The sequence below is a fragment of the Epinephelus fuscoguttatus genome, linkage group LG10 (assembly GCF_011397635.1).
Source record: "Epinephelus fuscoguttatus linkage group LG10, E.fuscoguttatus.final_Chr_v1".
NCBI lineage: Eukaryota > Metazoa > Chordata > Actinopteri > Perciformes > Serranidae > Epinephelus > Epinephelus fuscoguttatus.
In genome coordinates, this window is record NC_064761.1 from 32,200,182 (window position 1) to 32,760,640 (window position 560,459).

Below are 560,459 nucleotides of genomic sequence, written 5' to 3' on the forward strand. Positions count from 1 at the left end.
CTCAACAAAGCCCTTAAATGCAAGGGTGTCAAACTCATTTTAGTTCATGGGCTACATGCAGCCCAGTTTAATCTCAAGTGGGCCGGACCAGTAGAACCATTGCATAATAACTTATAAATGATAGCCCCTTCGAACTTCTGTCGTGTCAAGAAGTACATTCTGAAAATGTTCATCCATTTACAAAACAAATGATGAGCAACCTACAATATCCTAAGAAAAGTATGTGCAAATTGACCAGTATGTTTCAGTTTTTCCAAATTCAGTCAGTCTGATACAAAGTATTTTGTACTGAAGCTACTGGTTGACAATATTTTGGCTGCTGGTTTTTCTTTTGGGATGTTTCCATTTGGTCTGAATCGTAATACACAGTTTGAGTGCAACACAATAAGTCCAACATGTCAGGGATTACATGCTTGTATCAAGCAATCTTCTCTGTTTGATCAATAAATGCACCTGCTCTGTAGTTAATCACTGATGAAAAGAGCAAACCAAAACTAGATTATTATGTAACTATGTGAAATCTGACATTATTGTGAGTATAAAATGATCACTGAGGAATATTAATGTTGTGTTCTAAAAGGGAACTCTGGCCCAAATCTGTCATGTCTCTCCAAACAAGGAAGTGGGCAGTGGACCAAAACTCAAAAGTGTGGTTGAACAGATTAATAATGATAATAGAATAATAATGATTACTTTATTTAGGGCACAGAGACTGTTCCAGAGTGTACTACATAAAAACAGACAATCGTCTACGAACAAAAATATGATATAATAAATACAATATATATATATATATAAAAAGACAGGAAATACCCGACACTACATTATGCAGGTTCATAGAAAAAGACATAATTCAATAAACAAGCTGGAGAGCCAGTGGCCCTACAGTCTCGATCAAAAGCTGACTGAGCTGAGGGTTGGCCAAGGTCTGGATAATACCATTTTCTGAGACAAAGAGCCTGCACATTTATTGATATATAGGATTTTGTATTAAGGCAGGGCAGGGAGGCACATCAACATTTACAAAACATTTGGCTGGCACTGCACCATCATGGAAGTTTAAGAAGCAGTCTCATTCTATCGTTACAAGCCACATTAGGTCATTGCATGTCCTCCTGTAGGAGCGCCACAAGTGGGCAGTATATAGCAGGGTACTTGATTAAAATGTGAGGACCAATCATCAACTGAGTACTAATGATAAAGAAAATACCAAGAACAGTATATTTTCAATATTAAAAATGGGAGGATTCATTTTGTGAGGGCTAGAGATGCCGCAGAGGACTGGTGCATTGCATTGGTCCCCTCCACTAGAGACACGAAGGTAGTGGAGGTCTTTTATTTTGACAAGTTTAAAGACCTATACACCATAAATCAATGCAGAAAAGGCACCAGAATCAAGTGTTTGATGCTTAAAATTTTCTGACAGATTGACTCCCTGACCCAGTGTTAGACATGTGTCCCCAATGTTGAAACAAAACCTTCACTTTTGATTGCCATCAGATATTATGTGGTGTTGGTCTTGAACTTTTTTTGATTTTCTCAACAAGTAGAACATCAAGATAGTATACTTAATGCACATATCTGCAAGGGTACTTAAACCAGTCAGGAAAAGAAATGGAAAGAAAAATAAAACACAAATGGGTGATGATTACAGAGGGTTTGTGTGCTGTAGTGAGCTGTGGGTCTACAGGTTAAACTAGACAAAACAGAAAGAAATATTGGTCCTTTCACTTTGCTTCTGGAGTCTGTCTCAAGATTCTTAAAAAAAAGTAGGTATTCTACGAATAGTATCCAGTATGGCCTTCCACAGTTGTTGCTCCTCATTATAAACATCAGAAAGGTTAGGCTGCTCCCTCCATGGAGATCATCTCCAGAAATGACTGAGGCCAAAGTTCCTCTTTCATCTGGGCTGCATAAGTCTTTTAGCGGTCATGCATCCAGTTGTTAAAATTTGTGTATTGTGTTTCGATCAGTTTCCTTTAACAGTATAATTGAAAAGACATAATGCTGGGTCACAGTGAACAGTGTAGCCAATATTTTTTCCCAGGAATTGCGTAACATTTCCCCAGAGGCACTCCATTGTTCTACTGACGATTTGTTGATCAGTTTGTATAATTTTGATGCATTTTTGTCTTTCTGTCGGACCACTGATTTTTTTTTTTTTTTTGGGGGGGCATTTTTTAGCCTTTATTTGACAGGACAGACAAGTGTGAAGGGGGACGACATGCAGCAAAGAGCCACAGGCTGGAGTTGAACCTGGGCCGCTGCAGCAACAGCCTTGTATATGGGGCGCCTGCTCTATCCACTGAGCCACCGACGCCCCTGACCACTGATTTTTTTTAGTTTAGTCTCAGTTTCTTTTATCTTGGGTATGGTTACAGCTTTCCCTAAATATCTGGTCAATTGTGATCTTATTTGTGAATATTTAAGAAAATCCTTCTTAGCAATTCCATGTGCAGCTTTAAGCTGATCAAAAGTTCTCTTTTGCTTGATTTGTTTCCCCCAGCAGATGGTGCCCTAGCTTCACTTCCAGAAACTCCAGCTTTCAGCTCACAAGCACCATAAAACAAAGGTAACACTCAGCTGTGTTATCGAGATAATCATTTCACCCTATACCGAATTAAACAGTGATTATGTTCCACTCAAGAGGTTAACTTTACATTTCTTCCCGGGCTCTATTAGGGTAAGAGAAAGCCCTTTATGTCTTCTTTATTCATGCTGGATTTTATGTGCCATTAGCGTCCAATTAAACTACCCCAACTAAAAGACTCTTGTGTAGATTTAATTGAACCTGATGTACATTTGCTTTATAACCAAGGCTTTCCTCAGCTGTGTGACTGTTAAGTACATATAAAGTGAGGGAGAAACAACAAAATAAGCTGTGTGAAGAGCTTATGGTTTGGCAGAGAGGGAAATCACTGAGGGCTGCTGTTTTGTTTGCCTTCAAAGGATGTGTTTGCTTTAAACTCTGTGTGTCAATAAACAGAGGGACTGACCAAGAGTACCGTTCTATATCAAAAATCATTTTCAAGAATCAGGAAATTTCTTAATTATAACGCAGTCTTCAGGTGAATGGGTTTCCAGTACCCTATGTATATATATATATATATATATATACTACATGTATAGTCTCCATACTGCATAATGACATACCTCCATACATTCAGCAAAACATAGGTTAAACATTAGGAAACTTAATCAACTGCAATTCATTTTTCTGAAGAGGTTTTTCTCTATGACTTCTATTCAACACTCAGGGTTACCTTCAGCTGAAGTTTTCATAACCGTGGAAAATGAAGTATGCCTGCATAATACCCAAGGATGCATGCATCAGGATGGTCCTTGACTAAGATGCTTCCTATGTCACTGATAATAAATTGAATTACTTTACTAGTTTCCTTACAGCACATAGAATGCAGAGTACAAAGTTTTTCTTTGTGGATTGTTGAATTTTACTTATGAAGCGATTACCAAGCTATACCATTTTTTCACCAAAGTTAGTGTGTATGTGGGTTTTTTAAATGTGGGAAAATCATAGACTCTAAGAATAATGAACGTAGCTACCGTGACATCACCTATTGGTTTGCAGATCCCTGTTTTCAAGCCGTTTCGACCGGCACCATCTTGGAGTTTTGGAGCCCCAAGTGACCATATTTGGATGAGAGGACAGAGCTGTGGAAGAGTGAGGGGTGGGTCTGAATGCAAAGCCGAGGACACTGTCCACAGACAGCCTGTCACTCAAAGCAGCCACACGTAACTTAACTACACATAACACATTCATTATTTTTCAAGTAACAAGCACTAAACAATTTAGGGTGGGACAAGAGCCATTGTCCCACAGCGGCAAAGGACCACTGCTTGGGATCAAACCTGGGCCACTGCTGAGGACCAAGCCTACATGAGACACAAACTCTACCTGGTGACGTAGAGATCATCCCAATTATGCATTATGCAATTTAAGCCTTAATTAAACATAAACAGATGGATTATATAAAAATTCACCCCCTGTACAATTGTCATGAAGTTATGTAGACCAAAACCTTTTTTTGTACCAGGCTGGTGACTATGAGGACTGGCTTGCTTCCAGAGCCAGCCTCAAGTGGCCATTCAAAGAACTGCAGATTTTAGCATTTCCATGTTGGCTTCATTTTTCAGCCCTGGAGGTTGCCACTCAGGAAAAACAAGCCTGGTCTGACTCCGAAGTGGTTTAAATCCGACGCTTGGGCAGTGACTTGCAGCGTCAGAAACCAACAAAAAAAGGCGTCCTTTAATATTGGCATGATGCGCTGCCTGTTGCTGTTATAGCCTATAGTTTAATGGTCTGACTGGGGCAGGTAGGAGGAAGGGGTGGTGGATAGGTCCAACAAACACAAACTTTCACCCGGGAGAACAGTGTTCACATCCTGAAAGATTCTAAAGCCAAACCCTGTTCTTTTTTTCCCCGAAACCTAACCATGTGATTTTGTTGCCTAAAACACATGGTTAGGTTTTTTGAAGAAAAAAAATGTCAATTTGCGGTCTTGTACCAACGTAGTGCATTTAACTGTATGTAAATGGTAAATTTCCTGAAATTGGAAGTGTATTTTGAAAGAAGACAATGGATGTAATAGGCAAAACTTGAATGTCAACAACCAACACACCCAGGATACCTTGCACATCGTATGTGGACGTGAAAAGTCCATGACCAAACCTCAATATGTGACGAGGTCAGAGTGAGAATGTGTTGGAAAAAAAAACACTAAAAACTAGAAAAGCACTCAGAGAGTGCATACCTCCGCCAAGTAGGTGATATTCCCTCCCCCTCTACATCAGATTTTGCAGCCTGCATCACAATTAGGTTATTTGCACTACTATCATTATTAGGTTATATAGAGTATGCCTTCACCATGGAGACACTGTAGTGTATTTATTTCGTTTTTATTTTGTACCAACACAGAATATAATGTTTTGGGTTTTTTTCCGCTTTCTTTTTTTTCCAACACAGAGCATTAATTTCAACTTTAGAATTACAACAATATTTAGCAAGTAGAACAAGACGTGCTTTCCGGCCACCAGATGGCGCTATTTTCACCATCTCATTAGAAATTGGAATTGCTGCTGAGGCTGTCAGACGATAGACTTTATTTGTTATTTTATCCACGTTGCTTCAACCGATCATCACCAAAATTGTATCATCTGTTCCTTGTACCATTATCCACCTTTCCTGAAAATTTCATCAAAATCCAATCATAACTTTTTGAGTTATTTTGCAGAAAAACAAACAGACAAACAGACCTCATCAACATCAGACAGACTTTTTCTTAGCAATAGACACTAAAAATAGACTGCCTGTTTTCTTTTTCTTTTTTTTTTTTTGCTGATGAATAATGGTCAGTGGCATGACGGCTCCAGAAAACAGGGTTAGTAAATAGTAGAAAGCAGCATGGAGCCCAGTAATTATGCTACAGGGGTTTCATTTTTTATTGAAACCTATTCTGTCTCTCTTTCACACTTCGTACCTACTAATTTTGAATGATGTTTAAGCATTACTTTGACATATGGAAATTTGTGGTGGCGTGTCATTGTATCATGCCTGAAAAGGGGTGATAATCAACGTGTCCACACAGGCATTGTATTCCCATCACTCCCAATTGGGGACTATCGGAGCAGAAGCTTATAAATATCTGTGACTACTGCAGGTTCATTCGTCCCGGGAATGAATGTTGATTGTAACATTTCCCACTGAAATACAAACGCCAGATGTTGGTGAATGATAGTTGTTTTGGCCAGTGGGAAAGGGGCCTAAAACCACCTTGGTGTTCTATGACATCTGACTATAGTTCAGTTACATTAACCACAATCTTGAAACCAATCAGCTGTTACTCTAAGACAATAAGCCTCTGAGGGCAATATTTCGGGTGACTTCATCTCCCATATGCCATTTTGGCTAATATCTATGAACAGATACCTGCATATGAATGTAGATTCATAAAAAAAGCCAATGTAAACCTGAGTTGTCGTCAGATGTTTGCCGATGGGTCCTAAGATTGCTTTCTGGCCAATGTTCCGCCTCGCCACATGGACTGTTTACCTGTTTCTCAAGCGTGACTGGTCAATACTACTGGGACTACAAACAGACTAAACCAGAATGCTTCTGACACCAAAATCTTGTTCCGTTGCTAACGCATTCTATACCTTTGCAGATATATGTTAATACAGATTATTACCACGTAACACCATCTTGCAGATGTGTCATTTGTAAGTAACAAGTGTCACTAAATCAGCTGAAGCCTTGACTTAACAAATGTTCAAATCATACTTCACCTACACCTTTCATTATAGATAAAAAGCACATATAACTTCCTGCCACAGCAAATCAATATTTGTGAGACATTTCATTGTATCTGTGTGGTGCAGTTGTATGTCAGCTATGTCAATATGGTAGAAATGAACAGGTGGATGAGTAACAAAGACAAGATGATTCAATCCTCATTGGTAAACGGGTGAATGCAAACATTATTGTGTGCACAATGCTGAAGTATTTTTCTTTGCTGCAATGGCAAAGGTCAGATTAATAACATCCTGAGGATTCACACACCACTGTGTGATGAATTGTATAGACAGTGTCACTGAAGCACTCTCTAAAAGGCATTAAATTGTTCGGAGTCATATTCTGGGAGGAGGCTGGGGGTGGGGGGAGAAGATGGGTTCAACAGGAACAGGGCTAGAAAACAATTAAAAATGCACAGAGATGCGCTCAAAAACACAAACAAACAAAGTAAATTGAACAATTTTGACAGTGTTAATTATCTGTGAGAGCAGGAAGTAAACTGTGTAAAATTTTCTCATTTAACGCCATCACACCTGATCTGCTTGTCTAGCCTTGTGCTGTCGCTCTCAGCGTGCTGTCATATCTGAAAACACTCACACAGAATGATTGACAGGGAGAAATGGCAGGCTGCTCAGTCTGAGTAATTGAATATGGATTGAAATGACACCAAATTTTTTAGAGGGGTATGATATTCCCCACAACCGTCCCTGGGAATGTGTCTTGTTAAAATTCAAAGTTGTTGTGCTTACTTTAAGAACAGTCCGTGTTCTGCTGCTACTTTGTGTGACAGAAAGAGACAGAAGTCTGACACACCGTATCCACATATTTGCTTCAGTCTGATCCCCAGAAATGCACGCAGCCCTGGAAGTTTTGTGATTTATCCAGATCCTCCCTCTCTTGTCTTGATCCTTCCCCTCATCTACTCCTCATATGAGAGCCCTGACATCGCACAAACACGTCAGTGGTCTTGCTTTATATTGAGACAAAGTATTTTGAGGAGATATTTTTAATTTGTTTACCGACCGATTGTCAAGGACAGGATTCTGTCCTGGTCGTGGAACAGTGGACCAGCTGTTTACCCTTGCGAGGCTGCTGGAGGGGTCATGGGAGTTTGCCCATCCAGTCTACATGTGCTTTGTGGACTTGGAGAAGTCTTGTGGGGGGTCATGTGGGGGGTTCTGCGGGAATACGGAGTACCGGCTCGCTGCTATGAGCCATCTGATCCCTGTATGACCAAAGTGAGAGCTGCGTCTGCATACTCGGTGTAAAGTCAAACACGTTCTTGTGCGTTGGCCTCTGCCAGGGTTGTCCCTTGTCACCGATCCTGTTTGTGATTTTCATGGACAGGATCTCAAGGTGCAGCCAGGGGGAGGAAGGGGTCTGGTTTGGGCACCTCAGAATTGCATCTCTGCTTTTCGCAGATGATGTGGTTCTGTTAAGATAAGATAAGATAAGATAAGATAAGATAAGATAAGATAAGATAGAACTTTATTAATCCTGAAGGAAATTCAGGGAGTCCGCTACATATACATTCACTCACACAAACATTCATACAGACACAATAAAAAAAATAAAAAAATAAAATAAAAATCAAAACAAACAAAAAAAACCCCTCAATAACACCGTGACCTCCAGCATGCACTGGGGTGGTTTGCAGCCAAGTGTGAAGCGGTCAGGATGAGAGTCAGCACCTCCAAATCTGAGGCCATGGTTCTCTGCTGGAAACTGGTGGATTGCCCCCTCCAGGATGGGAGAGTTACTGCTTCTAGCAAGGGAATTCAAGTATCTCGGTCTTGTTCACGAGTGAGGGTAGAATGGAGCGTGAGATGGATCGGCGGTTTTGGCAGTTAGGCACTGCGCTGGTCTGTCGTGGTGAAGAGGGAGCTGCAGGAAGGCAAAGCTTTCGATTTACTGGTCCATCTATGTCCCAACCCTCACCTATGGTCAAGAACTCTGGGTAGTGACCGAAAGAATGAGATCTTGGATACAAGGGGCTGAAATGAGTTTCCTCCGTGGGGTGGCTGGGCTCAGCTTTAGAGATAGGGTGAGGAGCTCTGACACAGGGAGCTCGGAGTAGAGCTGCTGCTCCTTCTCGTTGAAGCGGTCAGTTGAGGTGGTTCGTCCATCTGATCAGGATCCCTCCAGGGCGCCTCCCGCTGGAGGTGTTTTGGGCACACCCAACTGGTAGGAGGCCCCAGGGCAGACCAAGATCATGTTGGAGGGATTACATATCTCATCTGGCCTGGGAACGCCTCGGGGTCCCCCAGGGGGAGCTGAAAAGCCTTGCTAGGGAGAGGGACTTCTGGGGTGCTTTGCTTCGCCTGCTGCCCCTGCGACCCAGCCCCAGATAAGCTGATGAAAATGGATGGATCCATGGATAGTTTACAGTCAATCTAACTCCTGAAAACAGGGGCAAAATCTCATAACATTGTTTTTATATATGTTTAATGATTTTTTAGGGGAAAACAATACTTAAAGGGAAGAAACTCAGGAGTCACACACTATAACTAAAAGAAGGAAACACAAATGACAAGACATGTTAGTCCCCCACTACATAAACCCCCTTGTAAGAATATTCAAAATATCCAGTCCGATGTAGGACATAAAAGGCTCCGATATTCTATGAAACACATCATCTTTCGAGTGCAGGATACAGCCAAATAATCCAAGGAAATATAGGCTATTCAGGTATGAGCTAATGACATTTCGTTGTAGCTGGGATTCTGTCTGATATCTAGTTCAGACCTGTACACTTTCTTGCAGAGTGTTAGCAGTTTATTGAGTTTACCTTTAAACTTATTCATAATAAAACCACTTGATATACCAAGTAGCATGTATTTTGGATCATTTCTTAGATCAGTGGCTAAGATTTTATTTATCTCCTGTTCTATAAATCCCAAAATGTCTGTATCTTCCGGCAAGACCACAGGCAGTGGGTGAGACTGTCTGTCTCTATTTTGTGTCTTAAACTTAAGGCGTTGGAAAGGGGATATATGAGCTCTGTGTTGAGTTGAATAGCTTTAATTCTATTACTCTCATAGCACTGTTGATTTTATGTGCTTAAGAACCTCAAGATATTTTCAAAACATTTAAATACATTTGTACAATCTTGACTATAAATGTAAGTCAGAGAGAGAGCACCAGCACCTTGTCCCATGGAGCTTCTCCAAGGTATCATTATGGCAAACAGCAAGTATGCGCTATAAATAATACATGAAGCAAATAAACACACATTGTTCGCATCAAATAACAAAGTGGAATCCTGTTGTCATGTAACTGAAATGTAGGACTCATTTTGACAGAAGTGACTCTTTTACAAAACGAGAACAAAAGTATAAATGTTGGAAACTTACATAACTGAACCCCTTAATGGAAAAAAAAAATCAGTTCAGTTCTCAGCAGCTTTCAGTACACTCACACACAGCACCAATGCGTAATGCACAGGAGACATATAGCTAAACAAAGACAGCAAAGACAAACAAAACAAACACAAACACAGCACTTTTGTACCGGGAAAGGTACGTGGTTTATGTGTCTAAAGGGCACTACCTCACCAATACAGTTTCTTATAATGCTCAATGACATGTTTGAAGACATACAGAAAAATAGTAATTTGTGTCTCATGTGGTTTTTGCATGAAACAAATTCAAATATCTTGTTGAAAATTCTTAAAATCACCCAGTCATTTGTAATAGATTTGGAAAGGACACAAATGATCAGAGAACACTTATGTGTTGGTTTGAAGTGCAAAGTACAGACAACATATTCTGTTGGCTCATTTGGAGGACTGTTTGTCAGCACTATTGCCCACAAAAAAACGGAGACACATAAGATGCTATGAAAAGAAGAGATGAAACTAAAGCTACACAGGCTGCAGCCAGGAGACGGTAACACTCTGTTTGACCTAGAACCAGAGAGAAGGGCAAAGCTGTGCAGCAGAGACCAGAATATGTTTGAGTTCAGGCCATCACAGCTGTGTGCAAGCACCTCTTACAAGTAGCTGGAAGTCAGCTAAAGGACAGCTTTGGTAATACCAGAGTCCTTCAGCTGGTGCTACCTCATGTGATCCACGTCCTTGCACTGGGAAAGTAACACATTCGTTGTTTTGCTAGTTGCTCAGTGTTAGCGGGGGATAAGCTCCGGCACCTTGTGCAGAATAAGCTGGTATAGATGATGTGTGGATTCTGTTTATTAAATACATAAACAGATTATTTGAGATTAAACGCTCCATCAGCCAGTGATTTATTTGTTTGTATATGTAATTTGTGGGTTTTTTCCTTGGTATGATGAAGGGGAATGCCGCAGTACTGGATAATGATTGATATATCTAGATGACAAAATATGTAATTTATCAATTAGTTTGAAAATGAATCCTATAAACGACTTGTGGAGGCTTTTGATAACTAAATATATAAATACAAGTATGGTCAAATAAATGAGTAATTCTATAATTCTATAATAAAAGGCTTAAATAAATGAATAAGTAAATAAATGAATGTATAAATGTGTAAATATATAAATATACAAATGAATTTCATATTTATGCACTTGATATCTATTTGTAGATTATTTATTTATGGTAATAATTAAGCATTAAATTATATAATTATTTATTAATTAATTTATTTAAGCACTTTATTATATATGTATGCAGGCCTATTTATGAAATATTAATTTATATAATTGTTTATTTTCTTACTTATTTAAGGATTTCATTGTATAATCATATACTTATGCCTTTATTTAAGTATTTAATTATATAATCATTTATGTTATTTCATTCAATTAGTGACTTGTTTATTTATGGTGACAACTAAGCATTAAATTACATAATAATTTATTTATTAATTAATTCAAGCACTTTATTATATAATTATGCAGGCCTATTTATAAAACATTAATTTACATAAGTATATACTAATGTACTATAATTATTTTTACTCTCTTATTATAATAATATATAAACATATTATTGCATAATCAATGCCTTGACTATTTGATTGAATAGTTATTTATGTATTTATATATTTAGTTATGGCCATTAAAATCCTCCATACACATCAGCACTATAGGCACCACCAGGGATAAATTGTCACAAAGAAACCAACATGGACAGTTGGTATGAAATGAGACGTTAATCAGGTCTCTTGTGTGTCAAAGTCAGACTTTTTGTCTCCCCTAATTGGCTTAAGATGCTTAAACAGTAAACCACTGCTGTCCATTTATTGTCTGGAAAGGACACAGGTCATTTTTCACATATCCCCATGAGATAACCTGTCAGGAAAATGTAAAAATTATTTAAATTATTTATTTTAAGCCATCTTGAGCAAAAGTGCTGTTGTGTTTCTGGAGAGGTCTATCTGGCTGTTTTTACAATAGCATCTTGGTATTTTAAAAAGATAATAAGCAGCTCCACTTCATCAACATGTTGTACCTGTAGCAGTGTGGCAGCTTTCAGTTTAGAGCAGCAGTTCCCCTGAGTTTTAGAGTCATTTACGTAGGTACTCTGGTGTGAAAATTTAGTTCTACTTTCGGCTGCAAGCAACACTACAGTCAAGCGCCCATAAAACTCACTCAGAGAACTCAAACTCAGTCTGAAACTTTGAAAAGATTCAATCAGAAAATACATTTTTGCAACTGTGATGAGTGATAAACAACTCTCTCTCTCTTGGTAATCAGTTATTGTTCATTTTCTTGGCACCTGTGTAGCTCAAAATGAAAGTACAGTCAGCTCGGTTTGGGCAATGTTGGTGTCAGTGCTGCCTGTATTCCCTTTAAAATAATGTTATGTATGCTAATCATCATTTTAGTGAGTAATGACTAAACTGTGCATTACAAAGCCATTGATAAGGATGACCTTTAAGTTGCCAGATTTTCATAACTCCAGTTGGTTGGTGTATATTCATCCTCTCCCAGCAGCTTCCTTTGTAGTATTAGCTAGCCCTTTATTTCATCCTGGCGACCCTTACAGTGGACAGTTGGACCATTTTACCTTTGAAGAAAGGCCTCAGGGCATCAACTGCAGACAGAATGGGGAATCAGTCATTAATAAATGATCATGAATTTCTCTCATTAATTAGCCTTCAGATCTGCAGTTACAAATGTTGGTAATAAATGATTCTTCTCCTATAATAAGCCTGCATGTGAAAAGTTGTAATGTTGATAAATTGTTAATCTATGCATTTTAGATTAATGCTGTCCTCTTGATGAGTTAAAGTCAAAGCAGGTCAAGCACCAGCCACCAGAACAACGTGACAACCCAAAGTGTTAACACTTCACTTCAACCCCCCATTTAGCATTATAAGGCTCTATTTAAACATTCATGTGATATTTTACGAAAAGTTATGCACATGGTTTGGACGATATTTTACGAATTAGTGCCTAGTACCAGTTAGGTGAGGCTTAGGAAAGTAATCATGATTGGGTGACCTCATGTTACAGACTGTGACGACGGGACTACGTAATAGCTCAGTGTTGACTTGTGGTTTCACAAACACTGATCCCCTGGATCAGAGTCCTGTGTCTGATGACCCTTTCATCTTCGACCACCCTGACCACCTCCCTACCCAACTTTGTCAATTTTTATACCGATAAAAATAATGATAATAATAATAATAATGCATGACAATATAATAAAAAAGATTTTACAATGTACAGTGTTTCTTGAAACCTTAAAAGAAAGTGGAACTGAGGATGCTGACAGCTGTTTTGTAAGCCTAAAGAGGAACTCGATGGAATATGTTTTGGTGATCATTGCTTTTTATCTTCTACAGAAGCAGTGATACTGGGCCGCAGTAGGGTGTTGGGTGGCCCCCCAACTGTTTTGTTATACACAATGAAATTTTTTTTTATTGTGTATTACTTTTAGGGTAAATATCTCGGACTTTACCCGACTCAGAATTTGCCTGTCGAATCAGATTCAGCCGTCTAATACGAATATCCAACTATTCATTCTATACTAAATGATTTACAATTTTAAGAAATTCCCATTAAAAGTATCAAAAGTCCAGGCAAGAGGTGCAAAGATAAAATGATTCAAAGATTGATTTAAAACTTAAAATTGAGTTGCAGTGCAGTGCAAGAAATGAATAAATATTTGATTTAATAAAAGGCAGCAGCAAACAGATAAATCTTCAACCTTGATTTAAAAGAAGTGAGAGATGATGCAGACCTGCTGTCTTCTGGGAGTTTGTTCCAGACATGTGGTGCATAACAAATGCTGCTTCTCCATGTTTAGCCAGGGGGACTTTCAGTGTGACAGCAGCATTCACTTAGTATCTTAAAAAAGCTAATGGCGCCAATGACAGATCAGAAATGGGCAACATTTTGGTGACACTAGGTATCAGACAAAAGCCAGAGACATGTCATGTGTCGTATTAAGTATTTGTGAGCTGTAAATTCACCACTTCTAAACAGAGGAGAGAAGATAATGTTATCTCGGAGCCTTAAAGGCCTCTCCTCCTCTGTGCTGATGCATTGTGTCCGCAGCTGTCTGTACCAAAGAGTAGCGGAAGATCAAGAGCGCTCACTCTGTGGCAAAATTTGGGGACCAAAACATCTCTAGAAGTATACTGCACAGCACACTGACTAGCAAACAAAAAACCCTAAAGTAAGGTGCCAGAGTGTATTTAAAAAGCATCAAAGTAGAGCCTGTTTATTGAAAAAATAGTAGAGCATCCTCTAACCCCTCAGCAGATGTCCAGGCTGAGTCCCCAGTGTCCTCAAATCCTAGAAACACCCTTGTTCACACCTGACCTGTGTGAAACTGCTGTAACCAGCCCCTGACCTCTTGTCATTTTGTTAAAGTGGCCCCCGGGCAGAGCAAGGTGAGTATGTCTGTTCTACAGTAACTCCTGAAGCAGTGTACAGTTCCTTCACTTCCATGTGACAGACCTTTGCATCATGTTTTATCTGTTCCACTGAAATCTATGTTTTTACTGTGTTGATTAATGTGTTTAATTACTTGTCATATAAGTTAATCATTTTGGCCACATTTATGAATCCTCTTTCAAAAACTTAGCAGTAGCTTCTCATGAACAGGTGATTTTGGGTAGACTACTGTCCAACCTTAAGTCGCATCAAGAAGCTTTCCTCTGGGAGATAGGCGGCTTTCATCCGACAGCAGTAATCTGTCATGCTCCAGTATTGTTGCTCTCGAATCTCAAACTGAGAGGGCAGCTACGGACTATATCTCTCTTTTTTCTGTCTCCCTCGCACTCACTGAATAAAGCCTCTGTCAACTCTCTCTGTGGCTGATACATCTAAATGCTCACCCTCCTGGATTTCTGACCGAACAGGTTAACATACCATGCGTGTGTTTACTTAGCTGAAGGGTCTTCTCAGCCTTTGAGTCAGGACTCCTGATGGGATTTACGGTGCAGATGAGGTCACAGAAGGTCTGTTTCACTGCATTTATTTGACACACTACATGTGTGAACAAGACATAACAAATATCCAAGGTCAAGAGTAAACATTCAACCTCAGCTTTTAAGCCAACATGGAAAAGAAGTGTTCAGAAAAATGGAAATTTGAAAATTTACAGTTTCATGACAGCTGAGCTGGGGAAGATTATGTGATTGAAAGCTCCAGTACAGCTTCTTAGTGGAATGTGTGGTGATGTAGTTTAGTCTTGATGGATGCATCTGTGTGTCAGAGTAAGTTAATGGTTGCAGCTAATCTTAACCACTTTATATACTGCTGGGTAGCTTAATGTTTTACGATGCATCATCATTTGTTTGCTAACCATTTTTTGTGCTGATAATCTAAAGCTGCAAATGAGCTCCATCTGTAAACAAATTAGGTTGTAGAGGAAAAAGTCGGCATTGTACATTTCTGCAGACCAAGAATATGTTACACTTATGTTGCACTTTTCACAAGTGTCAAATCAACGTCTCTACAGAACTGACTTTGTCACTTGGAGATATGGTGGATGGTGTGACACCTAGGGAAGATGGCTGCCAAAATGCAGACCACTACAGACCAACAAACAGCAAAACCGATTTTGATTTATCGAGGCATTGCTATGTTTCCAGCAGCTTTGTAGCCACCCATTGTGGGTGTTTTGTTGTGACTAGACGCTGTGTTTCCAGCGGCTTTTAAGGCACAAAAAGTTTTATTTGTTGTTGTTTTTCACCAAGACATTACTGCTTTTCATGCCAGGGGTGTGCCCGCCAACCATGTACTTTAAACCAAAACATGACCTTTTCCTAACTGCAACCACATGTTTCTTGTTCCTAAATCTGTCCACACGTAAACCACAGTGTTGTTAAAATACAGTGTCAACACATCCACTGCATAACAATGTGCAAATGTAACATCTTGGGGGTTCACCAACATTTTTTTCTGGCAGTTGACCTAAACTAAACTAGCCTACTGTATCATATCGTTTTGTCACATGATCAAATTGAATCATCAACATACATGTTACCCAACAATCACCATACCTGTTTATGAAAAAAAAAGTAAAAGGCACTATTTTTAATTTAATGCAAGTTCTTCTTTGAACACAGGCGTAGATCTGAGCAGCGAGATCCGAGATAATCCTGTACAGCTGCTCCATCAATTTGACAATTTTGTTTGTCTAAAAACCCAACGACATCTAAAATCAAACAATATCAGTATACACAGATTATGGTTACCTTAGATCATACAGCCCCCCAACCATCCACAGTCATACACTGGAGCTGCACATGAATTTGGGAGTGAAAACGTGATTTTTTTTACATCTTGCCTTAAAGGTCAATACCAATCGTTTTCATTCAATTTAAGTACCATCAATTGCTCAAACTGAGCCTGAATTTAAATTGTTTTATCCCAGATGGTTACCTTGAAAGAATGACTTTAATGCTTGTTTGTGCCTACCAATGTGTCGGCTCCGCTCAGAAACATCATTAATGACAGTGTGAAATTTTATACTACTTGTGCTTACAAATAAATTATTATGCTCTGTTGCAGCAACATCTTTAGTTAATAAACTGACTCATGTTTTAGATTGTTTTCTCTCCCATCAAAATGAATAAGTGCTGTATTGTCTTTTGAGGCATTGGCTTGAAGTGCAGGCTGCAGACAGGAGTGAACAGTCTGCTGGTTTTGCTGTTTTGATCAAAGTCGTCACACAAATCTCGACATTTTTCGTGGGTGTCTGACATCCGCGTCGGACACCCACAAAAAATGCCGTCATATCATGTCAATAGGATATGCAGCCGGGCACTGGTGTGTAACTGCGCCCGATGAATTGGGGGAAACGTCACTGGACAACAACATAAGTAAAGGGAGCGAGAAGTCCGACTAGGGTGGGCAGGACGTGTGGTGGGTGGGTCCAACAATCACTGACTTTTACCTTGGAGGCTGGTGTTTGCTTCCTGTGTAAATGTAAAGCCAAACCCTGTTATTTTTTTCTAAACATAACCATGTGCATTTGTTGCTGAATGAAAAAAAAACATCAATTTGCAGTGTTGTACCAATGTAGTACATTTATTTTGAAAGAAACTGTATGGAAACCGTACATTTCCTGTAAAAATGGAAGTGTGTTTTGATAAGACACACTGCACATAACAGGCTAAAGCTGACACGGCATCCCAGAACATCTACAACAGATGCACCTAGGCTAACTTGCACATCATATGTCAGTGTCGAAAGTCCACGGCCAAGCGACGATATGTGACGAGGTCAGAGTGAGAATGTGTTGTTTAATCCTACAGTACTTCATCTTGAAAACAAAAAACAAAATCCAGGTAAATCCAGGTGTTTTATTGTTTTCTCATAAATGCAGCTGGCTTTGCTCCACTGAAAATCAAATCCACAAAAAACCTTTTATTCATTGCATCTACTTTTTTCTTAACATATAGCCTTTACAGGGCACTGCAGATATAGCACAGATAAGACACAGTGATGTTTACATGACTGAGAGAAGGTGGATTCATCTGTGAGTCTGACTCACTTGAAATTCTACACAGTTCTCTCAGACAAAGCCCTAACATTCTTCTTTCAAAACATCTTCTGTGATTAAAGTAGTCTGACTCACCAGACATAGACTGCGACGATAAGCCTGCCATTAGCCAGTTTTTGAGGCCAGTGTTCTCCTTCCTTTCTGTCATCTGTATGTGACTGTTTTCAAAATCCCCTTCACTACAGAAAACAACGATAACAACCACCTCTGGGCTAACAACCTACACACAAATAATGGCACATTTTAACAAAGATTTGGATTGTGCAGTTCAACATGCCTGCTTTGTTCTTTCAGTGAATTATTGTAAAGATCTACAATGAATTAAACAACTAGTGAATGCACCTCGGAAAAGCCCAGACTCTGTCTCACAGAACTCTCATTGCTCGACGTTGATCCCTTTTCTGACACGGACAGTCAGAGTTGATTTATAAGGGCATCGTCACTGCATCCTGGGCGTAATGCTACCCAAGATGATTGTGATTGGTTTAAAGAAATGCAAACAAGCCAGAGCATTTTTCCCCTACAGCAGAATAATGTGGACCTTTAGACCTTTGCCACTGTGCACTTACACGTACAACGAGGTGGAGGTAGGTCTGGCTAAGCAGGACTTTAATCAAACAATCCAGTTTAGTGGCATTGATGAAGTTATGCACAATCTATATTTCGCTTTTTACCAAGCACATTACTGCATGGACAACACAGGGGGTCATTATCACCGTCACCTCACAGGGAGAAGGTCCAGGGCTCCACAACCTTCTTCCTGTGGAGTTGGCATGTCATTTTTGTGTTGACGTAGGTTTCTCCTGCGAGCTGTGGTTTTATCTCACGGTCAGAATGTCTTCAAACAGACTTCAAACAACCATTTTCATTTCGCTCCCTGATGCACAGAAACCAAACAGTGAGATGGTGTCTGATATAACATGTTGGTTTTTAAGAATGCAGATGTTATCATGGTAAATGTTTTCATGGCAAATCCTGTTGTGGAAATGAAAGAAGATCCAATGCCTGGCAGCGTGGCCTGCTAAGATCAAACATCACCTGGTGGGGAAATGAGGAGACAGAAAAAAGAAAGATGGAGGAAAGTATGGCCAGTACTGTTGTTGGGTCTGGGCGTCTGAGACTTCAGCCCTGAATGTTTTATTAATAGTCCTGGATCTAAATAGACTTAACCCTGAAGTTACCTCGCTAATTCCAAATCCCTCTTTGTAGTACAAGCCTCTGGATCATGATAACGGGATCTAATAATGTGAAAGTCTGGATCCTCTGTGACATTCAAGCAGCACATTTTGTGTGATCGTGTGCACTGTTACTAGTCCATACCCATTATGTACAGCATACCATACCATGACTAACGGCCGGGCTCCACCGGCTGCAAACGTAAGCGTCATGTCAGCGTAGCGTCGCAGCGTATTCATTTGGGCTCCACTGACTGCATATGGAAGCGACACATAGAGAAGCCAGGGTTGTTTACCGTTTGCCGAGCCGAGAGGCTGCATGTAGGCTGCATGAAATGTTAAAGCATTTTCCACCTAAGTTATTACATATTTTTGAGTTATCTACAAGTTTACTGTACTGTTTGTCATCTACTCGCTTTCAAATGTCCGTCACGGACATGGGTAAACATGGGTAAATACATGAAAAAAATCATCACATATCACCTCTGATAATAGTTTATTCATTTAAAAACACATTGTGCTCGTTTAGCACACTATTTCATGTAGTTTTTAATCTGCTGGAGGGTCGCGTAGGGGAGCGTAGTGCAACAAAAATAGAAGAGTCGTTGCGCGACAGGTGGGGGTTGTTGCGCCGCTCCCGTTGCCGGTGGAGCCGCTGTAATTGATTAACAGGGGGGCGAGCTGCTATGGGACTTGCGCTGCAGACGTGTCGCGCCACTGACGTGCCCGGTGGAGCCCGGCCATTGGCCACAGGGGGAGCCACAGTGATCGGTCGCATTTTAGACATTTTAAAGCATGTTTCTGTTGTTATAGTGCCACCCAGTTGCCAATTAGAGTTAAATTTCTCCAGTCACCTTGAGGCGTCCTGTTCCACATATCTACCAAGTTTAGAAAAAATCAATATGGCGGTTAGGCCTAGATAAGAAATTAGCTCTCTAGCGCCCCCATTTTGTTTGATGAGGTCAATAATGGAGGGGTCCCCTCAGATTATGTGTGGTCATACGTCTACAAGGTTGCGTGGTGATGGGTGAAACCCTTGAGATGTTATACACCTTTATGTGATGAGCCACGCCCTCCGCAATATTCATTGCCTTATAGAAGCTCAGTTTTAGGGAACTTTAGATATTGGTCCTTAGATTATGTTCACCAAGTTTCATGCAGATCAGTCAAACTTCCTAGGGAGAGATCGATTTGAAGTGTTTTTCAAAAAATTCAAAATGGCGGAAAATCTATATACTGGAAGTTATGGGTTCTTGGGGCAAATTTGTTCCTCATGAGGAGAGGCATCTCTGTGCAGAGTTTCATGTCTCTACGACATACGGGACACGAGATATGCCCATTCAAAGTTTGCAATTTCAACTGGTTGCTATAGCGCCCCCCTTTGGCCAATTGATGTAATATTGCTTCATTCGCATCCAGAAGGTTTCTCTTGGAAGAAGAGGAATAGAAGTGTAATGTAGCATAAAATGGAAATACTCAAGCCTCAGAATTCTCTAAATTTTAGGGACAGCGATTGCAAATAATTCTGATTCTATTAAAAAACTAATTACTAACAACTTCTTTTTTTTATTTCTAAATTCATAATTAGTCTGGTAAATTAAATGTTTTTAGCAGTAAGTCAGATGCCAGAGTGCATTAAAAATAAAAGCATAAAAATACAGCTTGTTCATAAATAAACATTTCTCGGGGGAGGTTCCCCCTACAGAGGTCCAGGCTAAGCCCCTAGTGTCCTCCAATCCCAGAAACACCCCTGGGGATGACAGAGAAAGAGGAAGGGAGTGAGGTAGGATAATTTAACAGCAGTTAGTGCAAAGCTGTTCAGCCTTGCAGATGCTACCAGTTGCCTGAAGTGTATTGAGGGAGAGGAAGCAGATCGCTGATTAAAGGTAATAGCAGCAGGTGGCAATGGTTGACAGCTTGTGTTTAGTCCCATTTGTCTGTTTTTATTTGTGGGCATTAAGTAACTGAATACAAACAAGCTTAAAAAGGCAATGACATTTTGACAGTGAGCCCAAAAGTTTTAAATGACTACTGACCCAGTTGTGGCAGAACTCTTGAATTTTGTTCACTGTTTTAGTCTCTCTTTCTTTGACCCAACATTACAGCACCTAGCAGTATGCCTGTGATAGCTGCCAGGAGAAGGCGCTGCACTAAACTGCAGTGGCACTTATATCAGCATATGAGGTTCAGTTTTATGGGGCCTGTTACGTATACATCATACGATAGGGAGGTTTGATTAAGGATGAGAAGTCACGGGTGTTGATTTTATTGTGTTTGCGGTGTGTCATCATGATGTAAACAATGCCAACAAGGCTTTTCAGGATCCAAAAACCTGCTTGGATCCAGCATCACGGACAGAAGGTGGCTTATAGAGTGCTGAGGTTAACCATTCACATAGAACTGGAGGCTGCTGACATGCTGACTGTGAGCCAGCTTTTGTTGATGATGAAATGGGCTTCAAAGTCATGCCATGCTGCGTCATCACATCTCCCTGACCTGATTTTTTTAAAGGTCCTCATGCTTGTATTAACTCTTACACTGATGTGAGCTTTGCTACTGTTACAGCCGCTGCTTCCCATATTTTACCTGTTTCTTTTTTTCTATGCACCCGAGAGGGTCTTCAGTTCTAAGGTAATTGCCATTGGGGATTATTTTTCAATGCTGCCTGCATGTTATTTATAATGTTGGTGTGAAGTCCATGCTATTTGGCTTTATTCCATCTGCAGGGAGCGTACCTAAGAAGACAACTGAACTGCTGAGTAAAAGAGCATTGCCATTTCAATTTGCAATATGTGGCTCAATAAACAGATTTATTTCTGACAGTGAGAGGCCTACCCGATGGGTCGGGCCGGGTTCGGTCAAAAATGTATAAATTGTATTCGGGCTCGGGTCGGATTCGGTGAGCTTTCAGTAAAAATGTAGTGTAAAAATAAATAAAATCCTATTGTCTGTCCTGTTTATTGCTTGGGGACTGTTATTTACGTGACAACGCCTGAACATAAAACACACAAACACACATTGGCTGTTTGTTTCTTCCTCTCCCCTCGCTGGAAGCCTCGTCCGCCTCCGTCTTGATTAAACGCTGAAAATTAAATGAAAGAGGGAGACAGGTTTTCCTATTTTATCTTATTTTGTTATATTTCTCCCTCTCTCCTCGCTGGAAGCCTCGGACCTCCCACCACCTGCTCCCGTCTCAAACACGGAGGTCTCCGTCTCCGCTGAGCACCCACGGCGCACGCCCGGCCTGTTAAATAGCCTGTAACCATAACAACTGTGTGACACAAACTCAGTGCTTTAGTAATTAAATAATGTCGGGCTCGACACACACACACACACACACACACTAGGAAAACCGGACATTATCATCAATTTATAAACACCCCCCGGATGCCCCAGACAGGACGTGAAAAGTGGACATGTCCGGGCAAAAGAGGACGTTTGGTCAGCCTACAACCAACCAAACCACCCAGTTGGTTTAACAACAGCAAAAATAGCAAAACAAAGATAGAAGACAGCAGCAGGTAAACCTACAAATGGAAAAACAAAATGAATGGGGCTCAGCATGCTGCATACTAAAATATTTGCACTGGAACCCAACTTACCACCTCGGATAAAGGGCAGTAACAGGATCACTCATAGGTAGGACAACAGGGTTTCTAAATGCATTGTGCACGGACCAGAGCAAAGTTTAAAATGAAAGGCAAGCAACTAAGAGCACAGGGTTAAAAGCACTGGCTTGTCTAAGGGAAATCTACCTGTTAACAACCATCCACAATAGGGATGAGGACAGGAGCCAAAAGAATGATCCCAGCCACCAAGGGCCCACCAAATGCCTCAAACACACTGAGAGAAAGGAGCACCCCACCATTTAAATTTGATTGTTTGTAGCTGTGTTCATTTATTAACAGATATTTGAAGAATATTCTATATGGAAGCTTAAATGCAACCAAGGCTGTTTTTGCGTGGACTGTACTCCGAGGTCTCAGACTTCACCCTGGACAGTACTCTTCAATAACAAAGCTCGAAAGCTACTTTGCCATCTACACACGAGGGAGGTTCTCAGATTCCCCTGGAGAGCATTTGTTTTTACAACAGTGTTATCACGCTTAAAACATCAACTTTAAGTGAGATTGCTCGTGTCTTTTATGGTCTATATGATAAGAAATGATCTGAAACACTGATTAATGGGAAATAGATAAATAGAAAAAGCAGATACAATCATCAGACAGCAGATAACAATTTTATCATTCTCTTCTGCTATGAAAATAAATTGATTTGCCAGCCAGCTATCTGGACAATGTGGGACAGCATCCTCTGAGGCATTTCCTCTCCTTCTTTATGACCACTATAGTGAAAAATAATGGAACAAAATTACTGATCATAATCAGACTGCCAATATAAATGTAGAGCACATAGTCCCTATTGACTAATGGCAGTGTTTTTAATTTGAATGTTTGCATGGCTGCACACAGACACACTTATTTTATTTTCACATCTTGACAAGCTGATTGTTGTTTTCTGTTTCCTAGAACTGGTCTCATCATCGTCGTTGTTGACAGGGCTGTACGCAAGATTTTTGAAATAACGAGGTCATTTAGTCGTGGTGCACGTGGGGGGGTCAGAAATGTTTGTCAATTATATATCAAAAGCCTTCAATCTGGTGTACTTTGACTGCCAAATTAAGAGGCTACATCTATAAAGAACTACACACATCATATTAGATTAATCCCATCTTACCATGTTTCTCTTCCCACTTCATACTATAGCGTAATTGCCTTTCACCAGACTTTGTTTGTGGGTATTTATAATTATGTTTGAACCACTTATTCTTTAGCAGGAAGTACTTCATCTTCATCTGTCAGTTGTCAGTTATATTAATTTTATATCAATGAAAAAAACAAATCCGTGTTACTAAATTCTTACATTTTTACATGTATCTCACCATAGCAAGTTGGAAGTTGACATATTCTGCCATATATGAGGAGGGGAGACTCCCTGTCACGCATTCATAATTAGGCTACCGGTTGTCTGGGTGCGCAAAGGTGAAGTGACTGGTCTTGTCATACAAAGTTTGATTGAGTGACAACTGGAGAATATGGAGATATTTGCATCTTGAAAGCCGGACTACAAATGTGGATAGACGGGGAGAAACACACGCAAGCCTCAGATGTGGTAAGATACGATATTCCTCACTATATAAAGTGACTGATAACAAGATCTGTATAATGGATTGTAAAGAAATTTGTCAGTTTTTTATTTTATAGACAATTAATCTGTATTTATAGCATGATGGGATGACAGCACAATGATGTGTGTGGTATCCTCGGAAAGCTCTGGTCCTGCACTTTAATATGATATGTGTGGCATTTCTGTGCGACCCTGCATTCGTGAGTAATCCATCTAAGAATAATGTGTGTGCAAAGCTGTATGAAAGCTGTGTCGATCAAACAAGAGTACCAGAATTTTCTTTTTTAAATAATTGTTATTATAGAGAAGAGAGAGTCACTCAATCACCTTCCATCGGTCCTCCCACGTACTTTCACCGCACAAATGAAATGGTTTATTTTTATTTTCATTTTATTCATTCATTTAAGTCGGGAAAAAATACCGAGGTCATGACCTCGGTGTCCTCAATGGTAGTTACGGCCTTGGTTGTTGACTAGAGCAGGATGAGGGGAGCATCCTCCACCTGCTTCTCTCTGTTGGTCATAATGTATCTCATTGTAAATGCATGGTGCGTGTTTGGGCATTTCTTGTGTGACAAGAAATGTGGCAACCAATTAAAAACAAAAAAGACAAGCAGTCATTTTAGAGCGGACCTCCACAAAGGTGCATCCTCAGTAAGCACTCACACTCACAGGAATCTACCAGTATTTACCAGAAGCAAAACCTTGGGGCAGTCTGGGCTACTTGGCTTACGGAATCATTTAATTAATCTAGGGTCAGAATTTTGAGGCAGAAAACCTGAAGAGCAGAGCTTGAAATTTAATGACTTCCAATAATTATTTTACACAGGACACGATGGAGAGAATATCAACAATTACAATTAGTTTTATTGGAAGAAGCAAAGCAGGTTATATTTCTTACCCCTTGCTTTAATCATACTCCTCCCTGCTATCATGCTGTGGGCAAAAAATTTAAGTGACAATCTAAGTAATTCTATGGAAATCAACTTCAGTTTGCTTTAGAGACTGCCTGAAATACATAAGCACCATTTATTTCTGTATTAAGGACGCATCGCAAATGTTTGTCCATATATAAGTACATACATGCTATCAAGGTCGAAGCAGAATGAAGTGCTTTAAAAGGTTAACATAAGAGAATTGAGCTTTTTATTTGGTAAGCAAATCTTTCAGCGGCTGTCTCTGTGTTTGATACCGAACAGCCTTTCAGGACAGCAGCAATTTGTTTGCAAATCAGGCAGCAGGTCACACTCATCGTTCTTCCTCGCCTCTGTTCCCACCTAGGACAGGAGGTGCCAACGATGTCTTTGAAATGATAAAGAGATTGCTGATCCAGTCTCCTTGCAGTAAGAGGGTCCTCTCATACAAGCAACTTCAAGGAAAAAAACGCACTCTCAGTTTAGCACAATTTTAGACACGTTTTTGTAAAGTTGGGTTCATTTTATTTTTGGTGCTGTATCTTTTCAAGATGTTTATAGTCACTTCAATCACACAAGTACAATCATGTGAAATATTTTCACCAAGAGCGCTGACTTAAGAAAAAGAGTAAATACATAGTTAAAGGAACAATGTTAGATTTAGACATAGCCCAGACATCCAGAGTGAGCTCGAAGTAGAGCTGCTGCTTCTTTGCGTCCAAAGGGGTCAGTTGAGGTGGTTCAGGCATCTGATCAGGATACCTCCTGTGAGGTGTTCCGGGCACATCCCACTGGTAGAAGTCCCTGGGGCAGACTTAGAACATGCTGGAGGGATTACATATCTCATCTGGCCTGGGAGCGCCTTGGGGTCCCCCAGGAGGAGCTGGAAAGTGTTGCTGGGGAGAGGGATGTCTGGGGTGCTTTGCACAGCCTGCTGCCGCCGTGAACCGGCCCTGGATAAGCAGATGAAAATGGATGGAAAGATGGATACCTCCAAATTCCACCAGATGCGTGTGGGTTGCGTCTGTGCTCTGGAACGGCAGCGGAGCTGATACGTTTCAATTCTAGTCAATGTGTGTGCTTCCACTGGCTGCGGCTGTGCTGCGTTCTGGCTCCATCACAGCTGCGGCGCTCTGGAGCCGTCCACAACAGATATGCAGGACTTCTATTTTTCCCAGACGCCGGAGCACAGCGCAGCACTTCAGCACAGAGCAGATCGTGCAGGGTAGGACGTCGTGCACAGAAACAAAATAAAACATCTGCTTAATTTTCAAAATAAAATACACAGTGTTCACGGCGGATCATATTTCCCTACACTACACCTTGAAAACGTCATAAAGGCAGAGGCAGGCCTGAAGTCAACAGGTCAGAGGTATTCAGATGTCATTTCACCCCGTTGACACCATGGATGAGGAGATGTTAATCATGAAGATGCACCGAGATGTCTTCCTACTACTCCTCCTCTGGTTTTGTGGTTCTGTTTATAGAAACTACCTCTTGTTATATCACACAATTATGCGTGAATTCGCGAGATCGCATGGGTCCTTATGACTCCCGCTGTCCGGTGGAGCTGCTCCGCTCCGCACAGCAAACGTAGCCGGTGGGTGTTGACAGACAGCGGAGTACACCGTGGATGACCAGCGCAGTCGTTCCGCAACGGACATGCATCCAGTGGAATTCCGGCAATAGTGGCATCTAGCGGTGAGGACTGCAGCTTGCAACCAGCTGAAACTTTTCCCGGTTAGAATTCATTGTTCAAGAAGTTGTTAATCAGGAGCTGAATTATCCTCAAATTCCTCTCTAAAACAAACAGAGCAGGTGATTACACCAATCAAAACACTGAATCAGTTTCATGTCACTAATCAGTGTTTTTCAACCACTATTCGGCATGTCAGAGACAGGCTGCTAGCCCAGCACCTGCTAATGTGTGCTCGCCGTTTTTCTCTGAAAACCCAAGATCCAGATGTGCAGGAGGTTTTTACTAGGAGCTGGATTATCTTCAGAGGTCTTGTCGTGGACCAAGCAGTCAAAGCACAAAAAAAACACAGGTTTAAAGTTAAAAAAAGGGGGGTTATTTTCCCAAAAACTAAATTTTACAAAGCAAATGACTAGAGATAACAGAATTGGAGTTATAGCGACCTTAAAGGAGGTCAACAAACATAAGTCTACTGGAAAATAAGGCTAACAAAACCAGACGTTAACTCAATGAACAGACCTTACAGAGTGAGACAATGGGGCAAGATACATATACTGCCTGATCAGCTCAAATTAAACATGAAGGGGAGAACTTACTGAGTCAATAACTAAGACTAACACAACTATCACAGCTGATTTGTTCCATGGGATGGCCCTTTGCGTAAAATCAGGCTCTGCCCTCAGCCCCATCTTTTGCCCAACTACAACCAGGAAGTAACTTCAGGTAACTCAAAGACAAAGAGAAAGAAATTAATAACTTAGACAAGCAAATAGCAAAGTGATGAAACAAAATGTGCACACTTTATCTAGAAAACAGTGTTAATAAATTTTAAAGTAAACAAACTGGTGTGTATATTTTAAGTGACTACAAATTAAAGGCAACTGAATATGTGGTAATGGTGTGGGTGAGTCATTCAACCTTTTGTGTGGCTGTGGGAACTGCCGTCACAGGTCTCCTCTCTGATTTAAATCTGTAAAAACACTTCATAAGGCAGTTTCACATTTAAAAAAATCTGCGTTTTTCTGAAGCTCTTGTCACTACAGAGCCAACATGAAAATGTGAATGGCCCTATCAAGAGCCAGTGCTTGGTTTGTCCACTCTGGGATACTGTGGAAACATGCCAATGCAACACGACGCCTGTAAATGCCTCATTCTAAGGTAACGAAAACAGCACAATTCCAGTTTTCAGGTGACTAGACACTAAGGAAAACACAGTTATGGATATTATACTCCATTTCTGCCAAAATATACACCCAAATCCACACACTGGAGCTTTAATATAAAAAACCCAAAATATAATAAAATAAGCATAAGCAAAATAAAAAAGTTTAAAAAACCACATACATTCAAGGCCGCAAATAGTAAATAAAGGTTAGATTAGACTTTGTGTGTGTGTGTGTGTGTGAGTGTGTTATTCATTTAGTAATCTTATAGCCTTCGGGAGAAAGCTGATCTTCATTCTGCAGGTGCGTGCTTTGAGAGTCCTGAACCTCCTACCTGAGGGCAGCAGGCTGTGCGCTGAGTCCTTAATGACCCTCAGGGACCTCCTTATTCCCCATTGTTTTTTTGTCTTGCTGTGGCAGCTTCTCAAGATATTTCCTGTGAATGCACAATGCACACTGGATTTTAATAGCAGTTCATTTTATATATGAAACTACTCACTTTTGGGTGACAGTCCCCAGCGACTGACAGCTTATCTCAAGACTCAGCATTTTGCTTTACCGTTCAACAACCAGCAAGGAAGAAATCCATTGTGCAAACAGCATAAATCACAACATCTTCATTGACAATAGTCTCAATAGACCGTGGCAGGCTGAGGGAAAGTGGGCACAAAGACAAAGACAAAGCGAGTACACAGCAGCAACATTTCACAGCAACATGACAAGAGTTGTTTTGAGATAAAGTGCAGGGAAAGCTGGGATAGGCTGAATGTTACAATGATGATAACTGTGAGCGAGGACATGAACATTTCTATGTAATGAAAATAATGCTAATGTTTCTCTGCATGGCTTACCGACATCTTCCAACCATATCGGTATATAATATACTGTATTTTATAGGCTTCGTGTTTGTATGCAGTCTGCTGGCATTTGAAGCTGAGCTCTCACACTGAATGCTCCACAACAAAAAAGCCATTCAGCTCCGTTCCATTAGACTTGGCCTTTATATAATGTGAGTGAGAGATACACTGCAAGATTTTCTCCTCTGTGGATGATTTCACTCCAGTGATATTGCTGGACACATTTGGATGGATGGCTTGTGCCACTGGCACCTGTGTTGCATTTCCCATTTTGTTTTTCTGATGGACTGGTTGTCAAACCGTGCAGTATGCAGAAAACTGATCAGATGCATCGGGGTGCAAAAAGTAAATGAAGTCCGCTTCTCAAAGAAAAGAGAATTGGCCATGCTGTTCCTTTTAACAAAATGCTGGCATGTTATGTTTGCTAAATGCCAGCTGCCACAAAATCCTCTATATTCACAATAATAGAATAAACAAATACAAATAATAGATGAAACATACGTCTCTGAAGTGAGCTGGCAGAAGAGTACAACTGGATAAAAATATATTTTACTTTGACGTCTGCAAGTCAAAAATCTATCCTATAATAAAGATATCATACCTAAAATGGGTCAGCAGTTTCTCTGCCAGGATGTGGGGTTAAATCATATTAAAAGCTGAAGAAATGCCAACATATAAGTGTTGTGGGGAATTTTAAGCCTTCCAGATCCTTTGAGGGGATATTGAGCTGAGTGATGGCAGCGTCCAAATTTCCCCTCTTAGCTCAGTAAACAAACTGCAGGAGGAAGTTTTCCGCAGACCCCACTATCTCATTTTTCATGTTTTGTACCCCAAAGAGACGAAAGAGAACTGCAATGAGAACACACGTCTCATTAGAGAACACAGTCAGCAGTGCATCAGCACATCTCTCTACAAAGCTGTGTTCTTTGTCTGTAGGATGTGTGACTTTAAAATCTAGCTTTAACTTTTGAGAAATATACTTACCTTTAAACACACTTGTTCCTTAAAGAAGTTGTTTGATGTTTTAAAAAAATGCACTTATTTGCTTTCTCGCAGACTTAGATGAGACGATCAATACCACTTTCATGACTCAGAGTTTCCCAACAATTTCTTTGAAGCTACATTAATTTGTTTTTTGTTGACTGGGAGCAATGCAACAAGCTGTAAACACAACATTATATGTAACCCTATAAAACTGATTTGCGTTAGCAGACAGTCAGCTATTTACACACTCAGCAGACAGAGCAACATGAGTATTTATTTGGAGTTATTTGTCCTTTTGTAACTCTCCTTTAAGCTCTGTTTTGGTCTCCACCAACAAAACACTATGTTCAGCAGCTAGTTTCTGAAGTGTTCTGGTTTCTGTTTGTTGTTAGAGTAGTATTGACTAATCATGGCTGAGTGGGCTTTGGTCAATAGTCTGTGCAAAAAGCAGAAGAGACAGAATGCACTGGATTGTAGGAGCCAATACTGAGTTTAAAATAGTTAAGATTTTTGTTGTAGGTTAATGGTGTGCTTTTGTACTTACTGTTGTTTGAAGCCATTATCACATGTTCTGTTGAGGTGAACTCTTGTCGTATGTTAAACACCCAGTTTCCCAATATCTAGTACCTGAACTATGCTCTGTGCATGTGCACCATGGCATAGAGGCAGGGGCTCCGCCAGGGATTTTGGGTCCCATGAAAAGAATTTTTACATAAAACTATGCATTTTGATGGTATTTTTGGGATTCAATTGTGAAAAAAAAATCGAATATTCTGCCTTTTTTTCCCCCTCCCTTTTTTGGGGGGGACCTTGAACGCAACACCATCTATCATACAAAGCCTGACATGCAATGAATGGAGACCTATTATCCTGCTTGAACACAGACAACTAAATTCTTTCAATGATGTGACTCAAAATAATGATAAAATAGATTTTATTGATGTAAGATAATACACTGATGGTGACATTTTCCACTGGTCCGCTGCGCTCTGAGTCTGGTGTCAGTGACACATGCTGCTCTGAGTCACGCACCTGTCTGCTTGCACTGCAGTGCGCGCATAGGGTTTTAATTTTTATTGTTAAATCAAAAATTAAACACTACTTATCAGCAACCAGAAGTGTTTTTTAGTTTGTGAATATTTTTATCTTAATTCTAGGGTTGCAAGAAACTACCTTTTCGCCATAATTTGTAAGTTATTAGTTAGTTTTCGCTCAGCAAAAAAAAAAAAAAAAAATCATCCCTAACTAAAATGATCACCTTCTTCTGAATATTAACTTTGTCCCTGGTCTATAAGTTGCTTATAGACCAGGGACAAAGTTAATATTCCATAACTTTCCACCACCTTGCTTTTTGAAATACTGGGTGACATACTGTTGACCCTTTGCTTCTTTCTCCTCTCTTAGCTTCCTTTCTTTCCATTTTTGGCTACGTGATTTTTGAGGCATATTGCCATCTCCGCCTCCTTACCCGCTGTCTGTGACAAATTACTGAAATATATTACTGAAAGATTAAAAGGGAGACCGCTCTGTCTCCCCTTTCTGCTATTGTACCTTATATGCAGCATGTCAAGGTGTTGTATAGTATATTGTATAGTTTATTTTCAATAAAACAAGAAGAGGTGTCTTGGGTTGATCCAGGGCGCTCAGGGGAAACAAGGCAGGCAGGCTGAGCAGGGCTGGAAACAGGTTGGCAGGCTGGAGTGGCAGCCAAACGGGTGATCCGTGAGTGTGGATCTGAGGCACAGAGAAACAAGGCTTAGGTAAAAAAAAAAAAAAATCCAAGAGGCAAAAAGCAATAAGCATCTGATATGGTAGAGACTGGACTACAGAGCCAGGGTATTTCACTGCTGGGATTGATTAGTGAATGGCAGGCAGATTGACAGCAGGACTGATGAGAGACACACCCAGACACACAGAATTTATAGCCTCAGCTAATTTGCAATGCCCATCCCTAGCTGGGCCTTAAGATACAAAAGACTCAGCAACAAGAACACAGGTAACAGTGCAAAAATACAAACAACAATAAAAATACAGAGGACAATACAAGACACAAACTGCAAAACAAAATAAGCACCATAGAATAGGAAGCACCAAATTAGTCATGACTGCATACATGTTTCCTCTCCAAAACAGTTGCAGTTTGAGTAATGAACTTAACCAGGATCCAATTTGAGTTCTGTAGGTAAAGTTAAAAAAAATTACACATGTCAATTCCACAGAGTGAAAAAGCTGTTTGTCCAAATGAGGATTTACAAAGGTGAACCTTTCAATTTCCTTACAACCTAACAAGTTATTTCCTCTGAATGTAGGATTGATTGATTGATTGATTTTGTTTATTTGAGTGTCATGCACATTAAAGCGTCCAGCCCACCTTTCGTCTGGCAGCCGAAGAAGTCGGTTCCAGAGCCGAACCATTTCGCATCTTTGCTTAATAAGACAGGATTCCCAACCTGTGTCCCCATCTACAACACCCTTTACAGTGAATTTATGAACTCCAAGATAGCACCTCAGGGCGTGACTCTGAATCGTGTTACTTTCAGGGGAATCCCTAAAGGAAATAGTTGGCTGTTTGCTGTAGTCTTTGCTACAATGTGAGGCGGCCTTCATTGCCATTATGTCTTTTTATGTGTCTTGGCCTGAAGCAGTAGCTTAGCCCTCTAAGAAATACACATATTTGCTCCCTGAAACAGTAAAACTGTGGGCTGGTAAACCAAAGCAATGAGCTAACAGATACTAAAACTCTGTAGAGTTGAACAAGAAACAATTACACATAGTCACTGTTTCCATCGTTGATCTAAAACTTTTGATTACTGCAGCCTTAAAAACAAAATAGTCAAATTTCACTGACCTTCCTCTTTACGATATAAGCCATTCATACAAATATTATAAGACTCACCTTCACTGTTTTCCTTGTAAGATCACTCAGTCCTTCTTCTTCTGGCACTGACGTGTCTCTTCAGTGATTACAAACATGTTCGTCTTGGTCAACATGTCCTCGGGCAAACTTCTGCTGTATTTCTGAGGGAGAATGAGTGTACAGGATATCAGGTCTCAAACATGATCATAGCCGGAGGGTTCAATTTTCATCCAGCCAGGCAGACAACACTGTCCTTGACAGGCTAAATAGCAATTCTATAAGAAACTTATCAAGCACTGTGTATTTCTATGAATAGCAAATAACATCCAATACAAGGCTATACATGCATAGAAATTTCAATTTTTGTCATGCCAGGCACTCAGGGAAATGAAATCGCTAGACACCCAGACTGACATGTCTCATCTCTGCCACTGTTTCTGTTCAGATAATAGAACTTGTTAACGCTGGATAAATTACAGAGTCAAAGTCGTTGCTGGCCATCATAGCTCTATCTCCTTTATTTCTTTATGTAATGAATCAATTTTTCATAACGACCCCTTTGCATTTATATAAAGGAGAGATTTTTGAACTGCAGGAAATAAAGGGTTGTGAGGAATATTGTCATAGAGTGCCTGCTGGAGGTGGATCCGCTGAAAACATTGTGCTCCTGCTTTTTGAGGAGTTTGCATGTTCTCCCAGTATCAGTGTGAGTTTTCTGTGTCCTCCCACAGTCCAAAGGCATGCAGGTTAATTAGTGACTCTAAATTGTCCATAGGTGTGAATGTGAGTGTGAATGGTTGTCTGTCTCTATGTGTGTGTCAGCCCTGTGATAGTCTGGTAACCTGTCCAGGGTGTACCCCACCTCCTGCCCAATGTCAACTGGCGGCAGGAGCTCAGTCCAAAGGGACTTGGGTTGGGAACTGGAGGGTCGCCGGACCAAATATGGAGCGTGGACTGGTGGCTGGAGAGGTGCCAGTTCACCTCCTGGGCACTGCCGAGGTGCCCTTGAGCAAGGCACCGAACCCCCCCAACCACTCGGGGGCGCCTGGCCCCCTCACTCTGACATCTCTCCACTTTAGTCCTGTTTCCACTGAAGAAGTTCCTGGTACTATTTGGGGGGCAGGAACAACTACAGGAACGTCCTCTCGCTTGGCCCTCTCAACCGCCGTGTCTCCACTGAGAGAGCGGAGTACGAGGAAGGTTCCTGTAAAGTTACCGGGCTCTATATGTGACGTAATCGTTGCGCGACCATTTTGACCGGGGCGACGTAGGGGCGTAGGGATGCCGTTAGCCGTTAGCGGTGTCTGTAATAACTCCGGTCACGGTCCGTGAAAAAAATATTTTTTCCAGCGGATGTCTTAGTTACAACATGATTGAGCTAACTGGAGTAGTTTCATGTCGTATCCGACAACGGGAGGCTTTTAAGAGATGACGTCCTGGTGTTAGCTTTGCTGCTGCTGTTAGCTGTCCTTGTCAGCTGATGCTTTCTAGACATCATGATTTCCCAAAACTGAATAAATACCACACATATCAACACAAAACTGCTTTGCTAGCTCAATCATGTTGTAACTAAGATATCTGCTGGAAACAATATTTTTTTCACGGACCGTTTATTGGCCCCATAAAATTACTCCAAAGTTCCTGCGGTGGAAACAGGCCTTTTGTGCATGTATAGGTCCTGTTTGTGCATGTGTGTGTATTTCGGACCTGTGTGTTAAGGAGTGAATACCCCAGGGGGATTAATAAAGTATATAAAATAAAATAAATAAATAAAAATAAATAGGCTCTGGCCCCTCCGCGACCCCCAACGAGATAAGTGGCTAAGGCAAATGAAGAAATGAACTCTCTCTCACTCATAACACATTGCTGCTTTACCTTGCTGTCAGACAGCCCTCTTACGACGGGAAATTGAAGCCATTATATCCATCTATAATCTATTCAACGCTACCAAATATACAAACAGTAATTTTACCTTCCTGGACACAGGAGCTACTACTGCCTCCATTAGTAGTTTGTTTGAGTTACAGAGTGACTGTGGTGAATCCAAATTAACACTTATAAAAGACCAAAGTCACACAGTGGCAGACAAATTAATCAATTGAGGAGGCAGTAGAGTAACAGCTCCTGTGTCCAGCAATGCAAAACTACCACTTTTCTCACAGGAGTGTGGTGGCTTTGGAGAGAACACAGACAGAGGCTTTAGTTTCAAAAGGGCTGCCTGACAGCAAGGTCTTCTTCTTCTTCCTTGGGCTGTTCCCTTTAGGGGTTGCCACAGCGGATGATCTGCCTCCATCTAACTCTATCCTCCGCATCCTCTTCTCTCACACCAACTGACTTCATGTCCTCTTTCACTACATCCATGAATCTCCTCTTTGGTCTTCCTCTAGGCCTCTTGTCTGGCAGTTCCAACCTCAGCATCCTTCTACCGATATATTCACTATCCCTCCTCTGAACATATCCAAACCATCTCAGTCTGGCCTCTCTGACTTTATCTCCAAAACATCTAACATGAGCTGTCCCTCTGATGTACTCATTCCTGATCCTATCCATCCTTGTCACTCCCAAAGAGAACCTCAGCATCTTCATCTCTGCTACCTCCAGCCCTGCCTCCTGTCTTTTCCTCAGTGCCACTGTCTCTAATCCAAACAACATCGCTGGTCTCACCACCGTCTTGTACACCTTTCCTTTTAGTCTTGCTGGTGCTCTTCTATCACACATCACACCTGCCATTTTTCTCCACCCATACCAACCTGTTTCCACACGTTTCTTCACCTCTTTTCCACACTCTCCGTTGCTCTGGACTCTTGACCCTCAGAAATACTCCACCTTCTTCAATCCTACTCCCGCCTGACAACAAGGTGAAGTGGCAAAAATGTTCTTAATATAAGGCACGCTTAAACTGATTTTAATTTTTTTAGACGGTGAAAACATAATTTGCTGCTGCCCCCGTCCACAGCAGTACTCCTGCCTGCCTGCTTCTCCAACTCAAGGCGTGCTGACCGTTATCTACTGTAGTTAATACACTGATTACGGTTAAGTACCTCATACAACCCCACTTTAAAAGATACAAACTGTCCCCTTAATGGATTGGATTAGACTGACAAAAGACAAAGGTCACCTTTCTACACACAAATTGAGCCACCATCTTAACAGACATTAGATCAATAGTCAACCAATCTCACTTCAAATGACCGTGGGGTGGGAGTGTAAAATTAGAATCACTTTCCTGTTTCACTTAAATGTCAGAGCCAAGTTTGAGATTGCTTTATACATATATATAATTCTTTTTTTTTCATTAAAAAAGTAATGCCCAATTTTGGATAAAAAATGTGTTCCAGCAGACACACTATTGAACAAACAAACAATCACACACAAAAAAAAAAACAATTATACCTGAGGTAATCAGAATGTAAAGGAATACAAATAAAATACATAAAGATAAACAATCTATAAACTATGTTTTTCATTTTGCTGAAGAGATAAATTCGGACAGACCACGTGTTTCAACATTTGAACACAGCCCAGCACAAGATGTGATAACTGAATCTCATCATTAGTAATGTCACAAACAAAGAACGAAATTGCTGTCTGTTTGTTGAACATTTTATTGTGCGTAAATCTTAATGATTTTACCCGATCAGTCGTGCAGCCCTTCCCTCTCGCTGCCGGCCTGCTCTCTCCTCCTGTGTCTCTTGTCTTGTTTTCTTTCACACAACTTTATACGCTGCTTTAATCTCGTAACATCTCATTTGCATGGGAAAGTAATTTCCCACATCTTCATATAGTCCAGGTCAGACAGAGGAGGAGGAGTAGGTGAAGGATTTTTCTCAGTCATGCCGGTTGCTTGTGTTGCTCTTGTTTTTGTTTCACAGCATACTGACTGCTATTAGAAGGAGAAGATGGTGCTAAGACATTACACTTTTAAACTTATTGGGTAGTTTAATTCAAAGCACACTGCCAGCTAGAGAGATATAACAAGGATGAGAGCTCCCGCTGGATTTGCAGAGTTGACTTGTAATAGAATGCAAAACAGTTTCTCATTAAAGGTTCTTAGTCCTCTTTTTTCTTTTATTAATCAGCGCACAAAAACGGCTCCCACAACTTTCTCTGGACAGATACAGTGAATACAATATGTAGGGCTGAAAGAATTGGTTGAGTGACAGAAAATTAATCAGCAGCTACTTTGATCATTGTTCAATCATTAAATGAAGAGTGTGTAGAATTTAGGGCGATGTATTGGCAGAAATGGAATATAATATAATAAGTACATTTTCTTTAGGTTATAACCACCTGAAAATAAGAATTATGGTGTTTTCATTACCTAACAACAGAGGTAGGCAACCTGTGGCTCCGCAGCTGCATGCAGCACTTTAGCCCCTCTCCACTGGCTCCCTGTGGCTTTGACCAAACAACACATTCCCACTCCGACCTTTTCATATATCGACGTTTGGTCATGGACTTCCCAGGTCGAGATGCCATGTGCAAGGTACCCTGGGTGCGTTGGTTGTTGACAATTTGGGACGCCGTGTCAAGTTCTGCCTGTTACATGAATTGTCTTCTTTCAAAATACACTCCTGTTTTCACAGGAAATTTACCATTTGCATACAGTCTCTTTCAAAATAAAAGCACTACATCAGTACAGCAATGCAAATTGATATGTTCTGTTCCTCCAACAACCAATGCACATTGTTAGGTTTAGGAAAAAAGAACAGAGTTTTGTTTAACACCAGCCTCCCAGGTGAAAGTCGGTGTTGGTTGGACCCATCCACAAACACCTCCCACCTGCCCTACTTAGACTTTCTATTCCTTAACTTTCATTCGTGTCCCGCCGCATTTCCCTCTGACACCGCTGAGCGCTGTATCATGGCAACCAGCTGCGTATCATGCCGACATTAAAGGACGACGTTTTCTTGTCAGTGTCTGACGCTGCAAGTCGTTGCCCATGAGTCAGATTCTTCAGAGTGAGACCAGTTTGGACCAAAAATTATATATTTTTTTTATTTTTTATTTCTCATTGTTGTAGCCCTAAAGTGATTTTAACATTATACAACTGTAAACATGTGTAACCTATAGGCCTACAACAAATTTGAAAAATGTTTTAAAATGTGAGTCAGCTGTGTCTACTGCCTGGTGCCTTTACGCTAAATTTTACTGAACATCGAGAGCGGTGGCTTGTCTTGAGTTACCTTAGCTAGGATTCCAGTTCCAGAAAGGAAAAGTAATAATATTGAATTTAATAGTGCCTTGACAGATTTGTTTACTTTCACTGCAAGGTACCATATATTCATAAATATCTTACTGCAGAGTAGCCACCTAATGGTAAAACATATTAATGACTGGACCTATTAATAATGCTGACAAGCTAATTTAGACATAATAAGGCTGTGTTACTTTTATTATAAGTCTCGAATATATTTTGCAGCTCCAGGCAGATTTAATTATTATATTTTGGACCGATAATGGCTCATTTGGTCATAAAGATTGGTCACCCCTGCCTTAGAATAAGACATTGCCACTGTCACTGAATCCCTCTAAATCTTACACACTGTTCCTTCAAGTAATTTTAAGATAAATGCTAAACATTAAATAGATCTTGCTTCTCCAAGTTGCTTAATATTTGTTGACCATCTTGGTCCTCACTGATATTAAACTATATATTTGTGTTTTGAACTTTTGGTCAGACAAAACAACCAACTTGGAAAAGTTAATTTGGGGCATTTTTAACTTGTCCTAACATTTTATATACCAAATAATTAGTCTTGAAAATAATCAACAGGCTAGTCCATACCCATTGGTAGCTTTGTCACCTTCTACCTATGCCAATCCTCAATGCCTATGTGCAGTTTCACATAGATTGACCACGTCAGTGAGTAGAAAAACGTGGGACAGACAGACAGAATGACTGACTGACAGAATGACACACTGACAGTTTCTGTGATTATGTACAGCATACCACACCATGACTTAGTCATACCAAAAATTAGAAAAAAACAACAACATTGGGCCACAGGGGGAGCCACAGCGATCGGTTGATTTTTAGCCATTTTTAAGCATTTTTCTGTTGTTATAGCGCCACCCAGTTGCCAATTAGAGTTAAATTTCTCCAGTCACCTTGAGGCGTCCCGTTCTACATACCTACCAAGTTTAGAAAAATCGATATGGTGGCTCGGCCTAGATAAGAAAGGAGCTCTCTAGCGCCCCCATTTTGTTTGATGGGGTCAATAATGGAGGGGTCCCCTCAGATTATGTGTGGTCATACCTTGAGAAACTCCTGAGATGTTATACACCTTTATGTGATGAGCCACACCCTCCGCAATATTCATTGCCTTATAGAAGCTCAGTTTTAGTAAGTTTTCCAACTTTTGGAACTTTGGATATTGGTCCCTAGATTATGTTCACCGAGTTTCATGCAGATTGGTCAAATTTCCTAGGAAGAGATCAATTTTAAGTGTTTTACAAAATATTCAAAATGGTGGAAAATCTATTTAACCGGAAGTTATGGGCTCTGGAGGTAAATATGTTCCTCATGAGGAGAGGCATCTCTGTGCAAAGTTTCATGTCTGTACGACATACGGGACATGAGATATGCCCGTTCAAAGTCTGCAATTTCAATCGGTTGCTATAGCGCCCCCCTTTGGCCAATTGATGTAATATTGCTTCATTTGCATCTTGCCATGACCCTCTACCACTGTGCTAAATTTCACATGGATTGACCAAGTCAGCGAGGAGAAAAACGTGGAACAGGCACACAGACAGAGTTTTCGTCATTATATAGTAAAATAAGATTACAGGTTTTGTTTTTCAATAAAAATGTTTTAACCCATTGTCTTTGGTTTAACACAGACAACATACTTTTCACACCCTTTTTCAAAACAGTGAAAAAGCATCTCATAGAAAGACCCAGAACTCTTGAATAGATCTGTGTTAATCAAAAGGAAAGCATCTGTTTATAGCTGAAATTACTTGCATAATTACTTGCATAATTTAGCACTCTTTGCAACTCTTCAATCAGCAACTAGTCCGTATCCACAAAAAGATGCCACGTCTGCGTTGTTATATTCAAGCATGGATTAAAGAGGCCAAAGGCAGTAGAGGAAGAGGCCACGGCACAGCGGCCTGAGTATACAGCATTTTGTAAAGTGCTGGAATCAAGACGAGGTCAACACCTAAAATATAGCTGCTATGGTCTGACGTAAAAGACTGACATGGAAAAATCCAACAAAAAATGTGTTTCAAAGCATCTGTAGTACTAGTTGCAGTTGTGGGTCTTTGGTGAAGAAAGAAGGCAGTTCAAAAGATGTACCATAATGAATGTCCAAATTTGTCTGGTCTGGGTGCTTACTGTGGGTCTTACATGTCAACAACCACTGATGGGCTCGAAAGACCCGCACACAAGAGTAAAATGATGACAGTATTGTTAAGGCAGACATACACACACACATACACACACACACACGGGAGGAGGAGGAGACACAGAGTAAATAGGGAGAACACAGGAAAACAACAGGGGTCTTAGCCTAAGACGTGACAAGTATTTTAACTATGCATCTCAAAAAGTGTAGAAAGTGCAGATGCAGAGTGCAGCAGGGTGTGTCTTCTCAAGTTAAATCATATTCAGAGAAAAGAATATCATTCAACATGGAACATACTATAATTATGTAAACTTTCAACAAATGGCAAAGGCGTTCAGCACAATCTAATGTTGAACCACTTCATATTGATAACTGTATTTTGTTGTCCAGTGTGCAACGATTGACTGAAAGAGTATATTATTTTGACCACGTTTGATGGAAATATTTATTTTTGTTGCATGTTAAAAAAATGCGTCACTTCGGACAGACTTTCAGTTTAGGCCTGTGTGTGAACTGCTTTGAAAATGCAACTTCTGAATAGACTAATGTATCCAAGCAAATAAGAAAAAACTGTAATTGATAACAAAAATAATTGTTAGTTGCAGCCCTTGCTTTTAGATGTAGATATGTAGTCATAATTATATAGAAAGCAGAGTGCTCAGTGAAAAGCTGCAAAAAAAAAAACCAGCCCCTGGTCGGAGTAAGTCCCGTGAAACATCACACAATAACTGACATTTCTGTAAAAGAACATCACCGCTGTCTTAATCTCCATCCACATGAAATTCATTTTGCCTTCTGAAGTGACCTTGTTTCATCTCTCTAGCCAGCGAGCTCGAGATCTCCCCAGTTAGCACGCAGGAGTGCTTTGCACAGCAGAGTTGGTTGATTTGGTCTCTTTCAGTGACTGTGAAGATGAAACGGGGTGCTCTCGAGGCGTCGTCTTAGTGGTGCTCTGTGAGGTCGCTCCTAAGAGATAGCAAACAAACCCACAGCAAGGGCAAACTGAGTTGACTCGTGTGCACCCACTGAAAACCACTAAGCTGTATTTTTAATCCCTCTGAAATGTTTCACAGTGTGTGTGTGTGTGTGTGTGTGTGTGTGTGTGTGTTTTCTACTATAGGTTTTTATCATTTTAATTGCCCTTTTGTGGTGAGAAGTCGGCAGGGAATGATGATGTATGCAGATATGCTTTACATATTTTTTTTTTATCTGTCTTTTCACCGCTTACTAAAACGGGCATTTAACAAATGCACCAAAATGCCTGAGGTGACAATGGATGCAGCATGAGCATGGTTTTTAATATTCAACTATACATACCATTATATCATGGTGACATATTTGCCTGTAGTAACCTATACTTCACTGTCACAGAATATGCAATAGACAGCTAGATAGATCGATTTCATGTTTGGTCATTAGCAGAACGGTATTTTCATGAATCCTCTGGGCTCATTGTGGTAACTAGGAAATGTGTGTCAATGGAATTATCACCCTGGTTGGTCTGCTTGTTAGTCAGACCACTGGTGTCAGTTATTACACTTGTCCAGCTCTGTGGTCATCGTTGATATCATCAAAATAAATGTTCTCTGCTATTTCCCATTGTGGCTGAGTTGTGGTATCTGCTATCTTTGGCGACTTCCCTACGCTGGTGTGCAGATTGGTGCATTTTACATCAGCTTGCCAGAGCTAAAGTGGGCAGGAAGGAGGGAGAGACTGTAACGATGGAGAAGCAGCTAGGAGCATGGTTTTTATTATTCAGTGATAGATACTGTCATATCATGGTGACATAATTGTCCGTCACAGCCTAACCTACACTTCACCGTCACAAAATAAGCAATAGGTAGCTAGATAGATGAATTTCTGTTTGGTCATTGGCAAAACAGTATTTTAGTGAGTCCTCTGGGCTCAATGTGGTAACAAGGAAATATACATTTATAATATACATCAATGGAATTATCACCCTTTTTGGCCTGCTCATTAGCCAGACCACTTGTGTCAGTTATTACACCTCTCTAGCTCCGTGTAGACAAAGAAGGAAAGAAAGAAAGACAGAGAGTTGGGACAAACACAAAGCTGTCTTTTTTGCATGCAAGGCTTTATTGTAATTTTAAAAGTACATGCACTGAATGGAAAGAACAGCTACAAGACGCAGAGTACTCATTGCAAGTTTGTTTAATAAAGACATGAGCAATTAATGTCTCTCCTCAAGGTGGCCTGTGGATTGCAGTCTACAAAGAAGAATGCAGATTAGTACTGCTGGGTCCCTTGATATCTGAAATTTGATTCACAGCAAGGAAATGTCTGACCTACATTACAGCGCTTTGAGTCTCTGGAGGAATCTGACTTGTGAATCGTTCTCTGTTTGAGAAGCCCTGTGGGAAATCTCACTGAGGGGTCCCATCCTCTTTTAAAGGGCTGAAAAACAAATGTCAGGGCGAAGGTTAGGAAGCTCAATTTCACATGTGTCAGCATAAATTGAAGAACTGCAGCAACTCTCTTGTCTTTCTGCTTTAAGGATCAGAAGCACATAAGTATGTGTCACCTGGTAAAGATTCAAGATTTGAAAAACTTTAATCTCTCGGAGGGATGATTTGCTTTACAGACAGCAGTCCGGCACAAATACATACAATATATTACACACAGCACACCTAAACATCCATATGTCCTGCACTGTCACCAGGAACCATGGAAACTGACAAAAGAAAACACAATGACATGAAGGCTATAATTTGTTTAAAAAATCAACAGCAGATGGAACAAAGGAAAATAAGTGGAGGATGATAAGTGAGGAAATGTGCTAATTTCTTTCCTAATGTCTATGATTATTGGGTTTGTAATTATTTCCTCACTGGCAGCTTTTATGTCACACTTTTATTACATCACACCAAGCTCATTTAAAGGGCATATTCTTGGATCTACCAGCCCGCTCTCACAGAAAAACGACTACATAGGTCGACTGTGCAAGCAGCTTCTTACAACGCATACTTAGACTTTACTGGAAGGTGGTGCCCTCCATTGGCCATAGTAATTATTGCAGGAGAAGAGGAGGCAGTGAGGTGGCGTAATGTAAAGAGTCTGCGTAGTTTGTACAAATATTGAAAAAAAAAAGCTATAGGGTGGGTGGTGGAGGACTATCTATCTACAGGACTTTCACCCAGGAGATCTGCATCCCAAAGTCAACATTGCCAACAGCCTTGTTTCCACACAATTGTGTTTTGTGTCCGTGTTTCCATATAGTGTATTTTTATTGAGCCTCTAGTGTTCAACACAAGGACGTGCATCTCTTTATGGATGGATAAAAAGGCCATGGCGGAAATGGCAGAAAAGATTATTTTTAGTGTTTTTTGCCATCCAGTCTGGTGGAATACGCACGTGGAGCAGTACAGAGAAAAAAACAGGACCAATAATATGTTCCGACAAAATAAGAGAGGAGGCCAGTGTGCCAGATGTGTAGCCAGTTTTGTGAAATATTTCAACGTATGATGGAAAATGCATGCATTCTGTATGCTGCACAGCTAGCTTGCTACCAATGTTAACTAGCTGAACATGCCATTGGCCTTTTCACTGAGAATAAAATGTATAGATAGAGCTGTATTACACTCATCAATCTGTTGGCTAATTTGTTTTATGCAAAATTCCTGTGACACAGTGCATATGGTCTTATCTGCGGTAGTTTCGCAAATATGTAAGAGATTGCAGAGATTCTTATAGGCATGAATGGCCTTACCATTGACTCACATACATTCACAGAGCTGTGTAGAAACAAGGTGTTAGAACACTAATATATGTCATTTTGGGGCTTGTCATATAAGTCATTTTGGAAGTCAATGGACATTGACATATTCTGTCATTTAGGTATGAGGGAGCACTGGGATTTTCCAACATATCATTATACAATGGTTCGTGTGATATGCTACGAAAATGCATACACAGTAGTTTGTATGATATCCAGTAGTTTGTATGGACTTAGCGGTCCATGAATGATGTTATGTCCTTAATGTGAAGTTATGTAATTAAAGTAAAGTTATAGAGGTTAGATTTAGGCAAGTAACGTTACTGTGGTTAGGTTTAGGAAAAGAAACCTGATGAGGATCTACCTTTAATGAGTCAAAGTTCACATGGCTCTGAGCACTGGTCTCCTGAGGAAAGTCCCAGGAGAAAGTCCTGTGTTTTGTGACCCATACACCATCCAGCCAGCCTCCTTTAAAAGCCACTCAGGACTGCATCCTTCTTTACTCCCATCATTGCATTGACCTTCCAGAGTGCGTATATTATGCATGAATTACTGGCTCATCATTACATGGGATATGTATGAATTTTGGTGCATTACTTTTCGTAGGAAAACGTATGAACAGTGCATGAGAATAGCCTGGGATTTATGGTGGCCAAACACACTGCTAATTAAGAAAACATGCAAATTGACGCAACACAAACAAATGAAGAAACATATGCAAATGTGACGTCAAGTTGATGTTTTTGGGTGCTGTCAAACTGGTGACGATGATGTGTCACTTCGCATGTCTCTTCTTAATTTGCAGTGCATTGGGCTCTCAGGGCCACCTTATGGATTAGTTTTCTTCACATCTACACAACATAAGTCTCCATAATAAATAAGTTCATATATACTTTGTGAAATAATTAACATAATAGCCATCTGTGCTGGGGTGACGGGAGCAGTGATACACTTCAACACTCTGTCAACATCTCACTTGGTCATGCTGTAAATATACAGCCTACAACTAGGCTGACGGTGGTGAGAATATAGTGTGCATGCATATAAATGTAATCTGTCAGTAAGTATCTGTTTCTGTGTTTTGAATGTACGAAACGTCAATGGAGACTGTAAGTAGATCGACATATCTGAAAACATATTGCTTACAAATAAAACATTCTTCTCAGAAAAACTGAAGATAACCTTCACATTTTCAGCTTTCCACTGTTACTTAATAGGTTATACAAAAGAACTCAACAGTTTGTCTGCACATCCAGTATTAAGTTCAGACCTTGAACCTCAACATGTTCAGAATGTCCTGAAGATTACATTCAGTAGTAAATCACATATTAACAGAGGTGCAGTTACAAAATCAGACTTTTGAAGGACATCATTTGACAAAATATTTTTAATTAAACCTCTGTTGCACTGGATACAATTATATATTTCTTAAGTAGCTACACTGGTGCTGTTCTCGTGGAAGATATCAGTGGTATGTCACATTTACTGTCGTTTCACAGAACCAAACAGATTGCAGCTTTTTTGCTGTGTTGAGTGAGATTTAATCCGAGTTGCATAATGTCTAGCTGATTCTGGTTTGGGGTTCTTGAAATAGATCAGAGCCCTAAGGAATATTTCGGTGGCAGGGTACTTTTTAAAGTTTTTTTTTTGGTCTCTGCAGCATCAGTACCAGCTTTTCATCTTCAGATGTTGAAAAAGCAGCCCGATCCCTGCATCATTATATCTCCAAGAGGGAGCTGTGACCTGCGGTGCATGATGATTATGATGATGTTGCAAGATGATGATGATGGTGGCGGTGGCAGTCATCATCATTAACAACAACAGCAACAACAGTGCCTTGGTAATGGTAATCCTTTGTCCTCATTTTAAGGACATTTAAACCTTGTAATGCTATAATGATCATCTTAAAGCTAGAGTACGGGACTTTTACATATAAATGAACAGCATAGGCTTCGTTTCAACCGTGTGGAGGACACGATTTCCCCCCGAGGAAACACTTAATTTCCTGCATTTTGGTGAATTTCTATGCACCAGTTTTTGCCTTTTCTGTATCAATTTATGGTGGAAATGTCTTTAATGTCATCAAAATAAATGTTCATTGCTATTTTGAAGTGTAGCAGTTCTTTTGTCTGCTGTCTTTAGCAACTTCCCTATGCTGACGCACAGACTGATGCATTTTACATCAACTTGCCAGAGCTTAAGTGGCTAGGAAGAGGGGAGAGACCGTGACAATGGAGAAGCAGCCAGGAGTAATGTCACAGTGGGCACGTTTTACCTGCCATACATGCTACTCTCTCAGTTAACCCAGTAAATTTCCACTGACCCGCTTCTCCATCACACTTGCCTGCCAGCCTTTCACCTGTCCACTCATCTCCCACTCCTTCCAGTCCACTACACCCATCTCAGTTAATGTTAATCTCTTAGTTAATGCCCTTCACCTGTGGATCGTTGCCTCCTGCCCGTATCAGGACCCCAGCTTCACATACTCTCCTTGCCAGATTGTTCTTTGTCTTGTTCTTTGTCATTCACATGCAAGACTTTCCATCATTTATTCCCGGACTGCTTCCTTGTCGCCAACCTCACCTTTCTCTGACTCTCCTGCTTCGTCTGCTCCCTGGTAAACCACTAAGCCTTCTGTCCCCAACCAAGAGCTCTGCTTCTGCCTTCCTGCTTCCTATTCACCTGTTCTTTGTGGCTGTTTGGAGAGACCATCACCCAGCTCTCCATATTGAGTTTGCTTGTTCTGCTGCCGGTGGTTACCTGTGCTGTGGATTACCTCACCACGTAGCTTCACATTCTGCCTCATTAAAGACTGTTAGAAACCATCTTTCTTGTCTGTGGTGCTGCAGCTGGGTTCTAACCACACCTATTACAAGTATGGTGGAAAATCCAATGAAGAGTCAACATAAAGGCCTCTAGTTTCGCAGACCGGGTGAGGCGGAAGCGCAGTGCATCTGCGCTTCTCCAACTGGGTGTGGCCAGGCAGGTTTTGCAAGTTTGGCACACCGTGCGAGCTGGCGCAACTACTCCTCTTTCCCACCTCCGTCCCTCCTACCTGCGCAAGTCGGAAAGAGGGAGGAGAGAAGGCGTGGAGTGGGTTTTACACAAATCACACCAATCAAATGAGCCCCTCTCCTCGCCCTTAAATGCACCGCACAAAGGCGTAATGAGAGTTTACTCAATTCGCCATGGCAGAAGAGAGCAGCAGCGTCAGATGGCCAAACTTCTCCCTGGAGGAAACTGATGTTTTGGTCTGGGAGGTCCAAACTTGCAGTGTCCGAATATACGGAACTGTGAGCAGACCTCCACGGGCTGATGATGCAAAGGTAGCCTGGGAGGAGGTCACCACAATTGTAAATCAATGTTGCGTTTCTCTCGTGCGCGCGCGCTCTCTCTTTCTCTCTCGCAATCTCACTCTGTTTCTTTTCTTTTGACTTTTCTAAGATGACAGATGTTGAATATATACTCCCTATCTGATGCTGTGGCTGTTTGTGGTTGGCTGAGAGGGATGTGAACTCATTAATTTGCAGCTGTGTTAATCAAATCAGGTTCGGTTTCCATTACGCGTGCCAAGCGTGCCAAACGGTGCCAATCCCCTTTGATCTGACATCAGATGTGACGGGACAGTCGATATAGAGATACATTTATGTGCTGATTGCAGATAGTTGCATTGAATAGTGTTTTTTTTGGCTGTTTATTGCATTGTTAACGTGCCTGATATTCTGGAAACCTGCTTGTGAGGTTTTGGTGACGTGTGCACACTGTCTGCTGGTCAGCCAAACTTCACCTATACTGGCTGCATTGACCTGGTTTCAGCTGGCGAGCTTTTAGCGCACCTTTGGCGAAGCCTTTTGGCACGAAACTGTCACTGCGCCAAGCTGGATCTGTCGACACCTCCCCCTGCTGCGCCGCCACACCCATCTCAGCACACCTCGGTTTGCCAAACTACCAAACTGAGCACGCCTCGGGTTGCGCTGCTCGAAACTAGCTCTGTGCGAGGTTTGCCACCCTGCGCTGTGCCTGGAAACTAGAGGCCAAAGTCTGGATTGGATACTCTATAAAAAACAAACTCAGTGTTTGGAGAGAGAAATAAAAAAGAAGTAAAAAAGCAAAAAAAGTAGTAGTAGAAGTAAAAAAAGAAATAGATTGATGGCAAGAACAAACGATGATCACCAGTATTGAAGCTTTTAGTCTTGGGAGAGCACTGAAAGAAGATGTTACCTCTTGCCCATATTTGCATGGGATGACTTGAAGCAAGAGCTCCTTGTTGGGGAAGATGCAGCAAGCTCACCTGCTGGCATACATCATTAATATGAGTCAACAGTATTTGAGGAATTAATGTCACAGCCTGAGGGTGGAAGCCATAAGTTTTGCACTCCAGCTTTAATATAGAAATAGAGTCTCTTATCCTTACAAGGCTGCCCCACTTTTTACAGCTTTGCTTAGCTACAGCACTATTTCAAACTAAAAGCTAACACCATTAACAGCATGCAAACATGTTCACAATAACAATGCTAACATATTGATATTTATCAGGTATAATATTCCATTAGCCATGCTGCTAGCTTGGAATATTGTGTGGAATCTAATTATCTTTCTTTAGCATAATCACCATCTGGTCAATATTCTGCACTAATACTAAAAAGATGACAAAGTGACAGGGTGACAAAAATTAACATTCATGTTTCACACCTGACAACCGTACCTCCATGCATATGAGGTTGATCTGCGCTCAGTCCACCTGCCTTCTCAGCTTAGCCTGCTGTGTGTGATAATAATGACTCCAGATATGGATGACAGCATCTGTCCCGTTCTGGCTTGGCATGTCTAAAGCTTTCTTTGTCTTGACCTGGGATTCATTACATGGCAAGGGACAACAGATAAAGCTTGAAACACTGGCTGGTATTTTAGCTAATCTATGTTCCTTGAGGCTGGGCGAGATCATCATCAGCAGGGAAAGGTCAGCAAGACTGCAGCAACCAGTGAGACTGAGTTCATTCCCGGAGCTGTTGCAGGTAACCCGAAAAGACTTTTGTGTTAATTAAGCGCAGGTCACTCAAATATTGCAAAGAAACAGGTCTGATCAGCATCAATTAAAAAGCTACGCTCATTTTTATCTCTGTGGCAACCTTGATCTGTCTGTCGGCCCACCACATTGGTCAACGTTAAGTAAACTAACACATGGATTGCTAAGAAGTTTTGTACAGACATTTATGATCCCAAGCGGATGAAACCAATTGACTTCCCTGACTTTTCCTTTAGCGTCAACAGCAGGTCAGAGTTTTCATTTATTTTGGCCTGCCTGAACTAACACTATGCTCTATTAGGTCAAATACATCTTTCCAAAAAATGGTTTCTGATATAAAGTAGTTATTATCACGCTAATGTAGATTCTAGTTTTCATTTTGTTCACTTTGCTTGTAGTTAGTTGATGCTATTAAAAGGGGTATGATGCCATGATTGACAGCTGTGATTGACTCGCAGTGGGGTCCGGTGGGTGTGTGCGCAGGACCTCAATACCCTGGCTCCACCCAACAATCACTACTGTGCAGACACCATGGATGTATAAAGAGAAGAGGGTACAGTGTTGGAGGTGGGGCCCTGTTCATCCCTATGAAAACTGCTCAGTGGGGCATAATGCTGAAAATGTTTGATTTCCCAGGTATAAAATTACCTGTATCTTCTGCATCTGCTAACTTCCAGTTTAGTGCTCCGCTAACTTGAACAGTGATGAAATTACTTAATTGTGCAGCTTCTAGACTTTCAAATGTTATCAAACCACATTAATCAAATCCCGATAGTGAATTCAATCAGTGGTTAGGTGACTCAAAAAAACGTCATCAGCGACGTCTCTTTTACAATGTAAGTCTATGGGAAAAAGTCTTTTTGGGCTCAGAGGCTTCACGTGAAAGACCCTCAAGTTGTAATTTCAAGGTTTAGCCATTATGTCAAATTGGCTTTGAAGCCTGGCGCTGTTTATGGGGGCTTGGCAGCCGCTGGCTGCAAATTACATAACCAGTGCAAGATGCTTGATGATATTTTGGCTTCATTTTTGTACAGTGGGAGGAAGCGAGAATGCATCGTCCATTTTTATATACATTCCACGCATGCTAACATGCAAAACTAAGGTAACAGTCAGTTCACAGATTACACCTGGTTAACATCAATGTGTTGGCATATCTGCTAGAATGGCTGCAGATCTCTTATTATACTTCCAACATATTGTACCACATTAACCAGAATTATAACTATAATATTACTTTCATTAATGTTGTTGTAAGCTACTGTCATTACCATCTGTCTTGCATCTCTCTCTGTCTCTGTCTCTGTCTCTCTCTCTCTGTCTCACTGTGTCATATGGATTACTGTTAATTTATTATGTTGATCTGTTCTGTACGACATCTATTGCACGTCTGTCCGTCCTGGAAGAGGGATCCCTCCTCAGTTGCTCTTCCTGAGGTTTCTACCATTTTATTCCCCTGTTAAAGGGGGTTTTTCCTTATCTGCTGTGAGGGTCCTAAGGACAGAAGGATGTCGTATGCTGTAAAGCCCTGTGAGGCAAATTGTGATTTGTGATATTGGGCTTTATAAATAAAATTGATTGATTGATTGATTGATTGATTAATTATTGAATGCATGCAAACATCTTTTTAGCTCACAAAATCCCCTCTGTGCTGAGCACGAGAGTTTCAGCTGTAGAGTGTGCAACCAGTGAGCAACATTCCTAGGGAGCTGATTTTATGGCACTCGGCATGCCAACACAACACCAGCATAGCTAGTGCTAATAACACTTCAGACGATGCAGCTACTGGTACTGATAAAGCCAGTTCAAGTATATTTGACTGATATTGGACTTTATTAACAAATCAGTACAGATACCAACCAGGTCTGAAAAAACAAATCACAACGCTACACCGGCGGCAAGGCATTTTAAATGACACATAGAGTCGAAGCATACGTGAATGATAATCACAATTAAATCAGAAGACATTAACTTGAACTAGTTCATATTTTTTGACTTTGAAGTTACTTGTGATCTATGAATGTGAGGTGTTTCATTTTAATCTGTGTGAACTCAATGTTCAGTCAGGTCTTGGGAAGTGAGAAAGAACACAAAACTGTATATAACCTCTGACTTACCTGGGGGGCAGAATATGATCTGATTTCAGGATGCTCACTGAAGAACACCATGAGGCAACCTCTTTTTATAATCTGCAGGGATTTCAGGTTTATAGAAGAGTTGACTTGTTTCCCCTGAAGGCCAATAGAAGAAATCAGGAGTCTTGAATTTTATCTCTCTGTGGCGCCTGCAGCATATGGGCATCATGCAGGACGCAAAGCTGACCAGACATCTGAGAGTGAGACAAGTGACGAGACAAGAGAAGATTTTACTGAGAAGTATCAGCGGGATTAATGAATGTATCATTAAATCATTAAATTAAAGTGTCCTGTCGCTTAGATTGCAGCCAGGCAAAGCATACACTGGGCAAAGAACCCATGCGGTAGCTGTACCCACTTATCCTTGAGATCAGGGGTGCTGGAGCGAATCCCATCTGACATCAGTGAAGCAGGAAGCTGGGATGGGAGCAAAAGAGGGAGGGAGAGTCAGGTCAGCCTCTGATTAACTCTGTGTTCGTGCTCAGCACTCATGAAGCCTCCTAATAGTCAGAGAGATAAGCACATTCTGTTGCTTTGGGAGAGTAAATTGAATTCCATGATGGACTTTTGAAGATACGGGTGTGACTGTGCAACTGGATATGACCAGAAAAAAAGGGGCCACTCACAGATGCGTTGATTGAAAATCTTCAAACTCTTCCCTTAAACCTACGAAAAATATCTTGGGAATGAAACCAGCTCCAACTGACAGTGAGGTGCTGCTTTGAATGATTAATTAGTTAAGACCGAAGTAAATTGTGGCCTGGAGAGTTTGCGAAAAAAGACGAAAATGTGTTTTTATATTTCAGGAATAAGATTCTCATTTAAAGGAACAGTTCATCCCCAAATCAAAAATACACTGCACAAAAAACCCTAACCCAAAAATTTAAAGTCACAGGCCGACCCAACTAATTTTATAACAGCAACTCATAACATGACTCAGTAGTGTCTATGGCCCCCACATGTCTGTATGCACTCCCGACAACATCTGGGCATGCTCCTGATTAGCTGGTGGATGGTGTCCTGGGGGATCTCCTCCAAGACCTGGATCAGGGCATCACTGAGCTCCTGGACAGTCTGTGGTGGTGCTTGGTGGTGTCACATGCACCAATACGTCCCATAGGTGCCCAGTCTGATTTAGGTCAGGGGAACGAGAGGACCAGTCAATGGCATCAATGCCTTCATCATCCAGGGACTGCCTACACACTCTGGCCATATGAAGCTAGGCATTTTCCTGCACCAGGAGGGACCCAGGGCCCACTGCACCAGCGTAACATCTGACAATCGCTCTGAGGATTTCATCCTGGAACCTAACAGCAGTCAGGGTACCGTTGGCTATGACATGGAGATCTGTGTGACCTTCCAAGGATATGCCTCCCTAGACCATCGCTGACCCACCACCAAACCGGTCATGCTGGATGATGTTAAAGGGACATTGTGTAACATTTTCAGTTGTTTACTGACAAAAATTGATGTCTGCATTCATAAATATGTCATCACTGGTGTACTATTACCTCCACCAATAATCTGACTTATTCTCGTAAAAGGAGAATTTCGGATTTGCTTGTACATTGTGCGGGTAAGTCATCTGTGGGGTTCCATAATGTTTCACCATCTTGAGAATACATCCGCCAGCAAGGGACATACAGCACCGCCTTCGGCGTTTTCGTTGAGAGCCAGGCTAGCGCTGCATGACTGAGGAGCTGAAGGAGAGGAGCAAGAGGCGCTTCTCTACTACCCCAGCAAATTTGAAACAAAGTCCCACTCTTTGAACATAATGCAGGATCATGCATATGCAGCATCATGGGAGACGGAATCCTCGTTGCCAAGAAAGCACAAATGAGAATAGAAAAGGCAACGTGACCGGTGAATTAAAAAAATGAGGGTCCACATCAGGGTAGCCTTTTCCAGGTGGAGAGAGCTGCTGAGGGAGAATGGTAATGCAATCGCCGGTCACATTGCCTTTTTGACTCCCTTTTGCGCCTTCTTGGCGACGAGGATTCCATCTCCCGTGAAGCTGCATAATACATGATCCTGCATTATGCTCAAAGAGTGGGACTTTGTTATGCTGCAGTAGTGCCGGGGTAGTAGCGGCGCTGGCTGGCGCAGTGTTGCGAGGAGAGGGATGAGGTGTGTGAGGTTGAGCCACTTGTCAGTTGTCAAAGGACAAGACGTGATTGGTTTGTTTCAATTTACATCCGCCCCAACAGTCCTACGTTGTAAACACAGCAAGCATGGTGAGGAGGGGGTTTGTCAACTTGCATCCCGTGTGTCTGTGTAGGAGCCTGAATGAATACTCCATGAAGTATCGGATGACATGGTTTCATCAACGTTATCATAGCTTTTTGGTACACAGCGACTACCGTTGTTGCAATACCCGTTTGAAACAGTGAGGCGCTAGAGTGCGCTATCCGTTTGAATGCAATATATGATTTCAGTGTTAGACGGGAGAAATTCCTACACACTGTGGCTTTAAAGGCAGCATATCGTTCACCACAGCATCTCCAGACTCTTTCATGCCTGTCACATGTGCTCAGTGTGAATCTGCTCTCATCTGTGAAGAGAATGGGGTGCAAATTAAAGACCTGCCAATTCTAGTGTTCTCTGGTGATTGCAAATTGAGCTGCACGGTGCTGGGCTGTGAGCACAGGTCCCACTAGAGGACGTGGGGCCCTCATGCCACCCTCATGGAGTCTGTTTCTGACAGTTTGGTCAGAAACATGCACACCACTAGCCTGCTGGAGGTCATTTTTTAGGGCTCTGGCAGTGCTCCTCCTGTTCCTCCTCACACAAAGGAGCAGATACTGGTCCTGCTGCTGGGATGATGCCCTTCTGCAGCCCTGTTCAGCTCTCCTCATGTAACAGCTGGTCTCTTGGTATGTCTTCCATGCTCTTGAGACTATGCTGGGAGACGCAGCAAACCTTCTTGGGATTGCATGTATGGATGTGCCGTCCTGGAGGAGCTGGACTACCTGTGTTTCCTGTTTGGGCTGCAGGTACCACCTCATGCTACCAGTAGTGACAAGGACACTAGCAGAACACAAAGCTAGAGAAGAATCAGTCAGAAAGCATAAGGAGAGAGCAACTGTCAGTGGACACCATATGTAAAACCATTACTTTTGGGGGTATTGTCTTGCTTTTGCCTCTCCATTGCACCTGTTGTCACTTTAATTTGCACCAAAGCAGAAACTGAAAATGGTTCACAATCACTTGTGCTTCTTGAATGGACAGATTGCTATCCCTGAAGTTTAACAGACTTGGTGTTATACTGTGATGATTAAGTGTTCCCTTAATTTTTCTGAGCAGTGTACATATTTTTCCTCTTACTTGTAGTATTATTTATCAGTCTAGATTGTTTTGGTGTGAGTTGCCAAGTGTTGAAGATATCAGCCGTAGAGATGTCTGCCTTCTCTTCAACATAATGGCACTCAGCTTGAAAAAAAGGCGGCAGTTTGCACTTCAGCGGCAAATGAGTTCAGCTCTTACTCTCTGTGACAACTGCCGCCGCCCCCCCTGCCACGAAAGGTGCCTCTGTGCATTGGTATCCGAGGTCAGTGACAAAGCAGCGGTATTTGATGAGTTGGGAATGAGAACAGGTAGTACATGCACACCTCCTTCTGTGCGGTGATATTGTTGTTGGGTGTAATTCAGTAGAGAGAAGATAGTTCTTATATGACACTGCTCACAACAAGGTCTTTGGATTACCTTGAGTAACTCAGTCATGGGTGCCTGAAAGACACAATGCTGTTTTCAAATGTATTTTTTTTGGTGCTTTGTGCACCACAATATCAGTGCCATCTTAGTTCCATTTTATTTGACAGAAGGCAAACATCTCTACGGCGGATATCTCCAACACTTGGCAGCTCACACCAAATCAGTCTAGACTGATAAATAGCACTACAGGGAGGAGGAAAAATATGTATTTTTTTATTTGGGTGTGAGCTGTCCCTTTAAGAGAGCTGTCAGAGATAAATGCCTATAAACTGGGGATTAAAATGCAAGAAGACTATAACTTTAAACAAACAGATGAGGGAAGTTGATAGAAATAATTATGAGACAAGGTGGCATGAAGAAAAAGGAAACGATTAAAGTAACAAGCAAAATAAAAGAAAACAAAGTGTGTTTGTGCAAACACTGACAGTGATTTATAGGGGTGTTGTTACACTTGTTTTCAGGCATTTTAACAAACAGCCTCAACGCACGCTCCTTTACTAATGAGCTCCCAACATCTCCTGCATATATGAAACCCCTAGCTCTCACATCTTTCACATCAAATCTGAATAATTTTATGTTTTGTTTTTATTCTATTCAAGGTTTCTTTTGTAGCTCCTCTTAATGCCATTCTGTCTAATGTAAAGCACTTTGAATTGCCTCATTGATGAAAGGTGCCACACAAATAAACTTGCTTTGCCTTTCATGAGCCGCCCAGTTTGCTGCTTGTATAGATAATCGATTTAGCCGTATGTGGTCTCTTTCGCCTCAGGAGCTTTTGATGGGGAAACTACGTGACATTAACACGCTATGTGTCTCACCTGCATCTAAATAACCACATCCATGTCTGAAAAAGTCAACCCTGGTCTGTGCCTGTGTACCGCTAATGAGGGACAATTAAGTATTCTAGAGATGCGAGTGTCGCGAGGCTATCATTAGGCCTCAGTGAAAGGTCAGCGCCAAGGGTGTCGCGCAACCTTCTACTATGACTTCCTGTCCCAGGGGAAACTTGGATGAGCATTGATCAAACAGGCTGACATGAACACCAGTTAAGTGCATGTTGATAAGTCTATTATCTTACTGTTAAAACTCAATGAAGTCCTGATATAGCAGTGAGCGTCTGTGTCTGAGTTCTAATGAGAAACTTTGTCTTGAGAAATGTAACCCTTTTAGATGTACTGTGAACTTAGATGTGGGTGTGTTCTGAGAGAGGGCAAGGAAAACACTCAGTTCTTGCATGGCGTAATATAAAAGATAAACCTGACAGTCGTGTAATAAAGCAAGAGCTCAAAGTCTTTCTGCTGCCTCCGCTTTCCTGTGAGTCAGCCAGCCTCTTTCCCCTTCTATTGTCAGACGGTTTGGAAGTATTTACTCCCAGGTGTTGACTTTAGCAAACGTCTATTTACTTTAAATGGAAAGCTGTGGTTTGCCCTCTTATAATTCATGTAGCATGTCCATCAATCTAAATCTGTTCTCTTGTGTTCATTTATATGCACTACATGCCGGAAAGGTTTATCAAAGAAAGACAAATCCAGGGAAGTTGTATTCTGTGGGCAAACTGAGCTGCTGAGGGCAGAGAGTGCTGTGAGGAAATTATATTTTTGTACGTAGCTACACACACATACACACACAAAGAGGACAGGCAAATATAGGTCAGCTGTAATTAAAGAAAGAAGCCAACTTTGTATTCTTGTTTCTGTCTAGGGCTGCTGTCAGGGGATAGTCGAGCTGTTAAGGATAGCACATAAATGTTAAATAGTTTTTTCTCTACATGGCACTCAAACACTTCATTATCATTTTATGAGTTCAGCATGCTGAGTTTTCATTGCAGGCCGTTTGGCTGTTGGCCAGAGGGCTTGCCGGTTGCTGTTGTGGGAATAAGACAAACCTTCTGCGGATTGCCCAGCAGGGTTTACAGGATGCACACACATTGAAGCTACAAATCTCAGCTGTGCAGGGATGGGTGATTACAAAAGCGTTCCTCCACAGCTGAGACTGAAAACAATGGACCAAGTGCATAAAGATAAGCCAGCAGTTGATACCTGTGGTTTTTCATGGAGAATCAGCAATGATGGGAGGCATATATATTTTAAAATCTGCTCATGCCTGACTCTGCTGGATTTATACACCTCACTCTTTACACAAGCAGGGTTTGAGGAGAATATGAATGCAACAGTTATTTTCTACTTATTAGAATAAAGGAGTGTTATTTTAGACTCCACGTTCTGCATAATAAAGGCTTCTTAAAATCTTCTCTTACTGACTGTCCTAACTTCACACAAATCACTGCTTCTGTCACTTGCTGCAAATAATTCTGTCCCCAGCATGGTCAGATTAACCCACTAGGGGGCCCTGGGGCAAAAATGAGCTGTGGGTTCCTGTTGACCGACCCCCTCCCCCTCATGTGCATGTGCCAGGTTACTTTCAAGTGCAGCACAGCACAGCAGACTACCCATGGCAGATTAATTATATTTTCCCTGGAGCCCCAGAAACCAACCAGCACTTCTTAGCTGGATTACTGTCTCACTCGAAGTTTGCTGTATTTCAGTTAGTTTATGGTAATTTTCTGAGTATGCACCATATACACACCATTTAAACTGAAATAATGAAGGCTGAAATATACCTTTTGACACAGGTCACCATGCAAGACTGAGCATTAGGTCCAGTGCCCTAAATGCTTTTATTATTTTATACTTTACCCACACAAACAAGCAATTAATCAAATGAACAAACAATGACCCTGGGGCTTTTGTGGGGCAACAGTTGTGTGGAGCCATGGGACATTTATAACCAAATAAATATGACCTTGAAGTATTTATGTTTAAATATTTAGAGCAATATTTGACTCATTTCACCCCAGCTCGTCAGAGATGATTAAGAAAAGCTATTCCCTCCATCTGACAGCGGTTCTTATGAACAGCATTTTTCTCAGCACCCTTGTTCATTGATTATTTGCGCGGTGCAGAGCCGATGTTGTTAGTGATTGAAGAGGCGCTGCGCAAACACAGAATGAGAAAATTAAATCTCATTAATTAAACAACAGAGCAGAGGAGTGAGTCTCTGTCTATCATTCGATGCCCTTCTGCGGGTGTGGGATTGGTTTACAGTCACATTAGTCCCACTTTATCTTTCAAACTCTCAGCGGCTAGGCTGCCTAAATTCATCTCCCCAGTGTATGTGCCCTGAATTTCAACTTGCCCATTTATTTGAAATAGTTCAAGCTGAGGCTTTTAATTTAATCTTTACTTCACTGAAATATTCCATTATAACATCAATTCAAAAACAAATGTCTCCTGTAAAATTTCATGATTACACTCACAGTCATGACAGGATACAGAGAGGCATTACATTCACAGAGATCACATTATCACGGCAGTTTCTCAGTTATGTGCTCTTTCAACATTCATAACCTTGTAATTTAACAGAAAAGGAAAGGCTGGTGTTGACATCAATGGACTGTCCATGGAAAAAATGTTTCATTTGTAGAATTGACCTGTTTTAAATGTGCTGAGAAGATACACAAATTTGCAGATTTAGTGTAAATTTTAAAGTATTCATTTTGTTGTTCGCATCTACAGCTGTGAGAAATTGCACAGAGATACATTTTGCATGTGTGTGCGTGGTCAGTGGGAGCAAGAGGGAGAGAAACAGTGAGAGTAAATATTTCTTTTTGTGTCCATAGTTGCACAGGAGTATACAACTCATTTGAAACACCTCAACTCTTGATCCTCAGCTTTCCTCAAGGACTTCATTTGTCTCACCGTTGCAATGAACCCTTTGATGTATACGTCATATTGTCTTACCTTGAAAAATGACAGGAAATTAATTTAAGTGCTTGTACTGAACCTTGTATTATTTCTTTGCCTTTTATTGTTTCATTATAGGCATCAACCTTTTCCCCAAGACAACACAGCACATGCTATTCTTTGCTTCTAAATAAATTAAACAGCTGCTGTACAGTGTTTGACCTTGTCATTTACTCAGTTTTCAACAGATATACACCACCAATTTCAATAACTTTGATTTTTTGCTGTGTTTTAGATACTACTGTTTACTATTAGCCTACTTTTTAAATAATTTGGTTTCATTTTTTCCAGTTTGTTTTTACTGAATGAAACAATGTACACAATTGCACCATATAACAAACACAAATACACCAACTGGCCAACGCACTGGGAAACCTCCTCATCACTCATATTCTTTTCACGTTTCTTTGTGGGTGTTTTTATTTTTAAAAAAAACCCCGAAAAACCACTCGGTGGTTAATCCCTCTCATGATGCCAAAGCTGTGGCAAATGTTAATTGAGGCTCATCTCAGACAGGTGTCTGAGTGCTGCAGCTATTCAAATCTTAATAATGAGTGACATCTACACACATGGCAAATTACCCGAGAGCAGCACAGGTATCGCCTGTCAGAGGCTGAGTGAGAGAAACAGAGACATACTGCATGGCGAGATAGAGAGAGTCATTGTATAACAAGTAGAAATGTGTGCGGAGTGAATCTTGGAGCACGCAGTGAAAGTGGGGCACATCCCACTGGGTAGTCCATTATGATTTTGTTGTTTTCAAAACCCCAAAAAGACATGTTGACAGGTTTGAGAAGGATGCACCGTCATGGTAAACAACTCCAGATCAATGGTACTACTCTTTGTGAGTTAGTCATTCACTCCTTCAACTCCTCCGTCACAGTAAGCCTCAGACATCCATTTGGACGAGCACCAGAACCGGCGGTGCTTCAGCCACTTTGGCCTTACGACGCAGCAGATGAGTCAGGCTCCTGAAGGAGGGCGTGGCGTGCAGGAGAAGCTCCTTGAGACCTGCCCGAAACTCCCGGCGAACTAGGCAGTAGAGCACGGGGTTGAGGCAGCTGTTGGTGTGTGCCAGACACACAGTCAAGGGGAAGGCGTAGGCCTGTGCATTATAGAAGGCCTTGCTGAAGGGCACAAGGTCAAACTTTATGAGCACTCCCCACAGTGTCAGCGCCTGGTTGGGAAGCCAGCACAGAAAGAAGGACAGAACCACGATGACAATGGATTTGGTCACTTTGGAGCGACGTCTCTGCCGGCCCTGCTCCACCTCTGGGCCCCCTGCGCCTGCGATGCGTCGGCTGAGGATGATGCGCATGAGCAGCAGGTAGCAGACGGTGATTATGATGAGAGGAATGAGGAAGCCCAGGAGGACCTTTTGCAGTTGGTAGAGACCCAAAAGAAGCTGTGGATCCCAGGTGCCTGAGTCTGGGAAGCGCACCAGGCAGAGCTCCTCATCCGACACCTGGACGCTGGTGGAGTAGATGGCATGAGGCAGAGTGGCCAGCAGAGACACAGCCCAGATGCCCAAGCTCGTCCACTTGGCTCTCGTGGCTGCTGCCCGCCGGCTGTGCATCTTCAGAGCAGTGCAGATAGAGTAATAACGTGCCATGCTCATAGCTGTGAGGAAGTATACACTGGCGTACATGTTCATGGTGGTGACGGAGCTGATGATTTTGCACATCACGCGGCCAAATGGCCAGCGGAAGTCCAGGGCCGTGTCCACTGCCCAGAAAGGTAAAGTCAGAACAAACTGGAGGTCTGTGATGGCCAGTCCCATCACAAAGCAGTTGATGGATGACTGCTTCTGCCTGTAACGTGAGTGCAGCAGATACAGAGCCAGTGAGTTTCCCACTAGCCCAAGTGCACAGACTATGGAGTAGACACAAGCTATCATCACACGCACCACCAAACTGGAGCTGTCTCCTTGGATTTCCATGATAGATTCCTTGGTGAGGAGCTGCAGCCAGCAGTGCAGCGACAGATTGCTGGTGGAACCTCCGCTACAGTTTCCAGTGATGTCTTCCTGTAGTATCTGCTGCTCACATGGCTCTGGAGCCAGTGTTTGAACTCCAGTCTCATTCAGCTGCATGGCTTGACTCTCTTGCTCACATATCATCTCAGACATCAGAGTTGGACAGTTATGTGTTACAGAAGAGAGACAGAAAAGTTTGTGATGATGGCATTATGAGCATCCCTGTTGTATCTGTGTCAGGTTATGTCCTACTGCGCTAAAGATACTATCCTCTGCCACGATTATCCTCTCCTTCTCTCTCCACGACTACTCACAGCTCTGCGCGCCACGTCCGTTTATAGGTTCCACGTGAACGCGCACAGCTCAGTCGCGCGACTGACGCTCATCTCCTCAGCAGCCACATTATTGGACCAGAGCAAATTCATACTCGTGATGGATGCAGCCACATCAAAGCTTCCCAGCACGTCCGTCAGGTGTGAATGTGAATGTGTTTTGACATGACACCGGGACCTTCTGGATAATCGTGTTTGTGCTGTGCCGCTTTTTTTTTTTTTTTAAAGGGAGCTTTGGAGACGTGGAAATAATAGTGCGCGTAAAATATGCAAAGATGTGGAGAGGACGGCTGCATGCGCTGAATTCCGACTGTACATTAACAACACGGGCAGTCCTGTGCTTGATGTTTACACAATGCGCATTTGAAGATGAGAGAGATCAAGGACATAACATGAAAACAAAATGTACCATCCTGGAGGCGTTTGCAGAGGAGCATTCTCTCTGATATGCGCTCTGACTCCTATAGATTTCTGTAGGATGAAGCTATCTCGCGCAATTGTTGTATAATTTAGGCCTGTGTGCTTTTCACAAAGCTCTGGCTGCTGCAACTTTGTAAAACAGAAAAGAAACGAGGTCCTCCAGAAGCGTCTCTGCCGATCGTGTAAATGAACCTCTGTGCTCAAAGAAACTCACTGAAAATAAAGTTTCCAATACGTCTACAAGGCCTGCTAATAATGGTGATATTGCACCTTTGAAACGATCCTTAACATGTTCAGATATTTACTTTATTAACTTTGCAATATTTAAGCTGTTAAGGATTAACTTTCTCGAAAACCGACTTTATTTATGAATTACTTTGATTATAAATATAAAAGTAAGATCAAATCTCTCTGCTCCAAATCAAAAGGTTATTTTAAGCATTCAGAAGACTGAAGAGTTTTTGCAGATACTCTCAGCACAAATGAAATGAAGTAGATAGCTATAAATGTAAACAGAAGGAAGTTAATTATAATCAAGGTGAAAATGTAGAATACCCCCAACATACTGATTATGAAATGTTTTCTGGCTCAAATTTATTGAATGAATTTAATTACTATTAATATATTACTATTTTATATTTTTTGGGCGGCATGGTGGTGCAGTGGTTAGCATTGTTGCCTCACAGCAAGAGGGTTCCTGATTTGAACCCTGGGGCGGGGGAGTTCTTCTGTGCCGAATTTGCACGTTCTTCCCGTGTTTTCTCCAGGTACTCCAGCTTCCTCCCACAAAGACATGCAGGTTAATTGATGACTCTAACTTGACCATAGGTGTGTATGTGAGTGTGAATGGTTGTCTGTCTCTATGTGTCAGCGCTGTGATAGTCTGGCGACTTGTCCAGGGTGTACCCCGCCTCTTAACCAATGTCAGGTGGTTGGATTTAGGTAACAAAAGCACGTGATTAGGTCTAGGAAAAAGAGTTTGGCTGTATAATCTTATGGGACTCGAACACCTTTCTATTGGTGTGTTTCCCCCTGATGCCGCCAAGTGCCATTAAACTCTAACGGCAAATCATGATGACATTAAAGGACAGGTTTTCTGTCAGTGTCTGACACCTGAATCACTGTCCAAGCGCCAGGTTTCGATGACTTCAGAGTGAGAGTGTATTTGGTAAGCATTTGACAAAAAAATTAAAGTCTACATTAATCAACCATCGAAAACAAATCAGGATATTGTGCAGACAGGGACGGAGCTAATAAGACAGTTAAAAGAGCATATGGTATGTGCAAATTTACAAATGCCATTTACTTGTTTTTGTACTGAATGTCAAAAAGTGCAGGAGGCTACATAGGGTTCACCAACTTTAACAAATATTACAGATGTTTTACCCTTTTACCTTGAGTTGGGTTTGGAGAGTCACCTACCTTGTCTGTCAGTAATCCCTCCCTGTAAGTCTTTGAGCAAATTAAAAAGACATGACCGGATGAAAAAAAAATTAATCTTCACTGTTTTAATCCGTTGTGACCCAATTCTTGACATTTTAACAACCCTTAAACCTCAAAATGCGCAAGCACTGACAGTATGCCGGGTTTAATGTTCTAAGTGTTCAAATCTGTGATGTAAAGTCTGCACAGGCTGCTTACTAAGCACCTGACATTTCACAGGTTGCATAACAGAACCCCTTTTCATCTACTCCAATTCATTATGCAGCTGTGAAAGACAGCTCACATTTACGCTGTGATCGGAATGTTGATAAAGCCATCAGTAACTGTGAAGGCTGATGGAAAGTAGCCTACTTAGCATATCAGTAAATACATTTTGGTCATTGTAAGCATACTTCTGATATCACAGACGCAGCCCTCTCTCAGGCTCTAGGCTTGCCATGTTACCTCTGTAGATTCTGCACATTGAAATGCGAATGGACTAGTTCGGCCAATCCATGTTTGTATGTTGGCTGTTAAAACAAACCTGGTGTCCTTAATTCAGCAACTAGACTAGAGGAACGACACCAGCTGTGTTGATGTAGCTGGAGCACTGTGTACTCCCTCTCGCAGCAGGGCGCTGTATTGATTTTATCTGAAGCACTGATTGATCGGCGGCGCTGCACCGCACCACGGCACTATATAGTGTGGCCATACCGTGCGCGCCTCCCTCTCTCTCCTTCCCGGATCTGCTGGCCCCCCGTGGTGGCTGTGGCCTGGTGTGTTGGGCCTTGTGCAGGTGTGGTGGAGCTGGCGTGGCTGTGTTTTAGTGCTTGTTGGCATGTCTGCCATTGAGGCGCACGCTTCCTCTTGCAGCACATAGTGTGGCAGACTGTTGGTGGCGTGGGGCCGGGTTTGCCCCGCTGGGAGCCCTCCTGGGTGTGGTTGTGTCTCCAGGTGCCCTAGAATATCTCTCCTCTGGCCCTCCGTGAGGCTGCGCCAGTGAGGCTCGAAGTGATTGATTTTACTGCCACCGTTACCTGGACGGCGCTGCTGTTTTGACTCTGCTCTTTTCTTGGTGGCCTGTTTTGGATCTCCCGGACCCTGTCTTGGTCCTTGGGTTTGTGTGGCGCTGTTTGGCCCGTTAACTCCCTGTGGCCATTTAGCTCTTCATTGAGCTGGCGTCTGGACTCTTACATTGCCACTAGCTTTTATTGATTTATTAACTAACTTCCTGTTCATGTGATTTATTTTGTGTGTACATTTGTTGAGTTTGTTATTATATATTTAATGGTATTTTGGTTTCTTTTGTTTATTTTCTTATTTACTTCATTGTTGCTTTTGTGTGTGTATGGGTGTGGGTGTGTGGCTGAGCATGTATGTGTGTTTTAAGGCAGCTGTTTGTTCACTGTGAGGCCTGTTTTAATTCTCCCTCTCCTTGTGGACAGGTGCTGCGGGCCCAAGGCGGCGACCCAATCCCTGGTGGTGGGTTTTGCTCACAGATCCTCAGTTGTGTGTGTGTGCGGTGCCACGGGTGTTTGGTTTAGTTTCTCCTCCTCCTTGATTTTGGTTCTGGTCCGCCGTGGTAAGCATCAGCTCTGTCCACTCATCCATCCATTCCCCTTTTTTGGCCTAAGTGCAGTTATTGCGTGCAACAGCTAGATTTCATTGATTGTTTTTGAAATAAAATTTGTGGTATATTTTCTATAAACCGTCTCTTGCCCTGTGGTAATTTTGGACCTTGTGTGATGTTTAACATTGTTAAAATTAACTATTTCCGGGGCGCAATTCCCCAGGTGGTGTTGTCGTGCAACAAATCTTTTCCACCCTCCACTTGCCACACTAAAATGACCAGAGCTGTGACATGAGGCAAAATTGCCTCTCAAAGCACTGTGGGATAGCAATGACAGAAACTACAGGGTGAAATGTCCCGCAAATTAAGTCCAGTACAGACCAAAGATTTGCAACGACACAAGTTGAAACAGACAACTACTTGCAATGCGCTGCTCTGCAACATTCTAAAAACCCACCGGTTCACACCAATGCAACTAGATGAGATGGCGTATCATCTCTACGCAACAACTCTCTGTACTTCCATTCTGATTTCCAGCTTTACAGGCTTATTTTGTAGCTTCTTAAAATATGAATGAGGATAGTGATAGTCACATACTGGTTACAGCTGCATTTCAGTCAGGAGAGACTCGTTTTTTATGGTAAAAAGTATATTTATTAACATGCGCACATAAGAATAAAAATGTTGAAAGTCATTGGCGATTAGGCCCCATTGAGATGGTATGATTTAACAAGGGTGATGAATCCATAGTCCAATAGGGAACCCCCCTCCGGGGTCTAGACACTGGTGGTGGTAGAGGTGGTGAAGATGAGATGAGAGGAAGATGGAGAAGTGCTGACGATATGGCTGAGTAGAGGAATGAGCCATTGTTGAGCTTGTCCTGGACTCTGGATACAATGACTGGAGGTGAACGGGGCTGAGGAGAGAGCGAAGATTTTGCCTAAAATGCCAGCTGACAGCAGCAGAGGAGAGAGCAGATTTAAAATTTTGCAGTGGCATCCTGATTGGCTGAGAGAGATCATGGCAAAGTTTGATTGGATAACTAGAAGAGTGAACATCCATAGTCAGCTGATTAGAGGAAGCAGTGAGAGTGGGATGGAGAGCATTGTGAATGAATGAGCACAAAGAAAGTCTTCCTGATTGAACTAACGCTGAGCTTCATTTGTAGTAGTGATGAAATGGTGATAAAACTTGAACAAACCAAGCATCAGATGAACTGTATTCATAATAAAAACGCCAAAGTAATATAAATAACCAGTGCCAATTTATCAGTCAATGAGAATGTGTGTGTTTGTGGGGGGGGGGCAGCAGCGACCCACTGTACGACACCAGCACACTGTGAGGACAGAAACATAAGGCTCGACGGGAGCGTAAACTCAGACAGTGACAGAGCTAGCCATTAGCATCAGAAGCCTAGCATTATTACATAACGTAACTGTTATTTGTGGGTTTAATGACAGAGTTGAGCCATTATGGTGTCAGTGTGAGTTTGTTGGGACTGTTTAACAGCTCTGTGTTGGATGTTAAAGTTTTAAAGTTTGCTGATCAGGCATGGAGTTGGAACAGTCCGGAATCAGAGCCCCGGTGCAAAAAGGACTGAATGCAGGTATAGTTTGACATGTTTTTTAAAAGAGGCTCAAGACTCATCTTTTTAATCAGGCTTTTAACTGATCTCTTTATTTATCTATTTTAAATTCCTTTTATCAGGCTTTTAACCGATTTATCTATTTGTTTTTGCTCTTACCCTTCCTCTTTTTGCGTTCTTATCTCATTTAATTTTTATCTTTTGTTATTTTAGTTATATATGTTGTAGTTTTGATGCATTTTATGTCTCTGTTTTAGATCATTCTTACCTAGCTATTAACTTAATTTTATGAGCTAAATAGCTTTTTGTTTATTTGGTTCATTTTATACCTTTTTTCCTATCCTACGGTTCTAGTCCCTCAGTTTTTAACTCCGGTGTTTCCTCATGGGGGCCTACCACACTGAAAGTTGTTCCTGGTCTACGGATGGGGGTGCCGTCTCGTGGACAGCTCTGACCTGGGTGGCTGTAGGGCACTGCACCTCGGTGTGGAGCCTCATGTCTCCCTGTGGCCGTGGACCGTGGGCCCTCTCACTGTGGACGGCCCCCATTGGTGGCTTTTTCCTTGTCTCGGGTCTCAGTGCTTGGCCATGTCTCTTTAGTGATAGCTAGTGTGTGTGTGTGTGTGTGTGTGTGTGTGTGTGTGTGTGTGTGTGTGTGTATTTATGTATCTCTATGTGGGGTGGGAGGGTTGGGTTTTCTCTTTTCTTTTTTGTTTTCTGTTTTGGTTCTTTGTTGTTTTTAACCTCTGTGAGGCACTTTGTGTTACTGTTGTATGAAAAGTGCCATATAAATAAAGCTGATGTGGTTTGATTTGATTTGGAGAAGTTTGGATACTAGTTAGTACTGGCGTATTTCGGAAACCCAGCCCTAATGCGAAAGACTGAAAAATTCACCAGGAATCTTTGTAGTGATTTGCTGAAAAAACAATGCTGTGGTGGGTCAAGAGGTTAAATCATGTGTGAATAAATGTCTGTGGAGGAAAAGACCAGTATTTGAGTTTGTGGGATTTTGTCTGTTGACTCAAAGATCACAGATTAGAAGATAAATTGAAGTGCTGCTTGGCACAAATGCACCTAGAAGCTGAGTCTTCGGCTTTCTATTTACACAGTGCTTGCTAATGAGAGAGCTAGTTGACACGCCCACAGCGATAAGTGGTAATTTGTTGGCTTCCAGCAGGGCCTTTACAATAATGCTATCTAATAATCTCAAAGAAGACAAAGCCTGATGATTGGGCCCCCTCCAATGGAGAAACCTCTATTATTATTAAGCCTTTCATGCATCAATTGTTACCACCTCAGTCAAGATTTTTTTTTCTGTTTTTATTCCTCTTCAGGCATGGAAAAAATAAACTTACATGTGTACTTGTATTTCTTAAGGATGTCCACTGAAATGGTTTTCAACTTCAGAAATATAAACCAGTGAAAAATATAATGTGTGAAATCTAATGAAATATATGCTTTTAAGTGTGTTTACATATTTCATGTTCAGTGCAATGCAAAAGTGTTCAACCTTGCTCCCTTCCTCCTGTCCTTCCCCCACTCCCTCATTCTGATTATCGTTCTTAATTATTATTCATGAAAGGAAGGAACACGGAGTAACAGCCCAAGATCAGCTAAAACGTGTCTGAAATGATTGGACCAGGAGAAACATTTAGAAATGTCTCAGGCGTAGAATGCTAAAATAAGACTCATATAGCACTTTTCACAAACAAACCAAGAGCAGTAGCGGAAAGGGTAAAAGTAATGCACAAAATTGGGCACTTTGTAGACTGGCAAGCCACCGTACCGATATCTTTTAGCAAAGCAATCTGTTGAGGCAACAGTGTAACAACTGGTGAACCAGGTGCGAGTGGACTCAAACTCTGGAGACAGGACAGTTCGGGTGAAATAACAGAGTGTTTGCTGGTCAAAAGGTAGGTTTGGTACAAAGACGGACAATCAGTGGAGGCAATCAAATCCAACAGGGATGAGGCACCGGCAGAGTCAATCAACAGGCTAAATAAAAAAAACAAAAAAAAACAAGAAAAGGACACAGGGAGGCAAAAGACTGGAACACACGACACACAAGGAGACGAACTGGCACTGAGACACACAACAAGACACACACTAAATACTCTGGTGAGGGGAAGGGTAATGAGACACAGGTGAGGCTAACCAGGGCAGGGCCAACAATCGGACACAGGTGAAGTCATCAAAAGGGAGGAGATGTGAGTGTCAAAGTAAAACAGGGAACGACATGAATGAATGAAGTAAAAAACATAACTAAGAAACTTGAGCTGTGACAATCAAGTTATTGCCATCATTGTCATCACTGACATACATGGAGTCACTGAGGCGGCTATTGAATCAACAGAAGGATTCTTTAGTCTGAACAGTCTAGTGGATCCCTAAAACCAGCTCCGGTGTGCTTCAGATGTATCAAGGGTCTGGGCAACACATTCTCAATACAACCTCGTCACATATTAACATCTGATCATGGTCTTTACATGTCCACATACGACATGGAAGCTACACTGGGCACGTTGGTTGTTGACCTTCTGGGACTCTGTGTCACGTTTTGCCCATTACATACATTGTCTTCTTTCAAAATACACTTCTGTTTTCACAGGAAATGTAACATTTGCATACAGCCTCTTTAAAAATAGATGCACTACATTGGTACAACACTGCAAATTGATGGGTTTTTTTTCCTTCAAGAAGACATGTGTTTGTGTTTAGGCAACAAAAGCATGTGGTTAGGTTTAGGACAAAAGAACAGGGTTTGGCTTTAGAATCTTACGGGACACAAACGCTGCTCTCCCGGGTGAAAGTCGGTGTTTGTTGGACCCTTTAACCACCCCCCCTTTTTTTCTTGTCTTGCCGCGTTTCCCTCAGGCGCTGTTTAACTATAATGGCAACTGGCCACGTATCATGCCGTCGTTAAAGGATATCTTTTTTTTCATTGGTTTTTGCCCAAGAGCCAGATTTCGATGACTTCAGAGTGAGACCAGGCTCGACTGGGGCAGGAGGGATAGTGTCACATCTACAGAGAGAATCCAAAACCAAAGGTAACTCTTGCAGTTGTTTTGTCACTCTTATTTGCTGAAAGGGAGTAAATTTGAGGTGAGGGTTCGACTGTACAGCTGGTTCAGGGGAGGGGGTTGCTCGTGCTGTCAGGTGAGCTCATGTCTAACTGACCCATGAGACAAGAATGTGTATTTGACTGCTCATCCTCTATGACAAAATCATTAAAAAACTGAGAGAATGATTAGATGTTATGTATTTGCATGATGTGCTGATTGTCTCTTTGAATGAATGAACAGTTTACTATCTCGTCTCAGTGGGGCTCAGAGATCGTGCTAGCTGCATGCTGACATATTTTTGATGGCTTTAAAATCTCACAGTGCAGTGTATGGCGACTCAGTTCACAGAGCTGGCCTGAGGCTAACAGTCGAGATCACCTTGGAAACGATTAGTATTCCAGGGTAGAATGAACAATTTCAAATCGTCATCTGTTAGGCTAATATTTGGTGTTGGGCTGACTTTGGGGATACAGTTCTGCTGTCAAACATTCATCTATGACCAGACATCACCTCATCACTGCAGGGTGCTGCAAGGACAATGTTTGTGCATGTTTTTTTAAACTCTGTCCACAATTCTGATCCACAAGTAAACACCTGTCCTTTGTTCAGAATATGCATGGGTAAGAATTGTTTAGTTTGTTCTCCAAAATGTAAATTTTAATTAACAATCTCATAGAAATACACAAGAATCAGTTCACATGCAAATGGAGCCCCGGGCCTACCTTCATCTCTGTAGTATGTTTCTGCTGCTGTTACATCTCTCTGCAAAGAGATTACTGACATTTGTACTTTTAGCATGTTTGACATTTATGGAGCTTTTTAAGGTTCTGTTTTACTGCCAAGTGGAGCCATCTGTGGTGACACAGTGCCCCGTTAAAGAAACCTTCTTTGTTTGCACTTCTTGTTTATGTGTTTGCCATAGGCAGATTATGACACAGTGGGCCCCTGGGCTTGGACGCATATTAACATGAATGACTAAGTCCTTTGACAAGAAATGCAATGGTAAAAACAGTGACTTCACGCAGTGCTCTGGCTTAAGATATATGGTTTATGGACACTTTGAAGTGTGTTGCTCGATAGCAATGACCTATTTTTGACAGAAAAAAGTGTTATGGGACACTTTTCCTTCATAACGCACACTGGGAGAATTTGTAATATCGCAGACATCATCATATCTTGTCACGCAACGTGATTAGAAGTGTTACTATCATTAAATCATTTTAAATCTATACACACTCTAAAACTGCATTCAGCATATCTGTCCACATAAGCAGTCATCTGTCAGCAGCAGCCCGAGGGCACAGCAACGGGTCAAACTGTCTTCACCAGGCTGATTGACAACAGTGATTCAGTGAACCAAAATAGTTTTCATGTCAGCTCCACGGGGAAAAAATCAGCAGTGTTTTTTATGTATTGATTCATTTTTCCCAGCCCATAGCAAGTGAGGGGAATCTGCTGCTCACAGACAGACTGGGAGCAGATCAGTTAATGAATATAAGGACAAGAAGTTTAAAACACATACACAGATTCAGGCCTTAAAGAAATGCAGGGTGTCTCTGCTTACCATGGAGACGACTGACACCTTTCTCAGAGGCATGAATTGAAAACATTGCAATGCATTTCTGTCGAGCGACACTCTTCAAAAGCATTGAGCATCCAACTATAAATCAGGCCTTAGGGACCCCCTGAGCCCCTGGGCCCCTGGGTTCTTGGCCCAGTTCTGTAATAATAATTATAATAATACTTTTTATGTATAAAGCACTTTCCAAAACAGAGTTACAAAGTGCTTAACATGTCAATAATTAACACAGACAAGACATGAAAACAACAGCTTTTAAAAGAACTGATAAAACACTTTGGTACATAACAACTGAGGAAATAAAAGACAGTCTAAATGAACTAGAAACTCAAGTAAAATCAGGAAATGCTTTCCTATAAAAGTTTGTTTAAAGAGGGGACTTAAAAGAGATCACTGACTCGGCTGACCTGATTTCCTTGGACAGACCATTCCAAAGTCTCGGGGCCCTGACAGCAAACGCTCTGTCCCCTTTAGTTTTCAGCCAGGCCTCTGGAACAGACAAAAGACCTCTGCCCAAGGACCTCATAGTGCATCCTGGCGTGTACGGTACTAAAAGGTTGGAGACATAGCTGGAAGAGAAACCATGAAGCGCCTTCAGTAAAATCTTAAAATCTACTCTAAGAGGCTAAAACTGGAGTGATGTGATCACATCTCTTGGTTCTCGTTGAAAGCCTGGCAGCTGAATTCAGTACACCCATGGTGTTGTGTGTTGACTCACCGTCACCACCACCCAACATCCAAATGCACCTTTATCACGCTGCATCATGGCTGAGGTGTAGTCAGTTTTGTTTGTAATGATTAATTTGCCCGCAGCAAAGCTAAATCCTTGTATCAGGGTGGACTGCTTTACAGGTAATCTCTAAATGGACAAAAATAATCCAAAAAAGTCCGCAGACATTACTGTCTTGGGCATTAAACTAACATGCACCTTACTCTACTTGAGAACCAGAGGATTAAAACTATGGCACAAAGTAAAACAAAAACAAAAAACTAAATTAAAAAGCTCTGCATGGATTTGCATGTCATTAACACCTTCAAATCCTGTGACGCACCGTGAACTTCAAAAACAAATTGTTAGTTTCCAATAGACTTCATAAACTTTTGATATGTTGATGAAAATCAGTCTGCATGCGTCTCATTCATTAATTTCGTCAAGCAGTAAAAATATATATTATTCTGGGTCCAAAGCTGATTTAAAATGCTTCCTATTCACACTCAGGTGTCTGCTCTGCTCACGTTTTACACCCGGCCTGCATTTCTGACATACTGATTAGAGGCAGGAGAAATTGAAGTGACGTCCAGACATCTTCAGACCGTCTGTGCCTTCAGGATTTATTAAGATTTCTCCATCCAAGCCAGTTACAGCAACTAACTGTTGGGGGGTTTAGGCTACAGGTCATGCCTTGGTGAAAATGTGCTGTCAGGGGTAATTTTAGCTTCTTCAACAAAACACGGGCAACAAAACAACTGCACCAACTTTCTGTGGAGACATTCTCTAGAATTGTTACAATGCTGACGATATTTCTGGCACGGTTTCTGTTGAGACAATTGTGGGTTTTTTTTATTTATTTAGTAATAATTTGTATTTGGTTTATCCTTGAATGCTTGCTCCTACTTAATTGTCAGACTGTCGAGGTTAAAAGTGAAAGCCTGACTGACCAAGGTCAGCCTGTTTACACAGCTTGTAAAATTGCATTAATTTCAACACACAAACAAGAGAGAAAAAAAGTGTTGTATTTGTGCTGTTCGCAGCATAAGTTCTATTCTCTTACTGATTGTGAGGGGAGATCTGGTTCTTGCAGAGCTGTTTGTTTGTTTTCACCACAAATTAAGCGCACAGATGAATATACAACATAACAAGTGCTTCATCCCATTGCTTTCATGGGCACAAAGCAATTAATCCATGCACAGTGCTTTGATTTAGCTTACTGTTCACAAGCTTTATGGTTTTAGATGAGTCAGTGAACGGTCTGTGAGGAGAAGATCGCCAAACACTGTGAGACATATAGCAAATAAGCTGTACACAACAACACTGCACAGCACAACACCTGAATTGTTTATGAAGAGAATTGTAGTGCCATGATAAGAATCAATAGTGTTGTGTTGTGAACTGATGTAACTCTCTTACTCTCTGATGCGCTGTTGGAGCCAGAACAAATAAATGATTCATAATTAATATGTTATTCCAAGTATTATTCTTATACAAGTTATATTGGTACTGGTTTAAATAAACAATTCAACTGTATTTTCCGACCTTTACTGAGCAACAGTTTTGTGTGAAATGAAATAAAGGTCTGTCCCAAATATAGGCCTGCTGAGTAGGACTCAAGCAAATAATTGAAGTTTTAGGGTGTGTTTACACAGAAAGCTATGTACCTATTTATGTTTAGATAATTCATTATTTACATATTTTCAAGTTTAAATATCAGTGACTTTAAAACAGTTACAATAATCTGCTGACTCTACCTCTGTGATTCTCTTCACTTTTACCTCAGTCTAAGTCCTCTTAGCCTCTGACTGGTCAGTTCAGTGTTATGGGAGTCAGGAACTAGGAAGTGTTGTTGTTGTAAACAGGCTCCCAAGAAGTGCACAGCCAGTTTTAGGAGTAACCAAACGGTGGAATTAAAACTCCTGAGTCTGTCATGTGATGTCAGAAATAGAGCTTTTTGGGCTTCATGCACCACTGAGCAACTTCACCCAAGTTAGTCTGCAGCCGACTCAGACACAAAAGTGGACAAGGTCCAAAACCTGATCACATTTAATGGTTGAAACTTGTTTATTTATGGCGACAAATTTGACCAGTTCTATCAACAGTAACAAGCTAAGACACTGTTAATTAGGAAGTGCTAGTGTGAAGACATTGAGACTTGATGTTATGTTTTTATACTTATTGGGTCCCACTGATACAAAATAGCTAGGAGAAATTAAAATTGCATAACAAACAAAAGTCCAGGTCTCAGGAGGATATACGGCCATGGCTGTAAAGCTGATGATGTGTGGAGAACACTAAAGGGTTGTTTGTCTCCATCCCACTGCAAGAGTGATCCGACCACCACAAATCGAACCCTCATCATGTTACATAACAACTAGCCATACAGTGTTAGCACTGTGCCACTACGGCTATGTTTAAGGGTATGGTTAATGCTAATTTCTGCAACTAAAAACAGGCTTAAAACCATAAAAACAAAATGTACGTACTGGAAAAACTGATCTTCTGACTCTTTAGAGGGTCTTTAAGAACAACCAAACACTAAACAAAAAAATTTTCAGGCAACCCAAACATTACAGTTAACTTTAATGGAGTGAAAACACATTGAAAAAGCAAAAACTATGGCTGCACATACACTCTGGGGTTACACCTTTGTTATGTTTCCTAGCCAATGGTAGCGACTCTCAATGGATGGCACCTGCCTGTCAGTGAAAGCATTCTGTCCTTAATTATGCATAACTTTAAGCTTTAAGCTATAGAAACCAGAACTGTGTTTGTACCAGGCTGTAAACATGTTTATTTCTGTTGTAAAGTTAGGCATTTTAACAGTGTGTCAATGGGGATTGACTCTGTTTTTGGAGCCAGCCTCAAGTGGCCATTCGAAGAACTGCAGTTTTTTTGTTACTTCGACATTGACGTCATTTTTCAGCCTCTGACGTTGCTGCTCACAATTAGCCGATCTATTTCTGTGCTGGGTCACTGCACTTATGGCCCCTTTAACCCCAACATTTAATTTATATTTCATTAAAAATTTGTAATTCACATTATGAATCAATGCCAAATCATTATGTGGAAAGATATTAAGTTACTACCCAAAAACTGATGGCAACCATAGTATAAGTCATTTCCCTGTATGTGTAGAGCTGCATGAATATTTGACATCTGCGTATTTCATTAACTCCGTCTGGTTCACAAATTAATCGCTCACATTAAGTAATACGCCCGAACCATGAATATAAACAGATTATGTTATCTACATGTATGAATTTATTAGAGGTGCACTTTATAAGATGAATTACGTGTACCCTATTAGTGTCGGTAACCAGTAAAAGTAATGTGCACAGACCTTCATTATAAGATGTGCTGGGGCGGTGTCACTGATAATTTCCTGTGCTGATGTGTGCATTGAGCCGAATGTCAGCGAGGTTGCCCACGGCTGATATTTGGACAGCTTACAGTGTATCGTAAAGATGGAAATAAGTGGAATTAAGAGACTGCAGAAAAAAGGGCAGCAGTTAATACCCGCTCAAGGGAAATACTACAACTTGCAGAGGTTAATCTAATTCATTAACAAAATTAACTCATCTGAAAGCAAACAGGGTGACTGTGACTCAGGAAGTGAAGCTGTTGTCTACTTATTATACGGTCAGTGGTTCGATTCCTGGTCCCTGCAGTCTAAGTGTCAAAGTGTCCTTGGGCAAGTTACTGAACCCCAAATTGTTCCCAATGGCTGTGCTGTTGGTGTGTAAGTGTGTGTGATGTTTATCCAATGAGCAGGTGGCACCTTGTGTGGTAGCCTCGGCTGCCAGTGTATGAACCCAGGCTGTTCTCATGCAGTCTGTTTTATATTTATGAATATGTTATATTGCTCTGTATTTGTGTGTCATTCTTTTACTTTGCACAGCAGTTAAAAGAAAATTATTAAAACTCAAGTAAATGTATAGATAGTCCAAAAAAACAAAGCGTTAGTACTTTGTTTCATTACTACACTGACTGTATGGTGCTCCTCTGGGAAGAGACCAGTGTACATTTTTTAAGCATTGTATTTTTGGTTATCAAAAACTGCTTCTTATTAGTCTGACAGTTTTCAAATTAATGTTGCTGCAGCAGACAAACACATTACAGCATGCCCAAGAAGAGTAAGTGGGTAGGTGTTTTAATTCCCTCTTTCCTCCTTTGAAGTTGGAAAAAAAACAATTTTGTTAATAACTAAGTTTCAAGGTGCTCAGGAATCTTCCACCAAACACATTAAGTGTATCTGGGTCGGCTTAAAAGGGAAAGTCCATTTTGTTGATTAAAAAAAAGAAGGAGATGAGGGCTCTTTTGATGGACAGTCTCTTTCCATCATTCCTTTATGGCTAACAAACTCAGTGGGAGCCTGTGTATGCGCAGAGGCACCCGGCTCCATGAGGATTTGGTTAATCAAAGAGATGGGTTAAGGTACTGATTAGAGACGCTGGTGGTCAAGTGACTCTCACCCTGATTAGAGAAGAAAAAATAAGACAGATTTAAGTTTAAGAAGAAAGAGGCGGATGAAGGTCAGAGACAGAGACATGAGTGAACCAGCTCACTCATTAGCGCAGGCATTATTGAATGACATTATTGACATTATTGATTCTCTCCTGCAGTCTGCATGTCGGGGCTCACCTCCACATTTCTCATTTTCGTTTTGAAAAAAGTTCCGCGTTCAGACGACAACATTTTGATAACAATCACCGTGTACCGGATCCGCAAAAATGACGAAAAACGCTGCAGTATACATGCCAGGCCAGTAGTTGGTGGTGTGACTTCACAAAGAAACAACACGCACCTGCGTCCTTCTACAGAGTGGTGATGTATAAACAAACACAATGGAAAAATGTCTGGATGAACGACGAGGTGGAGTTGTTTCAGTAGATCTCCATATTGCTGGAGAAGCGTTGATAACTTCATCAGGGTGAGCAGCACAAACAGAGCTCGGCAGTCCACCGTTGTTGTGATGGTCAACTTTCTCGTGCATGCCTAGTGACTGGAACCGTAATGCGCATGTGTGAAAAGTCTCCATTTTCAGAGGAACTGAATATTGCAAGTTTACATGACAACGGAGACGGTGCCGTTTCCAGAAAATAGCACTCTGGAACCTGTTTTCAAAACGTTGTGTTTTCAGGCACCGAAAACCTGCTGTCATGTAAACAATAAGCCAAAACACAACCAAAGTTAACCCTTTTCATATAAATGGGACCTGAGTTTCTTGGAGACTTTCCACCTCTTATCCAAGAAGCTTCTTCAGGTCTAAAGGACTGGCGCGGAGTGGCGGGCTTTAATCCCTGTGTAGGTGTGAACCCTTGGGGCGGCAGTAGCTCAGTCCATAGGGACTTGGGTTGGGAACCGGAGGGTCGCCTGTTCAAGTCCCTGTCCGGACCAAAATATGGAGCGTGGATTGGTGGCTAGAGAGGTGCCAGTTCACCTCCTGGGCACTGCCGAGGTGCCCTTGAGCAAGGCACCAAACCCCCCAACCACTCGGGGCGCCCCCTCACTCTGACATCTCTCCACTTTGTGCATGTATAGGTCCTGTTTGTGCATGTGTGTGTCTTTCAGACCTGTGTGTAATTGACAAGCAAGAGTGAAAACATTGAGTTCACATGTAACACAAAACATTAAGGTCACATGTGAATCGTTGGTTAATCGTGTGTGTGATCCCAAGACTGTATTGCTCTCAATATAGTCTTGGGATCCTTCCCCAAACGACTTCACACCATTCACACCTGGACCTACCCAACCCTAATGACACACATGATGGCCGGGTGGACCAACAACTGTGCAGTGGCCTACCTGCAGAGAGTGAGTCAACTCAGCAGCAGACTGAGGAGCACAGAAGACAGGTGCAATGACTGATACTGACTGATGTGTGTGTTCTTCATTCTTTGATAACGGTACTTATATTCTTATATACTACTAATTCAATATATAATTCATCTTTCTGACATTTTAAATTTGTTTCCACTGAGGTGACTTTATATAGCGCTGTTGTAAACATGACCGTTGCTGCCATAAGCTCTATAAGACTACGTCCTATGAATTTCCCTAAATACTTGACCTCAAGAGAAATTGTCAGGAGGTGAGGTGTGTGCATGTGTGTGTGTGGAAGAGGGAGGCTCTACGGGCTCTTTTTTAATTCTGTTCCTGCAGGATCAGATATGTGACTAAAAAGATATATTTTTTAATTTTAAATGTGAAATGATAAACATTGTTATTTTTTATCACATTAATTTTAATTGGTTCAAAATTTCTCATTACCAAAAGATAAAAAAAATGTTTTAGATAGGCTGCTGAAAATGTCCGGCCCATCAACATTTCCTAGTTTTAAAATCTGACCCAATTGAATTTGTAACTGAATAGCCCTGCATCAGTGCATCATTAATTTAACACTGAGATTTAAAGTAATTACGTTATTGTTTAAATGTGTAGTTTATACAATACACAACGCTATTCTCTGCAGATAATTGATACTTATTAGTATGCAAAAGTCTGACACAAGCCCAGAGCAGCCATTTATAAACCAAATGCTGACAGTTAATAGGTTTTGTAGTGACTGGAGAAATGAAACCCTCTGGCCACATAAAATAATCCTCTAGTAATCACACATTAAAGAAAAAGAAATACAAGAATGCAATGAAAATAAAATGTATTAACTCAGCAGTTGAGTCTATCTAAGGCTGGGGTAGGCCTAGGCATGAAACAAACTAGTCCGTAAACATTCGTACAGCTGCGCTCATTTGCTCATACTGCACAAAAAGGGAGTTTGAGAGAGAAGTTGAGAGAATCTACGTCAAAAAAATGTATCCACTGGTTTACAGTTGTCTCTTTTACAATGTAAGTCAATGGGAAAGTCTTTAGGGCCATATGGCATCATGTAATTCTAATGTTTGGCCTCTACAAAAACTGGCCTGCTCAGTTCCTGGGTTTTGCCTCAGACTTCAGATTGTACTTCCTCACTTTTGGCACTCTGTGTCAGAAATAACAACTTTTAATGGCGATACAGTGACGATGTTCAGTTGTATCGTGTGCCTCCATTGTAGCCGAAGTTGCCAATGGTACCTATTAGCCTTCTGTCTGAGAGCTAGAGATTGATATCACTTGCACATATGCGAAAACAGAAATGTTAAAACAAAGATTTCTTTTTTGGGGGCGGGAGAGATAGATGCTGGAAATATTTACTGACCAAAGAAAAGTTGTGTGCAGAGAGTAAAGACAACTCACCAAAGTCTTTTCTTCAGAGTAAGGTTGCCAGGTTTAGGTTAAAAAACCATTTCATCGCTGTAAAGATGGTCTGTTCATAAAACTAGGCTGTCTGTGCAGCAACAAGACACAAATACTTTGAAATTGGTGCAACATGATCAGAGAAAACAAAGGAAAAGGTGTGCTTTTGCTCAAGAGGTGGAAGATCTACAACTGTCAGAATGCACTGCACCACATCAGATCAATAAATGCTCCCCCTGGAGGGTGACGTAACCTCGTCCGTTTGAACCAGGGACACAAAGAGTACAGAAGCGGATCAAGAGAGAGAGCCACCCCTTTGTCTTTCTCTCTTTCAAACTCAGATCAAACTGTAAAACTAGGCAGTGCTGATTAAATATAAACCAAGATTCTGTTACTGTGTTGTCTATTTCTTGCCTCAGATGTTTTTGGAGACATATTTTATTTATTATTATTGTTTAAATTTAGTTCCTGTTGAAAAACAACATCTGCAGGAAGTGTGACAGGCTTTGAAGACAATTTTCATAGAGGCCAAAAGGTGTGATTGCAGCCGCCATGTGATGCTGTTTGACCCAAGAAGAGTTTTTACTGTAGACTTAAATGGAGAAAGAGACATCTGTAAATCAGTGGATACATTTTTTTGAGTGTTTGAATGGACTTGTATTACTATCAAAAAGAGCAATTTTTGAGCAATTCGATCCGCTGACATTTAAAAAATCTACAAGAGCCAGTTGAATCATCTTATCCCCATTCCAGTTAAGTAGCTGGTCTGACTGGTGATGTCAAGCACAAGCTGGCGAAGGACTCACAAAGCAGACTCAGACTCAGATAAAAGTTCAGGGTCTTTAATCAGGTTGGTACACAGGTAGTCAGTCACACAGGCAGAAGTATCCAATTCGATAAGTGTTACGTGCCGTAGAGTTTGTGGTGTGTGTGTGTGTGTGTGTGTGTGGGTGTCTTTGTGTTTGTTACAGGTGCATGTTGCAGGTATGTTCCCTGAATGGTGCCTCGCAGCTGGTGCCAATCAGGTGGAGGATAAAAGGAGAGTGGACCGAGGCCGCTGGCTGTCAGTGGACCGCTAGTGCTCCTGGGAACCGTCTCACCACCACGTGTTTTAGTGTACCTCCTCGCAGTGTGTTAGTGTAATACCAGTGTGTAGTGATTTTCCGTTTAGTGTCTAAGATCCGGTGTTTTCTGAGTTGTACTGATTGTGCATTATCGTCCCTCCTTTTGAGTGGACTGTTTTCAGTTTATAGTTAGTTCTTATCATCCTCAGTTTTTGGAGGATTGTTTTGTGTTCGTGTTTACATTTTTGTTTAGTTAATAAAATATTTGGCTTACGTAAATCCTACCAGCGCTTCATTTTTCCCTCTCCAGTATGTATTGTTTATTTAATTATTACGGTTACTCCTGAACTTCCTAGACAAGTTGGAACGTAACAATAGGTGAAGGGGGTGGTTTAAAAGCAGAAACAGTCAAAAACACGCTCAGAAGGAACACTAGGGAAATGCTGGAACTCTTACTCAAAGGTAAAGATGACAAAGAGCAACTTTCGTAGAAATGAACGGGGCCCTGGCTCCAAAACTGTGTACACTTCTCTTAATACATCTATTGGAAAACAGCCAAACTTACATTACATCACCCACCAGTGGGAGCATTTATTAGCTTGGTGCGGTGCAGTGAATTCTGGTAGTTGTAGGTTATTAAAACCTCTTGAGCAAAAGCAAATGCAACAGCCATTTACCTCTTTGTCTTTGGTCATGTAGCACCATTTTCAAATGTATTTGTGTCTCTCTACTGCATAGACAGCCTTGTTTATGGAAAGACCATCTTTCCAGCAGTGATATACTTTTTAAAAAACCTTTCCATTATTTAAGGTCTCTATATTTTTATGTGTTTGAAATTGCAGAAAATGCAAAATAAACCAATGATATGATTATATGTATGTGACTTGTTATATGTTCTAATAAATCTAGTTTCCACATGAATTTGTTGTAATGGTGGTTCATTCTTGGTTTTTATTACTCTGTTCAGTCAAAAAGTGAACGGTCAGTTTCTACTGTGGTTCATTTAATCCCAGAATTAGATGTCCATTCCTCCCTTGAAGTGAAGCTGAGCTAACCACAGAAAATGTCAACCTGAACATGTCAGACCTTTAGATTAAATTCTGGCCCAAGTGGCTGCGAGGATAAGAACACTTTCATCCCATCACTGTGTGGTCTGCACTGACAGGCCAGACACGATGAGAGCTGTGGACACAACAGCCTGTCTTCCATGAGTAAATACATCAACATGTCAATTATTGGACCAGAAGTCTGAGTCATGAGATAAGAGGTCATCTGTCCCACCTTTGGCCCAGTTCTCTGTCTCCCTCTCTGCTGACATCAAATCTGGGCTACTGTACTTGCCCTTTGAGAGATGGCTTGTCTAAACTTTGAATCATTTCACCGTCGAGGGGGAGGGCACCGTGTGTGTTGAACAGAGAAAATGAATCCACAGTGTTTTGAACCCACTGATCTTGTTTTGGTATTTTTTTTTTTATTTAAGGAAGTTTTATCCCAGAATTAATCCCAACAGTTTCAATCAACTCCTCAATGAAAACATGTTTTACAAATTATTTGTTGAGATCAAAACTGTACACATGATCACAGCTGTGTTTGCCCAGTCTCAAACACACTAATTTACACTGACATTTTATCAAAACCAGGAGACAATGGATACACAGTTCATCTTGACAAACAATTTCAGTGTAAGATTCAAATCCATATTCTGATATAAAACAGTATCACAAATAAGGAAAAGGAACACAGACTGAATATATATATTAAAGGCAACAACAGGAATGATTAAAAGCTTATTCCCCTATCTGTGTAAACAGCAGCCCCAGATAATTCCCTGCTCTACTGTCAGGAGGAGGAAGATTGGGGGAATTCATGGAGGGATAATTTATTCATTTCGTTTACATGTCATCAGCATGTGGCCGCAGCCTGGCAGAGCGATGCGGATCCAAGGTCAAAGTAGCTATGTGACCGGTAATTGGGTCTACATGGAAATGACCCATCCTATCTTCCTGACTGCTGTTCAGAGACGTGTGCTCCAAACTGGACTGGTCTTGATTCACTCCCAGCTTTCCCATCATGGCAGTAATATCTTCCAATCCCCGGTCTCCTGGGTGATGCTGGTGCAGAGGCTCTGATTCATCCTCAGCAGAGAATGGGGATTCAATGACATGCAGCACACGAGAAGCCTGTAGGTTCTGCAGGGACCGTGACTGGACTGTGTGAAAATAAGACAGAGAGAAGATAAACAAGTTCAAGCCTCGGTGGATATGCAGCTCTGCTTATTATTACTATATCTCCATGCTGGCATTACAAGCAAGTGTGTTTCAGTGTACCAGCCCAGTTGTCATGAGAAATTGATCATATTGTGCGATTCTGCATTAGATTTGCATGTATCATATCAATGTTTCTAAAGTGACGCACTACAAGTGACGTAGTACATCAGCTGACTTTGCCACCAGTAGGGGAGAGGATGGTGCATCACCTAGGTGAGACGCCTGCCAAGCTGTAGACCTCTGTTAAAAACCCACAAACAACAACACTGGTTGTCTTTAGGCGATCCATCTGAGTGTTTCCAGTGTTGTTTGTGGAAATGAACCTTGGTGGATTCAGCAGCTCATCACAGCATTTCCCAGTGGCATTTGGGGCACCGAACCTGGGTGTTTTTTTCTATCAAATGTGGGTGTTTTTCACAGAAACATGACAGTGTTTCCCAGCAGTGTTTGAGCCACCGAACCTGGGTTATTTTTATAGACACATCACGGCAATTTAGCCACCAATCTTTGGTGTTTTTCGCCAACACATTGCAGCGTTTCCCAGCAGCGTTTGGGGCACCAAACCTGGGTATCTTTCATTGACATATGGCAGCATTTTGCAGCTGTGTTTGAGCTACAAACCTGAGTGAATTTTACGGACACATTGCAGCGTTTGAGCCACCAAACCTGGGTTTTTGTCATCAACATGTTGCAGAGTTTTGCTGCTGTGTCTGAGCTACCAAACATGGGTGATTTTTTTTTACCAAAACCAAGCCTGGGTATGTTTTACCAACACATTGGAGCGTTTCCCAGTGGCAGTTGAGTCAACAAACTTGGGCGATTTTTTTTACCAGCACACTGTGGCGGTTCTCAGTGGCGTTTGAGCCACAAAACATGGGTGTTTTTTTTTTTTACAGACACCAAACCTGGGTGTGTTTTGTCAACACATTGGAGTGTTTCCTAGCAGCCTTTGAACCACCAAACCTCTGTGTTTTTTATCAACACACTGCAGCGGTTCTCAGTGGTGTTTGAGCCACAAAACTTGGGTGTATTTTACCAACCCATCCCTGCATTTCCAGCAGCTTTTCTGCCAACAAATGTGGGTGTTTTAAGCCACAACAACCATAACCAAGTGGTTTTTGTGCTTAAACCTAACTACAACTTCACCACAGCCTTGTTGAGAAATCTTGCATGTCTTTGCATGTTGTGAGCACATCAACTTTAAACCTGAAGACATTAAAAGCTCTGAAACCTTGTGACATAGCCTTTAGCACTCCGGAAAACTGCAGCACCTGATTTTCCGAAGCTGTCAAACAGCTTATGGTAACAAATGACACCTTGTTGCTCTGCAAACCCTGACCTTGCCTCATAATTAGAAATTGACATTTCAGGGGTTGTGCCAATAAATCTGTTAATAAAGCAATAATTAATGGTAATTTATCACAAGCTGTTGACAGAGCAATACCTTAATAACCGTAATGATAATGTATGGCTATGGTACGCTGTGCGCTGGGTCTAATCTTTTAAGTTTTAAGTTGACAGGAACTCCTCAGACAGGCGGAGCTGGCTGTGTGGCTCCACAGGTATGAACCCTTCCAGCAGTGGGTGAGACTGCAGTTCTAACAGGCTCCTCAGATGTGACAGAGAGCTGCTGGATTAGTTGGCGGGTGGGTGAACAAAGCTATTTGGCGCTGAAGGTTACTCACTTCTGACCGGACTGAAGTCTCCTTGGCTGACCTTGGTGTCAGAGAAAGGCTTGAGGTTGGGGAACAGGATTAATGAGAAGGACAGCAGAAGCACCTGAGAATGTGATAATAAAAACATGGGGAGAAAGAAAGTTAGACTAAGAAAATGACACTGAAAGTAAAGTTGTACATGACAATCTTTGTTCTGCATTGTTGAACTTTTTTATGGCTCATGGTTTCAATATTCCTTCTTTGAATATACTCTTTATGCAACACTGAAGAAACAGTAATCATTTTCTTGCTGTGCTTTTTTGCAAAGCAAAGAATTCCGTGACTGGGAACTGAGACTCATTCATATTTATAGATTAAAAGTTAGGTTTTTAAAATTCTGCTCCACTCATGTTGCCTCGAGTCTTGCGTTTTATTCCATTGGAGTGATCAAAGGCAATGAATGGTTTCAGTTTACACAGAGGAACAGCCTACTGTGCCCGTTTGTGTCCTTTGTGCTGTCTTGTCCATTGTGTACATATCTAGATTGGCCTTTCTCCATGGCTAACCCGGCTATGATGGTTGTTGCTATTTTGCTTGCTATGACGGCAAACAATGAGTCATATGTATCGTCTGGGTTTATTTATCTGCTTCGCACACATTCATAACATTCATACCAGAACACACGTCCCAGTCTGGGCTGGCTTGTTAGATGTATTCATGACCATCGCCTGCAGCCTGCGCAGCTGTTCCATCAGTGACCTGCGGACAAGATTGGGAAAAACGAAATACAATAAGAAAAGAAAAAATAAAATTTTAAAGACAGACGAAAATTATTGGATTAAGGATTTGAGGGAAGTGAGTGAGGTACGATGCTAAAGGCAGTTTCTGAGGGGAGGTAATGCCAAATGAAACATTGTCAGTAAATAGGAGAAGTCACACTCTCTCACATGTTGCATTTCTCCAGCTGGGACACCTTCCTCTGCAGCTCCTGGTTGTGTGCATTGCAGGCGGCCATCCTATAGGAGATGATACACAGGGTCCAGTGTTTAAAGACTGCATCCACTTTGCATTACTGGCACGTTTTTCAACGCTACAAGTACCATATGTCTTCAATTAATTTCCCACCTGTTCAGCACCAGACACTCAGAATTCACATGTATGCCCTCGCTCACACTACATTACCATGCAGTGATCACATATTGAAGATAAAATGGATAACATACCTAAAGCAAGTTTCAGGTCTCTGCAAGGTGATGTTTTTAATATTTATTATCTATATTTTAAGCATTTATGAGGGGTTGGGTTAATGATATCTGACAGAGGCCAGAATCAAACCAGGAGGTCATGGCTACATGGCACAGCGGACACATCATCATAATGTGATGAAATTAACTGTCCAGCGGCTGCCAGGAGGGCATTCAGGGTTAATTTTAGGAAATGGTGAGCATATTGAACATGTTGTTTGTTTGTTTGTTTGCACGTAAAACAATTCTCATTTTCTTTGTATGAATCAGATTCTTACCTGCTCTCCAGCCCGTCAATATACTCCTTCTTCTTCTTCCTGCTCTCCTGAGCAGACTGCTTGTTGCGAATCTTTCTGCGTATTTTCTTCAGAATCCTTTCTTCGTACTAGATTAACAGAAGAATGATCATTTTCGTTTTGCGCCCCTTGGGAGATACACTCTGGGAGCTGATAATTGTTCTCATTGTTGAGGCATTGATAGCATTTTACCTTTGTAAGAGGTAGCTGGCTGGGCAGAGTCACCCCCTCCTTTGCTAAAAGCTTCTTCTCATCTTCATTGAGAATCAACTCTTGAATGGACTGTTGGGATGGGTGTGGGGCCTGTTGGCGAGATATGAATACTAATATTTAAAACATAATCTCCTCTGTGTGATTAAATTTTCTCTCTGCCCCCACCTCCTCCTCTGCCCCTACTTTTCTCCCTAAAGCCTCACAGGAAGTAGTTAAATGAGTGCAGACTATCAGGCCACCTGCATCACTCCCATTTCATGGCTACCTCAAAGCAATTACGGTGTGGGAACATAAGTTGCATTCTGCCACTCTCTCCTTCATCTTATTAAACTGGGCCGCAGAGATGGAATCAATACCATCCAATATCAATACTGCACACGGCAAGTTTCAGATGCACAAACACATTATTCTGCTCGTGGTGATCTTGTGTGGTCACTTGAAATTGTCAAGTTTTAGGAATATTTTCTTTGGGATTATTATTTGAGCGATATTTAATATGGTGCAGCACGGGGTGGCACAGCAGCGCAGTGTTTAGCATCTCACAACATGGAAGTTGAGGGTCAGTGGTTGTGTCATCTAATGGACGGTGCAGAATAATACTGTCTCCACACAAAATACTATTTTGCTATTTCTCTGAACTTGAAAGAGGTCATCGATCCCGCGCATGGGAGCCCTTCTGTGCGGAGTTTGCATGTTCTCCCCGTGTCAGCGTGGGTTCTCTCCAGGTACTCCAGCTTCCTCCCACAGTCCAAAGACATGCAGGTTAATTGGTAACTCTAAATTGTCCGTAGGTGTGAATGTGAGCGTGAATGGTTGTCTGTCTCTATGTGTCAGCCCTGCGATAGTCTGGCGACCTGTCCAGGGTGTACCCTGCCTCTTGCCCGATGTAGCTGGGATAGGCTCCAGCCCCCCCGCGACCCTCAAGAGGATGAAGTGGTTAGAAGATGAATGAATGAATGAATGAATGAATGAATGAAAGAGGTCATATCTCAAAAATCAACAACATCGACTTTGACAAAATACAAACTTAAAGGGAGAGTTCACCCAAAAATCTAAAATATTTCTCCTCTTACTTTTAGTGTTGTTTTTTAATCTAGACTGTTTTGGTGTGAGCTGCAGAGTGTTGAAGATATCAGAGAGATAACTATTTTCTTTCTACCAAACTACACCAGGCAACTGTATTATTGTGCAGAAGGAAGTGTGTACCTACTCATGGACAGAGACTCATGCTTGTGACACTGTGGGATAAAAACATCAATGCTATCCTCCTTGGCTGAGCTCTAAGGACCCGGTCTCACTCCAAAGTCGTTGAAATCCAGCACTTGGGCAGTGACTTGCGGCATCAGACACTGACTTAAGTCCTTAAACATCGACGTGATACGTGGCTGGTCGCCCTTATACTGTAGTTTAAGGATGCTCGGCAGTGTCAAGGGGGAACGCTTCAGGACAAGAACGAAAGTTAATGCATCAAAAGTCTGTGTGGGGTGGGCAGGAGGGGTGGTGGATGGGTCCAATAAGCACCAACTTTCACCAGGGAGAGCAGTGTTCATGACCTGTAAGATGATAAAGCCAAACTCTGTTCTTTTTTCCTAAACCTAACCACATGTTTTTGTTGCCTAAACCCCATCACGTCTTAGCTGTTGAAGGAAAAAAGAACGTCTGTTTGCAGCGTTGTACCGACGTAGTGCACTTACTTTGAAAGACACTGTATGTAAACAGTAAATCTCCTGTGAAAACAGAAGTGTATCTTGAAGGAAGACAATGCATGTATCAGGCATAACTTGACACGGTGTCCCAGAACAGCCAACACACCCAGGGTACCTTGCAGATCGTATCTGGGCGCGAAAGTCCATGAACCAAACGTCGATAAATGACGTGGTCCCAGTGAGAATGTGTTGGCTGTAATGTTAGCGAGCTTAGCGGTGCTAGGTGAGCTAGCAGTAGATGCACACTTTCTTCTGCATGGTGATACAGTTGGCAAGTGTAGTTCAGTAGAAAGAAAATAGTTCCTATGAAACTGCTCACAACAAGGTCTTTGAATTATCTTGAGAAACCAGGTCATGATTTCTGGAAAGAGACATTGTTGTTGAGTCTTTCAAATGTTTTTTTAGCACTTTGAGCACCACAAGCTAAGTGCTGTCTAGTTCCATTATATTTGTGAGAAGACAAACACCTCTACAGTTGATATCTCCAACACCCTGCAGCTCACACCAAAACAATCTAGATTGATAAACAACACTACAGGTAAGAGGAAAATTGTGTCATTCTGATTTTGGGGGGAACTGTGCCTTTGAATATTTCTGTGTATTTCTCCTCTCTGTATCAGCATACAAACCTGAGTGCTGCTGAGAGGGTTTTACATGCTTAACAATCCTTCCCTAAAAATAAAAGTTTTAAAATAGATAATTTCATTTGCAATTCCAAAAGGTCCCTCCCCTGAGTGAATCCAGGGCCTCAGTGAACATAGTCACCCAATTTCCCTGCTTTCATCAAAATACACAAGCACACACTGGCTCACACAAAAGATAAACAACAGGTCCTGGTGACATTTGATACTATAGATCTCTGTATCACCCCCACAACAAACTCACCACAACTGGTACACACTTACGGGCTCTGGTGTGCCAGACAGTAGCAGATCCTTGACAGTTAGTGGGAAGGCAGAGGACATCTGCGGTCTGTGTACATCAGAATGATATTGTGTAATCCTTGTCCTGTCTGTTGGGAATCCAGGCTGCCATCCATCTGCACCCACACACACACACACACACACACACACACACACACACACACACACAAACACACAGTTATATGCATTAAGATCATGCAAACAAAAATCAATACGACATGCTTGTGTCATTATTTGGATTCTTTGATAAACAACATAAAAACATGAGAAATGACATTTGGAGCCTGAACGTTACGCAAATATCGATTACTCTGTTTGGGCCTTAACATGTGTGCTTTTCATCAGCAGTGACATCAGTGTCTTTGATAGTTTGAATACTCTTGAACTCAGACACAAATGTGTTGATCTTACTTTATCTCCTGTGATACAGTAAATCCAGGGCCCAGTTGTTCAGAACTAATCTGATGGATTGGATTAGATCAAATCTTGAAAATGGGTTGTTCAAAAGGAAAAAAGGATTCTGAAATCAGATTTAATCACACAATCCAGTTTTGGTTTTGATCTGGATCAAAGCTTCAGTATGTGTTGTTCGAAACCTTTTAGCAGGATTGGGATGCCTTTGATCCAAAATATTTTTTACCCTGATCCCAGCAGAAGAGTGGATTCAGGGTGGATTTCAGAAACAAAATGTTACAAAACTTTTGAACTGATCAAATATATACACCCATTTATATTTTGCATTTGATTTGTTTTACCATAATAAAGTGGACAAAGTAGACATTAGGCACCTATCAAGCCTTTCAGTACACTTAAATTGAAAAAAAGACCTGTGTCGACATTAGATAATCCCCCAAATAGCTGTCAATATAAAAAAAGTTATTTATCAAATATAGATTTAAGCTTTTTAATGATTTAACGTTGATTTATCATTAATGTTCATTACAATATCACAGTCAAAAGTAGTTCATAACAGTGTGTCCTCAGTGCTCCATGGTGGGTATTCTACATGTTGTTCTTTACATAGCTGGTAGCCTATATTGTGATATGTAGTCCCATTTATAGCACTGGTTATCCAGATTTGGAAATCTGGAAAGTTTGTATCTGGGTCAGGGTGATCCAGTCCAATATTGTTTTAAGAAATTGGCACAAAAGTAAGATGAATCAGCAGATCCTGGATAGCAAAACATAGGATTTCAATATCCAGATCACTCTGATCCAGTTTAGTTTTTCGAACAACTCAACCTTGTCTCACTCTGCCAGCGACATCTGTCTTCAGACACCAACAAAAAAACAGCTGTCCTTTCACGTTGGCACGATACACAACTGGTTTCCATTATTGTTTAACGGCTTTCTGACTTTCACCCGGGAGGCTTGTGTTCGCTTTCTGCGAGATTATAAAGCAAACCCTGTTCTTTTTTCCTTAACCCAACCACGTGCGACTGTTAGCAAAACTTTACCATGTGTGCTTGTTGTTGAAAGAAAAAATACATCAATTCAAGGTGTTGTACCGACGTAGCAGCACAACGTTTATTTTGAAAGAGACGGTATGCAAACTGTACATTTTGAAAGCAGACAGTGCATGTAACAGGCAGAAGTTGACATGGTGTCCCAGAACATCAACAACGAATGCAACCAGGGTACTTTGCACGTCAAATGTGGACGTAGAAAGTCACGACCAAACGTCAATATGTGACAGTACGTGATGTGTCCGTTTGCCTCTCCCTTGCGCCAGTCCAGGCCCACTCCTCGTCCTTGTATAGTTTCAAAGTTTATACGATAATGCCTATTATATTGTCATGTATTATTCATAATGATGACTATTATTATCATATCACTTAATTTTATTCCTTCATTAATGTATTATTATTTGATTATATTGCTATTACAGAAGATGTATCTAATGTCTCTATAACATCAAAGTAGCCCCTTTTTCTCGCGCTCTCTTGCCACACCTCCCATAGCCTGTTCTCTTGAGTCAGTAACCACATACACACACCGCTGCCTCACACACAGACATAAAAGCATGAACACGCACACATTACCCACACATACCCTACGTGAAACAATCTAATCTCTAGTCCTGGACTCTTATCATATCACTACATACATCACCATAACTGCTTTATGTTATTGTCTGTATGTCTGTCAACTGCATCTGTCCTGTTCACTTTCAACATACATATTGTTTAGTCACAATATTTCACAAAAAAAAATAAAGCACCAAACTGGTACATATCCCAGCTACAACATGTAGTTTGGAAGGCTGTGATTATTTGTCGAATGGGCTTAAGGGAGTAAAGAAGGCAGCAATCCTGAGCAGTTTAGTAGGGAGGCAGGTTGGGATGTTGGATGGGTCACAAAACACATGACTTTCCCTGGGACTTTCCCAATTAGATGGGTGTTCAGGACTGGATGAAATCTGAGTGAACTTTGAGTCATTTAAAGATATGGCTTCACCATGTTTCTTTTCACAAACCTAACCACTATCTTTACTTGCCTACTTGCCTAACCTCTGTAACTTTAAGTAAACTACGTAAGTTTATATGAAGGATGTAATGTCATTTGTGGGACGCTAATTCGTAGGATATCAAACGAAATGCTGTAAGAGGATATGATGATTTTATATTGAGTGTCTTTTGGTTTCGGATTGTTGGTCAGATAAAACAAGACGTTTAATGACACCTCTTTGGACTCTAACTTGTGACGAGCAATTTTAAGAAGAAACCTGTAGATGAATCAATGATGAAAAGATGATAAAGATGCTAAAATGTTTCCCTTCTGTTTTTCAGGTGGATATTTGTGACTCACTGAGGTCAATGGAGATGTCGGCTTCCAGGGCTGCCTTGGTTTGTGGCCTCGTACCAAAATACTGAGCGTCCTCAGGGGGGCTCTCGGGGCGCTGGGGGCTGTCCATCTGGTCCGAGGGAGGGTCCTCACTGATCCCACTGTCACTGGGGGAAGGGGACCAGAGAGGCGAGCCTGACACAGAATCATTTCCACTCAGGAGGGCATTGAGGAAGTCATCATCTGTCTGTTCGGCCGGCTGCAGCATCTGCTGGGTGAAAAACCCTAAGCTATCATTAGGCTGTCTGTGTGAGATGACAACACGGTGGGACAGTCTTTTAAAAACCCACAGAGCATGTCATGGTGGAACCGCACAGTACATACAAAGCAAACAGCTATTTCTAGCATATATGAGTGATATTAAAAACCCCACAGTCTCACACACATTTGATTCCTGGACTGGCCAGGTGTGGTGGTTGCCATGGCGTCCCGTTTCCTCATGACGGAGAATCCCATCGTTTTGATCAAACAGCCAATCGAGCAGCTCGATGCCATCACAGCCCTGAAATGAGATCATGACATTCAATGACAGCACACATGCACACTATGTCTTTGATGCTTTCAGAAGCAAAGACAACAATATGAAGGTTTCATATGCTGCCACAGCTGGGGACTGCTTCTTACTACCAACGACTCGCCATGATCCTCCCTGAACACACCATACTGTGTTATACGTTCCCAAAAATCTGTCTCGATGTCTGTCAGTCTCTTTAACAATGTTACGTTAATAATTACGTCCAGTCAATGTCATTTTAAAGCAAGTATTTCTCTGTAAATTGAGGATTTTGATGTATGCTTTAAATTTGTTCTCAAGCCTGAACTTTGCTCTTGCCCCAGTAACCCATAACTGGCAAACTACAATGCGATAAAAAGATCATGTTTGGTTATTTACCTGATCTGGGTAGTGCTCCATAGTTTCCGTGCTTTGGCGGCACACCAGAGAAACCCCCAAGATGACAGAGACCCAGACAAAATATCCAATGCACTTTGTTGTGCCGCTGCTTTGTCTCTGCTCCTAAAGAGCCTCCACTGTATCTTTCAGCTCTTCTTCACGGGTTCAAAGTTCAAACTCCAACTCAACACACCCAGCCAACTGGCTTGCTCTGTCCCCATTGGCTACGAGGAGATATAATCTGAGTGGTAGCCAAGAGTACACAAATAAGGAACTTCACAAGACATCTATCTGGAGACGGAGGCCATGAAGTCTGCGCTAAGATGTAAAACACCATATGGGTCAAAGTCTGTTGTTTCTTTTCCTTTTATTTTTTTGATAGCTTATTGACAGAAGGATAGCTCTGACCTTTGGCATATATTATAACACAATGGACACACAATGGCTAGAGTGTAGAAAACAAAAGTTACACACATGTGTACTTGTTTGGTAAAGTGAGTCAATAAACAATTACGCTCACTTTGCATGTTAGTGTGTTATGGCAGTTTATGAGGCAACAGTTTATTAGGGGATTCATTTATTTGCAGAATAAGTGGGACCAATGAAAGGCGACTTGAGGCCAATTTCAGTGCTAATCAGTCTCTAAGGTGGTTTAAGACATGAATGTACTGCAAAGTAGTGGCTGAAAACATAATTACATGGAAACAATTTGCAGTTTTTCTTCATAACCTAAGCAATTTGTTTGAGGGTCTAATTATTTTTTTCATCAATTATTCAATTTTCATCAAAACCCAGCGTGCTCCAACAAGTACACAAATAAATTAATTCATCATAGAGGACACCTGAAAGCACAAAAACATCAATATTAAATATAAGATTCTCCGATAACCTACAGCTCTGGTGTTTGGTGCCACTTCAGTTTAGCTGTGACTCATGAGGACAATGGTGAGAGAGAAACAAAGCACACATCCACAGCAGTGAGCAGGGCAGAAAGGCTGAAAGGTACGTTAGTGACGGCTGTTTAGTTTGTGTTTATACAATAATGGCATTTAACAGAGATGTATTTACTAGACTGAAAGAGCTCAGAAAGCTCATGGGATGCAGCAAACTTGCCGTTTACACACAGTGGTGGAAAGAAATGACGCTGACACTGTGTGACCATTAACATAGTTTTTATATAGTAGGACACAGAAATGCTGAAAAACAGTTTAACAGTCGAACTCTGCAGTTCAGTACTGCACTGCTCAGTCTTGTCACATTTTCAGCGCGCCTTCTCTAACATGTATAATGTGTTTCGAAAGAAGTCACTGACTTTGCTTTACCTGGACTTGAACAAGTCAATTTCAGCCAGCCTGTAATTCCTGCGTTGTACAAAGAAAACACTGATTATGTTAGGTTTTATGCATTTAAAATTTTTAAAATAAAGAAAATTTCTCTACTTTTTACACCCCTTATTGGCAGAAATGGGATGTAACTTACTATAACTTACACATTAGTGTATAATCACTTGAAAATAAATGGACCTGCACTTGTATAGCGCCTTTCTAGTCATCTGACCACTCAAGCCGCTTTTTACACAACTGTACGAGTAACATTCACCCATTCACACACACATTTACACACTGGTGGCCGAGGCTGCCATACAAGGTGCCACCTGCTACTCAGTTTTTAACACACTCACACGCTGATGGAACAGCCATCAGGTGCAATTCTGGGTTCAGTATCTTGCTCAAGGATACTTCCACACGACCTGCTCTACCTCTGAGCCACAGCCGCCTTGAGAATTGTTGTGTTCACGTCACCTTAGAAAAAGCTGTTTCTTGTTCGTCGTGTTGCACCGCCATGCTCCTACAGTTGCCTGGAACGGACAAACCAAACACTGGCTCTAGATGGGGCCTCTGCGACATCATAAAAACACTGACTTTGTATTTTTAAACTGCTTTGTTGTGTGTATATATATCGGTTTAAATGACCAGGTCTGCTTGTTTTACAGAGGAAGAGACCTCTGTGGATAATTCAGCTCCTGGTAAAAAACTCCAAAGCGTATGGATCTGATGTCAGAAAAAAAAAGGTGAGCACACATTTGAAGGTGCTGGGCTAGCGGCCCGTCTCCAACATGCTAAACAGCATCGGAGGAACATGGATTTAAAATGTACAGCTACTTTATTCAAGTTTGGGGGGTTTTCAACCACACCACTCTCATGACCGTGAAGTAAATGTGAAGTTACAGGCAGCAGCAGGTTAGCTTAGCTTGGCACAAAGACTGGAAACACTGGGAAGCAGCGAGCCTGGCTCTTGTAGGTAGGTAACAAAATTCCTTTAAACCCCAGAGCTTCTCTCCCTTCACCAGCGTAACCACCACAAATCAAAACCTTTATGATCTTACATCAATAAATCAGAACCACCTCTTTTTTATGCTCCACCAAAATCTCACCTTCACATCCTCTATGAGCTCACTGCTGCCATGTCGAAAGGTAGAACGAGGTCACCGCCTGTAATCATCATTTCATCAGAGTTACTGATATCATGCATTGCAGTTGGAGATGAGTTTATTTGACTTGGCAGCGTGGGCCTGCTGTGGGGAAGGCTCCCTGCCGCAGCGCTACAGCGTAACACATGATAAATAACGTGGGGAGAATAGCAAACAATTGCCCTGTTTTTAGTAATACAGCCTCAGCTGGGGGGATCAAACAGATCAGAGCTAGAGGAGGCGGAGGGGGTGGTGGAGAGGGCTTTTTGTGAAGCAGTAGCAGCAGCAAAGCAGCGTCGGTGAATATGAGCGCTAAGACTTGATTGGTATGATAAGGTCGCTGTCAGCTGACACAGCACAGAGTTAGAGTGTCTTGCCGGGACTAGTCTAATGGGTTTTCATAAAAGAAGCATTACGTAATTGTTATTGCTTTATTATCTGATGGAAGAAGGTTCCAAAGGGCAAAAGCTCTGTAATTACTCCCCGAGCTGTTTTTGAAAACTTCAGCTGTGAGAAGTGTCTCTGTGAAATGAGGAGTTCAATACAAGCAGAGAGTGAGTTTCATGGTCTTCACTCCAGGAATCTCACTCATGCTGCGGCAGATTTGTCATCACTCAAAAGTTCTGGCATTTATTTTAATTTTACCTTTTCCATATTTTGTGCCAAGTTATGAAAATTGAAAGGCAGCAGTAAAAGTTTATTAATATGAGCAAGGACAAATATGATGTATGCTAAAGGTGTGTTGCAGGCATGTGCACAGATAGACATTTTGCTCCCTGTCTAGATAAGTGCCCCTTTTGCAAGACATTTTTTTTTCTATTTCTTCTAATGATTTTCTGTTTTAGTTTTTAAGTTTGGCCCATGGCATCTGTTCATAGTTAAAAGTGTGTTGAATGCCCGACAACAGCGTTTGAGTTGAGCCCCTGTCTCTCCCTCTTTTCCCTCATGGCAGCTGCACGCAAATCGAGCGACCTGTAGAGCAGCATCACGTCTCCCTCCCACGCCTCTGCATTGTTTGTCACTGTTCCGTAATTAAACCACTATTAAAATATCTCAATGCAGCCAGTTTAATTTAGGCAATAACCCACCATTAACACCAAGTAAGCCTGGCATGAAACCAAACCATTTCCCTCCAGCCCTCTGCCTTTGGGTTTACCAACAGACGCTGAATTGCTTTCCAACTTCTGTGCATCTTTTTAAGCCAAAACTCTACTTGAAATAAAATAAAGTTTATGTCTCCCACGTTGCATCTGTGATAATGAAGTTAAACAAAAGTTATGTGAATTTTGGGGCTGTGCTGTGTGAAGAGCGCACAGGAGAAGGAAGAGGAGTGCAAGGTTGCATGTTTCTGTTATCTGGGTTTCTTAAACTATACTGAAAGCTTATTTAGAAGATGATTATCAGAATTAGCGCCTGACTATTCCTAAAAGAATGGAGGAGAAGACAGTGAGGTGTAATGATTTAGTACAAAACTTGGACTCGGGGCATCGGTGGCTTAGTGGTGGAGCGGGCGCCCCATGTGCGGGGCTGTTGCCACAGTGGCCCGGGTTTGACTCCGGCCTGTGGCCCTTTGCTGCTTGACTCTCCCTCTCTCTCTCCCCCCCTTTCACAATTAAAGGCAAAAAATGCCCATAAAAATATCTTTAAAAAAAAACCTTGGACTCAGTTGCAGAGGAAGACACAAAACACCAAGAACAGTTTCCATAAATCCAAGCAGTGTCAAAAACCAAGCAATCAAACACGAGGAAAAGGATGGAGAACATGAACACACTAGGGTGAAAATCATACTCAGGAAGTAAAAGAAACACTATACATGATGAGAGGACATGACAGAATATCACATGAGGAGAGGAGAAGAACATTTTTAGTTGAACACAGGCCTACTTTGTAGTTTGGTAGGAAGATTAATTTATAATTATATTAAGTCAGAGAACAGGGTTTTTTAATTTTGTATAAAGATTTGTTGATTGTAAATGGTTGTTTACTTTATAGACCACTAAACTGTACCACTAAAATGTGGCATTGTTTTCTTTGTTGTTGCCTGTTATAAAGAAATGATAATTGTAGAAAGTGAATGTGTAGCAGCTGCTAAGTTGATATAGTATAGATATTTAGACATCTCATAAGTAAGCTCGACAGACATTTCCCAATAAAAGATAGAAACCTCTCGGCAGGATGCACTATAAGCACATGTGCAAAAATAAATGCCCTTTTTTCCCATTTGAGCACCTGCCCTGCAAAATATCTGTGCTCTCACTCAAGGGTGGAAAATATGCTGCCTGGGCATTGCTCTTGGCTTCACCACAATGATACCAGGAGCATCATTTAGTGTTTGTGTAAGCCTCACTGGACTTTCCACCACCTCCAATGTAAACCCACCCACATCATTTTTAGACAATCAGAGCAACAAACATAGTTTAAAGAGTATGAAAGTCCACTCGTGGTGGGCAGAAGGTAAGGTGGATTGGTCTAACACCGGACTTAGACCCAGGAGAGCAATGTTTGACACCAACAAACAACAACACCAGCTGCGACATTTCTGGCACTCAAAGGTGTTTTTTTAAGCAATGCGCTTCTGCTTTTTGGACCCATTTGTGGCACTCCAAGCCAGTTTTTTTTTTATTTGGGTTTTTTAGCAATGCGCCACCGCCTTCTTTCCAGTCACATTTATGGCACTTCAAGTTGGGTGTTTGTTTAGCAACATGCTGCTGCTTTTCTGGCCATGTTTGTGGCACTTAAAGCCACAGGTTGTTGGTTTTTTTTTTTTGCAACATCCACAATCTTTTCCTAACCATAACCAAGAAGTTTTGTTCTAGTCTAACTTCAGATCCCTTCTTACTGCTCTATTTGTGCCACTCAAAGGCAGGTGTTTTTTTTAGCAACATCTGCAGTCTGTTCCTCACCATAACCAAGCAGTTTTGTTGCCTAAACCTTATTGCTGACCTCCTTGTACCACTGACCCTTCTGCGGCAAATTACACAGAAGAGCGCAAAAGGTAAGTTTTTGTAACACTTCAGGCTTCTGCCCAAGTGGCACAATATGACAAGTAGAGATGAGATCACATTGGAAATACTGTACTAAATGTTAAAGTAAGAGAAGAAATAAGCTTTTGCCACAGTAGTGAAGTGAGTCCAGGAATGGTAATATCGACTGGTTGGTCAGTCCACCACTTTGGTCCAAACAAAAATATCTGAACAACTATTGGATAAGTTGCTGTGAAGTTTTGTACAGACATTCATGCTTTCCAGAGCATGAACCCTACTAACTGTTGATCCTCTGACTTTTTCTCTTCACACCGCCAGCATGTGGAAACCTGTTATTTTCTGTGAACTGTCTCAACAGCTATAAAATGGATTGTCATGAAACTAGCCAGAGACTTTTTTAACACAAGAAAAAATATACAAAACAACTCAGACAAAAACAAAGGATGAAATCAGAAACAATGGTGGCCATGACACCACAACACAATCACATACATAAAGGAACAATAGAGCTATAATTATTTTGAAAATCAAGAGAGAAGAAGGATTTCTTAAGCATAAACACATCAACAACAGAAAGGAAAAACTATCAGGAGCACAAAAGAGCAAGGACCTAGGCATAGATGTATACAGTTTTTCAGCTTTATGTATTTTCCATATACGTATATTTTAGTGACAATTAGCTCGATCCATCCGTCCATCTGTCCATCCATCCATCCATCCATCCATCCGAAGTCGGGTCACGGGGTCAGCAGGCTGAGCAAAGCACCCCAGACGTCCCTCTCCCCAGTAACGCTTTCCAGCTCCTCCTGGGGGACCCCAAGGCGTTCCCAGGCCAGACAAGATACATATTCCCTCGAGCATGCTCTGGGTCTGAGGGTTGGGACATAGATGGATCAGTAAATTGACCCAGCACAGCGCCCGCATCACTGCAGACACCGCAATAAAATGACTACATAAACAATATCTGGAATCAGTGAGATAAAACAGATAAAAAGTGAGCTAAATTACTTCCTGGCTGAATCTTTGCTTATTGGAACTGCATGCTAGGCTCAATCCAGCAATTTCTGGGCACAAACATAAACATAAATTTAAGTGACCTTCTTCCAAAACACATTTTGTTATATTGAATAACAGTAATCAACAGAGTAAACTGTGCTGCGTGAGTCTCTTGTTTGTGAGTGGTTGTGGGGGTGGGATGTACTGTACAAATACCAGGAGCATAATGTGCCGCTGTGCACATCCTTCACCTATGCCTCAGGAGATATTGCCTTCAAACTATAAGGTCAGCAGTCTGACAGCACTGTGAAATATTCATTTGAAGGTGTAAGGATGGATACAGTTGGATACTTGACTTAGTGTTACTACAACACCTACTTTTCTATTGACTGTATGTCAGACCATTTCTATTCCAGTTCTTTAGGGGCGATTTTTATTTCTAAGACAGGAATGGTTGCCATCCTCGTGCAGTGATGAGATCCCTGCAGGGAAAAAATAAAAGCTAAACATGCATAATGAATGACTTGGATACACTCAGTGCCTGTTGTTGTTGATGAGTTGAGATGACATTTGACAGAATGCTATTAATTTCCCATTTGAACACTACTTTTCACTTGGTTTCGTACTCCAGAAATCTGAAATGAGGTCAGATGACAACGTAGTCGTAATTGAAAGCAAGGGGGGAAAATATGGTAATGAGCCTCTGAAAAAGACACTGCGCTGAGATTTACAGATGCTGAAGACCAAATGCCAATCATTATAGTAAATGCCAGTCTGACAAGAGCTGTAACACTGCAAGACCTCAGGTGGTATGCATAATTTAAAGTCCCCCTACAGACACATTTTAAAGTAATTACTAAGCCTATAGTAATACTTATATTCTGTTTTACATAGCTTTAACATAACATAACAGTTAAAAAAAAAATCTCTGAAAAGGTGCCTGAAGCGAATCTACTCTCTCCGTCATTGGGAAATTCTGGATCTGGCCTCCTCTCCACCCACCACTGCTGCTTGAATTTCATTTCCCTAGTGCTGCTCATGCTATAGGTTAACTGGCAATGCACATCAAGTTGGATAATGTTGGCGTTAAAGAAAAAATTAGAGAGTTCAGCTGTCAGACCTAGACTCAGATGAGGAGTCTGTTTTGCACCAAATTCAGCAACTAGCAGACTTAGGCCCCAATCACACAGAAAGTGTTTTAGCAGCTGGAGGTGCCTTTTTGTAATTGTTTTTAATGAGAATCAAACTTTTTCCTTGCGGTTTTTGCATTGCGACGCGCCTCGCGTTTCTGTGTCTTAGGTGCCTGGTGTTTTTGCTGGAGCCCTCTGAACTCCTCAAGTTGAAAACTTTTCAACTCTTTTCAAAAAGCACCCCACATCATTTCTTTCTTTCCTTTGTCTGATGGGATGATTTGAGAGGCAGGCCGCCTGTGGTGGTCACAACAACAAGTTTACAGTTGGTAAAAAAATGGAAGAGAAATTGGTGGTAGTGGTTGCTGGAGAGTGAAACAGCCCGACGATAGACAGCAGGATGTCAAACTAAGCTAGAGTCATCCTAAAATATGCCTGGAAATGGCCATCATGGAGGCGAAGCCCCTGGACCAACTGGTGGTACTCCCCGTGATCCACCCTCTTTTTTATGGTCTCATGTACCCACACAGATCTCCGTTTCTCAACACATTCTTACTCCTACCTCATCACATATGTTTGGTCATGGACCTTCCATGTCCAAATATGATGTGAAAGGTACCTTGGCTGTGTTGGTTGTTGATGTTCTGGGACGCCGTGTCAAGTTCTGTCTGTTACATGCATTGTCTTCTTTCAAAATACACTTCCGTTTTCACAGAAAATTTACAGTTTACATACAGTCCCTTTCAGAATAAAAGCACTACATCACTACAACAACGCGAAATGACTTTTTTTTTTTTTCCTGCAACAACTAATGCACGAGGTTGGGTTTCGGCAACAAAAACATGGGGTTAGGTTTAGGAAAAAAGAACAGGGTTTGGCTTTATAATCTTACAGGATGGGTCTTTTGGGAGAAAGTCAGTGTTTGTTGGACCCATCCACGAATAGTCCCACCCACCCTAGTCAGAATTTTACCACCTTAACTTTCGTTTTTGTCCCACTGCGGTGCCCTTTGATGCCACCGAGCACCAAAACTATAACAGCAACTGGCCGCAAATCATGCTGACATTAAAGAACAGCTTTTTTTTTCTTTACCAGTGTTTTGTTGAAGTCTGTTATCCTCTGAATATGTGTTCTCTGCATGAAACAGCGATTAGTACTTGTATTTGTTATATACCTTATGTAGCTTGCCTGGTGTACTTTTAAATCTCTACTTTTTAGTTTTAGAGAAATGCACAGACGTCGCCCTCTGAGGTAGAGGAATGTGAAAACACCTCTCTAGTGTCAAACTTTGAACAGATACAAGTCAGTGTAGTCAAGGTCAGACATTTTAGGGGACATAAACATAAGGAAAATGCATTTCTGTGTGAAGAGGGACTTTAAAAAATCCCACAAAACACCTCTGATATAAAATTAATGAGAATCCCTGTTCTATAACAGTATGGGATAAAATCTGGCAATGGCACAACAGCTTGGCTGACAGATGTGACATTTGCTGGCTGTCTTCATACATGAATATTGTAATTGCTCTAGTGGCATCCTCTCAACTAAAACCTGCCGCTTTTACTGTGGTGCTTGAGGATGGGTATGTTTCATACAGATTTTCATGGATGCATGTGTAATAAAGAGTGATAATGGTGCTTTTATCCCTGTTTACAGCCATTAGAAAAGTTTTTATCATATAATGTTCTCATGCAGTGTATTGCAGAAAGATTTCAAGCAACTAAACGTATCTGCTTTTCATTCCAACTGTTCTCAAAGGATCCTTGGGCAGCATTTTGCTTTTGCATATCACTATATGCCTTTTATCAAAGCCTCACAATACATTTGGCTACTCTGAAGCTTTTTTCCCCCATGCAGACAAATAATGAGAAAAAAAACAATTTTGCTGAACAAAGCACCACAGACACAGTTAATACTGCATGTACCAAGCATACAAAGTACCATTCAAGGTCTGGGTCTGAGGGACTATTAGCATATCAGATCAGCAATGTGACAATAGGCTCATTTGCATTAAGTCCCTTGTGTGAGTTAAGTTCAACATCAAGGCTGTATGAATAACTCTGATTCGAGATCTGTGTGATGTCGGGGTTTTTTTTTAGGACAAAGTCTGTTGTCAGAGGCTCAATACACTGGGTGAAAGAAGAAATAAGGTCATTTTTGATACAGCAGAAAAAAGGGCTTAAAGTATTACAAGAGAAAGTTTTCTTAGACCTGAAGTTCAGCAGTACTTGCCAGCAGCACTGTCAGGGACCAAGCAAAAAGGCAAAAGGACAAAGGGGTAAAAAGGAAAATTGTTTTTAATTTGTTTAGAAAAAATGCCAAATATAAACAACCTATCAAAAGCAAAAAATATACAAAGAAATAATTAGCTTACAACAAATGAAAACAAAAAGGCAAACAAAGAGATTTTTGGAGAATTTCAAACTGAGTCCCCCCCTTCTTCAATCTCCATCCTGGCTCCTTCCACTTCCTGTGGGCTGTCCTTAAAAGGCCCTCTTGCTCAGGCCTCCAGCCTTTTGCCGGTGGAGCTCGGAGAAACAAACAGTAAGTATTAATTGCAACTTAAAGACCATGTGACAGAATGTTAACCAAATTGTGTGCACCCAAATCAGAAAACAAACTCAAAATGAATAAAGTGTGTGGTATGAACATAAAATTCATTATCTGATAAAATGTCTGAGTGTAGAAGGTGTAAAAGTGTAAAAGAATACTAACACACATCTTCTCCTCGGCAGCACAGAGGATCTATACAATTGACACAGTTTCAGGGCAAGCAGCACTGATTACTGTCACCAATTCAGTATCTGACCAAATGTCTGACCTTCTGTTCCTGAGATATGGTGTTACATAATGGCCAGAAGAGTGTTTTTAAAGAGCATTATGATGTCACTGTGAAGTTGACCTTTCACCTACTTGTTGTATTCTATGAGACATTTGTGTGAAATTTTGTTATAATTAGCAGATGAATTCCTGAATTGAATTCCAAAAACATTTTGCAAGGTCACAGTGACCTTGATCTTTGACCTTTGACTACCAATTTCTAATTAGTACACTCTTGATAAAAAATATTTTTTTTAAAAAACCAACTGGCCAGCTCACTTGGTGTAAAAGTCTATGGTGCAGGCATGCAGTCCAAAAATGCATCCGAGGTACTCTGACTGTAGGTAAAAGTCCTCCGTTGATTCATGGATAAACCAACATGTTGCGACTGGAGAGTCTTCAACCCAGTGCTATTTTTCCTTCATTATCAGTACATTCTTGAGTCTAGGTGGACATTTGTGTCAAATTTGAGGAAATATCCTCGAGGTCTTCTTGAGGTATCACGAAATTCACAAAATGAGATAGAGATTGATGCAAAGTCACAGTGACTTTGACCTTGGACCACCAAAGTCATAATCAGTTCTGTCTTGAGTTAAAGTTGATGTTTGTGCCAAATTTTAAAAAAAAAATCCTTCCAGGTGTTCTTGAGACATCTCTTTAATGAGAATGCAACGAATGAGGTCAGTAACCTGGACCTTTGACTGCCAAAATCTGATTAGTACAGCCTTGAGTCTGAGGGAACGTTTGTGCAAAAATGTCCTTGAGTTGATCAGATATCATGTTCACAAGAATGAGACAGATGAAGTCACAATGAGCTTGACCTCCGAGCAATAACTTCCAAAATCTAATCAGGTCAAAGTGGATATTTGTGCCAAATTTAAAGAAATTTCCGTTCCTGATGAAAATGAGATGGAAGGATGTACGTACGTACATACGGATGGACGCATGGATGGACAACTCAAAATGCCTTTGGCCATGGCCATCACTAGCACAGAGGCATAAAAACATGTTAATCAGTTATAACTGTAGTGCAAGGAGTTTATACATGAGTGTATCATGAGGTGTGTGTAAAAGTACGAATAAAAAAAAGACATGTGGAAAGAGAACCAAAGCACGATCTGCATCCATCTTAAATACAGGTGAGCCTTGTGCTACAGGTGTGCCACATTTCCTGTAAAGAACCTGGCCTTCACTGTACCTATAGGCTCTCTGGAACATTAAAGCACACACAGACAGAAACACCAAAACAAACTCTCAGAGTACCCCCAATAGACCTTTTCTAAGGCAGACATTTTTTCATAGTAGGATCATCCACGTCCCAACCCTAACCTATGGTCATGACCTACGGGTGATGACCTAAAGAATGAGGTCGCGGATAGAAATGAGTTTCCTCAGAAGGGTGGCAGGGCTCAGTCTTAAAGATAGGTTTAAGGAGCTTCGACGTCAGGAGGGAGCTCGGAGTAGAGTAGCTGCTCCTCCACGTCGAAAGGGGTCAGTTGAGGTGGTTCGGGCATCTGATCAGGATGCCTCCTGTGCGCCTCTTGTTAGAGGTGTTTCAGGCACGTCCAGCTAAGTCCCCAAGGCAAATCCAGAACACGCTAGAGGGATTATATATCTCATCTGGCCTGGGAACACCTCGGGGTTCCCTTAGGAGGAACTGGAAAGCATGCTGGGGAGAGGAATGTCTGGAATACTTTGCACAGCCTGCTGCCCCCAACGTGGCTTCAGATGAGCGATTTTAAAATGGATGAATGGATAGCAGGAAAAGCACAGGTGTATTTAATAACATTAATGATAGCTGCTTTTAATTTAGGGCAGATCCCAGTATTGTGCACGCTGGCTGACTGGAATAGCTGACTGGCACACTTAATGGAACAGAGCCATTGTCTAGGTTATTAATCTCACCTGTGCTTTTCCTTCTATGACAAGTCAAAATGTCTGCTGTAAAAAAGTTTCATTCCCTGCTCACTCTCTCTCACTCAGCAACAAGGAAACAATTCAGAAACAGATGAGACAAGTGACCATCAGCTCATAATTCTCAGATGATGAAAGTCTGAAGCAATACCACAAAACAAGCATGACATAAGAAAAGCAAGCGAAGCAGAATCTAACCCATGAGGTGAGGTGCTCGGTAGCTCTGATTTTGCCAGAAAGTAGAGCTTGTATTCCACAAATAACGATGCACAGCCTTGTGTTTGTCTACCACCACACATTTCCCTGGGATATGTATTATGCAAACACACTTGGGCCTCTAGTTTCACAGCAGCGGCATTAAGCAGTATCAGCAAACACAATCAACACTGATTGTATCAGCAAAGTTAGCAGCAGTAAAGAAATGTTGGGTCTACTTTAAAAAGACTAAGCTGATTGTGCTGTGCCTGTACCAACCATATAAAGTGCTGATATCACAGTTTATTGCAGTAGCTTATATCAGTGAAGTTTCTGATGTATTAGCCTCTGGGCAAAAGAAATAACATTTACTTAAGCATAAACAACTCCAGCACAGTGAGCTGATGGGAGAATATTAATTTAAAAATAGGGAGACGCCCGTTCTAAACCTTCGAATTACTTTATTTTGTTTTTAAGGGGCTTATGTATTGAGGTCCATTATTTCATGTATAGGAAGTGTGAGATGCAAGCATAGCTTTGATAGAAGAATGTACTTGGATTTAATTCTTGCAGGATATAAGGGGGAGATAAGTACAAAGATCTGGTCTCTTCTGCATTCAAAAGAGATGTAGGTCAGGTGAGTCTGAAACAAAATTACACTCAGCTGTCAGTGTGATTGTTCGTTAGTGTTAGCTCTGTGTGGCCAATTAATCTCAGTGTGTGCTGAGCTCCAGCCCCCCGCCACCCTGACCAGGATTAACTGTCCAGAAAATGATAGATGAATGGTGTAGCCTGAAGTTAACATTTAGAGCCCTGGTCGGAGCTCCTATAATGTTACTAAGCGCATAATTCTTCAAGATTACCAGGCCTGCAGACATGTTTGGCCAATTTCAGGCGAACAGCAGGTCACAGAGTTTAACAGTCACTAACTGTCTCTTGAGGTTTTATCTTTTCTAGCCACAAGCAGCACCAGAGCTCAAAGCAAAGCTCAAAGAAAAGCTGAGCACCAAGTGTTAGTTATCGCTGACGTCAGTTGTTTAAGCTACTAATGTTTGCAGGTGGTGATAACCCTTTACTCCTTAGGATCCTTGTCAGTATACTCTCAGACCTGCCCACGAACCTCTTTGAGCTCATTCACTGTGGTTCACTCAGCTATGCCCAGACAATCTGATTGCTATTTGTCGAGTGAAAAATGTAACTAGAGCTAAAGTAGACAAGGGACTGGTGAACAGAGCCATCTAGACATTTTCAGGTATGAGAATCACGACTCCAGTTGATGTCCATGTTGCTCACCTGGATGTTTGGGCAATGATAAGCTAACATGTTAGCCATAAGAACGCAAGGAGCTAGTAGCAGGTGTGGACTCGAGTCACATGATTTGATGGCTTTAGACTCAACTTAAAAAATTCTAATAAGACATGCAATTCGACTTAGACTAACACCAATGACTCACGATTTCACTTGGATTTGAGCCTTTTGACTTGAAACTACTTGACACCTTCTCTCAAGCCCAAAGATCAGAAAGTAATTTAAAAGGTTTGCCGTAAACCAATTAATTTCCCTTCATTTCCTGAATCAACTAACGTGGGTGCTAATGATTCCCAGTGGATTAATACTTAATTCCCCAGGTCCATTTTGTTTAAACAATCCAAAATGACCAGTCAAGTTGCAGGAGGAAACACAGGAGAAATAACATAACTTTGCAAAGCACCAGCTGGGGAAAAAATGATACCAAGGATGCATGCACAAAACCAACATCAACAAAGTCTGAATGGAGGTATGCAAAATCACAGGTGGAGATGCAACAACTTCTGACTTTTCAACAGTTTAAAAGCAAAGAACAGTAAGTCGAGGCTACTATTATGAAGAAGCTTGTTTTTAAAAAAAAATACACATTTTAAAAAGCCTCCATGATTTTTAGAAATTTAATAAATTATTAAAATGGCATTACATTTGGTGAAGTGCACACTATGACTTGTTAAGGACTCAAAACCCAGTTTAGGACTAGGGACTTGCCTTGAGGCTTGTCAGTCTTGACTTGGGACTTGAGCGCAAAGACTTGAAAGCGCAAAGAGCGCAAGACATAACTTGGTCCCACCTCTGACTGGTTGTGTAACAAAACTGTGGTGCTGTGGTCACTAATGTAGCTGTAAGGTACAGTCATACAAGAGCAAATTAACAGTGGCAAACCTCCAAAGCCTCCCCCTCACTTATGTTCAATGCAAACTGTGAGGTGATTAAAGCATTCGCTTCTAGTGGCAAAGCAAAGTCGTGTCTTTGCACTGAATGGAATTCAGCTTTGGTGATCTTTGACTGGCTAAGTTGCAACCTCAAAGTGCCCTTAAAGAAATTAAATGAAATTGAATTCGTGCCTTTATTGTCATTGCGTGTTCACCAGTGGCAGCTGCTGGTCTTTCAAGCAGGGGAAGCTCACTTTAAGTTTACATCATAAAATGTGTCATATTGTAGCGAGGCAGTAACTTATAAAAAAAACATTTAAATGAAGCTGTTTTTCAACCACACTCATGCCATAGAACCACAGCAAAACACACCTCAAAGATTATCAGATGGGTTTAACGGTGAAAATGAGCTCCGGACGGCACTCTGTCAGAAGACTCCACTCGCAAGTATCCGCATGGGACTGGGCTCGAAATGCGAAGCGCTGTCAATCACAAAGGGGTTCAACAATTCCCCCAGTCATCATGCATACACCGAGCGTCCTCTCCCGCCTACTGCTCCATTAGGTCCCAGGGAAGCTGAGCCTCCCTGGAAGTGATGATTTTGTCTCATTTATCCAATGACCGTCTTGCTTTGCTGCGTGAAAAAAACCTGCTCAGTGCTGTCTCAAAGGAATGCTTGGAGGCTCTGCGTCCACCGTGCTGACACGAGAATGTATGACAAGGAGGTCGTGTTTGAAAACTGGTAAACAGCTGACGTTTGACCATCATAGTCATGATGTTAAATGCATCCTGGCTTACGTTTAATGCAATGTAAATTCTTATTTTAATGTAAATTCAATAGTGCATATTTGACCATTTCTTATATGAAATTTTAGGGGCAGTTCAGCCTCCCTTGTTGTCTCAGAGCAATCACCCCTGGTGTTCACACACAGCATATTTTGCTGTCTCTCATAAGAGAAAAACTGTTCCATTCGCTCAAAACACACTCACATACACACACATTAAAAAGATAAAGTGCATATGCAGTTATTGTACATCTGTCTGTGGAAGTGAATTCAGCCTTTCTCACAGACATTTTGATTTGATTGATTTGATTTGATTTTTGGGCACGTTACATTAGATTAGCCTCACTTCTTACATGCATTCATAAACTGTTGGTGTTTAAAATAAAGACGCTGACTATTCAGTGACTGTTTAACACAGTGAGGCAGCTTCACAGTATTGTCAGCTTCTCCTTCTCAGCTTCTCAAACAATGGGTTTCCTCTGTTCATACTGTACACCATTGTTAACCAGCCAGTGTCGCCTAGCAACCTCAGCCATGTGCGAGTGTTTTTGCATGACGTCAAGAGGTCATTTCCATTAATTATTTTGACCTTCTTGATGTTATTTGCATAAAAAAGGATCGCACATCTGTTTTCATGTGCCTCAGTTAAAGAAGCTGTGCGGAACTTTTCGTTTTCGTTGATTATAGCGCCCCTTTGGTCGAAGCGGTATGACACCCACAGCCTGGTGTCGTAGAATTCCGACTGCAGCCGGCAATTACCGCATGCATTTGTTTTGGAGAGCGAGAGGATTAACTAACGTCAGGTCAGTCCAAGTAATTAGTGGAAACAGCAAAATTACTCAGTAAATTCTCCTGTCGTGTTTCTGTTCTAATCTAATCTGTCGTGTATGTTTGAGCTACTAAGGCTACCGTAGTAGTGTGAGCCTCAAGTTATTCTGGGTAATGTAGTAACCGTTGTTGTGCTACTGGAAACAATGAGAAGCAGCCGTGTATGTTCGGTGTAAGGAGGCATAAACAGTAAGTCATCTGCTGAGTCCGCATTATTATGTGAAAAGAATAATCCGACGATTTGGGAGTTATGCTCTTTCTCTATCATTTTCATATTGAGACAACATGATAGGTATCTTTTTTGTGTCTGTACGTCCAGTGGCTGGGTCTCAGCGGTTAGCATGGCGCTTGTAGGGGGTCAGTACATCTTGCGCGGAGAGATACACCGGTGAGCAACAGCTGCAGCTGGCTCTGGGACAGGTACGCTAGGTCACTCGGTAAAAGCAAACAAAGAGACGACACAGATGATATTACTCACCCGACTGAAAGCTATCCATCAGCTCCTGCAGGCCTGGGGCGTTTTTTCCAGTTCATCTTAGGAACATGAAAAAAAGTTTCAAAGACGCCAGGATTAGTGATTGCTGCAAAGTTTTCACTCCTTGTGATGCACTATCTCCCCAACGATGGTAGCACTGAATCCCATTCTGTGCAGCAAAATGGGAGCGGAGGATTCAGCCTCTCTTCTCGCCTGCTCAGCATCCAACACATGGAGTTCCTCATCTGTGTACTCCGGCTCAAACAGGTATGGCTCTGGGTCTGTGTCCGCTACAAGAAACTCTTAAAAATTGTGTTCAAAGTCGTCCATTGCAGCTACTATAGTCCGGAGATATCGCTAGGCTAAATAAACTGCTGAGTTTTGTTTACGAGCTACGTCTATGTCTGTGCCTGCTCACCGATGTATCCCTCCGCAGATCACAGCGCAGGACGTACTGACCCCCTATAAGCGCAATGCTAATCGCTGAGACCCAGACACTGGACGTACAGACACAAAAAAGATATCGATCATGTTGTCTCAATATGAAAATGATAGAGAAAGGGCATAACTCCCAAATCGTCAGAGTATTCTTTTATGTGAAGATACACAGTGAAGACATAACATAATCCTAACACAGCAAAGCTGTTACCTGCAGCCTTTGCTTGCAAAGCTAACGCTACTAACGTTAGGTCAGTCCAAGTAATTAGTGGAAACATGCTAACATGCTAACGTTACACACAAATTAGTAGTAAAGTAAGACCTGTTCATAAATGTTCTGGTGTAGCTCTGAATTTCTTATAAACTGAGGACAACTGCCTGCTGTATATTTGTGTTCATGGTCACAGTCACAGATAATTTTACATGATGCTCCTTCGTTATCCGCCATGACATCAAAAGTACAACCAGGTCCTCATAGATACATCTCTGGTGTCATGTGTTCAGCAATGCCTGTTGCGTACTGCTTACTCGAAGAACATTGTAAACACGGCTCCTTCTTCTGTGGTTTAATCGCTGCGGGCAAGCAGAATCACTTCCGCCTCGGGTGCCGTATTCTGTGTGTCCAACCTGAGCGAGGCTACGCTAAATAGCCATATAGACAAAGGCTTTTTTGTCGCTGTTGGGTTCAAATAAATATGCGGATCTTCAAGGGGGGGTGATACGAACTAAGGACAGTTTTATTAATGGTAAAAAGTTCCGCACAGCTGTTTTAAGGAAGAAATGTTGGGTTTTCTCTTGGATGATTTGATTTTTTTTTTTTTTTTAACTTCAGATGCTTTGAACAGCACCCGCTCAGTGAAGATCAAGTTCACTTGAACTTCAAACATGTCATCATCTCGGCGGGAGTCTCTGCTCCATGTAGAGTGGAGTCCTTGCTGAGGGCTGTCCTACAAACCTGCTTGCTGCAGGGGCTTTTTCTCCCACCTGAATGGGAACGTCTGTGAACCCAAACAGAACTCAGTGATTAATGTAAAATGGCTTACAAGCTGAGAGGCCAGACCTCCATACATATTCCAACAATGAACTGTCAAAGAACAAACGGAGGTGAACTGGTATGTGTGGATAGTGGCTAACAAGTGAATGACATGCAGGTGAGAAGGTGGCTGGGGAAGGCCAGGCAGAGCTGATTAGGGAAGTGGGAACAGGTGTGTGGATGGGTGTAGCAGTCAGGTAATGGGGATAGGAGGGAAAGTACGAGGGTATCTGGTTAATGGATGGAAAATGGCAATTAATAGTCACTGGGGAAGCAGGGTTTGGGCTGAAGAGGAGGGACAAAGGACAGACCATGACAGCGCTCTTGTCACAGTGTGTACAATTAATTAAATTAATTACATTTTTTTGCATTTCCCTTTTAAATTTGATATTATTACATTATCAGCTGTATCTAGAGTTTTGTTGCAGTTTTGTAAACCAATTTCCAATCTACTTCATGTTGTCTTGAGTTGTCAGAGCTACAATGAAGTCTATCCCTCTCTAACAGTGTTTTAGTGAAAGAAAATCAGTGGGTCTGCTCTATTTCAGTGCACTGGTGCACCGCTCAACACGTAACAGCGAGGGCCAGGAAAGCTTTTTTTAGTGGAGAGTAATCCCTCAGGCAGATGCAGCAACACGTAATTGTCAGCTGCAAAAACAAACAACAATGTCAGCTAACAGGGCGAAAGCTTTGGTAGTTTTGTTGTTGATAAATGATTGCCTGCATGGGAAAAAATATTCACATTATGATGTTATATAAGCCTGAATGACATTCATCCCTTCTCTGTCCTACTGGTTTCACTTGATTTGTTTGTCTTTGTATGGGCCACATGGTCATGGTGATGTATCTGCCTCTCTTGCAGCTCAATTTAGTGGCAGATTGCCAGCTGTGAAACCCATCAAATGATGTGCAGACTCCAGCTTTTGGTGAACACTGGCGTGGTGATGGTGTGGACCCAGTGAGTGAAGAATGCATAAAAGTGCAAGCAACAAGTTGGCCTCAAACTTGGCACGCCCATGTACATATGTCACATGCCTGCAGCTGCTTCATAGTAAGTTCTCCCCCAGGCTCTTACACAGATATATTTGGTCCTCCTCATGTATGTGCAACTGTATTGTGATAGACAAAATGTAAAAACACCTTTTCTCATGCAGTATAATCCAGTGGTGTTTCTCAAAGTAAAGGAAGGATGCTAAAAACGGCTGAATTTCAAGGAGGCTATGTCGTCACTCCAGTGAAGGTCTGTTTCAATGTCAAGAGGCCTTCAAATTCTACTGAGGACCAACCCCTTCAGAAAATTTTCAAGAATGCATGTGTGTGTGTCCTCGGTGGGCTTGAAGTACCTACAATTCTTTGCATACAATTTGCTGGAATTGAATTCTGTGACTTGTCTTTTTAAGTTTTGTTTGTGATTCATCCTGGCTTCATATGAGCAGAGGAAATCTCTGGCAGTCACTAGGCTAATTTATACAGTGTAAAATGTCATAGGCTTGTGCTAATAACATTAGCATGTTGTATTTGTGGGGAAAATGTGTCCAGATAAAAACAAGTGTTTGTCTGTAAATGCTGCGAGTTATAGTGAAGCTGATTTGTGTACTTGTGTTTGAAATTGTCTCTATTAAGCCATGTTTAATGTGTGTTTAATGTGTGTTTTGAATCAACTAAACTTTACAGCACTTCACAGAAACCTCTGCCACTGACTAGTGTTTTGGAGGTGTAACTGCAGAGTGACACAGACACACCACTGCACAAGTATAAATGCTCACAATGGCGTAGGACACATGCGTAGGCTATGGCATATGCTCTGCACAGAGCTGACGCACAAGTGTAAATCCACCTTTAAGGCTCAGTACTTCCCAAACACAACATTACCATGCTGTCAGACAGCCTCTTTCGACGGGGAACTGAACTAAAAGTGAAACTTATCTATGCTCTCGTCAAAGCCAAACTCCATTGACAAAAGTAGTGGTTTTACCTTGCAGAACATGGAAGCTTCTGATCTACCACTGCCTCAATCAGTTAGTTTTTAGATTCTTCATTCCTCTGAGTAATGCAAGAAAAACAGTTTTCCTCACAAATTCAATGTGACACAGACTGAGTTATTGATATACAAGTGGTGATTCAGGGGGTTGAAGGATTTCTTTGATGTGAAATTGAAATCTGCGTGCTTCCCTGAAATGTTGTGCTTGCTATATCCTGACTTTTATTTCCTTTTAAAATGTCTATATATTCATTTTACTTTTGCCAATTTAAAATCCCCATCTGAAAAATTGCGTTTTGCATCTCAAGGCAAAGCCACTATAATCAAATGTGGTATTCATGCTCAATTGAGGTGTTCACAAAAACACTTTCCTGAATCATGACCCTAGGTTGTACAGAAATAATGAAAGCTTAAAGCTGCTGTCAGATGTTGACATATGTTTGGGAGGAGCGTTTAGGGCACCTTTCCTCAATGCCCCTCGAGGCTGAAACACAGCAGCTGTTCAGTGGCTCTGAAACAGCCTCAATACGGCCAAACTCACCAGAGCCAAACACACTTCACAACTGCATATGTTCATCACATACCAACACTTTAACGCTGCTACTATTATCATATAGGCCTTCCTACACATGTACTTTGGAACTGTAAAGTTTTCCCACAACAGCTGAATTTATTAACACACACACACACTGTGCCAAAGCAGAGAGATAACCAGCTGCCTATGGAGGCGAAATATCCAGAGTTATCTCCTAAGCCCTGTTTCTTCAGCTTCCAGTTTCTGTGAGAGAACATTTTTTTGTCAATATGGATTATTAACCGTGAATGAGATATTTAAGACACCGCTTTAGGGGAACTGGCAATAATTTATTGCAGTTGAGTCATTATTCAGACACAGGTGTCCTTACATGAGTAGTAGAGTTGGAGAGGAAATCACAGTGGAACACAGCTTCCATCTGGTGGGGAGAGAATGTAAGTACAAATTAAACCATTGATAAGAGTCACTGACGTGTTCTTGCATGCTGTTGTGCTGTCTTTAAGGGTGTTTTCACATATTGTCCTTTTTAAATGAACTGAACTCAGTCCTCTTAAAGTGCACCTAAAGTGGACCAACACAAAAGGGATTCAGTTCTCTTTCTGGTCCATTTCAGCTCTAATGGAGCCTCAGTCCTCTTTCTGTTCACACTATAGCCTTAATTGTGTCACTGCAGTGCGGTCATGAAGCCCCTGTCTTTCCAATAGACTTAAAATTGGAGGAAACCCTGTGTGTTTCTGCGCAGTAGACTGTTGCTGTCTGATGTATTCTACATTCCACATCTGGAGACGTGTAGTATCTTCCGTGAACCAAACTCTGCCTCGTCCAGCATCTTTGCAAGTGTTACAGGCCAGCGTGGTTTCATCTGTTTTTATAAGCATCCCAGTGCAACAGCATGTCATCTAGAGGGCTAAATACAATGGCAAAGAGCAAAGTGACCACTCCCCGAGATGGTCTGTGTTTGGTTCACTTCAGAGGGATTCTCTTGGAATGTTCACATGTGTGCAAAAAATGATGTGTCACTGCTCTGAGTCGGCTTAGACGGCCAAAAAGGACCAAGTGTGAAAACACAGCACTTTTTTTTTTCTTGTATGTATTTTGTACTGGTGGAGTTTATAGTATATTTACTGTTGTAAGTATGATGTTATTTCTACTACTCTGGTGCAGATTTGTGTTCATTCCCCACCTCCAACCCAAAAATGGGCAGAAATAAATACAGATATTGCAGTAGGAACCTGGATTATTTTGCTTTGATGGTTTTAAACAACCTGGTATGCACATCCTCTCACCATTCTGCATCCTCTGTTTTAAAGCTGTAGCTCTGTGATATTTCCTTTGCATGATAGAAAAGATAAATATTCTATCTTCAAAATAACAATACACTGGATTTATAAAACACTTTTCTAGATACTCAGACGCTTTACAAAGAACAACAGCAAAACAAAGGGGAAAAAAACAATACAAAGATGAAATAATCTGTAAGAAGGGAAACAATACAGAGAAGGAGAAGAACAGTTACATGCACATGTACATGATTGAGTCCAGGATGCAGGAGGGACAAAGGAATTTAAACACCATGTTGATATAATGATGTTTTTCTGCAGATAATTGTATTAATATGAAGCAGCAGCAGTCCAGGCAATCTCGAAATTGAGGCAGTTGTAGAGGCTACTCACATCACAGCAGTGACTTAGATTAGCGAGAAAGACAAGATTGCTCTGCAGGCGGACCATTTCTCTCCCTCATACAGCAAAACTGCAACAATCTCAGCATGTGGGATTCTTTTACAGCCAATTTTTGGATGATAAAATGAATCTTCAATATGTCAAAATTGGCTCATTATTTCCAATCATTCCTGGCCTTCTCTAATCCTGAAACTCATGTACTGCTCAGCAAGAGACCCGGTGCAGGAGAAAATTGTCTGCCTCACGGCACTCCGTGAACCAGGAGCACCCTGCTCAGTAGGAAGTCATATCCTGGATTTGGGTTAAAGCTTGAGCCAAATCAGCAACGGTAAAAGACGTTTTACCTAAGCAGAGGTAGCAATATCACATTGTAGAAATACTCTGTTACAAGTTAAAGTTCCTCATTCAAAATCTAACTGACATAGTAAAAGTATAAAGATACTAGCATCAAAATATACTTAAAGTACCAAAAAATAAAAATACTCACTATGCAGAAAGGCCTATTTCACAATAATGTTCAATGTATTATATTATTAGATCATATTATTGATGCATAAATATACTCATCACTTTAATTAGTCAGTTTTATATTATCATATCAGAAACTGCAAAGTTACTTGTAGTTATTTGATGAATGTACTGGAGTAAAAATGTGGACGGATTATGAGACAATGGGCCCCTGGGCACAAATAGCAAAAGGTCCTTTTTTTCAGATCACTTTGTGTCCCTTTAGATATATTTGTGTCTTCTTTGGTCATTTTGTTTTTCTTTTGAGGTAATTTTGTGTCCCTCTGTGAAATATTTGTGCCTCTCTTGGTCGTTTTGTATCCCTTTGTAGTTCCATTGCATTTCTTTGTGGTAATTTTGTTACTCTTTGAGGTAATTGTACGTTTCTTTGTGGTATATTTGTGCCTCGAAGTTCCTTTGCGCCTCGTTGTGGTGCTTTTGAATGTCTTCCTGGCCAGTACATGTTAATTTGTCCTGCTCTGCATCTAGAGGCCTTCAGACTTTGTTTAAGACAACACTGATGCCAAGTGGCTAGTGGACCTTAGAGCACGTCACAGCAACCTCTCAGAACAAGAACCTGTCACCATCACCAAGGCAGACATCCAACAACAAGTATCAGGTGTAACAGCACCAGGACCTGATGCATTCCTACTGGATGAAGAAACTACAAGCACTCCATGATCACCTGGCAGCACAAATGAGTGAGCTTAAAGCAGACAGCACTCACCCAGACTGGCAAAGACAAGGCAGGACAATACTGATATAGCACCTTCGAACTACCGACCCATAACCTGTCTCTCCACAACAGAAGCTCCTCTCAGGCATCATAGCAGCAAAGCTGAGTAGGCAAAGCAAATCTCTGAAGGGCACAGGACCTGAGGGTTTGAAGCACCAGCCACTGGACTACAGAGCAGTCCCCCAAGACTCGAAGACTAGACAGACAAACCTGAGGACTGCCTGGGTTGACTAGAAGAAAGCGTGCAACTCAGTACCCCCCACATGGATACTGGAGTGTCTGGCACTATGCAAGACTCACAGCACGCTGATAACATTCATCAAGAACTCAATGTGGCTGGAAAACAACACTGGAAGCCAACTCCAAGGCCATCGCACAAGTCACTATCAAGTGGGGCATGATTCCAACCTATGGCCCTTTGCTTTGCCCTTTCACGCTGACAAGTGTCCAATCATTGAAAGGCAAAAAAAACCCCCTAAAAATATATTTTAAAAAAACATGGCAAGAATCCAGTTTTAAAAAAAAAAAAAAGTTACCCCTCAGACCTTGCTTTGTGCTCCTTTTGGCTCTCACACTCGGTGCTTATCATACATTCATTCATTTTCCGTAACCGCTTATTCTGTTGAGGGTCACACTGAGGTTGGAGCCTATAGCTGACATTGGGCAAGAGGCAGGGTACACCCTGGACAGGTCACCAGAGTATCACAGGGCTGACACATAGAGACAGACAACCATTCACACTTACATTCACACCTACGGACAATTTAGAGTCACCAATTAACCTGCATGTCTTTGGATTGTGGGAGGAAGCCAGAGAAAACCCACCCAGACACAGGGAGAACATCCAAACTCCACACAGAAGGGCTCCCCCATCCCAGGGTTTAGGGTGGGGGTTTGAACTGTGGGGCAACAATGCTAACCACTGTACCACCGTACCCCCTTTAGTCATGTTTCCTCTTTTATTTTGTTTCACTTCCTGCCTTTGTCTGTTTCCCTCCAGTCTTGATTCCCTGCGTTCCAATACCCATACTACCATGCTATTTAGTATGCCAGAAAAAGAATTAGTGTGTCCCAATACATAGTATGTCAGACGCAGTATGCCAAAAGTACCAGGATGTTCTACTACATCAGGTCATATTTTGCAGTATGCATGTCAGCATGCTTCTTTGGCCATTCTGACCCACAATCCTTTGCGCAGCGGAAGTTACGTCACACTGACTGAACTGCAAGTACAACCAACGCCCACACTTCCTTTCATACATGGTTTATTTAATTTAAGATACTAAGACACTACATATTAGGACTGCAATGATCTGATTATATACTGTCACATATCATACAGTTTTTCAAGAACACGGTTACAACATTCAACTTTATTGAGATTATAGTATAATCAATGTTAGGGTTCAACTATGACTACAATATAGAAGATTCTACCAGCATAGGCAGTGGTGTAAGTGTGGTATAAATAATGAATGAATATGACTAAATATGAATACACTATGAGCCAGGTATGAGCAGTTTAGACTAGTAAATATATAAATAGTAAAAGTCAAATACATATTAAGTAATGTTTTAAGAATGTGCAAGTATGTTACACTACAAATAAAAGTAATGTGAATGTAAGGCTGCTTCACGTGCAGACAGAATATAGTGCCAGCAGCTGCATAGCTGTAAATATATTTAACAACACACATCTGCCAGCAACAGAGAGCTGTGTGTGAAGGGGGTTAATATGCCTACTGGTGACTAGTTCAATAGACAGGTCACTAATAATAGGCTTGGGACTGTTTACGTGAACACGTCAGTTTATTAGAAACAACAACATACATTATGACATAACAGCAACAGAGCTCTCCGGCACCTCCGACGGTATGCACGACTCTGGCGAGCTCGACAAGAAGAGATTTGCTGCATCTCCAAAGTACAACAACACAAAATATTCAAATGTGGCGCTACGGACGGAAGTGAGCAAGAGGGTCGGAGTTCAGGGAGCGATGCGATGGCGGATGTAGTGTGTCCCAATAGTATGCATACTGCATGCATACTGCATACTACACTACATACTTTTTAAGGGCAGCTGCAGTACATACTAAAAGTATATAGTAGAAGTATGCGATTTGGAACGCAGGGCTGGTCTGCCCTGATAAGTTTCACCTGTCTGTCACTACTTCTGCAGTTACGTGGCTGACTCCCTACTCACCTGTTTTCACTTCCCAATCAGTCACTCTCTTTAGCTCTTTGTCAGTTTGCTGTTCATGTCTTTCCCCATGAATATTTCTGATTTTGTGTTTCCTGGTGTTTAGTATTCCCGGTATTCTGGTTTAGTTTTGTGTTTTCCTGTTGCCTGCCTCTGGACTCTTTAATTTACAGCTGTTTTCTTAATAAATCACCCTAATCATGTGTTTATTCTGCATTTGGGTCCAAACCTGCTGCTCCTGAGCTGTGACAAATTTGAGTGACATTTTGCAGGTGAAGGCCAAGGGGGCCCCTGACACTCTGGGCCTCTGGGTTGGCCTGTTTGGTAATTATTAAAGTATAATATGTGGTGGAGTAGAAGTATAAAGTAGCATAAAACTGCACTTAAGCAAAGCACTCGTGCGTGTTACTTTCCACCACAGCAAATCAGCCAGCTGCCATAAAAGAACCAGAATCAAATTATATCTAAAGAGGGCTGTGATAACTGGGAATTTGAGAAATGTTCAAACATTTTAGTCTGTATCAGTAAGATATTATTAGATTTATTAGGCTATATTCAGGCATATTTTTAAAAAAGCTGCATTTTTTAAACTCCTGTGGTGCAGTTGAAGTCTAGGATTTCCATAAAGAAGATTTTGTTGAGTCTTCAGTTAGAATCCAGTTTATATATAAATGCAAGAGCCGGTATTGAAATTAAAATATTGGGGTGCATGAACACTTTATGCTTTTAAATTTACATTTGTCTGGGTTTTTTTTTAAATCGACAAAAAGAGAATTCCTACATGTAGGGCATCCCTTTAATGTTTGCAAAAGGAAAACAGGAGAGACGTGTTGGTGTTTTTCAAAGCTCTGATCGATACCAAAGAGCTCTACACTACTTTTAGACCAGAGCAGGCTGAGAGGGAAAGGTGCAGCACAATAGCTCCACAGTTCAGCCTGCTCTTATCACATCTCATCAGCCTGTTAAGTCAGTGGTCCATAAAACTGTCTCCTGTGTGATATGCCATCATCACATCACACCCTAATTTTCCTGAACAACACCTTACAGTCGAACGAGCATGCTTTGCAATGCATAACCGGAGTGCGATGGTGAATTAGGCACCAGGGGACACCTCCAACTCTTACCGCTTATTAAACCTCAACTACACTTTCAGAACTTCACCATGCCAGCCCAAGCAGAGACGAAGCTCTCCCTCAGCAGCAAAGTGTTGCACATATTGTTTTGTCAAGTTCCTCATTCACTCGCTGACTCCGACTCCTAACTATATGGCATATGGCTGAGTTAAATTGCATGCGCTCATATTCACTGTATGCTGTCTGTGCCTGTGTGCATTGCTGTGTTTGTGCAATATGCAAGTGGATGTGGAGAATAATGTTGAGTTTGGGTAATTAGGAAGTGTGTGTGTCTGCCTGCCTGTCTTGACTGTATGTCTACAAGTGCACAGAGAATGCAAAATGACTCCCATAGCTGCCTTTGTCTCCCTCTGGGCCTCCCAGTCTTCCCAAGCTGAACAGATCCAGCAAGGCTGCCTCCCTTTCAGGGTCCAGACTAGTTAACAAGCAGCAGAATAAACGCCAGCCAGTTAAATTGTATGTAACTTTTTAGTTCGCACTAATAGTGTGACCTTTATTGATTTCTTGTCTCTGCCTTCAGCTTGGCGAAACACTAATGGCATTGGTCAATAAAAAACCATGAAGTGGAAGTTCTCAATACCCCTCCCCCTGTGTTGACCACAGCCCTAAAAATAGCCACTCAACCTCCCTCAGAGTCCGGTGAGCCGGTGCCATGACAGCTTTTATTCAGTATGAGCTGCACTGCGTCCCTGTTTGTTTCCTCACTACAGATGTAAGAGGGCCAACACGCTGAGCCGTCCGCCAAACACATCTACTTTCTCCCCTGTCCCTGCCAGCTTCCATTCAGATGGCCGGGCCACATCCAGTGACTGCCCTGCCTCTTTTAATCAATACATTTATAACATGATGAGCAGAACATAAAGAAACACTGAGACTTGGGCGCGCAAATCGAAAAACAAACAGCAGTTTCAGCAACTGTATCTTGCATGGCACTCTGGGACCCAATGCTTCAAAGAATTACATTCAAGAACAAGTTTACAATAAAAAAAAACGCCCTGTTTCTGTGTAGCTACCACCCACTGTTTTATTGACTGGTATGTCAATGTGTACCCCTGCCTGCTGATGTCTTTCCCACCACTCTTGGCACTTATTGAGCTTTGCAGAAAGAAATATTATGAGCATGAGTTCAATAGAGCTGAAATTATTCCCACTTCCCTCCCAGTGAAAACAAGCATCCACTCTTGTGTGATTCTCCAAACTTCTCAAGCCTGAACTTTGTCGACAGTCTGCTCCTGTTGCATGCAGAGGCCCTTTGGATGTGAGTCTCTCCTTTGCTTCACAGGTATACTGCTGGATTCAGAGCAACAGAGGCAGCTGAAGGCGATTCTCTCACACACACTGATGCAGCCACTTGTAAGTCAAAGTTCTGGGAGGGGGACCCCCTGTGGTGCCGCTCCCCCACAGCAAGAGAAGCAGCAGCAGCCAGCAGCTAGTATTGATTCACCTTGGAGCCTTGAGCCTGCTGTCACAGACAGTATATATCACTTTATTTAATCCACTGTTAAATAGGCTGTAATTAGAAATCTGTCCAGCGGATGTGTTTTAGTTAAAGTGTGGTTTGCGGCTAAGTTGCAACTCAAACTATACTGCCTGTTGTGTATCACTTCTGTCGGTGTTGTTCTTCTTTCAGTAGGATTTCACTCTGATGATGGATTTGGATCTGAATGCTATTGACAGTGTCTGCAAAGAGAAGGCAAATGATGCAAATAAACCCTCCCGTGGGGGATTAGCCTGCTTGCTATTTGAAAAGTACTTACAGTAAGTCTGCTAATTGTGGTTAATGTTTGCCGGTCCCTTGACTCAATCTAATGACAGATTGCAGATAGCAATACCACTTGTCACTTGTGGCAGCACTTACTGTACAGCATGCATGCTCTGTATATATTTTAACTACTATCATTTACAGCAGCAGAGGCCCATGGTAGCTTACTGTATTTTGTACTTTCAGTATACTGTAGGTGTATATTTTATACATAAAACTTCTAGAGCTTGTAAAGCATGATGCAGCTATTGGCTCTTTAAGTTGCTGTCTCTTCAAAGTATCAAAAGGCCCTTCAACATTATTTTTTTTTCCTCTTAAAAGCATGGATGCATGCCCACAAAATCTTGGCAACAAAGCTAAATAAAACTTATATTGATCACTCTCCTTGTCTAACAGAGCTACGAAGAATAGGGAAAGCAGATTGCGTGAACCAGAGTTATTATATTTTTGTATTTTTCATTTGTTTTTCATTTTTATTTCATTTTTATTTTTTGTTTTTATGTCAGTTTAGTTTCAGTTTCCAGGGAGGGTTTGCTTGTTTTAGTTTATTTTTTATTGTTTAAAAATGTTAATTTTAAGTTAGTTTTTGAATTTGTTTCAGTATAATTTTAATTTTTGTTTATTGCAATATGGGGGATATTAGTCAGGGGCAAGATTCAATAACATATGAACCAATACCTCCTTGTGATTATTGTGTTGACAGATTTGACCAAATTGACAAAAGACATTTCCTGCGTATTTTCCTATTTTTATTTATTTATTTATTTTGAAGATACACAATATTGTTCCAGTTATTTATTTATTTATTTATTTTCAAAAGTGTAGGTGTTTTTTCATACCTAGTTTTTTGTTTAAGTTAACTATAATAACATTGGTGTGAAACTATGAAGCCAGACAACTGTCTTTGTATTTTGCATTTGTAATATACATGTTTTCAGTTATGATTTAAAAAAAAACACAAATGAGTTTTCAGTTTACCCTTGTTGCTAAAAAAAAAAAGTGGCTGTTAGGTTTTTAAAGGGAGCCATATTTGAGCAGTTGCCTAACTTATTTGTGACTCATCCTCTGTATTTTGAGACTTTGGAAGTGATGGATTACTTCATACAAATGTTTTATATTCAGCAGCAGAAAAAGTAACTATGGAAATTAACCAGAGCACTGCACTCACACACAGTTGAGGTATACACACTTTTTTGGGGCTGCTTTTAACTTTGTGAGACTTTACACTTTTCTCCACTTTCCCAGAAGAAAATACTGCTCTGTTTCACTTCATTTATCTACAAAGTTTTAATTAAATTTTATCCAAGCACTGCAGCAACTTTGTAGATTTCCCTTTGCTATATGTCAGCGTTTTACTTAACTACATCGTCACACTCACGACCCATAATACACACTGAAATACCGCTGTCACTTTAACACATCAATAATTTTGAAAGTGACTTATGTTCACATTACTGCCAACACTTGTTTACTTTTATTCATGTAAAATCTTTAATTAAGGGCTTATACGGACGCCATTTTAACAATGCACAGGTGTAAATAATAAACTTAATGATGGCTGTCATGGCTTACTGGGACACTCAAATAAAAAGGCATTGTTAATGTTATTAGTAACACCTGTGCTTTTCCTGTTGGTGTGTGTTAAGAAAAAAGGGCTCAGGAATATTTTCCATCTTGTTGTTGCTTTAACTAAAGTAAAGTATTTGCAGTATTTGTTTCATTGCTGTTCAGAAGGAAAGTGTTTTACAAACATGCTCAGTCATGTTCAAAAAGAAGCCCACATTTCCAGCACTCCTCACTGGCCCTCTGAAGCTGAAGTACTCCATATCTGCCGCTGGGTGTCGCTCCAGAGCGTCTAATATCGCTCCTGTGCGCTTCACTCCGCCGCTATCACCCCCCTCTGCCTGCCTTGTACTGTGTGTGCGTGTGTGTTGTGTGTCGGATAGAAAGTCAGCCTGGTTTCCAGCTGAGTGCTTGCTCTCTCACAGTGTGTGTGTGTGTGTGTTGTCATTATTATCCACTCTGCTCCCAGCTCAGAATGGCCAGATTCACTCAGACTGAAACAAGAAGGCAGCACCATCCACAGCAGCCCCAGCCCGCTCACTCCAGCCTGGTTTTCACCGGACCGGGGGCACCACCGACCCAACAACCACTACTACTTATCCCACATCAGCACCAGTACCCTCAGATCACATTTCCGAAACCCATGAACGGGTCAGAACCCATTTCAATTCATCCGGAGAGCGGCAACATGAAAGACCAAGATGCCATTAAGCTGTTTATCGGGCAGATACCGCGGAACTTGGAAGAAAAAGACCTGAAACCCCTGTTTGAACAGTTTGGGAAAATCCACGAACTGACAGTTCTCAAGGACCGATACACCGGCATGCACAAAGGTAACGTGTCGCCCCTTACACGGCTGCGAGGCCCATGTAAAGCTTAATAACTGCTTAATATTTCCTGCACCTTTTGAACTCATTTGTGTTGAAATACTGACGCGTAAAATATGGGAATATATCACTTTTTTGTTTACATCTAGACTTAATCCAGATATGATGTCACTACTATTCCAAACAATTCATCATGTGCATCACATATTGTCATCTAACATTCATTAGGTTTGTCATTTTGTCCCAGTTATGATTGCTTTGCGCATAAAGTTCTCTAATATTTTGCATTTCCATCTTGATTATTCCACATTTTTTTCATTATACTGACAAGCAAAATGGGAGATTTACAGATATTAGGCGCGCATGGGGTATCATGACTGATAGGGTGACAAACTGTGATGGCCATGTTGTGTTATATTGCTATTTTCTTAACACGCTCCTAAGTGGGGCAGAGGCGCTTGGAAAGGATGCATTTTTAAAGAGCCTTCCCCTGCCAGTCCCGTCTTTTTGCGGAGGGGCGGCATAATTTATTCATCCCTATACGCTTTCTTGAACATCTCCCCCCCCTCCACCATGTGCGAACGGGGTCGGGCACAGCAAAACCCACCCGAACCCACAGCGGAATCAATTCAGTACCACAATGTCTCCAAAGGACGCAAGGAAACTGTCGCAAGATGACGGACGTCGCCACGGAGAGTGGGCAGTGATGCTGCGCTGCTTGCGCTGAAATGGAAGGCTGAGGGAGGCGGAGGGGCGTAAATCCACTCTGCTCACACTACACACACACACACACACACACACACACACACACACACACACACACAGTGACAACTTCCACCTTCCATAATGAAGTTGGTTATCAAGGATGTGCGGTGGAGATCACTGCCTGGGTGGGAAGACCATTTCACAATACGTGGTGCCCCCCCTCCCAAACCCCTGACAGTCGATCCACGCAGTGTAGACGTCATCATCATCATCATCATCACCATCATCATTGCCATCATCACCACTTTCAACCAACTTTTTGTTGATTTCATATTTGCACTCAGCCAGGTTGCACAAAAACCATAACCTCTTGAGAACTGCAGGGATGTACAGTATTTTCGGTTGAAACCATCACAGTGAATGTAGATGTCACAATGATCATAATGGCTGTGACCACTATGGTAATTATTAGTTTCACTGTAATCATCATTTTAACATTTACAACACCACCACCAGCTTTATTCTTTTGCACAACGTTTATGGTTTAACATATGCCATTGACGTCAGACTCCAAAAACATACCCTCATTTCGTCAAAGTATTACAAAAGAAGAAAAACAATATTCTGCCTCTAAATTCAATTTCCCCCCTTTGGGTCCTCTATCTCCTGCAGAGCAGATGTTGATATGTGAGGGATGTTAGTGCAGGAGATAAGCCTTTTATTGCATTGACATTTAGAAAAGACAAATGACAATCTGTGACAGTAATGTAAATGCCATTTACAAACATTGCAAACAGTGTCATATGACATATAGAATCACCATCAAAAGATATTGCATTTGTTGCCATCACAAAGGCCGTCCACAACTGTCACAAAGCCCTCGTGTTGAGGCAGTTTTAAAAATCTATACGTTCAATAAGGTGATTGACATTCTGGGTTTGATTGCACAGCTTTGAAAGGCACGTTATTGCAACAATCAAATAACTTTAAAGAAGATTACGATGGATGATATTGAGGCAGCAGAAATCAATGTGATGAAAAAAATGTATTTAAAAATATAGATATTTTTTTTCTTGTGCATGCTCATGTTGCAGTTAGCCGGTGATCTAAAACATCTGCTGGTAAAACACGTTCAGGTTTACGAGGGTTTGGTACTGGATGTTCCATAGCTTCTATTAGCCACATATTTCATGAAGCCACATGGCACTCCAGTTGATATTGGCAGTGTGGTGACGGGAAGACATTTCTTCAGTGTTGCACTCACTTTGCATTCACCGGTATGTGTTTGCGTGTGCATGTGTGTGCATACATATACTAAAATGTCATTGCCCTGTGTTGCATAATGATTGCAGTATTTAGCTCTTGAGTGATTGTCGCCTGATCATGGCGTCAGGGAGGAGACCATTTAGGCTCTTGGGCGTATTTCCATAGACTGAAAATAGAGCTTTGATAGATCCCTGTAGAACTCAAGTGAAATATATGGCATAATTATAGCTATGCAATGAATTAATAGTCGTAGTTTGGCAGAAATATAGCAAATGATTTGCTCACTGATTGTTTTTTTTTTTTTTTTTTACCTTATTTCGTTAGTTTTCTTTGTATTTATAAAATAACTTACATCATTCATGCTCTGGTGATAAAGGTCAACAACTAAATAAGCAATTTTCTGAAATTTATAAATGAAATGTTCTCTTTGTTTTCAGTAAAATTTGTCAGGGTGAAATACAAACCTTCAATTGTGAAAAGCTGTGGAACAAAGTGAAATCCCCTTTTTATAAACATAAGTATACATATATTTATTGAATATCAATCCCAAGTTTCGGCACCATTTAATAAACAAACAAAAATAACGTTAGCTTGTTTAAATGCAGGTAGATGAGGTCATCTCTCTGATCTGAGTAAATTATGCAAAATTAAAATGTACTTCTCAACGTGATTTTTAAAAACTTTTACTCATAAACTTTCAAACAACAAATTAATTTTAAGTAAGTGCTGTTCAGTCCAATTAAATGGCTTAGAATTATCATGAATCCAGGCCACACAATTAACAATACATAATCAAACCCTAATATGCCAATGATCTCTGATGAGGTTATTTTATAGTTAATCATGTTATTAAGCAGAAAAGGATTATGGGTATGGATCCTGATGGAAAGGCTGGAACAGCACCCTCAAACAGGCATATTCAGACTGACAAACACACTGATGGACCGAGGGATAAACACAAGCCCACACACACACACACACACACACACACACACACACAATATTTTCATCATTCTAAGTGATGCATGTTTGTAGTCGCTGCACTTATTCTGTCATTTTGATTTTCATTTCATCCACATTGCACGCTCTGTGTGTTTATTATTTCCTCCTTTCTTATGCAACTATTTTTTCCCCTTGGTAATCCATGAGGGAAAACACGGAATTAGTTTGTAAAGCGTGATAATAATGCATGGCCATAATAACTTGACTCAAGAGGATTAGCAAATGTGCATTGTCTGAAGCAGCAGTCTCTTGAGTGATCAGCTGGTTGCCTCCCTAAACAGTGGCTGCCTCTGCCAATTAAAAATTCAGTCTAGTCTGCCTCTTCAAATGATTAATTCTGCCCACGCTGTCGATGGCCTGCCAATTATTGTCGCCCAATTGGTATTAATAGGTAGAGGATTTCCTGATGTTGAATTTATCACAGACTGTGAAAACTTCTCCCCCTGGCTCTAATTAGCTTCCACTTATAGCACATGCAGAACACACACTTGTGAGTATATGCACATGCATATGAGCAGAATCAATCTGTAGTCTTATTTCACTGGGTTGCTGTTTTTAGATTTTTTTGTGTGTGTTGAAATTGACAGTGGACATGAAAAGCAGTGAGAGCAAAGCTGGATCTGTTTCAGCATGGATTTGTGTTGAATTGCTCTATTTGTCTGAACAGATTTTATCCTATGAGTTTGCCTGAGACTGACTAATCTTCCCCCGTGCAGTTAAGTAACGTGAGCTCAAATGAGAGAGAAAGAGAAAAGGAAGAAAAGGGGTTTTTTTTCCGGCAGGTGTGATTCAGCACAGCAGACGGACAGACAGACAAAACAATCCCTACGCTGCTTCAATCTGCCGGCCAACTCAGCCTGGGTATCAATATTAAGCTAGTGTCGGGTGTCATTGTGTTAATGCATTTATAAATGGACCAGAGATATTGCCGTAGACCCCAGCCAAGCAGAAGCACATTAAATCACAGAATAATCTAATGAAATATTTATTCAAGTTTGTATTTTTTTCTCCCTCTGAGCTAGGCTGATGGATAGTGTTCCTCTGTGGGTTGCCCTCCCAATAAAAAAAGAGAAAATGAAGGAAACACGAGTAGTTGGGACGTAGCATATGCATCAAACCAAAATGAGACTGCAGATCTCATATATGAAATGATTCCAGTATTAAAGTAAGCTCTGGTTTGTTGAGGCCTCCCTCTCTTCTTTGACATGATGGAAGTGAGAGTGCATCTACACGTCTCCATATTGTGTGTGCCTTATGGAAAGTGTCAAAGATCACACTACTGCTGTAGGACAGCATCCCCCCTGGGGAAACAGATGGGATAAATTCACTTACAGACTATAAACAGAGCTGTAGAAGTAACATGGACGGCACATACACAACACTCTGATGATATTACTGAATTACCAGACATCAGAGCAGCATATGCCAGTATGACTATTGTTTGGTTGCTAATGTCATCAAACAGCTTCATAAAAGGTTTTTAAGAAGGAATTTATTCCATATGTGAACACAGAGACACAGGGAAAACAGTCTAGTTGCAGTTGTGTGTGCAGTGATTTGATTTAACAAATCTAGAATAAAATCTTCTGTCAGGGCTAGTGAGCGAAGGCCACCGAGCCAAGCTAATGCAGTAACAACACTTGCTTCGCAATCTTTAAACGTCTGTAAATATTGTAATAAGCAACAGGGCTTTCCTCATAAAAGATGCAGCAGCTCAACTGGTACTGACAGGCGCTATGGGCCTTGACTTCAGGATGAGGAGCGCTGCCTCCCTCTCTCTGTTCCTCTTTTTCTGTTGGTTTTCCAAGGAGATTGCCAATCTCACATGCCGACAAGGCCGCGCTCTGCTGGAGGTTAGCATCCGCACACCAAGCTCACCTGGCTTTTATTCTGTGTCTGCTTCTTCTCCCTTAATCCCTGCCCGAGAGAGCCTTTCAAATGGATTGATTTCCTGCACCAATGCAACATTCATTATGGCTCGCAGTATATTATGCTTTCAGTATGTTCCAAGTGCCATTATTCCATGACCTTTCTGGAATATGTTTGCTCTTAAAAGGTGCCTGGAGCAGGGACAGATATAGGAGGATGTGCTGTGAGGTGTAAGGGAAAACAGGGACCAGTTTCAACACTAAGACACTTGTTTACAAAATTATACGCTACATCTATATTTCATTAGGTGGATTAAATGAAGCTCTGTTGTGGTTTGTTTTATACTATGCTTACATGCACACCAGTATTCCACTATAATTCCAAATATGACATTATTCTGAATTTGATACAGGTCATGTAAGCAGCATATTCCAAGTTAGACCTTATTCTGAATGTAGCGTTTTCCGATTAAGTCAAGGGATATGTCACTATTATTCAAGTTTTATGAGCATTCTTTGGACATGCACATTGTTTTTTACCACAGTTTGCGACACACAGCTTCTTGTCTGTTTATGGTCGTCATGGATACGTTGTACACAAAGCAACTCGCCAAAGGTTTAACAGGCTGTGGGATAGAGATGCCTGAAAGACAAGCTCACATGTCTGGTCAGAAGGAGAAACCAAGCCAACACATTCTCACACCAATCTTGTCACATACTGACGTTTTAGTCATGGACTTTACACGTCCACATACGTCATGCAAGGTACCCTGGGTGTGTTGGTTGTTGATGTTCTGGCACACTATGTCAAGTTCGCTTCTTTCAAGATACACTTCTGTTTTCACAGGAAATCTAACATTTACATGCAGTCGCTTTCAAAATAAATGCATTACATCGATACAACACTGCAAATTAACTTTTTTTTTTTTTTTTTTACCATGTGGACCATCCACCACCTGTCCCACTCCGACTTTCGCCACCTTAACTTTTGTCCTTGTCCCACCGTGTTTCCCCCTGATGCTGCCGGGCACCGTTAAACTATGAAAGCAACCAGGCACGTATCATGCCGACGTTAAAGGGCGTCTATTTTCCTATCCTAAGCGCCGGATTTTGACAACTTCGGAGTGAGACCAGGCTCACCAAGCAGCAACTTCCAGGGCTGAATAATGAAGCCAACACAGAGGTGACAAAAACTGCAGTTCTATGAACGCCCACTTGAGGCTGGCTCCGAAGGCCAGTCAGTCCTCACAGAACCCCATGTTAAAATGCCCAACTATACGGCAGGTATAAACATTACAGACTAATTTCAACACTCATGACAACTGTATGTGGAGGCTGAATTTTTATGACTCATCCGTTTACATTTTATTAAGGCTTAGAGTTATGCATAATTGAGGGCAGGACGCTTTAAATGATAGGCTGTCTGTCGATAGTGTCTTCTGCCTCTCAGTCAGATCCACCCTTTGTTCCTCCATGCCCAAATATGGTCACTTTTGGCTCCAAAAGATGGCAATGGCTGAAATGATGATGTCACGGTAGCTTTACCCATTATTTTTAGAGTCTATGGGGGTAACACACCTACTTTTAAACATTATGAAAGACTTAAATATCAACTGATTTTTGGATATTCACAAATATCGCATCACCGACCTTTTTGAGAAGGTGGTTGAAGGAGTGAAAGAGGGAGGCTGTGTTCACACAGCCCAACAAGTCTGCCACCAGTGACAACAGCCATTTAAACTTTTCCATATTTTGACGCGATTAACAACATGTTAGGGCACGTTAATAGGAATATGAGTGACTGCACGGAAATGGGAATATTAGGGGAATATTCATTTTCATTAGCCATTTAAACAGCTTAATGGGAATGTTTTCTTTTTCAGAATAAGGGCAAATCTGGAATATTTTGTCCATGTAAACATAGTCAGTGTCATGTTTGAAGGGATGATTATAATGGCATGGGTGTTAAAGGTTTAAGACACTTAAAAATCTGGAATTTAATTCATTTGTTATTCTGTCGTAGCGTTTGCTTCTGCTTCTGAGAGTTTGTTGATACAAATGTCTCAGTAATATAGTTGTTGCTCTTATATAATAGTGTTGTAAATTCATCCTAATGCTTTTCAAATAGTGTTTTAAAAAAGAGCAAACGATCTATTACAAATTTATTCTAGAAATATTTTAATATAGCAAGAAAGGAGGTAGATTAATTTTTAATTGTTAGGAAACTTAATTCTGTCCTTTTATTACTGTCCTAACAGGACTTTGGGTTGAATTATTTTTGGTATCTTTTAGGTCACATTTCTCTTCTAAAGGTAGACTCTGTAGAGGCGCATTGCCTCCTTGTTCATGCACAAAGGTCACAGCTATTTCCTTAGTCTAAATAGAGGGATAGAAGCCTATCTATTTTGTATGGGTAGCTTAGCAGAGAGTGCCATTGCCTACAGAGCAGAGTGTACTCTATGACGGGGGGGTTATAAAGGCACAGAGGGAGAAAAAAAGGAGGGATCGAGGGAGGAGGGGGTTGGTGGTTTCTGTTAGAATAGCATGAGCTCTTTAATGTTGTGTTTGAGCCTGGCTGGGCACAGATTCATTTTAGATGGAAAATGAAATAACAAGGGAGAGGGGAGAGAGGAGATTTTAATGCAATGTTTTGTGATAATCCCTCTCCATTTTGGAATGGTTCAGGAGAACTCATGCGATAAAGCCTTGTACAAGCCTGGAAAATAATAAGTTATTTGTCTTGCCTTATAGTACTGTGCCCTTGGAGGGCTCGCTAACCCCCATGTTTTGGCCAAAAAACAATCACAGATTAGTCAAGCTGTCACATCTCTCTGATTGCCAAATGGTTGAGCCCTTGATGCGGGTGTGAATGAACAATGCATAAATGTCGTACATGTATCTGCCGGAGAGTGCACGCGAACACAGAGCCACGCGGATGTGACTTAGCACTGTCACTCGACCGAATTGGACAGGGAGGATGGCACATGTATGCAGCGGGGCCCACAAGGCAAATGACAGACAGACACATGGGTGCAGAACAATGGATGAATGGACAGATGGATAAGTGGAGGGGGAAAGATGAAGTGTTTGTCAGAGATGCAGAAACAAATAGTTGCTTTTATCCCAAGGCAGTGGGAGAGGGGAGTGATGGCTCAGCTCGGAGACACGGAGGATCCCTCTGACAGGTTGAGAGCTGTTTGGATACCGGAGGGCGGGGCGGATGGAGGGTGGAGGAGGAGGAGCAGAGGCCAAGTTTGGCAGATGTATAAAATAATCACTTGAAAGCTGTTAACATGAGAAAATCCCTCTAGTAACACTGGTAATACTTATTCCAATATTACTACTGCTGCTGCTGCTGCTGCTGTGCAAATACCACAACCTCTAACACAGGTCTTTTTGCAATTTACTGTTTTATGGCTATTCTGATTCCTAAATTACAAATGTAAGCAACAATAAAAATGCTTGTATTTGCTGTAACAACACACTAAAATATTGAAAATTAACAACATAGATAATACACTCCTAAATGGCAATTCTGACATGACAGCACTATCCTACAGATATTAAGCAATCCCCAACTTGTGATGAAGACACATTTTAGATTGGAAAATGTCTATGAATGTTCAGGTCCGTGAGGGATGTGTGAAGATACATGCTGCTCAGCACGGTTATAAATAGAAATTCTGTGGTATTTCCGAAAATAGGTTAAGCTGCCATCGCTGCACTGCTGGCATGACATCACTGATTGCCTGCCAGCCTCCCCCAAAAGGCTGCTCCCATACTGTGCTCAAAAAGAGGGAGAGAATGAGGGAGAGACAGAGAGGGAGCATCTGTGGGCGACTGTAGGGCCATGTCCCCTTCGTTTCCAGCATCCCTCTTCTCTCCCTCTCCTCGCGCCCCATCCCTTCCATCACGCAGCCATCTCTCCCCTCACTCCTTCCATCTATCTTTTCCCGCTGAAGCAGCGACGCTGTAGCTAACAGTCTCTGTGCTTTATCGCCAGAGACACAAACTGGTCGGGGGCTTTGTACTGGAGATGTATCACATCCACATTTTTTAGTGTGATACAAGCAAATTGTGTGCCAAATAGTGCGGAAGACACGGATGAAAGATGGAATTTGTGTTTCCCTTTTGATGATCAAATGTTAATGTGGTTGAATGAGCAGTGTGTGCGGACTTTGTGCGTTCCAACATGGCACCCATTCTGTGGTTCACTATTCAACGGTAGATCTGGCTTAATTAAAAAAGACTACTCAAATTAATTAATGGCTGATGGGTTCTCATATCTGTTTTGTGTGCTCTTTGGGTCCACTTCAGAGTCCTTTCTTTACCATAGATAGATAGATAGATAGATAGATAGATAGATTTCTTATTTGTTTTTGGTCATTAACAGAACAATATTTTCGTGAATCCTCTGGGCTCAATGTGGTAACTAGGAAATATACGTCAATGCAATTAACACCCTGGTCCCTGCTTGTTAGTCAGACCATTAGTGTCACTTATTACTCTTCTCCAGCTCAGTGGTGACACAAGATAAATAAATAGAGAAAGAAAGCTGGGACAAGTACACAAAGTCATCTTTATTTGCCATGCAGGTTATAATTGTAATAGAAAGTAATATGTGCTTGGAAAACAGCATGCTGTGCTCCATTCAGTACATGCATGAAATGGAAAGAACAACTTTGAAAAGCAGAGTACTCACTGCAGGTTTGGTTATAAAGATGTGCAAGTAATGATTCTTTCCAATGTGGCCTGTGTAGAGCAGTTACAGCTGGGTATTTGTTCTTGATACCTTAAAGGTACTCAGTTAACCCAGACTCAGTTAACCCAGTACCAGATAGATTGGAAATGTCACCACCAAACAAACAATACATGCATTTGAGGTGGGGTCTTATTCCGCACTGTCTTGACTCCCTGCTGGATCAGCAAGCTTTCTGTTACTGCCCTCTCCGAAGTTGCTCTCCTCGGTGAATGATCAGTTCAATGTTTTCCCGGTTAGCAGCAGCGGCTAACATCCGACACTGAGCTGTTAAACAGTTCCAACAAGCTTACACCAACACTGATTTTTTTTCTTTACTCTCTAAAAAATAATCCACTGGTTGAAAATTAAGGTAACAATTTGCATGCATCCTTTTAAGTAGTTCTACCTCTGGCATTACTGAGTAAATCCTACCCTTTATAATCTGACAGATTCATTTAGTTTAGTATAACCAACATGATTTGAATAAATGAATGAATGAACTTTATTTATATAGCACCTTTCATACACAGAGACAAACGGCAAAGAAATAAAACCATACAATTATACAACACTCATCCGAGGAGAAATGAGAAGAATTAATGAATTAATTAACCAATCAATCAATTCTAACGGTGGTGGCACGGTGGTGCAGTTGTTAGCATTGTCACCTCACAGCAAGAGGGTTCCGAGCGGAGTTTATGTTCTCCCCGTGCCATCGTGGGTTTTCTCCAGGTACTCCAGCTTCCTCCCACAATCCAAAGACATGCAGGTTAATAGGTGACTCTAAACTGGCCGTAGGTGTGAATGTGAGAAGAGAATATTAAAAATATTAAAACAGATAACTGCTAGTTAAAGGCTATATTGAAAATATATGTTTTGAGTTGTTGTTTAAAACTGTCCACTGAGCCAGCAAGTCTAATATTAAAAGGCAAAGTGTTCCATATTTTTGGGACATAGTTGCTAAAAGAAACATCCCTGAAGTTTTTTGTACTGACATTAGGAACAGTTAAAAGAGCAGCTGTGGAGGATCTCAGGGTTCACGGAGGGACAGAAGGTGATAGAAAATCTATGATATAGGAGGAGGCGATGCCATTAAGAGCCTTAAAAACCAATAGAGGGATTTCGAAATTAATTCTAAAAGATACTAAAATAAGTTGTCAGCTGGCTAAAACAATTCAGTGTAACAAATGTAATTTTTTTTTGTACTGGAAAACTTCTTAATCTTAAGCGTTATCCACTGACCCCATGAATCATTTTTTTTGAGTGTATTGTTACACGCGTTAATAACTGTTAGGTGACGTTAGCTGTGTGATGCTAACATTAGCCCTGTCAGTGTGTGTGTGTGTGTGTGTGTGTGTGTGTGTGTGTGTGTGTGTGTGTGTGTGGCCAGGCAGACTCTCACAACTGTCCCTGACGCAGAGCTCACACTCTGGCAGCAGCTTCAGCCCACACATACAGTCTGTGGTGTGGTGAAGTCGAGCACGGTGTGTTTGACTAAGTTGGCAGCTCAGCGTGCCAAGATGCCACCAAAACGTTTGCCACCTTATTCAAATCATGGGTGAAATGAAGTACTCTGTCAGTATTGGTATCATTTTAAGGCTACTGGTATCGTAATTTTTAAACGATACCCAGTTCTAATTGCAGTATATGAAGAGGAAAGCATGTGTGTGCAGGTAGTGTTTTTCCCGTCTCCTCACATGTCTCTCTTCCTTATTCCTCCTTCAATCACTCCATCCAAGCATCCTCTGGGCCTTTGAAGTGCAGTCTTTAAAGGTATCTTTTAATTTGTAAAATCAAAGTGACTGAAAACCTGATCCGTCTCTTAGTCCGCAGTCAGTTTGCAGCTGCCAGTCATCTGTGATTGTGGCTTTGCTATGATCAATTGATCCATCTCAAAGGTTTAAATGCCTTTCACCTTTCAAAAGAGGAGCATTGTTAGGAATATTGCATCAAATGTGTCAATCAGGTACATTAAATGAAGGCTTTGCATCAGTGGGAGCACAGGGCATTGTGTTGTGCTATACACAGCAGCAGGCACTGGGTGTGAGCCAAGTGAAAGTGATTTTATTATTTCCTTTTGCCTGGTCCTGTTTGTTTTTCCAAGAGGTTGTTATGGTACATGAAGAGGAGGAAATGCAGTTTTCTGATTTTGACTGTAGGGTGCAGGGGGGGCTTGAGGAAACTTCTATTGATTTCTGTGTAAATCCCCTGGCCGGAGCAGACTTGGCTGCGGGAGGGAGGCAGGGACGACGGGCTGGAGAGACGGGACTTGGCAGGTAAACTCTTGTTGCCCTCCCAGAAGTAACACGGCAGGAGGCAGTAAGTGTGAACCTACACATTATTTACAGCTCTGTGAAACTCCATCCATTAACAGTGTCAATTAGCTCTCTCATCAGGGATGCAGGCCACTAGATGTATTTATAGATCGGGCCCTGGCTTTAATAGCAGAAGAGGGATGAAGTGCACAGACAGTCTACAAAAGCCAAGGCTCACTTTAAAGACTACAGTATGGTGGAGGATGCCAAAGTGCCATATCCTAAGTGTTATCCAGAACTACATATTGAAAGAGTTCTGGCCAACTTGGGAACGGGCGGCCAGTTGCAATCTATCGCGTCACCTCTGGAAACTGCACTTACCGCCAAACAGCATTATCTCAGGAACTTTATCAGGAACCAGTTGGAACTGTATTACTCTTTACAGCCGTCCTAATGCTGCTACACATACAGTATATAGCCCCATGTCAGCTTTTGAGAGAAATACTCTGCAGCTGGATTATATATGAAGAAGCACTTGTGCCCTGAAAGAACTATTTAACCTCAGAGCCACACAATAGACTGTGAGTGCGAAGGTGTCAAAGTCCATCTCTCTTCATTGTTATGATGGCTTCTTTGCCCCAGTAATGATCCTGAAACATACACAGAGCCTTTCAGTGAGAATTTATTGCATTTGTCACACTCATTAGGCAATGCACGCCACACCATTAGACGTGCATGTATATGTCCTGTAAATGCACGCTTTCACACACGCACGCAGGCAGTCCTTGGGGATGTGCTGCCTATGGATCTGTTTGACTGCTGCTCGGAGGGTAGTGTAGTCTATGTGAGCGAGTAGCAACAAATCAATGGCTGAGGTCTCCTACTCAGGGGTCAGAGAGGATACGAGGGAGGGTCCAGGGACTATTTCTTGCCCTCATGATGGACATCGATGCTCCTCAGTGCTCTGCAACGCTCATCCTCCCCCAGCCATTGCTCAAGGTGAAGGGATGATGGGAGGGGTAGTGAAAGGAGAAATGGAGGAGGATTTGGAGCTGGATGTAGCAGAGATGAAGGGATGGAGTGATTGATGAAGGAGTGATGGAAGAGTGTAGTCAGCTTCAGGATCATGAGATGGTGACTGAGCACAGGCGCTGGCTCCCTTTAAGGTGGCTGTCTGACTTAATTAAGGTTTACAGGTTACGCTAGGCTACTGCTTATATTACAGTGCTCATTACAAGCCCATTAGGCCTGGGCAGAGAAAATATTGTTGTCAGAACAATGAGTGAGAGCATTTTGGAAAGTCCCTGCCAAGTCCATGCTCCAGCTCTTCTTTATTATACCTCTCTGTCTGTCCTCCCTCAGTCTGTCCTCCCTCTCCCTGAACAGTGGCGTGATTGTTTGAGTGTGTGAACAGATCGAGGATCTTTTTTTTTCAAAGGTGGGGGAGTGATTATATGAGTTAAAAGCTTCTCCGAGACCAGACTGATTACCCCCCTCACGGTCAATCTGCGCCACTGAGCCTCCTGCCTCCCTGGCTGGCAATGATTCAGGTCATAATCACATTGTATCAGTGCTGATGATGTGTGTTTCAGCTTCCGACCCCACTGAAAGGCTATCAGTTCCCCCAGAGCCCCACATGGCAGTAAATGAAGTAAGCAAGTAGTCTACCCACAGTGATAGCATTTTCCAAAGAGTGCAAATGATGTGTGAGGGAGCAGGCGAGGCTGTTGCCAGGACTGGCTCTGTTTCTGCTACCTTCACACTTTCTGGCCAAGGAAATGCCACATTGGGAGCAAGTTCACACTTTTTCAGAACACAGGGGCAGTTTGGCTCCTCTAGGGGGAAGGAGATGGAGAAAAGGGAGCTAAAAGGCGGATTGAAAAGAGAGATGTTGTGGTTTGAACCAAACCAGTCTCCTTAGAATTGCATTTATATCTGACGGTCCTGCGGTACACGATTTATGCCCAGTGCCAATTCTAACATGTTCATGTTGAGCTCCTGCAGTTGACGTCACTGCCTGTAGCTGTCAGTTGCACAAATGAATTTCTTTTTGGTCCTACTAGCATACAGATGGATGATAGACCAACATGAAGTGTCTTAGTGTGGAGTCAGGCCAATACTAGCCTCCAGACCAGCTTCAATGCTCCTATATTTATACAGTACAGGCCAAAAGTTTGGACACACCTTCTCATTCAATGCGTTTTCTTTATTTTCATGACTATTTACATTGTAGATTCTCACTGAAGGCATCAAAACTATGAATGAACACATGTGGAGTTATGTACTTAACAAAAAAAGGTGAAATAACTGAAAACATGTTTTATATTCTAGTTTCTTCAAAATAGCCACTCTTTGCTCTGATTACTGCTTTGCACACTCTTGGCATTCTCTCCATGAGCTTCAAGAGGTAGTCACCTGAAATGGTTTTCCAACAGTCTTGAAGGAGTTCCCAGAGGTGTTTAGCACTTGTTGGCCCCTTTGCCTTCACTCTGCGGTCCAGCTCACCCCAAACCATCTCGATTGGGTTCAGGTCCGGTGACTGTGGAGGCCAGGTCATCTGCCGCAGCACTCCATCACTCTCCTTCTTGGTCAAATAGCCCTTACACAGCCTGGAGGTGTGTTTGGGGTCATTGTCCTGTTGAAAATAAATGATCGTCCAACTAAGCAAACCGGATGGGATGGCATGTCGCTGCAGGATGCTGTGGTAGCCATGCTGGTTCAGTGTGCCTTCAATTTTGAATAAATCCCCAACAGTGTCACCAGCAAAACACCCCACACCATCACACCTCCTCCTCCATGCTTCACAGTGGGAACCAGGCATGTGGAATCCATCCGTCACCTTTTCTGCGTCTCACAAAGACACGGCGGTTGGAACCAAAGATCTCAAATTTGGACTCATCAGACCAAAGCACAGATTTCCACTGGTCTAATGTCCATTCCTTGTGTTTCTTGGCCCAAACAAATCTCTTCTGCTTGTTGCCTCTCCTTAGCAGTGGTTTCCTAGCAGCTATTTGACCATGAAGGCCTGATTCGCGCAGTCTCCTCTTAACAGTTGTTCTCGAGATCGGTCTGCTGCTAGAAATCTGTGTGGCATTCATCTGGTCTCTGATCTGAGCTGCTGTTAACTTGCGATTTCTGAGGCTGGTGACTTGGATGAACTTATCCTCAGAAGCAGAGGTGACTCTTGGTCTTCCTTTCCTGGGTCGGTCCTCATTTGTGCCAGTTTCGTTGTAGCGCTCGATGGTTTTTGCGACTCCACTTGGGGACACATTTAAAGTTTTTGCAATTTTCCGGACTGACTGACCTTCATTTCTTAAAGTAATGATGGCCACTCGTTTTTCTTTAGTTAGCTGATTGGTTCTTGCCATAATATGAATTTTAACAGTTGTCCAATAGGGCTGTCGGCTGTGTATTAACCTGATTTCTGCACAACACAACTGATGGTCCCAACCCCATTGATAAAGCAAGAAATTCCACTCATTAACCCTGATAAGGCACACCTGTGAAGTGGAAACCATTTCAGGTGACTACCTCTTGAAGCTCATGGAGAGAATGCCAAGAGTGTGCAAAGCAGTAATCAGAGCAAAGAGTGGCTATTTTGAAGAAACTAGAATATAAAACATGTTTTCAGTTATTTCACCTTTTTTTGTTAAGTACATAACTCCACATGTGTTCATTCATAGTTTTGATGCCTTCAGTGAGAATCTACAATGTAAATAGTCATGAAAATAAAGAAAACGCATTGAATGAGAAGGTGTGTCCAAACTTTTGGCCTGTACTGTATGTACAACCTTTATTCATCACATTGAGATCAGGATTTTTGTGCAAGAGAGACCTAAGTATGGCAGATAGAAAGAAAAGCAAACATAGCCAGACTCAGCCCAAACGCACAAATAGCATAAATTACAATCACAGACATCTTGAAATAGATTTGAAGACAAAAGTTTATATCATTTGGTCTTATGGAGATGGTGGTGGAGAGAATTATCTGGCATGCTGGTACAAAATCTTCCAGAGGTGTTCAACTGGTGACTATAAAGCATTTTATTCACGTCATTATCATATTCACAAAGCCATTCAGTGAGCCCTGGTGCACAGAAGCATCAGCTTTGGATATGTTTCTTCACTCTTTTATTCAGTCTTTCCTTTAATTTGTCCCCTTATGTATATAAATATTCATTAACTGCTGAAATAGTTTTATGCAAAATGTTATCAAAGAAAATTTCAACACCTGGAAGAAAACTGTGACATTACAAGAGTAAAATTTGATAAGGATATGGATATGAATAAAGAGCAAAACAAATGAAAAGACCATGTTTTAAGATGGGAGCATATGGAGGTCACAGGGCTTTGCAGAATCAGAATCAGAAATACTTTATTGATTCCCGAGGGGAAATTGTGATTTATTGCATTGGTGCTGATGTAAAGCAAAGAGAATTATACAAGTGAAAATTAGAAGTATAAAGTATGAAGTATGTAAAAATATTATGCTAGAATCTTAACATATCTGTAAAAATTAAATGAATATATAAATGATGAATAATGTACTCAGTATGTTGAATGTTTAAAACAAATTGTAATATGTGCCTCATGCTGCACTACAATGTATAAAACTGATATGTAAAGTTTAGAAATATATGTAAAATGCTACAATGTACAATACAGTGGATGCAAGTAGATACATGAGTAGAAATAAGAATAAGAAATATATTTCAAAAGATTAATTGAAATTTCAGATTCCATAGGTTATCACAAGCACTTGGTTTGTAAAAGGCTTACTATGAGTTGGTAAATGTAATCGACACTTTAAAGCTGCTAATTGATATGCAACAAATAAATTTATTTCACACAAGACTGCATGTGTCATTATGTATTCGTTTTAATAATTATTTTAATGATTTATTTATTTAGTAACATGATATAAACATTCCAGTGGTCAGCTTTGCATAAACTCTAAAACAGTTAGCTAACAGGCAATACTGCTGTTTTACCACAACTTAACTGGTAACTCTTAACATGGCCTGCTTGCTTGCAAGAGAGAAACAAAATTGTATTAATCTTAAAAATCATTGTTATCATGTATCTGTTCTGTTTTCCAGTGTAAAATGTAATTATTTAGCTTTGCAATATAGTAAATTCAAAGTCGACATTTTTGCCAATAAAGTTAATTTGAATCAGCCAATCAGGAGACACCTGCGTCCAAGGGTCGCGAGCGCACGCAGCCTCAGCCTAGAACGCAGAAGAGAGGATACCAACTGTAGCTTAACGACGAAAAAACAATGTAAATGTTGATAAAACAAATAGTTTCTACTGTAAATATTTAAAGTAAGACGCTACTTTGTTTGCTAGTTCACGTCTGTGTGCTAAGGAGGACCTGTTCACTAAAATACGTCGTGTGAAGCTCGTCCAAGTTGGTGAGTTATTACAAGATATTAGTAAATAAAAGTACGTCATTAGCTGCAATGCTAAAGGTGGCTAACTGGGTAAAGGGCTAAGAGGGTTGCAGTTAGCTAACTGTGGGGATGCTAATGCTCATTTTAATATGCAACTGCTGTATACGTTTGCTGTTGCTCAGCTGGCTAGTAAACATTAAAGTTTTGTCAGACATATTTTTTTGTAGCATTAGAATTGTGGTTGTAATGTACAAAGAAAAAGACAAAGACCATTTTATTTATCACGTTTCATTTTGGAAAACATCAGTGTATTTTTGAGTCAAAGAAGTTAGTGGAGCGTTGTGTTTATTGTCATCCAGTTAATTAAATTAAAGGTTTTTGTATTGATTGATGTATTATCCCAGAGAATTGATTTTATGCTTATATCCATAGTCCTGTAAGGTCATTTATGAATGACAGTAGGTTTTGGCTGTGATTTATGCAAGATGACTTTATTAGTTTGATTTATGTTGATGGTGAGTCTACCCAGTCAAGGTTATTTTCATATGTGTTACCATTCAGGTCCTGCAATTTGTCTTGTTTCATTCAAATCCACACACTGGATTAGTTGTAGGATTGAATGAGGGACATGAATGTGCTTACAATAGAGGGCAAAATATCAGTAGTTTCAAAACTGGTTTCATAAAGTGCATTGCTTAGGCTATATGCCAGATTTGGAGAAGGCCTGCTGTGTCTGCACTGTCGCTGACCCTTAGCAGCTTTGTACAGAGCCCAGGAACAACATGGTAAAAGGTGTCACTTACCCTGGAGACGAACTAGGCTATGCCTCTTCAGTTGGTGCCTCTAAGGGGAAAACTAAGAGTGTGGATGTTAGTGTTTTCTATATTTTGCTGTAACTGTAAAATTACCTAAGAGCTGAGTTCTATTTTTAAGGTGTGACCATGTCTGAACAATATTTGCAGGGCATAGATTTTGTGAGATTTTTGCAGAGCTGTCTAATATTGACATTCTGTTTGCCAAATAGGTTTCTTAAACAGAGGTGATTGAGGCATGCAGTCTTTTTCATCAGTGTTTGTGTGTGAGAAAGAGGGTGAGCATAGTGAAATTTGATAGGTGCTGTGTGTTCAAATCTGGGTTTAAATTTGTCGCGCTATGCATGAACAATTGTGTGTAAAGTTCCAGTTTTTAAATGTAACTGGTCATGTGACAGCTGGGTAGACAAAGCTGTGTCCCAATTCTGTACTACATTGTGATTTTAAGCAGGTTTTGATTATGTAGTGAATGAAAATACATCAGTTTGCATTCAAAATCAGCTTCATTTTACCAAGTGATGTTTATGGACATTATTGTCCCACTATTCATTGCACAAAGGAGCTTGAGGGGCTGCTCACAGCAGCAGAAAAACTGCATCCTGGCTGATGAGAATATCTCTAGAAACACCTCGGAAAATTAAGTAGTAAATCTTTGGAAAAACATTTTACTCTCTTTTGATGAATTTAAAATTAGTACTGGTGAAGACTTGTATCATTCCTGTTAGTACAAAATAAAAGAAGTATTTAATATGGAATTGGGAACAGTCTGTATGACAAAGGGACAGTTCACCCTGAAATTAAAATCCATGTATTTCCTCTCGTATGTAGTGCTATTTATCAGTCTAAATTGTTGTGGTGTGCATTGCAGAGTATTGGAGGTATTGGTCGTAGAGATGTTTTTCTTCTCTCAAATATTTTCTTTCCACTGAGCTTTACCTTCAAACGGTATCACCACACAGACAGAAGGTTGCATCTACTTTTAGTTCAATGAGCACCACTGAGCTACCTAATGTTACAGTCGAGGTGGATGCCATTAAAGTATACATCTTGCGCTGTCATGAGCATGAGCCTCTCGCCAGTGAGTCGATGCATAGTTTCTACTGTGTGGTGGTATGGTTGGTGGGTGGTAGAAAGAAAATCATTCCTGGTCTGTGGATTATCTTGAACAACCGGGTCATGATTTCTGAAAAGAGACATTGCTGTTGAGATTTTCAAATGAATGTTGCGCTTTGAGCACCACAAGCCGAGTGCCATCAAGTTCCATTATGCTCGAGAAAAGGCAGACATCTCTACAGCTGATATCTCAAACACTTGACAACTCACTCACTAAATTGCATCAAATCGAAATCGTATCATGGCAGACTTTGTAATATCGGCAAATACTGGATGATATTCATGATGGTATCATGATGAAACTGGTGATGTATAGCCCAAATAAATAGCGCTACAGATAAGAGAAAGAATATGTATTTTTGATTTTGGGGTGAACTGTCCCTTTAGTTAAACAAGTGTGCCTGAAACAAGAGGTTCAGCTGTGTGTGTGTTGGAGTATACATGGATTTTATGAATCTGTAAACTTGACAAAACAATTAGCAGAAGATCCTACTCTGCTGCACACACACACTCACACACATACACACAGTTTTGGTAATGGAGAGCCTGGGCTACGGTGAATGTAAATGGCTGCTGTCACCACAGCTATACAGTATCTCCCACTACTCACTCTCGGTCGTTCTCTCTCCGTCTCGCCCACTCACTCTCTCTCTTCCATGTAAGACTCTTTAATTACATGCCAATTCAACACAGTGGAGATGGAGAGACTCAGCCCTATTTCCCAGTACACACACCGCGCACACTTAAAAATATATCATTAAGAGATTGGAGACGAGAGGAGCGGAGTTGGCATTGACAGAGGGAAGAAGTAGGGAATGGAATAGAGAGGGAGGAGGGAAAGGGAGCAAAGAGGAGAGGAGGAATTTCTTCTCTTTGGAGCTGAAATCAATGTGTGAGATAAGGCTGTTTTAGGTTTCTATCAGATGATGCAGAGGATCATCGCCTCACAATGGGAAGGCTTCCCCCATTGCTGTGTCAGCAGGCTCCGATTACAGTGGCTTTTTGTTGTGTTTCAAACAATTTCATCATGCTCCCCCCTCACACTTTTGCACTTGGTATGCAATGCAGCACTGGCAATTTGTACGTGTTTGGATTCCAATTATGGAGTTGTTAAAGCTTTTTCGCCTGTGGCCTGCAAATTCTTATTAAGCCATACATTAAAGAGCACAGAATCACATTTAAATGGAGTTCATGTTTCTCTTTTGTTTGCCAGTGTTGTGGTTGTTATTAATTTATTCTCAATGCCCTATGCATTACACATTAACAAATAAATCGTGTTTGTGATTGTAATGCAAAATGTTTGTTTCTTATTCAGAGATAGGGCCAGCATTTGTCAAGTAAACCAACAACAACAAGCCCAGAGAGAGCAAAAAAAGAGAGAAAAACAACCACCAAAATGGAGCCATTCCCTCCTATTACCCTCAACCATTTGAGAAACAAACAAACAAACAAACAAACAAACCACCCCAACACAACAATGACATTTTAGCAGTCTTGGTATTTCTTTGCGAGCTGACGCAGAAGAGGGATAGGGGATTAGACAGCAGTGTGAGTGATTGAATGATTTGCTCAGTGGCCATTGGAAATCATTAGGTTAGAGGTGCTGGGACAAGGGAGGCTATGGGGAGGGCTGCACCATGACACCAGTGCTATAGTCAGCCACCTCAAAGGTCATGACCCTGGACAGGCACCATCACTATCTGTCTTTCTAATACTGAAAAGCATGTCAGGGTGCAGACTGAATGTCCCAAACAAAAGGTTGTTTGGGACATTCAGTCTGGAGGAGCAGGAGCTTCATAAAATACAGCAGTGAGAATTTAATGGGATTTAAATAAGAGTGGTCGAATGCTTTCTGTGTGTACATGGGCAGGTGTGCAGGCACTTAGACACATGTGCTGACATGTAAGGCTTAGAGTAGCAAGGAAAAGCAGGTTACAGGTCAATCAATGGATCAATGACTGACATGGCTTTTTAACCCCCCTTTTTGATGCAGTTCTGCAGAGGTTACAGTGGAGACATAGCCAGAGTGCAAGGGTTACTGAAACGGATAAAGGCGATACACATGCACAGGCACACAACAAAAATGGATGGTAAAAACTTTGAACGTTGGGTAAAAATGATCTTGTATACACCAAGAAAAACAGATTGGAATATTGTCCGTGTAAAGACACTTAATACATCACCACCCACTGAATACATTTGGCTGTTGAAATGAGATCCAAAATGCAGTGGCTGCTAATAAACCATCTTCATAGTGGCAGAAATATGATGCATGGTAACCCATATGAACCTCATTAATAGAACACAAGCAAATCTATTTATTCAGACAGTCAGGGGGAAAATGATTGCCTCAATACTCCATCTGGTTTCTCTCCATCTCTCGTCCTCCCTTCTCTTCTCCTCTCCTCTTCTCTTTTTTATGTATTCAGTGATTTTGACAGATGTTGTGTGTGTGCATGCATGGCGGCATTCACCCTGGAGAGTTTTAACACCACGTCCTGTTCTCCCTTCTTCTCTGTCAGTATCTCCCTCCTTCCTCCATCCCCACACTGATCCTCATCCCTTCTTCTCTCCTTTCCTACCCCCCAATACTCTCCTGCAGTCCTGTTTCTTTTGTCTCCGCTGCTGTCACAACCATTCAGGGTGGGGACGCTGGCCAGGCTGCTAGGAGCTTTTGACAGGACATGGCACTGGGGATGGGGAGACTGGACAGGCCTGGCAATTCATCCAAAGAATTCTCAGCTCATCTCCTACTTTTTTGTTGTGGTTTTGTTTTTTTCCCCCTCTCCCCTTGCCACCATAGTAAATTGTCCACATGGAACCTGGTGAATTGCACAGATGCCCGTTTTCATTTACTTGCTCTGTTTATTCCAAGAAATGTTTGCAAGGATTTTTGTGTTTCTGCTAACTCGTGAGACCCTATATACAGATCTGGATTCTTAATTGTGTTGATTGCTCATTATTATGAAACAAGCCAAACATCTTTATTTCCTAATGCTTTGTAATTTCATTACTCTCCTAATATTCTCAGCTGATATGTCTCTTAAACTGCTGCATCTTTTTGTAATGTTTTTAAATGTTTCGATTGTTTTTGTTTGTGTAAGTCAGATTTAAAATTTTGTTTTATTCTAATTGAGTTTATATGTGATGTGCCTCTGTCGCAGGTTGTGCATTCCTCACCTACTGCGCCCGAGAGTCGGCCATCAAAGCCCAGAACGCCCTCCATGAACAGAAAACACTGCCAGGGGTAAGTGTCTGTCTCTCTATCTGTCCCTCTCCCCTCCTCCACTCACTCTGTCGCTTCTCTCTCTATGGTGGTCAGCCATGCCATCTGCACCCGGCTGCACACCAGCCGGCATTCTCCTCGTATAGTCCCAGAGATGAAAAACACTTTGGAAAGCAATTCAATCAATAGCTCAGCCTTTTGAAGGCCCGGTTTCAACTTTTCCATGTGTCTGTTCTCCAGGGGACATTGCCAGCATTGATCAGTCCCACTCTGACTCACACTTTTGAGGCAGTACCATAGAGTGACAGTTTTGGAGGGCGGCAAAGCTCTGCATTTCTGGAAAGATGCGATCAACAGAAAATGGTCAGACAGAGCTGAGATTAATGATCTTGAAATAACTTGATAAAGAGAAAATTCTCTACTGCGTGTTCAACTGTGCTTACGGTATTATTATTATGATTATTACGGTATTTAATCACAATTATATAGGGCTGTACTTGACTGAGAATTATGTCAGTTAAATGAGACGTGGCTGTTCAGTACGAATATTTGACAATTCATTCCTTCTTTACCATATAGAGTTTGGTCTGAAAGTTTGGAGGGACATTCAGGGTGATGGTCACATAGTAATAAAAGTAAATTAAAATAAGCCCAGTAAGCAACAACATTTTTTGCCGACACATGCAACATTTTTTGCTTGAAGAAATCTTAGCCCTACAGTTATATTTCTCTCATTGTTTTGGTGTTTGCATTTGTGTGTAAGTATGTGCACCTGTGCATAGCCATATCTGTGTGTGGGAAGCATGTCGGAAAGAGACAGAAGAATGGAGGGGTGGATAGAAGCGGCTCCCCACAGAGGCAGCATGGCTTAACATGGTCAGATCAAGCCAGCACCAGGGAGAAACATCAGTAAAGACCCCCCCCCCCCCCGATCGAAGACAAAGAGCCGGAGAAACCCAGCCAAAAGGCACATGTTTCAGTTAAACATGCAAATGCAACTACCACAAACTTTGAACATTTTTCTGGTGGCTCTCTTGAAAAACAAGTTGTTTCGTTTATTCTGCAAATTAGCCAAGCGCGAGGCTGGAGGGCGTTATTCTCCTACTTTTTCCTCTGCATTTGAATAATAAGACGAAAGACGGAGAAAGGGAAAAAAAAAGTTATTTCACATAATGCCAGGGGATGTGTTCATGAGAGGCTGTGTTCAGCAATGTGTTAAAAAAGGAGGCTTCTCTGATTCTTTTACTGTTTTTGTCCATAGTCAGGCTTTTCAGTGAGTTTCACTCTCACGTCTCATAGTCATTAATAACCCCCCCCCCCCCCCCCAGCTTGGCAGGGCGTCCATAAGGGTTGACCTACCACTGGGATTAAATGGTTGATGTGGCTGCATGTATAAATGAGGGGCATGAGGGCACAGACAGATGCTAACAAGTCTGATGCTCTTGCCTGCACCCCCTCCTTTTCTTAATGTGTTCTGAGAGAAGAGCAGATCTCCAAACCATCTGGGCTCTGAAAGGTTTAACAATCATCTGAATGGAGTGCTGTAAACAACATTACTATAAACAGCATCACTTAATGTTAACACCAAAAAATTTACATTTAATGATTGTACAGCCATGATTCATAGAGAACATTCAGAATTAGCAAACACAGCCTTGCATGTCGCATTTTCTCCACATGAGCTCTGAAAGCTTTTCTGTTTTTTTGCGTGCATAGCCTACACACGTGGTAACTCTGCCTGTATCACTCGTGAGAAATAAAACCCTTATCTTGTACCTTTCAGTCCTGCTTTAGCCCTCCTGCTGACTTCCCCTCTACCCCACCCAGCCCTGTCCACTCCACATCCTCCCGTCTCCCCTCTCTCCCATTGCTCCTCTGCCGCTGCTCTTCCTGAGACAGAGCGTGTCATAGAAATGTAACAGGCAGACGTTGATGGGTGTCAGGCCTCACAGACGAGGCTGCTCTGCTGTTCCCTTCCCTTCAACTTCACTCACACACACACACAAACACCAGTGTTCCAAGGAAACAGTGTGTGCTATAGTACTGGATCCACACATAGCACATGTAGGTACAACAACAGCTACACACTATTGTAGTAGCATGCCAGTGTCCTTAAGCATCCTATATACTCCCTTTTTATACTGATGAACCAACAGCTGAGGAGAGATTTAGTTTCAAAGAATGTTGAATTTAGAGAAAGATACCTTCAGGGTATTTTAAAATAAATGCCACGCTGCATTGGGTTGTGTGTGTTTTTGTATGTGTGTAAAAATATGTTTGTGCATTTGACTACCTCCCGTCGCCTTTCCTGTCCTTCCCTCTTGAGCCTCCCTGCTCCTAAATCTTTTGCGATATGACCCCTGTTGCTTCACTGCTTGATGGTAAGTAGATATGCCAGTTGTTTGTTTGCAAAATCCTGCTTGATATGCAGTTTGCCAGGGGCTATGCTGTAATTAATGTAAACTACAAATTCTCCAGAGATGAGTTATGAGTTATTAACGTCTGCATTTTGTCATTAACCCCTGCATTGCCGCTCTCTCGCAGAGGGCTTGGACTGGTGTGGTTACCCAGTTATCTGTTATTTTAAATGTTGAAATATTAATGTCAGCCACCGAAATCCTGCTGGACTTCACTTGTTGCTAATGAGTAAGAACCATATATGAAAACTGTCCTACCTAACAAGGTTTTCTGAATCTCATGTGGTGCCCTTTGTTGGAACATCGAGCACAAACTAGCCCACCTGTGTACACACATACCAGCATACACACACTTTAGTTTCATGAGGTAGAGTGTTAGGTTTCTTGGGTAAGTCTTTTTGCTGGAAGGCTTGGGTTCATACAGTTGTCTGCTGTAACATCCTTCGGCACACCATTGAATCCCTGATGACTGCAAGAAAAAGTATTTCATATACTGTAAAGCTACAGTTGGTAACTTTTATGAAACTTTTTGTCATATTTGCTGAATTTGTCACTCTAATCCTAAAGAAATGCGTAAGACAGTCTGTAAAAAAATAATGTCCCTCTTCCTCTTCCTAATGCTTCTAATGGCATTTGTTAGATTCTACCTTAACTCACCAAAAACAACCAGTCAGAACCAAGGAGTCTCAAATGCAGCCGTCAATCTTGTCAATCACTGCTCATGAACTGTGGTCGAACTGCCAAATAAGGCGCTGATCAAATACCAATCAAGAGTCTGTTACGGCTTTGCCTGTTTGTCTCCTCAGATGTTTTCAGAAACATATTTTAGTGTACTGTTTAACTGTAAAATGAGGAAGTTGCGTTGGCTGGTGGACAGTGTTTTGTTTCAACTCAACCGTCTCAAACATGGCAACCAGGTCACGAGTTCTCATTTTACAGCTAAACAGTGCACTAAACTATGTTTGTGGAAACATTTTAGGCAAGAAATAGCCAATGCAGTTACCGTATCTTGACTGATATTTAATCAGTGCTGCCTAGTCTGACAGTTTGACCGCAGTTCACAAGCAGTTATTAACATAAATGACAACTATAATAGTGACGTCTCTGCTCCTATTGGTTGTTTTACTTAAGCACTTGTGGTAATTCCATTAGCTGCGCTACAAGGCAATATAATAGGCAGAGGACAAATTCTTTTCCACAGGTTATCAGTTTAATTTAGTGCTGTGTGAATACAAGCTAGTGATAGTTTAAGCAAAATGACATTTATGTTATATAAGTTACCATCTACAGCTTTAAAGTTATAACCCTTAAGATTTCAGTCATGGTTGATTTTGCGTCCCCTTTGGTTACTTTTGGTAATGTAAAGTGAGTTTTAAAATACAGAGTTCAGCTTGAAATTATACTTGTATCAACCACTAGGGCAGCAAATGCTTCTTGAGTGTCTACTCCTGTCAGATATTCAAAAGAAGACAATCAGTTCATATATCTTTATACAGAGCCTCCAAATAAACTGTGGCCTGAAAGGATTAAATATACTAAAGAGCACCACCATGTTGTACCATTTGGTAGTACAGATCTTATGGTCAAATGTTTCTTTGTCTTCTGCACCCCTTTGTTTTGTGCATGGATTATTTTCTTTGATTTGCTTGTGTGTATATAAATCCTCTGCAGGAAAAAACAAAAACTACCATTCAGACAGGCAATTACAGAATGCTAACACACTGGATTTATATCATTGAAAAAATGCCGGCTATGAATTGTTAAAAAATATGTTTTAATATTTAAAATCTTAAGGGTTATAGTCTAAAGGATTGGGTTTCCTTTGTATCAAATGGTGGCTGCATGCTCTGTGTTTGCTTACAGTCAGATACTAGCATGGTGGCACTAGTTGTCACACACACACACACACAAACTCACACAACCCACTGTGCTCTTATTATCAGAAAGAAGCGCTTGTGTTCTTGGATGTTATTATCCATGTCCCCCTGTTACACATTAGCTGCTGAAAGGAACAGTATGGTCTAATGGAAGTGTACTGGACTGGAATATAGATTCCTGCGGTGAAGTGTGATGGGAACCTTGGGGACACGAGTGCCCGACATAAGTTTGGCCACCGAATAGGAGAAGCTCTGACAGTTTACCAGGTGTGTGTTGCTTGGCTCTATTAGCTGTGTATGTTTGTGTGTGCGCAGTAAGCTGGCTTTGCATTGCAGCCAGCCCTATGTAGATACACATAGCGGTGTATAAAGGTGGGAAGAAAAACATGTGCACATGGCAGCTTGCCGTGATCACGCACTGCCCACGACAGGGAGGCTGGGATATTTCATTTGTGTGCTTGTTTGCTGCTAATGGAGATGCACTGCTTTTTCTATTACATAACCATATGAGTGCTTTTGTGTATCTGAATATACTTGCATATGTAACTGTAAAACCTCAAAATCATTTTTTTTCTCTTACCAAGTACAATCTAAGCACCCCCTGATGATGTGGACACTGATTATTCCTTCATGGCATGATTTGTTCTTAAAAATCATACCACAGAAAAACACTGCCAGTCAAGGCCCAGTGGCTGCTTCTACAGCAGTTGGTGTGTGTGCTTGTGAGTGTCACAGCTCTCTACACAAGTCCGCAGGAGATTTACTCCACCCAGCTCAGCATCATGACAAAATCCTGCATCCTTCACACTATCCACCAACCTATCCCCCTCCCTCAATCCCCCACCTCCCCCTCTCCCTCAAACTCTCTGTCCTCTCGCTGCCACTCCTCAAATCCAGCAGATCCAAGAAATAATCTCAGTCGCTGCAGCAAGTCTATTTGCTGTAGCACAGAACAACATGCCACCCTCCCCTTTTTGTCATGCTAGCATTGTGTACAACAGTGATTGTCTTAGAGAGGCAATGGTGGGAATGTGTTTGCTGCATGCATTTACTCTGAGTATTAGTACAGCTCGACCTGGGGGGAGTGTAAGAGGCTGGCAGTGATTCAGGAGGCAGGTTTATGGAAATAGCACCCGCATTAAAAACCCAATGAGAGCAGGGAGAAGATTATGCTCCGGCACACACATGTGGGCTCCTGCAATGTCAACACTCTAAGTAGATCCCCTCCCTCTCAATTGCCTCCGTCTCTGCCTTTCTGTCTCTCCCGCTCTCTCACTTTTGCGCTGTGCCCCGTGCCGCACACGTACCTGTTTGTCTGCTGTGTGAGCGCACATGAATTCCTGTATGTTTGTATACATGTGCGCGTGCACAAATATGCGTTATTGTATGTATGTGCCAGGGCTCAGCTTAGCCATAATAGAATGTATGAGAAGCGAGGAGCAGAGCAGGGGCCTGTGTTGTGGAGAGTAGCCGACCTTGTGCTGTGGAAATGAGGCTGCCGTGCGATGGAGCCATTCCTCGACATGCTGCAAACCTCCTAGCCTTCCACTGGGCTTTGCACACACAGACACACTCAGGCACGGACACAAATATAACATATACACCCATACTTTTGCGTGCATGCTATCCACCTGTTTATCATCTACAGCCAAGCTCACTTGTGTGCCGGCCGAACTGCCGCAAAGACTGAATAATTCAATGCTACACTCTGTGAAGGTTGGCAGAGCATGAGTGTGGTGTATTGTATGATTCTGTGTGTACTGTATGTGGCTGTGTTGAGTGGGCAGGGGTGGGGGTGGGAGTGGGGCGGACTGGTCAGCATGAAGCCAATCGGTGCTGGCAGGATTGGAGGCCTTGTAGTCAGGGAGAGGGGACTCGTTAGAATTAAGCCTTTGGGTAACAGGAGTTTGTGTGCGTGTGTATGTGTATGTGTTCTCAGGAAGATCATTGTGGAGTGGAAGTTAAAACAGACATGGTCAAGGACTTTTCTTTTTTAAAACATTTTCTGCTTTATGAATTAAACAGGGATATGTGTTGTGAATTTAACATGTGAGTTTAAATTAAAATTCTATTGAATCTTTACTGCCCCGCCTATACTATGTTTCTCCTTTTTATATTAGCTAAGGGCATGTCTGACTGTGAACATAAATGTTTTATTTGGGTTTCACTCTTGTAAGATCTCTGTACCTCTGTAATTAAAAAAAACCAACATATAAGTAAGGACCCAGATGTCTGTTAAAGCATTTGAACACCATCCGTTTTCTCATAAAGAAACTTAGCACCAGCTGATCTCAGCACTACAATAAGCTGGATGGCTGCAGCTGATCTCAGCGGCTGCAGGAGGCGGCCTCTGATGTCCGTTTTTTATAACCTTTGTTGATCCATTGAGATGAGAATAAAGAGAGCTTTGTAGATACTGGTACTCTAATGGTTTTATGTCTGTGACCTGGGCTGTCTCTGAACGTATTACCCAAGTCAAATCACTCTGATGAATAGGAGGAGCAGGTGGTGTCATAAAAAGTCTGGAGGTTGGAGGCTGTTGTGCAAGTGTGAGTTGACTTTTTTTTAAGTGTGATGCATACCTATTATAGGTTGCACTGTGGTACACTGGTACGCAGCAATATTACTACAGTGGCAGTAGCAGGTGTGTAAGTGCAACAAAACTAGTTTCTTTAAGTGTGTGTGTGTGTGTGTGTGTGTGTGTGTGTGTGTATTGGAGTGTGCGTCTGCCGTAATGGCATATTGGTGTAATGTACGCACAGTAAAGAGCTGCTGTACCAGAGTACTCCTAAGGGAGCTGAATCCCCACACCCTTAGAACATGCACTTATGCTCACAGACACACACACACACACACACACACACACACACACACACACACACACACACACACACACACCCCTGAAGCAGAAGGGCTTGAAATAGACTAAAACACACAGGGTAACTGCTGGAGCCATCACAATGTTGCTTGTTTTCCACCTTCTGTCTCTCTCTGTCTCGCAGTTGCTCCTCTGGTACCCCTTTAACACACAAACACACACACCTCGCTCCTTTGTTCATCTCGTTTTTCTGTGTGGTAGATTAGCCACATATTTAGAGAAGCCTTCTTCTCCCCAGGGGATTGGCTTCCAAGGGTATTTGGAAAAAAGAGCAGGATCTGCACTCTGCACCTGCCTTTGGAGAATAAACAACACCCATTGAAAATGTGTTTCATCATGAAATTTCATTTCATTTCATACAGTATATACTGTACTACACTGGCATGCGATGGTCTCTCTTAAATTGTTACAAGGAGTGCTACTGTAAAACTGCTCCAAAAAATGCTGCATTTAAAGAATTATTTGTGTGGGAAAAACAGTACATAAGGTATTTGCTGCATTTTTTATTTGTATTACTTTATGCTAATTTATTACAATTTATTACATAAAACACTGCAGTATATAGCAGCAAATCACCTACTAAAATTTCAAAACTTTCATTGAGTTACAGATGACCGTGTTTTGACCCCATCTGTGACATTAGCGCTGATGACATTACAATGCTGCTTCCCCTCCCACTGCTCGGGGCACATCTCGCTAACCGGCTCTTGGGGGGGAGACGTTGCTTGAAATACCAAAATAATCCACAGCACACCCTGCCCGTTAAGCCACTTCACAGTGAGAAGTGTGCTATTTTTTCTGAAGCACAGGTTAGCAAAAAAGCTGAATTATTAATGTTTTTGATATTTTTAGTCTGTTTAACCTATTTCTGGTTGTGGCTGGAGACTGCTCGCCCGCCTGTCTGTGAGATTCAATCATGTGATATGGCTGTGATCTGGGTTATAGAGCTTGGTTTTGTGTGTAATGGGAAAAACTGTGTGTATGTGAGTAGGTAGGTTTGTTTTTGACTTTGAATGTCACTGCCTGTATACTAACGTGTGCTGGTCTGGCTTATTTTGATGCTGTGTAGTTCAGGTGATCTAATGTCAGTTTGGCACTGTGAAACAGTACCAGTGGGGCCGAACCAGATGAGTCTGGTTTTATTTCAGGCCGCCGGGCATGGCAGTGCAGACCCGTGCAAGAGGCAAGGCCCAGATACTGACTGACAATCCATCTATGGGTCCCTGTACAGGCTTGTACAGGTGTGCCACTGCCCGCAGACACAATGAGAAGGAGTGGGAGTGAGCAGAGGGGTGCGCACATGGATGATAAACTGTGCCCCTGAAAAGAAGGGTGTGTATGAGTCTGCGTGTGTGTGTGTCCTTGTGTGTGTATATTGAAAGAGAGAGGAGAAAAGATTAGCTTACAAAAACTTGGTATCCAAACAGACAAGACGGCAGTTTAGGAAGCACAAGCAAGTGTAGCTGAGAACATGTCACTTTACTCAATAATGAAGGGCACACTTAAAACGCATCACCCAATGTGGCTAATCGGAGCTGACATCTCACTGGCTGGACCCTGTGCCTTTGGGAGAGATGGGGGGGTGAGTAAGGAGTGTGTGAGAGATTAGAGCAAGATGAAGTGACAGAATAGCTGAAATATTGAGAAAAGAGGAGAGGAGGAAGAAGGAGGCACAGGGTCATGTTGACAGCTTGAAGTCATACCTTCAGAGTTAAAACAGCCATCCTCTTGTCTGTGTGAGGGTGTATGCATGTTGGTATCTGCACTGTCCACAGACACACAGCATGGGCTGTATATCCGTGGTCAATTGAAAAGGCACACTTGTGTGGTGGAACAAGAGGGAGCTCATTTGTAAGGCAGATCTAGCCGTGCTTTGGTGTAGTGTCCATAGGGGGGGTAAGGGGGCTGCACAGCACGACAGCCAGCATTTGTCAGCAAAAATCAGGACTAATGAAATACAGTACACATGGCTGGAGGGCAAGGAGAGGAATGTGACTGACAGGAGGCATGAGTGGAAACGGCCCGTGGCAGCCCTCCTTCATGGCTACCAGCGCATCAGTCTGCCCCAGCCCCCTTCCCATCCCAGATAAGGGTAGCAGCATGAGGCATAGGGTAGAGGAGAGGAACAGTGTGTGTGAGGGTCCCTGGGGGTAATGACATGGAATACAAGTGTATGGGGAGTGCTAGTGATGGGCCTGCTCATGTGGAAGTGGGTATTTGCATTGCAGAGGAGGGCTGTCAGTAGAGCTCGCTCAGGGAGCCAGTGTCAGGGTGATAGCTAGCGGTGAAGGCTTCTGTCGTCTGCCCTGCAGAATACCAGGACACTGGATATAGCTGAGCTAGCACCAGCAGGATCAAACACGTCGACACATTTACCATTTCTTTGTGTTAGGATTCTGCAAGTGTTTTTTGTAACAGTTTTTTGTTTTTCATTTTTATCAAACTTAGATTTTACCTGACACTTCATTTAAGTGGTTATGTTTTGTCCATCATCGCAGCCTTAAAGCGTTTCATAGAGAAAATAACAATAAGCTATATGGCTGCAGAGTAGCTGGGAATATAAATTATATAGTTATGTGCCAACAGCTATAGTCTGTGGCCTCTAAACTATTTCAGTCCCAGCTGCAATAAGAGGCAGCTTTTAATAATTCAGAGTAAAACAGTATACTGGATATCTTCCAGGCAGCAAGCTCACATTTAGGTGAAACACTAAATTCCCCTCTACCCCTCTTTCCCACCACAACCCCAAAACCATAGCGGGGCTGTATCCGATACCCGTGAAGGGCTTGTAGGGACACACACATCACTGAGTTGTGTTGTTGTTTGCAGAGTTTTGTTGGCACTGTTCAGAGCTTTGCATTTATGTGTGTAGATGTGCGTGTATGAGTGAGGGCAAAGTGAGCCTGTAGAGCACAGAGAGTGCGTGGTCTTTCACTCTTGTCAGCCACAGTGGCTCCCTGGACAGCTGTGGGACTCATACAAACATACATACTGTACGTGTGGCATGTTTTGGAGGTTGCAGTTAAGAGTCACGCTGCTCTGCAGAGTTAGCCTGTGTGCATCCTTTAATGTGCTTTCTGCAAGTTCTCAGACAGGAGGTGGCTCTGTGAAGTCAGCTTGGAGGTAGAAAAGAGAAAATGGAAAAGAGGGAGAAAACGATGAAGATATGTAGATTAGAGAGAGAGGAGAAGGAGCAGGGATGGGTCAAAAAGTGAGAGGAAAGATATTTGAGTCACTGAGTTGTGAAGATTAAGAAATGACATGGAGGGAGTGAGATAGAGTGAAATGGAGAGTGGGAAATGTGAGTGGGAGGTACTGATGGAGGGCCTCACCGCCTGATCGGGACTGGCAGTTTTAACCTGTGCAGAATGAATCAGGAGTAAAAGCAGCACAGCTGTGGCCCATCTTTTGTTAATTCCCAAGATGAAGGCCAAAAGTGTCCTCGTGGCAGCCATTAGATTGAAAGTATTGTGCTCACTCACTCGCTGAATATTCACTTCCTCTCAGATTGCTATATTACAATATATGGACTGGTTGAAAGAAGAAAATAGAAAAAGCAAAAATCAAAATGAAGGAAAGACTTAAGAACCAAAGCAATCATGCAGCTTTGATCCCTGCGCATCCTCTGGATAATCCATGTTTTTCATATGGAACCAGCGTCCATTGTTTGCTCTCTTTAGTCAATGTATTAATATATGATATTGGCGGGGGCTGTAAAACCTCTTCCAGCAATTCTCTCGATGAAACACTGACCCAAAGCAATGCGACTTATTCCTGTGCCTGTTTTTATCCTTATGTACTAAATTTATGACAGTGTATTTACTCAGCAAATAACAGAGGCATCTTGGGTAGCTATCTTGTACTACTACATACCATAGTATAAGAGGTGCATATACTGTGTGCCATGTTATTGCTGGCATATGTTATTATACTGCTCGTGTATATAATGCTATACAATGGCTGTCTAAGCATACAGTAACTGCCTACACTGTCTATAAGATTCAGTGTTATATGATACAGTGAATGCTGTCTTCTTGCAAGTATTGTATGTGTGCCTTTTTCATTGAAGCTTATTGTCAGTGAATCCCTTTTACATTTTCCAGATAATGTCCAGTATGCAGCTAAAGGATTTCTTTTGGAAAAATATGACAGCATCTAAGTTATATGATAAGCATCTAAGTGAACAGATGCCAAATGGACATACATAGAGAACATACAGTGCACATTTTATGGAATCTTATACAGTGTGTGAATACTTAAGATTAAAATAAATATTTACCAGTTGCTTGACATATAAACATCACTACAAAAGCCTCACCTGTAGTTCCCCCAAACAATTGTAAGTAGTTTGAGTGACAATTAAAATTCTATTATTACGATTCCTAATTTGATTTGACATATTTTATTGACCGACTGTTAAGAGTGATGCAGGGATGATGTTTTTTTTGTCGGCCAACCTGGAAATTTGCATTGCCCTGGTTCCCTCGACTAAACGCAATTGGATTTTCCATTGGATATTGAATTATTGCAGGAAGCAAGCTCTGCGGCAAACAAAAGTTTATGATACTTACACATTTCGTTCAGCAAGATCATCTTTACCAAGAAATACAACATGCAGTTGGCAGATGTAAGAAGCTAACGTTAGGAACAAACCACACCACGGTCACAACGCTTCACATCAGCACTACTAAGTTTTTGTGTTTGATGACGTTCAGCATCTCAAGCATCTCATATACCCTTCAAATGTGGTGTATTTACTGCCTTATTTTATGTCGTAGAACAAAACGTGAAAATCTCTCCAGCTTGTGTTAACCACAGCCCGTATTTCAGGTACAGTAACTTAAAATCCTTGACTTTGAAAAAAGGAAACCAGAGGTGCAAAAATGTTAATTAATTTTTATTGCTCTTACATTCTTAGCAGAAAATTTTGAGATGAGTGGATTTCTCAAGCAAATTTTTGTTACTGTTTCTGTCAGTGTATCTCAGTCAGCTGTACTGGCTGCTGACCAGGAGTACTCTGTGATAAAATGTTGATTGATTTTGATTCAGACAAAAAATGTGCAATTTAAAACATGTTTGCTCTGCCTTTGCAGTGCAGCACAGATGGGCCGTACCGTAGTCCACAGCAGATTGGTATCCACCCACTGATAATTATAAATCATGAGAAAACATTAGCTTTTTATGCAGTTTCTTTATTTTGCACTAAAAAATCCAGACATGTGGTTGTGGAAAGTATATTTGAAATATGTGAAAATGATGACTTCATTTTATGACTTAGTTTGCTTTAATGAGGGAGTTCCACACTTGTTCGATTTACCTACTGGGAGATAAGAGTTTGGCCATCTTTAAAGTTTGACGGCTTGATGGTGTACAGCTGTGCAGGTGATGAAGCTCAGTCTGGTTGCACTATATCTGTGTTGATGTTTCACCTGGAACTTTTAGAAGTGAATGATCTTGAACTTGCGTTGTTGTCATTTTATGCTAAGCTCCTTTTTTATGGAAAAAAATGCAATACCCGTCTTTGCTGTTGTTTTATGACATTCAGTACATAAAGTGTCTTTCTAAATGTGGTTGTATATTTTAGTGGATATAGAGGACAGCACATGAATATGAGTGCATGGATAATGCGCACTAAAAGACTAACATAAGGATGCACATGTGTCTGTGAGTGTTTCATGAGGCAGGATAAAGCTGTCCCTCCTAATCATCACACAACATCAGTAATGGGGCTAAGGTAAATGATTACCATGGTAGCCTGGGCCTCCACACACTGCTTAAATGAGTATGCATGCACAGAAACACAGACACACATAAATATACACTGAAGCAAAGATGTGCACAGGCACAATCCATTAGGCAGTGGGGCAGAGGACGAGACAGCACATTTATTTACTGAGTTTATTTTACCTGTTTTTCTTGATTCATTATTTATGAATCTATCAATCTGTATGACACTGCAGCAGCATATAGAGTTTGGCTGGCTGCTTTCCTGCCCATTTTCCCGTCTGCCAGCTTCTATGCGTCTCTCTGCCTATCTGGCCTGACAAGGCCTCTTCTTTGTCTATCAAAATATGTCTGCTATGCAAACTCTCTCTCCCCCTTTTTCTCACTTTCTTACTCTTTTTTTCCTGCCTCTCATTGTACATCTTTGTCATCAGACTAGTTTCTCTCATTCTTTGATCTTTTATTCTGTCTCTAAAACATTTTAAATTATGATGATGACTTGCAAATTTATCTCAGATTAATTTGATGGGTTCAGCTTGTACCCACTCGCCTCATGGGTGTGCTTTTACTGCTGTGTTTTTAATATATTCCTTATATTATTATATTCCTGCTCTCCGGTGCCCCTCTTTCAAGATTGGTAAAGGGCAGAGCATGTTGTCCAACCCACTTTTTCATCTTCTCCTCCATCTCTCACTACTTCTTTCTCCCCAGTTTCTCCTTTCTGGTCTTTCTTCATCCTACCAGTTGACAGACCTACAGGTATTTCTGTAGCTGTAGCTTTTAAACACTAATGACTCTGTAAAGCCAAAACTTCAGGAGCAGTCTTTGTATTGTTTATATAGCATCATGTGCACAAGGATGCAATTCCATGCAGCTAGTTTTGGGGTTACATGATACATATTTCTGAGGCCGCTGAGGGTGTTAAGCAGCACAGGAATTTCACCGGCCAAGGCCGTCGTGGCCCCTCTGTCTGGCTTCCATGCCCTTCTGAAAATTGTATGACCATCGGGTGGCCACTGTGGCCTTGGTGCCCTGCTCTGCCTATTTTGTTTCTTCTTTGCCCGCCCAGCCTCACTGGAGAGTTAATACGTATACTAGATTATTTATTTATTTAACATAATTAACGTGTGTCATGTGACCAATAAAAAGCAAGCGTGAAAGACCACGTTTTGAAGTTCCTGATGAGATTGGAGAATATGACATTATTATTACTACCCAATCCATACATCCTATCTGATCAGTTCTGCGCATGTGCAGCTGTCAACAGAGATGAGGAGGAAACGAGGTGGCTCATGAGTGATCGCTACTTCCATTATCAGTTCCGGAAAAAACAATGTGTTTCATTCAGAATGTTTTCGATGAAAGGTTTTTGCACACCAAGTCCGTATTTTTCATATGCGTTTTTTTAAACCATTATTTGATGCAAATCATTATGCACAGAAACCCTACACACTGAGTCTGATGCATTTTATTGTTCTGTTTGTTGCGGCACAGACACATTTTCTCCCTTGCTTCCACTGAAGCTACCTCCCTGGTCTTCAACACTCTGCACATGTCTGGCATTTGACATCATGGCTACCTGAAGGGGCTGAACTGTCCTCCCTTTCTGTCGCCACACTGTTGCTCTCTGTCTGTCTGTCTGTGGTCCTCATCATCTGTTAGAACTTGCTTTTCACCATCATCATCCACCTGAATTTTTGACTGACCAGTCTTTTTGATCTGACCAGTCAGCCCTCAGAGTTATGATCTGGTACTTTGTGCCCTGTTCCTCTTTCTTATTGTGAATGTGTCCCTCAGGTTACGTCACATTTTCTTCACTGCTTCCTGGTCATACAGTTGGCTTTTGATGAATGTGAAAAAATGCAGAAAATCAGACCTGCTAAAAAAACTATGATGGATGAAAGTTTTGGAATCACTGTGTAAACGTGATTGACACAACATGAGGTCGCGTTTATTTCTAAATGTGTGACAGTCTCGCACAAAAAATTCAGATTTGGTGTCCAGAGTCCTTAAGTATTAATGTTATTGAGTAATGCTATTGACTTTCCCCTTAGTGAACAATCCCATACATAAATCTGATGTATGATGTAAACTATACACAGTGTATACGTCTGTCTCACACATACGTGTTTATAGATGTGATGCAAATAGAAGTCACCAATCACAAACCTCATCAGACTGCATTCAAGTTCTAATAACATTCTGAAATAACTTATTCTCTTGATTAAAAATGTGTTTTTATTTCTTCGAAAGTGTTACACTGTTTTTTTTTTTCTAAAAAGGCAATGATGGTTTGATAAATAGATTAATTTAAGTGAACTCGTTTTTTATTAACTTTGGGCCTTGACGTCCTGGCATGTGGCCTTTGTGCCCTTAACAAAATGTCCCCCCTGCAGGCCCAGTGGCCTTGCTGCTAAAATGATGAAATTCCAGGCCTGGCACTACGAATTGATGCTGGTAATGTCTCATTAGTGTACTAACAAAAGAGGAGAAGAAGAAAACAATGAGTGTTTCAGAAAATATAAAAAGCTTTGCACATGTTTCATGAAGTAAAATTGCAATCATTGTGTTTGTGTGGCCTTGAGGATACGCAGTAAATATACAAAGCTTTGACTGTGCACATTAAAGCTCTGTAGGGAACTGGTAACTAACTTTACACAGGATGAATGGGAAGTCATCAGTAGGGCAGTGAAAGTCTGTCATGTCCTCTGACACATCTAAAAGCACTTAAGCTGTGTCTGCTGAATGACCAGGATCTGATAATGTCAGATTTATTATAGTGTCCGTTCACAGTGAGAGCCCTGTGGGTATAGGCTGGCCAGTTACAGTTGCGCTGCCTGAGTATGTTTCAGGTTGTGGCAAAGAAGAGGAAATAAAAGCCTTTTCTTTTTCGTTCTCTCTCTTTTAGCCTCTCTTTCTCTCACACGCTCTCTCTCGCACTTTCTTTCTCTGTCATCACTGCTATCTTTTGCGGCCCAGCCCCCCCCTTACTGAAGATGCTTGATAGTGGTCTTACAGAAATAGGACATACAGTAATAAAGGCAGAAGAGATGGCAGGTTATCTACAGATCAACACGGAGCACAGCTGAAGGAAAATAAGAAATTACAAATATCAAAAAAAAAACGTCGGTCCACCTTAGCCCTTCCCTATCAAAACACAGGATCACTGAGCTGTAAATCCAGGCTTATTTTTTGCTGCAAACCAAATAGGCAGAAAGAGCTATTCCCTCTTGCAATAAACGAGAACAATGACATATTGCCTGGGTTACGTGTGAATGGAGCTATGACGGCAAAGTGTGTGTTTGATAGCTTGATGTGGGTCTGTCGGTCATAGGCAGTGATATCTCGCCGTGTCAGAAATGGCTCTATAGGTGTAGCGTATGCTGTCAGATCAGCAGGATCATTTTGAAATTAGTGAATAAGATAGGTGTTACAGAGCTAGAGCCAAAAATCATCTGAAAAGGGCAGAACAACACACCTAGTAACGTGTTTTTTCTCAGATTTTTCCTCAATTTCTTTCCTTTTTTTCCAGAGTGGCAGCACACAGAGCTTGTAAGACAAATCCTTTCTAATAGGAAGCCTCTAGGGCTGCAGAGGAGCATGGTCGATACAAAGAGACACAGAGGGCTTTGAAGATGGCCTATCTCTCTGCCTCCATCCAAATGAAAAGGCAAGAGAGGGGCCCACAGGGACAGAGCTGGGCTAAGTTTCTATAAACACTATCTACATAACACCTAAGATGTCCCTGTGTTTGATGTGACAGCGTCCAGATTAACTCACATTAGGGAGAACAACAAAGCCCTGGGTGCTGCGTCCTCTCTTATTGCCTGGAAGACAGGAAGAGACGAGATGTTTTTCAGACTGAGTCAGAAACAAGGCCATTCAAAAACACCAATTCAAGCATCTAAATAGAAACACATTCACGCTTTGCACACGTTGTCAAAGCATTTTTGTCGTCACAGATGCAAAGTCCCTGAATATATATTTGTTACTTTTTAGAAATGATTACTTCTTGAATAAAACATCGTATATTGGGCTGCAGTCCTAGTTTCAAAAGCCCATAGTGAATGATGCACACAATAATCATCACCAAAGGCATAAACTGTTCCTGAGATCTAAAACAACACAAACATTTAAACACCCCCCCCTCCTCTGGTGATTTCAAATTGTGCATTTCCCTCCACCCGGCAGACATTATTCACCAGTCACCATTCAGAGCTATCACACTGTTGTGAAACAAATTATGTGCTACCTGTGTGTTTGACATTCTAAGTGTCAGTGTTTGGTTTGACTAATGGATTTCTTCTGACAGAGAGGTGGATGGGATTTCTTAGTGTCACCATGTGAATTGCAAACACAATGAACAAAATGGATGTCCTCGTGCGTTTTAAGTGTGTGTTATGCGCTCGCTGGTGTCCTCGGTGATGGGTCGACAGAGGTTAATAGAAGGTTGTGTGTATGTTGTGGTGATGTCCTGGGCTGACGTATTGGGGACGAAGATCACTCAGATGCTCTTCTAGAATGCTCTGATGAGAATAAGCATATGAATTAAAGCTTTTTTCTAAACTGAAGTGATTCAGTTTTAGTTATATTAATGCAAACTTGACTTGAATTAAACATTTTTATGTTATGTTGGAAAGATTTCTGTCTCATGAACTGTGAATCAAAATGGTATGATATATACCAATATTAGAAAAAACATTCTTATCGTAATATTGATTTCAACCACATCATCCAGCTCTTCTAGTAACTAGAAACAGGCATCATTTAGAGGGATCCACATTGATTTGACATTGACTTAGCTGAAGTAACACATCGTAAAAGGTTGGACCTGATTCTTGCACTCCAGAATATAGTATTCCTTCTAATACTGTATTTTGTACTTGCTGATTGGTGATTATTTTCTTGTAATTAGAAGAACTGTTTTCCAGGCCTGGACATGCTTCGACATTAACAAAATATTTTGAAGTATACAATGTTTTGGCTATAAATAAAAATGCAAAAATATGTCTAACTAAATACAAAATACTAATTTAAAATCTAGTACTGACTATCCTGGAAAATGGGGTGCAGCCTTGACATTTTGTGAAGTGCCAGTATGTGCTGGTCTGGTCTTTTGGCATACACAACTAGTTGGCAGCAGGAATATCTAACTTGCGAGTAAGGATAGCAAGCACTAGCAGTTTGCTTATCTGCAAACTGCTATGTTAGTGTTTAATGTGTGTCATTAACTCTATATAGCTCTACCCAATTCAAACTACTAAATAAAATCATGGAAATGGGGTAAAATTTGTACGAAAACATTGAAAATTCATTAGTTAAAATGTGAGGGAACCCTTTATTAATTCATTAAAAGCTGAGTCTTTAAGATTTCATGAAATAGGGAAAACACCCATTGTATTGCGCCAGAGTAGAACATAACCCATTCAAATTGTGTGTCCTGTGTCTCTGAACCTGGAGAGTTAAACCTTAGGGCCTTTTGGGTCTCTGAGTGAGAACAATTGGGTCGGAGTGAATCAAATTAACATCACTGCCTCAAATGAAATGTCTTTGTTTGACTGTTGATCACAGCGGTTGGGTTATTTAGGATTGCCATGGGTTACAGGATGAAGGCAGTTCTACTCTCCCGTTGAGAAACTGTGGAAATGGCTTCTCCCCTTGAGCCAAAATGGGCTCTAATGCTTTGCCTCTTCCCTTTGATGTTGACTATAAATATGAATGGACTGGGGGCTGTGGTTATTATTGTATAGAAATTTTTTTTTTGGAGATGTTAGTGAATGTTTATGGAGAGGAACACTGACAGCGGGGGAACACTGAGCACCAAGAGATTTAAGTACATAGAGTCAACGCATTTATATTTCTTTGTACTTTTCTTTAACGGAGCCATTAGAAAATTAATGAAAGCATTCATGGCACGTTTCTTAATGTTGTCCTTAAAATATATTGTGAGCTAAATGTGTCCTACTAAACTAGGCTACATGGGAAAGTGAGTATTGTTCAGAGTAAGGAAGAAATTATGGCTGTCTTAGTATTGCAGAGTTATGCTGAAGTAAAGCATTGCATCTTGAGCTTTCAGCAGCCCACACGCTCCCACGTCAAGCCCATATATTTAGCAGGGGGAAAAGCTTTTTTCTTCTCCATGCGCTGTGGTGCGAGAGGTGCACGGGGGTTCTGAAATGTTTGTCTTTGTTCTCCTGGCAGAGTTTTCTGTGTGTGGGCGTTCACAGTTTCTAGGAGCACCTCGGGAATGCATTTCAACAGATGGAGGTTTTAACTGGAGTGTTGGCTTCCAAAATCAGGGCTATATGCTTTTGTAGCCTGCTATTTTAATTTGTTTGTTTGCTTGTTTGTTTGTTTGCTTATGTGTTGTTTTCCAGCAGGATAATCACAGGGTGTGAGGAAGAAAGTGGAGTTGCAATTATGTTGTCATGTAGCTATAGGTTTAAGCTGCTAATCAAATATGTGCGACATGTGACACAGTATGTTGTGGTCGGTGGTGATTTCATGCCACAACTGGTTGGGGATAGTATTTTTAACTGGTTAAATGATGACACAGCAGTGAATCCTCAGTACCACAGTGTAATGCTTCATTGCAAGATTCACTGAGTACTGAGCGCTGCTGGTTATGGTGCTGTCCATGGTGCTGAAATGGCCACTGGCACAGGCATCATTTCCTCTAGATTCAAACTTGTCTGTTTCCCTTCAGTGTGAATTATGAATGTGTCCAATTCTCTATTATATGAACTTAATTATTTTTACTTCCCCATCTGGCCTTTAGTAGTAGTAGTAATAGAGAGAGACAATGAGTAGTAGCAGTGGAGTGGTCCTCAATTCAGTATGTGCGACCTGAACGAAATGTGTGTGATGCATTGTGAAATATGCACATTAAAGAAAATATTTTGTGAGAAAAAACAAGAAAGTCTACCACCTTAGGGCAAAACTGCAGCATGTTATGACACCCATCCAGTAGACTGCTTTCCGTCTTTTGTCTAAAACACATTTCTTATTCGATTTGACAGCCTCAGAAAAGAGTAATTGCTTTTCTGACCTGTAATTTTAGCTCAGCCTTTGTATAAACCAAAATGCATACCTTTGATTTATGTCTTTTGTCATGCTGCCGAACTCCTTTGAATTACCTGAACCCATGTGGGCCTGGCTGTAACAGTATTTTTCAGCTCTCCCCTGAGCTGTTGACAGGTTAAACATTTTTTGGTCCACATTGTGTTTTTATTTATTTATTTATTTTTTGTTAATGAGTGCTATGATGATGATGCATTATACCTCTCTTCTGAGTATGGTAAATCACAGGGGATATGCGATTGTATATCCTTATGCTGTCTTTATGTTTAGGATAGACATATTTTAAGGACCTGTCTGCACATTCCTGTCTCCTGTACATTATCCTTCTCCTCTCTTTTCTTTCTCTCTAACTATTTCTCACCTTTCCCATTCTCTGTGTCTTCCTCTCTTACTACCTCTTTTCTACATATTTCCATCTCTGTATCTCAAAGCCATTTTTCTCCTCACTCCTTTCGGGACTGTGGGTGCAAGAATGCCGCAGGCTTCCCTGGAGCCAGAACGTAGCCTACAAACACTCTGTCTAAGACCAGACAGAGCTCCTTTATATTAGTCCTGCTTAAATAAAGTACAGTGATCCAATATCTGGGTTCTGTATCAATGGGTGGTGGGCAGGGAATCTGTTCTCCAATATAGGCCAAGGTAGTATCTTAATTTGTATGAATGTAGTTTTTTTTAAACCAGTGCATGTAAAGCGTAATCACTCCAACTTACACGCACCTCATAAATGCATTGTCTAATTTAATCTCAGATGTTCAGCACATAGTGTGTGCTGTATAAAATGTGTAGCCCAGACAGTTTAGAAACCAAACAAATAGGTCACTGTTATAGTAATGCGCTATAAATAGTTGTGTGTGGGTGTGCATGCAGGGTAGTGTGTTGCTGTGTGTGTCAGGGATGTTCTGTCTAATTTTAGGCTCTCGGGAGAAGAGAGCAGTGAGCAGATCAGGAGAGTGAAGGAGGAGTGAGCCCCAGCTCCACAAGCTAATGGTTTAGTGTTTTTAATAACTTGCTTGGGAGGTATCTCCCGCTCTCTCAGTAGCAGATAGCCCCTTCCATACATTACCAGGGTGTGAGAGAATTATAAACAGCTGAGTTCCGCGTTGGCTTTCCAATAAACCGATATTATTAAAATGTCTATGTCTAATAAATAAAAAGGGATTTAATCTGCCCCACCTTCCTGTTTAGGTCCTGATTCGGAGCTGCAATGAAGGCACAGAATCAGCAGGGTAAAGTAGTTCCTGACAAGAATGAATACAGACAGGAAGGGTAATTTATTAATGCACTTTTCCTAACCTATTCTCCATCAGACTTGCTTGCTCTCTGTGCATAATTTTTAACAGAGGCTCATTAAAATCTAGATCTGCATAAATAGAGCAGATAGAAAAAAATAGATAAAAATGCATTCACTGGATTATGGATATGAAATAACCGTTTTGGTGTCCAATTAAGCTTATGCTTTATAATTAGCCAAAAGGGTTCCATGCCTTAATTTTAATCCATCTTTTTTCTCATCTCATTCGCCCGCTGAACCGTTTTTGTTTTTTTTTTACTTTTACTTTTCAGTCCACCACATTGCATGAGAAATTAAATCACTTTGCGCCCACTCTATCACGTGGAAAGCCCCTTATTCTAGTACATTTTGTTTTAATGCAGAGAGACAGCTCTGTCCTTTATAGTCATGCCCTGTTCCTGACAAATAGACCCTGAGCTCTGCACAGCCAGTTGCTACGTGCACAAGCTTTGTGGTCAAAAAAATGTCACTACCTTTAGTATGTTCAGATTCGTTAAATACTTTGTACTTAATACCACTAAGAATTGACCCTGAGTGGATATGGATTCTGACTAAGAGGGGAATGCATTATGCTGACACTGGTGATATACTGTAGAATGATTCAATGCATAGTAACACAAAATCTAAGGATTCAATTGATTTTATTACTTATCTTATTAATATTCTGCATTGTCAGCATCACACACTGCTTTACTTGAACGTTCTGATACTTGCTAAGCGTTACTCTAAGCTTTATAATCTTATATACTGTCAGTGCTCATTCATGGCTCCATGCTGCACAGTCACATTTCACCAGTGGTTCCTGCTCATGTAAAGTATAACTGCAACTATGAGCAGTCTCACTTCCTTTGCTGCTGCTATAGAAAGCCATCCCTCTTATGACCCGGCAGAGACAAACGGCACACATACTGGTCATTTTTTACTCTCCTTTGATATACCTGCTCAGTTTCCTTGAGAAGAAAGAGCAGATTGTTTGTTTTGCTGAGGCCTCTTTCATTTCGCACGGGAGAAAGACACCATTAATATTGTCTTGCCATACGTCTTATACACTGATAATGCAGGCATTGCTTGAAGATGAAAAGAAATACTGCATTACTGTCACCCTGGCAGATGACACATGAAGCTCTCACTGGGTGCCTGCTTTGAATAGCCTTGATGCTATAGAGGTAGCAGAGGAAAAAACGAGAGAAAAAAGCGGGAGAAATGTGGGAAGAAGGGAGGCTGTGTGGTAAGGGAGAGGAAGAATTAGGTTTGATCACAGGACAGTGTAGGAAGGCAAAAGAAAAGGGTAACAAAAAGAAATGACATAGCACAAAACAAAGAAAGCCACAAAGGAGTTGCAGGAAAATCACAATATTTCTTATATCCCATAAAGATGATACAGAGTCTGTGTGCTTGTTCACGGCCTCTCCTGCACAGTTAGTAAAAAAATCAGTGCAGAAAGATTGTTTTTGCTGCAGTCAAGAAGTCTTAAATCTGGGCTGCTGGTTAAAAGCAGCACAGTCTTATAAATACAGATATTAAATGCAACATTTGTCCTATTAAACCAAACCTAATTTGCAAAATAAGAGTTTCAAAAGGAGTATGAGTGCTTCCCGTGAATGGTTTGAATTTATAATATAAAAATTATGATCCAAATATTTGCAGCTATTCAGACTTGGATTACATCAGTTTGTATGTGCAGCAGACTTCAGAAAGAGGTTTGACTCAAAAGGATAGAGCATCCCAATCCTTCCAATTATTATTAAATCTTTTTATTACTCTGTAGATTGATATCAGTGAACAGTAAAAATAAATTTAATTGCCATGTTTTTGTATACACTTAGTAGTGCGTATGTGGGGAACTTAATTACAGCATCAAAACTTAAAATACTAACATACATTGTTTTAATTTGGTTTAACCTTCAGTGTCTCGGTTTCTTTCTGTTCATAATGTGCCTCTATTCATCATATATTTTTGCTTTGTTTCTGAGAATACAAAGACAGCCCTAGTGAAGTTTGTCACATCCAGACAGTCTCTGATATTGAAAAAGCTTTTTATTCGTAAAATTTTAATGATGTGTTGCACCAAACATTAAAAAGTAGCTTTGAGTGGAAAAACACAGCACATTAATGACGGGGCGGGCATATAAAAATTCTGTTTGATATGTACTGTACTGTACGTATGCTAATAAAGGAGGCTTCCGTTTTGAAATGCATTGTACCTCCTACAGTACCATCTGGCTTGATACAGGCTAAAGGGATATAATGACAAAAATGCCAAGTGTGTGGATGGCTGTGAACTCTTTCATTATGAAACAGAAACTCGCACTTGTCTGTGCGTGGGTACTGTATGCTAGACCCGGAGTAAGTATATTTCTGAAGTATGTAGGCATATTCGGTGTATAAAAAGCAGGACCAGTGTGTATCCTCTAAACATTTCACAGCCTTAAAATCTGTCTTCAGTTACCACCATCCTCCATTTTTGTTGTTGTGCTCTCTCTTTCCCTCTCTCTCTGATTTCATACTCCAGCTGTCTCTCTCCGTTTCTCTCTGGGCATGTGACCTAGCAGCAGACTTGTGGGAACTGTAGTGATGCTGTCAAGCTGAAAGCCTCCCTTGAGTCTCAGAGGAAACAACAGAAGCAAACATTAGAACAACCCCAAAATGTCGACACAAACCCGTGTATTTGTCAGGCTGACCTGGATTTGCTCAAAACAGCGCTCAGTCTTACCATAGAAAACTGTCACCACACAACATATTGCTTTTTGAGAGATAGAAAAGCAGATGGGTTTGACATTGTTAAGTGCAGTTCCTCTGTTCAGATGCAGCTGCGCCGGCTCACATGTCTGCTGGCAGACCCTTGTTAACTCCGCACATTATTAAGACTTGCTACAATAAATGAGACTTCGCTGTTTAAAAGCAAGTGGTGCTACTTGAATTCAGAGTGAACAGGAGGCAGTCTCAATCATGCACACACACTGTTGTGCACAGGCATGCTCATATGCACTCAATCAACCTTCCATTTTTGTTAGAAGCCTAAAGTGAGAATGGAAAACACAAAGTGTGCAGCAGGGAAAAATATCCCAAATCTCCCCTCCAGTCCTCTACCATTTCACTTCCCACCCTCTTTCACCCAACACCCACAACACTCCCACTCCCAACCCCCCCTCTTTTGCCTCAGTGGCAAACCAAGGTTTATTTCCCTGGTGAAAATATTGGACTGTCAGTCAGATCAATTGCCAGTGTCCAGGGCACTTCATGGTTCCTCTAATTATAATCCTGTGCAGCTGGCGCGGGCCCACGTAGCTGTGGGGCAGCCATTGTAATAGAGGCATCACTGGGCTATAGATGGATAGAGCGAAGTGTCGGCCAAAGCCTTGCAGTCATCGCTCGCGTCGGTGGAGAGGCTTTACTCCAGCAGTCAGAGCAGGGGCCAGGGTGTCTTATCTGGCTCCTCCATGCGGCTCGCTGTATGCTGGGGGAGTGCATTACCAATTCTCTACCCCTCTCTCTCTCTCCTCTTTCTCCCCCTGTGCCGCTCCTCGCTCCTCACATCCTTATGAGAAGTCTAGGCACTTTGCCATGTTCGCGTGTAGAGACAGAGGTGCCGTCTTCTCAGCAGTGCTGCATCCTGGATGGCACCAAATTATGGCTACGGTTGCTTTGTAGAGTATTTAAAGTGTGTGTGTATATGAGTGAAACTTCCGATTCCAGGAGTTGAACTAGTTTGTCAATAGCTCAAACGCAATTTTATTTATCCTCATGAATATTCCGGAGTTACATCAGTGTGAAGTGGTGGCACTGAATAACCTTCAGTTGTGTGTCTGTGTCAAATATTGCCACATATTTTCTCCCTCCAAACATTGCGGTGCTCTCTCACATCCTCACCAGAGGAAGTGTGAATACTATGTAGAAATGGCACTCCGCCGCCCCCCTCTCCTCACTGGCATTGTGCGATTCCCATCTCAACATGCTGAAAGAGGTGTGAGAGAGGAGAGCATGTGAGAGAAGGAGGGGTGAAAAAGACAGAAAGGAAAGAAAAGGAGTGGAGCAAGAATGGAGATGAACAAGAGAGAATGAAAATGAGTGCAGACAGCAAATGGGTATGGGCGGATAGCAAGTGAGTAAGGCTAAGAGATGTGGAAGAGAGAAAGAGACAATTGTAATACAAAAAGACATTAAAATGAGAAAGTGTGCAAAGGAAACAGGTGGGGGGGATGTGGAGTGTATGGCGGCTTGGAACAACTGAGACAGGGAGGTATGAGACAAAGAACAACAAAGGAGAGAAATGAAGGATACTAGGAGCAAACCAGCATCTGAAATACACAAACTAACTGAGTTATATAAGCAGATACTGCTGCTAGGGAACTGTGGGCTTCTGATAGAGACGATGAAGGCTCTCTGTCACCGGAGGGGGGAAAGGGGACAGAGAGGGGAGACAGACAAGACATTAAAGAACAGACTGAAACACTGAAGCACTTTTTACACAGAGATCGCAAGATAGAGCTGCTACGAAGTCCCTTCATTAAGTTGCTTTTGCTTCATAGAAAGCCAAACTCAGGCATCATGCCGCCATACTGTGTTGTTTAAATCGCATGCTGGCATCTCATAAGCAAAAGTAGAGGCATCGGCCTCTAGTATGACGTATCAGCAGTGCTTTCTAAACAATAACAATGACATAACAAGGCAGTAACAATCATTTACAATTTAAATGATTGTAATATGACACTGTTACTAATTCTGCTGCCAGCTTAAAGGCAAGACAACTCATTCCACGATTGTACCTTTTATAAAGAACGGCGAGGTGGAATGATGGCGTGACATTACCACCTTGAACAGGCAGTGTAAAAGGGGCTACAGAGAGGCATAAAGACAAATTATGTAAAAAAAAAAAAAAAAAAAAAAAAAAATATCAAAAACATTAGACGGAGGGCATCAGGAGTTGGAGGTTGTCTGAAGAACAGACTAAAATGTCCTGTATGGCTGGCAAAATAGCCACAGAGAGAGAGTAGAGACGAGTAAAAGCGGTGATGCATTAGAGAAATGCAGAAAAAAAGAAGGAAGAGGAGTGTGTATTGCCAGTCCGATAAAAGTAAAGAGACTATTAGGGTGTACAGTATAGGTGCAACAGAAAGTCCCAGAAAGCGAGTGGGTCGATGAGGGATTAAATGGCTTAGAAGGAAAACTGGGAATGTGTGTCCACACGGGAATGATTTTGTGTGAGTGTGTGTATATGTGTGTGTTTTAAGCGTAACCTGTGTAAGCGTAACCTTGTGTGAAAGCATGTTCCAAACCACTCAACGACATGCTAAGTGTAACTCCTGCTTTATTAATAATTTAGATATCTTGTAATACTCTGAAGCATTAAATGTCTACGTCTGCCATCGTTGATATGTGCACATCATATACATGCATCTGTGTGTGTTTATATGTGTGACACTGTATCTGCTGTGTTTGTGTGTGTGTGTATGCATGGGTGTTTTGGCCTCAAACATGAATTTGCACTGCTGTTGGTAAGGGGAGGAGGGAGGGGGGGTATTTAAGCTGCATGGTCTGGCAAACCAAATAGACCATGAAAGGGAAAAATAACAAAATCTGACCCCCCCTCCCTCTTCCCTCCATTCCCCACTCCCCAATTCCCAGCAGATCACAGACTGCAGCTCCAGCCCACTCTTCACTCCATTCCTTTGTGTTTCAAACCACTGGCTCCCTTTGCTTCCCTTTATCTTTTATTTCGTTTCATACATTTTTGGGGAGCCTTGGTAATGTTTTCCTTCAGTGCACTGCCTTTCTCTCCTCTCCTCTCCTCTGTCCTCTCGTCATCCTCCCTCCCTCCCTTCTTTCCTCTCTCCTTCTCTGTCCTCTCACCCCCTCCATCTTGACTCTTGGTCTGTCAGAGGCATGACAGGTGTGTCACGGCTCTCTCCGTCACTCTTTCAACTTTCTGACCTTTGTCTTAGAGATTACTCCGCTCACAGCTCTCTCCTTGCCAGCTAGGATTGACAAGATTGCCTGACAACAAAAGCTCTGGCTGATGCGCTGTGACCATGCCACCTTGTCGGCTTCCAGTCAGCTGCCCCTATCTCAACCTACCACTGATTTGAGATTGGGCTGCGAGTGTGTGTGGGCGAGTTCATATTTATATGTGTTGATGTGTGTACCCACGTAACCTTTCAGACTTCTCTGTATTAATCGTCTATTGCTGTAAAAGAAAGTGAAAGAGAAGCAGAGAGGAGATGAGAGTCACAAAACTGAAGAGGGCCAAAAAATGTAGAAACAGAGGCAGTGTAAAGAAAAGAAAATAGGATGATGATGCAAACTAGAAAGAGTGAGAGAAGAGAGATGAGTGTGAAAGAGAGGGAGGGAGTGTGTGTCAGGAAAGATGCCTATAGAACTCTCAACCATTGTTTCTCCCAGTGTGAGCGGTGTATAATCACTCAGCCTTACCACAGTAATGACACCATCTGGGCCCGGGGAAGACGGCAGCTTCTCTCCAGCTGAAAAATGGATCGCATAGATCCAAGGCGATTAGAGCATCAGCTGTACACGACCTACCCTCAGTATGAATTCTAGCGGCTAATAACTACAGTTTGAGTTGGTGGGGAGTCTCTACCCTCACCTTACAACAAAACCTGGGGTGGTAAATGTTTATGAGTGCATGGGCTAAAGGCGTTACATATGAGAAATGTTTGTTTTTTGAAATATGCAATTGGTTTTAGCTGTGCAAACTGTGTTTGTGTGGTGGGAGAGTCAAATTTGTGCTTTGTGTTTACATTTGGGGTAGCTGTCAATATCTGAGGCATGATTACTGCATACAGAAATTTCCCTTTAAACCTGCAGGCAAGGTCTCTTTAGTTTGATTGGACATTGTTCATTCTAATCCATCCACCTTTTCATGCACCAACAGCAATCCCACTTGAAGCCTAGATACATTCTTACTAGAAAATGGCTCCAAACATATTCAAACAAAGGTCTGTCATGTTACTTCAGGCTCCAAGGCTCGTGTGTTCATTGCGTTTGTATTTTTGCATCCATTTTAGTTTTTGAAACGACACCTCTCATTTATGTTTTGTTTTTACATTATTTTTTGTTACGATTGTGCTGGGAAAAAAGAGGAAAACAAACATGACAATGATGGTTCTCAATGACCTGTTGCCATGGCAACACTTCTCTATTGATCTAGCCAGCCCTCATCTCCTTTTACATTCGCCTTCACTCTCACTTCGCTCTCACTTTTCCCCCCTCTATCAGTCTCTCTTTAGTTACTCTCTCCATCCCGGGCCTCACTTGCTTTCCATCTGTCTGTCGTGTTCTGTCATTGAGATTGATGCCTTGTGGGGCTATGCTAACCCTCACCTGGTTCAAGCATACATTCTGCTCTTCTGTTCCAATCTGTCAGATTAGATCCACCGCTACCTGCCTCATCCATAAACACATTTATTCAGAATTTAAATCTTAACCCCAGGCGATGATTCAGTAAATACTTTGAAGTGCAACTGCATAACGTGATTGCATTATTAAATGTTCTTATGCCCAAATATAGACAAACTGCAGGCTAGGAACAAAAATGTACTTCATGCTCATTTCAGCTCATTTTAATTCATTCTGTAATCTATGATGCATTTGCCCCCTGACACTCTGTTGATAACATGCCATGCACATTTTTTTCTCCCTTTTTATTTGTAGAACAGCTCTTGCATCAACTTGCACACTATTTCGCTTGGAGAAGTATGAAATTAATGAGTTGTTTAAGGTTTGCAACTACTGTTCACTATCTTCCAGTAAGCACCATGGCATATACAAGTCACACTTGAAGGTAAAATCCCAGTAACTTTGCAGGATATAACACTTGCAATTAAAGATAATGTTGTTATTCTCAGACATGAGTTCTCCTCTGTACTATCTGTAGCATGACATGATATACCTGTATATTATTCTTCCATGTTAAATTAATTCAGAAGGTGATAATCTGATGCAGACAGAAATCAATTTATTTTGTAATTAAACCTTGTACACACACCAACTTTTCATTTGCAATCAGCCGAGCTCAGATCACGATGACGGGGGATTCACCCAAGACTGCCGAACATGTTCACTTATATTACTGCACATCTGAGAGCACACAGTTTTTTCAAGGCCAGTGTAATTGTGTTTTGTATTTCTTTTGCACAAATTAACCTTAAAATTCAAACCCATCTCTATGCCCTTAGGGCTTCTCCCTAACTTGAGAATTTATCAGTGTGTGTTTATTTAATTTTCCTATTCAAAAGACTTTTTTCTCTTTCACTCTCAAATGAATTATTCAACCAAACAATGAGAGCTGAATTGCTTGCTCTGTATAGTCACACACGTGCACATGCATGCACATGCACATTTCACACACTTCTTTGTGAGTCGTCACAAACATACACAGTCATGCAGTACATACAGCATTTACATTGCCACCCTATGCGCTTTCCTCATCTCTTTCTTTCACACAGGACCATGACTAATGCTAGCAAAATGGCAGGGAATATTTTGAGCATGGAGGAGATGATTTTTTATGGTCCAAGGAAGAATACATTTTAAAATGGAAACTGCACAGGCAGCTCGCAGACCTCCTACACAATAGCACTGTTGTAAAGCATGTGTGTATGCGTGTGCACATGTGTTGTGTGGGTGCATGGATATGTGCTTCTCTAGGCCCCTAGTAGGTGGCTGATACATCATATTATGCCTGTTAATGGACAACAGGCATCACTGAGTACTGTACTTTAATGTAAGACTTAAAGGTCCAGTGTGTAGGATTTAGGGAGACATGTTGGCAGGAATGGAATATAACCTAACAAGTATGCTTTCTTTGGTGTATTTATCACCTGAAAACAAGAAGCATCTTGTTTTTGGTACCTTAAAATAAGCCTTTTATATCTACACAGGGAGTGGGTCCTCGTCCCCCAAGTCTGCCATGTTGCACCTCCATGTTTCTACAGTCACCAGAGTGGACAAACAAAACACTGTCTCCAGATAGGGCCATTTCCGTTTTCATGTCATCTACTGTAGTTAGCAGCCCTTCTACAGCAAGCAGCCAAGGAAATACACAGATTTCTGATGTGAAACTGCTTTATTCAGTGTTTTTACCATTTTAAATCACTGAGTTGATTTGTCTTGGAGAAGAAGAGACCTCTGTAAATACTTCTACTCCTAAAAACCTCCTGATTGCCTCGATCTTAAGTTATCAGAGCAAGTGGGAGAGCACACGTGAGAGGGTGCTGGGCTAGTGGCCATCTGCGACAAGCCGAACAGCAGCGGAGAGACACTGATTTGCTTTGTAGAGGAGATCTGAACACTGAAGGAACTCTAACCAGTAGAAGTTTCAGCAGGTAGCGATCTGCACCGCTGGATGCCATTAACTCCCTCTAAATCTTACCCACGGCTCCTTTAAAGGGAAATTCTAGTTGCACACAATCTGGGACATATTGGTAAATAGTAACACACCTCTCACCAAGTTATTTGCTTAGTTCAACAACATTAAAAGATGTCGGACAGGGCAAAAAAATGTAAAGCTATTGAGTTTTCCAGTTTAACTTTGACCTGCTGTACTTGCTGTAATTATGCTCGCAGTAGGCACATTCACAAATATAGATTAAATTCTCATGTCAGCCTGTATTAGGTTAGTGTATCCTTCAATTTGTGAGCCATTCTTCACATGTTGTTGTTAAGAGGCTCTTGTTCAGAGAATGAAACTAACATTATCCTGTTTATAGTGCCATCTTCATCTCTCCTGTAGCTGGCGGTCTGCCTCTCTCTTCCCCTTCCTGCCTGTCTTTCTTTCTTACCTGCATGACTCTTTACTCCTCTAACAGCCTGTCTGCCCGTTTTCTCTCTCCCCTGCCTGCCTGCACTCCTGCCTTACTCTGTGGCTGCCTTCACAGTATGACAGCCCACTAATGAAAGCAAGATAAGCATGCCAAGCAAACTGTTCATTTCAAATTAGAAAAAAAAATCCCTCACACATAAAAAAATACAAGCCCCCCCCTTATCATTGCTGTATTCCGCCCTTCTCTGCCTGTCCCTAGCTAGCCGGAGCAAATTTGATTGGGTCCGGATAGGGAGAGAATGGCAGCAGATAAGACACCCGAAACTGTCGCCAAACGAGGCCTGATGCAGCCGAGGATAAGGGCCGAAACGTAATTATGCTGGCAGAATTCTTATATTAAACCCCAAACACCAGTGTAACACTGCTGCCACCTCTATCGCCATTCTTCCACCCCTCATCCCTCTATCCTTCCATCCCCACCTTTCTGTGAATGATGAGTGTCTAATCTCTGTGGGTACAGATCTCTCTCTCAGGTCTTAACATGGCTGTAATCACACCCCTCACCCCCTCTCTCCCACCCCCCTCTATCCTTCCCAACCCTCCCCAGTCAGATGGACTGTGGCTGATAACAGCATCGCTGAAGAAACATTTTTTTCCCCCTCCGTGGAATAGGCCAGCACTCTTGTCAGCTTAAAGATAGTTACAGCTGTTTTCCTCTTTTTTCCTTAATGCGTTTCACACTTACTCCAAACATCTTTGAGGAAGTAATGGGGGAATACATGTCACAGTTACCAGCAGTACACATGATTTTAAGTCTTCCATTTCCAAGCCCACCAACAGTAAAGAGTGCAGTGCCATATTCCATTTTCTTCTGTATAGATTGTATTTATAGTCCCCTCTGCCTTATTCATTAGAAGAGGCTTAAAGAATACTGTGAAAATACCGGACAGTTGTTTCCTCTGCCACTTAGTCACGACCCTTTCAGGAGGCAGTTACCAGGGCTGGAACATTTTCTGCTAATGACAGAGGGGCATTCCCCTTTCCCAGAGCTCTCTGTCAAAGAAAATGGACTCTAATTATAATAATGGTGACTAGCACTGACGGTCAATAGAAGGGGCTGCCATTATCCCAAACATTGCAGTATCAATATCTTGAACAAATCAGTTTTATTTTGTTTGTCTTATATAATGTCAGGGAGTTTTTCAAAGGTTCTTCGAGAGCAAAGTTTGTCCCCGTCCCAAATTACTACTTAATACAGTAAGATTGAGAACAGGCTAATGTTGTTGCCAAAGTCAAACAAAGCAGGACTAGTGTTCAGATGGCATTGATGGCATTATTATGCAGGAAGAAGATGTCTTTAGTTGCAGGGATTGCATCACAGTGAATAGGGGTGATGATGGGGTGGTGAGAGGAGTGTATAGGAGATACATCAGGGTTGTAGTTTGGAAGAGGCGTGGGGCGGCAGTGAAGGAGGGTGGGCTGGCCAACATGCAGTATTCTGCTGTTTCCTTTCCTCCTGCTGTGAGGGCCATGGCTGCCACAGCACTATTAGGGGGTCCGGGTCACCGCCTGCCGAGTGCTCCATTGTCAGCTCTCCGCTTAACAGACAGAGAGGGGAGAGAGAGGTCCAACCTCTATTGTGGCACCGTTGCAAAACAGCAGAGGAGATGAAAAAAAACATCTGATGACTGTATAATTACACAGTGAATGCAGTCCCTCCCCCACCAGCATTTTTCCTTTTTTTTCTCTATTCATTCCCTTTCTTCCCCCCGTCTCTCTCTTTTTTTCCGGTAGAGTGTCTGCTAATTAAGCGCTTCCATTAGGCAGCCTGTAATTGGTTTGAAAAGTAATGACAAGCAAGTTTATTTACAAGGTAATTAGAATAAAGGCAGGCTTTGTGCTGATAATAATCATTTACAACTGCAGTAAAGGAGAGAAAAAAAGTCCAGATTCACTCCTATTTGACGGACAGGCAGTTCAGCACACTATATGTAGTTATTAATGTTTTATCCTATCTGTAAACACACTGCGCTCTACACATGGGCAGCCCTTTTTTCATCTTGCTGCTGTTGTGTTCAGTGTGCAAATACAGGCCTTTCTTTGATAAATGGATGAGATTGAGCTAAATCAAAGAAGACATGCTGGGCAGCTTTCTTCATCTCTTCCCTCCCTGCCTTCATGCCATCATTATGCTAAATGTACAGAACTGGTCTGTCAGCTGAAAGCCAGAGACTGCTTAGTTGGTGTGATGGCTTGAAGGAAAGAGTTCGACATTGTGTTATTACAATAATGTACAATTTTCCTCTCACAGCGGATTGGTAGGTGGATGCAACAGAGATGGCAGGCTTACAGAGAGAGGGTTGACAGAGAGAGACTGAGAGAGAGATACATGTAGGAGGGGGTAATGCCCATGCACTTGGACATCTCTGCCCTTCACTTTCCAGGCAACAGATGGAAACAGTGTATTAAGGCACCCAGGGGCAACCCTGGGCACCCTGGCATAGCCGAGGCATGGCCAGGTTCAGGGGGAGCAGGTGGGCATCTGTTCCATGCCCTTAATCGCTTGCCGCACCCGCCATCCCTGTGGTGAGCTTGGCTTTTTGTGTATATGTGGGTGTGTGCAGAGGGATGTATTTATATCTGTGTACAGTATGGGTATCTTGGTGTGTCACCACTCTGCTGGCTTCAGTCAGGGGTAAGGGGGATTTACTCTCTGGTTGCAGGCTGGTTTCACAGGCAGAGGCTTAGGAGCTGCAGCACAGGAGCTTAGTCATTGGTTACCACCTTTTGTTCACACCAATGCCACTAAGTGGAATACATCACCCTCAGTCAACAAAATTTAACAGTCAGCAAGGATACTTATAGTTAACTGACACATATCAATGAAGATATGCACACATAAATTTAGGTTCCCCAGATTAGGTCCGTGTGCGATCCTCCTCATGAGGATGGGATAAGGCTGAAGGGTATATCATTTCAGCATCAACACTGCAATGTGTGCATGCACAATAGTCACATTGCAGGATGTGCAATTTCAAGTAAGGCAGTAAATTCAAATGTGTCGTACTAAAACTGTTTTGCTACTTGACACAAAAGGAAAACTCAAGAGGTTTCATTTTTCATGACTGACTTTACTGGCCAAGCCTTCCAATTTAAGACCTGATACATGTGTAACTATATGATGTACTGTATTGTGGCGGCATTTATTTTGGGAAGTAAGACCCTCCTGCTTGTATGTGGGTATAGAAAAGTGCTATACCTGGGTTGGCAAGCGCACAGACATAGTGAAGCGCATGCTTTTTTGGAAGCTACAGTAGTCAGCAGAAAATGTCTAGATACACTTGGGCTCCAGTTTAACGACTGTAAAAAGGGTTTTGTTTTGTGTTTGCTGCACAGACAAAACAAAGCATCAGTTTTCCTGGATATTCTTCACTGCAGAGTGTTAAAGCTAGTTGTGAGCTACAAGCCAGGCTAACGCTAACTGAGTTAGCCTAAAGAAACCAGAGGTCCCCCAACTGTGATTCAGAGCTGTAACACTGGAAAGGTCATCCTAACACTGATGTTAATCTACAAGAGAAATCTGTCCAATAAACAACCAGAGAGTGCCTGCCCCCCCCCCCCCAACCGTAGCCATCGACCACTACTTGAAAATGAGCAATTCAGAGGATGGTTCACACTGAAAAAGTCATTCTCAGCTCTTTTAATAAAATATTATTATTATTTTCTATGTACATACACTCTCCTAATCACTCCAATGATTTTAGAATAATTAGTTCTTTTAAGATAGAGCTATTCAGGTCATCTGGTGAAGATGTCTGTATTTTTTCATTTTGCAATATATATTGCGGAAAAAGAAATTATATATATTGTCAGTTTTTTCAGTGTCATGCAGCCCTAATGGATAAGTCTGTGTTCTTCAGGATTTTCCACTTGACTATTATGCACAGAAAGATGTTGTTGATGATGGTCCTGGTAGAAAGGCTGCAGTGGGAAGAGGTCCAGACTATGGATTAAATTAAACTTGATGCAAACCTCGTTGTTGGTACATTAGATAGGACATGTCATTGCATGATAAGTGAAACAGCCTTGGACGTGTCTGTGGACTTAATGTGGCCTTATATCTTGTTGCTGCTCCTTAGAGGTAAATGACTGCAGACAGCCGCCGTTGTGTGAAAGCAGCAGTGAAGATTTTGTTCTTCCTGTTGTCGGCTTGGACAAGTTTCTGTGCCTAGCTTTTAAATATTGAGTCAGGCTCTATAGCAAACATAAACAGCCTTCAGTAAATACGATTGGCAGTCATGTTTCAAAGCCAGGCTAATTCCATTAAGCTATTGATCTCGCTCTGCCTCAGCTTTGGCCGTGTACTGGCTATGAATACCTGTTTACTTTGCCCTGGCCCTGGGCTCTAGCTCAGTTTCATGCTGCCCGTCCGTCTGCCCGTCTGTCCGCCATTCTTACAGCAGGAGAATAACTTTTTCAGACATCTCTCAACATGGTGCTAGTGCATGGTGGATAAACAAAGAGGAGCAGCTTGCACACTGCACAACAAAGCAGAGATGCTGACTGAGCTGGTTACTGCAAAAAAGGTAGCTGCAATTCTGATCCAACTAGAATACGTAGTGGTTTTGTTTTTTTGTTTTTTTTTTAACAGAATGTGAATGATGGTTGTTTGTAGGCTATAGTACAGAGTCCTAAATCAAATGTTCATGTTTATAACTTTGTACTAATGCCGTCTTAAAATATGTTATTGTGTAAGTCCCCTGTTGTCCATCTATCTTTGTCTTTCTCTGTAGTTTGTGACTCATTCCTTGTCATCGTTTTGTACACTATATTCATCTTCTGCCTTCTGGCTATATCTCAGTCCAAAATGATCTGTATGAAAAAGTATATTACTAGCTCTCCCTGCCTGAGCAGCACACTTTATTGCTGTCAAACCAAGCTTGAGATTTGGTGGGAATCGGGAGCAAAGGGGGGGATGAGGGAGGGAGATGAGAGGTGAGCAGGGGGAGAGAAGAGAGAGAGAGATGATGGCTCAGCCTCGACTGGAGAGTTAGCTGTTGTTCCACTTGAATTTTACTTTACTGAGCAAATCATTTGGTTGACTGGCGTGGTGCGCTTCTTCTCCCCCCATCCCAACCCGTCGTCCTTGTCATCTTATGTCCCACTCTGCCCTCTGCCGCTCTCCTGCAGATCGGGGAGAAGGGTGTGTGTGAGTTAGGGGTGTGTGAGTGGCTGTTTCCCCCATGTCCTGCTGGTCATGAGCAGGGGTATAAGCAATGATAACTCACCACAACTCCCAGATCACTGAGCTGTGTTGGTACAGATGGGGCAAATTTGTGGCCCCACTCCAGCAGCATCATCCAAGTGGAGTGAGTGTTGCTGTTCGTGTGTGTGTGTGTGTGTGTGTGGAAAATGTCCTACTTTACAGTCAACGAGGAGTTTATTAAATTTTAAAGTTAGTCCCAGTAAATTTTTGTCTGCTTTTTGCATGCAGACCACACGCATACTGTATGTGTAATCCCACACATGCACACACAGAAATATTAATGATGTACTGGGAGTTTAAAGTATTGTCTTTGCCCCAGGTATGCTCCATGAGCTACTTCACAGCACTGCCTGACATATTATGGACTGAGGAATTAAGTGCTACTTAGGAAAGCAAGACCACATCCAGATCCCAATATTTCTCCTACACACATATAAGTGCGCTTAACTACACACACTGACAAAGGACACACATACAAACACGGGAACACACACACGCACAGTAGCTGAGCTCTGAGGAGTAACGAAGCAAACAATGAGTTTCCCCAGTGCATTGTGGCTCGGCTGCCCTGCTTTAAATGTGAGCCGAGTCATCAGCACTTAAACGCTTGATTGATGGCACAGAAGTGAGGATGATTGTGGGATATGCCAGCTCCAAATGACAAGCAATTACTCATTTTGTGTAATGAAAACCTTAACACCAATCATTGAAGCTTTACACCGTGCTAACGCTTTATGTAATATTATAGGTTCCCTTCATCCACCCCTACTCCCACCCACCCCCGCTGCCATCCCTCGGGTGTCGCAGCAGACGTTTACTAAATAACATAATTTGTAATGGCTGAAGTGATGGCACAACAGGCCTGCTAAGTGAGTGAGCAGAGGCAAGTGTTTTATGGCTGAGGGTTGTTTTTTATTAAAGCAGATCTATGGCGAAGAGCTGAGAGTCCTGGCAGGTCTACTTACAGCAGCCCCGCAGACATCAGTGCCATTAGGTCTTCTGATTACCATTCTAAATGTTTGTGCCGCTTTAGCCTAACACTATCATCCGTCCAGCAAGGTGTTGCTATAGCAACCGAGGCTTAATTATGGTTTTTATATGTGTGTATCTGTTTGTATGCCTGCCCGCGTGTGTACGTGGCCCTCAGCTTTAGCCAGCATTATATCCACGTGTGTGAATGCGCACGGGCACGCGAGTGTGTTCGTCAACAGCTCTGTGGCATGAGATAGTGAAAGTGCTGTCCTCCTTTCTCTCCTCTCTCTTTGCTCTGCCAAGACTACAATTACCCCTGCACTCCTCTCCTCCACAAAATCACTGTAATTATCTGTAGCCTGCATGGGCACACTGGCTGGCAACAGGTGCCATGTGAATGCTAATCACCTCCCCCTGGCCACATGCTATTCTTCTGCCTGGCCCCTGACAAACCAACTGTCACTGGCAGAAGGAAAGACACTCCAAAGCTGCACACTCCTTCAGAGCCGCATGCGTGTGGACAATAATTATGCTGCCCAGAGATGTTAAGTTGTGGGATGTCAAGTGTAGTTAAAATGTTGAGCTTTTGTTGAGCGTGTACATGGGTGTGTGTGTGTATGCGCGTGCATGTGCATATGTGTCAATTAGGCAGCCTTTCCTCCTTATGGTGTGTTTACATGAGCCTAGCCTGCATACACAAGTGCAGACACATTCACATTCACACACACACACACACACACACACACACACACACACACACACACACAGAGATTTGACATCAATCCATGGCATTAAATGAAGTGTGAAAAACAGGTCAGAGAGGACTTCCTGTCTTTATAAACAGCCTAAACGCTATCCAGATGTTCCATGCCTTTCCTGTCCCTACGAAATCTGCTCACGTCAGCGCTAAATGGCAAAATATAGCCTCTTTAAAGTGATATACACTAACTGAGGCAAGGACATCAGTACGCACTACCTCGGCTGCTGCACTTTGACTATGGTCTGAAGTAAAAATGTCAGCTCCTCTACCTGTATTTATAGTGCATTTCACCGTCTTTGCTTGAGTGCCATCCCAATGAAAATGAGCAGTATCTCTTTATTTTTACTTTTGCCTGGCCGTCTGTGCGGGGGATCAGCTGTTCTTTTTATAGACCTCACCTGACACTACAGGGATACATAGGAGGATACACACTGGTCCACTCACTGTCATGTAAATATGGATTGAAGAAGGTGAGCACAAGGTGGGTAGAAGACAGAAGAATCTGGAAACCCCCATGCACCAGTAGTACTACATTTTTAGGAAAGCGTAGGCTTTTTCTAAACAGCAAGTACAGTATGCGCACAGAACATGCTGTAACTCAAGATAGGACGGGGCAATGTTGCTTATACTTATTTTTAGGCAATACCGTGATATACGATACAGATAAATTTTTATATTTTCTCTTTAATCGTTAACTGATTTAACCCTTTAATGCGTATGATCATACCAGTGTGATTATGCTAGCAAACTAATCTGAATTTAGAGGGAACAGCTTGTATATGACATTTTAGATATGTCCTCATGCTGTCTGAGTGACACTCTGAGGTTGCCTGAGTATAGACCTTTGAATCCGTCCACCTCACAGAGATCGAGTTGACTGATTTGTCTGTCATTGTGACATGAAACTAATGTTTTTTGGTTAAAATAAAAAACGCCCAATGAACGCAGCGGAGGGCTCTGATGGTGATGGCAAGCTGTTGTCAGCTGTGGTTGTCAAGTGTTGTGAAGCAGTGTGCTGGAACCAATGAAAAGTAATAACCACAATAGTAAGCGCTATAGAGAAGATAGCCACTGCTATCGAGGCTGTTCTAAATTAATATGCCTTTTCAATGTTGCCCGACATCGTAGTTTGTTTTACTTTGCTCCACTACACTCTTACTACCTCAGCAAAACAGGCATGTTGGCATGGCTACACATCAGTGTGGACTTAAAATGATTCCGTCGGATATGTTGGTCTCTAGTGATTAATTAGGGAAAATTGAGTGGACGCAATGTCAGACTGAAGACTGACCTGTAGGGAGTTGCCAGTTCTGTTTGATATCAGCCAAACTCTGAGGTGCTGTCATTTTAAAGGGAAATTGGTGTTTGATAACAGGAAGTTTATCAATGACACTGAGGTGGTGTACTGTCATTCTGAAGTCAGATTGGACCTTGGACATGTATTCTTTATTATTAAGTTTGATTAAATATTCACACAACTAAAATTCAATTTATCTTTGAAATACAGCTTGCAGGCAGTAGTTATTATTTCTTAAAATAACCTTTCATTTCATTTATTATTTAACATTAATTCCTTTTCTTATTCATTTATTTTTATTCATTTATTTGTTGTTCACTGACTGACTTATTGAAAGGATGAGATTGCACATTACATTCACCTGAAGGTTGCTTTCATTTTGAAGTCAGTTCCCATATGCTCTTACCTTAATGCCTACACGTACCACAAAACAACATGGCAGCTAGTTTGACCGTCTCTTCCAAAGTGTGGAGGTTGGTTTGACTGCAGTGTTAGGCGCGGGGTGGTGTTTTAAATGATGTGACAGAATTTTACTGCTACCTTCAGCAGCAATTGTTTTGTGGCATATTTTGCAGAGGGTAGTAATCTGTATCACATCTACCCTCCTGAAACCAAATTGCCTCCAGATGATAGACCCGCTCCAGGATCTTCCTGTTTTGAATTGCCGTGAACTCAGGACAGGATTGTTATAAACCAATGAGTGGGGTTGATCAGTTTTGTGTGTGTGTGTGTGTGTGTGTGTGTGTGTGTGTGTGTGTGTGTTAAATGCATGAATAAATTACTAAAATGTGAAAGGAATATCTCAAGTTAATGACATGATCCTCTGCCGTATCGCACAGAAAATAATTTTAGAATATATTAGATATATTTGATACCTTGCCCATGCCTGAATCAAGAGCTCAGAAGAGCTCAGACTTGAGACAAGACAGAAGTACTCAGTCAGTGTGGTGTAGTCTGGAGTGGTGGATCAGGTGTCCCTTGGTTCCATGTGGTTGAGTGCATCCCGGCTGGCTCCTCTTGTGGCACATGTAACTGCTGCAAATCCAAGTGAATGCCAGGTCCAGGCATATTGAATGTAAAACATTTTGCTGGCTTTTAGTTTGAATGCAATGCAATAAGAGGAACAACACAACTGGTGGGAACAGGTCAAATCAATATATGAATAAATGATGATAGCTCTTACTTTTTAGGAACCCCTGAGCGCACACACACAGACACACTCCAGTCCACCATAGTGATCCCTGGCCTCCTCTCTAATGGTCGTTAGACACACAGGCTTGACCTTTTCATCTCCAAAAGGAAGCAGAACTATCCAGGACGACTGATTGTCGTCTCTCTTTTCATTCCGCCCCCTCTTCCCTGTTAACTCACCCATTATTCTGGACACAATTCTTTTGACATGGGGGCCACGTTCAATGTTTAATGCTGTTTGTTTTATATTCCTGCCTCATTTCCTTATATAAAAATTTATGATGACATTCTCTACCTTCCATAAAATATTCATAAATGTCATTACTAATAACTTTCATAGATCATCTAAATTGATCCTTCTGTCTGCTTTTATCTATGCTGCCCAGCATTGATCCAGTAGTTTGGAGAGAGAGACTTGTATTTTGTATATGTATGGATAGGAAAGAAGATATGCATGCATGTGTGTATTTGAGAAAGTGTGTTTGTGTGTTCGGCATGAATGCTACCACAGATGTACAGTTGATCAGGGAGCTTTCATCCCCCAAGCATCAATCTTCTCATTTGTGCAACATTTCAACTCTGCTTTGTGCACGAGACACTTATCACCTCGGCTATATTTCCTTCACACCGCAAACAAATCTGTTCATATACTTCAAACAAGACAAGGGACTTTCTTGGTCCAGGTGGTGCAGGCATTCCTGTGGCCTTGAATCCACTCTTTTTGCACATGGCTCAGCAGGCTAAAGTCCTTGTTGGAACATTTTGTGACATTAATAATCAGCATTTAAAGCTAAATTTCTGTAAATGAATGTGAACCTTGTGAGGGAATAGCTATAGATCCAGGCGTTAGTCCTCATGTCATGGTCTACCGTGATCTCTACTATACATATATAATTGATTCTTCTCTGCCAATGCCTTGTGTTCCTTTTGAAAAAAGTGTCCCATTAATCATTCACAGGCTAATTTCACTTACATGACATATGCATTACGCTACATGTGAAACGTATATGACTAACTTTGCTAAAAGATAACAGAGGTCATGAGAAGTCATAATTTCTTTCCTTCACTTATCACTCTCTCCAATCCTCTTCAATCACTCTGTCTGGCTGTCTTCCTTATCTTACTCTTTCTCATTACTGTATGGAGTGCTACAGAATTATTAAATTGCATTTATTTTTATTGCCATCATCATACTCTAATTTGGAAATCAAAGACTTTGACTAGATTGATCACAGCATGGTTTCTTTTCTTTTGCATTTTCACTGATGTGTTCCACAGCTGATACATATTGAAGATGAACAATTACTGGTATATAACTCTCATTTGATCTAGTCTATGGACTGGCATTTTTTTATACTTTAAAGGAAACTTCAGTATTTTCAATCTGGCATCTATTTCGCCATGTTTTTGTGTCTAAGTGACTAATTAAGACAACAGTTTTTGAAGTTGGTCCAGTATCAAGAGAGACCACTACAGCTAGCAGTGCCAAAAAGGCAGCAATGTAATTCCTGCATGCAACCGTGCACCATCAGTTTACATCCACTTAAAGTGCTTGTTTTTGCCACTGAGAGGCTCATATTGTTATTAGAAGTGTCTGATAACATTATGGAGAAACCCCACATAGAAATTTGACACATGAAACTTCAAATTTTAGCTTACCGTTCGCTGGTCTGCATGTTATTGTGACCAAGTCTCCCTCAAGGAGAAGTCTTTCTCTGAAATCTCACAAGCAATGACTTGTTGAAGGAAAAGAACAGTGAAAACAATGAGAGTTGGAAAGAGGAGTGCCGGGAAGAGTTTGTTGTGTTGGAGCACAAAAAGAGTTGCTCTTTTTTTTCTGAAAGACCTTCAGTGCCATGGCTGAATGTTTACTTGATAGTGACAATGTGGAAAAGTCTAAAAAAGATTTGAGAAGTGAGACTTCTCCTTGAGCAAGACTCGGGCACGCACACCAACAAACAGATCGGATAAGCAAAAAGTGAAGCAAAGTGTTTCATTTTTCTGTAGGATTCTTTCAAAAATGTTGTCAAACTCTTGTAGTAACAATCTGAGCCTGTCAGTGGCAAAACCAAGCACTTGAAGTGGACATAAATTGACAGTGCATAATTACCTGTAGGGATGACAGTGCAGCCTGTTTCACATCTCTCTCAATACTGGATCAATTTCAAAAACAGTTGTCTCCATTTAGACAAAAAAAGTGGGAAAATAGGCTTCGGGTTGAAAATACTAATGTTTGCCTTTAAGTACAAAATGCCAGTCCATAGACTAGACTTTCAAAAAAAAAAAAGAGTTATTTAATTGTAGTTTTTCATTTGTATTGTATGGCATTAAATGTAAATGTGCATGTCAAGCACTTAGCAACTGTAGTTTTTAAATGGTTTAGAAAATACAATTTCTTTCTTACTAATGCTATTTTCTGTTTTTTAAAAAAGCCTTCATGTTCACTTTGAAAAGAGGCAAAATCTAACATTTTTCACAGCAAATGTTCATGCTCGGGAGGACTTGAGTGAGTCTTATTGAAATGACAACAATTTGTTGTATTGTTCTCCTTGTCTGTTCCCCTGGATTTGCTGGTTGTCTGTTTTAATGATAGGCCTCAGCCTCAGAGTGTCCTTCTGTCTTCTGTCCGCCACCCTGACACAGAGATGAAAGATGAAATGGAGATTGTGACTGATGCAATTACGGTGCTGCTGATTGAAGGAGAGGCCAAATTATCACCGCCCTGATTGGGCTTTGTCTGGACTGAGAGCATACCACGCTCTGATTAAAGTGTCGCAGAAATTTGTGTGTGTGTATGTGTGTCTTGGAACAGAGAAAGGCTTTGGATGGTAGAGAGGAAAAAAGACACTTTGTCATCTTTGACCTTCTCACATAAGAGGCCCTCTTAACAAGAACTGAATCTATGCACAATATTTTGAATCATATTTTATGTTAGCAGAATATGTTTAATGCCTGTCCTTCTACACCTCTTTGTAAGAAAAATTTATAATATTAATGCTTTTCTTTTAGAGGTCCTACCTCACCCAGGTTTATCTATTTGACCCTTAATTTCTTCATTCATTAAAAAAAAAATCATTTCATATTAGCTGCATATTGAATTTGTGCTGCAACATCCTCCTCGTACCACTGGAGGCCTCCTTTCTGTCCTTCTGCCGATATTTTCTTGTCTTGCAATATAACCACATGCTCTTTCCATATATTTGTCTCGCAGTGTCTGCGCATGTTTTTCTCATGGATCCTTTTCTGTCTTCTCCCAACCCCCGTTCCCTCTCCCTCCTTTTGGCCTCTCTCTCATCTCCTGCTCCACTCTTGCATCAGTCTTTTTCAAACAGCTTGTGTTCAGCTGAGCCCCAACTTCAAACATACATTTTAAAAGAACCGAAACTATCTCATGTTAGAAAAAAAAGCCCCTGAGTCTTATTTGCCCAGCACTGCCACACTCTCTCCCTCTCTCTCTCCTTCTTTCCATCCAGCCCTGCATCCGTCCCTCCTCATCCAAAATGTTGTTTGTTTATCATCATTGGAGCATTCTAGCTGCAGGTTGTTGCATCAGAATTAGCACTCCGACTAGCGCCGATGTATATATGTGTGAGTGCGCATGCGTGCGCAGTGGTGCTGTTGGTTCATTTCTGATTTCACAGGGAGTTAGTTCATCCCTGTGGCTGATCCCAGGAGCCGGCTGTTGGCTGTAGACTATTGCAGCCTCACAGCATGGCAACATGGAGGTAACACACATCATGTAACTCCTCACCCCCACCCTTTTTCTGCAAAGGACCAACTTGAAAGGCTTTACTCTCCCTCAGCAGGCGCCTGATCCCTCCCTCTATCCCTCCATCCAACCATCCTTTCTTCTATCTTTCCCTCCCTCTCTATGCTCGCTCCTGTTGTAGACTGTAATACAAGGCCTTTAAATAATTACACACAGAAGTCCTCCAGAGCGGCCGAATGGGAAGCCAGGGCTCAGTGAAATTTAACCCCCTCGCCGCACATTGCTTCTTGCCTTCTTAAAGCGGGCAACTGATAGGCGAAGCTGTGATCATCTTGTGTCTCTGTGCCTGTTTGCCTGGCTGTTTAAAACCAAGGCTGATGTAATCTGTGGGAAAAACAGCTTTCTAGTGACAGAGTATCTGGCTGGAGATCCCCAGGCTTTATCTGTAAAGGGAATCTCTCAGCTGAGAGAGCTCTGAGTGACAGGGTCTGAAAAAAAGAGGATGATCCTTACTTAAGAGTTTAGGCAGATCAGAGGTTTGGATCCTCCATGGCTGGGCGTTACTTGAAAAATTGTGTAATTTCTGATTTTACGCCTTTTTTTTTTTTTGGTGAAGGGGAACTTTTTCCCACAGGTCTTCAACTACTTTCTAACACAAAGTACCAAAGCAACTTGGTAGAAATTCATACATTGAGACTGATTGTTACACTGGATCCAGTCGTTTCAAAGATGTATTGTGAGAATAGTTATGGAGCTTTTTGCTGCCATGTGGTGCGAGTACACTGCTGTTTACACAGTGCGAGGTGAAGCAATGTGAGAAACAAAACACTGGAACAGACAGAAACATATTTAAAACAATACATAAAAAGTGTTGTGTATGTATTTTCATGTTGCCAACAAGCAGCAAAGTATACAAACAGAACCAACTCTATTCTTCAGTCTACAGCTTTGTGTGGAGGCATTTCAGAAAAGTAGCATAAAAGTAACACTCGCCCACTAAACACTCCAAACTAAGATCATGTGGAACAGCTATATATGGCAGAGGGTTACTGTACCATCAATAGTCGAGCTGCAGTTTCCACCATCTCACCTGCCAAGTGTAGGTTGCTTTGGAATTGGGTGCAGGGATTTGGCTTTGCCCAGGCTCCCACTGATGTATATACGTAAAGACAAGGTTGGTGGTTGGGAGCCTAGCTCACAGAGTCATGTTAATGCAGGTGGCTGCTTCTGCTCGCGTATGGGTAGGGTTTATGTGCAATGCCAATGAATATTTATGTGTTTAAAGCACATTTGTGGTGGGAGGCTCCTGTGGATATGAGAACAAGACTTTGACTCAGAGCCTTAGTGAGTGTCAGGGGGGTGTAAGGGGCATTGGAGTGTGGCTTAGGGGGATGAGGATTCCTATTCAGCCTGCTTTATGGCTTAAAATGTCTTTGTCTTTATCACTGAGACTGGAACATGAATATACAATACATATTCTGTACAAGTGAGTGAGCATACCACCTTTCTTTTAGATTTTCAAATCATTTACAGCATAGTGAAGGAAGTAGAGGGAGGGGAAGGAAGAATGGCAGAGGTAGATCACAATATTAGCTATGGAACATGGTGATATTTTATTTGAAAAATTTGTTTTACCCCTACCCCTCATTTTTAAGTGCTACCTTGCCCCTTGGAACAGACTAACAAGGGGTAGCGGTTGAAAACATCCCCTGTGAAATGGGACAACCCTTCAAGACATTGATATGTCAGGTGTACTTGCATTTGTGAATATGGCGTCCTCTGCAGTGTTGATTTCTCTTTTGTGGGCTAAAGACTAGGGATGGGAATTGACAGGATTTTATTGATATCAGTGCCATTATCGATTCTGCTTATTGATCCGATTCTTTATCGTTTCCCTTATCGATTCCTCCTGTGAATTAATGATATCACCTCCTGTTGTTTGTAACCCAAGACATCTGCTTTCATAACGTTTTATTATGAACCTTAAAGCCATGGTCTAGTTTAGAAAGACGATGAGAAAGATTTGGAAAAAAGTTAGCCCAGCATATTATAAGAACAAATGGCGTGCAAATCAACTCAGCTGCCCTCATCTTACCATCCTTGGTGTTCCCATGAAATCTGACAACAGGAGTGGGGACGCGCCGAGGCTCCACAGCGGGCTAGCAGCTCCAGTGAGGCTAACAACAACAGTGTCCTGCCGCCGTCTACGTGGAGCGGGGATGCACCGAAGTTCCACAGCGGGCTAGCAGCTCCAGTGAGGCTAACAACAACAGCGTCCTGCCGCCGTCTACGTGGAGCGGGGATGCACCGAAGTTCCACAGCGGGCTAGCAGCTCCAGTGAGGCTAACAACAACAGCGTCCTGCCGCCGTGTACCTGGAGCGGGGATGAGCGAGGCTCCACAGCGGGCTAGCAGCTCCAGTGAGGCTAACAACAACAGCGTCCTGCCGCCGTCTACGTGGAGCGGGGATGCACCGAAGTTCCACAGCGGGCTAGCAGCTCCAGTGAGGCTAACAACAACAGCGTCCTGCCGCCGTGTACCTCGAGCGGGGATGCACGAGGCTCCACAGCGGGCTAGCAGCTCCAAGGAGGCTAACAACAACAGCGTCCTGCCGCCGTCTACCTGGAGCAGGGATGCACCGAAGTTCCACAGCGGGCTAGCAGCTCCAGTGAGGCTAACAACAACAGTGTCCTGCCGCCGTGTACCTGGAGCGGGGATGCGCGAGGCTCCACAGTGGGCTAGCAGCTTCAGGGAGGCTATTAACAGCGTGAAGTGAAGCCACAGCTTTGACCGCTTCTGTCTCTCCGCCATTACGTCTTCTTTGTTGTTGAACATGCTGCTGACTGACGAGCATAGATTCGGCGTAATGAAAAGAATCAATAAGGGAATCATTAAGCATAAAGGCTAATGATGTCAATGAATTGAACCAGTTGGAACCGGTTCTAACAGGAACCGGTTCTCAATTCCCATCCCTACTAAAGACAGGCTTTTGCAGTTGTCAGGATACTCATGACTCTTTCACAACTTAAGTTTCAGGCTCTCAATCGATCAAACATGTCATCAAATGAAAAGACTGCTTCATTACCAGACAACTCGTGAGGTTCTGTAGGCAAACGTTAGCAACTCGTGCCTCTACCCTGTCAGTCTGCACTAATATCAGAGGAGTGTGCACCAATGTCACTGCTGGATTTGAGTTAAATTTTGGGTTGCCATGATTTGCCATCAGATGGGGGGGAGAACACAATATGGAAATATGTCAAAATGTGGGACTGTTATGCACAAATCAGAAATAACAATTCAACATTAGCTAGCTAGCTAGTCAGCTAACTAGACATCAGCATACTAGAGATTTCTTTCGTCAGACTTGTGATAAATAAAAAGACCATAATACATTGCAACTAGTAATGTAGGATATTAGATTTTTTGCTGATATCTGCTATGCCAATATAGAAACACTCACCAGGCTGATTACAGATATCAAAATATCCATTTTTTCCCCACCTAAGTTTAGTGATCGTCAAGTCTCCTATGTTGTGGAATTAACATCAAATTATGCATGCATACTCTTATTGTGATGGCCCACCAGCAGATGGAGACGTGAAATACAATACTTGTCAGTGTATGTAATATTTATTCATTGTGCAGAATAAGAAAAAGCATGTTGGCTGGATCTGATTTCATTTACTTTTATTTACTTTCATTTTAAAGCCAATATCAGAGGATACAGATGACGTGCCGATATTATTGTGCATCCCTGATTGCAGCTATATTAAACTTATAATATGATGGTTATCATTAATTTTAAATCTTTGTAAATGATGAAAAAAATTTGTGGATTTCTTTTGTTTCTTGTGGAACCATCTTGCCAATGATTTCCTAAAGCCCTCGGGGCTGAACTGATAAACCTCAGATGGGAGGGCCATGTAGCTGTTACATGTTGCCCTACCCTTCTATTTAAACAAGATGCGTACCCCTACCTCTTGATGTGAGTGTGCAAAATTGAGGGGTAAAGGCTTAATAGGTAGGGCTAGGGTTGTATTGGGATTGGGCCGTAGTTGCAAGACACACACATCAACATGTAAATAAGGAAGTGGTTATACACACATATAACTACAAATAAGTATCTGTTTGGGGTTTGACTTGTGTTGTGGTGTTGCTCCTAACTTAGAGAGTCTAACAGTAAATCACTCTTTAGGATCTTTTATATAAAACTGTCAGATTGCACTCATGGCAGTTTTTTTTATCACTTAATGTGGTAAAACCACAGAGGAAATGCTGAATTGATTCTCGGGGTGGAGTTTGCAGACTTGATTGCAGTAGTGTAATAATGGAGTGTACTCAGCCCCCTTTGTACTTCCCTATTGAGCATGTACTGTATACCGTACAAGGCCACCACTAATCAAATTCTCTCTCTTTCTCTCCCCCATGCCATCGCCTCTGGTGCATCTCCAACATCAGGTAAGAAATTGTTCTATCATTTCACCAATCAATAGCAATATGGCCTGTAGCTAGCTACACACTGACATCGTCTACACTCAAAGATTTAGATGTGTGCAAATGGCAGCAGTGATATTTTACTCCCGACACCAACAATATTATCAGAGCCCAGGTGAAGCAGCACAGTAAATCCACCTCCCGTCCTTTGTTTGGATCTTTTATCAAGACTGATACTTCCCACGTAATGAAAGCTATTTGGCAAGAGCTGTCGCTGTGTGGTGTCCTGGGAGGCAGCTAAAGATGCTCTGGCTCCCAGTGAAAACAGCTCAGTGCTAGGCTCAGGCAGCTGTACTGCTGCTGCCGTTGTGTGGTGCATCTCCTCAGCCCTCAGCCCGCCTCTGACAGCTCCCCCCAGTTTATGACAAATGGTGGGGCGCTGAGCGGGCTAACAGGGAGGTAATGCCTGTTGGTTCATTAGTAGGCCAGGTCACTGCGGGCTCAGGACCAGACATACGCCGCTCTATGCTCCTTGCTCTGGGGGTTAGGCACTGGTCTCTTACATATGCAAAAATAACACGTATAAATGTTTCATATCATTTCAGTATATCATCCATTGATAACCCTTTGACATGATCAAGTAATGAAAGTTTCCCAAATGAGCCCTGACCTCTGACCTATTGACCTTGGCCCGAAGGAGTGAGATGATGTCTCTGGTGATTAGCTGGCATTAGGGAGTTGATTCCATCTTAAATGTCATCACTTTTTAATCAAAATGTCTTTATTGACAGTTGGGAACACCCTTGCACCTCTAATAGCTCATCGTTGCAATCAATAGGCAGGCTTAGCACGATCTCAGTACCATTCTGTCCTTCATTTGCAGCCCCCACCTCCACCCCCACCCAAAACTCTCTCTTTTTATCTCTCAGTCACTCATACTCTCTCTCTCTCTACATCCTAACTAAGGGCTCTCAGAGGGCCACAGCCCAAACTGCTGGCCCTGTCTGTCTATTAATAAATGGCATTAACCACCTGGCCCTTCAGGGACTATTCATTTTAAAGATGAACTACCTTAAAGTACAACACAATGCCGTCTCATTTTTACTGCTTCCTCATTACTGCTCAGGGCGGCTCAAGACTCATCACCGACCCTCCTCCTCCGCCCTCTTATCCCACCATCCCTCTATCTTTTCATCCTGCCTTAACCACTCCCTTCCCTCGCTGTCCTTAGGAGCAAAAAGCGACTGTAGCATTCGTAGCTAAATCAATAGCAGAACAAGAAAAATGATTATGATCACAATGGAAAGAACGTTGCCTTTTCTCCAGATGGATTTCTAATTTTGCTAAACTCCCATCAACTCAATGGTTTGGCCTTTGAATAGCCAGAGTCCCAATTCCCAGCTCTGTAAATGCACTTACAGCAATTGTGATGATAAATCTAGGCCCTCGTGCTAAAGTGTTTTATACTTATATAATTACCATAATAATCAAGTTTATTGTGGAGTGGCGTGCTATGCAGTACCATGGGCGTTTCATTCGTAGCAATTACTGTTATAAACGTGCTACAGTGACTGTGTATCTGCACAACAAGCTGCCCAGGCTAATTTACTGTGATCCATGACAATGTGGTACACCGCCGGCCTGCTAAATCGTTTACAACATAACATATAGAGCCTTTTCTTGGCTTTAATTACTCTCACTCTAAATAAGCTCCAGTATAATGCTTACTAATTCCACAGTGGACAGCTAATATCAGGATCAAAGAGATCACTACAGTTAAAATGGGAAAAAAAGGAAACCACATCAGCATTTGATTGGGCTCTCTTTCTCATTTACTCTACAGTATTTTTAAAAGGTTTTTCCTTTCCATTACTTTTTTTGTTTTTGTAGAAGATGAATCAGAATGCTCGGAATCGTTGCACACGTCTTCCCTTGTGTCTGAATGTCAAAATATTTGTCACGGGTTTGTTTTAGAACCCTGGCAAACGGGTGAAGGGAAGGTTTGAAGTTGTAGAGGAACAGCCTCATTATACTCACCAAGCCGCACAGTTATTCTGTATGAAGTGGAGATAAAAGCAAGAGAAAAGCTGAGAGCAAGAAGAAATAAAGAACATGGGGGGGAAAAAAGAATATGGGGGAAAAAAAGATGAAGCTTGAAGGAAGAGAAATGTGGAAAGAAAAGGGGGCTGGATCAAAAGGATAAGGGGGAGGGAGGAAGGAAGGAAGGAAGGAAGGAAAGCACCATGTGTTTCTAAAAAAGACGCAAAATACAAAGTGAAAGAGATCAAATTATAGCAAGAGATAGTGATTCCACCGGTATGACTGGTTTATCAGCTGAGCTTAATGGTTTAAAGTCTCTGTCTCTCACTCATTCTCTCTGAAGTCCTAAAGACAATTTCAAATTACTCCATGCTGATATGGCTAATGTTAATTAAAAGCTGAATGCTTCAGCCCTTATTGTGTGCTTATGTTTAATGCGTCAGACCGTTTTCTTTTCTTTCGTCCCCTCTTTGTTCTCTCCTCTCTCATTTGAAACGACCAATATAGTATATACCGTATATAACCCAAGCCCTAACCCCAAACAGCAAAGGAACATACAGATTTTATTTATTTCTATTTTTTTGAGTGTTTATGTGTTTGGGGATGGAATTTCAGTGCAGACAGAGTTTGTGTTGTGAATCGCAGCCTTTGGCCTGTGAGCAATGGGTTCAATTCTAGCCGTGACAGCGGTGTCCACAGCAGATTCTGTGCAGCGGATATTTTAATCCATCATGTGTACGTGCCCCACTAACATTTGACTTTTGACTTTTGACTTCTTTGCTTTTTTAAGAGAAAAGTACATCTGGTAGACACTGAATGCTTTCAGAGCCCTCTTAACACAAAACAAAGACTAAAGTTGCACACTTTCATGTTTAACAAGCTAATAAATACTTTCTGGAGCACGTTTTCACAGCTGTATTATTTTAATCATAAAGAAAATGTCTTAATACGAGTGCCGCTGACCTTCTGAGCTCATATGATAAGAGAACTTAACAGACTATGCAGTAGGATTGCATTCATTAGGAGTAAGCGTTCATGTGAATATTGTCAGTATTTTCCATCACGCTCTCGTTTTTATTTGTGTATCTGTGTATGTGTGTGTATTATTGGTAGAGGACTGCCATTTGTCCACCTCTGGGTTACAGTCATGGCCCAGTGTGCAGCACAATGAAAGCAGCTGCCAGGCGTGCCTTTGAAGACTAGTTCAGAGGCAGCAGTATACACGTGCTTCCAGCTGGCTAACGTAAATTCCTCTACCTGACACTACACAAACATTGTGCCCACACCAGCACGCACTCACAGGAAGTCAAGCAAAGCAAGCATAACGACTGCTTGTACACACACACTAATTCACATGCTCTGATGCATGTGATACACACATGCGCACAGAAACACACACATACAGGCTTTCCCCAGGTAGGTGGTTTCAATCACACAGTCCCGACATTCTTCAAAGACTAGGCTCCACTGGCTCTGTGTCATTGTTGTCTTGTCTGTCTGTTCTCGGAGACAGATGTACTGTATAGTTCTGTTGAACTACCGAGTCGAAGAAAATCACTCTGTTTTTGTACTGAGATGCGTCAATCACAATCGCTCAATAAGCCATCTGGCATCTTCTTGGCAGGGGCTAGCATTTATGGATGGCATGATTATATTAAGATTGTATGACTGATTATTTGGCAAGAAAATAAGCAGACTTATAATGTTTGACCTACTGTGGATTCCCACTTGTCTAAACCCATTTCAACACGGCACGAATCCAGGGGGCGAATAGCAAAATCGAAGAGGTGGACCCAAACCTCAAATACGGCAAAGAAATTGCTGTTTCAGTGTTATAATAACATGTTTTCACAAATGTGACCATGAACATGTGGCCACATGAAAACTGTATTTTAAGCCATGGATAAGAAGGGATAATTTGACGCCTGGAAAAGCTATTCCGACTGTAGCTACTATAGCTGCCTGGCTTGACATTCTATCATGTTTGTATCCTCCCACATTGAATATGCAATCAAATCGCTCCCCTAGCAGATGAAATGGCATCCAGTTGACTCTCATATCCTCCACATGCATGATGTGAAGGCTCCTCATAGTGAGTGTGTATGTGTGATGAGGGGGTTGTACCAACCCCTGGGATCTGGTCTGTGATGAAACATTCAAGAGGAGTTGCCAGAGGAGTGTATTCAACACCAGGCTGTAAAATGAAGCTCTGGAAAAGCAATCTTCACTCACAGAGACCTATTGCTTTCATTACCACAGAAGCTCTGTGCTTCAAAGGCTGTATTTTACTAAGACAAACGTTATGTCGCAATTCTTCGACAGTGGGAGGATCTAAATGCCCATTTGCATACCTTCCACATGCATGCATGCTACTTGCACAAAGTGCAGAAACATTACTGGAATCTTCTTATTTCATTTTGAGGCTATCATACATTATAAAGCGTTGAGCTTGTACAGTGTGCTCATCCCACACATATTAAATGAAGATAAATAGATTGCATTAATTGTACAGTATCTGTGCTAAAGCCACTGATTAATGCTACTGTTTGCTGATTCAGACCCTGTAATGATTTATGAGCACTTTTACAGCTGATAATTTCCAGCATCCACATTGTACATTCTAAAGCGCCGCACGTGGAAATATGAATGTGAGTGTACATGTATGCGCGCAGTCCTCGCATGCACATACTGGACACACAAGCAGGGAACAGAGAGCGAAGGTCCATGCGAGTGTGTTTGTAGAGGTGAGTGAGGGAGCAGTCAGCGTTTGTTTAGCTAATCAGGCAAATGAGTGTCATAAAGCAAGCCAGAGGCAGGAGGGGAGCAGAGAGCGAACAGAGGAAACCCACTGAGGACAGAGTCTCCCCCTCTGGGAATACACCACCCCACCCACGTCCCACACATAACATTTCAGCAATTAAACATTGACTGATGCCCTGACTGATCAAGGTTACTGGGCCAAGGTGAAGCCCAATGAACAGTGTCACATTGTTTTATGGTTCCTGTCCCATAGGTCTCCCTCTGCATGGACCCGACAGCGCACTAATGCACTCTGTACATTGAAACTGTTCTCATCAGAAAAACATCAACATTGGTTCTGCTTAAAACAGCCAGTGCTTTTGTTTTATATTCAACAGCAAAAGTCAAACTAGCGTGGCGATGTTTTACAGTATCGACATTAAAAGTGTTGGTATGGATGGATGGATAATAGTACAAAGCACGCCTTTCCCCTCTCCTAGGTCTAATAAGCGTGTGATTTTGACACTAGGGATTGTCAGTTTGCATCCTGCCTCCTTGGCCCAGTAGCTGTTGGTTTATTTTAGCTATGACGTTGATCTCTCCTAATTATCTCTCTCCAGCCTTATCAATATATCTATATTTGTACCTAACCATAGGGAAGGCATAAATAAAATAAAGAGCTGCGGAGCATTCATGTGGGTCACTGATTTTGTCATTTAGGTATGAGGAGTTTCGAAGTGGGAGAAGCTATTTCAGTAGCCCCTGGTTCTGGAAGTAAAAGCCTCATTCATTTTCTCTGTATGAAATGAGAGGTGACTCACAGTTGGTGCACTTTCATGGCTTAAGCCTTGTCCACACTAAAAGATTTTTCAAATCTTAACCGATGTTAAAAATGTGAGAGACCCCACATGTAACTGCATGTACTGATACATTTACCAGTCCTGTTCCTATTATGTGAGGAGAGCCCAACAAAGCTCAGCACACAGTAACAGAATCCATTCACAAACAACCAGAATCTGCCAGGGTGGACTTCTGAGCAGATCCAGAATGTAAAAAACACTCTTAATATACCTCACACAACAGGAAAATCTGGTGAGATGATTTTTATAACCATAAAAATATCCGGGCTTTGCTGGCAATTGCAGAGAGAAGTGAATCAAGCCCAAAATTGGCCTGATTCTCATGTAGTGTGTGCCTGGCTTTAGTGCACATGGCAAAATAGAATAGGAAAAATTAGAAATCATTTGGTTATTTGATAAAAAGTTGAATGCACAAGCCCATGTACATAAAAACATAGTAGTAGTGAGAAGAATTACGACTCCCGATGTGCACTTTGGTAAGAAACATCCAGTCACACACAGCTTAAGATTCTTCTACATACATGTGCATGTACAAGATGATGTAATGATTACATTTACGTAATCACTGCATCATCTGGGAGATAGTGTTTCTATATTGTGTGACGTAGAGGATGGAACTGGAAGAAAATTCAGGATGGTGAAAATGATTTTTGGAACAAGCAGCTCGTTCATTATCGCAGCTCTATTAAACTAAGGTAAAGGACATTAAACACACGGCCAGAATTATGACATACTGTGTTTAGGTGTTGGTAGATCTTTGTGAATGCACGTGGAGGTAGTGAACATAAATACATCTCTCTGCCTGTTTCAGAGCATGTGTGTTGTTGTGTTCTGTCTGCTGCCAGGCACACAGACCAGATCCCAAAGGAGAGATGCAGGTTAATCAGACATGTTGCTCTGAATTAGAGCTTCACAACCTGTCACCACCACCGCCCTCGCCGATTTCCTCAGCCTGCCGTCTTCCATTCGGCGCCTTTTTGAGACCAAGTTGCTCAGCAGTAATGGAGATAACTGCCGTGTAATGGACTTTTTTTGTCGTATCCACTGGTGTCAAAGCTGCATGGGTTCCCTGTGACATGGCTATTGATTCCTGATTGGGCCTGCTCACCAGAGAGGTTAGAGAGATAGGGACAGAGATGGAAGGCCAGCCCCAGGGCTAATGGGCCAAAGGGGGGAGGCTGAAGGGTAGGACCAGGCCAGGATATACCTCTTCAATATCAGTCCCTTGGAGCTACACTGTCCTTTAGGTAAATGACTCATTTCATTATAATGATTTAATGGAAACCCCTTCCTCTGTCCGCCTGTCATTGCCTGACTTTTTAGCAGTCTATGGCTCTCTCTTGTGCTCTGCCATGCTGTTTTATTTTCTCTTGTTCCCCCTCCCATCCCTCTCTCCATCTTTCTCTCCACTAGCCTATCACAGAGAGGGTCATAACTCAGGTCAGGTCTATAAAAGCGTCAGGATGGCAGCATGCATGGACCTTGCATTATAGGGTCAGCCTGGACTTCATTACCACAATTAGACTGAGGTGCTGGTGGCCGGCTTAATGGGTGACTGCTCAACCCATTTGCTACCGTGTATTTCTTTTACCATCGAATGACTGCAAACCACAAAATGCTGCAAGCTTCCATTAGACAGCCTGTTCTAAAACACTCTGCGAGTGCCGCCATGTTCACTGCCAAAAACTAGCACCAAAGAATGATTGCAGTGGAGCACATGAGAGCCAAATTGATATGTAACAGAATGTTGCTGCCGGAAAAGAGAAACAAGCTGTAAATTACAGTCGGCAGCTTTTTTTTGGGAGAATTCGGGCTGGCAAAAGTTTTAGAGACAATAGTCTCGACTAAATAAATAAATAAATAAACAAAGCTAAGCCTAATCTAATATGTGAAAGCCTGTCAGAGGAATGGGGGGCTCAGGGGGGAATATTGTGCATGTGAAAGGCAATTGGAGGATTAGAGTGAAAGGCCAGACAGGGAGAGAGAGAGTGCAACATAATAAAGGCAGAGCAGCTGTTCAAAAGAGGACAAGAGTGGAAGAGAAAAGAGAAGGAAAGAGTGGGAGAGAACATGGAAGAGAGAGAGAGAGAGAGATTGCGGGAAGACTGGAGACTGTATTTTTAGGAATTAAAGATTTATTGAGTGGCAAAAGAGCAGAAGCAAAGAGAGAGAAGGAGAGTGGATTGGAGAGAAGAATGGATATAGGTGATCATTTTAAAAAGGCCGGAGTGGAAGCATTTTTGTCCTTGTCATTTTAATCTGGGGTTGGACAGCACATCTCAATCAAGACGATGGAGGCAGAATGAGCAGGCAAACAATACAAACACCCACACGGAAGCGGATATTTCAGTGGGGTTTCTCACACCCATTCTTAGGCCTCTAAATGAGTCGCTGGAGTCAGAGATTGACCTCCCTGCTGCTAGGATCCTTCATTAATTCATAGAGCAGTGGACTCGGGTGCTTTCAGTGCACCAGGTGTGGCCTTGAACGATGCCTGTTAAAAAAAGACCTCATTTCCATTCTGGGGACTTTAAGCACTTAGGCTTGTTATGCCCAGGAGGGCAGTATGGTGCGGTATGGAGTAGAGCAAGCAAATCAGTGTGTGAACCAAGGCACTATGACTCACACTGCTTAAAATTGAACAGGAGCATGGGTGCTATGGCCTCCCTCCCTCTGAGTTGCTTTGGTCTTTGTTACTGACTAGCAAGGTGACTGACTTTTAGCACTGCCTGGGTAACTGATTTGTTGGCTTCATCTGGCCAGTCCAGCATAAAGAGCACTCCCCTACTGACCCCCCCTCAGTAAAATGGTAGCATTAATATGCACCAGCAGTGTTGCCCCTATCCTCTTTAGCACCTAATCAGACTTTATTCAGATTTGCACAGCTGTAGTTCATGTATTATGCAGCATTAATTGCTACTTCAATAGTCATTAATAAAGAGTTGGCTGGCCTCTGAATAAGCGATGATGCAGGAGGATGATGAGGTGTGTGAGCGACAGAGGGCAGGAACATCGCCTGTCATCTCCTACAATCCATGCCCTTCAAATGGTTATTTATTTCCTTATTGTGTGCCATATTATGATGTCAACGAGGACGACAGCGTCAAACATAATTATAGCAGTGGCGGCTTTGGTGAGCTGACTTTCAGTTTGAAAAGTTTTTGAGGTTTGCAGGGGGCCCTGAGTGCCCTCTGTTGAAAATTCTATTGAAATATTTGTTTGCACGGCTCAGTGGCATTTAATCTCCTGTTGTTTATCAGTTTCCGCTTGATTTATTTCTTCACCTTCGCCTATTTATTGAATTTAATTACACCTCAAATCCCAATGCAAACCTGCTGCTGTTAAGGGCTGAGAGAGGTGGGGATGAAGGAGGAAAGGGGAGGAGGATGGGGAGCGATGTAAGGTATAAACCATGACTCAGACAAATGGCCTACACTTTCCAAAGACATACAGTATGTGCCCTCTTTCATTTAAGCAAGCTCACATGTAGACAAACACACATAGACGCACACAAATTAGCTGCGGAGGTCAGTAAATCAGCCCAAGAGCGGTCCAGTAAGACACACATCCTCTAAAATCCTGGCAAATGATCTGCAGTCTGTCTGCGGCCTCACTGACCACATAAAATATCGGCCAGTTAATTAGGTAGTAATTGCGCAATGTGCTCTCCTTTTTATGTGCCATGCATTGGGCCATAAAGAGGCCAGCGTGAGGATGGCAGGGAGAGCGGGACACTGAGGTGCGTGCTATAGCATCAGCCCATTTCAGGGCTACAATATGGCCAGAGGTCACATATATTTCTTTTTTGAAGGGGAGTGGAAGAGGCCCAACCCCCTGCTGTATGTCTCTGCAAGGGCTAATGGAAGAGGCAGTCACCTTAACAGGCTGGGTGCCTTTCACTCTCACTGTTGTATCAATATGATATAATAAGTCATATGCTGGGCGGCATGGTGGTGTGGTGGTTAGCACTCTCGCCTCACAGCAAGAGGGTTGCCGGTTCGATCCCGGGCGTGGGAGCCCTTCTGTGCGGAGTTTGCATGTTCTCCCCGTGTCAGCGTGGGTTCTCTCCGGGCACTCTGGCTTCCTCCCACAGTCCAAAGACATGCAGATTGGGGACTAGGTTAATTGATAACTCTAAATTGTCCATAGGTGTGAATGTGAGCGTGAATGGTTGTTTGTCTCTATGTGTCAGCCCTGCGATAGTCTGGCGACCTGTCCAGGGTGTACCCTGCCTCTCGCCCGATGTAGCTGGGATAGGCTCCAGCCCCCCCGCGACCCTCAAGAGGATGAAGCGGTTAGAAGATGAATGAATGAATGAATGAATGAAGTCATATGCTGTGTCTCAAATCAGATTCTTCTGTTTGTACACTCACCTGCAGTACACTGTACACTATGTACTTGTGTAGAGCATGAATTTTGACAGGGTAGTGTCTCAGATCAAACATGGCTGTTGTGCACTTAACAGAAATGATGGTCGACAGCTATTATTCTTCTGCTCGGTGATTTACAACGAGGCAGAGCATTATCGGCAGCTTTTGACAATGTTTGTCACTCGCCAAAATATTTGCTTGTTAAATCTACTTATTGCTCACTTGTATTTTTCTGTATTTATTTGTTTATTATTGTAAATATAAATGTGCTTTATTGGCATCTTATTTATGTCTTTGGCTGATACTGGCGGCATTATCACCAGCTGATCTGCCAAATTTATAGCTGCCACTTTTTGCAAATATTTACAACTTATCAAACATCTGTCCACAAATCTAATATTGAAATCAATTTAACACATATAAACACCAAATGCCACATATGCCTATAGACCTTACAGCTTATGCAATGCACATCTAACGTCATGATTAAATGTGCTTCTGTTAGCTAGCCAACAAGCTAACTTTATATATATTTATACACTTCTATGGTGTCACTGAGTTTTGCCATACATCTTTCAAAATAGCAAGTGTAAGTGCACAAGTGTCAGATTTTAGATGCAGCAGTAGTTTAGCGTGTTACATTGACAGCGTCTCTTTCAAGGTTCCTCAGTTTGTTTGAACTCACATGTCTGTGGAGAACCTGAGATTTAGACTCGATTTTCAAGGGTTAGATTTTTGGATTCTAGAAAGAAATGAAAAGACCCACAGAGATACCAGTCTAGGCACAGAGTTGAAGATTGAGGCATCATGTCGAGCAGGTCGTGTTCACCTCTAAACCTTCACTCTGCTTGACTTTGTGCTTGTAGAAGCACAAAACTTCCAGACAAGATTCTTTGTACATATTTGCTGAATACAGCAGAGAGCTGAGACGATACAGCAGAGACTATGGAGCAGGCTGCTGGATTAATTGTGCTCTCTCTCCACCAGTGATTGAATGAGTGTGGACAAGGTCATTGGGTTCATATATTAGAGAAGGGGACATGCTTTATGCTTTTAACTGCAGGAATGTAAAAGGATTGTTTTGATGATGATGATGATGATGACGATATGTGTGTGTGGTTAAACTGAAGTTCATATGGTCAGAGCATGCACAATATAAGTTCACATGACATCTCATTCTGTGTATTTATGTGTGAGTCTCCATGTGCTTATGTATCCTCAGGTTAGTTTAAGTGTGTGTGTGTGTGTGTGGGGGGGGGGGGGCTCAGAGCCACAGGGCTATGTGTTTATGTATGTGAGTCAGTGCTGTGTGCTGCCGTGCTGCAGGGCCAGCAGCACTCAGCAGCGAGACAGAGATGTGACAGTGATGGCTCCTTAGCCCCGGGCCACAGCTGGGAGGCCTGAGACACACCCACGCAACTGACCTTCACTGTCACTACTGCAGCAAACACACACACACACACACACACACACACACACACACACACACACACACCACGAGCCATGCACTCATATGGGTCCATGTAGCTGTAGCAGTTTGTATGTAGCTCAAGTACATGTGGTGAACACATGGGGGCGCGCACACACACACATGCACACACACACACACACACACACATTCTGCTCGTTTTCCACCTACACTCTCCGCTTTTTCCTCCTCTGTTCTCCCCTCCTCTCAGTGAGTCAGAGCTTATCAGGCAGGGCACAATGATTCACCACCAGTGTGAGTAAGCTGCTTTCTGCATCCAGCTCTGTCTCTCAGACCAGCTCCATATACTCATACTTCATTATCATCCATACCCCCCTCCCCAAACCCCAACCATTTCATCTCACACCCCCACACTCACTGTCTCGCTTCCAGTGTGGCTTTCTCCCCCCTCAATGGCATCCTTAGCCTCTGCTTCAGTCATCACACTTTCAACGAGACTTTTATTTATCTTTCATTGTTCCTCTTCTATTTTGCACTTTACAACATGACACCTGCAGCAGTTGCTATTATCCAAGATGATGAGGAACAAGGTTTCTGACTTGAGGATGCTGTACTCAAGTCTCCACAAGGTTAAAATGACTCTCCTTGGCCTCCTGGCATCCCTATAAATATTTATGCCTGAGGTGGTGAGCCTACAGGTCGTCGCATTGTGTGCTTGGTTCCTCTGTCAAATCAGTTGTCAAAGTGAAGCATGATGTGCATAAGTATGCATCAGGCAGATGGGGAAAATTATACATTTAAGTTGGACAGCTACAGCCATGCACTTCTGAACCCACAGGCTTCAAGATTTAAAGTGTCACAGTAGACTTGGGTCCATTTCCGGTTTTGTCAGTCCAGTGTAAAAGCTTAAATAAGTTTGATGTTACGCAAGCTATGACACATTGAAGAGTAGTCTACATCAGCAACCTGTGCTGATGGCGTCACAACCCTAAATCCAACTTGTATTGCATTTGTTATAAGCAATATGGCAATTTAATAAACAAAGTATTATGTTTTGTGATTACAAATGGACTAATGGAGCCACTGGTGTCTGACGGGCTGTGTAGAAATAACCGCCAAGCTGAGCACCAGCAACATGAAGGAGTTCACATTTCAGGAAAGTTGGGAGGGAGGACAAGTGGCACATTTGGCATGTAATTGTTTACTAGGAAGTAGTGTTGTGTCGTTCGCCAACGAATCGTTCAAAAGAACGAACCTGTTGAGTGAACGTACTGAACTGAATCACTTCCGGAACTGATTCGTTCATTTCTCAGCTCAGTTGAGCTCAGCAGTGAGCATGCAGGCCGGGAGTGGAACTGCTGATTCGGTCCGCGCGTACGATGAATCACTCGCGAGTCGTGAGGCAGCTGGGTGCAGGGAGGGACTGCTTATTGCATGATGAATCACTTGGTGAATGAATCACTTGGTGAACGAATCACTCAGTGAACAACCTAACCTTGATTCCTGAGTGATTCAAATCATTTCTTCTCAGCGATAGCACTTTCATAGGGCAAGTTTTCTCCAAGCTAATGGCAAATGTAGCCAGGAGTCAAGCCACATGAACACACACACCTCCCCATTGTTTTAACAGACTTAGTTACCAGATAAACAAACTTAAAACGTTCGGCTGGCCAGTAATGAGACTCACCAGTGCAGGGCAGACGCAGCAGCAGCAGCAAAGGAGAGAGACTGAGTCGGACTGCGCAGTGCACAGTCAGGGCAGTAAGGTGAACGAATCTTTTTAATGAACTGATTCTAGTGATTCAGTAACATCCAAAGAACTGCTTTGCCCATCGCTACTAGGAAGTAAATGTGTTTTTTGAGGGGATGAGACGATACATGACAGAGTTTCTCTCAAGAAAACAAAAACTGCACCAGCATGAAATGGATAAAAGAGGTGTCCTAACTGTCCCCGAGTGATGCGATCTGGTGTTTTTTCGGACGCCATATTTCTATGTATTCCTATGTAACATCTGATTCATGATGTTGAAATGAGAAATTATCTACACAATACAGTCTTCAGTATGATGTAGAGTGCACAGCTGATATTTACATGGTTTGTTTGCATGGTGTAATAGAAGTGCATATTTAATGCATTCAGTATGGACAGAGAACTCAGATGTTTCGTGATGCAATGTGTAAATTGGACGCTCACTTGCTGTTGTGACACAGTGTCATTAAGTTCTACTCAGGAGAAACTGCTGAGTCAGCTGTGACACCTAGGGCTCTAGTTTCCCGGCGCGGCGCAGGGTGGTGCAGGGTGGTGAACCCCGCGCAGAGCTAGTTTTGAGCAGCGCAACCCGAGGCGCACTCAGTTTGGTAGTTTGGCAGACTGGGGTGCGCTGAGATGGGTGTGGCGGCGCAGCAGGGGGAGGTGTCGACAGATCCAGCTTGGTGCAGTGACAGTTTCGTGCCAAAAGGCTTCGCCAAAGGTGCGCTAAAAACTCGCCAGCTGAAACCACATCTACTGTCAGCGCAGGCAGAGTGTAGCTGGTGTAAGTGGAAGTTTGGCTGACCGGCAAACAGTGTGCACATGTTACCAAAACCTCACAGGCAGGTTTCCAGAATGTCAGGCACATTAACAATGCAATAAATAGCCACAAAACCACTATTCAATGCAACTATCTGCAATCAGCACATAAATGTATCTCTATATCGACTGTCCCGTCACATCTGATGTCAGATCAAGGGGGATTGGCACCGTTTGGCACGCGTAATGGAAACCCAACCTGATTTGATTAACACAGCTGCAAACTAATGAGTTCACATCCCTCTCAGCCAACCACAAACAGCCACAGCATCAGATAGGGAGTATATATTCAGCATCTGTCATCTTAGAAAAGCCAAAAGAAAAGAAACAGAGTGAGACTGCAAGAGAGAAAGAGAGAGCGCGCGCACGAGAGAAACGCAACATTGATTTACAATTGTGGTGACCTCCTCCCAGGCTACCTTTGCATCATCAGACCGTGGAGGTCTGCTCACAGTTCCATATATTCGGACACTGTGAGCTTGGACCTCCCGGACCAAAACATCAGTTTCCTCCTGAGAGAAGTTTGGCCATCTGATGCTGCTGCTCTCTTCTGCCATGGCGAATTGAGTAAACTCTCATTACGCCTTCGCATGGCGCATTTAAGGGCAAGGAGAGGAGCTCATTTGATTGGTGTGATGTGTGTAAAACCCACTCCATGCCTTCTCTCCTCCCTCTTTCTGGCTTGCACAGGTAGGAGGGACGGAGGTGGGAAAGAGGAGTAGCTGTTCCAGCTCGCACGGTGTGCCAAACTTGCAAAATCTGCCTGGCCACACCCAGTTGGCGAAGCACAGGTGCGCTGTGCCTCCGCCTCGCCCGGTCTCCGAAACTAGAGGCCCTAGTGCTAAAATTTGGTAAACCAGTCCAGTCCGGTATTTGGCGGTTCAACCCTATCTCACAGTTTCTGCCACTTCCTTTCTCATCTTTTATCATTATTGTTGTAAATGACATTCATATTGATACAATGTGTATCCTCTCATTCGCACTGTGTGAACCAGCACAGCTGGAGCAGACACTAGTGGAAATAATTCACACTGTGAAACCTTATTATGATCTCAGGCCATGTAAAATTTATCATATCCCGATTTACATTAAAAACCAGTCATCACTCTTAATATTACATTAAACCACATCTCACTCAATAGTTCCGACTAAGCTGTTCATTCCATCATCCACCTCAAAATCCTGCTCTCACCCTTACACTGGCTGCATGTAGGAGTTGTAGTACATGTTGCCAAAATGTTGTGCTAGCCCATCCTTCATAGCAGTGAATCCTTTGTTGCTGTACCATCAAACTCTGTTGTTATTGTGTTGTGGTAGCGTCACAGTATACTAAGAAGAATGCTAACAAGTGTTTTTTTTATGGTTAGTTAGTCTATTACGCACGGCAGGGAAATATCTTTGATGGTACACAGAAGACCAGAGGAGGATCGGCGGTAATAGGGCACAGGAGAGGAGAACAGGTTTTAATGGGGCAGAAAAGAGGAGATATGTTTATGTATCTTAACCACAACAGTGCCATCAGTGACTCCTGCTCTTTCCTTGATCCACCGTAACAAAACTAAAGACACGTACATGGATAACACGTTTCTCTTTGCCTTGTGTGCGTACATATGGGACATTGTGACAAAACATCTATTTTAATAAGCCATGCATTTTTAGTCCTCTGCTACTCCTTACATCTTGTTCTCTCTGAATAATAAGAATGGTGTGAAATAACTGTGCTTTTTTCAGTGCGAATCAACGTGTATGCAGGGTATTCTTGAATCAAATGCTAATCTTGATTGCACTGACCTTCCCTGTTACATGTTATTGCTAATTATCTCAAGAGGATCCTTGAAACAGGTGAAACTGCACTGAAAATACAAATTAATTACCTCACTTTAGTGGAGGATTTGTCTTCTCTATGGAAAATAAGCTGTGAAGGATTACTGGTAGACCTGAGTTAAATACATTTGCAATGTAACCGTGTTTCAGCAAAAAGACAAATGAAGTATAGCAGGGCTGTAGAAATTACTTTTTCAGTTGAACACGTTTATATATTTAGGAAAAGGAGATTGTTCACACGCTGTATTGTTTGTATGTGTAAACCCATGTTTGTGTGTGTGTTTATAGCTTTTTGTATCATAAGAAAAGACACTTTCAGTTCAGTCAAGGGGACATACGGCCATTGTACTGCTGAGCAAGGCAACTGTCAGCCACGTTTAAGCGGCATGTTATGTACTGCATTAGCGTATACAATACATGCTGGTTGTGCTTGTGTTTCAATGCATGTGTGTGTGTGTGTGTGTGTGTGTGTGTGTGTGTGTGTGTGTGTGTGTCACAGTACATGCAACTGTCAGCACACTACAGCACTGTATATCAGGTCAATGCAGCACCATTAGATCTTTCTATGACATCTGATTTACAGGGGCTGTCAGCGAGCCCTGTGGGGTTCTCTTTTCTCCCTGGAATAACCTACACCTCCTCTGCAAAAAAAAAAAAGCATCGAAACAAAAGACTTAAGGCTAAAGATGCATTGTGTGTGTGTGTTTGCATGGTGAGGCAGAGCCCGGGACAGAGAGTTCCTGCAACACGCATGATTTACACACTCACCAAGCCGAAGCTGAAGGAAAGAATTAGATAATTAGCTGCTGAAAATATCTGTGTGTGTGAAAGTGTAGTGTTTGTTTATGTGCATGTGTGTGTGTGTGTGTATGTGCAGCGGGGGGCGTGGTTTACACAGGATTTAAGATTGAGTGCATGTGTAATATTTGCCCATCCTCACTCCAGTGGTTGCAGTGAGCTGAAAAGGTGAACCCTCTACCTTACTCCAGTTCTGATTCTGCTGGATTAGGGGCATGCTGTGTTTGGCGTCAAGCTTCAGCCATTCACAGAGCGCTGAGCAGTGAGGGTGGGGGTGAGCTTTTTGTTTGTGTATCCTTGCTGTAAGGATAATGATGTGATGAATGGAGAGAGGGAGAGAGTGGGAGAAAGAGAGAGAGAGATTTCAAGGCTAATGCCTGGGGGGATGTCAGACAAACCTGTGTATGTGTAATAACCACGGAGGTTAAAATGCTACACTGGCACTAGAGATGGCTGCCAAATATTTTGACATCCACTCTACCTCCTCCGCACAGCTGCTGCTGAGGTTGAGGAAGAGAGGGATGATTTACAGCGGAGAGAGAGAAATTGATTAATGTGAGTGAGAGGAGGGAGAGACTAGAATGTGAAAGAGTGTGGGCAACAGAGGTGTTGATGTACAGTCAGCAAGAGAGATAGGGAGAGAAAGAAAGAGAAAGCTGCCTGTTTGCCTGCCTGCAATGCCCGCCTGTCTGTCTCCCTTGATTTCTTTCTCCCAGCGCTCCGTGCCTGAGGATGCGTCCATAGTGCTATTTGTTTCAAGGTTGTTCTAAATGTGACTGATGTGTATAGCCAACGTGCTGTTTGCTTTGCTTTCCTTCACTACAGTTGCATGCAAAAAGACTGTCATACCATATTAAATGTGGCAGGAAAACACACAGCACAAATGATGCACGGACTTTTCAAACAGGGTAAGCCCAACCTCATACGAGGGTGACTGTTTAATGGCGTATTCAGAAATTTCTTCATCCTTGTAAGCTGTAGAACGCTGCTACAAAACTCAGTTATGGGCTGCGAGATAGGTCACTTGATGCACAGTGTTTATTACCAATTGAAATGGGAGGGGAAATTACTTTGCAGCAGATAGGACGCTTTGTTTGTGTGTGTATGCATGTGTGCCTCTCTCCGTGTGCGATGCCGCCATACCCCCCAGGGGCTGTATATATAGATCGTGTGTCTCTCATCTTCTTTTTATTCCGGTGTGTATGGATAAATAACTCTTGTTCCCTTTAGATTAGCCGTGACCTTTTCACCTCCTCTATATGCACCTAGCAGGCCCTTACAACCCTTATCCCATGATTGCATTGTGAATCCTTCACAGTAACAAATGTCAACTTCATTGATTGGCCATCTTCGCCCAAAATAACAGACATCTAAAATGAGGGGGGCCGGCATGCAGCGGCCGCGGGGTCCCCGGGCTGTGCTGAAAACGTATGTCGTGAGAGATTGCAGAGAAAATAGAAAACCTTACTCATTAACTTCAAGTCCACAGCCCCAAGATTTCATGGATTAATCAATGCTAACCTACTTTATCAAAGACACTTATCTTCCACATACAGAAATCTATGCATGTCCCTGGCCAAGAGGTCGATAGCAGGAAATATTTCACATTGCCCACCCTTTTTCCATTACTAATTCCCCTTCTCTCTCCTTCTCTCTCTCTCCGTCTTCCTCAGTCACTGCATCTGTGTCTCTTCTTTTGCCTAAATGTCCTTGGGATTGGAGTGTGCGTGGAGAAGGGAGACCCATATCAGATAACTTATTGGTTCATTTTGCCCATCTCTTTCCAATAATGTGTAACATTACCAGTGTTATTAGATAGGAGATTAATGGTGCTTGGCCCTGCTCCTCCTCTTCAGGATGGGACATAGAGGAGAAAAGATAAAGGAGAGGGAGAGGGCGGGAGGGAGGTGAACAGAGAGGGAGAATGAGAATGAGTGAATCCTCTTTGACTCTGAAGGCCTTAATGTCTGACTTAGCCCTGTAGTTAGAGGGTCATTTCGTGGAGCTGACTGACAGACAGCAGGGCCCTGAACTTCTCTATCTGTTCCCCCTTTACCCCTCCATCCCTCCCTCTCTTCCCTCCTTCTCTATCTCTCCATCTTCCTGAGTACCACTGTTCAGCAGCCTTTGATCCTCCTGCTTCACATCAATCAATGCAGACAGCAGAGAGAAGAGAAAGAGCGAGTAGAAGGATGACTCGTCTTCCAAATGCTTCAGGTGCTGTCTCTGCCATGTCAGGCAGAGGTCTGATGCTCTGTTTATTTATGCACTTATTTATGTATTTATTAGGCAGCGCTGCTCCCCTTCTGTGCTCCCGTTTTCCCCTCCGCTCCCTCCGAGGCCCAAATAGGCAGACGGCAGGGGGCTGTCAAGTTATTTGATTTTACCAGGGTCATATGGCCATAAACAGTGCTGATGTTAACAACCAAACTGAATAGGGATGCCTCCTTATCTCTACTGCCTTTTAAATCTGAGTGGATTTTCTGTCTCCCTCTGTATTTCAGTTCGCTTTCTATTTTCTCACTTTATCCCTTTCTTCTCTACTTTCTCCTCTCATTTCCCCCAACTCCCCTCTCTGCTCCCTCTCTCTGTTGTATGGAGTAATAACTTGCTCATTATTGGATGTAAGAAATATCTACTAAGAGATTATGCCAGATATAAAAAGCTCACAGGTGATGGGAGTCAGAACCTCTCTGCATCCCTAATGAGGCCTGGGGATTGCAATGCACGCTCCGCAGAGAGCGAGCATCCTCCACTAGCCCTGCACTGAGGCCTAACTCAGCTTAGGGAGAGGCAACTCGGCCCAGCTCAGCTCAACTCGGCCCGGCTCAGTTCAGCTCTGCTTGGCCTTGGCTTGTGTAATTAATGTATTTGCTGCAAGCTCATCTGCTGTTGGTCTGTCAGTCATTAGGGCTCGGGAGTTTTGTTGCAGCGTTGCTGTGTTGCTGTTTGCCCCCTGCACCTCTGGCCTTCTCTCATCTGCTCACCTCCGCTGCTTAGTTGTGGGGAATGAGCTACTTACCTCTCTGGAGCACTGTCAACTGCACGCAGTACATTTCTCCTCTCATTTTTAGTCCGCCATCGCGCCTGCCAAGAACTGAGAAAAGACTGCCAATTATATCCAAATACATTGCTTGTGCTCTCTGTTCCAGGCTTTGGGTTCAGAATGTAACTTATTACTGTTTCCGGTTTATTAGGCTATGGTCTTGCTTTATTTGCTAGTCTCCTGTTAGTCTCCTGTCAATATTTGCTGAAGTTGTGTGGCCAAATTTTTATTGTATCAAGCGTTTAATGGGATTCTGTGCATGTGGATGGCTGTTGTAGTATATAAAGTATATGTGCATATGGATGCTTGTAAGGCTATGTATCCAAAAGAAACAACTCCTGGGGGTCATTTTGTTCTGTAGCGTAACAGGAATTGTAATTATTTCCTTTTTAAAACTTTTGGTGTTATAGATAGAGGTTGTGGCAAGTGACAATCTATTAGAGACGCTCTTAACATTAAAGCAAAAAATGAAAGAAAGCATTAAGGTAAATAAGCAGGAAACAGGTGAGAGTAGTGAATCGCTCCGCCAGTGTGCTGCTTGTATGAGAAAGTGGGAGCAGGAGAGGAGACAAGGAACATCTTTGCCCACCACAGGAACAGCGAAGGGCAAATGTTTGAATCATTTAAAACTCCAGAGACGGGGATCTGTTACAGTGGCCAATGGCAACAGGGTCTGTCTGTTGGAGCGCATGGCACGCCTAGGGCCATCACTCCTCCTCTCTGTCCCTCCATGTCTCAACCTCTCCATTGCTTACACTTAATTGCTACGGAAGAGGGAGAAGACAGGTAGCAGTGAGGAAGTGTTGAGGTCCACAGGAGGAAAAATAGTGAATAGTAAGAGAGAAAGAAATTTAAAAAGAAGTGGAGAGAAAATGACTGACGAGATTAAGTGAAATAGTGAGGTGGAGTTTGAGATTATTGGCTGGCCTACAGTGAAATGTGTTTTAAAGGCACACACATAGACACACACACACAGACACACACACTCAACTACACAGAGTGAGAATTTTCTTTTTTTAGGCATCTAGCAGCCTTTATTTGGTGTTTGTTACCCTCTTTGACCTGTGGGGACTATTAAATGTCACTCCCCTTTAAGTGAAGAAGAAAGACAACTTCACCTAACTTCGGAACACCGTTAAAGGTCAGACATCGCTGTGGTGACAACCACCGCTATCAACACACACACACACAGCAGAAAAAACAAACTTGCAGGTACAGACTAACTAACATTTGGCTCTCCCTCCCCTACAGTCCATATCTTGTTTTGTCTTTTTGTACATTTCTTCTGTTTCCGCTAATGTGAGATTGGCCGAAGGTTTGCCGATGGGTGGGTGTGTTTTTTCTTAAAGGTGTCACTTGGGATATCAGATATCGATTGTGATGTTTTTATTAAAGGAGCGTGTTTTGTGAGAGAGAAGCAGCTCTGGAACAAGAGGCACTCGCAGGACACACCGTCACATCCACTCTTGCTCCCAAGCTGATGAGAATTAATGCACTGTCTAATATTCAATGAGTGTGTGTACCTTTGTGTGTGTGTGTGTGCTTATAGATATGTGTTTTATGTGTGGGTACTGTGTGTGTACAGTATGTGTTTCCTATATTTGTGCGTGTGTGTGTGTGTGTGGGAGAGCACCTACTTTTCAGTCACAGCACGTCAATTTATTAGAATTTGTTTGCCTGGCCCTGAAGTCTTCATTAGGCAGTTGCGAAGCACACAGAGACGGGGCTGCAAGGTCGCCATCCGGCAGGCCAAATGAAGATGCGGCCCTCAATTTAGCAACTCTTTGGGGAACATCGCACACACGTATCCACACACCATTACATGCATGCACATATAGACTTTTATTGTGCTGCTTTCCACGTAATTCTTCTTGCAGTCTCTATTAGACATGAAATGGTAAGAACATTTTCTATTATAGAGACCAGAATTATCACAGTAGTCAGTACTATCAGGGTATTGAATATAAAATGGTATAAAATGTGCGTAAAAAGTACTAATGGCTGTCATATTCTGGGTGGTTGGTCGCTTGGTTGGTCGATGTGCTCTTGACTGACCAAATTCTCGTTAGTGGGACTGTTGCTGGTGTTATTTTAGTCAGGCTGTGTGCCCACCAAAGCATTTCTTTGCCTAGCTGAAAACAGCAGCTGTATTGTTCAGCGCTTTAAGATCTCCTGTGTGATGGTTGATCTTTGTGGTATTTGTCCCACCCCTTCTCTACTGTGATTGGACAGCTGGTGGTATTGATGAGCCATGTTTCAACTCTTATTTTTAATTGGAAAACAGAAAATGTCAAATAATCACAGAAGACATTCAGTGTCGCATTTATCATATGGATTTATTTTACCAAGTCTCTAAAAAGACACAGCAGGTCAAGGCTGGATTATAAAACTTCTGAGAGGGATATGATCACACCGAAGCCCTTGTTGGAGCGGCAGGACAGCTAACGTTAGCTTCTGGGCTAAAAATATAAGTCTCTCTATCGCATGCAGCGTTATAGAGATAGTTAATGTTAATAACGTTATGATGTATACGATATCGTCAACCCCTAAGTGAACTTGAATGCCAGATTTTTCTCATCAGTCCTTTTCAAGGCTTGTTGATGAGACACACTTGTGCATATAGTTCAGCTGAATGCTCCCAGCAACACAGGGAGCGGTTTATTTTCAGATAATATTACAGTGGGTATCACATTTAATTTTCATTTGAGACATTCCAATTGCCCGAACACAGAGTCAACTTTTTGTTAATATCGAGCTCTGTGACAGGAAAAAAAAATGCTAGGGTAGTGGAGTCGACCAAGATTTTCTTTGGTTGATTACAGCCCTAGTTTCATCTCTACTCTCCCACTGCTCTTTAGTGTCCTTGTATAACAGAGTAGCTCTGAAATAGCTATCAAGCACACAACTAGCTGAAAATACTAAGTGACACTAAAATCTTTGTCATCTGTATTTTTACATGATGAAGAATGAGTTTTCCAGTTGATCTGCCTGTCACTGGATTCTGCACCAGTGGCAAAATGATGCTTTAATTTGGTGAAAATGAACCTGATTTCATATTCATCCATGCTCATCATTATAACTATTCATGCTAAGGATATCATTGCTGAGTGTATTTGATCACTTCACTACAAACAGTCCTCCCAGACGGCTTTGTTGTATCTTCCTTTGCCCATTAAGCTGTTCATTAAAGAACGGCCTTGTCTGGGCCTACAGGGTGTGTGTGCATGTGTGCTTGTGTGTGTGTGTGTGTGTGTGTGTGTGTGTGTGTGTGCGTGCAGGTGCATTAATGTGGGTACAGTTTGTGTGTGGGACGTGCTTGCAAATGCATGTTTGTGTGTATAAGCGGGAATGTGTATGTACATTTGTGTGTGTGTGTGTGTGTGTAAGGCTTTGTGTAGATACATGAGGGAGTGTGTGCATGTACTGTATGTTTGCATACTCGCCCCATTATCCACGCTTTGTGGCAATGTGAGTGGGGATGCATATTTGTTTCTGTCAAGGTTAATAAATGAAGAAATCAAGGTGAGTGTGTCTCAATCCAGACACAAAGACACCGGGAGGGGGGATCAGACACCCAGCTGGTACCCCTGAAATTTTAATTAGGCCCTCTCTTTATTTCCCCTCCACAGCCAGACATTGTGGTTGAGTGTTCAGACAATCAGTGGAACTATTTTCTCCCTCAATATTACCTAAGCCAGTGATGGGATACTGGGGAGCTGTGGGTTTGAGTTTAAAGGCAGCTCCACACCACACACACACACACACACTCACACACCTTATTTCCTCCCATCTCCCACTCACTCAGTCCCTATCCTCTTTGAAGCACTCATGGTTTATTGTGTTAATAGTTCCACTGTGTAGTATCATTGTGGTTTACGTGGAGCGTGCAGAGTACACAACTGTGTACTGTATTCAGTTCATTGGAAACATGCACGGGCAGGGCCTGCTGGGCGATATGCAGAAAATCAAGTATCACCATATTTTTGACCAAATATCTCGTTATTAATATTGCAGTGGTATAGTAGGGTTTACACAATTTACACAATGAGATTTTTGATAAATAATCATCTGTAATGTGGATATAATGGCCAAGTAGGTAAAGGCAAATAATAGAACAGCAAGAACAGTTTGGTAAGTTCAGAAAATTACTTCTATTTACTGTAATGCAGCCTTTAAAACCAGGAAAGGACAACTTTTAGATATTACCATAACCAAAATTGAAGATGATACCTAATCTCATATCATGATGTTGATATAAGATACATTAATTGCCCAGCCTTACATGCATGTTTATAGCCAGCCATTTGGATATTGTACCAACATTTGGCTCTTACTAATTTTCAACACTGATAATGCCTATGTGGAGTGTAAATATAAGAATTCACACTGTACTAGGGCTGGGTGATATGGCCTACAAAAAAAAAAAATCTCAGATTTTTTCACAAAAAATCTGATTCACGATTTAAATCGATTATTTCCCCTCCTAGTTAAAAAAATATATATATTTGCGGCCTGGTAGCACATACCTGGGGTCCAAAGCTTTCAGCATATGAATAAACCCCAGCTTTTCCACAGTAGCCTATATATGGGAACCATATCTCTTGCAATATACATTGCGACTGCATCTGTGATCGCTTTCCACCGGACCCCTTTCTTACCATACGGCAGTGTTTCCCCTACCATTATATTGGATCACAACAGAAGTCATTTAAGGTTACCTTTCTTATAGAACAGGTCTATATCTTGTCCTTTTATTAAACAAACTAAATAGCCTTATGTTACAGGCTGAGCCTGATGTGTGTGGCTTGTCCGTGTGTGGAGTTGTGTATGTGTGTAGTTGATGTTGGAGGTATGAGACGTTAGTGCGCCGGGTGTGGGGTGTGACGTCAGACGGATGCGCCCCAGGAAGAAAGTGAGGCATATGTTATGTTGTTTACATTGAACAGCCACAGTGAAGAAGCCTACGCAGTTCTGCATGCTGTTTTTGAGTTATTTCCCTCTATGTAAACGTCAGACACTGATGAGAGAGGCTGTGCATCATCCCTGCAGTGCTGAAAATAAAGTGCCGTTCTTTAGCGCAGACGAAGTCCCGTTGTTTATGTGTTGTTGCCCCAACGAGCTAACACAAGCTAAAGGAGCTAATGGTCTTCGGAGGTCCCTTTACTACGGTACGGGGGTCTGCCAGCTTGGCGTTGGTAACACTTATTCATCTTATTTACACAACGGCATGTCATTTATGTCCCTACACGGTGCGCGTCTAAAATCCTCCTCTGCTCTCTGTGTCGCGCACGGCGGAGTTCGGTCCTGATGCGTGCACACACACACACACACACACACACACACACACACACACACACACAGGTGAGCACAGACACAAACACAAGTGTGCACACAAAAGCGCTGAAGAACTTGTTCCCTTTCTTGAGAACGAGTTCTTCCCCGCTCGCTGCCATGTTGTTTGTGTATCAAGTACACGGGGGAGAGGGGTGAGCCCACTCTGAACTATGAGAGCCCAGCGTGGAGCGGTGGTGGCGGATTTTAAATAGAAACTCAATTTTCATTAAAACAAATTGGCCTAAACTGCAAATTCGAATTAATCGATAAAATCGATTTATCGCCCAGCCCTACACTATACGTAACATCCACATGTTACTTGGTGGCATGTTAGCCACTACAGTTGCCACAGTTCCACACGCTGCTTCTCAGATGTTTTGGTGTCGTGATTGTCCACTCAGGATGGCTTTGCTCGCTATTGTCCACCATTTTCGTAGCAAAACAACGCATTAACATTAACTGCAGCCGACATTTCGAACAGGTAATTACAGCTCGAACATGAACTTTTCACCCCATGTCCAAACGCATGTCCGAAACTCGAATAAAAAGTGACAGCCTTAGTGTGTATGTTTACCCATTTCATCTTAACTCATCATTCCGGTTTCAGTGTGTAGGATTAAATGGCATCTAGCGGTGCAGAACTGAAACTTTATAAGTGTGCCATGTGTAAAGGCGAACTATGGTGCGTGACACAAAAACTCAAATGGCCCTATCTAGCACTGTTGATTTATTTGTCCATTCTGGGCTACTGTAGGACAACATGGCGGACTCCCTGGAAGAGGACCTGCTCTGTATGTAGATATAAACAGCTAATTCTAACATAACAAAACCACAATGATTCTTATTTTCAGGTGATTATACATTAATGAAAACATAGTTAGAAGTATTATATACCATCTCTGCTGATAGATGCCCCTACACCTCACACACTGGACCTTTAATGTCACGTTGTGTGATAGGAGTACTCAGACTAAGAAGGTCAGTTTATTGGGGAGTGCATACTTTCTTTGGGACCATTTCTTGAGAATTAAACTTTAATGTAATTAAGCTGTTCTTTGCTTTTGGACGTCTCGGATGCCCTTCAAGCACAGTCGACCCGTCCAGTTTAATTTAAGAACAACTGCTGTACCACACCACAGCACGGTCATTAGCATGTAGGCACACAACTGCACGCACATGTTTATTGGTTTAAGTTATAATTAATAATTGTACCATGGAGCATGGCAGTGTGTGTTTTGCTCGTATGAAAACGGCCTCAAAACTGCACATTTTCGATGCAAACAGCTTGTTTAGATGTGTGTGTGTGTATAAGTGTGTGTGTGTCCAAACAAATCAAATTTATTAGCCACTGTTCCAGTGTGATGTGATTTTATTGCCTTGGCAGTTGGGAAGGAATTGGAGAGCAGAGTGAATATAATAGAGAGGAAACTATGAGAATGGTAATGTAGTGCAGTGTGTGTGTGTGTGTGTGTGTGTGTGTGTGTGTGGCATTTGTGTGTGTGTGTCTGTCCATAACACTCTTGGAGGTGTTTTCACTAGCTGCAGAATGGTGCTTTATGTGTTGGCTCACTACTGTGCGAAAAATGGTACATCCTCCTAATAGTAACCCCAGAAACTCTTTTAGTCCTTATCGATGACTTCCCACACACATGCACACACACACACAGGCTTACACCCGAGATCTGGCACAGGCTGATAAAGTTTTTGAAAGTTGTCTTTGAATCATCTTCTATGGGATTATCATCACACTTTGAACAGATCTTGGGCCAGGCTGTGGGGCACGTTCAGATCTCACGCTCAAAAAGGAAAAAGGAGCGGAAGGAACAAGTTTATTAAAAGGTATTTCATTTTCACAACAGAGATGCAAGACTCTCCTCTGTATCTCTGCCATACTCTGTATACGTATACGGCAGATGGAACTATTTCATCACATTAATTATTTACTCAACGTTAATCCAAAACAGCTCAGTCCAGAGAACCAAATTAGATCTTCTCACATATTTCAGCTTTCAAGACTAGACATAGATAAAAGACGCACTCTACATGAAAGATAACTTAAAGATTTTGATAATGAAATCGATGCATCATCCGAGGCGTCTCTTTCATGAATTAGTTATGACAAATAAACATGACTCGCACACTATGCAAAATATAAAAGCTGTGCAGCACTATATATATAAAAGCTCACTTTAACGTGTCCAGGACTGTCAATTAGAGACTTAAGAAGTAATTCTCAAGGTTTTTGGGCGGTCACTGTGTGATGAGATGCTCTTACAGGAAACTTGGCGCCTGTTTTTGCATATAGGCAAAAAGAGCAGTAGTGTCAGCCCCATCTGTCACTGCCAGATGAGAAGAGTAAAAGTTATACTGCATTGCATCATAGTATAGAAATTACTGTTGGTAGATAAATGAGTACGTCTCTATTTGGAGATAGATTTCTCTTCTGAGTACCAGTGCAAAGGAGTGAGAATCCTTTGTGCTCTTATTCTCAGGGACTGACACCAAAACCTGCAGATACCCATTGATGTTTTTGAAAGCTGAAAACTTTCCTCCCATTAAACATCATTGTAGCTCCACTGAAGAGAATCTCAGAATGATGTTACACTGTCAACATTTGGCCAATTATCCTTAAGAATAAGAGGGAAAAATCCACCACCAAACAACGAAGTGGAGAAGAATGGGCTCTTGAATTTCAAGATGATGTCCTGAGAGAAACATGATCGAAACCTTCACCTGATCGACTGATTCACAGTAGTGTTATCTTTGTCCAAATATTTTAGCTGCTACAACTTCACTGCGACCTCACTGCTCACCTTGTTTATTTGTTAACCTTTTAATATGAGGATCAGGTGTGAGTTGCTTGTCCTCTTTGTGGTATTATCACATAATCCAATTTGTAGTAGAGGAGATTGCATTGAAATGGGCTCAGGTGTAGATAATACACTGCCAGTAGCTGTTAATAGCATTGTTAATTTCATAGTGTGGATTACTCCTTTAACTTAAAGAGAAAAAAAAAAAAAGATTTGTGATTTACCTGCCAAGTGTTTTCAGCTGCTCCCTGTATATTAATCTCATTAGGAGAGTTCTGTAGGAAGTGGGCAAGGCACACTCCATTATTTATGGAAGTGTAATTATCTATGGTGTCACAAGCAGGCAGGAATTTACAGGACCCCGGTTCTGCATCAGCACAATGGCTAGCTAGGTAATGAAGCGAACACACCTCCAGGCCCTACAATACACTATCTGATCTGCTCCACTGTTTTCACTGTTGCTCTTTGCTGCACTGTTCCGTGGTGTATCTCAGGAAAGGCATGGCAGCCTCAAATAACTGGCTCAATAGTGTTTAATTATGATAATGTGCATAATATGAATTGAATATGTTCAAAACGCTGATTAGAAGTAAAAGATAATACATGCACTAATTATATTTTTTCAAGATATTGGCTCTCTTAGAGTGACCAAATGATTATTTGATTAATCAGTCAGCTGACTGACAGAAAATAAATCACCAACGGCTTTGATTCACTGGTTCCTCAAACACGAGGTTGTGCCTCATTTCTTTGCATTGTAACTAGAATATGTTTGAGGTTTTGGATTACGTCACCTTGGGCTCTGGTGGATGACATTATAAAGAAAAGTTTGCAAATATGATATGGCATATATGGTGTTTTTTCCCCTCCTTAAAGGCGGCATTACAGCAAGGTGATGTAGATGTACCAACTTACCAGACTTGTTTTAAAGCTTGCTTTAATCCACGTAGTCGTTATATCCACATTTTATATGATAATTGATCAATAGTATTAATATTTTCTGGAAAAAAATAGGCATCCTCCCAACCTTATTGCAGCAGAGAGGGTATTTGGTCATAAATACTGTTACGTTCAATTTTATCTCCAGGTCCTAGCATTGATGATTTAAAGATATCAATATATATATCATGTATTGAGATAAAGCTTTTGGGACATATTGCTGAGCCCGACAGCAGATGTTGGAAAAGCTAATTTTCCATGATGGGTCGGCCATTTTTATGCCCGAACAACTTAAAAAGCATTCAATCTTTCACTTAAAAACGGTAAGGTTGCCAAAAGCGTAGATATTTCAATAGTCTTTTGATACCTCATGTCCAAAATGAAATGATCTCCATTACTTATACATTCAAAATTACTGAAAGTGCCAAACAATAAAAAACACATCTACAATCTTTTTTTTAACCCATGCTTTAATTACTATTAACATTATTACAGATGTGTTAGTATGTGTTCATTGACTTCTTCTGTACCACAACTGTGTGCAGGTTGATGACATAAAAAAGGAAGAAAAACACATTTTCTTGTGTGCCTGTGCCTGTGCTGTGGTGTCGAAAGAGTTATCAAGTGTCTTTTTTTTAATACTAGCAGTGTATTGAAATTTGAATTTCAGGTATCAGGACATTACCACATAGTAAAAAGAACTTCAGACCACTTCAGCAGCCTGTAATCAGATGGGTTTGAGCATGTGCTTGTTCCTGACAAGAGTTTTCTTCATGATACAAAACAGTTGTCAACTGCACTATTACTGCTGGATATACAAATATATACAAGGAGTCACTTCAGATGTGCTTTCACTGCTTTTTGGAATGGACTGGCTGTGAAAAAGTTAAAAGTTTTTTCATTAACATTGAGAGAGATGAACAGTTGTGAGGTATTCTTAGCATATGACTGTTGTGATATTGTAGTATACAGAGAGGCAGGCACTGAAAAAGACAAAGACAGACTGAGAGGGAGAGAAGAGGCAACACGGAGCTGAAGGAAGGCAGAAGAAGAGACACGAGTCAGCCAGGCTGGTTGGCTTTCTCTCTCAGGCCCAGCATTTCAGTGTGTGTACAGACTTAGCAGCAGCTTCCACAGCAGCTGCTGCAGCAACGATGGGGTCATTTACATATAAATGAAAGTTGCCGATCACACGCTGCTGACCCCATTTATTTCAGCGGACAGACAGACAGGCAGGCAAGGCAAGCGCCAGCGAGTTGCCGAATTACTCCAAATTACCGCATTTCCATCTCCACATCAGGCCTGTCAGGCCTGCAACCATCGTCCCAGCAGTTTTTTCTCTTCCCCTCCTCCTTCACGCACCCACCACCAGGTCTGGAGTGACTCTAATTGGCAGTGGTGAATTTAAAGGACCTGTCAGTGGCTGAGGCTGTCACCACCCGGGACAGCACAGCAAAGAAACAACATAGCCAGCTTATCACAGCGCAGCACAGCATTGCACAGCATAGCACAGAAACAACACAGTCAGGTTAGCATAGCACACAAACAGCATAGTAAAGTTTGCACATCACAGTGTGGGAATAACACAGCTCAGCACAGCAGAGTATAGGCAACAACCCAGCCCATCATCAGGCACAAATTTATGTTGGATGCAGAATTCTGGGCCAAACTCATGTTCATCTTTCACCACGTGCTCTTCATCATCAAGTTTCTTTTTCTTTTTTTTTCGATTATTTTCTACTCTATCTCTTATTTAAACCTCCAGTTTCTGATCTTACTTCCATCCTCACGTCCTCAAACACTCATCCTCCTCGTCTCACTCCATCATGTCCTCTTCTCATGCTGCATTCTCACGCTATTGGTTTGCGTGAGCATCTGGATTCGAATCCTAGCCATATGCCCTGCTAGCATCTTCATATCACTCTTTCTGGAGACATGCAATCACTAACGTGTTCACGCACACACACACACACACACACACACACACACACACACACACACACACTATAGCCCTAAGTACCACAGTACTTTAGGTCTCAAGGTTTTACAAGACAGATTAATGCTACAGGCCAGCATGATCTTAATGTGACAGCTGTGTCCTTTTCCAGGCAGCAACACACACACACACCCACCCACCCACCCACACACACAAACACACACACACACACACACACACACACACACACACACACACACACACACGGTATCTCCACACAAAAGACTGTATTATTTTCTTCTATTCTAAGAAAGAGAGCAGTGAACCCTCATAGAGAAAGGCAGCAGAGCTGGTGCTTGTGGCAGCTTTATTTAGCTGGTAAAGCAGCCTCTCTTCCTACTTATTTGTCTCTTTCCTGTCTCATTCTTGGTTAGCCAAGCACGCACCCTTATTAGTTCATTAAAAGGAGTCTGCCGCTGCTGCCTGACTTTGGTATAAGCAAGGGAAAGAGGGAAAGAAAAAGGAGGAAAAGAAAAGGGGAGAGAGTCAAAACACCACTCTCTAATTACTCAAGATTGATGCATCCAGTGAACATCCTGGTAATCAGTGTTGTTTTTATTTGTTTAATGGTAGGACAGGGATCGCAGGCAGGCTGACCCTCTGTGATCATTAACAGAATTAATGCAGGCAGAGGCACACGCATCTCCACTCTGCTCGCCTAGTCTGGAAGTGTCAGAGTGTTGGTTTGTGAACGTGTGTGAGTGTGTGTGTGTGCATGTTGGTTTACATTTGAATTTGTTTACATCATTGAGGACTGAAATTAACCAACCGTCCATAGACATCTGGATTCACTTAAAAGGATGGGTATCATTCTGTGATCACTTCAGTGTTGAGCTCATGCACTTGCTGTCATCACCATACACCATATTTAGTTTTGCCAAGATCATACATACATGATTTGATTGCGATGCTACGTGTCTTTGTGCTTGTTAGTGGCACGAAAGTATTGCCATTTTACAAAACTGACAGCCACACAGCTAAATGTGCACGTGCCTCTGTGCCATCATTCCAAGTGTAATTCTGATTTGTGGTGTTTGGATGTGGTTCTGTCGGAGAGGGAAAAGTGTGTACAAGAGGCCGACCAGTACATTGGCAGACATATGTTATTAGATGATGTAAGGTTATGACAGATGTATCAGCATAGCGTATGCGTTGGCAGATATGCAAAAGGAAATTGCAGAGCAGTAAACAGCAGGAATAAATGCTTTATTGGCAGTATTTTTTATTTTTATATTTCCTCATTTCAAGTTCAATATACATTTATGTGTTTTAATTAAGCGTTTATATCTTTGTGTCAATGGACGGAATTTTGAGGCCAATAACATAATCAATATTTGAGGGTTTTAAAAATCTGGTAACAATATCTGAGTCCATATTCATTTTTTTTTACATTAAGAAACACTGGCAGGGATTCCATTCATTAGTCTTTTTAGAGAATTTTGACTGAGTTGCAAAATAAACGTAATGATTATTACTGTATCGTGCATCACTCTGACAGAGGTGTAGTCATGGTTTGGTGCATGTTTGGTACAGCAGGTGGAAAAACCAAATGCATAGGGATTGTCATTTATCTTGAAAAGACTGTAGTGCAGGTGTCAAAGACAGACAAAATCCTCCTGCCGGGGACTGAGGCAACATTGTGCCCTCTGGCAACTTTGGTAAACTGTTTTCATTATATAAAGAAGGAACTTTAAAACACTTCTGTATTACACTTAAGCTCGCAGAACAAACCCTTTTCCAAAAGGCAACAGGTCACAACAGGCTATAAAACTAAAAAGCATTGCCTATGCTATGAAACTGAAAATATAAGATAAATAGAATAATAAAGAGTAAAACTTGTGCATTAGGCGAAGTGTTACAATTAGTTCCACCTTGCATCGGCATTTACACTGGCTGTATGCCAGTGTAAATGCTGATTGCTTCAGTAATTGTTTTGTCCCGCTTTTGCATCTAAAAGCAGCTTGAAGGGATAAGGAGTTACTGGTTTTGGTTTGTGTTTTCTTCATCTCGGTGATCAGAACATGTTGATGCCGTCAAATGTGTGTTAGCATGTTGGATGTGTTTCTATTCACCCTGCAAAGGTCTGCACACTGCCCTCGTCTTATTTACAGCTCTCTTTCTCCATTGCTGTTGTACCCAAAGTGTGGTCTTACACATAGACTGCATAAAATAATGGACGTAGCTACTGTGACTTCACCCACTGGTTTGTGAACTCATGGTTTGAGGCCTCGAGTTTGGCATTTTGGCAGTCACTATGTTGGTTTTGTTGGAATCAGAAATGACCATATTTGGATAAGAGGTAGAGCTGTAGATAAACAAGGCTTGGATCTGACTGTAGCGATGCCTTGCAGACAGCCTGTCACTTAAGTGGCCCTGCTCCTAACCATGTGTTTAAGCCTTCATAAAATGTAAACAGGTGAGTTATATAAAAATTAACCCCCCCATACACTTGTCATGAATATAGAAATTAGCTACAGTGAACAAAATTGTCTTTTGTACCACGCTATAAACATGTTTATTTCTGCTATATAGTCTGGGATTACCTTTGGAGCCAGCCTCAAGTGGCCATTCAAGGAATTGCAGTTTTTGGCACTTTTGCATCGGCTTCATTTTTCTGCCCCAGAGGCTGCCACTTGTTCTCATAGCTCCAGTGATTCATTTGCACTCACCATGGAGTGGCCGCCCTTCAGCTTGTTGTGCTAATCGCAGGACCTGTTCCTAGTGGCATACAGCTAAAAGTTTCTGAGTGGAACTCATACTTGTGATCTTTGGTTCCGCATTATATGCAGTAGTCTACATAACATGTATTTTGTGTGTCCACCTGCACCAAACTGTGACCCCTGTCTTAGCTACGTCTGTGTGCAGCTGCTGAAATTTCTCTCCCGTCCATCTGTTGTCCTGAAGGGGAGTGACAGTGCACATTCATTCCTGTTGTGCGAGGATACTGTAAGGGGCATATGGGTTTGGGTGAAGTCATGGAAAAATGGAGGGCAGAGTTTAATGAAGTCAGCCACTCGAAAAGATGGTACTCTAATTTCATGGTAATTAATTAACGTACAGTAGCTGTTTGCTTGGGATCTCCAAGCTGCCCCCAGGGGCTGACATGCTATGTAACTGGCAAATGTCATGACTCCCACTGACAGAAGGAAGGAGGGTAGGCCTTGATGGGTCAATGGGTAATTAAAGTTGGTAGAAAAAAATGGACTGAGTATTAACTGTTGACACAGTTTGTATTACATGCCCCAGAGTTGGCTATTGTACACATTAGGAATGCCTGTTACTCTGTGGGCCAGCACCCAAAATGGATCTCCACATGACAGCAGATGTGAGATTGAGCTTCAGCCCTGAGCGCAAAGTTTCTGAAACTCGTGTCTCAAGCTGCAAAACTTCAGTGTGGGTGTAGAAAATCCAGTAAGAATAGAGAGCAGAAAACGCTCTAAAGTCCTATACTATATGTGGCGGGTATGTGTGACACACGCAGTAGAGCACCGAGAGAGTAAAAGTGGGAGTAAAATATGCAAAGGTCTAAATCCTCTCTTCATCTTCATCAGGAGCTCTTAAGACTCTCTGAGACATGTTTCCTCTGGTGACCAAGATTTCTCCTGCACTCATCGCTCACTCATACATCTGTGTGTGTATTTGCGTGTGTATAGGTGTTTATAGTGGCTTAACAGCCTCCACAGCCTGTCTTGAAGTGGAACATATGAAATGATTTGTGCTATGAATCATGGTTTCACTGCTCCACACTGCGGCGGGATGTCTGGGATGTTAATGAAGGCCTAAAATTGCCACTGTATCTTTGAACTGAAAGGGAGGAGAAGAGAGTTTAAAAAATGCAAAAGGAGAGGAGGCAAGATTTAGTTTAAGAAGACTGCAAGGGACCAGAGAGTGTGAGCGCAGGGTAAAGAAGTTAAAGAAAGTTGCATAGACTGCTTTACATTTTACACGGCATCATATGGCTCAACAAATTTGTACTTTGGAAATCAAATGTGCCGAATATCCTGCACATTAACACATTTCTTGGGACATCCTCACAAATAACATTTTTCCTCTCTCTTGCTGCCACTCTTTTAGTATCTTTTGTATGTATCCCACACACACACACACACACACACACACACACACACACACACACATACACACACACACGGCAGAGTAATGTGAAACATGGAGACCTTGAAGGCATTTTAAACCATGGCTGTCCTACTGTCCTACCTCAGGCTAACCTCCAGCAGCCCCGGCGATGTAGTGTCAGCAATGACATTGGGATTCTATTAGCAGGTTGTGCGAGGTGCTGGCCCCCTGCCCTGTGGTGAGACCTACCATTGATCTGTCATGGGAGATGGCTGCTCCCTGCTCCTCACTCCCATAGGGCTCAATTTGAACCTTTCCAAAAACCAGGACCGAACCCTCTGCTTGAAATCCACCTGGGGAGCAGAGAGAGAGAGTAGAGTGGAGAGCTCAAGGTCAGGCGTGACAACGGTGTGCAGATAAAGACGACTGGGTATGGCCGACACCGACCATAATGGCTAGTGAAAAGTGAGGTTATTTGTTATCGATTCCCAATGAGGGAAATCACCGGGTCTATATAGTGCTGTTTATGGCTGCGCAAGAGCTGTGTGTGTGTGTGTGTGTGTGTGTGTGTGTGTGTGTGTGTGTGTGTTTTGTGTACCAGACAGTCCGTGAGGCTGAGAGAATCCTCTGAAGGACAGAGGAAAGAAATGAAAGTCTTTCTTTCGCCCCTTGGCTCTCTCCTTCCTTCTATTTTGAATGAGTGCATAGTGATCTGTTTTCCCAGCCAGCCTCATTTGTATTTTTACTGAATTACCCCGGATGCGCAACCTGAACCCACTTAAGCATGTCACTTAGCGTTTGTTGAAGTTAGCCGAGACAGGGCCCTCATCAGGTTTCAATGAGGGAGGCTGTGGCTAAGTGGCCACTTGTCATGTTTATTTATTTCATTTTTTCCCCGATTCCCACATGATGCCTATGTTGACTGTCCAACTTATTTAGAAAGAAATGCAAGACCAGAGGGAGAGACGAGGGCTTATGATGGATATCTAAGTGCGATGTATCATCTGTTGTTTGTTTCAGAAACTTGTGAGTGTCTAACTTTTCTCATTTGAGACGGCTGTTATTTTTAGGTTGTTAGAACAGAGAACGTTCTCTTTTAAGTCGAGAGCGAGGTTAAATAAGCAAAGACCGTCTTCTCTCGTCGTGGAGGTATTTGAATAATCTTGATTAAAATGTGTTTACATATAGTCATGGAGTCTTTTAATCCTTTTTGACTTACACAGTATGAAGCAACGCTAAAGAACACAGGGGTATATGTGAATTAACAGTATGAAAGTACAAACGGAACAGAATATTGAAATTGCCCCCACGGGCGATTCTCGGCTGTGCTGTGGCAGCGAGACACTTCCTGGTGCTGCTCCATTTTATATGTATGAAAATCTCTCACGGATCCATGATATACATTATAGATGAGGGCTCCCGTTCTGCACTCCAGTCACTGGAGCAGAATTTTTCCATGATACGCACCCCCAACACCTCCCCCACCTCCACCCCCACTGCCGCCCACTCCTCTCCTCTCCTCTCTCATCCCTCTTTCCATTCATTTCTCCTTCCATATGCCCTCCCATTGGAGCGTTGTTTCATCCCTCACCAGCTCCCTTTCATCCCTCTCCAGCCCTTTGGTCTCCTATCATTTCATCCTTCCATAAGTCAAACCTTACATCTTTACTTCCACCAATCCGCCCTTCCTTCCTTCACTTATGCCACCCCTCCCCCATACCATGGAGCAAGCGAGCAAGTAAGGAACATGTGACCAGTGAGGTGGGAGCCTGCTGGGCCTCCCCCTGCAGTGCCACCATACGTTGATTTGTCTCCTCCGGTTCCATATTGATTTTGTTTTAAACAAGGGAAAAATACAAGAAGAATGAGGTGCCGGAGGTGACATGAAATAAAAAAAAAGAGAAGTGAGATGGAAGGGGAGTGAAGGGGGAGGAAAGAGAAAAGAGGAAAAGTGCTTCTGTGTATCAAATCTGAGTTGGGTCCCGAGTGGGTTCAGGTTATTATCAGGAGGTTACTGTACAGAGGGTGAACTTAAAAAGAAGAGGGCAGAAGGGGAGAGATGGAGTGGAGATGAAGAGAGAGAGTGTGAGATCCTTTATTTAAAAACCTCTTTTTTATTCCCACCTTTTACTTTGTGCCTGCTAAATGAGTTCTGGGGTTGGCTATGTGGCAAATGCATCTCATTCTATGTCATGGTACAGTTCCTGCCTTAAAATGATTCTCTGCTTAGTTCAATTTAAGTTGTGTGCAGAATAATCGATCCCCCCATTAATTCTACTTAGCTGAGCTTCACAGTACAAGCCTGGGCTTGACTGGTCCACCAAGGCCAGCGCTGCTGAATGGCTGACCTTTACACGGCTCGGACTGCCATTGATTTTCAGCAGGACTTATTTCATGAACTGGGGTTTGGGACAGGGCACCCAGATGAAGATGAACTACGAGGCAAAATCAGTTTCTTTAGGCCTTTTCATTTTCTCTGCACTTGTCTCTCTTATTTCTCTTTTTTTCTCTGTCCTCTTTACTTTGGAATCAGCACTGTACACCGTATTGGCGGAGCTCCGTGGGTGGCGTAGTCAGAGAGCAAATAAAACGTCCCCTGTATGACCCCCCCTCGAGCTAAGAGCCCCCCATGTCCTGTCAGTGAAGTGTCGGAGTGTGTGCTTTATGGTCATGCTTTAGTGTCTACGTATCCGTGTTTCTTTCCATCCTCGAGTGTATGTAGGTTACATTGTTAAGTGCTTTAGGATGGCTCTCTCCGTGACATGGCCCCTTGGTATTTGCAGTTAGGAAATAATGCAAAGCAGAGAGTGTGAACAAGCCATTAGAGCTGCCAGGACTGCCCTCGGAGCCAAAGAATTGAGGAAAACAATCCTGACCTCATGAAACAACAGACACAACATCTACCTCACGCCTGCTGGGGTGAAGAGGAGGGGAAAGAAAGAAAGAATGTATTGCAAATCCCAAATGTAATTTCGGTAGGATTTAAGGTCCTATATTGCACGATGTTAAACCTCTAAGTCCTAATTGTTAGACGAATGTCCTCAGATGAACATCATTAAAACGAATAAATTAATAAATAATAAAAACTAAGACAAGGAGGGGAGGAAGTGTAGGAGGCTTCTGAGTGTGATTCAGCTCGAGTTCATACAGAGTGCACAGAGTGTCTCCTTCCCTCCCTCCGTGTGTCTGTCTCTCTCTTTTTGGCTTGCATTAGCTGTATATCAGTGACTGTAAAAAACATCTTTAAATTTAATACCCGCTCATGAATACATGCATGCATACAAATGTCCCTGGATGGTGGGAGGTGTGAGGGGCAGGTGAGGTGATGGGCTGTCAAGGATGCGGCTGTAAAAATGGAGGAGGATATGGTGTGAGGATGGTGGGGATGATGGGGTAGACAGGTGTGTAGCATTTCGATTGCACCTCAAGTAAGGGCATCATAATATGATGATGTGTGTCCTCTTGTCCTATAAGACAGAAATCCGTCCCTAGCTGTCCCAAATCATAGATCACTCTGCAGTGTATGTGCATCCCAGAGCATCTTAATCCCCATGTATTTAAATGAGATGGGAGCCTCCGCCTCTTCCTGAAATCCATATACATTACATGACATAACTTTTTTTCTTTGCTCATAATTTTGACCAGATTTTGTCATGAACGCACATACAAAACGCTGCCGTAAACTACATCCACTAACCCACTCCAAACCCCACCCATGAAATAAGCCACCCAAGGCCTTGGGAGGTAGTGAGGAGTGGGAGTTGGCAGAGACACTTCCAATGTGTTTTCCGCTCCAGTGCTTCTTGTTCTCACTTCGTCAGGGTGTGTTTGCTGTAGATTGGGAGAAATGGCGAGAGGTCAGGCCGGTGTGCTGCTTGTCTGGCCCTCAGGTTCTGTGCAGTTCAAGGTTGCATTAGACACAGTGAGAGGGTTTTTGTGTTTATTTAGCAAACAATTTGACTGTGTTGCAGCCCTTAGACTCAAGAGGAGAAGAGGAGGAGACGAGAGACGAGGCTAGAAGACAGGCCTGTCCCTTTTGTTTGGTACTGAATGCGCTTATAGACAAGCAGGGATTTTCTCTAAGTGTCAGGATGAAACATAAGCAGGCTTTACAGCCAAGGGCTGGAGTGGTGGGAGAGTGATGGAACCAGCAGAAGTCGCAGGTGACAGAATGCTGTGTGTGTGTGTGTGTGTGTGTGTGTGTGAGACATGGGGTATTGATATGCTGGGAATGAAGCTTGGAGCAGATGGACAGAGCAGGCTGGCCCTGTGTCGATCCTGTGAGCTCTGGCTCCTTCTTGCAATCCCCCCCTTTGATGGACACACACACAGACACACACGCAAACATGTACCAGGCAATGGTGCCGAGTCCAGATTTCACCAACTTGATAATGGTCCTATAGGATAACAAATGGTCGATCATTCTATCCTTAATAACCAGTATGCCATACTGATCTGTAGCTATGGCAGATGTGGCTGCTTAATGAGACCGAATGGAGAAGTTCTCCAGTGGCGTATCGGAGTAGACAGCAGGATTTGGGGAAGAGGGTGTGTAGACTGATCGCATATGTGTAGTTAAAGGGAGAGTTAAGGGAAACAACCCGTTATTGTATACCTGAAGTATTGTTTTACAACCCACATTTCTGACATAGGTTTTTGTCTCTTCCTGTCTCCATTTTTGTCTGTCGCTCTCTTTCTGGCACCCCTCAGATTTCTCTCCAATTCAAAGCCAACATGCTTGGCTGCACCCCTATCTCTCCCTCCTTCCATCTATCTCTATCCTCCTCTGGCTTCTTCTTCTGCTGGTCCTCTCCCCTCCGAGGAGGGGTGGCATAGGGAGTGAAGGGGGAAGAAAAGTGCAAGTGTTGGTGAATTGCTAATAGGCAATCATAGTGCTCAGGACAAGGATGCCTACTGGAGGTCTGGGGACCATTAAAGAAACGTCAACTCGGCATAGGTATGCCAAGAATTATGAGTCAGTGGGCAGGCAACACTTCTTGGCTCCTATTGGTCAGGGCAGCAGGCCGTAATCTGTCACAATCCTGGAGTTGCTGTGACAGCAGCAGGAGCATTCTGGGCTCAACACAGAGGGTAAAGGAAACATGCAGCTAAGGGTCTGTGTGTTTGTGTGTGTGTGTCTCCATGTATAAGCCTGTATGAGTGTGGCTGAATGCAAGTAGGGCTGTGCAATAAGCGGAAAATGTACAGAAACTGACATTGTAACTATCTCTCACGACTTAATTTAATCATGTTGGTATGTTCAGTAAATTGATTCTGTAAATCAACCCTTTAATGCACCTGAAAGTACAACAATGAATCACATCTAATCCTAAGTACAAACAACGAATCACTGTGCTTGCGTCATTTCGGTGGGTTTAATCCAAGTCGGCATTGTTCCACCGGTTTTAAGCGTTTTTTTTGTTTGTTTGTTTGTTTTTTTTCAACCATTTTTTAACCTTGTGTGCCCAGTTGAACTCCAGATGACTCAAAAAAAAACCGGCTCAAATGTTGGAGAAGCTGCAGCTGGGGTGGCACAAAAAAAGATGCCATATCATTTGTGTGGGCACACTTTGGCATCAGTAGACATGATGCAGAACAAAACAAAGCTAAATGTGAGCACTGTCAGAAAATAGTTGTGGCTTTTGGAGGAAATATGAGCAATTTGTCTCATCACCTGAAGCACGACCAAGTCATACAATATGATGGTGTGCATTGCTGAGAGTGAAGCAATGACAGAAAATCACACTTTTGTCCAGAGCATGTTTTTGTCTACAAATGTGCACAAATGTTTGGTAATGTCACCCTATACCTTAAAATGTCCCAACAAAATGGATGAGATAACAGAATCTATGTTGATTCATATGTATTTATATACAGTATAATAGCCTATTTCTTATTTTGATAGTCTCAAAAGATTGAATCCAAGTTTTGTTACAGCTGTTGACAGGGAGCTGGGAGATCAGCAAATTGTCTGTTTTGTGTGCTTGTGTGCCATTTTGTGATCACTCTGTGTCTCCTCTCTGAATTCGGAGTGTTTTGAGGGTCCGTGAATGCAGCACAGGCAGTTGTATTTTCCTTAGCAGCAGTTTGTTGAATTTGAGTCTTGGATTGGAGAATTGATCACTTGATCAGTTTGTGGTCAGATCAAGCAGGGCTAATCAGATAAGATCGATGGATTAGACCTAGAGCTGGATTGCTTAGGTGCATAGTTTCCATGGGAACGCAGCTGGTTTCATCTAAAGTAAACTGGAAAAGTGATAGACAACCAGGGTTTGAAATTAACACCAGCCACCAGCCACATACTGGCAAAATATCCAGTTGGCTGCTAGATTTGTGTCACTCACCAGCCAAAAACAATGGTAATCTATTGAGTGGCTGGTAGATTTTGGGATCCCCCAGCCACAGTGGCAAGTGGACAAAAAACACTAAAATGAGAGCGCTGTTGTTCTTTGAAATGGAGCGTTTTGTTTCTGTATGAAGGCGGCACGGTGTGGTTAGCATTATTGCCTCACAGCAAGAGGGTTCCTTGTTTGAACCCATGGTGGGGGTTTCTCCAGGTACTCCGGCATCCTCCCACAATCCAAAAACATGCAATTAATTGGTGAATCTAAGTTTACCATAGGTGTAAATGTGAGTGTGAATGGTTGTCTGTGTCTATATGTTAGCCCTGTGATAGTATGGTGACCTTGTACAAGGTGTGCCCGGCCTCTCGCCCAGTGTAAGCTGATAGGCTCCAGCACCCCCACGACCCCTTGCAGGATAAGAGGTTATGGACAATGAATAAATGAATGTTTCTGTATGAATTAATGAATGTTTGAGTGTCATTTTAACTGCATGTAGCGTTCTGCTGCTCCATCTATACCCAGGGTGTGCTCCGTGCTCCAAGAGTGTGGTGCTCTGAATAACCAAACAGTATTTATATATTTCAACAGTACTCCTAATGAATGGTCCACCTCCAAAAATAGAAAATCAATATGTGGCGGCAAATGCTGACGTCATGGCGGGCTGCCACAAATAAATAAATGTGTGGGAACCCCTGAGCAGGTTCTAAAACTACAGAATTTAACAGAGTCATAATTCATGTCTTTGTGTTTATTGTTCAGTACACTGTGAGGATGGAGAATCTTGTGGACTGTTGTATTTGCAGAGATACTGTAAGTGCACATGCAATGCTTGGATGCACACATGCTGCACATGGTGTTGTACATCATTACTGTAGTTGTAACTCAGTGACGGTCAGGCAGGACATAATCTTCAAAGCAAATATCAAGGCAGTAGCCAGATAGGAAACATGGCGTCACTGCATAAGGGCACCTTTAAGCATTAAAGCCCCACACAAGTCCAGATCTGTAATTCTGTCACGGAACATATCCTCTGCCATTTCGCTACTTCCTGCTCTCTCCGGACCCTCACTGTGGCGCACGCTGGGATTGGCATGATGTTGCCCTTCTGAAGCCACTGGGTTGGGTCTGTCGTCATGATCTTATCTTTCTAAGGACAGTTCCTCAAAATGAACTGAAGAGCGTAAACCACATCAAACAGCGAGCAGAATAAGAAAGAGAGGGAGAGTGTGTGTGTGTGTGTGTGTGTGTGTGTGGGGGAGAGATGTGAGCCCACCAAAAGCTTAAGCCTCCAGTGTGCTGTGCAGATAAGATTCATTAGATAGGTCGGTAAATGCAAGAGAGAGGCAAAGCGAGGCAGGCACAGAGCGGGAGAGAGAGAGATTGAGCTTGCTGCTGCTCCAGCATTTGTTGACACAGATTTACAATGAGTCTCCCACTGCTTCACGCATTACAGTAACACGCCATGTCAATAGCTCTCTGGGCTTGAAAAGCAGCCGTGCCAAAGATGTCTGGGAGTGATGCCCTTCCCCTGATAACCAAAGTGTGGCTCATAAGTCAGGAAGTGGAGGAGGAGGAGGAGGAGGAGGAGGAGGAGGGGGCGGGGCAAAAGAGGCAGAAAAAATGATTTTATTTGTTTTTTTGTTTTTCTTTTCTCTTATTAATAAATCCCCACCCACTCCTCTCTCTCAATCTCTACATCTTCTCCAACATCTATTCATTAGTTTTCCTGTTTCTGTCACTTCTCTATGATCCTTTTCCTCCCTCCTCCTCCATCTCTCTCCCTCTGTTTCTCTTTATCTCTTGGACGCCCCGCTACAGGCTCAGTAGGACAGGATTTAGGCATTAGCTCAATCCCCCTATCTACTCCCCCTCATGATTGCACACTGTTTCTGTCACCCACATACCCTAGTCCACTGCACAAGTCTTGTAGGACTCAGAGTCTCTTATACAAGTAGTGGTGGAGAGCTTATACTCCACAAGACAGGAAGACATAATCAAGTAGACGGACAGGCATGGCGTGAGAGCGACTGACAGTGTGTGTGTGTGTGTGTGTGTGTGTGTGTGTGTGTGTGTGTGTGTGCGCGCGCGCGAAAGGCTGGGACAGTGATGAGCCAACTCTGAGGTGGAGGGTGAGATTTTTATATGGTATTTTTGAGTTAATCAGACTCTATACAGAAGTAATAAAGAGTTTGATGAGAACCAACATCAGCCCATGTCACGCAGCTCTGTCTGCTGAGTCATGGGGCGCCACAAATGAGGTGGTTTTGATGTGTGACATTCACCTTCATGAAATCTTGATGAGAGCTGAGTTCTGCTGTCTGTGTAATGAGGGCTGTAGCAGTCAGACAGCTGGCCAACCACTTCAGCTAGTAAAGCAATGATAATAGAGGGGGCTGGAAAGCCTTTTGGAAAGCATTCGGTAGATGAACTTCAGGCTGTTCCTGGGAGGCAGTTAGTGTTTTGGGGGAAGAGATAAACAGGAACTTGGATGGCATCAGACAACAGAAGGTCTAATGGTCTTAATCAGAGATGTAGTAGTGGTGCTAGTAGTAATGGTACTACAGTTCGCACATGTTTGTGAGTTAGCCGTGGCCTCATTGCTTATTTGTGTATTACAAGGAGCATTCAATGTAACAGATGGATATCAACACTTTTGTTCCAAAAGGAGCCATTCAGCCTTTGAATAAAGCAACACTTACTTGTGTAAAATCACTACAAAGCAAAAACAAATTGCACTTTCTGAAGAAGAGCGTGCATTTTTGCCTTTTAATGACAAAACTCACCTTTACAGATTGCAAGTTTGTGGTTTTTTTTTTTTTTTGGTTTTTTTTTTCGATTCAAAATGGATATAGCATCATGGAGTACAACTTCAGATGTGATACGGAGTAGCTGAGGTCTGCAGGTGTCTGTCAGTCCATGTCAGCGCCTCAAGCTGTAAATCCTGTTGGTTCTGATAGGAATCCCAAAGCTTATAGTGGCTGCCATCTCCTTAGCACTGGCTGATGCCTCTTATCAGGACCACCACACCGCTGCCGCCAGCACATTTTCACATATGGTTAAATTATAACTCCCTTGCACAAACATTTTCCCACATGCATGTAAGCGCATATATGAACATGCTCACAGATTCAGTGTATTCACACAGGGCAGCTACAGCATGAGCTGTACATCAACCATCATACTGCAGTCACACACAAATCCTCTCACTCACGTTTACATAAACACGTCGTGTATATTATCATGTGTATGTATGAGATCTAAATTTCAGAAAAACCCACATGTGAGTAGAAAATTTCACTTTTGATGTAACAGAGACTATTTTTTATGTACGCTAGAGCTGCAGCAACTGATCAATTAACCAATTAGGTGACAGCTGGTTGTCCACTATTAAATTAATCAGCAGCTAATTTGATACTTGATTATTCCTTTTGATTAATTTCTTAAGGAAAAAAAAGTCAAAATTCCAGAGTTGTCAAGATTCCAGCTTTTTGAATGTGAATATTTCCGGTTCCTTTCCTCCTCTATGGTAGCAAACTGAATATGTTTGGCTTGTGGGGAAAAAACAGGACATCTGAAGACGTCATCATGGGCTTTGGGAAACACTGACAACATCTAACATTTTATAGACCAAACAGTGAATTGTTTGAGAAAATTGACAATGAAAGTAATTGTTAGCTTCAGCCCTAATGTGCACACAAAACACAGGATTTTTTTGCTTCTCATATGCCAAAGGTGCATAAAGTCTCAAAAAGAAAAAAAAGTGTATACATATATAAACATATACACACACCAGAGGGTTCACGATACAATATTATCATGATACCATGACACTTAAGTCACAATATAATATTATTACAATTTTAATATGTTGCAGTATGCTGCAATTGCAATAAAATATATTGCAGTATTTTGCAATTTCATACCTTTTTTCAACAGTGCATTATGTCCCCAAAGGAAAATTTTATTAACAGCTCTTTTGTCTAATAAGAATTTCAGTCTGTTCAGATTTGCAAATGTGAAGATGTCCTTCACTTCTCAGTTTTAAATTATTGTAAGATAAATATATTTTACATTTTGTACAGTTTGTAGACCAAATAACAGATAAATCAACAGCAAAAATAATGCAGTGTGCAGAACTTTACCCAAACCACCTCTGTCCATGTAATCATATACATACATTATGTGTGTGAGGATGGGTGAGAAAACGGGTGCAGACAAAAAACATGCAGGTCATTCATTCTCCAACTTTGTCTGTCTTCAGTACCCCACAGATAAAATGCCATGAAAAGATGAGACTTCTCTACTCCACAGGGGTGGTGACATGTTTATTATGTTGTTTAGTTTACTGTGCAGTGATCATTAAAGAACCAGGAGTAAACCCAGAGTATGCCTTTAATACAAAAACTCTTAACATTAGCCTTAATACAAAGTTTTGCTGAAGAAACCCCCCCCCAAAAAAATATGATATCATTCACTGCGATACGATATTATTACATTTTCATGTAAAAGTGGTGATGTCTTTTCATATGCAGTTAATTTACAATATTAACAAATAGTTCATTACCCAGCTCGACTAAGCCTTTTAAATTTGATCTTCATTTGTAATTTGTGATTTTTTTTATTGTTAATGGACAATTATTGTGATTGCAATGAAGCACTTCATAACTATAAATCATTACACCACGGCTCCCTCTCCCTCTCTCTTTACTCTGTCTCTCTCCTGTACTGCATACAGTACAGATTTATTAGTTGGAGCCGGGGCCCCCGGACAGCCACCACTCAGCACTCCTTCAGATCAATAATTGGAAATATTAATTATATCAGTAGAGACGGCCCAGTCAGAGGGGGGCTGTTTATGCTCCTGTTACTGAGCAGTGCAGCAACATGAGCTTTGATGGCCCACTAATACGTATTAATGATCCCAGGACAAACATTACTCTATATTAAACCTGAGTGAAAGCCATAAGACATCACACATATTGTATAGCTATTAGAGCTATTTTATTGCAAGCACTGTAAGTAAGTGCTGTTGCATAACTGCTGTAAAAAGACTTTTACTACTGAGAGATGAGCTTCTGCAAAACCAGGACAAGATTTACTGGAATTTTTTTCTTCTATTTACTGCATTCTCCTGTAGTGGAGGTTCCTCCTTTTGGATAATATCAAAGTTAAAGACTAGCAAAGTTCTGGGGCTTGGAAGTGCACCAGGTCTTTAAAACACTTTCCAAAGCAGTATTATTGTCTTGCTACTGGCCCTCTCTGGTTTCAGCAGTAGGGCTGAAGGATTAGATTCAGAGGGTTGGAAACACCTTCACTTGCACACACGCTACCCTGTGCCCCATGTGACATATGCAAATGACAGTTAAGATAACAACTTGTAAAATGCCACGTGCAAGCTTTGATGCTCGCAGTATGACCGAGTGAAAATGGCCAAGGATGGGTTTAAGTGCAGTCCACATGTTTTCATATGACTTTGTTGTAAGAGTGGGGTAGGTAGTGTGTGGTCGAGAGAGCGACACACAGAGAGTGATGGTGGATGTGCTCAGAGCAGACAGGTGTAGGTGATCGGAACAGAGAAAAAATTAATGGTAAAGTTGTGTAGTGGAAGTAAGTGTACAGTGTAGGTTTCAGTGAGTTCATGAATGAACACTGCAGCTCCTCAAGTTCCTGTGTCTTGCTTCACAACTGCTGAGCAAAGTGAAGGGGATTGGGCTCTGAGTATTTTCAGAGTGGTAGAGCCGTCAGTGTTGGTCTGCATCCTGAAAGTCGGAGATTCTGAGATTCGAATCATCAGTCAAACACCCCTCAGTCAACTGAGATTGTTTCAAGTCGAGCGTAACAGTGTGCTGTGTAGTGTGCTTCTGGAGATGTTTTGGTTCCAGGATTTGCTGCAGAGTGAGTGCTCTTCACTTTCACGCTGCTCTTTGGTACAGGCAGCTGCGGATGCGATGCAGTGGCCCAGAGGAGGAGAAACTTTGCACCATAGAGATAACGTTATCTTCTGTCCTCTGCTTAGAGATGGTGATTTTACAGCTCACAGCGACTTAACCAGACACAGTCTCTGGCTTTTGTTTGATATTTTATGTCGGCAAAAAATGTTTTTTCAATCCGCTGTTAGTACAGTTAGCTTGTTTACTATATCACTTGTCACACTGAAGACTTTAAGATTTTGTATGGAAATAGAAAATGAATTGTTGAATATTCATATTGAACAATCAAATCTGATTTGACTGGCATTATTCTGAATCGGGTACAGCCCTACGTCATTGTGCATTTTAGTTTGTGTAATTTGGAAGTCACAATGATTATATTACATATTTGCAAGGATTACATTTAAAGTTATAATGTTCTGCTGTGATTGAAGGTTTTTATAATGCAGTAGTGACATACAGCTTTGTTATTCATATGTATTCATGCATTAGTTCATCTCGTTTCCTCATGGCACATAGGCCTGGCCTACATGAGGGAGCAGCGTATATGCTAACTGTATCCAGTGTTGCGATGGTCATACTAAAGAATAATTTATTGCTTGTGTTTACGGAATAATCAGGAAGATGAAGAACTGTTTTAAAAAAATTGCATACTGAATTGCAATCGCAGTATTGGTCTAAAAAAATCGCAACTATATTATTCTCCCATATCGTTCGGCCCTATAGAGTGCCCTAGGGATGGCGGTTTTCTGTAGGCTGACACGGGACTTAGCATCGCATTTGTAGTCTTATCAGAAAGCCCGTAGGATTTTTTTTTTTTTTTCATTGGATTATTGCCGTAACTAAGCTCTGTGGCAAACACATGTTTATGATACATGTTTTGTTCAGCAAGATAATCTTCACAATTGAACACCACTTTTGTGATTATTGAAGCCTGAATGCAGGAGTAAAAAGCTATTAACTAACTACGATTGCATGACCTAACATCACCACCATAACAAAATTTTAAAGCTGTGTTTGGAGCGGCTCAGTGTGATGAAGGTCTGTATTCTCACCTAGCCACTTGTTGGTAGCCACATCTTGTAAGACAAGTAGAAGCTTCAGAGTTCACGAGTGGTATATTTTATGTTGTAGAACAAAATGTGAAAGTCTCTTAAGCTTGTGCCAACCACAGCCCTTATTTCAGTCATCTAACCAAAAATCCATTTTAAAAAAACACGTGACTTCACAACTTACTAACTTATTTCAGGGTTTCAGGACTCATTCCTGACAAACTCTACTCAGCAGTGTGGAGTCTGGGACTCTGTACTGCTCGAGCCCACTAAACACTACTAGTCATGAACCCATTACCGTCGTAGATAGTTCCAACAGTAGACTCTAAATCCTCCACACTACTAACAGGCCAAGTCCAGACTACAGATCCTTGACTTGCTCTAATTTGAAATCAGACAGTGGAGTGTCTTTTGTGGCCGGAGCCCAAGGCCTTTGGTCCTTTTTGTGGTGAATAATACTTTCAGTAGAAAGACGTTTGCTCCCCAGCCAGGCCAAACTTTACCAGGATACTGAAATAAAGTCAGAGAAAAGCAAAGATCTGTGTTTTTATCGTATGTTGCTTCAAGACTGGTCACATGAAGCCAATTTAATTTGTAGCCAGCTTCAGTCAAAGAATAAAAATGGCCCACAACAAACAAACCAAGAGGCAATGTGTGTACATTCCAGGCCCATTGCACACTACATTATGTACTTTAGGCCTAGGGGTTTCTATCTCACCCTCCATATAAAACAGCAGCATACTAGTGCTAAGAGCTTTAATTCAACTGACTCGAGGCTTAACTGGGCAAATGAGACGGCTTAATAAAAGCATATGGAACTATAGATTTGTCAAAGCCCTCGGAGCAGCACAGCTTTCGGAGCGAAAGAGAAAAACAAGGGGCTGCAGAAGAAAACAAAAACTGTATTTTCTACTAAAAGACGAAGAACGATAACTAATTTAAAGGTTGTGAAGCCATTGAGTTGATGTGAGTCATTGGATGAGTTATCCCGATGAGTCAATAAAAACCAAACATTTAGTTCACATTCACTTTAACCTGGACTTTGAAATACAAAAGAACCAAAATGCAAAGCAGTGTCATAAAAATGTCATTAATGTCCTTTGAAAGGTGCCCGCCTGTCCATGTCTGCTGTGTCTTCAGCACGATATTTTCCAGCCTCTCACTGACATGTGAAAGCACTGTGAGTCAGCACAGACTTCTCATATGAGTTTTTTAACTGCATGACCACACATTGTTCACTGTAGTCGACTTTTATGTTCCTTTTTTACTTATATTTTTGTTTCTCTTTTTTATTAAGCTAGTTTTTTTCAGACAATACTAAAATAAATAGATTAATAAATGAAATAATGGCTCCTGAGGACACAAGAACATTTTAGATTTTGACAATGATGTTTACAACCTGTGATTTGTAGGGCTGAAACATGCAAAACACAGAAACTAAGAAAGCGTTTTTTCGGTGGACTACAGCTATGTTTTCCTCATCATTCGTCAAATGCAAGTACTACTGAAGAAATTCAGAAAGAAGAAATTATTGTAGGAGACAAATTATCTGTGCTTCACTGGATATCACATCCACACTGAGAACGTCCTTAAGCAACTATATTGAAAAAAATGCTTATTAACAGCAGGAATGTCATGCCTGGTTACCTAAACCTTTTTGAATAAATCAAGGTATTTCAAGAGGTATTTTCACTGCTTGAAAGATGGTCTTGTTATAAAACTGTGCTGCCTGTGCAGTAGGAAGATGCAAATACTTTTGAAAATGGTGCTACATGACAAAAGAAAGGGGGCTGTGGCATTTGCTTTTGCTCAAGATGTAGAAAACCTACAACTACCAGAAGACAGCGCCACACCAGATGAATAAACTCTCCTGCTGCTGGGTGACACAACGATAAATGCTAAGATAAAATATATGTCTGAAAACATTTTAGGCGAGAAAAAGGCATACACTAAAAGAATCTTGATTTATATTTGATCAGCACTGCCTAGTTTTATTGTTTGATCTCAGTCATTGCAGCTTCCATTTTTACAATACAGGAAACAGTGTGGCACCTACTTCCTTACAGCCAAACAGTGCACTAAAATGTGTTTCTGAAGACTTTTTAGGTGAGAAATAGGCAATACAGTAACAGAAGCTTGGTTTATTTGATCCGTATTGTCTAGTTTTACTGTTTCATCTGAGTTTGAGAGTTCTGAGTCCGCTCTATACTCTTTGTGTCCATGGTGGTGGTGGACATACGAAAATGTGGAAGTGCAATCTGCAGTTTGAGCAACAGCCCTAGAGCCAACACAAATCTGCTGGATGATGGGTTTTTTTTTTTTTTATTATGAGGGAGATTTTGGTAAAATAAGATGAAGTTTACCACAGTTCATTTACTACACACACTGGTCTAGTGCAAAGCTGTTTGAAGTGTCCCTTTAAGTCATAGACACATCCTTAGGTAGAAAACCTGCAAAGGAAATGGAATATCATGACAGCTGAATTAAAGTTTCTCTCTTAATATCAGTTCAGGTTTAAAAACCATTTTCATCATTTGGCTGTTGAGTCAGTTAATAATTGAAACGCTACATGTTTAGCAGGGGTGTCTGCAGGGAGGCAGGTGGTTGATTTGTAAATGTACAGTGTTTGTATAGTGCAGTTGTGCTGCTCTTTTTCTCTGTGTGTGAAAGTGAAAGGCAGGAGGTTGGACTCAGGGCAGTGGAAACGCCACTCAACAGCGAAGCAATCTTATCTAAGAGTTGCAGCCAGTTTTCTTTTTCTCTCTCTCTGTACGTACTATATCTCTCTTTTCCTTCTCTCCATCTCTTGTCTTCTTCCACTCTTTCTCTCCCCCCTTCTCTTCTTTTGGTCTTCTTTGTTACTCTTCCTCCCTCAACTAACCACCCCTGCTCCTCTAACGTAATGAATGGAGAACTGAACAACGTCACAATTAAAACGTGTCGTTATGTGCACAGGCAGCAGCAGTGGGTGCTTCACTCTGTTCATTGTGGGTGTGTCAAGAAGCTACAAGCTCCAGCCCACAAACGACAGAGTGAAAACATACTCCACAGTATCTGGAGTTAATGAATGGTCTCCTTGGCAACAGCAGCACTTAATGCATTTCACATAAAGTTACCATTACTGTGCGAAGTGTGAGCATGCATATAGTGCAAGTGTGCTTTGCAGCATGCACTTAATATCTGCTGGAATTACACCATTTTATTTGCATGTGTTCAAGGGGAATGGAACAAACTGAGCGGCATCAGTAGTGACTGTTCAGGACCATAATGCATTGCTCTCGGGCAAATAGATAGACCATTAAGCTGGCATGTTGGAGGCTGAACAGTAACTAGCTTTAGAGAGAGCTGCCGCCCACACACAGGCACCCTGTAGAGACGGCTGAGATCATAGCATGGTGGAGGAGCCACAGCCACGGATTTGGCCTCCTCCATCGCGCATTTGAACAAAAATCAACTGGCAGGATGGAAGCATCTTTCGTCCGTTTGACATGTCAAAGGCAAATTCAAAGATTTCCTGTGTTGTCAAGTTATCTGTGAATTTGTCTCGCGGATGTTTTTTTCCCTGCATTCGGAGGTGTTTCTGTCTCAGAGGTTGCTTTGAACACGTGTGCGATAGTGTCACGGTTGATTCTGTAATCTATCCGTACATGCTGTGGAGCAGTGTGCCCTGTGGCTTGGCATTAGCATACTGTAGGGGTTACTTTGCTCGTGTTGTACAAGGAAAGAAAGCACTTGTAGATGGGGAGAGAGGAGGACGTGGGAGCGAGCCAAGAAACAAGGAGCCAAAACCTCAACCTTCACAAGCAAAGCATCCTCCCTGTTTTCCTACAAAGACTTAGCCAGTGCTAGTTATTATTTACGATGGGTAAATTTATGGAATAATTTCAGTGAGGGAAGGTTACTCAGTTCCTCAAGGTGAAAATGGATACGTTTAGCACTTAATGAATCGGGCCTGGGCCTCTCCCCCATATATCAGCATGTTATTAAGACATTTTAAAATCCCATTATGGTGTTTCTCCTTGAACATGTCATGCTTTTATTGGACTGCCCTGTCTTTAAATCTGACCTTTTCAGCCCTGCTCTGGAATTGAACAGAAAAAAGATGCATGACAGGGCGATGGAACGAAATATATACATATGTAGGTATAAAAATATCAGTACTGGATAGTTTTCAGTGATCTGACTGGGATGCCCGGTAATGGCAAATAGTTTCCAGCAATAAAAACATGCTTGAATAGCAGCTACAAATGGTTTACTATAAATGGCTGAATGTGGTAAGAGGTTGCTTTTATGTTCCAGTAATCTTGTTATAAATTGGTGCCACTTTTGGCCCCAATTTTATTAAAATGTGTGGGTTTTTTTTATTGTTTAATCTATTTGTTTTGGATTGAATCACAGAAGGAGGAGCTCTGGCATCAGACCAGTGCACATACATTATATTGCAAGCTTTATGCTCTGCTACAGTACATATATACGTATTATATGTGTGTGTGGGTGGGTGGTTAAACAGTATGCGCACTAACGTGTGACTAGGAGGCATGTGTTCAATTAAAAAAAACTGTGCTGCAGCTGTAACAAACATATTGTAAATCACAGCGAGATCTTTTAGACTTTTCCTGTCTGGTGAAATTGTTCAGCTTGAACAACAATAATGAAAAAAGAAGGAGGTAAAATTGGGGAAGGAGGAGAGCGTGACACAAAGACTGTGATGACAGAGGCATCTAATCCAGGCAATGCCATTCTTATCAGGGTCCAGTGGATTAGAGTGAGCCTCCTAACCAGAGAATCCTTCCCAGCCAGACACTCTCCACAGCCCAAGGGCCTGGATCAATAGGCCTGCATTGATCTCTCTCCTCCTGTGGCTGGATTCACTTTTAGCAGGACTGCCTTGGCCTCTATCACTTAGACACACATCTGCAGCCTTGCAACTTCTCCGTGCACCTGCAATGAAATACCTCAAATACAAATGACACACAGATAGACACACACACACCTTCTGTTTTATGTGTGTCAGAGAGTTGTTTTGTTTACACTGAATAACAGGCAGCAGAAACACTATAGTGTCAAGTCAACTTAGCTGCATGATGGTGCTTCGGTTTCCTCTTCAGCCAAAGCACTTTGATCAGTCTCGCAGAACAGCCATTAGTATGGGAGAGAGGGCCTTGACACCTTTGGTTTGTGGCCTCTTGTTGTAGCAACGACAGCCCGAGTCGCCAGCGCTAACCTCTCTGTTGCTCTTTCTTCTCTCTCCTCCAGATGACTCGCCCCATCCAGGTGAAACCGGCTGACAGCGAGAGCCGTGGAGGTAGTTGTCTTCTTTTCTCCATCATTTATTCATGTCCCCTTTTCATCTGCCTTATCTAGGCTAATTCTTTTCATTCTTTCCCTCTGATCTCATCTGTTCCACTGCTCTCAATGCAATATTTCTTCAGCCAACACTGCTTTTTTTTTTTTAAATCTCATCCCAATTCCTTTTATTCTCATGTAGCTGCTCTTACATACATATTGGCAGCAACTTCATCATTACAAACAAAGTCTTATCAGAAGTTTAAACCTGACTGTGGGTGAATGTATATTAAACACATTAAAGGAGCAGCGTGTCAGATTTAGGGGGATTTAGTGGCATCTCGTGGTGAAGACTGGACAATGCAATCAGCTGAAACTTCTCCCGTTAGAATTCCTTCAGTGTTTATTGTTCAGGAGGTTTTTAGGAGGAGCTGAGTTGTCCATAGAGGTCCCTTTCCTCTCCAAAACAAACGTACACAGTGATTTCAGCCGGCACAAACACTGAAAAAAGCGGTTCCGCTTTACAAATCAGTGTTTCTCCAATGCTTTTCAGCATTTTGGAGAGGGGCTGCTAACAGAGCACCTGCTAATGCGTGCTCACCTTTTTTTTTCAGATGACTTTAGATTCAGACGTTCAGGAGGTTTTTACTGAGAGCTGAATTTTCGGCAGGGGTCTCTTCCTCTCCAAAAGTAATGTAGCTGCTGATTTAAACCGGTAAAAACACTAAATAAAGAAGTTAAACTTTAAAATAACAGTATTTTTGCTGACACTGCTCTTTGCGGCAGGGCTGCTAACTATGGTTGCCAATGCAAAAAGGCAGTATTTGGCCAGTCTGGGCTACTGTACACCATATCAGTATCCATGGACAAGAACCTGTTCCCTATGTAGACCAAAAAAATGGCTCATTCTAACATAATGAAAACACAACAATTCTTATTTTAAGATGATTATGCACTAAAGAAAACCTACATATTATATTCCATTTCTGCAAATACATCCCACTAAATCCTCCACACTGGACCTTTAAGTGATGTCAAGCACAAAGATTTGATGTCATCTTTGTTTGACTGCTTTCCTCTTCAGCTTTCAGTAGAAATGTCTGTAATCTCACATATTGTGGCTTTTTAAATTGTGTTTCTGGTTCAAATCCTTCGGGTTTGTGGATTAATCTCACAGTCTCATTCTGCGAGTGCCCTTGTACTTGATGTAATTGATTTAAGAGTCTGTGTTATTGGAAGAATGTGGGGCTGTGATGGGCTTCCCTGCTGCCCATCTCTCTTTTCTTGTTCCCTATGCCAAGTACATTATCACGGCACTGTAAATTAGATAGTGATTAGGCTCAATACTGGAGCCATAGCCATGCAAAGGCCCTGTTAAAAACCACACTGCTTGGTCTGCGTGCATTTGAAACAGGAGAGTAAATGGTATAGAGGGAGGAGAAAATGGAGCAGGAGCACGTACAGCTTGCCAAACAATCAATAAATTTGCAGGGTTCTTGCCAAGATCCTCATTACTTGGCCTTAATTCTGTCGTCTTTGATCTCTGCCGTTTTTGGAGGCTTTCATTTACTCACTGCCTATCTGCATATATGTTAATGGGATGAGGAGGCATCCTTTAAGTCAGTGTCAGAGACAATGAACCTTGCTGTTATTTTTTTTGGTGTGCATCTCATGTGTCACCCTGTAACAAAACAAGTGCCTTTTTGTTGTTGAAATGGGTAAGCGCTGTTTTCAGTCTTTCTCTTCCTTATGGAAGGAGAGAAGGAGAGAGATTTGGAAGTGAAAAACAGGCAGGGAGAGAAAATGCAAGCACGATGCCAACTGCATACAGCTGCCGTGCTGCACTTCTGAGGCTTTACCTAAAAACCTCTGCCTGTTTTGGGTGAATTAGGATGGCTGGCCACTTGGCTGCCTGTCAAATGCACACAATCTTCAAAGGACAGCATAACCCCTTGAGATGGATGGAAGAAAGGCCAATAAAGATCACTGTCAGTCCTCTATGTTCTCTTTCTTTCTTTCCTCCCTTTCTTTCCTTCTCTCTTTCTTTCTTTCCCCCTCATCTTCCCTCCTTCTCGCAACCATTCATTCAGGCTTTAGAGGAGTGGTGAGACAAGCAAAAGGGTCTTGTGCTGTCAAGATTGATGTCCCCTATAGCTCCATTGATTTTGCCATTGTGGTGCTGTGTGTCCACATTAACAATGACACTCAGCTGTCTCTTTACTTGGTTGTGAGTGGCCGGGTTTAAAGCTCCCAGGGCACTCTGGTCAGTATGGGGTCCTCTTACTGGCCAGCCGTGGGGACCCAACTGAGGAACAAATGAGTGCTCGAACAGACCTGAGAGTTGCACATCATCTTAAATGAACAGGTCAGAGTGGCGCCATAGGGGCAATCAAACACTAGCGTGACTTTAACGGGTTAGGAGGTAGAGGAGAAAGGGGGGACGGGGAATGGACCTGATTTTCACTTTTTAAATCTTGTGTTCTCATCCTGCTTCCAGATTTCTGGGTTGAATTATTTCTGTGATTATCCTTGGCAAAGATAATTTTGCTTTCTCTCCATATCTTGTTCTGTCTTGAGCTGCTCTTGCTACTGTTAGCTGATGGACTGTGCTGCAGATGCGCCTCCATGGCCTACTTTTACAAGCCTTAGCTCCTTATTTGCTGTGAAAGATTGAAGAGAATTTCAATGTGCTGTAATAATTACAGGGTCCTGTAATTATTGCACTCCTTCCTTCACATTGTCAAAATTGCCAAGATTAAATTTTTGTAATTTTGATCCTTATTTGCCCGCTGTTGCCAGAACCCAGATCAATAACTTCAGGACTATAACTCAGCGTGGTGTGCAAGAGCTGGAAGAGCTGATGCAAAAAATATTAATTAGCCTCTCAGTGCAGTAGAGGGAGGGACACCAGGGGACAGACCCAGTCTGGCCTGTTCTCTCAAGGGCCACGCAGCTAGTCCGATAGGGGGCATATATTCCTCAGTGCACACAGTCACACTACAACACACAGTCATACTAATTAGTCCCTTAATCTCATTATGAGGAGGACTGTTCAGATCACCTCGCTAGGTTGGTCGTCCATTAGGGAAAGACCTGTTACCATGGTTTTATGCCTGCTGGACCTGCGCTCCTCCAGGAGCAACTCTCTGCTGTTATTAAGACCAGACAGGCCTCGACCAGAACAGTGTACTTTCACTGGTTAGTGCTGCAGTGCAAATTTAAACTGCCAGCCTATATTCGTCAAACAGGAAGACAGTAGAACATATGCTCATAACTAATTCCACTGAATATTTGATGACTCTTGGACATTTGCTCAAACGGAGCAGTTTCCTGATGGAAATGTTCACAGCGTTCACCTTATCATATAGAACTACTTGGTAGAAATTAAGGTACACGGCCACTAGGCAGCTTCACTAAGGCCATATGAATAAACCACCTCGCCTTTAGAAATTAAAGGGAAAAATATGGTAGAGTAAATCCATCCAAACACTCTGTCAGCCCCTGCTGCCGCCTAACAAAGACACACTGTGAAATGAATATTAATGGCCAATCACCTACCTAATCTAGCAGAACAGCAGCCGTTACACATTGAGCCACGAGCACCGTGAATGTCTCCGTCACTGATGACGCAGACCATTCTGGGATGTTTCTGTTGGGGAGACGTTTAAAGAGGTGCGGCGAGGAGGCAGCAGGGACCTGTCTCTCTCGTTTTCTCCTCACAGGTCTCTGATATGAAATAGATTGATTTTCCATCACACATGGCACTGATGACTGGCACTGACTGCTGCTGATATTTCATTTTTGAAGGGCTGTTCAGTGCCTCCTTAGAGGGCTTGGTGTCCTTACACGGGATAAATCAGCTTTAACCGCTTTGATTTCATCCTAAACCCTTTACCAGCGGCACCCCCTTGGCATTCCACCATTACTATCTGCCCCTTCTTGTTTCCCTTTTTGTGTGCTGTCACTTGATTTGCTTTTATGTCGTTTTTTTTTTTTTTTTTTAGATAATCTTAAAAGAGCCGTCCTGCTCCCAGGCTAAATTGTTTTTCTGTTTAAAAGTTCAGCATGTATTGTTCCTTCGTCGCTCTTCACATTTTCCAGCTTAACCCATTGTTAAAGTTTTGAGCTCAGCGATAGTGCAGAAAGCAGAGAGAGGAGCAGGCTAGCTGTCAGCTGGGGCTCTGTTGGTGTTGCAGCAGGCCCGCCTGGCACAGCTAGATCTACAGCCCACTGAGGAGGCCTGGATTAGAAACAGGCTCTGGCATTATCAAGGCAGGCCTGCCGCCCACGCACACGCCCACACAGAGAGGACAAACAGGCAAACGCATACATACCCATACGGCTCTGACACACACACACACAAACACACACACACACACACACACACACACACACACACACACACACACTCACTCACTCTCTCTCGCTCATGCAAACACACACATGCACGCAGTGGGAAGTTGGATGTACATGATAATAGGAACACGTGTGCACACACATGGACATGCCCAGTATATCTTTCATATTTATACACAGACACACAATGTACACATACTTTCTTTTCATGAGCTGTGTTTCATGTAGCGGGCCAAGCAGCAGTGTTGCTTTGTGTTTGTGTGTTTACTCCAACTGAAGGACAATGAAAAGGTTTGCTCCAGTTCACTGAGATGTGACGGAACAGAGAGAGAGAGAGAGAGAGAGAGAGAGAGAACCAGAGCAAGAGGCAATAAGTTAAATGGAGAGTGAGGACACAAAAAAAGAAAAAAAGATTGGGAATCTAGATTGAGAAAACAGGTTTACATGCTCTGTTGCTGTTCTGCGCTCAGTTTTTGATGATGAATTTATCTGGCGTGAAAGACAACAGAGTGGTCCATGTATTAAACATCAGTGGTGTTCTCCTTTCCTTACTAGAGAGACGAGCTCCCCATGTCAGAGCAGCTCAGTAATGAACCAAGCAGGAAGGCCTCTAAGCTCCACTGATCCCCTTTAGAAAAGGGAGGAGGAATGAAGGAGAGAGGGGTAGTTAGAGGGAGAGGAATGAGGGGTGAAAAGACGGATGGTGAGAGTAGAGAGGTGAAAGAAGGGAATTTGTACTGAGAGACTGAAAGTGGGTGAGAGGGAGAGAGTGAACGAGTGCAAAATAAACAGAGAAAAGTGTGGATAAACCAGCAAGAGGGAGGGGCGGCAGGGGCACAGCAAAAAGCTGAACAGTATATCTTCTCCCTTTGGAGAGAAGAAAACTAAAGATTACTGGTCACAATGTGCTTGGCTGGGCATAAATGGAGAGATCTTGAAATAGTAGGGAGCATGTTCAGAGGTTGTGGGGATCAGGGTGAGCTAATCCAATGGTAAGGCCAGCCGTGGGTCACACATTCAGAGCTCACACTGCTTGTCCAAATCCCCTCTGGTGCTCTTACACAAACAATACTGATACACAGGCCTCGGCTAGCCCAGAGTTCAGTCAGCTAACTCCACCGAGCTGGCCTGGGATGTTCAGGTCACTCTGCCTGTAAGCTCTTAAATTTACCCTCACATCAGCACAAACTGGTTCGTTTTGGAGGGGAGGGGTGGAATTAGGTTTGTGGAAGACAGACAAGGGGAGGGAAAGCAGGAGAACAACAGACAAACAGAGCGAGAGAAAGAGATGATGAAATCATTTCTATAGGGATGTGCTTTGCTCCTGAGGGTCAGATTGTGCTGAGGCTGTAGGAGTTATGCAGAGTCAGTGGAAGAAGTAGATCACAACAATTCGCTAATACACTGGGTAGGTGGAGATCAATTAGCCTTATCTAACAAACTACTAATGATAATACCAATGCAGAAGTTGCTGACGTGGTAAAGAACAACAAGAAGAAGCAGAGTGATGATGTAATGAATTTAGCTAGTTGAAAGATGCAGTATTTCTGCAAACACAGTGTCTCCTACGAATTACACTGTTACTGCAACTTCTATGGTACACTCCGTCAGCACATACACAGATGGAAGCAGCAGCTACTTGCAGAGTGTAGACAAAGTACCAGAAACACCTTAAAATATTGCATGTGCATCACAAAGTCAAAAATTATAAAAGCTGACAATAAAATGTGGACGTTGAAAGCTATGCAAAGACAGCGTTTATAGCAGAGCATTTGATTGCATGATATTGTACAAGTGTTGCGGTTGTTACATCTACCCCCAGCGCTTGCCTTTTAAATATGCATACATACATAAATTCAGCAAAACACACATTGATCCTCACCCCCCTATTTTAAAAACACACACATCCCTTTCACTCCATCCCTTGTTCGTTGCGATGGTCTTGTAGCGTAGGCGGATCAGCAAAGGTTACTGTTGAACACAGAAAGGAAAGGTCAGAAATCATGTTTAGTTTTCCTGGGGCCGGGAGGTAATTCCAGCCAGCAGATTGTGTTCAGACGAGCAAGCAGGCAGGGCAGGCCAGTGGTGGAGATGCTCATGCAGAAGGAAGCGAGGCGGGGATGGGGACAAGGTTATCCAGTCAGCCACTGCCTCTCAGCCCCTCCGCTGTCACCCTTAATAACACCCTCTCCCTTATCACCGCAACAATCACCTTGAGAAACAAACTTGTCTTCTTTCAGAGAGGGATGGAGATGGGGAAGAGACGGCCCCCGTATGCATCTGGTCTGCCATTCTCATTACAGCATCTCAACGTCTTTGGGGACAGACAGACTGCAGATCAATTTAGTGCTCAATTCTCTACACTTTATAATTCATTCTCCCTCTCTTTCTCTCTCTGTCCCCCTCTTCTTCTCCTGTCCTTTTTTTCTCTCTGTACCCTTTGAACACATCAAAACAAGGAGATGATGTACAGTACTTGTCCACATTGCTGCGACAATAAGGGATCTTCTGTTCTGCACTATGCAGATGTAGTGCTTTGATGTTGGAGTTTTCATTTGGTGAGCCATAATACATGAATAGATGTGACTGGGGAAAAAAAAAAAAAAGAAAAAATCAATATGGTATTGATACAAGATACTGTGACACTCACTAAATAGTCCACTTTCATCATGCGACCACCATGTAACTTCGGAAATCAGTTGACAGGGGTTCCTTATATACAACAATATAGACCATAATGAGCGTTGTGCTTTTTAGAATTATGAAACATTCTGTACAGTATGCATGCAAAGATTTGCAACGTCAAAAAAGAGTAAAAAATCAATAGCATGCTGTTTTTTAAGTACTGTATCAGTCACATTTCACTGTTCATTTTACAGGCACCTGCCTGTTAGGGCTTTTTGGATGCAAGCAATAATCTCACAGCGCTGTTACACACTTTATAGAACCTTGCATTCACAATGCATGCCAGATTAGCGAAGAGGCTTGCTATGCCAGCCTACTTAAAATGTATGAGGTACAGTGGCATGGAAATGGGTAAAAAAAAAGCTGTCGTTTTTAAGGCTTGCCTTGTGTAGACTTTGTTTGGTGAACTTTTCGTTTTATTGGCATTTTCATTTCCATTTGCTTCAAATAACCTGTGCAGTATATTACGGGAGAAGCAGCTTCTGTAGCAGCCCGTTTTCCAGCAGACATTTATTCTACGTACAGTTAAGTGTCTTTCATAGCCCTGTATTTTTAATACTGTTTCAATTTAAGTTAAAGTTTTTTGAAGTCCAGTGTGTAGGATTTAGCGACATCTAGCAGTGAGATTGCAGAACTGAAACTTCTCCTGTGTGCCATGTGAGCAGAAGAACTATGGTGGTTAATGCAAAAACATGAATGGCCCTATCTAGAGCCAGTGTTTGGTTTGTCCATTCTGGGTTATTGTAGAAAAACATGGTGGACTCGGTGGAGGAGGACCCACCCCCTGTATGTATATAAACAGCTCATTAAAAGGTAACGAAGACACACTTCTTATTTTCAGGTTATTATAAACTAATGAAAACATAGTTATGAACATTCTTGACCATTTCTACCCCTAGAGACCCCTAAATCTTATGTACCAGACCTTAAAATGTAGGGTTCTTGCAGATTTAGAATTAAGAAAAGTTAAAAAAGTGTTGCCACAGAAATTCAACATGTGATTTATTTAAAGTGTGACATTCATTTTGATTTAAAAAAAATGCACGACCCTATAAGACCTTGACTGTGACATGCTGATGTCAAACCTTCCACAGCGTAAGCAGTTAATGGCAATAACGAGCCCATACCTAAAGCTGCTAAACTAGTATGTGTATTTGTGTGTGTGTGTCTGTGTCCTCTGTGGACTTGGTGCTCTGTGATTGCAGTGGAGCTGGAGGAGGCCAAGTGAGGGCTCTGATTGGAGGACAGAGTCTGTGCAACCTCTGCCAAATCACTGCAATCACCCGTTTGCTCCTTCTCTCTGCTTTAATGACACCACTTCATAAGGAACCAGGCTCATCAAGCAGCCCACACACACACACACACACATTCACACACGTACTCCCACCAAGAAAAACACACACATACGCACAGTGAGGTCAGGCTTGGCAGATCGGGCGGGGCACGGCAGGCCTCAGAACAGGGAGAGGAGGTCCACCAGCAGATGGGAGGAGATTAAAGCAGACTGGAGACACACACACACTCACACACTCACTCATGCACACATATAAATATTATACTCATACATCAGAGATTCGAGCTCCACTCTCCACTTTGGGTTGAGTTAGACTGAGTTAGACAAGTGTCATGATGTGCAGTATTGGGTTTCTGAAGTCTGTATTTACAGCGTACAAGTAAGGGAAGGATTAATGATTCATACAGATACTAGAAGGTTATTGAGATAATTTTCAGGCAGGCTGATCATTTTCAGGCCAACAGTAAATTTTAGATTTTGCTCTTCTCTCTTCACTGCCTGGCCTCAGCTCAGCGCTGAATTCACTGCCCTAATTTTGTGAGACCTTTGCTCCTCACACTCCATGTGGAAATAAAATGTCCCGTTTGTTCACCGAGAGAGGCCAAAGACTATTTGGGGCTTTTGTGTATACAAAAACAGACAAGAGCGAAAGACGAAAATAATTGTTACTCACGCACAAACATTGGCCCATTTGAATTCAAACAACCACTAAGAGTAGTCGGACTGCAGTTTCCAGTTGTTGAAAGCAAATAGAGCATTATGACTCTAATTAAGAAATGTATTTTTAAGGTTTGACAGTATGAATAAGAAAAATGGCCTCTTTTTTGTTGACCATTACATGAAAATGATCTTTAATCTTTCATGACTGGGGACATGAAAAGAGCATTAGTGACAATAACAAAATGACAGACGGAGCAAACACGAGAACGAATGGCAGGGCAAATAAGTGATGACAAAGGAAGAGACAGGAAAGAAACAAGAGCATTTCCCACCTCAGGATATGGACAGAAAGAAAATGCCTCTCCAATCAGCGTAAAAGAAAAATCAAAATATATGCAATGCAGTGCACCCTTTATTTTTGTCTACAAAACACAGCACTCTGTAATTTCACTTTCAAATTGTTTTTGGAGCACTTTAGTGTGTGAAAATGGAACATAATATGTTGCCTCCAGATAAATGAAAATGCCAGCTCATGTATTTGATTTTTTAAAACATAAAATCAGAATGTTACACATTAGGTGCACACAAGAGGACAGTAATAGATTTCAGGAGTGCATTTAAAGAGGACCTATTATGCTCATTTTCAGGCTCATAATTGTATTTAAGGTTTCTACTGGAACATGTTTACATGCTTTAATGGTCAAAAAACCCTTTATTTTCCTCATACTGGCTGTCTGAATATATCTGTGTTCTCCTCTGTCTGAGATGGCTCTGTCTTAGCGCCTGTCTCTGAAAGCCCCCCTACTGAAAAAGCCCAGCCTGCTCTGATTGGTCACGTTTCTGGGTCTTCAGTATCTTGGCATGTCTGCACTGTTGTTGCAGCCGGGCAGTGACTGTAATGGAGAATAGCAGCACTTTCTACTGTGAAAAAACACAGAGAAAAAACCTCTAAACACAACCGGACATGTTCCAGCAGGAACCTGATCTAAAATCAGGAGAAGTTTACAATATCGGCAACCAAGTTTATATGTAGACCCTTTGAGGGCCGACGTCACAATGACGTCATTTTGTTAGCTGAAGGCAAACTGAAGGCAAACTAGGGCTAACTGATGTCTGTGGAGAAAAGCTTTGCCTCCAGCTAAGCCCCGCACACCCAAAAGCGTCATGCTGTTTACTAACACTAAAAAGTTTGTTTTTTTTTCCCTGACATTAGCATGTAGCTTCATGTAGCAGTGTGGGCTACCTGATGTAAACACTTGCAGTAGCATGCCTGGAGCAGATGACCATATAAGAACATCTGGGCCACTATGATGTCATGCTGTAACCAGAGTAGAAAAACAGTTAAAAACGGTGCATTTACAGTAATACTGTAGGAAACCTGAGGTTTTGGCTCACAGGGATTACTTATACATACATACAGGTTTACCTCATTAAACTTTGACCGCGTTTTATGCAAACCTCCTTCACTGTAACACAATTCATAAGACACAAAATACAGAAAAGCATAATAGGCCCCCTTTAAGCTCTGCAAATATAAACCAGTTGCAGCTTTAGGGAGGTAGAGAAACAAGAAACAAAGTTATGGAGAAAACATTCAGCTGTAAAATGAGATCTGTATTCAGATTCAGTACCTGTAACTCAGCTAGCTCCTCATGTCTGTCCCTCCAATCTTACCTCTTCTTTCCTCTATCTCTCCATCTCAGCATATTAACTCCATTAGCCTCTCATATCACCCTCTGTCTCTCTCACTGTCAGTCCACTTAAATCACTGCATCATGCTACCATTGGACTGGAAAGGACACCTGCTTTAACCAAATGATTCAGGCAGAGATATGGAAGCAGTGGATTAAACAGAGATTAGCACTCCTACAGGCCACAGAAATGCAGTATTTAGTGGAGTATGTAATCTGTATGGAATTCAGCTATGAATCGTAATGCCTATATTGTCTGTGACTTAGTCTGTGGCAGCTATTAAAGCAATGACAACAGACAAGGACATAGGACATAGGGATGGCAAGGACTAGCATGGGATGACGTGCCTGTGATGCACCATTAGGGAATGCCAACGTTGGTTCAGTGGGCACCGTAAAGAGGCTTTTAAATAAGGCCCAGCCACGTCTCACCTGCCTTTCCCATCTCATCTGCTGAGACGACAAATAGTGCTGTGAGCACGCACGCACTGTGACACACAGTCCCATGATTGCCCACCCGCCCACTCTCCATCCACCGTCTTTCCACCCATCTGCCAGTCAAACGAGTGCAGAGGTAATGGAGAGAGAAGCAGTCATTCTGGGGCTGTAAAACTGCGGCAGCCGAAAAGATGATTGGGGTAACCTTTGCTTTGGTGCATAAAGAAAGAAGAGTGTTTAAACATTATTCATAAGTATTCATGTATGTGTGTATTCCTGACTGAGTCATTATTGCAGCACTACCGCCTGAAGTGTTTATGTGGCTGTGCTCTGACTGCCTTGGCCTTGCCATGGTTCATGGTAACTTGTAATGTGAGTTTGTATTTTCTCCTTTTTCAAAACTTACCTGATATTCCTCTCCTCTCACTAGACCTTTGAGGTCTTGCACTGATATCTGTACCAGCTTTATTCTATCCCCTAATGTGTGCTTTTTTTGTCTTTTTTTTCCTTTATGCTTCTATCCTGTTGACTTTTCCCCGGGCCCCCTCACATTGACGAGTCTATCAGGCGAGCTGGCATTGTCAAGGATGATTGGCGAATGGGTCTCTGTGCAAAGAAGTTAATAAGCGTATCCCCAGACACTTCAGTTCTTAGGGGCCAGGTCCAAACGCGGGCCATCTTGATTGCCTTTTTGCAATAAACATGAAGAGGGCCTCTGCTGAAGAATACAAAGACAGCCGGGGTTGCATTGGGGAATAACTAGAAAGAGGACTGAGACTTCAAATGACTGCCGTACCTTTGGCTGCGGGAACTTTGACCTGACACTTGAACCAATTTTATAGAACGTGAACTTCAAAGAGGACTTTGATAGTGTAGGGAGTCATTGGGTGAGATCTGAGGGGCCGAACTGTCTTTTCATTCTAGATTAGCTACTGAGTTAGACTTAGACTAATGACAGAGGTGGAGCATTGTCTTGATAAGGAAGAGATCCCCATCTGGAACAGATGTTATTTGCTGTAGAATGACAACAGCTGATAGAGATTCACTGACATGCCCTTTTTTTTTCTTTTTCATTATTGTAGTGCAAATCCTCCTCTTTAGGATCCCCCTACAGCAATAAACTTGTCACAAAACCCAAAACATGACACACCATTGCTTGAAATATAAATAAGCCCATTCGTTACCTATTGATTTTCCTACCATTAGGGAAGCGAATGGCTCGGCTGGTGTTGATGTAGAAGATATTGTGGGTCAATATTGTGTTGCTCTTAAAAGCCACGGGAGATTTTCAAGAAATTCGGCAGGGGCAAAGAAAAGAGGCCAGTCTACAACTCTAATATTAAGAAAATGTCTGGACTAGTTCAGGGACATCTGCCTGGCATTAATGTTATCAGGGAATCGGGGAGCAGTGCAGGCACAATGTGCTTTAGGGAACGGTACAGCCCTCAACAGCTGCCTGCCCGGACTGCTGGCACACATCAACCTAATACGCTGGGTTGGAAGCAGGGATTGATTCCTGAATGTTAAAGTGAAACCTTGAAGCACTGCTGAGACCATCTCACTCCGACTGTTGGAGGGAGGGGTGCTTTTGCGAGGAGATTTGGCATCCTAATCTGATCGGGTCTCTTAATCTATGGCAGCTCAGTTAAACAAAACCAATCCGACAGCAGGGGCAGCAGCCGGTGACAGGAGGAACATGTTGAATCTTGGCCTATCAGGCGTACGACAGGAGGACAGCATCTTTTTGGCTGCATTGTGGGTGTAATGATGGCTGGAACAGCAACGGTTGCAAGAGATGCTACCTATCCCAGGTCAAGGAGGGACTGGTGGTTGAGATGCTAAGGGATCATAAAGTCCTCGGCTTGCTGGCTGTCAGCCCCCTCCGATAGTTGTCGTCCTATTCCCCCACCCTTCCTCCATCCTCCTGTTATTTTAGGAATCTATTCTTGGCCTCCCAGCATGTACAATCTGAATTATTCATCTGGAGAAATGGGATCCCTGCACGACAGTGAAACGGGATTTTATTTGTACCACTTGATTCCATTAAAAAAAAACAAAGTGCAGACCCTGCCATGATAATATTGCCGCACTCCCACCAAGGGCCAGGCAGTAATGCAATATTATCATTTATTTAGTTCCATGTAAATCATATCTTGATGATGAGTTTATTACTATCATCATCGCTAAACACATTTCTTTTGTTCATTAACAGACTGCTGTAATTTTAAGAAAAGTTTTTGAAGAACACTGTCCTTATTAATGTTGTGATGATTACTTCAGCCATGTCACGCAGCCCTATTCTGACTCTCTGTCTTTGTAGTCACCTCACATATTAAGCCCCTTTGCCACTGGACAAAAAACCCACCTACACCCACTAACATCTGACTTTTGTATTTAATGGGAAAGGTTACAAATGGCATTCACTCTTGGCACAAATGACTGATGTGGTAGTCACGGATATTTATAGGCTCCAGCTTTGATTGACTCCAATTGGCAGTGATTGAAATACGACACCCAGGTGGACGTGCTAATTTTAGCCCCTTTGCCAGCATGATGCAATGGCACACTGCCACAGAATACTGTCTGTGTCCATCTGAGTGGCACTAGAACATCGTGTAAAGCCTAGTCAGCACCAGGTTTGAGAGAGGGACTTAATAGGTAAGAGATGAAAAGTGTAGTATCCACCGTAACATTTTCAGTGGCCTCCATGCTGCTGTCTTCTGTTTGCTACCCTGTCTCCTGACCCATTCGTGATATTGAATGTGACACACCAAGAAACACAGAGGCCATTTGTACAGCTCTGATCTACTGGCAAACAGAAAGTAGTCTAGTGCCCATTTTTAATGGGTTTTTCCACATTCAAAAAACCTGCATACACATGCTTATTTTGATGGAAACAGATAGTGTGTACTGTATGTGTGTGTGCGAGCGAGGAAATTATCCTTCTTATGTGGGATTCCACTAGTAACCCACTTATTAATGTCCTCTCTGTCTTTATTGCACATGATGAGGGCAAATTGCTTCTCTCTGTTCTTATCACATGTGCCCACAAACACAACATAAAAAGCAGAAAACAGTCAGCTCCGTCTCGGTATGAAATGAATGTGACCTACAGCTGCGGAGAGGTAATGTACAGCAACAGCACGGAGGAAACAAAGGGTTCTGTCAAAAATTCTCTGCTATCTCGCCAGTGTGTCTGTGAAATCCTTTCTGCTCTCATGTGTGCATGTCAAGCTGCCTCGCCTTCTATCTGGATAACATTAATGAAAGGTGAAAGAGGGAATAATCAAAGATCACAATATTTTACCTTTGATACAGATGCATGTTCGTACGCTGCCGGCAGGAGAGATATCCTCACCGCTCAGCTCAACTCTGATCTGACATTAGGATTCAATGCTACATTTCTCTCTCCAGCTCACTTGTCTCGCTTTCTCTCTCATTCCCTCGGTGCCCCCGTGCCCCCCCACCACCCACCTCCACCCCCCACCTACCTCTGTCCACTCAGCCTGCTTGCCTGACTGCAGCTAAAGGGTAAATGTAGCTCAGGGGAAGTGTGCTACCTCCACCACAAGGTCCTGGTTCCCAACCATGTGACCTGGACCTCCCAACATCTTGCTCCTCTCCTCCTCCGCCTCCTCCTCCTTCTCCTCTTTGCCTTTTCTCCACACACATCTCTTCATCTCTATCTACCTCAGTGACCTCATCCAGAGAGACTGAGAGAATGAACCTCTAAGAGCGAACAGCTTCTCCACCAAACAAAGCGTAGTTCAAAAGTTAACCAATTTTGCAGAATAGCACTGCTGACCATGCAAAGTACCAATGTGGACCTCTTCTATACACAAGCAAAACTGATTTGAGGTGTTTAAATTATGCAACTGTAGGTTCAAAATACTACAATACAGTTTTACCTCAGGACAATTATAGTTATACAGAACAGAATGAAGAAGGAACTTTAACTAAGTACTGAAGAATATCATAATTTATGTCAGTATTTGGGTCATGCTAAATTGGATATTTTAACTGCAGTACATTTTTTAAGTCACTTGGTTAAAGGAAAATCTCCTAAAGATGAAGAGCAGCAGACATGCAATACTCGTATGTGCAGAGCAGCAGTGTTAAAATTATTATGTGGAGACACAGAATTACAGTATTCAGTAGATAAATACATAATGCATAATATTAAGTAAATATTAAGATAAAGAGTGTAATTCAGAGTGTGTTATTTGATTAAATATTTACAAGGGACACTGTGGAATTGCCAGCTAAGACATTTACTTGCAATACATGTCTGGCTCCTAGCTAATACGTTCATATTACTGTAATTCCACACTTTGGATGATCTGCATGTTTTGATATACATTGCCCGGCTGGGAAGATTATAAATAGTTAAATATATGGCTCAGCTTAACAGGTTAATGCGCTGTGTTCCGACAGCAGACGGTGTTCCTTTGAATATGTTAGGGCTTTGGTGTGTCATTCTGTGTGTGTGTGTGTGTGTGTGTGTGTGTGTCTGCTAGTATGCGTGTCCATGTGCGTCTAGCTGTGTGAGGCTGAATGGCACCTTTCAGAGTGGGGGTGAGACCATGTGGTCTGCACTGACTGCTTTGGAGGGAGGCAGGAGAGCCCAGCTGGTTCAGGGAGAAGAGCTCTCTGACTAGCCAAGGCAGCCTCACAGCCTGCCAACCAACCTCACACACACACACACAGACACACACACACACAAACACGATCACACAGTGCATGGGTAGAGGAAGATTGTACACAGAGAAAATGCTGAGAATCGCACACTCCTCTCCATGCAATTAAAAAGATTTATTTTACCGCCAATGTGGTTTGGCGATGACTTCTGCAAGGTGCAGTTTGTCACTGTGTCTCAGCTGAGCTTGTACATGGATATAAACATAACACGCAAAGAAGTGTAAAGAACACATTCAGGCCTCCTGTTTACATGGGGACAGTGCTGTGTGCACCCACAGAGCTTACAGAGATCCAATCATTTCGGCTGACCTGCAGCCAGGATTTGGTGAAAATAGCCGCCTACCTCCAACAAAATTGTCCAATATCCTTGAATGCAACGTGCAGGGAAAAAAAAATCTTTATTTGTTGGCAGCCAGGTGCTGGCCCTGCAAATTATACATGACCACAGGTCCTATTGATTCTCTCTTGTTTTTCTCTGTCTCATAACACATTGTTAGAGGAAAGTTGGTTCAGCGGACTCTCACAAATTGTTTTGTAAACACAGAGGGGGAAAAAGAACATTCCAGAAGCTGTCACATGCAACAAAATGAATTTCTCAGCCTGTAATTCCATATTTCTGTCTGATTCAATATGTTGGGATCCCGTTGTTTAAAAACGCCACAGAAAAGCTCAAGTGTTTCTTTCTTTAACATTAAATGAAAGCACTTAATTAGATGTACGTTTTTTTCGTTGATTTTGTGGCACAGCAAATCTATTCCCATTTTACTGTATTTACCCACAGCTGCTACAACACATTTGCAATAACAGTAACGCTGATTGCTACTTCAACAGCTTTGACAGAGAACAATGGTTGTTGAAACAATACATATTTTAAATGTATTTCTCCTGGGTTGTAGCAGCTCTATTTATTCTGACCTCCATCCCGCCATACGGTCCACTGGTTCTCTAGTGAAATCTGAAGTGTATCTCTAAATGGTGTGCAAGTGCTGCAAGACTTGCACAAATTAGCTGTGTTAAAGTATATGTATGCCGTCGATGGAGGGAAGGCTCACTGGAGGCACTGTGCTGCTTATCTGAACAGTAGGAACGTGGACAGAATGATTAGGTAGTCTAACCATAGGCGTCCAAACCCCTCTAGCTTGGCCATTTTCACTACTTTTCTATATAGCACTTTCTCTCTCTCTCTCTCTGCAAATAGTCTAAAGGGTAAGCCTAACCAGGGGCTATGTGTGAGTGGATGGAAGACAGAGAGAAACAAGAGCTCTAAAAGGAATTTGTCATTTTAAACAAATTGGCTTGGAGAGAATCAAACTGAGCTTTTCTCCCCATTTAGCTCTAACTGTCAGAACGGACAGAAAAAATGCCTGACCTGAAGTGGGTGTGTTACTGCTTACCTGTAAAACCCGTAAACCTGTGAGAGGACCTTACAGCGTGTGGTCCCCAGTTTCTCCATTAGAGAGCCAGCTTGGCATTCGGAGGGAGTAATTGGCTGGATAGGGTTTCAGCAGGCTTAGCCACCCTGCTGGCACAACAAGCCTGTCTGTCCCCATCCCTGAGTTGATGCTCTGCTAGGCAGGATCGTAGCCAGCTCAACTGCTGCCACGTCCCCTTCAAAGCCTGCGAAGAAGCTGGGGATGGCAGCAGCTGTTGTCCCAGGGGAGCCGGAGAAATTCAGGGCCTCTGGTCATTAGTGGGAACCACTGTGCTGGGACGAGCCTGGGTCTTAGACAGCTGGGAGACCTCTATCACCCCTCATCCCTTCATTCCTCCATCCATCCATTCCCCCGTTCCTGCCAAGAAGGATTCTGTATTCTCAACCTTCTTTCTCTCACGCAAGACTAAGAAAGTCTCAGCCCCATGTGGCAGGTGTGGAGGGACTGAGAAAAGACTGTTTAAGTTTTGCTTTTGGAGAAATGTGTAGTTTTCTTGTATTTTTTGAGTATGCCTGTAGGACACTGTGGAAGAGAAGATGCTTAGTTTTCACCTAATTAATAATGAAATAAATCAGACAAAGGCAACCCTGCGAGAGGATAGTCTAACTTGTTGCATTACAGTATGTGGGGCATTTAAAAGATGTACAAACAAACAGAGGAACATTGCAGCTTATTTGCTGTGCCACCTGAAAGTTTTGATAATACAAAGATGGCCTATTGTCTGCACTAGTGGCTAAGTCAATAAGACAGTCATTCAGGAATATGGAATAACACTTAAAGTGCAATTGTTTACAAGGGCAAGAAAGGAAAAGGAAATGGTGACATTTTTACACATAACAGTGCCACTAGTTGTTAGGTTTTCTTTCCAGTTGCAGAGAGTTGCCCTTGGGAAAGCAGGTTTATGAATACTTTGCCAAGTCCCACCAGCAAACCTATCCACCCTGTGGATTACGATTTGCCGCTCCATTTTTCTTTATTTTGTACATTCAAATCTGATAAAATTTGTTTTCCCAGCATGTGTGACCTTGGTGCCGCCAAAGTCAGAATTACACAAATGTTATTTTAGTGTATTTACAACTAGAATATTTGACTGAATGGATTTTTTTGTAAGATGACGAAATTTGGGAAAAATATGCAGTCATTTTTGTGTGAAATAAAAATTGAGAGAGGCTTGTGAAAAATGTATGTGTCTTGTTCTAAATAGGATAGAAATGCTAATGCTTATGCAAATTGAGACCCTGATGTTTGCTTTATCCTCACCGTTTCTATGGTGATCCTGTTTAGGGGTGCATATTGTGTGCGCGTGTGTGCCTACGATTCTGAGCATATTGTGATACCATCTGACCTGAGAGTCACTGACATTTGGTGTGTGCTGAGACATTGGTCTCTGTTGAGTGGAGTGGGGGAGCATGCCCGTGTCTGTACAGTATGTGAACATCTGGAGGGGCCCAGGCACAAACTATGTCTGAACCGCTGTTGATACTCATCCTGATATGTTGTCCCTAGTTTTTCTTAAGGCACTATGTCTATCTGGTGAAATACATACATAATACATATTCCTCTATCATTGTTTATGGATAAGTCTGAGGGGAGGCTGAATGGGGAATACTCGGCTGTTGCAAGAATGTAGAAGGGGTGAAATAAGTATCAAGGGCATTGAATTTAAGATAACTAAATCACACTTCAAAAGACAGCTACATGCCAATGAGCAGCCTCTTAGCCAGGGTTCCCACGGATCCTTAAAAAGTCTTAAAAGACATTAAATTCATTAATGTAAAAACAAGGCCTTAATTGGTATTTAAATGTCTTGAATCAATCTTTCAAAGGCCTTAAAAATACTAAGACATGGGAAATGGGATTTTATAAATATTTCTTTTTCTGACCTTGTATTGCAAAATCTCAAAATACTTGCCTCTCACATTAGCATTAAGCAGATCAGAATAGCTCAACCAACAACACTCCTATTTTGTTTCTGGCCCAGATGCTTGGAGCAGAGGATCCACTGTCTGCTAGCTAGTTGTCACTGTACTGACAACGGTACTAAACTGTTGGTGGCGGCAGTAGCTCAGTCCATAGGGACCTGGGTTGTGAACCGGAGGGTCACTGGCTCAAGTCCCCATCCGGATCAAATATGGAGTGTGGACTGGTAGCTGGAGAGGTGCCAGCTCTCCTCTTGGGCACTGCTGAGATGAACCCCCAGCTGCTCGGGGTGCCTGTCTATGGGCAGCCTCCTCGCTCTGACATCTCCCCATTTAATGCATGTATAGCTCTTGTTTGTGTGTCTGTGTGTATATGACAACAGAGTGAAAAAACTGAATTTTCCCTCTGGGATTACTGAAGTATAACATCCTCTTTTTCTTCTATCCTGCCTGGGTGACATTAAGAAGTGCAAATTCAACAAAAGTTGGCTATTTAACCAAGTTTTCGCAGCATGATTGAAACCAGTGCGAGGCAATGCACATAGAGGCTTGGTCTATGTTGTGCAAAAAGTTTTTCAAACTGGGCACGATGAAAATCAAGACAGTTGAATCACACACACAGTGTCAAAGACACTGGCCAGCAAGCACCAGGTATTTCCCAGTTGTGTTCTACCCTTGTCGCCACCACGTATAATTATGTTACAATAAACATTTGGACAAAATTGTCCTCTCCAAAAGTAATTGATGTTGATAAATGTTTTCTAATTCAATTTTGGTTGTTGTAAAATTAGTCTTTTTCATTTCATTCTGAGTTGCAATTAAAGTCTTAAAAAGTCTTAAATCTAACTAGACCAAACTAAACCTTGGTCTTACCTTTAATTTTTTTTTCAGTACATAAAGTTAGTAATATACAAATAAGACACAACTTCTAATGAGGACCAAAAAAACAGATTGCAAAAGTTTCAAAATAGTGACAAAATGTCAGTATAATGTAATGTAGGCCTCAAGGTAACTTTACTGCTCCCCTACAGACAACAGTGGCTGAGGTCAGCTTGGCCTCATGTCAGACACAGATATTTTTTCCTCCCACTGTGAGTCATTACAGCTGATGATTGTACATCAGGCCTAGAAGCACCCTATTGGTCAAACATTGTTCCATCATGGTGTTCCTAAGATAATGTCTCTATAGTGTCTGTTTTTGTCAACAAATGTCTCCCGAGTTAAGGCTACAAAGAAACAAAGGAGCCACACTGATCTATATGGGTGATGATTAATGTATATTATTTAACAGACAGGACATAAGTGTGATGTTTGTGCTGCATTCACAACACCAGGCGTATGTGATAAACTGCTCCAGGCAACTCTGCGCACATGCCCAAGAGAGAACATTTACTTTTTTCTCTCCCTGCATTTTCCTCTGTTGGCTTTGCATGCATTGTTAAATGGGACTGATGGAAGCACCCTGGCCATTACTCACTGCATTGCCTGGCTAATTTCTGTGCTCTTACAAGTACAAAGATGTCAAGCAGGAGCAGCAGGCTTACCTTGGCTTCCCCTGAGACCATTAATCCTTTGGCTGGTGTCGTCCCTGCCTGCACTGGCTCACCTGGTTCACAGTGCTGCCAGCAAACTGCTGTTCCCAGCCCTTTTCCCGTTCTATCTATTTATTTTGGTTCCAAGTCAGCTCCCATCACCAACAAAATCTGATTGCACTGGAAGAGCTGAATATCTATTTAGGCGTATAGACTCCCTTCTTAGAGGGAGAATTGCAGAATCTGTGGAAATGTTTTGTTGTGTGTGTGTGTGTGTGTGTGTGTGTGTGTTTCACAGTAAGAGGAAAGTTGTGGAGGTGGAAGGATAAAAGCCGGTAAACTAGTCGAGGCAAAAGAGAATGAAACTCAGAGATTTGTCACTGTGACCTTCATACAGTAGTTTTGTTTTTCTGAATGACATGCAAACCTTTAAAAAAAATCTACAGCGCCACTGAAGCTCCTCTTAAATTTACGACCACATACTGGTTTGAGAAATTACATGTTTTTTTTTTCCTCTTTTTCCTCTTCCACTTTGTAATATATTCCAATTATACTATGTGTGTGAACTTAAATTCTTTGAAATATGGCTGTAGGAGACATGTGCTCTGATTACAGCTACCAAACTGTGGATAATTAAGTCTTGGGATATAGACTGTATAGAATAATGGACGTAGCTACCGTAATGGCACCCATTGGTTTGTTGTCTACCATTTTAAGCCTCAAGCCTGCCTCTAAATATGGGTAATTTTGAGCATTAATAAAGTGTAAGTGGGTGAGTTATATAAAGATGCACAACCCCTGCACAGTTGTCATGAATGTGAAAATTAGCTGTGGAGAGTTTTTCTGTACCAGGCTGTAATCATGTTTATTTCTGCCGGCCATTTGAAGAATTGCATGTTTTGGCACTTCCATGTTAGCTTCCCATTTTCAGTCTTGGAGGTTGCAGCTTTGAAAATACCTGTATTTTGTCCTCCACTTTGCAATAGATTCCAGTTATATTATGCATGTGATCTTTCGTTTGGTATCTGTAATAAGAGCAAATGACTCCCACAGCCAAATTTCAAAGAGAAAAGTCTTAGATCAAAGATCAGAGATGGCTCACTCAGTGGATATCGACCTTTAAGTGTACACCCACATATTAATAATACACAAATCAGGAGGCAATTTGCTACATTTGCAACCAAAGAAATGCCCCTCATTGGTCTTCTAGTGCACAGACCATGTTTGCATATGTTGAGCAATATCTCACAAGTAGTTAAACTTTGTGCATGTGGGCTTTGGGCACATGTTTTCAAGTTTACCTGTTGTCTGTATTATTTACACATTCAATAGATGGAAAGACTGAGAGACTAAGATGAATCAATTCCATTCAACTTTGGAAGAAATCAATAAGCCTCCTGAATGCACCAGGATCTGCTAAGAAGAGCTTTGTTTTCAACATTGGCTGGATTTCATTCTTGGCACCCCCAAAAAAACATTTTACCAATACATGTGGTATTTCCAGTTTGCTGTAAAGGCTGAGCTCACTGAGGATGATATTCTGCACAAGTACTCGTCTGTATGCATCTTTCTGGAAGACAATTATGATATGCACTTGCTGGATTTATCATTTGTATATACAGTCATTAAAGAATGACAGCAGAAAACATGCAGTCAGTAGCTGCATTCAACACCTTGTACTGGAGCCCTTTGTTGCTTATGCTTTATCATTAGAGCCAGACTTTGTTACTTTTTGAGTAATGAAAAGTCTGTGCCAGTTGTGTGCAGTTGTTTCAGCTTTAAATAAATTAGCAAAGGTGTTTCTTAAATGTTACTAATGTCATTTTGTGCATGCGCTAATTGTTCTAGATTTTATAAATCAAAGTAAATTCATGCAAATGACCCAACCTCAGGATCGATGGGTTGATTGTTAAAGGCCATGGCTATCAATTGAAGTTGCGTAGGGATATCCACTCCATTCAGCAGCTGTATTAGAAAATAGTAAAATTCATCTTTACCAGCTTTGTTGAGAATCCAAAACATTTGGACATCAAGCATTTCTTCTGAAAATTATGATAGATCTTTTTGTTGTCTCTGTAATAGAACTTGTTGTCTATGTTCAAGCAGGAGCATTAGATCATTCGCAACACCCCCATCAGCTGATCTTCAATTGATCTTCCTGAGCACCAGCTACACAACCACTCACATTATAGTTTTTGGCCTTTTCAAAATGAGATGGCTTTCTGAGCTGGAAAGCTGCTTTAAACAGAGCCATTACACTAACGTCTTTGCCATAATGGTAAACTATGATGAGAATGTTTCAGACTAATGTGTCGTAATAGCATGCAAACAGGTATAATAGCCCACAATGGTGTCGTTTTTAACCTTTAACAGAGTGAGATGATACTGAGCATTGCAGTGTTAACCATAAACTTCAAGAGATACTCTAGGAATTAATTTCAGAGTCATTGCTCAGGTGATTTCATGCAGAAGTTTTGGGGAAAAAAAAAAAAAAACAGTTCAAGTACCAACCTTAGATTCAACTAAAGATTTACTCAGCTGCAGGCTGTACCATATCCAGTATTTTTATTTTTTATTTTTTGCATTCTCTCCTCTAACTCCCCATATCTTTTTTTTAACAATTTCTCCTAGTATTTCGGTATGGAAGAACACATCTTTATCCAGCAGTGAATCGAGGGAAGTGGGGGGTTGGTGATGTTGGAGGTAGAGGGGGAACAAGGGAGGTGGACTTTAGATTACCTTTGCAATTTCAAGAGAGAATGCAGCTTATAATGATCCGGGATGTTCCCGGGAAAGGTCAGCTGAAATTGCAACAAGCGTAATTAGTAGCTTATCAATAATGCATCCAAGGGTTCAGTGGGTGTGCAGCCTCAGTCTGCATGTGTGTATGTGTGTGTGTGTATGTGAAGATGCATGCACGCATGGGTGGGCAGGTGTGTGAGTGTGCACCTGTGTGTACCCAGGGATGACCAACGAGATCTCTTTTCCTGACATTCATTAACATAAAAACACCTGTATGTCACTCAGGGGAGCTGCTATAAGCATTAGCATGCAGAACCCCACTAACAAACCATACACTACCCCACAATAGTGTGGACACTACTGATGGCAGTACAGAGTGATGGAAAACTTCAAGAGACACATCGATCACTAAGTCAATTACTATCGATCACAGTGTCAAAATTAGGGGCCATAAGGGGGAAGAATATGAGATAAGGGTATATTTTGCATGAAACATGCAGAAAATATTGGAGTATTATGCAGAATTGGTATCAGCTCTCACGCAATCACTGGCTAATTATCTAGTAGTGGAATACATTCCCTCAAGCACCGTCTCGGTCCAGGCACACTCTGTATCATTGGCTACTGCTGAATGTCAAGTCCTCTCTTACAGGAAGTACATTACACATTTTCTTACCTATAAAACTTCCAAGAGATGTAAAGGAGCCAGCTCTGGTGCTGCACTTACTATAACTGAAGAGGAGTACTGAGATGACTATTTGCTACTTGAATTATACATATATGGGAAGTGTGTGCTTAAATTTCTTGTAGATTTGTTGTTTGTTTTTATTCTTTTACTTAGTGTAGGACAATCCACTCCATAGTCCAATCCTGTTGTCACCCTGTGAGATTGCCAATACCTGATCCAATTGTCGGATGCAAAATAATAGATGAAAAAATAGTGTTTATAAACCTATGTAACCAAGACAGAGATGATTGCTTAAATCAACAACGTAATAGCCAACAGCATCAGGGTCATCAAACCAGTTTTGTCTGTTTTGTAATAATGTAATACATTGATGGGAAAATGAGCTAAATATCATCTTGACATTGACAAAGGCTCTGGCTATCCTCTGATCATCGTCAACCCCCAAGATCATTGTCTACCCGCACAACCCTACTTACATTACAAGGTCTATCTGTTTACCACTGGACGTCGTCATCTAGCAAGTCCCCACGGTGCAAGATGACACAAGTCTAGGTTATAGTAAAGCACATTCAACAGACGTCTTTACTGATTTCATTTCGTTGGGTTGCATCAGAGACATGATCAAAAAAAAATGCCCTTGTTTAACTTCTTTCTTGACTAACACTATTTCCATTTTCTTCCATCATGTTGCACATCCACACAAGGCCTGATAAAGTAGCCACTGACTTTTGCCGAGCACATCTTCGAATGATTTCAGTCAGGGCATATAACTGAAATATTAAACTAGAAAAAGGAAACTTGAGTATCTTGCATAAATCATTAGGAATGTTCTTAGTCAGACCCTGGTTTGTTGATAAGGAGATCAAAATTGAGGCAGACATTAGCTCGCCCACAAAACCCTTTCCTAACCTCCTACTCTTCCAGCGGCAGGTGAAGTGTGGGAACTCTTAAGATCAACATTGTGTTCGAAGGAAAAGAGAAACCTGAGGATGCATGTTAGCAGTGTGGAACCTAGGGGGGAGATTGCAGGGGTCGAGTGGACCTTAGGGAGCATGTTTGTGCACACACGTGTGTGCTTGCAAAATTGTTGGTGTGTGTGATGTAATGATCCCAGGTTCTTTGGCCCCTGCCTGTTGATAAGTTGCTGCAGCACACATGAACAGGGGAAACGGGAAGCAAGCGAGATGAATGTGATTGGATTGCCGGCCGAGTGCAGCCTCTCCCATCTGTCTCAGAGTCTGCCATCCCATCTCACAGGCGGCAGGAGGTAATTGGGTTCATTGTTCTCACCACAGGATCCCCCGGATTGAAAGCTTCATTATCTGGATAACCATGAATGTAAATGAACCACACGTATGCAGTGGGGTAATGGGAAAAAATAGATCATTGCTTGCCACAACCACAACACACAGCACATCCCCAAACACATACAGTGCTCATGCATTTTTTGTGCAATCACATACAAAAATGCCTATGCTTGTGCATACGTGTAGTGTTTCTTTTATCCCTCTTTCTCTCTGATGAACACACAAACACACACATACACACTAGCTTTTTTATTGCATTGGAGAACATAATTTGGCATTAGATCTGCAGTTTTAGGTCAGCTTGCGAAAAGCCTTGTTGTGTTCCTCTGTCTGTGAATAAAGAGTCATCTTTGTCTTCAGACTGAACAAGAGAACAGTGCTGACTGCTGACGTATTCGGCCTCTGCGGGCTGGTAACCATGATGTAAACTTTCATGGCTGCAGCTAACAGAACTCTATGTGACAATGCTGTGATGAGCTGCTCACCACACTTTCTCTGTAAGCATATTTGCATGACTGGATGGCAGGCGTACACTCACTGGAGCTTCTACCATGAATGGCAAGAGAGGGCCTGAAGAACAACAGTAAGCCTTATGTGCTTTGAATTATTCATGCAAAACCAATGTATAACAGAAACCCAGGCATATCTTTCTCTCTAATTAGGCAGAGTTTGTGGGTGAATGTGAAAGGCAAAGCCTTTGGACAGTTATCTCGCAGTTGATGACAGTATGCTGCTAGCTCCAAGATTCACTGGCCTCGAGTTGCTGGCAGCAGCCAGAGAAGGGTTAAAGCATCTGCCTTCTGAAAATAAACAGGAGCTCACAGTGGAGCCCGACCACTCTCAGATCCTCTGGCAAATCCATCAATTAGCTGCAGATGTGATCTGCATTCAAGATTACTACAATTTAAGCATGTCGGGAAAACAGCCTAATCTGGTCTCCAATGGGAGCTCCAGTTTTCAATTTGCTTTCCAGGAGGGACCTGGGATCTGGTAGGACCTGGGATGGAAGTCTGCAGAGGAAACTGCACTAATACCCTTATATGAATGATCCCCTCATCCCTCTGGATTCATGTATCCCATTTTTATTTCAGAGTGAAGTGTGAGCGTGACTTTGAACATTGAATATATCTACACAGTAGTGAAGCAGAATAATCCAACTAAAGTGTCCACATTCAGCAATGAGACCTGATGTGTTGTGGGTCATCATGCAGATTGGAGGCTGGGAAGAAAGGAGGGACGCAGCAGAGGAGAGCAGAGTGGAGCAAAGTGCTGTCCTTACTGAGTGTGCCATGCTGTGCCTTTGCGTCTGTTGTAGGGCCCTGTCAGATTGTGTTTACTTTCCTGAAGGACGTTTCACCTCTGGAAGCCCGGGAATGAATGGAGAACTCATTTCTCCAACAGAGACTAGTCAATCACTCCACATTTATTCTCCTCCCTCGCAGTGACCTCTCCCCGGCCAGGCGAACAATGGCACCCTCGTAAACTGCAGATGAGTTTGACTCAAAGTAAGGCCTTATATACTGGGGACGTCAATACTGCAACAAAAGCTCAGTGAAATCAAAGAAAAACATTGCATTAGACAGAGGCCAGGGGGGCATTTTTCTTGATATATAGTGCACAATAGTTGAGTGAAATACACATCTTACAGGCTGCTGCATAACCTAACCACAGTATATGTTCATGCTGCTGAAAGTATTTAGTGCTTGTGCCATGTTATGTCTTTCTGTGAGGCATGCATGTGTTTGTGCACCAGCACTTGACACAGAGCGGATGAGGGTTGCTTCATCTAAAAGAGGTTTGAAGCTTAGCATGGCTGCATAGTTAATGTCATGACTTGGGTCTGGCAGATGGCAGAAACAGTTAGGGATCTCATTAGATCAACCAAGCGTCTATGCATGTTGCAAAACCTTTCATTAAAGTTCCATTGCTGGAATACCACTATCTCACAATATTGGTCAAAGTCAAGAGAGGGTAGAGCAAAGTGTTGAAATGTTACATCTGTGTAAAGCCGAGAGATTAAAACGATGCATGTGTCTAATCAGGAGAAACACAAAGCAGTGTGCATGTGTGTGGTGCACAGAAATGTGTGTACGCGTTAACTGGAGTCTTTATATCTATGTGTTTTCATTTATCTGTGCGTGCTAGTGTTTGTGTGGGTGTGATGAGTGATGCATCCTTGCTGAGCATAGCAAACAGGATTGTAATGGTCACAGAGCACATTTTGTACCATTTGCCTTGTAATTAACTGGAATTTGTTCAGCACAAATGCACTGCAAGCGTGGGAAACTAAAAAAAAAAATCTTCTAGTGCAAATTATTGACAGTTGGTGAGGGAAGGCAGATTTTTTTTTTCAGGGGAAGGATTCAAAGTGCCTTCATGTTAACACTTATTTTATTTGTATTATCTTTAATGACACAGAGGCTAAATGGACCATAGAGGAAACTGATTAGCAGCCCCCTACAGCCTGGCAGCCTCAAGTCAATATGGATGTTTTATGGGTTTTTAAAGGACATTTAAAATGAATTTTCATATATGGCTTAAGGCATAGGGCTAATCACAGCAAGCAGTCTTCTTATGAATGATGCTCTGCACTCAGAGGCATCAGAATTGCTGGCTGGCAGCAGTCATTACAAAAAAAGAAGGGCATCACTGTAGAGAGGATGATCTTAGACAAAGCAATAGACACAGCAGAGTGAAACGGCTTTAAAACGACTCTTTAAAGGCACATTTCCACAACCAAGTGAAGGTGCCATTATTTCTAATGTTGATTGATGTGGTTTGAAAGAGATAAGTATGAGAGTGTTTTTGACATTCAATTCATGGCTTTTTTTTCAGTGCTTATACTCAAGTGTAGTCAGTTGCTGAGCCAAATCTCACAGAGTCTACCAGGACTCTCTCTACATTGTAACCACAGAGAGAAACTGAGTTAAGATAGGAGGTCCAAGCTCACAGTGTCCGAATATACGGAACTGCGAGCAGACCTCCACGGTCTGATGATGCAAAGGTAGCCTGGGAGGAGGTCACCACAATTGTAAATCAATGTTGTGTTTCTCTCGTGTCTCTCTTTCTCTCTTGCAGTCTCACTCTGTTTCTTTTCTTTTGGCTTTTCTAAGATGACAGATGCTGAATATATACTCCCTATCTGATGCTGGGGGTGTTTGTGCTTGGCTGAGAGGGATGTGAACTCATTAGTTTGCAGCTGTGTTAATCAAATCAGGTTGGGTTTCCATTACGCGTGCCAAACGGTGCCAATCCCCTTTGATCTGACATCAGATGTGACGGGACAGTCGATATAGAGATACATTTATGTGCTGATTGCAGATAGTTGCATTGAATAATGTTTTTGTGGCTGTTTATTGCATTGTTAATGTGCCTGATATTCTGGAAACCTGCCTGTGAGGTTTTGGTGACGTGTGTGCACTGTCCGCCGGTCAGCCAAACTTCCACTTACACCGGCTGCGCTCCGCCTGCGCTGACAATAGACCTGGTTTCAGCTGGCGAGCTTTTAGCGCACCTTCGGTGAAGCCTTTTGGCACGAAACGGTCACTGTGCCAAGCTGGATCTGTCGACACCGCCCCTTGCTGCGCCGCCACACCCATCTCAGCGCACCTCGGTCTGCCAAACTACAAAACTGAGTGCGCCTCGGGTTGCGCTGCTCGAAACTAGCTCTGCGCGGGGTTCGCCACCCTGCGCCACCCTGCGCCGCGCCGGGAAACTAGAGCCCTAGATATCAAATAAAAGCCAGAAACTGTATCATATTAGGTTACTGTGAGCTATAACTTCACCACTTATAAGCAGACAGCAGAAGATAATATTATCTAAGAGCCTGAGCAAACAAAGTCTCTTTTCCTTCGGGCACGTGCCTCCATCTCACTCAGATTCATCTTGGCTCTGGGTCTGCAGCTGCCTGTACCGGAGAGCAAAAAATAGAACAGCGGCACACATAGTAGAATTCACTTATTTAATATGGACCAAAAAAAACAAACATAAAATAAGTGAATTCTACTATGAGTGCCACTGTTCTATCTGTTTTATGATAATCTCCAGTACCATGCGCCTTTTTTATTGAGCTGTGCACACTGCTATTTTTCATCACTGTACTGGAGAGCAGCCTGAAAGTGAGGAATGCTCACTCCACAGCTAAATCTGGGGACTGACCTTGTCCATTATAGTTCAGCTCGTAACTCATTATGGATGTATACGTGCTACGTTCATGAACATGACTACGTCAGGCCGATATCAAAACAAAAATATTACAGTAAAGGCAAAACTTACTGTCCTGGCTCTCATAGTTTAAGTATTTTCATTTGAAATGTAGTACTTTGATAGTATTCTATATATTTTAATGAATTCATGTAAAGGTTTTTTTTATATTTCAGAGATTCCTCTGCGTAAAAACTATCGTGGATTATCCTTAACAGGACACACAGTATGCCACTGTTTATGTCCTCACAAGACGAACATGGGATAAAAGAGACTCTGAACGCTCAGAAACTTCTAGCACATCACACGGTGGCACCATCAAACGCAGGACGAGAAGTTTGATCTTTCAAAGGCAAGAAGCACAACATACTCTGGATGCCTTTGCCCTGGCAGACTGGGATTGAGTTTAGTTGTTGTGAGCATTACTGATCAACACCTTAGGAAAGCAATCGGCAGAACTATTATGCACAGTGATTTTTCCCTGTTACCTCTGGTGATAGGAGAGCACGGAGGCCCGTGCCCACAGCTCTCTGGTAGATGGTGCTTTGCTGGGATCTGTGGAACAGAAAACCAAGCTATTTACAGGGAACACAGCAGCCTCAGAAGTAGCTCCTAGCCTCGGGGTGCAAAATACTTGAAAATAAGCTCCTGGTCTCTTTGATGTGTGTGTGTGCACCAAATCTAAAGGCATTTCAAGTAGTGCTGCCTTTGAGCCAAGGACGAGTCTAAATTGTCTCTTGGAGCTGAAGATGGGTGAGGTGGGGAAGAGGGTTAAGCAAAAATCAAGAAATATAATATTTTTTCTGATGGTTACATTACCATAATGTACACTTCACACGCCTGCTGACAGGAGTAATCCCAGTGGTGTTTTTTAAGTTGGCTATCAAGGATATCTGGAGCACCAGAGGTTTATTGTTCATCCACTGATGAGTGATGACAATAGTCTTGGGAGGCTCTTCTGATGAGAATATGAGTTTTTATTTAGGGGAGACATAACACCTTTTTGCAGCACTCAGCCCTGTTTAACAGCTCTAATATGATGGAAGAAAACTCTTCTGGAGCAAATTAAGTGACTGGTTTATAACATCTGCCTCTTCACAGATATTTCATTTTGTATTGCTGCTGCATTAAAGGCCATGTTCTGCATTGCAATCTGCTGTTGTTGTTGTTGCTCAACAGTTATTTGTCACAGCAGATAAGGCATGTAACAGTGATCGCACGTCTCAGAACTTGGAAATTACCGACCAAAGCAACATAACGTATTCAACTACAGAGTTGGGGAAAGATATAAAAAATACATGCAAGAGATAAAATTGTCATACATGGAGGGATAATGTTGAATATCAATGCACAGCTAAAGTTATGTATCTAAAAATATGATGAAAGGAGAAAGGGAGTAAAAGGGGGATGGTGGGATAGAGGACTTATTCACATGAGAACAGATCAGACGTCAAGCAGCACTAGATAGCCACTCTGCATGGTGCTGGGATAAGCTACGGCTGGTAAAGAAGGGAGAACGTGACGGCGTACTGTAGAAAAAGCTTTCCACAATTTCCTCCAGCCTGTAGACATGGCAGGACTCATACAGTGCACTGCCGAGGATCCCAGGAGGTCTGAATGGCTCACAACATCTGAAAAGACCTCAATTTTGAAATAGGATGGTTACTAAACTGCTGTAACCAGTTTCCTTGTGCCCCAAAAAAGGGAGATGAAAAATAACATTTCACAATCTCTGGACTTGAAAGCTTTCTTTTTCCAAGAGGAAAAAGGAAAAGAAAATTTTCAGACTTTTCACGCTCCAACAGTTATTTGGCCTCTTTTTCTCTTCTGTGGCCAGTGAGTCACCTTCCTTCATTTTCTCTCAGACACACTTTTCCCAAGCAAAGGTCCCTCTGTCTCTTGTGAAGACAAGTGTTGGTTGAAAGGCATATTTGAAGATAAGTTTTGAGGAACCATTTTTCATATTTTGACAAGAATGGAAGAGCCCTCCGGCACAAAAACAAAGGCAGTCTGGGCCTTGATAGATTCACACGGTCGGGTCAGAGTTCACACACAGTGGTACAGAGGCCATTGGCTCTCATCTTAAAATTCTGCTACTGATTTTGCAACAGTATTTCTTCTTTTTTGCTCGAGGGTTTTTGGACTCTCATGGTCATTCATTATTCATGGGCTACGGCCTTCATTGTGGCTGTGGTCAATTTAAATTTGTGTCAAATACAATGTATATACACTGCTTCTGCTTGTTGCTGCACAGTCAGACACTAAACTGTGCTTTGCTCACTGGTGCTGCTGTTTATATGAACTCTATGTAGCCATGTGTGTGTACTGTCATATTTGACAGTTTCACATGTTTATTGTATGTTGAAATTCTGTCATGTGTAACGAGTTGTCCAGCGGTTTGTTGTACTTCCACAGAGATATGGAGAGACAGATTGAAAAAAGAATGATCACAAGTGAAGCAGAAAAGGGCGAGGAATCCTGACTTTTAGCCACTAGTCTGTCTAAGGATGGCAACAGCTAACTGTTAATAACAGATAACAGCTTAACTAGCTACTGTAGCAGTCTGAGGTAAGAAAATGAAGCATGCTAAATTAATTAAGTCGCTTATTCACAGGGGGGACCTGAGGGACACCTGAGGGTGGGCACCCTGTTTCTGCATCATCATAGCTGAATGAGCAGCGCTGCTCACTGGTTTTGCACCCAACCCAAGTTCTTGCTTACCAGTGGAGACTTGAGGGCCACAGAAAATAAAAAGTGGGACATTTTCAACACAAAACTTTAAATTTCAGCTCCTCTAAAGCAGTGTCCAAAATGAACTTTGTGACTCATTGACCAAATGGACTGGCCGATGAAAACATCCACTGGCCAAGCATATTTTTTTGCCGGCCAAAATAATAAATTGCCTTTTTGTGTCACATATACATTTGTTTTAGTACATTTCATTGAGATAATAAGGTTTTATGTAGAGAACAAACTTTAACTAGAGGCTGGAGCAAAATTTAAACCAAAATTATTATTGTACAACTCATCACCACAGCCTCAGCATGAAATTAAGTTCCCTCTGGCAAGTGGTGATGCAGTGTATATGCATCGGACTTTTATTTAAATCGGTACAAACAAAAGGAGTAAAGCTGTAATTCGCTGCCGTTGACAGTGTGGGTGGCAGTAAGAGTTTGCCATCTTGGTTCAGACTACTTAGCCTCCGTGTTATTATTTATTACCTTCATAAGTATGGGAACAACTTATAATCCTCGGCTTCACGTTAGCCTAACATTAGCTAGCAGCAGACCAACAGTAGGTGAGAGTTAAGTGGACTGGCTCGTGTCCTGTACGCTAAACAGTGGTGCAAAACTCTGAGTCGTGGAGACTTGTCAGTGTCATGGCACCGTTTAGATGCACGTAAAAACCACATCTGTTGTGTGTGTGAATGTGTGTCTCTGTCTGCGTTTGTGTGTTTGTGTGTCAGTGTATTACATGACTATTTTGGTACAAAAATTTACCTTCCAGTGTGGTGGATAGCCTTTAAGATTTACTTGTCAAACGGATAGTCTACCTGCAATTTGTGCTTGGCGGGTTTAGACCCTGTTCTAAAGGAATAGTGCTTTGAAATGTGTCGCCTAAGCTCGCTGAGTCAGTGGAGTGCCGTACTCTAAGGAAAGCGCCTTTTGTATTTTCACGTCATTGTGCAGTTTTTTGCAAAAATAGTTACTGGTTACTGCCAAACATTGACTGAAAATCTCTGTTTTGAATTCCAAGTCAAGTCCCAGAAATGCTGGATCCTATCTTTCCCATAATGCAACTTGATAGTTATGGATGATGGCGATATTATCATATTATCTAATCTCTTCAAATTTTGGAAAGCTCCCTATGGAGCCACAGAAGACATGCTGAATACAACTCCCCTTAACAAGTAAATCCAACTTTGTTAAAGTGGTCTAAATAAAATCCTGTATTGTTACATAAAGTAGATTAATGTTATCTACTTTTGATGAGTATGGATATGAAGTTGTAAACCTGTCCAACCTGATCATTTGTTTGTTCCATAGGATTCATACTTTTGTGTTCTGCATCAAAGTGTGAGCAAGCTATTTGTTAATTTACGTCTTTGCGTATGCATACTGTAAAAGTATATAAAGGATTTTTATGATAGCAACACGTTAAGCATCACTTATAATGGTAAGATCTGCCAGACTAAATAATTACATTTAAGTCTGTCACATTAATTGATAGAAGACGAGATGGCGCACTGGATGGACTGACTTTGAGAGAAATGTGTCAGGTCTATTCATTTCTCTTCTCACTGTGAAACTTGCCATTTTGTTCTTTTATTCTTTAGAAGTTAGAAACTAGTCTCACTGAAGGTCTGCTCTCTCGTTGAAGAGACCAGATGTGAAGCTCTAATGGTCTCAGAGGGCAGGGCCTCCATCACCGGCTACCATGGAGACAGTACTTATTCTCTCCCTCTCGTTTCCCTATTATCCCTACATCTTTGAAGTCTACAGAGAGAAGTTGTGGCTATAATTCTGGGCTGGATTTCTTGTCTAAGCCTCCTGTGTTCAATAGAAGCACCTGCATTAATCCCAGGTAACACCTCTGATCAAGGATTTAATTTAGACCTGGAAAGGGTGTTCACACTGCGATCCTACAGGCCAGATTGTTGTGTTGACAACAGCGGTGATGGATGTGTTTTGCCGTAGGCAGAAGGAAAGGCAGAGATCTCTCACTTTGCTCCTTTTTATGGGTACTACAGTGCAAACACAAGAGGTGACAGGAAATAGAGGGAAATCACACTCTTTTCTTCTTATTGACATTTCTGCAAATTTCCTCCGTTAAGCCACTCTTCCCCTGAAACACTTGAGGTTAATTTGTTTTGTTTTTTCCCCTTATCCAGAGCACAATATGTATATATGTGCAGGAATTATGTTGTTTTTCTTTTCCTCCAACAGTTTCAGATTTTCACCCGACTGGACAAAGTGCAGAGGGCAGGAGTGGAGGTTAAAAGCTGTGATATCCTAATGCCAATTCTCAAAGGCAAACTTGGAGGAGAGTGTATACGTCTGGGTTGGTGCCTACTTCTGCGGACAGCAAAAGTGCCAGCATTTTACTCCTGAGTGATTTATTTTTCACTGAGTGATCTTCCAAAACAAAGATGGTCTTTCGTTTGCCGTAGAAAAAAAGGAGGCTATTGCCATCCCTCAATTCAGAGTGTTTTACTCCCGGCTGCATTGATTTCTCTTGTTACTGCAGGTCAGCGAGAGGAAATTGAATTGGAAATTGTAGAAACACTCTATTATTTCATTTTCTGGCATTTGTATTTTTCCTCGCCCCCCTCTGTATTTTCAGAAGTCAGCACTGAAACTAATGGGGAAGAGCAGTTACTGTCAGGACAGTTAAATGACTGCTCTGACTTTGGCTTCTCTAATAACAGTCCTCAATGCAAAAGGTTACATTCACCCCTGTGGTTTTAGACCACATTGGTTTGCATTTATGGAAGCCCTTTCTCCTTTTCTTTGCCGTCTGCCCTCCGTCTGTCCACATGGGGTTAGCTCTGTTTTTACAGGAAGAACATTGGGTCAGATTTTGTTGGATTGCTTCCTGAGATATCTTACCTTTGGGGAAGGGGTGAGGTATAAGAGTAATAGGGAGGTGAGTGTAGGTAGTTTGGGGGCGTGTGGGTGGAAAGAGGCAGACACAGGTCGACATGACACATGCTATTTAATGTTATGCTAATTCTACATAAGCTTTGACTCGTAACTGCGCTCCTTAGGCTTCACCACGTATTGTTGTGTATCTGTGCACTGGAACTTTGCATATCTGTGACTGCGGCAACCCCTCACTTACCTTTCTTTAGTCACATTGAAAGCAACATATGGCAATACGATCCATTTCCATTTAATGGCTCCAAGGAAAGCGTCTGTGTATAAGTGACTGGGGAAACTCACTTAACATTTTTCTCTCTCTGAAAACCAAAGTTAGAAATGTGTTTATGTGCAAAAGCAAAAGAACTAGAAGTGAAATGCACATTTTTACTTCTCGTGGAGTGTTGATTTTGAAAATGATTGCTTCATTACAAAGATATTCAGGCCTGAAGCCCCAATATGAGATGTGCTTTATGAGATGTCTGAGGTGCATTGCTTACCAACAATTAGGGGGTCTTGAGGGGGAAGAAAAGGGACAAAGCATTAGTGAATGAGGAGTAGGAATGCCAAAGCCCCAATAGGATTAAATAGGTAGCTTTTTCATTTGTAACACCTTACAGGGACTTGTTTCCAACTGGGATGAAAGGTGGACGTAATTAACTTTATGGAGGGATACGGTACGAGTTGGTAGGATTAAAAACCAGCAGTACTATGGGTCCCCAGGAACAGGACTAACAACTGCTGTTGAATGCAATATCAGGGCAACAAAACATAGACTGTAGCATGTTTCTATAGTGGAAAGACGATTGCTTTTGCAGTGTCAACGTGAACATTCAAACTTTTTTTCCATCAAACCAGCTTTAAACTCCTTCCATGTTTCTGCGAAACATGTTGAACTTATGCACGTCATAATGTTTGTGCTTCCCAGATTAACTGTATTTACATGTGTTTATGGAAACACGCAGATTTGGCCAGTGAGGGTGTGTTTACAATGTATATCCTTGAATAAAATTGGCACATTGCCTCTCACACTTCCCCTGGGTAGCTGGATTAACCAGAAAAGCACTTCAAGATTTAATTATGGGGAACAGAGAAATGCTTGTTCAGTGCTGAATAAACTAAAAAAATGTTAGTTTTTTCCAGAGTTTTGGGCCTGAAATATTTACGTCATGGTAAAGTTAGAAAAAGACCAACCACTGGAGAAAGTGTCACAATATTATCTGGTGAATTACTGTTGACAACATATTGCAGTTAATGAATAAATCAAGAAAAAGTCAATTTTAATCCTAAATTTTATTTAAAAGGTAAATCCTTACAATGAGCTGCTGCTACAAAAAAACAGCTCGTCTTCGAACAAGTGATGTACTGTACATCTGTTCTCTGTTTGTCTCTGACAGGGTTTTGACCAGGGTTTTTCTGTTTGGCCATTTATAGCATGGTGAGCTGAATCCAGTATCGTAGCAACAGTAACTATGGGAATAGAAACCTGTGGAGAGGTCAATGTGATGGCCTCCACTTGGCCTCTTTGTACAATGGCTAGCACATTGATTTTTCTAATTCACAACATCTATAACCACCTCCGCCACACAGCAGCCGACTCTGCACACAAACAGGATCTTATTTAATGCCTTCATTTTTGGTTTACTCAGAGGCAATATCTTACTAATTGAAGCCTGACGGAAAACATTATTTCACAAGGATTTCAATATGAAACACGTCAGGCTGTGGTTAGGTCTTACCTGCACCTTGTTCCTTCCTGTATTTTGTTTTTTTTACTTTGCTATAGTTCCCTCTCTTTTACTCCACGTCTGTCTCCTATCCTTGTCTTTTCCTCTGTGTGTGCATTTGATGTCGGCTTCAGTCCTCATGGGACAGATCCTCCAGGGACTCTTAATTGACAAATGTGTACAATAACTAATCAGCGGCAAAGCAACTGCCCTTTAAGATGATGAATTAACTAAACTAATTTCAGATAATCCCTCACCATACTGGGCCACGCTGACAGTGACAATTGATATTTGAAATGCAGACACCCCTCTTCTCTGACTTATGCCATTCATTTCACTACACACCCTAACCCCCCCCAGTAAAAGTGGCATGGTTGATATACTGCTGATGGAGCTCTAAGAAGATTAAAACAATTTCCCTAGCTCGATGTGACAAACATACCCTGTCATACCCAGATACAGCTACACACACACAGTGACATTACCTTAAGCATAGACCACAGTTACTAGCATGCTTATATGCACAAGCCATAATAAATTAATTTGAAAGGGCAGGGTTAAGTCTAGTGGGCATTTGCTCATAAAAGTTTATGCCTTATAAGAGGTTTACCAATTTAAATTCTATTTCTGTGTTGATGCCTAACCTCTCCCCCCTAAAGCTCCATAATGTGTTCTGTCAACACGGTCCTCTCCTGCAGATTAACATTGTCAGACAGTTGTAGAGTGAAAAGGACGACATGCCGTTTTCGTAGCAATAGGAGGAACTCTTGACAGATTGACCTGACATCAGCCATCAGTGTGTCCTGTAAAAACAAGCCCAGTGTATCTGTAGTACACAAAAACAAGGATACGTGTCGTCGTGTATCTGCACATTCTTATTCCGGTGAAATATGCTGCGGGGGATGTAGTGGACAAGATGGTTTAGGTTGTTAAAACTGATTGACTTGTTCTGCAGGTGTCTAATTGCCAGCGTTTCTCTCTCATTACATCACTTCTATCGTGTGATTAAGGAGGCTTGTGAAGGTTGTCGGGGAGACGGGAGCAGAATATGGGTTCTTTGATTATAGCTATCACCGGACTGGGAATTGACAGCCGACAGGTTTCTCCATCAACTCAACTGAAAATATGTTGCGCTTTTCTGAGCATTTGTTACATGTTGCTTGGTAACAGTGTGTTTGTGTTGCTTCATTCTATAGCTTGTGGTGGCATTAGGTGTCTTTGGAGAAAGGCACATTTGACATTACTGTGGAAACCATGTATAAAGTTTAAGGTTACAAGGATATAAGGATTTATATGGATCAAAATGCCTTGGACAGAGTCATTCCTATACAAATGCTGTTAATTGCTGATAATTTGTTTATAGTAGTCAATAAGTCAACTTTCAGTGTTCGTTTTGGGTTGTTTCATACATGACAACATATGAGAAAGAAAATTAAATTACATTAATTCTTTTTTTATTTTATTTTGCTTTTCTCCTATTATACTTTGCCTCGCAGGAACCCGTCTGGGCACCTGAGGCTGGTGCTGCGTGCATATTAAAATCATGACAGGATAAAGAAAGTAATTTTATCTGAATGAAAAACTCAGTCTCCTCCAAGCTCACTGTATGACAAACTACCAAAAACTAGCTAACAAGATCCAGCAGCAAAACTTCGGTGAGAAAATGTACTGAGAAGGAACCTGTGCTTGAAGCCGCTCCTGTACGTCAAGTGGATTGACAATGCCTGGTCATTTAATGAAACAGCTTTAAAGTATTTTAAAACAGTCAATAGAGTTCAGTAAATATTGTAGCTGTCTGTAGCAGGTTGATTTCCACGGTCCAGTCTGACAATGCCAGTGATAATGTTACAACAATATTAAAGGTTACAACAAAAAAAACTTGTCTGAGAAACAAACAAAGCAGTTGAAAAACTTGAATAACTGATGAGACGTCTGTGACACAATCCCAAGTCTGTAGGTGAGTAAAGGCTTCAAAATAAGAGCACTTACAAAAATAAATGAAACAAAACAAAAAAAAAAATTCTCAACAAACTATATACATTATCTAAAGCATAAATCAAACACATAGTGGGCTCAATTACAAAATACAAATACAAATAGAACTGGATCCTACAAGGGTCTGAGTTTTAGAGATACTCATCGCATCCGTGGTGGCGGGCATTTAAAAATGAGAAAGAACAATCTGTAGTTTGAGCAACAGCCCTAGAGCCAGCGCATTTTAGCTGGGAGATGAGCAGGGAGAACTGGGTGCTGGTAAGATGGAGGTCATTTTACCACAGTTCATTTACACTTACTACCCACATTGTTATTATTCAAAGCTGGTTGAAAATCGGCAAAGTATCCCTTTAAATATCAATGACTAGTGGAACAGCATCATCATCAGCCCTTATGTCCAAACCAACAATTCATTTGATTTCTATAGATGGCACTTTTCAGCCTGTCCATACAACTATCAATTAAATATAACCACCTTCATCATTGCAGCCTCACTATTGTTGCCCAGAAAATAGGCATAACTCAGACAAACAAAGACACTTGATAAACAATTTAAAAACATTTTGTGGACACCATGACACATGCATGCAACTTTATTATTTTCATGTCACTTATTTTTTTCCAAAATAAAATCTTCAAACACACTTATGGGAGAAGCCACCTGGATATCCTGTTTATCGCCACTCTAGCAAGCTGTGCCACTTGAGGGCTTCTTTGGCAGCGTTACACTGTGTACCAGGAAAACAGAAATACTTTCCACACTGTTTGGATATTTTTCCGCTTTTGTTGGGTACTTTCTTACCTACCACGGTGGGGGATGCTGTCTTTTGTTTCAACAGTGACTTGTGAGTCACAAAATGTGACCAACATGTGTCTCTAGAGGTCTCTATGTAACCTTGCATGCTGGGGGAGAAGTAAATCAAGTTAGGGGAAAATAATCCCATACAAACATTCACATGAAATTCTAATCCAGCATTAATTGGTAGGCTAATGTATAATTGATTTAATGAGCTCATAGTCTAGAATGTTTATTCATATCTTAAATGTTGGCCATACATTTACTGTAGTAAGGTGTCAGCATGTGTGAGTGTGTGTATGTCCAGTTTGTCTGCATGTTACTTCTTTATTCTGTATGTGTTTAGAGGTGTGTTTGGCCAGTCAGCGAAGCAGCACTGTCAGTCGAGGCAACAGGATAAAGAGGAGGAGAGGATCCACGGGAGCTTCCTAGTAGACAACTGTGTACAGGGAGCCACTGTCCCCCTCTCCCCTGCATGCATTTTTCATCACACGCTCCCTTTTTTACACTATTTAGCTTTTCCCTCCCCTCTAAACTTCCATGTGGTGCGTGCTGACATGGCATTTCTCAGCCTTGCACACAAAGCCCTCTGGTGCTCTGTGTCTTAGAGTTGGAGCATGTCCGTTTGTGTGCCAGTGCTTGCGTGTGCACCATGTGTGCATACATGTAAGTATTGGGGACGTTGAGCTCGCTCATTCTCCCCTGTCTTCCCCCTCCTCGCACACTCGCATCACACTGTATGTGATCCCACAGTCCCATAGGCAAGAGAGAAATAGAGAGAGAGTGCTCTCACGGAAAGTCCATTTAGTCAGTTGGCAGCACCCAAACTACAAAATAGTTGAGACTCCCTGCATAGAAAGGATCATCTTAAATTATTCTGAGCTGAAATTCAAATTTCATTTTGTTTTGGCCCTAAGCAACGGGCAAAACTGCCTGGGTGAGATCAGTAAAGGTCAGGGGGAATTAAAATGCTTACTGTAAGGTTTGTCAGTGAGGGAGAGAGTGAGCTAGGAAGAGATAGAAAGCCAGAGGAAAAGGCCATCTGCCTGATAGTTTAGTCTAAGTTGGTGAGAGAAATAAGTCAGCCTTTTTGCGGTCTAATGCTATTAGGTATCGGCTTGACAGGTCCAAATTTCTCCATTCCCTCATATCTATCATATTCCAAGATATAGATTGCATTTATACATTCTGCATGCAAAATGGAGCCTCACGGTTCAAGAGTTTCATCAGCAGACAGCGTGTGCTTTACAGTACATTTCTATGCATGCCAGGACACTAGATGATTTGCAATGACAATAAACAAATCCAATAAATCTGATGCATGAAGTAAAACAGCAATGCGAAAATGTAACTGACATCCGACGAAGGAATCCGCCCGCCCCTCCTGATGATTTGTTCAATATATAGATATTTATTTCATTAGATATCAAGCAAAAATATCTTGGAAATGAAAACAAATGGGCTGTCAAGAAGATGGGGGCGGAGGAGAGAGACAAAGAGTGAGTGTGTGTGTGTGTGTGTGTGTGTGTGTGTGTGTGTGTGTGTGTGTGTGTGTGTGCGCGTGTGTGTGTGTGTGTGCGTGTGTGTTTGTGTGAGATAGAAAACAATGCAGGGGTCATTTTTGCCACACACACACTTCTGTATCTGTTCTTATATGTCTTTATCTTCTCTTATAATCTCTGCGGGCTCTGCAGATGGATGATATTAGCTGAGTGACACTCTTGTTATCATGTTTGTATCAATAAACATGGTAAGTTAGTTGTAGTGTTAAGAATAGAGACTGGTTTGCACATGGCAGCTTCATAAATTTGTGCCACATTTGGTCTGTCTGTTTGTTTCATGGGAGGAGGCTGCTGTGGAGAGTAAAGGAAGGATTGTTGATGTTCCTGTAAAGGAGCAAAAACATTTCCTCCTCAGCTCAGCAAGATTCTTTTAAACAAGAAGTGAGACATTAGCAGAGCGTAGAAAACGCACTATGCAATACACAAAGGTGTTGGTTTAGCAGAAACTGTAGTTTGATTTACTCAGAATCTAAAACTTCTGTCTAGCTTGATACCCTTTTTCTAAAATAATTATGAGCACAGACACTGAGCAAAAGGGCCCCAAAGAGTCCTGTGAAAATATAAATTAGATATACAATATAAAATGACATTTTCAGTTATTCCTCCCCGAAAAAGTTATACACAACATATGCCACAGAGCGCTTATTTTAGCCAATGAACCCGTTCAGCTCAGACATCAGTGTACAATTCTGGCTGACTATGCACCTGCGAGGGACGATTCAAGGAAGCCAATTTGCTTGTTGATGGTAAAGCTTCATAACAGTTTCCAGAAGAAAATTGAAATGCATTTATCCAAGCAGGGCAGAGAAAATAAAGCAGGAAGAGGAAAGCAAAAAGTAAATTGTTAAATTGTCAAAGGTAGCTTTTTATTTTTTTTTTCTCTACAGTGGATAAGTCTTGCAAAAGTGCCACAAGAGAACAGCGTGCTGCTAGCACATGTGATGTTGCTTCATCCAGTAAAGTTAATGATGATTGCAACACTTCCTCCCCTTGTGATAATGGTGATGCTGACAAACCTGTTACATTCTCTTCACACATTAATAATTAAAAGCAGTGCTCTGAAAAATGCTACTCTTTTTCAGCAGTGAGGAGGTCAAATCAGGTTTATATGTCAGGATCCTGGAGCAGTGTATTGTTAATTCAGTGACAGTAGTGGAAGACGCCCTCGGTATATGATGCCATTTCTTTTCCCACAGATGTAATATAGAAGATATGTCATGGAAACCTTTGCAGCAGTTCATTAGTTCAGCAGTGCAGGGCTCTGTGAAAATATATAAGTAGATCTGATCTCTGAGACAAGAAAGGATAAAAAGTGAGAATACACGTGCTTGCCTGAGGCCCCTAAAACACTACGGCTGTCCTGGATTATGAAATGCTTTCAGTAGAATCACATCCTCTAAAAAAGTGCTGATTGACCTTCTAGCCTAATTAAAGTGCACCATCGCCAATAGAGAGCAGATAAGACAGCTTGGCTGTCAGTGTGACTGACAGGGTTAGGCTCTCCCCCTGCAGTCACATCAGCACTACAGAGGCCATGCATACAAAAAGCACACGACAGCACAGAGAGTGGAAAAGCTCGAAGTTTAGCGTCTCGCCTGCTATTAAGAATCAGCTCAAACTAATAATATGGAAATGGTAAAATATAAGAGTACACCAGCGACATGCTTTAGGGCTTATGTATTTATTTATGTATTTGCAACTTTACCTCGTACAGCATTTCCCCATCTTATAACTGTTAACACTGCAGTTTTTTTTTCTTCAGTGTAAAGAGATGCTCTGCAGTGAACTGGAGTAAATGCAAAATGAAGCTGCTGGCTGATGTCATATGTATAGAGCAAATCTGAATCCACTTTCACCAAGGTCTCTGTAGGTCTAGGCAGGTGCGTGCTGGAGCGCACCCTATATTCCCCTGCAGCTCTCGCACTTCTGGCCGTGGAAAGCTGACATGCAGGGTGGCCTGTAAGCCTCTTTTGTCCATGTGCAGCAAAGTCATCTGCCAGCTCAGTTGCTCTTGCAGACAAAGCTTCAGAGAGATAGCCCATATTCTGGTACATCCTCACTCTCTCTTGAGCTGGAGTTGGGCATGGCCCCTCGCTCTCTATCTCCTAAGCCTCCTCCCTTTCATTTCTCCCTCTCTCGTGCTCATCCGCCCTTTTCACATTTTCTCATTATCTTTTTCTTCTGCATTTCTCTTTACTTTTGTTACTTTTGTTTGCTGTTCTCGAGCATTAATACTGTAACCTTTAGGTATTATCTTACACTTTTGGTCTGTCAACCTTTCCATTGTCTTTCCTCAGATAGTGGTTTTTGTTCCAGCATGGGTTTTATTTTCTGATATTGCGGTTGTGCAGAGGTGAGGAGGTGAGAGGATATTGGTATTGTACTCTATATTTAACACAATAAGATCATGGGGAAGCAGGATATCACTTGGGGCTCAGTTTAGCTCAGTGTATAATGAAGTTTGTTGTCTCTTGCTGTAGTCAATTTTGTCCTTTCAAATGAGAAAAAAAGGTAATTACTTGAGAGCAACCATGAAGGCTAATGAGTTACCATGAAGGTAACTCATTAGCCATCCAAGATAATCACAAGGTAATATGAGAGAAAGAAGAGAGATGGAGATAGTAAGGCAAAAGGAGAGGGACAAAAACGGGCAGTCAGACAAAGAGAGAAAAAATATGTACGAGAGATGATACAAGACTTACTCTACTGTAAGGAAGAGGAAGGAAAGAGAGGAACTGTGCGCGAAGGAGAAGGGAGGTGGGGGTTGGTTGAGGGGGCTGGCCGAGGGGGTGTGTCCAACATTACCCTCATGAATCAGTGTCAGTGGAGCGATGAGAAAATAATTAAGAAACAGGCTAGCGCTGTGTTAAATACTGCCAAAGGTAAAAGGCCCATTCTACTGTATAGAAGCACAATCTGGACGGGAAAGAAGAATGGCAATAAATGGGATAGAGGAAAATGGGGGAAAGAAAATCCATATCATAACGGATGCCAAAGTGCCCTTCAGATGGCATTATGAAGGGAGACAATATAAATAGCGCTGCCATATTGTAAATGTTTATATACAGTAGCTACGTATACACGTTGCACAGCAGTTTCAGGATTTATGACCGCAGCCGTAATACACTGAATTCGACACAAGGCTGTGAGTAATATTTCACATTTGTTATCATATTGAGTGTAAATTTGCTGAGACGTATATGGCGGAGATAAAATATTTTAAGCAATTTCTCCTTCTATTCTTCTCCTTTCAGCTGTTCTGTTCTGAGGTGTGTGTGGGGCGGGGTGGAGGCTGACGACAGGGCTACGAGCTGAAAAGACTGTACAGACAGGGAGAGAAAAGAAAGGAGCACACTAAACACACATGACATGCACGCCAACAGTTCAACTTACACACCTCAGAGGCTATACATAGAGCATTTAGGGAAGTCAGATGGCTGTAATTGTATGTTTAAGGCTTACAGCAGGGGTCAAGATGCAGCTGAAATCCCTCGGCCCGCAGCACACAACAGAGCAGCCATTAGATCGCACTGATGCATAAAATATGTGGAGCTCTTTGGAGAATATTGAGTGATGCACACGAGGTCCTGTATGCCCATTTTGTGTTTTCATATGTACGTTACCAACATGTGTGTGCACGCAGACGTGCGGGTACAGATGTGTGGGTGAGTCTTTTAGGTGTCATATACAATATCCATCATCCTTTCTGCCAGCGGCACAGAGAGAATTCATGATCACTGGTCTCCAAATCCCCTCTGAGATGGAATCGACTCGGTCGGTGTGCGTGGAGGAAATGTGTACGGTTGGAATGCAGAAGCTATCTTCCCGTGAGGCTGCTGTGCGGTAACACATTATAGTTTGATCTCGAGCTCTTTTGGCTTGACTAATACGCTATAGGGCTTGTGATGCAACAGTTACCAACCGCAACCTCCCACTGCAGTGATGTTTGTTTGTAGAAAGTGCTTTGCCTCTTGATACCGTATATTTGTATGTATATAACACAACATGTATTGTATAGGTTTCCGTATGTGTGGTAAAGCTACTCATATTTGCAAGCTGCTCTATTTCTCTGACAGTCTGTATGTGTGTTAGTGTGTGCGTGTGTATGAATATCATTTTATGGTTACTTTGTGTGTTGGCCGCCTGTTTACAGTGTTTATGCATATATGAGCAACCTTGTGTCAGCGTGCTTATATGTACTTACATGTATGTGAAAGCAGTGAAGCCTAATCCATCCCAGAGGGGTGCTTAGTGAAGGATGCGCTGTTTCTGCAGCATGGCTATCAAGGCCCTCTACACAGCGTTCAATGGCATTTTTACTGATGGCTTTTATGGGTTGCAGCCGAGCTGCCAATGAGCAGCCTTGACACCAAAATGATGAAACTATGACATGAAATCAAGCTGGTGTCACCGTAGGAGCTAAAAGAAGCGGGTCCCTGTAGCTACTGCGAAAGGGAACGCGTCTACATTGAAATATTAACTGAATATATGCAGAACATGGACTTTACAGGCAACCCTGATAAGCATCACAGTGAAATGTAGTCTTTAAATGTGGGTCCACCCTCTAATTTTCTCTCCATTCTTTATCCAGTCCTATATGTTTTAATAGAAGTCTATACTGTGTTGCTTTGGTGTTGAAATTGCACAACAGGGAGCACTGGGTTTGAAGGCTTTTTGGTGGGAACTACAGTATTGTTTTCTTTGCAACGTTGTTTCCAAGCAACATCTCCGAAGTTGTGAGGGAAACAGCACTAATAAGCTACCTCATTAGGGCCGGTGCATGGTAGGCCTTACAGTTTGTGCTGTCAACTCTGTGGGTTAGCATGCAAACTTCAAAGGACAGCTGCAAATACAACGCATACACACAGGAGTGCTAATTTACTTTGGAAATTGGTAAACAAACTATTCTATCAACCCACATTTCTTTTTAAGTTGAAGGTGTGCTGGTGAATCCTACCAACTGGGTTCTGTCTGAAGTGGCTCCAGCGTTATGACAAAATACATGTCCGTCCTCTCGCCAGTGATAACGCAGCACATAAAAGGCTCATTATTCAGGAGTTAATTTGGCAGCGTTTTCTCACCCTAAGGCTGTGCCAAACCTCAGACTCCCTCCCTCGTCGGTCTCTCCCACTTCTATCACTGATCTCTTACTGTACACAGGATGGGAAGGGTGCCCTCAACACACCTATACACAACAGGGCACACACACACACTACTGTACATGTGCACACACACTTTCATACTCACCATCTCATTAATGCAAACACAACCCTAGTTAGATCCCTATATGTAATAAATTGGATTAAATTCCACTGGCTAAGCACTGTGATCTCTTAGGGTTAATTAATTTCATTCCATTCTGTCTGTGTTTTTTATGCTTGAACACATGCTGACACTGTTATTGTGTGGCATCCTGCTCATTGGAGAAGTATAATAGGCTCGTGAGGAGAGGGAGAGGAAGCCACAACGTTTGGTATTCCGGCTACAAAGTGATTTCGATTCTTTCTTTCTCTCTTTTGACAAGGAAGTACGCTACAGTAGCTAGCTCTAATACGGTGGATCCTTCCCCTCCTCACAGCCTCTCTCCAGCTCTTATCTTCCTCTCCAAATGAGAAAACCTGGATGGCTTCTCAGGGCCCCTGTTTCTGCCTGGATGCTATCTCATTTGGTTTTAATATATTTATCCATTCATTATTGTTCCCTTTTATCGGCCAGCTAATATTGTTCATAATTTGTCCTTATCTCCAAGCCTGACAGTCAAATTTACACTCCGGCTCGGCAGACAGATGGAGAAATGACCCTTCCCCAACCCCTCCTTCCCTAACTCCTCTCTCCCTTCATTCCTCTCCTCCTCTCCAAACTCCAATGAAACATGACTGACAGCCCGCTGTATAAGTAGTTGTCATAGCAACCTCCCCATCCTTCTGACAAGTGCTTTTTCTCTATCACACACCCTCTCCCTCTGTCACAATATCTCTCGCCTTCCTTCCATCCCCACACCCTTGCTGTTGCAACGATTGAGAAAGAGACAGACAGAGAAGGGGGAATTTGAAAACCAGAGAGCACCTAAGGCAGTCGGTATGCTCTCCTTCCCTGTATCACCCCCCATTCCCATCCCTCCCCCTCTCAGTCTCCTCCCACCCTTCCCTAGCCTCATCCTCCCCACCCCTGACAATGATTTACCAACTCCAATGGTGCACCTCTTTTATCCATCCTGGCTTATCAAGGACTGCAGGACTGTATGCACATCAACTTACAGTTCTCAGTCTCCTACACACTCACTCTCTCCCTCTGTCCTCCTCCTCTCTTATGCTCTCCCTACATCTATCCTTCCTCTAGCTCTCTCCTTTTCTCTCTCTCTCTCTTGTTGCTCCAAAAACTACTCTGCCCCCATTGCTATTCAATAAGTCTCATTTCACTGTCAATCCTCAGCAGTCTGCATTGTAATCACGGAGCATACAGTAATAAGTCTCTGGACTGTGCTGCAGAAAGTGTATGCAGTATGCTGTGTGGACAGGAGATCCCTCAAACTTCTAGGGGAAATAAACATTATGTAACAAAAGAAGGCATTGTGCAGAGATTTGGGGCACATTTACAGGGAAGGAATTACAGTGCTATTGTTTGTCATGCGCACGCTGTAATGGTCAGACTACAGCATGAGGAATTAAGATATGAAATATTACTGATATAAGTTGCTTTTGCGCAGTGACTCAAAGGCTTCACACGAGGCCAATGTGCTCATACTGAAAAGCTTATATTGATTAGAGAGGGTCCAAATGGACCCAGTAATCCTCAGTATGTATAACCAGGCAGCACACTGCCATTTCATTATTCCAGAGTTTAATTTCCAATGCATTTATTCCAAACAAGCATCTGTTTAGTAACTCAGAGTAAATTAAACATGATGGGGGGTGAATTTCAGGATAGCCGTGGTGTGTCACAATGAAGTTGCATACAGTACTCTGCTACAGTGAGCTGTAAATGCATCTTAATGCCAGCATGCTGCACAGTTTTCACAGTTAAGTTGCTGCTGTTTATTAGAGCCCTGAATTGTTTAGGTGATGGCAATTCCCTGTTAACACTATAGCACTCCAATTTAGGATGCTGTTCATGCTCACTAGGCTCCGTGTGTTGTGATGTAAGCTGGGAAAAAAACAACTCATAATTTCTTGTCTTATTCCGTATTCATCTATACAGTAGACACCATTTACCACAGGTGAGTAACGGGAGCAGAGAGATGACTCAGCCATTTTTTGAAGGCTGTGAAAGAGAAAGGAGCCTTCCAAAACAGCATTTGCTGCTAATCATGTTTTAACCTCTCAGCTTTGCAGAGTGCTTCAGGGTTGTGTGTGACTGACAGTTCAATTCACTGAGCTGAAAACATGATTCAATCAGAAACATTCTTTTCATGACTTACTTTTAATTATGTTAATGACAGTTGACTTTTGCTTAATGCTCCAGTTCAAAGTAGCTTCCTTGTCAAATGACTAATCCGTCTTTTATTAACATTATGTATATATTATATACATTACTAAGCTATAATTAAGGACTACACATGCAGCTGCAGATCTTTGTTAGTGGGTCAGTTCCCCTTCATATGGCACATGCCACTTGGCAGAGAGATAATATGCTGCATGAAGTGAATGTACTGCATCAGTGAGGTATAGACGTGAGTGTACAGAGAAATACTGAGGTGAGATTGAATTGCAGATTGAGGATGAATGCTCTTGAGTGATTGTAAAGAGCTTGGAGAAGTCCACGTGTCTGCAGAAACTAGCTGAAGTTGATGTCCTTGGAACAAATTGGCCAGAACTCCAGTAGAGATAAGTTAGGATAAAGATCAGGATTTCAGAATCTGTGTAAACACGCTAGCTGATGAGGGAACCACAGCGAGAGACAACAAATGTCTTTTTTCTTTACAGACAAATATCATATATACCCAGCTTTGCGTTTCAGTAGAATAACAAACAGATGAAGCAGGATTATTGGTGGCATGTTGCGGCTTGTAATGCAGCTGTGGCCACTAGTCCAGCGATAGCAGTAGCTACAGCACAAGCTAGCAGCAGCTCCGTGTCTACACAGCCTACATAGCAAGGTGTCACACAGCCTGTGTAGACAGCTGGATTGATTGAAATAGGAGTGTAACTGCTCGGACAGACGATTGAAAGCGCTGCCATTAACAGCATAACCTAAATCAGATAAAGTGTTGAAAGCTAAGGGTAGTGAGAGGTTGCTTGTGTGGCACAGGCAAATGGATGGATGTTAGCAACAATAGCAGTCAACTTTAATAATACTAGTTAAAGTTGCAAAAGTTCAACCTAATCGCCATAAAAAAATGTTGGCTTTGTACATTTCTGCAAACCACGGATACATTACTTTAGCAGGTTGTTATGTAGCGGATACATTGAAACAAAGATGTGGTTAACATGTGGTTAGGTTTCGGCACAAAACCGGCCTAAAATACTCCATTTGGGGGCACAATCCTGGCAGGAAAAGCAGCAATGTCTCAAGTATAAAACAACCACTTTCCACTATCCGCGCTGGAAAAACAGCGACCAGCTTCTACAAAACACCCACATTCAGTGGCGAAACAGCTGCCGGAGATGCAGTAATGACTTGCTAAATCACAACTGGTTTTGTTGTGTGTCTGTGGAACAGTGGTCTGCAGCTTGGCAGGCGTCTTGCCTCGGTGACACGCCATCTACCATCCCCTCCACCTCCCAATGACAAAGTCATCTCATATACTTGATGTGATGGGTATGAAATGTGAAAATGTAACGTATCTGTGGTTTGCAGAAGTGTACTTTACCAGCATTTTCCTCTGCCGACTGCACTTAGCTGATAGTTTTGTATGCATGCATTATACTCTGAAAAACACAAACCAGACAGCACTATTCTAAAGAAAAGCTGCCCTTAAGAAAAGTTGATGTATTGTAGTTACGTGATCGTTAACAGTGGCATGTGAAAACTATGTGTGTGTCCACGTTAGGGGATCTGTCATCTGTAATCCTAAGTGTCAGGGTGTGAGAGGGTATCCTCGTTTGTGCATGTAATTTTTCCTCCCCTCTCCTTTGCTTCTTTTCCCCCTCCCCCTTCAGATATGTGTAAATGACTGTAGGTGTTTTGCACTCTCTGTGTGTCTGTTTGCACACTGCCTGTGCAGCAGTGTTGTAGATAAATGAGATAATGTTTCTGTTGGCAACGAACACAACACCTGAATTCCCAAGGTAGCATTTTAGTTCAGAGCAGCCACAGCAGAATCCTAGACGGTGGAACAGATCTTCTAGATGATCTGTTTTCATGTGTTGTTAGCTTGTTTTCAAAGCACAGTCACTCTGCGGAACATACACTCCATCTCTCTCTCAGCCACATATGAGGAACTCCCACTAAATGCTACTGTTGAAAATACAAAATTCATATAAAGTCACATCTCTCTTACAGTCAACTCCTGCATGTATGTTCAGGTAAGGTGCTCTTTCAGATGCGAAAAGCCGGCAGACTGAACATGACTCCAGTGTGTAAGGCTTTTGTGTAGCTCACTGTGAACTAATATTACACAGGGATGTGATATATAGTAGCCAATAATCCCATTATACTTGGAGTCTTATAAATATTATTCCTTTCAACTGGAGTTGACGTGCCAGTTAGCAGTCTTTCAGCTGAAGGATGGATGTGGTGTCATATTTTAAGACATACCACATGTGAGCTGTTCACAGTATGATCGTCGTAGTGCAGCTCATATGAAATTGATAGGGTCATGCATTAATTCAAAACTTGTCAGATCCCCATCATCTACTTGAAGAAGGGAGTTGCAGCCAAAGAATGGCCAGGAGGAACGCAGAGGGTGGCTGCAGTTCACTTCTGTGTGCTGTGTGTGGCTCTCCAGCCGTATACAGGAGCGTAGATGAGATGTGGTCTGGCGGCATTCATGGAAATTTGTGCAGTCCAGCCCCTCCCCCCTTTCTCGACTCATCTCCCCCATCCAACCTCAGAATTTATATTCTCCCTCCAGCAAAAGGAAGGACCATCTTGGCCTTTCATTTTCCAGTTCAGGGCTTTCCTTTTTTTTGCAGATAAATGCTCTCCAATCCACCCTGACAGATGTCACATTGCATCACTTCCGTTTTGATACATAGCCTCTGATCCTGCCACTTGCAATAAGGAGCCAGCACCAGGGACGCCCCTCCCTAGACAATGCTCTGACACGGGTGATTATTTTAAAGGTGCATCATTGGTGCTGCCGAGTGCTGAAACCCTGGCTGGGCGCCGTGTCCACATGCACTCGCTGCCGTGCCCGCTGCAGGAATGTGGGTATCGGCTTGTGTCTGGGTCAGGGAATGACAACAACACGACACACTCAGTAGTCGTCACAGGTCACCCTGACACTGTGCAATACCTCTGGCAGCGATTTATGCTGCTCTCAACCTCTTCTCAGCAGCGGCCTGCTAGTCCTGTCTCTCACTCAGTCTCTCCACTGTGACTTCGCGGGTCAGAGTTGGAGAAACAATCTGTATAAAGGGAAGGTTTTAGTGCCTCTGCTGCCAGCAGAGACTCGCTGCACTGTAGCATTAATCATACAAGGCCAGAGTACATCAGTAAACACAGTGTGTCAGGTCAAGGTAAAGATCAGATCCCACAGCATTTAACAGGACTCAATAGCATACAGGCTATCTATTGAAAAGTCAGCGTTATTCATGGCATGTCTCAGAGCCTTCGTTGCTCGCAGGAGAGACACGCCATTGTTCACTGAAGAGCATACTGAAATATTTCTCTGGCTACACAAAAAACACTGGATCAGCAGCAATTAGTAGAGTAAGAGAGAGATAAAGAGAGGATGGGAGGGAGGGAGGCAGTTGAAAAAGAATGAGGTTGAAAAATGTAGAATCAGCGAGAGAAAAAGAAAAAGCAGAAAAGAGAGAGGGGAGAAAGAGACCAAGGCGGAAAGTGGGTAAAAGAGGGAGAGAGCGCGAGTTTCCAGCCAGTACAGTGTGGTGTGTAGGAGGTTGGAGCTGCCTGGAGCCCCTGGTGCTTTTAAAGGACCAAAGACTTTCTCATTGTCTTGGGTCTCTGTGCCTTTGTGCGTGCCCGTGTGTGTATGTGTGGTGTGTGTGTGTGAGAAACCTCTTCATTAGTCTTCCCATTGCTCTTCCCCCCAGCCCCTGACCACTCACTTACCCCCAGCAGCTACAGTATATGTGCCCATATGGGACTAAACCCAGTTATACAAGAGATTAAAATTATCAGTCTTGGAAAGGAGATAATACAGTGTGACTCAGGCCCAACTGGCGCTAAACAAACCAAGGCTGTGTGAACGTATATCTGTGTTTGCTTCTGCGGAAAAAGAGACTTCTTCTTCTTCTTGAATTAAACCCTGATTTTACTAACAATGATGAGGTTTCACTACTGTACGTTCTCAAATTGGTTCAGTAATTGAGGTCAAAGTTATAATTTAACCCTTTGTCTCGTTGTTTGTTCCAGAAGACAGGAAGTTGTTTGTCGGGATGCTGAACAAACAACAGACGGAGGAGGATGTTTACCGCCTCTTCGAACCCTACGGAGTCATTGAGGAGTGCACGGTCTTAAGAGGTCCTGACGGAAACAGCAAAGGTAGGAGCCATGATATAGTTGTCAGCATTATTTAGGTCACAGACAGAGATGTGACAGTGTGTGTGAGTGTCTACGTCAGCTGGGGTATATAAAATATATGTGACATACGCACCAGATGTGGGTCAAATAGCACACAATTACAAACATTTTCACGCCGCACTGCTTGATGTGCTACTTGGCTGCAGGCAGTGACAAAAAAGTTAAGCTCAGTGAGTCAAATACTGTTTGATTGATGTCTGATTTCCATTATTAGGAGCTATGAGAAAAGTTAAGTGGATAATTTGTTAGTTTTATTCTCCCCTTTTGTTCACTTTGTAGAGAATTTATTGTCATTTTTTGTAGCAGCACACCCTCAAAGATTTAAGTATTTTAAAATATTGTCATATTTAAAAAAGGAATGATAATATAATTTTTTCTTTGTTTGAAAACAGGAGTTTTGGGTAGCTAAAGGGATAATCTGTGATAAAATCCAGCAGCCGGATACAAGACCAGGACTCTCCCATTATATGATAGCCACCAGCGAAACAAGACACCCCATGTTATGAGTAATTGTAATCCCATTAAATGCAGCAATGATTCAAAAAATGCTCGTAATTTGAAAATGCTGACTTTGCCATCACAATCTCTTCCTCAGCATGTATCTTGTTTCTGAAAGAGGATCCTCTACCTTACAAAGCAATCATTTCTTTATTGTCACCCTTTTTTTTGCGGTGTTAGTATGAAGCCTTTTGTAACTGTAACCCGAATACTGTAGTGTTGATATCTTGCAGGCCTTTTTTTAAGACAGCCAAAAACTTTTGGAGACGTCAATTCCCTCTGACATGCAGCAAAGAGCAAAGGGACTAGTGGTTTTTCATGTCCCTAAAGCCTATTCCCCAGCCAGCGCTTATGGAAATTGTTGTGGAATTATATCTAAGGGGGTTTGAAGCCAGAGCATTCTGACTCTGCAGTGGTTTGCAGGAGAAGGGAAAGATGGATGTCAAAACGATTCAAGTGACCCCACTGTGAGGATGGAGGCAGCCGAGGGAAGTCGCCAGTGGTGGGAAGTTACTAAATACATTTACTTGAATACATTATTCAAGTATTTCCATTTTATGCTGCTTTGTACTTCCACTCCACTATAGTTGAGAGGCAAATAATATAGTATTTACTCCACCACATTAATATAACACCTTAAATTACTTTGCAGATTTACATTATTTATACAAAATAAAATCAACAAATAAATCATGATGCTTTATTGTAGAATAAGCCACCCAGCAGAAATTAAAGTAGGGATGCACCAATATGAGACTGATATCAGCCCAGTACTGATTTAGATAGCTGGATTGGGTATCTATGACAGCAGCCGATCTATTAAATTCAATTCTATATTAATGTCTAATTACATGTGGGTTTTACAGGGCTCAACATTAACACTTGTCCAGGGAAGGTAAACTCTGTTTTTGGGAGAGTGTAACACCTCTTGCAGTTGTGCGATCCGGCAAGCTATCTGAAAATTAACTGCGTACTGAATCCTTGAAGCAGAGCTTTTCCTAGCTGATCTTCATGTGCTAGTCTGTCTCACCACCAAGTGTTAAACAAGACCAGTAGTTAACAAGACTAGGTCAAAACCTAGTACATGGATGAGCCATGAATGTAATGCCAAAGAGCTTTATTTTGGATTGAGGACTTTTAATTTGAAACAGGAAGTGGCTGTCAGTTACCCAGTCAAGGACCTCACTTTGCCTTATTGTAGCTTACAGAGCTGGCATGAGCCGGCTTTGTTGCTGCCAACATGTCAATACATGTTAAAATAAAGAACAGTACACTGAGGTCTTTTAATCTCAGTACACAGCAGGAGAGACCTTCTTTCTGTGGAGCTGTTGCCACTGATCAGCTCCTTTTTGCTCCATTCAACACAATCCTCCTCTCCCATCTTCAGCTCCGATTGTAGATGTACGTCCTCGTAAGACTGGTGGAAGCTGAGCAGTTATTGGCCAATATCAGAGTCAAGTTTCACCGATAACAATAGTTTGTAAAATTCTCTATCAGTGCAGATTACTATGGAGAATTTTGTGATTGCAGCAGCACCTGTTCCAACATTTGTGTCATATAAACATGGCTTTTCCTGTAACAAACTGATGAGGTGATCCTCTCTTTCTTCCGTCCAAAACTGCCGTTTCACCTGTGGCTAGCTGGCTAACTTATTGATTCCACAGTGCTTTTACAGTAGTTACAGAAAATGAGCCGAAAAAAGTTGTCGCTCATCAGGTGATAGCAACGTGCTTTCCTACGCTGTAACAAGAGTGTGTGGATGAAGCATGAAGTCGTTGCATACGTTGCTAAATCCACTATGCTGTCATGCTACACTGAGTACAGAAAATGAGAAATACAGTAAAACAGAACTGTTAGCATCCACAGCTCTGTCAGCCTGTCAGTGCCTATTTATTTCAAAATAACAATAGCCAATGGGGAACATCCCACACTAACGTCATGAGTCACTCCAACCAATGGTGTAACTTCATCACATGTTCACTCGCTCATGGAAAGACTTTTTTTTTGCATTTATAGGGCTGACCTCGTCTCTGCTGTCCAGCCAAAAAACCAACACTTTAAAAGTTTATTGCAAGGTTGACAATGTGGTACAAGACATAATGTTTCTAATGTTTAATATCTCTGAAATTCTGTACGCCAAAGACTTTTCTTTTCCCTAATGCCCTAATGAGGGCTCTTGTGTGATCCTTTTCCTTTCAGAAGATCTGTAATCCAGACTTGAACTGCTGTGTCTTTTTGGAGACATTTTTGAAATCCATAATGATAAATACAACACTGAATGTCATCTTGATTATTTATCCATTTTACCGTGTTGTAAACAGTAGTTGTTAGCCGTCCATGATGCCTTTATGAGTCTGTCAGAAGCTATGTTTCTGACCGTGTGGCAACTTTGACCTCAAACACACTGCACAATAGAATAATAAGCCACTGTCTTGTTTTCAGCTGAAAATTTTCCTTTAACCACCAAAACTGGTCAAGTGCCAAGACAAACAAGCCAAAAAAATTAAACAGGGCGAGGAGAAAAGAAAAAGTTTAATGTCATGCCTGGCGTACCATGTCATGCGTCACTATAATGCCAGTAGACTGCATTATGTTCTTATTTTATGCAGTTTTATTGTTTTATACTGGAATTTTAATTCCTGTTTATGTTTTGACCAATTTGTTGCTGCATTTAAAGGGTTTACACTCAAATTGCAATTCCTGTTACTTTTGAAAAATGTTTACCCAAGGCGCTGGTCCAACTCATTATTTTTATAATTACAACTCAGTAAAATTGTGTGTTTTTGTTACATTTCATCTTATTAAGTTAGGAAGATGTTTTAAGTTAAGCCAGATATTTCGTTGCACATAGAAGAATGAATCCAGTCACTTCCACACAGTGAGGCATACAGATTATTAACACTGGTATCAGATTGGTAGTCGGTATCAACCAATACCCAAAACCCAGGTATTGGTATCAGGACTAAAAAAGTCAAATCAGTGCATCCCTATATTTAGTAGTTAAAATCACATTAAAGTGATGCATTCTGCATTATAAGTACTTTTTTTGTACTTAAAGTTTATTTTGATGCTGATACTTGCGTACTTTTACTCAAGTAATATTTTGAATTCAGGTTTTGAATTTCAGATTTTTATTTTTTATTTATATAACAGAGTATTTCTAAGCTGTGGTGCTTTTATTCAAACTTCCACCTTTGGATGTGGCTCTACAATATATTTGTCATCTTTGTGTGTTCAAACACTCAAAATGTCAGACTCCAAACATAGTCATCTTTGTCTGCTGATGGATGTCTCTAATAGTTTGTGATATTTGCTTATTATTTTCTGATGAAAGCCTAAACAAATAAAACATGCCAAACCCCAAATCTGTTTTTGCTCATCATCCTGTTTGTGCACCATTATGTGCAACAATATGATTACTATAAGTTTAAATATTACGGCTACACTCTCCTGTTTGGTTTATTCTAAAAGAGCAGAAGCACTGCATACTGCAGTATGCGCAGTATGTTAAGGGTTAAATTCATAATTATATTGGCATATAGTTTGTACTACTGTAGCAAAGTCCTTGTACAGGTCATGCCGAGCTCAAGCTCTTTTCTATCCATATCTCAACAGGGGGTAGTGGTTTGACAGCTGAATGGGCATCTTGATTGGCTGGTGTCCACAGGGGTAAGCCCATTAAGAGGGGAAGAATGGCAGGGCGGCTGGGTCAAGCAGTAGAGATGATAAGAAGAATAAAGTATGAAAGATTAAATAAGAATAGAAAGGAAAGTTAAAATGAAATGAAATTAGGTGAAATACGGTGTAATTATAAGAGGGGACGGCAGCTCAATAGTTAGTGCTGCTGCCTCACTGCAACAGACCCTGGTTCAGCGTTCACATGTTTCACAAGTTAATGTGTTGTGGTTTCCTTAACAGCAGATGCCAGAGCAGTGGACCGGACACTGTATAATCTGTGCACATGTATCACTGAGAGCGTGTGTTCTTTTGTTAGCTTTGTAATAGACTGATCATGTGCACAACTGGTCTCTGCCTTCCACCCTCTGCATCCAAAAGAAAACATAGATAAAGACAGTAAATGCATTAAGTATAATTCATATTTTAACACAACAAGCATCACTATCGTTACTTATTATGTTGTTAATAAAATTATGATTTGCAAGTGGATCTCTATTTTAGCATGTTTACTTAGGCATGGGTACATATGGACACTGTACTGCAGTAGTTTTGAAAATTGATTGCAGTATGTTCGTGAGTTTGTTTTAAGTAGCATTAATATTTGTTCAAGTACTAAGAGTTTGGAGTCTTTTTAAAGGATACAAAGTGTTAGGGATGGGTATCGTTAGTATTTTATTGATGCCAATATCAGTACAGACACTACTAATCAGTACAATAGTTATCGAGACTCTTGCTTTTACCTCTCTTAATAATTTGGTGCAAAAAATGAAGAAATTACTTGAAAAGTTGTGAAAATATTCCAGAGTTATTACAACAGGGTTAAGTGCTGTGTCATTTCCCTACTGTTGAAAATATTAACAGCAATAAGCAATACAAAATTAGTTATTCCTGGTTGTCAGGACAGCTCACACTGGGTACCTTTGTAAATAGCCACTCCAAGCACCAGAGTGAACTCTAGAATTTACCATTTGTAAATTTGGGGCACTGTTGGTATATACTGTGTAGTTATTCAGAGCACCTCACATTTAGAGTGGCAGAGCGTACTCTGGGCACTCTGTCTGAGGAGACGGGGCCTCAGAGCGCCATCCATATGTGAAACTGCTTTAGTCTGTGTTTTTATTGGTTTTAATCACCTGGTCCGTTTGTTTTGGAGAAGAAGAGATCTTTGCGGATAATTTGGCTCCTGATAAAAACCTCCTGAACAATGAACACTAAGGAAAATCTGACCTGGAGAAGTTTCAGCTGGTGGCAATCTGTGATCTTCACTGTTAGATTCCATTAAATCCCCCTAAAACTTACACACTGGACCTTTAAAATAGAAGTGCCTAAAACTGATGCTATTATCAATATTATCAAAATCACAATATGGTCAAGTGGAATATCCAAGTCGCAGGAGCTGCTATTTTTTATGATGAAGGTAAAATGTGTCATAATATAATATTATAAATGAAGCATTGTGGTGCTGAAGAGATGCGCCATCCTGCAAATCATATTCCAGCCAAAAGGGAACATGCTCGCCAGCAAACATTTCATCATCATCATTGTCATCATATTTATATTGTTTTCAGTTAAAAAGATGCAATAATTACCATTCCCATTAAACTACTGACTGATATCACAATCGCAATATCTATCAGTATAACACATCGTTTTTACAACGATAAGGGAGTCACCTTGACTCAAAGAGGTGGAGACAGTCACATTTTTAGTTTGACAAATCCCATCAGCATTAATAGGTGTTTCATGAGGTTGCTGGTGTTGCCCCCTTAACATGCAATTTGCAGTTGAGTTAAGTGAGCTCATGCTTTTGAACGTTTTGCCTGGTCAGCCGTGACTGTACGGCACAGAATGTAAACATGCATCTACACAACGTCAAACGTAATCGCCTGGCGCTAGCAGCTTCATTATCATTAGGACAGTTAGCAATTTGGAAATGCCAGCTTTATTAAAATTCACTAATGATACATGAATACCAATAGGAGCGCAGTTTGTCCAAGAGCTTATCAGTACTTCAGTACTGACCAGTCAGGAAGTGGTACCAATTTAGTACTGGTTCTTGATACCCATCCCTACAAAGTGGATGGCTTTGAGTCAAGTTATCCAGTTCCAAAAATCAGGCCATACTCCAGTTTAAAAGTTGAATAATTAATGTACAACAGATCACATTACAAACCCACAAAAGCTATCTTCAACTTGTTTTCACTTTATCTACTCCTCACAACATTCCTCAAGGACATTAGAGCGAGTGTTGGTCCTGTGGTTCCTGGACAGACATCGTCATATTCACAAATATTGATCAGAACATCCTGTTGTGGGAACAAAAAACTGTGCTGAGTTCTCAGATGGAGCGGTTTTCTATTTAAAAAACATTATGAGTTTAGCCGGTTTAGCTCATATTTAATATGCACAGACAGGCATGTGGTGCTAAATAGCATGCTTTTCTGCTTCATCAGTGCAATCTTTAGCCTGCAGCTTCTGCCTGCTTGTCTGCCTGCCTAATGCCCAGAGTGGGACAGCCTGCTGTGCAATGAGAGCCTCTCGCTGCACAGTGATTTCTGTGGTGTCAAATACAATTCAACATCCTTTATTAATATACCGTAGGCTTTTAAACTCACTCGATTGAATACATTTACCGTATATATACTCTGTGTGTGTGTGTCTGTGTGTCTGTGTGTGTACCTGCATGTGTGTGGTGTGCATCTGTTCTCTCTTCCAGGTTGCGCCTTTGTCAAGTTCTCTACACACACTGAGGCTCAGTCTGCAATCAGTGCCCTCCACGGTAGCCAGACCATGCCAGTGAGTACAGCTCTCTCCCTCACACATGAGAAACATACACACACCATCACGCAACATCCATCACATACACAACACGTACACACAGACCACCAATCACAATAGCAATGTGCAGTCCACCTCTCTTCATTAAGAGCTGTAAACCCTCAGTTTTGAACTCACCCCCAACTCTAAAGTTTTAATCAATTTATAGAAAGTGCAACCATCCTCATAAATACCCCATCTTTAAAAACAGATACAGCCAGAAATAGCCTTCTGTCTCTTTAATTAACATGGTACTTTTAAAAAAAAATCCAAATCTAATTTCCAGATAAAACTGTTTAGAATGATAATTGAATTTCGGGTGAGTCATCAATCAGTAGTTCTGCTCGCATAATCAGTGAATATAACTCCAGTGTGAGATTACATTTGCTCGTTATGTAAGCACACCATGTCCTCTCTGTATTGGATTTACTATGAGCGCAGAAGCTGTACTGCTCATTTGTATGTGTCTCATGTTTAGGCATGGTCCCTGTATACCTGATGGTGTCAAAATAAAAGCTACTTACTCTGCACTCCAAACCTGAATAGAGTTATTCTCCGTGACATCCGGCAAGCGGACAGAGAGTCACGTCCCATATTATACACTGGCTTGAAGTATACTCTGCTTTTATCCTCATTTTTGTTTCGGGAACTCTCGCCTCAGAGAAGCGGGGACCCTGAACTCTCTCCCACCCTATCTCACAGATGTTGTGTTTCACTGTATGATTTCATTATTAATGGTTGCCAATGTGTGGCTCAAGAGAGGAAAGCAGAGAGAAGGACCAGAAGCCAGCTGTGCCATTTTGGCGCAACCTCTGAGTCAATCTAAGTGCAAATGACTGCAGGTCATGAGGAAAGACTCTGGATGTCCATTCTCCATAGATACCCTCCTTCTCTGTTGCTCCATCTCCCTATCTCCACTAGCTCTCTGCCCTCACTCGTCTCTCTTTGGCAGCCTCTCGGGATATTAGGCAATAGACTTGTTTACTCCACCTTTCACCACATTGGCTGCTGAATTATTCATCTAACTATAAGCAGGGGGCAGAAGGGAGGGAGGAAGAGTTAGAGGGAGAGTGAGAGACGGAGAGAGGGGCAGAGGGAGAATGAGTGAATGGACAGGATTTATACCTCCTGCTCTGGTAAATTGATTATAGAAATCTGATCAGCATCTCATATCCTGTGGCTGCTGGAGGAGAGGGCACAGTGTGCCTGCCTCGCTGAGATTAGCGGACCACCGGTGGGCCATTACGCCTCAGTAGGACGTTGCTTCAGAGCAAAGTGTCCATCAATGTAGCAAAGATCCTGGAAAAACCTCTGACCATACATCCTGTATCCATTTGGGTCCATGTTGATTGCGACACAATTGCAGAAAGAAGTCACATACAAGTGAATTGAAGGAATGAATAAATAAATGATCATTTCATTTACACCTCTGGATACATTAAAAATGGATACATGAATAAAACAACACATAAAAAGACAGGGTCCAGAGTTCTTCTTAGTCATTAGTTCAAGGTCCACACAGTTTAATACATTTGGCGTCATACTTGAGTTTGGCCATGTCGTCGAGCTAGTTTGCCGTCTCTGTCAAGTAGCCGTCCGTTAGTCACTCAGTCTACAGCAAGACAGGGCACTTCAAAATAAAAGCTCTTTGCCAGAAATTTGCTGTATGTTGGAGCCACAGTAACATTAGATGTATGTGTTTTGATTTATGTTTAATTAACAGTAACTAGATGTAAATGCAGTTTTGTTGTGTGTACATGGGGCAGCGCACTAGAGTCTAGGGGCAGGTGATGAGCAGTAAAGGAGTAAGCAAACAGTTTTTTGACTTAAATGTAGAGTCTTTAAATAAAAAACATTACATTTAAGGCTCTGAGAGGTGAGCGGGTGAACTGGAAGCAGGATGAAAAGCATGAAGTATTACGTATGGACAATGCTGTCGCCCTTCTGTGTTATGGTGAGCATGTACATATTGTATTGAGAATAAATGGATTGTCAAATCCAAAGAGATAAAGCGCACTGAACATTGGTTTATTGTTAGCCCAGAACACGTTCACCCGATCACCCCTCAGATCCTTAAATGTGACGTTTTTTTTTATTGAGAGACTCTTCACTGTCCGTAAAAATAAAATGTGTTCTTTACAAACTTGACATGTTTGCAAGTTACTTGTGGTCCATTCAGAATGGACCCACAACCCACTTTTGGACCACGACCCACCAGTTGGGAACCACTGCCCTATTGGTTTGTGATAAATTTTCTGTGTGGGAAAAAGTAGGCCGACACAGGTTCAGCATCAGTGCAGCTGTTTTATTATCTGTGAGTCTGAACACAGTGTGAGACAGAGTAGAAAACAGGCATGCATGTGACACAGCATGGTGCTCATGTCATTATAACATAGGATATTTACCCTCAGTAACAGACGTGCTGCTCGTTTGGGAAGCAGTCGCACTCGTGTATAGAGTGTCAAATACATGGCATTCCTAGAATTTAAGCCTATGTTGCATAGAGAGATATTTCAGTATACTGCTGGTGTTTCCACCCTGACTTGAAATGATCATTTTACTGACATTACAAGCACCACTGTTCTCATATTCCCTCATGAAATGAAGCCACATTTGGACCATTTCTTCCTCTCTGCCATGTCTCCCTCTTGTTGCCAAGTTTCCTGCAGCACAGACGCCAGTTTGATGTTATTGTTTTGCAATGCGCAACTGTCACAAAAACATGCCGCCATCAATAAAAGGAACTGATAAGCTCGGAGGCATATCATTCTGATCTCTGTGAGTATGTGTGTATTTACTGCCACACCAAGGCTGTGGCTGTGGAGCAGACTCAGAGAGATGACCATGAATAAAGCCCAGCCAATAGCATCGCTTCGCTAGTAGAGGTGTTGAAGTGCACTGAATATTAACGCTACGACTAAGTACGGCAGTTTGACAGATCTACTGCCAATCCCCCAAAGCACGAACACTGGCTTCTTAGAGTTTATGAGTGCGCACACACACTCACGTGCATGTGTGTGCATACATAAACATGTACAAACAGAAGCACTTTGTGGCGAGCACATTTGCATGAGCACGCACACACGCACACACACACACACATACACACACACTCACACACTCTTTCTATATTGCTCCTCTCTCTGTTTCACTGTCACATGCTCGTACAGCCACAGGCTAGGGTCAAAGGCTCCCTGACTGATCTTATTTTCCAGCTCGGAGGACTTGAGCTGAATACATTTGTGTTATTCATGTAGAGGGGGAGTGGGCATTTTGTATGTATTGTATGTGTGAGTCGGGATGGAAAGAGAAAATCCACATCCAAGTGTGTGCACATATGTGGAGAGTATTATGTGTATAAATAAATGACGGTCAGTGAATGCAAAAATATACTTTACGTATGCACACATTTGTGGGAGCACATATACTTCCGTGTACTCTTCCAAATGAAAAATTATCTGTCAATATCTAACTACAACTTAGTGTCACTCTATGACGGATGATAGCAAGATAGTGTAAGTGTGTGAATTATAGAAGTGCATCTGCAGGTCACATATAAGACCTTGGCTGGATCTCCATCACACTCTAACCCGTCATATTTCAAACCTGCATACCTCCACTTCTCATACACACCAGCACTGTCCCTCAGCCTTGTTCAGATTCCACACACACGCACACACAAACGCTGCCACAGTTCAGGATATGAGTGGCTCAATTAAACATTTAAACGCTAGAGCTGTAAAGCAAATTGCCGGGATTCAGCAGGGCCGTGTAGGAAGTAAGTCCCGGGACAGAATTACACCGAGACGAAGGGGGGTGCGGGTCAGATCCGTAGAGCCATGCTGATTTCTTCACTCCACGTCTGCGTCAGCTCAGCCTGGGTTTGAGGCGGTTTCAGCTGACACAGGGCCTGACACAGAAACACTGGAGCAGGATGATGGAAGGATAAGAGCAGAACAAAGGAAAGCAAATGAGGTAAAGTTTGCATAGAAGAGGGAGCTGAATGACTGAGAGTGAAGAGCAAAGACAGTAAAAGAAAAAGCATCCAAATGTGATCTTCTCTATTACTTCAGACGGAGAATACACACATGCAAGTGCCAGGATTTAATACTTAACATGACACATTGTTTTAATGCACAGATCAATATATCACTGTCTCAAATATTGATAAAATGAAAGATGGAAAGACAGAAAAGCAGCAGATACTACGGCATATAAATGCTGGTTTAAGTCAGAAAACAGTAATGATCTCATTGTGTATTCAATGAGATGCAGAGTTTTAATGTCAGTGTTTCACAGGGATGATAGATCTTTGCGCTGCTACTCATTAAACAGCGTTCTGCCTTTATATTTTTAAGTTAATGTTTATTGTTTAAGATCTGTCATCTCCCCCACAAGTATTTCTACGCAGCCAATTTACATTCTAATAACCTAATAGATTACAGTCATCCATTATTTTACTAGCCAAGCTCAAAGAGGATGTGTATTTATGATTCTGTGGGTGGTAATGCCTTATCAGTACAATAAGCGTGGAATGGTATCGTGCAAAGGGCATAAATTATAAGATATATAGTGCAGTTCTTAACTGTATATGGAGCATCACTATAGCACCCAGGGGGGGAACAATGGATAACTCATAATTCTGAATGTGACGGAGGGAAATTTGTTATCAACCCAATTGCCAGGAAAAATGTACGTTTCTGCAAACCAAGGATACATTACATTTGTAGGTTATTATGTGGCATATGTTCCTGCTTAAGGTTTCTTTGTTTTTAAACAACACTGTGGTTAATGTGTTTGAAGGTTTAGGCACAAAAAACAAGATTGCGTGTTGGCTTAAGCCCAGTTCAGACCAAAGATATTGCGGCAAGATTAAACCGTTTTAGAACGTTGCAGAGAAAAGTTGCAGCAGTGTGAACCAGCCAGTCTGAGATCGATTCAAGGCGGCTGATGGTGTCACCTGCAACTCAGTTGGTCAAATCACCTGTGGCTGGTTTTATAACATAAAGCACATCACCTGTTTTAACAGCCAGGCAGCTTGTGGTGAAGTCCACCGGTCAAGTCAAAATGACCACAGACAACGTGTTCGCTTGCTGGTACTCCGTCCCTGCCGAGCCCTGTTTTTTTCTGTTTCGTTTTTATCCTCAGGTTGTGTCGATGTGGGATGGTGGGTTGCTGCTGCTGCTGGCTGTATGTGCTTATGACCCCCCCACACACACATTCTCATTGACTGATTAATCGGCACTGGTAATGTATACTATTGTTGTGCATTTATTATGATTATAGTCCATCTGATACTCATTTTTTTAAAATATTTTTTTGCTGTTTTATCACCACTACAAATGCATCTGTAGCCAGTATGTCACTATCACTATCCTCATTCATATTTCAAGAAGCTACAAATTATAGTCAGCCACAAAATAAGCCTGAAAAGCTGAAAATCAGAATGGAAATACAGAGAATTGTTGCATAGAGATGATACACCATCTCGTCTAATTGCATTGGTGAGAACTGGCAGGTTTTTAGAATGTGCAAAACGGCATATTGCAAATGGCTGCCTGTTTTAACTTGTCTCGTCGCTAATCTTTGGTCTGAACTGCTTTTCATGGTTTTATACCAGTAGGCAATGCAAGAATGTCTCGGTAAAAAACAACCACATTTGGTGGCTAAAAATCTCTGGAAAATCAACCACAAAGGGTTTAAGAATACCCATGTTTGATGGCTAAAAAACTGCTAGAAAAACAGAGACAGGTGGCTAAAAAACACCATGTTCGGTGGCTAAAAAGCAGCTCAGAGCACAGTGATGACTCGCCAAAAGACAGCCTGTTTTGTTGTTTGTTGGTCTAGAGCATTGGTCTGCAGCTTGGCAGGCATCTTGGTTAGGTGTCACGCCAGCCACCATCCTCTCCCATTCCCGATGACAAAGTCAGCTCATATACTATGTCATCTAGAAATGTAGATATATGATATGTATGAAACACACAAATGTAACGTATTTGTGATTTGCAATGCCAACATTTTCCTCTGGCAACTAGGCTGTTATTAAATATAAAGATATGTGAAACCCACACTATTGTCAAAACAAACATGTCAAATGGCGTCCAGATGAGCGTCACATGCTTTGCCCTCATGTTCCTGAGGGAGCCACTCTGGTTAAATTAATATTTAATAATAAGTCATAACTCCTTGAATACGAAATTGTATTGTAATCTATGGAAAGCAGTGTGGCTGGAATATGATGCCATACGTTGTGGAGAAACAGGCAGCTTTAGTGGCAGTATATTCTAATTAAAAGAGGCTGTTTTCATTTTGCAGGCGTTGATGGCAAAGTGTCTTTTGTGAGGATGTTGAAATCATGTTTATCTTATTTTTTATTTTTGTGCTATCACTTGAACAGACTGAATCTTAGTTAGACTAACCCATGCAGACTTGGACAACTTTAACGCCGTCACCATGTGAAACCAACACAGCTAATGTATATACCAATACAGGACACAGGATCCATCTTCCTTCTAATGCAAGCTGGCTTATGTTTAAAGTTAAAGAAGTATTGGATGTATAGCTGGGCGTGCAGCTTATACGGACACCAAGCCTTCTTGGCAATGAGAAGGAACTGTAAAGAAGCAGACTCCCTTTGGTTCTGGATCTCTGTAGTGCCTTTTTTTATCCTCCCTGTTTAACTCCCCTTCCTTCAGTGGCTCTCTAGGCAGCTGGGAGCCGCCTGGCAGGGGGATTCTGCTCACACTTGGCAGCTTAAAAATTTAATGAGACTTTTACTTCACACTTCATCCTGCTCTCTTTATAGGGATGGATATTCTACTCACTGATATCCTGACAGGCCTAACTAGGAAAACCTGGGAGATAAACAAATTTGGCATTGGATGCTTAGCCGATAAGCCATACAATTCAGGTGTCCTAAGGAGAACCAGTGGGAGGGCAAAGTCAGTGTATAGACCTCCTTGGAAAAAAGCTTTGCAGAGAGTGGGACATACATGCATGAGTATGAAAGAGAAAGGCACAAGGCTCTTAAACAAACACGTGTCAGTTTACAATAAACCATGTACCTATCATTTAAGCAGGCACACTCCAGTTTAATTGCAGTTAGAAAAGAAATGTTCTAACTTAATACTCTCAGATTGTAAAACTCAGCCTTCCCCAAAAGTTAGAGAAGCAGAGCAGGAACACGCAGCTCTCATTACTGAAGAGGGTAGGCCTTTAATAGCTTTTTTTTCCCCCCACCGTTTAAACATTCAATATGTACTAGCTCATCTCTTCTGTATTCTGGTCCTGCACTGCCCTGTCCTGGACTCTCCCAAAGTTATACCTCATAATAAAGTTAATGATGCAGATAGTAAAAAGCTGGACAGACACAACAGACAAACCCTGAACCCGTAACTGTGCCAGAGTTAACCTTGAAGTGACTGAGCGTTGTCTTAAAGGGACAGTTCACCCCAAAGTCAAAAACAGATATTTGTCCTCTTATCTGCAGCGCTGTTTATCAGTCTAGATCATTTTGGTGTGAGTTGCTGAATGGTGGAGATATCAGCTGTAGAGATGTCTGCCTTCTCTAGAATATAATGGAACTAGATGGCACTCGTCTTGTGGTGCTTGAAGCATGTAAAAAAAATAAAATATATAAACATTTGAAAAACTCAACAACATTGTCTCTTTCCAGAAATCAGTGGTGCAAGGAGAGCTGGCAGTAGGTTGGTTGGTGTAGTTTGGTAGAAAGAAAATCGTTCCTATATGAAACTGCTCACAACAAGGTCTATGGATTATCTTTAGTAGCTTGGTCATGATTTCTTGAAAGAGACATTGCTGTTGGGTCCACCAGCCAGCATCACAAGCTACCTAGATCTGTTATATCACAGAGAAGGCAGACATCTCTATAGCCAATATCTCCAATGCCCGGCATCTCCATAGACTTTAGAAAATAATGGACATAGCTACCGTCAGTTCACCAGTTGGTTTGTGGACTCCTGTTTTGAAGTCTTGACTTCGACATTTTGGCCGTTGCCATCTTAGTTTTTTTTTTGGAGCCAGAAGTGACCTTGTTTGGATGGAGCGAGGGGTAGATCTGACTGAGAAGCTGAGGTGAGGCCTCGCAGACAACCTGCTACTAAGGCTTGACTTTAGGCCTTAATAAAATGTAAACGGGTGAAATAAAAATAAAATTCACCCCCTGTAAAGTTGTCATGAGGGGGCCATTAGCTATGAAGACCAAAACCGTTTTTGTACTAGGCTGTAACAGGGCTCCCACAGATCCTTCAAAAGTATTAAAAGGCAGTGAATTTATTAATCTATAAACAAGACCTTATTTAGTATTAATGTCTTAAATCAATCTTTCACAAGTCTCAAAAATGCTGAGACATGGGATTTAAATTGTTTTTTGTTTTAAAATTGCATTTAGGGCTGAAACTGAAAATGGTTAATGCAAATTATCTGCATCAAAGCTTCACTGTACTGTGTTTTACATGGATGATTATTGCTGTGGCACAGTGTGCTAACACTCTGGACAGGTGACTAAAAGAAGATAGCTAAAACATTCTTGCTCAGTATAGAAGATGTGATTTGATAGTGCAAATTGCAAAATGACAGAGACAAAAAAGGGAGAGACAAAGAGAAGAGATGGACCAGAGAAAATGACAAAAGTCTGAGATAATTTCAAGCTGTAACAAAACAAAAACTCTGTATAGTGTGTCTATTATAAAACTGAACTAGTGTACCACAATAGCACGACATCAATACTTCAGCATCTCAACTGACCACATCCAGTCCATGGTGCAGACCCGACACAAGGTAACATTAACGTTAGTATTAACATAAGCCTTCCTCCAGGCTGCCAGCGCCTTGAGCTCCTTGTTCATCCGCTGGCAAAAGCACCAGGTGACGGGAAACCCGGGGACCCCCACTGGTGAATGAGCGAGAAGCTCCGGGGCAGCACGGAGGAAAGCCAAACACTGTTTATGTGCACACACTGCCCACACTTGTGACACAAAGCCGTTTGAAAATCAGTTAGGTTTCCGTCTTAAGACTGTAAATCAATATGGTCGCTGGTTATGTATTTTTTTTACTGTGCCTTTTTTCTTGAGCAAAACTGACCTAAGTAAGGAACATTACTACAGAAAATAAGATGCTGCAGTCAATTTGTGAAAGCCTGAGCTCCTTTCATGGTAGTATTATTATGATCTCTCTCTCTCTCTCTCTCTCTCAAACACACACACACACACACACACACACACACACACACAGTGATGTATAAAATAACCCAAAAAGCTTGTAGCAAACTTGTAGGCAGTTTAAGCAATAAAAATGTGTGAATTCTTTTGAGTTTTTTTTAAGGACAGTAATATGTTGTTTAGAGACCCGACTTATTTTCTTTTTTTGTTTTTACCATTACTCTGTAATATGCAGAAGTGTTCGTTATCTAATCACTCGATTAATTGATGGATTAATCAATCAAAGTAATTGGTAACATGTTATTTTAAATATATATATTTTTGAATATTCTCTCACGTAAATGTTACACAGATCAGAATAGGGGAATCGGCAACACTCATATTTTGTTTTTGGCTGGGATGCTCAGAACAGTCTCTGTGAGCTAGTTGTCACTGTTCCCTGACCAACACTAGGAACTGCAAATTCAATGAATTCAAGATTTTGCAACATGGCTGAAACCGAACAATTTTGGTTGCTGCAAAATTGGTCTTAAATTTCATTCTGTGTGGCATTAAAAATTAAAAAGTCTTAAATTTTACTTACTTAAAGCCGTAGGAACCCTGTGTAAACGTGTCTGTTTCTGCTGTTAAGTTGGGTATTTTAACATTGGGGTCTATGGGGAGCCAGCCTCAAGTGGCCGTTCAAAGAACTGCAGTTTTTGGCACTTTCACCTTGGCTGTATTTTTCTGCCCCAGAGGTAACCGCTTGGGCAACTCACACCAAAACAATCTAGATGATAAATAGCACTACTTATGTATTTTTGGATTGAACTTTCCCTTTAATATATGAGATGTTGCTTTAAGAGGTTGAGAAACAGAAAATCTCTTACAGATTATGTTGTTCTGTCTCTTGTTTATACCATGTTTATTGTAGAATCATACATGGCTGTCGTGACCAGGAACAGTGTTGTTCCACTGCGAGAGGATGGCACTCACAGCAAGAAGCAAAACAATTAGTCACTCAGCTGACCGGAGGACAGATGTCAGCCGGCTTGACAGTCTGACAGTTAGTCTGTCAACCAGTTAGCCAACCATCTAGCCAACTAGCCTACCAGTTAGTCAATCACTCAACTAACTAGACAATCAGCCATTTAGTCAGGCAGCCAACTAACCAACTGGCCTCTCACTGACAATCCTTCAAACCTGTGATTTAACTAGCGAGCGAGCCAGGAGGAGAGGGCCAGGGGGAATATTGAGAAAAGTAGGAAAAAAAGAGAAAGGGAGGGGATAAAATCTATATGCTACAGTCGAAAGGTCCAGTGCCTGTCTTTGAGCATCTCTGTAGATGTCTTTATTAGCAGAACTCCTGAGACCTCGGCCACAGGAATATGCAAACAAGGGAAAATAACAACTTAATAATGAAATATGTAATAGTAACATGGCTAGCTTAACAGCCATTTGTAACTGCTCGCCCATAGTCCAACAGTCAGTGCTAGTAAACCAAGAAAATACCCCCTTGGCCCTTTAAAAGCCCCAACCCCCAACCTTCAATCCAGGCACTTCACCAGTCACCACTGTTATTGACAATCTTGCATCAATTTCAGGGGGCCTCTTATCGTGACTGACACACAACCTTTCTACACTGTCAGATCAGAGTAATATTTCGGCCTTTTATGTGGATCGATTGGCCAGTTTGGGGGCGCAGAGGGGAGGAGAGGCGGAGCACACAAAAGGTCAACTGTAGTGCTAAATCATTTGAAGATTCTTAATGAAGGGTGTGTGGCAGACACACCTGCTGTTTCATTATTGGGCTGCAGAAAGAGGTAATAGTGTTGATAAAGGGATGGATAGCCGCAGCCACAGAAAGTAACAGGGAGGCTAAAGGGAGGGCGGAATGAGAGAAATCGTCCTAAAAAGCAACATTTTCTTTGAAGAACACTCTCACCAAGGTCAATAGCAACCACTGCCAATTGTAGCTCTTATTTCAAATCATTGTACATTGCAGATCTTTTAACCTTATCTGCGAGAGGGAACACCAAGGTTACATATATGTACTGTACCAGAGGAGGAAAGCCGGGGGAAAATATAAAGTATTTATGTCATGCACGGCGAGGCTGCTCTGCCCCGAGTGACTTTGTACATGTTAAACACTGATTGAAAGAACGGAAGGTTTCTGTCTGCACATCTGCCTACAGAGCTGTTCACTCAAATAGAATATTTTTATTCCTCACATATCTCTGTTAGGTTCATGTTTATGTATGCAAGCCACAAAATATGGAGGCACGATTCTCTCCAATAATACAAATGTGCAATGATGTTGCATCTAGAATGCCAAAAAAAAACTCTGACATGCAATTAGAGGAGCTCACTGGATATTGATGTTAACACCGGTTGTTGTTGCTAATGAACACAGCATACTAAGAAATCAGAAATAATAACCAATAGCATTCTTCATGCTCTTGTATCGGACTTTTTAAGCCTTTTGTTAGTGGCTGCCTCTAAATACATGGTAAATCCTAACAGACACATATGCAAATGATTCCTGAAGTGGCTCAAAGCCTTTTGGGGATTGAGGATGAGATGCTGTAAGACTGTGATCCTGCTGTTGACTGACTCTGCGAGTGTTGGCGTTAAAGGTGCTCGAAGTAAATCAGGGTTAAGTGTCCGCACTGTTTTCTCCTCTGATTTTCTGTTCTCTCTCTACCCCCTCAGGGTGCTTCCTCCAGCTTGGTGGTCAAGTTTGCCGACACAGACAAGGAGCGCACCATCAGACGTATGCAGCAGATGGTTGGGCAGTTTGGCATCTTCAACCCAGCCATCGCCCTTCCCTTCAGCACCTACAGCTCTTACGCACATGCGGTGAGTTGGATAAGATATATGTAGCACACACAGGAGAACTCAAATGGAAACATATTAAATTCCAACATGGTTTACCGGCTGATTATATATACTACGCAGCAGACACACATGGGAATGAAACTGCAACACAGTTGATTGGAATGGTTTCTTACATTTTTACTCACTGAATCTGAAACTGTCTAGATGTTGGGATGCTGCTAACTCACCTTGTTCTATAAAGTTCTGTAAGTTTAAGTTTGATTGAACAGTTATTTTTTTAATTATGGATTAAATGACGGTGTGTATGTGAAAGGTGTCGCTCTTAATGGTCAAATCCCACAGAGAATTATCACCAGACTTTCAGCTTAGTGTTTTGGTTTTATGGCTTTCACTGTTTTGGTTCATTCTCAGTGCTTTCAGCGTCGATTACAGTTGTAGTCAGCAGTGGTTTTTGTCAATAATACCTCTAAAAACATATTGTACACTGCCTATCCAATACCAAATTGCAGACACACAATGTTCGCAGCTAGCTGGTGAACACAGTGGAGCATTTAGCACCTAAAGAGATAGATAACACAGTTGGTGGAGATCAAACACAAGCAAATACTGGGCTTCATGCTTTCTGCTTAAGAGATCAGTGGCAAAAAAAAATAATGTTACTTAAAATGACAAATTTGTTCGGATCCCACTCCCTCTTGACTTTAGTTGTTTATTTGCTTTCCTTACTTTTGTTTCTGGTCTTGTGCAGATCTGAAATGCCAATCAGAGTAATTTCTCTCAGCGACGTGCTCCGCCATCTCCGACACCAATTCAACAATCATTAAGCAGACAGGGGCTGACTAGTGCCAGTGTTGCTGGACACAATGCCAAAGTCAGGGCGACAGACGCTCAGTGGCGGCTTTACACTGACCAGTGGCTCAGTGTGTCAGTGTTTACACCTTGTTTCTGCTGCGCCCAAGTGCTTAGCAGGTTGTTATTGCAGATTTAAATACATGCATCTTTAAACTTTAATTCCACCAACCTTACCAACATAAAGAGTCTTAGAAGCTACATTTGATGTAGCCAATATGTTTAAAGCCATTATGTGTAGAAAAGCCCTTTTATATTGATCCAGCCTTGGGAAAGTGAGATAAATGGACTGAAAGCAACACATTGGCTTTGCTAACCTTCGCAATGGTCTCCTTTTTCTACAAAATGTAGTTACAAAACTCATAAAATCTGAGTTACTTGAAAGATAACATAAAAATTTGACTCATAGTGGCTTTTACCAAATATATTGAATTTATCGTGACTGCAGCAGTTGATGCTGCCCCGTGTTTGCTAATTAGTACCGAACATATCATTTTTATTTGACCTGTAATCCCCTTTGGCTCGTTCAGTGTATTGCTGAGGTAGGGAGTGGTAAAACACATCACACATGGGACGCACAATTTAACTCTTACATTTGACCTTTAGTTTGCCTTTTATTTAGTCCAAACACACATCAGGTATTTTCACCCAGGATACCCGGAGCTGAAACCTGTAGTTTCTAACTTTTCTCGTAATTTCAGCACACAGAGATACTTTGCGTTTGTGCTCTTCTCTGTGTTTTGATCCCTGCTTGCTAGAAGTTGTCGCAGGTGAAAATTAGCTTGCCAAACTATCATCACTTCCATCAGCACCACTTCTTCGTCCTTAAGCGGAGCTGCTATGCCATTACTTTCAGGCTTTCACTACCCACAGCACGTAGGCACACACACATTTAGTTAGCTCGTACCCTCCAACCCCCTTCATCAGCTTCCCTCTGCCCTCCCACCCCCTCCCACCGTACCCCCCCTCAGGGCATGGCACCATACACACACAGCAGACCCCTGGCTCTTTGATGAGTTCAGACAGCCTATGCAGCCCCTCTCACCATGCGCCCCCTCTACCCTCTATCACACTGCTTCTCTACCCTTCCCCTCTCCCTCCCCCTGTCCCTCCCTCTGGGCCCATGAGATGCTTCAGGGGCCACAGTTGACTCAGAATATTCCATGGGCAACTTATCTGCACACAAACTTTCTTCTTTCCTGCTGAGGCAGAGCACACACACGTACGCTTTCACGTGCACACGCATGCACACACACACAGCCTACTTGAAGCAGTTTAAAATGAATTTAAGAAAAGCTTTCCATCCAGCGCTGAGATAAAAACCTGGGCCTCTGTCACAACACACTGCATAAATACACATAAACATCAGCAGAGTATTTATTTACAGAGAAGGAGGAACACAAATTCAGTTTTTCCTGTACTTATTTGGATGTTAGAGTTCTATATTTCTTGCTGTTTCTAAATGCCAGGATTAATTGTTGACGTTAGCCAGGTCTTGGGGGCTTATCCATTTCCCTCATTTTCACATCACAGCCATGGGACCCAGTGTGAAATGTGCAAATTGACCATCCCAGAGTAATTGCGAGGCCATCTCTTGTGCTCTCCCCAGTAAAACTCCCACCTTCATTACCATTCATGAAATGCAGCCCTTTCCCAGGAAATGTGGAGAAATGCAAATGTTTAAGGGGTGGTGGAGGCAGTAGCGGTCTGCGGGGAGACCATTGTGCCCTGCTCAGGTTGGCCATGACTCTTATTTACTGTGGCAGAGACCCGTGTCGACTCATACAGACGCACACAAGAGTGTACACATTCACACGCACTGCGCAGCAAATGTTCTTTCTTTCACTCTCCTCTCTCCCTCTCTCTTCCTCATACACATATATAATATGACAAAGAGCAGGATGATGCTAGGAAATTGAGTTCCGAGTAAAAGTAACAAGGGCACGGGGGATACTTCAGCATTAGAGAGAATCAATTACCGTTAAATCTAAAGGAGAAATTGCACGTATGTAGTTTCTCGACACAAAGATTATACAGCATGAATGATGTTAGTGAAGGTGAGATTCTCCTTGTATTAGTATTATGAATCACACAGACTGTGGGTGCCATGCACCTGCATATAATGAATTTAGCTAAATAAAGTGAGTTGGTGGAGGAACTCAGAGGCAAGGCAACCTTGGAGATAAACTCAGCCCAACTTTTGATAAAGTAATGAGTGCACAAGAGGCAGTAATGGATTATCACCGAGGCTCTTGTTTTCATATCTCGCTAAAGACTTATTTAATGAGTCTAAATACCGGTTCAGACTGCTAGGTACGCAATAATGTGGAATAAAGGGAAATATTAGTTATCTTTAGTGTGGGTGTCCTGCTTGTGCAGCGGTTATGATTACATTACAGCCATTGGTGCTGGCTGCATGTACATGGTGCGCAGCCCTGATTCCCCTGCAGCCACCGGGAATGTGCTGAAGTGATACGATGAATGTTTCTTTACTGCAAGATAAACTACACATATTCCCCCAAGACGAAAAACCTGCAGTGACACAAAAAGGACTTTATCTCCAAAGACACACTACACGTTCGCCCACTCTCCATATACACTGGCCAAGAGAAGAGGAGGTGGCACAGTATAGAATACAGACGTGGGGAAAGATGGTATATATAGCTATAACCAGGGAGTACAGTAAATGGTAAATTCAAAGAGCTACCTCTCCACTACAGCAGTGGATAGGATTATAGAGTTGAGCTGACAGCCAGTAAATTGGATTTTAGTCAAACCAGGAGAAGGAGGGGGCTCTGAACACAAATTGGAGGGGTACAGCACTGACAACATATGCCAAAAATGAGAAATGTGCCATTTTCACGATAGACACAGACACTGGTGTGCTCTGACAGGAGACATCCTATTTGCAAAAAGGTGATTTCATAAAACACAAGCGGAAGGAGAGCGAGAGAGTGAGATTCCTTGTTTCATTCCAGCGTTAGTAGTGAGTGATAATAGTCCTCCCATGAATCGCTGAATGCAAGTAATAAAACCAGCTTTTATTACCTTTTGTATTTCCCCTTCAAGACACAAACATCGTATTTGTACACGATTAGATTTGATTCAAGTCACTTTTCTCCCCCCGTCTCCTAAAACCGTGTCTCCCTGTGAAGACAGCCATTTTAGCTTCCCTTGGTCTCTTTAGGTGGAGGACTACATGCTGTGTCGGGGGACAAGAGAGAAGTTTTAGATTTAAAGGCGCCTCCAGCACTGTGCCCCTCTCGCCTCCCTAAAAGATGCATTGGACTGAGTGTGAGATAGATAAATGAGAGGAGAGAAAATGGTTTAACTTGGCGCTAATAGTGACAATGTGTGGGTGGATGAGAGGGAGGATGATGACTGTATACTCACATTAGGAAACATCTCCCCCTGTTGGAGGGACTCGTATTCAAACAGCAACATGGCACACATGAGAAATGATGGTAACAGATTACTGCATCATTTAGTTGTGCTGTAAACTGGCTGCATGCGTACACACAGGAGCGTGTGTGTGTGACCTGGTTTAGCTGTATTATACTTGTGAGGACGAGCTCCACACACTCAACAAAGTGCATCAGATGGAAAAAACCTATTCAAATCTTTCTGTGGAAATACAGCCTGCCAGCGTGGGGGTAACAAATGAGGCCCTTGAGCTTCAGTCTTGTGTCTTCCGTCTTTTAGTTCACCTCATTGACCTACTGTCTCCCTCTCTCTCTCATTTTTTCAACCTCTTTCACCCTCTCTCTTTCTCTCCCTCTTTGCCTCTCTTTGTCTCTTTCTCCACCCCCCCTCCCCTCCCCGGCTGGTTGGGCTATAAGGGGTCACATGTGACAGTGCTGAGAGTCAGCGAGTCACAGAGCAGCGCTACAGAGATAATTGCCATGTGATAAAGAGGTGATTGCCTGCTGGCACCAGGGGAGAGTAATGCCATCAGGTTGCAATAAAAAAGCAGATGTCTGACACTAAATGAATGCTGCTGGAGCCCGGGCAACTTTCTTTGCTCCCTTTCATCTCACACGCTTCTCTTTTGTCCCCCTTGTTTCTGTCTGCCTTTTCTTCCCTCTTCCTTTCTTTTCAAGTGGAAGCAGAAAAGGTTGTGTCTGTGATGATGAAGACTCAGTTCTGCTCATTCTCTACCGCAGACATTTGCTATCTGCTGGGTAGTGCATAAATAAAGAAACGGGAATGGCTTTTGAATATAATGCCTTTGAAATTTCGAAAAAGAAGGAAAAAAAACATATGAAAAGTAAAATGGAACGGCTTTGAATATCTCTGTCAACATAACCACTCTGCTTTTTGCTCTTTATTTTATTTTTTTTTATCAGAGCCAGTTTGTATTAACCACTGCATTCCAACGTAATTACATGCTTGGGTTTCCAATTTGCTACATTTTAATTTGGAACGAAGTATCAATGAATACCAGAGTTGTTATCCATGACAATCTGACGGATGGCATTAAGGATTGCATTATCTAAAACATGCACTGGGAGCGAGGGCTAGTATTCTGGAGACGGCAGTCTTTACTCCCACTCCATTATTACTCCATCCAGGCCTGTAGCTTGTATAAGGCCACAAGGACCACAACGAATAGGCTGCAAGCTTATTAGAGTCAGCCCTAAGTCCCCAGTCCTGGCTGAAAGCAGCGAGCAGAGCCAGAGAAAAGACAAAAAAAAAAAAAAAAAAACTGTGAGTGGTGTGACAGTGTATTTATTCTGTAATGCCAGCCCAGTCAGACCCTTCATCCTGAAGTCCAACCCTGTTCACATCCTAATAGGGGGGCAGTCACAGCATTGCCAAAGCAAGGGAGCCCCAGATCCTCTAGACCTCTTTGTTTGTTTCTGTGTCATTGCTTTTGTTTAGTTTCTTGTTCCTTTGCTGTCTTTCGCAGCTATGTCCCCTTAAAGGCTCAATTCATCTTATTTGGAAAGGAATGGATGATTCTCATTTGTCACGTTGAAATTATGCAAATGACAAAAGGCGTTAATAGATAGCAGTGGCAAGGCATGTGGCTAATGGATGAGATGCCAGCGCTGGGCATTCTACAGCGGGACAGCAGCTTTCAGGTTACCTGACAGGGGCACTGAGGGAAAATAATTGGCTTTCCCGTTGCAGGGTCCCCATGCAAATACAAGCAGAGTGGCATTCTATACCTTCAGTGTCTCACAATATCGTCATTAGCATTAGTGCCAGTGGCAGAAGAGTTTGATTTCTGCTTATACGAGTCATTCTCAGGCCACGGCCATCAGCAGCTCCCCTGACACACAGCAGCTATGCAGTATTAAACGGATGCAGAGACAGGGGTAAAAGGTTGGCCCAGCTGTGTTTGTATTCCTGTACCACACAGGTCTGCATAGCTACATAGCCAGCAAAAGATTGCCGATTCCCTAGATAAACCCGCTGGTTCACAAGCTGCAAAAGCCATTGTACAGTGATGGATTTTCTTCTGAATTAGGCATTCAGCACGTGGTTTGCACAGGGAGAATTTAAGCTGAGTGCGGAAACTCAAATAGTCTCTATCGCTCTTCATGCATGTTGTGTGTGTGCTTGTGTTTGTGTGTGTGTGTGTGTGTGTGTGTGTGTGTGTGTGTGTGTGTGTGTGTGTGTGTGTGAGCGCAGTGCAGGGCAGCGGTGCATGCGAGCATGAATAAACACTCTGTGGGCTGCATTTGATGGAAAATAGTTTCAGCTCCCACTTCTCACTTCATGCTAAGTAGAAATGCAGAGTGAATGAAAGGCTATTGATTTTATCTCTTTGTGGGATTGTCCAACGGGTGAAAATCGACTGCCATTTAAATTTTCTGACTAACATACTGTATTACTAACACGGTCTGGAATCTGAGTTGCTTGCTACGCCTGCTTCATAAATATTGTTTCAATGACTCAGGGTCTGGATTCAGTGACACCTCAGAGCAGACGTAGCAGAGTCCACAATGTTGTTTGGCAAATGTTTGTCTCCAAAATGACTTTTCAGTGGCAAAAACTGGTCATTTAATAAAGCACCAACCCCAAATGTATTTCGTTTGCAAAACGCCTTCTAAATTTGGCAAAACTAGCCCAGAGACAGGCCTGGTGGTTTCTGACTGAATTATAAAACAAAGCTAATTTTAAACTCTGGCTGAATGTCAGGCTACAAGCAGCAGTCATTACAAATACATTAGAAAATGTAGAGATGCGGCCAGGGAAAAACAGAGGAGAAAATGAGACGTCTGTGGCATTTCCATACAGCCAAAACAGAGTGTTGTGAAGTTTGACAATTGTAAGGAAAAAGCATCACAACTCTTCTGCAAACTTTGCCTGTTCCCTGAGCACAGAGATAATGTCCACATGTCAATGCCTTGATTTGTATGAGCCCAACAGACAGCTATTAAATCGTTTCTGCAGCTGGTGACAGGCTTCCTGCTGGGAGGATAGACAGATTCACTAAACATAGGTTGACAGGCTTCTTTTTTCTTCCCTTTCTTTTATTCCGCTCTACTTTCTCTGTACTTCCCATGCACTATCCATCCATCAACCTCAACATACATCCCTCCCTCTGTTCTACCCTTGCTATATTTCTCTCTCCTCTCTCGCCCCCCTTTCTCCCGTCTTTGTCTGACTCCTTCCCAACTTACTATATTTTTCATTACCATCTGTCCTCCCCTCACCTCTCTTGCACCCCGTTCTCCCTCCTGCTCTCTCACACACACCCCATCCGGCCCTCCTTTCCTCCACCCATCTCTCCGTGTCCCTCTTCTTTAGCTCATGCAGCAGCAGGCAGCCATCATGGCAGCAAGCCACGGAGGTTACCTCACGCCTAGTGTGGCTTTCCCCGCCACACAGATCCACCAGATGGGGGCGCTCAACATCAACAGCCTCCCACCCACCCCCATGACCCCGGTGTCGGGTGAGTTTCATCAAGCCCTGGGTGAGCACTTAGTTTCATTCCCTTTCCTCTTGTGGGTGTGTATGTGTGTGTGTTTGTGGGTTGAGGGTGGGCCAGCGATGCTACGAGCAGGGCCTCTTGTGTGCTTGTGTTAATGTCTTACTGTTAGTGTGTGTAGGTTTTGCGTGGGTGTGTGTATCTGTACATGCCAGCGAGGTTCTTGCGGGTCAACTTGTGTTTCTGATCATGTCTGTGGGAATATTTGCATATGTGTGTGTGTGTGTGTGTGTGTGTGTGTGTGTGTGTGTGTGCAGTGTGAGAATAGAAAAAAAAAGATAGAGCTGCAGCAAGGCCAAAAGGAAGGGCGCCTGGTTACTGCTATTCAAAAATGATTCCACTGGAGAGAAAGAGCGACCAAGATGAAAAAGTGCAGTCAATTGAATTTGCATGTTTATGCTGTTTGTGAATGCAGAAAATATTTGGGGATCGTCGCGGCAGAATAAGGAATATCAATAAGTAAGTTTACAGATAAGGCGCTAATTTCCCCGTAGTATTTTGACCTTGTGCTTTGAAGCACTTGTGCATGATCTGCATGCAGTTGGTTTTGTTTTCCATAACAAACACCTCCTATGCAGATACATTACAGAGGAAAAGGAAGGACTTTGAAATACCTACCCACTGCATAACATTTGCTTATTCAGCAGTGCTTCATTTTCCTTGAGACAGAGGAAACTTCAAGATTCTCCACTCAACAAAAGCATAAGCCGAAATAAATAATACAGTATCCAAGTCTTTGTTGTGCTCCGCTCACCTACTTTGTCAACACTGCAGTATTGAGTTTTTAAGGTGATGACTTTGGTAACTTTAAACCAATCAGTGCAAGAGAGGGAACTGCCATCAGTGCAACAAGGCCTATTTTAGATTTTCTTTATAGCCATCATAGGGATCCGTACTACAAACTTGCTGCACTATATCAAATTCTCTCTGCACTGTGGTTCCTGTGGGGAAGAAAAATATTCTCTCAAGTTGGTATTCTGTTCACTTCTTCATCCGCGCACACAAAGAGAGGACAGTTTTATTGTACAAATCCTGTTTGGTTCTGCTTTACTTACTTCACAACTGTCAGCTGAATTAAAATAAACAAGACAGACAGCAGACCAGGTGCGGGAATCAATGCGACAGGACCCTTATTAACCTTTTAATCACGCATGTGTCCACCTCAAGCCAAATGAACGCAAGTACATAAAGCGAGATGATGGAGCGTGTGTACAGTGCATCTGCAATAATTTCCAACATCGGGCAATATATCTAGAGAGGGGATTCATTTGTCAAATTTTCACGGTGATGTTTTCAGTGCAAAGTGTGCACTTTTGGGCGGGCATAATCAATCAGAGACAGTGATTAAAAGTGGAGCTCAGTCTTGCTGAGAAGCCTCTTATTTTGATGGGTAAAGCACTGACAGTATGGCAATTCAGATCTTTGTGTTCTGCATGCATACCTATATTTTGCAACACAATAGTGCTGATGAAAGATTGTGCAACCGCATTGCAAGGAACTCGGTCTCTTTGTGTGTGTGTGTGTGTGTGTGTGTGTGTGTATATGTATGTGTGTGTGTGTGTGTGTATTGGAGGCTTTGTCCTCCAGTCTGATTGTATTGTTTGTGCTGTTTTTGTGTCTCGTTTGAACCAAAGCCTCTCAAAAAGCCAAATCAGTGCCTTCCTCTCAAAGAAACATTGCTGAATTTTGTTAGATATTCTGTAAAAGCTAAACAAAACTACCTCTGTGTAGGGAAATTCAAGGCAATTTTGTATCAATTGGCAGTGCCAGGAGCTAAAAACTTGGCTCAGGCAAAGAAAAAAATATGTTTGTGCTTGTCATACAGAGACAGGAGGACAGGAAGAGAAGCGAGTGCCTGTAAGTCTGTGAATCTGATGTGTGAAGTGGTGCCATTTATCTGCTTTTGGACATGCTTCTGTGTAAGCTACAGCCGACTGATTACCTTTTATTATTGAATGTAATATATTATTAATCCTTGAGAGAAAGCATGGCTTTCGTGAATTCTCAAGGACTATCATAAATATGAAATGTTTTATTTCCCCTTTCTTCATTCATTAATTTGAGTGTGGCTGCCAGCAGCTGCAGGAGTGGTAGTGGAGCTTGCTGCTTTGGTATACACAGCTATTTTCTCTCTCCCTTTTCACACTTGTGGCTATGACTTATTTAGAGTTCATTGAAGGAATACATAACATTACTGGCAAGGCTGTCTGTATAAGTAGGCCAAGAGACTCTGACACTATTGAGAGACTGTAGGATGTCTGCCACGAGTCAGTGGAATAATTCATTGTAATATCAGAATCTGTTTTTAGGGTCCTGGAGCAGAGTGCCTCTCTGCTTCGACAGAGGTGTAATTTATGCATTAAGTCTTCTCATCAACCAAATTAGCGCTCAAAACAAATCTATAAATTCTGACATTTGGCTGCTGTGTCAGATGTACTAAGGCATAAAAGGCAGAAAGGTTAATGTCCCCTTTCCTTCCCAAATGAGAGCAATCGGCATTGTCAGCTAGACTACCACCTTTCTGAATCACCTACACGGCTATGTGTTAACATAAAGCTCTAATAGTAGCTTAACAGATGCAAAAACGGCCTGATCTTGTGGTAAATGTTTGGCATTAATCTTTTTTTTAAATGATCAGTACAACCTCCGCAGCATAAAAAATCTTGTTTGTGACAGCGAGCCGAAGTACAAAGAGGCTCAGAGGTTAAGGGTGTTACTCTGAAAACAATGAGACATCCATTTGATCAACAGATGCAAAGCATTTAAGCTTGATGGTGCATAAGCCGTTTGCCAGATGGCTCAGCTGATTAGAGCATGTATCCTTACAATGATGCATGATGATGCTTTTTGAAAATAATGTTCACCAGGTGCCGCTCCCTGAGCGCTGCAGAAGAAATAAAAGTTAAACAAAACAAGGGAGAGAGAGAGAGAGAGGCAGAGCTGGAGGAACAGGAAGAAAGAGAAAGAGAGAGGTGGATAAAGAGGGTGAGGGAGGAGAGGAAGGGAGGAATGGAGGGAGATGCAGATCCTGTTGGGTGTATGTGGTGAGGAACACATCTTGTCAAGGATGCTTTGTTAGGATGTGAGAAGTGTGTAATCAAAGTCGCTCTAATGTTCTGCTGCATGGTGCTGAAGATGTACATGCGCAAGTACATATTAGACAAAGTACATTGCAGATGCTCCACAGCCAGAGACAGCCCACTCACAGGCAGGCTAGATGTGCCACAACATCCCCGCTGGATTCGAGCATGGTTACACCATCGATGCAGAACACTGCCATGGTGGCAAACACCATGGAACTAATGAGCTGTTTGACATGGTGATCTTTCTCAATATGTGCACCTGTCCTCCACGACGCATCATACATGTGATACAGACATTTGATATTTAATGGCCAAGTGCAATACAAACAAATACGAAGGGCAGATAAGGTTGGAAGTTAACCTGCTGAAAACAAAATTCAAAAAGCAGCACTGCATGGTGGTGACTTAGCTAATGAGAATGAATGAGAATCCTGGAGATTCACTGCTATGACTGACGTATCACATCCAAGCTATTTGGAACAGAGCACAGCGCTGTAGTCTGTTCGGAGCCAGATGAAACAGCTGGGGAAATGAACACCTGTGTGTCTTAATTGATGCTGTGACCTCCAGCTTTCAGCCTATCTCAAACTGTAAAAATGCATTCACTGTAGCTGCTTTTTTTTAAGACATTACCTTCCCCAAGATTACTTTTACAGTAATCTTATCTTTAAGGGAAAAGATATCAACTTAGAAACACGTCCCGTCGCACAAAGGACCATTGTCCCTCCAATACAAATGTTCCTCCTTTCAGTTTAAATCAGCCTTATTGCGTCAGAATCGTAACAACTCCCAGGAGCACAAGTGAGCAGTTCTGTGACAGCCAAAGGTATCCTTGTTCCCTGTGCATGCCAGTACTTTCAGAGTGCACAGCCACAGTTCTCAGGCAGCCTGAATCTGATGCGTGTAAGCAAAAGTGAGCTTCGCACGAGCAGCAGAGCTTCACAAGCGGCCCAGCTGCTCTGCTCAGGGATCTGAAAGTCAGGCACATTGGTATGGTCAATGCATTGTATGTACTTTAGCCTTGAGAGTGGAGCAGACAGCAGTGGAGGCTTGGCTGTGTGGAAGTTGTATTTAGTTTATTGCCCTGTTTTGTATTTGACGCTGAAGGTTAATGATTCAAGTTTTTACAGAGTTCAGTCTTAACATTAGCTGAAGATGAATCACAAATATTTTATTAGTATTGTTAACATTACAAGGAATTAATGTGTTTTATGGGTTTGTATTCTTGGAAACGAGTGTTTTTTCTGTGTCCAACACATTTGACCAGCGGTTTGGAGGAAGCTTTTATCCTTAGAGGTGTTGCTGTGATGGAAATGTAGAGAGGTGTGTAGTTTTGCCTGTTGCTGCACTTTATATATATATATTTTTTACTGTCAATGTGCAATAAAGAGTTGAGTGAATAATTATACACATATCACGTAGGTGCAAGGCTATTTAAAAACAGCGTACACAAGGAGAAAAGTAACGCCTGCATGCTTACTTCATGTCACACAAGTTTAAAACAACGTTAAGATCCTAATTGAATCTTCATCAGGTCAAAAAAAAGGATAAAGATCCAAGTAGGATCGAAATGTTGTCTTCATTAAGCTTGTGTGGCATTGAGTAAGTGTGCAGGCTTTTCGTTTCTTCAACATGCACAGTAAACACATCGTGAAAGTGTGCGATATTGCACAATATTGGGATTGTTGAAAGAGAGTATCAGTAGCAAACTGCACTTTAATTGTAGCTATCTTTTTTTTAATTGGTACCTTTTGTGTTCAGGTGTATGTTCAAATTGTTCAATAAAAGGAAGGAGGAAATTACTTCCTCTCATTTTTTAAATTCATGTTTGTGTAACGGCTTATCCTGTTGGGGGTCGCAGGGGGCAGGAGCCTATCCCAGCTGACACTGGAGGCAGGGTACACCCTGGACAGGTCACCAGACTATCACAGGGCTGACACATAGAGACAGACAACCATTCACACTCACATTCACACCTACGGACAATTTAGAGTCACCAATTAACCTGTATGTCTTTGGACTGTGGGAGGAAGCCGGAGTACCCCGAGAAAACCCATGCTGACGCAGGAAGAACATGCAACCCCAAGTTCAAAACAGGAATCATCTGTGGGGCAACAAGGCTAACCACTGCACCACCGTGCTGCCAATTACCTTGCAGATTCAGATTTTTAATACAAAACATAAATCAACTCATAAATTATGATGTGTTATTATGGATTAAGCCACCTGGAAGAATAAAAGGTAGTTGAAATTGAATCAACATTTGCCAGCTGCGACATTAAGTTGATGTACGCAAACTCCTCACAGAAGGTCTCCCCACCACTCCCCTAACCAAAAGCAGCGACCCACTTGCTGTAAGGCGACAATCCTAACTACTGCACCACCGTGCCGCCCCATTTTTTTAATTCAACGAGCAGTTTGTTGTATTTTTGCCTTTTACTAAAAGCAGCAGAAAGGCAGAACTGAGTACACTTATGTGTTTATTTATCACAAGTAATATCCTTATCCCAATATCGTACAGCCCTAGTTTTGCCGTGGATAGGCAAGTGGTGCAGTGACCATGGTGGAGGGAGCATGGGCCGAGTTCTTAGTGCTCATACAAGACCTTAAAAGCAGGAAAAATAGGTGGCGGTGGTGCCAGCTCCAACACTTTTTGGGTTTCTCTTCTATTATCAGTCAAGCAAAGGGGGTTACTGTAGGTATAGCACACTCTAAGACAGTGGTTCCCAACTGGTGGGTTGCAGTCCAAAACTGGGTTGCGGGTCCATTCTGGTGGACCGCAAGTGACTTGATAATGTGTCAAGTTTTTAAGTACAGTAAATTTCTAGCACAGAGTTTTTATTTTGAAGTGCCGTTTTCTGCTGTAGCGTGAGTGACTAACAGACAGCTACTTGACAGAGACCGCGCTCAGCAACATGGCCAAACACAAGTATGACGCTGAATGTGATAAACTCTGTGGACCTCAAACTAATGACTAAGGAGAAATCTGGACCCTGTGGTTGGACCAGTCGGGAACCACCGCTCTAAGACACTGCAGACGTGCTTTATAGATTGTGTCTCCACTCTTAGTGTTCAATTTAGTTGCAGCTCTCCTCAGACTTTCCTGATAGAGATGATGCTTCTATGAAACTTGACATTTTGCTGTTTATTTTTACTCTCAGGTTGCTGAGCTCTTCTGCAGACTAATCATTGATCACGGACTTTGTATTATGATTGTTTAAAGATGTTTTTAATTGCTTCCCCTGATATTTATTTGTTCACTTGCGGAGGCGAGCTTCCGTTTCAAGCCCTCAACCAGAGACGCTACATGACTGTACAGAGTTACGTCATCAGCATACAAACGCAGTCTCAGAAACATTAACAAGGTCATCAGTGGAGATGACAAACAGTAGGAAGACTTAATAAATGAATTAAGGCACTGATCCTACTCTACCCAAGCAGAAATCTCGCAAATTGCAGAGTACAGATGGAGTGCACATCATTGGTCTTTGTTATGATAGTAACAAGTGTTTAATTAAAACTTAGAGTCCCTGAAAACTTGACGTAAAATATTAAATATTTCTCCACTGCACTGAATATTCATTAAAAACAAAAAAGCAAAAATCAAAGTAAAACATTAATCATCTAATCTGCGTCATCGGGGCTGTGTGGGTGTGGGTGATTGACAGTGACCTGGCAACCCACCAAATAAATACAGATCTCTCATATGAAATACCGACCAAAACAGAAATTGTGTTTTCTTGTAAGAGCCCATCACTCATAGCAGGGAAATCAGTGAGAAAATAGGTTTCCAGGGCCTTTAAGTGGAAAGACTCGGTACATCCTTCAACAGCTGTGGATGACATTATTGATAAGGATCACCTGTTATCTAACCCATAACACACCATGCTTCCATTTTATAATTATTTTGGTGTGTATTTTAATATGTTTAGACAAAAAAACACATTGATTTGTTGATCGTTTGTTTTACAAATGTTTATAAGTATTTAAGGCAGGGGAGGATTGTAAGACAATGGGCCCCTGGGCACAGACATGCAAAAGGCCCCGCCAACTCTTCTACACAGGAGCAAGACACACAGACTTGACCTGATGTTGTTATCAGCATCTTTTTGTGTCTCTCTGTGGTAATTGTGTGTGTCCTTGAGGTTGTTTAATATTTCTTTGTAGTCATTTTCTGTCTCTTTGAAGTCGTTCTTTGTCTCTTCGTAGTTTCTTTCCATCTCTTCATGGTCAGTTTGTGCCTCTTTGTAAACATTCTGCATCTCTTCTTAGTTCCTTTGTGGTTATTTTGTGTATCTTTGTAGTCTGTTTGTGTCTTCTCGTAGTCCCTTTGTATCTCTGTAGCCCCTTTTACACTGCCAGATTTTCGCTCTTAGTTTAAAAAGACCGAGGCGGCCTTCTGCAACAGGAGGGGTTGTTGAAGACTCGTGGGAGGAGCTGTTGATGACACCGTACGTGTGAGCCACTGACGGTGGATAAACAGGAAACAGCTGATAGCAGGAATTAGCAAGCAGCTAGTAGCAAGAGGGAAATGCAAACCTGACAGACACTGTAAAGATGAGCAACTGGGGAGACAAGGAATTGCGCAGTCTCCATGCCCTTGCAAACGAAGAGGCCATTAACCGTCAGATGACAGGAACGGTGAAGAATGGGCCGACTTATGAGAGAATCGCCGAAGGACTGACTAGCTGTGCTTCTCTCCCACGTCACTGGTTACGTCACGCGCTGAGTTACACGTTTTGTTACTTGCTCACACCCCCCATTGCCCCAAAAAAGGCGCATTCTGTATAAACAAAAGTAGGTAGGCGGTATTTTGCCGCACTCCCTGATTTTGCTTTTATACTGCCAATGCTGAAAAAAAGACTGATTGGGCTTTCCTGCAAATTTGCACAATCTAAAAAGGGCTTTTGTTGCTGTTTTGCATCTCTTTAAAGGTCATTTTGTGTCTCTTTGAGGTATATTTGTCTTTTTTGATCATTTTGTGTCGGAATGACATTTTGAAGTTATTCTGTGTCTCTTTGTAATTTCTTTGCATCTCTTTGTGGTTATTTTGTGTATCCTTGTAGTAGTTTTGTGTCCCATAGTAGTCCCTCTGCATCTCTCTGTTGCTGTTTTGCATCTCTTTAAAGGTCAGTTTGTGTCTCTTTGGAGTTTCTTTGCATCTCTTTGTGATAATTTTGAGTCTCTCCCTGGTCGTTTAGTGTAAATTTGAGTGGCATTTTGCAGGTGAAGGTCAGGGGAGCTCTGACACCTTGGGCCCCTGGACCATGATCTAAGGGGCAGTATGAAAAGTCACGTAGTGTTTCTTGGTATCAGTTGGCCTTTGATAAAGCTGCCCTCCCCATATTCAGATTTATTTTTCACACTTTAAGGAACAGGCAGACATTTTCTCTCTGAGTCTAAATGCATCACATTTTAAATCAGTTAGATGAAAGCATCTGTTTTGAGTGCTTATTTCGCTCCAGCGAAAGACAGTCCTTGTGCCGTTAATGACTGCACTCTTCAGAATGGGTATAGCATTGCTCGTTGATTTGAATGTATAATTAGCATAATGAATGCTTCTGCTGCATGTGAATATTTCTTTCGTCAAGCAGTCGTGGCAAGAAGCAAATCAACAGTTTCCCCCTCTAAGAAGCAGCCTGCAAGGATATGAATGTAATTCTGCTTCTATAACATAAATATATGTGACACACACATATACATACTGTTTTGCAGTGCAGACCTCTTTCTTGCAGTAATAAGAGTGGAGAAGTGATAGTTAAGAGCTAGCTGTATAGAATATGTAATCTGTTGTCCCGTGGCTTCGTATTCACCCATGCCAGAGTGGGGAACAACATGTCATTATTACAGGCCAATACACGCAGCACACACTGACATCCGCACTCTTGTGTGTGCATTGTAAACAGCCTATGAATACAATTTCCCACAATGCAAGGACTATATGTCCACTGAGGTATAAAATGAAAATGTCTTGTTATTTTCTAGTTCAGGATAGTAGGAAATACTTACCCATTTCAGCTGAGGAGAACATTCTCAGGGTCTGCTTGTGTTGGATATGAGGTCATTGTGACAGTGAGGATGAAGATGATGACGAGGCCACATAAATGGCTTTCTCATGTAATCATTGTTTTATTGGCCATGGTGTTGCTTATTGTCTTTACATCATTTTAACCCACTATACGTACAGCCCAGCTGCTGTGGTATTTGTTACAGTTCAGTTCAGTTTAGTTTAGTTTAGTTATTGTGGAAAAATGTTTCAGAGCTTTGCCTCACTACAGCATCAGTGCTGTCTTTATGACACGTCTGATTTTAATGCTTACTCCCTGCTGTGACATTTCCAGCACGATAACAGGACTGGACTCAGTCTCAGGGCCTCAATCTCTTACTTATGACATGTGTTCTCCTTTACCATACACGTCATGTCCAACTGCTGGCCCTAGATATTATGCAATTGCATGTAAGCGGTCCCCACTACCACCTACTACTACCACTGCAGCTCCTACTACCACTACAACTGCTACACATACATAGCTGCGCGCTCCCACAGCTCTGCTAAGCCTTGGAAAATGAATTTGCCTGATGATGGAGAGGGTGCATTATCTGGCGGTACAGTAGAGTGCGTGTGGCCCGGGCAGACTAGCTGTCTCTAGCCCTCAGAATAGGAGCGGCAGTCTCCTGGGTCCTGGTAGGAGAATGGGCTGAAGCTGCAGTCTAATTCATCACAGCTCCGCAGGAAACAAGCAATCGTGGGGAGGCTTCAAAAAAAAAAAAAAAAAAGGGAAACCAGTGCAAAAGACACAACAGCTCTCACTGGACCTGGGCAATTCCCCTGGTCACTGCAGTTGCCTGCCTGACTGTCAGCCTCCTCATGACTTAAATGCTGAGGCAGAAAGAGGAGAGGAAGAAGGAGAGGAGGGATCATAGGTAAAGAAGAAGAGAAGCAATTCCATATGGATATGTAGATGATATTACTCAGTGGTGGGAGGTTTCAGCGTGTGATGTACGGCATATTTACCGTGGCATTAGCATAAATCTCAGCGTATGTTATGTGTATACGGGATGTGATTGTTTACCCTATCTGGACCACCTCTCACAGGGGGTTCTTTGCTCAGGCACCAGATTGTAGGGATATGGCCTGCTGGAGGGTTTCCGTGACAACCTGGGCTTTCTGTCCAATCAGGGCGAGGGCTTCCAGATTGAGAGGTGGTCCTCGGGGGAGCTGTACTTCAACGAGCTTGGATGCTTTGCCACGGAGCAGCCCTTTTAGAGAGACCATCACACAGTGAGATTCTGCTCAAAATGGGTACTTTGATGTTCCTGGCATAATTGGAAACACTTTCCAAAGGAGGGTCCTTTTAAAATGCATTGAATGAGAGAGGACAGGGAGCATCCAATTTCAATTCCACTCATGAACCATGCTGCAGCTGCCTTTCAGGCGTGTACCATATATGTTATGACCCACCCATTTGTCAAACTGCCAACTGTTGTTATTTTGTCTTTTTTTTTTACAATGTATAAAAGTAAGAGGCATCTTTGTATTTTCGCTACCTGCTCGTTCGAGCGAATCTCCCTCTGTAATCTCCCTCTATTTAGTCCAGATCTTTTTCCTTTTTTTTTTCCTTTTTTCTCTCTCAGAAGTTGCATAGTGGTTTCATCATCTTGAGCAGTAGGAGCCAGCAGGGTATCGCACAAACACTACGGACAGGCTCATTTTTCACAGGTTGACTTCCCAGCTATCCTGCAGGATGTGTCACGACAAACGGCGGATATGTGACAGACTCACGTCGCACCCGTGTCCTTGCATTAGAGAGGAGATGCAGTGCTTTGTGTGTGTGTGTGTGTGTGTGTGTGTGTGTGTGTGTCTGCCCGTGCTGGGATGTGTTTACTCTCTGCACACAACAGGAGAGCATGTCTATGTGAACACGTCTTAATACATTACAGCTGTTTTGTAGTATCATGTAGAGCTATATGTAGATTGAGTGCTTATGATCCGGTAACGGTAAACCTTATTTTGCCCCCAGCAGGCCTCAGTTCTCCACCAGCCAACATCACCACGTCCGCCGTGCCCAGCATCGTCACGCCCATCGTCAACGGATTCACCGGCATCCCTCATCAGCCCAACGGACACCCCGCTGTGGAGACTGTGTACACCAACGGCCTGCCGCCATACTCCACCCAGAGCCCCACCGCTGCTGACACCCTCCAGCAAGCCTTCACTGGAGTACAGCAATACACAGGTGTGAGACAGCTTTGTTTACTATGCCGTATTTCTGTGATTTTATAATCTGCCGTAAATGCTAAATGCGTAGCAGCTACGGGACAATTACTGCGGGGGTAAGTACTGTGAGTGCGAGGCTGTATGTATTCAGATAGTGTAGGACAGCGCCTTAGAACATAACATCAGAGAGCCTTTGATTACACATGTTATGCTTGTGTGATCGACCTTAAGCATCCTTGACATCGTTCTCTGTGGGATCTCCGTTTTTACGCTCCTCTCTCTCTCTACTCGCTCCCTCCTTTCTCTCCTTCTCTCTACCTCTCTGCAGCGATCTACCCAGCCACCACGCTGACTCCCATTGGCCAGACACTGCCCCAACCACCCCAGGTCATCCAGCAGCAGCAGCAGAGAGAAGGTGAGGGTGAGAGAACATTATTACTTTTTACACTTCACACCTCTCATCCTGTGTAATAGCCATATAAAGAAGATGAGCATGAGAAACCAATATTACTTTAGCACTGTACACACCTCATTCTGTGTAATACATACATAAAGAATGTGAGCGTGAGAGATGAATGTTACGTTAACACTGCACACAGAGATGAATGTTACGTTGACACTACACACATCTCTATCTGTAATAGAGAGGGACAGCTGAGAGAACATGTTAGAGAATGCAGTTCACATCTCATTTAAGGTAATAGATATATAAACTCTGAGAATGATTGAACAGTGTTAATCCCACTATATTATTCTGAAAATAGGCTCCATGTAATCTACACAGGCCCGTGCTTTTTTTTTCACAAGTAATAATTGAAGTTTATATAATAAAATCCTTGGCTGTGAGGATGGTGGCAAAATAAAATTAATGAAAATGTAGAATGTGAGGTTACAATGAAATTGTGGCAGCTTACATGAAGATAAAGTAACTCACAATGCAATTTCCCGTCACTTCCACTCATTGCTACTGCAGGTTTATACAATAATGATTCATTCAGGTTGCGTTGAAGTTGTGTAATTTGCAGTGAATTCGTAACAGCTCTTCTTTTGATCTTGGCAGTGTCTGTCTTTTTAATATTAGAAATGACTGTGTCAGGGGTGACCCATTAGCCGAGTAGTTAGAGTGCATACCACACAGGCAGAAATGCCCTGAGCAGTGAGTCTCTAGTTTGATTTCTAGCTTCTGGGATCGTTTCCTGCATGTCTTTCCTAAGCGGCAACATCTAGGGCTGAAAAATGAAGCTAACATGGAGGTGCAGTTCCGTGAATAGCCACTTGAGGCTGGCTCCAGAAGTGAGTCAATCCTCATGGATACCCACGTTAAAACGCACAATTTTATGGCGCCCAGTAGCTCAGTGGTTAGAGCAGGAATTCCATGTATGAAGGCATTGTCCTTGCTGCAGCTGCAATGGGTTCAACTCCAGCCTGTGGCCCTTTGCTGCATGTCATCCCCTTTCATGCTTAAGTCTGTCTAATAAAAGGCAAAAGCCAAAAAATAATCTTAATAGAATAAATAAGATGCCCAACTTTACGGCAGAAGTCAACATGGCAGAGGGGGCACTCTGAGTGACAGGCTGTCTTGTGAGGTGTTGCTACGTTGTGAGCCAGATCCAACCATTGCTCCTCCACAGCTCCAAGGTGGCGACAGTCAAAATGCTGTACTTGAGGCTTCAAAACGGAAAACCACAAACCAGCTATGTCCACTATTTTATACAGTCTATGATCTTTCTCCATGTTTTCAAAAAAAAAAAAAAACAGTAAAGAAAGAAATGATTGTGTCAGACAGGAGGTGTGAAAGGCCACATATCAAGGCCTCGGTTTTGCACCTCATATACTTGCCAGGTTTCATTTCTTCTTTTTTTTTAAATCTGAGTTTTGATTGATTAGATCTTATTTCTTCAGTATTCCTACAAAGCTGTTTACATTGCTTTTGAAATTAAATATTCCACTAATTTTCACGTTTAAAAGCAGCCATCAACATAGGATTTTTTCTAACTTTTCCATTGGTTTTCACCAACTTGTTCAACCAAGTGAACCCAGCCTTGGTCATTCATTCCTTCTTGAAAAGGTTGGCATTGCAATATATGTGCATGTCCAAAAATGTATAAATATCCCAGTCTTTCATAATGTTTAAAAGGAGGTGTTTCCCCTGTCGGCCTGAAGTGTTACATTTGGGCATGCATCTTTACCCCAGCTTTATTGGCTAGTTGGTTTGTGTACAAACTGCAGGACAAACCCCAACTGAGATGCATATTCCAAATATGCTATATACATGTGTTCAAAGACTGCTCCTAAAGCTAAAATAATAACCTGTATCCCACATGTCTTAATTAGAAAATGCTTCATTTAGGAGAAGGCATAATTCAGAATATCAAAGTAAAATATGCTGTTGAATGAATGAATGAATGCATGAATAAACAGCCCTGTGATAGTCTGGTGACCTGTCCAGGGTGTACCCTGCCTCTCACCCAATGTCAGCTGGAATAGACTCCAGACAGGGATTCAGACAGGACAGAATAATAGTGAAATATCAGTGTGCATGTAAATGTAGTCATTGATCGCGCTACAGAAGGTTACTAGATGGAGGATGTGATCTATCATGTAGATTTAGTCCTTCTATTAATATTTAATCAGAAAAGTTTTAAAAATGTAAATAGAAATTTTTAAACACACTCTCGTCCATTCAGTATCAGCAAATCAATGCAGAACTTTTCAATTTATCTTTGTGTGTTTAAGAACAGTTATGTTTTATCACTGATAATGTCAGACATCCTGAAAATCTATTTCCACTTATCTTAATTTAGTCGACACGAGAGACTGCATAGATCAAAATGACAAATTCACAGCTGTCTCTCTCTATCCCTCACCAACCAAACACTCTCTCTCTGTCTGTCGCTCTCTGTGTGTTCAGGTCCGGAGGGTTGTAACCTGTTCATCTACCACCTGCCACAGGAGTTTGGAGACAATGAACTCATGCAGATGTTTCTGCCCTTCGGCACCGTCATTTCCTCTAAGGTCTTCATGGACCGGGCAACCAACCAGAGCAAGTGCTTCGGTGAGTTACTCGCTGCCACTCAAGCACAGCTATCAAGTCCACAGCACACAGTAATACAACTGTATCAGAATATGGGACTTTTGCTTTTTTCTGTGCATTTTTACTGGCTTCTTTTTAGCTTTGGGTGTAATTATATTTGATTGTAATTATTAACCATCAACATAAAGATGCATTAATGGCAGGTCTGGATGCACAGGCCTCCACTATGATTTCTAATAAGCAGAAAGTAATACAGGGGGAAATAACCTCACCATTTATTTGCATAAATGCACTCAAGGGAAATGTATAATGGATGTTTTCAGGAGTTGGACAAACAGCAATGTGCTCTTGTACAAAACAACATTTGTTTTTGCAGCCTGATCGCTTATAGTTTTTTCAGAATATTCAGACATTTGTGGGTGTTGTGTAAAAACTCACAGCTAAGGCGTGAAGCTTCATAGTGTAAGTTACATTTTCACAATAATGGAAGTTTTAATTTTCATACCGCGCACCAAACTGTTTGTTAAACAAATATATTTTCCTAGATGCTGTAGATTTTTATGATGTTTGACAGCTCCCAGACGTGGAGGATTGAAGGATCTTTCCCCTGACTGACCCGAATTTGCATCTTGATGACTGCTGTGCTTTGGCATCAGTGCTGCAGAAAAGAAAATGTGCTGAATACATTGTAGCCAAACTAGCCATGATGCAGTCGATCAGAGCCCATGTCCTTGTTTCTGTTTGGCAGCTGCGTGACCTGAAAACCTTGAGGTGCTGTATCAGCATCCACATCACCGTTCTGTAACCCCAATATCTGTCAATACCCTCACTGCTGAGGCTGATTCACACACCTCCGCGCCTCCCGTCCCATTTAGCTCCGTCAGCCAACACACACCAACAAGCCCCAGGGCTTATAACAACTTTGAGGAGACAGGCCGGGATGGCGGGGGGGAGAAAGGCAAAGGACAATTATGGATCAGCATTTGTTTTCACTTCAGGGAACAGCAGAACCCTGGGCAAAATTGATCGCCAGTCCCGTCTCCCTGGGGGGATTTAATAACATATAAATTCATGAAAGAAGAGCTATTTGCAGTATTGACTTATACACTATGCATTTACAACATAATGTTAGGCCTGGGGAAGGAGGGAGCACACTGGTGTAATTAATCTGGAGAGGAGAAAGAGGGGATAAACTTAGATTGATGGTGTGCAAAAGACAAGGAAACAAGGAGTAAGAGAGAAAGCACACTTGTAATGCGTGACAGGACAGAGCGGAGGGCTTAGAGCTCTAAGCCTGCATCTCCTCTCCATCTCATCTCCGCTCCCAGCCCAAATGTGTTAACCTGATGGCAGGTTAGGAGGTCACCTCCTTTCCATGCCGCTATACTTTCTTCAGACCTGCATTCAGCCCTCCTCTGTGCCGCCCAGCCTTCGCCCTAATGGGCCGACCCAGAGCCAAGCAGGCCAGGCAGACATCTCTCCCAGGTGGCTGTGGACGTGGAGAGGCTCCTGCTGTTTTTCATGGGTCATCGACTGCTCCTAATGACACCACAGACACAGGGGAGCGCATCAAGCGGAGACACACTCCACTGCAGTTTCTGGTCACTGAATTCTCAAGGCTTTATTTTTACACATGATGAAAACAGGATGTTCAGCATAGGTTTGAGGAGGGGTGTATCTTGGGGGAAATGCAGACTTGTCTCCTCATGATGAACTATGTTTGCTCGTTTTTGTCGCACTACTCTGCACAGGGACTTGTGCTCATTCATTTTTGTATTTTGGGGTTTCGAGGAATGTCAGGAAGCTCCATTAAAAATATATTTAGTTCAAAACAAAGTATTTAAAGGGATAAACTTATAATGATAGTGATTACAAAAGTAAGTAGTCATAAAAGTGATTATTTATACGGAATAAATGAGTCATTACATCTTTTTTTCTTCTATCAAACCCTCAGAAATCAGCAGTTACATCCGTCTTAACCTTCAAAATATTGTGGACATGTCTTACTCTCTCTCTGAGGGATTACAGAACTGCCTGATATTACATCTCTTTCAGACAAAAACTGTCACAACAGTGATGCCTTATGACAGTAACGCCCCCACACTTGTTGCATCTGGATTCCCACAGTGGTCGGTTATTTTAGCTGCTGCTGAAAGTTGATGAGAAGTTGTGCGACAAGAAGCAGCTGGTCAAAATCCAATTCTAACACTGTGTTGTTCACTGTGGACATATTAAACTCTGAAAAAATAAACTGTCAAGCTTGTTTTTGGTTTAAAAACAATTTCATAGCACACTGTCACCGACACTGAGCACTTGCTCGGCAGCCCAAAGGTGCTGCCTGCCTCAACAACGCCATCTAGACTCCTTCAGAGGGAGACAGGCCACCATGATCAAGCAGAGGAAACACTGAGAGATATTTGTTTATATCTTCCACCCTTTTTCCTGCCATTTTCTCTTCCTGCCAGATGAGTCATTTGCAGTAGATATCATCTCTAAATATTGACTTAAATTTTTATTTTGAAGCTTGTTTAGGCATTAGAGTGCAACAGTATGAGATTTTCACTGTACGACAACCGTCTCAGAAAATATCACAGTTTCACAGCGTCACACAATTATTGTTTTGTATTTATTATCAGTTACATTGACCCTTAAAGGAATGACAACAGAGGGGCTTTTTTTGATTGAACAATCAGTTTATTATAATTCAAACTTGAATTCTTTTTTATTTTTTAAATGGAAATATGTGTAAAAAGTCTGACAGGCAGTCGAGGGGCAAAGGAGATGAGCACGCCATAGGTGTAGATTTTGGAGAAGATGCAGGGGACACGTCCCTGACTTTATTAAGAACATATGCATTTGTCCTCTCCAGCAAAAACATAAAGAGTAGCAGAGGACTTTTATTTATTTTTTTTATTTTTTAACAAGGTATTTTTATTGGTAATTCCACAAAGATACACAGAGTATTACTAAACAAACAAAGAACCAATAAGGACAGAAAGAAAACTAAATAAAATAAATATTTATTTATTTAAATATATTGAAATAATAAAAAAGATATATTAAATACATATTCATATATTTGAATATAAAAAAATATGAAAATATGTAAACCTATATATAAATTAATTTAAGAAAAAAAATGTATGCATACATAATAATAAATCCCAGGAATTAAATAGTTTTGTGACCAGAACATGTGACATAAAGTGGCTGAAGACTGTTTACACATGTAGGATCAATATCACTCACGCCCTTAGTGCATGCACAGGTGAGATTATCTGTCCAGTTGCATTTTTTCCCAATATTGTAGGTGATCAAATGTACATGGTATGGTAATTGCTAATTTTCATTCCAAGGTATATCGTAAAATTAGTCTACCGCAGATTTACCGCTGCAGCCCTATTATAGGCACTCATAATGGTCTTAACTCTCAGCAGAGCTAATGAAACTGTACTTTCCCACAGGTTTCGTGAGCTTCGACAACCCTGCTAGTGCACAGGCAGCTATTCAAGCCATGAATGGCTTTCAGATTGGGATGAAGAGGTTGAAAGTCCAGCTAAAGAGACCGAAGGATGCCAGCCGCCCTTACTGACACAGCCTACATTCAGTATTCATTGCAGCAGCACAGGTGAGCCAGCAAAGTGTCAAAGCGCCGTCATCGGTTCAAGATTTAGATCATTAACCTTGTTTCTGTTGAAGCTGAGAATTTAACTCTGGTTGAAAGAGTGTCAGTTGACATCTGGCACGCTGACAGCCAAACGTCCTTGGGATTTCTTTGGATTGCTTGAATTTTCTTTTCTATTTGATAGATAGAAATGAATATACTGTGTGTTCAGTGAATGTAAAGCTGAGTATTTTCATATTTCTGGAGTTTTAGTATCCGCAGACATGTAGGAACTATAAGGGTTGATTTCATATGCCTCACAGCAGGCGTATTAATTATGGGAAAATCTGTCATCATGGTGATTGACAAAGATTGATTGGTGTGCCAGTGTGGGTTAGCTCTCTCCAGACCATTTCACTGATATAATAGAGCCATATTGAACTATCCAAAGTTTAAAGAAATGGATCTGTGGAATGACAGCTTAATGAGCAGTGAGATCTAAAATTGCCTTCTTTTTTTTCCCTTCCTTTCTATTTTCCAGGTTTTAGAGGACACGTGAAGATATCTTGGAGGAGTTAAACTTTTTTTCTTTGAAAGCAAAATATGTTTTAAAAAAATCAACACATAAGGAATTTTTGAAGACATATCAGCATTTACTTACGAAGATATAGGTTACGGCAGAAAAAGGAAGATGCGAAAGAGGAGGAGGCGCTTCACCGGGGGACTTAACAGTAACAGATGGCACAGTGCAAGGAAGACGAGAGGAAGAAAAAAAAACTGAAAAAAGATGTGATGAGACTGAAACAACAGAACTTTTTTCTTGTTGAGACTTGAATTGTTAATTAAGCAACAAACTAACAAACAAAAAAGCAGCAACAACAAATAGATTTCTATATACATATTATATACACATATATATAAGGAAAGAGGCGCTTGTGGCTTTTACTGTACTGGACAAATGAGGGTTAAAACTTGAAGATCAAGAAAAACAGTGGAAAAAAAGAAGCTATTCTATTCGTCCACTGACAGACTTTCTTTCTCTTTCCCTCTTTCTCTTATTCTCTCACCATCTCTCTCAGCAAGCGCAGAACTATGACTCTTGGAGGTCACTGAGGTTTCCATTAGCAACAGTAGAACTGCAAATCTTTCACCCCTAAGGGACCAAAGGACCAAACATTTTTATTGTTCTGAACAGTAATATATAGTATTAATGATACTAATACTACAAACTACTACTAATAATATTACAAGTTAAACTTAAGAAGAAATACTAGCTTCAGGTTGAAAAAAAAAGAGGAAATGGGTTTTGGTTTCTTTTTCCTTTTACATTTATAGCTACTGGGTTTAAGGAGTATTAAAACAAAACAGAAAAAAAATGTATAAAGCTATACTATTTTAGTGGCGTAGAATATGTGGGTTAGACATTGTTTCGGGCATGTTCAGATACGTTCTTTTGCCACTCATTGCTTCACCCGCATGACAGCATTTCATCTCGGAGGTGTGATCTGTCGGCGTTATTGTGTCAGTAGAAGAAGAAAGCAGTCCTGCAGTGCCAAAAGTGACACAATAACAGCCTCTTAAAGCGAGCCTTGTTGATCTGCAGTGTGTTTAGCCATGTATCGCTGTCTTCTGTCCCTGTCAACGCGTTGCAATACCATAATTGAAGCAAGAGTAATTCCATGTCATCATTAAAGCCTTGATATTACAGATAATCTGACCATAAAGCACTGCGGTAAAAGTGCCACCCGGCTGAGCTGGATACGCAGCAGTAAAGCAGCACAGCATCTGTAACTGCTTAATAAAATATACAAATGAGCCTGACAGCAGTTGTAAAAATTTCCATCGGCGTGTCACAGTGGTCCCTGCCGGGTCGTGCCCTCTCCCGCTGCCAAGCTCCTCCAGCTGCTCTCAGCAGGCGAGAGCAGACTCCCCTCCTCTTTCTCCTCCCCCCACCTCTCGCTCTCGCCTCACCTCCAAGTGCCAGCATATCTCTCTCTTAATAGGGACCATCAGTTCACGGGGGCCGAGAGCTAACCCACAGCATAATTAGGATAATGATAATATTGATCAGATGGGGAGCAGCACCGCAGGGCAAGAGATGCGCAATCAATTACGCATTGGCATTTTGAATGAATTGACTGAGTGACAGAGTCCATTTTTCTCTCAGTGGTTGCATCGGAGTCTTTTCTCCCGTCTAACTACTACACACACTCTCAGAGGGGACCCCGAGTCTGACAGAGGCAGCACATCCTGCGGGAAGGCACTTAAATCTACGTCATTATCATTAAAAAATGAAAGGTTTGGAGGGTGACACGGCTGCGACAGGATCTGTATATAGTGTTTAGAGTAGATTGTACAAGTTCTTCAGTGAAGAGCAGCTGTATATTTTTTTTTCCAAAGGGTATAATAGCACAGTAAGAGCTTGTACATGGTGAGGAACAGCCTGGCATTACCAGCCTTAGGAGGTCAAATTAAGAGCAAAATGATCCATCAATTAGACAGCAGCAGGCCTGTAAGTGTAGCTGCTACAGCTGCTGCTGCTGCTTCGACGAGACGACAGCTTACCATTAGCGGCGGTCACACATGGCTCCTATACAGTGTGGTCACGACACATCACGCCGTATCAGATATGATTAATTAACTAAACTAGCGTCATCTGCGGCGATCCTTATAACAAAGAGACACGCGTGCAGTACATCTGAGATGAAATCTGTTTTTTATGAGTTGTTTATGTTTTGTTGTTTGTTTATTTTTTTAAAATCCATTTCACTTTCAGATTTGCTCAGCTAACATCCACACTTTTCCAACATGCCATTCAGCTCGCTCTGAAGCAGCCTGCCCCCTCAGGACTCTGTGAGACCTTCGATCATCACTCTTAACTTTAGACACATCAGTGCTTCAATCGTCGAATCACAGTGCTGTCTCTGCGGCCCCATCCCCACATGTAGAGTCTACTCTGCCTCTACGACAAATGTCATCACCAGAATGGCTGCCCAGGTCCTGATCCTTTATTTTTCACTTTGTTCCAGCCATTCTTCTTATGTGTATGACTACTGATTACCCTCATTCACTATATATTGTTCTCTTGCAGGCAATACTCAGATGCTGTACAAAAAAAGTCTTTAAAATGCCTTTTCTCATCATGAATTGCCAAATTATGCAAGCATATCCACTGCATTTCCTCATCAGACTTTAAACGTGCCAGATTTCCTTGGAAATGTTCTTATAGTTGTGTTAATTTCAGGAAATACTGATTAGTAGGAAACAAGTATTTGATTTTGTGTTATAGTGTAACATCAAAGGAGGAGGGTCCGTCCAGGCTGAAATGATATACAATAGAGTTTCCCAGTGAAAAGGTTAGATTTCATATATATTTGCCAGAAGACAGCTTTTCCCCCGCTGGTGACTTACTGTTAGTTTCCTTTCTGCTGTCAGGGCCCAGCAGCTTTAGGAAGCTGTGATATATGCCCTCCTTTCCCCGGGCCATACAGGGCCTTATAAACCCACTCAAAAATCTTTTCTTATGGGATTTCTACTGGAGAGTTTTTTAAATTATTAAAATCAAATTAAATTTGGCCTTCACAATAGCTTGGGTAATGCAAATTAAAGATGCCAGCTGTGGCTGAAATTTAATGAGTTGGGAAAGATGTTGAGTTAATTTCATTCTGCCAAGAGAAAAAAAATGAAATTTGATTGAATGCAATTAAAATAGTGAAGGTTTGTGGATGGAGACGGTTTGTATGGAGTGCAGAGGCCTAAATATACATGTCCACTATGAAACTCTGAAAAGGGAAAGTAATAAAATGACTGAAATCCAAGAAATTAATTGAGTTAACATTTTTAAATTAACAGAACTGACTGAAAGAAAGGAAACAGCAGCTGCATGTGGTTAAACTAAAGTTTATTTCCTACATTTTTTCATCCATTTTTATCCTTTTTTATATATATAAATATATTTCTCATCCTACCATGGTGCCCTTTCAATCTCTGAGCATGCTCAATGGGGGCTGGGAGGGTTAAAGATTATGGTACTACTAGTATTAACAATATGATTCTTTAACTATGGTTTGAATGCTAAGGATAGTAGCTTATTATAAATATGAAATCTGTATATTATGGAAAATCAGCACAGGACCTTTCTTTGGGTACATATAGATTAGGGTTTGAAATGGGGTCGGGTGTTGGGGGAGGGGGTGGGTCGCTTTATAAAGATGTTAACTTTCTGGTTTCTCAGCACAAAGCATACAAAAACATATAAACAGCAGTATGGAGTCTGTGAAGAAGACTTTACTGACATACAGGGCGCAAAAAGAGGAATCTCAGTACTATTCTTTAAAACCTGGAGGAGAAAATGCAGTTTACAGGTTGTTTTTCTTTGTTTATTTATTTATTTTTAAAGGAGAGCGCCACCTGTTTTTGTGGCAGCGTCAGTACAGCATGGATTAACTGACAGGGAAAGCAGTATCTTTTTATAAAAAAAACTTATAAAAAAAACTATGTGTTCTGTATTAGCCTGAGAAACCAAACATTTTTCCCCTGTTGAAATTTCTTAATACTTGCTGCTTAGATTACTTCATATTAATGATTGATGATTAAATAATTTTATAATTAATTATCGGGTCAAGTATGTAACTTGATGTTTATTTATTTATCTATTTATTTATTTTATTTATTTATTTATTTATTTATTTATTCAGCCACTTTTCTTTTTTCTTTTTTCTTTTATGGTTATGGTAAGATAAAGATATGTATCAAAAAGAAATGCTTATTGGGGCTTTTCTCTCTTTCTCTCCTTTTTTTCCAATTTTACAATAAAAATTCAAACAGGATGTTTTTGTTTCTCACAGTTATATTATGTCGACCAGCGTGCTGAACCACCGTGCAAAGAGAGGGGGAGTTGTTGCACAAGGATTTGCTCTCAAGGACCTTGAAAGTTTGCGAGTGCAGATGTTGCAACCTCTTCCATCTCACCACCTCGGAGTCTGTTGCTGCTGCCTCGTCCCTGTTAAGTGATGAAACTGTGATCACAGTGTCAATGCCCTTTAAAGGATAGTTGGGTTATTACTCCACACGCACAGCTTGAACTTTTGTAAACATTTTGTTTTTTCTGCTGCTCTCACACCAGGCTCTCATGAAGTGCTGGAAGCTTGAGAGGAAATGTACCCATTTCATACTCATAAGGAAACCCAGCGGTGCAGCGTGTAGACTGATTGGGATTATCTGTCATGGTGGAGACTGAAGGCTCTGCCAGTTAGCGGGTCACCTGATGCTGCTCTGCTGCACAGCGACGCACTCCAACTGAAATATGTGTCAGGACGTATATGATGGGAGCAGGATTCACAAACAAAAACCGCGGCACGTAGACAGTTGGGAGGTGGAGAAAGACAGGGGAACAAATAACATTATCATTTTGACAAGCAGGAAGCAGTAAATTGAAATAAGGAAGGCATCGAGCATCAGTCAAGTTTACATCACTAACTACAGCTCCGCTTTGGTGCCAGAAGCTAAAATCTGATGCAACATCTGTTGACAGTTGACTCGCCTCTCCACATGCACTTTGTAATCATCACCTTCTTACATCAGGAGTCACTGTAGCATCACAAGCAGCTGAGATAGTCACATTTTGAGGAGTGGCGACAGATATGAGGGGAAAAAAAGGAGTGGGAGGGACAAAAAAGTAGAGCCACTGGCTCATGAAATAAATTGTCCCAATTACAATAAAGTGTGGCTCTTGGTCAGTGTGCACGGCAGGCAGTTCATCTTTATTACAATCAGTTAATGAAAATCAATCCCCCTCCTGATAAACTCTTATCTCCACGGCCTTTGCGCGCCCCTCGTGCGGGGAGATAATAAATTAGGGTAATATTGCCTTTGATGAGGGAGTGAATTGCAAATTATTGTAACTTTCCAAGATTTATGATGCAGATGCTTAATTTCCGAGCTGGATTTTTCGGGGCGTCAGGGTGCCGGGGGGCCATTTGTTAAAAGTTTGGTGACACCGGCTCGTTAATAAAAATACACACACAGACAACCAGGTGTTCTCAGCTGTTCTCTACTGTTACAGTAGCAGAGGAAACACTGCTGAAGTGGCAGGAGGTCTCAGCTTGTGTGTAGGATTTGCAGGCCGTCTGTGTTACCTTTAACAGCGGATACACGTGAAGAGGCAGAAACCCAGGGGATGCAACGTGTTTACCAAAGTAGGACTGCCAATCATACAGTGTTATTCCCCCCCCCCATACCCCTTCCCCAATCTCTATCACACGAGCCAGGAGCATATGATTTGATATGTAGGTCAATACCCATTCTGGAGCGAGCCAGTGGGTGAGATATGTCTAGTTGCTCGCTGTCACTCTGATTATTGAGGAGACACAGAAAGATTGAGTTGGTCAGGTATGAGAGAGCCTGCGGTATGAGATAGCTGTATAATCGCTCCGACTAGAGCGGTCTAAAAACCACACACACTTACACATACACACACACACACTGAGAAATGAGTAACTTCTCGCTCTCTGTTCTGCAGCAGTGACCCATGTAACAGGGTGTAATGTATGTGTATGTTGAATGTCTTCTATTCGTTGCAACAATCAGACCCTGAGTGCATCATTAAGCAAAATGCTTCTGCGAGAGGAGGTTGGAGAGGTCTTAGGAGTCATCAGGAGCAGCAGGGGTGATGCAAGGTGATCATTTAAGGAGACACTTGTGAGACTGAAGGCAAACACGATCTCATAGGAGCAGGTGAATGAGTTCACAGCAATGGCTGACCAAGGGCAAGAGTTTGGCTTCAAGATTTGAGGGAACACATGAAACAGGTGGTTTGGGGCCACTTCATTAGGAAACACTGAGTGTCAGACATTTAATTTCCTGCCCTTTGATGATTTTTTTCTGCACAAATTTGGCATTTTCTGAATTAATTTCTGGTGGAAATGTTTTTACTTTTGTCAATATCCTCCGGAGAATCTGTCATCTTATGAGGACATCACATTTTGGGTTTACTGGACCTTATACTGAGCATTTATACTCGTGTGGTGGTGTGTCTGTGTCACTCTGCAGTCACACCTCCACAACACTAGTTGGTGGCAGAGGTTTCTGTGAAGTGCTGTAAAGTTTAGTTGATTCAAAACACACATTAAACACACATTAAACATGGCTTAATAGAGACAATTTCAAACACAAGTACACAAATCAGCTCTACTATAACTCACAGCATTCACAGACAAACACTTGTTTTTATCTGGACACATTTTCCCCACAGATACAACATGCTAACATTATTAGCACAAGCCTATGGCATTTTAGATTGTATAAATTAGCCTGGCAGCTAGCAAAGTTTTCCTCTTCTCATATGAAGCCAGGGACAACAGCAACATTTAACAAAGGTAACGTCATAAAATTGGACTCTGTTACAACTCACAAGGTTCATTGACAAAACAGCAGTCTTATACAAAACATGTTTTCCAAAGAAATATAACATGCTAACGTTATTAGCACCAGTCTGTGGCATTTTACATTGTATGAATTAGCCAAGCAGCTAGCAAAGTTTTCCTCTTCTCATATGAAGCCAGGGACAACAGCAACATTTAACAAAGGTAACGTCATAAAATTCAACTTTATTTCAACTCACAAGGTACTAGATACGTTGCATGCTAACGTTATTAGTACAAGCCTTAGGCCTGTTTTGTTCCGTCTAGTGGTAGTAAGAGCAGAGTACACCAATCCATGTAAAAACAAGATGGCGGCCATTTCTGCCAAGTCACTCTGCAGCCGACACAAAAGTGGACAAGGTCCAAAACCTGATCACATTCTAATGTTGAAACTTGTTTATTAATGATTAATAGTGTTTGCAGTTTGATGTGGCAACAAACTTTACTAATGTTAGCAACAGTAATAAGCTAAGACACTGTTAATTAGGAAGTACTGGTTTGAAGACGTTGGGACATTATTATCACATCGTTTAAGGATGTTAGGACTTTATTATAGTTGACAATGTCAAGTGTTTTTTATACTTATCAGGTCCTGCTAATCCCAAATAGCTAAGAGAAATTAAAAATGCTAGCCAAACAAAAGTTCAGGTCTCAGGAGGATATAAAAGTGCTAATTTTATGTTTTTATTGGGAGGGGACAGATTCACTATGGTCCCAATATTGAGGGGGACGTCTCCCAAAATCTACGCCTATGATCATGTGCATCATTAAATCAAGTCTAAACAGCAAAACATACTGTTTGCAACTCATGTAAGATATTTTCCACACATGCTACAGTCACTACTCATCCTGTCCTCGATCTGTTATAATTATTATCATATAATATGCACCTGAGGCCTCCAGCATCCTCTCTAACTGGACGTATGGCACCTTAAATATCAATATCACAGTAATTTTGCTCCCCATAATGCTCCGAGCGCTTGATCATCTCATGATACGAAAGTCTCTCCTCATCAAGGCCACCTCATTTAGGTCTAAGGAACATCTTGTATTAAGACAGCCATCAATCTATCCATTATCAATCAAGGAGAGGACTCACACACCACTATCTATTTATCTTGCCAAGTGCTCTATTAATATCAAATTAATTTCCCCATTGAGAGTATCAATCACTCAAGCAGTTTTTTCTCAACTCATTAGCTTGGTAATTGTCCTTGTTTACGGGGGAAAGTCAAGACAGGATGACTCAAAGAGGCTGGTCGAGCAATCTATGCAGGCGAGGGCAGTTTTTCTGCAAACATGTGATACATCCTCTAGATCTTTATTTTGCATTTCTGGTTTTTACAAAGTAGAAGTTTCCGGTGTCAGTCTGTGTTTCCATGTTCAGGAGTTGTCACCTTCTTTCAACAGACTGAGAGGGCGCTCTCACATGGGGTTATTATATAAGGCTGGTGCTGCCTGACAGTGCTGTCAGATGGCTGCATCTCAACAGACGACATCAATCAAGATCAGGCTCGGAGCTTTTTAGCTTTGTTTCACATTCAAAAGAAACTGGAAGGACACACAAATACAGCTTACATGTCATCAGCTCAGTTTACAGCTAATTTAGAGCAATCATCATGTGTCAAGGTGAGCCTAGTTCTCTTTACGTAAAAGGAGCAATACAGATACTCCGCAGCAAGTGAAAGTCTTGCGTTTAAATCCCCAGTCCCCTAAAGTAAGAGTACAGGAGTACTGCCAGGAAAATGTACTTAAAGTACTGGCTCAGCAGGAAATTCTCCCCTGTGTCTGCTATATTTATTAAATTTGACATTATTAGATTGTTGTTACTGATGCAACAAGGTGTAAGCAGCGTTTTGCTGCTGTAGCTGCTCATGTACAATTAGCTAGTTTGGTCCAGTGTTCCTTAACATAGGGGTCGGGCCCCTGCAGAGGGTCACAAGATGAAACTGAGGGGTCGTGAGATGATTAATGGGATTACATGTTTCTTATATTTGCTTTTTGTGTGGATGTTGGATGATTTTTCTCTGTAGGTCTTGAACCAGGGCCTCCAACCAAACACTGCTTTTCTTGAAAGGGGTCAAAGGATGGAAACTACCAATTAAATCATGTTTTGTATTTTATAGCAAAGTCAGGAATGAAAGCCACGCATGGATGTGTGTCAGGTGTGCTGTGGACATGTTGAAGGTGCAAACCAAGAGCAGCGCTGCCAGGTGGATGTCCTAGAAGGCCCAGGTGAGCTCAATCAAGGCAACGACCCTCCCGCGTCATCCACCTGTCTAATGAGGTTGGCTGGAACGTCCTCAAAGACAGTGGGAGGGGCGTTACAGCTTATCACAAGGTTTTTACATGTGAAATCACAACCTGAAAAGTAACCATACTCGAGAGATAGAGTTGCATAAATGGAAATAGTAGTAGAGTACTCGAGTACAGTTTTTTACCACCAATCCCCCCTCTCCTCACCCCTCTCCATCTCTCTGCTGTCCTCCTAATGTTAAGAACAAGGTGATGAAGTCACCCAAGCAAGACGTGATTTAGGACACAAGGGCGCTGAGCATGTAACGGGTGAAAATGGTGACACGTTCATTGGCCGGCTCCTTCCTAACCACACGGCTCCCTGCGCTGTTGTCTTTATTTGAAGAAATGGGACATGGAGAGATTAAGTATGATTGCATGTGTGACGAAACATTCTGTCACTCAGAGTAATAAAAGCACCAAGACACTTTCAACTTAATTCAAGATATAAATTAAATCTACATCTACTAATTATAGCACATTAATTCTTAATGTCTTCATAAGGAGTGTGCAGGAGCTTTCTTAATTGCATTTTTGATGGCGATAAAAAACTGATCACATCCCTCTCGTCCTAATCAGAGCGCTCATTGTTCGTGTGTAGTGCAAATATCAGCACCGTGCGTGTGTGTTGACTCTAACCTGGTGTTAAACCACAGACTAAATCCTATTTGGAGCCATGCAGCGCTCTGGCAGACAAAAGCAAAGCCAGCAGCCAGCTCAGCACTCAGAGGTAACATTTACACAGGGGACTGAGAACATACTGTGGATCCCTACAGCTACACAGCCAGCTTGTCAAAACTGTCTGTATACTACGAGCTGTCAGGCCTTATGGACTGAGGACCCCATCAGGACACAAGTGGCATTACAAGATGTAGTCACTGTGAAACACTAGTAGTTCTTGAAAGCTTTCGTGTTTTGCTCATTATGTCGTGTCTTGACCCAGAAGCAGTAAATGTGTTTCCATATTTAGATTCATGTACACTACTATTAACAATATTCATATGATGAAAAAACAAAATGAAACGCCAATATCGATACCAATTCTGATACTTGAACTTGCGGATCATCTGATACCAAGTGTCAATCCTATAGCATTGCATTGAATGAGAAAGAACAGCTGTACACCACTGACCCTGTGTGGATGTGAAATGATTTCTGTCACTGTATGGCATAGCTTTGGTTAAACCCTAAACCAGTGGTGTCAAACATACAGCCTGTGGGCCAGAACCGGCCCGCCACAGAGTCCAATCCGGCCCACTGGATGACTAGACTAAGAGGTGCCAGGTTTCAGGAGCAAGTTAAACAATTTTGACTTTGTAAAGTTCTGCTTCAGAGACTTTTCCACCCTGCCTAGAATACAGCACTATGATATACCAGTGAATACTTAATGTGACTGTGTTTAAGCCTCTGGAGTCGACGGACTTGCCGGTGCATCCAAATCACATGACCGATTTAAGATGACATAGCAGCAAGACGCAGCCTCGCTGAGACTTCGTTTCAACTTGTGTCGAAAGTGCAAACTTCAATTTGTGTTGATAGGCCAAGTAAAACCAGACTTATGATAAATAATTTACGCCATGCTTTTTCCTGAATATTGTTGTCACGTTTGGTGCGTGTTTGGTGCACGAAGAAACGGTAAAACACGACACCCCCTTTCCTATTGGTGGTGTTTTTGGGGTGATTTTAGGTCCAGTGTGTATGTCAGAATGAAAAAATAACTGTAAAGTCACACAGGTGAGGTTGTGCTGGAAAAAAGACGCTAAACAAGGCAAGGTTAACTGTTTTTAAGGTGAAATTTAAAGGTACAATCCAAAGTAGTCAAAAAAGGCCAATTATACCCTTGACCCCAAAGAGTTGAAGACATTGAACATTGCGTAAAATAGTCAAAGAATCTGTATCAGGACGTGTGTCGATAAATACACGTAATGCCAGTGAGTAGTAGACCGAATGTTGGGCTGTATGTAGCACATGAACTAAAATTAGTTTGACACCCCTGCCCTAAAAGGTTAGGACCTTCTGGTCTAAAATATTGCCAAACTGCTGATATTTTGCTTACGTCTAACACTACGCAATTTGCAGGGAATCAATTCTTCTTCACTACTCTGAAACAGTAGTTGCCAGTGGCTGCACAGCACAACTTGCCGTGTAGGGTACTGTTTTGGAGCAGCAAAAAATTGATTTACAGGAAAGCAGCTGTTTTATACAGGTGTGAAACACTATAAATTTAATTAATAAATCCAGTGGTATTATATCAGTGCATTGACTTGGATATTCTCCGATACCCGATCCAGGATTTCACACAGTATCGGAGGCCTTTCTGACACCAGTATCTGAGTAACTCATGCAAAAAACAGGAATAACAGACCTTGTTCCGGAGTGTCCAACACTTTAATACAGAAAATTACAAACACATATTAGTTAACTTTTCTTACAATGTCTCAAATTAACCTACTAAACACAACAAATGTAAAACATATTACAGTTAAAACATCTATACACAGGCAAATGTACACAATATAAAACACATATATACACTCTTTTAATATATTATTATATAAAGATTTGTGTTTTTTTTGTTTTTTACCTTTAAAACTGGAAGCCAAACAGCTTGAAGAGGGAGTGTTTCACAGAAGAAGATGAGTGTTGAATATCACACTGACACATCATATATTATGGATAGGTAGTTTTTACATACAGTTGTTGGATCCTGTGTATTTAGCACGCCAGATTTATGAGATAACAGTTGGTATAGACAAAGAAATAACACTTGAGTACACATAACTTGCTGTTAGAACCGTTAAGTGCTGCTGATATGACTGGATTATACAGGATCTAGAAGCCACATTGCTCTGCAGACGAGCAGCGTGCATACAGTATGGAGTTACACGTGCAGCTTCATATGTGATGGAGTGTTTGGAGGTTGTGCACGATGATGACTTTTCTATTTACAAAAAAACCCAATGCTGTTTAGCTGCCATGACATCAGCACACACAATTATGAGTTTTAAAAGATATTGTAAACCAATTAACAGCGAGCATATAGAAACAACGTTATACTGCTGGACCCTAAACCACATGTCTGTTTCCAAATGATGATGTGACCCATGTATGAATCCACAGAAGATGTGAAATGGGAGGAAATACCATCCTTTATAAGTGTGAAATCCTTCAAATAACAAACGGAAAAAGATCACAACATTCACAAATTGCAAAAAAATTCACAAAGAAAAAATACAAATATATATGTCTGAGCTCTCGTCACTCTTTCCTCAAGCTGGTAATGCTTCCACGTTCTGTTTGTCTCCATGTTTCTCTTTTTTTAAATCATTTATATATATATATATATTTTTTTTTTTTTTACAAAAGCAGCAGAATGAGGAGCAGGAGTGAGAGCAGGGAGGTGTTAGCTGCTGCAGCTGCAGCCGCCATGTGAGACGCCCCTCGGTTGTAAAGACGTGGAGTCCTCGGGGAGTTCTGCTTCAGTTTACTGGGCGGCAGCGCTTTTAAATCCTCCAGAGCGCCGTAGGCTGCCATGGAGAACTCAGGGTCTCCTGTGGTCAGCAAGTCAAACACGCAGGACTGAAAGTACACGTCCTCCACTTGCAGAGTTTCTCTACACTTGGCTGTGGCCCGCTCCACCGTGTAGACCTGGTGAGGAGGCCGCAGAGGACCCAGCTCTGTGTTGGTGCCCTGCAGGCGGGGCTGCTGGCCCTGACGGCCCAGCGTGTGCTCCTTGATGAGCTCATTGCGTGGGCAGCCGTGCAGGCAGAGCTGCAGACCGCCATTGTCCTCCGAAAAGTCCAGGGTGTCCTCTGGCATGCGGATGGCAAAGGTCAGGTAGCTGCCTACACGCCTGACGATGATGGAAGTGCCGATGTAACGGGCTTGTATCTTCACCTGCCGGCCCACCCCGGAGCCGCCGCGCTCCACGATGGTCAGGCTGCCGCTCTCGCCACCGCTGCGAGTCCCATCCTGAAAGGCCAGTGGCAGATCCTCTGTGGTGGCCTGGTACACCTTCTGATCTGTGCAGCCGTGGAAAGACTTGAAGATCACTGTGATCTAAAATAGGAAGAAAACATAAGATAAGCATTCATTTTGTATCAATATTGATTATCCCTCCATACACAGTGCAAAACATCTTTGCTTAAATGTGGTTCTAACTACAAAATGTTGCCCCAATTGATCTTGAATAAGATCAGTACCCATTACAGCCACAAGGTGGCAGCAGGAAACCAAACATTTTAACCGCTGTGGAGGGTGTTGATGGGCCACACTGGTCTTTTTACAGAGTGACAGTGATTGCTGTCAGTGGTCTTCTGGATTGTTACCACCCAAAGAGAAAACTGCTAAAATAAACCACATTTACAATCACTGTGTGGTCTTCACTGCCACCTTTCCCTTCTTACCTAAAACAAATTACTAAAACTGAGGGCAATAACTCCACCACTCTTCCCCAAGTGTTGGCTCAAACAACATGGTTTCATAACAGCCTCAAAGCCCCATGCATCTTCCAACACTTTTCCTACACTGGTACGAGCGCTCGCTCAATGACTGACTGTGATTTGCATTCCAGCTGAGCTTTGAAAAATTGGGGCCTAACCTCTGTTTCTTCAAAGTATCTTGACAAAGCGGTGGCTGTGGTTACGTTTACACTTAACGGGGATACCGTATTTGATGGATGATTTCCTGTCTTAAGTCTGGCAGTTGCAAACAACTCCAAAAGCATGATGGGGGCATGCAGGTGCTGGCACAGATGTACCCACACTACAGGTCTGCGTTAGGCTGCACAGCCAGAACACAATGCAAATGCCTTTCAGAGGGTTTCTCTGAAATCCCTCACCTAATGTTACAGTTATTGTTCTGTATGGTTAGTTTTTAAGCAGGGTGATATAAATTGGCACGTGTAAGGAAGGTCAGTGACATTATCTGACTGTGGGAAGCAAAAGTATTTACTATTTAAGCACACGATTCACATAAAAGCAACTTAATTAACCTTTTTTTTTAATGGACACAATGGTGAGTCTATACCAACATGACTTTCAGCACCACACAAAGATAGACCTGATAAAAGCTTTACCAATTTAAAATCATTCAGACCATGACAAACCAGCCTATTTCATTAGCAGAATCAAAAAACCCTCACTGCTGTCCAATTATTCCCTTATTTTTCCACATTATTCCATATTTACACAAAAAGCACCCAGTTAATTATTTGACCAGAGGGGTGAAAAAACATTCCAGATCGTGGCGGTGGAGGAAAATGTTTGAGTGAGCGTTAATCACTACCATATGACCACCCATGTGTTAAAGGTAGAGCGCTCAAGCATGTCTGTGATTCAACACCGCTGAAGGACTCCCCTCCTCTCTCTTTTCCCTCATAGATCTGAAGGAGCTCCAAGACAAGAGGAATGCTGGAGGCTCGAGAGGCACCGTGGAATGACGATTAACTTCACATGTTGATACTTTATGGCAATACTTGAGCGAGCAAGCCAGCGCTCAGAAACAGCCTGCGCATATTGGCCATTAGTTTCAAACTTAGAACCAGAGTGTTCGTTTTTAATATCGTCGTGGGTCGCTGTCGTGAGAAAGGCGCTGCTCCCTCCCTGAGGGGTTGTAAAATAAATCTGAGGAGCCGTGATTTTGTTTGTTTTTGCCAGATTTCGCTTTAATCTTTTCTTCCTCCAGCGCAATCTTGGAGGAGATTTAGCTGTTCAGGCCTTTAAAATGTGTTCAAATGACACAATGTAAGAGAAGCAAATTAAAACTTAGGGACGTATGCAAAATGAGAGAGGGTTTGCAAGCAGACTTTGCTTCATTTTAAGGGGTTACATGCCAAAAAAAGTCAGGAACCACTGCTCTAAAGTAGGGCTGCAACCAACTTTTATTTTTATTATTGATTCATCCACCAAATTTTCGATTTCACTCAATTAATCGTTGGTCTATAAAATGCTTTTAAAGTTCTTAAGAGTCTTCACTTGAGCTGAAGATTTGGAGTTAAGTGTTACATATGAAAAAGACAAGCAGCAAATCCTCACATTTAAGAATGTGAAACCAGACAATATTTGGCATTAATGCTTGAAAAAATTACTGACATGATCAGTCAATGATCGAAATAGTTGTCTCTTAATTTTCTATCGATCAACTAATCGAACTGTACTATCCAGCTGTACTCGTCATCCATCCTCACCTTGCTGGTTGCCGTAGCGCTGGAGCCCAGGACAACAGGCACGTTGGTCACCTGCACCGACAGGAAGCGGTTGTCAATCAGTGGCCACGCCCCTTCCACCTTGCAGGTCTGAAACTCATCTCGGAAAGTCCGTAGGTGCGGGTCTCCGAATAATCCACAGTGGGCGTATTTCTTCTGCTGACCGCCCGAGCCCGACACGAGCACCCGGTTCTCATAGTCGCACAGCTCCGACACGGCTGGGCGAGATGTGCTGGGGACCTTGGCGGAGGAGGTGGGCCCATCGCTGGAGCAGTTATGCTGAGAGAATAACTCCTTAATGCGGAAGACGGCCGAGTGGTAGACCAGGTCGCCCCTGCAGCTGCGCGCCTGCCGCCGGGTGCACAGAGCGTAGGCCCGCAAGGCGATGCAGTAGTCCACATCCATAGCCACGTCCTCCTGCAGACCACTAGAGGGTGAGGTAGAAGCCACATACTCTGCATTGCAGCGCTGGATTCGACACTGCTGGCAGTGAGCTGGAAGACAAAAGCAATGAGCATCAACATTTTGTACTGCAATGTCATATCGCATCACAATTACTGTGAATATGTTTGCTTCTTATTTTCAACAGTGACCTCTCTGCAGAAATGTTGCTGACTGGATCTTTCAATCCCAACAAAAAACTGCTTTCTCCTAATCTTTAAATCCATCTGACATTTACAGATACATTACCTCAGCACAGTGCATGAGGCAGCAGAGTCAAAACTTTTCCACTATCAAGTTTAGCTCAATCAGGAGAGCCATTAAAACCCAAATGCGTGAGCTCACGAGGCCATGATCCCACACTGTGCTCCAGAGTCAGTCAAATCTTATTTCCCCCAACTAGCCCTTACAGAAATAGCATGTAGCCTCACTGTAGGAGGAAACCAACCTGTGTTAGTTTGCCTCAGGGTGTTGAATGTGGTTTGGCTGTTGCCAAGGTAATTGAAGTCCATTAAGCTACACTGCATGGCACGGCAGGGCTCAGTGTACGGGGGCAGCTAACTTCAAGAGGATCACAAGAGGAGCATCACAAAGAGTCACACTTGTTCAGCAAGTCGGGACCCAAACTGGGAGCTCGAGGGTGGACGGTGGGGGCTGTGGAGCTCAGCGTGTAATATTTGGGTGGTGTCGCCTGATTCTGGGGCTTCCTGTTAAGTTATGACTCACAAGCGGACATTTATTATCAAGGAAAACAAAGAGCTACTACTATTTCTGTGGGAAGTCAAAGCGTGGATATTCATCAAGCTCATTTCAGTGTTGTCTCATCATATGCTGACTGACTCCTGCTGTGTTATGGATTGAGTTTCCACTTCAGATCAGCATCAGCCAGCATCCAAAACACACACATCACTTATACTGTGAAAAAACCAGGATCAGTTGCGACACACTGCTCCTCTACAGCTACAGAACACTCCTCGCTTTACTCCAAAGCTCCATCTAATCTCCCACCAGCGTGGACAAAGTCAACAAGATAAGCAGGAAGATTTCACACCAGTGCACATGAATATTTTTGCACCGTTTCTTCCCTTTCACATGCGTCTGATGCGTTGAAGGGGGGCATGACAGATGATTAATGCATCTCACAGTCGCCGCACTTCAACACGAGCTCTGATAAAAAACCGAGAAGGAGTGCGAGAGGTCAAGTTGGAGGCATTCTGCATCCCTCCTCTGAATTCCAACAGGCCTAGCCCGTCTTGCTGCGAGGTCACCCAAGTCCGCTGTGATTGACACTTTCTGACAATTGCTGCCCACACAGCCATCAACAACCGTGCATCTCCCTAAAGGGTCTTTACGCTCCGGCACTTAGTAAGCTACCAACAAGTGTGAGGACCATGTGGGACATTTGAGAAGAGAGAAAGGGACAAGCAAAGTGACCACACAAACAGTTCATGTATTAGTATATTAGTAGAATTGTGCTAGAGCTAGAAACAAGGACGTTGTTTTGTAACTGTGTGGGCCTCATGTTAAGGTTGCAGACTAATGAGACTCAATATTTTCACGAACATAGTGCCTCACCAGGTCATGAAGTGTACAAAAACATGTCTGAAAACAATTTCAGATCATATTAAATGTTACTTTTTCTAACCTACGAATATACTGGGACATTTCACACATTTAACAAATAACCTGCATTACCATCTGAATGTATTCGAGCAACTATTTTGTGCATGTTTCAACCATAACACCACACTATAAAAACTTTTTTAGGATAAACAGAGTGGCCTCCAGGGGTCTTTAGATATGACTGTCATGTTTTCATCCCTTTATCAAGATATGGTGTGCAGTTTTCATGCTCCCATAGACAACATGAAGCTGATGTTAGTTGTTTTCTGTCACTTGGGAATCTTAAAAATGCCTGACAACTTTTAGAAGATGTGATTTTAGATATTAGCACAGTACTTATATTAAACATTTCCATATTGAAATGATACACTGATATTTGTCAGTATAATATATTGCACATGTTGCCAGGTGACGTTTGCATTTTAACTTAATTTTAAAAAGGATATAAACAGCACTGATTCACTGATTGAGAATAGTCTTTACTCATGCACAACTTTTTCTTACATCTCTAACACCTGAAAACTGAGTGAAAATGGCATCAAATATGAGTCTCAATTGTGTCATGAACACAACATTGGAAACTCATTAGGAGTTGGGCACACAAATGAAATAATTAAACTTCAAAATTCAAACAAAACATGCTCCTGAGTTTGATTTTCTGATCTCTAACTGCGACTAAAAAGGAGCGACCAACACGTTCAGAGGCCATAAAGTTGGACCCCCATGCATGGTAGCTAACAAAGTTAATAAATGAAGCATGAATAGGGGAAAATACTATGATCCACTTTGCTTTAACTGTAAACCAAAACAGTCGAAACTATGTGTAACAGTCACACTCATGTTTTTAATAGTGACAGTGGCTGTTTTGTGTCCGATTAGCGGCGTTTTCTGGTTAAAAAAAACAAGCTCCGTGGTTTTCTGTTGGTTTGACTGCGGGTGCTGCTGCTGGACGCCAGAGGCTAGCCTGCTATGCTAACAGAGAGCTAAGCCGTTAACTCCGCAAAACTTGGATAAACCGTTAAAACAGCGGTGTTTGTGTGCTTGTAAAACCTGATAGCTAATCGGAAATTGATGATAAGTTGTTCGGTGTACGCGTTTAGGTGGGAATTGTTGGAAATGTGCTCAAAAAGACGTCCGTAAAGTGAGTTAACTCGTGCTGCTCGGCTAGCTGCGATACAAGTGGCTGGAGGCTGGGGTAACGTTACTCCGCAGCAACAGGACATTACTTTGTCCCCGCAGTGGACGGGATACTTGGAAACAACAGCGACTTTGCTTCGTGTTAAAGCACCAAAACACTAAAAACTTAAGTTAGTAGGTGTGAGAGGGGGTTAAAGTAGCTGAAAAGTTTGAGTTCAGCCGCACAACGAGAGTTAAAAGTTAACTTTTTCCATCTCCATTGCGGAGAGCGCGACTGAGCTTCGCATGCAGCAGAGGAGTGGAGGAGCACGGATTGGAAAAACACACAGCAACACTTACCTGGTCGAAACAGCAGCGAAAGTAAAACCATCGTCAACGTTACACAGTCCCAAAGCTGCCGCTTAGCCGTGATTTGTGGTCCGCTTCTCCCCATACCAATCCATTCAGTTAGAATGGAGTTCCTCGACTGCTTCTCATCGACGCTGCGGCTGAGGGAAATCAGACAAAAATTCGTCTTCCTTCGCAGCGCTGTCATTCAAAAGGGGCCCCTGTCTTCAGGGCGGCTCTACAGGGGAGGGGTCTAGAGTGTAGACGGGGCCCAGAGGTGATTGCTGGCCAATGAAACACTAATTATTCACTAACCACTTGATATTTACATGTAGTGGCAATTACTGAGGATGAGGACAGTGGAAAAAAGTGCCTCCAACAACAGAGGGGGCGGTGTGAAATTATAATTACCCTGATTATAATTGGAGAATCACAGGGTGCTGTGGTTATAATGGCATCACACCTACCTATTATCTGTGTGTACAATATAGTCATGCTAAGGTTATAACTTGGAGCCATGCAGAAGTTTTCTCATCATCTGGGCTGTGTTGGAGGGGCTGGGGACAGGTGGGGGGACTTTACACACATATTTTGGGATTGTCCACAGATCCTAGACTAGTGGAAGAAGATTCAGAGAGAAATCATAAAGTTTGTGGGTATTGACTTCATCTTAGACCCAGAATTGTTCATTCTGGGTATCACACAAACAGGTGAAGATGAAAAAAAGGATACTGCTACTATTATACTATAACAGCCTCCTGACTAATGTGGAATTTATACTTCTGCATTGAATCGATGCCATAGCTACGACATAGGCTCTGCAGCGATGTGGAGCCTACGCCGTAGCCTGACATGCACCTCCCAAGAAATGTAAAGCAGGATTTATAGCTGTTCAGCAGACCCTATGCACGTTGTCTACGCCATTGTGAGCATTTATACTTGTGTGGTGGTGTGTCTGCGTCACTCTGCAGTTACACCTCCAAAACACTAGTTGGCAACGGGGTTTCTGTGAAGTGCTGTAAAGTTTAGTTGATTCAAAACACACATTAAACACACATTAAGTATGGTTTAATAGAGACAATTTCAAACACAAGTACACAAATTGGCGTCACTTTAACTCGCAGCATTCACTTTTCACATTTAACCACAAATACAACATGCTAATGTTATTAGCACAAGCCTATGGCATTTTACATTCCATAAATTAGCCTAGTAGAGAAATTAGCCTACACGTCACTGCGATGCAGACCTCCTGTCTATTTTTGTAAGCTGAAACCATTTCCCTCAGTGGAAACAAAGCTTTTATTTACTTTTATTTCACAGATAAGAAACAATAAATTTTGAAGACAGTAAAGCCTCCACAAAAATAGCATTTTAAGACTTGTGTGTGATTTAGTCTGGCTTCATATGAGTAGCGGAAATAAATGCTAGTTGCTAGGCTAATTTATACAATGTAAAATGCCATAGGCTCGTGCTAATAACGTTAGCATGTTATATTTGTTTGGAAAATATATTAGTATAAGACAGTTGTTTTGTCGGTGAACCTTGTGAGTTGTAATGGAGCCAAATTATGTGCCGTTACCTTTGTTAAATGTTGCTGTTGTCCCTGGTTTCATATGAGAAGAGGAAATGGTTGCTAGCTTCTAGGCTAATTTATACAATGTAAAATGCTATAGGCTTGTGCTAATAACGTTAGCATGTTGTATTTGTGGGGAAAATGTGTCCAGATAAAAACGATAAAAAAGTGTTTGTCTGTGAATGCTGCGAGTCAGAAGCTGCTTTGTGTACTTGTGTTTTTGTATCTATTAAGTCAAGTTTAATGTGTGTTTAATGTGTGTTTTGAATCAACTAAAATTTACAGCACTTCACAGAAACCCTGCTGCCAACTAGTGCTGTGGAGGTGTAACTGCAGAGTATGCAAGTATAAATGCTCACAACGGTGTATGTGTGCATAGAGTCTGCCGCACAACTATAAATCCCGCTTAAGGCCGCAGCCCCCCAGCATGGCCCAGTATAGAGATAGGGTAAAAAGTGTATTTATTATGGGAAAGACCACAGCAAGATTACAGCAATTACATATTTGTATATTTCCTGTGCTCCTTTTATGCATGGATTTGGTGCCGATATACAAGAGGTACTATGGGAAATTATATCATTTGTGTAGATGTTTTTACTGTTGTTGAATGAGAGCATGAGAAAACCTAAAACAGGGTTAAGTATGTAAATTTTAATGTAAACATCTTCTTCATTTTGTGTTTTATGTTGTGTGTTTTGTCTTTGTGTTATATGTTGAATAACTCTCATGCAGAGCTCAAACAGATGAGCAAAAATTAAAACTCTTTGCACTACAAAGCACTGAGGGACAACTGTCCTGTGTGACCCCCCCCCCCCCCCCCGAGGACAAATGTTAGTGTGTTTTCAGCTTTTAGCAGGATTCTCCCACCTGTTGTTTTCTCACTGCAGATTAAGTGCTTAAATAACAGAGTCTGATTGACAATAGTGTGGGCAAACTAACAGATTACTGTAAAACTCCAATTAAAAGCCTAGTCCCAGTTTAACTTCCGTGATGGTGTAGTGTCAGCCAAATGTTTGTCAATGTTGGTGTGCCAACCTGCTCTGCTTTAATACGAAATCTTATATATCAATATACTGTAAAACCTAAACTAATAGTCCGGGCTATTATTTGCTTAAATCACTGAAATCATAAATGAATGATTCATAATTGATACATTATCTGAAGCCTTTTTATATAAGTAATATACATACTTGTTTAAATAAACCACAAGTCACCTGACTTGGACTCGACTCTCCAGTCCCACACGTGGACTCTAGACTCAACTTGACGAAATCCAAAATACTTGTGACTCAGCTTAGACTCTGACATCAGTAACTTGTGGCTTCACTTGGACTTGAGTCATCAAAAAATGACACTAAAGATAATTTCATCTAAGGTCAGCAAAAAACAAATTATGTAAAATGTGCCGTTTTTTGAAATTACAGCCAGAGATGCAACAACTTCTAACTTTGTTTGACATTTTAAGTTGCACAAAGCACAGTAAGCTGAGGCTAATATTAACATAGTTAGGGAGCTAATGCTAAGCTAACATTAGCTTGACAGCTAAGTAACTTTTTCATAAACTTATTTTAACAAATAATACATGTTTTAAAAAGCATTCATGATTTGCTATATTGTTAAAATGGAATTACATTTGATGAAGGGTGCATGACAACTTTTTTAGGACACGAAACTCAAAGTTTAGGAGTTGGAACTAGTCTTTCTGGACTTGTGACTTGACTCTTGACTTGTCTGTCTTGATTTGAGACTTGTGTGCACAAACCTTAGACTTACTTGTGACTCTGTTGCATAGTTTATCTCGTGTATATTTTCAAAGTAGAACTTGATAAATGCGTAACAGGTGCATTATTTTAAAGGTAGAATTTGAATTATCCTCACATTAATGATGACAGAATAATGACTGAAGGTAAGGAGAAATACATGGTAATATAACTTATAACTTTTATTCTTTACAGTGATGAGCTTTTACATTAGAGGTGAATAAATGCCTTCTTTAGTCATTTCCTTGGTGACAAAGTGATGTTTTATCCACCCAAAGACATGGATATTGTCTGTTTTTGTCACTTAACAAAACTGAGAGAAAACACTCTGCCTCAATTATTTTCTCCCACCAAATCTCAGCGCGCTATTCATTTTTCCATTACATTTTCAGTTAGCAACTTGCATGTTACTCTTTTCCTTTTGTGGCCAACTTTCCATCTCTCTCACCTCCTTCAACGACACTCCTTCTTTCATTTGCACAGCTGCTGTGAGGCCGAACCATCTGCAAGGCACACACACTCACCAGCTTTCAGCCCCTTTTTCCTGAGGCACACTCTGCGGTTTTTGTGCCATGCAAATAAAGAAATTTAATGCAGTGACCAATTACTGAATAAAATATTGGTATTAAGAAAATCAACAGTCGCACCTTGTGCAATTTCTAGAATGAGAATAAAAAGTTAAAGCTTTGTTTTGGTGCAGCTGGAACATTTGGCTTGTAGCTGTGGGTCTCCTCTGCGCCTCCCTCCTGACTTTATGAGAGAGAAGTGAACCCAGACAGTTATTGGATCACTGGTTTTTCTATACACATGCAGGCTCCTCCGGCCACACAATTGTGTGATTCAGGTGGCCTGTCAGTCTTGTGAAAGGTCTTCACAGGCCCGTGTTGATGTGGGGCTGATATATATAGTGGAGGGGGAAACGAAGACAGCTCAACCCAAGTGGAACGTTTGGATTGTTCTGAGCTGCCAGAAGGGCCTCTGTCACACTGGGTCCACTGTGCCAAGTTTAACCCCCCAGAGGGCTCTACCTTACTCTGTTTGTTCAGCTAATTTTGGAGGCTTGGTTGGTTGATCTGCTTTATGGCTGTGCTTTATGGTCACATTTTAAATCCTATCAAACAGGTTACACTCCGTATTCCCCGTGACAACTTGGACACGGGGCAGTGATGGCGTGAAGGAGGGAGATCTATTGATGGTGTGGGTGTACTGTACAGCAAATTAGAATGAATTCCTGCAGGGCATGCCTCACCTGTTACAGTGTCTGTCCGCGGGAGCGAGTGGTGACATTTCCTGCAGAAGAAAACACAATATTTACTTAAATCTTTAACATCTGTAGACGAGAACATGCTCAGTTTTAGTGATAGAAATAATCAATCTGCATGCCTAATGTGTGTTACATGAAGATAAAAGACAACCAAATCAAAGCCGTAGTTTCACTCAGTGAGCTGCTGTCTACTAAATGAGCTGAGGTTCCACACTGCAGGACTGATGACCAGTGAAGCAAACAGTTAATTGATCCAGGTGGACGGTAAGGATGAATTCAGCACATGAAAGAAACCCCGAGACCGCCTGTCAGGCTTGATGGGCGGAGAAAGACCTCTTTCTTCCTGTGTTTCCTTATGAGCGTATTGCATTGCATGACCCAGCAATATGAACATATACTAACTCTAAAACAAGTCAGACAGAGGGACACAGAGAGTGGGTGTGCTACAGGGGCGTATATCAGGTAAAAACAAGGCTGGTATATTTCTCCTGCTGACAGTGGATCACTTGTTCTGTTACAATAGGAGAAAAGAAAGAGGCAGTTTTTGTCGACCAAAGTGGACAAACATTAAGAATATGTGACAGTAAGCAAGAACAGAGCACCTAAAGGCAGAGCGACTTAGCGATAGAAAATGTTGAAGCAAAAGAGAGTGAGAAAGAAAGAATGGGAGAAAGGGGGGAAGGGAAAAGGAAGGGGGAGAAAAAAGAGGGAGTGAGGGATTGGGTTTCCTCTGACTGTGTGTCTGGGCAGCTCCACATGTTCCTCATTAAGGTCCTCACACTGTGGGACCAGCTCCACACCGGGATGCTTGTTTTTGTTATTAGGCCCAACGTGCTGTGGTCTGGTGGAAGCCCGAAAAACAGGGCCAGTGCGGGACCATCTCCTCGGCTCACTGTCCTCAAACCGAGGAAAAAATAACTGCAGTGACCTCACGTATCTACACTGCAACATTGTGGGCATACGGCGCTCTTTTGAAACCTAGGAATAATGAGCTTATTCATACATGACCCTCGGAAATTTATGGTCAGGTCTAATCTGATAAAGAATCTGCACTGCACTTTTTAAACGTGTAAATACAAAGCTGCTTAATTGCACAACCCTGAGCCATCTGTTCTCTCTGCCTATCAGCAGAAGCTGTCAACGATTTAGTTTCTCCGGAAATGCAATGTTTACAAAATAAAAAAAAAAGTACAGTTGCAGGAAATGGTTGATGTGTCATGCTTCTGATTTTTGTTCAATTTCATGCCCATCTAGATTTGCCAACTGAGACATGTATCATGTTTCTTCTAGGGGCTGATAACATCAGAGATTGGGATCAGAAGTAGCACGCGCCCTCTGTAGCCTCCGCTAGCACCACACGGTTGCAATATAAGAGACAAGCTTATTGAATTTTAAACAGGAACCAGAGCAAATTGACTGTTTTTTTTTTTTTTTTTTTTGCTGAGGGCCCCTGTCTGAAATGAAGTGGCCTATAGCGCAGCTGTGACAGAGAGTGAGAGGGAGATGGAGAGAGATGCAGAGAGCAAGTGTGTCTGGTTCAGGCCTCTCGCTGTTAGAGGGGATCTGTTATCTCAGCAGAGATAAGGGAAACTGTGGTGTGAGTGTATACGGGGCAGCGCTGATAGCATCTCCACTCAAGGATCCCACTTACGGAACCCTGATTGATAGCTGACAGCACACACAGGGGGGCTTTTGGAGTGTTTTTGTAGGTACCCCTCAATAGGTATCCATGCAGGCATCTGTTTACTGAGTTTCTTTGGATCTTTGTCTCTAAGTAAACAGGAATTATCACACTTGCATGTCATCTGAGAAGAAAGTCTGCCAGTCGGGGCTCTGCACTGCCTGAAATCTGAACTTCTGAGTGTAAGGGAGGATAGATTTATATTCACTGTTTTCAATATAAAATAATTTCTTTCCAACTCTGATTTTCTGTTTGGTCTTAACTAAACTCATCTCCTCTTCCTCCCTCCTTTCTCACAGAACAAATGTTGACACAGCGTCAAGCCCCGTGCTCATGAATAGACAGTCAACTGACAGGTAACCCTAGCTCCAGGGTCGCGGGGTCATCCCGGCTTGATGAGGGATGATGGGTAAAATAAATGGAGAGCAGCACACAGAGGGACCTCTGATGTCCTCAGCCTAAAGGGAGAGAGTTCAGAGCCATTTGACCTCTGACCCAAACCCTGCATATGTGTTTGTGTGTGTTTTGAGGGATAAACCTCTCCTCAATCTTGAATCCTCCAGTATTTTTCTGCTTTTTTTTTTTTTTTTTTTTTTTAACCCGGGAGAGTGTTTTTGTCCAAACTAATAAATCAAGTAGCAAAAACAGTTCAATGTATGGCTTCACTGAGCAGCCTGTGGAGCTTATTCCAATGCATAACTTTGTTTGAACATGCCTCGTCTTACTCTTTTCATGACGACACACCCACGCTTCGAGTCACCTGGGCCGTGATACATTATGGAAACAGGCAACAAATTGCTTTGTAACGACCTATGACAACTCTCTTTGCTCCCAGAAAACTGACATGTTAGTAATACCTCTGCGCCAGCCAGCTCAGGGATGAATATTTTCATCCCATCATTTTTCAGCTTTCAGTTTGAGCATGGGTGTGAAAGCATGCCTGTACTATGCAGAAAATGTGCTCTCGTTTAGACTGTACTTTGTGGTTTAAATGTTTATTTACCATAAAATAAAGCCTGCTATTGTGTTTGCTAGTGCTCAAGAACACCTTAAATTACAAAACGACATACGAAACGACCCAAGGAATTCACAGGTTTCTTTTTCCGTCTTTTATGTTGGATAAATACATCTCAAGCAGGTGGTGAATATTTCAGAGAACTCTCCTTCTTCTCAATAGATTTGACATGTAAAGAATCACGCAATTGGATTTTAAAGTCCCTTCTCAAATCTTAAGCCTGATGAGTGGCGTCTTAAAAGCTGGTTTAGCCTTTTCTGCTGTGTACTCTCAAGCGTTTGCCCTTAACACCTGGCGGCTCGAGCCTTAATCTGCAGATGCATTCGTGATAGAGCGTGTCCTTCAGTTAGGCTGCAACAGTTGGTATTGTTTCTGCCCCGGCTCACCCTGAACCAGGAATAGATGGATAGACAATAACTCATGAGTGTATAATTTTAGCCATTCTGATCCACCAGATTTTAGCCAAGAAGGAATTCGGAGAATGTTCCCCGCTGCTTGAGTTGATTTAAGGCAGTGAAACATGGAGGAACATGGCAAGGGTGTCCACTTCTACCAATCAAGTATGATTGACTCGCTGCCATGTACTCTGAACGCAAATCTGTTAGGTGGAGAAAAGTCCACACGAAGTGCTGGGAAATTGATATGGGCTGTTTTTTTCCCTCTCTTTGCTTTTCAGCAGATGTTTCTCACATTCACATTTTTTAAAAGAAAAAGCCAGGCCTTATATGGTTATATGGGATCATGCATGCCACGCACTATAGATTCAAACAACCCATCACCTGCTATGTTTGTACTGATCAGTTGTTGTTATTAACACTCCAGTTTGTTAGTTAATTACAATGTTAGATCTTGATTTTAGAGGCATTTCAAAGCAAAAGTCACATTCAAACCAGTGCAACAGTGTTTCTATCAACATCTTTTTATCACAGTGAAATCTTGATTAGCATCTTCAGGCATGTCTGAATCTGAGGATGTTGTGAGTAACGCCAGAGAGGAGAAAAAAGACACTTACCTCAGATCAGTGTGTTTGTGGTATACGCTGTGTTGTGAATTGGAGCACTGCTCTAACTGGAGTTTGAATTAGCAGACGGCGTTAACCCTCGTTCCCCCTACAACCTCAGCTGGCCAACTAAGAACTCGGGCAGCCACGGGGACAGATAGCCATTTGAATCAAGGCACATGACAACAGCTGTCTGTTTCAAGAATCGGCACTTTGATTAGAGTAGGATGGTAGCGAGCGATGTGGCCTAATTCCCACATATCTGGGTAGGGCACTTCTGAGAATAGAGAGAAAAAAAAGAATGGAAAAAAGATTGAAGCGCAATCACATGCATGCATATTCAGAAACATGCACACTTGCAAACACACCCACACTTATACTTCACTTATGATACTTATATTCACAGATATTCATAGGCTTGGGAGCATGTGTCACACTTGGAAAGCTTCCCATACTCTCCAAAAGTCCATCAAACGCACAGACAGAAGGATATGAGAGCAGCCGACCATTGGCCCCTGTGTAAGCTGAGCATTTGTGCAACGTGAATGAGACCTCTGTCTGTTATTACGGTTGATCCTCAAGCACTTCTACCGCGGCCCCACCCCTACCGTATCAGTCTCTCTCCTTTTACAGCATTTCTTTATGTGTTTTGGCTTTATTTCTGTTGTCCAAACACCAGAGACTGTTTATGCTTGGTAACAATCACCAAAACACTATGGATCCACAGCTTCACCTACTCCCAGCTCTTTCATGTGGCGTCACTGTTAAAGCATGATATGAGCAGAATCCACTAACAAGAGGGATCATGCCCCGTAATGTGTGTTTGGTTATCAGTTGGCTGCTGCAAACAGGCTGAGGAGATGTGAATGTGATTAACCTTGCCAGACTGACTCAGCGCGCTCGCTCCGGGATATAAGCATGCGTTCCTGGTGATTTATAGATGTGGAGTAGTCAGCCACAAGGCCTCAGGCTGAGGGAGAGAGAGAGCAAAACAACAGTACTTAATTCAAGTCTGACAAATATTCTGCAGGAAATCCATACAGACTGCTCCATCAAATCTTTCAGACCCCCTGGTTCTTCCACAGCTGTAAATTGCAACTTGTAAACTCAAAAGTTCCACATTAACAAAGCTGAAAGGAGAAAAAAAACATTGTCTGCCTTAGTTTACTTTATGCAGTAATACACCATACTGTTTCTGTCTTGCCCAGACAGCATAGAAAATGCGTCTTTGCAAGCTCCCTGGGAAATGCGCCTTGGAACAGATGTGAGTTTCCAATAAAAGTGATTCTTAATCCTGCATGCATTTTTTAAAGTTGTGAAATTGCAAAATACCTCATAGGCTGAATATGATTCATTCCACATTGTTCTCTCCTCCCTCCCAGAGTTTGTTCTGTCTTTTTAGGCGAGCAGCTGTTCACGCAGACAGCTGCAGCGGCCATTCATTGTGGCCGAAAGGCAATTAAAAAAATCAAGTCAATGTTGTGTTTCAGTTGATCCATTGCTATTTCTACATATAATCCCCTCTCTCATGCCTCCCCGCTCTTTACATACACACGCACACACTGGCTCTTTCTCAGGCAAACACACATGCTCATGGACAATCAAAGAGCGATGACGGTGGGATGGACATTCACTGTTTTTCTAAAGACAAAAGCCCCAAATTGCAGTGACATGGCACCGTTGGATTTGAGGCATTATTGAGTCCAGAGCTGAGAGGAGCCATGTAATCTCCAAGACTTACTGGTGCACAGATTTTTTCCATATCTTCTTCAGTGGAGGTATGCGGCCACACAAAGTCTGCCTGGCGTCACAGTGGCATTCAGCGGCGAGTTAAATCGAGCTGAGGCCATGCCTTGTGCCACGAGCACTGATGCATTCTTATAGGGCCGTGCACACGTGAACACACACATTCATACAAGAGTTTGCATGCCCAGTTGTGCTCCCCTCCACACACATATACACTGTCTGTGCCTCCAGTTGTTCACTCCTCTCACGGCACACAGCAGGTGTGAGGCGGAGTGTGATAGAGCCGGGCTGGGTGGGGGTGTCTGGGTGATCTGCAGTCTTAAGAACAGCTTTTCTTTTGTTTCTAATATGTGTGCGCATTCGATTTGGAAAATTTATGGGATTAAGCCATTGGCCATGCACTTTGGCTACCAACGCAGCACAAGCACAGACTCATTTATGATGCATTATATAATTAGATTCACCATATGTGAAAAGATTCTGATGGTTGTTGTTTATTGTTTTGGGGCATTTTGAGCATAGTAAACAGAGTAATCCCTCTCCTCACACGGCTCGACACTCATCACCGAACGTGGTGCCAAACTGGCGTGGGCATCAAAGCCCTCTGTCAGCTGCAGTCACAAAACAGAGTGATGGCCTTTACTGTCAGGCCAAGCTCTTTTAGTAGGAGATTTAACAAATGAAATGCATCCTCAAGCTGCCACAGTGTACTGTAGGTGAGGCAGAGGCAGAGGACGGGGTGATGAGAGGACACCAACAGTCACAAGTCAACCTGTGACGCAGAACTTCCAATGTCAAACAACTTCAAATGAAAATCACAGAAGCAAGTAGCAGTAGAAATCTTACATTGGGGCTTTAGCCAAGTTATTGTTGTGATTCAGATGCTGGAATTAAAACTAATCCACTGCAGAGAAAGACGATATTCCGTCTAGTGTGACAATAATTTGACAGCTCTCCAATACCTACCGAGCTTTACTGAGGAAAAGAGAAGTTTTTATTTATGACATGAAATGCTGAACAAGCTCTTATTTTCCAACTCTCCGGGAATAAACACCCAGGTGCTGCCAGTTCTTATTGCTGCAACTCATTATTAGTTCTGGAAGTAGAACAAGATCAGATTTTATTTTCCATAACTTGAAGTGAAATGTGCCAGGATTATCATCCATCCACTGTGCAAAATTTATTTCAGTTTGCAGGAGAACTATCAGGCGTTTGGCTGGAGTAGCCATGACCTCTCTTTTTATATCAGCAGCATGAACTAATGATGTCCCAATAAAGTACCCTTCAGATGGTGATTTACGGTGGACTCAAGGTTAAAGAAGAAAAAACTCACTGCCTTATTTTCTTTACTCTCGCAAAATGAAATGGAATTTTAATATGCTGTTGCTGTTTGCTCTTCTGTTTGTCTCCCTGTGCATTATTCCTGGCAGACGTCTTCACTTTGTCAGTGCGGAGCATAATTGTCCCTAACCAAAGAGATAATCCACATGATTTATTTGTAATGGCTGGTGCACATACGCACCATTATACACAGTGAATGTCAGGCGTCAACCAGCTGTGGAACGACTGTTTCCACACATAGTGAGTATCCTTAAAAAGCGCTCGGCCTATATTCTGGGAAGACGGGAAGTATGGATCATATGGAGTGGTGATTTCTGACTTCCTGTGGAGTCTTGTCTAATGATTGCTGGGGATAAAGGGGCCATCATCTTTCCTGCTCTCCCTTTACTCTCCCTCCATACCCGAGCACTTCCTGTCTGCCACATGTGTGCTACAGCATCCAGACGACTTTCTTCTCCCAGATCAGGAAGAGTGGTTCAGTGAGAGAGCTGCCAATCACGGCGTTCCAGGCCAGGATGAATTTATTTTGAATATTTCGAAATTCATGGAGCGTCATTGTAAAATGGATCCCCTGGTTCCATATCAAATCAAACACTGCTCCACCTTCTCCTCCTCTTCGTCCTCCTCTTCCTCCTGCTCCAGACAGGAGCATTACAGAGTAATAGCAGTCGGCTAGGAGCGCTTTCGTAATTGCCTGGGCTCATGTGCTGTGGAAAGCCAGGGCAGGGGCCAGCGGCATCAAAGCCTGACTGATCATTCCTCAGCCTCCCTCCACTGAAGGAGGGGGGCAGAGGAAAAGGAGAGGAGGGGGGGAAGAAACACAAATACAGATGGACAAACAAACCAGGGGAAGTCAAAACTGAAGCAGATGTGGTGATAGCAGTAGATGGACAGATAGACGGACGGACGGAACAGAAGAACCTCAGGATTCGCTTCTCCTCCCACACCTGTTAATATTTAACAAACAATGGGGGTGTGCACCAGCAGCAGGGATGAAAAAAATAGTAGTAGGGAAGAAAAACAAAAAAGTGATGTTGAGGTGACATCATGGATTATTAAGGTGGGGGTGGGTCTAATAAGGGCCTGGCTTGGCCTAGTCGGTAAAGAGGGCAGGAAACTGAGGCAGAAGCAATTTGAGAAGCTGAGGCCTCAGTCTGCAGCTGTGCACTCCGTTTTTCTCTCCAAGCTACACAGCTGCAAGATTGACAATGCTGCAAGTATTTACCCATGACCTCTCCTCTACTTCCATTGCTTGTTTATTTGACACATACGTTGCAAAAAAATATACATACAAACCTCAAATCGAGCTTATATTTAGCGCCGAGAGACAAAGAACACGTCAAATATCGTTTGAAACCTTTCGAAAGCTATGCTTGGCATCTTTTTTCCAGCTTGAGTCAGTGGAGCTGCTCCACTTCTTATTCATGTCATGTGTTTTTCCATGGAGACATTATAACATGCGCAGCACTTACATGGAAAACATGCAGTCATCCCGGCAGATGTTGTCCAGAGCACACAGATTAGTAAAGACTACAGTAAAACAATGAGGTGAGGATTTATAAGACGCTGTTGACTGATGCTGCTGCACCGCACACTGTGATCAGAGTCACACGCAGACAAAGAGATCTTTGCAGATTGGGATGCTCTACTTTTGAACTACTAATCATGTGTGTGTGTGTGTGTGTGTGTGTGTGGAGAGAGGCGTGTGTGCTGCGTCGTGCCAAACACAGAGAATTTATCTCTGGGATCTTTTTATTGGCTGTGTTTAAAGTTGCCAGATTGTGAGCAGCTCTCTCCTTTGAAAATATGTGCTGCTTGCAGTGTCACAGCGCAGCATTCATCTTTGCAGACGCCTCAATTACAACCCACTGATGCCCTTAAAGTCGGAGAGGAGCTCAGGAATGCTCTGGTGGGACTAGTGCCAAGCATCACTACAAACACCATCAGCTCCCACAGAGGGGAGAGAGGGAAGGAGAAAGAGTGAGACAAGGGGGAAAAAGAGGGATGAACATCAGTATGTTTACAGACCAAACCAGGAGAGAGGAGGAGGAGGAGAGAGGAGGAGGGGATAATATGTGGCACCACTCTGAGAGCTGAGCCCTCCGCCACGGCACTTTTGTTGCCAGATCACAACCAGATGTGCCAAGTGTGTCCAAACAGGAATGACTGTGTGAAGGCAATTTTCAGCAATTTGTCAGATTTTAGAGTTGCCCCCTCCTCCTCTGCCCTATGCCTCCTGAAAGACAAATGCAAACGTTGGAGGAGCACAACAATCATTTCAAACAGGCTCCCATGAAACGCTTGCTCCACTCTTTGCCTCCAGCGCAGTCATGTGATGAGAGATATACAGTGTAACGGCTGAACACAGAGGGGCAAGACAAGGCCTGTAGTATTGACAAATAACCACCCACCTAACTTTCATGCATCAGCATTACTGAATCTACCCATCCAAATGTGCAGCGCATTTATTTACTCTTTGCTTGTGGAGTCAAAATCCCTGACAACATTCACACGCCCTAAATCCATCATCTTAACTCGCTGTGGACAACACAGCCAAAACAAAGAGAGAGATAAATAGAAAAAAAGGTTGCTAATCTTTCTCTAGACACCTCATAAATTACTGCTTCACTGTCAAGGTTATACAAGCAGTTCAGACCAACTTTTCTCAGCGCTCACCCCACTTCTTTCTACATGGTCTACATACATATTAACTCAAAGAGGAACTCTAATTTTACACATCAAAGTCTCCAGGTCATGAGTAGTACTCCTACGTATGTGAGAACAGTTGAATAAAGCATTTTGTGGCTGCACAGAGTCTGATAAACTGTCTGAGGTGAGTCAGCGTTGGTTGGAGCCGAAGACTACGAGTTTGAAAAAAAAAAAAAATTGGGGGTGTGGAGGTAGAAAGAAGTTAGCTTACCAGACCTCTGTAGCCAGCACCTCGTCTCTGCTTGCCTGGCCTGTGCTGTAGTATTCAAGATCGTTTTGGTTTAGAGACTAGTTGCAAGAGCACTTTTTGAAGATTTCTGTCTTGTTTTGGAATCAGCAGCATTTTTTACTTGGTTCTGTCTTGTACCAAAACAAAGAGGACTCTGGATTTTATTTCAAGATCGGTCAAAACAAAAATTGTCTTTGCAAAAAAAAAAAAGAACTTTTTAATGAACATATTGATTTTAGAGTCTTAGTATCTTTTTTAGTATTTGTCTGCTCAGAGAACAAAGGAAAATTCCCACACATGAATTATTTTATCCAGATGTTTCTCATGGTACAATTATACACACACATTTTTACAGTATGGCTATAAAAGAGGTGAAAAAAGATTAATCTTCATTTGTTTTCTGTGGCTGTTTTTCTGGGAACGTGGATCTCTCAGATCAATTTGAGGAGTGCCTGGTTTGCATGTTTTGCATTTTATCGTACATGTGTCATGCAGCGTGGGACTGGTCTGGTCTGGTCTTAGTTTTGACTCGGTCTCAACCCTTCAAACTCTTGTTCTTTTCTCACTCTTAGTACACTTTGGTCTTTTCGTCATGACTTGGTTTTGGTTTAGCTGGTCTTGATTACAACACTGCTTGAGGGTACATTAGCCACGACATAACATATTTAAATCTCCAACTAAGCTGTTGGCAGTTAAGTTGCATTGTGGGTAATGTAGGCAACAGGTTTTGGCAAAGAAGAAGAAAGTGTGGATTAAAGAGAGAAGATATCTCTGATTCTGCTGCATTGATTGATTGAATTATTTTCTAAACTATGTTTTTATTGAGTTCAAGAATGAACAAGACAAGGCACAGACATTATATAAAACAGGTTTAACACCAAGGCCACACTGCCTGTGTGAGCAGTGTGTGATGGCTACTTTGCTGAACTGCTGCAGCTCGCACACATGTGGTGTTCACACAGACAGTGCTGCTGCTGCAGGGCTTTTAGAACTACTGTATTCCCACAATTAAAAGCTGGTACTTGGAGACGTGCAAGCCAGTTCTTTTCTTAACAACATGGTCATGACAATATTTCACAATAAGAAGCCTTGTGTTAACAAATGGGGGGATTCTATTGCCAGACATGTTGTTGGAGGGCTTTAATTTTGAAACAGGAATAGGAAAAGTTGAGTTAAAAAGACATATTTTCAATGTCTGTGACAGATACAGACATTGAAACTGTACTGAAAGGTGACATAATGTCAATATGATTATCAAACGACCATTTTCACTTTTATTCTGTGGATGTTCTGCAACTTAGCAGCCACGCTGCGCCTCACCAGCGCTGCTCATGTGGGCAGTGTGGCTGCTCTAACCTTTTAATACAGGTGCAGAAATAAAAGAAAAAAACAAGCGGTTCTGTGACGCACACATGCCGCTCACCCAAGCAGTGTGGCACACATACACATTGGTTATTAAACTGCAAAGCAATAAGGGTTGCTCTATTCATTTTAGGGAAACACAGAGCCAGTGTGCATCAAATTATATCTTCTCAAGGCAACTCTCCCAGTTTGTTTACATGACGATGTGTTGTGTGTGTAGAAAAGAAAAAAACAAACAGTAAAGAAATCCAAGTCAAGGCCTTTGCACACCAAATCCATATTTTTCATCCAAAATTGTTGCACATTTAAAAATGAATATGACCTTGAGTTGTGTCACTCTTATGGTTGTATGTGTTCTTTACTGCTGTCCCTTTTCCCTCCATTGTAGATCTACCCAGGTGTGCTGCATTAGTGAACGAGATGCATTGTACCTGGCATGGAGGAGGTGCTTAAAAGCTCCTGAAGCCTGATTTATGGTCCTGCGGCATACCTACGACGTACCTACATCGTTGCCGTGACGCCGTCGTGAACCCTTCGAACTTCACCGTCACTCCATTTCGTCGCGGTGCAATTCACCGCCAGGGCGGTAGGAGGCTGCGTTCCTTTCCTGAATGGTTATCATCGTCTCTAGTTGATTCTTTGTTTAGCTTCCGGCTTTTCCGGTCACAGAGAAATGAACATGGAGCACGGACAGAAGGCTCCGTCCATATCCGTATTGAACGTTGAGCATAAATGGGCCTTAATAGTGCAACATCTACATTGCAACAGAAGATGTTTAAAGATAGCGGGGATGGCGCAATCTGGAAATACGGAACCGGAAATGCGTTGCTACCAAGCAAACCAATCACAGCCCTCTCGGTCTACGCTGGGTCTGCGTCGCCTCGACGTGTAGTTACATTTTTGGGGAGGTGCACGTCAGGCTACGCTGGGGGCTACGGCGAGCCTTCTGCATAGCCACGTACCCTACGACATAGCGACGTCATTGATTTAACACAGGACCATAAATCAGGCTTGAGCCAGCAGCAGAGGAGAAAGGCCTCTGGTGTGGGGACTGCTGGTCCTGCTGCCTCTCAGCCTGGGATTTTTGTTGTCTTGTTTGCTTGTTTTAATTCTAATAGATCCCATGGATTTGAGTGTATTTTTGGGTCAGTGTTGGAGTTTTGTTTGCCCCATAGGGCCGCCTAAGGGTGGGGCGTAACAGTCACCCACTCCAAAACTTTTTTCTGTCATTAAAATTTTCAGAACAGGTTTGATTTTTTGCGTGTCGCTACATGACAGACTGCCAGCTGCTGTTCAGGATACATCGGATCATAGACACTGATGGTCCTCTTTATTCCAGCATTGTTAGCAGTGTAGCAAACTGGACCACTGATATCCTGAAAAAGTCACCGGGAAATGGTCCAGATAATTCAGCAGCTTCTTTATCAGCAAAACTCTCCTTGATCTGGATGCCCTCTCAGAATTGGACTGACCCTTTTTTCCTACTTTCAAAAAGTGACAGGACCACAAAATCATCCTAACTGATTGACGACTCCATTTTGTCTGGTATCGCAAATATTTGCATCAAAGAGTCCAGATCCAGACTTGCAAAGGCCTTCAGGGTCAGTCCACACAGATGTCCACAGGAACCACAGAGTAATGGACAAGGTGCTGAGGTCATACCTGTCCATCAGCTTGAATTTCCCTTACAATCCAAATCCAAAACTTATTTTGTTGAGGGTTCTTTAATCATCCATTTCTCTGCTGCATCAATTCAGGTTCTTTTTTAGAGTTAGTCAGTGTTATGGGAGTGTAGTGCTAAATTGGTGAGGTACTCTTTTAGCTCTTCCAATAATAATCACATTTTCCCAGAAACTGGGAGGGAGAGTATGCTTTGTTGCCCTCTTATTAAGGCCTCTTTCATAGGAAATTGAGGGCAGTGTCTCGTCTTTATAGCAGCCATGAAATGTGTCAGCTCAAGGGATTGGGGAGGTAAGCACAATGATGCACCTCACCCCCGCTCCATTGTATCTAAAAAACCTGCATAAACAACCCCTCACCTGGGAAGAGGATCATATGGACCCAGCTGGCAGCCCCCTCGGGTCCTGCTCTGTTGTTTAACCCCTCTTGACATCGCCAGAGCAATCTATAAAGAAACGGCTTTTGTGCCCTCGCATGCCATCGCATGTAAGCAGGCAATTCTCTGACAGAGGTGAAGAGGTATATGGCCTGATCAGACTCACAACTGTGTTTTCTGGGTAAGGGTGGTGGTCACAAAGGGCCTCCAAGCAAACCAGGAGCATCAGACAAGAGCTGATTCTGTTTAGTGCACCGTGACAAGACACATGACACTCTTAGATGCTAATGAGCCAACACGAGGAGGTGGCTGGAAGCTCCTTTTCAGCTGGATCGTTCTTGTCTCATATGTGGATTCTTGTTTTTGTGTGATGGAGTTCAGTTTTTAAAGTTTTAAAGCTGAATCCCACCCACCAAGTCCGAGCTCTCTCCCATTCCTTGAGTCACACTTTTGGAAGGCAACAAGTCTGGATCCCGGGACCAATGAAAGGGACAATTGTGGGAGGGTTTGCATAACGTTGCTGTCAGTCATGTGTCTTGTTACTCCGTAAGAGAGCTCAAATTCACCACTAATGCCTGTTTTAATTTGTTGCCTCATTGCTCTGGAATCCAGGATAAATTGTTCATCTGGGTAGTCTTGCTAGGAAAGTTAGTGAGTGTTTACCGCCGTATTTATTAGTTTGTTGTTCTGGCTTACATAACACAGGGAAATCTGCTTATGCTTCAGGAAAGGGGAATGTCAAACTACTACTCAACCACTCCATATTTCAACATAATCACATTTGTAACACACTGTATGTGCTGTACTCAGCTGGAAGTGTATCTACGGATAATTAAATCAGTGTTGAAATTTACTGTTTTGGTGTCACACCAATGACAGGGGAGTAAAAATCTGAATATGTGGCCTCGAGTTTTGATCGAAACTGAAACAGCCAGATAGAAGGACGTGTTGGCTGTTGCGGCGTAGACTGTCACAACCCCGAAATCGAGTCGATTCCAGCCAGTAAATCTGTGAATTTGTGGGTTTTCCCTCCTCAGGGTGTGTGTCTAGCATTACAGCTGAAAGATGGACAGCAGCATTGGAGTTTACTTAGAGGAATCTGTGTGGGTGTGAGAAGGGGTGCACATGAGCACACTGTACACTTTTTTTTTAAGAGGTACTTTTTTTTCCTTCTCTTTTTCATGTTCGAGTGTGTGTGCGACTCTTGTGGTTGATCTGACTTATGTGTGGTGTTTGCATATGTTTTTGCGTGTTTATACCTTTGTGTCATGAGGGAATCATTTTTTCTCTTTGACTTTGAGCGACAGGCAGACTTTGTGCTGGCATGTGTGCACACCAGATGCGGGTAGAATATTTTAAACAATAGCCTGGTGTAAGAGTGTGTGTGTATAGCATGCATCATTTGGCACAGCAGTGGATTATGTTTGTAGAGGGAATATCTGTGTGTGTGTGTGTGTGTGTGTGTGTTCGGGTGTGTCTGTCAGTATGTGAGGATGAATCCTTATCTTACGGGCTCTATATATGTGTGTGTGCATGTTGTGCCATGCTTGTGCATACTTGTGGTTCTATCTGTGAGTCTTCCTTTGACACAATTATGTTGGCATGCACTTACATACGTACAGTTTTGATGGCATGTGTGTGTGACGGAGTATGTTCAGAGAATGTGCATTAGAGTAGGCTGTGTGTGTTTGTGTATGCAGACCCATAGCAGCTGCTGGACGCCACCTGTGGCCGAGCTCTCCCTCAGGCCTGTTGTGGCTCCAAATAGTCCCTCTGGGCTCACTGGGACTCGGGTGTCAGAGATGGCCCGGCACAACCCTCACGGGCTGAATAGATTGTTGTACTGTGTCTGTCTTATAAACCAATACTTTTTTGGCCTCTAATCCACAGAAATTCACTTCTAGGTAATCAGAGTACAGTTTATTTTCCTTTCCTCTCTCCATATCTTTCCTTCTCTTTTTTTGCTACTCCTCCAGGTTTGTTTCTTCTTTGGCAGGCTGACAGATGTCCATCAGCTCCAGCGTTTACCCCCACCCCGACACAGCTCCAGGCTGACAAGAAAACCTGGCAATAACTGCTCCATGAAACACAGCTCTATAAATGGACACCCGGTGTTCTGTCTGTCAAGACGTTTATGATGTTTCACAGTAAAAGACCCTTTTTTTCCGAGCATAGTTTTGGCACTAATTGTGACGATCTGAATAATAAACGTAGTTAACACAATCCCTCTATCAGCAGTCGGAAAATTGGTTATTGTCACAGTTTGTTTCACATGATTTCTATTCACTTCCCCCTCATTTAATTGTGTGTTGTTCTCCTAACTATACAATGACAAAAGAAACTTTCTCAACAGAGATTATAGTGACTATAGTGCGCCACCTTTGAATTTTTACACAGAGCCAAACAACACCAGCTGTGTGTGACATTAGACAGCATGCCGGCATCCCAGAAGCAAAAGTACACCATAAGCATTGGCAGTGCTTTCTAAACAAAAACCATAGCATAACAGGCAATAACAACCTTTTACCATCCCTATTATATGGTGGCTGATCTCGCCCTCTGCTCTGAGTGTACGGAGCTCCCAGACCTCATCGTCTACACATTTTGCTGACATTTCCGGCCGCTGTTCTCCTTCCTTTAGTTCGCTGCTAGCTGCTTTTTAAATTTCCCAGCGGTGGGTCACACGCAGTGGCGTAAGGTAGTTCCGATGGGTCCCGGTGCACGCTATATATCGTCTCGTCACATGATCAGAGACTTGACATCTGATAACATCAATATACATATTACACAGCAATCATCACTGCATATCTGTGTGTGACAAAAAATACCCAAGAAAACATTTTTTTATTTAATTGAACAATTTTAATTGTCGATTTTTAGTTAGAGAATAAGCATATTATTTTGTTACAGATGCTGGACTATTTAACAAAAAAAGAAAAAATAAACATGATGGAGATGGGTTTGCATTTTCAAGGGCATATATAGCAAATGGCACTGTTGTTAGTTTAATGAAAGTTCTTCTTTGAACACAGCCATATTTTCAAGGTGGCAGTCACTCATAAGGGCCCATTCTCCACCCAACACATTGTTGGAGGTCCCATCCTCTCTATGGGCCCCCCACATCACGGGCCCCAGTGCAACCGCACTGCCTGCACTGTCTATATTTACGCCCCTGGTCACACATAGAACACGTCTTTCAAACGGCACAGCCATCCTGTCCATGGCCCCGTCCTGCTGGTTGTCTCTTGTACTCAGACGTCGATTTGGCACTGTTACTACTCCCACTGCTGACTTACGGTGCTGTCAGACCGAGAATCGTCTTGCTTTGGTCCGTATCACGGACTAATTCTGTTACAAAGTTGCCAAGAGTTGGTTTGTTTTCTCACGGCAGCATTTACAAACAGACCAGATCAAATGCTTTGAGTGAGAAAGCTGCTCTTAATTGGTCAGAATTTCCATGTAGGAAAAATCCAGGAAGTAAACCAAATGTTGAAGAAGAGTACACTTGCAAGATAAATGTGACACTTTCTAATGTCACAATGGAGGGACAACTACGCAGGTTGATTTTAGCGCTGCTCATCGTGGACTATATTGCTGTCATTGTTCATTTTAGTCAAACCATACAGTTTGAAAACGAGGCGCGGCTCCAGCTAGAAAACAATGTTTTGATGCATTGGATGTGCTGAATGTGCATATTAAGGCAGTACAGGAGGAGGTGCACATTAATAATCCTCCAGGACTGTAACATGCTCATGTTTAACCCAAACAATGTGTCATGTGACTGCAGTTGGTTCAGATCCAGGTCGGAACATGTTCTCACCACAAACGAACCGCACCAGAGTTTGTTTGTTCTTGTTTCTTCAGGAAGGTCTCAGTCTGGTTGTTTTGGTTTGCACCTGAGTGTGATTGCTGTGTTCACACCTGCCCAAACGAACCACACTTAGGGGGCAAACAAACTTGAGGTTTGTTGAACCAAACCAAACAGGGCAGGTGTGATAGCACCCTTAAAGGTGAGAAAACTCTGTCCATCCATTCCAAGATTGTCCCTTAAATAGATAACAGCACAACGAAATAACGCCGCAAAATTTCCACCTTAAACAGGCAGTGTAAAATTAGTTAACTACACACAGCAATTTCCCAGTACTGATTGTGAAAAGTCCAGTGGATCAGTTGTCATTCATTATCTCCCTAACTCAATTTCCGGGCCAAGCTGCAGATAGTTACAGCCTATAACTCTTAGGTATGATTACTAATAACCTGTAATTAGTTTCATGTTAGGGATAGCAGAGGGGAGAGGAGAGAGGAGCGATGGAGGGAATGTGACAAATGAATTCAGTCCTCCAGCTGCATGCAGGAATGTTAAACCGAATGACAAACATTTGCCTCTCGAAAAAAACAATCTTGTTTGTCTGCCTTATCTACTACAATAGCTTGTACTGTCTCCATTTGGTAAACAGATAAGAACTGTTTTCTAGGAGTAAAGCCAGGACACTGTGATAAATAATTGTTTAATACCCCAAATTTGACTTGTGTTAGTAAGTCATCCATTAGTGAGGTCATCGTGGCCGATCTTCTGAGAGAGATAAGCCGAAAAACAGGTGATAATGTCTTCATTCACTCTGAGAATTACATCCACTAAAATACAAAGAAGTGTGATCATTTTCTCCATTACTCAGTGCGTGGGTTTTTAATCTACATGTGTCTTACTCGCTGGTATTATGACATTACACATTCCCATTTTACATCAACGTTTGTCATTTTTCCAACGCTGAAATGGCAGACAGGTTTGAGAATGTATGTGTTAGTAATTTGGAAACTTAGTTGTGGGGGTTACCGGTGTCATATCCCACAATGCACTGCTGAATTCCTTTAACATGTGGTGAGTCAGGAAAGGGGTGGTTGACCTATGCCTTCCCATGAGCCCCTTGGGAACAGCTGTGCTCGGCTGCTCAAGAAATCTAGGATCACTGCACAAGCTGCTGCGCTAGTTGTGACTGGAATTGTAATCACCTTATTCTCCTTCTTTCCCTCCAGACTGAACTCTCGCTGTTCCTTCTTGTTTTTTCTCCTTTTTTTCCCCGTCTTTCAACACCGTACAATTTCTTATTTGTGCCCCTTGATTCTGTCTTGTGTCTGTTTTAGTCTTTTAAGTATTCGGCACAACACCAACTCCGCACATGCAATCCATTACGCTAGGTAGAGGAGGGAGAAAGTACAGGAAGCTGGAGGTGAAACGTGTTGCTCTACTTTCTTCTGTTTCCTGTATGAACACATTTCTACTCCTGTGCCTTCCTAAAGTCTAATATCATTACCATACTGTTCAGTGGTTACAGCAGAGATGTTCTCAAATAAATGCCTTTTTTTAGGACCACCACAACGAGAGGAGCTCATGGGTAACATGTTGTTTTGGAGCCTTACACTTAAACTGTGTACTTCCCGTAACAAATTGGCTGCGTACCCAGGAGTCACAATGACATTTTAACAGTAGTAGAATGTAACTCAGCACATCTGGCTTCATCCACATTTCTACATTTTCATTTTAGACCTCAAACTATTGCGAAGTGTACGCCCATCATTCACATAATTCTGGTATTTTGAAACTCCTAAAACAGAGACCTTTGCAAACACTGTTGACCCTGTTTTAGTCTGAAAACTCGCCTGGCCCCCTTTAGCATTGTTAGCTCTGTTAGCACAGTTAGCAGTGTCAGCATGGCTAGTGGTGCCAGCGTAGTTAACACTGCTGAAAGGGTTTTGTGATTCCAAATGAAGCCGCTAACGCACTGGGGCTATATGGGGGTGAGACCTGTGGTGGCTACCATTTTTCCTCAGCACCACCGTTGTGGTGGTGGGAAGCTTGTCTAGGGCACTGAACATGCTAGGTCTGGCACTGCCACATGGGTCTTATCAGTCACAGCATATTAGGTCAGTATATTAAAGCTAGCTCTACATAGCTTTTGTATTTTATCTTTTTTGTGTGAGTCCTTCTTTCCCATTGCCATTGCATCCTCCACCTATGAATATTGCCCTCTGTAAGTCGTCATATTTGCTTTGTATTGACTCCCAATCTGTTTTCTACCTTGACTGCCATACCTGACGCTTCTAACATAGAAAATCTCTGGTCTTACTTTTCATCATCTCCGCAGTATTTTCTGTAACTAAGCAACCAACCACAGAGTAGACTTTCTGCTTCCTGTTTACACTGCAATGCACATGCCCAGTGTACAAAAGCGTATTAAATCATCTGGATATGTCAGGCTTTTAGCTCCAAGTTACTGTATAGACTATCACGTATCCTCTTTTTAGCCTGGCAGCTTATATGATCCGTAGCACCTCACTACTCCATGTTATGTCCTTAGCCACAAGTTTGCAAGAATTAGCATTAAAGTTGGAGATAGGCAAATAAAGTTACTGTGTGTGGTTTAGGAAAAGAAACATGGTGAGGACGTATCTTAAAATGACTCAAAGTTCACTTGGTTCCAAACACTGGTTTCCTGGGGAAAGTCTCGGTGGTAAGTCCTGTGTTTTTTGACCCATCCACCACCCCGACCTGCCTTCCTTGTTTACTCTCATCAGCATATTGGTCACATGACTGAAACCTTCCAAAATATGTAGGTTATACGTGAATTACTGGCTAATCATTATGTGGGATATGTATAAATTTGGGTGCATCACTTTTTATAGGGAGATGTACAAACAGTTTATGAGAACGGCCTGACTCAAGCATGTGTTTAGGGTTTTTTTACTTTACCGAAGCATTTCCATTGTCTTGTACTTAAAGTCCCTGAAAACTTGATTTTAAACCTTACATTCCTTCTCAACAACATTTAATATTCATGACTAATTAAGCCACGTTTTTAAATATTTTTTGGATAAAAATACTAGTATTATTCAATAGGCTAAGCAAACAATCCTTCAGATATCATCACAGTTTTATAAATGCTGCTTAATTCTGACTGATGCAACAAAGTCTATGTGAAGCCACCTTTTTCTAACCATATTCTGCCTACTCTAAACCAGCAAGAAAAGCAAAGACAAAACAAGATTTTACAGACATCTCTCTTTTGAAATAACCAAAACTGCTGTAACACTGGCAGCTTATGTGTGGGACCACATTGTTGATAGTAGGAAGGCGATTGTGACTATGTTTTCAGGGCCTTTAATACTTTATTTTAACTTGATGCTCCGCTACATATCAGAGGGAAATAATGTCGTTTTTTTTAGTCAACACAAGTTACTAGTTTTGTAGGTTTAGATTTTACATACAAAACAAATGAACAGCTTTTAATATGCAGCCAGTAGAGAAAGCTTAATATAATAATATTACACCAACAGGGACCATTTAAGTCAGATTTTGAATGCAGAACTTTTTCTTGAAGTGGAAAATGTATTGTTATATGGGTACTTCAAACATCTCCCACCACTCCATTTTTAGATATGTAGATGTACTTTAAAGAACAGATCATGTATCTCTCACATGAAATACAGTGTATGCAATAAGTAAAACTCCAGAATAAGTCAACAGATAAACGGTTTGTTGATAAAATACTGTATAATTGTTGTATAATATTGACTATGATTTCATCAATAGGCAATGGCAGCATATAAAGTACAAAATGGTTGTGATGGCACAATCTGGCCACCACAGAAGAAATAAATTAGCACAGAACGGAGATATGCATCACCCTACAGGTGCAGTAATGAAGGCCAGTGGATCCCTAATTAGTGGAACAACTTTTATCAAAGAGAACTCGTAACAGATTCAAAGGTCTCATGGATGTCACCAAGGCCTTGGGGCGTAAGGAGGCTAGAGAGGGGCTCTGGGTCAGGGTCATGAGAGGCATGTGTCCCGATGGCTTTATTGTGGCACTGAAAGGGGCTGTGTTTTGGGGACGAGGAGCGGCTAAGCTCCACTCCGACGGTGGTGGTGGTGGGGGAACCGTTGGAGGGAACGCAACTAGTAGGGGAGCAGAGATGGGAGAATGGGAAGTAGACAGCTGCGCAGGGGTGAATAGGAGGTCCCTTTGTGTCCTGCCAACAAAAATCTGTGACCAATTATCTGTGTCTGTCTCTCAAGGGGGAATTCTTGAACACTTTGGGTGGGTGTATGGAGAGGATGCATAAGGGGCAGTTGTGGGAGAGAGAGCTGGGGTGCACTGGTGGTATTTGGGGAGTCGGGTGCTGCATTTGTTAGTTTCAGATCTTGTCGTTTTCTGTGGCCTGAAACTTTCTTTAGCTCTTCTATTTGTGGTTTAGGTCGCTAAGGAAGAAGAAAAAAAACACGCACTAGTCAGGAAAATGTTTCACATTTAATTCAATGCATGCAGCCAGAGGTAGACCCAGTCAGAATATTATTTTGCATCTCCTGTGTGTCTATTTTAAGCACAGGAAAAAAACAATTTGTCCCACAATTGCTGAATTACGCCTGCCTGTGCCGCACCCCCACCCCACTGAGAGAGCTTCCTATTTGTGTGGTTAGATTTCCAGCTATGTGAAAAGTGTGTCCTACAGAGAGAAGGGGAAAGTGGTTGAGAGAAGGGAAGTTGGGCCCATGGATGGCTTGTAAGCCATGTGTTAGACATTAAAGGGCTAATTACAGTTTTAAAAGCCCCGTGTTTACCGCTGAGAAAAGCCTTGTTAGGTATATTTTACTGTCTCCCCTGAAATTATTCATCCTTGACAAGCTCAATTGACATTATCATAATTACAAATGTGATTGCTGCTTAATCGCTCCAACCGCTGTTTCGCCGTTTAAAGTGTCTGCAGCGGAAGTCAATTGCTCCTCTCTGAACATTCATCAGAAAACAGGATGCAGGATACAAGATAGTTGTCTTCCTGTAATGGCACGCTTGAAAGGAAAACTAACACAGTAGTTACCACAGGTACTTGTGTCAATGCCGTTCATCATTCCTCACTGACAGGAGCAGAAACAACACCAGTAGTAAATAGATGTTGGTTCTCTTGTTGCTGCCTTTGGAGTTTAATGTGAAATAGTGCTGCGGTGTGTTTGCAAGAAGAGGATAAAGGCATGTTGTGAACTCTGCCCTAGCCGGGTGTGTTATTGCATAGGTATAGAATAACTCCGCTGCCGCTGACCCCGCAGCCACCTCTCCCCTCCAATCCCACGTGGTTGCCAATAGCGATGACTCTGGTTGATCTTCACCTGTCAAAGCAAAGCTCTGACTAAAGACTTGCAGCTTGAGGAGAGGAAAGCAAAACAAGAGGAGAAGAACAAACAAGCCAACAAGCGGCTTTGTGTGTGACTCAGATGGGATTTTTTTTCTCACATTTAAAGTGTTTAAATAAAGTATTTACATTTGTGCATGCTTAAACACAGCTGACTCACAACTATACTACCAGGCATCTAAGATTTTTCTTAAACTTACGTTACAAAATTTCAACTCTGTTAAATTTATAATCCATTTTATATCAGCTCTGGTGCAGCTAAATACTACAGCAAGCACTTCTTGAGCAGCTAGTTTGTCATAAATACAACAGAGGAGCAGCTGTATATCTGTTTACAGCATAGTCAAACAAACTCACATTGGTTTAATAAAGCAGTCAGTCAATAATGATTGCAACAGCACTCTGATTTCATGCTGAACACAGCATGAAATCACATTGCAGAAGGGAGGAGGGGCAAATCAGATTCCCTTGCTGACAAGTTGGAGGTGTGCAGCCTGTCACCTGCAACTCTTCATCTAACAGCTCACTGTGGGGCCATTTAAACGACAACGATTTCAGTAAAAACGGAAAAGTCTGTCCTTTGCGTTTTAAAAAACTTTTGCGTTTATATGACGACGTTATTGAAACGATCCCCGTTCACACGGAGCCGCAAAATCTACTGGAAACGCTGTAGTATGCACGCCTGGCCAATGGGTAGCAGTGTAAATTTGCAAAGCAACACCACGGCATGATGCCATGCGCCTGCGCTGAAGCACCTTCCTCTCCAACGCCATGATTACAAACCAAAACAAAGAAGACACACTGGCGAAAGCATGCACAGATAACTTTGTCTGGGTGGACGACGAGGTGGAGTTGCTACAGTAATAGATCTAAACTTCACTTCAAATCCACAGGGTGAGCAGCACAAACAGAGCTCAGCATTGTTGTGACGGTCGGCATGCCTAGTGACTGGAACTGTAATGCGCATGTGCGAAAAGTCTCCGTTTTCAGAGGAACTGCATATTACACGTTTACATGACAACGGAGACGCTGCCGTTTCCAAAACGTTGCACTCTGGAACCCGTTTTCAAATCGTTGCGTTTTCAGGCACCCAAAACGCCGCTGTCGTGTAAACGATCGGCCAAAACGCAACTAAAGTTTACCGTTTTCAGTTGAAATCGTTGTCGTCTAAACGGGGCCTGTGACTGCTCCATACCCCCCCAAAATTAAAACAACTGACCTTAAATGCCAAAAAGGAAACAGTATTCTTGTTTTGAAGGCGCATTTTTGATGAACAACTGTGATGAGTGCTAACCGTGAAGACAAAATACATGTGTTTTCTGTGACTGTTTCACTATAAAAGCCACCTGATGTTGCACCAGTTAAATGCAATATGATTTTGCAAACATCAGGGAATGTTTGGTTTGCTTTAGCAGTAAATTAAAGGTGCACTACGCAGCATTGTTGGTCACTATTTGTGAACACACTCACCAGCAAAAGTGAAAGTGAAAGCCAGCCTCACATTCACTCTCATTTGGCATATCATCTAGCCATATTTCGGTTCTCTGTGTGTGTCTCTTCAACACATTCTCACTCTGACCTTGACACATATTGACGTTTGGTCATAGACTTTCCATGTCCTGAAACATCGTGCAAGTCATCTTGGATGCGTTGGTTGCTGATGTTCTGGGACGCTGTGTCAAGTTCTACATGGATTGTCTTCTCTCAAAATGTACTTTTGTTTTCACAGGAAATTTACCATTTGTATACTGTCTCTTTCAAAATAAACACACTACGTCAGTACAACACTGGGAATTGACTCAGGGTTTGGCTTTATGATCTTACAGAATGTGGACACTGTTGTCCCGGGTTACTGTCGGTGTTTGTTTGACCCATCCAGCAGCACTCCTACCCACCCTACTCAAACTGTCGCTGCCTTATCTCTCATTCTTGTCCTGCTGCGCTTCCCCCTGATGCCGCCAGCCTCGGTGAAACTATAATGGCAACCGACCATTTATCATGCTGATGTTAAAAGACGGCTTCTTTTTTTTTTTTTGACAACTTTATTTATCATTTTATCCATAGCAAAAACATTAACATCAATGGTTAAGCATTTCTTACAAAAGTTGTAAACCCCCCCCACCAAAGACGACTTCTTTTGATGGGGTCTGATGCCAGAAGTCACTGCCCAAGTGCCTGATTTCGATGACTTCAGAGTGAAATCGGGTGTGGTCTCTTTGATGCCTGCTACTTACAGTCTGGCAGCTGGTTGCTACCTTTTAATAAAGCCCGGACCTCATCTGAGTGCTGTGGGGGTACACGTCCATAAACATTTTGAACACAGAAAATAAGAAAATACAGGCAGAGGGTTCTGCAGAAAAATGCACCACCACATATTTCTAGTGGGTCATAAGTGATGATTAAGGTGTATTACTTCTGTCTATACATTGTATTTTTTTTTTGGTTTTGTTTTGTTTTTTAGGAAAATCCAGCGTAGTATATTTTTAATACAGCTCTTAAATTGCCTTGAGAGAGAGCAGTAAACAGTGAAGTTGATGTCAGTGAGATAGAATTAAAAATACTAACACTGGATTACACACATTGTTTCCTGTGAATGCTTCATTCGTGTGAAGACAATTTCAATCCAGTCTGGGAATGGCAGACTCCGCCACAAACATTGAAAGCTATTATGTATGGAAATAATTAAAGAATGCAAATACACTGAGTGGCTATTGTTGATAAAATGAGGACTATAAATAGTATCAAAAATAGGTGGAAGATTTAATGAAAATCTCAGGGTTCTTACTTTAAACTGTTCTGTCTTTATGTGAATGAACCCAGAGGTCTAAACTCACTCTTTCAATGCCTTCAGCAATTTGAAAGGAAGAGAAATGCGACAAGTCCTAATCAATCAATCGGCAGGCAGCAGGAGGTTGGGATTGTTTTGCATTTCTTCAGTTTGTTTCTTCCTGGGATTTTTCTTCTCCTGACAGGAGGTGCCGCGAGCATACCAACAGTTGAAAGAGGAGCCACATTCTTTCAGCACAGATTCCTCCATCCCTCCTTTGTTCAGAGTTTGTGTTTGTTTGAGGGGCTTTCCTCACCTTGAACCCTTTTTGTAGATACATAGACTTAACCAACCACAGACTGGGTGAGGCTCAGTAACCGATCGGCCTCTGTGGCACAAAGTGGAACACTTTGATTCTTATTATCAGGAAAAGTCTCTCTGTCACAGATGAGAGGCAGGAGTAACTTGTTTTAGTTCGTTTACGATATGTGGTCACATTCTGTTGTCATAATGTCAGGCCAGTATTAGCATGTGGGCTATTTTATTGGCTTTTCACAATTACCCGTGTCATGTGGTTTCTGTCAGAGTGAAAGTACAATGAAAACTTTCCGTGTTTATAGGAGGAACAATTCTCAGGAAACTTGATTGAAGTTGTCTGACTTAAAGAGAGAAGCCTCCTTGTAAAAGCCACTAAGTCCTCAGTTCTGCTTGACTTGCGTCCAACGCCCCCCGCCCCCCCCCCCCCCAAATCTTGGAAAGATGGGAGTCAAACATTCCAGCCAGTGTATCCCCTCCTTCAATCTTTTCAGAATTAAAAGACAAATTTGGCCTCAGATCCTTTCCCTGGGAGTTGTATTTGTCTTGTATCGGGGTTAAGAAAATAACCTCATGTCTTTACCTCAGCGTTGGTCGGGGTCAGGGGAGGGTGGGGGCTGGAGGCAGGAGGCCGTGCATTCATCCACAGGTCATTGTTACTGTAGAAAGCAGCATGGGGATGCTCACAATGGAGCTGTAGGATGAACAGACTCTCTTCTTCTCCTCTGTGGGTTTGTTCACAGTGAGAGATCTGCAGAATTTCCTACAAAGCTGTGGGGGTGAATGTGGAAATTGAGGCTACCTGTTGCATGAAACAGCTCAGGCATTATGTATGCTGCCGGCCTGCCACCCTCAGGGGAAGGAGAGTGCAGGCTGCTGATGGAGACTTGGCTGTGGAGCCTAAAAGCACATCTGGTACACGTTGTGTGGACTTTTACTTTTTTTTTTCTTAAAAGTGCAGATGGTCTTGAATTGCTTTAAAAAAAAAATATCTCTCCGTTCTACAAAAAATAATACTGAAAAATAGAACCTGGGGGAATTTTCATTTTCCCTTCGGGGTTTTGTTCTTGCTGGTTCAGTTCCTAAGCTGTTCGTGGACACAGAGAACATGCATAAGAGTGAGCAGAGATACAGCTGTAGAGCTACCAATGTCTGCAGAATAAAAACCTGTACAAGTAAAAGAACCACATTCAACCAGTTGTTCTCAAAAGAGGTTATGTAATGAGACCCAAATGGGTGATGTATGTGTGGGCAGGAGCACCGAGCTGTGGCCTGGCTCCTGTTGACATTGGCCATGTTCTTCAGGATCTGTCTACAGGAATGGATCTGAGCCTGTTTTCAGGCCTCTCACCTCATCTTCAGCCTTCCCCCGATCTCTTTAGTCGCTGCACAACTAAGAGCTGCATTGTGCTCTCCCTACCCACACGTCAAATTGGACAAGCTTGAAATAAGCAACTATGAAAACACATTAGAAACTAATGGGTAAGAAGTTCAGTGGCAAGAGGCAGAGCATGGAGGCTAGAGCAAACAACCTGACTGACTAGCTCTGCATTAGCCCACATCACATGGATCTGTGCTGGCAGTGCCCAGTGTCTGTTGACTCACCGAGGTGCACCGTGCCAGCTATTCATACCTTCCTCCCACTCTCATTTTATTTCTCCAGCAAATCAGTCAGCTAGCCAGCTAACCAGGTGGGAAATTCAAGACTAAAACAAGAGCTTTGACTTTGACTTTTGACTTGAAAGGATGTTTGAAGGTGTCTATCTATCTATCTATCTATCTATCTATCTATCTATCTATCTATCTATCTATCTATCTATCTATCTGATAAGCCATCCAGTAAGTGGGCACACATGAGATATTGCGTTCATGAGAATGGCGCGGACCGACGGACCGCATGGACAACCTAGACACATAATGCAGAGGCACAGGCAGAGGCAAAGGGCAGGGTCTCAGCAGATAAGCACGCAGCCACACACTTCTAGTGGGTCAATAGATGATGATCAAGAGGGATTATTTTCATGCGTATTTAAACTGTTTTTTAGGGAAATCCTGCATTGTATTCCTTTAATCATCTTCACACGGGTAGTGACCACTGATATCTTTGTATTCACAAAAGAAATTGCTCAGATCCTGAAGGTGGCAACATCTGTACGAGGGGAAGACACATGACCGTTGACTTGTCCATAGATATCAGGGAAGTTGTAAACACGCCAGTTATGTAAACCACTTTGTGTGGAGGTCACATAGAAATTGAACACACCCCACCTGTCAGTCATAAATTGTCACAGCACAGAAAAATTGTGTGCACACACACCCCAAGTATGGTGGTTCAAAGTTGAGCCAGGAAGTCGGTCTATAAACAGTGATGAATGTTTACAACTGATAGTTTGGGCAATAATTTTACTCTTCTCTTAAATACTGTAAATTGTATACCTCTAACCGTAACCTGCATGTAGTCAAACACTAAACAATGTCTCCAGCCACATATCACAACCGAGAGCTGAAGCCTACGTGGAACGAATCACAGCAAAGTCCAACATTTTCTCTGAGTTATTATTTTCTATAAAAAGCAAAATGTCTTTCAGTCAAGACCAATACAAGTAAAATATTATGTTACATAATTGAATACATTCACATTCTACAGAAGTGTTTTGGTTCAGAATGCAGACACATAAATACTGCCAAATACACAAACACTAAGATCAAACGCTAAATAGTCTTTGTTTGTGACCCAACGCTGAGCCCATCTCTGCACACAGCTCATGGAAAATAAAAGTGCTGTGTTGTTCCAGCGTGGACAGACTGTCTACAGACGCCTGTTCCAGTGGTGAAGGCCAAGATGATGATGATGATGATGATAGTCATGCGGATGAGAGGGGTTTGTACATCCATTCCCCTGGAGAACCATCGAGGAGCGAAGATGGGCTCTCCCCCATTGCTCCGGCCCCAGACTGAAGCCCCTGTCTGGAATGCAATCTGCCTGCCATCTGCAGGCCTCCACGGCTCTGTTTGATATTCAAACAAACACCTGTCAAAAGTCCATGTCTCATCTCACATAGCTCTTGGAAATTGGCAAAAATCTCGACTACTTCCTCGCACCAAAAACAGAGGGGAAGAGGGGTAAATGTGGGTTTTATTCCAACCATCTGTGCATGTGTTAAATATAGATTTTTATGGAGGACTCAAAGGACTAGTTCTACTTTCCACTGAAATGTCAAAGAATAATAGGCCAGTCAAGGTGCTGCGTTCAGTGAGGTGTTGGCACAATAAATTATTTCAATTCAATTACTTTTTTTTCTTTATCATCAGCTGGCACGGCTGATTGTGACTGTGGGTGTGCAGTCACGGTGAAATGATGCCAAGAGCTTTGGAGGATGTTCTCAGATAGAGGAATAGTCTTGGAGCCTTTGTACAAAATCTATCCATGTCCCCCTTTCCCTCCTCCTACTCCCTGCTGTTTTCCACATCTCTTTCTCTTTCTCCCTCACTCATATTGAGATGAAGGGTCTGCTGTAGGATGACGGGGCGCTGCTTTGGCAGCCGTCCAGGCCCCACATCTGCCTGACTGCTGTTCCTCTCTTTCTGCCCCCTCCCCAACAGCCCCCACCAGTATTGGTTCAGTTGTCAGCCCATTTCAGGGTCTGTCTCAAGGTCTGCAGATGTGTTTCTCAGAGCAGCAATGATGGACTCTTGCAGAGATCTCTAGTGTGAGTGACTAATGGCGCGGAGACATCTCTGAAGGCATTGAGGAATGGATTTATCCAGTGTCATTTATCACACCGCCTGTCAGTGCCAATATAAATGCCTGATGGAAAGCACACACTCACCTTTGAAACTGACTCACTTGCTCCACAAAACCGGGGAGAAAATCTGCAGTGACTCACGAGATAAAATATGTATACAACATTTGAGAGACAGAGAGATTTGTATTCGTTGCAATATTGAAAACAAATTCAGATTGCAGGGACAGATTAAAGCATGGACAGCACATGTTCCTGCAAATTTTTACAAGTACAAGGTGAGTATGAAGAGCACTTATTTTGGTATAGTCATAAACAGATTTAGACAAGAATACGATAGCTTCAAGGCCACCTGGTTTTCCCATGCCAGGGGCTGTGGCCCATTCAGACCATCTGTGGAGGCTGTATAACTTTACTTCTCCACATCTTTTCTCTTAGAAGAGTTTTATGGCGTGCGTCTTGCATCTGCCGTCAGTGAGGTTTAGAGGCTCTACTCTCAAGTGTGTCATCTCAGCAGCTATCTTACTGTGAGGATAACCTTGAATTAGTCACTTATACATTTAGATTTATCATAAAAAGCAATGGAATGTAAAACAGCATCCATTATTCATCCACACTGAGTCAAGACTGAAGGCTACTCGGCTGAATTTACCTGTTTCTGTCAGCGAGAGTAAAAATTTGGTGGTGCATTGACAGACAGGCGCTGCATATTCGTGTCACTCGATTGCAGAAGACTGAGATCAGAGTTTGTGAGTATGTGAGGAGGAACCAGATGCATACGAGGAGATTTTTTTTTTCCTTTTTGTGAGACGAATTATAAAATGTTGCAAGACTGATCCAAAGAATAATGAAGCAGAAAAGAAGCACAGCTGAGTGCATTTTTGGGACAATAAACAAAGTGCTGAGTTTTATGTAAAGATGTTCTAACGGGTGAAAGAGACACAGAGAGAGGGAGAGAAAGGTAAAAAGGAACAAGGAACTGACAATTAGGGACAACTAATCACCAAGTGTGTAGCCAAGCGCATCCCCCCACGCTGGTGCCAGCGCTTGCACTGTGCTTGAACCTGTGCTGAATGCCAACGGCAGATAATTATAAACCCGCAGGGCAGGCCTCCTCTGTGCAGAGGGAGGGATGGAGCCTCAGCCAAGCCTGAACTCCTGACCTTCTTCACACACCAAGCGTCTGTTGTGGGCTTCGGGAGGTGCAAGATGGGTCACAGCAAGCCGTGAGGCAACTGGGAGAGAACGAGAGAGAGGGGAGAGGGGTGGTAGAGGGTTAGGAGGGGGGGAGCGGGTAGAAGGAAGGGGGATGGGTGAGGGACACAGAGGTGGGGGATGGAGGGATTTGAGGGAGGAGGTGCTCACTGGAGGGTCACTTTTTTGTTGGCATTCTTTGGTGAGGGCTCCCGACCAATCAGAGGGGAGACAGAGCCACTTGACAAATCAGAGTGAAACCCTCAGTGAGAGAAATCTCTTTTGTTATGCCTGTTTGGTTATCTCCTCTCACTTTATCAGCATTCATTAGGTGGGGAAACGCAGCCTGTTCAATTCCTTTGTATACAAAGAGGAGTCTTTGTTTGAGCTGATCATCCTTTAAAGTTTTCTTAACTTATTACGACACCATCACACATTATCAGCAGTTAATTATTTAAATCCTTGAATCTGAATAATTTTAAAGTCCTGATCTCACATATTACTGCCCCATTAAACGATTAAGGGATCAAGTTTACATTGTTGGCAGAGTATTTAATCGTAGTTCTGGGCAAGTTACTTGAAGACTGAAATCAATCTCTCATTACACATTAGTCACTGAAAAAGAAATTCCATTACTTAATAATTACTCAGCAGCAACAGTGATGCCTTTACATTACTCGTTACTTTACCTTATCTCATCACAGCTCTGTCATAAATGCCAAGTTTCAACTTGCGTATTTCACACCTGTAGGAAACGGTTCAATAAGCACTCAGTCTTCAGTTTTGTTATCTCAAAACCCAGCTGCCAGAAAAAACTGTTGGCATTGTATATTTCTACCAACCATGGATATGTTACATTTGCACAATTATTGTGTGGCAGATATGTAGAAACTTTATGTCTCAACTATAATGTGGTCAATGTGTGGAAAGGTTTAGGCACAAATAACACTTGGTTAGGAGAAGATCCTGTTTTGGCTTAAAATACTCAGTTTTGGTGCCCAGTAGCTCAGTGGGTAGAGCAGGCATCCCACGATCAAAGGCAATGTCCTTGCCGCAGCGGTAAAAGGTTCAGTTCCAGCCTGTGGCCCTTTGCTGCATGTCATCCGCTCTCTCTCCCCATATAACACTTGATGCTGTGCTGTCAAATAGAGGCAAAACCCCACAAAATAAGCTTAAAAAAATCCACAATCCCGGCCATTAACAAATAAACACCTTTGTGCCTAAAACACTCCAGAAACACAGGGATAGCCCACTGCAAAACACACACATTTTAGTGGAAAAACAGCAATGGTTTGCTGATAAAGCTGCTGGAAAAACAGCAACAGGTCATGACTAAACACCCATGTTTGGTGCCCAGAGAGCTGCTGGAAACACAGCAATGACTCGTTAAATCAGAGCTGGTTTTGTTGTTTGTTGGTCTAAAACATTGGTACGCAGCATGGCACACATCATGCACCATCCCCTCCACCTTTCAGATGACAATGTCAGCTCATATACCATGTCATTTTAGAAATGCTGATATGACATAACATATTCATGGTTTGCAGAAATGTACAGTATGCGCAATGTACTTCATTGTTGTCATGTCCATGTTTAATGTCTTGGTTGTTATATGTTCTTTGCTGCACCTGGATTCATGAGTAACGATGTTTCGTTCACTGTATGCTGCTGTATATAGAGAATGACAATTGAAGTAAATTGAATTTCCTCTGGCGACTGGGCTGTTCCTGACTATCAACATCTAGCTGAAAGTCCAACTGAATGGTTTTGATCTGCAACAGCATACATATCTGCAATGTCAATCACTTGTCCGAGGTTCTCCTTTGAGAAAAAATAAATCAGAAACCAAAGGCAAGAATTGTATTTCTTATATTTTTTAGTTTCATGATGGATGCCCTTTTAGTTTTGCATTAATCTGACGGATTATAGGCATGGTTAGTTTGCGATGTGGTATGGTGCAGGTAACACAACAACATGAATCAAATCAAAAATCCCAATTTTAATCCACTTTTTATCTATATATGTTTTTTTTCCCCATTTTCTCTGCACTTCACATCATGTTTGACATTGGCCAAGGCTGTCGGTTTGATGATGTTCTTGTCATTTATTACTGAAAGATTCTGGATGAAAATAAAACGGCACTAAAGTCAGTGTCACTGTGACCCACAGCAACAACAAAAACAGAGAAAACACTTCAAATAAAAGAAAGAGGGGAAAAAATCTCGACTAGAGTCCCAATCTTCATTTTCCCGTCTTCTCTGTGAAGTCAGAAATGTCGGCGGACCACCTCAGCTCATCTGGCCTCCTGCTCTCATCATGAAGATCTCTCTCGCTTTGCACTTTGCCAATTTCCCATGATTGAATGTAATTGGGACCAGATAACCCTCTCCCTCTTTCTCTCCCCGTCTCCCTCTGTCTCTCCCCCTCTCTGTCTCTCTCCTCAGCAGTCTTTGATCACTTCTGACCTGGCTCCGGCTCAACTCTGTCACACTGGCAACCATTTCTTGGGTGGTTTGTGATTGCTCACAGACAGACTGTGAGATATATTGAGTATTGGTGTGCGGGCCTCTAAATCCAACGTGCTGCAGTGAATGTTACGACTTTATTCTCTGGGATTAAGACTTTGTGCAACAACCTATCTTACACGCATTAAATACATGTGTGCAATAGCGCAGTGTCACTGACTTGTGTGGTGTTGTTTATGCATGTGTGCGTGCATTTCATGAGTGATTGTCTCGACGGAGCAGAACAAGATGTGCGCAAAGATTCCCAAATTCGATTCAGGAGATTTGTAAATCCTGTGCAAATTACTGTTGCCTCTTTCTTTTTCTCCCCGCCGTGCTCCTCTTTGAAACTCGTCTTCTGAGGCAATCACTCCCAGATGGGGAATATTAGATGTAATCACTTCCATTTGCCGGCTCTTTTACTCTCACTGCGAGGTGACATGCCGTCTCCCTCTGACATCTCCTCACAATGGACAATTACCGAGCACTCATCGATCACTTTCGGGCGAAGAACTTTGACACTCAAAATCTGGTAGAAATCATCTCATTTGATAACCTCTACAAATCTGCTTATGTGTATGATCATGAGGCTCATATTCTCCTCTATTGTGCGTGAGTGCCCCTATCAGTGCGATGCTGTGCGGCACTTCAAACTGTCAAGTGCACTCAATATAACTTTCATAAGCCCCTTACTTATAGTGTGGAGCACATACATATTGGAAGAGTTGCTTTTGATCTACCATTTGATACAAATAGTGTGTCAGGGGTCTCAGCTCAGCCTTAAAGGAACAGCGTGTAAGATTTAGTGGCACCTAGCGGTTAGGATTGTGAACTGCAGCCAGCTGAAACTTCTCCTGATCAGGATTCCTTCAATGTTCATTGTTCAGGAGGTTTCAACATTATCCACAGAGGTCTCGTCCTCAAAACAAAACAAACAGACCTAGTGATTAAAACCAATAAAAACACTGAATAAAGCAGCTTCACGTTACAAATCAGTGTTTTTCTGACACTGTTTGGCACATCGCAGACAGGCCGTTAGCCTCACACCTGCTTTCTGTGCTCACCCCTTTTCTCTGATAAGTTAAGATCCAGACGTTCAGGAGGTTTTTACTGTGAGCCAACATATCCACAGAGGTCTCCTCCTATCCAAAACACTGAATAAAGCACTTTCACGTTACAAATCAGTGTTCCTCAGATGCTGTTTGGAGTGTCACAGACAGGCTGCTAGCCCAGCACCTGCTTATGTGTGATCACCTTTTTCTCTGATAACTTAAAATCCTGAAATTTACATGGTTTTTAGCAGGAGCCAGGTTATCAGCAGAGGTCTCCTCCTCTCCAAAACAAATGGACCCAGTCAACACATTCTCACTCTGACCTCACCACATGTTGACGTTTGGTCATGGACCTTCCGCGTCCAGATATGACACGCAAGGCATCCTGGGTGTGTTGGTTGTTGACGTTCTGGGACACAGGTTGACTTCAGCCTGTTATATGCATTGTCTTCTTTCAGAATACATTTCCGTTTTCACAGGAAATGTACGGTTTTCATACAGTCTCTTTCAAAATAATTGCACATCAGTACAACGCAGAAAATTGACATTTTTTCCGTTGAACAGCAAACACACATGGTTGAGTTTAGGAAAAACCAACAGGGTTTGGCTTTATAATCTTACAGGACGTGAACACCGCTCTCTCAGGTGAAGGTCGCTCTGCTTGTTGGATCCATCCGCCACCACCCCTGCCCACCCCACTTGGACTTTTGCTGCTTCAACTTTCGTTCTTGTCCCCCTGATGCCACCAGGCGCCATTAATCTATCTATCACAGCAACCGGCTGCATATCATGCCAATGTTAAAGGACAGCTTTTGTGTCGTGTCTGATGCTGCAAGTCATTGCCCAAGTACCTGATTTCAACAACTTCGAAGTGAGACCGGGTTGACACAGTGATTTAAACTGGTAAAAGCACTGAATGAAACACTTTCACATTAATCTTTGTTTTTCTCTTATTCATCCCATACGGGCTGCTAACTATGGTGGCAGATGCAAAAATGTGAAAAGGCTAATGGCCCGATCTAGAGCCAGTGTTTGTTTGTCCGTTCTGACAACTGTAGAAAGTGAAATGATTTTTATTTTCAGGTGATTATACACTAAAGAAAACATAATTATTATATTTCAATTTCTGCCAATATATCCCCCTAAATCCACCACACTGGACATCTAAAGATAGCCATGTGCTTACAGACAGTCTGCCACATGGAAAAGTGGAAATCATAGATGAGGAAGACTGATGTGTTGAATTAGAAATGTCCACCCCTCTACTGTCTAATACATATTTTTCTCCATCTACCTTCATGTCAAAACCTCCTCTTCTATCCTTATGTTTAATACATTCCTCTTCTCCCCCTCTTCAGCTACCAGCCTCCCTCCTCTCCCATCCACCCTCACCTCCTACCATCCCTCTTTCTCTCCCTCTCTTCCCTCTATCCTTCATTCTCTGAGACAGACAATAAAGCAAGCTTTTCCATGGCTGACCTGCAATTCACCCCTACCTCCACACCATCCCAAGCCACAGACAGAGGGTGAGTTACAGCCCGAGATCCAATGTGGTGCAGAACAGTCCCGGATCTTGAGCCAGATTTGGGTCCCACAGGGCTTTCGGCCCCCGTGGCCGGTCTGCTCTGTTCTGCTCAGCGCTGACGAGGTCACGCATACTCCAGACATGCACACACACACACACACACACACACCACTCACATCACGCTCCCATCCAAGGAAATTCCTTTGGGTTCGGGAGGAATAAAGGATGCGAGATTGAGGGCGAAAGGAGAAGAATGTTGAAATGAAGGAAAGAGGAAATCCTGTTTCACGAGAGAGACCTGCGATTGCACTCAGGCCAGAGTGACTCCTCTCACATGTGTCCGTTCTTCAGGACGGAGTGGAACGAATTTTGACATTCATCTAATTCTAGGCACGTGCTCCTTTCTGCTTTTCTCACGACCCTCATTTGACACAGCCACATCCCTGACCTTTGGATCTGTCATTTGGCAAGCAGAAATTATAGTTCATGTGAATCAGATGTTACAGAGGAGACTGAGTGCTCCTTCTCTGCCTGGCAGCTCAGCCGCAGGAGAAGCACCTGTTTCCAAATAAATCTTCAGATAAAAATGATATACTGTGGCTTGATCATGTGTCTGGAAATGAGGATATCTGATTCCTTGCACATACATACAGTTTTTTTTTATCCCCACATGAATTCTTCATCCATCGCCCCGAGCTATAAGTTCCCATTTTGTACTCCCCTTATCTCAAGTAAATCCCAGAATTCAGGATTTAAGGCAGAGGCCGGAGTCACATGTCTCGCCAGCCGCCTTCATCCCAGAGAGGCTGCAGAGCGTTTTGACCTCGAGGTCCCAGGGTTGAAGTAGAGGCCCAGCCAGCCCTCACTGGTGGAACCATGAACCGTGTCAGGTCATGTCAGCTCCCTGCTCAGCTCCCCTTACTTTAATGTAGATGAAGCCAGTCTGGCTCAGTTTCACACCACCTCTAACACTCACCCTTTTTTGTAGGGCCAACAGATGACATCCTAACAGGAAAGGCTCCACTTTAAAGCTCTTGTTCATCCTCTGAAAAATAATAAAGTGGGGTAATTAATATTCTTGTAGCAGAATCTACAGTGTTTAAATGTTTTTGTTCATAAAAATATAATGAGCAATGTTGTAGCACTTGGGATAAGTCTTGGTCTCAAGAGCAACCATCTCAGACTGCATTTTTACTTGGTCTTGTCTCAGCCTCAGAACTCGGGATACGACTAAATTGCCTGTGCAAAAAAAAGGTGTTAAATAAAGATGGTTAAGGTGTATGTGTTTGCTCATAGAAAACAAAGAAAATTGATTATTCTATAAAAACATATGTCATGGTACATTTATACATTCACATACAGTATATATATAATATATATATATATATATATATGGCAATAAAAGAGGTGAATGAGGAGGAGTTGTGTTTCCTATGGGTGTTTATATGGGAATGTGGATCTTCCAGAGCAATCTGAGGAGTGCTAATGCTTTGCGTGTCTCACATTTTATTGTAAGCATGTCATGCAGCGTCTGGCTCGCAGTGGTCTGGGTCTGGACTTGATCTGAACCCCTTAAAGTCTTGCTGTTGTCTTGGTCATGTCTCGGCGTAGGAGGTCTTGACAACAACGCTGACAGCAAGCATGCTTATAGTGACTCAGTAAACTCAGTTACACAGAAATATTAAGCTCAAGTGTGCTAACATTAGCCACCATAAGCTAATGGTCACACCAGATCAAGAAAGGTGGTAGTAGCATTTTGTTTTGTCGCATTTCGCAGTTGCACGGAAACACCATGCACCATTAATCCAAAATACTCTGAAACTGAGCTGAAATTAAACGAGTGCTCATAATTTTCATAAAAACATAAATCACGTAAAACAAAGGATCAGATCCTCTGTATAACTCGACATAGCCAATCCCGATCAGTTAACAAATGCCTCGATCAGCCCCGATACCCAGCTTTTAGATCAGATCGGGACATCCCTAATTAAAAGAGTAGCCTACCATTCAGCATTTACATTATCATATATTGCATATAGATGTTACAATATAGAACTTCTGTAACCTTTTGTTTAAAAAAAAGGGACCAAAACCACATAATCATCTTTTTATTTTACATATTCTTCATACTTGTAAAAAACTGATGTCGATGTAAGCTGCCTGTTTCAGCCAGCAGGAGGCACTGTTGCGCTGTCTACTATGCAGGGATTGTTGAAGTTCGCACTGTTTGTCTCTGGCAGGACACCATAGCTTTGAGATGTGCTCCGTTTAGGACGCCATTTTCTTCTAAATTAATTGTCTCTTGCCCTATAAGGTGAGCACTGTAACAGAGTCCTGCATTATATCACAATATCAGTGCTTAAACCACACGTTTTGTTGATTTGTTCACTATAAATGAACCGTGTTTTTTAGTGTTTGATGACGTTATTGAGGCTAAGCTATGAGTGTGGCTAGCTTGCTGTTAACGGTTGATAGCATTAGCTTTTCAGTTAAGCTTATTTGAGTATGTACATTTTATGTTTGTGATTTATTCATTTCAGAGAGTCATATTTAGTTTACTCAGACAGTTATGTTTACATTCATTTAATGTATTATTTGTAAATGTTAATTATTGCTTGAGTGAGAGATTTATTGCTTAAAATAAAGTTAACTGTCTCTTGCCCTGTAAGGTTGACGATGTGGAGGATATGATGCCAGCAGCCACTGTGATAGAGAGCAGCAGAGATGTTACTGGATGTTCCCGTGAAATAAAACCACAGACAAGGTAAATCACAAATCTGAACTCTGTGTCTGGTGCCTCCTTCTCTCGCCGCACAACACTTCCCCGCAGCTATATAGAAGAAAAAATCACAATGCAGAGTCCTACAGGAGGTGTAGAGAGGGAGTCTAGTGACTGGTGTGCAGAGGCAGCAGGTTACACATACATTACCCAAAATGCAACTTGACTGCCAACATTTCAGTATGAGATTTTGTGCTATGCTATCTACCTTATTCCTAGCCCCCATGATACCATGCGTGAATTATGGACGCAACTTCCGTCGTTGAACCGAAACCGGCAGTTTCCAATGGTAACAATTTGTTTACAGTACTCTGTTTTTCTTTCCAAGAGCAATTGGGATATAAAATGTGGAACACACCACCTGTTATAGCTCAAACTGGATTATGTGATCATACCTCTGCCATCTCTGACAGCTATCTCAAAGCATTGTTTTTTTTTCCCCATTCAACCGAGCACGCTAGCAATCAGCTTGCCTTGCTCCATAAAATATTGTTCTTTAACATGGCCCGAGCTAGCTAGCTAGTGAGTCAGTCTAGGTGTCATTCTCTTCTGCAAATTCTGATTTAATACATTTTCTCTATGTTTCATGAAACTCTTGTGGTTTTATGTATCATATCAACGGTACCTTTGGCAACAGGAACAACCCCTTTTTGTTCTGGTTACACGTTCAACACACAGTTGCTGAAGACAAAAATTTAGCTGAGACTAGTTGTTAGTCGTTACAGACACTGACAGTGCAACAGGTACCAGAGCACCGCAAAGACATTTTAGAAAATGCTGAGCTAACATTAGTTAAATATTTGTTAAAAAATAAATCACTGTTTGCTAAACTGAAGGCAAATTACTTTTGAAAAGAACCAGTGTTGACGGTTAGCCACCAAGAGTAGCCACTGGGACCAACCACAGACAGTCTATGGGACTAACTAGCTTACTGCTACTTCCGCTATCTCACTGGAAGTTATTTAGTGTGTTGTTTTCAAATTATTTTGTGATCTAGCTGGATCCATGAGGCCTTCTCTCGACATGAGCAAAATCCCAAAGTTTTGCTGCTTCCCTAAGAATACTCAACTGGGTACCTCATCCCAGAGTAAAGAAAGAGCGGAGAGACCCGGTCCCAAGAGGTCATAAATTGCCAGAGCAGACCCAGTTTGGGCAGGGAATTGAGAGCAGGCAGAAGCTCCCTTAAAGAGCCTAGTGGTCTCTGTTTCTCCCAGAGTTTAACCCTCTCACCTCCTCTCATTGGCCGCTCTTTTATTCAGTAGGCTGATTTATTGGAGTTCACAAGGGAGAAATACAAGCATAGCACAGCCATCAGCCTCGCCTGTGATAAATGACCCACGCTGCTATCTTCATCTCAAGTGGGACCTACAGTTCCAATGGATGAGAAAGGGTGTGTGTGTGTGTGAGAGCATATATGTGTGTGTTCACATGTGTGTAAACCGGGGTCATGTTTGCATTATTTTTTGGATGCAATGTGGTGATGACAGAGGAAGAAATAGCAAACGATTCCTGAGGGGAGAACACAGAAATGTCTTCTTTAGGGAAATGAATTTGGATAGATGAGAATTTATTTTGCTTGTGAAAGAGGAAACAAAAGTAAGATCGACACATGACATATTTTGATACAAACCTTTTCACTGTCTTTAACTACTAATTTATAGTTGTCTCTCTTTCTCTGCCTCACCGCTCCCCCCGCTATCCCTGGTGCTGCCTCTGGCTGCCCCAATGCAACACAGCCCCTCTTCTCCCCAAATGAAATTCTTTGGAAAGTCATTTTATATCACCCTTTGACTGTGCATTGAACTGTAAAACCACCCCATTGGAAACAAAATAAAAGGATAGGAGAGGGAGAGAAGGGGGGATGGGGCAAGGAGGAGAATTATAATTCTTTGCAGGCCTTTGGTATTAACCCAAACACCAGAGCTGTCAGCAGTTCAGAGAGGGAGGTGCGAGGGGCAAACATTCAGTGTTAATTGGCACTTTGTAAGCTCTGAGCCTTCCTTTTGTGAGGGAAGTGGAAGAGAGAGTGAGTGAGCAGGAGGGGGGAGGATGGAGGGAGGGGGGAGTGGTCAGCAGAGGGGGGTGAGGCAGAGAGAGAGAGAGACAGAGAGAGAGGGAGCTCTTGTTCTTGTAGGTTTGTTGGGCCTTGTTGAGGGTGTTTACGGTTCACTTCTTATCCTTTGTTAATTGGGCTTTCTCTCCCCCAATGAAAAAAAAAAGAAGAATTCATGTAACCCCCAGCCTGCCACCCATGCTCCCTGTGACTCTCCCCACCAGCCCCATCAGCAAGAGAGGGATAAATGACAAGAACAGAGCGAAAGGATTGTCCCGGGAACGTCATTAAACTCATACATACGCTCAAATCTCTGCATAGGACTCCATATTTAATCAGCTTAAATGCAATTGGAACTGTTTGGGTTGTATTCTCGTGCAATTAACTGCGAAGCGAAAGCAGAATCAGCAGCGACTGTTATTATAAACTATTATAAGGCCACAATGTTTGAGTATTTTTAAACCAAAACAGTCATTGCTGTTCAGGTGTTTGTGTGGCATTTTGCCTCGCTGTATATACAGTCATCTTTTCCTTCTGAGAAGAACTTGAATTACTAAAACCACTGGAGCTGGATCTGGATTATATGCACTTTAAATATATTAACCCTACTGTTCTCTTACTTTGGCAACTATTGTGTTAACAGAACAATGTGCTCATTATGCATCTTGTGAGTTTTTACATCTTATTATGATTTCTATTAAATACTGAGGTGGCATGATAATGTAAGGAACTAATTTACCATTACTGTGACTTTGTTAACACACAGTTAAAAGTGTATTTCTGTGAGCAGACATCTTTATTAAAATGTTAAACTTCTTCCCCTCTAACTTAATCTGATGCCCTCTGTGTTAATGGTGATACAGACGAGCAGGAGCAACGTCAGACCATTAGGTACAGGATGTAAAAACACCCCGTCTGTCCTCATTGTGGATCCTCTCCTTCCGCCGATGTGTTTGGAGTTATCTGAAATAATTAAACAGGAAGAGATTGGCAGAGAAAGAGAGAGAGAGGGAGAGGGAGAGGGAGAGGCACCTGTCTTTGAAAGGGAGAGGGGAAGAGGGGGTGTTGTTGGCATGAGGCTGGTGCACTCTGCTTCACAGCACCTCTGGCCTCTTTCTGTCTTTCCCTCTCTCTCCCACTGACTGATGTAAATAATAATAGTGCCAGGACTGAAAGGACACAGGTGTCAACCATTGTGCTGCTCTGAATGGACCTGGGGGAAGGAGGTCAGGGGTCACAGGGCCACCTCAGCCACCTCTCACACCCACAGTTTTTATTCACACTGACGCTCCCTTTCATAGGTTTTCCATCTCCCCCCCCAGCCCGCTCCTCCTCTGTCTCTCTCGCTCACTCTCTCCTTTTGTTATCATAGCTCAATGTTTTGTGAAAACTTTTCAGAGGTCATGCACAAGCTCAGTATTCAGGAAGATTAACATTCTTTTGAAAATTAATCAGCTCACACAACAGCGCAGATCAATGGCTGGGTTCAACCTGAGGAGCCAATAAATGGAGGAAATTTGATTGTAGATAACTTTTACACCGCCGACAATATCTGCTAAATATTTATGGGATTCTTCTGCTGACACCAGCCTACTTGCATCTTACAGTAAATGTGCACGTTTGTTTTATTTGGCAACATCATGCTGCTGCTGTGGTACAGTTGCTTCATTATTATGTGCTGTGACTCTGAAAGTTGTGCAGTTAAAAATGTTTAATTCTCCAACACATTGTCACTCCAACCTCGTCACATATCGACATTTGGTCATGGACTTTCCACATCCAGATACAACGTGAAAGGTTCCCCTGGGTGCGCCATTAAACGAGACAGCAACTGGCTGTGTATCATGCTGACGTTAAAGTTTGGCTTTTTTCGTCAGTGTCTGATCTTACAAGTCACTGCCCAAATGCCGGATTTCACCGACTTTGGAGTGAGACCGGGTTGAATTCACATTTCCAGACTGTACAGTGAGAAGCATTTAAGAGAAAGGAAAATACACTTCTTCACTTTTTTGCCAAGAATTAAATACTAACATTATTACCTCTCTCATATCTGCCATTTAAATACATTTCCTAGCTGGAAACTGCTAAGTTAGCTGAGGTTAGCATTGAGTCAGGAGTTGGGGGAAACAGTTGGCTTGGCTCTGTACATAGGTTGTATTAAAATCTGCCTACCTCACCTCTGAAGCTCACTGATTAACAATCTCATTTCTTGAATTTGTACCAAAAAAAAGTATGAGAACATAAATTTGCCGTTTTACAAGGGGCTATTTGAACATCAGTTAGTCATGCTACGGTACCTTGAATTTGTGAATAAATTTTGTTTTTCTCACATACCTGCCCGGAAAACTGCAAACATGTTGATTTAATGATTGTTTGGGGACCACTTTTATGTTTAGAACTATGTCAAAACTTCCATTGAAAAGCTCTCACACCAGTACTTTTCAAATGTATGCATTTTCACTTAAACCTCACTGTTTAAAACTGAACTTAAAGTGAATCTTAACTCTGCTCACTTCAGAGCCAGACTCCAATACTAATTTTTTTTGTTGTTGTTGAGCAAACATGCATGTGTTTAGCAAGTACTGAGCATACTTCAATAAAATGTGACTTGCATTATACTGCATGATGTAGTTTTGCTGTTGGTAAACATGCTCCTCTATCGATTGATAAGTCAATATGCTGTTTTTCTTGGCTTCAAAAATTCAAAGTAACACAGCTGACTACTTAATTTAAATGGTCATTTTGTGCACGGTGAAGTATTCCTTTAAGTGAGAGTGCCACTACTAGGCAACAGCAACATGGATGCTATCATCATAGTCTAGATAAGTGGTTCCCAACCGGTTCAGCCACAGGATTCAGATTTGTCCTTAGTAATTAGTTCAAAATCCACACAGTTTAATATGTTCAGCGTCATACTTGTTTTTGGCCTTGTTGTTAAGCTAGTTTGCTGTCTCTGTTAAGCAGCTGTCTGTTATTCAATCATTTTACAGCAGGAAACGGCTAGGGCTGTGACAATAACCGCATCACCGCAATACTGCGGTCACGTGATGCCTACCGTGGCAAAGAGGTCATCACCGCACCAAAAAAAAAAAAAAAAAACTGATTCATCATGGCGGTGGATCTGATTCCCAAGCCAAATGTTAAAAAAATACTCCAACGATTTGGGATTTATGCCTTTTCGCTATCATTTTCATATTGAGACAACATGATGGATATCGTTTTTGTGTCTGTACGTCCGGCGCTGTGATCCGCGGAGGGATACACCGGTGAGCAGGCACAGGCATAGACGTAGCCTGTAAACAAAACTCAGCTGTTTATTTAGCTTAGCGATATCTCCGGACTATAGTAGCTGCAATGGACGACTTTGAATGCGATTTTGAGGAGTTTCTTGTAGCGGACACAGACCCAAAGCCATACCTGTCTGAGCCGGAGTACACAGATGAGGAACTCCCAGGTGTTGGATGCTGAGCGGGCGAGAAGAGAGGCTGAATCCTACGGAGCGGCGGAGCAGCAACAGGCCGAGGGGAGACGGAGGTCAGGGGAGAACTGGTGGTGTAGCTGCAGGGCTAGCTAACATATTCCTACGGAGGTGGAATCATTTTGCTGCACAGAATGGGATTTGGTGCTACCATCGTTGGGGAGATTTATCATCAGGAGGAAAACCGCCACAGAGAGTGCATCACAAGGAGTAAAAACTTTGCAGCAATCACTAAGTTAAACTGGAAAAAACGCCCAGGCCTGCAGGAGCTGATGGACAGCTTTCAGTCGAGTGAGTAATATCGTCCGTGTCGTGTCTTTGTTTGCTTTTACCGAGTGACCTAGCGTACCTGTCCCAGAGCCAGCTGCAGCTGTGGCTCACCGGTGTATCCCTCCGCACAGGACGTAAACACACTATAGTTCATGTATCAAACCTCTTCTAAAACGGACTCTCGTTTTTTTAATTAATGTTTAAACATTTATTTTAAATGCACGTGCAGAAATGCCAGCTTCAGGGTTTCTGTAACGTTTATTTGTTCACTTTTACTGTAGGCAATGATATCCATCATGTTGTCTCAATATGAAAATGATAGGGAAAGGGCATAACTCCCAAATCGTCTGAGTATTCCTTTAAGTCGCCAATTTGGGCACATTTTGGATTTGTGCCAGATGACAAGGGGCAGCCAGTGAATTTGGTTGAGGCAATATGCCGTGTTTGTCGGAAAGAAGTATCAGTTTCTCGAGGAAATACGATGGGGGGTGGGGGGTTTGGGGGGAGCTGTGACGTATCACCGCCATACCGCGGTGATACGTCACTCTGTCACCGCTGTGAGAAAAAATACATACTGTCACAGCCCTAGAAACGGCACTTCAAAATAAAAGCTCTGTGATGGATATTGACTGCACTTCAAAATAAAGTGTGTTTTGTCTTGACACATTCGCGAGTCACTTGCGGTCCAGTGTTTAGGTCTAGTTGGGAACCACTGGTCTAGAAGCCACAAAATCTAGCAATTTAGCAAGCTAGTGAGCGGGTAATGTAATACAGGAAATGCAAAAGCTCAATACGACTTACCATCCACCAAAAAATAAACTTCTGTGGTCTCCATTTCTGAGAACATCGGCAAACGTGTTGCAAGTCTTGAACTCTGAACTTTCAGAAAATGTCCACTTACACTACAAAAGGGGGACATTCATGTGGACTTGTCTTGTGAATAGTAAACACAACCCTATATGAAGGCAGCATATGTGCCAGATGAGTTGCTGGACTTTATGCTAAGCTAAGCTAACTGGCTGCTGCCTCCAGCTACATATTTATTGTACATACATGAGACTGGAATCAAGTTCTCGACTAATTCTTTGCAAGAAACCAAAATGTCAAATGGTGTCTTTGATGTCCAAAAGAGATTTCTATGAATGCATTTGACTTAAAACAGAACAGTTGAGTGACCAATAAAATTACATTTCATTACAGTAGATATATATTTTCCTCCTTTTATCTTCATCCCAGGAGTACCGTCTTCCAGTGTCACAATATAGGCTCACACTGACATACATATAATACATCTGTGTGTGTTACCTCTTGGTCTCGGTTTTCTCTGCCATCCCCACTTCCACCTTCACACAGGATGCTCCTGAGTCCCATTCTCACCAGTTGGTAACCCATTTCCAAACCAGTGGGTGATAAATGTCACACACACACACGTAATAGACACAAGCTGGCGAGCATGCATGACACGACACGTGTGTCGAGGCCACTCTCTCTGTATTGCTCAAAGTAACTGGAAGATGGAGCCAGACGGAGATTTGTGGGGCAGTGTCCTTTGTGCTCAAAGACGCAGGACAAGAAAGAATCATAAATTGGGACCGGTGCATGACGGTTGAGGTGCACTGTACGACTGCCATGGATAGGTGACTATTTATGGTCTGAAACATGACATTTCTGCTGCATCAGCTAACGTTGTGGGCAAATATAAAACCGAGGACATACTGCGTGCTATCCGGAAAAGGGTTATGGACTTATTTTACATGTCGTTTGATTTTACTACTGTAGCACATATACAGATTGTCTTTCTTTATCGGTCGACATAGAGATTAAATAATACGCTGTATCACGGACATTAAAGCAGAATCCAACCTCCGTTACAAATGTCTGTAAGTAAGAGTCCAATCGGCCAATCAGTCTACCACCTTTCAAGTTTTATGTGTAGTCAGTAAAGCAGCCCGCCTCAGCTTTGGTCTTGGCCTTGGCTGTTTGCAATCATAATGAAAATGTTTGATCTTGATATAGAGCGCAGTGTAAAACCCTGGGGAAAGCCTCCATGATGCTGAACCAATAGAGTAGAGATTATGTAAGTGTAGTGTTGTTTAATTTGCAGCATGCAAACTGAGAAGGGACAAAATAAATCCATCCATGGTGCTATATTTTGTGTGTGTTGCGGTGGGTGTTGTGGGTGGATGTTCCTCAGCCTATAGGATCCACACTTGGTGAAGATGGAGATGCTTGAGAAGGGTGAGAGGATTTATTGCCTAGCATTAGGAGCACTAATCTGTTGCAGGTGTTTCTGGCTGTTCTCCCGGGCCATGCCTGCTCTCCTCCCCGGGAGGCCCCACCATATTTGTGTGTGTGTGACAGAGAAAGAGACAGAAGGAGCGAGAGGAGTTCTTTCCACGGCATCTGCGGGGAGATTATACCATCTCTACAACCCTCTCAAATCATCAAGACTGTCAAGATAAGGACAAAGAGAACATGAAGTCCTTTGACACCCCTCCATCAGTCACATTAATCAAGAGCCACAAAGCAAGGTGCAAGAGAACTGCAAAAACTTTAAATAAAGAATCAAGGCCACTTCCTGCTCCAGGAGCGTCATTTATATGCAGGAGAAAGTGCGCTTCATTTTGTTTCTCAACTTTTCAAGTAACACTACAGTTTTCAGCGAGGCATTTGGTTTTGACAGTGACAACTCACTCTGGGTATACAGTAGAAACCCACTTTATCAGCAGGGTACAACGTCTGGGGTGTATTACAATGACGAAAAGACCACCAGGATGGATTGAGCCAACAGCTTCATAGGAAGCCTGCAGTGCTTTTGAGGGATGATGAACAAAGACACAAAGGAACCCACTGAGAAAGTCCTGCTCTGTAGGAAGTCTGCAACGCCTACTGTGGCCAGCAATAGAGAGACGGAACTGAGTGAAATAGAGAAGAATGGAGATGGAGGGGAATCCAGGGGTGGAGAACAGAGAAGACAGGAAAGGGAACAGGGAGGGTGAGGATTGATATGGTGATGGAGGGTGTAGAAAAAAAAACAGGTTGTTCAATCTGTGTGAACATATGGGAAACAAATACTTTGGTGTTTAAGATAAACCAATTCAAACCAATTTGTTATATCACCTTAAAATACGTGAGTCTGCTATCAGGGATTTTTCAGGGAATGGCCTTCACAGGCTGCTGTAGAAACGTGAAGTCATCTCACTTTACTTCTTTGGCACTACTGCCCTCATGTGGACAATCCAAGTAACATCTCATCTAGATTAATGTCTCCTTTTCAAGCGGTATTGAGTATGTATTAAAGTGTGTTGTTAAAATCACAAGTCTCCACCTCACCTGCACCACCTGCACTCCTGATTAGACCACTCCCCCAAGACTATAAAACTCCACCCTTCGACTTGCCTTTTTCCCTCCAAACATACCAGGTGGAACAAAGAGAGGACTGATGTCAAAGCTGATGTGAGTGCATATGTACTTTTCACACTTAGGACTGACGTTGTTGTGTTTATTGTTCGAAGATTCCTGAGTTTAAACTGTTGGTAAAAGAAGAAAAAAGAGTAATGCATTTATGACATAACTGATACCTAATTTAATAATATTATTTTCAGTAATGTTATTGTTTAACATAATGCAGAGTGTTAACATTTTCTTTGAATATTCCTTGTTATAGAAAAAAATCATCCGACAACTACCAACTGGTCAACTACCCTGTCTGTAATAAAATGTTGAAATGGCTCCCTGGGTCCTTTGTGTTCAAATGTGCATCCCATCATCAGATGTTCTGTGAGCTAGCAGTATAGTGTATTACGACATGTTTTGATTACAGATTAATTAAATGCAAATATAATTAGTCAAAGACTTCTTTTGGACCTCAGTGACACTGTTTATGAGGTGTCCTGTTGGTCTAGTTTGACTATTCAAAGGTCCAGAGTGTAGGATGTAGGGGAACACATTGGCAGAAACGGAATATAATATAGACACCTAAGTTTTAAGGTGTATAATCCCCTTTAAATAAAATTTGTTGTGTTTTCATTACCTTAGAATGAGCCAATTTTAGGGAGGGGCTCATCATCCACGAAGATTGTCATATCACACCGCCATGTTTCTACAGTAGATCAGAACGAACAAACCATACACTGGCTCTAGATCTGGCCATTGGCGTTTTTGCATCAGCCACTGTAGTTAGCATCCCCTCGGCAACAAGAGAACAACACTGATTTTTTTTAACATTAAACTTATTTATTCTGTGTTTTTATGGCTTTAAATCACCAGGTTTGTTTGATTTGGAGAGGACGAGACCTCTGGATAATTCAACTCCTGGTTAAAGCCTCCTGAACGCTGGATCTTAAATTATGCTAAGAAAGGTGAGCACACATTAGCAGGTGCTGGGATAATAGCCTGGCATGGCAAATAGCGTTGGAGACACACTGATTTGTGATGTGAAACAGCTACACTCTGTTTTTACTGGTTAAAACATTAAGTTATCAGAAAAAAGGTCAAAACACATCGCAGGTGCTGGACGAGCGACCCATCTGTGATGTGCTGAACTGCATAGGAGAAACAGATTTGTCACATGAAACTGCTTTGGTTTTAATCACCTGATCCATTTGTTTTGGATATGAAGAGACCTCTGCAGATAATTTAGCTCCTGGTAAAAATCTCTGGAACAATGAACACTGAATGAATTCTAATTGGGAAAAGTTTCATTCATGTTATCGTGTCAACCAACATAGTAAGGAGCCCCTGCACGAGTAGTGTTGGAAAAACACAGATTTTTTAATGTAAAACCTGCTTTATTTTGTGTTTTTACTTGAGTGAAAAAGACCTCTTCCGATAATTTAGCTCCTGTTACAAACCAAGTGAACATCTGGATCTTTAGTTATCATAGAAAAATGGTGAGCGCACATAGTGGGTGTTGGGTGAGTGGCCCATATGCGGCAGGCCAAATAGCAGAAGAAACATTGATTGTTAATGTGAAATGGCTTTACTCAGTGTTTTTACAGGTTTAAATACCCGGGTCAGTTTGTTTTGGAGAGGAAGAGCCCTCTGCAGATAATTTGGCTCCTGGTAGAAACCTCCTTAGCAATGAACACTGAAGGAATCTTAAATGGGGGTTCATGCTTGACACATAGAAGTTACAGCTTGTTGCAATCTGCAATCCTCACCACTAGATGCCAGTAAATCCCACACACTGCTCATTTAAGACTGTACAAACATCTGAAGTTTGATTCCAGCCAGGTAACATTTGTTGCAGATCATTCCCACCCTTTCTTCCCTCTTCTCTCCTTTCAAATCTTGACCGTTGATTTTTAAATTAGGGCAAAAATACCTCCCAAAATTCTTTAAAGTGTTTCACAAGCAAGAGAAATACAGTGTGAATGGAGGAAATGTGTTTTTATTTATTTTCACCACGGAATTGCAGTAACGTGAAAAGTTATATCCTCTGCTCTTCAGCAGCTTCCTTTTCCTGACTCGTCTCTCAGGCAGTATGTTCTCCTACTGTGCACTGCCCCCTGTGTTGTATTCTGAGTAGTAAACCAGGTGGATTTTTATTTTATTTCCACCTGTGCACATAGGAAATAATTATTTTTAAATGTCTCAGAGGTGGCCAAAATGAAGCAAACCCAAGCTGTAAGTCTATCATTAGGAATGGACCTCTCTCAAAAGCAAGATGAGGACAAAAGGACATGGTGTAGTCTGTTTTATTGTAACAATATTGTAACCGGATCCATTTAGCTGTTAGTAAAATTATTTTCCAACTGGAAAGTGAAACATTGCCACTAGAAGTCTGGATATGCTAGAAATTTAAGGCTAAATCTAGGTAGTGGAATATATCAATTGTAGAAGTTTTTCATGGGCTGTATTTGTAGGACTTCTGGATGACATAGTTTGTCATGGAAGGGATCCAGTCTTTAGTCAGAGTCACAATGTGGGTGAACCAAGGGTAGAAGAGCTCCGGCTGTCTCGTAGCTCCTGTTTTGATGATGTTCAAGGCTGCGTCTGAGGCAGGGTAGGCTGGTACGCTGGTGACTCCCCTAGGACACAGAAAAATACTGCTCTTAAGTGCTGTTGGTGGTGAAAATAACCAGTATCAACTCTGCATTTGGACTTAGAAGTACTCATTGTTTGCTTGACTGACCTGACTTTTTCCATAGCTGAATCAGTATCAATGAGCCCCAGTGTACATATAGAGATGGACACATTGCTCTTCTTCATCGCCAGTTCGTGTCCGAGGGCCCCGAAGAAACCATTCAAGGCAAATTTTGTTGAGGTATATGGTGCTACGAAGGGACTGGGCATTTTACCTGTGGAGCATCAATAACTATTAGAGTCATGTTTTCCAAAACACGTTTGTCATATGTAAAACATGAAAATCTAAAGTGGCTGTTTGAGGCCTCATTTATGACACATTTATTCTCACAGATTTGATCTTAAAGGGACAGTTCACCCCAGAATAAAAATATATATTTTTACTCTTACCTGTGTTATTTATCAAACTAGACTGCTTTGGTGTGAGATGCAGAGTGTAGAGATGTCTGCCTTCTCTTTGATATGATGGAACTAGTGTGCACTTGGGGGTGAACTGACCCTTTAATTAGTGCATGTACAAATTAGGAACCTTTGTGATTTATCAGTGCTTCCAAAATGTTTATAAGTCAGAACAGAGTTTCCTGGTGGATTTAGTTTTTCTTTTTTGGATGAAATTTTCTTATAAAGTCATCTAACGACCACAAATCCCTACAATGGCTTTTGAAGTTTTGTAGTTCACGAAATAGCAAATAAACCGCAAATGACACATCAGGAAAATACAGAATATAAAATAACTATAATTGATTTGGCATTTAGCACCACTGTTCCTTGAAGTCCTGAGAGAAAAAAATTTAAACATCTACAATTCCATGACTGTTGATGAAGATCATGTGATGTGGTCAATAACATCTACTAAATGGATGTTGAGGTGAGCTTAACAATTTTTTTTTATCATGTTTTCATGACATGGTCAAAGTATTTTTTCTTTTCTTTCCTTTAGAAAGCACTTTGTAACTTGGTTATGAAAAAGTGATGTGCAAAGGAAGAATAATGAGGCCAAATGATACATCATTTTTGATTCATAGGTCAAAACATTTGCATTTAATAAAATATGTATGTATATGTTTCATAGATTGCTTTCAAACTACCAACATGTGTACAAAAATGATGACAGACAGACTTACCTAAAAGTGATGAAACAACCACCAGTGATCCTTTGCTTTGCTCAAGGGCAGCCAGAGCTTTCCAGGTCATCTGAATGTAGCTGAAGAAATTGACCTTTCGCAAACACGCACACGCACACACACACACACACACACACACACACACACACATTTTCCGACATCAGTGTATTCGCTATATTGTGTGTTGATAGACCATTCATTTGCTGCGCTACCTTCATCAGCCACTTGGTGTGCTCCACATCTCCCTCCCACATGCTGAAGGGGCTCGGGCCGATGTGGTTGAGAACCAGATAATCCAACCCTCCAAGCTTTTCCAGAGCAAAATCTACAGCTTTGTCAGGGTCTGACTCATTGGACATGTCTGCGGCTATGTAGAGAGCCTTCTGGGCTCCCAAACTCAGACACTTCTCTGCAACCTGTAAGCAAAGAACAGAAAGAATGGATCCAGTGTGGTTGCAGAAAAGAGTTTAGGAAACAAGCCAGAAACAATGTTGCATAATATGATGGATACAGAACAGAAATATTAGCACTTGTTGTTTCATACATTTATTGGTTTAAACTTTCAGTCCATTCTTTATGTTGCTAAGTTCACTGACCTGCTGTAACACTTTCTCCCTTCTGGCTGTAATTACTATCTGGGCTCCAAAGCGGGCATAGTGATATGCCATTTGTTCACCAATACCCGTACTGGCCCCCGTCACCAGCACTCTGGCACCTCTAAGAGACTCTGAAAGACATAAGAAACACACAAAAACAACGTTTTGAAAGTGATTTGATGACTGAATGTTACCTCAAATCAAATCTGTAAAACCAGTGTACCCATTCTATAGATTTATTATTGTGTCAAGAATCATTTACTTTCAAGACCTCACCCCTTTGCCTTTAACGCACTTCTGCCTTCATGTTAACCTGTATGAGAGAGTATTACAATGTGGTTTGGCTAACCAGAGTGATCGACCTTTCAGGAAACAGGGGCCCTCAGATTGACCCATTTAGGATCACCAACCCACCATAACAGTGTAGTTCTCTGATTACCAAAAAGCCAACAAGGCTATCCATAATTTACTTTTAATCCAAAATATTTAAAAATGCACATACGGTGATTTTATGTCCTTAAACCACACACAAAGATCCTGACTTTTTTGCCCTCATTTTTTGATATGAACACTGGATATAAAGTCTGCTGCTGCTCGACCCAAAATGAAAACTTTAGGAGATGTAAAGAAACAATAAAATATTAAAGAATAGGAAGAAAAAGGAGTTAAGCAACATATTCTCACCGACCTCATCACATAGCGACATTCATGGACTTTCCATGTCCAGATAAGATGTGAAAGGTACCCTGGGTGCGTTGGTTGGTGACGTCCTGGGACACTGTGTCAAGTTCTGTCTGTCACATGCATTGTCTTTTTTCAAAATACACTTCTGGTTTCACAAGAAATGTACCATTTACATACAGTCTTCTTCAAAATAAATGCACTACATTGATACAGCTCAACTGACTTTTTTTTCCCTTCAACAACACAGACAAATGGTTGGGTTTTGCCAACACACACGGTTGGGTTTAGGCAACAAAGGTGAAAATCTGTGGTTGCTGGACCCATCCACCACCCGTTCTGCCCACCTTATTTGGACTTTTGCCGCCTTAACCTTGTTCTTGTCACACCATGTTTTCCCCTGACACTGCCATGTGCCATTAAACAATAACAGCACCCAGCTTTATATCATGCCGACGTGAGAGGACGTTTTTTTTTGCATTGGTGTCTGACGCCAGAAGTCACTGCCCAAGCACCAGATTTGACGACTGAGTTGAGATAACATGTCATTTGCAGATTAAAGGGGACCTATTATGCCCATTTTCAGGTTGATACTGTTTGTATTTTGGGTACTTTATCTTTACTTTATCTTCCTCACACTGTCTATACTAGAACACCTGTATTCTCTGTTTGAGATGCTGTGTTTAAGCACCTGTCTCTTTAAGCCCCCCTCCCGAAAAAAGCCCTGCTTGATTGGTCACGTGAGACTTGGGCTCACAGGGATTACTTTTACTAGTGGTTGGTCATTCAGGTTAATGTTGTAACTCTCTCTCATAAAGGTTGACATGCAGGAAAAGATGTGTTCAAATTGAAAGGGGTGTGGTCAGAACTGATACTGATTTCTGAGGGAATGCCCCCAAACCAGGGGAGTAAATATAGACGGATGTGCATTGCAGTTGCACCGGGGCACATGGGGTGGAGGGGCCCAATTGCCACCTGGAAATACACCCATGTTCAAAGAAGAACTCACCATGAATCAAAGATGGTGCGATTTTCTATATATGCCCTCAAAGGTGCAAAATCTCTTAAGACTAACAAGCTGGGCACATCTGCAAGTGGATATAACATAAAAGTAACATTAAGACACACTGTTGGTGAAATAAATATACGCCTAAAACTCTGTGTGTGTGTGTACTTCATAGCTAGTAACTAGGGCGCACTAGGGCCCGTCATAATAACGGGTCCATGTCATTGGTTCGACAGCCCATTGGTTCAACATCCCATTAGTCCGACTGTCCGCGGTGCTGAACGGCTCGCGGCGGGCGTATGGTGCGTCGCGACCGGCTTGAGGCGGAGCAGGCTCACGGCTTATGTGTTTGTCACTTTCTTTTTCATTTTAACCCGCACCATGATCTTTTCCTAACCCTAACCAAGTGGTTTTTGCGCCTAAACCTAACCAGACCTTAACCACAGGGCATCATGATGATTTCGGAACGGACTTCGGAACAATGAGTTTAATATGGTCGGAACAATGGGCTGTCGAACCAATGGGCTGTCGAACCAATGGGCAGTTCCCATAATAACTGCCTTACGCCATTGCCCCAAATTCTCCATTAGTTGACGTCAGTGCTGGACCTAGCACATTAGACTCTTTCTTCTTCTGTTATTTCCATTTGTTGCAGAGATAACAGGCAAAACTTTACTTCCAGGACAATATGCAGAGTGCATCTAGAATAAATCACAAACATCCATTCACCATTTGTAAGATGCAGTCATATAAAAAGTTAAAATACTATCCTCGTTAAAATGTAGTGTCAGCCGTGGTAGTAGCTTTTCATAAGGTGACATAAGGTTCCAATTGTTGAAACACACACTACCCCATTGACTCAAACCAGATCATTTCATTACTCATGGAAACTCCAACTGTTAAGGGCCTCAGTCACAAGCGGAAAGCATGTCAGATTATCACCAATTGCTCACTCAATTCTGTCTGTGCCTCTTCTCCTAAACGTCCCCAGGGGAGCCTTTAACTTTCATCCTCATTACTTTTATAAACAGATATTTTGAGCAATGCAGAGCAGTCATATGATAAGTTTTCATGCTCCATATTCAAGTGTGGAGCGTGTAGTTGAGGCCGCCTGGTCCCGATTATGTGGTGGAGCCTGTAGACTATGATGTGATGGGGCAGTATATAGAGTTTGCTTATCAAAGATGTTTAACATTTTAATATATTGAATACTTTTGTTTATGTAAAATAGAAACTTGTTACAGGAATATTACATTTAGACACTCCTCAGTTTCCTGTGCCACATTCCAGCAATATATCAATACAATATTGATCTTGTGATAGGGATTAGATATGATATGGTGATCATAATGTTTATTGGCCTGAGTTTATATTTTAGCAATGTCAGAAAGAACAAATATCAGTCTTTCATACTTTGCCCCATTTCTAGGTCAGGTCAGGCTGTCCTTTATCACACTGAAACCTGTGCCAACTTGTCAGATTTAACTGTAGTTAACCCTGAGCCACATACAACAGATTCAAGTCCTTTCTGCAGCATATGGCATCCAGTGGTTCCTCAACCAAATGACCAAACACAAGATTCTGTTGTGGATTGTTTCACCTTAAATAGATACGTGTATGTTGAATTACATAGAAAGCATGTATCCAAAGGGTTCTGGAAAGAGGCGAAGACACATTGATTCAGCAGTGAAAAGACATATCAGGCAGCAGTTCTGCTAAATCTGATCGGCTGTGCTCTACCAATATACAGTATCTTAAAAACCCACTTTGTTGTGACACATGTTAATTTATGGCCCTTTCTACACAGAAGTTGCATTTTTGGGAAGTTCCTTCCTTATGCCGCCTTTGAATTTTCAGACAGAAACAAACAACAGCGGGATCTTTCTGCTCCATTGTGTAATTTTAGGTAACATGCTGGCACCACGGCATAAGAGGCGTGAAGGGCATGACGTGTAACTCAACAACATCACACTCTAGCGTGACATATAACATGCAAGTTGGCAACACTTTTTAAACAACAGCAATGACATTAACATGGCAACAGACATTTACTATCACTGTTATATGGAAGCTGATCTTGTCGTCTGTTCGACGGGTAAGGAGATCCTTGAGGTAATTATTTTTCCAATTTATGGACATTTTCAGCTGCTGTTCTCCTTTTTTCAGTTAGCTGCTAACAACTTCTAGCTGCTTTTTCTCCTGCTATGGGTCAAACGTATAGCACGTCGTCAAATATCACACCTGTTCTGCCGGCTGCCCCATTTGTATAGCCATTGTTTCGCCGCTGTTACCACCTCCGCTGCCAGCTTAAAGGTCAGACAACTCTGTCCTCCCAGTTCCGTGATTACACCTTTTATACAGAACGGTGACATAGCATAAGGGTGCAAAATTCCCACCTTGAAGAGGCAGTATAAAAGGGGCTCATATCTGAACACTCCAAAACAAATATATGAGGTTTGCTGAAAATTCGCTATTCATAAAATCTATTCTTTATAGGCCATTCAAATGAATAAGGAAGATATTCTAACAGTAAAGGGCTTGCTAAATAGGAATTCATCAGAGTAGTGGCACTGGAAGGAGTTTCAGATTAACCCTTCTCCAAAACTTCTGAGTAGATTGACTTATATGTAATATATATATGTAGGTATATGTGTATGCAAACCCTGAAGAATACATTTTTATTTGAGGTGAAACAGGATAAGTAGGACAAGTATTTCTCAAAAATGGTACAGTGAAAAACTTCATAATGACTTCATATGAAATATGGTAAAGATGTGAAGAATTATGATAAATATTTTTTCATTTTCCATAACCGCTTATCCTATCCTATCCTTATCCTACTGGGGGTCACGGGGGCTGGAGCCTATCCCAGCTGACATTGGGCAAGAGGCAGGGTACACCCTGGACAGGTCGCCAGGCTATCCCAGGGCTGACACATAGAGACAGACAACCAATCACGCTCACATTCACACCTACAGGCAGCTTAGTCACCAATTAACCTAACCTGCATGTCTTTGGACTGTGGGAGGAGTACCTGGAGAAAACGCTGACACTGACATGGGGAAAACATGCAAACTTCGCACAGAGGGGCTTCCCCACCCTGGGTTCAAACCAGGAACCCTCTTGCTTTGAGGGGACAATGCCCATGATCAATATTAAAGCTGCAAATTGCACTGGTGTGTTCAGCAAACCATAATAAGTAGATTTTAAGGGTGAAACATTAGGAAAAATTATTGAATGTTGGAGTGGCAGCTGATTATGATGCATACCATAATACTTCTTGGAAATATTGGAGGACGCATGTTACAATGCCTTTTGGCTTTGGAGGTGACTTTCCCTTTAAAATTTCTCCAAAATTGTACAGTAAAGTAAAGAAGTTCATATCAAAACGGTTTTTATCTTAGTTCAAAACTGAAATGAAATTTAAAAAACATACAAAAAAATTCTTTTCATTACATATTTCTTTTTAAAAAAAAGGGCAGCAGATAGTAAAATAACTTCACATATAGGACACTGATATAACTGAGAACCCACTGTAATGTTCAGGACACCTACAAACACACGGAAGGATCACTTTGGTGACACATTCAACAAGATTGAAGTGATCAAAAACAAAGATTACGCATGCCTGTAGGATATCTATAACAAGCCTATTTAGATAAGTCCTCTTTGATTGTGCGTCTCTCTTACCTGCGTCAAAATTGGGTGCAGTCCACTTGACAGCTAGGAAAGCCACACATAGACTAGCCAATATGATTTTTGTAAAAGCTCCCATTTTGTGATCTCTACCCAGACCTGCACAATTTCAAAACTGCCTTATACAAGAAATATGAGTACAACATATATGCAGTCGCTATTCTCTGCTTCTCATGACGTGTAAAGAGGGTGTGTTGTTCAGATAAGAGGTTTATTGAACTTTAATCTAGCAGGGGAGGTTGTGGGCGGGACTACAGCGAAGACCACTTGCACTTTTCTCTGTGTGCTTCTGCCTTGCTTTGGATTTTAAAGGGGAACAACACCCACATTAGGAATTGAAACATGTTATTTCCATGGCTGAGTAAAGTCCTATCAATATTTGTGAACATGAGCGACTCTCTCTCAAAGGCAGGAACCAGAGAATGAGGTCTCAAACTTGTGATGTCAGAGGATATATAGTCTGGAGGTTCTCCATGAACAATGAATGGGAGCCTGATTTTGTGGACCCACAAAAGAGCTTCATGCCATTGTAGTGTTCTCCACTCTGACACAGAAAATATTCTCATATACTCAGAACATTCCCCTGGATGCTCTCAGTGTCATCTAACATCTTTCCCAATTTATTTCCACTGGAGCCGTTCCAGATTTTTAATCTCATGCCATCGCAAATTTGATCTTTAGAACTCTAGCTCTGTTTTTGGACAGAGAATATCATGTATGAATTCTGAAAATGGCTGTAGTTCCCCTTTAAAGGTGGTTGTTTGCTGCTTGTATCAAGTGCATTGCCACAGCCTTCTGCTTTGGGGTGTGGCACAGAGATTCAGTTTTGTAAATGTAAAAAAGAAAAACTGCAAAATCTACTTGGCAGGTACATTCATGTTTTTATATCAAGACCCAGGATTATAGGATTACAGCATGTGCATACCATTCTTGTTCATGCAGACTATTAAAGATCACGATTAGCCAAAGGCACAACGGACTCCTCAACGTGACTGATCACATAAATCCATTTGATGCTTTTACTGTTATCTCAAGCATGTAACTTAAAAACAAATGTCTTATTCTTAAAGTTATTACTTTATTATTTCAATCATACAGACACCTTCCTGTTCTTTGAGTGTTCCACTTTTCTGCTTTACTCCAAACTACTCCCTTGACTTCTGATTTGACTAAAGGACCTTGTAAATCTATAGCATCTTTCTGCATAGCTTGTTTTGTTAACCTGTCAACCTCCTTAATTCCCTTGAGATCTACGTGTGCAAGAACATACAGTACACAGGACTGAGATTCCTTGTTGAATAAGTCTGAAATGTCACACCTTGAATTGGGGTAGTTGTCAAGTACAAACAATCATTGCAGTAGCTCATAATATTTATGACATTATGACACTTTGACTTGCACTACACTCAGCTCATGTTAACGTCGTGTCGTAAATAACTCCTAACAATCAGTCAGTTTTCCAATGCGCTTCGATAAATCTGTAGACTCTTGTCAAGACAAACTCTTCGTGTGATAGTTTTCTCAGTAGAAATGTAATTCCCCAGTTGTATGCCAACTGTTCAGCCTGATTGCTGACTGAATCCTCTTCTTAGTGTGCAAGATATTCCCTCCCCTTATCCATAGTGCTCTGGAAAAACAGATCCACCAATGTCTAGTTGTACTTTAGAACAAAGGTCAGATTAATGGACCTCATGGGGCCCCATTTAACTGTACAAATTGTTACCAATCCTTAACTTAAATAATTCTAAATACTTTATTCAGTTGAATACACCCTTCTCCACCTATAACCCTATCATTAACTTTATCAGAAGTCCCTTCTTCCTCATCATATAATAAGCTTTACGTCCACTTTACAACTGACTCTTTATTAATCTGTAATTTTATGAACAAATTATAATATCTGGATCCTTCCTTGGCTTCCTCATAGTTATTTTAGCCTCTTTCCATATATTTAGCAGCCCTCCTTCCTCCCATAACCAAAAGTGTAATTAAAACCCTATTCTTGAGATGTCTTACCGTTATATAATGTATTTGATCTGTCCACTCAGAGCTGGCTGCTTCTAAGACAGAAATAAATATTTTTTGATTGGTAATCGAAATCGAAAACAACTCCTTTAAATAGCTGTTTTTATTTATTTTTTATTTAGCCGTCGAAATTGTAATTTAAATCGCTATAAACGCAAAGAGGTGGAGGACGAATCTGCGGCTCGTAAATTACGTCAGCACTTACATTTGAAACTGCAACTTTATTGACACAATCCGTGTGCACAGGGCTCAACACGGTTGTCCTTCACTAGAGCTATCTCATTCAGATAGCTTTTACCCCAGCTTACTCTCCGAGTTCCTGGGATAACAATACGTTAAAGGAAACAACACCGCTTGTGGACCATGGCGGCAAAGATTTTGCCTGTTCTGAAGTTAGTAATTCTAATTTCACCCTTAATTTCCGCGAGGTTCTTGCTGCCGTAGGTGCTAGCTGCTCATTAGCCAGTTAGCTAACTGACACTAAGCTAACCGTCACTCTACCCAACAGCTTCAACCACTGTGTTGACTGGTTTGATAGTTACATAGCTGGCTCTATAACTTAGAGTAGAATTAGCTTATACTATATGTATATATTTGTTCTGTACGCTGGCGTAATTCACACCAGCTGTCATAGCTAGCTAACGTTAGCTAATACTTCATAAATTGCTAACTAATGTTTATAGTCTAGGTACCTGAGCTTTGCTTTGCATTAAATGGCACTTTTAAGTTATGTTTTGTGGAAATGGTAACATGTAACCCTGTTTCCAGTCAGTTTGACATGTTTATGATTGGGATTTAAAGGTGAGTGAAGTTGGGTTGTAGCCTGACAGCTTCTGTTCTTTCATTTTTAGACTGGCCACCAAGGTGACCATTGCAGGAGGAGCTCTCTACGTAGCCTGTGACTCTGGTCTGTTGGGGAGCAGTGAGCAGGGATCAGAGGCTCTGGGGAAGGCCAGGGCTGCAATACCACCTGCTATCGATGAATGGATGAAGTACTTTGGCCTGGAGGTACTGATAAGATGCACTGCCTGAGCACAGTTCTGATCCAGCATTGCCCTAGATAGTTGCTAGTTGACATGATAGTGCAGCACAAGAAAGGAAAAATATAACAGGCGAAGACCTTGTATATACATATTTGACTTACAAGTTGGCCTATAGTAGGCAGATAAGTAATTTATGTATACACCCTGACAATGCGTTCTATTATTCATAAAAAAGAATGCAATTGTGCTCTATCCAAGTGTCCTACCATGTCACAGCACATTACTCGTGGGATTATAGGACACCTTTACAGGACGGAAATGTTGTATTTACAGTACAACAATGAACAGCTTCTGATTGTGCTGGGCACTAGGGATGGGCAACACAAGCAAAAACACTATTTGAAAATCGGGGCGTCGGTGGCTTAGTGGTAGAGCAGGCGCCCCATGTACAAGGCTGTTGCCGCAGCGGCCCAGGTTCAAATCCATCCTGTGGCCCTTTGCTGCATGTCATCCCCTCTCTTTCTCCCCCTTTTACGCTTACCTGTCCTGTCCATTAAAGGCAAAATGCCCCAAAAAATATCTTTAAAAAAAAAAAAAAAAAACACTATTCGAAAATCATGGCAACTATTCGACGATTTTTCGAATAATCGCCCCCCCCTCCCCTCCCGGAGCCACGCACACAGAGATCCATTCATCATTACAGCCGGGCTCCACCGGCTACAAAGTGTCACGTCAGCGTAGCATTGCGGCGTATTCATTTGGGCTCCACTGACTGCGTACAGAAGCGACACATAGAGAAGCCAGCGGGGTTGTTTACCGTTTGCTGAGCCGAGAGGCTGCATGTAGGCTGCATGAAATGTTAAAGCATTTCCACCTAAGTTATTACATATATTTGAGTTATCTACAAGTTTACTGTACTGTTTGTCATCTACTCGCTTTCAAATGTCCGCCACCGACACTTACACAATGTCACGGATAAACATGGGTAAATGCATGAAAAAAAAATCATCACATATCACTTCTGATAATGGTTTATTCATTTAAAAACACACTGCACGTTTAGCACACTATTTCGTGTAGTTTTTAATCTGCTGGAGGGTCGTGTAGGGAAGCGTAGCGCAACAAAAATAGAAGAGCCGCGTAAAATAGACAGTTGTCACGCGACAGACGGGGGTTGTCGCGCCGCTCCCGTTGCCGGTGGATCCGCTGTAATTGATTAACAGGGGGGCGAGATGCTATGGGACTCGCGCCGCTGATGGGCCCGGTGGACCCCTGCCGTACGGTCCCTCACCGCCTCCTGTGTGCCTCACTCTCAAATGACTGTGCATACTTGTTGTAGACTTGTGATATGCAAGCTTTGCCTCACAGAGTTTGCACTGCACCTCATTTTCATTTATTTTGTCGAAGTTGTTCCACACGGAACTTTCTGATGACTGTAGTAGTCTCTGCATGTTTCTCCTGTTTGTAGAAGAGCATCAAACTAGCTGGTAGCTCATCTCGCACCGCTGGAGCAATCCTATACTGCCCTCGTGCGGTTAGGAACTGAATTGCATGTCAAATAAAGGGGGGAAATAAGACGGCGAATAGTAATAGTCGCATTAAAAAATCGATTTTTCAAAATAAAACGACTATTCGAAAATTCGAAAATCGTGACCCATCCCTACTGGGCACAAATCAGTCTGTGATTAAACAATGGAAAGCAACAACAACAGCAATCATCCACCCCTTACTACAGGCATGTCTAAAGTCTGACACAGGGGCCAATCGTGGCCCACAGACTGATTTTTATTAGCCTGTGGCTTGTGGTTTAAAATATACCATATATGGCAAGCAATAGCACTATGCATTTTTTTCTGTTCACCTCACAATGGCAGGACTATCACACAGTTTGTAGACACGCACCAAGTAGGAGCTACACATGTGGAATCGATATGTTTTCAGCAAATGAGTAGCTACCCAACAGCTGACATTTTCCACTAGGTAGCAGATGTGGCCACAGCAAAGAAGCGTGAAGTTGACAGTGAGAGCAGCAGTGGAAAGTGAAAAACTTGTGGTTGTCTCATATGTATGGCTGTGTTTTTTAAATAACCAATATGATACAAGAAGCAGCTGCCACCCAGGTATTTTCACATCATCCAATCTGGACCCCATCTAAAATATTATGGACACTGCTGCCTTACTGATACAAGGTTGTCTTCCTGAACTTCCATAGATTCATCGAATAAGTTGTCAAGGTGAAGTTCATGTAGTATTAGGGACAGTAAAGTAATGATCCTCCTCGTTTCTACCCCATCACATACTGGTCAAATTCTACTTGCTTCTTCTAAAACAATATTATTGCCTATTTCAGTCTAAAGAGGAAGTATACCAGCTCCAATGTGAACACAAATAGACCAATTTTTCTTTGGTAGATTGTTAAAAAAACAAAAACAAATTACAATTACAATTACAATTTTCAGTAAAACAGAGTTTCACAACATTTTACAATACAGTAAGCGTAGAGCTTTGGTTTACTCCAAATCTCATGTGCCGGGCTGTATCTTTTCAGTAATGCCCATAAACACAAGACATCTTACTGCAACCTAAATATTCAGTAGCTCAATGTCAGTTAATTCTTTCTACAAAATATACCAATATTTAATTTAGGGATGCAAGATATCAGTATCAGATATGCCAATATATGACAACTCTGTTTGGCTGATAACTGATACCAGTATCAATATATCCACTTTTTCCCCACCTAACTTTAGTGATCATCAAGTCTCTTTGTAGTCGAATCAACATCATATTACACATACATATTCTTATTGTGACGCCCCACCAGCAGATGGAGACATGATATAGAAACCTTTTCAGTGTATGTAGTATTCATTCATTGTGCAAAGTAAGAAAAGGCATTTTGGCCGATTCTAATAGTTCATTTTAAAGCCAGTATTGGCTGATACTGATGATGTGCTGATATTATCATGCATCCCTAATGTCATAATGTGTGTCATATTCCTATTACTGCAATTCTGGAGTAATATGCCAACTTTTCAGTGAAGCACCAAAATGTCAGCCCTCCATCATTATTGCATTGCACACTGTTTTTCCACGTGATGTTGAGTCATCAGCCAAAGTGGCATCTTTCACATTCCAGTCATTATCTGGTTTTTAAAGTTTTACAATATTTAATTTAAATGCAGTATAAAGTACATAACTACAAAGCCTTACACTGTGTTGTTTCCCCTCCTCTCCTCAGGCTCAGCTTCCAACCATGCCTAAGATTGAATTCTCCCCCATTCAGGCATGGAACTCTGGTAAGAACTGAATGAAAAGCTTGTTCAGTTTTTTTTTAAAAGAGGGGTTATAAATGTGGTAATGTCATGAGTTTGTTGTAAATTGTGGTTGTGCACTTCCCTTGTCAGATAAAGTGATATTGTTAGTGTGACATTGGGGCAGAAGTTAATTTTAGCATCACTACTATTACTCTGAGATGATAATTATTCTGTTGGTTAACACCTTAAATGTGTCATACGTATTTTCAGTGCCTCAAACCCCAATCATGGATGTTTATCTTTGCAGGAGTGCGGACGTCAATTTCAGCTCTTTCAGAGGCTCCAACAAAAGCAACTGGATACACAAATCAGGGTTTGCAGTACCTGAAAGACCTCACCAAGTAAATATGAACCCTCTGGAAAACCTGAGACTTTTTGAGTTTTGCACTTGAGAAATGACATTACTTCTTCAGAAGTTGTAGCCCCTATCAACAAAGAAGAAACACCCAACTTGAAAAAAAAAAACAGCTAGAAAAAGCTGCTTTGAAATTCAGCTTCAAGAGTGCGGTCTCCTGAATGAGTACTGTGGTTCCCTAAATAATCGTGGCATTGGTTGGGAGTTGTATTGTGCGCAATGCCAGTAAGCAAAATGCATTTTTTAAAAAAGGTATTTCATTTTGTGTGTACCACTAAATTTCATTTTGCTCTGTACTGTCTAATATACAGTATTTCACTCCCCTTTGTTCTCAAACCACCTGAATAATGTTACGAAGAGAATGTCTGTTGTGTGTGTATATATGCAGTTTCACCATTTGTGACTGAACAATACATCAATCTTAAAACACGTCCAGTCTTTAGTTTGATTTATTGAAGATGCACTGCGTGTTGATTGTGGCGGTTCAAAGAATGAGACCAAACAAATGTGCAAAAATCTTTATTACTCATGACAGAATAATTGCTGCTACAACTTCAGAACAGGAGGTGATTTAAAGCATGAAGAAGAGCGCACACAGTCATTTATAACTCCACTCTACACAACACAGAAACACCACACAGCACCAGCAGCGGTGATGCACAGTGTCAACCTCTTTTTTTTTTTTTCTTTTTTTAAGTAGGTCAAACAAACCGAGCCGCTTCTGCCACACACTGTCACTTCTCTACTGTTGAAATAAAGTTTGAATACTTCCAGACACTCTGTTCAGATTATGCATGCGGAGTTTGACAGCTAAAAATAACAGTAACAGTATACCTACTGATTGACTAGTTTGCTAAGGGATACACCGAGTGACTTGAGAGGACTGAGAGGGCCAAGATCAATTCAGTAGCTACTAACAGAGTTGGGATGAAATGCATACTGCAAGCATATATGTCATGTTTGCAAGACAAAGTTATAAAGACTAGAACCAGAGTTAGTAACTGTCAACAAACTGGCTTGTCAGTTGGTTATACCTGTTAAATATTCAGCTTATAATTCATGTAAATAAACAACCCTTTCACTAAAAGCTGGTGGTGTTCTGATGAAATATCTGTATAAATGAGAGTAACCACAAGAGGCAACATTACAAGGCATTTTACACAAGTTGTACATATTAAATACTGTCATCTGTGTGTATTGCAACAAGTTTTTTTTAATTTTTTCTTCATGCGTGTGATATAAAGCATTTATTCTGCCACATTTTCTCTTAAGGAAAAAGCAGTTCGGGGGAAACTATATAGCGTAGCATAACCTAAACATGTAAACTTTATACAATAAAGTGCTCCCCACAAGATCAACAGTGAGCTTTTACAACCGATATTGTGTGTAATATTTGTAGAACATTTTCATACTGCATTAAGAGCAAAACAGCACTAATATAAACCGATGGCTGCGAGACTTTCCTCAAGCTGTCAGTGTCACCACTTCCGAATGAAAACCAAAGAGCAGCCATTACACGCAATGATTCAATAAGAGCGTAAATAGTCGGAGATATAGTATGTACAATATTGCAAAATGACAAGCCGGAAGGCACTTTATGATTTGTGTGGGATCGAATTTAAATGAGAATTTAGCAAACTGCGTCCTCATCACCAGTGCAAAGGATCTGATACGATGCTAAATATGGTGCAAAGGTGCAGGAGTATATTTCCACGCGAGCATAATTCATCTAAAAGGCTTTTGCAAATATCAGGGCCCCATTCAGGTGATTCTACAATCCTGCTTTCATACATTCCTTCCAGTACTAATGCTAAAATTTGATAATACAGTTTGATAAATACAATAATTTATCTGCCTGAATGGAAGCTTTCTATCCGAAACATAATGTGTAGATCATCAGTGTCTTTAAAAGAATATTTTAAGCAGCTTTTTTAGTCACACCGGGTTTTAATTAAGATCATCACTTTAAGGACAGATCAGCGAATGTGTCAAGTACAACAATACAAATGCAGTAACAACTGCACTTCGCAGCTGTTGGGCAGTGCAATTTTTTGGACTGTCCAAACTTAAAGAATAAAGTAGAGCAGCAAAAATAAAACAAGTCGACTCCACCCCCTCGAAATAGCCAAGCATAGCAGTGCTACAGTTCTGCTGTGCATATGAAAAACAGATTGCACTTTCTTCTGAACAATAAAAGCATATTAACTATTCGACCCTGCCATGGCTTTGGATAACGGGTTATAACGATGAGTGGAACAGAAGCAGATGGCGGGAGGCTGGAGAGAGTGAGATAAAGTGTCCACTATCTCTAGGTGGTTTTCACCAGGTCATAGACATGGATATGAAAGTCATCATCATATTTGATATAGTAGACAGAGGGCTTGGCTGGGACCTGGTAGATGACCAGGCCTGTTCTCTTCACACCCTTGTCAGTAACATACTCCACCTGTTTCCCCACCAGGCTCTCCGTCTCCTCTCCTGGCTTCCTGTCTGCTGGCAACAGGTGCTTGTTTTCTGAGGAGTGAAACATAAGTATTACATTTGAGTTAGTGCAAGCTAGTTTGAAATGTGCTCCGCCTACTTAAAGTATCTTTAAGATGCTATAAAATAATGTTTGCTTTGGTTTCAGAAAAATATGCATCATAAGTATTAAAACCAGAGGTTCTGTTATTCCTCAACTCATCCATCTCACCCTTACTCTGTACTGAGCTTCCTCCCTCATCAGAAATACACAGCCTCCTTTTTTCCTCCAGTTCTATACCTCCAATTTCACCATCACTTCAATACATTTACACATCTGGAAATTAAAAACATTCTCAATACTTGTCAAGATTTTCTAGATAAGTATAAGAACCCTGTATATCTTCTATTTATCATGATTTAGTTAAAGGAATAGTGAGAAGGATTTAGTGGCATCTAGCAGTGACGATCGGCATCAAGTGGGGACAGGGCAAACTGCATGACTTGGACTTTGTGGATGACCTGGACTTTGCGGACGACCTGGCTCTGATTAGTCATACCCATGTTGCACCCCAGGAGATGACCAGCAATCTCCAAGAGCACGGAGCAAAGGTTGGTCTACGGATCAGCCACAAGAAGACCAAGGCTGTGATCGTTGGCCAGGATCAACGCCACCCACCCCTCACTCTTGGCGAGTATGACATTGAGTATGTCAAGAACTTCACGTATCTTGGCAGTAACATCTCAAGTACAGGAGATGTGGAGAAAGACGTATAAATGAGAATCAGCAAAGCTGCAGGAGTGTTCCAAAGGCTCCGCAACATATGGTCGTCCAGAGCTATCACTACAGCCATCAAGCTACGTTTGTATATGTCAGTGGTCATTCCAACAGCGACCTATGCCTGCGAGACGTGGATGAGGACTTCCAGCATTATCAACATGTTGGATGTCTTCCACTGACGATGCCTCAGAACCATCTTGAGGATCTTATGGTGAGACCACATCACCAACGATGAGGTGATGAGAAGGGCAGGGGTGGCGCTACTGTCTGACACGGTTGGACACATACTCCGACTGCCAAGAGAGAGACCAGCGAGCGTGGCAATGGACTGGGTGCCTGAGGGCGGCCAAAGACGACGTGGAGACAGACATTTAAGGAAAACCCAAGCGAGATGGTGTCAGCTGGTGTGGTGCAAGGAGGGTCGCCAAGGACCGGAGCAAGTGGAAGGGACTCGTCACCCAATGCTCCAATTGGAACGGGAGGAGCTAAGTCTAAGTCTTAAGCAGTGACAATCACAGATTGAACCAGCTGAAACTTCTCCCATGTACCATGTGTAAACCCCCCGGTTAGTAATCCCTCAGTGTTCAGTTTTCAGGTTTTTAGTAGAAGCTTATTCGCAGAGGTCTTTTCCTCTCCAAAACAAACAGACAAGGTAATTAAAACTGGGAAAAACACTGAATAAAGTGATTTTGTTTTACAAATCGGTGTTTCTCATATACTTTTTGGCTCCTCGCAGATGGTCCGCTAACCTAGCTACTGCTAATGTGTGCTCATATTTTTCCTCATAACTTAGGATCCAGACTTTCAGGGGTTTTTTTACTGAGAGCCAAATTATCCGAAGAGTTCTCTTTCTCTCAAAACAAATGCACCTGGTGATTTAAAGCAGTAAAAACACTGAACAAAGCAGTTTCATGTTAAAAAATCCGTGTTTTTCTAACACTCAGAATGCAAGGGGCAACCAACTTCGGTAGCTGTCGCGAAAACGTGAAATGAAATGAATGAAATGTCTGTATCTAGAGCCAGTGTTTGGTTTGTCCATTCTAGGCTACTGTAGAAACATGGAGGAGCAACATGGCAGACTGTGGATGAAGACCCACTCCCTATGTAGACAAACGGCTCAGTTTAAGGTAAAGAAAATACGATTCTCATTTTCAGGTAATAATACACGAAAGAAAATGTACTTATTATATTATATTCCACTTCTACTAATATATCTGCCTGAATTCTACACACTTAACATTTAATGTAATCTGTAAACTAAAAATTATCATGGACACACAGATTTAACGGACTGAAATAACTATGTGATGCATAATGCAGTATTCAGACATTTCATTAAGAGTTCTCACTATCTGAAATACACTGGATTAGGTATTACCATAAATGTTTAGGTGTGAAAGTCATTTGACTATTTACAAATCAGATGCAGCAATTTGTGCATGTTTAAACATGGCTATTACCTCTTAGGAGAGGCTCAAGAAACAGAATTCGGTGAAACCACTTTAAAGAGTCTTGGCTCTCATTATTCAACATCATGACCATGAATATCTAATTTCCAAGAAAAACACTGCCTGATATAACTCATAACTCACAATGACTTCACTTTTATGGAAAACTTTAACTCATGTCGAGGGTGTTCATGGCCGCAAGGAGTGCTCACTTTAAAATATATAGTTATGCCTGCTTGCCACTGGGAGTTGAACCCTTTGCTGAAGACAAACATCCATGACTGCTGGCGAGCTCACATGGTATCCGTGTCAAAAAAGACTTCACAGAACTCCAAAGTGGGAAAAAATTCATTTACATCACGTTGCAGTCACTCTTGATCTTATTTATAAAGCTTTAGAACAAAATTACTGAAGGCCTAATGAAGCTGTGCGAAGCATAAATCTGTCTTGGTAACAGCAAAATCACCAGTACCTGCTTCAGGCAGAATCCTGAGGTCTCCGTCAGCATAGTCGTCCCACAGCTGGTACATATAAAGTACGGGGTCCTTTTCATAAGTGATATAATACCAGTTGGTCATAATGGGAGCTCTGGAAAGGACCATGCCCCTCCACTCGTTCTTTTCTCCATCTTCCTTTTCAAACAGATGCTCCACAGCTTTGCCCACCAGCTCCTCCGCCCCTGGAGGCATCTTGATCTTGTTGTTTACTGTGGAAACAGCAGCAACGGATATAAAATATAAAATTACCCAACTGGTGCTTTACTTATTCATCACCTTCACTATATGAGAAACGTTTATGTTGGTTCATGTCAGAGTCTAAAAACATAAATCCAGCTGGCACAGGTTAAAAGAGAGACTCGCTAACTCACCAACATTTTCCGACAAGACCTGCAGGTTCGACACTCTGTCGTCCTTAAACAGCTCGATGCCATAGACGCAGTCAAAGCCGTCATACTTCACCATGAAGAGAGAAGGGTTCACGCTGAGCCTGTCGAGCACCGTTCCCTTCCATTTGCTCTGGTTCCCCTTCTCACGCCAGTTATGCTGAATGCGGACACCCAGGATGCTGTTGGGATCCGGGCTCAACGTGTCGCTCAGCTCCCCACTGCTCCGCTTTCTGGTAACACAGGATGAATATGCAGGTCTGCGTTACCACCATAAAAATGTATCTTACTATTTTCAAGTACAGCTAATTATTTAAAGAAACAGTGTGTAAGATTGAGGGGGATATTTGCAGAGATGGAATAGACTGTAATTTGTTTTCTTTAATGTATAATCACCTGAAAATAATAATCGTTGTACTTTTGTTACCTTAAAACGATCCGTTTATATCTACATAGGGAGCGGGTCCTCATCCACAGAGTCTGCCATGTTGCTCCTCCATGTTTCTACAGTAGCCCAGAATGAACAAATCAAACACTGGTTCGAGATAGGGCTATTCATGTAGGCCATGGTTGTTAAAAGCCCTTATGCTATGAACGGTGATGAAAAACATTAATTTTTTAATATTAATCTACGTTATTCTGTGATTTTACCATTTTAAACAACCGGGTACATGTGATTTGGAGAGGAGGAGACCTCTGCAGATAATTCGGCCCCTGGTTAAATACTCCTGAATGTCTGGATCTGAAGTTATCAGAGAAAAAGGTGCGCAAAAGGCTAGCGACCTGTCTCCAACATGCCAAACAGCATTGGAGAAAGACAGATTTGTAACGTGAAACTGCTTTATTCAGTGTTTTAAACGCCAGGTCCATCTGTTTTAAAGCTCACAGTAAAACACTTTTTAACTCCTGAACATCTGGATCAAAAATAAGGTTAGCTCACATTAGCAGGTGCTGGGAAAGCAGGCTGTCTGCAACATGCCAAACAGGGTAGGTGAAATACTGATTTGTAACATGAAACTGCTTTGTTCAGTGTTTTTACAGGTTTTGATAAACTGATTGGTGATTTAGAAAAGGAGGAGACCTCTGCGGATAATTGGGCTCCTGGTAAAACCCTCCTGAACGTCTGGATCTTAAGTTAACAGAGAAAAAAGGTGCGCAAAATGCTAGCGGCCTGTCTCTGACATGCCAAACAGCATTGGAGAAACACTGATTTGTAGCGTGAAACTGCTTTATTCTGTGTTTCACCAGTTTAAATCACGGGGGCCATCTGTTTTGGATTGGAGGAGACCTCTGCAGATAATTCGGCTCACAGTAAAACACTCCTGGACTGAGCATCTGGATCAGAAATAAGGTGAGTGGGCCATCTGCAACTTGCCAAACAGGGTACAACAAACACTGATTATAACATAAAACTCCTTTGTTCAGTGTTTTTACAGGTTCGAATCACCTGGTGGTTTGTTTGTTTTAGAGAGAAAGAGACCTCCGTGCATAATTTGGCTCCCATTAAAAAAAACCCCCTGAACATCTGGATCAAAAATAAGATGAGTCCACGTTCACTAATTGTAGAAAACTGGCAAGCAAACATTAGCAAGTGCTGGACAAGCAGGCCGTTTACCACTTCCCAAACAGGGTAGAAGAAACACGGATTTTGAAACATGAAACTGCTTTGTTCAGTGGTTTTACTGGTTTTAATAACCTTGCTTGTTTGTTTTAGAAAAGGAGGAGACCTCTGCGAATAGTTAAGCTCCTGATAAAAACCTTCTCAACAATGGACGCTACATGAATTCTAACCAGGAGAAGTTTCAGCTGGTTGCAACCGTTTAATGCCACTAAATCCCCCTTAATCTTACACACTGGACCTTTAATTCCAGAAGTGTACACCTGGATTAATCACTTAAGTCGTGTAGTTGTGATTGTAGTTTTGCTATTACATTAGATACTCAAACCACCATTAATGGCATCATGTGATGGTGTGTATAGTAGCTTTGCATCTACATACCTGCCCCTTTTCTTGGACATGCCTCCAGAAAGTCAAAGGCTACTGATTAAGAGAGAAACAGGGCAAGGTTCAGTTAATAATGTGAGCAAGTGTGACAGCTGCCAAACTTCACATGTACTGTGTGCTACAGCATGAGGAAGGCCTCTGCTTCAGCTGAGAGGCTGGCCTGTCTGAGGAGACCTGTGACAGGCTGCCGGCTGCTCAGCACAGACTGACAGCTCCAGCAGCCAATAGATTAGCATGGTGGAATAACTTCCTGGGTATTTACTTGAACCACACAGACATGGAGGTCACAGTTTGTAATGCACAGTCCGCTGTGTAGGTTGTCGTATTTATTACACAAGTATTGCCGCAGGTAAAAAGGCCAATACAAATCTGGCTAACACAACTTAGAGAAAACACATCAGCCATTTCAGTGTATCTGACGAATAACAGCATGTTACGTTAGCCAGTTACATTTTAGTAGAAAATAACTTGTACATTAGCAACATACGTGTAAAATATGACGAGGAGAGCCAGATAAACTACGCAATAAGTCACACCACCTGTCCTGGACTACATCCAACACACCTACACCTCTCACTGTAGGTTATCAATAACCCTCGTCGGTCCTAGCTCTACCTCAATGCAGATGTTACTGTAAGATAAGTGGAGTCGGCTAGCTACATCCGCTCTGCGGTGTTGCTAACAGCAGGTAACAAACACGGTGAACACCGGGGTGTTAACGGCCTATTCTCCACTCGGTATATGTCTTCATTACCTTTACGCAGATTTCATATCAGTATTGTTCACTTCGTCTGGCAGAGAAACGCTGCCACACACCAGCCCGCCTATGTAAATCTCGCGAAACCTGTGGAAAATGGGAGATGCGGTGACGAGACTCAACTTCCCACCGAGCCTAGGGTTATCATGACCGCACTGAAGGACGCGAACACGCGCGCAATGCACACTGGGAGTTGGTGTTTTAATGGCAGTGATCTGTACTTTACGACGCTGTGCGTTACACAGGTGTTAGCTGCATGCTGCGTTCGTGTGTTTTCGGAAGTAGCGTATGAATCACGTAAAAGTCCAGTTATATAATAATAACATTTATTTATATATTACCTTTCAAAACGCAGTCACAAAGTGCTGTGTAATAAAACTAAACACAACTATAACACAAGAAGAATTTTATTTTATTATTTTATTTTATTTTATTTTATTTGTATTTATTTTTATTATTGTTTTAGGACTGGTGGGGTGGGGGGGCATACTAAAGAAAAAGAAAAAAAGTGTTATCTGTGTTCACTAAATTTCAGTGTACTGTACTTATAAGATGAATAAATAAATCTGTTTAAAAAAGACAAGAAGAAAAAACAAATAACATGTCATAAAATGTCATCTGGTAAAAGATAAATTAGGAAGGCCAAAGATAATAAATGGGAAATAATATCAATAAGACAGCGATAAAATAGACAGACAGCTCAAATAAAGTCAGGATATGCTTTTCGATATAAGTATGTTTTTAGGAGAGGCTTATTTTATTATTTAGAGTTAGCTATAAGCTAATTTTCGTCTGTAGTCCCTGGGCAGGAAACAGAGAATGATGAGCTGCTAAAAGACACTACTGTGTAAAGAAAATACAATAACAAAACAGGACATATTCATGATACAACGGCATCAGCAATAATAACAGCAAGACAACACAACAACAAATCATGGCAACAATAAAAGTAGCAACAACAGTAATACTACAACACTAAGATATGATGACAATAATTCATAGTGTTAGATCATGTGTTTGAGTTCATGTGCGATGGGTACATGAGTTGATTTTAGCCAAGATTTCATCTTAAATTATTATTATTTTTATTGTTATTATTATTATTATCTTATCTCACTTGGCACTGAGTTCCAATAGTTTGTAGCTCTAATAGAGAAGACGGATCTACCAAACTCAGTAGATCTGTGCTGTATTGCACAGACGCTGCTGCTGGTTGACCTAGATGCCCTCCCATTGTTTGAGTGCAGTTGTATGGACTCTTTTAAAGGTGGAGCAGCAAGATCATTAATCACTTTGTACACTAGACTAGCATCAGCAAGACACACAAAGCGGTCAAACTTAAACGAATCCAGTGACTCAGACAGCCTTATATCCCCTTTGGTCTTCAGTCTGGACTCTGGGACAAGCAGAAGACCTCTGCCTGAGGATCTCACACTACGTAAAGGTTCATAAGGGACTAACAGGTCTGAAGTGTAATCATAAAACAAACAGGAAGACAACGTAACGAGGCTAAAAGTGGTGTGATGTGGTTGTGCTTCTTGGGTTTGGTTAAAAGTTCCTTTTAAAGAGTACAATCCTGTAATCAAAGCCATTCCCTCTGGTTTAATCCATCTTATTAGAAGTCACTTACAGTGAACAAAACGTCCCACAGACTTTATTTGCATTGCTTTTGAATGGTATCAACATGTTTGACAAGAAATGTTTTAATATACATAGGCCTATTGGTCAAATTTGTTTTAGAAATAAAAACAAAATCCCCCCTAGAGGGAAATTTTACTGAAACTCACATTTGGAAGAGATTACCAGGCAATAAACATGGCTTTTAACTTATAAGAATTGTATTCCTAACAAAGTAAAAGAAGTTCATTTCAAAATTTTGCATAAAATCTATCCAGTAAATTCTGTTATTTCCAGATATGACAATGTTTCGGTGGACCTGCTGATGAAACATTGATTCATTTATTTTTTCAGTGCAGAATAACAATGAAACTTCGGTCTGCTTTAAGTTCTCATGCTTTCCCTACCACGCATATCACTCATTGTTTACTCGAAAAGATATAATCTGTTACTGTGGTGATAAGAGCAACACGTTTCTGAACTGTGGTGTTAACTTAGGGGAATTCTTTATTTATAAACAGAAGATCTTTGGTTCACAACCCTCTCTCCATCTTTTTTTTATTGAATTTAAGTCAATATTGAACTGTTTTGGTCTTATAAACAAGATTTTTAGAATATTACAAAAAATAGTTGATGAAACCCCTGTTTGTTTGTTTGTTTGTTTGTTTGTTTGTTTGTTTGTAGGTGTTGTTTTTCTTAATTCCCATTCTTACTTTATTTATTATTTGTTCATATTTCATTGCAATTTGTTGAATAAAGTTTAAAAAAAGAAAGACATCACAACACAACCAACCACAACACATACAAAGGATTCGCTCGGACAAAAGTGTGGTCAGTGCCCCATTATTACTAATAATATCAGAGAGGTTTCCTTTATTATACACAAGTTTTACCCTGCAAAACATTTTCTGAAGAAATTTAAGGATGAAATAGATATATATTGTTCTTTTAGCTCAGCCCATCCAGAAACTGTGCCCCATCTTTTGTGGCATTGTCAGTACCAGGGGCGGAAATATAGACAGTGCAGGCAGTGTGAATACACTGGGGCCCTGGGGTGGAGGGGCCTGAGGAGAAAGCAGGGCCTTGCAAGTGATTCAGATGCCACCTTGGAAATATACCTGTGTTCAGTGATTAATGATAAAAAAATAATATTATTAACTTAAAAATGGTGCGATTATTTTTGTCAGATGTTCAGTGATGATGATTGCTGGATGATATGTATACATGCACTGACAAAACAATGACAAAGAGGCACAAAATGAGAAAAAAAAAAAAAGTAAGATTACCTCAAAGAGAAGCAAAATTACTTTAAGGAGACCCAAGTAGCTACAAAAAAGACAACAAAGAGACACAAAACTACAAAAAGATGCATAACTTTTTTCTGGTGCGTCACATTCGGCGTCACGGACAGGGCGGACACTGGAAAACAGGTTAGTCAACAATGGAAAGGAGCATGGAGGCCAATGAAAATGTTACAGCAGTTGCTCCTTTTTTATTTCTAAAACTTTGACCCATAAAATACATTTTTCTCCAAAATTCATGATTTTATGGTGGTGTCACTGTTGGAAACATTTTTTGATACAAACAAATAACAATAAAGATTGCATGGGAACTTCTCTTAGTTTTTCATTTTACTTTTATTATTACTTTCAGCCAAGCCGACTTTTAAAGGTGCAGAATTAAAAGATTTTTTTGCCTTATCTATGAGCCCTGAAACATAATTCATCACCTCATCTTAACAGCCGCAGCACTGCATTGTTAAGCAGATATCAAACAACATAACACCACGTGTTGTATGTCATGAAGAGGCTTTCCTTGAAAAGTACATCCCAATTAAGCATATTGACACAATACCATTCAGTCTGATTTGCCTAATTGTTGTTCACCACATTTGTAATCCATTCCCTGAAGGATGATACACGTGTGTAGACATCAGGGGTTCTGGGGTCTCCGCATCGCCGCCCAGAGAAGGAGACGACGCCTGCTGCAGCTCCATCACACACCAACGGACCACCTGAATCCCCCTTAAACAGAAAAGGTACAAGACACTTAACAACTTTCTATACACAAGACAGTCTCACATTTTAACAGTGGAAGATGTTTAATGTCTCCAATGTGATACTCTAAAAAACTCCTTCAGACATTAGCTTCAGCACCTGGTCAGTGTCTAGTGTGTGCTCTTACCGAGCAGAAGCCTTGAAAGATGCGGGCCCCGACTCCACAAACCATAGTCCTGGGGATTGGAACGCTTCTCCATCGCCTACGACATGTCCGCTGTGGCAGGGTGGTTACGTTGACCTCCTGAAGCCTGATTGGTAAGGTGCCATTATCACCTACATCCCCCCAGCCAGCTGTGATGCACTGACTGGAAGTCCTCAGTCTGCCTCTCTTCAGAGGGATCACCTGCACTGCCTCAGTCAGCTGTGCGCTACCGTTGAGCTGCGACAACAACATTAATGGTGGAAAAATTTGTGTAATCTTAACATCACGTATTTAGATTGGAGAATTTATTTCAGTCTGCAAATAGAAATGAGAACACCATGTATTAATCTACAAATTCATGTAAATAAAGTCACAGCCTCTCACAGAAAATGGCCGATACTTAAATAGCACAGTGTAAAACATTACAATAAAGTAATTTAGCATAACTTAGACTCCTCTGCAGTCTGAAAAAGGTGTAGGCTGAAGCTACAGCTGATAACGCCTACCCTTTTAACAGCACATCATATTTAACGGTCAACAACAGAACAAAGCAAAACAGGCATAAAAGGCAAAATAGAAGCAAATCCGATATACAGTAAAATCTGTAGTAAAAAAACACTGTCCTCACCTGTAGGAGCATGATATCATTTGCATGTCCGTCATAGTTGGGGTTTGGAATGGCTCTGATTGCAGTGAACTGCTGCTGGGTGGACTCATTGGCAGTCAGGGAATTAGCTCCAAGCACAACTGTGTATGGTCTATAAATCAAAACAGAATGAGTGGACGTTAGATAGGATGTCGAGGCTACGAATAATCTATCTTGACAGGAATTGTTAACATCACGACACCACCATAACCATGACCTGACACCTGTCATGAATACAAAGGAGTCTTTGTGAATCTTTATGACTGTTGTCATTAAGCGTCACCAGGTCAATTATGTCATTTTAAATGCAGAGTTGACAGCGTTTGTCTTCATCATGCGTAGCTGTTTTTGCAACTGGCTGTCACAACACAATTATAATAGTGTAACAAATATTTTCCTTGGCCTCAGTGGTACAATTTTAACTAGTTATTAAACATCATTAAGTGTTATCATACTGTCAAATGCTTTTATAACAGTGTCATGAGTCAGTTCCTTGACCTCAACTACAGTAGGACGATCATGGTCATAAAGATGTCATTGAATGTTATTATACCGTGAGATGCTTTTAAAATCCATGACAAAAACAGGAGATTTTTTACTTTGAGGGTTCTGACATATTTTCAGGATGTACATTTTGTATTATTGGGTATTGCCTCTCAGCCTGTCTATTTATTATATCTTGCTTTTATTTTTTACTGCTTACAATCAATGACTCAGGTGCAATATCAGTATTTTTAAACTGTGCAATATCTATACTTTCATCGTTCAATAATGCAAAATCTGTCTCTATTATATTCTGCTTCTTTCTGATGCTTCCTTATTATATTTCTTTGTGTTTTTATACAGTTTGCTTTTTGTTCTGCTCTTTGTTTTTGTACATTTTACTTAATTTAGGTATTTATATTGCTTTGTATTTTTTCTACTGATGTTTCCTGTTCGCACCATCCCTTTGCTGCTGTAATGTTGCAGATTCCCCCGCTGTGGGACGATTAAAGGATTATCTTATCTTATTTGTTCACGTCAAGTTGTCATAACAAAGACATTATAAACAATGTGAACTTTGCATTAATGATAGAGTTGACTTAATGACATCTAAAGCAACAGTGTGTAAGATTTAGGGAGATTTAGTGGCATCTTGCAGTGAGGATTTCAGATTGCAACCAGCTGAAACTTTCCCAATTAGAATGCCTTCAGTGTTCATTGTTCAGAAGGTTTTTACCAGGAGCCAAATTATCTATAGAGGTCTTTTCCTCTCCAAAACAAATGGTTCATGTGGTTAAAATAAAAGATATTAACACTGAACAAAACAAACAGACCTGGTTATTTAAACTGGTAAAAACACGGAATAAAGAAGTTTAATGCTAAAAAATCAGTGTTTTTCCAACACTGTTGTTGCTGCTAACAATAGTGGCCGACATGAAAACGTCAATGGCACTATTAGAGGCAGTGTTTGGTGTGTCCGTTCTGGGCTACTGTAGAAACATAGTGGTGCAACATGGCAATCTCCGTGGACAAAGACCTGCACCCTGCGTAGATATAAACATCTTATTCAAAGGTAACAAAAAAGGTTTCTCATTTTCAGACAGCAGTCAAACACTGATACAGATTGGTGTCATGCTAAGGTTATGACAGTGTCAAGTCAGCCTTATGCTTAACCCTTCAAATTAAGTGTTGCCAGATAATATTCCACATTGATCTCAGCATCCACAATGAAGTTTTTCACTTAATTTTCCCATTAAATCATTCCTTTCTATTGATTTCATGATGATCATCTTGCAGGGACACACACAAGACTTTACTACAGTGAACATTTAACTGCCTACAATTTTTTTTTATCACAGAGAGCATCTCTGACTACCAAGAAAAAAAGTTTTCAGAATTTTCAACCTAGCTTCAGTTTGACTAAGACGGAAAAATAAATGTAATGTCTGCTGTGATGGTTTACTTTTATAGGGCAAGCAAAAAAGTCCCTGCAAGTTGATTTCTGTGCCGAATTGACGTCAATGAAACAAATGGCTGCAGTGATTGTAGGAAAAATGCAGTGATGTGTTTTTGAATGCTTACATGCGTAGCTGACAATGTGCTGCCGTGAGCACAAAGTTCTGCCTCACCAGGGCTCCCCCACAGATATGGCGACCTTGGATTTGCAGCGAGGCCATGTAGGGGCGCGATTGCGGGGCAGCATCTCTGCCTCCAACAATATAAGTCCCATCAGCTCCTGAAACACAATGCCATCATTCATTATTTGCTTATTTTTATCCAATGCAGATGTGTATGTCTTTACTTTGTATAGATAGCTTACCACTGAGGACAAAGAGGAGCAGTAGTATGGTGATGGCTGCCATGGTCTCTGGTCAAACAAATCCACACCTTCCACTCATGGTCTTTTAGAGAAGAAACTGTCTTGCTTATTTTGTGGTCTTTATTGCTTCAGTGTATTTGTTAACAGGCTGTTGGGCTTTTAGTGAAGTTGTTGGTGGGATTACAAGAAGTTTTACAAAATGTGCGGTTGCAGATTTTCAAAACAGGGTTTCATAATTCATAATTGATGCAAGCATGGCGTGGTGTTAGAGTTATAGCGGCTTTAGAGATACACTCTTATAGGGCAAAGGTAAACATGTTTGGATAAATGGGAGTCCACATTGTCTTAAAAACACATTATCAAAGGCAAAAAGAAAAAAAAGTGCAACATGTTTGTGGGTGTGTACTTCGTAGAAAGTTGTGGTTCAGTGTTCCTTCTTAGATTTAAATCTTGTATTTGCAGAGTTACTTCACTTTCCTCTTTTATCGTTGCATCATGTTTGTGTGAAAAGCTTGCTGCAGAAAGAATGCGGTTTTGTGTAATGCAATGTACTGCAGACACAAGAGTTCTGCTCTAGCATGCAACTGAGTTTCTCCACTGTGTGGGTTTGAAAGTGTCATTTAAAAACTGTTTTAAATGTTCATTTTTAGACGTTAGTGACACTAAGCTCAACTAAGCACTAGAGTAATAAGCTTTGCATTTGTAAATTACCTTAAATATAACTTTATATCTCCTGATGAAGAATATTAGCACAAGAAAAACAAAATAAATTCAGTACAGTGTTTTAGATATTATGTTGGCTTTATTTGGATGAACTTAATAAGTAAAACACAGATCTTGCACCAAGGCTCTTTTGTATGCCGCCCAAACAAACACTTCTTCGAATTGTGTGACAAACAAGCTTCCCACAGCTTTCAACCTCAGATCTGAGTGCAGATGTTCAGGCACCACACAAGTGAAGTGTCATGAAATCTGATCTTATAGTCTAGATACTGTGGAACAAAGTTACGGTAATTGGGCTGACCTTTGCCCACTTTACGCCTGCAGTGCCCCTTGGATTAAATAAATACACAAGTGTTTGTTTTTATAGTATTACTGGATGGCTACTACCATTTACAACTTCTTTTTATTTTGCCTGAATAAATGAATCATTACTCTTTAGCTGAGGTTACATGGTTAACAAGACCTTATATGATAAATTAAGTAATGATGAGGTTATGATTATGACTTTAAAGGAGTTGAAACAGCTTTGGTTCTTTTCCTGTTTCCTGTTTTCAACACACTGCTTCTGTAATAATCTTACTTTCTGAAATAAAGTCTCCCAATATGAGCGGCCTCGCTGACCTGCTTGACCAAACTTAATGAATATCCGCCAACAAAGACCGTCGCCATGGAGTCAACGTTGGGCAGGAACAAATCTGCCGGGGAGTCCCCACACACCACAAAAGAATTAAAAATTTGAAAACTCATTTCCAACTGTATTATATTATTTATCATAACAAAACACAGCTATAAAGTATTCTAAGCTAATTATGTCCACGTAAATTACACATGCTCTGACTGACACATCACTATCTGACAAATAGAGCGTGATAAATACCATTTACATCTTCTGATTAAAAAAAAGAGAAAACAACGATATTTAAGACATTTTTTTATTTTGCCTTTCCAATAAAGAGCAAACACTGACAGAGCGACTCAAACACAACTGCTCCTCCAAAATACAAATACAAAAATGCTGAAGCAAAGCTGTGTGTAAGATTGTTATTTTTTTTCAATCTTTCCAATTCTTGCGAACTTTGTTGATCCATGGGAGGAACTTTGAGATGTCCGTATAGATGCTGGGTTCATTTGTGTTGATGCAGTTGCCACATTTGTTATAAGACGCCACACCCACAGCCTTCCCGTCACACACCAGTGGGCCACCAAAATCCCCCTGTGAGCAGAAAATATCTTCATTTGCTCATTCATCATGATGTCAATACTTTTTTGGACCAGAAACCACAATTTTTCGATATTACAGGAGAGAGAACATACCTTACAAAGAGTTCGCTTTGTGCTATATCCACCTGCACAGATAACATCTGCAGAAAGACCAGGCCATTTCTTCTTACAGTCTTGCAGGTTAATGATAGACACATCGGCCACTTCCAGATCATCTACAGTCTTATCACCAGGTGTAGTGCAACCCCATCCAGCTACACGGCACTTTTTGGTTTCTTTTACCTTAATATCAGTCAAGTCAATTGTTTTTACATCAACATTCATTCCCTCCTGCCCCCCCACCTGGAGACACAAAGAATCAGAAAGTAATAATCAATATCTGACTGTCTGTCAGAACACGGTTTTACTCCTCATCAGACCACCAGATTAAAATAATGTGACTGTAAAAATACAAGATGTCATTTGGACTACTAGTTTGAATAAATGTACTTACTTGTAGGAGCATGATGTCATTTCCTTTTAAAAATTCTCATAAGAGGGGTGTTTGCACTTCTTCTTGATGTATTTCACTGTTTTTATAGCGCTACGAGGTCTGTGGGTGCTCAGAATAACTTTTGCTTTTTCCAGATTCCTGAGAAATCTAAAATAAGATGTTGTCAGTGGAATTTCTTTCTCTCAGAGTTGTGCCACACAAAAAAACAAAACACACAAAGCAACAAATGACACATATCTTTTATAAACAGTGGGTTTGTATGACATTAATTGTTTTTTATTTGAATTCTGATGACATCAAATGAAAACAATGATTGCTGGAGGAAGAACTGTGACTCACTCATCACAGCGTGCAGCGGTGACCACAATGTCTTTACTGATGCGGAATCCTCCACACACATGTTTATTGTTGCTCTGTATCGAGGCCATATACAGCATCGAGTCCGCCGGGGCTTTTCCTCCACCTATAATTCCACTCCCAGATACTAAAAACATGACAGTTAAAATAAAATGAGTTCAAATTAGTTTCATATTTCAGAAGAAAAAAAAAAAGTAATCAGATTGTGCAGCTTACGGTTTCGTCCGAGACAAGCCAGGACATTAAACAGCAGGAACTTGTGCAGACTCTGCATCGTGGCGACAGGATGCTCAAACTGTTGTGTTGGGGGTTTCAGGTCACCCCTCTTTATATAGCAGAGTTTGATCTGTACAATTTGATTTCAATCTATTTTATCTTGACTCACAGCCACATCCTACGGCCATGACATTTGCGAAGCACATACATCGTGTGATGAGTACGTGATAACATCGGCTACATTTAGAAAAAGGTTTAGGTTTAGAAAAAAAAATCATCATCACTTGGCTTAAAATGAGTATGGTTGTTCCTAATGTAATGTAATGACGCGTGACATACTGGTACATTACCAGGATAGCACTCTACACATACTAGCACACTGCATTTTTATTAAAATAACTCAACTGACTTGGTCTCACACGGGACACGGACAGCGGACTCCCGGCTGAAAGTTTGTTTGGCCCATACACCTCCCCTCCCAACTGCTGTATGCAGACTTTCCCACTCTTCATACCACTGCCTCCAAAGGGTGTCTTTGTGTGTCTCCGAAGCTGAGGGTCACTGGCCAAGTGTCGGTATTTGATGAGTTGGGAGTGAGACTGTGTTGAATATTCATGTACTTCTCATGGTATCAGTACCTTCCCAAAATGAATACGACACAAAGGGGTCTACTCGCCAAAGACTCCTCACATCTCTTAACTTTATTTAGCACCATGCCGATAAATTCATTTAATCAGTCTCACACTAAACTCTTCTGATTATAATAACTTCATGGACGAGGCAGTATCTCCACCACAAAACCTTCATTTTACAATGAATGTTTGCTGAAGCAAAACTCTGTGCAAGACTTAACTCATGACGTTTGATGAGGCTTTCGATCCAGGGAAGACGTTTTGATATAACCGTGTAGGCGTTGGGCACATGTCGGTAGCTACAATTTCTCTTCCTATTGAAAGACAACACCAAAGCACCACCAGAATCCCCCTGTGAGGAGGAAGAAATTCCTCATTCGTAATTTGACTGAAGATGATTGCAGCATGTTTCCACAGCAGCTGATATTTTCTACAAACAGACAGAAAGGACAGAATCCTTTGTTGGTCTCATATCCACCTGCACAGATAACACTGGCAGGAAGAAGAGACCATTTGTCCTGCAGACTTCCAGATTAATGATAGACACATCCACCACTCTCAGATCATCAACAACACTACCACCAGTACTTGTGGAACCCCATCCAGTTACACGGCATGTTTAGTTTTCTTTCATATTTGTTTCACACTTGGGAGGTGGAATTGTCTGGACTCTGCTGTCCAGTCGAGCCTTCTCAGCCAGCTGGAGTCATCAGAAAATAAAACTTCAAAACTAGTTGGATGGTGTGATTATTTTCTATTTGATCCTGACTTCTAACCACATGCATTGTGCAATGTATTTTTGCGCGTTTGCAGTGTGTATTATCTTTGCATGATCTTGTTTGTTATCTGATGTCTCAACAGCATGATGCTCATGCATTATACAATCAGTATCTGATGAGTTTATCACAGTCTGTCACATGAATTCACTCACCCTCTTCTTTATTGTACACATACTTTTATCGATTTTAAACATCTAACAAGTTATGCGTACACATAAGAACTCCCTCCTGGTTAGATTACATGGCATTATATTAAAAACAATCCACATACATAAGACAAAAGGTGCATAAGGAAGGGGAAAACTATGTCGTCAACACAGACGTTTTTAAAAAACGAATAAATGAGAAATAGTAACAATATACAGGCACACGTAAAGGACTGACTGCGGCACACTTAGCCTTATTTCCAGAGCATCTTCTATATGATCCTGGTTTTTGTTTATATTCTGTTATCTTATGGACTTTGTTCTGGAGTTTTCTGTTTGTGTTCTTCCTTGTTTTGTTATTCATATGTTTAATCTGCTTCCTGTTTTATTTTGTAGATTCTCTTCTTCTTTACTTTGTTTCTTTGAGTGTTTTCTGTCACACCTGTCCTCCATCAGTCTCGTTAGTCCCTCCCTGTTCCCAGAGTCTTCCCTTCACACCTGTTCTGTGTTAGTCTTGTTTGCTCCACACTTCTTGTTGGCCAATCTCCATTTCCCTCCTTTTGCCCATGTCCTCCTACTCCAGCTGTGTCTCGTTCTGGTGATTTTTTTCTGTGTCTATATATACCTGTGTGTTTCCCTTTGTTCTTTGTCAGTTTGTTTGTGGTTGTTCCTGCATTCTTGCCTGCGAGCCTCCTGCGCTCATCCCTGCGTTCTTGATGCCGTCCATGCTCCGTATCCTGCCTGATATCTTGTGTTTGGTTTTTGATTTACCTGAGTTCATTATATGTATTACATTTTTCAGTTTATATTTGCTCCACTTTCATTTGGACTTAGTTACCTGCTGTATCTTGATGTTTTTTATCCGCTGTATTAAAGCTTGCTTTTTTGTTGAAGTCTCAACTGGCCTGTTAGTCCACATTTGTCCGCAATGAATGAAAAACGCAATAAACATATTGTTGAAAAAAAAAAGATATTGTCCCATGTCCCCCTTTATAACTGTGAGCTCCTGTCCCTCTAAAGGTCACTGCACAGCCCTGAGGTCAACCTTCCCTTCTCTCTGCCAGGCAGGATAAAACTATCTGGAAACATGCCCAACAAACACAGCTGAGGACTTACAGGTACTGGATTCTCCCCCTTCTTAATCATTATGTCATTTATCACTGCATTTTATATTTAGGACACTTGATTCAGTTGATTCTGGGCCCTTTAAGACCTCCTCTCCTCATCGTTTATGAACATTACTCAGCTACATGAACTGACTTTTGTTAGATTAATTCAATAAGTGAAGAATACAGATGCAATACTAAAGATTATTTAATGTAGAGGTGGAAATGTTTCTGTTTTGGGTTACACTATTAATCCTGGTTGATCCTGTTCCTTTTAGCTCGTTCATGAGTTACGTTCTGCATCTTTCAGTTTCATTCTTAGTGGTAAGTCAGTAACTCTTTGTTGTTTATCTATGTGATGAAAAGAAAAAAAAACTATTACTAAAATAGCAGATACTAATGATTTTCAGTATGTCGCATTCTGCAACAAACCAGTTTAACCACAGAAACCAGTTTCCTGCTATGTGACAGCAAGTGGTCTGAAGGAGCGGCACGACACGTTTGACGCATATATTACACATGCACATAAATGACAGACTCCACGTGGGCTATCTGACAAATAAAGCATAATAAAGACATTAATGTTGTTGAATACGCCCGTGAGCTGTGTTCTGCTGGCGTACCGCAACACCATGTGGATAAACCACACACAGAACTGCAATACACCATATGTCATAATAATGGCACATTGTTAAGAAGCTATTTATGTTTATAATTACATTTGCTGATGATTATTTCAGACAGTGGTGCGTGGTTGCCTGTTGTAGAATAGTTTATTTGTTATTCCTACTTTTCATCAATATGTTGGAGGGAGATATTTTGTGTCTCCACCAATATATATTATAATTACAACCTTGCTGCCAACACAAGCCACTCACAGTGGCTCTACAACAAACTTACCCTAACACGTCTCCTGGAAAAATTTATTGTGCTGCATTTTAAAATGTATTTTAAAAAATACCATTTACATCTTCTGATAAAAAAAGAGAAAACAACAATATTTAAGACATTTTTTTATTTTGCCTTTCCAATAAAGAGCAAACACTGACAGAGCGACTCAAACACAACTGCTCCTCCAAAATACAAATACAAAGGTGCTGAAGCAAAGCTGTGTGTAAGATTATTTTTTACAGTCTTTCCAATTCTTGCGAACTTTGTTGATCCATGGGAGGAACTTTGAGATGTCCGTATAGATGCTGGGTTCATTTGTGTTGATGCAGTTGCCACATTCGTTATAAGACGCCACACCCACAGCCTTCCCGTCACACACCAGTGGGCCACCAAAATCCCCCTGTGAGCAGAAAATATCTTCATTTGCTCATTCATCATGATGTCAATACTTTTTTGGACTAGAAACTACAATTTTTCGATATTACAGGAGAGAGAACATACCTTACAAAGAGTTCGCTTTGTGCTATATCCACCTGCACAGATAACATCTGCAGAAAGACCAGGCCATTTCTTCTTACAGTCTTGCAGGTTAATGATAGACACATCGGCCACTTCCAGATCATCTACAGTCTTACCACCAGGTGTAGTGCAACCCCATCCAGCTACACGGCACTTTTTGGTTTCTTTTACCTTAATATCAGTCAAGTCAATTGTTTTTACATCAACATTCATTCCCTCCTGCCCCCCCACCTGGAGACACAAAGAATCAGAAAGTAATAATCAGTATCTGACTGTCTGTCAGAACACGGTTTTACTCCTCATCAGACCACCAGATTAAAATAATGTGACTGTAAAAATACAAGATGTCATTTGGACTACTAGTTTGAATAAATGTACTTACTTGTAGGAGCATGATGTCATTTCCTTTTGTAAAATTCTCATAAGAGGGGTGTTTGCACTTCTTCTTGATGTATTTCACTGTTTTTATAGCGCTACGAGGTCTGTGGGTGCTCAGAATAACTTTTGCTTTTTCCAGATTCCTGAGAAATCTAAAATAAGATGTTGTCAGTGGATTTTCTCGAGTTGTGCCACACAAAAAAACAAAACACACAAAGCAACAAATGACACATATCTTTTATAAACAGTGGGTTTGTATGACATTAATTGTTTTTTATTTGAATTCTGATGACATCAAATGAAAACAATGATTGCTGGAGGAAGAACTGTGACTCACTCATCACAGCGTGCAGCGGTGACCACAATGTCTTTACTGATGCGGAATCCTCCACACACATGTTGTCCATTTTTCTGTATCGAGGCCATATACAGCATCGAGTTCTCCGGGGCTTTTCCTCCACCTATAATTCCACTCCCAGATACTAAAAACATGACAGTTAAAATAAAATGAGTTCAAATATAGTATATATTTCATATTTCAGAGAAAGAAAAAAAAAGTCAGATTGTGCAACTTACGGTTTCGTCCGAGACAAGCCAGGACATTAAACAGCAGGAACTTGTGCAGACTCTGCATCGTGGCGACAGGATGCTCAACCTGTTGTGTTGGGGGTTTCAGGTCACCCTCTTTATATAGCAGAGTTTGATCTGTACAATTTGATTTCGATCTATTTGATCTTGACTCACAGCCACATCCTACGGCCGTGTGACATTTACAAAGCACATACTACGTGTGATGAGTACGTGATAACATCGGCTACATTTAGAAAAAGGTTTAGGTTTAGAAAAAAAATCATCATCACTTGGCTTAAAATGAGTATGGTTGTTCCTAATGTAATGTAATGACGCGTGACATACTGGTACGTTACCAGGGTAGCACTCTACACATACTAGCACACTGCATTTTTATTAAAATAACTCAACTGACTTGGTCTCACACGGGACACGGACAGCGGACTCCCGGCTGAAAGTTTGTTTGGCCCATACACCTCCCCTCCCAACTGCCGTATGCAGACTTTCCCACTCTTCATACCACTGCCTCTAAAGGGTGTCTTTGTGTGTCTCCGAAGCTGAGGGTCACTGGCCAAGTGTCGGTATTTGATGAGTTGGGAGTGAGACTGTGTTGAATATTCATGTACTTCTCATGGTATCAGTACCTTCCCAAAATGAATACGACACAAAGGGGTCTACTCGCCAAAGACTCCTCACATCTCTTAACTTTATTTAGCACCATGCCGATAAATTCATTTAATCAGTCTCACACTGAACTCTCTCCTGATTATAATAACTTCATGGACGAGGCAGTATCTCCACCACAAAACCTTCATTTTACAATGAATGTTTGCTGAAGCAAAACTCTGTGCAAGACTTAACTCATGACGTTTGATGAGGCTTTCGATCCAGGGAAGACGTTTTGATATAACCGTGTAGACGTTGGGCACATGTCGGTAGCTACAATTTCTCTTCCTATTGAAAGACAACACCAAAGCACCACCAGAATCCCCCTGTGAGGAGGAAGAAATTCCTCATTCGTAATTTGACTGAAGATGATTGCAGCATGTTTCCACAGCAGCTGATATTTTCTACAAACAGACAGAAAGGACAGAATCCTTTGTTGGTCTCATATCCACCTGCACAGATAACACTGGCAGGAAGAAGAGACCATTTGTCCTGCAGACTTCCAGATTAATGATAGACACATCCACCACTCTCAGATCATCAACAACACTACCACCAGTACTTGTGGAACCCCATCCAGTTACACGGCATGTTTAGTTTTCTTTCATATTTGTTTCACACTTGGGAGGTGGAATTGTCTGGACTCTGCTGTCCAGTCGAGCCTTCTCAGCCAGCTGGAGTCATCAGAAAATAAAACTTCAAAACTAGTTGGATGGTGTGATTATTTTCTATTTGATCCTGACTTCTAACCACATGCATTGTGCAATGTATTTTTGCACGTTTGCAGTGTGTATTATCTTTGCATGATCTTGTTTGTTATCTGATGTCTCAACAGCATGATGCTCATGCATTATACAATCAGTATCTGATGAGTTTATCACAGTCTGTCACATGAATTCACTCACCCTCTTCTTTATTGTACACATACTTTTATCGATTTTAAACATCTAACAAGTTATGCGTACACATAAGAACTCCCTCCTGGTTAGATTACATGGCATTATATTAAAAACAATCCACATACATAAGACAAAAGGTGCATAAGGAAGGGGAAAACTATGTCGTCAACACAGACGTTTTTAAAAAATGAATAAATGAGAAATAGTAACAATATACAGGCACACGTAAAAGACTAGACTCACAAGTCAGTCTTTAGACGCTTTGCTTAACTAAAGACTGATGACTTTCTCCCTGATTTGTGTTTACACAATTTCAGAGTTTAAAAACTCCCTACGTTGCAGAACCAATAGTAAAACTGCAGGGCGGTCCTTCGGTGGCTCGCTGAACTCTTTTGCTTGTAAACTTTGTCCCACTAGAAACACGTGTAGCGGTACAAAATGGCTCAGCTGTGCTCGCAGAAAACACCGTCAAAGTTAGTGGGTGTTTGTCGCGTTTGCGGCGACACATTCTCGCCAACTAAAAGAAACAAACATAATCTTTTACAAGGCCATGACTCATCCGTCTGGCCGGACTATAGAGGGAATTGCCTTGTTGTTTTCAAATACTTCCGGGTAGAAAACCAGCAGAGCTTTTAGCTATATATATAGCCTATATATCACATTTTTCACATCACTGTATCACCATTTGGACTAATCCGATGTTTGTGAAGTCTATAAACACAATGATTGCACAAACATTACTATTTCTGTGTGCACGTTTAGCTGGGCTAACCGTTAGCTGTTAGCCCTGTTAGCCGTTAGCAGTGTCTGTAATAGGTAATAACTCATTAAATGGTCCGTGAAAAGAATATTTTTTCCAGTGGATATCTTAGTTACAATATGATTGAGCTAGCAAAGCAGTTTTGTGTTGCTATGTGTGGTATTTATTCAGTTTTGGGAAATCACGATGTCTAGAAAGCATCAGTGGCTGCCGCTGACAGGGACAGCTAACAGCAGCAGCAAAGCTAACATCAGGACGTCATCTGTTAAAAGCCTCCCGATGTCGGATACGACATGAAACTACTCCAGTTAGCTCAATAATGTTGTAACTAAGACATCCACTAGAAAAATATTTTTTTCACGGATGAGCACACGTTTGATAAAACAGAGTTTTATCAAGCTCTCTGTGTGTTTGTTTCCTTGCGGACGAGAAAAGGAGGAGCGCACATTTCCGAAAAGGCGTGTCCTTTTCAAAAATGCAAGAGGCATTGCTTTGTTGCCGGCGGTTTTCGCCGGTGTGTTAAACACACTTTAGAAAGGAGTGTCCCCAGACTATCAGAAGGCGGAGATCTCTGATTGTCTGGTGGCGAGACTAGTAAAGGACTGACTGCGGCACACTTAGCCTTATTTCCAGAGCATCTTCTATATGATCCTGGTTTTTGTTTATATTCTGTTATGTTATGGACTTTGTTCTGGAGTTTTCTGTTTGTGTTCTTCCTTGTTTTGTTATTCATTGATGTTTAATCTGCTTCCTGTTTTATTTTATAGATTCTCTTCTTCTTTACTTTGTTTCTTTGAGTGTTTTCTGTCACACCTGTCCTCCATCAGTCTCGTTAGTCCCTCCCTGTTCCCAGAGTCTTCCCTTCACACCTGTTCTGTGTTAGTCTTGTTTGCTCCACACTTCTTGTTGGCCAATCTCCATTTCCCTCCTTTTGCCCATGTCCTCCTACTCCAGCTGTGTCTCGTTCTGGTGATTTTTTTCTGTGTCTATATATACCTGTGTGTTTCCCTTTGTTCTTTGTCAGTTTGTTTGTGGTTGTTCCTGCATTCTTGCCTGTGGGCCTCCTGCGCTTGTCATTTATTATCACTGCATTTTATATTTAGGACACTTGATTCAGTTGATTCTGGGCCCTTTAAGACCTCCTCTCCTCATCGTTTATGAACATTACTCAGCTACATGAACTGACTTTTGTTAGATTAATTCAATAAGTGAAGAATACAGATGCAATACTAAAGATTATTTAATGTAGAGGTGGAAATGTTTCTGTTTTGGGTTACACTATTAATCCTGGTTGATCCTGTTCCTTTTAGCTCGTTCATGAGTTACGTTCTGCATCTTTCAGTTTCATTCTTAGTGGTAAGTCAGTAACTCTTTGTTGTTTATCTATGTGATGAAAAGAAAAAAAAACTATTACTAAAATAGCAGATACTAATGATTTTCAGTATGTCGCATTCTGCAACAAACCAGTTTAACCACAGAAACCAGTTTCCTGCTATGTGACAGCAAGTGGTCTGAAGGAGCGGCACGACACGTTTGACGCATATATTACACATGCACATAAATGACAGACTCCACGTGGGCTATCTGACAAATAAAGCATAATAAAGACATTAATGTTGTTGAATACGCCCGTGAGCCGTGTTCTGCTGGCGTACCGCAACATCATGTGGACAAACCACACTCAGAACTGCAATACACCATATGTCATAATAATGGCACATTGTTAAGAAGCTATTTATGTTTATAATTACATTTGCTGATGATTATTTCAGACAGTGGTGCGTGGTTGCCTGTTGTAGAATAGCTTATTTTTTATTTCTACTTTTCATCAATATGTTGGAGGGAGATATTTTGTGTCTCCACCAATATATATTATAATTACAACCTTGCTGCCAACACAAGCCACTCACAGTGGCTCTACAACAAACTTACCCTAACACGTCTCCTGGAAAAATTTATTGTGCTGCATTTTAAAATGTATTTTAAAAAATACCATTTACATCTTCTGATAAAAAAAGAGAAAACAACAATATTTAAGACATTTTTTTATTTTGCCTTTCCAATAAAGAGCAAACACTGACAGAGCGACTCAAACACAACTGCTCCTCCAAAATACAAATACAAAGGTGCTGAAGCAAAGCTGTGTGTAAGATTGTTATTCTTTACAATCTGTCCAGTCATTTGTCTTGACAACTTTGTTGATCCATGGGAGGAACTTTGAGATGTCCGTATAGATGCTGGGTTCATTTGTGTTGATGCAGTTGCCACATTTGTTATAAGACGCCACACCCACAGCCTTCCCGTCACACACCAGTGGGCCACCAAAATCCCCCTGTGAGCAGAAAATATCTTCATTTGCTCATTCATCATGATGTCAATACTTTTTTGGACCAGAAACCACAATTTTTCGATATAACAGGAGAGAGAACATACCTTACAAAGAGTTCGCTTTGTGCTATATCCACCTGCACAGATAACATCTGCAGAAAGATCAGGCCATTTCTTCTTCTTACAGACTTGCAGGTTAATGATAGACACATCGGCCACTTCCAGATCATCTACAGTCTTATCACCAGGTGTAGTGCAACCCCATCCAGCTACACGGCACTGTTTGTTTGCTTCTACCTGAATATCAGTCAATTCAATTGTTGTTATACCAACATTCATTCCCTCCTGCCCCGCCACCTGGAGACACAAAGAATCAGAAAGTAAAAATTCAATATCTGACTGTCACGGTGACCACGGTTTTACTCTTCATCAGAATGAATGAAAATCATTTGACGATGTCATTTGGGAATACTGCGGTTGAATAAATAATGAATACTTACTTCGAGGAGCATGATGTCATTTCCTTTTGTAAAATCCTCATAAGAGGGGTGTTTGCACTTCTTGCTGATGTATTTCACTGTTTTTATAGCTGAATCAGTTTTATGGGTGCTCAGAACAACTTTTGCTCTATCCAGATTCCTGAAAAAAAACAAGTAAAGATGATGTCAGTGGATTTTCTCAACTCTGTAAACATTAATTGTTTTTTGTTTGTTTGTTTGTTTCTGTGACTCACACATCACAGCGTGCAGCAGTGACCACAATGTCTTTACTGATGCGGAATCCTCCACACACATGTTTATTGTCGCTCTGTATCGAGGCCATATACAGCATCGAGTTCTCCGGGGCTTTTCCTCCACCTATAATTCCACTCCCAGATACTTAAAAAATGACAGGAAAAATAAAAGGAGTTCAAATTAAAATCATATTTCATTTGCAGGCTGAAGTAGTCAGATTGTGCAACTTACGGTTTCGTCCGAGACAAGCCAGGACATTGAACAGCAGGAACTTGTGCAGACCGTGCATCGTGGCGACAGGATGCTCAACCTGTTGTGTTGGGGAATTTGAGTCAACCCTTTTCACACAGCACAGTTTCATCTTTAGGATTTGATTTCGATCTGTTTTATCTTGACTCCCAGCCACATCCTATGGCTGTGTGACAGCACTTACAAAGCACATACACCATGTGATGAGTACATGTTGACACTACAGTTATACATTCTTCCTCTTCTTTCACGCTAATTGTTTTTGTTTTCCACTTTCTATTTTTATTTACAGTAATAAATATAATGTGCATGTCAGGCTGCTGCTTACTAAGCAGTCCTCTCTGTGTTGACTTCTCTAGGTGGGCAGAATGTGGCATTTAGTTTGAACCAGGGAGATGGGAGAAGCAAAATCAAACTGCAGGGACTTAGTACATTTTTTAATGAATGGTGATCTGTGGAGAGTTTGAGACCTTGGACAGACTGGCGTTGTGTCCCCGTCACCATTACCTGTACCATTTAAACATCTATTCCTTACATTATGACTGTGTACTTTGACTGAGTACTCTTTACACGCTCATTCATTTTCCCTCTCTATCTTTTGCTTCTATCACATGAGTGGGCGTCCATTCTTTCGATTAAACCAATGAAATCTTTGCACAATCCCTCCTACTGTCCAGCTTTAAACTGTCTCCTTTCTCTGCTGCTGTTCGTTGTCATTTCAGTGCATAATCAATGCAGCCCCATGCCCCTCTAGTTCATATCACATCCAGGACCCAGGGCTTCTTCCACTGAGCTTATCGGAAGCCCTGCTCCACATTTCATCCATTCAGATCTTCAGCCAAATGCAGACCATACTTTTCATGCTCAGGCTATAAGTTTTCTTTCTCACCCTACCATTTACTCCTTGCTCACTCACTATCAACCAATTCACAATCAACCAATAGCACACTGACACACCTTCTCTGTCAGCCGATAATCTTACTGCTCCTCATGTTAAATACGGTTCTTTCTCTACCATAGTTCTTTCTTGCTGCTGCTGTCTGCGCCCTCCATCTCTCCATAACCATCTAGCCTTTATGGATTCATGGGCCTCATCTCTCTTAGCAGTCAGCAGCCCCAGAGTCAGCAGCCACCACCAGTGTCTGGATGTATCTTGCTGCTGTTCAGATGTCCCTTGATCACAAAATATCTCCCTCTGGTGTCCAAGCACCAAAGACTTCTGTTAAATCCTCATCAGCACAAATCATCCATTAATCTGCACACTCATATTCTGTTTTTATTTTTTATTTTATTTTTTTTATATTTGTTTATTATCTTTACTTCATTCTTCTGTCTCTCCTGATTGAACTCTCTTCACCTCTTCAACATCACGATGAGAACCAGTGTCCAGACTCCATCTGGGGAATATTCCAAGACACTTTCACTCCCTATTCATCAAATACCAATGCTTGGTCAGTGGCCCTACACATCAAGCACTGACGGGATAGATACACCTCCTGCAGATTTTGGACGCACAGGGACCTGTGTGTTTCCCTTTGTTCTTTTTCAGTTTGTTTGTGGTTGTTCCTGCATTCTTGCCCGCGGCCTCCTGCGCTTGTCATTTATTATCACTGCATTTTATATTTAGGACACTTGATTCAGTTGATTCTGGGCCCTTTAAGACCTCCTCTCCTCATCGTTTATGAACATTACTCAGCTATATGAACTGACTTTTGTTAGATTAATTCAATAAGTGAAGAATACAGACAAACCACACACAGAACTGCAATACACCATATGTCAATAATGGCACAGTTAAGAAGCTATTTATGTTTATAATTACATTTGCTGATGATTATTTCAGGCAGTGGTGCGTGGTTGCCTGTTGTAGAATAGCTTATTTTTTATTTCTACTTTTCATCAATATGTTGGAGGGAGATATTTTGTGTCTCCACCAATATATATTATAATTACAACCTTGCTGCCAACACAAGCCACTCACAGTGGCAACAAACTTACCTAACACGTCTCCTGGAAAAATTTATTGTGCTGCATTTTAAAATGTATTTTAAAAAATACCATTTACATCTTCTGATAAAAAAAAGAGAAAACAACGATATTTAATACATTTTTTTATTTTGCCTTTCCAATAAAGAGCAAACACTGACAGAGCGACTCAAACACAACTGCTCCTCCAAAATACAAATACAAAGGTGCTGAAGCAAAGCTGTGTGTAAGATTGTTATTCTTTACAATCTGTCCAGTCATTTGTCTTGACAACTTTGTTGATCCATGGGAGGAACTTTGAGATGTCCGTATAGATGCTGGGTTCATTTTCCCTGTTGCAGTTGCCACATTTGTTATAAGACGCCACACCCACAGCCTTCCCGTCACACACCAGTGGGCCACCAAAATCCCCCTGTGAGCAGGAAATATCTTCATTTGCTTATTCATCATGATGTCAATACTTTTTTGGACTAGAAACTACAATTTTTCGATATTACAGGAGAGAGAACATACCTTACAAAGAGTTCGCTTTGTGCTATATCCACCTGCACAGATAACATCTGCAGAAAGACCAGGCCATTTCTTCTTCTTACAGACTTGCAGGTTAATGATAGACACATCGGCCACTTCCAGATCATCTACAGTCTTATCACCAGGTGTAGTGCAACCCCATCCAGCTACACGGCACTGTTTGTTTGCTTCTACCTGAATATCAGTCAATTCAATTGTTGTTATACCAACATTCATTCCCTCCTGCCCCGCCACCTGGAGACACAAAGAATCAGAAAGTAAAAATTCAATATCTGACTGTCACGGTGACCACGGTTTTACTTTTCATCAGAATGAATGAAAATCATTTGACGATGTCATTTGGGAATACTGCGGTTGAATAAATAATGAATACTTCGAGGAGCATGATGTCATTTCCTTTTGTAAAATCCTCATAAGAGGGGTGTTTGCACTTCTTGCTGATGTATTTCACTGTTTTTATAGCTGAATCAGTTTTATGGGTGCTCAGAACAACTTTTGCTCTATCCAGATTCCTGAAAAAACAAGTAAAGATGATGTCAGTGGATTTTCTCAACTCTGTAAACATTAATTGTTTTTTGTTTGTTTGTTTGTTTCTGTGACTCACACATCACAGCGTGCAGCAGTGACCACAATGTCTTTACTGATGCGGAATCCTCCACACACATGTTTATTGTCGCTCTGTATCGAGGCCATATACAGCATCGAAGTTCTCCGGGCTTTTCCTCCACCTATAATTCCACTCCCAGATACTTAAAAATGACAGGAAAAATAAAAGGAGTTCAAATTAAAATCATATTTCATTTGCAGGCTGAAGTAGTCAGATTGTGCAACTTACGGTTTCTCGAGACAAGCCAGGACATTGAACAGCAGGAACTTGTGCAGACCGTGCATCGTGGCGACAGGATGCTCAACCTGTTGTGTTGGGGAATTTGAGTCAACCCTTTTCACACAGCACAGTTTCATCTTTAGGATTTGATTTCGATCTGTTTTATCTTGACTCCCAGCCACATCCTATGGCTGTGTGACAGCACTTACAAAGCACATACACCATGTGATGAGTACATGTTGACACTACAGTTATACATTCCTCCTCTTCTTTCACGCTAATTGTTTTTGTTTTCCACTTTCTATTTTTATTTATAGTAATAAATATAATGTGCATGTCAGGCTGCTGCTTACTAAGCAGTCCTCTCTGTGTTGACTTCTCTAGGTGGGCAGAATGTGGCATTTAGTTTGAACCAGGGGAGATGGGAGAAGCAAAATCAAACTGCAGGGACTTAGTACATTTTTTAATGAATGGTGATCTGTGGAGAGTTTGAGACCTTGGACAGACTGGCGTTGTGTCCCCGTCACCATTACCTGTACCATTTAAACATCTATTCCTTACATTATGACTGTGTACTTTGACTGAGTACTCTTTACACGCTCATTCATTTTCCCTCTCTATCTTTTGCTTCTATCACATGAGTGGCGTCCATTCTTTCGATTAAACCAATGAAATCTTTGCACAATCCCTCCTACTGTCCAGCTTTAAACTGTCTCCTTTCTCTGCTGCTGTTCGTTGTCATTTCAGTGCATAATCAATGCAGCCCCATGCCCCTCTAGTTCATATCACATCCAGGACCCAGGGCTTCTTCCACTGAGCTTATCGGAAGCCCTGCTCCACATTTCATCCATTCAGATCTTCAGCCAAATGCAGACCATACTTTTCATGCTCAGGCTATAAGTTTTCTTTCTCACCCTACCATTTACTCCTTGCTCACTCACTATCAACCAATTCACAATCAACCAATAGCACACTGACACACCTTCTCTGTCAGCCGATAATCTTACTGCTCCTCATGTTAAATACGGTTCTTTCTCTACCATAGTTCTTTCTTGCTGCTGCTGTCTGCGCCCTCCATCTCTCCATAACCATCTAGCCTTTATGGATTCATGGGCCTCATCTCTCTTAGCAGTCAGCAGCCCCAGAGTCAGCAGCCACCACCAGTGTCTGGATGTATCTTGCTGCTGTTCAGATGTCCCTTGATCACAAAATATCTCCCTCTGGTGTCCAAGCACCAAAGACTTCTGTTAAATCCTCATCAGCACAAATCATCCATTAATCTGCACACTCATATTCTGTTTTTATTTTTTATTTTATTTTTTTTATATTTGTTTATTATCTTTACTTCATTCTTCTGTCTCTCCTGATTGAACTCTCTTCACCTCTTCAACATCACGATGAGAACCAGTGTCCAGACTCCATCTGGGGAATATTCCAAGACACTTTCACTCCCTATTCATCAAATACCAGTGCTTGGTCAGTGGCCCTACACATCAAGCACTGACGGGATAGATACACCTCCTGCAGATTTTGGACGCACAGTGATAGCATGTAAATTTACACTTGTTACATGCATTGTGTCTTCAGTGGAAAAGTACAGATTCTGCTCCTTAAACACGTAAATCTCATGCTGCATGTCAGCAAACATTGGTATTTGATGAGTAAGGAGTGGCACGACGTGATTTTACCAAGAAGGACATGCACCTGGATCAACATCCCATATTGCATTCCAGGGCCAAAACTGCAATCAATAACTGTATCTCAGTGCAGGGGCTGCAGCCTTCAAAAGCTGCATTTGAAGATTGCGTCACATCAGCGCGATCAAGGCTGTCCTATTTTGGAGGGTCCCTCAAATGCAGCTTATTAAAAGCAGCCTTTTTTGAGAATTTGGAGGATGCAACTGATGAATCCTTTGTGGCCCAGCCTATCCCAACATGCATTGTGCGCCGGTGATTATTATACATTAAGTTAACTAACTAGCGAACAGTTAACTGTTGTTAAAATTACTATTAGCTAAAAGCACACAACTTAAACAATCTTAATTTACTACGTTTACCTGAAAATGGTCCATCAGCCTGAAATATATCAAACAGCGGTGTCTCCGGCTGTGAATCATCTCCTCAAGTATTAAATAAAATTTAAAAAATAAATAAATTACAATCTCTGGGTCCATGATTTAGGGCTAACTACCTTATTAGCTTACTCCTTTCGTCAAGCGCAGCTGGTTGCTAGGTAAAAGGAACGGCAACAGGTCAGGGCGACCAGGACGTCCTCTGCAGACCAGACCATCCCATTTCGGAGACCGTTGGGTTTGGCTGATGCGGTCTTCAAAGGATGTGGCCAACGTCGACCTTGAAGGCCTTCTCCTTCAAAGGCTGCAACCCCTGAATTGACACAAAGCTAACCAATTGCAGCCCTCTGACATCATCAGCGTGCTGCTTTTGTGCTTCTCTCAAAATTCCTGTCCTTCTTCAGAGCTAAGCCAGTTTTCCAAATTTAAGTCAGGACAATCGAACAACTTATCCTCAGTGATGCTGAACAAAAACCTTATAAGCTACTGCCGGGTTAGCAAGTATGCTAACGAGTAAACTTGCTGTTAGACGAGAATATTAGCATGTTAGCTTGCAAACTAGGCGGGCCATGCTAACAAGTAAGCTTGCCAGTAGGCAAAAATATTTTTCATTTACACTGAGTAAGGATAATGTCATTTTGCAGTTGCAAAGACCTGCAAAGGACACATTTCCCCTCCTTTTAAATTTTTAATAGCCTATTCAAAACTTTTTTGCAAGATTGCAATGCTAGTGTATATCCAGGGTCATCATTGACATTTGGATCCTGGATAGAGTTGCTCGTGTTGATCCAGGACCATCATTGCCATGTTGATCCTGAGTAAAATCGCTGATGTTGACTGCCATGTATGTCCAGAGCCTTTGCATAGAGAGTCGCGTCATCTCCGTTCACTCCAATGGGCCATTTTTTTCACAGCAATGGCGGATCGCGGAGCCTCAATAGTTCCCGAAAGTAAGCGGCACATGCTAGAAGCGCAATGGAGTTACAGCAGAAAAGTCCGGCTGTGATGTACTTTTAACAGGTAAGATGTCCAAAGACTCAAATTTTACATTATCAGCACAACTTATCTAAATTAACATGTGCATTAAAGCTTGTTAGTGGATTATCCCCCATTAAATTAGTGGATTTATGTAATGTTAAAAGATAAGATAACAGATTAGGCTAGGACACTGTACATACTGTACATGCAATACAGATTTTTTGCGAGCCAGTATGAGTTAGATATTAGCTCGGTTAAATATGACATTGCTGTGTGATTGTTGAGTGGAGGAGTTTTTTGAAACAGAAACGTAACTTATGGGTGTGTGTTTTTAGGCTTTGTGATTCTGTTGAGTATACCTGTCTATAATATGTTACACTCAGCTGATATTACATTGATAGCGAAGTGAGAAGGAAGTTTGAGGACCTGAATGAGATTTCAAACACAAGCTAAGTAATTTTGATAAATGAAACATACCAGGCTAAATGGGGAATTATTCTAAATACCAAATGTTTGTATATTACTGTATTATACATATAATCATGCTAAACATATATTGTATAATGGTATTAGATATGTAATCTTGTATATTTGTAACCTACTGTTGGAGCACTGGGTGATGGAGGAGCAGTGATGCTGCAGGACCACTGTGTGAGAGAGGACGCTGCAGGTAAGTGTTGAGTCGACCTTGGTGAGACTTAAAACTTAATTAACAAGGTGTGTTTCAAATATTTCCAGAGATAAGGGATCATACTTAATATGCATTATACTGCATTTTATATTAATTATATAAGTAATTATATTGAATATGTAATATATGATATACAGTGTTGGGCAAGTTACTTAATAATTAAAGCTCTAATCTCTTATCTAGGCCTAACTGCCATATCGATTTTTACTAAACTTGGTAGATATGTAGAACAGGACGCCTCAAGGTGACCGGAGAAATTTAACTCTAATTGGCCACTGGGTGGCGGTATAACAACAGAAAAATGCTTAAAAATGGCTAAAATGCAACTGATCGCTGTGGCTCCCCCTGTGGCCAAATGTTGTTGTTTTTTTCTAATTTTTGGTATGACTAAGTCATGGTATGATATGCTGTACATAATCACAGAAACTGTCATTGTGTCAGTCAGTCATTCTGTCAGTGTGTCATTCTACAGACAATATGCAACATGCAAAAGAGAGCAATAAGAATAGTGAATAATGTAGGATACCATGAACACACAAATGCACTGTTTTTAAAATCACAGACACTGAAATTTTGAAATTTGGTAGAGTTCAAAACTGTACACTAAGGTATAAGGGTTAGGACATCTAATAAGCTACTGAGCTTCAGCCTTAACCCTTTTGGTCAGGGTGCTATGTACCCTTTTTTTTGTGTGTGGATATTTTCGTTCTGTTTATTTGCTGATCGAAAATAAACTCAAACTCAAACTAAATTAATTTAATCTAACTAACACCTAACTCTCTCCTGATTATAATAACTTCATGGACGAGACAGTATGAGGTCCATGTCATTTGCTATCATGTCAGCACAGATTCACAAATTCAAAATTACACATTTTATGTGTTCTGATGAGGTTGTTACAGAAGGAAATTAAACATGTTTTTTTAAATGAAGCTTTATTTTGAATTTCAGTCACACTGTCAGAGCAATCTGAGTCACTACAAACCTGCGTATTTCAATGAATGTTTGCTGAAGCAAAATTTCGTGCATGATTTTACTCATAAGGTTTGATGATGCTTTCGAACCAGCCAAGATATTTTGAGGTCTCCGTGTAGACGTTGGGCACATTTGGGTAGCTACAGTTTTTGTTGTTGTTGAAAGACACGACTCCAACAGCCTTCCCGTCACACACCAGAGGACCACCAGAATCCCCCTGTGAGGAGGAAGAAATTCTTCATTCATTATTTGACTGAAGATGATTGCAGCATGTTTCCACAGAAGCTGACATTTTCTACAAACAGACAGAAAACATACCTGACAGAATCCTTTGTTGATCTTATATCCACCTGCACAGATAACACTGTCAGGAAGAGGAAGACCAGACCATTTCTCCTTACAGACTTGCAGGTTGATGATAGACACATCCACCACTCTCAGATCATCAACAACGCTACCATTAGTTTTTATGGAACCCCATCCAGCTACACTGCAGCTTTGGTTTTCTTTTATGTTTGTTTCAGGTCTGGGAAGTGGAATGGTTTGGACTCGGTTGTCCAGTCGAGCCTTCTCAGCCAGCTGGAGACATCAGAAAATAAAACTTCAAAACTAGCAATGTCTGATTTCATAACTTTTTTAAATTCACCGGAATTCAGTTTAACAAGTGTTGGAATATGGAGCTGATAATAAAAATAAATCATTTGAACAAAAAATGTATGATGTCACCTGAGAATATGTACTTACTTTGAGGAGCATGATGTCCTTTCCCTTTCCTACTGTCTCATAATATGGGTGTTTGTATCTCTCTTTAATGTATCGTATGTTTACGTAGTTAATGTTCTTGAGATTGTGGGTGCCAAGAACAACACGTGTAAAGCCGCTGATTGAGAGATCATGGAGAGGTTGTCAGTGAATTTTCTCAAATTGTAACAAGAAGAATATTAATACATTTCTTTGGGGGGGGGGTTTGGGAAGTGAGGTTGCTGCAAAGGACTCTACCTACATAGTACACAAACTCAACCCAGCAAGCTAAAGGTCACCCCATACTAATATATTTTAACTTGTTAATATATCTTGACGTATTTTTAAATTGACATCTAATTATATCAATCAAAGATTGCTGAAAGAGGAAACTCACAAGCAGTCGCAGTGAGCAGCAGTGAGCACAAAGTCTTCATTGATTAGGAATCCTCCACACACATGTTGTCCTTTGTTGTTCTGCAGAGAGACCATATACGGCATTGAATTCTCCAGGGCTTCTTTCCCGTTTATGATTTCACCACTGTGTGCTGCAAAGACAGGTTAAAATTAAATTAGGTTGATGTTCCATTAAATGATTGGAGACCAATAACCAGATTTGGTAGTCTTACCTTTTCCCCCGAGACATGTCAGAACATGAAAAAGCAGAATCTTGTGCAGAGTATGCATGATGCCAGCAAGACAACAGACTTGTCTACCTTTTGGGGTTTCAAGTCCAGTCTTTTATATAGTAGTGTGCTTTGTTGGATGGTGTGATTATTATCTATTTGATCTTGATTTCTAACCACATTCACTGTGCAATGTATTATCTTGCATAATCATGTTCGGTCATGTCATCTGATGTCTCAACAGCATAACACACATACATTATATAATAATTATCTGATGAGTTTATCACAGTCTGTCACATTAATGCATTCTCCTTCTTCTTTGTTGTACACATTGTATAGACTTTAAACATCTAACAAGTTATGTGCACACATAATTACTCCACCCTGGTTAGATTACATGGCATTATATTAAAAAAATCAACATACATAAGACAAAACATGCATAAAATAACTAAGGGATCAAAGGAGAAACTATGAAGTCAACCTTGAGACGTTTTTTAAAAAAGTGATGAATCAAAAATACAATAAAAATACAGGCACATGTTTAGGACTGACTATGGCACACTGCCTTATTTCCAGAGCATCTTCAGTGTTACCATTTTGAACAAATTACAACATCTCCCTAATATCAATAAACTCAGAAGCTTTATTTCTCAGTACGTAATTTTTAAGGGCCAAACTTGCTCTCTAATCTTTCAACTACCAGCCAAGAGAGGGGTCACTCATATGTGCATGGATAAGACAGTATCTTGTAGATGTTATTTGCTTTCACGTTCACACAGATTCAAATTTTCACTTCTCCTGTGTTCTGATGAGGTTGTTACAGAAGGAAATAACACGTTTTGGTTTTTTTTCATAATGACGCTTTACTTTTAAATTTTGGTCTCACTGACAGAGCAATCTGAGTCACCAACAGCTTTCGTATTTCAGTGAATGTTTGCTGAAACAAAACTTTGTGCATGATGTTACTCATAACGATTGATGATGCTTTCGATCCAGGGAAGATGTTTTGAGATATCCGTGTAGACGTTGGGCACATCTGAGTAGTTACAGTTTGCAAACTTGTTGAAAGACACGACTCCAACAGCCTTCCCGTCACACACCAGAGGACCACCAGAATCCCCCTGTGAGGACGGAGAAATTATTTTTTCATTATTTAACTGGAGATGATTGCAGCATGTTTCCACAGAAGCTGACATTTTCTACAAACAGACAGAAAACATACCTGACAGAATCCTTTGTTGGTCTTATATCCACCTGCACAGATAACACTGTCAGGAAGAGGAAGACCAGACCATTTCTCCTTACAGACTTGCAGGTTGATGATAGACACATCCACCACTCTCAGATCATCAACAACGCTACCACCAGTACTTGTGAAACCCCATCCAGCTACACTGCAGCTTTGGTTTTCTTTTATGTTTGTTTCAGGTCTGGGAAGTGGAATGGTTTGGACTCGGTTGTCCAGTCGAGCCTTCTCAGCCAGCTGGAGACATCAGAAAGTAAAACTGATTTCATAACTTTTTAAAACTCACCAGAATTCAGTTTAACAAGTGTTGGAATATGGAGCTGATAATAAAAATAAATCATTTGAACAAAAAATATATGATGTCACCTGAAAATATGCACTTACTTTGAGGAGCATGATGTCCTTTCCCTTTCCTACTGTCTCGTAAGATGGGTGTTTGTATCTCTCTTTAATGTATCGTATGTTTCCATTGTCAGTCTTCTTGAGGTTGTGGGTGCCAAGAACAACACGTGTAAAGCCCCTGATTGGGAGATCATGGAGAGGTTGTCAGTATGTTTTCTGAAATTGTAAGAACAAGAATATCAATATATTTTGTTGTCCCTTATTGATCGTAGAGCTGAATATAGACATGAAAGGTGAGGGAGAGAAAGGGTATGACACACAGCAAAGGGCTGCACGTCTGAATTGAACACAGGCTGCTGCAAAGACTGAGCCTACATGGGGTGCACATTCTACGCAGCAAGCTAGAGGTCTAATATATGCTCAATTAAATGGATTATTACATGAATCAAAGGTTGGTGAAAGAGGGAACATAACTCACAAGTAGTCGCAGTGAGCAGCAGTGACCACAAAGTCTTCACTGATGAGGAATCCTCCACATACATGTTTTATGTTGTTCTGCAGAGAGACCATATACAACATCGAATTCTCCGGGGCTTTTTCCCCGTTTATGATTTCACTCCCACGTGCTGCAAAGACAAATACAAATTAAAGCTGATGACCATTAAATGATTGGAGACCAATAACCAGATTTGGTAGTCTTACCTTTTCCCCCGAGACATGTCAGAACATGAAAAAGCAGAATCTTGTGCAGAGCATGCATGATGCCAGCAAGACAACAGACTTGTCAGCTTGGGGGGTTTCAAGTCCACTCTTTTATGCAGTAGTGTGCTTTGTTGGATGGTGTGATTATTATCTCTCTGATCCTGACCTCTAACCACACTCACTGTGCAATGTATTTTTGCACCTTTGCAGTGTGTATTATCTTTGCATAATCATGTTCGTTCATGTCATCTGATGTCTCAAGAGCATGACACACAAACAGTATACGATCAGTATCTGATGATCTGTCACATTAATTAATTATTCCTCTTCTTTTTTTGTACATCATATTTTTATTAATTGTAAGCATCTAACATGTCATGCATACATTATGTTATGTTATGTCACATGACAACCTTTCATCTGTGGAATTTGTGTCAAATGTTACCCGTGACTTGCCCTACATTCGGCTATGCCAAAGTTTGCAGCTGCACCCTGGGACGCTGCTGACAGACCCAGAAACCCAGTGCTTTGATGGTGAGTTTCATTTGTGTGATTGATTACTCCTTGTCCTTAAGTTGTTAGAGTTACACAGCGTCCAAGTCAAATCATGCATTGGTTATATAACATTGGTTTTAATGTGGTCCTGAGTTTTTCAGAAATTTAACAAATTAAAACTAAAAAACTTTCCTCATATTATAAATGTCATTAAAAACAAAATCCTTAAAAGGTGATATGAGATTTAAAAAGGATTCATGCACAGAATGGCCCTAATTTTAGGCTACACGTCATATTTTATGTGATTTTACTGTACAGTGTTTAAGAATTTTAAAGTGGGGGCGTTGGTAGCGTAGTGGATAGTGCTGGCGCCCCATGTACAGAGGCATTGCCTCGATGCAGTGGCTGCAGGCTCAATTCCGGCCTGTGGCCCTTTGCTGCGTGTCGCTCTCTCTCTCCCCATTTCATATACTGTCCTGTCCATTAAAGGCAAAAAGCCCATAAAAATCCATGATACACTCTGTTTGAATATAGGTTTCTATAGCAGCTGTAGATTACTGTATATCGGTGTATGGTGTTTTAAGATATTGTCCCATGTGCCCCATTTTAACTGTGAGCACTTGCTCCTCTAAAGGTCACTGCACAGCCCTGAGGTCAACCTTCCCTTCTCTCTGCCAGGCAGGATAAAACTATCTGGAAACATGCCCAACAAACACAGCTGAGGACTTACAGGTACTGGATTCTCCCCCTTCTTAATCATTATGTCATTTATTATCACTGCATTTTATATTTAGGACACTTGATTCAGTTGATTCTGGGCCCTTTAAGACCTCCTCTCCTCATCGTTTATGAACATTACTCAGCTACATGAACTGACTTTCGTTAGATTTATGCAATAAATGAAGAATGCAGATTCAGTCCCAAGATTATTTAATGTAGAGGTCGAAATGTTTCTATTTTGGGTTACACTGTTAATCCTAGTTGATCCTGTTCCTTTTAGCTCGTTCATGATTTACGTTCTGATTCTTTCGATTTTATTCACTGTGGACCAAACTTAAATTGTGTATTTGGTGAGTCAGTGACACCTTGTTGTTTATCTATTTAATTTAAATAATACAATTACTAAGATAGCGGATACTAATGATTTTCAGCCGTCACCACTTCACTGTTTTAAGTCTTGGGGAAAACAGCGCACTCACATTTCGTCTGAATTCTGCAACAAACCAGTTTAACCACAGAAGCCAGTTTCCTGCTATTTGACAGCGAGTGGTCTGAAGGAGTGGCACGACAAGTTTTAAAGCTGTAAAACATTTTACTTAGATTATGCAGCACTTAGATTTATATCTGCAGACACTATGCCTTATCAGAATGTGTAGTGTATACGTGCAACAGACTGAAGTAGTCTGCCTTGTTGAGAGGCCTACAGCTCATTTTTTCCCCAAGGCCCCTGAGTGGGTAAATCCAGCCCTGACTTTGTGCTTGACATGCCCGAACTTTAAAAAATGTACAAATTCATGGAGATCACAAGACTGCAGAATCTACTGATGAGTGCATGTGCACGTGTTATATGTGCAATATTAGGCCCATTTCCACCGCAGGAACTTAAGGTAATTTTACGGGGCTGGGGCTGTTGGTGCGTGTCTCCACCGCAGGAACCACCCCCGAAGGACAGAGTTCCGGAACTTTTACAGGGGCTAAACAAGTCCCTTCCTCGGAGTAGGTACTCAGAACGGCCCCGAAAAACTCCTGGCTGGGGATTGGGGGTTACTTGGTGCTGATTAGATATACTCAAGGCGGGATGTAACGTCAACAGAAAGCAACAAAATAGCCGGCATTTTTAAAACACAGCAGCTCTCGTTCATAGCTTCCACCGCCGCCATGTAAACGAAGAGACACGCCAGAAGCCCAGAAACCACCTCAGCTCCTTCCATGTTGATAATCGTCTTTCTTATGTCTGCTTTCTTCTTCTTACTTCTGCTTTGTACTTCTGCTTCTTCTTCTTTGTTGTTGTTCTTCTTTGTTTGTTTCTTTGCCGCGTTGCCCCGGTCAAAATGGCCGCGCAACGATTATGGTCAGATCCAGAGCCCGGTAACTTTATAGGAACCTTCCTCCTACTCCACCACACAGTGGAGACACGGCAGTTGAGAGGGCCGAGCGAGAGGACGTTCCTGTAAAGTTCCTGCCCCCCAAATACTACCAGGAACTTCTTCAGTGGAAACGGGCCTTCATACACGTACATTGTGTAGTTTTTTTACCTATTACACTTGTTTATTGTTTATTATTTATTATTGTGTAGATTGGATGGTTGAATGTATGGAGGATGTGGCTAATTTACACAGTGTAAAATGCCATAGATTTGTGCTGATAATGTTAGCATCTTATATTTGTTTGAAAAACGTGTTTAGTATAAGACCGTTGTTTTGTCAGTGAACCCTGTGAGTTGTAATGGAGCAGAATTTTGTAACGTTACCTTTGTTAAATGTTGCTGTTGTCCCTGGCTTCATATGAGAAGAGGAAACATTCACTAGCTGCTAGGCTAATTTATACAATGTAAAATGCCATAGGCTTGTGCTAATAACATTAGCATGTTGTATTTGTGGGGAAAATGTGTCCTGATAAAGACAGTTGTTTGTCTGTGAATGCTGCGAGTTATAGTGAAGCCAATTTATGTACTTGTGTTTGAAACTGTCTCTATTAAGCCATGTTTAATGTGTGTTTAATGTGTGTTTTGAATCAGCTAAACTTTACAGAAACCCCGTCGCTGATTAGTGTTTAGGAGGTGTAACTGTAGAGTGACACAGACACACCACTGCACAAGTATAAATGCTCACTGTGGCATAGGCAACGTACATAGGGCCTGCTGCACATGTATAAATCCTGCTTATCAGTCAGCATCTTACAGGAGTAGCACTCCTAATTTTATTGTTTTAATGATACAATCACAATAAAAGGCACTCTGATTCTGATGACCTCTGTTGTCCTCTACCAAGGTCATATACTGTACAGCTTTGCTCCATGTGTGATTCCAATCCTAAACTCTGAAACAGCAAGAAAAATATCATAATGAGTTAGGTTAATATTCCATTTGTAGGCTGGTGACTTATAATTAGATTTTTTTAATTACATGTTTCCCAGACATGTCAGAACATGATTTGTGAAGAGCATGCATTATTTTTTTTCTGTCTTATCTTTCATCTTGTATGCATCAGGGTCATGGGTTCAGGCACTGATGTTATAGATACTGTTAATGAAACAACTGTTTGCAGATCTGGTAGTGCAGCAAAGGTGAAGCATATGTATAATTACTACGTGACTGACTGTTGCATGAATATTTTCTTCCTTCTCGTCCTCATTTAAATTTTTTTTTTTTTTAGATGCTTTGATTCTCCTTGTTTTGTTTATTTTGGGGCCTTTTTGAACCTTCTCATCTCCCTGTGTGTGGATACAACTTTGTTACACCAAGTGAGCTTTAGCTCCATTAATCTCTCAAGTGAAAAACACATACGCAACACCAGAAGTCTTTGGTGTGGAAATACTTGGCACAACCCACTGAAACATTTCTCCGAAATGCGCAACAAACTAGACAAACCACATAACCACAGTTTCCATGTGGTTCAAGTTTGAGTTTTGTTCTCACAAATTATGAAACTAGTGCTCTAGTTAGTACATGAGAGCACAAAAGTACACAGATCCAGAGAGGGAAATATATTATATATATGAATATGTAATATGTTGTGAATCTGAAACCCTTTCTGTCATGTTTTTTTCTTTTCACAAGTAGACTTTCGTTGCAAATGATTTCACATGGAATAAGTCACACATTTGTATTTATTCAGTGTCTGAAGCATTATACAAGACTACATTATTCAGTGTTTTCTCTTCACAGATTTACATTCAGATACCACACCAGCAAATGTACTATTTGATATACATAATTGCAAGCTGCTGCTGTCCTGTCATGTAACACCATTATACCCAGCAGTGAGGGCCAGTCACAGCAAAGAGCAACTCTGCTTCTTGACCACTGTTGGGCGCCACTCTGTCAGTTCATGTCTGACCCCTGCAGTGCCTCACAAACCTCCCACAGTCAAACAATGAGTCTGTCATCTCTCTGAGTGAGTCTGTTGAGTTGTGTTTTGGGTCGTTGTAGCCTCGTGTTTCGATGTTAGAGCAAATATGTCTTTCTACCGTGAGTCTGTATGAGATAGTCATTCCTAAAAATGCCAGTAAACCACGTGTAACATCTTTCTCTTAGTTTGATTTGTTGCCACAGTGGAAATAATCTGCTAATGAGTGTCTCCGGGTCTCTTTAGACCACACAGAGTCACCTGTAAAGAAGCCAAGATTCACAGAATGTGATGTTTAAAGATGACCAGCCCAAAAAAGTCTGAAAACTTAATTCAACCCTGCCTTCAATGCCCCTGCTTAACACAACAGGGTCTTCAACGCACCATCGTCACTGTTAAATTAGACGTTTTGCTACATGTTGTTGAGGCTGAACCTGAACGCAACCCAGGTGTCAGACTTCTGTATTAGCCAATCAGCGACAAGCGCTGTAAGCTAACCGTTATGAGTGGGCGGGGCTAAAGTGAGCGAGTGTGAAAAGCTAACTGACAGCCAAAACACGGATGCGGCCGGTTACTATTCAAGTAAGTGAGTTAGTAAGTAACTATTTATTTATTAATTTAGAAGCCGGACGTTTTACATTGTTTTATTACTCTGTAAAACGGTAAAGTAAGCCTTGTTTCGAGCTGTTTGTTTTAATTTCGCTTAATTGAGGCAAACGCGGCGGACTGTTGCTAGTTAGCTGTCACCCTCATTAACTAACGTTAGCTTACGGTCTATGCTAGTTTGACCGTGTATCTGAATCTGTCCAGCACAGGAACACTCAGGTTCAACCTGCAGCACAGGGGTCTGGGTTGGTTTAGGAAAAGGAAAATAATCTATCTATCTGTGTACTGAATATGTGCTAGATGATGACAAGATGTTTTTTTTTAATATTGTCAAAGTTAAATGACATTAGTAGTATAGTTAAACAAAGTTAACTGACAGTTGTTCACTAGCTAACGGTTAACGGCTAACTTACTAGCTTACTCCTCTTGTCACGCGCAGCTGGTTGCTAGGTAACAGGAACTGAATTGGGACAGCTGTAGAGACTGTGGGAAACACCTTTTGCATCGAGTTTCTGGGTGAGTATGGTGTTTGGATTTCTAAATGGTGTGTTTTGGATGCTACTACACAATCTGCTGCAGTCGTGGTGTTTATGACTGTATTATTATTATTGTTATTATTAGGTGCTCAGGATTTGCCAGAAGAGCCCACCTACCAGACACGCCTGGACTGAGCTGTATGAGTTGCAACTGTTCCCTGAGTTCCCAAGGACCAGTGAGTACTGACCAAACACTTTCCATGTGGGTTCATATACTGTAAAACTTCAGCTAAAAGCCTAGTCTCAAATAAACGCTCAGTTCCTTTTACTAGCCCGGTGTGGCCACACTTAAACAAATAAATGTCTGTCTTGATTAAATGCCTGGTCTGGTTGCCAGGCAGTTCATTTTTATAGAAATTTTTGGATGTATAAAGCCGGGTTGTTGGCTATCCACTTGAGCTTATGTTAGTTAACTGCTTAGATTGCGCATACATATATAACCATGAGCACCAAAGAAGATCGTAACCCCTTGGTGGCATGGTAGAGAAGAGAGACCAAAACGAAAAAAGTGGTGACCCCCTGCCTCTATTACAAACTCAGAATATGTGCCTGTTCCTCGATTATCTTGTATGCTATTCATGCTGTTTACCGAGGAAAGAATCAAAAGTGTTTTTCATAAAAATGAATCCAAGTGAATATTGTTCTAACAGGATAAAGTGGTGTTGTGTTGATATTGGGGCTGGCCTCGACTAAGAATTTGCCTAGTTGACCAATAGTCATCATTTAGGGTCATTAGTCCAGTAGTTGCCTGTGTGTTTACGATATTAATTTAATTATATATTTAGGGCAGGGCAACACAATAGTTTGAGTTCAACAGAGAAATAGAAAACCATACTAATGAACCTTCATTAATATAGGCCTATATTTTATCTACAAGTGTACGTTACACACTGAGCGAGCCTCCTGTTAAAGATGCTGTCAGCAAAAAAGTAATGATTGTGCTAAGTGGCTAATGGGCATGTAGCTACTTATATGTTTTCAGATGATACGTCGTGTTTGTAGTCAACCAATGATAGGCAAATGTTTGCCTGCAGAGTTTACACACCACCTTGGGTTCATCCTTCACCTTCTCAAAATGATCCCATGCTTTCGATTTCCTGCCTGACGTGTTACTAACTAACTTGTGTAATAACCGCAGGTACCAGCCCTACAGCAGTAACTCCACGATAGTAATAATAATAATTCCAGTTTTATTTATAGAGCATTTTTTAAGAAAAAAGCACAGTGTCAAAGTTTGGAAATTTACAAGACATGATGGATATAATAACAGTTACAGGAGGTTGAAAACAATAATTATTGTAAAACAGAAGATTTAAGATTTTAAGGCAGTGACAGCATCAGTTGACCTGATGTGGAAGTGGAAGGCTGTTCCAGAGCTGGGCAGCCAGTGCAGTACAGTAAAAGTATGCAGAATTGTTACATTTAACAATTCCCTTGCTTGAGAATCTTTTTGATCCAGGAAAGGTATTTTGATATATTAGTGTAGACGTTGGGTACATCTGGGTAGTTACAGTTTGCAAACTTGTTGAAAGACACAACACCAGTAGCCGTTTTTTTTTTTTTTTAAGAAAGGACAGCAAACATACCTGACAGAATTCTTCCTTTGTCTCATATCCACCTGCACCGATAACATTGGCAGGAAGTTTTAAGGATGGACTTTTAAGCCATTCTTTCTTACAGACCTCCGGGTTTATGACAGACACATCTTCCAGCACGTCAGCCGCTCTACCACCAGTCTTTGTGGAACCCCCTTCCAGCCACACGGCACTCTGCTTTATCTTTTATTTCAATGTCAGTCTTTGGAAGTTTAATCAGTTGTACTCCCTTGTTGAGTCAAGCTTTCTTAGACAACTGAAGACACAAAAAGTGGAAATTTAAAATTAGCAAAGACTGATACTCTCAAGCATCAGACCTCAAGTTCAAAAGGAATTGCTTGAAGATGGAGGTGCAGTGAATATTGATGACAGTATTTTGTTTTTAGAGTTATGGGGGGATTTGAACTGTGTTAAACAGAACATGAAAGTAAGAGATTTTATTGTAAAAATGCTTCACTGACATTGGTAGGCTGTTTAAATATCCACTTACCTTTAGGAGCACGATGTCATTTGAGACACTCTCATAAGATGGATGCTTGCATGTCTTCACACTGTATCTCATTGTGTCATTATCAACCGTCTTGAGATTGTGGGTGCCAAGGACGACACTTGTAGGTTTCCTGGGTCAGTGATCATTTAAAAAGTTGTTAGTAGTGTTTCTGAAAGGTTCAGTGATCAGAGGTCTAGGGCTCTAGTTTCCCGGCGCAGCGCAGGGTGGCGAACCCCGTGCAGAGCTAGTTTCGAGCAGCGCAACCCAAGGCACGCTCAGTTTGGTAGTTTGTCAGACCGAGGTGCGCTGAGATGGGTGTGGCGGCGCAGCAGGGGGAGGTGTCGACAGATCCAGCTTGGCGCAGTGACAGTTTCGTGCCAAAAGGCTTCGCCGAAGGTGCACTAAAAGCTCGCCAACTGAAACCACGTCTACTGTCAGCGCATGGGGAGCGCAACCGTTGTAAGCCGAAGTTTGGCTGAGTGGCGGACAGTGCGCACACGTCACCAAAACCTCACAGGCAGGTTTCCAGAATGTCAGGCACATTAACGATGCAATAAATACCCCAAAAAAACCACTATTCAATGCAACTATCTGCAATCAGCACATAAATGTATCTCTATATCGACTGTCCCGTCACATCTGATGTCAGATCAAAGGGGATTGGCACCGTTTGGCACGCGTAATGGAAACCCAACCTGATTTGATTAACACAGCTGCAAACTAATGAGTTCATATCCCTCTCAGCCAAGCACAAACAGCCACAGCATCAGATAGGGAGTATATATTCAACATCTGTCATCTTAGAAAAGCCAAAAGAAAAGAAACAGAGTGAGACTGCAAGAGAGAAAGAGAGAGCGCGCGTGCACGAGAGAAACGCAACATTGATTTACAATTGTGGTGACCTCCTCCCAGGCTACCTTTGCATCATCAGCCCGTGGAGGTCTGCTCGCAGTTCGTATATTCGGACACTGTGAGCTTGGACCTCCCAGACCAGAACATCAGTTTCCTCCTGAGAGAAGTTTGGCCGTCTGACGCTGCTGCTCTCTTCTGCCATGGCGAATTGAGTAAACTCTCATTACACCTCGCGGCGGGCGAGGAGAGGAGCTCATTTGATTGGTGTGATGTGTGTAAAACCCACTCCATGCCTTCTCTCCTCCTTCTTTCTGGCTTGCGCAGGTAGGAGGGATGGAGGTGGGACAGACGAGTAGTTGCGCCAGCACACACAGTGTGCCAAACTTGCAAAATCCGCCTGGCCACACCCAGTTGGCGAAGCGCAGGTGCGCTGCGCCTCCGCCTTGCCCGGTCTGCGAAACTTTCCTGGTTAGAATTCCTTCAGTGTTTATTGTTTAGGAGGTTTTTACTTTGAGCCAAATTATTCGTAGAGTTCTTCCTCTCCAAAACAAATGGACAAGGTGATTCAAACTGGTAAAACACTTAATAAAGTAGTTTCATGTGAAAAAAAAATCTGTGTTTCTCAGATTCTGCTTGTCGCGGGGCGATGTTAATTATGGTTACTGATGCGAAAACTCAGATGGCCCTATCTAGAGCCAGTGTTTGGTTTGTTCATTCTGGGCTACTGTACAAACATGGGACAAGGACCTGCTCCCTGTGTAGATGTAAACGTCTTAATTTAAGGTAACAAAAACACAACAATTCTTATTTTCTGGTTATTATACACAAATGAAAACACCCTTATTATATTTAAGCAATATCACATGAGAGGGAGTGATGTTGTACTGTATATGATCACGGTTGTGATTTGGTCATAGGCACAAGGCCGCAGGCCGAGTGCCGAAGACAATTACAGCCGTGACGATATACAAAAGTTCAACAACAGCTTAAACAGCAATGCTGAGTAAGGAAATGTTAACAAAAGGTGAAAAAATAAATTATTTAAGTATGTTATGTAGCTCCGCGAAAAAAAACAGTTCCCCCAGTCTGTTGCCAGGCAACGCAGAACACACGCCAGGAACTCACAAGCTACTTTGTATTTACATTGATCTGCAACTGTGTAACTTCGTCCAGTTCGGCTGATGAAACGTTGGCAAACCTGGATGTTGGCACGGCCGGATTCAGCTTCCACTCTTCCTCATCCTCATCAGTACCTCATCAGATGATCACTGATAATTCCTGACTGTGTTCGCTTCATTTTTGCTCCGGAGTCCTCGAGTCCTGGCTTTCCTTTTCCTCGTCCTCTCCTGACAACCACTCATAATTTAATTCAAATGTAATTTTGGGGAAAATATCCATCTTCTTGGTGTAATGCTATAGTGTCAGTTTGCGTCAATGTAGCGTGTGTGACAGTTGGTTAATTAACGGTTGTATTTATATTTGTAACACCTGTGAGCAGAGTGATTTTACTGTTAAATGTCCCATTGATGTTATACTCTATTGGCCGGATCTACTAAGATCCCATTTTGCCTGTACTAATTTGCCTGCGCAATCTAGAATTTTGCGTGTGGGGCTGAACCACGGTTTGCGGGTGATTTACTAAGAGTGATTGCGTAAATGACAAGAGGTGCAAACGTGTTGGAGACACCCTATTTAAATGAGGGTTTTGCGTGTTTTATGGTTTGCAGCATGGCGAGTTAGGAGAGAAAGCGCAAAGTGAAATTCGACCCTATGGAATTAGAGGTGTTGGTTGATGAGGCCAATAAATACTTAAATGAGCTACAGCAAAGAAACCTGACTGTCTCACAAAGGAACGCTATATGGGAAGAAATCTGTGACCAACAGCCAGGCACCGGAGTGGGAGGAGAGGTGCGCATGGCGGGCAAGTTCCACCTGCATAAAAGGAAACACAAATAATACACTCAACTGTCATGTTTAAGTTTTCTTATATTGGCTGTGAATATTTTGTGACTGAAACAATGTGTCTTTAATATGATTTTGCGTGGCTTAACATAATGAGACATTAATGAGACTGTATATTTTGTTTGATAATAATATTTGGAATCTAGAGAGTGACTTCAGTCATCTTTTTTTCAGTAAATGTTGATTTGCTTAACTTTGCAATGCTCTGCAGTTTATTGGGTCACACTAGCACTCGTATTCTAATCTACAGCATTATGTTTAACACTAGAACCGCCACGACGGTCTGTTTGGGTTTTTATAATGCAAATAACTCTGTTTAGATAAAACCTACAAGCTTCTCTTCCTATGACTTTTCCTAAAAATGTGTCTTGTATGTTTTCTGAAGCCTTTAAGTTACAAAAATGAAACACACTACACTTCTGAGCATTTATACCTCCGACTGCTGCTGAAAATGATACATTTTGATACATACAATAGGCTGCTATACATATTGCAAAACTCTGTAAAAGTACACCAAAGCATACATTTTCGTTTCCAAATATTTATTTGAAAACAAAACCATTCATACGGTCAATAAAAAAACATTTTGTTAATAATAAAAAATGAATGTAATCCCAACAGTGACCGCGCCAGCCGGCGGTACTGCGGCTGAACCACTTACAATGTTCATTCATTCATTCAATTGCGTGTTTAATGTGTGTGTGTGTGTGTGTGTGTGTGTGTGTGTGTGTGTGTGTGCGTGTGTGTGTGCGTGTTAGTATGTCAGACAGGAGGAGTTCTCCTCCAGCATGGCATTCTGCTCCAGCCCGTGTTGCTTGCTTCACACAAGGATGAAAAATGCATTCTCTACGTCTTCTTTCATCGTTTCGATGTCACCTTCTTGCAAGACTAACCGCAGCCACGTGCGCGCAATTACGCATACAAACCGTTTGCACCTCCCTTTGACACGTGTTAAATATAGATGCAGTTTCTATGAGCAAAATTGCTTTCAGGTTTGATAAATCACTTTGCGTGTGCTAAATTAATATATTTACATTTTCTCCTGCCAGCACACGCACAGTTGCGTGTAAATGCCCCATATTGCATATTCATTGCAGCAAACGTATTAACTGGATGCAGACGCTCTATTTTGCACCTTTGAAAGACGCAACCCTTAGTGTGTACTGTTAGTAAATCAGTTTGTACATTTTCTTGTGTGTGCAATGAGTTTGCACACATTTTTATACACGGAAACCTTTAGTAGATCTGGCCCTATATCAGCACTCACGGAATGCATCTCGTCCAATCAAATTACTCGGTTGGAACTAACTGTTGTATAATATATTTCATTTCTGCCAATATATACCTCTAAATCCTACACACTGGACCTTTAAGTTGTGGCGACAAAACAAAGAAAAATGCACAAAATTTTACGTTCTTTTCTTTTTCTTAATTTCTGATCAGATGGATCAAAGATTGCTGAAAGAGGAAAGGTAACTCACCAGTCATTACAGTCATTACACCTAACTCTCTCCTGATTATAATAACTTCATGGACGAGACAGTATGAGGTCCATGTCATTTGCTATCATGTCAGCACAGATTCACAAATTCAAAATTACACATTTTATGTGTTCTGATGAGGTTGTTACAGAAGGAAATTAAACATGTTTTTTTAAATGAAGCTTTATTTTGAATTTCAGTCACACTGTCAGAGCAATCTGAGTCACTACAAACCTGCGTATTTCAATGAATGTTTGCTGAAGCAAAATTTCGTGCATGATTTTACTCATAAGGTTTGATGATGCTTTCGATCCAGCCAAGATATTCTGAGGTCTCCGTGTAGACGTTGGGCACATTTGGGTAGTTACAGTTTTTGTTGTTGTTGAAAGACACGACTCCAACAGCCTTCCCGTCACACACCAGAGGACCACCAGAATCCCCCTGTGAGGAGGAAGAAATTCTTCATTCATTATTTGACTGAAGATGATTGCAGCATGTTTCCACAGAAGCTGACATTTTCTACAAACAGACAGAAAACATACCTGACAGAATCCTTTCTTGGTCTTATATCCACCTGCACAGATAACACTGTCAGGAAGAGGAAGACCAGACCATTTCTCCTTACAGACTTGCAGGTTGATGATAGACACATCCACCACTCTCAGATCATCAACAACGCTACCACCAGTACTTGTGAAACCCCATCCAGCTACACTGCAGCTTTGGTTTTCTTTTATGTTTGTTTCAGGTCTGGGAAGTGGAATGGTTTGGACTCGGTTGTCCAGTCGAGCCTTCTCAGCCAGCTGGAGACATCAGAAAATAAAACTTCAAAACTAGCAATGTCTGATTTCATAACTTTTTTAAATTCACCGGAATTCAGTTTAACAAGTGTTGGAATATGGAGCTGATAATAAAAATAAATCATTTGAACAAAAAATGTATGATGTCACCTGAGAATATGTACTTACTTTGAGGAGCATGATGTCCTTTCCCTTTCCTACTGTCTCATAATATGGGTGTTTGTATCTCTCTTTAATGTATCGTATGTTTACGTAGTTAATTTTCTTGAGATTGTGGGTGCCAAGAACAACACGTGTAATGCTGCTGATTGAGAGATCATGGAGAGGTTGTCAGTGAAATTTCTCAAATCGTAGCAAGAAGAATATTAATACATTTTTTGGTGGTGGTGGTGGTGGTGGTGGTGGTGGTGATTGGGATGGGGGGGGGGGCATAGTACACAAACTCAACCCAGCGAGCTAGAGGTCACCCCCATACTAATAAATTTTAACTTGTGTTTAACATGTTTATTTATATATCTTGAAGTATTTTTAAATTGACGTCTAATTATATGAATCAAAGATTGCTGAAAGAGGAAACTCACTCGTCATCACAGTGTGCAGCAGTGAGCACAAAGTCTTCATTGATTAGGAATCCTCCACACACATGTTGTCCTTTGTTGTTCTGCACCGAGGCCATATACAGCATTGAGCCCTCAGCGACCTTTTTACCATTTATGATTTTACTCCCAAGTGCTGACATGATAAGAGGAAAAGGTGATGAGTTAATGTAGCATTTGTAGATCAGAGACTAATAACCAGATGTTGGAATCTTACCGTGAAGTCCAAGACATGTCAGAAGATGAAAAAGCAGAAACCCGTGTAGAGCATGCATGTTGTTGGCAGCAGACTGAACCTGTTGTCTTTGTTGTGCGAGTCAACGCTTTTATACAGCAGTTTGCTCTGTAAGAGACCCCGTGGTTTTCATCTGCTTCATCAAGACTGCTCAAGCCGCATCCTCTGTGGGTTGGTGCTAACTTTAATTGTCTTATGGTTATGAGTGTGTGTGGTCAGTAAAGAAATGAGGCATCATGTAGTATTGTCATTGTACCAGTAAATGTAAAGCGCGTGGTTCTGCTCTAGCAGCCTGAGGCACGTACACATTATGGGATGAGTTTAACACAGTGTGTTACGTTTACCTATTTATTCCCCTCTACAGTTGATGTGATTCAATATTTTCAGCTTTGTTTTTGTACCTATGGTACTTTAAGTCTTTGTCAGCCTCTGTATTTTATGTTATATTGTTTATTTGAATTCTTGGACCTTCTCTGTGAAGCTTAACAGCTTACGTGACATTTAGTTAGATAAACACAACAAAAATCTTTGTTATGGATTTCAAAAGACAGTAGCAGTAGAAACTGGACATTAAAGTATATCATTTATTTTTATTGGTGCTTTTTATATTCAGTTTATTGTTCAGTTTAATCAATAAAAAATGTGGGAAATAATTTCCTTTTATTTATTTTGTTTCAGCAAGCTACGTCTTGTATTTTAGCAGAATACCGAAAGCAGCAGGACAACAGAGCTGAGAAAATTTTATTATCTATTTAGTTATCACAACTAATATTTTGAGTGCAATATTCAACATTATTGTGTATTTTCCTCACGTTGCTCAGCCCTAAAATGAGCTCCAACATGTGTGTCAATGATGTGGTACTGTAGACTGAGTTTCCCAAAAAGATGAACAGGTCAGCAAACTTTGTGATCACTCTGCGGCCCCTCTTTATTCATAGATTTTTAGGGGTCTGTCTGGATCCATGTGCTCAGTAGCAGTTTGGTGAGTTTGAGTTGCGGAGTGGAGAATTGATCATTCAGTCAGTTTGTGGCTGAATGGATCAGTTCTGATTGAAATTCAGCCAAGCTTCATTTTGTCTGTCTGGCAGATTTCTGACACTCTTTAGTAGGGCTGCACATTCATACTCAATACCATAGAGGTATCGATTGAAGTAACCCAGTACTAAGTAGTATTTCAACCTCTTCAGTCAATTACACTTGCGTTCAATCCTTTCTGTACCCATATCGAGAAGAAAAAGAATGAATGTCTGAATGTTTTGATCACAGTCAGTCACCACAGGTGTTTTTCAGTTTAATGTGACACTTGTGTGGCCCACTAGCACAGCAGCTACAACCCATACAACATGTAATGTGGTGAAGTGGAGTGCAGAGTTACTGTAACGAAGGAGTTGGCAATTCAGGATGCTGAGATGTCACCAAAATGTTTGAAAGTATGGCTGTACATGCAATGAATGAATATATTTTTAGATTTAAATAAATATATATTTTTTGTGTAACCATAGGAAGTACAGTATTTGACATTTCACATTGAACTTTTATTTTCCTCTCAGACAAAGAGCTTAACACTGACAGAGCATCTTAAAGACAGCAGTACCTCCATGATAGTAATGATAAAAATTATAGTTTTATTTATAAAGCACTTTTAAAGCAAAAAAGCACAGTTTTGAAGTTTGGAAATTTACAAGGCATAATGGATTTAATAACAGTAACAGTAGGTAGAGAACAATAATTATTGTACAACACAAAAAAAAGATTTAAAGGCAGTAACAGCATCAGTTGACCTGATGTGGAAGTGGAGCCAGGGAGCCAGTATAATACAGTAAAAGTATGCTGAATTGTTACATTTAACAGTTCCTTTGCTTGAGAATCTTTTTGATCCAGGAAAGGTATTTTGATATATTCGTGTAGACATTGGGTACATTTGGGTAGTCACAGTTGCCGTTCATGTTGAAAGACACAACACCAACTGCCTCCCCGCCGCACACCAGAGGACCACCAGAATCTCCCTGTGAAAACAAAGAAACTTTTTTTATTCAATTTCTGAGACTAGAAATGTTTCGACTAGAAACAAACTGAGTTTTTTTATTTTAAAGAAAGTACAGAAATCATACCCGGCAGAATCCTTTCTTTGTGCCATATCCACCTGCACAGATAACATTGGCAGGAAGTTTAACTTGAACTTTAGATGGAACTTTAAGCCATTCTTCCTTACAGACCTCTGGGTTTATGATAGACACATCTGCCACTTGCAGCACGTCAACCTTTTTACCACCAGTCTCCGTGTAACCCCATCCAGCCACACGGCACTTTGCTTTATCCTTTATTTTAATCTCATTCTTCGGAAGTTTAATCAGTTGTACTCTCTTGTTCAGTCGAGCTTTCTTTGACAACTGGAGACACAAGGTGAAAATTTAAAATGAGTAAGGGTGGATTTAAAGCATACATCTGAAGACACACAAAGTGGAAATTTAAAATTAGCAAACACTGATATTCTCCATCAGACCTCAAGTTCAAAAGGAATTGCTTGAAGATGGAGGTGCACTGAATATTGATGAGAGTATTCTGTTTTTAGAGTTATGGGGGGATTTGAACTGTGTTAAACAGAACATGAAAGTAAGAGATTTTATTGTAAAAATGCTTCACTGACATTGGTAGGCTGTTTAAATATCCACTTACTTTGAGGAGCATGATGTCATCCCCCTTTGAGACACTCTCATAAGATGGATGCTTGCATGTCTTCACACTGTATCTCATTGTGTCATTATCAACCTTCTTGAGATTGTGGGTGCCAAGGACGACACTTGTAGGTTTCCTGGGTCAGTGATAAGTAAAAAGTTGTTAGTATTGTTTCTGAAAGGTTCAGTGTGTAAGATTTAAAAGGATTTTAAGGGATCTAGTGGTGAGGATTGAGTTCTTTTCATTTCTGATCAGATGGATCAAAGATTGCTCAAAGAGGAAAGGTAACTAACCCGTCATCACAGTGTGCAGCAGTGAGCACAAAGTCTTCATTGATTAGGAATCCTCCACACACATGTTGTCCCTCGTTGTTCTGCACCGAGGCCATATACAGCATTAAGTTCTCAGGGACCTTTTTACCATTTATGATTTCACTCCCAAGTGCTGACATGATAAGAGGAAAAGGTGATGAGTTAATGTAGCATTTGTAGATCAGAGACTAATAACCAGATGTTGGAATCTTACCGTGAAGTCCAAGACATGTCAGAAGATGAAAAAGCAGAAACCCGTGTAGAGCATGCATGTTGTTGGCAGCAGACTGAACCTGTTGTCTTTGTTGTGCAAGTCAACGCTTTTATACAGCAGTTTGCTCTGTAAGAGACCCCGTGGTTTTCATCTGCTTCACCAAGACTGCTCAAGCCGCATCCTCTGTGGGTCGGTGCTAACTTAAATTGTCTTATGGTGATGAGTGTGTGTGGTCAGTAAAGAAATGAGGCATCATGTAGTATTGTCATTGTTCCAGTAAATGTAAAGCGTGTGGTTCTGCTCTAGCAGCCTGAGGCACGTACACATTATGGGATGAGTTTAACACAGTGTGTTATGTTTACCTATTTATTCCCCTCTACAGTTGATGTGATTCAATATTTTCAGTTTTCTCTTTGTATCTATGGTACTTTAAGTCTTTGTCAGCCTCTGTATTTTGTTATATTTTATTATTTATTTGAATTCTTGGACCTTCCTCTCTCTTACATTTAGTTAGATAAACTGACATGAAAAAACAAAAATCTTTGTTGTGGATGTACCTTTGACCTGTGACCTTTGGGCTGCAGTTGGCTTTTGTCACTGCGATGTTGCACCAAAAACTAAATGGGTAACACAATTCGCAGTAACCACCTTCAGGCTTGAGTGTCGATATTCTCAGAGTCTGAATGTAAATAATCTGAAATCATGTGATCATTGACTGACAGCCAGAGGTATAAAGAAACATCTTGACTCATCAGTCGGTGCTTCGCTAGACCACAGTGGAAAATGTGTGAAAGTGACGTGGCTTGTGAAGTGAAGTGTGAGACAAAGTAAGTAATATGTGAAAAGGAGGCAACACGCAACGAAATGCATGAATCAGACTAATAACTGCCACATATCAGGAACACATGAGAAATGTTTGAAAACATGGAGGAAGCAGAGAGAAGCAAGTCGATTAGCAATAACTTATAAATTGAATTATTTGTTGCCATGGGCATTAACACAGACTTAGTTTGCATTAATCCATTTTCCTGATCAGCTATGTTCATGTTGCATCTTTGACACTTTCATTCCCTCTATTATGATCATTTCAAACCATGTTGGTTCTCCTTTCGCATTTCGGGCCACATCAAATGAACTTTAGCTGACGAAACGGATGAAGCGGAAAACACACGTCACTAATGTTTTTTGGTGTGTTTCGACCTGACGACCCACAACACAAACATTTCTTTGAATCGTGTCACAATCTTGAAGAACCACAGGAACCACATTTTCCAGCTGCATATTTGAACACTGATGTTTCCACAGTCTGTCGCAGCTGTGAAACTAGAGGCCATTAATTTTATCACTGTTTCACAAACAGCAGAACGTGTTTTTAATTGCCATAAAATGTATCTTTAACACTTGTTTGATTTGTGTTGCACTCTGTACAACCTTTTAGGTGCAGGCAGAGGTCTGAGTCTGTGCACCTCATGCAGCAATAGGAGAGCAATAGGAGACCAGTGCTACTTTGTGCATTTGAAACATCAACCTCACAGTTTCCCAGGTTGAGGATTAGATTTCACACCAGAGACCCCTAAACTACTGAAGGCTAGTACGTATCATATAGAAAATGGCACAACCACAAACAAATGCAGTATCTTAAGGAGCTCTAGATCTAGTCCTAGTGAAGGAAAACAACTCTGAGGTCACCATGGACCTGCCTCAAACATCCATGGAGTCTGCTGATCCTTCTGCATGTGGTTGTGAGTCTCCACCCGAGGTAGAAAGTGAGAAGCAACTCTGATTATTTGTTACCCTGCTGATGGTGAGAGTGATGACTGAGTGTCATGCTCTTGAGGAAGGAAGTTACAACCCAACTAACATCTCATATGCAATATGGTTAATGCAAAAGGGAAAATGTCTGGTGCAACTTCTTTTAAGAAAGTATAATATGTAATGAGTTTGCATGTCATAATAGGAAAACTGTAAGTGGTGACATTAAAATGACTGCATTCCATTTAGGTGAGCTTGTTTGATTGTCCTGTATGGAGGTATTTTTGTGTCTTTTTGTTGCAATCATATAAAACTGTTTTGAGAGCATATTTCTTGAACTGCAATCAAAAATCAAGTTTGTAAGTAAAAACGTGTGATCATTTTGCTTATAAATCAGTCCTCTTTGCTTGCAAGTTAAAGTTTTGCTTGCAAGTTCAACTGCACTTAATGGGCGGGGCCTACGCTGATGGATGAGAGAAGAGTTTCTGTTGGTGGGTTTGACGTGGCTCCAGAGTGGGCTACACCCACAATTCCCTCTCTCCCACTGGAAACGTTCGACAGTCGGCATTACTGCCACACCTCAAGGCATCGACGGTACTGACCGTTACACCGTCAAATAGTACTGCCCTGGCTAAACAAAAGTGATCTACATGCACCAGTTCAAATAAAACATTCTTGCTTTTATCAGTTATGTATAAACATACCTGCTCATTGATTTTCGCCACAGCTCTCGCACTGAATTTCCTGTGAACTACAAAACTCCTATGTTGCTTTGCAAGTTGTCATTCCGACCGAGACTGGCCAATAGAGATGTGTCTTACAGCTTTCAGTTTAGGCCCCGCCCACCAGGTTCAACTTTTTACTCACAAAACTTTTTGACTTGCAAATGAAAAAAAATGACTCACAAACAAAACTTTAGGATTTGCATTTTTAATCAATCATTTTTTACTTGCAATATTGATACTTTTGCTCTCAAATCTTTTTTTTTTTTTTGATTGCAAAACCTGCTTTGTTTGATTGAATAATGAAGAAACAAATGTAGCTCCATAGTCCTGGTACTGTGCATGCTTGCTCACTGTAAAGGCTTTCTGGGATAGTTGATGGAACTGAGCCATTGTAATTTGTTCCCTCCTATGATAGGTCAAAATGTCTGCCATGAAAAAGGCCTGAAACACATAGTTATATTATATTATAACAGAAACTGGGGAGACATCAGCGTTATATAGCAAGGAGCAGGGCCGGCCCTCGATTTTATGGACCCCAAGGATGATTTGGTTTGGGGCTACCTTACTGTAACATGTTGCCACTTCAGATTGCACTGAACCAACTTGTTAATTGCAAATATTACTTTAAGCACTTATAATGTACAAATAATGATGTATAGACTAAAGTGGGGCCTACTGGCAGCAACACAAACTTTAAATAGACTACAGTAAATATAGTGTTTGTCTATTTCCCCCAATTGTTAAGTCAGTTGGCTACACCTTCTGATACTTCAAAACAGGCTGCTACACCTGAGAGTGTACCACAGGATTATGCTCCACAGCAGGCTGCTACACCTACGGGTGCTAGACAGTGGGCTGATGAGTAGGGCTGTAATTAACTAAAGAAAATCTTGGTGAATTGAAATTTTACCTACTCTTCCACCATTCTACTGGACGATGGGGTAAAACAATCTGCATGTTACCTCTAGATTAACTAAAGCACCTTAGTGCATTCAGTACACTCTACCTGGTTCCTTGTGTGTCCACCAAAGCATTTTTCCCTGTCAAAGGGCTTGACATTAACACTCATCCAGGACAAGTTAACTCTGTTCAGGCAAGTGGAATGTCTTGAGTGAAATAAAAATGTGATCTCCATTGTCATATTATCTGACAAAAAACTGCGCATTGTGTGAGTCAGTCTGCTGTTGAAAAGGACTGATGAGAAAAATCTGCCATAATGGACACTACAGAAGTTAACTTTGGGGCTGACAATGTCATAAACAACATAATGTTACTAATGTTAAATATCTCTGTAACACTGCATGCTTGAGAGAGACTTACTAGTTTTAGCTCAGAAGCTAATGATAGCCATCCTGCCACTACAACAAGGGCTCTCAGAAGCCTTATAATCCAGCCTTGAACTGCAGTGTATTTTTGGAGGATTAGTAAAATAAACCAATAGTGATAAGTCCAACAACGTATGTCTTGTGTGATTATTTACCTGTTTTTCCAATTAAAAATGAGAGTTAACTCTGCGTTTGTCACTGTCACCAGCCATCCAATCACAGTGGAGAAGGGGCAGGACAAACAGCAAAGACTAATCCTCACAGTGGACAAATAAAAGTGCTGAACAAAAACAGCTGTCGTTTTTCAGCTGGGAAAAGAAACACTTTGGTGGACACACGGCCTTATTAAAGTGACGTGAGCGATTGTCTGACCAGTGAGAATTCAGTCAGACAATTGCATAACAACCAGACAGTGGACCAGTCACCCAGAACTTTACAGCCCCACTGATGAGGATTCTTCATCAGTTATGTTTTGTCTTTTGCTCAGCAACACATAAATCTGCAAATCAATTGCATCCAAGAACAAAAGCCCTACAAAACATCCCACAACATTAACATTAACATTATATTATATTCAAGAGTATCTCTTATTAATTAAATGTAATGGAATGCAAAATTTTTCCACATTATCCTTGATGGTGATTTACTTTATTGTATTAACAGTTAAGTACCAACCTATGGTAACCGTGTCCTGTGCTGTTATTTCCTTGCTCAACTTTGCCATCCACTGTACAGTGGATGCCTGTTTATCATACCAATTTTATACATTGGCACAATACGCTGTTTTTCTGAATTACAGTATATAGTCCAAAATGACATGTACATATGCCACACAAAAACAACTTACTTAATATCACAATAAACACTTGTACCACTTCTTACCTTGGTGAACTTTGGTACAGTTGAGTGTAGATTTGATGGGGGAGAGGGATGACAGGATGCAAGTCTTAACTACATTGTGTAGTCTCTTTCCATATCTATATTTGTGTAACATTATATACAGAATATATTATCTCAACTGTTTACACTGTTAGTGCTTAATTAGATCCAGCATAGAGTGCCAAAGCTTGCATCAAGACTTTAAAATTGTTCTGCTTTTTGACCATCAGAGGGTGCTGCTTCTCCATCAGTGCAAATCTAATGTAAAGTCACAAATTGAGTTGCTTGATGAATCTTTCGAACAACACCTCTCTGCTTTTTGTACTGCTTTTAAGTCAAGTCCCTCACATTAGCCAAAACAGTGAGCATGTCATCACAATACAAATACCAGGTTTAGTGTCTTACAGCTTTTGACCTTAATTCACTGTGGACCCTGTTGGTTCTCCTCTCACCTTTTGTTCATAGTACCATACTGCCACATCTAATTAACTTCAGCTATATAAATATATCAAGTGAAATACAAACTGATGTTCTTTTCGTGTGGATCTACCTGACACAAGCCACAATGCACACATTTCTTTGAGCTGTTAGACCATGTTGAAAAAAAGAGAAACCAGTTTCCAGTTACAGATCTGAGCATTGATGTTTCCACAGTCACAATTATGAAACTAGAGCTCGATAATGTTTTTATTATCATTATTCAACTGAAAGCAGTCTAAATGAGCATCATTAAAAAGGCTGTTGATACCCAGAATTGAAGTTCCATCTTGGCTTTATGCAAATCATAAACACTGTTTCGATTTGCGTTGCACTCTGTACAGCCTTTTATGTGCAGGCCTCTGCACCCAGAGCAGTGATGGGAGGGCAATAGGAGACTACATTGTCAGAAGATACAAGCACTACTTTTGTGAATGTTTTGTTGGAAGGAAACAGACACATTTTTCATTTTGCTGACAAAGACACATTTTAGACATCCACAATTCAAAACAATTTTAACAGTTCTTTTTCTTGAGAATCTTTTTCATCCAGGGAAGAAATTTAGATAGGTCCGTATAGACGTTGGGCACATCTGGGTAGTTACAGTTATAGTTGCTATTAAAGGAAACAACACCAACTGCTGTCTTTCCGTTGCACACCAAAGGGCCACCAGAATCACCCTGTGAGGAGGAGAAGCTTTATTTGTTTATTCAAATATGTGTATACCATTTTGAACAAACCAGTTGTGTGTTATGTTTTATTATGAACAGAAAACATACCTGACAGAATCCTTTGTTTGTGTCATATCCACCTGCACAGATAACATTGGCAGGAAGGGCATTATGCCACATCCTCTGACACTTTTTCAGGTCAATGATGGGCACATCCACCACTTGTAGCTCATCAACGACTGTACCATTAGTTCTTGTGTAACCCCATCCAGCTACAAGGCACAGTTTCTTTTCTTTAAGGTGTTGTTTATGACTTGGAAGTTTAATTGGCTTAAGTGGTACTTTTTTGCTTGGGTGAGCTTTTCTTGACAGCTGGAGACACAACATAAGAAAGAGTTAAAAAGTGGCAACACCTCATTTGATAACGTTGCCTTTTTCTTCAGGAGACTTCCAGTTAACAAATAATTGCTGGAAGATGGAGCTGGTGAAGTTTTAGTTATGTCAGGACATCTAAATATGTCAAACCCTTCAGTATTTTACGTTTTAGTATTTTACACAGTATTTACACAGTAGAGTTGCGCACCTCTCAGGCCTGATGCAGAATACACAAACAGGAAATGTGGGTTTCAAGTGCAAGTAAAGGAGTTTATCCTTCGTTATCTCAAAATACTGAGCTGTAGGCAACTTTAAGCTGATAAGTTATGAAATCAGGAAGTCTTTTACCTTACTGTGATAACTGTGTTGATGCAAAGTGTGCATCACCTACAGTGCTTGTTGAGTTGTGACAATAGCAGAAATAAAAAATGAACTGGAGATGATAAAATGTATTAAAATCGATATGCTAAACAATATAAACACTGACAGGCACTAAGACTTTGTTGGCATTGTATGTTTCTTCAAGCCATGGATATGTTACATTTGTACATTTCACATGTATCATAAATGTTTCAAAAGTGATTATAGTTATAATTGTGATTATGTATCTAAGCTGAGTTTCTTAGCAGGAGGAGGAGGGGATGGTGAATGGCTTGAGACCATAGGCCAGACAGGCTGCCACATGCTGATAAAAGCAGATATTTCCAGCTGTGGTTGTGGCCACCCAACCGTTTTTTTTTTTCTAAGCCAAAACATGATGTTGTCCTAACCCTAACAAAGTGGGTTTTTTGCCTTAACCCTCACCACTTGTTAACACACAGCGATGTCAACATAAAATTGAAAATTGCAACATAATGTTTCAACATATTCACTACATACAAAACATACCAACTCAAAATGTCTGTGGTTTGCAGACACATACCAATGCCAACATTTATTCTGGTGACTGGGTTGAAAAATCCACAGCTAGCCAGACATATTATTTACAGGCTACATACATACACATTACGTGAAAGAATCTGACGAGTGTAAAAACACCCATGCAGTTATTTGGCATTCTTCAGCACACAGGCTGCAGTGAGACATGCACAGGAAGTGCTGAGGGCAGTGAGTATATGCCATGGTTGTTTTAAAAGAACTGAAGACTGCGCTGCCATGTAGCATTACTGCTAATGAGTCCCATTGGCTAGTTAATGGTACAGCAACCAAAAAAATCCCCTGCGATCCAAAAAGCATTTTTTCTATAGACTGCCATTATAGTTATTACTCTCTTATGGTTTTTTAGTCATTGGGGGTTTTATATTTTTAATAGTGAGCATGAGAAGACAGTACTGCACACATGCTGTGGGCTGCACAGAAGCAAATCTGGCACTGAACCAGCTTAGCAGCCAGTGCATGCAGTGCACGAGTTGCTAAGACACAGTTGAAGACCCAGAAAGGGAGACGTGTGAGTCAGTCACCACTTGTACTGCTTAAACTTAAGGTAAATGTTGTCACACAGTACTCAACTGAGTTTTTAACATTGTTCCATTGATCATTGGTCCTTAGTCTGATAAAATATAAAAGCTAAGTGAGATGGTGGAGGACTTTGTTATTGTCGGCTGGACTTAAAGTGCAAGCCTGTATCTACTTCTTGGAGGCAGCACGTACCAGTGCACACTCAATATGTATGAAACTCAGAAAAAAAAATCAGTACAAAAAAAATCATCCATTTGTGTTTTTTGCCTGCACTAGCTGGTGAATGATTATTGTTAATGCTGTCAGTGTTTTATAGTCAGTAGTTTGCTGAATGGTTCTGATAGTTCTGTGTTTTTTACTAGTTTTTTACATTTACCCTCCCTCTGGAAATAACATGTTTTTATTTATTGAACCTTATGGACTGTCAGATAACGTAAAATAAATGCAGATAATTTGACTGTAAAGATGTGTTACGTCACCTGGGACTAAAGGGTTGAATAGATATCTACTTACTTTGAGGAGCATGATGTCATTCCCAGATGAGGTTTTCACAAAAGATGGGTGTTTGCACTTCCTCACACTGTATCTCATTGTTTTATTATCAACATTCTTGAGATTGTGGGTGCCGAGAACAACACTTGTAGGATTCCTGCATGAATAGTGATTGAGAAGTTGACAGCATTATTGGAGTTGCATATTTAGGAGAAATTAGGTTGTTTTGAAGAGCAAAGGTCACTCACAGGTTATCACAATGTGCAGCAGTGACTACAAAGTCTTCACTGACAAGGAATCCTCCACATACATGACCACTGTGGTTTTGTATCGAGGCCATATACAGCATCGACTTGTCCGTGGTCTTTGTACCTTTTATGATTTCACTCCCAAGTGCTAAAAAGATAAGGAAATACTTGAATAATTAGTGTCTCATTTTATTAACGAGAGAAGAATAATTTATTGTTTGTAATCTTACCATTTCCTCCAAAACATGTCAGAACATGAAAGATTAAGATCTTGTGCAGACTATGCATCCTGTCGGCAGCACTCAACCTGTGGTCTGGGGGGCTGTCAAGTCGACCCTTTTAGATAGCAGCATTCTCACTAAGCAACCATGTGGTTATCACCTGCTTCAGCTTGACTTCCTTTGCTACATCCTCTCTCTGTTGATCTAGTTTCAACTAATCTGTAGTGATGAGTGGAGAGGCAGTGTTGCCTTTGTTAAAATCAGTGTACCAACTGCTTATGATTTTTACACAGTCCGTTACATTAATGCATTCTCCCTCTTCTTTGATTTCTGTCTCTGTATTTTGTTTATTCTGGCTCACTTTGGACTTCTTAGAAAATAGATTTAGAATGAAGGTGCTTGGATCTGCTCTCTGGTTGTGACCTTTGTGCTGTTGAGGGTTTTAGCTGTGAAAGATGCTAGCATCAGGTCATAGCATAAGTCAGTTAATTTGTTTGATCATAAAGTGACAGCACTTTAAGGAAGCATATACAGTCTGTTAATGTTTAGATTGACCAGAATTGAACATTTGAAAGCGCATACATCACAACACATCACACAGCAGAGTACTTCTATAGTTTCTTCACAGTCTGAGTATAAGAAGGTGCCCCTCCAAGAGTATAGGTTAATGGTCCCAGGGATTTAGTGGCATCCAGAAGTGAGGGTTTCAGATCACAACCAGCTGAAACCTCTCCTGGTTAAAGTTCCCTCAGTGTTCTTTGTTCAGGACGTTTTTACCTGGAGCCAAATTATACTCAAAGGTCTCTTCCTCTCCACAACAAACGGACCAGGTGATTAAAACTGGTATAAACACTGAATAAAGCAGTTTGACATTCAAATCAGTGTTTCTCTGATGCTGTTTGGCATGTAGGAGATGGACTTCTAGCCTAGCACCTGCACACCTTTTTTTTCTCTGATAACTTATGATCCAGATGTTCAGGAGGTTTTTACCGGGAGCCAGATTATCAGCAGAGGTCTCCTCCTCTCCAAAACAAACAGACATGGTGATTTAAACAGTAAAAATATTGAGTAAAGCAAATTTATGTTAAAAAATTAGTGGGTTTTTTTCAACTCTCGTCGCAGAGGGGCTACAAACTGTGATAGCTGACACGAAAACATAGAGTTCCCCAGTGGACCAGCTCCCTATGTAGATATGAATGGGTCATTTTGAGGTAGCGAAAACACAACTATTCTTTTTGTCAGGTGATTATACACTAAAGAAAGCATATTTATTATGTTATATAATTTCTGCCAATATATATCCCCCTAATTCCTCTACAGTGGACCTTTAAAGAGACAACCACACCTATGCCTGTTGCCCCTCTCCAGCTGCTATCTCTGTATCCACTGTTAACAGCGTTAACCTGTTAGTTTGGGTATGGATTATTGATTGCAGCCAAAGTAGGGTAGCAAGTTATCATCTGTCTGTGTACAGTGTGTCTGTTGGAGGTAGTCTCATGGCCTTTTTTTTCCTGTTGCAAGGGAAATAATTGATGTTAAGTGAAGTGTGTCCTGTCGTCTTTACCAAAAAAATGTTAGTTCAGTGAAAAGCCACCTCTTTGTGCGAGTATGAGGCTGAAAAACAGAACTGTGATTATTACCACAGCAGTTACGTAGCTGAAACCTTAGTAGCAGTAGTGATGCTTTTATTTATAAAAGCTGATTGTGTGAAGGTAATATACAGCGCTTTATATTTCATTGTAGACAGCTAGAGACACAGAATCAAGAACTAAAATGCCTAATTTTACAATAAAGCTCTTATTTTCCAACAGTCTCCAAATCAGTCGCTGGAATGTCTGATAAATATATTCAAAAGCTACTAAGTGTCTGCTGCACCATGTGAGTCTTACTTCATTATGTTGTCTCTTAACATATCTATATGTGGATACCATCAAGTGTTACGTTGCATACAGAATATATTACCTACACTGTCGCTGTGACTCTGTCAGTACGTCAGGAAATCCAGCAGAGTGTGCCAGAGTTCACAACAAGGCATAAAAATTGCTCTGCTTTTTGACCATAAGAGGGTGCCACTTCCCCATCAGTGCAAATCTAATGTAAAGTCCCAAATTGAGCTGTCTGATGAATCTTCCTAACAACATCTGTCTGCCTTCTGTGCTGCTACAAAGTCAACTCACTCACTTAAAAGCAAAACAGCAAGCAGGTCATGCCAATACAAATTCAAGGAGTAGTGTCTCACAGTTTGTGACCTGGAGGTTGTTTTTTAAGTGGGACAGTGATGTCTGAAAAGGAGCCATGCTTTTGTGGACTGTACTCTAAATAGAAAATAGACATTTGTCTGTTATGATTCCCAGATTACAAGAAGGTATCAAATAGGTTTCACACAGAAGCATGCAGCAAAGACAAAAAGGTCCAAAATAGTTAGTTAATGTGCCTAATGTGCCTGTACAGACTGTGAGAATTTTCAGTCTTATAAGTTTAGTGCAAGTGACACTGTGTGACATGGATCTAATAAACTTGGGTACAACACCAAGTTTGATATATGCAGACTGTATGATGACAGCACTTCCTGAATTGCAGGCTATGACGTATGATGTAATAGCTTCCCATATTATGTGTATGCGCAGGGATGCTGCAGGGGTTATTATTTCTCCAACTGTGAAGCACAACATAGAGGGCCACATTATTAAGTAACCTAAAGTGCATCTGTGTTTGTGATTGCCAGCTGCTAGGTTGCAACTTGGCCACTATATCCTTCCATGCTTCATCCAGCTTTACGCGATCGTGGTAAGAGCTGGAGGACACATCATACAGGCAAGGCTTATGCTATCACAATTCAGCAAGGTTTTCCTCTTTGCTGGAGTCTTCTTCTTCTTCTCCTTCTCTGTGTTTATTGGCAATGTAAATGCTGTGCTACTGAAGTTAATATAAGCAATTTGGCTTTGTATTATCAGGTCTATTTATCGGCCATAATTTTGTCATCGGAATAATAGATAATATGATTAATATCCTATTATTGGCCAATAATCTGCCAGCCTGATATGCATCATGCATCCCTGATAAACAGCAACAGAATCTTCCTGGTTTAAGGATGAAACACAAGACCTCAGAGCATCAGAGGCCCAATCAATTTAAGTCCTCCTGGCTGCAGCCACTGAATCTGGTGCTGAGGCAGGACAGGATGGCAGTAATCAACTCATGGCACTAGACAGCTAGTGTATTGTTCTGTTTTCTAGCTTATTAGTGCTCATTTTGGTTTTAATTTAAATGTCAATAGGGTTGCGATAGATCTTCCTGTGATGCCATGTTTTTTTTTTTTTTTTGGCTTTAATCTTTCTTTCACGCTCTAAAGTCTTTGACTAATGGTGGACTGCCTCAGTGTTAGAGCAGCCTTTAGAGGTTGTTAGAGACATGGCAGACACTGTAAGTATAACTGTAGTTGGAATTATGAGTTGCTCTTTGCTGCTCAGAAACATTGAGAAAGATTTTAGAGGCGCTGTGTCACACTGTTGTGTTTTCAAACCTTCATGTAATGTACAGAGGTGTTGAGCCTGGAGGGGTTTGTCATTGGTCCTTTAGGCCCCTGACTTTGGCCTGCAGATGAACTCCACAGCTTGTCTAGACACAGCTGTCTTGCTAGAATGTTTTTTGTCTAAGTTTCACTGTTACAGTTACACAATCTGTCTACATATGAGTCTGCAACAAACATTATATACAGCTTGCTTTTTAAGCCCTAGTTTTAGCCAGGATTTGAGTGGAATATTGTTCCCTTACAGACTCAGTCAGATCAGATTTAGCGTCCAGTTTTCCAGCTAGTGTCAAGTTCTTTCTCCTACAACATAATGACAGACCTTGACATAGGAAATGCTAATCGTCTGATACAGCTCATGGGTTTTAATCCAATAAAAACCCTCTCACCTGCTTTATTTCAAATCTCCTTACAGGAAATAGAAAGCAGATTCTGACATAGTTCATAAAAAAATGTGTTTTTAAGGAAGAACACTCACCTGTTAATCTTTGAATTTAAAAACTGCAGTGTTGTAAAAGTATCACCTTGCATGCTGTGACAAAACACAGAGTCCGTCTGGTTTCGCTGGCATGAAGAATTACTTCACACAGCGGGGCTTGAGGGGCAGGGTGGATAGGCTTTGGCACGGCTAAAACTTTGCATGAAGCGGCACTGACTTTGGTCTTTTCCAGTCACTAACAGCCAAAGACAACCTCATGATGTTGACTGGGACATTGGCCAACATGTGGCTGGCCTGCTTTAGCTGGCCACACTATATAGGAGATGGTCTGTGCCCCTTTAGGCTTCCACCACCTTTTCAGTGATCTTCTTCTGCTTACATTCTTAGATTTTATTTTGATTGCTTGTATTTATTTTGATTATGCTCCTATATTTTGACACTTTACCAATCGCAGGAGTGGTTTTATTTTCTCATCTGTTTTAAAACTTCTGTCCAGTGTCATTAAACGTTGTTCACAGTAGTGTGACCAGCTGGCACGATGGGTATTTGATTCTATAGTGTCTTAGTGACACACAGAAGCAACACTGTCTGTGTCTGTTGATCATAGCATTGTAATGCTATAGGCTACTAGCTACAACAGGCTACAACATACAGCCAGTAGCTGAAATAACATGATATAAAGAAATCTATTGATTTTTGGTTTGTGGTGCCCTAGTCTCTATATACAGACTCTACATTCAGTGAATTTAGAGTCTGTAGGCAAACCCCGGAGATCTTGCCTCCGGAAGAAGAGCGGAAGAGCCCTTGTTTCCGGTGCTAGGCTGTTTGTAGTCCGTGTGATATTCATCAATCACGTTTGAGCCGGCTGCAGTTGTTGCCAGGTTAAACGCTCCGTGCGGTGAACTAACAAGGCGGAACATAATTGCCGTCACTGCAAATTCTGAATCCATCGCAATGGTTCAGCATATTTACTTATATATAAACGGAAGTCGGAAACGGAAATTCGCCTCCTCCGCCCAAATCAAACCAGAATGCCAAAATATCGGGGGTCTGCCCCCAGAGGCTGTATTGCCGTCTGCCAGAAGTCAGATGCCAAATACAGCCGATGGGTTCTGAGAATGGTGGTGCCCTAACATAACACTGCACATAACTCATTTTCAGGGTAAGTTGCTACAGGCAAGTTGATGTTTTGCCAGAAGTTGCTAAGTGATGTGACATCATTACATATTGACACAGAATACATTACAGTTATTAAAATTAATGAACCATCTCAAGCAATTGTACTCTGAAATGAATGTGTTTAAATGATTTGACCTCCCGTTGCACGCATGCTGTGCTGGGCTATTGAGCTGAGCCTCACTACTGCAGACTACCTGACAATGCACTTTTGCAGCCAAGCAAAGACAGATCATGTGTTTTGACGTAGACAACTAAAAGTTTCCAATAAGATTTAAAAATAGCTACCTTTTTTGCCATGTACTTTTTGAAAAAAAACATTCCCTGGGTAGTCCAGACCCCAAGGACATCTGGCTTTGAAGTCAATTTTTGTAGTGGCCATCACCATCAGTTGATGCCCTCTGTCCCAAAAATACTTTTTCCCATTGACTTACATGGGGAAAGACATGTCTGTAAATCAGTCGATACATTTTTTGAACGTCACATCACCCATAAAATGACTTGTTTCACTATTGGGATTTGAGCCAAGACTTGGAAAGTCTAGAAGGGATGGCCAATTGAATCATTTTATCCCAAATCAATTAAGAGGAAGGCAATATCTGAAGCAGCTGGCTCCACTGACAAGAAGTCTTTAGTGCGCTTGCTCTGTGGGTTGCACAGTGTGACAGTAGTGCCGATCATCCGGATAATTTTATAGGTGGCGGTACATGCTTTGTTGGACCCTGTGTCCAGTTGTCTTCATACAGTACATCTACATGGGTAGTCTGGAAAGTTGCTAAATCTAGCATCAAAATAGCTAAATTGGCATCACTGAGTCTGAGTGAAATGATCATTAAACAGAGAAAAATTATTACAGTTCAGACATATATGTATAACAGTGTAATTACCATTTTTGTTAGCCCCTTACACCAAAGCCTTGAATGTAGCATTGTGTGTCCTACATCCTTGTACAGGCCTCTGCTCTTCTTCTTAAAGTTAGCTTCCAACTGCTGCTAGCTGCTTTTTAAGTCCCTCGGTGGTGGGTTGCACACATAAGATGTTGTCAAAACGCCACACTCGTCCCTGTCCCTCTTTTCCTTTACTACCTTCACTGCCGGCTCATACAGGCCTGTCCTTGAAATGCACTTAAAATCTTTATGCAAATTATTTTTGATTATTTTCGATTTTTCTTTTTTTTTTTAACGTGTGTGCTCTGACAGAATTGCAAATCTTAAAGTGGGTAACGATATAAGGGTTATATAAGGTTAAGGATATAATTGTTCTCTTGATAAGAGTTGGATGAGAAGACAAATAGCACTCTCATATCTGTACACGAAATTGAAGCTGGAGCTAGCAGCTAGTTAGCTTAGGTTAGCATTAAAGCTGAAAGCAGGGGGAAACTGCTAGCCTAGCTCTGTACAAAGTTGAAAAATAAAAACTCTGGTGACCAGCACCTCGAAAGCTCACTAATTAACACATTATATCGCATTTGTTTAGTCTTGAGTCTCCACTGCTTCTTTGGCAACCTCACGGTGACAGTGGGAAGTTACCACTCCAGGCCGAGAAATAATTCAGCCTATGTATTTATATAACTTCATTTATATAATTTGTGAATAAGTGAGCTGTAGAGGTGCTTGTAGGTGATTTTTTTTTTACCTTAGCAAAGAGCCAGACTAGCTGTTAACCCCTGCAAAGCAAAACATTACATTTCTTTTCTTTAAAATTTACTTTTTTGAGACAGAAGTTTGTACTGGAACTGAAAAACTGAACAAAACTTTGGACACCTGTGCCTCCAGTATAGCAATTTAGTCTAATGTCTCCACACATTTGGGCGCAATTATGATGTCTTTGTCTGCACTGTCTCTCCCTAACTTTAAACCCACCAAGTAACTCTCATTTTCTTCTCAAGTAGCCTACATCTTGTTATTATACCACTCTTTCCTGTTCATTTACCCATGTTACATTACACTCATTTACCTTCCTTACTTTTCCTCTCATCCATTCTGATTCACACAGTCATCCCTCCATCCACCTCTTCACCTTGTCCCCCGGTGTCTGGCACGACTGCAGGCATCCAGAGAATGCCCGACATGGGGTTTGGCCGGTCGGCACCACATACCTGCGGCGTGGCATGGCAGGGCTTTAGGAGAAATGTGGCGCATGTGCCACTCAGCAGCCCTGTCTAATGTCCAGTAAGTGGCTTCAGACATGAACACTAATCCACTCAGTGATGAGAAGTCCTCAGTCTGATGGCTCTGCTACAGGCTGCCAAGACTGTCCGAGCACACACTCAGGTTCAGACAGAGCACAATGGGGACAAACTGGAGGCTTCAAAGGGAATCATTGCAAGTTTAATGAAATTGCATTTCCTTTGCAGGTATTTGACTGTGATGAATCAATTTTTTCATGCTTTTCCTCTCTCTTATGAAATATTTATTTTCAAAAGGAGACACGGGACAGTGAACTGTCTTTGCTCTCAGATGAAGTAGAGGACATATGAAAAGGCAGCATGTGGAGCTGTTAAAAGGCCTAAGTTTTCATATCTGAAAGAGCATGCTCATGGTAAATGATACCACTGGTATGGTAGCAGTCTCTTCAAGTCAGTAAACACTTCACTCCCCCTAAAATAGCTGTGAAGTTATAAAGAACATTTTACACAAGGTTTTGGCCATTACGTCAAGTAGGAGTCTATTAGCATTGTATTTTCTGCTACAGCATGACATTTGATGTCTGGAAAAGACAGTTTTAAGAGTTTGAACAGAGCAAATCATACATTATGCAGTCCATGTTTAATGACCCCAAACCGCCAGGGGTTAAATTGGGCTTGGGCAGGCTGGGGCTCAGCCATGGTGCATAAGCCTACGCCCTTGTTAAACAGAGATCCTGTGATATGACTGCAAAGAAGACCCTTCATTACGCCGCCTTTGCTTTTTTTTTTTACCGAGAACCAAACAATGGCGGCATCATGCCATTCTAGTGTGTGATTTTCAATAGAATGCCAGCGTTCCAGAAGCAAAAGAGGCCTGATTTGGAACATCAGCCTCTATCGTGTAACATAGAGGTAACATGTAACATACTTGTTGGGAAGTGCTTTTATAACAATAACAGTGGCATAACATGGCAATAACAATCATTTACCTTCCCTGCTATATAGAGGTTGATCTCCTCCTTTGCTCAGAGGTTTAGCAGCTCCTGGACATCACAGTCCTCCTAACTTGCGGACATTTTTGTTAGCTTCTCTTTACTGCTGCTAGCTGCTTTTTAGGTCCCCCGGTGGTGGGTTGCACACATGTCGTGAAGATGTTACACTTGCCTCTCTCTGCCAGCTGTCCCTTTTACACAGATGATGATGCGGCACTGTTACTACCTCCGCTGCTGGCTTAAGGGTAGGACAGCTGTTTCCCCCGATTTAGCAATTGTATCTTTTTTTATGGAACGACATTCCTGCCTTGAACAGGCAGTGTAAAAGGGACTTTTTTTATGGGGTTTACTTTTTTGTGTTAGTGGGTTCCCTGAAAGCTACCCAGCCAATCAGCAACGTAAGTTTAGGTGGAAGTTAATGCTGTTGGCCACCCGCCCTAAAAACAGAAAAAAAAGAACAAGTAGTGATCTCAGTGCACTAGTCAAACAGTCAGTCATCACAGCAGGCTGGTGGTCAGAGGCAGTACTAGGTCTAATATGTGTAATGGCAGCAACAGAAAGTTTTGTTGATCTGGGAAGTCAGAGTGGTCTGGGATCTGTTCCAATGCTGGGGTTTGCCCTGGCTGAATTTGAGTTGCTACAGCCGCCTCTGGAGCTCTGCTGTCCACCCGGCAAAGTCTCCTAGTGGTGGGGGGACGCAGAGGGAACTGCAGGATCCTCTCAGTCAGCCCCCACACATAACAAATCCCAATTTAACCCATGCAAACAGCAAATATCATCTCTCTGTACAGATATTAGTAAGATAACTACAGTGGAAATGGACAGACTGACCTTTTTCCATTCATTTCCCTCCAGTCTCTCTTTAATTGTCTCATCTGCCAGTGTTTTTGAAGCAGATTCATAAAGCCAATGATTAGGTGCAACTTTTTTGCTCAAATTGCAAGCACTCATTTTTCTCTTAGTTTGTACCAGTATGGTACAAACTGTGTCCATTCCTACAAGCCTGCATCTTTCTATTGACCTTGCATGCAATTGTGCCACCTCTAAAATTTGCCTTGTGTTGTGTTATAATACAAGATAACGATGCTCCCACTTGTGTTGAGAAAGTTTAAAATGTCAGATTCAGATAGTCCCAGATAAAGATAAAATTGTCCCACTTTGTACTGTAAAACATGGTATTGGTTTCAAATCACTCAATGCAGTGTTCAGGCACATTAAAGCTACAGCAAACCCTCTGTAAAGGAAAATTACTAACTATCATTTTTGCACCACTTATCACTGAAATTGAATTAAAGACAAAACCCTGAATCGCTTCTGTATTCTCATGAATTTGGTCATAAACATAGTGTATACCTGATAATCATACACACACATGCACACATGCTCACAAACTCACATACACACTCATCCGTCGTCCACCCTTTAGTCCATCTATTCAGCATTATAACTTGGGCTGTTTTTGTAACAAAACAAGGCCTAATCCTAAATTCAGGGAACTGTGAATGTGCCTCAACAAATGGCAGACAAATGAGAAGGATTAGCGAGGGCCTGTGAAAGAGTGAAAGGTTTGCCATTGATCTACGGTGGTCCTGTTCTCTTTCAGGGCCACTCGGTTTGAAAACCCCACTGAGTAAGAGCATACAGGGCCACTCCAGAGCCCCCTAGGCCACCGAGAGACACACAACAGCCACAATTAGTCTCAGAAGCTGTAATGGCAATTCAATAAGCGCTTTAAAATTGTGCCTTAGTCCGTCTGCCACCCCCCAACCCCTCCCATCCCTCCCATTTTCGTCTACATACATAAGATTGGTATTATGAGTGGCGAGGGGCTCTTTTTTTCTTTCCCACCCACCACAGTTCTTTTCAGTCACTGTGAGAGAAAATGACCACACAGGGTTTCAAAGGTTCCAGAGGCTGTGGTTTGTTGTCGCTGAAGCAGCATGACTTGTGCCCCTGTAGATTTTGGCTAAGGCCCTCAAAATGGGCTTCTATTATTACTTTTTTCTGTCACTCAGCTGCAAATTAATTTCGAAGCAGTCAAAGTAACCTTCTCTATAAACACTATTTTTATTGGGTCACGTAGAATACCTTCATCCAAGTAATGTTTTCATGCATGTGCAGTTGTAAAGATGTGCTGTGCTTTATGGTGTTTTAAATGACAATTCAAGCAACTTAAGATTTTGAAAAGGCCTCTGCAGAAGACATGATGTGCTGTGCAGCTTCCCAGGTGTTGTCTGACAGACACTTCAGCAACAACATCATTGCATGACTCACTCTGTCAGTCCTCTGCTTACACCGATCAGATCAAACACAGCCCAAACACCTGTGCTCCTGACATCAACACATCATGGCAGAGGAGGAGCAGAGGATGTCTTGTGGATGGCTGTCATTTCCATTCTCCTGGATTCTCTTTTGGACATTCCTCGTTGATTTTGCACAGTGTTTAGGTTTTTCCTTTTGCTTCGTGATCAAAGGCCAAAGCTTTTGATCAGGACTTCCAAAGGATCCCTCTTGTTTTGCTGGCGAGCACACTGACAGGACAGTGGTGGAGCAATGATAATTACAGCTCCCATTTGGTGTCCCTGGAACTGGCACCAACAGGCAGTCGCACCCTCAGGCCAAGAAGAAAGGAGAGATTCTTGGACGGTTAAAAGAGGAGAGAGGAGAGGTAGAGGAGAAAAGATGGAGGACACACTGACAAAGAGGCGAGTCAATCGAGAGAACAGGCAGAAAATGGGATTACTTTGTGGCGTGCATGTTTTAGTGTGTCTTTGCCAGCTGAGGGTTGGATAATGATCATATGTTCAGAGACACCTGTAAAACTTAAATGCACTGTATTTGGCACAGTTACACACAGGAGTATTTTCTTACAAAAAACCTGAAATATTTATTATACATATTCTCTCTGATGTAACTTGGCTGAGCAGAACGACTTGGAACACAGGGAAACTAATAGGAAAAACTGGTCTCGAAAACCAAAATGTAAAAACAAGAATGCTATTTAACAGGGAGCTATTCTGGGGACTGCTCATTGTTCCGATGGTCCAAAAGTTCTAAGCCTTGATAGTCCAAAAAATGTCCCACTGGACCAAAAACCCATTTCTCTGACAGCCCATTATCCAAAAAAGAAACGCCCATTGCTCCCAAATCCTGTTTTTCCAACCAAGTCACCAGAAAAAATGTTCACCTTGTAGCTACATTTCGGTAGATCATTCGTTACATTTGTACATTATTTTAAAGCAGATAAGTTGAAACTGTAAGTTTCTCAACAATGCTGTAGTGAATGTGTGTTTAGGTAAAGGCACAAAAACCTCTTGGTAGTGGTTAGAAAAAGATCATGTTTTATCTTGAAGCACCCACATTTGGTGGCACAAAAACGCTGAAAAAGCAGGGACAGGTCAGCGAAAAACACTCGGGTTCAGTGGCTCAAACACCACTGGGAAACGAAGTGAAGGTTCGGTAAAAATGCAGAGATCGGAGGCTCAAATGCAGCAGGGAAATGCAGCGAAGGGTTGGTAAAAACACAGATTGATCGCTCAAAACCCGCCGAGAAACACAGTGAAAAGTCTGTAAAAACACCATGGATTGGTGGCTCATATGCTACAGAAAAAAGCTGCGAAGGGTCATTAAATCCACCCAGGATCAGTGGCTGAAATGCTGCTGGAAAACTAAAACTAACTATAAGGAGTGTGTAACTTTCAGAAAAACAGGACTTCGGAGCAATGGGTGTTCGTCTTTGGGATAACGGGCTGTAGGAGAAATGGGCTTTTGCTCCAGTTGTACATTTTTTGGACTAATGGGGCTTTGGAAATTTGGGCAGTTGGAACAACGGCATGGCACCACTATTTCTTGGTTGGGCCCAGTGACTTCTTGGAGTTTCTGCAACTGGCCATTTCTATACTCTGGCATTTGTGCAGGTAAAACAAACTATGTGTTTTCTTTAGTGAGCTTTGGTGTTGTTATGCTGATTTTGTTACCTTTAGACACCCCAATTGCAGTCTTTCTGCTAAGTTAGCTGGCTGCTAATGAAACCTTCATATTTAGCGTATAGACATGAAAGTGCTATCGTCTTTCTCACTTAACTCTTAGCCAAAAAAGCAAATAAGCGGATTTTCCAAAATGCCAAACCTCTCTTTTAGATGACATGTCTGTGTTTTACAGTTTAAATATAACAGCAACAAACAGAACAATTACAAATAGTTCAAAATTTAACAATCCCTCACAGCTGAGAACAAAGACATTTGCATGGCAACAGTACTGGCAGACCCCCCATACTGATATTTGTGTGCTGCACCCAGACCTTTTGGAGCGGCACTACAGTGTGACTTCACGCCATTCTGACCAGACATGTACCCCGTCACAGTAATCTCACATTATGACAGGCTGAAAGCTTGGCCTTTATTCACCCCAAACAGCCACTATTCATCCCCGACTCTCCTTTCTGTTCACTGAAAGGACCGAGTGGCCTCCTGTGCCACTGGAGGGCTCGTCTGTGTGTAAATGACCTTGGTGCTCGGGTGTATAGTTCATAACCGCAGACCTTTCATCAGACACGGGGAGATCCTCCACATCAACGCCTCTCCTGCTGTGAGTTTTGTCATGATTATGATGAGGAGGGGGATTATGTCGGAGAGCTCTGATGGAGATGTTAGCAACACTTAACAATCAGTGCCACGCACGAGACAAGATTAAAATGCCGTCTTTGCACTTCATACTTTTTCAGACTAGATTTTAAAAAGGCTTGCTAGTGTAAGGGAGTGAGCCATGACTCGTGATTCATCCACATTTTTATTGAAGTTTACCAAACTCAGCATGGACCAAGGCACTCGAATGATTTCACTTTGCTGAAATGAATCTAAAGACTGTTTGTTCTGAGACGTTAGCCTTATATACAACCTACTATTACTGGCCTATATAGCTGACAGCTGTTTATGATAAGTGGATCACAATTGTACCGATATCCAGTAGTAATACCATACAAAATGAGCTGAATATGGACTTGAATACGATTACTTTTTTCCCTTCTTCTTTTTTTAACAGTATGACTACAATCCAACACAAAAAGTTGACAATAACAATAAACATCAACTTCAAACAGTTAAAGAGTACAAAATGTTTTAAATATATTAAATGTTCTATTAGCAACAGCCTTGTTGAGAAAATGTTAGCAAGACTTAACAGAGAGGCAGTATGTAATAACCATTTACTACTGTGTACAAAATTAATGAAGTTGTCGCTATGTGACATCTGCGTTACCTATGGCTGCTATAATGCATTAAATGACTCAAAACGTATATTATTATTTCACGACTGAATTAAGGACCAAGAATCAGAGACTAGAGACACAATGCATTTTTTTTCTGATACTGATTCCTAATCTATTAGCTGTTGGTTGAATGAGAGAAGCAGTCCGACAGAAGCATGCACAAACATGTAAAAGGTCATCCAGCATATTATCCCAGTAGTTAGCTTAGTTTCTGTTGTGTTCTTATCATACGTAGACATATACAGACAGAACAGTACATTTATCAATGTGTTTGAGTCAGCAGAGATTTTTATCTCCTCTGTGCAGTTCAGGTGCAGATCAGTGTCTCTTCTTATCCAGTAGTGTCAGTACGGTATATCCCAAGCAACAATCAGGGTTTTGGATTTGCAGCAGGGCCATAGCCAGAATTTCAGAAATACTCGGGTCACAGGTCCAAATCCCCCCTTTTATTAGTTATTTGTCATGTTGTTTTTGAATGATATGAACCCTCACCACTTTACTCTACATAATATAAAATCTGTTGGAGTTGTTTTGTTTAGGCCTACTGTTGGTCTAGTCCAGGGGTAGGCAACCTGCTCCGGAGTCACATGTGGCTCTTTAGCCCCTCTCCAGTGGCGCCCTGTGGCTTTGACAAAAAAATGGAAATGAATAATAGTTATTGTTTCGACATTCTGATTTTATATGCCAGTGTTGTAGGCTCAAAGAAATTCTTACATTTTCCAATAGTAAAAGATATGAAGCCTATATACCAAATAAAGACAACTAAAATGTTTATGTTTATTTTTGTCAAAAATGGCTCCTGTGTTAGTAAAGGTTGCCGACCCCTGGTCTAGTCATATTTAGCCTTACAAAAAAATAGCATGAGAAACTTTTCACTATCACATTTCATGCATGAAATGTCTAAAAAACTTTTTTTTTTTTTTGCCATGATTTTTCGTGGACAACAGTAATCACTTCCAGGCAGGCAACTGGTAATTGATTTATTAAATAATTTTTTAGCCCTAACTGTATATTTTCACCGCTTTAACCTTACACACTAATTGATCGAGGCAGCGGAGAGTGGCAACTCCAGTGTTTTGCAAGGTAAAATTACTGTTTTTTCAATGGAGTCTAGTGACTTTACAGCTTCAGTTCCCAGAATAGGCTGTCTGACAGCAAGGTAAAGCAGTGAAAATATTCTAAATATAATGTACACTTAAACTAAAATTGATTACTTTAGGTGGACCTTTTTTTTAGGTAACTAAAAACTAACCAATTGAGGCAGCGCTTTCTCAGCACAGTTTCATTTTATGTATGTGATGTGGGTGTGTTTTCCTACCCGAAAGTCATTACAAACAAACATGGTGATTTGGTCTATATGTAAATTCAGTGAAATACTGGGGACCCCAACCACCTAAAAGTCAACCAGAAATACAGAGAACATCAACGTCCTCAGTCGGAGCTGTGGCCCTGGCTTGTAGTTATTTCAAAGTTGCTTATTTTTGTTTTAATAGTGAAGCTTGAAAATATAATTTTTGCTGTACGTGATGCTTTTGTTCTTATTTAGCTGAGCATCAAAAAAAATAGGCTAAATAACAAACCAGTGAGCCGTATTTTGTTGTTTCTTAGCCTTGCTGTCCCTTTTCAGCCCTCTTATAGCCTCTTAAAGTCACCCAAACATCGCTTTACATGCAGTTCAGGCACACAGACAGATACTGTGGCCAGACAGATGGCTGGAGTATAATTCTACTGTATATTTACTGTATTATTGAACATCATTAGAAAATGGAGAAAATAACTTAAACGTACATATTATACTAACTCTACAAATGTTACAACCCTCAACAAATGTACATTTATGTGACAGGAGGATGGAGTAATAAAAATAAAGATTGCCGTCATGGCTAGATCAACACTAGTGTGAGGAGGCAGGTGAGCCGGCCAGTCGCCGGTCAGAGTTCAGGCTTGGGCAGCTAGGAGGGGAGCATGGGCAGGAAATGAGTAGACGGGTGTCTTCGACGAGCCTTGTGGCCTCGCCGTGGCTTTCCCCGCCCATTCAGCGAAACAAACATCTGCCTCCCACCGTGCTTCCAACGGAGGGAGGCGTACGTGTTGTAGCCGTTCTCCTCAATGCGCTCCTTGAACTTGCAGCTCGGGTTGTACTTCACCTGCGATCACAGGGAGGAAGACAGAGACGTTAAAGAGGTTATAACAGATGAGTGAATAGCAAACAGCTGACTGCTATTCCTGCTGTGCTATTCTAGGCCAGCTTCCAAGTGCACAAAGGTTAATATCTGTTGTTGCAGTAAAAGACCTGCCTGGTGTTTGTAGCTGATAGAGTTCTGCATCAAGTATTAAGCTGGTTTGTCTTTTTAATGCTACAGTAGAAGCAGAATCAAAGGGCTGGTTCACCCAAACTGAAAAAAAAAACATAATTTTGTGTCTAGCCAAACAAACAGTTTTGAGGTTTCGAGATGTCCACCTCTGAAACTTTTTTCCCATCAACCCATACAGTTTGCGTCAGTGGAATTTTGTTTGTGCTGCTCAAAGCATTGAAGAATTTAAACCCAAAAGCAGCATGTCTTTCCAGAAACAATGTTCTGGTTACTCGCAATAATCCACAGTTAAGTTTTCATTGGGACTGACCTCTGAAAACTGATCACTGACTGAAACTGATCACAATGAGGTCTGTGATATATTCTGAGTAACCAGGACATTGTTACTGGAATAAAATGTTGCTATTTTTGAATTACATTCTTTAACGGTTTCAGCTGCAGACACAAATTCAAAACCTCAAAAGACCTCAGAAAACCACAAATTAAACCTAAAATATTGAGAACATTTAGGGTGAACAATGCTCTTTAAGGTCCAGTGTGTATGAGTCAGGGGGATATATTGGCAGAAGTGGAATATGATATGACAAGTACGTTTCTTTAGTGTATAATCACCTGAAAATAAGAATTGTGTTTTTGTAACCTTAGAATGAGTCATTTATATCTGCAAAGGGAGCAGGTCCTCGTTCATGTCATTTGCACCACCATGTTTCTACAGTAGCCCAGAATGGACAAACCAAACACTGGCTGGAGATAGAGCAAACATGAAGTTAACAGAGGTTAACAGGAGCCGGACTCAGACATGACAAACAGCTTTGTAGAAATACTGATTTTTAACCTGAAACTGTTTTCTTCAGTGTTTTACTGGTTTTATTCACCTGGCCTGTTTGTTTTTGAGAGGAGGAGACCTTTGCGAATAAATTGGCTCCCAGGAAAAACCCTCAGAACTATGAACACTGAAGGAATTCTAACCAGGAGAAGTTTCAGATCATTGCAGTCTGCAATCCTCACTGCTAGATGCCACTAAATCCCCCTAAATGTTACACACTACTACCGAAAATTGATAAAATATTGAGAATAATTTGAGTGAACAAAACCCATAGTATTCTCAAAATAAAGTTATTAATGAAAAATACCTTTTTAATCAACAATTGATGTGAAAATCATTGTTTCTCCTTTCTGATCCAAGTCTTCTTTTAAGTAACGGGCCTTTTTTGCCTGTGAAGCGATCTGTGAAGGTAATCCAACAGCCACTTTTTCCATGGGTGGTTACCACCTCTTATCAGGCAGTCAAAGAGTCTTGAAAGATATTGTAGTGACAAGAGATTCTGCTGCATTCCCTTTTTCAGATCCTTATCTGCCATAATGAGGCCCTGTCTGTGATAGCATCAGGATAGTATGAGACTGCCGTGATTCACCTGCCTTTTTTCTCATTATGTGGGGTTTCAGACCTGGGTCTTCAGATCTGTTTATGTCTTATTTACTACGGTAAAGGCACTTCTCTTATCACTGCTGCTGACTGATTGCTTGTCCCTGATTTCTCCGTTTCCAAGATGTAAATACATGAGCTAGACACCACACACCTCAGGTCTGATGTGTGGCTGATTTTAACAAAGAGAGGTGATTACTTTTGAAAGCTTGCTGTGGGAAACAATTGGCAGATAGCACGCGAAGACCTTTAAAGGAGCCCAGCTGGCTCTTTGTCACTGCTGGTTGGGTGTCTCTTCTCTGCTATTTATTTTGACAGTGGAACAAGCCAACTCAAGCTGCAGGTATCATCAGCCGTGGGCCCAGGTGTACAGCCATGATTGATTGTAACACTCTGAACTTTCTCTGGACTTCCCGGCAGAAGATTCCCTTCTCTTCAGCAGAATCAAACATGTTTGGGTAGGCACTCATTTGGGACCCCTATACACATATACCTCCCCTACCCTGGCCACCCTCCTCCCCTTTCACAGCCCTCCCATCTTGACCTCCAGAAACAATGTTGCCAGGTTGTATACGCACCGATCCAAAGAGCGTGCCTTTCTTGGACATAGCTAAGTACAGCCCGGTGCTGACAGATTTGATGGCAACAACTCCCACACTGACAGATCGGATTTCCATCAGGCCTGGAAAATAAAAGAGGGAACAAGAGTCTGGGTTAGAAACATCTAGCTTTGGGAGTTTCCCCATCAAAAGCCACTCTATCATTAGCGATTAGGATACCAGACAGCCATATGCTTCAGGGAGAGGGAGTCCAAGAGGAGAGAAAAAGAGACACACATACACAGGACATGCACAATGGCCCGAGAGAGCTCCCTTTGTGTGAAGATAAGTCAAGCTTAGCATTTCTAACATCATTTTATGGTTTGATCATATCAGAAAAGGCAGAAAGTTAAAATTATTTTCTCATAGAAGCTTAATTGAACAACTTTACCTATGCACACCTATGGACCACATCCTGAACTACATAAAATTTGTAATACACACTTCTGTAGCACACACATACACGCTGTCTAAGTATGTTTCCATTCAAACCTCCTGACTCCAGATGTGACACTCCATCCTTATGATGCCCAGTGTTGTTTACTGAGGGACACAAAACCAGTGTCTGCGGGCCACTTAAGCAGCCACTCCAACTCACTTCACCCCATGAAAAAGCTGGCAAGCTTGTGGGCTAATTGTTTCCTCTGGGCACTGATTGCAAACAAGTCCCATGTGGTTCACTCTTGATCTGGTTTTTGTCTGCACACAAAAATAAAGGCACACACCCATTGTCATGGCTACGACGAGGAGATGTTTGGGAGATGACCTGAGGGCTTACCGCAGGGTTCTGAATAGCAGCTAATTGCTAGAGATGAAGCTCTCTTCTGGATGATATTTTTCTGGCTTTATTCACCCACTTACACCTTCAAAAGCGCCCTGATGTGGCCCTGCTATCTGATCAGAGCACGGAATCTTCTTTTAACACCCCTGGAAACCAAGTCTGTGCAGAGAAAACATGTTGCTGCTCAAGGGCTAGGCACTGCAGTATATTTGTGAAAAGGGGATTGTTGGCTTTGGATAGATGCTGTAAACATAGCACCAGATCAAGGTGCTGACGGACAGGGTGATCCAAAGCTGGTAGGAAACGCAAGTCATAAAAGCAGCAGTGGGCCACTGGCCACCCAACTGACCAACCCCCAGCTGCTTTGGTACAACCGCAAGTCTTGTGCAGGGCAGTGACTGAGCAGTCTCACTGGTCTAACCCATCCAGCAATGAAAAATAAACGCTCACATCAGGGGTTTTGCAGGTGCTACCCCCCTTTCTACTTATTTATTTGTGCAAATTCAGATTTTGTTTGGAAAGAAGAGTAAAGCTGAACTTGGCACAAAGGCTTGACTTAATATGTTGTTGCATGAAATAATGAGTTATGTATTTGTTTTAGAACTAGCTTTAAAGGGTACGTTCACATTTTTTCCAAGTCTGTCTTAATACACAAGTCCTCTGAATTAAATGGCCAAATAAGTTGTTTGTCCATCCTGATTTTATTACCCTTATTGGCGAGATGACATCATTTGTCTGTACCTGCCAGAAGCATCTGTTCTCTGTTTCATAGTTTACGTTTGGTTAGGTTTAAGCACAACAATGACTCGGTTAACTTTAGGGAAAGTTCATGGTTTGTTTTAAAATGAGTACTTGGGTAAGGTTATAGAAACATTGTGGTTTAGGCTTAAATTACTACTTTGCTAAGCTTATGGATGCTTCGGCTTCATGGCCACAATAGTAAACACCTGGTTAAACTGTTCCCTTCCAGACATGTTTTAACATGTGTAGAAATACTAATTGATTAATTAACATTTTGTTTGAAATGGTTTTACCATATACAAAGAAAAAAGAAAATTATCCCTGTTTGAGAAGTTCTGGATCTGGCCTCTGCCTACGCTGTTCCATTCACTTTCTGCTTTCTCCAGTGCTAAAACAAAGTGTGGAGATAAGTCTGACTATGTGAGGCTAGTGCTAAGTTGACTGGTGGAAGAGCAGTGTGCATCAAGATGGCTAACATTAGCTAGTGGCTAACATTAGGAGTCTGCTGTGCACCAAAATCAGCAGTTAGCAGTCGATCAGAATCGTAGGTGTAGTTAGCATCTTTCATTTGTTGATGTTGTGTTTTAGCTTGTTAGCTTGTAACTGGCAGCGGCTGACACAGTGTTACTGTCTGTGAAACACACAATAGTATCTGCTAAGGCAACCGGTACAGTAAATTTTCAGCACAGAGCTTTCATTTTAAAGTGCCATTTCCTGCTGTAGAGAGAGTGAATAATGGACAGCTACTCAACAGAGACAGCAAACTAGCTTCACAACGTTGCCAAATACAAGTATAACTCTCTCTGTGTGGACCTTGAACTAATGACTATGGAGAAATCTAGAACACGTGGCGGGACCAGTTGGGAACCACTGTGCTAAGGTGTTACAGTGTGTTCACATAGGTGTGGTTTACACCCAAAAACTAAACACTATCATTTGCTGTCAAAACTGACACCATGCTAATGCGAACTATTACTCTCTGTACTGACAAATCCGCTCTGTGCTGGCAGTTGCCGGTGTTGTGTTGAACTCTGTTCCCCCATCAATATGTTTCCCATATCTAGTCTAGCTTGCCCAGTGTACATTTGAATCTTGGATTTTAGGTAAATGCACAGTAATGTTAGCCTGGAAATCCAGACCCAAATCTAGAAAGATTTAGGGTCTGGCCATGAGTAATGAAAATGGCCCAACTCGAGGGGTGGCACCAAGCATGCATTTGTAAATATCACTGCACGCAGTTGGATAACACTACGACCAATCAGAACAATACACGGGATGGCGTATACGCTTAGTTACCAGTGGAGCTAACTGGTAGATTAGACTCTTGCCTTAACCGGTCGGCAAAACAGCAAAAACGTCCTTCTTGCAAAGGAAAGATTCGAGCGCCGTCTTCTGTTCCTCTTTTAGAGAAAAAGCCAAGTCTAACTCGTTCATTGTAGCGGCCAAAGCTGTTTCAAACAACTGGTGTTCATCTGTAGCCACCTTGCAATGTTTACTGACTGATTCTAGACTTCGTCATCGCAGCGCTGTCGTCATCTGTTTAGCTCGCCTCTGGTCCGCCTATATCGGATACACCGATGTGATTGGTGCAGCTCGGTTTCATGGGCATAGGTAATGAGCATCGTTACTGATTGCCAGAGCAACTCGCTGAGCAAATTCAAATTGCGCTCTCGCGAGAACTCTGGATTTCTAGGGTACAGTAATGGCCCCCTTCAGTGAAAACACCTCGATTGCGATGAACTTAAAGGCTTGGGAACAATTGTGGCCTTGCTTAGAAAAAACAACACTGACTGTCGGTTGTAAATCTGATGTTTTGTTGACTCATTCAACCATGCAAACCGTCTCCCTATGCTGACTGTTTTACTCTAATGTAACACCTGACTTCCTCCTTTGCTCCCTCTTCATTACTACAGCTGCTGCTTTGTCACTTGATAGCAAACAGACGTTTTGGGGCTCACACTGAAACAACTGGTGGTGCTGTTCTTGGGTCTCTAGCAGGGCTGCCACCGACTAAGAATTTTCCTAGTCAACCAATAGTTGTTACTCAGGGCCATTCGTCGACTAGTTGGCCGCATGTTTACGATATTAATGTAACTGTTAAATTATACATTTTGGGCGGGGCAACACAGTGGTTTGAGTTTAAGGTTAAGTGACTTCTGTCTGACTGCCAAGCATGGCCACTTCCTGTGTCTGTCTTTTCAAATTAAATTTTGTTTTTTTTTTTCTCTCTTTGACCAAGTGACCGATGAAATCATGCCGACTAATGACCTTTCTGGTCGACTAATGTTTGGTCGACTGTTAGGGGGCAGCCCTAGTGTCTAATACAGAACTCAGATGCTCATATGTGCATTGAAAGTGCTTTTGGTTTTCTGTATTTGTATCTCTCATGACTACTATGTAGTTAAGAGATCCCCTTCTGAAGTAATCTGATGCAAAGAGATGGGGAAAAAAACTCTTTACAGCCAGCATGGACAGGAACAATAATTACAGCGACACAAACAGTTTCCATTTGGGGCATGTGAGTATTCATAACAGTCTTGAAAATGCGACTGCAAACAAAGGTGCTACTAACCGCTCTTCTCTACAGCTTAGCTGCTAATATTATCAGACCACTGGTTTCAAAGAGCTCATCTGAAGAGCTCCACAACTTAAAAACACACATCTGCTGGTCCCATCACTCTAAACACAACTATCTCAAACTTTTTTCTTTTTTTTTCAGCTCTGAACATCCCCAGTCGTGCTTACCAAGTGAGGTCATCTACTTTATGCACAAAGAAGTACAGAGAGTAAAGAGGAGGAAAGAAAAGACGAGGAAGGTAAACAAACACAAACTCCTGTTGAGTGTCTTTCTTCTCTGACAGGACCGTGTAAATGAAGCCCTCTCTCTGCTCGCCGCAGCTGCAGGGAAGGGAGGGGAATGCCTCAGTTGAGTCCATCCAGGTACCAGCCCAGCTGCACCCCCATCATTCCTGCGCTGCCTCTGATCCTCCGAGGAAACATTAACACTTTGATGGCAGCCTCCTCTTTACGAGCTGTGTTTACAAACACCGGGTGTGCTACGGTGGCACCTGGAGCGTGCAAGGGACTCATAAGCAATTAGCTGAGGCCCGGCTGGTGATTGGAGCGCTGCAAGGATTTATGGGGGATTAGTCCAGGCCAATGAAAACCGCTGGTGCCTGAAAGTGGTGCCAGCAGTCATTGCCATTATTTGCTGGTTTGAGTTCCAGGCACAGTAGGTGTGTTGGATGGATGTTTGTCACATCTGAGACGTTGCAAAGAGTTGGCCGTGAATAGTTAAGTCAGGTTTTAAAAGTTTAAAAAAAAGTCTTGAACAAATCGCAGTTTAGAATAATCTACTAGCTAATATCTGTATTGATAGGTAAGTTTGTGTTAGCAATAATTTTGCAAAGCATTTCAGCAAAAACAAGACTGTAGCACATTAAATATTGTTCAGTCTCTTTTCCAGTCTCATAGGTAGCCTACATGTCATTTCATTCATACATGCTGCTGTAGCAGCCAGCAGACACAAAAGATCTGAGGACATGAAATGGGGATTTCACATTGTCTCGAGGAATCACTCGGGCTCTGGACGCTTGACCACACATCTATAAAGACCAGTTAGATCCATATAACTCACAGTCCTCCCTTTGAAAAGTCACTCCATTGTGCTGGAAGCCTGAGAAATCAGAGCGAGGTATTCCAAGCTATTAGAGGGTTTTCCTAACTGCTGAAATCCAAAGGTCACTTTACTGGAGGAAAAGGCTGTGTGCTGAGTTTAGCCTCCAGACTTGTAGAAATTTGCTGTGATATAGATGTTTTCTAGAAGTATGTATTTTTGACTGAAACTTGTGTTATTATAAAAGGGTTTTAAAAATATAGTCCACCGATTTGATTGATGGCGGCTCTTTAGAAATGCTAAAATGATTTATCTGGATTTTTTGAAACCCCCTGCAAACCAACATAAATTTTAGTTGTATCTCACATTTTAAGTGCATTATGGGGCTAATCCTCCCTTTAATAATCCTTTTTTGTAACATATGGCCTGGTGTAAATTCAAAGAATTGTAATCTACATAAGAGGGCAGGAATATTTAGTTTGTTCTAATAAAATGATCTTATTCTAGTATAATGTTTGACTATGTTTAGAGAAAATTAAAGTTTTTAAAATTGTGAATAATGTTTATTCAAGAACTGTTTCAAATCTTTAACAAAATCACAATTGAAAAGAAGAGAGAGTAACAATTGAGACAAATTAATTCTTTGTTCCTGAGTTGCATTGGAAACTGAGGGTCACTCCCGCTCCATGTTCTGCTGAGCAAGTATCAACTGATGGCCCTATTGAGCTCATGAAAAAGGTACTTTTGGCTTCCCACTTGCAATTGGCAAGATCTCTTAACCTTTGACATGTTTTGGCTGGGACTGTCAATAAGCTCAAGCTGCCATTACAAGCAAATCCTGCACTATACATGTCTAGTCAACTGTGGACTTGCCATTTATTTCTCCTCTATGGGATTTTTAAAAGCATAGAAAAAAGTCTTTTACCCAGTCTTTTTTTTTTTACTCTTTCTTTTCTTTCCGTCCCCCATTTTTTGGACGTTAGCCCAACGTCAGATCATTCAAGCCTTTTCTGACTTTGAAAAAAAAAAGGCAGAAAGGAAAGAGAGAGACACTCTCACGGGGTTCCCTTTTGTCAGACTCATGGTATGGGGGAGGAGGAGGGAGTGAGTACAGGGTGAAGGTGCTGGTTATAAGATGGGGGTTTCGGTGGTGGGGGCAGGCGCTTCCAATGGCTGCTCCCCCAAATAAGTCTTTGTTACTCACCTGAGAGGTGAAGAGCTAGACAAGATCTTATTAATGACCAAGCGTTTTGAATGGGGCTCTACAAAGTGTGGCAAAATGGTTCCTTTCATCGCAAATTTAAAGCAGAAAAGAGTGAAAGACTGAGCAAAGAGAGAGTGAGAAAAAGAGATTTTTCTGCTCCTTTCCTCCTGTCTTCTTTTTGTTCCTTTTCCCAGGTCTTTAATTTCTTGGGTTGCCCCCTTGAGCAGCCCTCCATGGCTCAGTGCTCGACCAGAGCAGAGCCTGGGAATCTTGGAGTTCCCGCTGTGCTCCTGCTCTTGATTGACATACCTTTTCAATTATTTCACAGTTTGCTTGCTTTTTAAACGAAGAGGGCCCTGTTGTTTTTTTCCTTCTGCCCTCCTTTTCAAAACACAAGCTTTTCATGTCGGGTCTGGGCTGCCGGGCCTAATGGCTGTGACCAGCACCTTTGATCTGCCATGACCCCCTCGAAGGGTCTGGTACTGGGCGAAGCAGCCGCCTGTGTGTATCAGCACAGACAAAGGCTGCATCACTCACTATTGCTTTAAACACCTTGAGAGATTACCATGAGAACAGGCGCTCTAGTGGAGGCCATCACAGGTGCTGTGATATGGAAACTTGGACATTAACCCTTGAATGTACAGTAAAATACCAACCAATGACTAGCAAGGACTTATGGAGAACCTGCATACAATTTATGTTTTCACCAAAAAAACAAACTCAGGTATATTCTAGTATATTTATGCATCTTTGGCTCATGGACACCACTGCACAGTTTTCACTGGTTTTTGAGGAACCATTGAGAACATAACACTCCACTGACAAAAAATGAAACAGAAGCTACACTCACTACGGGCTTTAAATGCAAGCCAACCTGTAATCCACTTGGTGTGTTTTCTGATATAGATTACAGTTAGAAACATCAGTCAAAATGTTGTTTTCAGGGTTGCTTGCACTGATGCAGAATTTCAGAAATGTTTGAGACGATCCGACAATCACACCAAATTAACGCAGTGATTGCCTGGAGGTGTGGAAGCTGGCAAGATTTGAACTTCTCTCCTTGGGCGTTTTCTCACATGAACTCAGGAAAATGTCCAGAGATTAGGTCTGTACATTGTCCAGAGTTTCCCCGTCACACCTGTAGCGCACAACATGACATTATCTGTGTCGCAAGCGTTCTCACCTACCGGAAATACTCAGTTTGGTTGAGGCAAGGGATGGCGCATGGGCTGAGCGTGCAGGAGGCAGAACAAGACATGGATTACAATGCTGTCACGTAGCCAGTTGGCCATAAACAACAGTGTCTTGCCCTTCCTTGAATTTGTCTGGGGATTTTGGCTTTTGCCCTCACCGACAGAAGTCATCTCTCCATTTAAACATTTCGTTTCTGTCTTTGTTTAAATAACCTGTCTTCTTCACCCTTGGATGTTTGTTTTCTTCTGGTTTTGAGCTGCATGATAGAAACATCACCAATATGTCCACTTGCTCACTACGAATTTTCGGACGGTGAACCCCTATATTCACACATGAGCTCAACCAAACATTACACAGACTTTGTGTTGTGATTACAGTGATGTGAAAGTGAAACAGAGTTCTTGGGCAGAGATTCTGTGGCAGTGGGGTGCAGTCAGAAGGAGGCTGTGATGGCAGGGTTTTCCCCACTTTCCCCACTAAGTTTTGCCTGTAGATGTGGTCAGACGACACATCGTACAACCCAGTTTATTTATAGCACACAGAGGCTTTTAGGTGTATACAAAACAACCAAGATATTAAAGGAATGCTTCAACCATAAATTGATATTTTGTACATCTGTTACTGAACCCATGAGTAATTAAGTTGAATTTGTGAATAAGGCTATGCCTCCACAGTGAACGAAAAATCCAAAAACTAACAAAATTCTGTTTACAAACTCCCACACTACTCACACGGACCATATAATCAAAGCCTCATTAATCCAGTCGTATGCTCAGTACTTCCCAAACATGTCCTCACTAGAACCTCACTATTTAAAACACTTCCACATACGAGTAGCTCACCTGGGCAAGCGTGTGCGATTGAACACTGTGAGTGCATTCTACTGAGCAGTTCAAATGCACGTGAGACTGTTGATGTAGTTTTTAAATAGTGAGATTTTAGCGAAAATGTGTGTAGGAAGTACTGAGCATACGACTGGATTAATGAGACTTTGATTATATTGCATGAGTTGGGTGAGAGTTTGTAAACAAATTGGTTAGTATTGTCGCCTTACAGCAAGAGGATTTCTGGTTCGAACCTGGGGTGGAGGGTTCAGGTCTCAGGGTGAGGGATCCCCTCTGCGCGGAGCTTGCATGTTCTTCCTGTGTCAGCGTGGTTTTTCTCTGCGTACTCCAGCTTCTTCTTACAGTCCAAAGACATGCAGGTTGGCCATAGGTGTGAATGCGAGTGTGAATAGTTGTGTGTTTCATGTGTGAAGCCTGCCTCTCGCCTAGTGTCAGCTGGGATAGACTTCAGCACTGCCGCAACCCCCACCAGGATAAGCTGTTACGGACAATGAATGAATGTTCCTAATACGACCCCCTTTTACCTTAATTCATCAAGTATTTTCTCTGTTTTTGGATTCTGCGTTCACTGTGGAGACGTGTGGGTAAAACAGTTTTCTTTACAAAGTCAGCATAACACAGGGTGAGTAATTGATCTTAAACATTATCTTAATCAAAATCTTAAACATGAATTTAGACCACATATAAAAAGTGGCTCAGAAAATGGTTCCATTGTGATTTTTTTCTGAATGTGGTGCCATTAAGAAGTGATGTGTTTCACTTGATAGGAAAAGAAAATCTGATGTGAGATAGGTTTACCTGCAGTCTGAAAGGCAGCCAAAGAAAAACAAGCATACATGCACGCTTGCCCTTTCATTTAATAGTCCATAAAGCGTAATCATGACTTTTGATTTGGGGCAGAGGCCACTGTTTATGCCCTGACAATATAATGTTGAGCCACAAAAACTTTGATTACGGCCCTTGTGGCGACAGATCAAATCCAAAGCAAGTGGTGTGTCAGCAGAAAAATAACAGCTTCTGTGTCAGTGGGTCAGAGGCCATGCTGAGAGCAGAATCAGTGCTCTGCTTTCACTTTTAAACATGCTCTGTCTGAGAAATATACTTAACAAATGTATACACATAATGAAATATCAACATAACATATGTTTCAGTCAATAACTACATATCTGTGTTACCTTCCTAATTCTTGGCGTGAGTGGAAGAAAAATCCAGACACTTTATAATGATTGGTAGCTGATGAAGGAATGTCTTGTCAGGAGACTCATATACTGAGAGGCTGATGGTTACTTATACACAGTCATCAATACACTGATACATCTACTTTGTGGCATATGATACTGGATCGGTGATGATCTCATTGCAGTGAGTGGCTGATAGGAAAGCTGATCTTCAATTTGCTGTGGGATATGACAGTGCTGCTGAGGCAGAGAGATGACTTACAGGAAACGCAGTGTGCTGGACTGAAATAGTTTGCAATTTGAATTTTATTGTGTATTTCACTCTTTCACAAAGACGATGATTAAGTCTCATGATTTTTAAGGCCTTACACCAAACAACTTTTCAAGTGATTTCACCGTCACAGACAAATTTTGATGATATGAATATTGATAAAATATGTTGATGCCAAATTGACAAGAATGCTGTAGACATATGATGTTTTTTGTCTTGTTATTCTTGAGTTATGTCTTTTTGCGGACATGTAAGGGATTGTTAATGCGTCATTTTTCCTAAAGAGAGTCTGCTGTAATGTGTTCCACCAGGAGCAGGATGGGAAATAACCCTCAAAAGGAATATAGGTGTAGTCTTGTAAAGAGTGATCCTATAAGATCCTCCCTTTTTGTAACATCTGATAGTGTGTGACCAAAAGCTGACATTGTCTTAAGATGTCAGATGGTCTCAGACTTAAGTATTTTCAAAGTCTTTCAAAGCCTTCTAGTGTAGGCCTATGGTAGGCATTAAAAGTTGGAGATGTATCACAACACACAGATGCAAAACATATATACAAAAACACTCAAACTGAATCAAAGACAAGAGTAAACATGATCCTCCTTGTGAACCAAGACTTCAGTGGCTGACTGAGTCTGCCCTGGTAAAGTATACTTTATCAACCAAACTTTTGACCCCTGGGATAAATCCACCATGTGCAGACAGTCCTTGATTAGACGTTGGTGTGGAATTCCCTAAATGGCTATTTCCAGTACTGAGGGGGACGGTATGAGTTTAACCCGTTCAGATCCCCTGTCTATTCCAATGGCCATAACGTTTCTGTCTGATTACTGTCATCAGACTCTGCCCAAGTGCACAGACTTATTTGGTGAGTTGTCTGTAAGCCAATCATGGTGTTCTACATCATTTCGAGTGGACTGCAGTAGAGCCACGCCCCCTTTTCTAACAATGGTAAGTGCTCTATCATAGGCAACTGGACTTGATTGTGTTTCTTGAAGACGTTTTGCCTCTCATCCAAGAAGCTTCCTCAGTTCTTAATGACAGGTATGAAGTTGCAGACTTTAAACCCTGTGTGGGTGGGAACCCTTGCAGAGTCGTAGGGGTCACATGTGAGCGCCTAGCTTCAGAGTCGTCAAGGTCACAATGTGAGTCGTTGACCCACCTGGCCACCATGTGAGTTGTGAGTATATGTAGGATAACCATGATTATTGCTGGCCCTCATGGGTCCCCACCTGGTGGCTGTGGCCAAGAAAGCCCACCCCCGCGCCCACCCCCTCCTTTATGGGCAACCCTGACCAAGTTGCATTTCCTCTCCTGCAGCCACACACAGCAGCCAGCCTTTGACATTAGGCTTGTTTGAGATGAGACAGGCCTGCGCAGATTCAATCACCAGTGGTGGCCGGTTAGATTTGTGCCTGACTTCATCCCAACTTTCTCCGACGTCACACAAAAGTAGACAGAAACAACCTCATGGGATCGAGGTGGCCGCAATGGCAGTTCATTTAAAATGGGGGTTTAACCATGAACCTAAATTACAGATCGCCTTTATTGCATTTATATAGGGTACTGTGTCATAATTTAACAGTTGGAGACTGCGAACAAACTGATATATGGGTCTGATAACATTTATAATAAATAAGCGTCAGATCTAACAGGATGTGAGCGTTTGTGTGACTTCCTGTACAGACTGAAGGCTGTTGGATACTGTCAGGGAAACTCAGCGGCTTGTTGTCACCGCCTCCTGCTGCAGCCGCCTGCTCTCGCCCACTTTCTTGGCGAGGCGCAGTTTATCTCAAACGACTTGACTTGGGTCCTCACCAGGATGATGTCACTGTAAAGGACATCTCTAACTTGGTGGTCAGCTGCCAGCTTTTTATACAAACCTGTATTCCAAAACATCAACAGTGATGCTGAACAGAGACTTGGTGTTTTGAGTGCAACAGACTAATGAATATAGGGACTTTTGCCCACACCCCAATGAGCGATGTCAGAGCAGGTGTTTTACATCTGCTTTTAAAGGCCAGACTACCTGCTTTGACTGATTGGAGTGCCATGATGATTTTCTGCCCTGTATCTTAAACAGCATTATAAATTAGGTCTTCTTTGATCCCCATTTTCAGTTTTAATACAGCTTCTAGGATGTTTCAGGCCCATCTGAAACATTCTGGGTAAGGCCAGGGGATGATACTTTATGCTCTTTACTCTGAAGTTTACTCTGAGGAAGGTTAGACTTTATTATTTTAGTTAAAGTTGAGGGTTTGCTCAGGATTTCCCTTTCATTAATGTAAAAACACCCTGGCTGAGTCACTGTCCATAATGTTTCACACACATAGTGATGAAATTATGACATTTATTTTTGTTTGAATAAGTGTGATCAGGCTCAAAATACATATGATGCAATGCTGTTACTTGTTTTAATTGAGCAACCAGTTCTGGACAGCAATATAAAAATTTACAGTCTCTTTAAAAGGAGCTCTGACGGCCACTCTGAGAGCTCTACTGTTCCAGCAGAGATTCGTATTTTGGTATGTGTGTGTATGTATGTGTGTCTCACGTGCAATTTTATGTGTGTTTGTGAGCGGCCCTCTGTTGCAGAGCAGAGCAGCTGTCGGGCAACAGGCAGCTTCTCCCTCCCTCACGACAAACTGTACCTGTCTTTCTCTCCTTCCTCCTGTCTCCCATCTGCCAGCTAGCCTTTCACTGCCCGTCTGTCCCTCACTTCTCCTCTGTCGGACTTGCACCTCTTAGGTCTCTCTGTCTCAGTCTGGTTCTCTCCCTGCCTGGGTCACCCCTCTTCTCCCTCCCTCCCTCCCTACCAGCCTGTCTGCAGCGGGTCTCCGGACATGCATCATACCTATTAACTCTCACAAGACTGGGATGATTTATTCATCCCTTACCGACAGCTATGAGATATGTCTGCCGTGAGCTGAGCCGGGCTGGACTGGTCGCACACAAATACGCAAAATATCCAGTCTGCAGTTACAAATATCAAATTTTCATCACTTTTTTTGCAATAAAAGCAAGAGTAAAACAACCTACGAAGGATAAAAACAAGAAATGAAATGAACTGAACAGCCCTCGCTCTCATCACCCACCACGTTTGTCAAAGCAGCACATTCAAGCCAACATGCCAAGTAATTCAGTACCTCAAATGAGCTCAGACTGTCTGGAGGTCTGAACAGTGTTTCTCTTGCCTAATTTAGCTCTGAATTCCTGGACAGTTAGGGATCCTTCAACTCGACTCATGTTTGATCAAACAGAATTTATAAAGCACATAATTAAAATAACAGCAAAGGAAATAAGAAACAGGATTATTTTTGCACCTTTCTTTTTTTCTGCACACACTTGAACTTTTGCAGATCTAAACACACTGTCACTCTCTAATTCACTCTGTACACACGGTGTGCATGTGTGCTGACATTTAAATATGACTGCGTACAATCAATGTCCTCTATACCTTGAGGAAGTAGGACGCAGGAAAGGCTGTTCTGCATGTGTTGTGTATTTTTGTGAGTGAAGTCCCTCGCATGCGGCCCGCCCTGTCAAGGAAACAAGGACGATGGATAGAAAAGACAGGAAGAAAGGAGAGAAAAGACTGGCAGAGGGCTGGTCTTCCCTGCCCACATATCACTTGCTGTTCCTGCATTCCATTAAAATCTCTGGGGGGACGAGAGTCAAGATGAGACTGATAAGATTATTTTCCTCCTGTCTTTTTAATCTCAGTCCATATTCAGTGGCCAGTGCCTTTTGTTCAGCAATGGTTTTATTGTTATCATCGTTATCCTTATTATCATTAGTTTTGCTATTAAAAGAATACTTCCCCCGCAAAATGACTATTTGAATAGCAATTACTCACCATGTGTTACCTTGGATTCAGGAAGAAAACATTTTTCTCGCGTGCCTCCTCAGAAAAAAGATATGAATATGAATGAATTTATGAATATTCTTCATAAATTGAAGTCACTGGGGACCACATTTACCAAAAGCAAAACTTAATCAAAACATCTGTTAACAAACAATCACAACTTGTGCAGTAAAATCCAAGTCTCATTTATCCAGTGGAGTGCTTTAGTGCTGCCCCCTAGTTGACTGAATGTTAGTCGACCAGAAAGGTCATTAGTCGGCAAGATTTCATTTGGTCGCTTAACAAACAAATGTGAAACTATTAGGAACTGTGCCTTGTCAAAATAAATGGAAACCTATATGATTGGACCATGTGGGAGTTTAATTTGAAAGGACAGACACAGGAAGTGGCCACGCTCAGCAGTAGCAAGTATTCTTAGTACCTAGCAAACACATGCATGTTCGCTTAAATATTACAATATGAAATACTTCCACCTATGAGTAGCACGTGCGTTAAGCTTGCGCATTCAGCCGTCAGGCTTGGACAGGCCATTGGGCAATTCTGGCACATGCCAGATGGGCTAGCCAACCTTGTGTGCCGCATGGCCACCACCAACAATGCTGTATAACAAAATTGCTGCCTACAGTCCACTTGATGTTGGAAAAGCCTTTCTGATTAGGGATCACATGGTCCTTAGACTGTCAGCAGAGTACCTATACTGTAAGGTATAAGCAGTGGTACCAGCCATCATCACCTTCCCCCACACCTTCAAGTGAATCGGTCCATCATGTGATGTCAGAGGTCAAGAAGAAAATAAATAAGATCAAGACAGAGTGGAGTAAGTTGAATGAAAATACAACCTAGAAGAATAAAGGAGCTAAAAAACAATTCGTTGAGCAGTAAAGGTCAGAGACAAAAGCAAAAAAGTACTTGAGGCTGATGCTCCAAAGTGTTTCTAACATTAGCAGCAGTTACAACTATAAAAAATACTCTGTTTGTGGCACCAAGTAAAGCGGAGGAAAGAGTAGCAATGGCTACTGTGGGCAACGATGGGGCTGGTCTCAAGGAAAATTGCCAGACAATCATTTTGTTCCCAGTCTGATCCTGTTGGCTATGCATGAGACTACCTGTACAGATGTCTTTGGAATTTGTAATGTTTTAGCGAAAATGCTTGTGTGTGGGAAGTACTGAGCAAACAACTGGATAAATGAGACTTGGATTATACTACACAAATTGAGAGTTTGTAAAGGATGCTTAGATATAGTTTAGCTGTTAAACGCTGTCGTTGTTTACTTCAATTCATGGAGAATGTTCACCTTCTTTTGGATTCTCACTATGGAGGCATGAGAGAAAAACAAAATTTTTCTCAGAAATTCAAGGTAACATGCGGTAATTGTTATACAAATGGTCATTTTGTGGATCAAGTATTCCTTTAACTATGTTAAAGCATGTTAAGGCATGTACTAATGATTTCAGAAAATCTGTGCTGTTCACCAATTTTTCGTGCAGGTTGCTTTTGGAAGGAACGTCTTCCATTCTAACACCTGACAGTTGTCAGGTGACGTCTCGTCATGGAAAAAGCTTTGCCTTAACTTAAAGTCAAACCATTCCATCTTTATTTCTGCTCCTCTTGCAATCTGCAGTACAAGGGATATCAATCTTTTCTGATATCGAATGAGCAAATGTCATGAAGCAGTACCTTAGCACAAATTACAAAAGGAAATCTGGAAACAATTTGAAGTGCACTCTCTCAGAGTTGTGTGCAGGCTGGTCTTCGGCCAGTTCCCCCCGCCTGCCAGACTGAGCCACTGAGGGAGGTGTAAAGCAGAGACAATCTTCTTCTCTACAAGCCGAGCCCGGGTTTTTTTCAGCCTGTGAACAAGCCACATGGTGGTGATCTGCTGAAAGCTGACTCCCTTACTCCCTCGGCCCCAGCCCCGGCCGCAAGGGGTGACATTCTCTCACACACAATCCAGAGGCCGGTCCTCTTTCAGGACTCGCACTCGGCCCTGTTACCCCCACCCTTTCATACGGTGCTGCTGGGAGAAGTACTCCAGGGATTAGCCCAGCCAGGTCTTTCAAAGGCCATTAGAGCAAATTACAGGTATCCTGTTACCAGTGCGCTGGGACAGGCCAGGTGAGGGGCGCAGAGGCCAGGCGGGAGAGCAGGGGTCAGCTTGGGACAAAAAGACAAGGCCACCCTGGGCCCCACTCTATCGGAGTGTCTCCCTGGCTCCACAAACTGGTAGGCCTGCATCTATGAATGGCTCACTTGATGGGACCTCAGAGACATTGTCTCACCACCGTAACTTTAGCCTTTTTTTTCTCAGTACCCCTCCACCCACCCCCACGACTCACTCTCCCCACCCTGGTTTTCTCGTCTTTCGATTGATGTGGGCACGGCTTTGCCCAGATAACCGATCACACAAAACAGCTATAAAACATGAGCAAAATTCAATAAAATACGACACAGGGCTGTTTCATATCGACCGTGGTATTGAGAGAATGAGCTGCTGCAGACACTCAGTTATGTCGTCTCATGGCTACGCTATCAGTATGTGCCACATAAAAAACTTTGCCTTGGGCCAAAGATTTGAATTACATTAACCATTTCTATTTAAAACCTAAATTTAAATTGTAATGGCAACCACACAACCATTAATGTGTGTTCTGTCAATGTATCAGTATGGTGCAGGCATCATGAGACTGATGCTGCTGATAACGCTGTGGAGATGGCCATAGGGAGTTCCGCATCCTGCCATTTTCTCTACTCGCACACGCTCTCGCCCGCACACACATGCCTCTTGGCCACTTGGGCCGGCCGCACTCACACAAATACACACACGCATGCCTCACCCAATCCCGACTGGTGGATGACAATCTAGTGGAGGAGTTGCGGAAGTGTTTCATTAGCCAATTACCGCTGGTAGATAAAGCCCGCGTTCCCACAGTCCACAAGGCCGGGGGTCAAATGTGACCAATTACCCTCCATCTCCTCACAGGACAGATTAGGCTGTCTGATTTATCCCCAGACGGACTGACCCAGTACTCCAGAATCACCACCCACGTCTGGATATATCTGTGTATGTGTGCAGAGAGGCGGCTGTGTGTCTTTGAGCAGTTTCAATTTTCAAAATTGCTGCTTATACACAGCTGAAGCGATACAAACGGATGCTTAATGTATGTACAAAAACAAAACTTTGGTTAAAAAAATCAGGTCAAAGATTGCAGCAGTAGTTGGATCTCTTCTACCACACACACACACACACACACACACACACACATATACACACTTCCCATCATCTAACAGTGATTAGTGTATCTGCATGTCCTGTCAACATGCACCCCATGGTAGTTATACCACTGAACACTAACTTCCTCAGACATGCTAAGCTGTGATTGTATGTAATGGAACATCAGTCAGTTCATTAGGGACCTCCAGGATGCTGAATCAGAGGGGAAAAGACCCTCCGCTGATCAAACCCCAAATTTACAAGCACAGTGGGGGCAAGCCAGCCAGAAAAGGTAACACTAGAGGACAACCTGAGGGATTGGGCGGGTGGTGGGGTGGAGGGCTGGTGTAGTGAGGCTGAGGGATAGCAGAGGTGAAAAAGGTTAACGAAGCCCACGGTTTGCTCGTCTGCGTCTCTGTGGTACTGAGGGGCCGCTGTCTTACCGACCAAGAGGCCTTTTCTTTAATCAAGGAGGGCAAACTGCCTCCAAATCATGCATCACATCCGTAACAAGCGAACAGCAGGCTATCAAAGGCTTCACAGATAGTTACGAACAGATCTCCCTGCCGAGAGCTTTGTGACTCACGGCTCCTGCAGTTTCCTGCGCTTTGGTACCTTGGGAGGGGCAGCTGGGGATGGCGGGATTCACATTAGACTGAGGTCATTCTCCTGTGCCACTAAATTGCAGTAAACTGGTGTCTTCCATCTGTGGCTGGTTTGGTTGGCTGTCCAGACCAGCCTCAGCCACCCTGAGTGGAAACATAATCAGGACCAAACAAAGGCCTTGTTTACAGTTTCCTACCTTCATCTTCTCTGGTAGTTATTGAAGAGCATCTGCATCTGAGCCAAACTAGCATTCCCTGACAGTTTTAACCACAGTGAATCTGTGTCTACACTGGCAAATACTCTTATACTTTTAGATTAGATTAGAGTAAGCCGAGTGAGCCACTTGTAGTGCCTTCCTCTCAAGCACAATGGGCTCAGATATCTCTTAGGTGATGATTTTGCAGGCTGACTAACTGAATTTGTCAAACTGCCTAGTTGCCAGAAGAAAATGTTGGCATTATATGTTTCAAACCGTGAATACATTACAGTTGCATGTTTCATATGTATCATATCAATTTTTCTAAAGTGACGTAATATATGAGTTGACTGCAGATCAATTCAGATGACCGCTCAATACCAACAGACGACAAAACTGGTTGTGTGTTTGTGAGTCGTTGCTGTGTTTCCAACAATTGTTTTGGCTCCAAACTTGACGACAAGCATCTGTTTTTGCAGAGACATCGCTGCTTTTCCTGCTGCGATTGTACTTAACCACATGGGTTGTTAAAATGTAGTTTCAACATATTTGCTACATAATGACATGGAAATGTAACGTATCAGTGGTTTTCGGAAACGCTCAGTGCCAACGTTTTTTCTGGTGGTTGGGTTGTGTTGAAATATTCACTCATGTTGCATTCATAACATACAACGTTATCGTGAGTGTGATTTTCTGACTTGTATAGATAGCATTCACGTTAAACTCTGGGTGGTAATCACATCTGCGAAACGTTTTTCTGTATGTTTCTGACAGTGGCTGGAAACCAACTAAAAATGGCCGCGTCATGTCTCTTACAGTTGGCTTTTAAATGTATTTAAACCTGAATTTTGTGGATATTGAGAAATATTGTCAATGCACATCACTTTTAAGGCCCAGACAGACAGAGCACATTATAGCAGCCCTGGGCGGCTTTTGTAATTGTTTTTAATGAGAGTTTTACTCACTGGTTTTGCGTTGCTGAGTGTCTCACGTTTTTGCTCTATGCGCTTTGTGTTTTTGCAGGAGTGCCCTAAATGCCCTGAATCCAAAAAAAAAGTGCCCAATTTCATTAGCATTTCATCCTATTGTCCAGTTGGATTAATTCAGAGGCGGGCCTTGTGTGGTAGCAATTGACAGCAAGTTATGGCGTACATGGATTGTGTGAAGCTTATGTTAGCTCACTCTCAGTGTTGCCCTAGGTAAGCTGCAAGACGTAGGTAAGCTGTCCCCAACTCTAAAGTAAGCTTTGAACTGACCATCATCCAGGTGAAGCTCCTGGACCAGCCGGTAGTATTCCCTGTGATTTTTCCTCTTTCTGGGGGTCTCATATACCCACAGGGGATCATGTCATATTTCACTTTGGCCTGAGACTTTTTAATCATAAGGTGTGCATTACTAATTGGAGGTGTGATGATTGGGAAAAAGTTGGCAAGTAGGAGGCTGGGCAGGTCTAATAAACTATCCAGTCGCATTATAGAAAATGTAGGATGCTGTGATTTTGGAGCTTGACCAAAACTTAGATATTTCAGCCTCTGCCGCTTCAAATCTGACCATTCCTCGTTGAATCTGTCTCTTGTGACTCCCTCCCTGTATGTTTTCTGTTATTCTCAGAACTTTGTCTACCATGTTAGCTCCATCTTTCTTGGACACCATTAAACAAACAGAATACAGGTTTTTTTGTCAGTAGTTCTGTATTCAGCAGCAGTCTGAAAACCCACTGAATCTGAGTTGGAGAATACTGCCGACTAAAAGTGTGTGCATGTGCAGCTCAGGTGTGCAGCAGGGTTCCAGTGAGTGAGCACCAGGACACAGAATATTCTCTGTGGCCTGAGCCTGCCCCATATTTACATTATTAAAATGAGATGGGCATACAGGGAGGTGACAGAAGGCACAAGAGTGAAATCAGGGCCCTGTCAGAGCTGTCACTTGCTCCACTGGCCAAAGGGCCCTGACCCCAATCCTATCCACTGCAGGGGAGGAGAGGGGGAAATGGAGACAGCAGGAGAAAGAGAGGGATGGTGATAGGTAAAAAGGGGCAGACGGACACAAATAAAGAATCAAGGTGAAAGATATGTGTATAGGAAAAAAATATATGAAGAGAAATGGGTACAGAGAGGCAGGAGGTTCACATCAAACCAGCTTCTACCTGTGCCAAGATGAGATGAAAAGCCGGTGTTTAACATGCACTTGAATATTTTTTCTGCAGGAAAACACTTTATAGCTGCAACCTTTGTTCTTGAGTCACTCAGAAATAGATAGAAATAGAAAAGGGGGGAAATTTTATAGATGAATGTGATGATAGTACACCCAATTTGTCATGCTCTGAGAAACTAAATACGCAAGATGAAATTTGTAGTAATGATTCAGCAAGACAGACGCTGCGTTCAAGGACAAAGATCCATACAGGAGTGGCCTGTACTGTGTATGGACTGCACTGTCCTGCTTCAGCTTTATCACTGCAATCCTCTGTGCCACCCTCTGTGATCTAATGAGGAACACGGCCTTCCAGATGGGAAGAACACCCGTGTGCACACAAGTTTGCACATTATGGCTTGCGCACAAACACACACACACACACACACACACACACACACACACACACACACACATGCTTCTGAATTGAGTGCAAGGTAAGGTCTGGTTCGTATTAGCCATTAGGGAGAGGAAACACACATCTTTTTCAGTTTAGGGTCCACTTCATGCTCCCACAATGGCACAAGTATAAACACAGGCACATGCTCTCTAAAAAGTACACACACATTCAAAAGAGTCCTGACACGATACTCACATCCTGCTCGTGGTCGTTTAGCGAAATGGCCTTAGAGATAAAAAGCAGGTACAGCTGAATGTGTGTAATGCGGTTCAGAGAAGACGCTTTATGGTCTCAACCTGTTGGTATGCACAGACCTGCGTCCAAGCAGCTGTTTTTAGCCTTCCACATTTGCATTAATTATTCTACTTTCAGGAAATGCATTTGCAACAGTTATTCAGTCCAGACAGAGACTTCCCCTGAATGTGGATGGTCTATCTTCAGATATGCACTATCTGCACTCCACTTCATGGACTGCAACAAATTGCAAACTAAATTTACTCTAGTCTCACACTGGGGCTTTAAGAGTGAAGTTCACAGAATTGCTATATGATCTTAACACTTCAAGCTGCAAATCCGTGGCACATATATACTATATAAAAGCCGTCACAGTCATTCATCATTTAAGCTCACAACCTCTTCAGTCTGATTTCCACATTCATGATCTTGTTCTGTCTGGTTAACTTTTTTTAGCCAAGTGAGCAGCATGGCTTTGCTACAGACTGAAATATCTAAAAAAAAAAAAATCTTTTGCATGGATTGTCATCACAGTTTGTGCAGAAATGTATGGGTCCCCTGAATCGATCCCCTGACTTTTCCAACCCAATTGCCAGAATAAATGTTGGCATTGTACGTTTCTGCAAACCACAGACAGGGGCTTAAATATAGACAGTGCAGGGAGTACAGTTGCACTGGGGCCCGTGGGGTGGAGGGCCCTGTGAAGGAGAGGGGGCCCTTGATTCAGATTGGTACCTTGAATAAAAACCCGCGTTCAAAGAGGATTGATTAAAAAAAAAAAAGGATGGTCCTAAATTAAAAACAGTGCCATTTGCTGTATATGTCCTCAAAAAGGCAAACCAATCTACGTCATGATTTACTTTTCCATTTTTATTTATTTGAAATAGTAGCTATCCAATACGAAATTTTATGCTTTTTCTATATAAGCTATAAAATCTATAAATAAACCATAAAAACTATTCAATTAAATGATTCATTTCTTACTTTCTTTGATATTTTTGTCAGATATGCAATGATGATTGCCAGGTAATATTATGTATGTTGATGTTGTTAAATGTCAAGTCTGTATTTGTGTCAACATAATACATGCACGATAGTATGCACTGGGGCCCGTCCTAAGTTCCTTACACCACTGACCACACACAGATACTTTACATTTATACGTTCCATATGTAGCTATATGTAATATCTGGTTCAGTTGCTAAAAATATGGCTGGAAATGTCCTGACCTCTTCTTAAAAAGTACCCACTCTTGTTGGTTTCAAATAGTGGCATGCTGCTTGGCAGCTGTCTCACCCAAGTGTCATGTCATCCACCATCACCTCCTCCTCTTTAACAGAGATTGAACAAATCCATAGTGTGCCAACATTTTATTCTGCTGTTTGAGCTGCTTTTCCTACAGTGTTTTTCTTCTAGTGCCATTTTTGTTTTTAATTGAAATATCTCGACAGATTGCTGTCAGACTTTGTATCTACATTTATAATGCCCAGAGGATGAATGCTAAGTTTAAGACGTTTTATATAGTACTACCGTTAAGGCAAAGTATTCACTTATTCTGTGAAATATCCCAGCTGGCCATTAACATCTTTAGACGCTGATGTTTGGCTGAATGTAGGTTGTGATGTCAGGTGACCAAAATTCTCTTTCAGAACAACTTGTAATGCCAACGTCAATTTAATGTAGAATACTGTTGTTATGAATATGAATATTGTTGGTTGCAAATTGTGTTGTTAAGTAATCAGAATACAACCAGCCAATCTTCCAAACAATATGGAATGACAACACTTAGTTGTAAGGTATGAAGAACAAAACCCAACATTTGCCATAATGTCATAATGTTAATATCCACACAAGATGAAATTCTAACTTCAGTAGACATTTAAAATGTTGGCAACTCAGTTTTCATCGCAACCAAAATTTAATGTCTTTCTGACGTCATATTGACATGAGGTGCCAGCCGATATCTTAGCATCTACCAGAAGGATTTGTATGAAAATTTTCGGAACACAATTCATGTTCCCCAGAGGTTTAATCCTAATGACATTGTTCATCCCCTGACTTTTTTTCTAGTGCCATAATCTGTTTACAGTGAGTATCACAGCCTCACACAGCAGCTGGCCTGGCTGTAGACTCTTGTGTAAAGTTGCTTTACAAACTCTTAACTCACAGGGAAATACATGACGAAATGTCTGCATGATAAGAAATGTTTGTTTGTTGCAGGCTTTCTGGTGCTGAGTGCGATCAGTTAAATATAAATATATGTTATTTCCAGTTAGTCAGCACCATTTCTCCACAGAGGTGTCGTGATTCAACAGAATTCCAGTCTCCTACACATTGCCAGGTGTTGTAAACTAGATTTTTATGACCCAGTTGCCTGACAGCGAGTCAATATTTAGCCACACAGATTGATGCGCAGGTTGTGGTCGCTCCGTTTGTGTGTGTCAGTTGTTTGTGGCTGAGATTAAAGTCTGCTGAAAGTCCACGGAGCTCCCATGCACGCCTGTGGCTGAAAGCTTCACAGGGGAAAAAAGGGTGTGGAGCCCCAGATTTACCTGAATGTCACCTATGAGAAAGACATGCTAGATTTTACTGCTTCTTATTGCTTCCTTTATAATTGTGAAGAAAAATCCTTCAGGGAGGGATATCTGTCCTCAGGGCAACAGGTGCTTTACATTCCTGCTATTATTGCTTCCTAGTCCCGGGCTCCTTGTGATTTTAGGTTAAATTTGAACACCTTTAAACTCCTGTAGCTTTAGCCAGTCAGCCGTAGCTGTATTTAGGGATGCCAAGTTGTTTTTTTCCCCCCGTCTACCAGGGGTTCTCTTTCAGCTTCTTTATTCCTGGGCCAGTGGTTAAACGCCTTCCAAGACATGATGTCTGGCTCAGTTCGAGCAGGGAGGTGAGAGGCTTTATTGGAAGGGTCAAAACAAAACCATTAATCTGTCTTGGTCTATCTAGGGTTGAGGCAAGACCTGTCTCCCTCGACTCAATGGGCTGATTACGTCAGCGCATATGTGTGTGTGCGTGTAGGGTCCGAGATGTGAGTGGCGGCTGCTCCTTGGTGAGAATTTCCTTTTGCGAATGATTTCAAACATGTGGTGCTGCATGAGTAAGACTAGCTGGCCGACTGTTCCCATCTGATCTAATTAATACTCATTTTACACCTTTCACAAAAAAGCACACAGTGTAATAACAGAGCTAATGTGTTCTCATTGAGGAAAAGGCCAAACTCTTTACCCCCATTTTAAAAACTTACTGCCTGGCTGTGACCATGTTCAATATTACATTGCCATGCAGTAATTAATACTGGCTCATTACGATGGTGTATTAAGCACCTAAATCATTGAGGGAGCAGCTTTTAGAAGGCAACAGATCGTCTGCTTATGGGAAGGAGACAGAAAATCAAAGTATAATGGTTATTTTTACTGGCCCGAATAATAATTAAAGGTCAAACCTAAACTTGCTCCATAACACTCTTTAATCATTTTCTGATGTTCACACTATTTCTTCCTTTGAGTATTTAGAAATGGATATACTTGAACCTATTCAGTGTCATTCTCTGATTTTAAAGAAGCTTTTCAGGACATCAGTGCAAACATCTTTTATCAATGCCTTTAAGATCCAAGTAGCTGGTTACTGGCACTGTGAAGTCTTCTCCTTTGTGTTCCCTTCACACCCACAGGATGTCCAGAGCTGTGGGATGCTATAAAGGAATTGGCTGCTGGAGCCAAAGTCAGACTCTATAAACCTGCTGATGAACCCAGTAAATCCCAGAGAGGAGCCGGAGCCAGACTGCTAAAGGTTGTTAGCTACTAATTGCTACATTTCTCGAGCCCATTCATGATATCAAACCCTGGTGGCATAAACCAGGGATCCTCGGCTAATTAGGGTGACACTGACACTCTTGTCCTGCGATGTTCCCAGGATGGTGATAGTGTGTGTGTGTGTGTGTGTGTGTGTGTGTTTGAGAGAGATTTAACATGAGTGTTCAACATGCATGCGTGTGCCAGTGATGTTTTATTTAGCTTTTGGCCTCTTAATACGAGGAACAGCTGACAAAGGGTCGATTTTCGTTTGTCTCCCACATGCTGAGGCCATGCACTGTCCTCATTGAGGGGATAATAAATGCATGATTCGTGGGATTTTACCCTCCTGTTGGCATCCAAAATGTCCACGAATCCCCTCTCAGTTGAGACGACTCAGAGGAAACCTTACATAATGCCTAATGAGCAACGGGAAACGCTCCAGCACTCCTTCTAGCCTTTAATTTCCACCTCAATACTGAGCAGAGCACGCCCCAGCCCTTCTCCTAGCCTCATTAACATGTGTATTCTCCCGATTCAAAACACCAAAGCACTTCCTTCGGCCAGGTGCTTCCCTCTTTAGCCCCTCCAGCCCCCGGTGCTGTTGATCCAGTCACACGTCCTCGTCTGAGCTCTACCAGAACTAATGGTGAGTCATGGTGGGGATGTAGAATGGCCAGAACAGAATAAACTTTCTTACACCTTTAAAATGGCAGACAGTGCGGAACAGACATTTTGTAATGTCTGTGACCTTGGCATATGTACGCCATTGTCCTTAAATTGCAGCCGAGATAACACATGAGCAGGTGATGGAGAATAGTGGTATTTTTAGTCTGATTTTATATTAATTGAAAAAAAGATGAGGGCTTTGTATGCATATATTATATCCAATTAAAATAGTTTTAAGTGTTTTCTGTTTTAGTATATTACGATGGTGAGTACTTAAGAGCTGGAGAATACTTAACTGTATATGACTGTTCATGAATGGTACATAATGGTACTATTTCCTGAGAATGAGGTATGACTGAAGCAGCATTTACGCCTACACTTACACCACCTTCTCGCCAAAATAAGCGCATGTATGCAGGTTTTTCAAACTAGGGAAAACCCATGAAAATATGGCGTTAGAGTGCTTCCCCACTGTCAGTAGACCAGAACCATGTACAGTGATCTGCAGACAAGCATGCCTTTCTGTGTTTTTTTCTTTTTTTCTTCTTTTTTTTCTCCTGGTGTGTCATGTCGGACATCACAACCCGTGTCCAGTCAGGATAGTAAACAGTAGAAAACAGCATGGAGGCCAGTGAAAATGTTAAGGTGGTTACTTCTTTTGTTATTTCTATTACTTATTCAGTCTTTCTCAAACTCAGTCCCAACTAAATTAGGATGATATTCAAGCTCTGTTTGGACGGAGACGGATGGTATTTTCTGGCAGCCCGTCATAGCGTGAAGCCGGGAAGAAGGCGAAAATTAATGCATCCACCCACCTGGGTGGATCACTGCTGATTGGAGCCAATCGTAGCTGGAGACAATGAATACCCATGACTACTGCAGAGTCATTTGACCCACAAGCGAATGCTGATTGTAAGATCGTAAGATGATAGCAGTGGGTTTTTTGCTCAGTGGTAAAGGGACAGTTCACCTCAAAATCAAAAATTCACATTTCCCCTCTTATCTGTAGTGCTATTTATCAGTCTCAAGTGTTGGAGATACCGGACGTAGAGATGTCTGCCTTCTCTCGAATATAATGTAACTAGATGGCACTTGCCTTGAGGTGCTCAAAGCCCCAGAAAATTGCATTGGAAAAACTCAACAGCAATGTCTCTTTCCAGAAATCATGACCTGGTTAATCAAGATAATCCACAGACCTTATCGTGAGCACTTTCGTGTAGGAACTGTTTTCTTTGTACACCCGCCAACCATATAACTGTGCAGAAGGAAGTGTGCATCTGCTGCTAGCACCACTGAGCTAGGTAACGTTTGAGTTCAGCTGAGGCAGATGCCATTAATGTTTACATCTCATACTGTCACAAGCCTCTCGTCCATGAGTGATATGATATGATATGATATGATATGATATGATATGGTTAGTGTTGTAGTCTGGTAGAAAAAAAATAGTTGACCTGATGGAAAGCGGTAGCTCGAAACGTCGTCATTTTACTCAATAAATTTAATACATACTTAATAAATTGCACTGAAGAGGAGCCCTGCAGTGTGCGAGCCTTTTCTTTGCCTGCTCAAAGAAAATAGTTCCCACATGATTTGTTCCCAACAAGGTCTGTGGATTGTCTTGAGTAACTGGGTCATGATTTTTAGAAAGAGACATTTCTGTTGAGCTTATCGAATGTATTTTTGTGGCACCTTGAGCACCACAAGCCGAGTGCCATCAAGTTCAATTATATTCGAGAGAAGGCAGATACCTTTATGGCTCATATCTGCAATACTCGGCAACTCACACCAAAACAATTTAAACTGATAAATAACTCTACAGGTAAGAAGAAAAATATGTGTTTCTGATATTGGGGTGAACTCTCCCTTTAAGTTCAGTTGACTCATGAATTAAACAAATCTTCAAATATGAGGAGATAAGATTAAAAAACACCCACACTTGAAATTCACATACCAGTGGTTTAACTCTTCATTACTGCCAACGCTGTCGAACTAGTCAAACCTTTCTGGTGGATTTAGTCATCTGTCTGCAGCACTCGTCCTGTCTTTTCCCATTTCAAATTCAAGTCAGTCTCTCCTTGGTGTGTGACAGTTTCCCCTGTCTAAAACAAGTTTGAATAATTTCCACAACATATTTCAGTAGGGTGGAAGATTTTCTTCCCATGGGTCCCATCCAAGTCAAATACACTCATGAACTAGGAAAACTCTCACATCAAACAGCAAGATGTTGCACACCAAGGGAAATTTGGTAAACACAACACACCCTGGCTGTGAGAGTTGTGCGGCTGTAGAGGCAGAATGGAGCTCGCCTGGCCGCAGTGACTTCTGCGATTATAGCACCGTGGCGAGGTGACCTTATTCCTAAGGGTGAACGGGCTGTCACTACCTGGAGGCTGCACAAGTGTTTGATGCCTTCAGCGACACACACCCAAAATTTAACAGCCCATCCTTTAAAATGAGGTGAAAAAATTAAACATTAAATTAAATATATGCAGTGCAGCATGCCAAAAAATACAGGTAAGAATTTGTACAACAAAACAGAACGATGGAGTTAAATAAAAAACAGACTTGTAATTAAAGCCATAAAATTTTAATTAGCATTCATTTATTATCTGAATTCGACTTTAGTGACTGTACATGCAGCATTCCCCCCCTGGACTCTACTCTCTAGTCCATACTACTGTACTTCATGATTTACATTGATTATGAAATGGTTGCTGGGCGTGCCCACGCAGCTGTTGTGCTGCAGCACTGTCTAATTAGCAGGCAATGACCGATGACCCAGGACAGGATATGATGCGTACCTGCCTTTGGAGCTTTTGTAAACATTTGGGTGTGTTTTTCCCCTCGATCATTTTCTGCTTTGCCATAGGTCAAAAGAAAAACATGTCGAGGCCCTCCCCTTCGCTCCCTCAAAGTTCTGTACTTTGTCTCTTCTCGTGGCTATTTCAACGAGTTATTTTTAGAAACTTTGATGATAGCTGTATGGAGTTGGATCTATATTTAGAGCGAGCAGTTTCACATGCGGATGATAGTCAAGTCTTGAATCTTATCTGATGTCTGTCTCTGATTTGATTAACAAATGTATTGAAGCTTATGGTAATCTTACAGTACAGAGTGCCTGATTCTACAGAACAGACATCATGAATTGACACCTGAAACTAAAGCGTTTGTGTGTGTTTGAGTGTATGCTTGTGTATGTTTCTGCATGTGTGCTCTCAAGGCAGGACATTTTTCTCAGGACACTTTGGAGATGGAGCTGATACACATTCAGCCTGATCTGTCTGTTGCAGATGGAAGTTTTGAATTTCATCACTCAGACAGCATTTAATCTCTTATCTGTCCTTTAATAGCACCTGATGAGGCCTTTTAAAGACTGCTGAACAATATTTGTGCGTGTAGCTAATTCCTCATGAACTAAAAAGCAAGACTGACAAACATACGCATCTATGTACCATTTGTGTTTTGTGATTTTCTCTATCTCCTGTCAGCCCTGTCCGGCTCTCTCATGTCTTTCTCCCTCTTGCCTCTTCCCTCAGCTGTTCCATGCCCCTGCTCCACTGGGATTGATACAATATTTTCCAACCTCAATTAGCAGAGAGCCTGTTGACTAATTCCAACTGTTTTTGCACCTGAGAGGGAGTTGGGAGTTGGGGCTGGAAAAACTGAGTGGGGTGGAGGTGAGGGCCGGGGCCTGGGTGTAGCAGGCAGAGCTGTCGGGGCAATATAGCTGTGTCGACAAGAGTGTAAGGGCAACACAGAGGACAGAGGAGGGGTCGGCCAGACTGCTGGGCAGCGCTCGGGGAAGCTGCATGCTAGGCTCAGCTAGTGTAGATTAATGTTGCACAAAGCAATGGAAGAATGTGGGAATTGTAAAACAGGCCAAAACAGAGCTGTGCCTCCAACAATGTGTATGTCTGCATTTGTCTGTGTGTGTGTGGGTGTGGGTGTGTGTGTGTGTGTGTGTGTGTGTGTGTGTGTGTGTGTGTGCTTGAGTGCAAAAATGTTTCAAACTTTTTTTTATTTCATATTAGATAAAAAAAAAAGATATGTCAAAAGTTAAGCTAACATCCTGAGAAGAAATGTGTCCTCTTTCTTGTGTGAGACTTTATGCCCATGTTGCACTCTGTGTCACCGCTCTTGTCATGAAATATGCACAACTTCCTGCTTGTCCTGCCACTCTAATCTATAGCATGGTCACCGTATCAGTATCAAGAAATTGTCTGGGTCAGGAGGCTTTAAGTCTGATTGAAAGCCTCCTTATGTGATGGCAGTAACGGTAGCCTCACACAGAAACAGAGTGAGACCTCAAAACGGCCTTAAACCAGATCTGCCCCATTGTGAGGCGCAACCACAGGCTGACCACAAAGTCTACATGACCGCTGGTTTGGCGCTGTGCTCAGCTCAGGGTGCAGGTACACACCCTCGCTCTGTGCGAGCGAGCAGATAGAATCGTTCTTTCCACCAAAGGAAATGAGAGGATGATGGCTAAAGTGTATGAGGACATTATATTTAAGAGGACTGCAGTTTTTCACAGAGAGCTACTGCAACCACATAAGCATTAATGACATGGCAAGAACAAGCATGGATTTCTAACTTATAACTTTTGCTGCTTTCCAAAGACTCTGAGCACTTGTTTCAATTCAAACTCCTTCATGTTGCCAGATTGGTATTGCTACCACTCTTCCAGCATGACCTCTGAAGTGTCAAATTCAAGCGCAGTTTGGGAGCAATATTTTATTATGGTAGCTGACATATATTACCACTAATATGAGAGAATAATGTCCCAACTTGGAGAAGCCCACAGGTCCAGATTTAACACAGTAATAATTCATCTCAACTTGAATTTCTACCAGTGTGTGTGGTTTTAAAAGATTCTGCCAGGTGACTAATCCCGACAGGTTAACAAATGTCATCCAGTCTGCAGCTTGGAGCTTATTGAAACAGTGGCAACAGACTGGCTGGCCTGTTGGCTGGACGCAGCAGCTGCTCCAGCCCCCGGTAGCCGTATGGAAAAACTCTGACTCACCCACTTGTATAAAAAGGCATTAACGACCAAATGCATAAATATTACCGTCAAAGGCATAAACGTCTCTAAGGGCTATCCAGTCAGTCAGTCAGCCTGTGACTAATGGAGGAGGAGGAGGTCAGATCACGACCAGACTCGGCTCATCTGACCTGGTCAGGCATCTGAAAGACGTCCATTGATGGACACGGTGAAGAGGCACGGCTGCTGTATGAGCAACCTCTACTCAGGTGTCTCTGAGCCACAGATACAGACTACACAATAACCTATCTGGGCCTTTCTGGAACTGCACCATTGCCCGCTGAACGTTGTCCTGCCTGAGAAGCTGCTAAGATTTATTATTGTGTGGTGCAACAGAGAGCCACAATCATATGAGACTCTGTAGAGGGATTTAAAGCTGTGTCCGTGAGTGCCAAAAAGTATGATGGCAAACAGTAAATTGTTCAACAAAGAAAGCACAAATACAAATGCAGATTGCATGAGGCTTTAAATTGAAGCTTTTTTTCTCAGCACTTTAAATCTGACGTCTGCTGTCTCATTATTTAAGACAAATCAAACCATGAACAAAATGCGTGCATCCGTGTTTGCATATGTCGGAAGAATGTGTTCTCATTTACACCTGCTACTTAAAACTGTAGCACGTTCGTCACAGTTTTGACAAGTTAATCCCCAGTGAAACTTTTTTTTTTCCAAGCCCAGTTTGCATTGCCAACTGATGCTCAATGTCTCTCCTCAAGTCAGCTTTCTTGTGCCGGCTTTCCCACGAGGAGTCTAAATCCACACTAGGGTATTCCCTTCTTACCTAGCAACGAGTCTCTCATGCTCCAAACACAACACAAATAGCTCAGCAGTGATAGAACCATAGGGTATCCCTATGAACTGCTATAAAAGTGAAAAGATAAGAGTCCAGCCATAAAAATAAAAAAAAAGAGAATGTCACAGGGCATCCTGTCCTCTCTTTGACACACATAGGAGCTACAGAACTTAGATGCACTTACTGTCTGCGTAGTTTTTCCGCCGAGTGCCGTCCACCTTGCCTGTTTTGTCAATGCAGAGGAAGAACTTGTTGGCGGAGTAAAGTCGCCGTAGTCGGACGTCGCCCTCTAGGTGATTGTAACTGCGAGTGTGCCTTTCCAACGTCCATGAACAGTTGATGCCACTCGCCAGCACCTGCAGGGGTTCATGTCCAACCCCAGGAGGACAGGCCCCTGTGGCGGTGCCAGCCGTGACCAGGAGCAGGGTGAAGCATGCCAGGCAAAGGGAGGCTGCGCTGGGTAAGGGGAGAGGTCGCCCGGCAGAGGCTGCGATAGTGGTGGTGCCAAGGGCAGGTTCAGGACGGAGATGAGCTACGGACGGCGTCCATCTGCACATGGTGGGTCAGACTCCCAAGGTGCACCTTGTGCAAGCTGTAGGCATGCTGATGATGGCGAGATGTCCCAATGGAGGGATGACAAGAGGGTGGGAGTCCTGAAGAGAGAAGGGTGGGAAATGGCACTCACAGCAGATCCTTTGGATGTCACAGATGACCAATCTCCACTTCAGGCTGACAGGAGGCCTTCCTACAGCAACAGGCTTGTCAAAGTTTCTCCAGTTGTCATCTTCAGTCTTGTTTTTGGTTCTATTTGTCCGATCCTTTCATGGAGTGCTGTAAATTTATGAATCCACCTCTGAAAGTTCCTCTTTAGTGTTGCTCCTGTTTGTTGTCCTCCTTGGACTGAGGTCTTCTTTCCCGTACCACAGATAAAGTCCTTGGCTGTATGAGGATGCGCATGTGTGTGTGTATTTGTGTTTGTCTGTGTGTATGGATAGGTGTGTTTCAGTGTGTTTAAGTATGTGTGTGTGCACCTTGCGATGCTCTACTCTTTCCAGCTGAATAGGAACAAGGTGCCTGTCTGAGCTGCTGACCCGTGGCTGAGAGGGAGTTGAATGAGGGTTGGTGACTGACTGTGTGCACGTATGTGTGTGTATGTGTGAGTGTGTGATACTGAAAGAGAGAAAGAGAGAGAGAGAGAGAAGGAGAGAGCGAGTATGGGAGGGAGAGAGCCGGTGTGTGTTTGCGACAGAGAGAGAGGCAGTGAGAGTGTGTCTGTGTGTGTCAGAGTGAGCGGCAGTCAGCGAGTGTGTGGCAGCTAGCACAGGGCAGTGAAGCAGTCAGTGAACGGCCTCACGCTCTGCTGTGTGCAGTCAGTCAGTCAGTCCTCTCTTCTGTGGAGGCACCGGCTGAGTTGTCCTGCATTTTATCCTGGGCAGGGCCAGCATCTAGGGGGTTGAAAGAGAGAGAGGTGGGGGGGTGGGGCCACCGCACTCATTCATAACCATTTCAAACAAATGAGAGAGCCTGCATCAAGCACCGTCCTCTTTCTGCCCTCTCTCAGAAAAGTTTACTCTGTTAGAAACAAGTCATTTGCCTTTCACCTGAGGATTTTATTGTCCTCTTTTCTTTATCTTCCTTTCTTTGGTCACGGACACCTGGAAAGACTTACATCCTCTTTCCTATCCCATGACCTCTGCTGTCTCCCCTTGATGTGAGCATTTTGTAACGCGGTCAAATCAGCTCCATTACTGTCCAGTGAACCAGCGAGGAGGCCGTTTTTTGACACCTTCACTCTCTTTTCTTCTCTCTGGCCACATGGGGCAAATTAGGGGAGCCTTTCTTTTTCTTTTTTTTTTTTTCTTTTACTGCTGCTGGTTTGAATCATCAAGCAGTCGGAAACACAGAGCAGGTTGCAGGAGTGTCAGCAGAGTTAGTCCAGATGAAGCCTGAGAGACTTTCTGATCACCTGTGTTAATATTTCAATGAAACACCCTCTCTGATCTTTGCAGTTTAATTTGAGAGAGCAGGACGGAAATGAAGAACACCTTTTTTGTGACTTCCCACACTCTTGTCTGTTTTTTACAAGCTGTGTAATGAGCCTGATTAAGGCAAGGCATTAAAGCTCAGCCCACTCCAGTCAACAGTGATGACCCCTTTATTTCAGGCATTTGCTTTTATGCAGTATTTTTCTTAACAGCAATTTTATTTATTATTATTTATTATTATTTATTTTTAATAAGAAGAAGAACAACAAAAAACATGTAATACTGTCTGTGTGGATCAGAATTTAGAAAGAAAAGTTTGCCTTTTGGGATATATGCTATGAGAAGGTTGATACCACTATAATATCTGTAACTGTAATCTGAAACTTTTATGCTCTCTTCAATGCCAGGCTCCACTGACAAAAGCTGTAATTTTACCTTTACAAACACGGGAGCTGCTGGTCTACCACTGGCTTACTTAGGAGTTTGTTTGGGTTATATTGTGACTTTGCAAAACCTGAATTTATCCTTTAAAAACAATAACAGACACAATTTTTACTGGTTGAGCTAGTGGTAGACCAGCATCTCCTTCATCAAGGTAAAATTACTGTTTTGTCAGTGGAGTCTGGCTCTGAGGAGAGCATGAATAAGTTTCACTTTTAGGTAAGCTCCCTGTCAGGAAGTGCTGCCTGTTTGGGAACTACTGAGCATACGCCTGGATAAATGAGATTTGGATTATACTGCATTAGTTGTGTTGGAATTTGTAAACACCCTTTAACTCCAATTTATCATATATTTTATTTGTTTTTGGATTCTTTGTTCCCCATGGAGGAGTGAAGAAGGAGACCACTGCCCACAGAAAGCAACAGAAAACCTAAAACTCTTGGTCCTCTAGTTATTAGATGATTGTGATGTCGTCTGACAATCTGCATAAATGCAAGTTAATGTTTTGATATACTTTTGCTGTTGTTAACACGGACCCCTATGACTTTAATTCATCAAAACTTTTCTGGTTTTTTTTTTTTGTTTTGTTTTTGTTTGTTTTTTTTGATTCTTCGTTCACCGGAGGCACACAAAAAAAACACAGTTCTCTTCACAATTCCAACATAACACAGGGTGAGTAATTGATATACAAATAATGATTTTGTGGGTGAAATATTCATTTAACCCTCTGCAAAAAAAAGCAAATAACTGCTTTACCAAAATGACAAACTATTTATTTAAATTTTTCATTTCTGAAGTGAGATTAAAAGAGAGAAATAGAGAAAACGCAGAAGTGGGGCTGTCCTGTCAGTGGTAACAATTACCTGCTTTTTAAAAGAGTCCCTGTTTTAATTATGAGTACCACCCTAAGGCCACGCTTGTCTGGTGCTGGAAGTGTGTTTGAGGAGTGTGTGCTCAGAGAGGGTGACAGTCACTTCACACTCTTTAGCTTGTTAACTGCCCCCCAGAGACTTGCTGTCCCCGTAGCCCCTATTTAAACCTTCCCATCATAAAAGAAACACTTTTGAGAGAGAGACCAGTCACCTTTTTCTCCAAACTCCCAGCTCCAGCCCCACAACTCCCCCCGAGCCATTCCTGTCTACCTGCCGGTATGTTCTGGCCCTTGGTGCCCGACAGGCTCCTCATCAAAGCTACTTTCAGCATAGATCTTCTGTATGTGGGCTCTTCGTAAAAATCACAGTCCTTCACCCTCAATTAAACCACGCTGCCGTGTCTGTTAACTTCCTCTGGCTTTAGCCGCTTCAAGGTTCTTAGCGCGTCTTTTCTCTTTTCCTGTCTCTGTCCTCGGATGTCAATCTCTTCTGCACTTTTTAGTCACCACAACACATGAGCTTTTCAATATCACTGGAACTGATAGGAGTCAGGACCAAAAACAAAGCAGAGCAAGAGAGAGGGGCAGAGATGATTGTAAATGTGTTTTTTGTTAGGGTTGTATAAACTTCTTTCCCCATCTTCAACAACTACAAAAACATCAGGACATCTGAGTATTTGCAGGCTTGGCTCGGTACTTCATTTATTGTTCTCTCTCTATCAGCACTGTGATAGGAAATAACACTCATGAAGAAGTTATATAAGGTGTTTGGATAGCAACTGCCTTTGCTCTATGATACTTAACAAGCGCGTAAAACATTGATGGATCTGCATCGGCGTGGCTACTCCTGAACTCTTGGTAAACTTATCCAGTTAGTAAGTGAGGCATTATCTTTGTTCTTAAGAAGTAATACATTTAAAGCTCACTGTGAAAATCAATCCTACATACAAGGTGCATCTCTCTCTGTTTCCCGTGTTGATTGACGCTGATTGTTTTGTTGCACATGCTTGCTTTAGATGATGCTTCCAGTTAAAAGTCCCAACAGACTCCACCTGTCAATTATAAACTCTCTAGCCCTCGCCATTTATTTTCCCAGTATGAAATTGGTAATGTTCAGAGCAGACTTGCCAACTGTTTTCATTCTTGTCATAGAAGTTGTGCTACTTTTTTCGTTACCTTAAGCCCAGTTCAGACCAAAGATTTGCGAGGAGACAAGTTGAAACAGACAACTCCATGCAACACTCTGTTCTGCTATGTTCTGAAAAACTGCCCGTTGACACTAATGCAACTAGGTGAAATGGTGTATCATCTATTTGCAACGACTCTTTGTTCTTCCAGCTGAATATTATTTGTAGCTTCTTAAAATATGAATGAGGATAGTGATAGTGAGATCATGGCTACAGTTGAATTTGTAGTAGTGATGAAATGGTGAAAAACATAAACTAAACAAGCATCAGATTGACTGTAATCATAATAAGTACGCCGCAATAATATAAATAACCAGCGCCAATTAAACAGTCAATGAGAATGTGAGGCATAAGCACATACTGTACAGCGAGCAGCAGCAACGACCCATCGGCACACCGTGAGGACAGAAACAGAGGGCTTGGTGGGGACGGAGCACCTCCCGCAGCAAGAAAACACGCTGTCTGCGGTCATTTTAACTTGACCAGCGGACTTCACTACAAGCTGATTGGGTGTTGAAACAGCCGACGTGCTTTACGTTCTAAAGCCAGCCACCGGCGATCAGCCAGCTTGAGTCGAGCTCAGACTGGCCAGTTTCTCTGCAATGTCCGAAAACAGTTTTGTCTTGCTGTGAATCACTGGTCTGAACTGGGCTTTACAGTCAAGTATTCTCTAATCAGATGAAAAATACAGAACTTTTACAGTATATGAAAAATACAGTATTAGCTTTAATATTTAAAAATAAAATAAAATACACTAATAATCACTCCTATTTTAATTTATTGGGGGACTAGTCCCAACCCAATCACCAGAATAATAGTCGGCATTGAACATTTTTGCAAACTAAATGGATGTGTGCGTTATTATGTAGCAGATATGTTAAAACTTTATGTTTCGTAACATTTCAACAACGCTGTGGTTAAGGTGGTTTTGTTTAGGCACAAAAACACTTGGTTGTGGTTAGGAAAATATCATGTTTTTGCCTATAATACCTGGTTTTGGTGGCACAATCGCTGCTGGAAATGCAGCACTGTCTTGCTAAAAAAAACTGGTTTTGTTTGTTGGTCTTGAACAGTGGTCTATAGTTTGGCAGCTGTCTCACTGCTGCCTCACAGCATCCACCAACCCCTCCATTCCCGCTTCCCAAAGACAAGGTCAGTGCACGTGCATGTAATCAGAACTACATCACTTTAGAAACGCTGACATGATACATATGAAACATACAAATGCACAATACAACGTCCAATCCTGTCATCTCCTGGCGACTGAGCTGCAAGTTCTTTTTATAATTTTCTGCTAAAGTGACGTCTATGTGATGATATCGGAGTGAGAATGTGTTGTTCTCTGCCAAACACATGCAAACAAACAAAACAAAGAGAGACAGAAACACAGAAAAAGTTCCAGTTTTCCTTCCTTTGCTGAAATTCCCCATAATTAAGATCATACAATCACTCTATGTACTGTATAATTTCTCAAAAATCAGAATGCCCCCTGAGGTCAACAACAAAGCTTGGGCCTCATGTGAGTGTCAGATGTGGCAGCAGATTGCTTTGTGGTGTCCTAGATACAAATGTTTGGACTCTGAGCTCAGTACCAGAGCAGACTCAGGCATAATGAATTTCTTTGTTAAAAGTCATAAAGTGCAATCTAGCTGTTTTACAGCATGCGTCTTTGATGTCGAAAACTAACGTCATTTACATGATTTCAGCCTCGTAACACATCCTGAGGATTGTGTGTCCAGTTGAGGGATGACACCCTAACTTGAAAATCAAGTTAGGGTGTCATCCACTGCATAGCTTCAGATTTTATAGATCAGAAAAAGATTTGGGCGGCATGGTGGTGCAGTGGTCAGCATTGTCACCTCACAACAAGAGGGTTCCTGTTTCAAACCCAGGGTGGGAGGTTCAAACCCCAGGGTAGGGGAGCCCTTCTGTGTGTATTTTGCATGTTCTCCTTGTGTTAGCGTGGGTTTTCTGCGGGTACTCTGGCTTCCTCTTACAGTCCAAAGACATGCAGGCTAGATTAATTGGTGACTCTAAATTGCCAGTAGTTGTGATTGTGAGCGTGTCTCTGTGTGTCAGCCCTGTGATAGTCTGACAGGGTAGTCAGGGCGTACCCCATTTCTCACCCGATGTCAGCCCCCCTGACCCCCTGAAAATTAATGAATGAAATGAATGCTCCCAAACTGACTTTGAGGAAGGTATCAAGTGTTCTTAAGTCAAAAGGCTGAAGTCCAAGTGAAGTCACAGGTCACTGGTATTAAAGTCCACGTTTGGTCAAGTCTAAAATCATCAAATTTGTGACTCAAGTCTGGCTCAAGTCCAAGTCATGTGACTCAAACACAACTCTGCAAACTACAGCTATGGTTAATAATAATAAGAGTGCTGTACGAATTTAAAAAAAAACCTGATGGTGGCCAGTAGAGGGACTAGTAAGGGATCAGCAAGTTATCATAATTCATCCTGATGAGAACATGAACCATAAATAAGGAAGAGTCAGACAATCAGCAGAGTCATTGGGATTCCTCCTCTGGGGACCACGAGTGTCTATACAAACTTTCATCTCAATCCATCTGACAGTCGTAGAGATATTTCAGTCTGGACCAACATGGCGGTGATCGACTTTCAGACTGAGCTGAGTTAAGCTGAGCTGTGTGGGTGTGCCCTGAGCTGAGAACACCACTCTGTGAGCCAGGCACCCAAGGAGGATGTTCTCAAGTGGAGGAACCTAATCTTTCCCAGCAGGAATCCAAGCGGCCCTGTAAGTGTATGAATAGAGATAATATCTCTATAATGAGGCCTGTTTTGTACCATCAAAGTCTTCAAAAGGGTCTGAAACCCGACCTCCCTCCTAGCACTGACAATCCCTCAGTAATAGCTCCCTATTATTAATTGTTTTGCCTGCCTGCTAAGTCCTTGTCCCTCTCTTCCCCCCTCTTGCTCTTGTAGTTGTGTTTTAGCTCACCCATGACCTTGTGTTTTAAAGAGTACTGACATTCTGCCAGTTTGTAACTTAGTGGTAGAGAGGCATTTGTTTTTAAAATGAAACTGTTTCCAGACAGCAGTCTGATTTCTCTTTATTATATATGCTAAACTCCAATGAGTTACAACACTCACATAAGGAAATTATCTCAATCACATTATTTACGGCAGTACGTTCTTATAATTTCAGCTATTAGGCAATTTATCCTTTTAGCGCGTCCAACACCGCCTGTGTTGTTGCGTCAGAGCCGACACAGGTGTGCTTGATATCTTTGAGCTGTCGGCTCTGGTTGGCCAACAAACATCCGGACGTGGTTAAAGGAACTGACCAGACCACCCCAACTCAGCCCCACGGAGGACGTGGTCTTTTGCATATCCTGCTTGTGACTATTGTCTATTGTCAGTAGCATTATGATAAGTGGGTTGTCTATCTGATGCTGCAAAACGTTCTGAGAGATCCAGCCCTCCCAGCTCTCCTGATAGCAGGCAGATCCAACTGTCTGATAGCATTTGATGAAAAAATGTGACTTGTCAGGGTGATTTAACATCTGTGCACTGCTAATCTGATGTATCAACTCAACAGAGGACACAGACAGAACAGGATGGCAGTGGTGATGACAGAAAAAGAACTTTAGAGATCTCATATTGTATAAAGTCAAATTTTCATGTTTTTTTTTATGTATATTAAGTGTGTATAGGTGCTAAATAAATACCGTGCAAGTATCAAAATGCTTAATCCACAGAGAAATGCACACAGTATTCAGAAACTCCCTTCAAATGAGCCGTCATGACTTGCGTGAAGTTGTGATTTCACAACTGTATTATAGACAGAATCACTGTGACATCACGCTAACCACAACAGTCATGGCCAATCACTGATTTCAAATGTGGAAATATGTGAAATCTGCAAACTTGTTTGTTTCTGTAGTAATTTTTTAGCCTAGACCGTAGCATTTAAAAAGATGTTTAACATGATGGTCCGACTTATTTGAGCTTTTTTTATGTACTGCGTTGATTTGTTAGCATGTTTGATAAAGCGGCAATGTAGTGCTGTGAACCGGGGCCACAGAAAAATGTATTTAGCTACCTAAGGGGCCGTACACATGCATGTCTTTAAGCGCCTGGAAAATGCGAGTTCGGGCACTGGGCACTACTTTTGTGTCTTTTTTGAGCCAGCTTTCAAGAGCAAGGCGGTAGCTAGCATCTGAACTTACGAAGCAACCTTAACAAGCACCGTATCATAGTCTATTTACCTAAAATCCTGAGTGCAGAGCTGATCTTCCAGGCACTGTTTATAAGTGTGTGGGCATATCGTCTATGGGACAGATATAAAGCTCTGGCAGCCCTGCACCAAAATGATCAACTTTTCCGTGTTTATCACAGACTGATATTTACGGAGGAAGGGAAGGATATCTGTTGCCTGTGATTGGTTGGTCCTTATGACATGACATTGGGTGCGGTCACATGATGGCTTCTCATTTGGAATGAAATAAATCTGAATGAAAGCATTCAGAATTCAAAAAAGTTTTTCCAGGTAGTTTACACGGGAAATATTCATTCTGAATGAGCGTTTACACGGAAGATCACTTTAATCACCTTTTAATCGCCTTTATTCGGGTCCGTGCAAGGTTTGGGGCAGGGATGGTTTCTGATTGGATAGGGGGTGGAGCGGATGTTATGTGTTTACTGCTCATCATCATTATTATTATTATTATTTATTGCTGTTTTTTGTATTTTTGTACTCTTTTTGCATGCCTAGTTTGTTTTACGTTTTTAAATTTTGAAATCTTTAATCTGACTCTTTCCCCTTGATTGCTGTAACACTGGAATTTCTCAATTGTGGGATCAATAAAGGTGTATCTTATCTTATCTTATCTTATCTTATCTTATCTTATCTTATCTTTACCGGAAGAAAACACTGTAGTCCTCGGTCCGGATAACAAGATGCTTGACGCCGCCGTTCTTAGTGCCTTTTTCAGGCTTGATTTGCTTATATTCTTGAAGCAGCATTACGACAACAACCTTGTTCTGCTAATCTGCTAGTCTTCTAACGTAGAAATTAAAAATTATATGTCCGCTTGGGACCATCTCTTGTTTTTAGAGGCTGCCATCTTGTCACGCTACATACGTCATTGCGCCAGAAGGGCAAGGAAACGAGCATGTGCAGAAAGACCGGAATGAATTTAAAGAGGAATGAGTGTATACAAGTGTGAGCAATTCTTTCATTCGGAATTAGAAACGGAATATTCCAGCCCCTTACATCGGAATGAATTGTCAATCGCATTGGCCATTTTCATTCCGAATTAGGTGTTTACAAGATCATTTTTAATAGAAATGAACTTTCATTCCGAATGAAAAGGGAATTAAACTGTCCATGCTGCGTTCCAAAAGTTGAATTCTGTTTATCTCAGAGTGCAGTTGTCAGGTCCTGAAAAATAGGCGCTAGGGAATGCACGCGCGCTGCAATGTCATTGCTCTGGCTTTTAGTGTGCCTGCAGAGCATCATCATTGAAAACAATGAATTTGATAGCACAAAAAACACAGCACGTGTACATCCCCAAAAACGACTGACCTTAAAAAGCATCCGTTTAAGTGTATGCCAGATTTGGAATACTCTCTGCTTTACCTTACACACTGACCAATCAAGTCAGCTGTAACATTAGACCAGCAACTCCCATCTTCAGTAAAAGTACTGTTTTTGTCAGTGGAGTCTGGTGGATTTGAGATAATGTTTTCAGTTCCCCATCTGAAAGGGCGGCAAGGTGAAGTGCAAAAAAATATTCTTAAAATAATGTACACTTAAACTGCTATTGATTTCTTTAAGTGGCCCATTTTTTAGGTGGCTTAAACCTAACCAATTCTGGCAGCGTTTGCTCAGCACCATTGTTTTTCACATACATGACACAGGGGTTTCACACCCACAACTTATTGTGAACAAACATTGTGATTCCGTCTATACAGATAGAAAGTGCGCTACAGTGCCGTCAGTTATTTCCCTGCAAAGACCCTGAAACACTAGCCAATCAGAGCAGACTTGGCTTTTTTGGGAGGGGAGTTTAAAGAGACAGGGGCTAAATGGAGCGTTCCAGACAGAGGGTGAAAACAAGTATATTCAGGCAGACAGTACCAGAAAAATAATGTGTTTTTGAGCTTTAAAGCATGTAACTATGTCCTAGTAGCAACCCAAAATACAAACATGAACCTGATAATGAGCTTGGTACAGGACCTTTAAAAAAATTCTTGCTGACTCAGCATTTCTTGGGTGCAGTAGGTTTGTATTAATGTTGAGGTTATCCGAGCATCGCTGATGTCTGAAGTATACATGATTCTTTTGAATTATTCTATTAAGATGCACTTGTAAATAGTAGCATGACACATCTTAAAACATTTTAACTGACTCACTAATTGAATCCATCTTTAAATGCAGTAAGAGCTGTGTGAGTCACAGCTGTCCAGTAAAGGCCTGTGCAGAAGCCCGAAGGCTCCGTCTGATGTCTATCTCTCTGTAATGGACAGTAATGGACATAAAGTGTGTGATGTGATGAGTAATATTTCATAATTAATGTTTGTGTCAGTGCTCTGGAAGTTTAGCAAAGACAGTAAAAAGTACTAATGTGCTGCACATTCCAGCTTGAGCCCAGGAGTGTGATTTGGGAAAAAGAAAAAGTTAAATAAAGTTTTCAGAGTGAGCTCTAAATATGACTTCTCAGATGTCACATATGTAGAGTCTCACGCGGGGAGTTTCTTAAGGTTTTTTTCCACAGGTCACTAATTCCATGTAAGTGGTGCACACACACACACACACACACACACACACACACACACAAGAGACTCTCACACACACACGCAAACACATGCCAGAGGCATTTACCAACACAAGCATCTCTTGGAGAAGTATCTCCATCAAAAACAGCCCTCTCTCCATCTGTTAAACAAATAGGGAGCCCCTACAAAGGTGTGCAAAAGAATCCACATGATCAAAGTGTATGAGAATGGCAGCCTTGTCCTGGCCTGGCCATTATCAGGCCCCATGAATGCCTGTCTTCTCCTCTTTTGTCGGCCGAGGCATTGACAGTCACTCACCCGGCAATGACTGTCACACCAGCGCAAAGAGCCAGCCGCCGACAGGGGCCAACCACATCAAACGAGGCTGTCAAGGGGCCCTGCTCGTGAACCGTGGCAACAAACACCTCCTGATCCTCACCTACAGCTCAGCAGCAGACACCCACCGCTGTGCTCTCAGCCACTGCCTCCACTGAGAAAAGATGTACTGCCTGGACCTCATTTCCCTCTCTGCCTCCCCCCTACTCTCCCTCTCTCACTGTCAAGTAGTGCTTGTGTTAACCTCCAGCCTGCCGAGACACAAAGGGCCGCTAAAGTGTTTAAGAATGCTTTATGGATGCATGACGGGGGAGGCTGACACTGGTGGGGGTCAGAAAGTACACAGGATGTGAATGAGATACATTCAGTTTAACTTTCAGTTTGGAGCTGAGTCACACTTGATTTAAACTGTGCGATGTTGGGACTTCAAAAGTCGAGTGGAAGAAGAAGACAATCATTTTAAATTGGCTGCAACAAGTACTTTGGTCGAGTCAGCATGAGTGCGCATTGCATGTGTAAGCTACCAGCTTCAGATTACTTCCATGGAAATAAATATGACCTCATATGCAGTGTTTGTTCTCCATTAATGAGATATTAATAGCCATAACTGTGTAACAGTCCTGAGACAGTGTACACACACACCCACACACACCTGTCTAGAATTTTGTGTTTGTTTGGTTTTTTTTTTTAAGTGGAAATCTTTGTACTGTCAAAGCTTGAAACATTGAGACTTTTCTCTTCACTTTATTTTTCATGTTGAAGGTCTTCTGCAAATGTATTCACAACTTTGCTGCTGTGGATTCAATAATTATGTCCACAAAAGAAAAGCTAGTGTAGGAAGTAAATCTGAGTGCTGGACAATTTTCCACTTCAATTAACTGGTACACAATTAAAACTTAACTTATTTCCTTACCTTTACATTACATTGCATTTAAATTACATTATATTTAAACAGAGTGGAAAAATAACATAAATGTGAATACAAATGTCAGATTATAATACAAAATGTGTTACTTGTATCTTTGTGGGACACTCACTATCACCTTAGTCTCCTCTTTGACCTCTGTTCCTGCTGTGGTTGACTGTGATGAGACTGCCACCTGCAGGCCGAAGATTATCCTCCAGCCAATTTCATCTAACATTTCATTTGAGTCATTGAGACAGATAGGAAAAAAGAAAGATTTTTATGCATTTTTAGCAGTAAACAAGAGCAGATCTACCTATAAAATCGAGAAGAAATAAAATACAGCAAGTCAATTCAACATAAGGTGGATGATAACTAACTTGTCTAAATTACTGCTGACCATTTGAATATATCTAACTAGGCAGGAGACACAAAAATAAACTAGCCGCAGACAAGATGGTGGATGTCAACCATGATGATCATCCTTATACAAGAAGTGAAGTTCATATGCACAACAATGACATGCAGAGAAGCAGTTATTGGCAATGGCAATTTTAAATCTCCCTCTAGTAAGGCTGACTCAAGAGCTTACTGTATGTTTAAGAAAGAGAACGACACAAGTTAAAAAGAATTATGAGAATTTAAGACATAAAACAGTGCAAGTTAAAACATAGGGATAAAATATATGTGGTAGATAGTACTTGCAAATGGATAAACTGAATGTAAACAGGAATGTAAAATTAAGTTAAAATACACAGGTACAACTGGTACCTGGAGAGGTGCCAGCCTGCCTCCTGGGCACTGCCAAGGTGCCTTTGAGTAAGGCACCAAACCCCCCAACTGCTGGGGGTGCCTGTCTATGGGCAGCCCCCTCACTCTGGCATCTCTCCCTTTAATGCATGCATAGATCCTGTGTGAACCTGGTGTCTGTGGTGGCAGCAGTCAGAACAGTTTGTGGCAACAGGAGGAAGCAGCAGCATTATTTTTCTGTATTTATTTAAGGGATTTTTTCTGCCTTCTTATCATATCTAATTCACTTTTAACATTTCTTTGAGACAATAAAAGCCACCCTTTTTAAGAAATATTTTTGA

The 560,459-nt window shown here is 41.7% G+C and overlaps 14 protein-coding genes and 3 long non-coding RNA genes across 40 annotated transcripts; 4 read left to right on the forward strand and 13 right to left on the reverse strand.

Annotated features, from left to right (window-relative positions):
- Window positions 1-58,358: 58,358 nt before the first annotated feature.
- On the reverse strand, window positions 58,359-60,113 carry rxfp3.2b (relaxin family peptide receptor 3.2b). The gene has a single exon (XM_049587841.1). The coding sequence runs from the start codon at window positions 59,973-59,975 to the stop codon at window positions 58,737-58,739; it is 1,239 nt and encodes a 412-aa protein (XP_049443798.1). The 5' UTR covers window positions 59,976-60,113; the 3' UTR covers window positions 58,359-58,736.
- Window positions 60,114-80,257: 20,144 nt separating this feature from the next.
- creb3l3a (cAMP responsive element binding protein 3-like 3a) lies at window positions 80,258-90,995 on the reverse strand. 2 transcript variants are annotated; one of them, XM_049589049.1, is made up of 10 exons: window positions 90,844-90,958; window positions 90,337-90,453; window positions 89,916-90,162; window positions 87,090-87,223; window positions 84,458-84,568; window positions 84,248-84,354; window positions 83,673-83,741; window positions 83,400-83,484; window positions 82,756-82,849; window positions 80,258-81,012 (listed from the first exon to the last, which is right to left on the reverse strand). In XM_049589049.1, the coding sequence occupies exons 1-10, from the start codon at window positions 90,862-90,864 to the stop codon at window positions 80,696-80,698; spliced, it is 1,302 nt and encodes a 433-aa protein (XP_049445006.1). In that variant the 5' UTR covers window positions 90,865-90,958; the 3' UTR covers window positions 80,258-80,695. The 2 variants fall into 2 exon arrangements, with proteins under 2 accessions (XP_049445006.1, XP_049445005.1); XM_049589048.1 differs by having other exon boundaries at window positions 80,261-81,012; window positions 89,916-90,159; window positions 90,844-90,995.
- Window positions 90,996-106,804: 15,809 nt separating this feature from the next.
- Window positions 106,805-110,778, forward strand: LOC125895762 (uncharacterized). Its single transcript, XR_007450195.1, has 3 exons — window positions 106,805-107,334; window positions 109,954-110,142; window positions 110,246-110,778. It is a non-coding gene; the product is annotated as an uncharacterized LOC125895762 (long non-coding RNA).
- Window positions 110,779-121,545: 10,767 nt separating this feature from the next.
- On the forward strand, window positions 121,546-348,890 carry celf5a (cugbp, Elav-like family member 5a). 11 transcript variants are annotated; one of them, XM_049587977.1, is made up of 12 exons: window positions 121,546-122,023; window positions 144,337-144,419; window positions 246,482-246,530; window positions 299,355-299,483; window positions 306,415-306,494; window positions 318,386-318,532; window positions 326,120-326,285; window positions 337,405-337,620; window positions 337,930-338,022; window positions 340,513-340,656; window positions 344,100-344,263; window positions 344,781-348,889. In XM_049587977.1, exons 1-11 carry the CDS (start codon window positions 121,666-121,668, stop codon window positions 344,225-344,227), a joined length of 1,593 nt encoding a protein of 530 aa, XP_049443934.1. In that variant the 5' UTR covers window positions 121,546-121,665; the 3' UTR covers window positions 344,228-344,263; window positions 344,781-348,889. The 11 variants fall into 11 exon arrangements, with proteins under 11 accessions (XP_049443934.1, XP_049443936.1, XP_049443939.1 ...); XM_049587979.1 differs by having other exon boundaries at window positions 337,408-337,620; XM_049587982.1 differs by having other exon boundaries at window positions 326,120-326,264.
- An 8,396-nt stretch (window positions 348,891-357,286) lies between these two features.
- On the reverse strand, window positions 357,287-364,060 carry rgmd (RGM domain family, member D). The gene is made up of 3 exons (XM_049588739.1): window positions 363,701-364,060; window positions 360,143-360,654; window positions 357,287-358,014 (listed from the first exon to the last, which is right to left on the reverse strand). Exons 1-3 carry the CDS (start codon window positions 363,894-363,896, stop codon window positions 357,313-357,315), a joined length of 1,410 nt encoding a protein of 469 aa, XP_049444696.1. The 5' UTR covers window positions 363,897-364,060; the 3' UTR covers window positions 357,287-357,312.
- Window positions 364,061-405,963: 41,903 nt separating this feature from the next.
- Window positions 405,964-415,862, forward strand: LOC125896416 (uncharacterized). Of its 2 annotated transcripts, none has more exons than XR_007450256.1 (3): window positions 405,964-406,024; window positions 406,380-406,474; window positions 414,575-415,862. It is a non-coding gene; the product is annotated as an uncharacterized LOC125896416 (long non-coding RNA). The 2 variants fall into 2 exon arrangements; XR_007450255.1 differs by lacking the exon at window positions 414,575-415,862 and adding an exon at window positions 408,710-408,975.
- Window positions 415,863-417,975: 2,113 nt separating this feature from the next.
- hsd11b1la (hydroxysteroid (11-beta) dehydrogenase 1-like a) lies at window positions 417,976-425,658 on the reverse strand. Its single transcript, XM_049588952.1, has 6 exons — window positions 425,475-425,658; window positions 420,098-420,228; window positions 419,714-419,917; window positions 419,502-419,595; window positions 418,427-418,592; window positions 417,976-418,322 (listed from the first exon to the last, which is right to left on the reverse strand). The coding sequence occupies exons 1-6, from the start codon at window positions 425,557-425,559 to the stop codon at window positions 418,139-418,141; spliced, it is 864 nt and encodes a 287-aa protein (XP_049444909.1). The 5' UTR covers window positions 425,560-425,658; the 3' UTR covers window positions 417,976-418,138.
- Window positions 425,659-427,726: 2,068 nt separating this feature from the next.
- micos13 (mitochondrial contact site and cristae organizing system subunit 13) lies at window positions 427,727-432,589 on the forward strand. Its single transcript, XM_049588973.1, has 4 exons — window positions 427,727-427,897; window positions 428,357-428,513; window positions 431,730-431,787; window positions 432,053-432,589. The coding sequence occupies exons 1-4, from the start codon at window positions 427,869-427,871 to the stop codon at window positions 432,148-432,150; spliced, it is 342 nt and encodes a 113-aa protein (XP_049444930.1). The 5' UTR covers window positions 427,727-427,868; the 3' UTR covers window positions 432,151-432,589.
- Window positions 432,590-432,663: 74 nt separating this feature from the next.
- LOC125896411 (spindlin-1-like) lies at window positions 432,664-440,634 on the reverse strand. Of its 3 annotated transcripts, none has more exons than XM_049588971.1 (5): window positions 440,492-440,634; window positions 439,732-439,770; window positions 437,718-437,965; window positions 437,322-437,555; window positions 432,664-434,674 (listed from the first exon to the last, which is right to left on the reverse strand). In XM_049588971.1, the coding sequence occupies exons 2-5, from the start codon at window positions 439,749-439,751 to the stop codon at window positions 434,469-434,471; spliced, it is 708 nt and encodes a 235-aa protein (XP_049444928.1). In that variant the 5' UTR covers window positions 439,752-439,770; window positions 440,492-440,634; the 3' UTR covers window positions 432,664-434,468. The 3 variants fall into 3 exon arrangements, with proteins under 3 accessions (XP_049444928.1, XP_049444927.1, XP_049444926.1); XM_049588970.1 differs by having other exon boundaries at window positions 439,732-439,773; XM_049588969.1 differs by lacking the exons at window positions 439,732-439,770; window positions 440,492-440,634 and adding an exon at window positions 438,160-438,256.
- A 2,941-nt stretch (window positions 440,635-443,575) lies between these two features.
- Window positions 443,576-447,391, reverse strand: LOC125896410 (serine protease 57-like). Its single transcript, XM_049588968.1, has 5 exons — window positions 447,262-447,391; window positions 447,024-447,177; window positions 444,942-445,071; window positions 444,296-444,550; window positions 443,576-444,135 (listed from the first exon to the last, which is right to left on the reverse strand). The coding sequence occupies exons 1-5, from the start codon at window positions 447,302-447,304 to the stop codon at window positions 443,983-443,985; spliced, it is 735 nt and encodes a 244-aa protein (XP_049444925.1). The 5' UTR covers window positions 447,305-447,391; the 3' UTR covers window positions 443,576-443,982.
- A 1,567-nt stretch (window positions 447,392-448,958) lies between these two features.
- Window positions 448,959-467,990, reverse strand: LOC125896406 (mast cell protease 8-like). Of its 5 annotated transcripts, none has more exons than XM_049588958.1 (6): window positions 467,923-467,990; window positions 460,911-460,989; window positions 460,679-460,823; window positions 460,446-460,584; window positions 460,051-460,302; window positions 459,709-459,949 (listed from the first exon to the last, which is right to left on the reverse strand). In XM_049588958.1, the coding sequence occupies exons 2-6, from the start codon at window positions 460,966-460,968 to the stop codon at window positions 459,773-459,775; spliced, it is 771 nt and encodes a 256-aa protein (XP_049444915.1). In that variant the 5' UTR covers window positions 460,969-460,989; window positions 467,923-467,990; the 3' UTR covers window positions 459,709-459,772. The 5 variants fall into 5 exon arrangements, with proteins under 5 accessions (XP_049444911.1, XP_049444915.1, XP_049444913.1 ...); XM_049588956.1 differs by lacking the exon at window positions 467,923-467,990 and adding an exon at window positions 466,462-466,694; XM_049588954.1 differs by lacking the exons at window positions 459,709-459,949; window positions 467,923-467,990 and adding an exon at window positions 448,959-449,197 and having other exon boundaries at window positions 460,911-461,040.
- LOC125896415 (uncharacterized) lies at window positions 449,718-450,345 on the reverse strand. The gene is made up of 3 exons (XR_007450254.1): window positions 450,272-450,345; window positions 450,038-450,182; window positions 449,718-449,845 (listed from the first exon to the last, which is right to left on the reverse strand). It is a non-coding gene; the product is annotated as an uncharacterized LOC125896415 (long non-coding RNA).
- Window positions 453,967-455,367, reverse strand: LOC125896409 (mast cell protease 8-like). The gene is made up of 5 exons (XM_049588967.1): window positions 455,299-455,367; window positions 455,060-455,204; window positions 454,727-454,874; window positions 454,327-454,575; window positions 453,967-454,225 (listed from the first exon to the last, which is right to left on the reverse strand). Exons 1-5 carry the CDS (start codon window positions 455,354-455,356, stop codon window positions 454,055-454,057), a joined length of 771 nt encoding a protein of 256 aa, XP_049444924.1. The 5' UTR covers window positions 455,357-455,367; the 3' UTR covers window positions 453,967-454,054.
- On the reverse strand, window positions 463,086-470,562 carry LOC125896249 (serine protease 53-like). Its single transcript, XM_049588660.1, has 10 exons — window positions 470,357-470,562; window positions 470,125-470,275; window positions 469,731-469,866; window positions 469,305-469,565; window positions 469,049-469,203; window positions 467,923-467,984; window positions 464,050-464,194; window positions 463,819-463,957; window positions 463,428-463,679; window positions 463,086-463,326 (listed from the first exon to the last, which is right to left on the reverse strand). Exons 1-10 carry the CDS (start codon window positions 470,412-470,414, stop codon window positions 463,150-463,152), a joined length of 1,536 nt encoding a protein of 511 aa, XP_049444617.1. The 5' UTR covers window positions 470,415-470,562; the 3' UTR covers window positions 463,086-463,149.
- A 461-nt stretch (window positions 470,563-471,023) lies between these two features.
- Window positions 471,024-489,830, reverse strand: LOC125896407 (granzyme B-like). Of its 6 annotated transcripts, none has more exons than XM_049588964.1 (5): window positions 472,650-472,715; window positions 472,426-472,573; window positions 471,990-472,125; window positions 471,582-471,842; window positions 471,024-471,480 (listed from the first exon to the last, which is right to left on the reverse strand). In XM_049588964.1, exons 1-5 carry the CDS (start codon window positions 472,705-472,707, stop codon window positions 471,322-471,324), a joined length of 762 nt encoding a protein of 253 aa, XP_049444921.1. In that variant the 5' UTR covers window positions 472,708-472,715; the 3' UTR covers window positions 471,024-471,321. The 6 variants fall into 6 exon arrangements, with proteins under 6 accessions (XP_049444921.1, XP_049444919.1, XP_049444918.1 ...); XM_049588962.1 differs by lacking the exons at window positions 471,582-471,842; window positions 471,990-472,125; window positions 472,426-472,573; window positions 472,650-472,715 and adding exons at window positions 485,276-485,536; window positions 485,702-485,837; window positions 486,115-486,265; window positions 486,347-486,516 and having other exon boundaries at window positions 471,082-471,480; XM_049588961.1 differs by lacking the exons at window positions 471,024-471,480; window positions 471,582-471,842; window positions 471,990-472,125; window positions 472,426-472,573; window positions 472,650-472,715 and adding exons at window positions 484,936-485,174; window positions 485,276-485,536; window positions 485,702-485,837; window positions 486,115-486,265; window positions 489,566-489,824.
- Window positions 489,831-494,915: 5,085 nt separating this feature from the next.
- Window positions 494,916-498,296, reverse strand: LOC125896408 (duodenase-1-like). Its single transcript, XM_049588965.1, has 5 exons — window positions 498,198-498,296; window positions 497,968-498,115; window positions 497,741-497,876; window positions 495,503-495,766; window positions 494,916-495,403 (listed from the first exon to the last, which is right to left on the reverse strand). The coding sequence occupies exons 1-5, from the start codon at window positions 498,253-498,255 to the stop codon at window positions 495,239-495,241; spliced, it is 771 nt and encodes a 256-aa protein (XP_049444922.1). The 5' UTR covers window positions 498,256-498,296; the 3' UTR covers window positions 494,916-495,238.
- A 14,811-nt stretch (window positions 498,297-513,107) lies between these two features.
- fgf22 (fibroblast growth factor 22) lies at window positions 513,108-547,633 on the reverse strand. Its single transcript, XM_049588972.1, has 3 exons — window positions 547,085-547,633; window positions 516,038-516,141; window positions 513,108-513,865 (listed from the first exon to the last, which is right to left on the reverse strand). Exons 1-3 carry the CDS (start codon window positions 547,455-547,457, stop codon window positions 513,671-513,673), a joined length of 672 nt encoding a protein of 223 aa, XP_049444929.1. The 5' UTR covers window positions 547,458-547,633; the 3' UTR covers window positions 513,108-513,670.
- Window positions 547,634-560,459: the final 12,826 nt, after the last annotated feature.

Bases quoted from the DNA above. Each gene is read 5' to 3' on its own strand.
- rxfp3.2b (XM_049587841.1), bottom strand. From the start codon at position 59,975: ATGTCTGAGATGATATGTGAGCAAGAGAGTCAAGCCATGCAGCTGAAT.
- creb3l3a (XM_049589049.1), bottom strand. From the start codon at position 90,864: ATGGAGCACTACCCAGATCAG. The intron at 84,569-87,089 runs GTAAGTGTGTAC...TCTCGCCAACAG, and splicing joins TGTCTGGCACACCAGAGCCC to GCCCCACACCCATCCCAACA. The intron at 82,850-83,399 runs GTATGAATGTTA...TCACATTCTCAG, and splicing joins AGACTGGGACGTGTGTTCTG to GTGCTTCTGCTGTCCTTCTC.
- celf5a (XM_049587977.1), top strand. From the start codon at position 121,666: ATGGCCAGATTCACTCAGACTGAAACAAGAAGGCAGCACCATCCACAG. The intron at 338,023-340,512 runs GTGAGAGAACAT...CTGTGTGTTCAG, and splicing joins GCAGCAGAGAGAAGGTGAGG to GTCCGGAGGGTTGTAACCTG. The intron at 340,657-344,099 runs GTGAGTTACTCG...ACTTTCCCACAG, and splicing joins CAACCAGAGCAAGTGCTTCG to GTTTCGTGAGCTTCGACAAC.
- rgmd (XM_049588739.1), bottom strand. From the start codon at position 363,896: ATGACAGCGCTGCGAAGGAAGACGAATTTTTGTCTGATTTCCCTCAGC. The intron at 360,655-363,700 runs GTAAGTGTTGCT...TTTGTCTTCCAG, and splicing joins TTCGCTGCTGTTTCGACCAG to CTCACTGCCAGCAGTGTCGA. The intron at 358,015-360,142 runs GTGAGGATGGAT...TTCCTATTTTAG, and splicing joins GCGCTACGGCAACCAGCAAG to ATCACAGTGATCTTCAAGTC.
- hsd11b1la (XM_049588952.1), bottom strand. From the start codon at position 425,559: ATGGGAGCTTTTACAAAAATCATATTGGCTAGTCTATGTGTGGCTTTC. The intron at 419,596-419,713 runs GTAGCGCAGCAA...TGTTTGCGAAAG, and splicing joins ACACCAAGTGGCTGATGAAG to GTCAATTTCTTCAGCTACAT. The intron at 418,593-419,501 runs GTAAGTCTGTCT...GATGCTCCACAG, and splicing joins GGTTGTTTCATCACTTTTAG to GTAAAATGCCCAGTCCCTTC.
- micos13 (XM_049588973.1), top strand. From the start codon at position 427,869: ATGGCGGCAAAGATTTTGCCTGTTCTGAA. The intron at 427,898-428,356 runs GTTAGTAATTCT...TTTCATTTTTAG, and splicing joins AAGATTTTGCCTGTTCTGAA to ACTGGCCACCAAGGTGACCA. The intron at 428,514-431,729 runs GTACTGATAAGA...TCCTCTCCTCAG, and splicing joins TGAAGTACTTTGGCCTGGAG to GCTCAGCTTCCAACCATGCC.
- LOC125896411 (XM_049588969.1), bottom strand. From the start codon at position 438,203: ATGAGGACCCGCTCCCTATGTAGATATAAACGGATCGTTTTAAG. The intron at 437,966-438,159 runs GTAACAAAAGTA...CTGTGTTACCAG, and splicing joins TATAAACGGATCGTTTTAAG to AAAGCGGAGCAGTGGGGAGC. The intron at 437,556-437,717 runs GTGAGTTAGCGA...CTGTTTCCACAG, and splicing joins GGTCTTGTCGGAAAATGTTG to TAAACAACAAGATCAAGATG.
- LOC125896410 (XM_049588968.1), bottom strand. From the start codon at position 447,304: ATGGCAGCCATCACCATACTACTGCTCCTCTTTGTCCTCAGTG. The intron at 444,551-444,941 runs GTGAGGACAGTG...TTGTTGTCGCAG, and splicing joins ATGATATCATGCTCCTACAG to CTCAACGGTAGCGCACAGCT. The intron at 444,136-444,295 runs GTAAGAGCACAC...TTTCTGTTTAAG, and splicing joins TCTTTCAAGGCTTCTGCTCG to GGGGATTCAGGTGGTCCGTT.
- LOC125896409 (XM_049588967.1), bottom strand. From the start codon at position 455,356: ATGCAGAGTCTGCACAAGTTCCTGCTGTTTAATGTCCTGGCTTGTCTC. The intron at 454,875-455,059 runs GTGAGTCACAGT...ATCTTATTTTAG, and splicing joins ACCGCTGCACGCTGTGATGA to ATTTCTCAGGAATCTGGAAA. The intron at 454,226-454,326 runs GTATGTTCTCTC...TTCTGCTCACAG, and splicing joins CAAAGCGAACTCTTTGTAAG to GGGGATTTTGGTGGCCCACT.
- LOC125896406 (XM_049588953.1), bottom strand. From the start codon at position 461,040: ATGAAACTGTGCTGTGTGAAAAGGGTTGACTCAAATTCCCCAACACAA. The intron at 460,824-460,910 runs GTAAGTTGCACA...TCATTTTTTAAG, and splicing joins GGCTTGTCTCGGACGAAACC to TATCTGGGAGTGGAATTATA. The intron at 460,303-460,445 runs GTAAGTATTCAT...TTGTGTCTCCAG, and splicing joins ATGACATCATGCTCCTCGAA to GTGGCGGGGCAGGAGGGAAT.
- LOC125896249 (XM_049588660.1), bottom strand. From the start codon at position 470,414: ATGCATACTCTGCACAAGATTCTGCTTTTTCATGTTCTGACATGTCTC. The intron at 469,867-470,124 runs GTGAGTTTCCTC...TCTCTCAATCAG, and splicing joins GCTGCTCACTGCGACTGCTT to CGGCTTTACACGTGTTGTTC. The intron at 463,958-464,049 runs GTGAGTCACAGA...TTGTTTTTTCAG, and splicing joins ACTGCTGCACGCTGTGATGT to GAATCTGGATAGAGCAAAAG.
- LOC125896407 (XM_049588959.1), bottom strand. From the start codon at position 489,623: ATGCATGCTCTACACGGGTTTCTGCTTTTTCATCTTCTGACATGTCTT. The intron at 489,177-489,333 runs GTTAGTTACCTT...TCACTGACCCAG, and splicing joins GCTGCACACTGTGATGACGG to GAAACCTACAAGTGTCGTCC. The intron at 488,371-488,475 runs GTATGATTTCTG...TTGTTTTCACAG, and splicing joins CAAAGAAAGGATTCTGCCGG to GGAGATTCTGGTGGTCCTCT.
- LOC125896408 (XM_049588965.1), bottom strand. From the start codon at position 498,255: ATGCATAGTCTGCACAAGATCTTAATCTTTCATGTTCTGACATGTTTT. The intron at 495,767-497,740 runs GTAAGTAGATAT...TTGTGTCTCCAG, and splicing joins ATGACATCATGCTCCTCAAA to CTGTCAAGAAAAGCTCACCC. The intron at 495,404-495,502 runs GTATGTTTTCTG...TCCTCCTCACAG, and splicing joins CAAACAAAGGATTCTGTCAG to GGTGATTCTGGTGGCCCTTT.
- fgf22 (XM_049588972.1), bottom strand. From the start codon at position 547,457: ATGTGCAGATGGACGCCGTCCGTAGCTCATCTCCGTCCTGAACCTGCC. The intron at 516,142-547,084 runs GTAAGTGCATCT...TTTATTTTCCAG, and splicing joins GCGGAAAAACTACGCAGACA to GCCTGATGGAAATCCGATCT. The intron at 513,866-516,037 runs GTGCGTATACAA...CTGTGATCGCAG, and splicing joins AAGGCACGCTCTTTGGATCG to GTGAAGTACAACCCGAGCTG.